The sequence below is a fragment of the Lissotriton vulgaris genome, chromosome 4_1, assembly GCF_964263255.1.
Source record: "Lissotriton vulgaris chromosome 4_1, aLisVul1.2, whole genome shotgun sequence".
Classification (NCBI taxonomy): Eukaryota; Metazoa; Chordata; class Amphibia; order Caudata; family Salamandridae; genus Lissotriton; species Lissotriton vulgaris.
Window position 1 is genome coordinate 1,379,285,725 of NC_141691.1, and position 505,256 is coordinate 1,379,790,980.

The following is a 505,256-nucleotide window of genomic DNA, read 5'->3' on the forward strand; positions in this document are numbered from 1 at the left end:
GGCAAATGTGAAATTTCTGTAAACCTTCAGCTGCATTTCCAAACTCAGCAACTTTGTTAGTGTTCATTTAAAATGCTAATATTGTCACAGTACTTTGACATATTCGGATTTAATTACAAGGTTACAATACAGGAGCACATCAACTGATTCTTTCATACACCCTATTTATGAGTCCCCGCGACTTCCCCAGATTTCTGCCCCTCACTAAGCTTCCTTCACCGCCTCTTAAACTTTTAGGAAAGTCAAGGAGCCACCTTTACAGTCAATTGAATTGCACCCTAAGCCTTCTGGTAAGTCGATATTACAACTAATATGTAAGAAAACATGAAAAGGAGAAGAAAAATAAAAAAATAAGAGGAGACTGAAGAGTAGCAAAAGACTAGATCAAAAACTAATACTCTCAGCACCCCTTGGTCTGCACACCCCATAACATATTTGCAATGCCATACATAGGTCACGCATTTGAGAGAGTTTAAGCTGTTCGCATTTACAATGCCAATAGCTAAACCTCTTGAAAATGCGTGACCTATTGCATTGCAAATGCTTGTTTATTATGCGATTGCATTAAGTCATGTCAGTCCTCTTCAGCATATTCAGATGTGAGTTTACGAGATCTCAATCCTTGCAATTGCTCAGTTATAGGACCCAAATAAATTATATCCTTTACTGTTTTAAAGATTCCGGAGACTGCTCCTTTAGAAGTACCCCAAGTAATGGGATATTTTAACCCCTTGCATGCTGATGACGGAGCGGTTCCGTCATCAGCTACGGGTGAGCTGTGCTGATGACGGAACCGTTCCGTCATGACTCCGCCCGCGCAAGGCGGAGTCAGCATGGGCGGGGAATTCCCGCCGCACGCAAGGGGTTAAAATCGAAGATACTTGAAGGATTACCGGTCTCCGGACAGGTATTTTTCTCACATACTGTTTACTTGATAGTTCCAAAACTGGGTCAGAAGCAAATAGAAATCGCATTGAATTTCGGCAAATGTCTTAAATCGCCCTCCTATTAATTATGTGATCAATTTTAAAGACCCCTTTGGACTCATAATCTGGCCAGAACTGTTTTGCGCTCCCCATACGGGTCTGTCTTGCCACACAGCTTCTCTCCTCTACATGCATGCAGTATAGAGTACTCCCTTTCAGACGTTTGGAAATCTTTGCTGTACACAGAACTCAAACCTTTATTTTGATCTAATGTGCCATTTTCAATTTTAACCCATTTCCGCTTTTCTGTAGTAATTTGTAAATGGTGCCAAAGCGGAGTCAGTTGGAAGGAGAGCCAGTAAGATTCTACATGTGGTAATCGGACACCCCCACTTTCCATGGATGCGTGTAGCTTAGGTTTTTTAAGTACAGGTTTTCTTCCTTGCCACACAAGTTTTCCAAATTCTAGTCAGTGTGTGAATCAAGTTTGTGGTGATGTGAAGTGGTAGTAGCATGGCAAAGAAATAATTTGGTTGTGGCATGTTATTCATTTTTATTATTTGAGCCTTACCTCACAAGGAGAAATTCAGAATAGACCAACTGCCTATATCTTTCTTGCTTTTGTCTAGTAAGTGATTTAAGTTATCCAGCATGCGTATTGTAGCGTTCTATTTCGGAAGATCTCTACATATTTCAAATTGGTTAACTTCCATCTGAATTGAAAATGTCCAAGCGATGCCGCATCACTGAAGTAATTGGGAATGCTTTTCACTTCTCCCAGTTGACACTGTAACCAGAAAAAAGGTACAAGTCTGGGATAGGTTTTATGAGGGCCACAGAGGAGTGCTTTCGTTCAGAAAGACTAATAAAAATATCTGTGTAAACATAAAAAGTCCTCCCTGCGTGGAGTTTGCATGCCTTTGATGTCTGTGCTATTCGGAATCGCCACCGTAAGTGGATAGGGCACCATAATGAATAGCAGGGGTGACAGTGGACAGCCCTGTCTTGTCCCTCTTTCAATTTCCAGCAAGGGGCTATGAGGCCATTAGATGACAATACTGCGATAGGGTTGAACTACAGCCTCCTAACTTTGAAGATAACTGTCTCCAATCCCCACTTGCTTCAGTACTTTAAATAAGTACTCTCACTCCACCTTACCGAATGCTTTTTCCGCATCCGGCACAATTGCCAACTTCTCGTCTCTGTCATGTCATATTTCCCACAACACATGAAATGGCAAGCGATCTCAGATGAGATGTGGAGGAGCGGTGAGCAGAAACCCTACTTGATCCGAATGGATTAAGGTTGGCAGAACTTGTTTTAAGCAGTTTGCTAACACGTTTGCAAAGACCTTAATGTCTGCATTAATCAGTAAAATTGGTCTATAACTCCTGCATTACAATGGGTCCTTAACTAGCGTTAAAACGTTTTGTGGTATTCAATTCTGGAATGGGTTGGGTTGTGTGTGCTTTACCTGCAAAGGTTAGCTTCCTCAAGCCAACAGTGTAAATGTTGATAAGTAAAAGTCTATGTAAATGTGGGTCCCGTTTGCACAGGATGTGAAAATGTAACCTCTCTGTTATGTGCTAATTACGCTAGGGATCTGTCCGTACAAAGTCCTGCATAAAATCCATAAATAGCTGCTGTTCTTTGGAGTGGGATAATATGTGACGGTATGATTTATCTTTAAGGGGGTGTTGCACTAAGTTCCACTTTCCTCCATTGTCACGTAGGAGAAGCAGCATATGGTGACGTCTCTAAAGAGTTCGTTTTTGTTCCCTATTGAGCCATAAATGGAACTAAATATCTCTATTTACTGATGTATACTTACTCTAATGAAAACGTAGTGCCCCTCTGGATCTATCCAGGTCTGAGTAACACTTATGTGGAGTCCTTTACTATACACTATGGACTGTCAGATGTTTTTAGAATTTTCATTGAAACGCGGGAAATAAACTAAACAAATGTCTTGTGAATGGGGAGGGCTAAAGTCCTCCATCGAGACCCTAACATACATTTTAAGCACTCTCATTCCAACATTGAACACGGAGTATTCCAAACTATACACCAAGGCCACTGAAATTATGTGATTCTGCCATTATGGCCAATCCCCCTTAAATATGAGTTTGTCACATAACCTATCATCTGCTGCATCATCTTCAGATTTTAAAACAAAAAATTGTTTCTAGCTGAATCAGAACAAAAGTTAATAAAAAATGGAGCAACACGTCCTTGCACAGTGGAAAGCCTTTCCCAAAAGATGACTATGACTATGTCATCTTTCTATGGCTGTATTTGGTTGTTAAGCTGAAAGCAGAATGGCAAAAATAATAAACTGCCTCTCCTGTTTCTGTCTTTCAACTCAATGAGTTTGGATTGCATGTTCTTGTGATTTGCTCCCAGTCAGCCACCATGACAATTGTTTGTTCCACATTCGCTTGCATGTTTTCTATTGCTAACAAGCGTGAGTTAAAGGAGGCTATGTCTTTCTGAGAGACTCTAATTCAGACGTGGTCTTTGTCACTTTTACCTCTTTTGTAAAGTTTAGAGTGCTGTGAGTTCATTCAGGATAGCATTCATCCCCATATCTTGTGCCATAGTTCGCATGATTTTTGGCTAGTTTGGGTGATGTGACAGTTACTGCTTTAGCTGGTTGGGGTAGTCTGCCAGTTACTGCTTTAGCTGTTTTGGTTGATGTGGCTCTTACTGCTTTAGCTGGTTTGGGTGGTCTGTCCATTACTGCTTTAGCTGATTGGGGTGATCTGCCAGTTACTGCTTTAGCTGTTTTGGGTGATGTGGCTCTTACTGTTTTAGCTGGTTTGGGTGGTGTGCCCGTTACTGCTTTATCTGGTTTGGGTTGTCTGTCCGTTACTGCTTTAGCTGGTTTGGGTGGTCTGCCTGTTACTGCTTTAGCTGGTTGGGGTGATCTGCAAGTACTGCTTTAGCTGTTTTAGGTGATGTGGCTCTTACTGCTTTAGCTGGTTTGGGTGGTCTGCCAGTTACTGCTTTAGCTGTTTTGGGTGATGTGTCTCTTACTGCTTTAGCTGGTTTGGGTGATGTGCCTGTTACTGCTTTAGCTGGTTTGGGTTGTCTGTCCGTTACTGCTTTAGCTGTTTTGGGTGGTCTGTCCGTTACTGCTTTAGCTGTTTTGGGGTGGTCTGCCTGTTACTGCTTCCTTCCATAAACAGTAGCTGTCTCGACCATTTTGACTTTGGGAGGGAGGGTCAGTAGAAGGGCAGTATTTCAAGTTTAATTTCTAGAAGTGGTGAAGGCCAGCATATTAGAATAGTCATCGATTTTCCTCCATGATCCAAGCACATACTTGTCTCAGTACACTCATGGGGGTCAGCACAGCTTGGTGCCCCCTGTTACCTCTGCACTTTTGAAATGGTCTTAGTGAAGTTCACGCTATAGCGTGGCAGGAAATGTCGAAACATGCAGATGTAAAAGGGCAGGACAACATCACCTCTTCTATTTTCATTCCAGTCCATAGAGTATCTTCTGGCATCCCTGTGTTTCCATATATCCTGACCAGAAACGGAGATTCCTGGCACAGCACCAAGTGGCAGAAGCCCTGGTGCTCCACTGGACCACATGCAGAGCACACCAGCGACGACGGCTCGAGCGGAAATCAAACCATTACAGGCTGACCCCGATCTGCTCAAAATTGCGGCCCACGCCTAAGAACTCTGGTGACACACGAACGACTGCCTAGGACCCGCGATTGGGGGTCGGCGACTTCCTGGGGTCTGGCGCTGAAGACACTGGCAGAAGAGGACCAGCGGTGCCCTGAAGTAAGAGATCGGCAGTTTGGCCACTCGCAGAGACCTGCAGCAGCCGCCCAGGGACGGCACCTGCAAGAACAGCTGCGTGGCCCTTGGAGAGTGGAGCGGGGGCTGGCGCATATCGGGCGGTCTGCCCACCTCACACTGGCGGCCTGCCAGCTTGTTACCAGTAATCCTCAGCGATTTGGGACTGGGGGAGCCTGGCCGGCATCTGCCCGCTTCGCCGCCTGGCGCTCTGAGCTTCTACCAGACCACTACTGGCGGCGGCCAGATGCCAGCACAGCGACTGACGAGCAGAGTCGAGTGCCGCCTGGCCCTGGTGGCGGCAACCAGAGAGAGCGCATCTAGGAATCGGCGACCGGAGCTGAAAACTGCGGACGTGCGTGTGAGTCCCCTGGGCCCCACACAAACAATGGGAGACTGGGGGCCGTAAATGAGGCATGCCAACGCCTCCCTAAGACATAACCGCGATGAATGGCGTCCATGGCGGGGCCCCTGTAATGATCCCGGGCGGAGAGCGGGATAGACTTTCCTGGCCCTGCTCCTGGAGGGCATTGTGAAAATGAACTGGAGGTCCGGCGCATGAAGGCGCTAGCTGGGAGAGCGGGCTGACATCGTGAGGCCTGTGCCCTGAAGAGACGGACTAGGCGGGAGAGCGAGTAGCAGATCGCACGGGCTTGGACGGCAGTGGTTGGACTGGGTGAGGAGCCCCCCCCCCCGGCTCTTGCGAACTGAGGTTGCCTCCTGACGCCGGGCACACAGACTTCGCCCAATCGATCTGGTCATAGGGGAGCCGGACGGACTTATTTCTCTTTTGCTGTTATAGACTTGGGCAAACCCTAAACAGGTCCCTGGAATCCGAAGGAGGGCCCAGAACAACCTGCCAGGGGCGCTAACACTCCCGGGGAGTGGGGAGGCCTTGGTGGGCAGACACGCCCCACCTGATCCGGGGTCTGGGCGTTGAGCCTTCTCCCTTGAGCACCGAGAAGAGGCCCCTGACCGCGCGTGGGCTGTCTGGTGCTCCCCACCATCGAATTTTAACAGGAGGGGGGAGAGAGAGAGTCAGTGGATTCAATCTCCCTAGTTATACGCATAAACAAAGTGGAATCCACTCAAAGTGATAGTGATCCCTAGAGTGATGGGGAACACACAGTGTTGTTTAAATGCCCCTCACACACCAACAGGCCCCTTGGTGTCATGCTTCATCATCGGGGCCTTCGCACCCCTCTACGGGATGCGGCGTGCTACGACTCGCGGGTACGCAGGAGCACTTGAAGTGAACTATGTGTGGGGGTGTGTGTTAATTTACAAAAGTGTGAGTGAGGTGAGGTGAAAAAGTGAGTGGTTAAAAAATACCTGGCACGTGGGAGAAAAAAACTTTATTAAATCCCCGGCTGGTATTATTAAAACAAAAGTGCAAGGCGTGGTTTAAATAGATGCGTGTTAGGGTATCAGACCACTGTTTTAAAAGTCAACATGTTTCGGAGGTCAAAGCCCCCTTCTTCAGGACAAGGGTTAATGCACTTACCCTCCCCTTACTCACATGTAAGATGTAAAAGTGAAAATAAAAATTACAAATTACCACAATGTGTAATGTTCCTCACAATGTTAAATGTTAGTGAGTGTTGTTGCGCCCAATTGGCGTAAGAACCTGTGGAGACAAAATCATAGATAAACATACAGATCTATATTTCACAGGTTGAAGGAGAAGAATCATGCTTCTCTAAAAAACCATCAGGTAAAACCAAAAAATAATTGGAACCTGGAAAGGAAAAGAAAAAGGACACTACAAACATATACACACACAACACCAACATTGCTCGCTGCTCAGATGGAAGGAGAGCAAAACAGAAAGGAATAAAAATCTTACTTAAAGTTCCCAAATACAGGACTTCATGAGCCTTTAGCGTATATTGGGGAATCCTTCCTTTCTAATCAGAAAAACCTAAGAAATCAATATCAGGGGTTCAGTAGGAAGACTTTGTCATCAATGCGCCACAAGTACAGTGAGCAACTGCTTCTCTCAGTGGTCTATAACTCACGGTTACTGCAACAGCTAATCGCCTGCCTTCCCTCAACGCGGCTCCGATGAAGTGAGCTACGAAGGAATTGAGGCCCTTATATATATTGTGCCTGTAGATAATTAAAGATGATTAATTGAATAATGAAACCCGGGGGATGCCCAAATACGGAGATAACAACCTCCGAGCGTCCGGTGATGCGCTAGCGCCTTTCACTACTCTGTCGCGCATGCGCATTACCGCTCCAATGGAACGCATGCGCGGCAGGCGAGGCTACCGCGCATGCGTCGACGGAGACACTCCGTTTAGGCACGAAGCAATCGGCTTTGCTGGTAAATGCCTGATGGTGAATGGAGCTTCAATAAGTAAATGCACAAGGACCTGCCTTAGGATGATAAAATAAAATATGCGCAAATAAGGCAGGGCTTAAAGGCAATTTTATCGCTAGAGGTCAAGCAAAATATAGTAAGTAACCATGACAGCAGGGGTGAATTAAACTACTTTTAAATGGACTGCCTTCACGTATGGACTCAACAGAAGGTTGTTTCATATGAGAACTCTATTGTGAAGAGGGGGAATTCTTGAAACTAGGTCCCGAAGGAATATATCCTCAATCACAACTCGGTAGTACCTCGTTGTACTGATATATTAATCCAGATGACCCGGCAACAACATGGCAAAAACATTTGTTGAATGTACCCACACGTATACATCCACAAATAGTGGTGGGTAGTCAGATTGAGTTTTTATCTGAGAAGGTTCCATGGAATGGAATCGTTCAGCCCAGTGGTGTCGGTACCCAACCGAAACACCCACCGTTGCTCTTTTTCCAAAAGACCTATCTCAGAGGGCAGTTGTTCAATTATTGTCCACTGTAGCTCATTCACACAGTGTTGATGTTCTATATAATGGGTTGACATCTTGGTCGTTAGTTTCTTACACCTGATTTTACTTTTGTGTTCATTCAACCTGACCCTTACAGGTCTGGTGGTCATCCCCACATATTCCTTTCCACATGGGCAGGTAATTAGGTAAACAACATTTTTACTGTTGCAGTTCGTAAATGCACGTTGTTCCCATGTTGTCCCATTGGTAAAGGTTAGATTCTGGCTCTTTTTTGTGAGGTGGCAGTTATTACAGTTACCACATGGGTAATGCCCATGTACGCCTTGCAACCTCGTTTGATCCTTGGTAGGAGGGGGTGGTCTTGTATGAACGAGTATATCCCTTAGGTTCCTACCCCTTCTGTGTGCAAAGAGAGGTTTCTCCAGAGTCAAGCCACCACTCGTTAAAGTGCGCCAATGTTTGTGGACCAATTTTGTCACTTGGTTGCTGACCGGACTGTATGTGGTAACACAAACCGTCCTGTTTGCGGCATCCTCCCTACGTGGATTGTCCTCCAGAAGGGCGTCACGGTTATTATTTCGTGCTCTTGTAAAAGCTTTTTTGATCACAGTTTCCGGATATCTCCTCTCTCTTAGTTTTGCACTGAGATCCTTGGCCTGAGTTTTGTATCTAGCCACATCACTACAGTTCCGCCGAAGGCGTAGGAACTGTCCATAAGGAAGATTCTCTCTCAGATGACGAGGATGAAAGCTGTCGAATCTGAGGAGACAGTTCCTAGCCGTAGGTTTGAAATGTGTTTCCGTTTTTAACATGCCGGCTTCATGGTAGATATTCAAATCTAAGAAAACCATGTTGGTATTAGATGCCTGGTGAGTAAATTTCAAAAAGGCATTTTGATTGTTCAGCCAGGTGATGAATTCGGTTATCATGGTTACATCTCCATCCCAGATGACCAGGATATCATCAATGTACCTTCGCCAGGTGCGAATCCTCGCCCTGTAAGGATTGTCTGGGTGCAAGATTTTCGTAGATTCCAAATGGTGGACATACAGTCCAGCCAGACTTGGGGCAAAAGTACTGCCCATACTGGTCCCATGCTTCTGCCAGAAAAGAGTGCCCTCATATTCGAAGAAGTTTTTCGTGAGTGCCAACGAGATGCACTCCATCACTACATTCCGTGGAGTGTGGTATTCCCAATTCGTGGAATGTAGTACCTCCTCAATGATTTGCATGGTCTCATCGTGGGGGAGACTCGTATAGAGGCTCTCCACATCCAGACTTAGCAGCATCTGTGAAGTTGGGTCAAAGGTTTGATTATTCAACAGTTGAAGTACTGCTTTGGTATCACGTAAATAGGTGTCAGTAGCCTGTACAAGTGGCCTCAAGAAAGCATCCGCAAACTTGGATAATGGTTCCAGGATGGATGAGATTCCGGAAACTATGGGGCGACCAGGGGGATTCTCCAGGTTCTTATGCACCTTAGGAATGGTATAAAAGTAAGGGATGCGAGGGTTCCTCTGTGTCAGGAACTCGGACTCCTTTTTAGTAATCCAGTCATGTGTAAGTGCCTCTTCCACCATGCCACCTATCTGGACTCTTAAAGATTCAGTGGGATCTTCCGTAAGTATCTGGTAGTTCCTGTTATCAGAAAGAAGCCGTCTGCATTCTTTGTCGTAGGCTATGGTTGTTTGGATAACCACCGCACCACCCTTGTCTGCTGGTTTTATAACAAGGTTTTTGTTCATCCTCAATTCTCTGATGGCCTCATTTTCTGTTCTGCTCATGTTCTGAAAGACTTTTTGTCTGGTTTCTAGACCTTTCAGTTCCTGCATCATGGCTTTTTCGAAGGCCAATACTTCAACAGGAAGCTGATTGTCTAATGGTGTAAATGTTGACTTGGGTTTTAGGCCAGTGTCAGAAGTCTCTGTGGGTAGATCCTTATCTTTAAAGAATGCCCGCAACTTTATAGTCCTTATAAACTCCTGCATTTCCTTATGTAGCAGGAAAATGTCTGGTCTATTGGTAGGGACATAACCCAAGCCTTTATTCAGTACCTCCTTTTGCAAATCCGTGAGGGGCCACGGGGTTATATTGATAACTAGGTCCCCCTGTGGCTTGTTGATGCCTGATTGGCTGCATGCTCCTCGTTACCACACGTGGGTCTGACTCCTCTGTGGGTTGCCAATTCACGTTGTTGCCCTTCCTGTTCCGCCCTCTGCGGGATCCCTGGCTCCAAGATAAAAAAGGTTGTTGATTCTGGGGTACCATCATCGGAGCCGCGTTGAGGGAAGGCAGGCGATTAGCTGTTGCAGTAACCGTGAGTTATAGACCACTGAGAGAAGCAGTTGCTCACTGTACTTGTGGCGCATTGATGACAAAGTCTTCCTACTGAACCCCTGATATTGATTTCTTAGGTTTTTCTGATTAGAAAGGAAGGATTCCCCAATATACGCTAAAGGCTCATGAAGTCCTGTATTTGGGAACTTTAAGTAAGATTTTTATTCCTTTCTGTTTTGCTCTCCTTCCATCTGAGCAGCGAGCAATGTTGGTGTTGTGTGTGTATATGTTTGTAGTGTCCTTTTTCTTTTCCTTTCCAGGTTCCAATTATTTTTTGGTTTTACCTGATGGTTTTTTAGAGAAGCATGATTCTTCTCCTTCAACCTGTGAAATATAGATCTGTATGTTTATCTATGATTTTGTCTCCACAGGTTCTTACGCCAATTGGGCGCAACGACACTCACTAACATTTAACATTGTGAGGAACATTACACATTGTGGTAATTTGTAATTTTTATTTTCACTTTTACATCTTACATGTGAGTAAGGGGAGGGTAAGTGCATTAACCCTTGTCCTGAAGAAGGGGGCTTTGACCTCCGAAACATGTTGACTTTTAAAACAGTGGTCTGATACCCTAACACGTATCTATTTAAACCACGCCTTGCACTTTTGTTTTAATAATACCAGCCGGGGATTTAATAAAGTTTTTTTCTCCCACGTGCCAGGTATTTTTTAACCACTCACTTTTTCACCTCACCTCACTCACACTTTTGTAAATTAACACACACCCCCACACATAGTTCACTTCAAGTGCTCCTGCGTACCCGCGAGTCGTAGCACGCCGCATCCCGTAGAGGGGTGCGAAGGCCCCGATGATGAAGCATGACACCAAGGGGCCTGTTGGTGTGTGAGGGGCATTTAAACAACACTGTGTGTTCCCCATCACTCTAGGGATCACTATCACTTTGAGTGGATTCCACTGTGTTTACGCTCCCCACCATCGAGCACTGCTGCAGGGCCAAAACACTGGTAATCCAGGCCTGGTGCCCGTTGATCGCGGGCAGGCCGGGGCGCTGAACGGTGGACACCTCTGGGCGGAGCGCCTTGGCCTGCTTGGGGAGCAGCGGGCTGTGGTAGATTCATCACTTACTGTAATACCAACGCTCCACTAGGATGCAGGGCCTCTTGACTTTTGGAGAGATCTGTTATTACCTGGCGATGGGGCGTCGGGGAGGAAAGAAGAAGGGCCCGCCCTCCTTCCACACGGACGATGAAGTGGATCAGCATGACCAACATACCACAAGGCGCACAAAAGGGCCTGCTTTGAAGGACATTATGCAAGCCATTACATCCTCTAGAGAATCTACACTGGCAGATCTTACACAAGCCATAACCACCTCTAAGGAAGCACTGGAGTAAAAAATAGACGCTATAGGCATTGATTTGACTCTCCTGAAAGACGACCACAAAAAACTCAAAGATCGAGTCAAGGAAACGGAGCAGGCCCTTGAGGGACTGCCAACTACTATCTCGACCCTCCAGACATCCTTAAACCAAATGGAAATTGCGGGCGGAGGAAAGTGAAGGGAGGTCCCGCCGCAATAACCTCCGCCTGTTAGGGGTTCCGGAACGGGCAGAAGGAAAGGATGCGGTAACGTTCTTTGAAGGGTGTTTGAAAACCGAAGTTGCGCAGGAGGCACTATCCCCGTTCTTTGCCATCGAGCGGGCGCACCGGGTCCCTGCCAAACCGCCCAAGCCAGGTGCGCCTCCAAGGCCCATAGTGATACGACTACTGCATTACCGCGACAGAGACTTCATACTTCGCCGGGCCAGAGAATGCCATGATCATGATCTTTCCTGATTTTACCCGAGAAGTCCAGAGACAACGGGCCTCATTCCTAGCAGTCAAACGGAAGCTGAGGCAACGCAACATCTCCTACGCCATGATCTTCCCGGCGAGACTGAGAGTCGTCTATGGCGATGTGACGCATTTTTTTACCACACCGCAAGAGGCCTGGAGGTGGCTTGAGGCACGTCCTACAAGCCCACGACGATTATCCACCGGCTCCCTGGGAGCAGGGGGTTCCCCAGTATTGGGGGGGTCTCCCCAATCCCAGAGCTTCTCAAAGACGCAACAAGAATGGTAGAGAGCGGTGCGAGCAGTGGCCAAGATCAGCGGAGGGACGCCTTTGGAAACATCACCGATGGCTGGGAGCACAGGGGGCGAGTCGGCGCTCTCCAGGTCTAGCGGTACCCCTTCAGAATTGGACATGGACCTTCCTGACATCACTCCACAGACGTCGGAACATATAATCTAGCTATGGACTGGTGAGAAAGTGTGGCCCTTGGTGAACCATGCATGTTCTGCTGAACTCTGCGAACAGGTCAGGACTGCCTCTAAGCTGCGCTGCATGCGGGGCACCAGGAGGTTTATAATATAAAATTGCTCCAAGCTATGCATGATGGGGGGTTCGGAGTGGAGCGCGGGGTCCACGGTGCTTGGGATCACCCCCTTAGTTCTTGAGAAGTATTGTATTATCTTTGTTTGGATGGGAACTAGTTTTGAGGAACCTGTCCTGGGGGAGGGGAGTTGGGGTTCACGTGTTGAGGGGGGTGGGACAAGGAGTGTGCGAAGATGGGGGGCAGAAGGGGACTGGCATGCCACGATTGAGAAGCCACATGCTTTTTTCTATGTTACGAATCCATGGGAACCTCCTTAGGCCTTAAGTGTATCACCTGGAACATTAGGGGGATGCACTCCATGTCGCGACGCTATAAGGTACAGAACTATCTTAAGAGACGAGGGATTCAAGTCGCCCTACTACAGGTAACGCACCTCAACAAGCAGGAAGGGGTAGCACTGCAGCATAGATGGCGGGGACAAGTATTCTGTACCACATACTCTGCATTCGCTATGGGGGTGCTGGTGTGGGTCCGAGCAGTGGTTCCCTTTCAATGTACTGGTCAGCTGATAGATCCTGATGGTCGCTACGTAGTGGTAAGGGGCGATTAGACTGGTGTGATATAGTCTTTGGGAGTGTATACGCACCAAACACCGAGCAGGTAGCTTTCCTCAGTCATCTCTCTACCCAACTAGCTCCATTCCTAACGGGCTCTGTACTGATTGGTGGAGACTTCAATTGTGTTGCTGATGTGTTTCTAGACCGCTCTCACCCCCCTCTAGCGGAGGCCCCCCACATAGACTGGCAGCGGCACGCAGGGACTGGCAGCGACATTGGGGATTAATAGATACCTGGAGGGTATATCACCCCGCAGAGAGGGACTACTCCTACTTCTCTAGCTTACCCAACCTACATGTCAGGTTGGACTCGATCCTTTGCACTGCTGATGTACATGGGGGTGGTCCACAGCGAATACCTGGCTCGCACGATCTCGGATCACAACCCACTGCTGGTCTCTGTACAATGAATGCGTGGCCGACCGGCCATCCCCACCTGGCGGTTAGGTCCAGATACACTGGATGACCCTGTCTTTCAACATAATATAAAATCGGCCATTGAAGACTATTTCCTCAATAATGCCCGTACGGCATCCTCCCTCCTCGTAGAATGGGATGCATTCAAGGCAGTGATACGGGGGAGGTGCATTGGTGAAGTGGTAGGGGTCCGGAGAGCTATCCTGGGAGATGTGACAGCGGCTGAGGAGCGCCTACGGGCAGAGGAGCGGGAGCGACCAGGGCACCCCGATCAGCAGGATAGGGTACTTGAGGCTAGAGAGGCCGTAGCGGTAGAATTAGAACGACTCCGCTGTTTCGACCACAAGGCGTTTCTGGACAAGGCACACGCTGAAAGAGATAAATCCGGGGCGCTACTGGCATGGCTAGCTCAACCCTCAAGACGTGGCATGGGCATCCTGGAGATACGAAATGACGCAGGGGTGTCATTATACACCCATCGAGACATCAACAACCAGTTTTTGCAATATTATTCTATACTATACTAAAGTAGACTGGACCCTGAGCCCTCGAGAACTGAGGGAATTTTCTCCGGCATCGTCCTCCCGGTCCTTGATCCGGAGAGCGCCGAAAAACTCGGGGGGGGATATCACGCCGGGTGAAATCCGCTGCCCCATCAAACATATGGCACGCAACAAGATACCAGGCACAAATGGATTGCCAATCGAGTTCTATGCGACATTTATCGATGTCTTGGCCCCACTTCTTGTGGCAGTATACAACCGGGCCCGGGAGGAGGGCACTCTTCCAGCTACCACGCGGGAGGCGATAATAGTCCCTCTCCTCAAACCTGATAAGCAGGCATGGGACAGGGGATCGTACAGGCCACTGGCAATGTTAAATTTGGATTATAAAATTCTTAGTCGAGTCCTTGCTTCCCGATTACTGCCTCACATGACATTATTGGTCCATGTGGATCAAGCTGGGTTTATACCCGCCAGAAATACGGCAATGAACATGCGAAGACTCCTCCGGATTCTTGAAGCCGACACATATGACACTAATGAGGCGTGCATCTTTGCAGTAGACCTTGAGAAAGCGTTCGATAGTTTAGAGTGGCCCTATCTCTTAGCAATTTTGAGTCGCTTTGGATTGGAAGAAGGCTTTGTACGGTGGACCGGGCTATTATACAGTGCCTCCACAGCGCGAGTCCGAACGGGAGGGCTCATTTCGGCGACCTGCAGAGTGGCCAGGGGAACGCGTCAGGGATGTCCTCTATCCCCTCTGCTCTTTGCTCTGGCATTAGAGCCATTAGCAGCCCAGGAGCGAACGGGGCAGTACTATAGAGAACTATTGGTAGGCGATCACGTACAGCGGATAGCGCTCTATGCAGACAATATGTTGCTGTTCCTGGAAAGCTCTGGGGAGGCAGTACGAGGGGCCAGAGCACTGTTGGGTCTCCTGGCAACCGAGACGGGCCTCAGAGTGAACTGGACAAAGTCACACTTATTCCCTACTAGGGCCACAACAGCGGAGATGCCCCCCATAGATAGGATCTCGTGGGAGACGAGGTGCATCACGTACCTAGGAACTAGAATCTACCATACTCAGGAAGACTTGCTCGAAGGGAACATAGGAAGGGCTATACGAGCTGCCTAGACTAGCTTTGAGTTCTGGAAACCATTGCCGCTCTCAATGGCAGGCAGGATAGCCCTGATAAAAATGGTCATACTGCCGCGTTCCTTTACTACTTTGGCACCCTGCCGGTCTGGATCCCGAGTGCCCTTTTCGGCCAATTGAACACCATGATCACAGGATTCCTATGGGGCTCCAGCAGGCTTAGGGTGGCTTTGGCTACTTTGCAACGACCCAGAGCGGAGGGCGAATTTGCGCTGCCTAACCTAGAGGCCTACTACCAGGCGGCACAATTTCAATGGTTCACCAAATGGGTAGCAGGGTGGCTCCGGTATCCAGATGGAGTGCAGCTACTGGACCCGGATCTTGACTGACTGCTCGGGTATTGCTCAACCTACCATAGCGCAGGGAAGCGCTCACCACTGACGTATGGGTGCTCCGGCAGTGTTGGCTTCGCCTGGCTAGGATAATGAGGAAACTGAGGCTTTATGCACCTGAAATCCCACTAACTATATGCATGGCACTCCCGCATGAGGGCGATTGGGGAGGACTACGGACCTGGGAGGAGCTGGGACTCATGACGATGGGAGACCTCTATGAGGATAACAACCTCCTCCCATTTGAAGAACTTTGCGCATGACATGATCTTCCACAAGGGGATTTCTTATTACATGCAGCTCTCACAGCAGCCGTCAAAAAACACTGGGGGTCAGGCTTGACAGAACCTACCACATCACTGGCTTGCCAGTATGTGGTGATGGCAGCGGGTACCATCAAAGCAGTGTCTTGCCTTTACAGGAGAATAACCGAGGACCTGCGCCCACCTCTGACAACATTACGCCAGAAATGGGAGGAAGATCTTGGGGACCCGATAGCCGATAAAACATGGGAAAATGCGCTTGAGAGACCCTGGAAATGCTGCCGTAACGCTTGGTTCCAATTGATACAGTTCTACGTACTTCACGGGGCATACCTCACGCCTGCTAAGCTGAACGAATATTTCGGGGGGGGAGGCGACTTGCCTGAGGTGCCGACAGGAGGGAGCGGGTTTCCTCCATATGTTCTAGACCTGTCCGAACCTGGTGAACTTCTGGCAGGAAGTACTGGATTCACTAGCGAAAGTAATGGATAGAGAGATAGAGCGGAAGCCGGGGGTAGGTCTGCTACACCTCTTCCCACATACGACCAAGACCAAAGTCACTAGCAAATTCATGGACCTAGGATTGATTCTAGCGAAGAGCGAGCTTACCTCCAATTGGAAAACAGCGAGGGGACCTGCGATAGAGCGCTGGCGCACAGAACTTAGCAAGTGGGCGGCATGCGAAGGCAGTTGTAGGCTGGGGATGGCAAGGCGCACAAGCAATGAGAAGTCCTTGGAAAATGCTAGAGCATGGATGGCACTATTGGAAGACTTCCAACGTTTGGGGGAGGAGATGGATGAGGAGGCAGCGGAAGAGGAGGGGACTACCGCGGCTTCATAGGGAACAAGCTCAAAGGGCCCCTAGCTACTGATACACTCCGACCACCGCCATGACACACACTCCCACGAGCAGGGCGAAGGAGGAGAGCACACCTTACAATATTAGGTCTAGGAGGGCAGATGTTTTACAATGGTTTTACTCACATTGTGGCATGCCAGAGGGAGGGAGGATAGTAGATGGACAGTTCGAGCCCACGTTGGGTGGGGGGGATAGCAAGAATAATGTTTTTCCTTACACCATGACCTGGGGTAGTTAGTAGCTTCTGCAGAGATCGGAGGGAGGCAAGGCCCTCACATGCAGGGAATTGCGCACTTCGTGACCGTATTATGCATAACACGCATTGCCCCAAGCTGGGGGGGACACCTTAGGGACGAGCAGTATGATTAGACGTGGGGGAATTATGCAGGGATTGCTGATTTCCATTGACATGTGTTGTATCCTCTTCGATCCGCTTCAATTGCAATACATTGTAAGGATGGCTTACATGATAACATTCAATAAAGTTTGTTGGAAAAAAAAAATCAAGTATCTTCTGGCATAGGTAGAGCATGGTACTTGGTCTTCTCTTTCCTAATGTTATGGTCTTCATTATCTGGGCAGCTAGAATTGTATGCCTGCTTGGCAAAACGTTTTGCTGTCCTTTCTTGTTGCATGGTGATCTAACAAAGCTTGACATTTGACTTGTCCTACAAGCAACTGTACCGTCTATTAGTGAGAGCAGAGTGGTGTGAGGGAGCTCTTCCATTCTCTTGCATGAAGTGTCTCTCGCAAGATGGTCACCGTGATCGGCCAGTCCTCTTTGTTTGGTTTGCAGCAATTTTTATGTTTCACTGTTACATCAGCAGCTTTCTACTGCACTCCCAATCCCTCCCCCCCCTCATCTTGTGTGCCAAGGTGGCTCAAGTACCCCAGTAAATGCAGAGGGCCCGAACTGGCACCATAGCCACTCCCCCAAAAATGGTAGAATGCTCTCCCTCACCTCAAGTAGATCCTTCGTGCTTGCAATGTTCTGCTACAAGGCTGGTCTCAGGCCCTCCATTCACTGCTATCCCTTTGCCTCTGTGAATCCCGGCGGCATGCCTATTTAATGATGTACAGCTGCACCCCATTTTCTCTTCTGCCTGGCTGCCGCTGTTTACCACCACAATTAGGATAAAGGTGGGTGACCCAATAAACCCTTGCGAGCTTGGGCTGAAATATGTTATAGAAAAAAATTGCTTACAAGGGAATTGTAATTTGGTTATATTCAGAAACAGGAGGTTGGAATGAGAAAATTTAGTACCACCTTAATTCGATTTAAACCTGTTTGTGTCTAAATAAGGACTTATAAATTCCAAGAGAGGTAATAACTCATAATGACAATAACATATTTAGTAAGTGGTAATAACTCCTTTGCAACTCGGAGCTTAATTAATTAAAGTTAGTGTGTATCCGAGTTTTTAATAAAATAAGTAAGCAATAAAGAAATTATATACAAAATGCGGAAATATAGACATACCGCTTTTAAGACAATGCCAGAGTAGGATGGGTAACGAATGATTTACTAAGATAATCTACAACAAAAACGTAAACGATTCAACAATAACATAAAGAATCTTTTAGCGTTATCTCTGGGCTATGCAAGATGCTAGCAATATGCGCATTAGAGTGCGAGTCTTATTCGAATGTCCATGTACATAAATTAAAAATGCCATTCTATCGATGTTAACTCAATTGGACCGAAAAGGTCAGAGGGACTATTTGATCCTTATGTCAACAGTCATTTTTGCTTTTTTATAAAAGCCTAACTACCACAAACATATAGACTAATAGAGTGTCTTTTCTCTACCAGACCTTAACTTTGGATGCGGATTAATTACGCCTTTCAGCCTTTCCAAGAATTCACTTCAACACAGCAGGTACAAAGTTGCTGTCTGTAGAATCTTGCACAAAGAATTGTTACTATGTTAAAATTCTATAATTGGACAGAGATACAATTTATATTTTTTTAAGACAGGTAAACCTTGAACTGAGGGTCCCAAACGAACCACGTGGTCGGCCATGATCAAGTGGAGACCCAGGTAAAAATAAATTAAATTTTGGTTAATTTGATCCAGCCCCGGAAAACCGTAAATAGACCTTTACAACAGTTCAGATCGGGGTCAAAATTGACACATCTAACATATGGTAGTCAACAAGGATGGCTTCTTTTCAGAACAAATGTCTGATTAATACTGTAGAAGGGAATTATACGAACACCAGTCAAGTTTTTTCGAAATTACTAAATGATGAATGTTCTACCTGTAAATTAGTTTTCACCAACACTCAACAGAATTAACTCAACAATGGAAGCACCTTACCATACCAGGAAGGGTTAAATCAACATTATCTACAGTATTTCGCCTAAGGGCAAAAGGGTAGTGCTTTGTAATGTGAATAAACATTACACACTTAGTTAGAAGTTTATCTAACAATGCTGGAACCTTGTCATAGCAAATTTATAAGAGTATTTAATTAAGAGATACAGTAACAATATGTACCAGATTGAATATTTTTTCTGGTTTAGTTAGCACACGGGTTATGAATTGTTAATATTTTTTAATATGAGGTAACAATATGATTATTGTATCCTTTACAGGAAGGGGTCACATTTTATAAAAGATTGTAAGTCCTGAGGATGGCCTTGAGGATTGGTCAACTATAAGGCCGAAACGTCGACACATGAGTCCACATCTTTTGTTGTTTTGATCAAGTCGTCACAGCGCTACCTTTGTATACATTGATCAAGATCGGCTGTGATTTAACTATAAAGAGTGGGCTACAACGCAAGTGGATTTTAAGAGCAACTAATCTATGTCTTGTCCACGTGTATTTTGTTGATTAATTTGCACAGATTTTAATGAAATTGTACCCTATGAAATGATATTTTGATATAAAGTGATATTCTACAAATTCTACTTCCCGTGTAGCTTGTTCTATTATGAGTTATTACCACTTACTAAATATGTTATTGTCATTATGAGTTATTACCTCTCTTGGAATTTATAAGTCCTTATTTAGACATAAACAGGTTTAAATCGAATTAAGGTGGTACTAAATGTTCTCATTCCAACCTCCTGTTTCTGAATATAACCAAATTACAATTCCCTTGTAAGCAATTTTTTCTATAACGTTTACCACCACAGACCTCATTTAGCCACCCATTCAGCTCATGCAAGGCCCCTTCTGGCATAGCTTAAGGGAATACGACCATCTTCCCTGGGCTCCAGTCTCCACTCTCTGATATTGGTTTAAACTAACAGTACTGCCTCTGAATGCCAGAATCGCATACTACTTAGACTCTGTTGATACCAGTGACACAGTACCTTTGGGTTGCATATTTCCAGTGCGTTAACTACCAGGCATGTCTCATCATCCGCTTTTCTCCAGGTGGAGAAATCACAACATTTGGGAACCCTCAAAGTCACTAAATTAATCTGAGCTCACACCCATGGTAGATGGCACAAAGCAGACTGGCTTAACTTAGAGCAATCTGTAAATGTATGCAGTACCAAAACAGTAAAAAAAGTTTTTTGTTTTTTTTAAAATGCAAAACAAAAATCCCAAACTGACATAGAAAATCTGTACAATTTAATGAAAAAAACAAAATAAAATGGCATCACAATGACAAAAATCCATTAAGGTGGAAAGAAAGTAGAATAGTGCCCAAGAAGGTCCTGTCCTCTTCTGTTCTTCCTCTGGTCCAGGAATGTTTGAAGTGGGTATCTGGAGTTGACATATTTATTCCTGGCTCGGACTAGTGGGTGGGAATGACTCATGGTCACGCCCTAACCAAAGGGGTAAAAATTTCCAGGTACAACCTTACCCAGTTTGGTCAATTTCAAGATGGCAAAAGTCTTTGGTCACAATAAACTTGGGGTTTGATAGCTGGTAGTGTGTGTGTGGGGGAGGGGCGGGTACTATCTAATCTAACACCAAAATCCAGTTTTAAGCAGCCACTGTTACCCCAATAAACCCAGAGACCGAAGTCTGGTAGGAAAAGAGTAGGGCTGTCCAGCAACCAGACAGCTGATGCACAAGAATTGTCTTTGGTATGTTTATTTCCTTTCAAGTGAGCCCCAAGGGTTATATGCAAAACCCAGACACAGACACCCGGTAGGAGAGAAGCAGGGTTTTGCAGCCTACAGTGGATACACAAGAATTATCTTGGCATCCTGTTTCCTTCCTTTCAAGCGCACCCCACTTTTTATGTAAGCCCAGGATACCTGTCAAGCAGAATTTGCCACTCAAGCAGGACTGGACACTGTAGTGTCAAAAAGGATACTCGCAGCCAGCCACACCCTTCTGCTGAGCGCAAACAAGTCCTTCCTGCCCATTCGGGTTGGCCTGTCAATCACAGTGACCTGATGTTTAGCTCCTTGGACGCATTTTGCACAGTTTTCACATGCTGATCCCTGGCTGGGAGGAGTCATGGAGAAAATGCAAATTAGTCTCCAGGAGCTTTAGGCAGTGTGAAGGTAACTTCACGCCTGTGAGTGGTACTGTGGCCTGAGTGAAACTTGGCAGCATTTCCAGCCCCAGATGATTTTTCTTTGCTCTCTAATACTGCTGCTCTCTACTGAAGACCAGCTTAACCCAGAAACACGTGTCTAGAGATATACAGCAATGTCTGCACCAACTTTGGTGAAAAACTCCAGCTAATTTTGAAGTAAGTTTGAACTGTGTACTGCATTTACCAGTATGCAAAGGGGCGAGCTGTGCTGGGACTGTGAGGCAGTGTGCTCCCAACCCCCATTCTACTTTTCCTTAATACTTATTAAAAATCTGACTTTACCATTGAATTTATTTTTCTAGCTAGTCCCATTCCTGAAGTACAGTATTAGGATTTTAATCTGTTCTCTGGTTTTCCACACAAGACAGCTATGCCTGCCACAGTGAAAAAGAGCTTTAGGAAGAGGCGGAGCTACGCGGGCATCCAAGATGGTCGCGTGAGCAGAGAGCTCCCGAGACCCGCGCCGTCCTTCTTTATTTATCCTTCACCTATCCTGGTCATTTCGACGGGCTATTGCAGCGCTGTCTTCACTGATGCTAACGATCCTTTTTTGGTCGAAAACGGACCCTGGGGACCATCTTTCTGACATCTGCAATTCTTTGGCCTGCCCACGGGCGAGACCGGGGACTCGGCTACCCACTGTGGCCGACCTGAAGTTGAACAACAACGGCTGACTGGCAACTGGCCCACCGGAGGTGTACTGCTTTCACTTTCGGTTTCCATCTCTTTGTTCTTGTCTCCTCCTACTCTCCCTTCGCCTGTTGCCCTCATAGCCTGCACTTCCCGCTGTAGGACTGGCACGGAGGTTGCGATACTCCCATTTCACTGGCACGTCGGAGTTTCGAGACTTTTTCCTCCTTTTCGCTCCTTCTCCTGGCTATCCGGCCAACATCGAGCGTGAGATGGCAACCAAAGCGGAGGCCGAAAAACGTCGGAAGGCTGCGACCCGGGGGGGATCGGTCCAGTCCAACATGATCGAACGCTACACCCTGCCGCGGGGCTCCCCCGGGGTCACGAGCGTTGGTGCTGAAGGACCTCAAACAGACATGCCATCTTCGTCGGAGGTATCGCTCCAAGATCTTTTGGCTGCCATCACTGGACTTAAGGCCGATATGAGTCAACAATTTGAAGCCGTAGTGTCCAAAATAGACACAGTGGCTGTGGATGTAACTCTTATTCGGGCCGACTTAGCCAAAACAAATGAGCGGGTGAAGGCTCTTGATCTTAAAGCATCGAGTCTGGTGACGGACATGGCTGAGGCGCAATCTGAGATTGGCAATCTGCGTGCCTCGCACGATCTACTGCTCAAGCGGATGGAGGACTATGACAACAGGGCCAGGCGGAATAACATACGCCTGGTCGGAGTGCCGGAATGTGATGGTGCTGTATCGACCGACCTGTTGGTCGAGGAACTTATTGTTGCTCAATTGGCTCCGGCGGGACTCAGCAAGTTCTTTGCCGTGGAGCGCGCCTATCGTTTTCCGGGAGGGCAAGTGAAGCCAGGGAACCCACCGAGGCCTATTATTGCGAGGCTTTTTCACTACCGAGACAGAGACGCTATCCTCCAGGCCGCCCGTAAGCACGGCCCTTTGAAATACGACAATAACTCTGTTTCCATATATACTGATTTCACGCCACAAGTGAATCGACAAAGGTCGGGTTTCCTTGGAGTGAAGCGTCGCTTGAGAGATCGGGGACTGAAATACGCCATGCTGTTTCCGGCCCGGCTACGGGTCGAATTTCGAGAACGAGCCTACTTTTTCGATCAGCCTGAACGTGCTGCTGACTGGTTGGACTCGTTGCCGTCAGAGGAATTTGGATGCGGAGGCCCTGGTGGAGCGGAAGGTGGTGCAACGGCCCAGGAGTAATTGGGGCCCCAGAGGTTCTGATTGAGACTATGCAACGTACTGTTTAAATTAATTTCGTGTTTTATGTTATCGCCCGTGACGGTGCGGGAACGGGTGATTTCTCCCTTCCTCCTCGGGGGGTTCTTTGTGTAGAAATATAGGGCGACAGGCACACTGCAGTTGGGGGTGGCTTTTTAGTCAGCAGGGGTGCAGGGAGGGGGGTGTTGTAACGGGTTTTGGTTTTGGGGTTGGTTTCTGGGGACTTGGTTGTGTTTCGTTTAGTATGTTCTGTCTCGGTTTTCATGGTATTTCACATTTTGTAATGACTCTCAACTGTGGGCTCTGCTGGTGGGTGGGGGTGGAATGTCTTGGCCATAATGGGGGGGGGTGAAATGCGGGTTCTTTCTTGGACGTAAACGGGTTGGGTGATAGGATTAAGCGGGCATTGTATTGCAATTCTTGAGGCGCCACACCCCTGATGTTGTATTCCTTCAGGAGACCCACTTGATTGGAAATGCGTGCAAGGCCTTAGACCGCCGGGGTTATCGCCTGGTTGCACACGCTGGTTTCACTTCAGGTTCTCGGGGAGTGGGTATCATGGTGAAGTCTTCCCTTGCTCTTGCCATTGACGAGGTTATCCTTGATGATCGTGGGCGGTATGCTGCTGTTTCTGGGAGGTGGGAGGGTAAACAGATCGTGTTTGTTGTTGTATATATTCCCCCGGGACTGCAGGCTACCACCTATGCTGATCTTGGCAGAACTCTCCTTGGGCTCCCGGACGGCTTGTTGATCTTGGGTGGGGACTTTAATTCTGTAATGTCCTGTGAATGTGATCGGTTTCCCCCTAGGGTATTGTTGCAGTCCCAGTTGTGGCTCAGTGAGATGGCTGATACTTTTGGCTTGGTAGATGTCTGGCGCTCACTACACCCCACACTCCAGCAATACACTTTCCACTCTGGTGCACATGGTAGCCTCTCCCGTATCGACTATTTTCTTATGTTAGCTTCCACTCTGTCCACTGTTCGGGAGATAAGACATCTTCCCCGGGGTATCTCTGACCACTCCCCCTTGCTGATTACGATTTCTGTGGGCGGTCTACTTGGCAACAGGGTCCCCCCGATTCCGCCCTGGCATTTCCGAAACCCCCGGCTCCGCTCGGATTTGGTTAAGGCAATAGATTGCTACTTTTCTGAGAATGTGGGCTCGGTCACTTCCCCCACTGTTCTTTGGGAGGCCTTCAAGACGGTTATTAGGGGTTCCGCCCTATCATTTATTGCTGCAGAGCGTAGGGTCAAGAGGGAGGCTGTTGTGGCTCTTGAAACTGAAATTACAGCGCTTGAAAGTGAGCTGGGTGGGAATGACACGCCTGCACTGTTACACACTTTGGAATTGAAGCAGGCAGACTATAAAGCCTGTGTCACGGATGCTGCTAAATTGATGCGGGCGAATCAACTAGGCCGACTGTATGACGTGGGTGACAAGGCTAGCAAGCTTCTAGCGTGGCTGGATAAGACTGAACATGCGAATCGTGTTGTTCCTGCCATTGTTTGTGAATCTGGTGTGAGTGTTACTGATCCGGGTGAAATTGTTGAATGCTTCGTGGACCACTTCCGAACGGTTTACACGCCTGTTAGCGACCGTGATGAGGCCGATTCCACGCTGCTGCTTCGCGACATCGCCCTGCCCACTGTGCCGGATGAGGACTGCCTTGCATTGGAGGCCCCTTTTACTGTTGACGAGATTGCCCTCGCAATCCGATCCCTTCGCTCGGGAAAGGCGATGGGCCCTAATGGACTCCCCATTGAACTCTACAAACTTTGTCCCGACAAAATGGCCGCCCACCTGCATCTCATGCTTCTCGAGGCGGTTGAGGCTGGGTGCCTCCCACTTGAGCAGCGCCTCGCTACCATAGTCGTCATTTATAAGGACGGCAAACCTCGTGACCACTGCGCCTCGTACCGCCCCATTTCCCTCCTCAACGCGGAACCCAAGATCCTTGCTAAGGTACTTGCAAATCGGTTGATTAAGGTCGTTTGCGACCTGGTTCATCCGGATCAATCCGGTTTTATCCCCCATAGGAACACTGCCCTCAATCTGCGTAGACTCCACAGCGTTCTCGCGAGAGCTCCAATCCTTGACGAGCCGGCAGTGGTCGCTTCCCTGGACGCCACAATGGCATTTGACACTATCGAATGGCCCTACCTATGGGCGGTCCTCGCTAAATTCGGCTTTGGCCCTAATTTCATCGCATGGGTCAAGCTTCTTTACGAACGGCCGCTTGCTCAGGTCACGGTGAATGGTAGGTGTTCGGACCCCTTCCCCTTAGGCCGTGGCACGCGTCAGGGCTGTCCGCTCTCCCCGCTCCTTTTCGCATTGGCGCTCGAACCCCTTGCCGCATGGCTCAGGTGGGAACCTTCTATCAAAGGGATCCGATGGTCCCCAGACCTCGAGGATCGTGTCTCCTTGTACGCGGATGATATCCTCCTTTATCTTACTTCCCCTCAGAAGTCGCTCAATGTTCTTTTCAACGTTCTCACGTCTTTCGGTAAGAATTCGGGACTTGTCATTAACTGGACCAAGTCCTGTGTCTACGTCATAGCTGGTACGTTGCCGCCTCTCCCCCGCAGGTTTCCCATTCTGGTAGCTGCCGACGGTTTTAAGTATTTGGGGATCTATGTATCCATGACCTCCTCTGTCCGCTATGAGCGGAATTTGTACGCTCCGCTCCGTAGACTGAAGCAAGATGTTCGACGTTGGCGCGATTTGCCTCTATCTCCATTGGGCCGGGCGGCACTCTTTAAAATGATGTCGCTCCCCCGATTTCTCTACGCCCTGCAAAATTTCTTCGACCCAGTTCCGGCTCGCTATTTCCGTGAAGTCGAGAGTCTACAGCGACAACTTATTTGGGATGGCCGTGCTCGCATTTCCTTGTCCAAACTTACGCTCTCCTGGTATGACGGGGGTATTGCTTTGCCGGATATTAGACGGTACTACTGGGCCACACATCTGAGTGCCATCAACCATGCGACCTATGCTCCGGAACCCGCTCCCGCCTTCGCCTTGGATAAACTACTGTTACCCGGTGGCAATTTTAATAGGGCCCTGTATTCAAAGGCACCCTTTCGACTCCTTACGGGCCCGACGAAATGTGCAGTGCGGGCATGGAGAGATGCTACCGTAGCCACGGGCTGGAGTGGTAGGCTGACACGTAAGACGCCCCTGTATGATTCGGAACGGTTAGGCAACCTGTGGAAGACGAAAGGGTTTGAGAAATGGGACATGATTGGGATCAGCACGGTGGAAGACCTGTGGGCACGGGGCGCAGTTAAGTCCTTTGAGTCCCTGAAACTGGAATACCGGCTCGATGATAGAGAGCACTTCCGATACATGCAGGTGAGACACGCCTTGTCCTCCGTCTTTCCACCTGGTTCCGATATACCGCAGTCCTCCCCCCTGGAAGATCGAGTCCTGGATGGCCACGTCCCGGATAGTACCATCTCCTTAATCTACAAGAAGCTTATTAACAACAGGGCTGACCAGCTTGAGAAGCTCCGTGCTGCCTGGACTGCTGACGGACTCGAATTAGACGACGAGGACTGGCAGTCAGCTGTGTCCTCCCCTAAGGAGGTGGCTATCCCGGCACGGCTCCGCTTCGTCCAGTTGAAGATCCTCCACCGTGTGTATCTGACTGGGGTGCGTCTGGTGCGGATGGGTTTGGTTTCGGATGGACGATGCAGGCGTGGGTGTGGGATGGATGGTACCTTCCTTCATATTCTGTGGGAATGCCCGATGATTGCAGCGTACTGGTCCAGAGTGCATGATGTTATGAGTCGTGTCATGGGGATCCCACTACTCCCCGAAGCACGCCGCTGTCTGTTGAATGTGTGGGAACCGTCTGATTGTAATGTTGCTCAGACACTTTGGGTTACACTAGGCAACATTGTAGCAAAGAGAGATATCGCACAGCTCTGGGGCTCCCCTAGATTACCATTGCTAAGCACCTGGAAAGAGAACATGGACTGGTCCATGTTCCGGGAGAAGACTGTGTATGAGGCACGAGGGCGTCCAGGGAAGTGGTCCAGAGTTTGGGCTCAGTGGAATACTTACCGCGGAGATATCTGTGCTCCTCCGCTTGACTATGAGGTCCCTTTCCCCTCCTCTCCATGATTTACGTTCCTTCGCTATTTCCACTGCATGCTCTGTTTTCCCGCACGTGTCACCCCCCCCTTGCCAGCATCCCTTCTCCTACATCACTTTCCCCCCCCCACCTCCAGCAACCCTTGCCACTATGATACCATGTGTTTGTGTGTTGGTGTTCTTTCAACAAAAACATAAAATTAAACCTCTTTTATCCTACTTGTACGATATTATGTTCTCACTGACAATGTGGTCTTGATGGATCGCTTCAGCAACGTACTGTCTCAGAATCTACTTTTCACTCAGCCTGTTTATGTCATAGCGGCCGGCCCTGCGGGGTTGTAGGCAGACGCTGTGTATTGTGCATTCGTAAATAAAGGTTTAAAAAAAAAAAAAAAAAAAAAAAAGCTTTAGGGTGCTAGTCACAGTAAGGACATGTTAAGATTAAATGTCTTCATGTCTTACTTTTAAATATCATGCACCCTGCCTTGTGGGTACAAGGCCTACATAGGGGGTGAATTCTTAATATTTTAAAAGGAGATTGTGACCTGGCAAAAAAGGTTATTTTGACTGGTCATATTGCAGTTTTTACACTACTACTGTCAGGCTACAAAGATAAGCCTGAAGCCATGTTTTCATTACCACTGTAGAGGATGATACAATAGGTGCTTCAGTCTACTAGTGGCATTTAACTTACAGGCCCGAGTTACAACCTATAACTTTTACTAGAGACCTATAGGTAAGTTAAATATACCAATTAGGAATGTGAGAATTTGACCATTTTTAAAGGGGGAGCATAGGCACTTAAATACCGGTTAGCAGAGGTAAAGTGCCGAGATATCTAAAGCCAGCAAAAGCTGTAAAATATGAGGTGCAGATGCAAAAAAGGCAGATTTCCTACAGCCATCATGACCTCCATCCATGCCTTCAAGACACAGATGCATTCCCACCTCTGCCCAAGAAGGAGCGCCTACATCATTGAGTGCCTGCACACCTAGAATGAGTGCTGTCACAATGTCACGTGTTGCAGTCAAATCTGGATATTACACCATATCCACTGCATCACTTCACTCTTGCCAGCTCTCTTGCTGTCTGATGCTTCCAATTTTTCACCCCACTACCTTACCTTTCTTTACTTTAATACAGTGCCTAATTTGTAAAAGAATAAATGCTGAGCCCAAAGTTTTTCTCAGAAGCCTGTTTCTGGCGCTGCTGAATGTAGGGTTTGCCAAATACCATGGATGTCTAGTCTTGATTTCACCTCTTGCCTCTTTCCTCCACCACCATAAACGCCATTTCCCATTTATCTTGCTCTTGTGGGTTCTTTTTAATCCTTGTTTCTCCCTTTGTCTCTGTTTTTCTGTCTTTCACTTCCTGATTCTTTCCCATATTCTGCCTGTCTCTTGATCTGTGTTAGCCTGATATTGAAAAAAAGTCCCAGTCCCCAAAAATGAGTGCCAGAGGTTCCATCCTGCAAACACCAGTTCAAATTAAGCATGGCCTTCATATTAACACTTTTTCTTAATTTCCTCATTTAATCACGGTCACAGTTGCTCCTTGCACTGTCCTTACTGCCCCCTTTTAGACATTTTCCCTTTCAATCCTTCCCCCATTCTGCTCAGTCTAACCACTCCCCCCTCAGACCGGATTCTTATGCACCATGTGACCTGTCATACCCTTGTAAATATTCCCTCTCTCCTGAACCCGAACATAACTCTTCTTTCTCTTTATTAACTCTCTCTCTTTTGGCTCCTACCCAAATCTGATGTCGTCCTTCCTGTGCTAAAAAGTACTGATTCTGCACCCTCTCCGTCGAGCAGTACTACACAAGCTCGTCTAATACCATGGAGAGATATGCTGCCGAATTGTCGTCCGTTATTAAGGATATTAACATTTGCTGAGCTCCCGCCTACTCTTTGTAAGAACAATGTTTTCTTTCCCTGCAAAACTGCCTTCGGAATATGCTACACAGAGAGAGAATTTCTCAAGTGACTGTGATCAGTGTATAAGCACCAGGCACCAGACACCAGACACGACCCATAGTGAATAGGGATGAGGACAGTATAATAGTCAACCTGGATCTTCGAACAGTAACCAGTTCCCCCCCCCCCTCCCCAGCGCCTTGAGACCCTCCCGGGTATGTAGTGTGCTTTACAAATGGGTGTTCGGAGCAGAGCTGAGCAATGGGGCAGTTGGTAGACTGGCGAGAGGAAGGCCTTGGTTTCTTCCGATGCAGAATACAATACTTTGTTACACCATCGTATTGCCATCTTGCACCCATCTCTTCTTTACACTGGCGGCAAAGATGGGATTGCTGTGAGTAGATGCCAGAATGGTGCTGACAAATCTGTGTCCAGTCTATTCTACAAAGCCCCTGTCCATAGACTTCTCCTGGGCCATGCTTGAAGCCAAGAGAATCTCTGTACATTGGATTGCCTGCAGATGTAACCTGATGGCTGTTTCTACCTCCTATGACAGCACATGTCGAAGCTCCACCTTTCATCTGGTTGTGGAGCATTTTGTGACCCATTGGAGCTTTTGTACTAAATTCAGGATTTTATTTTGCAGAGTTTCTTGAAAGTCTGTGGATGACTAAGACTGTATTGAGGTGTGCAGGTGCTCAGGGTAGGTAGCGTTTGGTCTGTCTACACTTATAGCTCATACTAGGAGTGGTTTCCTCGTTGGATGGCCTCAGCTCCACTGCTCCAGGCCTTCCTGTTGTTCCCACGTACTTTAGGTAGAGCCCGAGCTCCAGCTTCCGTTGGCTTTCATACGAGGATCTGCTGGAGTGACTCACATAATTGCCTGGTGGTTAGGAGTCCTGTTGATGCATGCAATTTCCACTTACTGCTGAGTACAATCAAGGTGCTTCCAGTTCCTGGTATACCACCAAATTTTCCTGGGTGCTCCATGGACGCCATAATGTGAGCCGTTTGCCTTCCCTAACAGCTGGGGCACGTCTGACTGCTCACATGGCGCAGAAGTGTTAGTGTACGTGAGTGAAGTCAGCGATGCATTATGGAAAATTCCAAGTGAGCCAAGTGCCTGGTGTAAAGATTTGTATCCTACCATGTTTTGGCCAATGTTATTAAACTAATATAACTATAATGCAACATTTTCCTCTAAATTGTTCATTGGAGGAAGCGCCAACCTTTCCACATAAAGCATTTGATTCATCCTAGAACTGACTAATCACGTTGGCATAATATATTTTAACTGTCTCACTAAATTTCTAGATATTTCTTGGGTGGCAAGCTTAAAAAGCGCCTGGAATTTAAAAAAAAAATCCAGACATGTTTGTACATATCTTTACTACTGTAAGTGGGCCACTGTGCCTTAAAATTAATAATTTTGAATCCTGCCAAATGTGACCGGTTTTGAAGGCCCAATATACTTTAAAATTCGCAATTCAGCAGATCATATACCTGCTGTAACTTGATCTTTAAACCCTATTTAATTTTGCTCACTTTCACTTGCCTACATTGTCATTTAGAATGTGCAACGTGCCACTAAATATCACCATGAATATTATTCACTTAATTCCTATGATTTATGCTGAATATTTTCATTATGACCATACAACTCCAGCAACATATTTAGTGTTTAAACCGTATGCTGTTGTGGTCCGGAATCCTAGAGCATTCTGTCCCAAAATTTAGTCAATAACAGCACCGCTTTGTCTTCACCAGAGACATGAAAACTTCAAACATGCCTTCCTGGTACTCGACCCCCCTCCCTCCCCCTCCCTCCAAACACCTGGCTGCAGGAATGGGATGGCCCTGAGGGGGCGTGGTTAGAGAGAAACCCACAGATAGGCTCAGGAGCAAAGGACTGCTGTTCGGTGTGGGTGGGTGGGTGGATGATGGGCCACCCAGCCTGGCAAATAGCCCAGAGGAACTATAACCTATACAATGTGACCACACAAATCCACCTGGAGCCAATCAGACTCTCTAGCTCAGTACTCTTGGGCGACTTGCGTCAAGGCACTGTCCAGCGCTGCTTGTAGTTCATGCTTCCCGTCTGCTGGCCAATTCAATTAACTGATAAAACTCCAGTTATCAGTGGGCCGATTTTGAAATCGATTATATCACTTTCCGGCTGACTCTGAACCGTACCTACCTTTTCTGATCCCTCTCTGCCTTAAGGACCCTCTTCGAGGAACTGAATTCTATTACCACTAACGTTCCTACCCACAGCTCCAAATTCTTAACATACTTGCCAACCCTACCAATTCTCTAATGCTGCCTAAAAATATGTCTGACTTCCTCCTGATTTTTCAGCCCAGGCTGGAGCATACAGATACATGCAAAAATAAAAGGAAGTCCCAGTGCAGCCTCAAGGAGACTGCCTGGGAGTGTGAGGCGTCCTGGAGCTAATCAGTTGCAATTACACAAGTTTGTAGCCAATGAGAGATTAGAGAGTGGGCTGGGCTTCTGGCTGCATCCAATGAGTCTCGCCCCAGCCCTCTTTCTGGTCTGGTGTTTGGAGCAAGGCCTCCGAACTAATCTGTCCACGTGTCCGGCTGATGAATTGGGCTGGGGGGGGGGGGGGGGGGGGGGGGGGGGGGGGGGGGGGCTCCTGCCACAGCACTCCTGCTAAGGCTGACACCACACTGTTATCCTCTCTGTTCATGGTTGCTTGCTCTACACAGTCCTGGAAGGTGTTACTCTTTTAAAGGTTCCACTTATCTAATCCCTGGTGTTACTTTTAAGTTCCTTGTTTTGTCATTTAAACATATTGGCACAAAAGAGCTTTTTTATGTATTTAGCACTGTATTACCATACTTTTGCTTCATTTAGTACATAGTCAATATTTGATCTGTGAGAACCTTGCTAGTTTGGGGCCACAGACACCATTGATGACTACATTTGAAATTGTGCTACCGCTGACACGCTTTCCATGTACGCCAATGATCAGCTCCATACTCCTAGCGTCTAGAAAATGACACACCCCTGTCTAGCACGTTTCACGCCTATTACTTGTGATCTCATTAATGGCCAAAGATCATATAATGTCTTTCGTGATGATCTCATCCCTATTGGTGATTTGAAACCTGAAAATCCAACTTCTTTGATCACAGAATGTTGGCATGTATGGAGAATCTTCTTTTCCCTTGCCCCCTCTCCTGCATTTTTATTGCACTCTGAAGTTGTTTTGCCACTTTTCCAGTGCCTTACAGTTTACCAGTACATATAATTATGAGTTGGATGTTTCTCACAATGTCGGTTAACTCAAAAATGTCTCTTACAAGTTTGGGCCAGAGGGTCTTTTGGCTTCAAACCCAAAAGGAACAATAATGATATATTATAATTGACCAGGCCTCAACCCAGCACAAAAGGCATTTATTTGTGGGCCCATGTTAGTAAACCAATGTATTCTAACCGTACCTGACGCAGTAGCTCAGATCAGGGAGCACTAAGCAGAGATGATGTCTCTAATGAGGGAAATCAAGTTTTGGCCCCTGAGAACAATCTGGAACGATAGGGAGGGCTTGTATTGAGATAGGCACATTTGGTGTCCACCCAGAGGATCTTGAAAGCAAAGGCTCACAGGTATGCAAAAACAATAAGAGTATTAAATGTCAATTATGTTGTGAGAATCAGCCCTCTATGATCTAGTGTTCAAAAGATGCTAGAGAAGGACAGAGGATGAGGCGTTGTGGAAGCGAGCACGGGGGAGAAGTGACAGTAGAATTGGGATACAAAGAGAGGTTGAACGAGAGGTATAGATGGAGAGTGGAATGTATGAGAGGTGTGAGAAGTTGGCCTGGTATATGCTGTCTACTAATTAAAGTGGGCACCCTTATGATGATGATTTAAGAGGTCAAAGATAACCTTAGAAATCTATACAAGTGGTAGCTGTGGAGAGCAGCCTTCAGGCTTAGTCTTGAAGGAATGTAAAGCAGTTTGTTTTACCAGAATGCAACCTTAATGTATTGGGTTCGAATTGGTGGCCGTTCAGTCCGGCCACGCTTGGGGCAAAGACGCTGTCTATTGAAGTTCTGTTGGTTTGCAAGCAATATGTGCCTTCATACTCGAAATAGTTCTCCTTGAGTGCAAGGGCTGCGCAGTCAAAGATGAACTGGCGTGGTGTGTGGTACGTTCATGGCGTTTCCATGAGCACATCATGTAGTACCTGCAGAGTGGCGTCTTGTGGGAGACTGGTGTAGAGGCTTTCTATGTCCAGTCCCACCAGTAGTTGGGTGGTTTGATCAAAGCTGGTTTCTGCAATGATGTTCAGAAGCTGTTTGGTATCCTTGATGTAGGTAGGGTTTTTTTACGGAGGTCCCAGAGACAGCAAGAGGTTCCCCGCAGATGCCTACCGAAAGTATCGTGAGTAAACTAGCACTTCAGCAACGGCCCGGGTAAGCACTTCCTTTGCAGGTCACTAACCTCCCGAGGACCCTTTATCTTTCTAGGGCACTAGCAGGACTACTCCTTGAGGCATTTATGGCAATTCGTCAACGTAGGGATAACATTCTCTTTATGCACCTACCACTCCTTGCTTGGGTTGTTGTACTGACGATGCCTAGCCCTCCACAAAACTTTGTTTATACGATAACATTCACTCTGGTCATACCACCAATATGGCTACACTATTTGCCGCTTTTTTATCGTCTACACTGCACAATAGAAATCTGCAATAAGTCTGTTGTGTGAATATGTACTGCCATTCTAAGACTCTCTTCTGTATGTTTGTATTGTCATACATGTTGCATGTCCAGTGATGTTTAAGAGGGGATCCCCCTCGCACACATAGAGCACCTTAGCGAGTGCTTCACATTTTCCAATCACACACTCACTTAAAATAAGATAATCGTACCACCACTTATTTGGTCCTGAAGAAAGCCAGTTTTAATCACAAAGGCCTGGCTGAAACATGTAGACTCTGTTCCCTGGAATACGTTAGCCAGACAACCCTAAAAATCCCAGTTATTGCTGTCTAATTTTGAGGTTAGTGCTTAAGATATCACAACCCTTGGAGCCGATGAGACAGGATGAGGTCTACCGTCTATGATATTCTGGGTTACTTCTCCCTTTTCCAACATGGCGCGTCTGTAACGCACTCTTGCACATAGTCTGACTGTCTCCCTTGCCTAGTACTCACCCATCAGGTTTTCGAGAAGTATTGGCGCCCACTAACACTGCCTGGGGAACACAACCAATCTCCCCTCTCGTCTCAACTAACTTCCCCCGTGTCCTTCCAAACACACCCCCTCTCCCTCCATCCATCCCAATCAAGACACGGTCGCACTCAAGGGTCCCCTCTTGATGATACTTATTATTGTGGGGTGGATCGAGCCCTGTCCAACTTTAGGAGCTCAGCAGAGGGGCTGTGGGCGGACTTCATGACCATTCCTCATAGAGTACCACAAGGACCAAACCCTTTCCAACATGGTGCTTTGTTTGGCCCTATGTCACCACACACAACACCATGCTTGCCTATCCTACACGCTTAACGGGACCCGGTTGGCTACAGCGCCAGTGACGTCCTCTGGAACACGCCCCCACAATACGTGATCGAGGTTCCGTTTTTAACAGCGGCAGGATCCCCTGCACGCTGCCGGCTGTTCTGCGTGATTCACCACGCCGAAGTATGGGGGTAGGTGCCTAGATGCAAGGGCCTCGCGCTTACTGGGTAAGTCAATGCGGTAGGATAGTCAAACTTGTTTCCCGGCTCTCGGACCCTCTAGCGACCCCGTCTGGGTCTCGAACTACCACCATCCAGGGGTGCCTGGAGACTGCCCTCATCCGGGGAGCGGCTCGGGATCGACGTTCGCGGTGCCTCTATGTCAGATGCCACCACTGGGCCACCCTGAGATTTTAGTCAGTGGGACACCTAGCCAATCCCACCCCGGGGTTGCCAATCGCACATACCCGAAGGATCCAACGTGGATGAGATACACCGTAGTCTCACGCTATGGTCTATGGTAGTTGGGCATACTGTCTAGGTCGGTACCCGCGGCGTCCTTACCGGCGCCGCCCCTTGACTCGATGGGTATGTCCACCGGACACCGACGGGTTGGTGGGGCGAAACCCCCGGCGGGGTGTTGGACGGTTTTATACCGCCCTTAGCTCCGTTTCTGGGTGATGTTTACCCTGCCCCTTTGTTTGTTTATTTCCTCTCTCCACTCTACAGGTACTTACCTAGAAGCACAGGTCCCACAAGAACAGTCTGTGGGGACCTTTTCCAGGGTTTTAGGGTAAGATCCTATTCTTCAATATTCCACACTTGGGATCCCGCGCCACCCTCTCTCTTCCCTTTTTTCGGAGGATGTGGCCCCTCATCTTGGCACAATAAACCAATTGAACCAGCCATACGAATAATATGTAGACTTTCGGTTTCTCTTGGTTAGCCACGAGATGTTGATACACTTGGTTTTAGAATAATGCAATTAGTCTCTCTCTCACGTTTATATCACTTGACCCCGCTGGGCGATAACTCACGCTTGGCTCAAGGGTCATAATATGCACACGGTGTTGACATGCAACTTTTGGCATGTACTACTCTATAGATAATAGCTGTTTGTTTATTTCCCTCTAGGGCTGATTTCCACGCATGAACCCCTGCCTGGCTGGGTTCCTGACCCTTCAGGTGGTATATTACATACACTGCAGCCCACGCTGGGCATTCTATAAGTTTATGAGCACAATTTAGGTCCTGAAGAATTGCCCATATGGCATGAAACATGTTGACCACAGGTGAGGGTTGAACAAGACCAAACTAAATTGACTTTGAGTCCCGGTACCCCTCCCTTCACCATTTTAACAAGGCAGTTAGCCACATGAATAAAGTGTCTTCGTGGACTAAACTAACCTTTTTAACGCACTTGTTCACGCTCACTACTTCACCTCCTTAGGCCCCTCATACACACTCAACAAACTGCTAGGAACAAAAGAACTCCACAAAAGTGTAGCACCTAGTGCTACCCGTCAGGCATTGCAGCGCCGGCTTGAGGTTCGAGCAGGAAGCCGATGATGAGGCAAGACAACCATCTTGCAGGATGGAAATAATCATCCAGCTAATTAGTTGTGTGAGGCATCCTAAGTTCCGACAAGGGATCCCTTTGGTTCCCTGATTATTTTATCACACATTTATTCAGAGAGAGAGAGACTACTCAGCTACACTATCATTTGGGGAACTTTGTACATTACTTGGTTACAGGTTCTTAGGACAGGTACACTGGACCCCTTTAAATATTGTCCTTTTTAGGTCCCTCTTTGTTGTTCACTTGATTAGCGTGGGCTGCCACCCACGGGACTTTGAGGTTACCAACAGTGACACTTTCACTGCTTTGGCCCACCACTAGCTCGTTAACCTTGAGTAGACCATAATTGTGGCTTGAACTCTCTCCGTTAACTTACATCCATAATCCCGGCCACTCTTCACCGAATATGGAAGACGTACCGGGTCTCAGCTTTGATGAGGATGCTATCGCTGAAGCCCTAAGAGCAGCACCCAGCCTGCTCAATAACCCGATTGCCTCTGCTTCAGGTACCACCAATGACGACTGGGTCATTCTGACTGAGATGAAAAAAGAACTTATAAGGATCACCATACATGGGATAATGACGACAGAATACCTTAGAAGCAATATAGCCCCTCAGGGACTAGTGGTCAATATCATGCCCAGGCTCTTCTTAGAAGACAAACAATTTAAGGTTGACTGGTGTCAGGTGTCATGGAAATGTACCAAGGACTTACTCTTTTTAATAACACAAACAGCTAAACGACTGTCTGATGCCTTATTAGAAAAAATTTCAGCTATAGAGGAGACGATGAGGAGCGCAGTCAATAAAAACAATAAAGCCGCCTTCACCACCAAACTAGCTGATATTAATCAGGAGATGGCGGACCATCATGAATACCTCCTGAAACAAAAAACCGCTAAACTTCAAAAAGATATTTCAAAGTTTGAAAAGGAGAAGGTATACCCATACCTAAAGGATGGTTTCAAAGGTAAAAAGACCAACTCCTCCTCAGATGACAGTTCAGATAACAACAATAGGCGAGGATCCACAAGCAGTGACTCCAGTGGGGGCTATACCCCAAAGAACAACCGGTTCCCACAACGCCCCAATTGGCAACAGGGCTACCAACAAGGACCAATGTTTCATGGGCCTCCACATATGACACCACCATGGCAGTACCCCTTTTTTCCACAGGGCCCGCCGCAATTTTACCCTTTAAACCCGCCACCTTTTCAAGGCAGAGGTTGGGGCAGAGGAAGAGGGCGAAAGCGAGGCGGACAGAAAGGGGTCCAATGGCAAGACCAGCCCACACCGCCGAACATGGTGGAGACCAGGAGCACCACCAGGGGGAGAAGAGTCTAATTGTCAATCTCTCAAAAAAAGTATTGACCCCTTCTGAGAGCAGCCTTTTGGAAAAAGGACTGGGGTTCGTCCCTACACCCACCCCAGGCAGCTTTCAGGAAATGATCGAAATCAGACAACTGTTTAGAAAGATACGCCTTCGTGCCTTCTTTGATGACAAACCAGAGCCAAGGAGCCAAGATACTGGATTAAGGAAACCTTCCACCTTTACTCCAACTGATGGTATGGTCCCCCCAGAGGTCCTGACATTTGAGCGAGCACTCCTTGCAAGCCTTACGAACAAACCACATATCAACCAATTCCATAATCTGACAAATTTGGAAAGACAAGCCTCTATCGCATTGGGAAATGACAATACCATCGTCATCAAACAAGCGGATAAAGGGGGAGCGACGGTTATCCAAGACTACGACGATTATGATCTTGAATGCAGACGACAGCTGTCCAACAATACCCACTACAGACCTCTCACCGCGGACCCCACCAAACGCTTGACTACTACCATCATGAGTCTGGTGATCGAGGGCGAGACAAATGAATGGATAACCAAGAAGGAAGCTGATTTTCTAATCACAACCGAACCAATAACACCCTATTTCTATACACTACCGAAAATCCATAAGGGGGGTCACCCCTGTGCCTGGGAGGCCTATCGTCTCCGGAATAGGATCGTTACTGGAACCACTTTCTCAATTTTGTGATGTTTTTCTACAACCTGTAGTTAAGACAATTCCATCCTACCTCCAGGACACACGAGATGTCCTACGCCTGATCAACGACGTGGATGGGAGGGAGGATGTCGACCTTTTACTGACGTTGGATGTGGATGCCCTATATACGAACATCCCCCAACAGGCAACCCTTGAGGCAGTCGAATCCGCTTTGGGGTCGGAAGAATGGTCATCCCCCACTCCAATCTTGTTTATCATGGCTCTGGCCCACATAGCCTTAACGGAGAACTTCTTCAAATATGAATCACAGCTATACCACCAGATCCGTGGAACGTCAATGGGATCAACCTTTGCACCGAGCCTGGCATGCATATACATGGCCACTTTCGAGCAATACTTCATCTACTCACCCGACAATAACCCGTTTCTCGAAAATCTCACCCTATGGCGACGCTATATCGACGATATTTTGATCTTTTGGAAGGTTGACCGGACAAGTTGTGAAGCCTTCTGTACATGGATTAACCTCCAGAATCCATTCCTAAAATTTACGGGTACTATATCCGAACACTCGTTGCCCTTCCTGGATCTTACAATCATGTTGGGACCCACAGAGATTACCACCACTCTCTACAGAAAAGAGACTGACAGAAACAGCCTCCTGTTCTACAACAGCCATCACACCAGGGCCCTGAAGGAAAATCTGCCGTTCTGTCAATTTCTGAGGATCCGCAGAAATTGTACCTCGACAACGGACTACAGACGGGAGGCAACCACCCTTCAACATAAACTCCAAGATAGGGGTTACCCACAAGACTCCTCAAAAAATCAGTCAAAAGAGCACTTAATAACAACAGAGAATCTCTACTGGAAACACACACGAAGGGTACTGATGATGTCATTACCTGTGTAACCTCCTACACAAAGAACTCTACATTTATCAAAAAAAACAGTGAACACCCATTGGAGGATTCTTAACTCAGCTGGCCTAGATATCCCCCGTCCACGCTTTGCATTCAAAAGAACAACAAATCTTAAGGATACACTTATCCAAACTCGACCAAAGAAGACTACCACCCTCCCTCAGAACACTCTCTGGGGCTTACCCCCAGTTGTAGGACATTTCCGGTGTGGTAATTGCGCTGTTTGTCCACAGTCAACACAAGCAAAAGTCGTCACACTGTCGGACACTTTCGAATGGCACCTAAATAAGCACACAAACTGCAACAGCAGTAAATGGATTTATATGTTGACCTGCCCCTGTGGCTTGAAGTATATTGGAATGACGATGCGCACTGTCAAAGTGCGCATTATGGAACACAACAGCAATATCCGTTGCACGAAGACATATACACGCCTGTATGAGCATTGTAAACAACACGGCCACACACCAGAAAGCATACACTGGGTCGTCTTGGAATGTCACCCCTCGATTAGTCAGCAAGCACTACACAGAATCGAACAGAGATGGGTGCATCGTCTACAACTAGACACCCATGGATTGAATGACTCTGTTCCCTGGAATACGTTAGCCAGACAACCCTAATAATCCCAGTTATTACTGTCTAATTTTGAAGTCAGTGCTTAAGATATCACAACCCTTGGAGCCGATGAGACAGGATGAGGTCTACCGTCTATGATATTCTGGGTTACTTATCCCTTTTCCAACATGGCGCGTCTGTAACGCACTCTTGCACATAGTCTGACTGTCTCCCTTGCCTAGTACTCACCCATCAGGTTTTCGAGAAGTATTGGCGCCCACTAACACAGCCTGGGGCACACAACCAATCTCCCCTCTCGTCTCAACTAACTTCCCCCGTGTCCTTCCAAACACACCCCCTCTCCCTCCATCCATTCCAATCAAGACACGGTCGCACTCAAGGGTCCTCTCTTGATGATACTTATTATTGTGGGGTGGATCGAGCCCTGTCCGACTTTAGGAGCTCAGCAGAGGGGCTGGGGGCGGACTTCATGACCATTCCTCATAGAGTACCACAAGGACCAAACCCTTTCCAACATGGCGCTTTGTTTGGCGCTATGTCACCACAGACAACACCACGTTTGCCTATCCTACACGCTTAACGGGACCCGGTTGGCTACAGCGCCAGTGACGTCCTCTGGAACACGCCCCCACAATACGTGATCGAGGTTCCGTTTTTAACAGCGGCAGGATCCCCTGCACGCTGCCGGCTGTTCTGTGTGATTCACCACGCCGAAGTGTGGGGGTAGGTGCCTAGATGCATGGGCCTCGCGCTTACTGGGTAAGTCAATGCGGTAGGATAGTCAAACTTGTTTCCCGGCTCTTGGACCCTCTAGCGACCCCGTCTGGGTCTCGAACTACCACCATCCAGGGGTGCCTGGAGACTGCCCTCATCCGGGGGAGTGGCTCGGGATCGACGTACGCGGTGCCTCTATGTCAGATGCCACCACTGGGCCACCCTGAGATTTTAGTCAGTGGGACACCTAGCCAATCCCACCCCGGGGTTGCCAATCGCACATACCCGAAGGATCCAACGTGGATGAGATACACCGTAGTCTCACGCGATGGTCTATGGTAGTTGGGCATACTGTCTAGGTCGGTACCCGCGGCGTCCTTACCGGCGCCGCCCCTTGACTCGATGGGTATGTCCACCGGACACCGACGCGTTGGTGGGGCGAGACCCCGGCGGGATGTTGGACGGTTTTATACCGCCCTTAGCTCCGTTTCTGGGTGATGTTTACCCCGCCCCTTTGTTTGTTTATTTCCTCTCTCCACTCTACAGGTACTTACCTAGAAGCACAGGTCCCACAAGAACAGTCTGTGGGGACCTTTTCCAGGGTTTAGGGTAAGATCCTATTCTTCAATATGCCACACTTGGGATCCCGCACCACCCTCTCTCTTCCCTTTTTTCGGAGGATGTGGCCCCTCATCTTGGCACAATAAACCAATTGAACCAGCCATATGAATAATATGTAGACTTTCGGTTTCTCTTGGTTAGCCACGAGATGTTGATACACTTGGTTTTAGAATAATGCAATTAGTCTCTCTCTCACGTTTATATCACTCGACCCCGCTGGGCGATAACTCGCGCTTGGCTCAAGGGTCATAATATGCACACGGTGTTGACATGCAACTTTCGGCATGTACTACTCTATAGATAAAAGCTGTTTGTTTATTTCCCTCTAGGGCTGATTTCCACGCAGGAACCCCTGCCTATCTTGGTTCCTGCCCCTTCAGGTGGTATATTACATACACTGCAGCCCACGCTGGGCATTCTATAAGTTTATGAGCACAATTTAGGTCCTGAAGAATTGCCCATATGGCATGAAACATGTTGACCACAGGTGAGGGTTGAACGAGACCAAACTATATTGACTTTGAGTCCCGGTACCCCTCCCTTCACCATTTTAACAAGGCAGTTAGCCACATGAATAAAGTGTCTTAGTGGACTAAACTAACCTTTTTTTAACGCACTTGTTCACGCTCATCACTTCACCTCCTTAGGCCCCTCATACGCACTCAACAAACGGCAAGGAACAAAAGAACTCCACAAAAGTGTAGCACCTAGTGCTACCCGTCAGGCATTGCAGCGCCGACTTGACGTTGGAGCAGGAAGCCGATGATGAGGCAAGACAACCATTTTGCGGGATGGAAATAATCATCCAGCTAATTAGTTGTGTGAGGCATCCTAAGTTCCGACAAGGGATCCCTTTGGTTCCCTGATTATTTTATCACACATTTATTCAGAGAGAGAGAGAGACTACTCAGCTACACTATCATTTGGGGAACTGTGTACATTACTTGGTTACTGAAACATGTAGACCACACTTGGATGCAGGAGACCCTAATATATACTCCTAATACATCCAGCAGCCTTTTTTTAATGCTAACAGTGACCCAGTTATTAAAGTATAATTTACCCTCAGGTACTGGGATCCCTGTATAGCTTTTAAACTTTCACCTTCACTTCACAGCACTTCACTCTCACTAACATACCTGCTCCACTGTATCCAGGCGTCGAAGCACACCCGGGACACACTCAGTGTTACTGGGTTGGCCCGATGATGAAGCATGCCACCAACCAGGTTGGTGGGTGAGGGCTTCATGAACAAACATAAGGGTTTGCATTCTGTCATACAGTTTTTGAGTCTGTTAATTCACAAATAGGCTAGTCCTTATTGATTCTACATATAAACCCAGGGGATACGGACTAGCTTTCTAGTCCTCTCCCTCTCTTTTGATAACGATACATAAATGAAAGGAGAACCACACAGTAGTTATAAGAATATATGTTTATTATCATAACACAATAAATACCCCACAGAGCCTGCTATACATTGGTGAACACAAAGCACACAATACTGTAGCACAGAAACAAACGTAAGTAGCACTAATACTTAGTGGGCTCCAAGGGGAGACCAAACCATATACTAAAATAGCGGTATAAGAACTATGACTCGAGTCAAGACAATGTCTAGAGTTTGTAGAATCGCTGGGACCCCAAGGAATCACCCAAGGTGAGTAAGAAGGGACCCCACGGAGGATGGGTACAGTGTGAGAACACAACCACGTGCTACGTACAATTCAATGGGAGAGTCGCGATTGCAGTTTAAAGTTTAAGGACCCTTCCCAGTGGGTTATGAGGAAACCCTTTGGAACATAGAAGGTTGGAGAGCCACCCCACCCGTGGATACCTAAGAACCAGAGTTACCTATCCCAGGGAAGCCGGTGCATAGGGCTGAAGTGGTGTCAAAAACCACTGTCGTTCTCAATGACACTGCTGTCTGGTGGAATCCATAGGTGGATTCTTGATGAAAGGAACCTGAAAGCAGAGGGGACAGAGTCTGGGTCACTCAGGAATGACCAGGGGCTCGGTAGACGAATAACCACCGATGTTGGTGCTTCAGTTGCAAATAAGGAGACCTTGACTCTGCAGCCACGAGGACCAGGAGATGTCAAAGACGACCATAAGCCAGATGCGAGCTGTCCCACGAAGGTTTCGAGGGCTGAGGGGGCAGTGTCCGGCAGCAGCACCAACAAGCCTTGGCAACGGCAACCCAGGAAGAAGGTCAAAGAAAGTTACCATCTGGCGCAGCAAGGTCCAGAGGACTCACCACAGCAAGGGGAGTCAGGGTAGGCCTGGAGCAAGCATAGAAGTCCAAGAAAATCAGGATTGTCCCTCAAAATGACCTGCAGGCCGAAGACACAGGAGTCGCGACGGGAACTCTAGCAGTTTCACCAAGCAGCTACTTGCAGGACACAGAGTGCGAGGAGGCCGAAGTCCTTTGTAGGGAATGTGTGCAGAGGTTGGGCTATCGATAGCCCAATGCATGACGTTGTGGAACACCAACAAGCATTTGCAATTGCAAATGTACACGGTGCACAGAGGTTTGGGTTATGCGGTCCCCACGAGGTATACTTGCCTGAAACTTGGTGAGAGGGCAGCTCGACCTCAAGCAACATTGGAACCCACCTCCTGTGTTGCTGGAGATTTTGGAGTCCACAGGAGCTCAGGATCAGGAGACCAGTCAGTTGCGTTATGGTGCCTGCAAATGAAAATAGTGACTCTTTCAACCCAAGGGAGATACTTCAGTTGCCCTTGATGCTCCACAGATCCTGCACAGAGCCTGTATGGTGCACGGGCACAGATGATGCTTTGGACGGAGAGGGAGACGAAGTCGGGCCCAGTCGAAGTCCAGCGAAGTCTAGAGTGTCAAGGTGGTTGAAGGTCAGTGGTTTCTTGTTCAGATTCTTGTCCACGTCAAATCTAGGGTCCGACAGCCAGGTAAGCCCTTTTGTACCCATGGGAGAGGGTTGGACAGATTCAGGACAGTGGTTACACCCATGTCCTTTGTCCAGTTTCACGCCAGAGCAGGAGCCAACCGCTCCCAGAACTGGTTTGCGCTGGCCTATGCACAGGACCACCAAATGAGCCCTTCGTGCAGACTTTCAGGCACTTTGGAAGTGCACCCACCCAGCCCCCAATACAATAAATCCTGTCTGGGAGGTGGTCAGACCTCCCTGTGACAGGATGCCTATTGTGCTGCCTTCCCCTGCTCGTGCTTGGCTCAGCAGCAGGAGGGCAGAAATGTGTCTCTGGTTGGTTACCAGTGTGGAGGTACGATTCCAAGGTGTTTGATACCAAATACAACATGTTTTGTTTCAGCCGTTTTCGAGATAGCATTTACCGCAAGGTTATAATGCACCTCTACCTATATGTCAGGCTGAGTCACAAACAACCCGGGAGAATGGTCTCCAAAGGCTTCAGAGAGGCTCTGCTCATGCAGGGGCACCCTCTCATGTAAAACCCAGAACCCTGCCTTCAGGATTGTTAAGCCTTGATATAGGGATGACTTATACGTTTTATGTGTAGTGATCTATAGATTTAGTGAACCTATTCCTAACGTAAGTGGTACAAGCACCAGATTACACATGCTGCAACGGCAGACCTGTAGTTCCATTTTGCATGGCCTCTCATGGGTGGCATAATACATGTTTCAGCCTCTGGGATACCTATGTACGATATACTAGGGACTTTTAAGGGTACCCTAGTATACAATCTGGAGTGTACCTAAGTATATGTCATTATATTTTAGGGAGACAGCAGAACGAATGGGGTCCTGATTAGCAGGATCCCGGTCAGACTAGTAAAAAACAGTTTAACATCAAGCAAACAGTGGAGGTAAGAATAAGAAGCCGATCCTACTTTACAACAAGGGGAAAAGGCAGTGATGAGAGGAGTTGGACCTAGGACCAGAGTGGTAATAAGGGTGAGCTCTGAGGGACAGAATGGGTTTAGGAAACTCAACAAGATGTCGGGAGAGATTGTTTCATCTGGAGACCAGGTCTGAAGCAGTCCTAATTCAAGTACGAGAACCTCGCCCAATGCTAGTTTTCCTTCACATGCCACATTTGTTTCCTTGCATTTTATGTGCACAATGTAACGTACCAGAATGCAATTATCAAGCATGAGCGGGCTAGCTCCTCGCACTGGGCTGCTTAAAATGTCTGCTTATCTGAAAGAAACATGTTAGTGATAGATTCCTTACCTTAGAATTACCCCCAGGTGTCACACTGGGCCCGGAAAGTTTTCGTCAGCAGTACCCCTGCATGTCGGAAGGTGGCACTGTGCGGCTCCGCGTCTGTCGTTGGTGTCGTGGTTGCCGAGATGACGTCGCGGCTGCTACTTAGACGCCACCCTCACGCGCTGATGTCAGTTCTTTATTTTTCCGCGCCAGCAAGCGCAGATCCGGAGAGGGCGGTACCCCCAGTCACTTTTTCACTGAGTTTTTTTTAGGCTTGTTGTCTCTATTTTTTGAGTTGCTAGACTCCTAGTGCAGCAGGGATGCCCGGGTTCAAGTCCTGCAGGGATTATCCTTGAATGATGTTGGTGACGGACCCGCACTGTGTGTGTCTTTACTGCCTGGGGCGAGACTACGACCCCAAGTCATGCTCTGACTTAGGGGCCATGGCGCTGAAGACTTTGCAGGAGTGGTCCAGAAAGTTGCTCGAAGTCCGGCAGTCTGCTCCGCACCGCTCAAGGTCCTTGTCCCATGGGAGGTCGAGGGACCGGTCGCGGAGCGCCACCACCATTCATCGGGATCGAAGTCTTTGCACTCGGGGTCAGGTAAGACGAAGCATTCCAAGAAGTCGAAGAAGCGCCATCGCTCTCCATCTTCCCGTCGCGTGACGTGGCTGAGGGTGCAGGTGGTGCCTCCCTTGTTGCTTCAACGGAGCAGACACAGTCGCCACCGGCCTACCCGCCCTTCCCGGGTCCGACGGCGACTCCGGCTCAGCTGCAGGAATTTCTGTCAGCCATGGCGTGCCTCTTTGGGCCATTGGGCCCCACCGGCCTGACTGGTGGTCCTAGCCGTTTACTGCCGGCGGCTCCGGCATTGCTGTCAGCTTTGGCCCTGACGCCGCAGGACCCCCATGGGTCCGGGCCTAGATCACAGTCGGCGCCCGTTTACCTTGTGACACCACCACCGATGTTGACCCATCCAGCACCACCTCCGACGACGCTGCCCGACTCACCCCACAACGTCGCCCCTGGATTCAGCCCCGATGGGGATACGACGCCAGACTGGGATCACTCGATGCCGATTCCGACACCGATGGGGGATTTCAATCCCTATGTCCGTCCTCCTTATTTTCAGCCTCTTTATCAGCCTTCGGAGGAAGGAGAGAACTGGGTGGGGTCTGAGGACCCTCTCACAGCACAATGTGAGTTTGTCCCGAACTGGGCAGAGGAGTTGGGGGATGCCAGTGGTCTTGATGCCTCTTCTGACCTTGGCATGCTGTCTCCTCCTACCCTGTCTACGGAGGAGGGTGCAAGTTACGCAGTGGTGTTGCGTAGGGCAGCCAAGGCCCTTCACCTCGAGCTCCCATACAGTGGCCATCAGGACTAACCTCCTGACAGAAGTGCTTCATCCAGCAGCTACCTCTTCGGAGCCTCTGCTGCCTTTTAACAATACACTTTCGGATGTTCTTTTGGGCACCTGGTTCTGTCCCAACACAGGGGCTGCTGTGGATAGGAACGTGGCCTGAAGCCATCGCCCGGCCCCTGGCGACCCCCTTTTCTTTTACCAACACCCCACCCCTGAGAGCTTGGTTGTTCTAGCCTCTGCGTCCCCAAGCGAATTCCCTACCCCACCACCAGACAGGGAATCTAAGAAACTGGAGCATCTCGGTAAAAAGAATTCTTCCGCCAGTTCAGGGCTGCGGTCTGTGAACACTTCATGCCTCTTGGGACGTTATTCCCACTCTGTGTGGAATACGGTGGCGCGCGTGCTGCTGCATTGTCCGAAGGAGGCTCGGACAGTGCTCTCTCAAGCTATTGCTGAAGGAAGGGATGCAGTCAAGTTCACTATTCGCTGTGGCCTTGACACCGGCGACTCGCTGGGCAGGGCGATTTCCATGACGGTGGCGCTCCGTCACCACACCTGGCTGAGGACTACTGGTTTTTCGGGGGATATCCAGAACAGTTTGATGGACTTGTCCTTTGATGGCTATTGCCTGTTCGGTGACAAAGCAGCTAGTGCGTTGGAGCGCTTGCAGGACTTGTGAGCTACCACCAAGTCCTTGGGCTGTTCCACCACACGCCCTCCTCCGCCTTCTGCTTCTTGCTCCTTTCGTATCCATGGAAGGGATGCCCCGACACGTTAGGTTCAGAGTCACAGGCCTGCGCAGCAACAGTCTCAGCGTAGCCATGGACGTGGGACCTGCCGAGCCGGGTCAGGGGGCCAGCGGGCGGGTCAGTCCACCTCCACCCCAGCCACCAATGCGTCCAAACCTTACTCGTACGGTTTTTCAGACCCATCAAATGCCAGTGGGCGGCAGGATTCCCCATCACCTCCCCCACTGGTGCACCATAACTTCGGACAGGTGGGCTTTACAAATAGTCTGAAGGGGCTACTCCCTCCCCTTGGAGACTACCCATCCAGCCATGCCACCCCAGTACCACCGCATGTCGGGGATCACTTGGCACTTCTTCAACAGGAAGTCTTGGCCAAGGGGGCCATTGAGCGCGTTCCTGTGCCAGAAGTAGGACGTGGTTGTTACTCCCACTACTTTCTGGTGCCCAAGAAGGACAAGGGCCTGCGTCCTATCTTGGACCTCAGGGACGTCAATCGCTTCCCCCGGAAGGAGAAGTAAGCTCAAGGCACTGGCGTAGCTAGGGGTGGGCAAGGTGGGCGGTCCGCCCCAGGCGGCACTAAGTTGTGGGCGCCGGCTGCACAGGATTTTGTTAGGGAGTCAGTCGGGACTGAAAGGGACAGTGATGTACACGCCGGTCACCCGTCACCCCTGACGTGAGGCTATAATTGAGCAGCTGGCACTGCACACATGTTGGAAAGTGCAAGCGCACATGCTTGCAAATACTGCACCACCTAGCTTAGTGGCGGTGCAGGGCTCAGCCTACAGTGTATGTGGATCCCAGGGCCTTCAATCTTGTAGCGATCGAAAGCGCTACCAATGACGGCCCTGGGCATCTTTTTCGGCCAGCCCCCGCTCTGTACAGTAAAATACAATAGTTACGAGCACCACCGCCATGGCCTCTCTTTAGTGGATTCTCTGCAGAGAAAGGCGATTTGCAGGCAGCAGACAGTCCAGCTGATTAAGAACAGCAGCAGTCTGAGTCTCACCAAGTTCGAGACCGACCACCACCGCTTCGAGATCCCCGACTGGGCTGTGAGTATTTACTACATATAGTGCTAATTATCCCTGGCGGGGCGCTAAAATATTTATTAGATAAGATTGTAGTAAAATACCTCATCATTCATGGCTCACTTCTCAATTTGGAACAACAACAATATTATTACCGAAACACTTTGAGTTAATATAACAGATTGAAAACGCTTTTCCGTTTGTTCTTTTTTTACACCCGTCATTTTCTCAGAGTTTTACATACACGCTAAGCACATGGTCCTTGATTTGTGACTGCGTTATCCGCTACAAAACATAGCCAAAGCTCTTTCAGTGCAAACTTCCATACAACACCAGATTTTCCCACATAAATGTCAAGACAAAGACAAAATCCTGCCTATTTATCACAGGCAGTGTTTCACTCCTAGTCGTTTTACCACCAGCACTTTTCAGGAGATTTACAAACGTCCAAAGTTAAGACAAATCCCCGAATGCTACTTATTATTGACTTAACAACAGCCTGTACTTGCTTAAGGCGTCATACTTGAAATGGGGCCACTTAGCTGCTGTTAAGTGTTGGAGTCGTACAACATACATTACTTTTTCTTTGCACGTAGTTGATGTGAGATAAATGCGTTTTTAACCTTTGAGGCTTGGTATTTTGTTGGAAAAAGGTCACATACAGTGACAACCTTGATGTTGACGAGCGTTTGAAAGCATACTGGGTGAGTGCACAGTTAAGCTTTCTTGCACAAGGCACACCACTAACTAAATCGACTTTTATTGCTTTTGTAAATATTACTTGTGATTTCAGTCATGGTAGAAGTCGAAAGTTCTGAAGCCTTCTTCCACAGGAGTGTATATGTTTACTCAAAGGTGTGCATAAGTCAGGAGAGGAGTTGGCCTAATGCTAGGGCGGTCGACCTCGAATCTGGGGAACTGGGTTAGAGTCTCGGCAAGGACGCTGAACATCCTGTGATTCTGGGCAAATCACTTAATCTCCCTGTGCCCAACAAAAATAAATGTGCCCTTATGTAATGCAACTGGTGCTATGTAAAGCACTCTGATACCCCATTCGGTTCAAGTTTGCGCTATATAAAACTATAAAATATGACCTCATTATAATATTTACATCCACGGGTCATTAACCTTCACTCTAACCCTGACCAATATTAAGCATTCTATCATATTCATATTAAGTACATGTAAGTATACTAACATGTAACATCTAGAAATAAGTATGTTGAACTTAACCAATATTGCATACCTAATTGTCACAATTAAATTAAAGAAATGAACACTTACCATAAGGCTAATGATGGGCCTAATCCTAGTCAATTTAAAAATTTTAATATATTAATTAAGTTAAATCCAATGACATTTAAAAACAAATAAGCAGCCATTACCCTAACCCTATTCCTTGGGAAGACCTTAATACTAACCATAACCAAATATAAAAAATATTATATCAATTAAATAAAACTACATTCAGTTAACCTTTACATGAGGTAATGTTGCTGACTGTAATGGCAAACAAAGACGAAGACGTGGAAATTGTCGAGGTAAATGACATTGCAAAGGTGAAACATGGTAATGTGCTCAAGCTAACAGTATGTCTCCTGTGTGTGGTTCTTCAAGTCCAGGCTTGTGAAATATTGTTAGTTACAACATCAGGTTTAGCAAAAGCTGCTACACGTATCATGGGCCCATTGGCAGCCACAGGCCCGTTACCACTGTGGTCTTGGTCTTGTAGAAGAATTGTTTCTGCTTCAGGACCGTGAGACTTCTGACTTTCTCGTGGACTGGGGGTATGTAAAGCATTCATGTGAATACTGTTGTTACCACAATCAAAAGTAAGTGCTATTTTGCCTAATTTGCATCAGTTTTCTCCTACTGGAACCCCTCCCTCTCCCAACCCAACAAAGAACGGGTCATGTTTGCAGGTGCCACTTGTTGCTTAGGGGTGCTGACGAGGCAGCTTGATTTAGGGTAGGGCCTGCTCTGCTTGTGTGAATTGGTGTTTTATTATAGGATGATGCGTTTTGTGTGCGAGTAAGAATACGCACAATACTAAGCAGAGCTTTTCTGGACCCGCAGCTTTAGGTAGGAGTGTGAAAGACCTATTTATTAATATCCTGACATGCCGACATCTAATTGATTTGTTGCTTTTCAGTAGCAGGCTCATGGCCTCTTCAAGAAGCCACAAGCCTGCTACTGAAAAGCAACAAGCCCTCTGGTGTGCTTGTTTGGTAATTTAATGCCTGCTAGTCAGGCCTGACGTTACTTGTACAAGATGACTCTCCTCTCTATGTTCTATCAACTCGCCATTGCCATTTCCACCGGCCCAATGGCAGATGCTCCAAGTGGAGATGACTTGTCTCGCGTGGGTTAATAATTGTGTTTCCAGTGCTTTGAAGGAGAGCTGCCAAAAATCACAATTTTCTGAATGTGTGAAACATGTCATGCAGTAGGTACTGGTGCTTCAGAGAAGTTTTTTTTACTTGTGACGAAATAATCGCACAGTGCTATCTTCAGGTGAATAGTTTACGCACTTTAAACAATTGCTGGGATTTTCAGAATTAGTTGTTGCCCAGGAGCACTAACTGTTACCTTGCTTTTCGGTTCCCCCAGTTTTGAGTCTGCACTAATCCTCCTGTTCACCTTGTGTATTGTGCAGCAAACAAAAGACAAGAAGGCTAGCTGCTTGCAGAATGCCTATGTTATGTTATGTTATGTTATTTATTCTTTTGTATAGCGCACGGCTACTCAAAAAGAGTGTCCCGGCGCTTTATTGGAAAAGGAAGGCTGCAGCACAATAACATAACACCGATAAAAGAAAGGAAGAATACCAGACAAGTAAAAACAGGAGAAACAGGCTACTGGCTAAACAACCAGGTTTTAAGGCCTTTTCTAAAAGCAAGTAGGCTAGTAGCTCCCCGCAGAGCAAGCGGCAAAGAGTTCCACAACTGTGGCGCCAGCAATCCAAAAGAGCGGCCTCCCAAACGCGCTCTCTTCACGCGCGGGACAACCGCCAGAAACAGAGATTCCGACCTCAGAGACCTGGTCGGTTGATAGAAGGCCAGTCTCTTTTGAAGGTATTTTGCTCCTACCACGTGGAGAGCTTTATAGGCCAGAGTCAGAGCCTTGAAAGCGATCCGTTTCCGGATAGGAAGCCAGTGCAAGGATTTCAACAGGCCCGATGCACTGGCCCGTCTGTTTAATCCAAAGATTGCTCTCGCAGCGGCGTTCTGCACCACTTGGAGCCGCTGCAGCAAGTACTCTGGTAGGCCCAGGTAGAGAATGTTGGCATAATCCAACCTGGACCCAATCAAAGCCTGCACTGTCAGTTTCCTGTGCTCCTCGGACAACAAGGGAAGGAACCTCCGCAACATCCTAAGGATGCCGAAGCAGGTGCCCGCCACCCCAAGTATCTGAGATTTCAATGTTAGCCCCTTATCCATCTTGACCCCCAAATTCTTGGCGACTTGGGACGAGCAAGACGGGGGAAACATATTAATTGGCCACCAGGCCTGCCAGTCTGGCTCTATGTCACACCCGAAGAAGAGTACCTCGGACTTATCGGAAATGGGTTCTTATTCCAGCAATTATGGCATTTTTACCTGTAATATCAAGTAGTTTAAATGCAGTTAAGGACCTAGGGCCAGATGTAGGTAAGTATATTTAACCGATTCATAAATACCGAATTTTACAGATTCAGTATTTATGAATCGGTAAAATAGAAGGGGGGAGAATTAGGTAGAATCGGTAATTGAATTACTGATTCTGTAAGAATCGGTATTTACCGAATCGGTAAATACCGATTCGGTAATGCCCATTGATTCCTATGGGCATTGGAGCCCATAGGAATCAATGGGCATTACCGAATCGGTATTTACCGATTCGGTAAATACCGAATGTTGCAAGGGTGCAGGGGGTGCCACTTTGACACCCTCTAGCACCCCGGATTCAGGCATGTGTGACATGTGGCACACAGACATGCCCTTAGGGCATGTCTGTCTGTCACATGGCATAGGTGTGCATGCACACATGTGCATGCACACCTGGAATCGGTATTTTACCACCCAATTGGATTGGGTGGTAAAATACCGATTCGGTAAGGCCTGTGGGACTCAGAAGAATCCCACCTACATCTCAAAATTACCAAATCGGTAAAAATACAGATTCGGTATTTTACTGATTCGGTAAATTTACCGAATCGGTAAAATAGGGCCCCTACATTCCAAATACTTAATACCGGTCGGTAACGGCCGACATCGGCCGTTACCGACTGGTATTTTGGCTCCTACATCTGGCCCCTAGAAGAAGCATAAATGTGGAACTGCTAATGATCCAGAACTTGGCATGTAGACTAGTCCTAAATAAAATAAAACACAATCACGTCACCCAGGCACTGATTCCCCGCCTTTATATTCGGAAGCATTAAAACAACCAGTTCCAGGTTTTGTGTCCCATTCATGCAGCCTTTCATTGTAGAGGCACTTGCTACTTATACGAAATGGTCACACACTACCCATGAGAAATCGGTTATCCAGAAATTCTGCCTGCTCTTACTAAAATAACTCCAGGTATCGGAAGCTTTGATTAAAGCTCTGATAGTTATGGTCCTCCTCCTGTGAAATTAGCTAGACTTTGTTTATGAGTTAATCTTCTCTCAGTTCAGTAAACACTTTAAAAACCTACCTCTTAAAAAGGGCCTGTGGCACTTGTCTGAACCGGACACCACCTTCGATCCCATGGTTTGGGCAACTCCATCAAATAGGAGGACCCTTCCAAGATCAGATTGTTTGCAGGGAAACTGTAAGGAATCTCCCAGTTAGCTGGAATTCCTGGACTGAACAGAAAGAAAAGCCTAGATAGCAGCCTGGAGTGTCTGAAATCCTGCCAATCCACCTCCGCTGCGTGTCGTCCTTTTTCCCCCGCATCCCCCCTGCCCAAGTACCTATCAGGGGCACCAATCTGAGGGATAGCCCCGGGCGCCAGAAGCTCTAGCTACGCCCCTGGCTCAAGGTGTTAACTCTGGCTCAGGTCTTGTCTGCCCTCGACCCTGGAGACTAGATGGTGGCGTTGGACCTGCAGGACGCATATTTCCACATTCCCGTCCTGCCCGCCCCCCCGGCGTTACCTCAGTTTACGGTAGGCCACGAGCACTGATTCCGATTTTTCAGCCTCTATCCTGGGTTTTGGTCAGGATGTCTCGGAGGCTGCTGGGCCTCATGGCCTCCTGCATCCTACAGGTAGATCATGCCAGACAGCATATGCAAGCTCTGCAGTGGGACCTGAAGTTCCAGTGGGCGCAGCATCCGGGGAACCTGTCAGATTGCGTCCAGATCTCGGAGGGCTTTGCATAGCAGTTGCAGTGGTGGCTCACGAACCGGCATTAAGTCAATGGCAGATCCCTCTCCCTTCCCCAAACGTAGCACACAGTGGTGACGGATGCGTCCCTCCTGGGATGGGGCGGCCACATGGGAGAGGCGGAGATCAGAGGCCTTTGGTGTCCAGGGGAGTCAAGGCTCCATATCAACATTCTGGAGCTCCGGGCGATCCGACTTGCACTGAAGGCATTCCTTTCTTCTGTCAAGGGGAGAGTAGTGCAGGTGTTCACAGAAAACACCACCGCCATGTGGTATTGCAACAAACAGGTTGGGGTGGGGTCGTGGACCCTATGTAAGGAGGCCCTGTGCCTCTGGACATGGCTGGAACATCAGGGCATTTTCCTGGTGGTTCAACACCTGGCAGGTTCACTGAACGCCAGGGCAGACTAACTCTGCCGCAGGTGCATAAGGGATCACAAATGGAGTCTTCACTCCGAGGTGGCACAAGGTCTCTTTTAACAGTGGGGAGAGCCTTGGTTAGATCTATTCGCCACCGAAGAGAACACGCAATGTCAGCAGTTCTGCACGTTGGAATTTCCAAGGTTGCAATCACTAGGCGACGCTTTTCGTCACGAGTGGAGTTGCGGTCAGTTGTACGCCTTTATGCCTATATCGCTTCTAACCAGAGTGCTGAAGAAAATCAGACGCCGCCGGGCCCAAGTCATTCTTGTGGCTCCGGACTGGGCATGAAGAGTTTGGTATCCCGAGCTACTCAGTATTTAACCATCGATCCCCCCAATCTGACTGCCTCTTCGGGAGGATCTTCTGGCGCAGCAGCAGGGTACGGTCCTCCACCCGAACTTGTCCAGTCTCCACCTCCTTGCGTGGAGATTGAGCGGGGGCATCGATTCCTTTCGACTTGTCTCCTGAAGTCTGTGATGTCATTCAGCAGCCAGGCGTCCCTCCACTAAGTTGGCATACGCCTGCAGGTGGCACAAGTTTGTGGCATGGTGCACAGACCCTCTTTCAGAAGTCCTGCTGTTCCTTCTTTCTTTGGCCCAGCAGGGCTCTGCTCTGGGCAGTATCAAGGGCTACCTTTCTTGCTATTTCAGCCTTTCTTAGGCTTCCTGATCAGCCCTCTCTTTTCAAGTACCCTGTTGTAAATAGATTCCTCAAAGGCATTACTCATCTTTTCCCTCCTATTCCCTTCGTAATGCTACAGTGGGACTTGAACCGGGTTCTCACATATTTATTGTGCGCTCCCTTTGAGCCTCTTCTCAACAGTCCTTTGAAGACTGCTTTCCTGGGTGCCATCACCTCTGCTAGGAGAGTAAGTGAGCTCCAGGCTCTTTCTTGCAAACCTCCTTTTCTGTCTGTCCATCCAGACAAGGGTGTGCTCAGAACACGTCCATCCTTTCTGCCAAAAGTTGTCACTGCCTTTCACATCGGGCAGACCATCACTTTGCCCACCTTCTTTCCGCCTCTGCATCCTTCCAGAGAGGAAGAGCGGCTCCACCGTCTAGACCCAAAACATGCGCTCTCATTTTACCTGAATCATACACAACAGTCATGGGTGGATGACCAGCTCTTTGTTGGCTACGTATGCGCCAAGAAAGGTCTGGCCGTACACAAGCGGACTATCTCCTTAAGGGTCGTCTTGTACATTAAAGCCTGTTATTCTCTTGCAAAAAAGGAGTCTCCGGTGGGGCTGCGTGCCCATTCCACCAGGGTGACAGCTGCCACTACAGCTTTGGGACATGGTGTCCCCTTAGAAGACATATGTCAGGCAGCTACGTGGGCCTCGTTGCACACCTTTACTAAGCACTATTGCCTGGACAGCCAAGTCGGAAGAGACTGCTTCTTTGGCCATTCTGTTCTTCAGGAATTTCTGGTGTGACCCTGGTTCGCAGACCCACCACTGGGTTGGTAATGCTGGGGTATCTATTCTAAGGTAAGGAATCTATCACTAACGTGTTTCTTTCAGATGAACAAGCTAGTTCCCTTCGGTAAAAATATATCTGTAAGAAACATTAGTTAGTGATAGATCCCTTACTGCCCCACCCATCCTCCCCGTTCTGCGGACCGATTTCTAGGGTTAAGTTCATCCCTTTCAGGCCCTAGTTTCTGCACATGTGGTCCGTATCTTGCATGGCTCTGCGATCCTGGTGCGGAAAGTCGTGTACAGAACTGATGTCAGCGCGCGAGGGCGGCGTCTAAGTAGCTGCCGCAACTTCATCTCTGCGACCACGACGGACGTGGAGCCGCACGACACTACCTTCTGACGTGCCAGGGTACTGCTGACAAAAACTTTCCGAATCCAGTCTGACGCCTGGGGGTAATTTTAAGGTAAGGAATCTATTGCAACTAATGTTTCTTACAGATATATCATTACCGAAGGTAAGTAACTTGTTCGACGGGGTATAGATAAGGGGGTGAGGGTAATTTGATGGTGAGCAAGGTGAGGAAGGAAGGGAAATGATGACAAACCGGGAGGAAGAGGCTGAGGAAGGCAGAGGACAAAGAAGGAAGTCAAAAGTCATTTGTAGAGCAAATCTAACTGAAAGATATATAGGGTGCGCCAAAATAAAAAGTAGGAAGAAGAGCACGAGAAATGTGGAAAGAAAACGAGGTGGAGAGGAAAGGATCACTGTGAGGGGGAAACGACTGAAAGAGCTGACAGGAAGTGTGGCTACATTAGAGAAACAGTAAAGTAGAGACAGGGACGGTGAGGGGACGTTGTGTCAAGTTAGGTGGGAAAAGTTCGCTCTTTCAGTCCTTCTTTTTCTATTGTTGCACTTCACCTTATGAATACATGGCTACAAGTACCAGAATGAAAATGGTGAACGGGATAGAATGAGTTCAGTACAACAGCCGTAGAGTCATTTGAAAACTCTCATGAAAGTGGTAGGAAGATGGACTTGGAAGAGGACAATTTAGGGGTAAAAAAGAGGGATTATTGGTCTAGTAAGGGATAGAGAAGGAAAGAGGATATGTGTAGATGGGGAGAGGGAAAGAGATGAAGGGAAAAGGAGGAAGAAAGCTGAAACAGCACAAGATAGACAGAATGTCTGTATAAGCCTCATGAAACCCATTGCACCGCAGCAGTACTAAACAAGCATTAGAAATGCAATAGGTCTCGGATTTTTTTGAGTTAGAGCTAATGGAATTGTAAATGGCAATGTCTTTTACCCATGTGTTATGGAGTGTATGCATGTGGTGTGTAGTGGAAATATGTGTGTTGGATTGGAATAATAGGAATGGTGGCATGCTGCGCTTTAGATGAATATGTTTAAAAGTAAATGGCACCATATTGCGATTGCTACAATAGTTAATTGTGGATGCGTTAACAATTGATGTGTGCACTGATGGGTGGTGGTGTGTGTGCCTGTAGAAATTGTGCACTGATGGCTGGTGGTGTGTGTGCTTGTTAAAAGCGTGCACAGGTGGCTGGTGGTGTGTGTGCTTGGTGAAAGGGTGCACTGATGGCTGGTGGTGTGTGTGTGTGTGTATGTTTGGTGAAAGCATGCACTGACATTTGGTGTTGTGTACATGGTGGAAGCCTGCACTGACGCCTGGTGGTGTTTGTGCTTTATGAAAGCATACATTGATGGCTGGTGGTGTTTGCGCCTGGTGAAAGCGTGCACTGACGGCTAGTGGTGTGTGGTTGTGTGTGGGTGTTGGTGAGTGTGTGGTGGTGAGTGTGTGGTGGTGAGTGTGTGGTGGTGAGTGTGTGGTGGTGAGTGTGCGGTGGTGAGTGGTGATGAGTGTGTGGTGTGTGTAAGTGTGGTATGTGTGACGGCTGGTGTTGTGTGTGACTGGTGAAAGTGTGCACTGATGGCTGATGGTGTGTGTGTGTTTGGTGAAAGCATGCACTGACATTTGGTGTTGTGTGCGTGGTGGAAGCATGCACTGACGCCTGGTGGTGTTTGTGCTTGATGAAAGCGTACATTGATGGCTGGTGGTGTTTGCCCCTGGTGAAAGCGTGCACTCACGGCTGGTGGTGTGTGGTTGTGTGTGTAGTGGTGAGTGTGTGGTGGTGAGTGATGAGTGTGTGGTGGTGAGTGGTGAGTGGTGATGAGTGTGTGGTGGTGAGAGGCTAGTGTGTGTGTGGTGTGTGTGAGTGTGGTATGTGTGTGTGGTTTATGTGTGTGTGATGTGGTGTTTTGTGTGTGGTCTTATGTATGTGTGTGGTGCACTTAGTTTGAGTGTTCGTCTCCTGCACTCACACAGTGCCCCTACACACTCATACACTGCTCTCCCTGCACACTCACACTGTGCACCCTGCATAGTTTACACTGTTCACCCTGCATAGTTTACACTGTTCGTCCTGCACACTCACACACTGTTCACTCTGCACACTCACACACTGTTTACCTTGCACACTCACACACTGCAGTCACTGTTACTCAGCAGTCACACTCACTCTGCAGTCACACTCACTCTGCAGTCACACTCACTCTGCAGTCACACTCACTCTGCAGTCACACTCACTCTGCAGTCACACTCACTCTGCAGGCACTCTGCAGTCACACTCACTCTGCAGTCTCTCTCCAGTCACACTCACTCTGCAGTCAATCTCTCTGCATTCACTCTCTCTCTCTGCATTCACACTCACTCTGCACTCACTCTCACTCTGCACTCATTCTGCTCTCACTCATTCTGCACTCATTCTGCTCTCACTCTGCAGTCAATCTCTCTGCACTCACTCACTCTCACTCTGCACTCATTCTGCTCTCACTCTGCAGTCAATCTCTCTGCATCTGCACTCACTCTGCACTCACACTGCAGTCACTCTCACTCTGCACTCACACTAGGCAGTGGCTAGATCTCTCACCACAGACGCAAAGACACAGAGGCTTCTGTGCCTTGTTGAGAACTGATACATCCACTGGGCTAGTGGCCTTATACTAGTACTTGATACATACAGAGTTCTAAGTTACTTTAGGACAAACACCTTAAAAAACAAAAAGCGCTGATGATGTGACTGCTTTCATTTCTTTTGTTTTAGTTGTTTTTGACTCCGAACTTCCCGTCAACACGCTGCCACCCCATTGCCTCTCTCCCACGCAGCCTTCCCGTAGTTATGGCGGAGGTACACAAAAGAGCCGCGGATGTGCCCTTGCCAGCCCTGGTGCCCATGACCTCTGCCCTGTGGAATGTGTGTGACCAGACCAGCTTCCCGTCTGTGCTGCTGATGCGAAAGTGGGAGATGTGAATGGTCCCAGAACCGATGATTCGGCACTGATGAGGCGCGCTTGCCCACACGTTCAGTGTTTTGATGCTTCGATTTTCGACGACCACAGGTCGCTGGCGCCAGAGCCTACTGTAGGAGCTGGCTGTCTCCAAAAAGTCTTTGCTGTTGTCCGCGTGTCCTGCTGGGCTTTCTACAACGGGGAAGGGGTGGGGTGCGGTCTGAAGAGGTGCTCATGACTGACTCTTCAGTTATAGTAAATCCCATATTATATCAATTAATAGGCATTGAAACAGCCAAATGCTGGAGTAAACCAGAGACCCTATGATGAGCAGAGCCTCCGAATGATGCTTTTGCATTTGAGGAAACCTTTCTGCACAGCGCCTGCTGGGACGCGCTCACCTTTGCCTGCTGACTGCGAGGAGGACTTTTAGCCAGCAACTCGCCGCACCCGCTCCGCGGGTGCCGCTTCGTGGACAAGTGAGGAGGAGCGGGAGGTTAACACCATCTGAGGGCTGCAGGGCTGCGAGCGTTTCAGGGACTCCAAATCCCAGGAGTCCCTGAGTGACCGTTGACCACTCCCGGTCCGCTCTCCCTGCCGGCCCGCCCACCGCCCTCAGCCCCTGCTATATCTGGGGCCACTCCTCCCGCAGCGCGGGACGCAGCACGGAGCAAAGACCGGGCTAAGAGCGGGCCGTTTGAGGCCGTTCGAGGTCTGAGCGGTCTGGTCTGGGCCCCCTCTCTTACACTCTTGCCTTGCATTCTGTGTTTGCCTATCTTTGTTGCCCAGGTTGCTAGCCACAGTAAGTCCACATGTGTACCCGCGTTACACGCAACAGGGCGGCCAAGGGAGGGTTGGCCCATAACGGGCCTATGGACGACTTTATTACGCGGACAACCAAGGCGATAGACCATGAAATTGACAAACTCCAAACTAGAGTGTCCCTTGACCTGGAAGCGGCCAGGAAGCTGTCACTCGAATTTGCCTCCCATAAGAAATCCTCTCTTGGACACATAGCTACTGCTATTTCCCCTAATCGCATTTGCATGCGGGAGGGTGCTATAGCGGTGGTCGATGTCCACGATATGCCTGTTCTGCCCACTCCCTCTCCACTTTTAGGTCTACCTGCTCCGCCTGACGGCCCGCTTACTGTTGAGGATAGTCCTCTTGTTCCCCCCATTTCTTCCCCACAATCACTTGATATATCTCTGGCCTCCACCTCATATGGCGGTCTTGACAACATTCCGGTGAATTCCAATAAGAGAAAACGTTCTCCTAGCCCAACTTCCCCCCGGAAAAAACTGCCAATGCAGGGTTCCAACCTGCTCACCAGTGATAACACAATAGCTGATGTCAGTCCGGCTATGCCCTTCCTCTCTCCATTGGTTCCTTGTGGTGAAAATATCGTGGGGCAAGTCACTTTAGATCCTGGAGGCACTCCACAACCTGAGAGATCAGACACGGGTTGGACAAATCAAGAAGGGAGGGATAGGGAATTTATAGGAGTGGTTTGGGAGTCTCTAAAAAATCTCCTATCTCCCCTGGATTTAAGGCTCTCTCGTATAGAGAACAATCTCCTTGAGATGGAGAAAAGTATTATCGCCTTGGCCACTCTTGGCCTGAGAGGCCTTGAACGCCAGGGTTTGATTGATAGTAATATGGTTACACAGGTCCCTACCCCACCCCCTACAGCTATACCTGGTTTGCCCCCTAATCCCACTCTGCCCTGTCCTACCCACCCTATTCCTAAACCCCGCACCAGGAGTCTCATTACTGCAAACTTGCCCCCCGAGGGCAGGGCTAACACCTTAAATGCTCCAGCAACACAATCTTATATTGGCAATTCACTAGCTGCATCGAGAGCCCAGAACTCAACTAGCACTAGTTCCCGCCCTGCCCAGGCCCCTCGGAACAACACTACACCAGCCACACCGAGAGTTCAGAAACTAGCTAGCTCTAGATCCCGTCCCGTCCAGGCCCCCCGGAATAAACCCCCTACTCATTCTGCTAGGGGTCCTCATACCAGGAGCAACTTTCGAGGAGGTTACATCGACCTTCCTCCTGAAGCAAATGATTATATGGTGGTTTTGACGGGTGTCCCGGAATTGGTGAACGGCCAATACGAAGACCAGCATTCCCTACGCAATAAAGTTATGCACTGGCTTAACACTTATAGACCTATCCCCAATGGTAGGAGGAGTAGAGTCTTAACGACACGAAGAGTTCCATGGGTGGGCACCACGAGGAAATCGACCCCCGGTGACTGTATAGTCGTAACTTTTGATGACGTGTATACGGCCAGACACATCTGGTCTCCTGGGAACCAAGATTGGGGTTCCTCTATTGCCCCGAGGCCTTTGTCATTCTTCTATCCCCCCCATGCTGTATGTTCGCAGGGGGGTTTTTGGCCCACAGTCCCCCAACAGCCTAGTTGGGGATTCCTTCCCACTCCGTCTAACCCAAACAGCGGTTGGCCTGGAAATGTAATCTCAGATAGGTTTGGCAGCCTGGAGGATGTCGATTGACTCCTAACGCCCCCAGCAACAACACTACCAAGTAATCCCAATGGTTTTGTATTGGAGACGGGGAGTTCATCCTTGGCGGTTACCGTGGGTGTGATCAGTACTTCCCCTCCTACCCAGTCCCCAATCCAGGCCCCCTTTACACAGGATTTGGTGCACCTTTCCTCAGCTGTATGTCCTCCCAATACTCCCCTAGTCTTAAATCTGATTGCCCCTGATGTCTCGTCACCTACAGCTTCTCTCCAATCCTCCAGGGTCGATGTTATCCATGTCATCTCTCCAGTTTCTGAGCCACAGTCTGGTAAGACCTTGACAGGTGTTCCCCAGCTTAAAATCTTAAGCTGGAATGTGGCAGGGCTTGCTCGGAATTTTGATAAACCCGATTGGATTTCCTTTATGGAGCCTTTTGAGATCTGCCTTTTACAAGAAACTTGGTGCCTGGAGCCCGTGCACAGGGTCGGCTTTACCACCTACTCTGTGCCGGCCACCAGGTCCAAAGGCAGTAAAGGTCGTCCTTCTGGTGGCCTTCTCATCTGGGTTAGTGTATCGCTGGGGCTCACAGTAAAACAAATAAATTCACCATCCCCAGATCTTTTGAGACTCACCATTCAATGCCCGGGGGGCAAGACCCTAGAGCTTTTCAACCTGTATTTAAGGGGGGCCAGGGCAGGGAACTCGAGCCCTTTGTCTTTAACTGGAGTTGAAGAGGAGCTAACTGGCTGCAACATTGACTCCTTCACTATTCTGGCCGGGGATTTCAATTGTTGTTTCGAGCCTCTGGCCAGTGATGACATTTTGGACACATGGGAGGACGATGCCAAGAGAGGCATTCCCTTGCTTGCTCTCGACCCCATCAGGAAATGGACACAGAATGCTATTGATATTAACGCACTTTGCCTGGAATATGCCCTCAGAGCCACTAATGGCCGTTGCAAGTCAGATACTGGGGGTGCACACACATTTAACAGGATTGGACACACCTCCAGAATCGACTACGTGCTGCTAAACTATAACCTGTGGGAATATGTCCTTGATATGGTTGTCCAACAATCCACGGATAGTGACCACAACCCTTTGATCCTCTCGCTTGCTCTCCCGTGGGATCTAGGGGCCACAGTATCATCCCGGCCAACTTGGAAATCATCCCACGAAGTTGTTCCATCTAACTGCGGGAGGCGACTGAAGTGGGCTAAGGTTGCTTCTGATGTCACAAGAATGGCCCAAGTTCAGTCCATAATGATGGAAGCCAAATGTATCGCAGGCACGCTGGACTCTGACTCTCCTATCCTCGTGCCATTTGTGGAGACTATTGTATCTCTTAGCAATCTTTTTCTGGTTCCTGTGGGGAGGGGGGGGTCTAAGTGGAGAAACGAGACTAGGGGTAGAGATCAATGGTACACCCACGCTTGCCGCCAAGCAAAAAGTGAACTAATCGTGGCGGTTAGTGCCAAAGACCCGGCTTTGATTTCACTAGCTAGGAAAAACTACAAGAAGACTCAAGCTGCGGCAAAGGTCACTCACGAAACTAACTTCTGGAGCGATTTAATGGAGGCTGGCTCTAGAAAGGACTCAAGGGCTTTCTGGGCTTTGATTAGAGGTAGGGACAGGCCTGTTGACTCCCTGCTTACATGTAATATCACAGGGGAGGTTTGGTTGGCCCACTTTTCCAAACTCTACTCTAACTCCCTGGGGGTATTGGGCCCAAGTAGGATTACTAGTCATATAGTGTCAGCCGATAGCTCTCATCCTGGCCCCACTTTTTCATCTAGGGAGGTGGAGTTAGCAATCAGGTGCATCGTCCCCAACAAGGCGGCTGGCCCAGATGGAGTCCCCGGTGACTTGCTTCGTAGCAACGTAGAGGTTTGGAGCCTATACATTGCTAAACTCCTGAATGAGGCAATGGTGGGTGGCGGTTTCCCGGATTCTTGGAGGGGTGCGGAAGTCGTCCCCATTTTCAAAAAGGGCTGCAGGGACGATCCGGCCAACTACCGACCCATAAGTCTGCTTGATTCTACCCAGAAGGCAGCAGGGAAGGTAGTTTTGGGTAGGATCTTGCAGTGGGCCGAGGAAATGAAGGTTTTGTCTGACTTTCAGGCCGGCTTCAGATCTGGAACCGGCACGATTGAGCAGACATTCCGTTTCCTAATGCTTTATTGGAAAGTGGTCAAACTGGGCAAGGGCAGTCTGTATCTCGCTTTCATCGATTTACGGACTGCCTTTGACCTTGTTCCACGCAACCAACTGTGGACTGTACTTGAGGGCATGGGCATGCCCGCGTATTTGTTAGCCTTAACTATCAAATTCCACGAAAGCAACTTTGCCCAAATTAGATGGGGTCAGCAGGGCCAAAAAACATCCCGGATTCCTGTTCACAGGGGCGTCCGGCAGGGGTGTGTGCTAGCTCCCACTCTGTTTTCTCTATATCTAAACGGAGTGGTAGAGCACCTTCTCCAACTACCAGCAGATGCTCCCTCCCTGGCGGGCAGGAAGATACCAACGCTCCTGTTCGCAGACGACACCCTGCTGATTTCGAAATCCCCGAAGGGCCTCCAAACTCTGTTAACGAGGTTCCAGGGCTTCTGCGACACAAGGGGCTTGGCTATTAACATCAGCAAAACCAAGTTCCTTGTGCTGAATCCCCCCAGGAAGACAGTCTACCCGCCATCTATAGACGCAGTACCTTTAGAAAGGGTCAGGGAATTCGATTATTTAGGAATCAGACTTTGTGATACCATGTCTTGGAAGGCGCATCACCAAAAATCCATCTTGACATATAGGAGGGTCACGGGCGCTCTCCTAAAAGAGCATCGCGCCTCACCCCTCAAACCCATCGGGGTGATACTCGACATTTACAAAGCAAAGGCTGTGAGTGCGGTATTATACGGGGCTGAATTGTGGGGTACCCAGAAACCTGATACCCTATTCCATCTGGAGAATAAGTTCCACAAAGATCTAATGCGGCTCCCCCATAGCTCTCCCACTCTACCCCTTCTACTCGATACAGGAACACGATCCATAGCTGATCAGGCCAAGCTACGTCCCCTCCTTCTGTGGGCCCGCATATGGAATGTCCCTGAACTATCAAGCTATGCTGATGCACTAAGCGAACTTCTTTCAACCCCGGGCTGGCATAAGATCGGTTGGCTCCTTGGTGTAAAGCGCCTCCTTTGTGACTTAGGCCTGGATGATGCTTGGGCCAGTAGATCTTCGCCACCCAAACAGCTGCTAAAGAAAATATTCTGGTTGTGGGTGGATAACGAGAGAGTGACCCAACCGAATCTGTGTAGAGCAGCTAAGGAGTTTTTGGCTACCAAATCCCGTCCCTTCAGAGAACCCTACCTTGATGTGATCTTGAATCCATCAGATAGGGCGTTGTATTTCAAATTTAGGGCCGGGGTTCTGCCCTTAGGCACAAGAACAGCAAAATGGAAACCACCATGGCAAACTGTAGAAACTTGCCCTTTCTGTACATCTAGGGCTGAGTCTATCCCCCACCTGCTGTTCGAATGCCCAGCCTACGCTGCTCCCCGTCGCAGATGGTTGAAACCGCTCTGCGCGAGGCTGGGTACTCGGTCACATTTGGAGGCCTTACAGCTATTAAGATCAGACCCTCACCCACTGTTTGCTTGTGGCCTGGCAAAATTTCTGGGGTGGGCTTGGAGGATAAGAACCGCGAGGAGGAAGATCCTCCAGTAAGGATGCTAACATACATTCCAGTGGCCTGGTTGCTTTTTGTATGTGTCCCTTCACCATTATTCCTATCAGACATTGATAATTTTATACTTGCACAAATGTTTTTAGAAAGGATGTTATCTACTAGGTTGTATATTTTTAGCACCCTTCTTGAAATTTTGTCAGTTTTGATGTATAACTGTTTTTATCTCACATTGATTTTTACTGTAATGCTTTTATGAAATGAAATATTTCGAAATAAAGCTATACAACAACAACAACAGCTTTTGCATTTGATCCTTTGCACACGCCGTACAACTTTCTTTTGCTGTATTGTATTTGTTTTACATCGTATTTGTGTGCTCGAACAGCCTTCTCTTGTAGGACTGAGTCACATTCTTGGCCTGCGTGTAACTCATTTGTGCGTGCAAGACCAACATTGTGAGCTTTTTCACTGGCCTTAGGGTGTGTTTTTTTAAGCAGCATACTCCTGTCTTGTAAAGCAGCTTGACATTTTTTCGTGGGACGTAGGCCGAGCCCTACAAATGACAGTTCATGCATGAAGCAGGGACGAACTTTAATTAGTAAGATTGGAGGGGTATGAGCCTGAGATTTCTCAACAGACACTCTGGCATGTAATATTTTAATGTAAATTATACGACTAGAAGGGAGCATGCAGGGCTTAACGGGCAGAAGAAAAGGAGAGGAATGGGGACTGGTATGGGTACTAAGTGATGGAAAACACTATATTTTGTAAACAAACTTGATTTTTATAAACTTTCAAAACAGAGGGAGAGAGGGAGAGTGTGGGTGTGCGTGTGCGTGTGTGTGTGTGTGTGGGTGTGTGTGTGTGTGTGTTTTTGTGTGTGCGCATTTTTGTCTTTTTGTACTGTGGCACAGTGGGCGAAAAACAATAGGGTTGAATGCTACTCGTAGTGATTGCCGATGGTTTAGTCTATATGCAAACATTCCTCCCTTCACCTTTTGTGTGTATCACATCACATATGACATCTTCACATATCTTTCAAGTTTCAAGGTTCCAGTGACATGTAACTAATCCACTTTATGGCTTTTCTTTGCATTTTGGGACATGTAGACTTCACCGAATAATAGGATAAGCAGGAGTGTAGGTAAAAGAATGCAAATAAAATCCCTGGACTCGATAAACTATTCACACGTGGAATTGGGACAATTAAAACTTTGGCCCTTTCTCCGCAAGAGTTGATTCTGTTACCAGCTGTACTTTGTCTGCCAGGAAGTCATGCGTGCAATCCTCCCCAGTTACGAGGGAGACTCCAGAGTTTTAAGGTGAATGTGTTGATATTGTGTGCTAGTTTTATTTTATTTTTCACACTATACCTTTTCTCCAATTTCAAGTGGAAGTTCTTTGTTCTGCTACAAAATGCGTGTACGGGATTTTTGAACCATACTTACTCTAAAAATGAAATTTCAGACACTAAACAGCTAGGATAGAAGGTGTCATCAAGGTCTGACTTGTTTATGGAGCAATCAGGCAGTGCCAAATGGACTGGCCGGACTGGGCAGGGTGTAGGCTCTTTTTTTTTTACTGTTTGTTAGCCTGTTTTATTGTATGCTGGGCCGGTTGTCCTAGCTGAAAATCCCAAAAACACTTATTATATTCTAAAGTCCGGAGAAGACCTGGGCCCCGGACACTATCTGGCCAACATTCCTCATCAGCATGAACAATTGAGGATCACTTGCTCCAGTAACCAGAGAAGGGTCCTTTCCAGCTCTCAGGCCTTCAACCGTCAACTAGGACACCAGGTCGAAAATGGTCGACAGTCAGCTCAACGGTATCTTTGACTCCCTCAAAGACAAAACAGACAACACTTGGAACAATCAAATCAATGGCCTTACAATTATATCCTGGAATGTGGCCGGGCACCAGAAATTGATCAAGAACACCCCGGCCGTAGAGTACCTTCAAAGTGGCGATCTAATCTGCCTTCAAGAAACATGGGCAACCACCACCGCCCTTCCTGGATACTATGAACTCCATGTTCCAGCCACGAGACGGAACATTTTTGGGTGGCCAATGGGCGGACTCTCGGTTTATATCAAACACTCTTGCAGACTGGAAGCAACTATGATAGGATCTGATTCATCCGGAACATAAGTAGTATGCATTAACGGACTAAAAAGGTACAACAACCCGTTCCGTTTGCTGCTCTTTAACTGCTATGTCAATCCTGCCCTACATCCCAGAAACCAAGCTCTGGACGCCCTGGCCGCCACAATCGGAGACTTTCTCATTAAATACCCCAACCACAACCCTCTCATAGCCGGGGGCTTCAACAACAGATTGCTTGATATATCAGCAAATGAAAACAACCCTGCCAAAGAGGTTGCGCACCTACAAGCTCTATTTAAAGCCAGCTCTATATCATCTGCTTCTAGCCTAAGAAAAGCAAATGACTACACATGGGCACCCCCTCCAACTTATGCTGCATGTATTTACAAGTTAAAAGCTGCCCCAGTTTTTAAATATGGCCCACGTTATTGTAATGTTCTAATTCACTAATGAGCCACTTTTTTTTTGGTGCCTGGGCCTATTTATTTCCCCAGACCAACATTGGGTGTCAATTGGGTGTCACAAGTGGCATAAGCTCTTCTGTCAGAACTATATGCAGGGCTTTAAGTGGGCCAGGTCCTTCAGGATCTCAGACCCCAAAACAGGGCCCTTTATTCATGTCCTTAAAATTACAGGTAAAAACACTGATCCAATTTCTGAACATTGAATGTAAATCAGTGATTTAGTTCCTGTTTACATTTCACATGCTTTACTAAATCTTGCATTCCTTAAGAGTAGGGTTCTCCAAAGTCGGTCCTGGAGGGCCAGATCCAATCCAGATTTAAGATAACTACATTTATCTAAATGGGTTTATGCAGGGCACAAGTCCTAAAAAAATAAGTGGGGGGACTAACCTAGTTAATCAGAATGCAAGTGGCATCACAGCGCGTGACATCAGGGCATGTGACACTGTGGCGCGTGACATCATAAAAAGTGACATCAGATCTTAAGCCATCACATATATGTTTAACATGCCTATCATGAGTACATTGGAGCATATTTCGAGTATATAGGGAAACCCGCCTGATTTAGGCAGAAGAGTCACACTTTTGTAAGCTACACATAAAACAATGTTGCCTTTTGTCTGCGTAAACTTCCTTTACCCATAGTGCTTTAACCCCTTGCGTGCGCATAACGGAACCACACCGTCATGAGCCCTGGGCGGCGTGTGCTCATGACGGCGTGGTTCTGTCATGCGCTGACGCTGCGCCCACTCTGCATTAATTCCCCGCCTGTGAGGGCGAATTAATGAGCGGGCGGGCCATGACAGAACCACGCCGTCATGAGCACACGCCGCCCGTGACTCATGACGGCGTTGTTCCATCACGGGCACACCCCCCACAACCCCCCCGGCTCGCGGCGAAGGGGTTAAAAGAAAAAATAGTGATACTTAAATTATTTCAACCCCTCTTCAGGGGTAGTAAGCACTATATAAATTACATTTATTTTGTGTAAATTCAGCTAAAGACCAACACATCTGACATTATAGAACCCTCAGAAACCAGATTCCGTGGAAAACTTAAAACGCTTCTGTTTCCTCTTATCTAATCCTCTCGTTCCTCCCCGACCCTGGCTTTTCTCGGTAACTTCTGCCTCCTGAGAATTAGCAGCATTTAGCGCGGGACACACTGTTTTTGTGTAGCCAGGCGCTTTAAAAATGGTTTGTTATTACTATTATTATTATTACAGTAAATGCATCTCTTGTAAACATGGACTGAACAACGTGAAAAGCTGCCTCTCAAGTATGTGTGAAGTGCTAACAAGGTGTGAGCCTTTGTTTCCCCTCTGCTGCATTTGTATGTAGGTGTGAGGCTACTGACTGCTCCCAGCCAGGAGACAAAAGGAGGCCTGATGACCCCAGCAGGAGTCTTAAATAAGAAAGTCCCCTCCCTGCCTGCACATTGTTGTGGATCAAAAGTGCAGGCGCTGCAGAATGTGTCCTGGTGTTTGATGTTTGCAAATTACACCGGGACAAATTCAGCATATTTTTCAGCAGGGCCCAACTTCTTGGCAGGGTGGACGGCGTCCACCCTGTGAAAATAGTGGGTGGACGCCGTCTACCCGCGTGTACGCCGTCCACCCGCGTGTATCCCCGACTGGTGCCCTGGGGTTAGGCTTAAAATCTGGCTTGGGTCCGGTCCTCCAGGGCAACTTTGAAGAACCCTCCCTGCTAATGAGTGATAGATATATCTAGGATGTATTTTTTTCATGTAGCCTATTACTCTTTTACTCTTTTCTAGTGCATACTTTAAACTGAGTCACCGCCAGTATTTAAAAAGTGCCACAATTGAGAGCACTGGAGTTGAGGCTGAAGTCAGTTTCTCACAGTAGGTTAAAAAGGTATTCAGAATACATGCTCATCCAAACCTTGGCCTCTCTGCAGAGCGCACAGAGCAGTGGCTGGGCATGTATTGCAGTTCTAATCCTGATTCTGTATGCTAGTGTGCACGAACGATGTACTCAGCAGTTTTAATATTGACAGGGCGGGAGTAGCAGAGTTCTAGTAGAGCACGTCTCCTCGCCACTCGTTGGCTGGCCTCTTCCGAAAACAGCCTCCTCTAGGAGCTCCTCCTGCAGGGGAGGGACTCGGCCTGGCTTCCTGGTTGGCGCTCCGTGGTGTGTGCGTGCACTCGCAGCCTCTAGTACCGAGCCATGGTGCGTGGGAAGATCCGCAGCCTCTCGGTGAGGGACGTCCGCTTCCCCACGTCCCGGGAACAGCACGGCTCGGATGCCATGGTAAGCGCCCTCCCCTCGGCGGTCACCCGTGCCGGGCACAAGAGAGGAGCCGGTGGCCCTGAGCCTCCCTGCCTGGTCACGAGTGTGCCAGGCAGCTGACCACAGCAATAATACACTCGCTGCCAGCCAACAAGCGCACCATACAGGCACTCCGTTCTCACGAACAAAGTGTGAGCCCTTTTCTCATTCACCCCGAACACAACCAGCTTTTTACACAGGAATATAGATTGTCAAGGCAATTGCAACGGAAGGGAAGCCGTCTGGACATCGAAAGTGGCAAATACAATGTTTAAAATGCGAAGAGTTTTTAAGTAGGAATATATAACTGCGTGACTGCGATATAGTTCCTCCTTTCGTGGTAAAAAATTCTAAAACCTTGCCTGCAATGATAACAAAAAGTAATCACGTCACGCAAAACGCTGCAGTTTGTGTAAGGTCGATCTGCCCCCCGTGGTTGTGTATTCCATTTCTGAACTGTCTCATACATTTCGAAGATGCTTCCTGTGATGTTAAGGGAAAACTACGAGCGTAGAGGAAGGTTGTAATGAGATGTTCATTTGAATCAAATCATTAGTGCTTTAATTGGGCCTGGGCGAAATTTAAATTAACGCGAGCTAAATGCCTGACATTTTGCATTACGCAATTTTCATCCACTGGAGACTTTTTCTTGCAGAATAAGTCTTCGCCAGGGCCTTCTTTAGCTAGAACCTTTCTCCTGTCGGCATCTCACAAAAGATTTCAACCTGAGGTGCGCCCTCACGTGAAAGTCATGAAAGATGCCAGCAAACCAAATTTTGTTCCAGAACGACGATTTCATGTAATTCCAAAACTTTTTGTAGAAATTTTCAAAATTAACTTGCTCAGTTTTCCCCCACCCTAGCTTAAATTCTGAATTTCCCCAATTTCTTTTCAGCATCCCACTTCCCTGGAATGCACAGCTTCGCTCTCATGTCATCAAGCAGGGCATAATCGGGATATGAGAGGTAGACGTTTGTCTGTATAGACAGACTGTCCATGGGCTGGAAGGAACAACATGTTTATTACTGCCATCAAATACTCTATAAAGCAAACACAAGACACTATCCCACCAACAGTATCTAGGGCTTCATCCTCAACTTCTCTGTAGGATTCACAGCGTAAGATCTTTGTTAAGAGCTAAAGAACTACCTGGTGGCAGGCCTGGCTCGCCACCTACAAGTGTATTTACCAATAACTTTGGTGTCTGAGCATTACAGACTAAGATTCGATTACTTATCAGTGGTGGTGTTATTACAATTCAGTCTTCCTCTTCCCAGTCATTGCCTTGAGGAGGGACCACTTTTTAATGCTGACACCTAATGCCAACCTTCACAAAAGCTTCCTGGCTCTTCATATGTAAAAGTCATAAACTCCGCAGGAAACAACGGCGGACCTCAGATCCTGCACCTCATTCCATGTTGTCAAAAAGGATGGTCCTGTGCACTACACTTCCTGTACCTGCCGTTGATTGGTACCACTGCGCTGCGAAAGAAACCAGTATTTTGAATGGAATGGTGCACCAGGAAGATATTGTACACTCAAATGATATCCAAGGCGGTGTATCTTAAAGTAGCAAATGTATTCCTTTTTTTATTCTTTATCACAAACATATATATAAACAAGTCGTCCATCCAAAATACTGGCTCTTCATATGTACTGCATATTCCACTCCCTTATTATCCAGGTGGTATCCGAAGTGGGTTCCTCTGCCACTGGTCCTCCTATGATCGTCACCAAAGCAATGAGAATACGGGACAGCGGGTTAGGCCATTAACACTAGGATAAAGAGGAGATGCATTTGGCGTACTGGGTAATGGTATGAAATCAAACAATAGCCTCTAGGTCATTTTCCTCTTCTCAGTCCTTACCATTGCTTTGTAAATTAATGGCAAAATCCCTGATAGCCAAACTTGATGAATTCAGGTTGTTTAAGACACGAAATGCAAATCTCTTAAGAGGCTGCACCAAAGAGAGAACTTGAGTATCAACGTTCTCTAGCCCGTAGTCCCCAACGTAATTCTGTTGTGATTTAAAAATGTGGTGGGGATGCCTAAAGTTCTACCCCACAGGAAGCTTTCTGTAATCCTGCGTAGGAAGCAGGCCTTCCTCTAGTGGAACGTTCCTTACAGCTCTCGAGCCTGGGTAGCTGTGCCTATTAGTAAGTGGTAGATATAGCCAGTCCGAGCCACCTGCTCAGATTGGCAGTAGGTTTTTGAATGTGTTTAGCTGATACAAAATGAGCATCAGGTTGAAACCATCTTTAAGGAGAAGACAAGTGAACACTGACCATAGAGCATCCAGAGTTTGTATTAGTGCCTCATCTGGAGTAAACTTGGGAGGAGTTCATGGAGTTCTGCTACATGGAACTCAGCAAAGTGAGCCAAAAACTCTGAAACTCTACGCAGAGTTCTGCATGCGGCAGAGTGTGTTAGTTTCCACTGTCCGCGTGATTTTTAGAGCCAGGTGTTTTTACCACACTGGAAAATCAGCACGAACGGCACCATGCTCAGCATGAGCGGGCACTGCTTCTTTCTGCCACTCCAGCAGGTGTTTTACTCGAGCGGCAGCTTCCTCAAAACGAATGGAAGGTTTCTCAGTGTGAACGGTAGCAACCATCTGCGACTGCCCGCATTGAGAAATATTGCCGGGAGGTGGTCTGGAGTATGATTCTCTTCGCTCGCGATCGCTGGCTTAACGTTGGTGAGCGAGGGAAAAACTCCACTCAAACTCCATGCGCTACACGGAGCACGGAGTGGGAGAAACTCAGCAAACTCTGTGAGCAGAGTGGAATTTTACACCCAGGCCTAATCTGGAGAAAAAAATGAGAGAACTTAATTCGCCTTATAAGGAACTGTTTCCACTTTGAGCACCAACCCTGGGCCATGTTTGGGAATAAGACTGTGCAGAGGCATCTTCAAGTAAGGGGTCCTGCGCAGAGGAACCTTTAGGTAGGGGTCTTCACGTTGCCCTATGTCTCCTGACCAAAAAAATAGCCACTAGAAATAAGACTTCACAAGCCTGATTGTAGAGAGAGCTTTTCCAGGATCTTAATTGGGGTTTCTTGTAGCTCAGAAAACAATGAAGGGAGGTCTCAAGAGGGAACATCAGACTTAATCCCTGGATGAGACAAACTGAAGTCCCTCAAAACCCTAACTGGAAATTCCTTCACTTCAAGTAGCCCAATTTCCATTTGTATAAAGGCCTTGATGGCTGCCCAGTGAATTCTAAGAGTGGATGCTGCAAGTTGGGAATGACACCCATCTTCCAGAAAGGGCGTTAGCTGGGTAGGGTCACGCTCCAGTAGCTGTTTAGTCTTACTCTTTTTTGTAAGAACCTAAGGAAACTCAGTGCTTATTTGTTTGCCGTCAGTACTGAAGCTCATTGAGATGCGGGGAGTACTTCTGCTTCGATCTGAGAGAGAGTCCCTGTTTTTGTAGCTCACTTACGGGGCAAGCCTACCTCTCACACCCATAACTACTTGGAGGGTAACCTGTGGTGTAACAAAACTCCCTCTTCCCACCTTATCCCCACACTCTCTGCATTCGGTAGGCTTCACAGAGCTGGGATATCCCACAAGTTACACAGACGGAGAAGCTCTGGATTTAGACTGTTTTACTAAAGGGCTATCCCTTGGGTGAATCGGATGTTAAATCCTTAGAACTCCCATACTGCCTATGTGAACCATCGTAACTTATACTGATTCTTTTCTTTCATCTCTGTTCTAAATCAAATCAAAATCAACTTTATTCGGTTTCGCATGCAGAAAACCATAAAAGTTTCACAACATCCAAATCTCATTTAAAACATGATACAATAAAATTACATACAACATACAATTCATATCAATAAAAGACAAAAAAAGGGCCCAGTTGGAGTCCCTCACATACTAAACAATAAAATAGAGAGTACCCTCCAACAAGAAGTGTTGCTAATTGTCCAGACAAGCCCTGGTTCTCACCGTAGGTTTCAGATAACCCACAATGAAAAAAAAAAAATCAGCCTTCAGAAATTGTAAATACAAAAGCGCTGGGCGGACCTGGTTAAAATTCAGCTTTTTTAAAAGGGAGAATAAAAAATATCCCCGGGTACCTCGTAAAATTTACCAAAAAAACATGAAGTGAAACAGATCCTGTGGAGACACTCCGTCGCAGCCACAGGTTGCGAACACCTGACCTCTACTGGACCCTTTTGGAACAGCGAGTAACAAAAAAAATCCAGGCGAAACCTAGACAATTAAAAACGCTTGTATGTAGACCGTGACCCCAGGAGATAAGGCTCAATGGATGGGTTTGTTTTTAGGAATAGGAATTTGCGGACACTAGGTTTTCACACTTCTAGCTCGTCTATTTCTAGTTTCCTTAAGCTACTAAAAGCTTTCTTAACAAACTCCACTTCATTCTGTACAATAGAAACAGGCTTTAAGAAAAGTTCAGAGCACCCCAACTCTTCAAAACAACTTTAATATTTTTCAGCCATGGTATACGGGACATGTGGTCAAGGCTCATGCGTTCAGTTATGATCTGCTGGCTGAGGGCTAAATCCTTATTTGGAGTCAAGCTATCCTGGCTGATGACTGATAAAAGGAGTCAAGCCATCCTGGCTGATGAAGGCTAAAAGGAGTCAAGCTATCCTGGCTGATGACGGACAGGAGTCAAGCTATCCTGGCTGATGACGGACAGGAGTCAAGCTATCCTGGCTGATGACGGATGCATATGGCAATGTCTGAACTGGGGTGGCGTGGTGAGCAAAATAACAATGGATTAAACCCAGATCTGTGATTGGGGGTGAATGTTTAGCCAATGTGCAACATTCCGTCCATCATCTTGTGTGTTTTGCTAAATCCTTATTCAGCCAATACTTGAGCCAGAACACTAGGGGGCGCAAAGTCAGGGTATCACATAGATAAGGCACCCCCAATTCCTCATGGGCCACCAAGTTCGATAAACCCCTTGGCGCGCCCAACAAGCGCTTCAAAAAAGTGTTCTCAACCACCTGAAACGCGCCTGTGGCGATACGCCCCCAAATTTCACTACCATAGCAAGCTGTAGCTACACTTTTGGCCTGGTAGACTTTCAACATGGCTGCAATTGGGCCCTTGCCCATCTTTGCAGCAAAGTTGAAAATAGCAGCGTTTACCCTCGTAAGCTCCCCCTTTTTCTTCTGAATAAGAGGCCCCCACTTCAAACGATCATCCAATAAAACCCCCAAGTATGAAAAGACAGTCGTCAGAGGAACCTTCTCGGGACCTACTGTGAAGAGAAATTTTTTCTTGGGCCGCTTCCCTTCCTGCAATATATAGGATTTAGCATTTCTAATTGCTAAAACTCGGGCCCCCTTGAAATTTAAGAAGGCGTCAAGCAGGGATTGAAGGCCCCCTAGCAGTTCTGGCTATAAGGACCACATCATCCGCATATAGTAGTACGGAAAGACCCTGTCGCCCTACATACGGAAAGTCTGCCCCTGTTTCTGACAAAGCTCTATCTAGGTCGTTTATGTAGAGGTTGAACAAAAAAGGGGCCCTGTGCAGATCCTCCAGTAAGTTAACGATATTGCTCTCCACCCCCATGGCCCTCATAGACTGCCACAGTTTGACCCGATTAACACAGTCAAACGCGGATGAAAGGTCCATGAAGGCCAAATAGCTCTTATCTGGGCGAGCAATCATGTACTTACCAAGGATCATATAAAGATTGAGGCATTGGGCCACAGTTGACCGCCCTGGGTGAAATCCATATTGAATATCAGAAATTATCTTGTGCTCCTCAACCCGGGAAGATAATCTTTCTAATAACACCCCACCCACAACCTTTACCACTGAGTCAAGAAGGGAGATCGGCCTGTAGCAAAAGGTTCTGTTGCGTCCCCCTTTTTAAACACTGGCACGATAGTTGAAGTGGCCCAGGACTCAGGACAGCCGTCCCTGGCTACTTCATTAGGCACAGCCAAAAGAACCGGTGCCCAAAAAAGTGGATCCGATTTAAGAAGGTTGGCTGGGATGCCGTCCGGGCCTGGTGCTTTGTTACATGTCAGCCCAATCCCAGCCTCAACCTCTTTCTGCTCAAAAACCCGGCGGGAATATTAATGGCCCTGTCTGTCTGGTGAGATTGCTCCGTAGGGCCCTTAAACATACATTTGAAATGAGACACCCAATCTTCCTCAGTGATGTGGGAGCCTAAATCACCCCCTGTATCATGCTCAAAAAGCAGTCTATTGTCAATACTCCAGAACCTTGAACTGTTCTCAAAGTTCTAAATCAATGTGACTTACTTCTAGTGCTCCTCGTATAAACCATTTTTCCTAGTGCATGCGTACTGGCCTAGTGAGCGCACAAATATCTTATAAATGCTGCTATATCCACTTGTAAGAGCAGTACCTTGGAGTCAAAGTGGCTGGACAATCAATCAGTCAATCAATCAGGGTATTGTAAGCGCACAACTCATCTGTGAGGTTCTCAAGGCGCTGAGGGAGGGGTCAGCAGATCTGTTCAGTCGAAGAGCCAGGTCTTGAGAGACCTCCAGAAGGTGTTTAGGGAGGGGGCGTGCCTGATGTCTGCTGGGAGCTTGTTCCATGTTTTGCTTGTGATGTGGGAGGAGGATCTTCCGCCTGCTTTGGCTCTGTGGATGCACAGGGTTTCAGCCAGTGCGAGGTTGGAAGATCGGAGGTTCCTTTTGGGTACGTGGAAGTTGATTCTGTCGTTGAGTTTAAAGGTCTTGTGTTGTGTGAGCATTTGTAGGCGTGGGTGAGGATTTTGAAGGTGACTCTTTTCTCGCCAGTGGAGCCTTCGTAGGGGTTGGCTGATGTGTTCGTGCCAGGGGGTGCCGAGGACGAGTCTGGCGGCGGTGTTCTGTATCGTCTGGAGTTTGCGGAGTCGGAACTTGTTTATGCTGGCTTAGAGCGCGTTTCCATAGTCAAGCCTGCTGCTAATGAGTGCGTGGGTGACTGTCTTCCTTAACTCAGGGGGGATCCACTTGAAAGTCTTGTGGAGGGTGTTGAAGCAGCTAGAGGTGACTCAGTTGACCTGTCGGTTCATGGTGAGAGATGAGTCCAGTATGATGCCGAGGTTTTTGGCGGACGTGGTCCGAGGGGGTCGGTGGGCTTCCGAGGGCCATTAGGTGTTGTCCCATGCTGAAGGGGTGGTTCTAAGGACGAGGACTTCTGTCTTCCACGGTGTTGAGATTTAGGAAGCTGTTGGTCATCCAGAGTGCGACTTCCTGCATCCCTTTTTAGGTTTTGTCTGGCGAAAACGATGCGAAAGCATCGTTTCGCTAGGCGAAAACCTAATGAGTATAGTATGGGGCTGGGAATCCGCCCCTGTCTTCCATTGGCTAGCTCCATAAATGGAGGCTAGCCATTGGAAGACACATCGGTCCGTCAATGCCGGACCAGATTCGGGGGCGTTCCCGAGATTTTTTGGCTTTTGGCTACGTCAGGCTACGTCAGCCAAAAGCCAAAAATTCTCGGGAACGCCCCCGAATCTGGTCCGGCATTGACGGCACCCGCCTTCCTGCTCGGGTGCCGAGATGTCCAGGTGAGTGCTGTTTTTTTCTTCTTCTTGTTTTTCGTGAGCCCGTTCCCGCCCCGTCCTCCCGCTGTTCATGTGTGCCATTGTTTTTCGTGAGCCCGTTCAAGCCCCGCCCTCCCGCTGTTCATGTGTGCCGTTCCCGCCCCTCCCCTCCGATGTCCGCTCATCTCGTGCACCGGAATACCTATTGGATTTATTTAGTTTACTTTCAGCTGGAGGACACCTTCTTGATCACCCCCCCTTGTCTTCGATTCTTGCAAAAATATATTATCATTTAAACGATATTCTAAATGTTAGCACTTTAACAATGTGTATGCGAGGTGGATATCTGTTACCAGTAAATGCTAGGAGCGGCCGAGTAAGGGAGAAGCTTTGCATACAAACATACGGCTTTGCTCCCCGACAGTGCCTTGAGCCTATGCGGGCGGACTATCAAACACCACCGCCCTCACTAACACACCCACTACTTGGGCTCCACCTCGCTCCTTTGAAGTAGCCCTAGGTGCCGGCGTGTGACGTCATATCGTACAGCAACGGAGAGAGAAGGCGGAAGTCGTGAGCCCAGCACAGCTGAAACGCTACTTTAGGAAAACTGATTCGTACACGTTGCTGCTTGTTGTCTCCACCTGAAACGGTAGCCTTCACTGACTGCGTCGTTGTAGGTAAACAAACAGCAGCTCCACCGTTTCGGTTAGGGTGCTGCCTTCAGATTATCCGGAAGTCTGCTTTCACTTTCTTCTTGTTGGTATTTTTAGGACACCTTGTAGTTGGGGGGGGGGGGCGTAGCAGATCATCGAGAGGCTGGCTTCTCCGTGACCATGCCCTTTATATCTGCGTTTACCTAGTGCTCCTGTTCTTGACAGAACTTTTACTCCTAGCATGTACGGAACTATTGCCTCCATTAATCACCCACTTTCACCTCTGCTATTTACCTCCTACCGCTCCTAAATGTTCACGCGCTCTCCTGCATTCTTTTATGAAATGCGCCTCGTGCTCAGTAACCTCCGCTGCCCTCAGCGCTTCATAACTACCCCCTCACAGAGCATCCTGTTCTCGCGCTGCCTGCCTCCTTCTGCCCTCATGAGGATACTTCAATCTACTCTTAAATCCTCGAGCTTACCGAGTGCACTAACGCCTTGTACCTGAAGCTTGTGATAAACTGCCCAAATTTGGAAAACATGGGTTCTGATTCTGGTATTTTTCTGACGGTAAACAACTATCTGTGAAAATTGTAACAAATGGTTCCTACTTGAATAAAAAGAAAAATGACTCTTTAGTGTTTTTCTTATCAGGCAGTTATCTTACCTCAGAGAGGGAATGGTGAGCCCTGTGGTGCGTGATGATTCATTCAACATTTCCCATTGCTGGCATTTTTAGGTCAAGGACGCAGGATGGTAATATTCAATCGTTCAACAGGAGTTACATAATAAAAATGCCCTAAGCACTTTAGAGTAGCACGTGATGTATTTACATTGCTTCATGAGGCCATCTGCCATTGGAGGGTTCGGGCTGACACTCGCAGCCGGCTTTGCCACCTGCATGCAGCTTCATTTTGTAGCCTTCGTGTAGATTAAGTCCCCAGCATAGAAGGTGGTTTGGGGCTGTGGAAGGACCTCGTTCCTGCTGCCAGAGCAGTGGCATCGTCAGTCCAACTCTGGTGAGTACAGGGACAGGCGTGCTAATATGAATAGCCCTACCTATACTTCCTACCATGAATAATGTCTCATGGGGTGGCCTTGCTGGTGGCAAGAGGATGGTAGACTGGCTGCTGGCTGTGTCTGCTTACACTATAGATGGCAGTCTAGCTAGCTTCCTCCACAGGAGTGCTTACTACTGTAGATTTTTAACTTTGAGAAGTGCTACAATCTGCTTGTCCAAATTCATGGTTTTATTTGTTTTTGTTTTTTATAAAGCACCCTGCATGTTGTAACATCATACTTTGTCAATTAACCAGGATATAGAGTTATGCAGGTATGTTTATAGTATGAGCTGAGGTTTTGTTTCCTGGTGTGAAGGAATTTATCTGTGCAAATATTTGTCCAAAGAGGTAGGAGGTGTCCCAATGTATGTTTAAGCCAGTGGCGCACACATTTGAAGGGGGAATTTCAAGCAAGACAAACTGGTTGATGACATCAATGACTCTTTTATACTGCCTAGCGGTCCCAAGAAATATGGTCTGCCATTACCAATGATGGGTACTGTGTTTACCATTACCAGTGGGTGTTGATTTTTGGTTAGGGCTTATTTGACCTTTGAAAAGAAAATGTCAGTGATGTCCAAGATGGTTGTTGTGGCTTCGGGGTGTATTTTCTTCTGAGGTCATTGGCAATGGTGCTTAGCATTTGAAGGATGAAAGGCTTAGTTGGCCATGCTGGGTTTCCAGGTAGATCTGCTGATTCCAGCTATGAGCAGTGAGAGCTTACCTTGTTTCCCTTTTTTTAAAAATCATTGTTATCTGCTGCCTCTGGTTTGACTTAAAGCGCAAACTTTAGTGCCCTGACTTCAGACCCCGCTAGGGTCTGTGAACTACCAGCCACCAAGAACCCTTTTTGTATGCATTTAGTTAATTTAGAAACCTGTGCAGGTGGGCATGAAATAGGAACTAAGAAACACTACTGTTGAGAAAGCATGGCCAACAGGAAGGCTGCTGAGATGGGGCTTTCTGTACTGGATGGGCGCAGTCACTGCTTATTCCAGCAGTCTCATCTCGCCTGGTGGTACCACACATCCTCCTCGCGGATAAAAGCCCTTATGTAGCAAACACACCGTGGGCCACTTTGCCTTTTTTCTTGCCTTCTGCCTGCTGTCTGTCTTTTTCCCGCCCCCTCCCGCTGTCCGTGTCTTTTTCCCGCCCCCTCCCGCGGTTCGGCAGCCCCGTCCCCCCCCTCCATCCGCGTGAGGCGGGGTGCCCTGGCGGATGAGGAGTCGTGAATAAGGAGAGCGCTTCTGCCGAGCGCGGCCCTGCACCGGGGACAGCACCCGCCCCCGCGAGGATTGGAGTTGTCTTGGTAATTCCCCAGCTGGACCATGGCGGACGACGACGTGCTCTTTGAGGATGTGTACGAGCTATGCGAAGTCATCGGCAAGTAAGTTGTGTGCTCCCTGTCCCCGGTGAAGACCCACACTGAGGGGATGGTGTCCACTTCACCTCTTCCGTCGTTGTGCTTGCTTTTCTGCCCCCCCTTCCCTCGTCCCTCTGTTGCCTGCTTGTGACCCGGTTTTCGTGCCTCTGTTGCCTGCTTGGGACCCTGTTTTCGTGCCTCTGTTGCCTGCTTGTGACCCTGTTTTCGTGCCTCTGTTGCCAGCTTGTGACACTGTTTTCGTGCCTCTGTTGCCTGCTTGTGACCCTGTTTTTGTGCCTCTGTTGCCTGCTTGTGACCCTGTTTTCATGCCTCTGTTGCCTGCTTGTGCCTCGGTTTTCGTGCCTCTGTTGCCTGCTTGTGACCCGGTTTTCGTGCCTCTGTTCCCTGCTTGTGACCCAATTTTTATGCCTCTGTTGCCTGCTTGTGACCCTGTTTTCATGCCTCTGTTGCCTGCCTCTGTTGCCTGCTTGTGACCCTGTTTTCGTGCCTCTGTTGCCTGCTTATGACCCAATTTTTATGCCTCTGTTGCCTGCTTGTGACTCTGTTTTCGTGCCTCTGTTCCCTGCTTGTGCCTCGGTTTTCGTGCCTCTGTTGCCTGCTTGTGACCTTGTTTTCGTGCCTCTGTTGCCTGCTTGTGCCTCGGTTTTCGTGCCTCTGTTGCCTGCTTGTGACCCGGTTTTCGTGCCTCTGTTGCCTGCTTGTGACCCGGTTTTCGTGCCTCTGTTGCCTGCTTGTGACCCGGTTTTCGTGCCTCTGTTGCCTGCTTGTGACCCGGTTCTCTTGCCTCTGTTGCCTGCTTGTGACCCGGTTTGCGTGCCTCTGTTGCCTGCTTGTGACCCGGTTCTCGTGCCTCTGTTGCATGCTTGTGACCCGGTTTTCGTGCCTCTGTTGCCTGCTTGTTTTACCCTTCCTGCTTTCTTTCACTTTAACCATCTGTCTTGTATCAATGCTGGCATCCCTTGTGGCGTTTTTCTGATAACACTGCATTTGTCTTGCTTCCCTTCCATTCTTGACTTTGCTTGTTCTGGTGCCCTCTCCACACACTTTGACTCACTCATCCATCCTTGATTATCGTTTTCAAAGCACTCCTCATTAAGACAAATGGACCATATCCTGTTACTTAACAGGGTGTAATGCGATATGCCCACATCATTGTAACTTCGCACTACCAATTAAGTAAACTACTTTTGGTCAATTGTATCACACCGTTAATCACACAAATAAACCTTTGTGAGAGATTAAGCTATTGGCAATGTAAATGACAAGGCCATTTATTTATCTGTTTTCAAAACCAACACATAAATACAAAATTTGTCATTTACAATGCCAATAGCTCTAACTTTTGCAAAGGCAAAACCATTGCATTGTAAATGCTTGTTGGAAATTGAGTCTGGCGGGGTCTTTGGTGAGGGAGAGGATGAGCTGGCTGTCGTCATCTTAGAATACAATGTTGAGGCTGTGTTGTCGGATGATGGCGGCGAGGGGGGCCATGTAGACGTTGAAGAGGGTCAGGCTCAGTGACGACCTCTGTGGGACTCCGCATGTGATATTCGTGGGATCGGAGATTAATCTGCCTCTGTCTTTCATTGGCTGCAGCATGCATGCTCTGACCCAACACAAGCCCATCAGATGTACCTGTGTATGCATGGCTGTGATTTATATGTTGGGTTCTTGATCTGTGCTCTAAATCCACCCTTTGTAATTAGTTGTCCATGTCAATTAATTCATTAACTATTAAATTAGATGGAATCCTTGCACTAGAAGATGGCGTTAATGTATAATTCATGTTTATAATATGCCAAGAGATAACCCAAGTAGAACAAGAAATGGATACTAACATGCCATGGACACCCACAGTATGACAAGAATGCTGACCCTTTATGCTAGGGTCATTATTATCCGAGGGGTAGGTACTGTCATGCCATAGGTGCCACAGTGAGCAAAGAATGCCTTTGTAATGCCAGGGCCAATACTTTACCAGGTGTGCGCACTCTATGCAAGGATGCTCAAAATATGCCATGTATTACAACTACAACCATTCTGCTATGCCCAGCGTCATTGAAATGGCGGGCACCATTATTCCATGGTAATTTGTGATATACCTGGGCATCACTACCATGATGGTGCTCATCAAAAGGATAATGCTTACTCTGATACAATTGCAATATGTTTTGCAATGGCCAGCAATATGCCTAATTCGGGCACCATCGTGACTTGGATGGATGCTGTTGATATGCGAAGAATTACCTGCATTACGCTAAGGCCATCACAGCACCAGCACTGGGCAGCAGCATGCCATGGATACCCACAGAATGCCATTATACCAGGGCAAGGATTAGCCTAGTGATGAGCACCATCATGGTGGCGATGCCCAGGTATAACACAAATTACCATAATTATTCTAGGGTCAACATTTTACTGGGGTGGGCAGTAGGCACACGAATCTCACACACGTGCTTGCACTCATGCACACACACAAACACCAGCATTCTAGACAGCTGAGGGAGTTAATGTTCACCTCAGCCACCTGTCGGTGGTCCAAAGGTCACAATTTACATTCCTGAAAAGGCCAGCTCATCTTTTCATCCTTTAGGGTCAGCAAACTGAGTACCATTAGATTGGGAAAAATATAATTTCTGTTATATGCAGCACTTAGAACCATCTAAAGGGTGTATGTATGAAGTGCTGTATAAGCAACAAGTTATTTCATAAAAATACAATGAATGTATTTTTATTTTTCCCTGCATCCTACTCTAGCTGCTCACTCTCCAAACCTCTAACACTGCTCCCACTGCATGGCAGGCGTGTCACGCGTGGAGCCCCGTTACAAGTTGGGCAGTAATTGGAAGTGGTGATACCAGCACCTGAAATCCAGATTCTGGCTGGACCCCCTAACCCCCCCCCCCCACCACCACCACCATCCGCCATTATGATTTATGTGTCAGAAATTAGGAAAACATGTGCAATCTGGATTTACTCTGTACAATCGTCATGTTTACCCTGATTCTGGGCCCATCTCTGCACATATTTCCTCTTACTTTCAGAGGGGGCAAAACCAACATAGAAACTCAGTACATGTTTCCAGATGCATTCCAAAACCAGGCCTCGATTTCTGGCCCCACCCCTGTAACCGAGCACATTGGTACCCTAAACAAAACAAACTGCGCTTGATTGAATGACCGACCCTGAACTTACAGCCCATAAGGGATTCAGAGGCAGATTTGTCAACACGTTGCGTCAGTGTAAAGTAAACTGAAGTGATGCAAACCAGCTCAAAGTGTTAATTTTGTATTTTCTTTCCAGTTCAGAACATTTTTTGTACTGGAAAGTTACCTAAAAGTAGTGCAAAGTATCCGCTTTGTGCTAGTTTGCGTCAAGGGGTGTCCTATGAGAAGGTACACAGGCATTCCAAAGCTATGGTGTTTGATGTAAAGCCTTATTTACCAACATTTTTACAAGGGGCTTTACACCACAAAAATAACACCTCCTTGAGGAAGGGGTTAACTTTGAGAATTCTTTTTATTTCTCCAAATTTTTCAAACTTTGCATATGTGCTGCATGGAACAGCCCATATAAAATGTGTCCAAAAGTTTTAAAGTATGTCCTAGCATAGTTTTTTGTACTTGAAGGGTTGCTTCCAGTGCAAAACCTGTGCTAAACATCACGCACATGCTTTTTCACTATGGGGCAAATGTGTGCATGGCGCTAGGCCGGCTAAAAGGGCACCAGCGCGGAGGAAGAGTGCCTCTAAGTAGATATAGCGTTGTCCTTTTCTCTCCTTTTAGTGCAACATCATCGGTTACTGGGTTAAACTGTAAAATATTTTAGCAGATCTCCCCGCAGGTTCTTTTTATTTTTTCTTGCACTGCGAGGGTCTGTAGAGGTGGCGCTACAATTTCAGATCCTCAGAGTGACAGGGAGAAAAGTGTTTGGGCTGGTGGTTAAATGCCTTTTATGGGCAAGCTGCCCCTGCTCGCTGCCTGTCTCCTCCTAGCTCTGTCCCTCTTCCTTTGCCTTTCTTCTTCCATGTTGCTTGACACAGGAAACAGTGTTTACAACTCTGTCATTACTACTCAAGACTATTACAATGCGGTCATTACAACAACCGCGTTGTTAGTACGCGATGCATTTACATTGCAAGTCATTACTACAGCTTGCTGTAGGGGGCACTGAGGTATTGCAAATGAATTCCAACACCTTCCCTACTGTTGCGCAAACTGGAGTAGGAATAGTAACGAATACTATTCCTAAGTCCAGCGCGGCCCCTACAGCAAGTCGTTCTAATGACTTGCAATGTAAATGCATTGCGTACTAACAACGCGGTCGTTGAAACCACCGCGTTGTAAATGCACGCAATGTAATACATTGCATTGTAATGTCCTGTATTCCTTCACACTGATCATCAATCTGTCTCGTGTCTCTCCTCATTCTGCCACCTATTTCATCCATCCCCAGTCTCTTTTTCCACCCGCCTGCCTCTGGTTGTCTTTCTTCCCTCTTTTGCCTGTCTCCCTCTCTCTCGTCAACCTGTCCATCTCTTCATCGACCCTGTTCCTGACCTGTTACTCTGTAACGACGCTACTCAGTCGTCTTCCACCAGTCGCCTTTCTCTTCTGTCTGGTCTGCCACACACTCACCTTTGCTCTATTCCTCACTCTAGATTTCACCCTCACGCTCACTTAGCTGTCTCTTTATAACTATATCTCTAATGCACTGGTCACTGTGCCTTTCTGGTCTCTGCTGTATCTCTCGCTTTCCTCCTGTCTCTCAACTTTTTTTATACCTATCTCTTTATAACCACGCTCTCTCGGTCTTTGGTCTCACTCTCTTCTTTTTCCACTCTCTCGCTCTATCTCTCGCAGTTGTCTCTTATCCACCCTCAGTCGTTATAGCCTTTCTCCCGTTCTCTCTTCAGTGTCTATGTATTGCCCTGTCCCATTTCTCTTTTGCTGCTCTTCGATATTTTACAAAAATAAATGAAACTTGTTGAAACCTTGTTGCTTTCTGTGCACTGACCCCCCCCCCTCCCCCAAGCAGGCCCCAGCTGTTGCTGTTCATTTTTCGGTATGTCTTTTCTCTATATGCTTTAAAGCATTTTTACACCTATGTTTACTTCTTACATCATTCTTTTGTTGCGGTTCAATAAAGGGGAAAGATGTGTAGTGTACTGATCTTTAATGTTATACACCCTTCCTGCTTCTCTGCCTTGCTGCTCAGCCAGTGTGGCGGTACTGTGGAATGTTGGTATGTGTGGTGAGGTAATAGAGTGCTGGTATGCCCGTGTGTGGAATGTCAGTTGAGAGGATGGGCTGAGCAGCAAGGAAGCTGCTCCTGGTCGGGGCTCGCCTTGTAACTCTTTACCCTGTACTACTTAATGCTTGATACTTACCTACAACTCTAAGAACTGTACCAATAAAGCATTCATCTTAATACTACACCTGGACTACATTGGACTTACTACAGCCAGATTGTACCGTCCGTCCATAAGTGGGATCAGGGCCCCCTCCATGCAGGAGAAGCTTGCCCCATCCCCCGCACTAAGGGGCCCCATGTTATGCTCATGAGGGTAAGTAACAGCCATTATAGCCCACGTGTCCGAACAATAACCTGTAATTTTTGGCCCTCTGCCATTCTATTGTGTTCAGTGGAGCTCTCAACATTCCAGTGTTTTAATTCTTCATTAGAACACTGTGATCTTCAGACGTATTATGAAACCAGACGTAGTGATATTTAAGTTATATCTCTGGTGTGGCTTGTGACAGCTTCTGGTTATGATTCTCCCTGTTAAGTATTGATTACCTTGATGCTAATTCAATGTCAGCATTTTGGAAGTGTCCACCTGGTCAATTACTACAATAAGTAGCTGGAACCATAAAGCATGGTCCCTACTCTCGAGTGAATATGTGGGCTTTTTTTTTTTTTGGAGCCTTGTGACGTGAAAGGTATTTTCTACATGAGGTTTGTACCTCGCAATCAGGTGGAGAATATGTTCTAGGAGGATTACATTAGAACTCCTTCCATACCTTACGGTGTGTTCATGTCAGCCAGCAGATTGTAAAGGTTTGCAAGAGAATGCACCTTATAATGAAAAGCTGCATCTCTGTTCTGTAACCATATAGATATTTCATAATTGTTTGATTTTTTAAAATACTGTTTTGGACCAACAATCAATCAATCAATCAATCAAAGACATTTATAAAGCGCACTACTTACCCGGAGGGTCTCAAGGCGCTTGGGGGGGGTGCTGCTACTGCTCGAACAGCCAGGTCTTGAGCTTCTTCCTGAAGGAGAGGTGGTCTTGGGTCAGGCGCAGGCCGGTCGGGAGGGAGTTCCAGGTCTTGGTGGCCAGGTAGGAGAAGGACCTTCCTCCTGTTGTCGTTCTTCGGATGCGGGGGACGGCGGCGAGGGCGTGACTGGTTGATCGGAGATGGCGTTTGGGAGCGTAGAAGTTGGGGCGGTTGTTGAGGTAGCTCGGGCCTTGATCGTGTAGGGCTTTGTGTGCGTGGGTGAGGAGACGGAAGGTGATTCTCTTGTTGACGGGGAGCCAATGCAGGTCTCTCAGATGTCCGGAGATGTGGCTGTGTCGTGGGATGTCGAGGATGAGACTGGCTGAGGTGTTCTGGATCCGCTGGAGTCTCTTCTGGAGCTTGGCCGTGGTTCCGGCGTAGAGGGCGTTGCCGTAGTCCAGTCGGCTGGTGACGAGGGCCTGGGTGACCGTCTTCCTGGTCTCGGTGGGGATCCACCGGAAGATCTTCCGTAGCATGCGCAGGATGTTGAAGCACGACGAGGAGACGGCGTTGACTTGTCTGGTCATGGAGAGGGAGGAGTCCAGGATGAAGCCCAGGTTGCGTGCGTGGTCTGTCGGTTTGGGTGCTGTGCCCAGGGCGGGGGGCCACCAGGAGTCGTCCCAGGCGGAGGGCGGGGAGCCCAGGATGAGGACTTCCGTCTTGTCTGAGTTCAGTTTAAGGCGGCTGGTCGTCATCCACTCGGCTACATCTTTCATCCCTTCGTGAAGGTTGGCTCTGGCGGCGGCGGGGTCGTTGGTCAGGGAGAGGATCAGCTGGGTGTCGTCCGCGTAGGAGATGATGTTGAGGTTGTGTTGGCGTGCGATGGCCGCGAGGGGGCTCATGTAGACGTTGAAGAGGGTGGGGCTCAGCGAGGATCCTTGAGGGACGCCGCAAATGACGTCGGTGGCCTCTGACTTGTACTGTGGTAGGCGGACTCTGTGTTCTTCCGTCGAGGAAGGAGATGATCCATTCCAGTGCCTTCTCCTGGATTCCGACGTTGCTGAGGCGCTGCACTAGGGTGCGGTGGCAGACAGTGTCGAATGCCGCGGAGAGGTCTAGGAGGATGAGGGCCGCTGTTTCTCCGTTGTCCATCAGGGCTCGGATGTCATCGGTGGCAGCAATGAGGGCGGTCTCGGTGCTGTGGTTGGCTCGGAAGCCAGACTGTGAGGGGTCGAGGGATCCATTCGTCTCGAGGAAGGCGGCCAGCTGTTTGTTGACGGTCTTCTCGATGACTTTGGCTGGAAACGGGAGGAGCGAGATGGGGCGGTAATTCTTGAGTTCGGTGGGGTCCGCTGTTGGTTTCTTTAGTAGAGCGCTGAGTTCGGCGTGCTTCCAGCTCTCAGGGAAGGTGGCGGTGTTGAAGGAGGTGTTGATGATGTCCCGCAGGTGGGGTGCGATGACAGCGTCGGCCTTGTTGAAGACGTGGTGAGGGCAGAGGTCGGTCGGAGATCCGGAGTGGATGGAGTTCATCGTGCGGACGGTGTCTTCGGTGCTGATCGGAGTCCAGGCGCGGAGGGTGGTGGTGAGGGGCGGTGGTTCGGTCGTGGCATGCGTCGGTTGAGTGCTGAAGCTGTTGTGTATGTCCGCGATCTTGTTGTGGAAGTAGGAGGCGAGGGAGTTGCAGAGGTCTTGCGATGTTGTTGTTTCCGGCGTTGGGGTTGGAGAGCTCTTTCACGATGTTGAAGAGTTCCTTGCAGTTGTGTGCGTTGTTGTCCAGCCGGTCCTTGAATGCTGTTTTCTTGGTGGCGCGGATCAGTTGATGGTGCTTCCGGGTGGCGAGCTTGAGGGTGGTCATGTTGTCTGGTGTTGGCTCCCTTCTCCAGGCTTTCTCGAGGGCTCGGCAGTTCTTCTTGGAGCTCTTGAGTTCGTCTGTGAACCATGGGGCCTTCTTGCTGCTGGGTCTGCTGGGCGGGGTCCTCAGTGGGGCGAGTTCGTCCCCGCAGTTGCTGATCCACTTCGTGAGGTTGTCGGTGGCCTGGCTGGGGTTCGCTGAGCTGGCGGGAGGGTGCTGGCTCAGGGAAGCTGCGAGCTGGTCGGCTGTGATCTTGTTCCAGCTTCTTCGAGCAACCTGTTGCTGGTGGTGGTGGATCGTTGTTCTTCTGAAGTTGAAGTGGACGCAGCTGTAGTCCGTCCAGTGGAGTCCAGTGGAGTGGCTGAAGGCGATGTCTTTGCTGGATGAGAAGACGGCGTCGAGTGTGTGTCCGGCGAGGTGGGTGGGGGTGGACACCAGCTGCTTGAGTCCGAGGTTGGCGAGGTTGTCAAGCAGGGTGGTGGTGTTGCGAGACACATGGGGACCCCCCTAAAGATGAAACCTCAAACAACAAACAAAAGGCGCTAGAAGCAGGAATGCATGCACCACTAAGAGAAGGGATGGCCTAAAGCTAAACAGACTGGTCCTAGCAAGGAAACAGGAAAAAGCATGCTGGGTATGAATACGTCGTTACATTCTCACAACAGGAATGTCATACCTTGGAGTTTTACCCGACTCTGCCATTGAACAGAAATGACATGCCACAGAGTTGTGCACCAACACCCCAACAGAAAGGTAACAACTGCAATGGAGATTCACCCTAGCACATCCACAGAATATAAATGAAATGACAATCAACCTTCCCTAGCACAGTTTTAAATTTTTGATTTTTAGGCCTTTTCAAGAGTGGAGGCACAGGTTGGGTGCCACAGTTGTGATCTCCTCTCCAGGCAGCACTAAGACTGAGGTACTGTGCCGAGGATTGTTTGCTCGTGGCCAGGACGGTTGTTGGATTCGCTTTGGAATGAACTTTTCCAGCACTCTAACCCTCTCTGTTTGGCTCGTCTTTCACATCTCCCCCACATTTCTCCCTCATCACTGGCTCATGATATGGGACAGGAGCAGCAGTGACTTCCAGGTTGCTGGAAACATGACTCTTTTGTGTGTTTGACTTGAGCCATGGAGGAGATAAGTGAACGAGCAGGGCCGGGGGCAATTTAGACCAATCCAGGCCAAGCTTCAATTTACCTGTGGCAGTTTTTCCCCATCATGGCTTGGCAGTAAATATCTTGGCATTACTGCCCTCTGCCCTCTCTACTTTCAGACTTATGAAGCCTAGTTCTTATGGAGGATCTCCCCAGAAGGCTAAAAGCCTTTTCGGAAAGTCAATACAAGAAATGCTCAGGGTATCGGGTTGAGTAAATCAGAAGAGAGGTCCTCCCAAGAAACTGTTGCTTCTTTGCTCGAATCCTGGGGTACTGCAGATGGGAGAATTAGCTGTAAATATTCCACTTGGAGATGTTGATAATGGTCTCTGTCACTTTGAACATAGTGACGATGTCTGCACCACATAGCGGTGCCTTAAAGAAGGTGGAGGGGGCCCTCCCTTCAATAGACTGGCTACTCGAAACTCCATGGGCAACGGATCTCCAATATTTCAGACTCACTGGAAGTGGGTTTGACTAAGCCTGGGTGGTGAACTCCTCTCCTCTTGCGGAGTTTGCAGAGTTTTCCGCACTCTGGCCTCCACGTAGCACGCTGAGTTCAGAAAAACTCTGTTCCATGTAGCGGAGTTTCTTTCCTCGCTCAAGCTCCCCAACATCAAGTTGGCGAGCGCAAGTGCAGAAAATCCACCTCACGGCAAGATTTTAGCTTGCTCTCGCTCTCCAACTCCAAGGTGGCGATCGCGAACAAGGAAAATTCACCTCCCAGTGAGATTTCTCAACGCGGGTGGTCGTATTTCTCATTGCAGGCAGTTGCGGTTGGTTACAACTGCTCGCATTGAGAAACATTGTGTTTGCGTTGAGAAAGTTGCAGCTCGGGTAGAAAATCTACTTGAGCTGCAGAAAAGAAGCTGCGCCCTCTTGTGCTGCGCATGATGCTGTTCGAATTGATTTTCAAGCGCAGGACAATCACCCAGCACTGAAAATCAAAAGCGAACAGTCATTGCCAAGCGTTTTTTGGTCAATTTGTGGAGTTCCACGTACTGCGACCTCCGCCCAGGCTTGCATATCTCCAGTGGAAACTGTCTATTGTTTAAAACCCCACAACAACGTCAGGATATGGCATCTGCTCCTACGATGGGGGGTGAGAGTCTGGAGGTGCTTAAGAATACCAGGGATTTCGATTTATTTTCTCCCCCTCAGGAGTGCAAGAGCGGGTCAAAACAGGAAAATGGGGGCAAACTTCATGTTGCTGATAAGGAGACGATTGTATCCGAATACTTAGATTCTTTGTTACCCACGCTACTGCATTAACTATTTTCTACGGTGGATGCCCAGCCAAAAATCTGTCCTCCTAATGACCCTCCTTTAACCAATGGTTTGTGATTCTTTTAGAAGAGATTAAGGGCATCAACAAGTCTTAATCACAGGTCACCTCATCTCTGCATGATCATTTAACCAGAATTGACGATACGCCTTCTCTTTTTTCTGAACGACTCAACCAGATTGAACAGCGGGTCTCCAACTTGGACGATAATAAAACTAAACAGCAAACATGTGTAGATGATGCTGGTAAAAGAACTTCCATGTTGAAAACAAAATTGTATGAATTGGAAAACCATTCAAGACTTTCAAACTTAAGATTCCTTGGTATCTCTGTGGAAAGGGAGGCTTAGGAAGGGAGGAGGTAAGCACTCTGATTGAGACTATGATTAAAGAAACGTGCTTACCAATCTTCAAGCAGATCTATCAATAAAGCAGACCCAGTGGGTCCCTTTTCAACCAATCCCAAGCATAAAGTAGCCACAAACAATTCTGGTATACTTCTCTGATTTTAGGGACAAGGAACAGAGTCTGTCTAGGGCAATCCAGAAAATAGGTGTTTGAATTTGAGGATAGTTCAAAATTTCAAATTTACTCTGACATGTCTGTCACGGCAGCTTACTGTAGAAGAGAGCTTGACGACATGATTAGACGGTTTAGAGCAGCCAGAGCACAAGCTGTTATCTATCAACAATCCAAGCTAAAATTGCTCTTTAAGGGTCCTTTGATTGTTTTCCTCAGTGACAGAACTAATGATCTGCTAAAACAAGTTTGAGGGGCTGATTGATGTATGATGTAGGACTAAGATATTGAAATTTTACTTGGTTCTTGATTTTTTGTTTTCTTTTTGAGGGTGAGGCTGAGGGTGGTCTGGAGGGGTGGGGAGTTCTAGCGGCATCTAAGGTACCGTTCCAAGGCACCCGCCAAGTGGGGGAAGGGGGGTGAAGGGGACAGGAGGATATCGACAAGGAATTTCCTTCTGAAGGGGTTTTGAGGGTTTTGGTTTTGGGGGTTGGTGTGTCTGGGAGGCGGTTAGTGCAGGAGAAGGTTGTGGGTTTGCATAAAAAAAGGAAAGAAAGAAAAAACCCAAATCATTTAGTATCCCCAACTGGGACCTTTAGACCTTGGCCTGCCGCCTGCCATTTATTGATGTAGTGGATGTCCTCACATCTACCTGCTTGACAGGGGACTGCAGACCCATTAGGATAACTGCAGAAAAAACTGTAATGCCAGGTGGGCAACACTGGCATTTTCTGTCTTTTGTGAAAAAAAATAACAATCCCAAAGTGAGGCGTTATTTATGCAAAACAAAAAGCATGCCGTTGACTCACAAGATGTTCTCTCCATATTTTAGGAGTTATTGCTGTTTTTTTTCAACCCCGGTTTAGACATGCGTTACATTACGATCCCAAGCAGCGAAAACATGCTTCAGAAGGCCAACGCTAAACACAGCAGACCTTCTGACGTATTGGCCTGGGAGTCCTGTGTCTTATTAGCAGTCAAGCCATAGGTTTCTGATGACAGAGCCAGCTGTGGCTTCGCTTACGGAAACTTAGCAGTTTCCCCTCCTTAGAATGAGATGATTGACCATGGGGAAAGTAAGGTTCCCACTCCTCCAAAACTTAAATGACCCCATAACCTCTGAACCCCAATTCAGAAGATTTTTTAAATTATATATGTGCATGGTACAGCTCTTTCTCCACTGGGATAGAGACGTGAACATTTAGTTGCAATTCAGAGTGTGATGGGTAATTTCATCCTCCTTCTACAGAAAATCTAGATTGATAAGGAAACTGCCTGGAGCTGCCCAGCCGGGGACACAGAGCATGTCTCTACTACCTAAACCACTCTTTGGGATCAAGATCATGTAAGAAATAGCAGAATTTCTCATAAGGGTTCTACATATCACTGCAATAGAAAAAACGCAATGTCTCAAGACATTCACCGTCCCACGATATTTCAGCGCCTTGCTGGGATAGCCATAACAAACTCATTAAACCAAATGTCAAGAAGTTAATAAATTTACGCAGAAGGACTGGCCAGTATATTTTTAATGCTTAGGTGAAAGGTGTTATTTACTTTCAGTTCAGCCTTGGACTTCAGGATAATTGACTAAGCTGTCACTGACTTACCCTTCTATAAAGTTAATGGACTCACCGCTCTATTAGATCATTGCCAATTAGTTCTGCACAATAAAGCAGTGAAAGATAAACAACCACTTTAAAGTAGGTCCACAATGGTACTTCTGCTTTACTCTAGGCAGAGGAGTGGAAACACAATTTGGTGTCTGTCCTATGTCACAATGAACTGAAAAGCAACACCATGCCTTCCTTAATGAAACTTTTGTTGCCTTCATAGTCTCCCTGTAATGTTCCTGATCCTCGGATTGTTGCCCATTCATTTTGAGTGTACTATTTTGTCACTCCCTTGTGTAAAATGCTCAGATGCTCCAGGGCCTAGTTTGCACCACATAAAAACCTCAATAAATTAATAAATAAAACATAAAATCAGATGCTGACACTTAAACCACGCTGTCAGCCATGTAAACAAAATCCGTCCCGTCAGTCAATGAACATATTACAATAAGAAAACGAGCATTGGCAAAGCCAGTAGGTTGTGCATTTATAATCAGAGTACAGCGCAGTTGGCTTTGCCAGCGTTTGGGAAGGACAGTTTTATTAAGTACAAGAAAAAAATTCCAAATACTGGAAGAAAATTAAACACGTCTTATGGTATCTGAAAACTGTGCATTGAATTCTATGTTTTCAAACTTTATGAATGGCATGGCTTATTATTCATATTCTTTTCACTCCGGAAACTGCCACAAGATTCAGCCATTTGGTTCTCGGTAGTAGTCTAGGGAGCAGATCTATGAGCTTCCATGAGAAATGGTCTGCTAAGTACACCTTCTGCCTAACATGCCAGCTGGGTGAGTGCAGCAGATGCTTTTTGGTGCCAAAGTTTGTGTTTTCATGCAATATATGGAATGAGAGGAAAAACCTAAAAACAATTATAGTCTGCTCTTCAACCATACCCCAGCAAAAATATCTGTTGCTGGGCTTTTACAGATAAGCTGGGAGGTGGGGAGGAAGACAGCGAAGGGAGAGGGGGAATTTCTCTGTGCACATTAGAGCAATTCATCCTCTGCTCTCCTACGCTCCAGCTTCCATTAACTAAATGGGTGGAGGAGTGTAGTCTTTTGATGTCCCTTCGCCCACCTTACCCTTGGGAGCGGCACTGATATGCAAATGTATTCAGCCCTTAAGTTAGAGGTAGAATTATATTCGAATTCTTCATTGCTTACAAGTGCTTTGGAGTGCATGGAATCTGCTATGCTGGCAGGAACTACTTCCATTGCACCTTCCACTGCAGCAGTCCTGGATTAGAGCTGCCTTGGGGGAGGGAGCTTTGCCAGGTGCAGATCCCGGTACATCCCTCTGTGAAAGATGGATGCACTGACATCTGTTCCTGCATCACACTCCCAGTGCCTCAGGTGCAGATTTTATGATTCACTTTGTGATTTCGAATAAAGCTTAGTTTGACTATACTGGAGCAGATGTATGTGCATAAGATGCCATGTGTCCCCAAGTGCACTATTTCACTGATTCATTTTGTGAATTAGTGCATGCATGTACTGCACTGTTTCCCCTTCTGACTCTTGTGTATCTTTTCCATAGACTCAGTAAACTCTGAGTTACATTCAAAATATTTCAGCACCCTCAGAGAGTATAAATTAACAATAACTAACAAATACAAAATACCAATGACAAATAGAGCGGTTTATATAGATGCTGCAATGTACAGCAATTCTTTGTTAGAACTGTGGTGGAGAAACACAACCAGTAAGAACCCAAATAATAAGATAATGAGGTCCAAAATAAAGTGATTCTGTTTAAAATGTTTTTATTTATTCTTTATTATTTTATAGTCTTGAAAAGTTTCATATGAGATAAACTTCAAACAAGTTTTTCTTTAACATTTTTAAAACATAACATATCAAGCCAACATGTGTTACATGACTATAGCCATAGTTCTGCTGCTTTTTCAAAGCTAAACCATTTAATTTTCTGTTGTTTACATTTTTAGCCGATATTCTCATTACAAAATGAAGAATAATTTTTTTGTGGGGCAAATTTCAAGCAAATATAATAAAAGCATCATACCGCATCATGTATGCATCGAACAGAGCCACACGCCTGGCCCAAAAAAGAAACATTTTTAATTGTGTTAAACAAAAATTTCTTTGTAATTTAAATAATTGATCAATGAAATCACTGATCCCTGAAGAAGCAACAGAACTATGGTTATAAGGATTGAGCTGTTAACCAAAGCAGTGGTTTCTTCATTAACGTTGCTAAATGTATCCTCCACCTTTTGCAAATGTCCTTGCAGCTCCAGTACTTTGTGAATGTTACATATTGCCATATGTGTAACTCCTTTGTCTAACACTCCCTACTTGAACCCTCTGGCATCCTCCATTACCTCCGTCCGCCTCTTGCCATCTCCAGTACGTTCTTCCCTAAACTGAGATAGTGGGGCCCCCATCCGAGTCTAGTTGGTATTAGGGTATGAGGAGTAATCTGCCCATCAGCCATCTAGTGAAATTCTATTTTGCTGCTATGCTCCCACCACCCTGGTTGCTGCTGTTCTCCTAAATGAAGACTCAACCCAACCTCTTTATTCTCCTTTCAGGCTGCCTCGCATCTCAAATCTCTTTTCTCAACCTGCTTCTCTCATCTGCTGTCTTTTTACCTTGCCTCTCGTGTGAACGCTCGAATCCCACCCTATATCTCTCATTTGCCATATTCGTGCATATTCATAATAAGCAGAGCTTAGAGGAACTGAATAGGTGGAATTGGGTAGAGGCACTTGACAAATGTGTGACTACAGGGTCCGCCCGCCTCTAAGACTCAATGTAAATGTAGCCGTACTTGTAAAGCGCACTGATACTCCTGAGTGTCCTGGCGCTGTACTCATACCGCTAGGGAACCCTTCCTGTTTTTTCCCCGTGAAATGTCCACTCCTGGGCATTCCCAGGGTGCAACCAGGCAGCCCCAGCGCTGATGGGGGCCGTTGTGGAGACTAAGCAAGCTATTGCCCAGAGTTGCAGCATGGGACCCATGATTAGAATAGGCACTGAGGCGAGAAATCAGGTCGGAGGAATTATGAGCCCAAGATCCGCCAAGACCAGCCGAGGCGGGAATTGAACCCTGGTCCTAGGCCAGACCTCTGCATCAGGGTCTGCCGCTCTAACCATTGAGCCACACTTCTCCACTGGGGCGTAGTAAAAGAGTAAAACAAATACAATAAGATAAGGAAGTTCCTTATTTAAGTTTGTACGTAGGACATGCTTGAGTGAAAGTAAATGCACTGATAGGATTGACTGCACAAGTAGTGCGGCAAAACTAAGAAGCAGATTGTTATGTGTAAAGGGGTTGGGTGCTTCGATCCTGACGAACACCAATTGACCATTTCAGGCATAGGAATTTTGCTGAAACATGTACACCCAACAGATATCGGAGTCCTAGCAATGAGTCCTACAATATCGCCGTATGTTTTTAACCTTGCCACAGGATTCTATACTAAATTAGACTTTCAGTGATCTACCTTATGTTTTATTGATAGTTCCCTCCTTCTAAAAAATCAAAAGAGCTCCCTAGAGGTTCAACGTAGAACCACCTACATACAGTCAGATCTGGGTGAGAACTCAATGATGAAGCAACAGGAATGGGGACAGGATTGGGTGAGACTCCTTTTAAACAAAAAGAGATACCCCCCATGCGGTGGGATTGAGAGACAATTTAGGAGACACCAAGTGAGTTCTCACTTTTGTGTATTTGGGCACTACGCCACTGACATTTAATATTGGGGCCCACCAAAGAATGGTAGATCCAGATCAGATGACTTACTTATGAGTCGTAATGAAAGGTGCTTTAGATGAATCTGCTGGTGCAGTGGCAGTCATTGAAATACCTGACAGCCAAGTTATATATGATTATGGATTCTAGTTTTCAGTTTCTACAGATTTCGTCTCAAAAACCCACCAGGCTTTAATCTGCTTTTTCAGTAAAAGCAATTACCAAGAGAATTGCAGACGAGAGGTCACTAGAGGCCAGGCAACGAAAAGGGAGGCCGGGTAACGTATAGCTCTCTCCCCCACCAGTGTTGCCTGTATGATTGTTGACACAGCGGTAGCTCTGGCGAGGGAAGGGTAGAGAGCTCCTCAATGCCTGCGACACCCACCACGCCACCAGCCACCCTCCACGGACCGGCTCCTTCCAATGACAGTGGATGGAAGGTCTACATACTGTGTAGGGGGTTGGGGTGCAGTGCCTCCAACCACAGTAGGCACCCTGCCTGTCGCACCCGAGGTCCCATTGGGATAATATATTATTTGGGAGTTGGAGGAACACTGCTGATCAGCCCCTCTCGGATGGGGGATGTATGTCTACGGTACTGACAGCTTATTGTTGGTGGTGTTCAGCCCCCATACACAGCATATCTACCAGGCCTGTGGTCACAGTAGGTCAAGATATTGTTGAAGAGTGTGGGGGTGTGATTGTGAGCAGTCCCAATCCCATTGGGGAATGCCTGCCAGTCTTGTATCCCTTCAGGCCTGTTTATTGTTCAAGGGATAAGGGTGCTTGAGTTTACCGCTATGGTGAAGCTATTGCATGTCTTATCATGTCTTATGTTGTCAGGACACCATGGTTTCAATCTTGTATCCTGGGATGTGTAGTCATTTTCTTCATTGAAATAATTATACTGCCATACCTGACAACAATGATTTGATACATAAAAAGCCTAGGACTGGAAACAAGGGGCCTGATTTAAAGTTAGGCGGAGAGGGTACTCTGTCGCAAAGGCAATGGAGCACCCTCTCTGCCAAACTGAAATTCTGCCCGCCTCCTTTAGAGTCATGCAAAACTGAAGTATGTCAGCGGCAGAGATTAGCCAGTCGCCGCCCCTGGCACACTCCTACAATGGCCCAACATAGTAAGTGCTGTCGTAGGCTTGGCCATTTCACAACCCCTCGATTTAGAATGGAAGGTCAACTAGCCAATTTTCACTGTCTGCAACGACCAGGTAAAACATGGTGGTTAAGGGCAGTAAAATCTTGTAATTTACTCCCACGCTATGGGAGTAATCTACCATGGTGCAGAGGACATTGCTTTTTCATTTTCGAAGAGAAAATCACACAATAGAATGTTTGCCTTAGGGCTCCGCCATAGCGGGGAAGTTGTCTGCCAATCTTTCTGTGCATTGACAGGAACCACTGTGACAAATTCATGATATTCTGATCGGGAAAGAGAAAACACTAGGCGCAGGTATTCGCGAACTCATTAAATATTTGGCTAATATCGAAAAGACTGTGAATGTGGAAGCAAGGTTATGTTTTTCATTATTTAACTATCCCTTGAGGAAGTCCCAAAAAGGGACGAAATGCATTGGATGTGGCCGTTACATATTTTATGGCTGTCAATGAATTTATTAAATGGGTTGTTGGAAATTTGGAGAAATAAGAATAAAAGTATATTTTACAATCTGAATGACATCTCAACTGGATACCTTTGAATGGATGTAATCATGCTATGGGACAAAAAAACTTAAACTGTGATTAGTTTAACTTACTGAGTGTACATTATAGTGGAATTAGTTTGGATATCTATCATATGTCGACAGAGAGTAGTTTTTATAGCAGCGGCCCCCTAATGACTGCACTAGAATTGGACTATATTGATTGTATTGATATAAGGACGAGGATTACGGACATTAAGTGTGGAGTTTAGGGACATAAGCTGCTAATGTCAATTATTTGAGGTTAGACTTTCCCTACGGTTGCTTAGACTTGAGTGAGAATAGGAAATATAACCTCTCTGAAGTCCAAAACTTACTCTACAGTTATGTAGACCGAAGTGGGAATACTGAGTTTAACTTTCCGAAGTTCAGCACTTTACCTACTGTTTGGTAGACTGGCTTGGGGATATTAAATGTAACACCTAAGTAGTCCAACACTTTCCATATTGTTGCATAGACTGGAGCGAGAATAGTAAATCAAACTCCACCCAAGTCCAACATTTACCCTGCTGTTACATAGACTGGTGAGGGAAAAGTGACTTAGCCCCTCACTTTCTCTAATGCTTATTTTTTTTTTTTTTGGAAAACCTTTATTTACGACACAGTAGTACACAGCTATTCAGCCATACATCCTGGAGGCTAGGCAGAAAGTCGTTACGTAGCATGAGTGGTGTACACAGAATACAGTACAAAATCACATGAGGTTTATTTTATGTTATAAAAAGAGAGAGAACTGTGTGATAACGGAAAAGCACCTACAACCGTGCAAGAGGGCAAGGCAAAGGAACGTGAGTGTGGCATCGCTCCACTTCAGGGCAGGATGGGCTTATATGCGGAATAGGATACGTGAACAGGTCACATACATGGATATCGGGGGGGGGGAAAGGAAGACAGGACATTGTGTATCAGTAATTCAGCTGGACTCAAGGGCTAAGGGGACAGTCGCTCCTCCAAGGGCGCTGTGTCCGGCGGGAGGCAGATATCACCCCTATACTCATTCCAGGGACCCACATCTTACTCCATTTTTTGGGCCTACCTCTGGCAACATACACAGTCTTCTCCCGGAACATGCACCAGTCCATGTTAGCCTTCCACATCTCTACTGTGGGGGGCAGAGCCGCTCCCCATTTCTGTGCGATGTCCCTTTTAGCCACCATGTTGCCTAGAGTGACCCATTGAGTTTGTGAACTGGTATAATCCGTGGGGCCCCATACATTTAACAGACAGCGCCGGGCTTCAGCGGGCAAGTCAACTCCAGTCACTTCACCCATCACCATGTGTATACACCTCCAATACGCAGCCACCGCCCTACATTCCCATATAATATGCATGAAGGTCGCAAGGGAACCACACCCTCGTCGGCAGAGACCATCCTCTGAGTGACCCATGTGGATTAGTCGGGGGCCAGTGACATAAACCCTATGTAGGATTTTCAGTTGTACAAGTCTCAGTCTGGCCGGATTTGCCACCTCCTTCGGAGACGAGACCGCACACTGCCAATCCTCGTCGTCCAATTCAATTCCATCACGGATCCACTGATCTCGCACCCCCAGGAGAAGGTCAGTATGAACGTTAATCAGCTTCTTATAGGTCAGTGAGATAGCGCTGTCGGGCATGTAGCCGTCCAGCAACCTGTCCTCCAGCGGGGAAGATTCAGGGATCTTTTCACCCTCCGCCATAACTGCCAGGAGGGCGTATTTTAACTGAGCGTATCTGAAAAACTCCCTTTCCCCCAACTGAAACTCTCTCTGCAGCACCTCGAAGGGCTTGACCTGTCCCTTAGCAATCATGTCTTCCACCCTGGAGATGCCTATCAGGTCCCAGCGGTCAAACCCCTTGGTATGCCACAAGTTACCCAGCAGATCGGAGTCATAGAGTGGAGTCACCATCGTGAGTTTGCCTTTCCATCCCTGTGCTTTCGTCACCGCTCTCCAGATGTGGACCGATGTCTTAGTGGGACCTGTCATTCCTCCATCCAGAGACCTAGAGTACAGAGCCCTGTAATATTTCCCATCACCCAGGAGCCACTGGTCCATGGCAAAGCCCGGATTTATGGCTGGTCCATAGAAGCCGTGATTAAGGGCTGCCAGTTGAGACGCCCAATAATACCTGCGGATGTCAGGCAGCGCAATCCCTCCGTCGTACCACGGGAGGGTCAGTTTGGTAATAGCGATGCGTGGCCTACCATCCCAGAGCAGGGTCCGCTGGAGGCCCTCAACCTCTCTAAAATATCCAGACGGGACCAGATCCTGGGTGTTCTGAAGCACGTATAGAAACCGGGGCAGGGACATCATCTTGAACAAGGCCGCCCGTCCAAGCAGGGAAAGCTGCAACTTCCGCCACCCCTCCACATCACCCCGAAGGCGCGCAAGAGGGGGAAGCAAGTTGTACATGTAATGTACTGCGGGATCAGCAGAAATGTAGATGCCCAGGTATTTGAACCCCTGCCTCGCGACCTGTATGTTACAGTCCCGCGGGAGTCTCGGGACCCCACCCCTCAGGACATACAAATGAGACTTCGACCAATTAATGACGAGTCCAGAATGTCTACCGAAGGTGCACAGGACATCACACACAACAATAAGGGACATACACGGCGAGGTGAGGTACAGGAGGATGTCATCTGCGTACAGAGACACCCTATCCTCAAAGCCCGGGGACCACTTGATACCCCTGATGTCCGGATGCCCCCTCAACCACGCCGCCAGTGGTTCCAGTGCCAGTGCAAACAAAAGGGGGGACAGGGGGCATCCCTGCCTGGTACCCCAGCCGAGGACAAATGGAGCCGATGCACGGGCGTTAACCGCCACTTTGGCAAGCGGGCTGGCGTATAGGAGCTTGACCCATCCTATGAACCCCGGACCAAACCCAAACTTCTCCAGCACCGCCCACAAGTATGGCCACTCAAGGGAGTCAAAGGCCATCGTGGCATCCAAGGACGCCAAGATGGCCGGCTCCTGAAGGGTGCGGACTCTCGCGAGGGCTCCGTGAAGTCTTCTCAAATTAAGGGCGGTGTTACGGTGTGGGATAAAGCCAGACTGGTCCGGGTGCACCAAGTCGCCAATCGCTCCAACCAGTCGGTTGGCTAGCAATTTAGCCAAGATCTTGGGCTCGGCGTTCAGTAATGAGATAGGACGATACGACCGACACAAATCTCTGGGCTTCCCTTCCTTATGAATGACCACAATGGTGGCCAGCCTCTGGTCGGGGGGAAGTGCACCCGACTCCCGTGCCTCAAGAAACATAGCCCGCAGTGGCGAAGCAACGAGGTCCGGTTTGATCTTATACAGCTCCACTGGGATACCGTTGGGGCCGGGAGCCTTGCCAGATCGCAGGGAGCGTATCGCCTGAGCGATCTCGTCCACCGCGATGTCTCTATCCATATCCTCTTTCTCAATCTCCGACAGACACGGTACCTCTATGTCTCGCAGCAAGGCACCAGAGTCCTCCGCCGACATCTCGGAGGCCGAGGCGTAAACGGATGAAAAATATTCAGCGAAGGCCAGAGCAATAGCGCTAGGGTCGGTGACGGCCGTGCCATCCCCCCCAACACCTCCGGGACAACGCGGCTGGCCCTTTCCTTCTTGTCAAGCCAGGCAATGAGCTTACCGGCCTTGTCTCCGACCTCATAGATTCGCCCCTGCTGCTACCTACCCACGGCCTTCGCCGCCTCCGTAACAATAGCTCGGTACTCCAACTGTCTGAGTGAGAGAGCGTGTAGGAGGTCCGGCGTAGGGCCGACCTCCAACTGAGTGTCTATCGCCGCTATGTCGGACTCGATAGTCACCATGTCCACGTCTCTGCGTCTCCGTACCTCAGCTATTAGGGAGAACGCCTCCCCCCTCAGGACGGTCTTGAAAGCCTCCCATAAGGAGACAGCGGAGGTAACCGAGCCCGTGTTTTCGGAGAAGTAGAGCTCCATGGCTTTGGCCAGGAGTCCACGAGTCTTGGGATCACGAAAGTACCACGGGTTAATCGGCGCCACCCTCTCGGCCGCTCCAACATCAAAATCGAAGGATACCCAGACCGGAGAGTGGTCCGAGATGCCCCTCGCCATCAATCTGGCCTCTGAGATCGCAGATGCGTGGGCTGCCAATGTCAGGACATAATCAATCCTGAAGAGGCTACCGTGAGCCCCTGAGTGAAACGAGTATTGGCGCTGGGTAGGATGCAGAAGCCTCCAGCAGTCAACAAGTCCTAGGGTGTCGAGAAAGTCGGGAAGCCAGGTCTGCGAACCTCGAAGGTCTCTGGATGGATACCGATCTAACGTCCCTGAACCTACTGCGTTGAAGTCGCCTCCCATAAGAAGCAGCCCCTCGGGAAGACCTAAAATGGCGCCCCCAAGGTCTTTGAAGGTGTCCGTCTGTAGCCCAGGTGGGACATAGATCGAAACTAGAGCCAGGGTACGCCCCTCCCATCCCCCCGTGACGGCGACGTAGCGTCCTCGCTCATCGACCACTCTTGAGTCAATCTCCAAGGGGAGGGTCGAGCGCACCATAATCCCCACCCCCCGGGACCCCGAGGAGAACCCCGAGTGTGCCACCATTTTGAAGCCCTTTCTATTAAGTGCGTGGCACGTGTTCCCTACCAAATGCGTTTCCTGCAACAGTATTACATCCGGCACACACCTCTTAAACATTTGTAGTACAATACCGCTCTTGATACGGTCCCCCAGCCCATGACATTCCAGCTTAAAACATTCAATTTCCTACCCCCCATCATCGAAATCCACACCCATCCCACCCTCGACGGGCACTGCCGCTACATGAACAGAATCATGCTAATGCTTATTTCAATTTTTTTTTATTGTATTGTTTATTATTTTTTTATATATTTGTATTTTGGGATGTTTATATTTTTAGGAAAAATTGATATATGAGAATGTGATTTTTTTCTATTTATTTGTTTCAATTATATTTTGAAATATATATTTTACATTTTTGTATCACTGCTAATAATATTTTCAATTGTTAATGTCGTTTACATTCTTCAGATGTGTGTGTATATATATTTTTTTCACACACACACACACACACATAAATATACACACACACACACACACACACACACAAATAAATATATATATATATGACTGCAAAACTGAATATGCAGTTTACATCCTGACGTGCACTTGTGGGCTTAGGTATGTGGGAAGTACCAAGCAGCAGGTGCACGTCAGGATCCTGCAACACTTGCGGGCTATTGTTAATAACGATAGTACATACCCGGTCGCAAGACACTTCAAAGCTATCCACCAAAACAAACTAGCGGATTTAAAATATTTTGTTATCGCTGCAGTGAAGGATAATCCGCGAGGTGGGAACCGAGAAAAGAGTCTGCGTCAGCTGGAATCCAAATTCATTGTAGAATTGGATAGTAGACAGCCAAATGGATTGAACAATACTGAGGATTTGCACCATTTCCTCTGTTGTCCTATCCACCAGTAATCAATGTTCCCCTGCATATTTCCAAACTCTTATGTCTTTGAAACTTTGATAACATTACTTTAGCCCCTGCTCTTTCTTTTCTTTTGCCTCAATACTGTTTTTGGTCTTTCACACTATAAGCATAATTTAGTTTTTGCTTATAATTTTTAAAAACACAATATCTTGAATGAATCAAGATTTACATTAGTAAGTAGCACAGATTAGGTGAATTTTTACAATTATTACATCACTTTTTGCACTTTACTAAGGGAATACTTTGATGCTTCTATAAAACAATGTAAAATTTGCACTTAGTTTGTACTTTTGCACATTGCGTAATTTTGCACATTATTTACCGGACCGACACAAGTTGATGAGGTTAGCCAATAATGAAATCAGGAATTCATTCCGTGATAACTATACAGAATTTTAGAGTGGCAATATTTTTAAATAGCTTATCACTATTTTTATATTGTATTCGGTATATGTAAAATGTCTATTTATTTGTTATTTTTTGCTACATGAAGAATAATAGATATATATTGAGATATATTTTTGTACTGTATATTTTATCAATGTATATATTTATTTATTTATTTATATTCATTGGGAAACATATGGTGGAAACGGTAACCTATAAAATTAAAGCATGCATCTCAACAAAGTCAAGATAATTGGTATAATACGTGCATCACGCTATTTTTACATTTTATACTATACTGCATTTATGCTGTAATGTTGTGCCAATTAAGTACAATTTAATTGAATGAGGTCTGTAAAAACTACAAGTCCCAGCATGCATACCTGTTAAGTATTTCCTTAATTTCTATATATCACATGGAGGGGGTGAAAGCATCACAAATTTGAAAAAAAACTGTATAAAAACTAAAAGTGGACTACATGTTTGTAAATTGAGAAAGAACACAAAGGTATTCGAAACGCGTCTGACAAACTGGTTAATAAAAGACCTGCATTTTCCACAATATTTGGAGTCTGTTGTTCGTCCTTTGGTGGTGTTCCGGCTGGTCGCTGCAGAGAGGTTCGAAGGTATCAAGATATATATATATATATATATATATATATATATATATATATATATATATATATATATATATATATATATATTTCAACAGGTGCATGTTCTCACCATCAGGAGCTCACCCCCTATGACACCGATGCCGGGCAAACAGGTTACAACCCATCAAAAACTACACTTAGATCTGTCATAGAAAAGAATGCCCACACTTCAAGGAGTTGTTGCTGGTGAGGTTTATTGCACGTTAGGTGGTTTGGTGGTACCACCTTCTCGAGACAAACTAAAGTGCCAAACACTGAACATAAATAAAGGACCACTACTAAACAATGTCCGTAGACTCATAACTAACCCCAGCCGGGTAACTACACTCCGCCAGCGAAGTTTATGTAATTTTGCCTTACTGCGCTTTCCATTGTGAACGCGGAGTTCAGGCAAAACTAGGACCCCGTGGTGGAGCATAGTTAGCCGGCCCCTTTACCCTCCCAAAATAATTAAAAGTAAGTAAAATGCACTTACCTGCCCCGTGGCTGCCTCCTCCTCGACATCACCACTCTCCTGCCTCCTCCTCACTGTCCTGCTTCACTGATAACCCCCACGCTGTACGTCTTGCATACACAATAAATCTTCAATACATGTCAACAAATGATTCCGTATTTTAAGTAACAGTTGCACCCGTTCGCAGAGTAACTATTTCATCATAATTACTATAAAAGCTTATTTAAACCTCTATAAGTAAAGGATTAGTTTACGTTTCTTAATTACATTTCAAGAACAGAAGATAGGTTACTCATTATCAATATTACAAAGTGTTGCCATTTTGGTAAGGTTACGATCAATTCATAAATCTTGGAAATTTGTACCATACTCAATAGATTCACCATATTTGTCAGCATATAACCTTATATTTTGAGAAGTTGTTGCCCCGTTAAAGTTTTCCATCATTTTGCACCAAAAGAAAGTGCAGTTAATTGACAAATAGGTTACATCATCCACCCTTCCTCTTACATATTTCATTGCCCGATAATTCTTTATGTGTCTATGTTAATATACATAATTCATGCACCGGACTTCTTGTCCAGAACAAAGGCCAATTTACTATCATCATCAGTTCCATTTTATGAGAATATTTTCCAGGATATGATGCTTCCGAAAATTCGGCATCCATATAATTTCAACTTGCCCCAGAGGACATTTCCCTTGATGATAGCCATTTTATTCCAGCAATGTCCTCAATTTCATAATTCTACATAAAAAATAGCTAATGGTATATGCAGCCTACCCTGTCCAATTATCTTGAAAACATTTACTAAAAAACAGAATCATAAATGGCATTTTTTATTTAACATCATTCCTACAACTCAAAGTGTCATGTAATCAGTTTATAGGTAGTACATTTCCATTACTCAACCTAGATGTACAGGTAGCTCTTCCTCCATGTTCAACCCACCAAAGTATTTGGTCCCCAGATTTAAAATATTGCAAGTTTCCAACCTCCTCAATCTCTCCGGAGAGCTTATCTTGCCTTTGAAATGGAGTATAGCATGTATTGAGTGAAGAATTATGAAAATAGGTACATTGCTGGATTGAAAGGGCTATCATCGTGGAAAATACCCTCTGGAGCAAGATGAAATTATATGTATACCGAATTTTCGGTTTGGAAAACTTGTTACTGGTTACAAATCACAACCTTTTTTTGCAAGAGAGTTCTGGAAAATCATCAACGGACTTGTTCGACCAAACAAACGGGTGGTTTCATCTACGCTAACTGAGGAAGATTGGGTCACATTTCTGAGAAAACATCTAAACCAGACTAGTACAATAATGAGGCAAATTGAAATGACTGACACTGAAATACCTAGTTACAACAGTGATATGGAAACACCTATTCTAATAACAAAAGAGCAACTAATAAAATTAATCAAAAAACAGAAAGATGGTGCACCAGGACCGAATGGTATACCGTTTACATTCTATAAAGAAAATCCAGAGTTATGGGCATTATATTTAGAAAAGCTATTTAACGAAATGATACAAAAAGGAACCATTCCTGAGTCTTGGCGAGGGTCTTTAATCACGCCAATTTTTAAAAAAGGAAACTGGGCACTCGCAGAATATTATAGGCTCATTACACTACAAGACACAGATGCCAAGCTGTTTGCCAGGATTTTGCTTACTAATCTTAATGAATGGGCAATAGAAAATAAGATATTGCCATTAAATCAAACTGGCTTTATCAAAGGCCTGGGGACAATGACAAACATTTTGGCATTATCACTTCTATGGATAAGTCAATCAGAGCGAAACAACCCCTGTATCTATGTTTTGTAGATTTTAAATCTGCCTTCGACTGTGTCCAAAGATATTTATTATGGAAAAAGCTCCAAGAAAATTATTCCAGTGGTCCTATTGAAATTGATTCGTCTCTTGTACAGTAAAACCTGAGTTAGGGTGAGGATGGGGGATGGACAAACGCTATCAAAGGAAATCCTAGCAACTGAAGGCCTAAAACAAGGTTGTGTATTGGCCCCACTCCTCTTTAATTTGTTCCTGGAAGATCTAACTGGGAACTTGGATGAATTAAATGCTCACCCTCCGAAACTTGCTGATAAGCATATCACTAATCTGTTGTATGCAGACGATGCCATCCTCCTAAACCACACTAAAGTTGGACTAAAACGTTTAATCAATCGAACATTAATGTATGCAAAAGAAAATGGGATGGTGATAAATGAAACAAAAAACAAGATCATGGTAGTCACCAAGAATAAAAAAGTAAGACATAAAAGCAAATGGTACATGGAGAACACCCAATTGGAACAAGTTGAAGTATATAAGTATTTGGGAGTGCTTTTTGATGAGAAGGGTAACTACCAGCCACAAAAAAGGGATATACAACGGAAGACAAACGCATTGACTGAAGCGTTTAGAATCTTACAGAAGTCACTTAGCAACATCACATATGGGCCGCTTCTGAAGATTATAGGGGCAAGACTGTTACCAACCATCACCTATGGCAGTGAAGCACTAATGGGAAAGGATACCGAAATAATAAATAAGACCTTAGCTAAAACATATAAGGCATTATTTCATCTCCCACCGAATGCCTCGTCTGCACAAATTAGACTGGAGTTCGGATTAACCAACCAATTATATGCGAGACAGGGACATTTTATTAAAACCTGGAATCGGATAAAAAATGACCATGATAATCAGATATCACAGCTATTATGGAAAATAATAAATAACGTAAAGTCAACTGCATGGAATTATCTTAAGGAAGCGATAGATGTGTTTGTTGTCAGTACAATCTGGGAAAATACGATAACAAATGCATCGTTCAAAAACATAATTAACAGAACTACAAACCAACTGTCCCTTGTAAATGATAAAGATAATCTGACAAAAAGAAAACATGCTTGGTCAATAATAAATGGCTTAAAAAAAAAAGGAAATACAGCAATACTTGGAAATACCCTGGTCAAAAAAAAATAAACAGGTTCTTCTTAAAGCGAGATTTGGAATTTTGCCGGTACTTTTTCAACTTCCCCCGTGGCGAAACCTTAAAAGTTGCACACTATGCAGACTCTGTAATAAGGGTGAGAAGAATATTGTCCACCTTTAATGTATTTGTCCTGATTCTCAAAACGAAAGAAGATCCTTACTTAAGTTACTGTTTAATGTACGAGGAATAAGGACATGTAGGCAGGCCTTGACACGCTGTCTCCATTCGAATGATAAAACCTTGAACGCTACCTTTGTAAGGTTCCTAATAATAGCGAAAAGAAAACTAGGAGAGTAAACAATTAAAACATACGTTTTTAATGAAATCAAATGAATTTTATGGTGTAATGGTTTTTATTAATTGGTTTTAATTATTCTAGCAACTTTTATGAATTGTAATATTGTAAGATTTTAAATCATCAAACAATAAAGATTACTTACTTAAAATACTTACTTACAACCTTTTTTTGCACCCACTAAAGAGTACTTCCAGGCCTAGGCTCCTTCTTTTAGCTCCAGCTAGAGACAACTTTTGCTGCCTTATACGCTACGTGCGGACTGGACTGTTCCCATGGGGCACAGGGTCAGAGCTGATTTGCCTATCGCCATTGTCTAACCCAGGGTGGTGTGGAGTGCAAAAAAACGATGGATTTGGGCCCAGATCTTTGGACTGGGGTGAATGTGTGACATTGATCCACATTCGATCCATCACCTGTTTTGTTTGCAATTATACGCTACGTAGCAAAAAGGGCAAGAGATCTTCCCTCAATCTTTGGTTTTTGTGTCATTCAAATATTGAACAATCCGCAATCATCAGCTATTAGTTGGTAACTGTGTCAGTCGTGATGTTTCGGTTTTTGACTCTTCACCACCGTACTGACATTTTAATGAAAGAGTAGTTGTATGAGTTTGCATTATGCTGAGAGTCGGTTGTGCTGTGCTATTTTGACCCTGTAGCAGGAACATGGCAAGCTCTGATGTTTCTGCAGAGGCAAAAGTGGGGCATTATCTAGTGTTATGTGGGTGTGAAGTTGCTAAACCCGAATGTTATGTTTGTGCGAACGTGGCACACAGCTCTGGAGATTTGTGCCACTGCAGAGGTGGGCAATGGCAAGCTTCAGCACCTCTTCCACAGTGTGCCCGGGCCGCTCTCTGAGGCATTGTCCATAACCTAGAGATGTTGGCGTAGATGGTCAAAGCCAAACGCAGGGAAAGGTGGTGACAGATGGATGTAAGGCTACAAGCTGACTGCTATCACGGACACAGGGGACGCCAATAGCACCTACTGGCCTAAAAAATCCCCTACAATAGCACGGTGTTCTGATACAGAAGACAGGCCATATATCACAACGGCAGCTGTTTCGGTGGTTGTGTACTTGGCTCTGGTTGTTGTCACATGTCAGATTTACATATCGCAAGCAGGCCTAGCTTTTACCTTCTATTCCAGTACTTGTAATGTTATCACAAAATGAATGCAGAACTAGAAGGATCAGGGATCAGAGGATGCACCCGGATTGGATGAGCTACTCATGCCTCCCATATGAATACTCATGGGGACATAGAGCGTGGACATACACATAGTTTCAAAGGCAATCAATATACTGTGTGACACTTTCAGCCAGTCCTGGCTTTGTAACAAATAATTATTTTAAGAAAACACTTTTAACTATAAAAGTGAAGTGATAAGTTCCATAATGCAAAATGGATGACTATATGAAAGCATGGGTGCAGGTTGAAAAGGTGATGCTGTGATGTGGGTGGTGTGGGGATTACATGGACGGATGCTGTGGCATAGCAAGGGTGTCGCGGGGGTGGTACGCCTCAGATGGCGTGAGTTTTGGGGGCGATGGCCTCTCACCCCCGCTCTTACCTGCGGCCGTTGTGGGGCGGCTAATGCAGGAATCGACAGCATCTCCCCCCCCCCCCCCCTTGCATGTGGCTGCCGCAGGGCGCCAAACGCAGGGACCACCATGGGTGGCCAAAGGTCTAGCTAGGCCACTGGACAGATGAGTGAGGGTTCATGAAAGTATGAGTAAGGGTAGTTGATAGACCGTCGAAGATAAATGCATAGCTAGGATTAGGCTATTTTATAGTGCAAATTTCCCCAGAGGTTTTGTGCCACTAGAAAACTATAAAGGAAAAAGAAAAAATTATATTTACTCATGAAACATACGTTTAAAAGGTTTTCTACCTATGAGCGAATCATTAGCTCAGTCAGTCATCAATTTTTGTACTCACCCCTCAACTTTTTGCCCATTCACTCATTCATCCAAATACATGCTCTCCCTTTCATCCATCCAGCATGCACTCACTACCATTGATCCATCCATGTACTCATGCATACGTTCATCCATTCACTGTTACTCACAAATGTATCCCTCCATGCACTCATTCATCCAACCAGTGACTCATTCACTTAATCACCTATCTGTATAACCACACTCACAAAGTCGCCAATCAATGAAAAACTTACATTTCTAAGAAAACTCGAGATTGCTTTGAAAATAGGGGTGCATATTTATGACACTTTGCGACATGCTTGCCCCACGCAACGTGGTACATGTGTGACGCAAACCTCTAACTCAGATTTTTTAAAGCCTTGCAAAGCCACTTTTCATGGCTTTGAATGTCTTCAAAAATCTGTAGTACGGCAACGCAGCTCAAATCGCTGCATTGCCTTATTCTTCACAATCGAGGCGTTCCATGGGCATTGAGTTGGGTGTTCCCATGCAACTCCCATGGTTTTTGACACATTCCCTGATTTCCAAGGACTTGTAAACCTGGAAATGCGCCAACAAGGTACGCCTCCCCCCCCCAGGACAGGCGTAAGGAGGAGAAATATCTTTTTTTCCTCGTTTTTTCCTCTTTCCACATCGAAAGAGGAAAACACCTCTATGTATTGTATTTGTGCAAGAAGGTACCCCTTTTGCACAAAAACAATCCTACCTACAACACAGGCACCCTTGTACCCTGGTGCCACGGGCGGCCTTAGGCATGTGCAAGCTGGGGATTTGGTGGCCTCTGGCTCTGTTCCACTTCCAAACACCCTGACACCCCCTCTTCATTGGCCTCCGTGCTCCGCCCCACCCGGACCCCCTCTTCCGGGGCCCCCTACCTACGCTCCCTGCCCAGGGCCACCATAAGCCTAGAGCCGCCCCTGCTGGTGCAATGGTGCCTGTGTTGGCACTAGGCTGCTGAAACGGTGCAAGAGAAGGGTGAAAGGACAGGAATGCACCATATTGGATAAATACGGCGCACTCCTGCCCTGACCCTGTGACACAGGGCAGTGCAGCAAAGTAACTTGCTATGCTGCCCTTTGCCACAATTCACCTAAATATGCCCCCTGATTATAACCTCGGTTGCAACCTTATCTGTGCTTGCTTTTGTTACTCTGCACATGTGTACCCAACAATAATTTTTTGGGGCAATTTACGGTTATGAGGTAACCTAATCATAAATGCCTTCTAACTGAAATTGTTTAAACAAAAAACACTGAAGATTATCTTCATCCACACTCAGTTATGGGTTAACCATATTTGAAGAAGCATGGTGGTTAAAAACCCCAAAATGCAAAGTCAAGTCAAGTTTAAATTTGTATAGCGCACTACTCACCCAGAGGGTCTCAAGGCGCTTGAGGGAGGGGGGGAGCTTTACTTATCAAATATCCAAGTTTTTAGTTGTTTTCTGAAGGAGAGGTGGTTCTGTGTGAGACAAAGGTGTCCTCATGGGCTCTCATTCCAAGTTGCACGGTACTGGGGACACAATAGAATTACATGCAATTTAGCAATACTGTGCGGTAAATCTGCCCCACTGCCGTGCAATTACAAGTTATTGCCCACGAAATGGGGACTTACCGTGTGGAACCGATTTTTTTTCCAATCAAAACCAAAGGGAAATCCCAATTCCGTGGGTTTTAGCACATACATTTAGAGGTTTGGGTGTAGAATGGGAGGGAAGAGGCGGAGACTTAACCTCATGCGCGCGAGCAGAATTCCGCTCGCACGCTGAGATTTTTAAAAACGCACTTTACATGACGAGCTGGGCTCGTCATCAGCGTGCGAGGAGGCTACGCCATGACGAGCCCAGCTCGTCATCAGCGTGGAAGGGGTTAACACAACCAGGGAGTCTCAGCCCACTCTAACTCTTAAGGGGGCCCAATTGAAGCCAAGGTCAATGTGTATCTGAATATATGGGTGACCCACCCCCCCTGACAGTCTGCAGGGGGGGGCCCCATTTTTTGCGAAACGCCACTGGGAAGAAGAAAATGCTTTCTCCCACCCCACACACACCAGAAAACACATAAGGAATGAGGCTTGTCTGGTACTTTCAAAGCCTCATGTACCGGCGTAATTAACACAGAATAAAATAGGGTCTGGCACTACTCCCACGGCCCAAAAACCTTCTGAAATCCGGCAGAGCTGAATTCCATCAAGTGATTTTTCTCCACCTCACTTGCAATGAGGGCTAGGGTCTTTGAACTGACTGTCTGTAAAGTACCTAACAAATCTTGAACAACATGCAGTAAAAACAATATTAGTTCAGGCAGAGACGGCAGGTTTTCAGATAATGCCTTGAAATTATATAAACCTTTAGATGTAAGAATGGAAAGTGCGTCACAGATTCCTTATTTCTAGTCCTGCTGCTAGTGTCTGCTTAGTAACTGCTTTAATGTCATCAAAATGGCGAAGGTGCAGTGAGATGCGCAAACGACCATTACCCGAGTCACAGTTCCATTCGTTAAAACTTGCCAGTGATTCATCCGTTTGTTTACGAGTTAATTACGTCGTGCTGTTGCAGCCTGGCGCGTGTGAATTGCCTCTAATATCTGACGGCCTTACAGATGTAGAACAAACAAGTCACTTGACGTACTTCCCCCTTTGTCATATTTTTCCATATTTGGTAATCTAGACAATCACCATTTGATAGATTTGAACAGAATCTTCAATTAAAAAAAACAAGCAAACAATTCCTGGAGGGATAAATATAAATTTAATTTTGTAAGTAAATGAGCAAAGCAATAAGATTGCAAGCTGCTCTTGGCTAACAGATTGAGCTTGCCTAAATGTGTTGTTCATTTTGTATTGATTACACAGCACACAGATCCGGATTATTCTGCTGCCTACGTCATCATTGAAACAGACGCAGCCGATGGCCTCAAAGGCCATGGATTGACATTTACTTTGGGGAAAGGAACAGAAGTTGGTAAGTTATTTTTACGCACAACTGTTGCATCTGAAAGCCCGAGAAGTACTCAGTGAATGGGTGAATAATAGCTGGAAGGTAATGTATATTTGGGAGCACTCATAGTTGTGTAATGTCAGTCTTGGTTGCCCCCCCCTCCCATCTCCCCCTCGATGCATGGGACTGTAGGTATCATTCTGAACTGAATGACAAGCACCCATTTTATATCAACCCCATAATAATTGAACTCCTTGCGTTATAGTGGCACCAAACACCCAGGTCCAATACGTATTCCTGATAGGGGGGCAATTAACAGCTCCAGGCTCCTGTAAACTTCTGGAAGACCTCAAAGTTTTGGTCAGGAAAATGCCAACTTTCTAAAAGTTTTTACAAACAAACAAAAGCCAATACTGACATTACTTTCCAAACTACTACTTTCCAAAACTACTATTTTACATTTAGGAACACAAAACTCAATTATCGTGTTATCACACATAATGATTAAGAGAAAACGATAATTGAGTTTTGTGTTCCTAGATGTAAAATAGTAGTTTGGAAAGAAATGTCAGTACTGGCTTTTATTTGTTTGTAAAAATTTGATAGTGGCCGAGCCTTGCTGACCTTAAATTGGCCCAACCCCCATTGTGTTTTGAACTTTCTAAACATGGCATTTTTAAAATTGAAATTTAAAATCTGACTTTACCATTAAAGAGGATTTTAATTACAATTCATGAGAGTCCAGACATGACATTTCTGCCTGTTCCCGATAACATGTTAGAATTATTAAATGTAATAAGGTAGCCCAATGTTATCCAATGTTATCACTGCAGTGATAATTAATTTGGGAGTTTTACGCCACCAGGACATGTAAATCTTAAAAACACATGTCCTACCTCTAAATACAATGCACCCTGCCCTATGGGCTGTTTAGGACCTCCTCTAGGGGTGGCTTATACTTATCAAAAAGGACGTTTTAGGCCTGGCAAAAGGTTTATGTTGCCAGGTCACATTGTCAGATTATAATTTAAGTATAGACTGCAATGGCAGGCCTGAGGCATGTTTTAACCCCTTCGGGGCTGATGACGAGCTGGGCTCGTCATCGCGTAGCCTCCTCGCACGCTGATGCCGAGCCCAGCTCGTCACACAACACGCGATTTTCGAATTCTCAGCGTGCTAGCGGAATTCCGCTAGCGCGCATGAGGTTAATAAGCTACTTTTAGTGGATGGCACAATGTGTGCTGCTGTCCACTAAAAACATTTAATTTACAGGCCATGGGTACCCATGGTACCATACATAAAGTAAGTACAAGTAAATTAAATGTACCAATCCGGTGTAAGCCAATTGTACCATGTTTTAGGGGGAGAGCATATGCATTTTTGCACTGGTTAGCAGTGGTAAAGTGCACAGAGTCCTAAAAGCCAACAAGAATGGGTTCAGAAAACAGTAGGGGTGAAGGCAAATCGTATGGGGGTGACCTTGCAGAGAGGACTAAGTCCAACAACGACTGTCAAAGAATTAATGCAATTATTTTGATGATGGAAAGTGGGTGCTGCGTAGAAAAGACTTTCATGTGGTGAGGTTATAATGAACACATCATATAGGTTACTTTAAATTTGGCTTGAAATATTGTGTTAGTAATTTTATTGTGTTTGATGATGAGCAGAGATTGAACACCTCAAAAGTTATTTTGAACACCACAAAAAAGTACTGTGAATCAGTGTGGTGAGGGAAAAGCGCAGACATGGTAAAGGTGGGCATGAGTTTTGGGATTACGTAGGAGATAGAGAGTTTCCTGAAAGTGGAGGAGGTGATGATGGGTATGAATTAGAGATTATTAAGGATAGAACTGTTAATTAATATGAATGTGTGTAGACAGAGATAAGGAACAGCTCTAATTGAGGAGGACACCAAGTTGTTTTAGTGATTTTGTGATGACATTGTTCCTCCTCTGTGAGTTAACAGTGGTTGTCTTTGTGTGGGTATTTGTCTGTGTGTATTTGGTAAATATGGTCACTTTTTCTGTTGTTTAACTGGGTGGTTAAGGGTGATGTTTGGGAATTTTATGCATGTCATAACATTTGTCAGTTGTTTGTGATTATTGTGTGCCATTCTTTAAAGATCAGTTTGCGGTGTACCGGCAACAGTTTTGCAGACTTTTCCACGTGTGACAGAAAATACATTCACAAAGTCATTGCTTGAAGTAATTATGAAGCTGCTACATTCCACTAGGTTCCCTTTGGGTACTCAAAATGTTGATTAAATGTATGCACCCCTCTTTTTTAGGTGATTTACTAATCTGAACATAAAGTTTAAGAACCACTCTCATAAATAAGAGACCTAAAGAATGATGCTTTAGCCCTATATGTGATTTCTCAGGAAATGCAATGTAGCCTTCTTTACGCGGAGACTCTGCATGTCTCGTGTTCTACATTAGGATTTTAACTTATAAAGAGCCAGCAACAATATGGTCTCTCTGACAAAAGTAGTAACCCACTGACGTATTTACATTACATTATATGCACTTTGTGGTCTGCACATTCATTGCAGCAGGCATATTAACCCTTTGCGCTACCTTACGATGAGTAGAAACTTCCAGTACACAAACCTCCTATCTCTCTCTCTCCACGAAGTACATTAATCACTGCAGTTATTTTGACATTTTTATTGTTGGCTGAGAATTGCTGGAGGCCATGAAAGCTGCAGCAGGTGCTTTTAAAACCATAATATTGACGCCCGCACAAGAAGTCAGCACCCGGTGTGGTGGCACCGGTCGCACCACCCTGGAGTAGGCCTTGCTACTATTTTACATCTAGGAAGAACAGCATGTCCTTGTCTCCCGTTTTTGCCCTTTGAGGCATTCATGTAACAAATGGAAAAGTTCTTGAATGTATCTAAAAGTTTAGGTTTGGAGGTGCCAACAAATATACGTGTAGGGAGCGTACTCACACGACATCCAGTCGACCAAGTATAGGAATGTGTTAATTCCTGTCTTCTGCTCCTGGTCAGGTAACAGGTGACAGTGAAACAACAGGATCACTGTTGCTAATTTGTTTGTCTTCGAGACCAACCAAGTTACATGCAGAGTATCAGATGGAAAAACATTAATTGAACTGGATCTTTCTCTAGTTAAATGTGATTTTTTATGGCATGGGTACCAGGTAGCATACCATAACTGAACGGCACCACTTGTTTAATAAATGTGACCATAAAGGCTACATGTGACTTCTCTTGAAGTGTCGTATTTTGTAGAGCCAAAAATATATTTACATTTATCAGTGTTTGTGAGAAGTTGGCCTGGTATATGCTGTCCACTAATTAAAGTGGGCCCGTGCACCAGTCCAAACGACCCTAGAACCACACAGTAGTTATACAAAAATATATATTTATTAATATAACACTCTCTAGTATCCTCTACCCAAGGATAGAACACAAAGCACACAATACGAGATTAATAGATCAGTTGTAAGTAGCACAATACACAGTGGGTTCCAGAGGGAGACCAAACCATATAGTAAAATAGTGGTATAACAACCACAACTCGGGTCAAAACAGGGTCTGGAGCATGTAGAGTCCCTGGGACCCCAAGGAACCACCCAAGGTGAGTAGATAGGGACCCCATGGAGGACGAGTGCAGTGGGCTAACACGACATTGGACTACATACAATTCTATGGGGAAGTCGCAGTTGCATTTTTACAGTTTAAGGACCCTTCTAGGAGGACTTTCAGGAAACCCTTCAGAACATAGGAGGTTGAAGAACCACCCCACCTGTGGATACCGTAGTACCAGAGTTACCTATCCCAGAGGAGCCGGGTACATAGGGCTGAAGTGGCGTCAGAAACTGCTGTTGTTCTCTATGGAAGGCTTCGAAGAAGTGCTGCTGCCATAAAGGCGAAAAGGGTCCAGTGGGATCCAAGCCTGGATTCTGGAAGGAAGGAACCTGAAAGCAGAGGGGACAGAGTCTGGGTCACCAGAGTGACCAGGGGCTCGGTAGACGAATGCCCACCAATGTCGGGTTCTTCAGGTGCGAAGAAGGGCTGCTTTACTCTACAGCCACGAGGACCAGGAGATGTCAACAATAACCAGGAGCCAGGTGCAAGCGGTTCCACGAAGAATGTTGAGTGCTGAGGGATCGGTGTCCGGCTGGAGCACCAACAAGCCTTGGCAAAAGCAACCCATGCAGGAAGGTCAAGCAGGTTACGGTGTGGACCAGCAAGGTCCAGGGGACATACCAAGCAATGGGGAGTCAGGGCATGTCTGGAGCAACCAGGAAAGCCCAACAGAAATCAAGGTGACCTTCAGGAGAACCCACAGGCCGAATGACCTGGAGTTGTGGGTGGACCACAAGCAAGATTACAAAGTACCAGCCCACGGAGCACTCGGTGCTAGGAGGCTGGAGTTTTTTGGTGCAAACACTGCTCGGGGTCAGGACTACTCGAAGTCCAATGCACAAACTCGGGAATCGCCAACAAGCATATGCAACTGCAAATGGACGCAGTGCACAGGGGTTCAAGTTTTGCAGTCCCCACGAGGGATACTGGCCTCAAACTTGCTCAGAGGGGAGAACCACCTCAGAGACCTTTGTAACCCACCTCCTGTGTTGCTGAAGTCTTCGGAGTCTGCAGGAACTCAGGAGCAGCAGACCAGTCAGTTGCGTTAAGTTGCCTGTGAATGCAGGGGAGGGACTCCATCACCACAAGGTAGATTCTTCAGTTGACCTTAGTGCACCACAGGTCCTGCACAGAGCCTGTATGGAGCAAGGGCACAAACAAAGCTTTGGACTGAGAGGGGGACGAAGTTGGGCCCAGTCGAAGTCCAGTAAAGTCCAGAGTGCCCAGACGGTCGAAGGTTAGTGGTTTCTACTTGTAGAATCTTGTCCAAGTAAAATCTAAAGAGCTACAGTCCGGTAAGCCCCTTTGTACCTACAGGAGAGGGTTGGACGGATTCAGGGCCTTCCTAGGGGAGGGGTAGGATAGAGGGGAGGTTACTCCCATGTCCTTTGTCCATTTTCGTGCCAGAGCAGGAGCCAATGGCTCCCAGAACTGGTTTGAGCTGGACTATGCACAGGGACACCAAATGTGCCCCAAGTGCTGACTTTCAGGCACTCTCAGAGTGCACCCACCCATCCCCAATACACTAAATTCTGTCTGGGAGGTGGTGACACCTCCATGTGACAAGATGACTATTGTGCTGATTTCTTCTGCTCGAACTTGGCTCAGCAGCAGGAGGGCAGAAATGTGTCTCTGGTCGACAGCATCCCTTTTGTGCTGTCCGGGTCGAGAAGGCTGGCACCGGATAGACCAGTGACCCCACGAAGCTTGCTTCAAAAGTGTGGAATCATACCTGCACACCGGTTACCGGTGTGCAGGTATGATTCCAAGGTGTTTGATACCAAACATGATATGTTTCTAGGCAGCCGTTTTCAAGATAGCATTTACCGTGAGGTTCTAATGCACCTCTACCTATATGTCTGTCTGAGTCACAGACTACCTGGGAGAATGGTCTCCGAAGGCTGCAGGGGCACACTCACTTAAAACCCAGCACCCTGCCTTCAGGATTGATAAGGCCTGCTATAGGGGTGACTTATAAGTTTTAAGTGTAGTGACCTATAAATATAGTGAACCTATATCTAAAGTAAGTGGTACAAGCACCAGCTTACACAGTTGCTGTAGCAGACCTGTTGTTCCACCCTTGCATGGCCTCTCATGGGTGGCATAATACATGCTTCAGCCCATGGGAAGCCTCTGGGGGTACATAGTCCCAGGGTACAAGGGTACCATATACTAGGGACTTAAAAGGGTACCCCAATATCCAATCTGGAGTGTACCAAAGTACATGCATAACAATTTTAGGGAGATAGACTGGGGTCTTGATTAGCAGGATCCCAGTCAGACTAGTCAAAAACCAGCAAACCACCAGGCAAAAGGTGGGGGTAACCATGCAGTCAGATCCTACCTTCCTACAGTGTTGTTTCGATGGGTTCTTTAAAACGACCAATACTCCCTGTGGATATGTGTATGAGTTTGGAGAGTGAAATTCTACGTGCTTCAGTGATATCTTCTGTAATCCAACATCTACATTTCCATATATTGCTGATCCGGTTTATTATTTTATTTATCATAATTTTTGGGTGAATTTATATTGTCTTTTATGTTTGGGACTCAAACCATACAGATTTTTTTTATTGTATGTGTGTCTCTGACTTTTCATACACCTACCTGTTTCAAAAGTGCGTCACTGGTCTGAATGAATGGCTGCACCTGGGCATTAAATGTTTCTTGCTTTACATCTCATCCGGGCAAGGACCAGGCAATACTCCAGATGACCAGCAGTGCAAGGGCCAGCGTTACATGCTAGGTGAAGACCCCTTTTGCCACACCATACAGTGGCTGAAGATTAGCGTTTTCTGCTTCTGGAGACATTCTACTGATTCTGCGCTGTCTATAACCCAGAAGGACATCTAGGGGCATATTATTCAGTGATTTGCACCACCCTTTTGCAATGCAAGGGAGCGCAAGTTTGACGCAACTACTCAGTCAGATTTATCAAACCATGGAAGGCCACCTTGCTTGGACCTGAGTGGCTTTATAAATTTAGAGTAACGCAACGCAGTGCTAGTCTCTGCGTTGAGTTACTGTGCTCCATGGAGGCATTCTATGTGTGGAGCATGGGTGTTCCCACGCAACCACCCATGGATTTTTGCACATTCACAGATTTACCATTACTGGTAGATCTGGGAATGCTTCGAAATGCCACAGCTCTACAGGATAGATATAAAGAGGCGAAATATCATTTGTATTCCTCTTCATGTTTTCCTCTTTCTATGTGTGCTGCACTCTGCAGCACACATAGAAAAAGGAAAATACCTCGGAGGGTCGTTTTTGTGCAGGAAGATGTCCTTTCCTGCACAAAAACAATCCTGTTTACAACGCAGGCACTTTTGCACAATGGTGCATGAGTGCATGCGTTGGTATTAGGCAGCACATTGTGTGCCAGTGCAGGATCAAAGGCAGGCATTCACAGTATAATGTTAAATACGGCGCATTCCTTCCCTTTCCCTTTCATGCAGTGCGGCATGGTGGGTTGCTACGTTGCGTTGTGTGAATTCTTGCTAAATCTGCCCCTATACTGCCTTGCAACGACCAACAGTTCTCATGGAAACAATTGACAGACTGCACATTTGTCATTGAATTGGCCACTGAATTTGACACAGACATACAGTTTTACTGATAAATCTATACAGCGCACAAATGATATTGTGTTGAAATCGGATTTCGGTGAATATTTATGATTTGTTCATCACCAAGCAAAGTGTCTTGATCTGCTTTGATCCTAATAAAATGATTGTTTCAATCGCATCTCAAAAGAAAGTGCTTAATTTGTTCTTTCCATGCTGATATATTTTGAAATATTTGTACAGTTCAAGTTTTGTACTGTTAGAGAAATGTAATATCATACAACCTTTCTTTTCACACTCAACAAGATTGTAACACACTTCACATTACAAAATTTTCTCACTGCAGTCAAGAAAGAAAGTAAATGCCAATCTCCATGTTAAAAGAATAAATGGCAGTTTGTCACAGGACATAGCCTGGCATTTGACTTCTGTGACAGGATAGAATGCAAAGGTTGCTTTGCTGCTCTTTAACTTTCTGAACTCCAGCATGGAGTAGTTTGGTGCTGCTGCAGCCCTCCCTACTCCCCCAATCCCTACTTCCAGCACCTATGCCCTAGTCACTTAAAATACCTTAAATCTATTCCTCGGCATAGTTCTAGATTTGCAAGGTTTTGGTTTTAAAGAACATTCCCACCAGTGAGCATAGAACGCTGTGAAAGTCGTAGCTTGCCAGGCGTACTACTTGGAATGCCTTGTGACATTTGCATTTTCCTCCAGTGCAGTTGTAAGCACAGTAAAACGCGACACTGCGGAAAAGCAGCCCCTGATCCAAATGCGCATACACTTTGTCTTTTTTCAGGGGTGACTCCTCCCTTTCAGCGGAAGAGTGTCACCCCACAAGTCCCAGAGATGAAAAATAAAAGGGTAATAACGTTTATTTATTACGTGTTTTTTTCAGCTATCCGTCCCGAACTGAGTGCCAGGACAGGGCGAGCCAGCGCTTCCTAGTGACTGCAGCAGGGGGCTCTTCATTTTATGATGTGCATGTCTCATTGGCCGGCCATCTTGGGACGGCCAGCCAAACATGCGTCATTTAAAGTTCTCTAGCCTAGCTGTCTTAGATAGCTGGGTTGGAGAAAGCGCAGGCCTCCAGTGCTCTTAGGAGCGCTGAGAGCAGGCGCGGTGCGTCCATAGGGGCGTGGGGGCGTAGCTCCCCCGCCCGCAGCCGCCCGCAGGAGACACCGAGGGAGAACTGACAATGCATGCCAGTCAGCATGACGTCGGGAGGCGTCATGTTGATTGACATGATTGTCACCAAGCAGGCAGCAACACGAGTGCGCATGCGTGGGGACGGAGGGTGAATTTTTTACCCGTGCCCACGCATGCGCACTTGTATTCGTGCTTTTTTGCGCATGCCCATTAGGAGCCCTTCTGTCTCCTAATGGGCGTGCTGTGGGCGTAGAGTAACCTGTGCCCCTGCAGCGCCAGGATTGGCTGCAAGGGGCTGCCAGTGCTCTTCGACGACGTGAAGGCGCCAAGGGGTTGAGGAGAAGAGGAGGTGCGGACCCGGACCGGCGGTGATGTAAGTTTTATTATATATTTAATCCCCCCGCGACATCACATTACAGGCAAGGTGAGGGAAGTGCCCCAAATACTTGCAAAAGCCTTCGCCTGGTCACTCGCTCCATTAATGACCCATTCACAGGATGCTCCTCGAAGTATTTCGGATCACCATTCACCGTGTGAGGGAACAATAGTGGATCTTATTAAACCAGACATAGCAAGCTTTCTCTGGAACCCTAAAAGGGCTGTCTTCTGCTCTGTTTGCTATGTTATGTGCCTCTAAATGACTCATTCACTTAAGGTCCCTGGCAGTTCTAACCCAGATTCACGAGCAGCGGGCCTTAAAAACCACAGAGGTCATTGGGGTTATTCCTTAACTTTGCTGTCGGCCATTAATGCTGCCACTGTGTTTGTCAAGCAGTGCCAACTGTCTCGCAGGTCTTAGATAATGTCAGCAACAATGAGCGTGTGATGCACACCAGTTGCCGTCCCTCAATCCCCGCACTGAAGTGCCTATGGTCACAAAAGTGTTTAAAGTGGGTGTGAGCCCTACGTCATACTGTTGAATGAATAGCTTTTCCGTGCCAGCAGTATGTTTTGCCATTGAATCGATATTGATAATGTAAACTGTGGCTTTTGTTCAGTAGGAAGGTTTTATTACTTGGCAGGGAGCAATTCCTACATTGAAAGCAAATCTTCAGCCACTTAATAGCATAATACCTTTGCTTTAAAATTCACCATTTGCTTATCTTTTTCCAATTTTCTCTTGGGAGGAGGATCCAACCTGTACCCACTTTTGTTAGCTTCGCTTGCTCGCTTTGCTTGCGGCTTAAAAGTCATACCCAACTTTTACGCCTCACTTCTTTCAAATGTCACCAGCCGACCCTGGCTGAGAGAGACTGTTCTATCCTTTAATGATGCTGCTTTCACGCTGTTAAAGCAGCGCCAGGATTGGGTAGTGCAGTTTCTTGTTCACCCCCCCCCACCCGCCGCACTACCCTTGGTACATGCCAGCCGCCAGAGTCTAAAGTGTTTTTTTCTTCAGGGGAAATGCTTTTTTACCTGTGGAGAACCCACTGGAGTAAATCCCTGACCATTTCCACTGAGGGAAAGGGTTGGTGAAGTGCTTTTGAATCGCAAGAAACTCAAAAGTGTTGGGCGAATACAGATCCTCAAGGTAAACAACGCCAAAACCCATATTTTTGTGTGAATCACTACTGCATAATTGTACACCGTTGTGGTGTACTACTCGGTAGTAATACAACCATTTACACCGTCCAGGTGTCCTTTTATGGCTACCAGTCTGGTGTACATGGCTACCAGTCTGGTGTACATTGAGCCATTTTTCGTTATGAACAAAGGCTTTGTAAATCGGGCCTCTAGACACAACCTTCCCTTTCGCTTTAATGTGGTTCTTTGGGCTGTTTAGGAAAATGTTGCTACGAATGTGTGAAGGTGTGTTGGGTTGTGTAGTATGTGGATTTCTGGATATTATGTTGCTTCATGGTAACCACAAATTACTTACTCGTTATATGTTACTTTTTACCCCTTTTAGTTCATTCATACCCCTGTAGGCCTCACCCAAAAATTACCAGCATGCAGAGAGACCCATATAACTGACTAGCTTAGGTTATAGCTTGCGTGGGACAACGTGTTCTCTCTTTGTAAGGTAAGCTCTACCAGGACAGACACTTTATTAAGTCCCATCGTCAGCAACATTCACAGTCCAACCCTGTGCTGCTGTCTAGCGAGCAGCGCAGATCACTGGCTCTAAGTCACAACTGAAGGCAGCAAGCAAAGACTAGGAAGTGAAGTTAACACTAAAATACCCACAGCCAGAGAGCAAGGTGACTGTCCTGGCCAGTGAGTGGTAACACGTGCGTGAATGGAAGTAACCTCCCTCCCCGGGGCCTGCGTTTGGCAGCTGCATGTCTTTGTGCTGGCACGCATGACGTGCATGGGAAAGGGCTGCACGCTTGCGGCTCCTACTGTAGGTTTTCTTTCATAGACTTCCCTGGGGAGCGCCGCTTAATCCCTTCAAAGAGGCTGCCTGAAACCGAGAGCAGATCAGTGGCTGTAGAGTGAGGAGGCAGAAAAAACGGAGGACCCTTTCTTCTACCCCCCTGTAAAAGAAATGCAGATAAAGTGTACTTGCGGCGTTCTGTTAATACGATTTCCAATTTATTAAAAAATAACAAAAAGCTATATAACAAACCTCCAACATATATTAACAAATTGGAGATGTTAGAATATATATATATATATATTTATTTAAATAAGTAGCAGAAAGTAACACCAAAGTTTTTTGGAATGGAGGTGGGTGGGGGCAGGGGGAATAACTCTTGAGGATAGCAGTGCTCGGGGTCAAAATGAGGGTGAAAGTAAGTTAAAGGAATATTATGTAAATGCTAATTGTTAATTGATACAGTGCTCCGGACGAAGGCAGTTGACAAACAATTCTGTAAAAGAAGAAACCGCCAGAAGATGGGGAGAAGGGAAAGGGTGCTCCCTGTAAACCCTGTCCCGACAGTGTGTTCATTTGTTTCAGGCCAGCAAAGCGGCAGGACTGCTAACACTCTGGGAGACCCAGGCTGCATGGTGAAACATGAGGAGAGGAGGTAGAGGAATCCCCCAGGCAGATTTGTGTATTGCTGCACTCCTGTAAGCCGGGTGGGGTACACTCTAGAGAGGGGAGTGCCAGGCACCCCCGTATGATTCAAAGGGTCCCTCCTTGATTCAGTGAGAGGTCACAAGGAAGGGGATTGGGTGCATCACAGGAAGCTTACTGGGCTAATAAGAGAATCATAAGGATTAAGGCTGAGGTCCTTGGCTAACCTTTTGATACACATAACACTGTGGCTGACATCTAGTTGTGAACTTTAGTCACTGCTGTTGCCTGGATTGTGGGGCTATCAGCTTTGGAGTCACTCTTGCTGTGACAGACTGCTTTAAAGAGGAAGGGCCCAATTCACAGAACTAACTAAAGACAAAATCCTAAACTTACTACCATTTTAGTATTCACAGAAGGCAGTTACTCATTTTGGTATTCACAGAAGGCACTTACTCATTTCGGTATTCACAGATGTCATTTAGGAGTTCTAAAGTTAGGAGTCCTAAAGCCTTCTGTGAATACGGTAAGTCTTAAAAGTTAGGATTTTTCTCAATTTAGGAGTAGTAAAGTTAGAAGTCCTAACTTTAGGACTCCTAAATGCCTCTGTGAATACCGAAAGTCTTAAAGTTAGGATGTTCCTCAGTTTAGGAGTAGTAAAGCTGGGAGTCCTAACTTTAGGACTCCTAAATGCCTTCTGTGCAGTGCTTAATTTTTGCCGGTGCTTAGCACCGGCACTTCATTATTAGGGCCGGGCCTATACGCATTTAGTGCACCGTACGTAATTAATTTGATACTTGATAGTAATTAGTTGAGTTATGCTTTACAGCGTAAGGTTAGTTAGTGTGTTGAATAATGTTTGCAGTGTGTTGTTGAGGACTGATGTTGAACTACTTCTTCACGAGCCACACACGTTCGAGTTAGTAAGTTATTCTCTCACTTCGTAACTGTACATTCGTTCTCAATCACTGACAGTGGCACTGTGGCAGGCACTCGTGGCCGCGTATCAGTGTTGCCGGACCAGTGGGCGGGTCTCTGAGAATTAAGCAGGGCAGGGCTAAGCTGGTCTTTTGCGGGTGTTGACTTGGGACTGTGCGCGGCGGCAACAGCAGGCAGTGTGCGCAGATTTTGTAGATTGTAATGCGCATGCATTTACTGCTTTTTGCCATGCACCAGTATGCAATCACCCGCACCGGCCGCACCTCACTGAGTCATCGCGATACTTCGGCTGCTGCCGCCCTTGACTTCAAAGTTCCTGAGAGAGAGGCGGGGCACGTTGAAGAGTACAGTAAATAGTTACAGCAGCACCAGGTGAAGCACGGCCTGGTAGGCATCATTTATTTGAAATAAAGCTGCGCAATAAGGAGCACCATGTGAGGCAGGAGCCTGGCAGGCGCCATGGCCTAATCAGTTAATGAAGCTGCGCAGTAGCCTGACAGTGACAGAGTCGCGAGCCGAGTGAATCAGGTTGTCCCGTCCTAGACGACTCACACAGTCCCATTTTACTGGTGCGGGTCCCGTCCCACAGTAGAGTGTTGCGGGCACAGTGCACACTGTCAGCCAAGAGAGCAGTAGGGAGACTCATTAATGCATTTCAATACCTCCGACTGTTTATGAATATTCGACTGATTATATGTTGATTGATGATGGCGTGGTGATTATGATAATTTGATCTACTGATGATGATGATGATGGCATGGTGGCTGGCGGCAGCGGGCCCGCACGGCCCTTAGTTTGATGTTACGGGCTGGCCCGGCCCGGGCTGGATGGATTCAGTTACTTTTGGTTGCATTCACAGTTTCTGTTTCACAAATCACAAATCTCATTCTGCAGGAGTTGGCCGTTGGGGCTGTGCGTGGCAAGCAGCGTGCGCAGATTTATTTTTATGGTAATGCGCGCAATTTGCTGCTCAACCACACCCCAGCATACCAGCGCGGCCTCACCTCGCTCACTCTAGTCTCACCACCACCGAGTCATCATGGCCGATCCTGTTCAAGGGTACAACTTACAAGAACTGTTCAGCAGCGTAGGTTCACTTCTAACTTGAGGGTAAAAAGTAAGCCAGCAGTAAGCGCGAACGGCCAGGGCAGACGACGTTGTTGTGGTGTGACGATGTGCAATGGCGACTTATTGGCGTTGAGACTCGAGTAGCCCGGCCTCCACTGACGTTACCACTGCCAGCAGTGAATACTACTACTGCCCAGTCTGACTCTGGCCAGTGCCGCCCGCCAGTAACCGCACCAGCCACCAGGTGAGGCAAGGCCTAATCAGTTGAAATAAAGCGGTGCAACAGCCTAAGTAAGGCTGCAGCCTGTGCACTACTGCAGTAGTCGTGTGTGTGTGTGTGTGTGTGTGTGTGTGTCTGTCCCGAACTGACCAGTAACTTAAGTTTTAATTGACACACACTGTGACCGGCTGCACTATTACTGTAAAGTAAGATCCCTTAGCAAAGCTCAGTTTCATTCTTTAATGTAACACTGTGGGTGCGTCAGTTTGTCACTATTTCTTGTTTTAAAAGCACCTCCTGCTGCCGAGTTCCTTCCTGGCCTCCAGGAATATTCAGGCATAAATTAAAATGTCACGATAATTCTGATGATTAATTGTCTTCCTGGAGAGAGACAGGGGTTTTGTCTAGGGGAAGTTGTGACTGCTTGTAAGGTAGTACAGATGGTTAATATACCTGCTGCAAAGAATGTTAACATGCAGATCAAAAAGTACATATAATGTAAAGTAGGTCAGTGTGTTACTGCTTCTGTCAGAGAGATCCTTTTGTTACTTGCAGTTTGTTAGTTAAAATCCTATAATAGAACAGCAAGCTACTAACTGTCACCAAAGAGCTGCATGCAAACTGCAAGTTATATATTAGAGCTATATATTTTTTTTTGCCCAATCTTTCATTATCCTAATTTGCAAAAACGTTCATTTGGGTAGAAATCAATTCTTATTGGAGAGAACACATAACTATGCGGTTATGTTTTAAATTCTGAATTTGCGCTTTTCCAGACTTAGAACTCTTAAACTATATTGCTTACAGTGACAATCATGGATGACATGTGACTCCTATACCTTGTAGTCCTGTCTGATGTAACATTCCCTATATACTGATTTACACATGTAGGATTGTATCTATGCAATGTGTGTATGATTATGCAAAGTGCTCTGACACCTTACACTGGTATGAGAGATGATGTGCAAAATAACTGACAGGAGTCAGTCAGCCATCACGCTCTCAGTGCCTTTTAAGTGGGTGGAGACAGTGGATGAAGTGGGTGGAGCCAGAGTAATGTAGGTGTGGCCTCCGACAAACATTTGAGCACCTGCACTTCATATTTTACAAATTAAGCACTGCTTCTGTGAATACGGAAAGTCTTAAAAGTTAGGATTTTTCTCAGTTCAAGAGTAGTAAAGTTAGGACTCCTAACTTTAGGACTCCTAAATAACTTCAGTGAATACCGAAATGAGTAAGTGCCTTCTGTGAATACCAAAATGGTAGTAAGTTTAGGATTTTGTCTTAAGTTAGTTCTGTGAATCGGCCCCTATGAGAGGGCAGAGGAGAGGGCACTTCAAAAGAAGCAGACCCCCAACATAAACTTCAAAGACTCAGACTCTAAATCACATTTGGTGTCTGGAAATGGAATATAAGAAGGGGAGCTTGATACCTTCAAAACTGTAAGCTGCCAAGTAGCCAGATAGGCTGTATGAGGTGGGGTAGCTCTGTCAGACTTCTTCCTGTGACCAGGACTGGGGGCCAAGGCCTGCTAGTATCCCTGGTGGTGAGGGGACATCACCCAGGGAATTCAAGATCACCAGCACTGGAGCCCAGATCTTCAGTGCCTGCCTGCTTGCCAAGACCAGTGCGCCCTGTGAGGAAGAGGAGAGCATTTCAGGGAGAGAGATCCAGTGGGAAGCCTTGTCGAGAGGACTCCCTGTGTGAAGTTTGACAAGACTGCTGCAACAACGAATGGGTCATTGTTCGTGTGCAGGACAAAGTCAGTAAAACTTGTATGCCAGAGTAGGGCCATTGTGAATTGAGCTGTGTGCATTGCTGTGCCGATTGGGCCAAGCTTGTGTAGTGAGGAATTATCAACCCTGTATGCTAGGCGAGGCCGCCACAAGAAGATTTCTGTGCTGTGAGGGCTGTAGCCCTAGTACAGTGGTGAGCCAATACCCATCTTCCTGGAGGGGCCACCTCTGAGGACTTTGTTGTGCTGACCGGCTGGAGCCGGGTGGATACGGTGACCCAGTATTCCATAGGGGGTATTTGGGAGCAACAAGACTTGCAACCTGATCAACATCCTTTCCCACCTTGGAAGTGAGATCGCCGTGGGAGCACCTGCACATCGTCATCAAGGTGAGGGACCCACTTAAGGATTGCCTCATCATCGCCCCAGCATGGAATAGATCAGACACTTGCAGAGCAATTTGGAGCAGCAAAGAACCTCCAGTCGCTTTGGTGGCACGATTGCATGTGAGGAACTCTGGGCCTGCTGAATGCAGCCTGCCTAGGTCATGTACACAATGCGCACCTGATTAGCTGCTGCCTCTTCTAGCACCCGCGAATGGGGCACACTGAGGAACCCTGAACGCTCCAAGCCTGCAGGTGCCGGTAACACCAATTTCAGGTCAGTCAGCATGGGGAGAATTTGCTTACAAGATAGTGCTGTGGCCTGGAATGCTGTGGACTTTAAAATAGAGTTGGAGAGGACAATTAAGACCTGGCCTGCTAGAGGGGCTTGCCCTGGATGTTGGCTATAGTGAACCAAGATGTAGTAAGTGCTCCAGTGCCCTTGCTACATCTTGGCAGCATTGTACCATCTGTAGCTGCCTGGCCAGTGACCTGCGCGACAACTGTGAAGTGGCGTTCCCAATGAGGTGGTTTGACCGGGTGTAGGCAGATAGCGGTGTCAGCAGTTGGCGGTGGCGTCGGCGGGTGATGTTCTGCTGCGCCACCATCAGTTAGTTGCTCTGTTTCACAGCTGCAGTTAGCTCCTGCACACTTTCAGTAAGTTGGTTAATGTTGCGTGCAGTTTTGTACAGCTGCAGCTGCATGGCTGCCATGTGCTGTGCCTGCTTGCGGTGCACAGCAAGCATCCGAGCTTCAATTCCTAGCCCTAGGTTTTGTGCCTGTTGCCCCATGTCTGGTCGTGTGGCCACAGAGCGCTGCTGCCTCATTCTGCCGCTTGCCTGGGACCGCACAGTGGCTGTGCGGCGTGTCTGTCTCCTGGGTGGTGGTGGGGTCTGCCCCACTGCCATGCGTGACGCCTGGGGTGGTTGAGCTCCTCCTATGGCTGCAGGGGTGGCCCTGTGCGTTTTGGAAGGTGCTTGTCCAGGTGCTGGTGCAGGTGCAGGTGCATGTGATGGTCCAGGTGCTGGTGCAGGTGCATGTGATGGTCCAGGTGCTGGTGCTGTTTGGCTCTCTCCCTCCGTCTCATCTGGAGTTGCCACGATGTGGAGTGTCTCGCTATCAGACGTCTCAGCATCTGCAGCACCTGTGATGTGAATGAGTGCATGATTAATGATATGATTCTGGCAACTGGGATGTATTAACATGCATGCAGGCTTGCATTCCCTGACTGGCTTTAGGGGTATGTTTCACTTGATTATTCTTGCTGTGTGTGGCTATCAGGGCACATTGTCACACTACAGGTCCCACAATGCAATTGGGCGTTTGGGATTGGCAGGGACTGCATTACTGGGGTTACCAATATGGGTTGGTATGGGGGCATGGGCATTGTTAGGGGACGGGGTCGCAGTTGCATGGCTCTTACCTTGTGATTGGTGTGTGGCACGGGAGCTGTCCAGCTGAGTGACCCCTATGCAGGCTGCAGGGTTGATGGTGTCCTCCACCAAGTCCTCCAGTGGTGTGTTTGCAGGAACTGTGGAGTCTCCTCCTCCCGTGGCCAGTCTCTCCCCCAGTCTCTCTGCAATGCGCTCCTTGGCACGGCCTCTGAGGTCGTACCACCTCTTCTTGAGGTCATCGATTGACCGCTGTGTCACTCCAACGGCGTTGACCTTTGCTCTGATGCACAGCCAGATGCGCCTTTTGGTATCCTCGGGCACCTTCCGGGACAGCTTACCAAACAGCTGGTCATGGTCCCTGCTGACTCCCTCTATCAAGTACTCCAGCTCTTGTTTAGAGAACTTAATTTTGTGCTTCCTGCCTGTGTCTCTGGATCCTGCTGCATCCTGGGACATTCTGGAATCAATGTGTGTCCTGTTTTGGGACTGCAGAGTGTGTCTCCTGGAGCTCAGTGCAGTGCCTCCTCCTCTATCTAGCTCTGTGTTCCAAATGAGGCATGGAGCTGACTACTTCCTGGTTGTGATGTCATCATTGGGCTCAAAATGCGCTTCCCATTTTGGAGATCTCGCAATCTGCGAGATCGCTATTTGCGATTTCGGTATTTGCGAAATCGCAATTTGGGGTTGGGAAACAGACGATTCTGCCATTTAATAGCGATTTTGGGTAATTCGCATACGGCGATTGCGGCCAATTGCGAATCGCAGTCGATTAGCGATTTTGATGATGCATCCCATTCTGCGAATTCTAGATAGCGATTCGGTATTTTTTGCTATTTAGAATTCGCAGAGTGGGAGCTTTATGCATCTGGGGGCTAGTCTCTTGGAAGTGGGACCTAACCAAAGCAATTGAAGCAGTAAAGAGCAAAGTAGCAAGTTCTACCTTAACAATACAGGAGAGGTCAGACAAACACAGAAAGCCAATGCCAGATTCAACACAACACTTAGCGCTTGTAGAAGACCATAATAAGCACTTTACCCGCTCCTCACTGTTCCTCACACGTTACTACATACTGTGATTTCAAGAGAACTAAACATATCCAAGTACTTGGGAAAATCATATGTGAAACTCCATTAAATGAACATCCACTCTCCTCACTTAACAGAATTCCAACTTTTCTATCATATCCCTGCTTGCAAAATGGATATGCACAGTTTATTTAAATTACCTATACCCCCAATAACAGGTAGTCAGGATTTTATGCTACAAAGCTTTTTAGATTACCAGTCGTATTATCTTGTCGTCCACCCTCTAATTTTTTATTGTATGTATGTATAATGTATATTTATCTAAAGCCTGTTAAGTTATAGCGTAAAAAAAAAATCGCGGAATGTCTCTAAATTCCACTTACAAGCTCGAGTTCTGTCCTTAAGAAATAATATACTTTGGGTGGAGTATTTCCTGGCTAAATGGAACTGCAGCACTGAAGACAGATTTTTTTCTAGAATATGGTAAAATTACTACTAATTTTATAAAACGAGACCAAAGACCTAAACTTTTCAGAGAATCCTTTACAAGGGCTAAAAAGAAATGCTTTTCACTAGAGTAAAAATATGAAGCGAGTTACAGAGTCTAAACAAGACACTTACCCATGTACCATTTTAAGATATAAATCCGATTATTGGCCGATTTGAACCTTTGTATAAAAGCACTGATGTTGACTTTCACAGGAGATGTAGTTCAATATGTAAACTCCCAGATGCCCAAAATCCCAAACTTCCAGGTGGCTGGCTGTGCTTAAGAAGTCTAAACCTCAATGGCCTAAACACCGAAATCTTCATCCTAGACCATCAACATCTCTTCAAGCAAATGGTTTCCCACATTCTTTGACGAAATTGTCCCCAACAAATAAAAAAAAGTTAGAACCATGGGAGCATCTGGATTGCTCATTTCGACCTTAATTCACTTATCAGAGCAGTAGCTAAAATCAATTTTGTTTCTAATTGAAACTACTCAAATTGAGGGGCGTGGCCAACCGCCAGGAGAAATAGTCGCTTCCTGAGGCGGCTCCATCCGAGCGCGCCCAATTTGTAAAACTATCCGTCTTTAAAAGATCCGGCAGCTGGTGTACCTGCAAACCGAAATGCAGAAGAAAGTACTGGGGATTGAATGAGCCCTTTCCCATAAGACTCCGATCGCCGACTCCGGAGATTGAGCCACTGACGCACTTGGCGTGGAGGAGGGACGCCTACCTCGCAGCACAGACTCCGCTGCACTGCGGCCTGCGGTTCCGATCTGGCTGACCTGCGACGCTCTGCTATCTCTGCAGCACTCCAGGGGGCTGGTGCCAGATTGAACGCCTGTAACGACCGTCACAGTTTCGGCACCCATTGCTGAGGCGGCATGTTGCGGGGCCGGGACGGCGGTGGCCCAGAGACATCCGAACTGCCTGCCTTCCACCGGTCGCTGAGAGACTTGATCGCACCAACCATCGGTGCCAGTGAGTGAGGGCTGCATTATACCCCGACCTTCTGGGGGTAGTGCCCATACGCCGCCCACTGTATTCGGAAGCAGGGTGGAGGCCCCGTCGAACTGTGCGGTATTGACCAAGGCTGGGCACATTTCATTACCGGCTAGAAGACCCGGCCGTAGTGACGTGGTTCCCCCTTCTGGGCCCCCTGTCTCCTGAGCTCCGCAAGATATATCCCCGGCTGGCTCCAGCTATAGTCAGGGGAGATGGGAAAGGTCTGACTCCCCTTGTGGGGCCAGTGAGAAATGCTAATCACGCTGCGGCCATCTTGGGCCCAGTGCGGACTGCCGGTGGACGCTGCGAGGGGGTGCCAGGCCTTGTTGTTTTCGGGGGTTTCGTGAACTGCCTGGCCAAGCTGGTGATAAGCCCGGATGGATGCGTTGCCTCATGGAGGACATTGATCCCGATTCCCTGCTGAGTGCGGCCTGTTCTGCTGCTTGAGCCTGGATATCTGTGTCCCTTAACTCGCGCTACTAAGTCAGGCCCTGTCTGCCGCAGTTTGAGTGACGACTCAGGCAGCCCCCCAATTGCACGGGACAGCCTTGCACTCCTTTCAGTGGAGTCTAAACCGGCGGAGCCAGTTGCGCCATGGCAGGGGGTCGCAGCTCTAAAGCAGCAGTGCAGGCTAAATTGAACAAATATGCGAGGTATGGTGGCCCTGGCGCAAGCCTGAAGGAGGGACCCACCACACAAGAGAAGCCACAATCTGGTGGGAAAAAGAAAGAGCCGACGCTACAGGACATCATGGAAGCGATCACGACTGTGCGCACGTCGTTGGAATCACGCATCGACGCTGTGTCCTCGGAGGTGTCCCTTATCCGGGCAGATATGCGCTCGATGAACTCTCGTCTGAAGGACGTTGCGATCAAAACGAGTTCATTTGTCAAGGATACCTCTGACCTGCAGAGCAAGATGGAGGCCATGCAGACCCACACCGCAAAACTGGACGCGCAGCTGGACGACCACGAGGGGGGCTCCCTGCGCAATAACATCTGTATATTGGTGGAGCCAGAACGGGCAGAGGGGCCATCAGCAGACCTCTTTGTGGAGGAATTAATCACCACCTATCTGGAGCCGACAGGTCATTCCAACTTTTTTTCTGTCAAAAGAGCGCACCGAGTGCCAGGCGGCCGACCGAGGCACGGGGCCCCCCTGCTGCCCTTGCTGGCTAGAATCTTCAACTTCTGGGATAGGGATGTCATCCTGCAGTGTGCCCCGTCAGCGGCACGGGTGGACTACCAGAACAGTCGCATCACCTTCTTCCCGGACTTCACCCTCAAGGTGCAACGTCAACAACGCAGCTTCCTGGATGTGATAAAAGGCACTTCGTGAGCAAGAATTGACATATGCCATGCTCTTCCCCGCCAAGCTGAGGATGGAAATGGAGGGGAAGGCCTGTTTTTTTACCACCCTCGAGGAGGCCTGGGACTGGCTGGATGGATGGCCTGAGAAACTATTGTGTCCGGAAAGCGAGAATGGAGGAGAACACTGGCGTATCCAGCAGAGACACCCCGCCTGAAGAGCGGGAGGCAGCGACTGGAGGGTCTGAATGACTGGTCTGTATGTTTAGTTCTTTAAGTGTGATGGGCTTCTTCTCCACCCGAGGGACAGATCGGGGCATCGCCCCCCCCGTGCTGAGACCTTGTAACTGAACTGTGATAAGGTTTTATTGGAGACTTTTTCACAATAGACTTAATGTGACTTTCCATAGGTCCCAGGCCCTTCTGTACTGGTCCCACAACGTTTTGGGGGGTTTGATGGCTGCTTCCGGATTATCTCAGTTTTTAAAATGTGGTTACCAGTTGCTAATTTTCCATGACGGGTGCTCGGCTGGTTACACGCACCCACAGATTTGAAAGGGGTGGGCGATAGGCACTCTACTAGTTTGGGTGGGCGGGAGGTTCTGACACCGCCAAGCAGAGAAGCAGCGAGAGGGATTTCGGGGGCTGTTTTTTGGGTTGGGGGGATTGTTTTTATGTGTATTGTATTTCTTTTGTTGCACAGGCATGACACATTTGACTGGTCTCACACAAAGGCAGATGCATGTTCCTCTTCTTTGGAGTACTCGTTGATGGTTGGTCCATCGCGCTCGGGGCGGGATCCCTCCGGGGACCGTTCTGGGTGGTTTTCTCCGAACTTATATGTTCCTCTAAGATGGAGTAATTGGCACAGCGACTAGACAAAAGCTCAAGTTACTGTCATGGAACGTCAATGGGCTGGGCGATTACATTTAGAGGGGTGTGGTTCTCCCATTTTTAAAGTGTCATTCTCCTTATTTTGTACTACTACAAGAGACCCATTTGCTTGGGAATGCATGCAAGGCCCTGTCCTGCTGGGTTTTCCATTTAGCGGCCCACTCTGCTTTCCGCTCTGGCTCCCTCGGTGTGGGCATACTGGTCCGGAAATCGTTCCTCCTAACTGTTGCCTCGGTTCGCACTGACACTCTAGGCAGATTTGTAGCCATTTCTGGAACTTGGGAGGGGTGCACACTCAATCTTGCCTCGGTCTATATACCACCAGGCTTGCACACCCAAGCCTTTACCGATCTCGGCGTTCTCCTTCTCGGCTTACCAGATGGAAGATTATTGATTGGGGCGACTTTAATTCCATTGTCTCTGACTCACTTGATCGTTGGCCCCAGAGGGAATTGCCACCTTCCCGCAAGCGGATCCGTAGCTTTCTCTTTGCAATGGACCCTGTCGATATATGGAGGGGCTTGCACCCGACCGATCTCCAATACACTTATTTCTCGGTGCCTCATCGTAGTATGTCCCTGATAGACTATGTGCTGACGCTAGTGCATACATTCTGTATCGTTAAAGACATACAACATCTGGCTGGGGGATCTCTGACCACTCACCCATTCTGTGTCATTTAGAGGTGGGAGAGCCCATGGTAGGCCAAGTGGCACCGAGCAACTCCTGGTATCTCACGGTTCCCTCCACTAGAGACAGGGTCCGGAGGAGACGGATCTCTATTTTAAGGAAAACGAGGGTTCAGTTGACTCGTCAACAGTACTCTGAGAGGCCTACAAGGCGGTTATACGGGATGGTCTTGGCACAGATTGCCGGACAGCGGAAGGAAAGAGGGGCCGACATGGCGCGTTTTGGAGGAGGAAATCCTTGACTTGTAAAATGCAGTCCAAACACAGGACTCGGTGGAAGTGCGCCAGAAACTCCACATTAAAGTTAAGGAATTCTCCGACTTAGCTACTGAGGCCGCTAAGACACACCACCGGGCCACGCTCAATAAGATCTATGACGTGGGCGACAAGGCGGGCAAACTACTGGCCTGGTTAGATCGCAAGGGTAGGACTCAGCGTGTTGTGATAGAGCTTGAAACTGAGTCATTTCCCTGTCTTACCGCGCCGCAAGACATAGCAGACACGTTTGGCCAATATTACCAGTCACTCTACACGTCCCGCAAAACGCACACCGAGAAGGAAACCGCTTCTCTCCTATGTGACATCTCAATGCCACTACTTACCGAGGAGGAACGCTCCAATCTAGAACTTGATATTACAGTGGTGGAAGCTGAAAAAGCCATCCATGACCTGCGGGGAGCGAAAGCGTCGGGCCCAAATGGTATCCCCATAGAATTGTTCAAAATCACGGCGAGCAAGAATGCTCCCTTTCTTGTTGAAATGTACTGAGAAACTAAGGAAAGGGATATCCTGCCTGAGGATCAGAGACTGGCAAACATTGTTGTCATTCCTAAAGCGGGCAAGCCTACCACCACATGTTCGTCCTATAGGCCCATCTCACTGCTCAACTGTGAAGCGAAAATTCTGGCAAAGATTCTTGCAACTTGTTTGCTCAGGGTCCTCACCCGCCTGGTCCATCCGGACCAATCGGGATTTATGCCTGTGAGAAATACCTCTCTCAATCTGTGCAGGCTTCATGGAGTGCTGGGCCGGGTGGATACAATTAGGGAAGATGCAGTTGTTGTGTCCCTGGATGCTGCATCAGCTTTTGACACCATCGAATGGTCCTACTTGTTTGCCGTACTCCGTAAATTGGGGTTTGGGTCTTAATTTACCGACTGGGTGCAGCTTCTATACTGCCAACCGCTTGCACAAGTGGTTGTTAACAATAGGAAATCCCTGGTTTTTGTGCTCAGGAGAGGCACCCAACAGGGCTGTCCTCTGTCACCACTCCTTTTTGCTCTGGCCCTGGAACACTTGGCGACGTGGGTCCGACAGGACCCCACTATCAGGGGCCTTCGATGGACACACGGCTGGGAAGACCGCATTTCATTATATGCATATGACATCCTGCTTTATTTGGCCTCCCTGGCGGCATCCCTCAATGTGATCCTGGACATATTCTGTGTGTTTGGCAGGTTTGCAGGATATACGATGGTCTAAGTCAGTGCTCTACGTCCTTTATTGCAAGCAGCCCTCACTCCGGAGTTGTCAACTAGCGGAGGCGGCTGACGGCTTCAAATATTTGGGAATTTGGGTCTCTAAAGATTTTTCCAGATTCTACGAAAGTAATCTCCTGCCGCCTCTGGTGCGTCTTAAATCGGAAGTCCAACACTGGAGATCACTCCCATTGACTCTCTTGGGGCGTGCAGCCCTGTTCAAGATGATGTCCCTTCCTAGACTTTTATGTGCACTAAAGAACACCCTGCTTCCGGTCTCTGCCCGTACAGGGACCTCAGCTGCGTTGTTCGAGATCTATTGTGGGAAGGGAGGCCACCCCGTATCGCCACCCATAAACTTATGCTGGGTTGGTTCGATGGGGGTACAGGGCTCCCGGATATTAAGAAGTATTACTGGGCTGCGCAACTCGCAGCCATTTATCAATGCACCTATGGACCACAGGATAATCCGGTCTTTCAAATCGACAGGTGGCTCCTCCCGGGTGGTAGCTTCGGAGGTGCGTTATATGCAAGATCTTTGAGGCATATCCTGACTAGCCCGACCGGACACGCAGTTACTGTATGGAAGGTGGCCAATAGGAGTCAGGGCTGAGAGGGTAGACTCACGCATGCCATGCCACTCTGGCACAGTGAACAATTGGGTAGGCTGATCCGTTCGAAGGGCTTTGACAAATGGGACCGCATAGGCATCTCCAGGGTAGGCGATCTACGGAAATAGGGAGATGTGGTTCCTTTTTCCCAACTGCAGCATGAATACGAACTCGCCCAGCCTGAATATTTTAGATATCTTCAAACCAGGCATACCCTGCTCGCGGTTCTCCCAAGAGGTAGCTATCTCCCTGACTCCTCCCCATTTGAAGACAGGATAGTAGACGGAGACCTACCGCACAAAGCTATATCACTCATCTATAAAAAGCTCATTAACAATATGGCAGATCCTCTAACCCGCTTGCGTGCCAAATGGAACCATGATGTCGCATGTCTAGATGACGAGGCCGTGGCGGGCGGCGGTGGTTTACCCTCGCGAGGTGGCCATCTCCTCCGGCTCCGACTGGTGCAACTAAAACTACTTCATAGATGTTACTTATCAGGGCCTTTGCTGGTTCGCATAGGTTACGTCCCATAGGGTGGCTGTGTACAGCAATGTGGGCAAGAGGGCACATTTATTCACTCTCTCTGGGAATGCGCTGTGATCCAGGGATACTAGGAGCGGATAGCAAGCCGAATGGAGGAAGCACTAGGGCAACAGATCCACAGCAATATAAAGTTAGCATTGTTGAATATTTGGGATCCTACAGACTTAAACTCCAGGGAGCGATTGTGGGTCACACTTGAGCTCATGGTCGCTGTTAGAAATGGGATCCCTGGCTGGCCAGGGCTTGCGCCAAAGTCAGTCAGAGACCACCATTTCCAAGACAGGGCAAGGGAGTTACATGCCAAGATAACCCCTGCTCACCCTCTAGGTAACCTGACGCGAGCAGCAAGGCTAACCTTGGAGGCTATGTAGGTTAAGTGTTTGCGCGCGCACCCAGCAACAACACCCAAGGCCCACCACAAAGGAAACTCCACACAAGGTTATATATAAAAATAGCCTTTGTATTATACCAAAACACATTAGATAAGAACACACACTTTACAATGTGCCAACAGGCACGGGCAGAATTTACAGGGGATATGTACAAGACAGGGCCATATGGACCACTGTCAGGAATAGGCACTTTTAGAACTAGCACTTAAAACATAGAATATAAAATCACTGTAGCACAAAATAGAAAAATAGAGCCCACAACCAGTAACTCTGGTAACAAGTAAGTACCACCTACGCAACCCTAACCACCTTAGGAGAATATTACGCAGGGAACTAGGACCTCACTAGCAACACCTGTACTAGCGAGAACAACCACCTAAGTAGCACCATACATTTAGGGGTATAAGCATGAACATATTACACATGATGCATCACAACACATTCAGAGGTGTAGGGAAGGAAAACACATGATGAATAAACATTCAGAGGTGTAGGAGAAAAACACATGAGGCAGAAATACACCTTCAGCGGTGCAGCAAGGAACAATTGCACAGAAATCACATTGGTCACTTCCTGTGACTTTCCCTAGGCCCTCGGGCCTTGTTGGGGCTAGGATGCCCTGTGTCCCAAAGTCAGGGGGGGGGCCTACACGTAGCAGCTGCCCACTAAGTGCCGGGCAACTGGGGCAACAATGATGGGGCCAACACGTTGGAGCCTCGCAGGCTCTGACAACTAATGACTGTCCCCTGAGCCCCTCTGGGCTCTAAACAAAGGACTGGCCCCTTGGAGCATTGCTGGGCTCAAAAACACAATGTGGGCAGGGTGGGAGCGGCCCGATGCCTTCTGGGGCCACTCTACCACAAGACAAGGCTCCCTCGTTAAATTTAAATATATAAAGCAAAGTGCCCCAGCGGCACAAATGCGGGCTTTGGTCCAATGAGGGGTGGGCACCCTCGAGGCTGCAATCTATCGGGGCAATGCCGGGTGGGCACCGGCTTTAGCAAGTGAAGCGCTCCCAGGCGCTAGCGGGCATAAAAGCGCTCTCAGGTGTTTAGAAGGCAAATGCAGCACCCACAGGCGCCTGAGGACTGATTACAGCGCTCCCAAGAGCTATAAGGGGAAAATAAAGCGCTCCCAGCACTATTGGCAAACAAAGGTCCACCAGTCCAGAAAAAGTCCTCCTAGGACTGCAGCAACATTGGGGTGGGGGGGGCAAGGCTGGGCCCAGAGCCAGCTCACTGGGCCTCCAGACAGGGAGGCAGTCCAAGTGGCGGTCCTCCTGGCGCCCAGCAGCTGCTCCCCTCAGATAGGATCCTGGAAGAGAACATTTTCATGGGGTCACAGCCCCTCTTTTATACACCTTTTCCCTGTGTCTGGCTTCAGGGTGAGGGGAAAAACCAGTCGCAGCTGGTTTGTGAGCACTCTTGATGTGCTCAGCCCCTCACTCTATTCACTGGCAGGGCTAGGGACATTAGACGCACCAAAGGGGGCGGGGCCAGCATTGTGTGGGGGAAGCCCTGCCCTATTCAGGACCCAGGTGCACCCCTCCCCAGCCATCAGCATGCTAATCTCCACACTCATCACCGGTAAGACCCATCGAGACTCCTGGAGCCAGTCTCACCAGCCAGCTCCAGCCAATCACGTGCCTGCACACTCACTGCACACACACACCCATGTCTAGAAGTGGCACTTCCACACTAGACACATTCACGCCGCACATATCATTGCGCAGCATTCAATCACACGAGTCCGCACATACAAAACTCGAGCCTGCACACCTCATGCATCAGGAACTACCAGGGACACAGACGTTCCCCATGCATTCCTATGAGAGGGCAGGCCAACCTTACTCCACGCACTCAGAGTGCGCACGCACTTTCCACTGGGACACAGTGAAAGTGCGCAGAAATAAAAAATCACTACCACCAATTCACATATTAAAAGCAAAAAGTTTAGGGGTGAACCTGCCAGAAGGGCCAAGTCCAACAGTCGCTAAAAGGAACATTGTGCGACATTGGAGGGCTCCAAACCAGCCGAAAATAGTGGAGTGGACCAATGATATGGACTGGTGCATGGTGACAGAAAAATCCATCAATGAAGCCAGGGGGTGCCCGAATAAATGGACGCAAATATGGGGGCAGTGGAACACTTACAGAGGGGAGATTTGTAAGCCACTGAGTGCTAGAGAAGACATTACAGGGGGGACTCGATGCCACAGAATTAATATTGCCAACTAGATATTGTAATATGTACACCAAGAGGAATCATTTACTGTGTACCGTGTAAGCGTACTTGATTATTAATGCTTGACCATATAACATGTCTTTCTTTTCAATAAAAAAAAGAAACAGAAAAAAAGAAACTACTCAAATTACCACCATACGTAATGCCAGAAAACCACACTACAGTTGTAGTGTTGTATTCTGGTGAACTCCTACTTTTATTACAGTAACGCCCTCCATGCTGGTCTCCGAGCATACCATATTAAGAGACTTCAAAAAGATTCCCATTCAGACAGCCATATTATTTTTGAACTAATAAATCACCAGCCTTTGTCAACATACCTAAAGAGCCTCCAATGGCTCCCAGCACAAGGCAGAATAATATTCAAAATGCTCTGTAAGATCAACACGTGCATTGAAGGGTCTGCCCACATGCCTACAAGCCAAGATAAAAAAAAACACCACCTCCTTGTGCTCTCTACTCACACATGAAAACCTTCAAGTCATACTAAGAGTCATAAGAAACAGGAGAATTGCAGTGATAACAACCCGCCTCAGAAACAATATTTCAATTAAACTTCCACAATCCTCAACTATCATGCTCTCCAGACAAGCTCACAGCACACCTTTCACAACCATAGCACTGCTATGGTTTTAATGAACACTTTATACAACTATAAAAATGTTTATTTTTATTATACTTCTTATTTACTGTAGTTTACTGCAATGTGCTTTCAACTATTGTGAATCTCAGTATATCTGTAAAATGTTGTAGTATTCTTAAGACAACTTTTGTATATATCTGCAGTACTCCAGTACTCCCTCCAGTGCCTGGAAGCCGTTCAGTTGTGCGGTGTGATCTCTTCAAATAAATATCAAATCACAATTAATAACTTGCACAAACGTCGTCTGGATCTGGTTATCAACTGCAAACACTGCCCTGATTGAACAATGAACTAACAACCAAAAGACCAGAATGAAAAAGTATAAAAGGCTTGTAAGCTGCGGAGTAAAGCAGCAGCCTCCTCTGTCTTGTTTCTAACGAGCTTGGGACTCTGTTCCATAGCCCGGGCTATTTGAAAAAATCTGGGTTCCTCCTGCAGACGAAGGCTCCTGTGTCTCCTTTTACTACGTATGAAGGGTATGGAAGGCTTGGGCGGTTCCCCCGCCGCCGAGACCCAGTAAGTGGGTTAATCCGGTTCTTCAACCTAAATAAACAGAACTGTTCCATAAATGTACATAGAGGTGGCTTTGGCTCTTCCCAGAAAAGTATTACCGTCTCGCCTCACGTAATTGACTGTTTGGTATATTTTTCCACCTTTTTTGGAGTGCTTGCATTGCAGTGCCTGAGGAACAGTTTTACTTCTCAAGCGTACACTCAATTATCACACTGTATGTGAATTATTTCATACATGCATTCTGTACAGAAAGCCATCTTTCCCAAAATAGAAAATGATTTTTTTTAAACTCCATGGAATTATGGTTCTGTCTACCATAATGCTCTTTAAAATACTGAGGTTGCCGCTTGAAACTTGGTGTATTGGTTAGGGGCCACAGATGTAACTTGTAATGGCAAGGATCTATTATTTCCATGCGTTGAAGGCCTTTATGAAGAAATAAATCTTTTTAAAGAATATGCCGCCAATCCTCTGGGTTGTGAGCTGACGATTGTGTGGTCAGTTGGAGGCAAAGTCTCCAAAGTAGAGAGTTTGTAGATGTGAGAATTTGAATCTTAGCTTCTGGCTGATTAATCTATGTATGTGGCTTATCAATAGGGATGCACAAAGTTGAAAATATATTTCTTGTTAACTTTTAATATGTCTTGCAACGACTATGAAAAAACGGCGAGACTTGGTAAGTTGTATGCCTGTGTGCTTTTACATGAAAATCTGGCCTTTCGGGATTATTTTGTTTGCATGTGTAATTTTTATTATGTCACTGAGAATTTATTTTCTAAAAAATAATCTCAACGTCAGCTCGGACTAGGAATCGGGTCTATGCCTGATACTTGCTCCAGTGTTTACACAGATCTTCTACATACATTGGAGGGTCTTGAGATATGTGTCCCATGCCAGTGACATATATGTACTCTTAAGGGAGAACTGCCTACAACTTTTTGTATATCTATATCTACATCTATATTATACTGTGGTGATTGTCACTGTATACTTATGGTCCAGGCCACTTTCCTTTGAAAAGGCATTTTTTTGGTTAGCCTATAACCTTTGACCCCATGGACAAATCTGCATGACATTTGCCAATTCACGAAGACAGTCATCTAAGGTCCAGCATGCTAATTTTCATGCAGATCTGTGTTTTGTTGCTCACTTTATTTGCCACTTAACTAAAAGAAGAACGAATTGGTGCATTATATGATGTCTTGCAAAACATTTTTAAAGTGCCAGTTCTGTGTTTGCCAGCTGGGCTATAACAAGATGAACATATATCTCAGTTATTCCTTATCTCTACTATGCGAAAGTGCGTTCATTGGCATCGGTTAAGTAGGCAGGGATATCAGATACTAGCCCTTACCTGCACTTTAGTATTCCTGTCACTACCCTGCTACCCCTGGTCTAAGGCATCATGAGGTCAGAGGCAGAAACATAAAACCATGCTTATGAGAGACATATCTATTTTCTGTAGTTTCCACTCCTTGCATTTTCCCTTTTGGGGTGAACAAGTGGTGTGTGATTCCACTTTCTTCTCTCATGGCATTTTGGTGAAATTATGCTCTTGAGCACTATTACAGTTCAGTGTCAAATGGTCTGTTTTTTAGAAGACTAAAGGTAGTTGATACGATGGTTAGTGTTTGTTTTCCTTTTTTTGTGATCAGTGCTAAGCTGTAGTGGCAGGAGTTTTGTTTTCAAATCTGCAGGCTCTTTTATGTAACCACACAATCTTTAGTGCTCTTTAGCTCTCGTCTATGAATACAGTTGAATCTAATAGAAGTGATCAACACTAAAATGGGATTAAATATTACTGGTAAGGTCTGGCTTGGCAGCATAGGTGTTTGGTGACCTACAAATTTCCAATATTTAAAAACTCTATGTAGAGTTGACGTTGGCTTCAATCAGAGGAGTATTTCTGTCTCACCTTATGCTATTGGCTATTTGATGAATCATTCTACCAGTCCTCTTCAAAAGTGCACTCAGTCATCAAGCATGAAATTATTTATCTCATAGGTGTATTGTTTACAGAAAGTAAACATATTTTGCTTTTAAAAAAAAAAAAATAACTGGAGCCTCCTTTTTAATGCGTTATCCATGGCTCAATATGTGACCCAGGCCTGTTGGTTTTGCCAGTGCTTGTTTTTTTGTTTTTTTTTATTTATTTTTTTAACAAAGGCCTGGGTCAACTTGGGCAGCATTCGGGTAAAGGGACAGGTCAGCCCTGCTTGATAGTTTTTGCAAAGTTCTGAAATTTAATCAATCGTGGCCTCACTTCCATCCATTTCAGAGTCAGGCATAATTGCTTTGCAGACCAGTGGTTCCTTTGAGACTCGGCTGATTTATGTTGAAGTGAAACCGAATCAATGAAAGCTCCATTCTACGGTAGCGTCGATGCCTCTTTACTGTAAATGACAACTGTTCCCCGAGACTGTCGTCCTGTCTTCTTGAACACAACGCCAAGCACGGTCACAGAAGGAACATTTGTTCTTATCTGACAGCGGGGCGTGCTTAAGAGCCACTTTGTAATACTTGAGATAAGGCCGAAACAAAGTGCTTCCTGTGAGCTTACACGAGTGGGGCGCTGTGAGGGGCGGCAACGAGAGGGGGGCTACAATATTTATTGCAATTTCTGCAAATCCGAATTGATTTTTTAATCGAGAGACGTAAGAAGAAGTTGCAGGGGCTTTAATGAAAAGAGTGAGGTAGGAGGGCAAAGCAGGGTGAAAGACGAGAGCCAGAACACGCGTGTGAGGGGGAGGGGTCATAAAATAAAGCAAAGTATCGGGAGCATTGTACGGTCACCATTATAAGTGTTTGGATGTAATCATCGTTTGGAATCCCCCCCCTCCTTTTTCTGCCCTGTGCCAAATCCCCATAGATATACCCCAGAGTTTCTTGCAGTGCCTGTTGGTGGGTCAAAAAGGTGTTCAGAATACATGGTCATCCAATCCTTGGCCTCTCTGCAGAACTCACAGAGAGAACCATTGATAAAGCTAACAGTCCAGGGTGGATTTAGGTGTATGTCAGTTGCTGTGTTTTATATGTGAATGTAATAACAGAAAGCTTAGAGACACCAACATACCGATAAGATGGCACAGAAATTTGGTTTATGTGTTTAAGCCATGCCTATAACTACATAGGCCATGCTCCTCTTAGAGATCCCCACTTTTTTCATCCCACTTAAAGTCCTGATCGGCACTCTCACGCCTATGGCCCGTACAGCACTAATGACACCCCAAGCCTCTGAAACGTAACCATTCTGCCTGGCCTGCTTTCCATGATTTTGTTTCTATTGTTAGGATGGCATGTTGCAGAAGCTACCCTGTTCAGTGGCCTAATTATGTGTCACAGTAGACCGGAACCCTGTATGCCATTAACAGCATCCCATGTAGTTGCGCATGCACACCTTGTATTGGCTAATCGCTGTGTTCTGCACTACTGGCTCATTAGTGCTCCCACACAGGGGCGGCTCTAGGTTCATGGCGGCCCTGGGCAGGGAGCGTAGGTAGAGGGCCCCAGAAGAGGGGGTCCAGGCGGGGCGGAGCGAGGAGGCCAGTGAAGAGGGGGGTCAGGGTGTTTGGAAGTGGAACAGAGCCGGAGGCTGCCAAATCCCTGCCAGTGGCCGCCACACAAATATGTATCCATCCTCAGAGGATTATTATATTAAGGTTATATATTGGTGTGGCGGCCCCTGGGGTTTGGTGGCCCTGTGCAGGTGCACAGCTTGCACATGCCTAAGGCCGCCCCTGTCCCACAGCTGCTATTTCGGGTGGATGAGAGGCGGTCGTATTCTGATTTGCATGGTTGCAGTGTAGCTGACTCTCTAAAAGCAGATGCTGAGTATCCATCTTGCGCGGCGCAACCAGTTCAGTCTGCCTTCCTACCAGGGAACCCATGGCCTGGTTTTAGGATTCCTGTTGCAGCCGTGACTCCATGGTCTCAGGACCCCTGATCCAGAAGTGTTTGTGATCCTCTCTGACAGAGTCAAAATGTCCCCTCCTTGATGGGATGCAAATTGCAAATCACCTCCTTGACTGGCCCACATTCGCCTCCCTCCAGTGGTGTAAGTCAAAATGACCCCCCCCCCCCCCCCCCCCCCCCCCCCACGGCAGAATGTTTTAGGGGCCTTCCATTATCTAATAGCTCAAGAATATTCCAAGGTTTTTGGCTAAAAGGGGCCCCCTAAAGGGCTGCCTTCCCACTCCAGCCACTACCCAGAAGGGTTACCATGAGATAAAAGCGAATTCTGGACAGGACTGTAAACAATGTAGGGCAAAGGGTAAAAATGTAGGACACACATTTTGAACAAAGAGTCAAAATTCAGGACAAAAACTCAGGACTAAAGGCCAATTTTACTGACACATCTAAAGAGAGACCATACCCCACTATTTTATCAGTGCATTTCTCTAAACAGTACTATTTATTCACTATGGTCTGTATACGATTGCTTCTAGGTATGCTACATTCAGGTGGCAAATTATTTCCTTGTTCAGTAGTAAATTAACGCCCTTGAGCACGGTGTCAAGTACATCACCCCTATCCAGATTTACCCAAACATTCTTGGAGAGAAAGCAACAGCAAAGTTTTCATTAGGTTTCTACACATTTTAAAACCTATGGCAAACAGTTTGGGAAACATTCTGTGTTCTGGTCATCATTGTTGTGTTGTGTCTTTTATCTCCAAAAGTGCCGGGACGCCTCTTGGCTGCGGCATCTGCGCGCTATACAAAATGTAATAACATAACAAGGTAAGTGACCGCCTGCTAGTTTAGACAAGTTGAACAAAAACATCTGGCTCACCTCAACCTCCAGTCAACGTTAAACCTAAAAACAAATTAATGAGTCAGAGCAGATGGTATGGACTACAGTCTCACGCCTAATGTCAGGACGTGAGGTACCCACAACTTGTCTTTAGTCTCACAGCACTAGAGTGTGTGTCCTGGGATTCTACATTTAGCTTGGAACTGGGAGCCCAGAATACCAGACAAATAGAACTAAAGAGCAGGATGACATTGAGATTAGATGGGAGATGGACAGCAACTGATTTAGAAGATTCCTGCTAAGAACTGGAGACATTAGGAAGAGAAGAACAAGGTGGGACAGTTCCTAAATTCATCCAAGAGGGGCCCACCATGAGTAACAGATAGTATTGTGTACCTGGAGATTTGTTTCAGTAGCAACAAGAGAAACAGAGAAGCACTGCCAAGTGGTTAAACAAGCAGCACCCACCCAGCAAAGCAAGCTCTGCTGGTGCAATGAGCTGATGATTGTGCTTCTGAAGGGTAAACAGGGGCCGGACCTCTTGTAAGGTTGTGGTGGGCAATTGCTCACTCTGTCCATGTCTTAAAATGGTTCTGCAGGCAAATCAAGGATGAACCAGTGATCTGCCTCATCCTTAAGTGCTAAAGTACATGCACAATCTGCAAAATATTTGGGATGTAAATTACTCAAGTAAAGTTTAAGAACATGATAACAATGTTATAATGTAAGAAGTGTTTCTTTAACATATTGTAGTGTTTTCCCCTTTCTATACAATTAGACCCCAGATTGAATTGGGAATCAGTTACCTTTCAGTACCTAGCCCAGTTTGCTTTATGATCTTCTCTTCCACTTTTCAGTAATAAGCCACGTGGCACTAGTGAAGATGGTGGTGCTACCCCTGTTATTGTATGATTCTTAAATCCTTCACCCGTTCACCCGGTCATCCCTCATTCCTACTTCAGACACCTCGACACGTCCCACATCTGATTTGGGGACCAGCGAGCTGCTAGAAAGGTCTCAACACTCTAAAACTACCTATGACTGCTGGTGGATTAGCCCTTCAGGACTTAGAGGGCTATTTTTAGCTGCATAGCTCCTTTGGTGGCTCACTGGCTATCTGGCTGCCCCCTGCATAAGACAGGGTTTACCCATAAAGGCTTTATGGAGGGCTTCCTGCGCTCCTCATTGTTTCCTACTGACCATGTTATCCAACACCATCTGGGGTTATCCCACACAGCTTTCTCTTTCCTTACCTGCACACTCACTAACATGAGAAACTAAGCTCCCCCAATACCTTTGCTAGGCCTCCTCACTCGCACAGGTTGGCTTCGCTCCGGGCAACTCCATCAGTGGCATGCATCAGGCCTCTCCAACGTTGGGCATTTGTATGTTGACAGTCAGCTAGTAGATTTCCAAACTCTTATGGCAGACTAGAATCTTTACCCAGGTCAATTCCTTTCTTACGAACACCTTAAACAATCATTAATTGCCCTATATTATGTCCGCCCCCTAGCCCACCCCCACATGCAGTGTACCAGAAGCTCTACACCATAGGAACTGGTGGGAAACTGATGAGATGGGTGTACAGAACTTTCCTGCAACATGGAAACCACTCCAGTTCTTCTCTCCGTACTAACTTGGAGACTGACATGGCAAAACCTCTGCACTATGTGAACTGGGCTAAAATATTGAAGTATCCCCACAAAGTATCCCACAGCTCCCGTGTTAAGTACTTTCAATTTAATATTCTGAACTGACCTTCACGTACACTTGCCTGAATTAAAAAAATTTACCCAGGAATTGCAGCCTCATGTCCTCGCTGTGTACAATTCTGTGCCATTTTGCTTCATATTCTTTGGTCTTGCTCCACACTCCTTTCATACTGGCAGAAAGTTCTGGAGGTGCTGTCAACCGTAATGGCCCGTTTACTTACAAATTCCACAGAAGCAGTCTTATTGGGTGTATTCCCCCCGCCCCCCTTAAGTTGGAAAAACCCTCGACCAAGTTCCTCAACCTGGCTCTTCTTGTAGCAAAACACAATTAAAAGTTGGACCAAGGTCTCGCTCTCTTGGTTTTGATTTGTGAGCACCCTGTTACACAGGGACGAATGAGCCTGTCTGATAACATATTTTACTCAGTGGCGGTTCCTCTGCTATGGCGGAGGAGCATCACCCCACTGCTTTCTCGCAGTGCAAAAAGCAAAAACATAAAATGGTAATAACTTTTGGTTATTACCATTTTATGTTTCCTTTTCGGGCGGGTGGCTGGGGCTGCTCTGCTTACGAAGCAGGGCAGGGGAGGAGTGATTTGCCCACTCCTGAGAGCGCAATGACTGTTTAGTCGTCCCTATCGGGCTTTTCAAACCTGTCACACACACTTTCCCCTTCTCCATGCAGGCTGGAGAACATGCCCACTCCTCCGGCCCACGGCGCTCAGACCAATCACAACGCTGCATTGCAGCGTTGTGATTGGCTTAGGGGAGGGAGCCTGGTTGCCTGTTTCCTGTTCCTGTCCGAGTCGGAAGCAGAAGAGCAGGAGCAGCTAATACGCGGGACCCAGCCTCAAGGTAAACTTTTTATTCATGTTTTTTTAGGTCTCGCGACCTATCGATGCGCGCAAGCGCATCGAGCGGAGCGAGAATTCATGTCGGCAAAACACAAGTCAAACCAAGGGCTTTCAGCCCCGCGGTTTTCTTGCAGTTCACGTGTATCACATGAGCAAAGATGCACGCGCATCGCATGCAAGCCCAGCCTCTCGCATTCCCAGGCTCTCCCGCCCCCATCCGGCATCAGGCACTCCTCCCACACCTCACGGACATCTGTTCAGCACGCGCATCGCATGCAAGCCCAGCCTCTCGCATTCCCAGGCTCTCCCGCCCCCATCCGGCATCAGGCTTCTCCTCCCCTAGCAGCACTCCTCCCACACCAGCAACTCCCCCCTCCCACACCAGCACCTCCCCTCTCTCTCCCCACAAACACAGCCTTGCCCTAGCAGCACTCCTCCCACACCAGCACCTCCCCCCTCCCACACCAGCACCTCCGCTCTCTCTCCCCGAAACACAGCCTTGCCCTAGCAGCACTCCTCCCACACCAGCACCTCCCCCCTCCCACACCAGCACCTCCCCTCTCTCTCCCCGCATACACGGTCTTGCCGTTTATTTTTTTTAATGCAGTAACTACTTTTAAGGACACTCTTCAAAATACATTTTGGCCGTCATTCAGAGCAAACATTCAGTGTATTTAGATTCCTTTTGTTTAAATTGCTCAAACAGTTAAATAATTGTCTCGTAGTGCACACAGTCTTTCAAGCAATTTGTCAGCTTGATTTCTTAACGTACGGCTACAGGGCCATGGCCCCCGCTGGGGCGCATTCAGTGCCTGTACATCGCACGCCTCCGAACGCCCCAGCTCGGTGATTCTGAGTGCATCTGCCCAGCTATAAGCTGTGCAGGGACAGCGCGTGCCTCGGGACATGGCAGCTGTCTGCATGTCTCTGCCATTTGCTCTTTCTTCCTGTGAGTCCATGGTAACACCTAGTACTTCCCATTGTCCCTTTGTGCCTTTTAGAGCAGCACGGCCTTTTATGTATAATCCACATGATTCTTACTCAGATGGAGCTCTTGTTTCAGGCTAACCGGTTCCAGTGATTTATATAATTTCCACTTGTGTTCAGTTGATGTTTATAAAGTCTTGAGAGATGGAGAGTGTGGCAGCTTTCTTTCTTGTCTCCTCCACTGCTTTGAAGTTGTTTGCCTGGTGTGATTTATCTGCAGGTTGAGTTCCGGAGCAGGACACACACACATCCAAGCATATTGCACTCACTTGGTTATTGGCCAGCACAAAGTGCCTGAGAGCTCGGCCCGCTTGTTAGAAGGCATTGTCGGACTGGGAAAGATTACGGCCCCGGACATCAAAATAAATGCGCCCCCCATGTGTAATTAGATAGATAAAAAAAAGCGGCCCATATTTCGAACTTGTTGCAGGTTTGAACTCGTAAAGACACGCAGTACACATGATTTTTCAGGGTATAGAAGACTGCATGGATTTGAGCTTTCTACAGGCTGTTATTGTTTTAACATCTCCCGCCCCCATCCGGCATTAGGCACTGCTCCCACACCTCACGGACATCTGTTCAGCACGCGCATCGCATGCAAGCCCAGCCTCTCGCATTCCCAGGCTCTCCCGCCCCCATCCGGCATCAGGCTTCTCCTCCCCTCCTCCCCTAGCAGCACTCCTCCCACACACGTATAGAAGACTGCATGGATTTGAGCTTTCTACAGGCTGTTATTGTTTTAACATCAGGGAAGTCAACAATAACAAGCATTGGCATAGACAATAGGTCTCGCTTGTTATATTTAATTAGCAGCAGCAGCATTTCTCCTGCGCCAGGCCACATCAAAGGCTCTGTGCCACTTTCACCCACACAGCAACACTTACAGACACGCAACACCACTCACACCCACGCAAGCCCACACTCACCCACGCAACGCCACTCACCCAAGCAACACCACTCACGCACGCAACGCAACTCATCCACGCAACCCCACTCATCCACGCAACCCCACTCATCCACGCAACCCCACTCACCCACGCAACGCCACTCACCCACGCAACGCCACTCACCCACGCAACACCACTCACCCACGCAACACCACTCACCCACGCAACACCACTCACACATGCAACGCCACTCACCCACACAACGCCACTCACCCACACAACGCCACTCACTCACGCAAAGCCACTCACACCCACGCAGTGCCACTTTCACCCACACAGCACCACTTTCAGACACGCAACGCCACTCACACACACGCAAGCCCACTATCACCCACGCAATGCCACACTCACCCAAGCAACGCCACTCACCCAAGCAACGCCACTCACCCAAGCAACACCACTCACCCAAGCAACACCACTCACCCACGCAACACAACTCACCCACGCAACCCCACTCATCCACGCAACCCCACTCATCCACGCAACCCCACTCATCCACGCAACCCCACTCATCCACGCAACGCCACTCATCCACGCAACGCTACTCATCCACGCAACGCCACTCACACATGCAACGCCACTCACACATGCAACGCCACTCACACATGCAACACCACTTACCCACGCAACGCCACTCACACATGCAACGCCACTCACACATGCAACACCACTCACACATGCAACGCCACTCACACACGCAACGCCACTCACCCACGCAACATCACTCACCCACGCAACGCCATTCACCCACGCAACGCCATTCACCCACGCAACGCCATTCACCCACGCAACGCCACTCACCCACGCAGCACCACTCGCCCACGCAGCACCACTCGCCCACGCAGCACCACTCACCCACGAAGCGCCACTCACCCACGCAACGCCACTCACCCACGCAGCGCCACTCACCCACGCAGCGCCACTCAGCCAGGCAACGCCACTCACCCAGCAACGCCACTCACCCAGGGAACAACACTCACACATGCAACGCCATTCACTCACGCAACGCAACTCACTCAAAGCCACTCACCCACACGCAGTGCTACTTTCACCCACACTGTGCAGTGCACAATAGGTCTCGCAGTACGAAAGTTGGAGCTATTGGTTTTGTAAATGACAAAGCCCTTTATGTTTTTAAATTGAAAACAAAAATAAAAGGCATTGTTATTTGCAATTGTAATAGCTTCAACTTTCCTACTGCGAGACCTATTGGCAACGCCAGTGCTTGTTTAAATTATGAACCCTCCACTCTCCCCGCGCCTGCCCCCCACTTGCGAGCCATGCCAGCCGCAACTGATTTTACGGCACAGGGGTGGGGCATTTTGGCAGTGGGCTTCAGAGACTGTACCAAGGATGATAATCTTCCCCCCATAATACATACCTGACATATGCACTCTTGGTTTATATATAGTAGTTGTTCCTGCCACATCTACGTAAATACTCAAGGCAGTGGTTTAAGCGGTCCTATCTCCAACATACTGTCATTATTTCCCCTCTAGAACATTTTCTTCTAAGCACCACAGAGTTCATTGCTCTGCTTCCCCATGCTAACTGTTAAAGCAGTGATAACAGGGCAGGGGGTTGGGGATGGACAGTTTTTTATGGATCAGTTTGTTACAAAGAACAATTTTAAAATTGTGTGCTAACTCTTCATGAATTGCTAAGAACTGTTCTTCTGTAAATCTATGATGGAATCTATTGCTACATACCTGGTACTATCATGCAATGTAACCTCTTTTGGCATACACTAATACAATCTTTAAAAAAAACATATGGTGGTGTTTCAGTTTAGTGATTAGATCACAACATTCCATTGCCATTTATCTGAAATGAAAGTTTCTGAACATGAACTTTGAAACATTCAATAACTGTCCCTCCAATTATCTGGGGTCCCTTACATCATGGCCAATATTATTGTTATGGATGGTGGAACATTGCAGGCTAATAAAACACACAAGTGATTCTTTTGTACATATTCCACCTTAAACTGAATTACTTGAAAGTGCTCTCAAATGTCATTATCAAGTACATTAGACACATGAAGTAAAGTGATTTGACTAAGATCACACAACTTAGCCATGCAGAAAATCCAACTGTCAGTGTGCCCCTGACAGCAGCCTTCTGGAGCCCATGGACCACCCAGACACCCCCTTGCAGGCGGGTGCAGTCAATGACTGCACCCACCTGCAAGGGGATCCCTACTCCCCTTTAAAAGTGCAGGCGGGTTGCTGCCTGCTCTGTGAAACACGGAGCAGCTTCAAAGCAGCTGCTCTATTTTTCACATGAATGCACTGCCGTGGGGGCAGTGCGAGTTCGCGGCTGCCTTGTGTCAGCCCATTCATCGTAAAACTGCGCATTTTCCTTGTTTGTACTGGGCAGACCTATTAAAAGGTGCGCCCGGCACAAATGGGGAAAATGCGCTGTATTTATAATATGGCCCCTGGTGTGCCATGTCATCCTGGAGACTTTGTCTAGTATTCTCCTCTCATCATGGGCTCAACATAGCAATGCCCACTGCTGAAACCAGTAAACTTGCAACAATTCTATGTGCTGCTGGTAGCTGCATACTTCATGTGATCCTCAGTTTCCCCTACAGCCGGTTTACTTGCCTTCTTTTTAGTGGCATAATGAAAGTTGAGGGGGCCCCCCTGCATACTACATGGAGTGTCCACCTCCGGACTTACCCAGGAGCTCTCAGTACTGTGCTGAGGGGGGCCTCTAAAGTTGGAGCCACCCTGCACTGTCGGGGCTGTGGAGGACTTTGTTATGCCACTGCTTCTTTTCCTCAACAATGGAGGCCATTTTGCACCATCCCGCCCCTGTGCCGACTCCATTTCGAGCACGAGATCCAAGCCAATGTTTCTCTCATTCTCTTTCATTGTATTCCCACCGATTCCTATCATAGGTGTTCAGTGATGGAAGGGGCTTCCAGCGGGTCTTCTCACCAGGAACCTGTCTACATTCAAAATTATAACATCTGCCACTTCTCTGTCTTTAACATTTGGAAGAAGTGGTTACACCCTGATGAAGATTCTGTAAGGGAAATGAAAAGATTTAGACAGCGCACTCATTAGGGGTAAAAGGAACAGCCTTACCTTGATTAAGACACCCAGAGCTTAGGACTGTTAGTGCCTCATCTGTAGAGAAGACTAAATTAAAGTGTGTAGTTGAATCTGTGAGCGGAACCCACCAGCCTCTAGGGGCAGTCACCCTAATAGCCAGGACACTTGCTCGCTATTGGCTTAAATCCATCAGCTGTTCAGCAAATGTCCTGTTGTACTAAAAGTGGTAGATTGCCAACATTGTGATTTTTTTATTTGGAGATAGCTGGCACCTTGATGTCAGTGATTTAAAAAAGATCATCTGGGATTAGCTCCACTGTCCCAGCTGCTCTTCTGAAGTCACATAGATCTCTGTGGGGCCACTGGAGATCTCTAAATAAGGGGGATGGTAGTCTAGCCAGGGTGGCAGAGGTAATGAACTCCTCCACCACTCTGACGGACGGTGGGCTGCTCGCCATACTCTCAATGAGATCCCAAGGCAGAAACTTTGAGAATGATCCACTTGGTGTACCCGACCTCTGCTCCAGGCGGGTTGCCTGGAATAATGCATAGGCCTCAACTATTTGTTTTGATTGACACTTTACTTTTTCTTGGTGCTTTTTGCCGTGAACCTTTGCACATTCATACTTCTGCTTCCCTTTGACCTATTTTAGTGACCTAGGTGCTTCACCACTGGATAGCACACAGTCAGGTGTGCCTGCTAATGCAGCTCCTGTAACTGCTGAAATGGAAAAACTAAAAATATTAAGGAGATACTCCTCTCCAACTTCCTGAACCTCATCAGTAATTTGGGCAAACAGATAATTGAGAGGTGGCATCTCTCTTTCTGTCTTTGAGCCTGATAACTTGAGATTACTGTCAGCATCGTAAGGCTTGCGTATGCCAATTTAGGAAAACCTGCCATTGCCCTGGGAAAATTTGATTTTGGGTTCTTTCAATTTTCTTTTAAGGATATTTATGAATTTGGTATCAAAGGTCCGTTCTTCTGGACAAGGTTTGTTCCTGCCATCTTTGGCGCACTAAACCCAATTTGTCTTAAACCTGCACATGTTTTTACCATACGCAGTATACATAAAGCGGGCAGCAGTCCCGCTACGTGGAACCTTACAAAATGTAGAATTACCATTCCCATTATTCACCTGTTGTAGCTGCACTCTTCCAATGAAAGTAGGATTTAAGGTAGCCTACCATCTAACACAGCAGCTCATCCCATTGGAGAGGGATTGCGAAAAAATGTGTACAGGTAAAGGGAGTAATTGCTCTGACATCTTACTCTGTCAGCTTAAACCAAGGTAGGAGAAGGGAGGGTATGTACTCACATATGTGAACCATCCTATCCACTGGCTCCCTTCCAATGAGAACACTTCCAGTCTCAACCTGTTGGAGTTTGCAGAGGTTCCAGGAGGGGTGAACCAGCATACCATGATCAACCTTACTCGCCCAGTAGGGTCTTTACTTGAGGGCCTTAGACCAGCATGCTGTCTCTCTTGCTCTTCTGTGCATTTTCAACCACAACATCTACCCTATCATTTTCCTTTTCCAGTAATTAAAAACACCAGCATGTTTAACCAATAAATACAAAACTGACTTTCATTCAAATTTTTAACCACAGAGACTTTCTTCCTTGATTGATGAATGAGCACCAGGCTGTCCTCTAGCCAGGTTCCCTACGGGGAATCCTCAGTCTTACCTTTGGCACCCTGGAGCACTGTGATAGTTCAGGCCTGCTCCAGCAGCCGCTGTTGGTTAAGTCGATGTGATTCGTGGTCAATGGACTAAGAGGTGAGCAGCCATCACAACGCGGGCATTACCACGCGCTGCCATTACGACGCTGCTTTTACAAAGCAAGTCGTTTCAACGACTTGCGCTGTTGGAAAAGCTATAGTTAAATTTTCTATTCCAACACCTTTCCTACTGTAACGTGGGCTGGAGTTGGAATAGAAAATTAAACTATTCCACTATCCAGCGCTTACAGCGCAAGTCGTTGTAACGACTTGTGGTGTAAAAACAGCGTCGTAATGGCACGATGGGGTAAAAGCTTGCGTTGTAATGTCATACAACCAAAATGTCTATAAATCACAGAACAGTACACTAAGGTGATCCCCGTATTATCTGCAGTGGAGACAACTCCCGGAGGTGAGGTAGAGCCCACAGAGAAACCTATTGTAGAAGTTTCTTGAATCAGTCACATGGCAACATTCGCACTAAGCTGTGGACGTGCATCAGAGAGATGATGCGAGGGGGCGCAGACTGCGTTCGAAAAAGTAATATCAGTGCACTATTTCAGCTGAGCAACCTGAATTCTAAAACCAAACTCTCCTCTGGTGCCAAGGGGCTTCAAGTCACACCTTAGAGAAGGGAACATCCAGTGAACAGAGCTAGCATGAGGCGAAACATGGAAGTTATGGACTACTATAGTCAAACGTTCTACAGAATATTGTGTCTAATGTCACACTTTAAAGTAAAGGGTCACTTTTGTATGGTAAGGTGGGCTCAAAATAGGGCTAGTTCTCATTTCCATTGTAAAGAACAGGAGGAGGCAAACACATATTCTTCATTGATGAGCCATTTTGTTAGAGGCAAATTACAATTCTCTCATACGGGAATATGGATCATATCGAAACATCTTTTTGATCCAGTTTACCCGGAGCCAAAAAGAGGCAGAAGAAACTGTTCACATAGAAAATTGGCCCCAGCAAGGATGATTCTGGTTTATAGTGGATACAAGATGTATGACATACATTAGAAGTTTTAAAGCGACAGAGAAGTTAAATTCAGGAGAACTTTGTGGAACAGTAGCAGAGATAAAAGAATAATATTCCTCATAACTGACTGCCATGTTATGTGTTTTAAATGGAATCTGTTAAGAGCAGAAGACAGAGTGTGCAGGAGTAGTCAACTATTTGAAGGAATGTTCCATTGTGGGCAAGCGGATTTTTGCATCATCAATAAAGTGCTGATTTGAAAAGCATATAAGCGAAACAGTAGATTTATTGTTAGTGGTATGAAATGAAAATGATAGATTCAGAAAATAATCCTTGAGTACAAAGGAAAGTAGAGAGATGACAGATTGATCGCCGAGATAATGCAAAAGTGGAATCAGAAAGGTAGGATGCGAATAATAGGTCCTTATGAAGGTCATACAAATAATTAAAGGAACAATGAGGAAAATGAATTAATTATATGTTTGCAAAGTAGCAAATGGCTCCACCCATGACCCTTTTCTCTTCAGACTCTACGTGGAGTCAGTAGGCATATCCTAACTAAACAAAGTTTCTCTTTTGTACAACATGCAGGTGATACTGAAATATATATTAAAATGGGTTTATTGTTTCTGTTCACATTTTCGGGAGGAGAATCTTAGTACAATATCTCAGTATCAATGACATCCATTTTTTTCAGAGACAGTCACACGTTTCTCACGGTGCAGGCTGGCAGGGCTAGGGTTTTTCAAGGATGTATTGGCTGGTTCCTATCTTTCATGGAGAGATTTCTATCTGTTGACTCTAGTCTGTGTACTTTGTAAATCTTGTCAAACTAAAAATATGGATTATCGAACATTTGTGAAGTATCAGTCATAAAGCAGTTGGAGACAGAATTTTAATGGGCAGTCTCATAGATAGAAAGGAACTAACTAATACTGCCATTATCGCTAACAGCTTTTATATTGTTTTTTTAATTAATTTTTTATCGAGTTTTTAAAGATTTCAAATAGTGCATTGTATGCATGACTTATACACATGTTAAATATCAGTATTGTATACTTACAGGGAAATTAACTCGAGATTCAATGATTACTAAAGATAAAACAGCAAAATGTAGAAGCAAAAGAAACAAGCATTTTCAATGCAATAGGTCTCGCATTAGGAAAGTGTGAGCTATTGGTATTGTAAATGACAATTTTTTTATATGTGTTGGCTTTGAAAATATATAAATTAATAGCATTGTTATTCACAAAGCCAATAGCTTACACTTTCCCAATGCGAGTCCTATTGGCTATGGCAATGCTTGTTGGTAGCTAGCAAGCAAGCACAGTGCTGTTGTGGTGCTGAGTGATGCTGTTGTGGCGCTGAGTGATGATGTGGTTGGGCTGAGTGATGTGGTGGTGTATTAGAGTGATGTGGTGGTGTCCCAGAGTGATGTTGTGGTGTCCCAGAGTGACGTGGTGGTGTCCTAGAGTGATGATGTGGTGCCCCTAAGTGATGTGGTGGTGCCCCTGAGTGATGTGGTGGTGTCCCTAAGTGAAGTGGTAGTGCACCTGAGAGTTGTGGTGGTGCACCTGAGAGTTGTGGTGGTGCCCCTGAGTGGTGTGGTGGTGCCCCTGAGTGATGTGGTGGTGCCCCCGAGTGATGTGGTGGTGCCCCTGAGTGATGTGGTAGTGGTAGTGTCCCTGAATAATGTGGTGGTGTCCTAGAGTGATGTGGTGGTGTCCTAGAGTGATGTGGTGGTGTCCTAGAGTGATATGGTGGTGTCCCTGAGTGATGTGGTGGTGTTGTGTGGTGTTCAGCAGTGTGAGGCTTGCAGCAGTGTGAGGCTTGCAGCAGTGTGTGGCGTGCAGCAGTATGAGGCGTACGGCAGTGTGAGGCGTGCAGCAGTGTGAGGCGTGCAGCAGTGTGAGGCGTGCAGCAGTGTGAGGCATGCAGCAGTGTGAGGCGGGCAGCAGTGTCTGGCGTGCAGCAGTGTGTGGCGTGCAGCAGTGTGTGGTGTGGTGGTGCCCCTGAGTGATGTGGTGGTGTCCCTGAGTGATGTGGTGGTGTCCCTGAGTGATGTGGTGGCGTCCTAGAGTGATGTGGTGGTGTCCTAGAGTGATGTGGTGGTGTCCTAGAGTGATGTGGTGGTGTCCTAGAGTGATGTGGTGGTGTCCTAGAGTGATATGGTGGTGACCCTGAGTGATGTGGAGGTGTTGTGTGGCGTTCAGCAGTGTGAGGCGTGGAGCAGTGTGAGGTGTGCAGCAGTGTAAGGGCGTGCAGCAGTGTGAGGCATGCAGCAGTGTGAGGCGTGCAGCAGGGTGTGGTGTGCAGCAGTGTGTGGCATGCAGCAGTGTGTGGTGTGCAGCAGTGTGTAGCGAGCAGCAGTGTGAGTAATGCTGCAGTGTGCAGCATGCAGCAGTGTGAGACGTGCAGCAATGTGAGACGTGCAGCAGTGTGAGGCGTTCAGCAGAGTGAGGCATGCAGCAGTGTGTCGTGCAGCAGTGTGCAGCATGCAGCAGTGTGAGTAATGCAGCAGTGTGCGGCGTGCAGCAGTGTGCGGCGTGCAGCAGTTTGAGGCATGCAGCAGTGTGTGGCGTGCAGCAGTGTGTGGCGTGCAGCAGTGTGCAGAATGCAGCAGTGTGAGTAATGCAGCAGTGTGCAGCAGTGTGAGGTGTGCAGCAGTGTGAGGTGTGCAGCAGTGTGAGGTGTGCAGTAATGTAAGGCGTGCAACATTGTGTCGTGCAGCAGTGTGCAGCATGCAGCAGTGTGAGGCATGCAGCAGTGTGAGGCATACAGCAGTGTGAGGCATGCAGCAGTGTGTGGCGTGCAGCAGTGTGCAGCATGCAGCAGTGTGAGTAATGCAGCAGTGTGCAGCAGTGTGAGGTGTGCAGCAGTGTGTGGCGTGCAGCAGTGTGTGGCGTGCAGCAGTGTGTGGCGTGCAGTAGTGTGTGCCATGCAGCAGTGTGTGGCGTGCAGTACTGTGTGGCATGCAGCAGTGTGTGGCGTGCAGCAGTGTGTCGTGCGGCAATGTGCAGCGTGCAGTGTGAGGCGTGCAGCAGTGTGTGGTGTGCAGCAGTGTGTGGCATGCAGCAGTGTAAGGCGTGCAACATTGTGTCATGCAGCAGTGTGCATCATGCAGCAGTGTGCATCATGCAGCAGTGTGCAGCGTGCAGCAGTGTGCAGCATGCAGCAGTGTGAGTAATGCAGCAGTGTGCAGTAGTGTGTGGCGTGCACTAGTGTGTGGCGTACATCAGTGTGTGGCGTGCAGCAGTGTGTTGTGCGGCAGTGTGCAGCATGCAGCAGTGTGAGTAATGCAGCAGTGTGCAGCGTGAGGCATGCAGCAGGGTGTGGTGTGCAGCAGTGTGTGGCGTGCAGCAGTGTAAGGCGTGCAACATTGTGTCGTGCAGCAATGTGCAGCATGCAGCAGTGTAAGGCCTGCAGTAGTGTGAGGCCTGCAGCAGTGTGATGCGTGCAGCAGTGTGAGGCGTGCAGCAGTGTGTGGCGTGCAGCAGTGTGCAGCATGCAGCAGTGTGAGTAATGTAGCAGTGTGCAGCAGTGTGAAGCTTCACTCGGGTTGTTTCCTGTATCCGGCTAATACCCTCGGCACTACTCTACGGCATACCGGTAAGACTAATCCGGTCCAAAGTATTTTTTCGGACTTTGTTTCCCCATGCGCCATTAACCGGGGTTTACTGACCCAACACCTTACTCTCTCCATTTTATGCAGCCGCTCGTCTTCCTGACAACAGGCATTACCCGCCCTGTTCTAAGACGAGCTTGGTACCCTTCGACTAAATTTACTTTGTGCCGATTTGCACAATTTAGATAAAACACACGATCAGGACCGGGTTGGAATTATCACCGGTCCCCCGGTGAGTTAGAAACCCTCTTTTTCTTTTATTGTTCTGATACGAAATGGGCGCACCTTTCAACCCGGTGCTTCCTTCCTTCAACTAACACGGCCCTTTCACCTTTCCACCCACAGATACAACGATATATCACACCCTCTCAGGTACCCCTTCCATTACGAGACTTTCTCTCTCCGTATTTACATTCCTTCGATACTACTTTCCTTTTCTATTACCCTGTATTTGTTATGTATTTATGCCCATTTCCATTCTTGATGACAGCAGGCGCTTTTCACCTCGCTCACTGTATTTAAACTTGGGCAGAACAGAATGTTTTTCTCCCCTGATTGTTAAAAGTGTCGACCTGCCAGCTTCGTTATAAAACAGTACAGGCTCTTTTGTTTTTTCTCCCCTCGATTATTTGGAAGAAGTATGGACAATTCATCTATTTACAAACACTCAACATGTACATGTACCAGAACGATCTGTACCTTCAAGTGATTTAAAACGCATACACTGCTTCTTTTTTCTCCGAGGGCGGCAGTGCATTCCTTTCACCATGCAATGCAATACTTACTGATGTATGTTTGTTTAAAAATTATGCCATGCGTCTCTATCATTTTAATTACCGTGTTACTGGTTACCACATCACCGCACGCACTTGAGATTGATACCATGTTATCTGTTCTATTCTTTCTCCTCCTTTTTTTCAGGTACTGCAGTGGGTCCGCTGTTAACATTTAGCTAGTTTGCCTAGGACCTCGTTGTTTCTTCCTGTTGGACAGGCCTCGTGAAGGGGCCGCTCCCTCCCCCGCATAATAAGGCCCGAGCACCGGCTCTCCCGGTGCCGCCAGAAGAATCACCCCGGCAACCCACAGAAGCAACCCGCAACCCGTTCCCAACAGGACGCCTGCTCCCGAACACCCCGACATCGGCCGGCCCGGGCCGTCATCAGCAGCATTGCCCCGGCCCAGCCGCCATCTTGGACACTGCACCACGAGGCCGCGTGGCCGCAGCTCGACCCCAACCCTGGGCCTGGCCAGGCCCCGACATCGAGGCACCACCATCCCCCCAGGAGGTGAACGGACCACTTGGCAGGTCAATGGGAGAGAGGAGTGTCGATGGCTCTCCCCCGCCAGGTGCCGATCGCCCCCAGCCTCCCCGGGCGCTGGCTCCACCCCCCTGCTGGGTGTCTGGACTCCCTCATCCCGGACCTCCCGACCTCCAAGGGCGAGGGTCCGGACATCAAAGGACACCAGACCTATAACTGGGGCAGCTCCAGAGCAGGAAGGCAGTTGTATCCTGGAGTCGAGAGACACCTTGAAGAACTCATCCTTGACGGACTGCTGGCGCTGCCACGGCCCATCCTTGTGAAACATCGTTCCTGCCTGCTGGCGCTGCCGCGGCCCTCTGCAACCTACATCTTCATCGGGACCTGCTGGCGCTGCCGCGGCCCATCCTTGTGTGAACCATCGCCTTTGCCTGCTGGCGCTGCCGCGGCCCTTCTCAAGTGAGACTTGTCATCCTAGCCTGTTGGCGCTGCCGCGGCCCGACCTTCCAGAACTCCGAGCTCGAGGATTGTGAGCTACCCATCTTGCCACCCCGTACCAGACCGGTACCAAGACTGTCCCGCTACCCTTTCCCCTTCAAGGACTAGAATTGAGAGGACCCTCGTGTCCTGACCTCACTGTATCGCTGATAACCTTGCTTCAAGAATCATATAAAGAGTGTTGACCTCAACCTTGTGTGGTGTCCATCTGTGGGGGTAAGTTACTCGTCTGTACGATCGCAGGAGACGGCCCTCACTGGAGGCCTCTCCCCCTGTCCTCGGCCGACCCTCCGGGTCTCCGTCTAACATTGGTGGCCAGCGGCGCGATCCGAACCAACGCGTAATCGTACAGAGAGTAACTCACCCCATGACTCAACCACAATGACAACAAAAGAGAGCGGAACCACCGAAAAACTCCAGATGGAGAAACTAGAAGAGTACAACCACAGAGAGCTAAAACAATTTTGCATAGAACTAGGCATTGCTACCACAGGATTGAGCACGGAAGAAGACTTCAAAAAGGCCCTAGAATCTTGGGCGGAGACGGGTACGACCGTACCCCAAAACCAAAACCTCGAGGCGCCAGAAACAAGCACCACTACGACAGAAGGAAGGAGATCGGGTCTCTCCCTGGAGGAGATCCGAGAATGAGAAAAAAGCAGACTCCATGAATTAGAGCTGGCGCGACTTCGGTTGGACGGAGAACTGAAATTGGCAGAACAAAAGATAACATTGGAACACTTGCGGCTCCGAGAGGAGCGGGAAGAGAAGCAAAAACAGAGGGAGTTAGAAGAGAAAAAACTAGCCTACGAACATGAGCGCAATCTAGCAGAAATAGAGCTTCGGAAACAGAATAAAGATCTCGGGGTGCCCGAGCGGCCGAACACTCCGGGCACTACAGACCCTAAAGTCCACATCCCCAAGGATGTCGCCAGAGAATATTATCGGAACGACGATATCCAGCAGTGGTTCAAAGCCTACGAAATAGCCATGACCTCCCACCGGATTTCTCGAAGTGACTGGGGAGCCGGGTTATGGGGGAGGTTTGTCAACGAAGGGCGCGACGCCCTGCTGCAACTCCCGGACCATCAGATGACGTCCTATGACCACATGAAGGCCGCCCTACTCACTCGATACGGGCTCACACCCGAGATGTACCGCCAGCGGTTCCGCGACTGCAAACGGATCCCGGGTACAACTTGGGTGGAGTACATGAACTTTTTCAGCAGAGCATTCGAGGGGTGGATCAAGGGCAGCCAGGTCACCACCTACAAACAACTCTTTAACCTCATTGTGTGGGAGCACCTCTCCAACAATTGCTTCGTCGAGCTCAGGCAGCACCTCCTCAACAGTAAACGGACTGAACCTCGGCAACTCGCCGCCGAAGCTGACCGATGGGAAAGCACTCGAGTTGCCCGAAACGGGCCCGGCGAGCCAAACAGAACGAACCAAGGTCCCCATCGCTCCCGAGGAGGAGGAGGCCAGGGTCGGGGCAGAGACGCCGTCCCGGCGGCTCCCGCCAGCAACACCCCGCCCCTGGCCGGCAGGGGAAACCCCCCGATGCGTCCGGGGTTCCGAGCCAACGTTACAACGAGGAACTAAAACGTTGGAGACCTACCACCTCATGCTCCAAGATAGAACCACATAAAGAGGGTAAGAAATGTCCGTCATGTCCACTCACATTCGATTTTCTTCCCGCCAAAAATATGGCTAACACCGGGGTACCAAAGCACAGAAATTATAATCTGAAAGTCGGTCTGATCAATACAAGGTCACTAGTTAAGCACAATATACAAACGTCCGAATTAATAAACGGACAGAAAACAGATATATTATTCGTCACTGAAACATGGGCAGACGAGGCATCAGATGCCGACCTAGCCTTAGCGATTCCAGATGGATACACATCTCTCCAGAGTTGACAGAAAAATTAAACGAGGAGGAGGGTTAGCGATTATAGATAAGGATTCTTTGAAGATAAAAACCTCAGATAAAGGTAATACCGCAGACTGCGAAATATTGTCATTCCAAATAAAGATCACAGATAACTACACTTTTAATGGAATACTAATATATAGACCACCCAGTGCGAAAACCCCCTTAATCGACTTACTAAGCCCCTTTCTTGAATCTAGTGTGACATGTCCCGACTATACCATCCTAGGTGATTTTAATCTACACTTAGAGAAAAAATCAGACCCCAAGATAGCAGCATTTATTGATGCAATGGCTAACTTTGACCTGGAAAACAAAGTCAACGTCGAAACTCATAATGCTGGACATACACTAGACGGGATTTTCTCGTCGTGTCAGAACCTACACAATGTAGATACCCTCCCTATTCCATGGACAGATCATAAACTAGTAACTTTCATGCTAGAAGTTAAAAAGGAGACGGGAAGACCAGTGGAAATTATTAAGCAGGTAACATATCAGGACTGGTCTAAAATTGACAACCAGGCGTTCAAGGAGAAACCCCAAACATCCTACTCCACATTGGACGATAACTGTAATACAGCCTGTAAACAATTTAATGAGTGGATAGACAAGGCAGTCAACTCGGCTGTCCCTCAAAAAAAGGTAACTGTGAAAAGAAAAACCCCATCACAACCCTGGTTCTCAGACGCGCTAAGAACACAAAAACAAATGTGCAGAAGAGCAGAGTAAAAAATGGAGAACTAACTACGACGCCCACCTCAGACAAGAATATAACGTCACCTTAAACAATTATAAAAAACTAATAATTGAAGAAAAAGGTAGATACTTCACTAATAAAATTAATGAGTCAAAAAACTCCAGCAAAACTCTTTTTGACACTGTCAAAAAACTTTCAAAGTTTGAAAACAATAATCAGGAAGCACTGTCATCGGAATTCTGCAATATACTTGGTGACTTCTTTGTCAGTAAAGTCTCATCAGTATACAACTCCTTTAAAAATCAGAACATTGAAACTCTGGAAAAAGATATATCACACTTAATTAATTCAGAAACCCAACAAGACCTAACATCAGCTTTTAGTTTCATACCCCCTACAGTTGAGCAGATACAGAAAGAAATCCTCACTACCAACTCAGGTAGCGCAACAGACCCCTGCCCACCCCGAATAATGCAGGCTTGCTCCATTGAACTAAGCCTGGTCTTGGAAAAACTATTCTCCAAAATCATCACTACCAACACCTTCCCAGACGAATGGAAAATGATATCCATTAGGCCACTGCTAAAAAAAAACAATCTGGACGGCGAAAATCCCAACAACTATAGACCAATAGCCAGGATCCCTTTTGCTGCTAAAATTTTGGAGAAACTGCTAAATAAACAACTATCTCAACATCTGATGGACGGAGAATGGCTGGACCATTCTCAATTTGGTTTCAGGGCGGAACATGGAAAGGAGACAGCCTTGATCACAGCAGTGGAGGAACTCAGGACAATAATGGATAACAGATCGAAGGCCGCACTGATATTACTTGACCTATCAGCGGCCTTCGATACGGTTAGCCACGAAATCCTCATAACACGGCTAAAAACAGCAAACATACATGAGTCAACCTGTGCTCTTATAGCCTCATATCTGGAAAATAGAACCTTCTCAGTTGAATCAGGAGAAGCAAAGTCTAATCTGTTCAGCTTACCATGTGGAGTTCCGCAGGGATCATCGATGAGCCCCACGCTTTTTAATTTATATGTAGCCCCACTCGCGCAAATAATAAGGAGTGAGGGATTCACCCCTATATCCTACGCCGACGACACCCAAATTGTGGTGTCAATAAATAAAGAGGTACAAGACACAGCAGCAAAATTCCAATGCTGCATGACAAAAATCAGCCAATGGATGCAAACGAATTGCTTGAAATTAAACGGCGATAAGAGTGAAGTACTGATACTAGGTGGTGACACAAACATATGGTCACCTTTATGGTGGCCCACAGATACGGGAAGATGCCCAGAGTCGTCGGAAAAGGTAAAAAACCTAGGAATAATGCTAGATACTAACCTCTCATTTGACGCTCAAGCAAGCAAACTAGCTTCGTCACTCTGGTACATCCTGAAAATGATAAAAAAAATACTACCTTATATACCGCATGACTCTCGAAAAACAGTGGTGACGGCATTGGCCTTGTCCAGATTGGATTATGGAAATGGTCTATATGTCGGAGCAAGGAAGAAAATTCTTCTTAAATTACAATGCCTGCAGAACGCAGCAGCGAGGCTGATATTGGAAATTCCAAAGTTCGAAAGAGTAAGCCACAAACTAAAAAGTTTGCACTGGCTCCCAATTGCAAGTAGGATAGAATTTAAGTCATTATGCTTGGCATACAAAGCAATAAATGGAACTGGATCAAAATTTCTAAAAACACACCTGCAACTGTATGAGCCAAATAGACTTCTGAGATCCGGACAAAGGAAACTCATAAAAGTACCCAGATACAGAAGAACAAACTGGGGAGGCAGAAGCTTCCTAGTGCAGACGGCAAAAACGTGGAACCAACTACCGCTAGAATTAAAAAACAGTCCATCCCTGAAATCCTTCAGAAAGGGAGTCAAAACATGGCTTTTTGCTAAACAGCCCTAACTACATACCTTAGGAGTCAGTGGGAATCTCAGCGCCAAGACGCCTTTTGGCATTCGCGCGCTATACAAATTGAAAAATCAAATCAAATCAAATCAAACTTGCCACCGGTGCCTGTGGACCGGCCACTATGCCAACGACCCTAATTGCCCGAAGAACCAGAATCCTATACCCCGCCAGGTCGCTGCCGCCGCCCTGGGAGAAGAGCAAGCCCAAGAGGAGTATGAAGAATACGAACAAGGGCAGCCCGAGTGGGAACCAGCCGCCATGTCCCTGGTCTGCCTAGGGGAGAGAGACATGATTCCGCGGGCTCCCCTACCTGCCAATACGAGAAAATACAGCCAGTGGGTAAACATAAATGGGCGCCGGGCTGAAGCCCTACGCTACACCGGGGCCAGTGTGACGGCAGTCCGCTGTCACCTGGTAACCCCGGAGCAGATCTTGCCGAACGTCCTTTGCCCCGTCCGGTCAGCCGACAACTCAGAAAGCCTGTGTCGGATGGCATGCGTCCCCTTCGAGTGGGGAGGAGTGTCTGGAATGCTGAAGGTGACTGTCCGCGATGATGCCCCAGTGGACTGCCTCCTGGGGAACGACCTCGAAAGTTCCCCCATGGCAGCCGTCGAAAGAAGAGAGCACCTGGGGATGTTGGGACTCCCTGAATGGGCCTGCATAACGACCCGGTCCATGGCCGCCCGCGCCATCCCCAGTCCCGAAGAACCCGAATGGCCAGAACCTCCTCCCCCGATCGTCCCGGAGGAAGACGCCCTAAGTACCAATCCCCCAGAGCAAAACGAAGAAGGGTCCGCTCAACTCCGGGACCTTCCCGAACTGGCCCAGTGGCGTCAAGAGGGTGGTCCCACCCAGGAACAATTCCGTCAAGAACAGAAGACCTGTCCCTCCCTCGAGGGACTCCGGCAGCAAGCCCTCGCCCAGAGCGCAGGAGACACCGCGGGGGCCCACTGGATTTATTGGGACAATGACCTGCTCTACAGCGAGCAAAGAATTGCTGAGCTGGGGGCCAGTCGGGTGCTAGTGGTGCCCCTCCGCTTCAGAGACTTCCTTTTGAACTTAGCGCACAATGTCCCCCTGGCTGGACACTTGGGACAAAACATACAACCGCCTGGTAACACACTTTTACTGGCCCAAAATGCGAAATGATGTCTCCAACCACTGCCGGGCCTGCCCCACCTGCCAGGCCAGCGGGAAAAGCGGCCGAAAAATCAAAGCACCCTTGCAACCATTTCCCGTCGTCACCACCCCGTTCGAACGGGTGGGAATAGACATTGTGGGGCCCCTAGACCCCCGAACGGCCCAGGGGCACTGATTCATCCTAGTCCTGGTGGACCACGCCACCCGCTATCCCGAGGCCATTCCTCTTCGGACCGTGACAGCACCCGTGGTAGGCCGAGCCCTAATGGGGATCTTCTCCCGAGTGGGCTTCCCCCGGGAGGTCGTCAGCGACAGGGGCACGAACTTTATCTCAAAGTACATGAGGTCTCTCTGGCAGCAGTGCGGGGTCACCTACCGGTTCACGACCCCCTATCACCCGCAAGGAAACGGACTGGTCGAGCGGTTTAACCGCACTCTCAAGGGAATGATCATGGGCCTGGAAGAACCCCTACGTCGCCAATGGGACGTGCTGCTCCCGTGCCTCCTCTTCGCCTATCAAGAAGTTCCCCAGAAATCCCTCGGCTTCAGCCCCTTCGAGCTCCTGTACGGACACCCCGTCCGGGGCCCCCTCAGCCTGGTCAAGGAAGGATGAGACATGGCCCCCCAGAAGACCCCTCCGGACGTATATAAGTATCTCTTGACCCTCCGCAACCAGACCCGGCGATTCAGGGAACTCGCCAAAGCCAACCTTGAGGCCAGTCAGGAGGACATGAAGAAATGGTACGATCAAATGCCTCCTCCATCGAGTTCGAACCAGGCCAGCAAGTATGGGTGATGTCTCCAGTCGAACCTTGTGCCCTGCAGGACAAATGGACAGGACCCTTCAAGGTGATAGAGCGCAAGGGCCCCGTCACCTACCTAATAGACATGGAGTCCCCCCGGAACCCTCTCCGAGTCCTCCATGCCAACAGACTCAAACCCCACTTCGTACGCTCGGAACTCAGCCTACTGATGGCAACATATAGTGGGACGGAAGAAGACTCCGAGCCCCTCCCTGACCTACTGAGGACCCGTGAAAAAGAGGGCTCAGTGGAAGGGGTCAGACTCTCAGAGGCCTTGTCCCCGGAACAACGCCAAGACTGTCGGGCTCTCCTGCTGCAATTTGCGAACCTGTTTTCCCTCACCCCAGGGGTCACCCCCTGGTGCCTTCACGACGTGGACACTGGGGATAGTCCACCTATTCGACACAGGGCGTACCGAGTGCCAGATCGGGTGCGCACCTGCATCCAGGACGAAGTCTCTAAAATGCTGGCCCTAGGAGTGATCGAGCCATCCGACAGCCCCTGGGCCAGCCCAGTCGTACTGGTCCCCAAGGCTGCCGCCCCGGGGGTCGCCCCCGAGCTCCGGTTCTGTGTAGACTATCGGGGCCTGAACGCTGTTACCCGAACCGACGCTCACCCCATCCCCCGGGCGGATGAACTGGTTGACCGCATGGGGGCCGCCCGCTATCTGAGCATCTTCGATCTAACAGCAGGCTACTGGCAGATCGGCCTTACCCCCAGGGCCCAAGAACGATCCGCCTTCTCTACCCCGGATGGCCACTACCACTTCAAGGTGATGCCCTTCGGCATGAAAAACGCTCCAGCTACCTTCCAACGACTCGTGAACCAGGTATTGGCGGGCCTCGAAGAATTCAGCGCCGCCTACCTGGACGATATCGCTGTATACAGTCGTCACTGGGCGGACCACCTCCACCACCTCCGAGAAGTCCTGCACGCTCTCCAGCGGGCCGGGCTCACCATCAAGGCCAGCAAATGTCAGATTGGCCAGGGGTCCGTGACCTATCTCGGACACCAAGTGGGGAGCGGTCTGGTGGCCCCCCTCCAGCTCAAGATCGCTGCCATCCAATCCTGGCAACCTCCTGTCACCCAAACCGAGGTCCGAGCCTTCCTAGGGCTCACCGGATACTACCGGCGGTTTGTAAAGGACTATGGCAGCATTGTGGGGCCCCTCACAGAACTCACATCCAAAAAAAACCCCAAGACCGTCAACTGGACTCCGGACTGTCAAGCGGCCTTCGAGAAGTTGAAGGCCGCCATGTGCACCGCCCCCGTGCTCTAGGCCCCCGACTACAGCCGGGAGTTCATCGTCCAGACGGACGCCTCAGATCATGGCGTTGGGGCAGTACTCTCTCAACTCAACGCCGAGGGGGTCGATCAGCCAGTGGCCTTCATCAGCCGACGCCTGCTGGCTCGAGAGCAGCGCTGGAGCACCATTGAGCGGGAGGCCTTCGCAGTGGTATGGGCCCTCAAGAAACTCCGGCCCTACCTCTTCGGTACACACTTCAGGGTACAGACAGACCACCGACCCCTGCAATGGCTGATGCAGATGCGGGGGGAGAACCCGAAACTGTTGCGATGGTCCATCTCCTTGCAGGGTATGGACTTCTCTGTGGAGCATCGCCCTGGCCAGGACCACGCCAACGCAGACGGCCTGTCACGCTTTTTCCGCCTCGGCGAGGAGAGTACCCAAGAGGATGGGTGACTCTCCCTGCCTTCAGCTGGGGGGGACGCATGTTGGACAGGCCTCGTGAAGGGGCCGCTCCCTCCCCCGCATAATAAGGCCCGAGCACCGGCTCTCCCGGTGCCACCAGAAGAACCACCCCGGCAACCCACAGAAGCAACCCGCAACCCGTTCCCAACAGGACGCCTGCTCCCGAACACCCCGACATCGGCCGGCCCGGGCCGTCATCAGCAGCATAGCCCCGGCCCAGCCGCCATCTTGGACACTGCACCACGAGGCCGCGTGGCCGCAGCTCGACCCCAACCCTGGGCCTGGCCAGGCCCCGACATCGAGGCACCACCATCCCCCCAGGAGGTGAACGGACCACTTGGCAGGTCAATAGGAGAGAGGAGTGTCGATGGCTCTCCCCCGCCAGGTGCCGATCGCCCCCAGCCTCCCCGGGCACTGGCTCCACCCCCCTGCTGGGTGTCTGGACTCCCTCATCCCGGACCTCCCGACCTCCAAGGGCGAGGGTCCGGACATCAAAGGACACCAGACCTATAACTGGGGCAGCTCCAGAGCAGGAAGGCAGTTGTATCCTGGAGTCGAGAGACACCTTGAAGAACTCATCCTTGACGGACTGCTGGCGCTGCCACAGCCCTACCTTGTGAATCATCGTTCCTGTCGGCTGGCGCTGCCGCGGCCCTCTGCAACTTACACCTTCGTCGGGACCTGCTGGCGCTGCCGCAGCCCATCCTTGTGAAACATCGTTCCTGCCTGCTGGCGCTGCCGCGGCCCTCTGCAACCTACATCTTCGTCGGGACCTGCTGGCGCTGCCGCGGCCCATCCTTGTGTGAACCATCGCCTTTGCCTGCTGGCGCTGCCGCGGCCCTTCTCAAGTGAGACTTGTCATCCTAGCCTGCTGGCGCTGCCGCGGCCCGACCTTCCAGAACTCTGAGCTCGAGGATTGTGAGCTACCCATCTTGCCACCCCGTACCAGACCGGTACCAAGACTGTCCCGCTACCCTTTCCCCTTCAAGGACTAGAATTGAGAGGACCCTCGTGTCCTGACCTCACTGTATCGCTGATAACCTTGCTTCAAGAATCATATAAAGAGTGTTGACCTCAACCTTGTGTGGTGTCCATCTGTGGGGGGGAAGTTACTCGTCTGTACGATCGCAGGAGACGGCCCTCACTGGAGGCCTCTCCCCCTGTCCTCGGTCGACCCTCCGGGTCTCCGTCTAACACTTCCTCCCATGTTTCCCTTTTTCATCTATTCCTAAACTCATTACGCCGGTTTTTTTATTCGTTTTTCACAAGCTAAGACACTTATCACCACATGTTCACTATATTGCTCTCTCGCACTCTAGGTGTTCTTTTATTATTATTTTATTATCTTTTTACTTCAAAAAATGTCACTTCTTTCGTCCCGCCGCACTTTTTTCTTTTGGTTTCCACATACACTGGGTACCCCTTCCGTTTCTCTTGACTTTAAGTTGCAATGTGTTCTCTTGCAATCTCTATGTTATGATTCCCAAACCTTTTCCCTTTTGTATCACCTCCAGCCCTGAAGAGTCAATGGGTTAACTCCCTAACTGACGAAACACGTGTCGGCTGGTTTTTCTTTCTTGGTGGTGGCTCCTGTGAAAGGAGGACCACTCACATACCCATTATAGCTAAACAGAAAGAACATTGTGTGTGATCTTATCCTTCAACGCCTCACTTTGAATACTCATAACTTTATAAAGTGTTGTGTGCGCTTGACTGGCTGTTATGCAGCAGTGTGAGGCGTGCAGCAGTGTGATATGCAGCAGTGTGTGGCTTGCAGCAGTGTGTGGCGTGCAGCAGTGTGCAGAATGCAGCAGTGAGAGTAATGCAGCAGTGTGCAGCAGTGTGAGGCGTGCAGCAGTGTGAAGTGTACAGCAGTGTGAAGTGTGCGGCAGTGTGCAGCATGCAGCAGTGTGAGTATTGCAGCAGTGTGCAGTGTGAGGTGTGCAGCAGTAAGAGGCGTGCAGCAGTGTGTGGCGTACAGCAGTGTGCAGCATGCAGCAGTGTGGCGTGCAGCAGTGTGTGGCGTGCAGCAGTGTGTGGCGTGCAGCAGTGTGTGGCGTGCAGCAGTGGCGTGCAGCAGTGTCATGCTGCAGTGTTGTGCAGCGGTGTGCAGCATGGAGCAGTGTGAGGCGTCCAGCAGTGTGAAGCGTGCAGCAGTGTGAGTAATGCAGCAGTGTTCAGCAGTTTGAGGCATGCAGCAGTGTTAGGCATGCAGCAGTGTGAGGCGTGCAGCAGTGTGAGGCGTGCAGCAGTGTGAGGCGTGCAGCAGTGTGAGGCGTGCAGCAGTGTGAGGCGTGCAGCAGTGTGAGGCGTGCAACAGTGTGAGGTGTGCAGCAGTGTAGGGCGTGCAGCAGTGTGAGCCGTGCGGCAGTGTCCAGCATGCATCAGTGTGAGTAATGCAGCAGTATGCAGCCTGCAGCAGTGTGAGGTGTGCAGCAGTGTGAGGCGTGCAGCTGTGTGAGGCGTGCAGCTGTGTGAGGCGTGCAGCAGTGTGTGGCGTGCAGTAGTGTGTGGCGTGCAGCATTGTGTCGTGCAGTGTGAGTAATGCAGCAGTGTGCAGCAGTGTGTGGCGTGCAGCAGTGTGAGGCGTGCAGCAGTGTGTGGCGTGCAACAGTGTGTGGCGTGCAACAGTGTGTGGCGTGCAGCAGTGTGAGGTGTTGTTAGAAATGGGATCCCTGGCTGGCCAGGGCTTGCGCCAAAGTCAGTCAGAGACCACCACTCCTAAGTCAGGGCAAGGGAGTTACACGCCAAGATAACCCCTGCTCACCCTCACACATTAGATAAAAACACACACTTTACAATGTGCCAACAGGCACGGGCAGAATTTACAGGGGATATGTACAAGACAGGGCCACATGGACCACTGTCAGGAATAGGCACTTTTAGAACTTAGCACTAGTTAGAATTAGCACTTAGAACATTGAATATAAATCACTGTAGCACAAAATAGAACATGAAGCACACAACCAGTAACTACTGGTAAAGGTTAAGTACCACCTACGCAACCCTAACCACATTAGGAACAGATCACGTAGGGAACCAGGACCTCACTAGCAACACCTGTACTAGGAGAAAAACAACCACCTAAGTATCACAATACCTGTAGGGGTATAAGCACATTACACATGATGCAGAACATGCATTCAGAGGTGTAAGGAACAAGGCACATGATGCATAAACAACACATTCAGAGGTGCAGGAAAGGAAAACACATGATGCCTAAAAACATTCAGAGGTGTATCAAAGAACACATTTGCGCAAAAATCACCACAGCAAGTAAATCACAAGTTGCGCAAAACTCACATTAGTCACCACCTGTGACTGTCCCTAGGCCAACTGGCCTTGTTGGGGCTAGGACGCCCTGTGTCCCAGTGTCAGGGTCCTAAACGTGGCAGCTGCCCACGAAGTGCTGGGCAGCTGTAATCAACAAGGGGCAAAACGCAACGTGGGAGCCTCGGGGCTCTGAACATATACTTGTCCAAGTTTTGGAGCCTCGCTGGCCTCTGGCCACAAGGAAATGCCCCCTAGAGCCTCTCTGGGCTCTTTAAAACAAATGTGGTGCTGCTGAGCTTCTTTCAGGGCTCAAGAACAACAAAAAGGGGGCTGGGCGCCTCGGGGCTCTACAACAAGGAGTACCCCCAGAGCCTCTCGGGGCTCTTCACACAATGCCTTTGAGCCTCTCAGGGCTCCGAACTTAAGCAATGGCCCGAGCCTCTCAGGGCTCATTACCACAATGCCCCCGTTGTTGGAGCCTCTCGTGGGCTCAGAAGAAACCGGTCGGGCGTCGGTGGAGCCCCCCCTCTGGGGGCTCGAGAACAAGTGCGGCCCGACGTTGGAGCCTCTCACGGCTCTGCTAAAATGCCGCGTGAGCCTCTCAGGGGCTCAAGACAGTGACACCCTGTCACACGGAGCCTCCCCTAGCCCTTCTCACTTACCAGGCTACTCTGGCGGGGGCTCCTTGCGGGTTTCGCGCTGCTCCTCTCTCTAGGCCTTCGGGGGTGGGACTTCCGGGGCCTGCTCCTGAGGCACTCCTAGGCTTCCCCAGACTGGGGGAAACGGAAGGGAGACTCGCCGGTCCCGCCTTCCTCTGGGCGTCTTGTCTTGTTTTGCCTGGCTTCCTGCCTCGGATGGCCGCCAATGACAGCGCGGCCCGAGCAGGGAGGCGGGCACTTCCGGGTCGCACTAGGCAGCAGCCCGGCAACGTTTCTTCGGGCAAATGCCGGGTGGGCACCGGTTTGTTAATATTAAACAATAAATCGAGGTGGGCACTCGATCTGGCCAAAAACAGCGCAAGGTCCCTGGCAGGGTGGGCACCTGCCAGGGGCCGTTAAAATCGTCGTGGGCAGCCGCAAAAGGGAAAGTAAAGCGCTCCCAGCGCTGGGGTGAAGGCACAGCGCTCCCAAGCGCTATAAGACAAATACAGCGCTCCCAGGCGCTATAAGCCCAACAAGGTTCCAGCAAAGTTCCTAGGTAGGCAGGGGGGCAAGGCTGGGCCCAGAGCCAGCTCACTGGCCTCCAGGCAGGGAGGCACTGCAAGTGGTGGTCCTTCTGCCCAGCAACAGCAGCAGCCCCCTCAGGATCCTGGAAGAGAACAGTTTGTGTGGGGACACAGCCCCTTTTTATCCACAACATTCCTTTGTCTGAGGTGCAGGGTGGGGGAGAAACCAGTCGCAGCTGATTTTGGAGCACCCTTGTTGTGCTCAACCACCCTTTCTTTTCACTAGGGAGGCTAGGGTCATTAGACGCACCACAGGTGGCGGAGCGAACATTGTGTGGGGAAAGCTCAGCCCCATTCAGGATCCAGGTGCAGCCCTCCCTCACATCACTCATGCTGATCTCTCCACTCACTCCTGGGCAGACCCATCCAGACTTCCTGGAGCCAGGCTTGCCAGCCAGCTCCAGCCAATCACACTCCAGCACCCTCACAGCACATGTACAGCCATGTCTAGAAGTGGCACTTCCACACTAGACACACACACGCCGCATACATCATTTCGCAGCATTCAATCACACGAGTCCGCACATACCTCTCAAGCCTGTACACCCCACGCATCAGGAACTACCAGAGACACATACATTCCCCATGCATTCCTATGGGAGGGCAGGCCTATCTCATCACATGCACTCAGAGTGCGCACGCACTTTCCACTGGGACACAGTGAAAGTGCGCAGAACCCAAAAATCACCATCACCAATTCACCATTTAAAGCAAAAAGTTTTAGGGGTGAACCTGCCAGAAGGGCCAAGTCCAACACAACCCCCATCCAGCCAAAACGCAGGGGAGACCAACCACCACCGTGATGGACTTCCCTGCTTGGGGCGATAGAACACGGACGCGGGCCCACAACTGCAGGGACACCCTCCGGCTCTACGCCACTATGAACCCATGGGGTTCTTTCTAAAATTACTGTCTGGACCAACTGGGCTTCCCCACTGGAACTTCCGAGCTGTCCGCGGCCAGGACCAGGCCCTGGGCCACCCAGGTGCCACCGGTCCTTGCCTATTCGCAGAGCGGGGGGTAGTAACCCCTGGCACATAGTAGCGATTCTCCACTCTTCCTGTCTGCAAGACAGGACTAGACTGCCACTGGTTTTCCAGCCTAGGGTCTACAACCTCAGGTCAGAGGTAAAATTAAAATACAAGGAACTTAATTAGCATACGATAAGTTGCACAGTATACGGTATGCCCTAGGGGCCACACAAACCATATACTAAAATAGTTGTATAAGAACCACGTGAGGGATAGAAGTCAGGCCTAGGGCCTTTAGAACCGCTGTGGCAACCAGGAACCACCCAAGGTAGGGACACAGGAGACCCACGGGGGACGCGTGCAATGTCTAAACACAGCCGCAAATCACCGTTGACTTTCCATGGAGAACGAACAAGTTACAATTTTAAATATTAAGGACACTTAGTGGTGAACTAAGATGGAACCCTTTTAGACTTATACACTTGGAGAGTCAAGACCCACGGGAGCACTGGAGTACTCGTGTTACCTCACTCACGTAAGCCGGGTGCATAGGTGTCTTTTGGTGTTATGTTTCGTCGTTGATTCCAATGGAGAGCTGCGAAGAAGTGCTGCAGGCGACCAGAGGAAAAGTGTCCGGGTGGATCCAAGGGTGGATCGGAGATGTGAAGAACCTGAAAGCAGAGGGGACAGAGTATGGGTCTCTAGCCAGTGACCAGGATTGCGACCAGAAGATGTCAGCCGATGTCGGGTGCTTTCAAATGAAGTAGGTGAAGCTTGACTCTTCAGCAACGAGGACCAGGAGGTGTCAACGACAACCAGGAGCTGGATTCGAGCTGTCCCACGAAGGATGTCGAGTGCTGCCGCGTCAGAATCTGGATCGGACCCAACTAGCCTTGGCAACAGCAATCCACGCAAGATAACAAGATTGGCTTCAGTGCAGACCAGCAAGGTCTGAGGGACTCGCCCTTTGGAGGGGTGTCAATGCACATCTGGAGCAACCAGGAAAGCTCAAGAAATTAAGGATTGTCCTTCGTGGGGGCCCACTAGCCAACGGACTAGGAATTGCAAAGGAGCCTCAAGCTGCGGTGAAGAAAGGGGACTCACGGGTCACTCGTGGAGTGCTGCCCTCTGTACTTCAGTGCAAAAGGTGCTCGGGCAGGGGCTTCAAATACTCCAATGCACAACTTCGGGGAACTTCGGGAAGTAGGTGCAGTTGCAAAAATGCAGGATGTCCAGGAGTTCCGGTCCCACGTCTCTCGTGTCAGCTACAGGTCTCAGCTCTGCTGGGAACTCGTGTCCGCTTCAGAGATGTCTGGAAGTCCATGTCCTGTGTCACAGATTCTTCGGGATCCAGCTGGAACCTCGAAAATGCAGACTGGCAAAGATGCTTCTTTGGTGCTGGTTTGAACAGGGGGGTCACTCCTTGACCCCAAGGGAGATTCCTCAGTCTTTTAGTCAAAATGAAATGTTGAAGGTCCAGGATTTATTCTTCAAAGTTTCGTCCAGGTTAATCTAAAGTCCTAGGGACTGGGTTCCTATACTTATACTAAGATTAGGGGTTGGGCTAACTCTAAGGTCCCACCTATGGGTGGACCTGGGGAGGGGGTGGCTACACCCCTTCCCCTTTTTCCAGTTTCACGCCAGAGCTGGGGCTGATGCCCCAGCAACCGGTTTGAACTGGGAAATGCATGGAGCACCTTGTGTGCCCCAGGCAGTGTCTGAAAAGCATTCACTGAATGCAACCCACCCTGCCCCAATACTCTAAAGCCTGTCTGGGGAGGTGCCAGCACCTCCCTGGACGGGAAACCTATTGTGCAGGCCTCCCCTGCCGCAGTTTCATCCAGCAGCAGGAGGTCAGACTCGTGTCGGTGGCAGCAGCATCCATTTTGTGATGCTGGCATTCTGTTTAACTTTAACTGGGTATACCAGTGTGCACATGTATTTTCCATCTAGAAGGGTGGAATGCTACCCCCACTGACAGAATTGTCAGGGGGGGCGGTAGTATTCCAAATCGTTTGACACCTTACACAACATGTTTTGATAATGCCAAACCAAAGTTAGCATTTAACCGAGAGGTTCATAATGCACGTAATTTTTTTTTTCGAAAACCTTTATTTAACATTTGAACTCAAATACAGACACGGGCCTACAACCCCCAGGGCTGGCCACTAAGCAGTTCAGTACAGTATTACAATCCAACTTCAGATCCATTGTCCCTGGGGAGCATAGTAACTCCATCTACTAAGCGCAGCGGTTGCAAATGCAGTTCAATGCGGAAACAGGATAGGAGGTTTTCATTTTATAATATAAAATAGAAAGGATCTGGTGTCGTACAGTGTCTCGGATCACAAAAGGGGGCAAGCAGAAAAACGATGTGTCGCTACCATGTAAGTCAACTGCGTTAAGACATGCTACTTCAGGATAAACCAGCACATTATTAATATCTACACCATCGTTATGGTCCGCCCCACAGCACCAAAGCCTCAGAGAAGTCTAGGCACAGATGTAGAAATAAGGATGTAGAGAAAACCGAACCCACTACACTAACCCAGAAAAGAAAAAGAAAGAAAAGGGCAGAGAAGAGAAGAAGAAAAAGAGGCCATAGAACAAAGATAAAAAACGAGATACCCACCCCCACACCCCCCCACCCTGCACCCCTGCAGATGACTACGGCCACCCCCCCACGCAGCGTGCCTGTCGCCCAGCAACCAGAGCCCGAAATATAGAAGAAAAGAGAAAAAAAAGAAAAGGAAGAGAAACCCCACCCGAAAAGGGAAATCGGAGGAGGGCATAGTACTAGAGACTCCCGGTCTCCTTCCCCCACCATAGCCAACCCTGCCCCGGATTCCGTTAGGTCAATAAAACAATCCCGTCAACCACAGTTCCACAACGAGAAACCCAGACAATAATCTCAACCCTGGCCCCTTCGATCGAATGCACTGGAGTCGTCAATTAAGGGAAGCTCTTTACACAAAATGTCACAATAGTCGGCAGAACAGGAGCGAGCAGATGTAGATGGCTGGTACCACTGTCGCCCCTCCCTGTCTCCGAAGCTAAGCTTTACCCCATCCGCCATCTTGAAAGACCGATGGAGGTGGGGAATCGACACGGTCCAGGACAGCATACGATACAAAGTAGAAGGTTCCGAAATGGGGACGGCATGTAAATGTTCCGAGGGGTACAAAATCGAAGGTTCCAAAGGTTCAATTGGGTGTCCAGGCACATTACAGTCAGGTAGATCCACTACAATGGGGGCAAACACTGTTTCCAACGCCGGGTCCGAATACACCTCCGAAGCATCCATTGCAAAGCGGGCTGGTTGCCGGGTCACAAGCGTCGAGTCAGGATCTGGTCCCAAGCCTGTGATTCCATCCATCGCAGAGAACAGACTGCAAGTCCGGGCTTTGATAATTCCCTGAAGCGCCATGAGTGCCTCCAGCACCGTCCGCAATGACGGGCCAGGTCGAGCCTGCTCCGCTAAACTCCTTTCGTCCTCAGACATGGTGGTCCCCACGGAGAGGCGCCTTCTCCGGGGCAAGATTAGGCGGAGCAGGAATAAGCCATGAGGGACCAACAGTCAGCGAGCAGTAGCACGCAGCGAGGCACCGACCCGGGGGGATCGGCGATGTGAATGCCAGACCCCCGATCAGGGACCCCCGCAACAAAGTACCGTGCGTCACTCGTCACCTCACCTACTATAGGGCACCAGGCACCTGATGGTAGCAGAACAATCAAAAAAGCCCGAGTGATCCAGAGACCGGACCCAACCACATTCAGCAGTCCGTTGTTATTCAACTCGGACCCGGCAGGGCCAGCACTAGAGACTCCGGCTTCCCTGTTGGGTTAGGCCTCAGTACGGTCATCGACGTATCTCCGCTCTACAACGGCAGAGAAACTCCGGGATTACACCACTGGAGTGTGGGTCGGATCATCCACACGGATCCGGTGCAGATAAACAGGATTAGCAACAGGATAATAGAGCGTAGGACGGAGGTCAGCGGAGCCGGGAGACTATGCGGCCATCTTGGTTAGTGTCGTAGCTCCTCCCCATAATGCACTTAAGAGTATATGGTATGGCTATATCATAGAACAGGTATAAGGAGATATTTCCAAAAGCTGCAGAGGGTCTCAGCTCATGCTAGGGCACCCTCTCACACAAAACCAAGCACTCTGCCTTCAGGATTGTCAAGGTCTGCCATAGGAGTGACTTATAGGTTGATAAGTGTCTATATTTAAGGGTAGATATAGATATACTATATCTAAGTAAGGTGTGCTTACACCACCTTACCCAGGCTGTAAGTGCGGACCTCTGGTGTCATTTTGGAAGGCTAACCAGGGGTGGGACAAAACATGCTTCAGCCCCTGGTAGGCCTCTGGGGTCCCTATGCCCTGGGTACCTAAGGTACCATATACAGGGACTCATAAGGGTGACCCAGTAACCAATCTGGTATGTACCTAAAGTACATGGTATCAATTTAGAGAGAGAACCGCTAGGCTGTGGTCCTGATTAGCAGGGCCACAGCCAGTCTAAAGTCGAAAACCAGTGAAAGACAGCAAAAAGTGGGGTTAACCATAGGAAGCGGACCCTACTGTCCTACACTGGGCATGTCATTAGGCAGGGCGGGCTTGACAAACCATTTCTCTTTTAAAAATCTCTTAAGTGATCAGAAGTTACATTTACATTTTAAGTTCTCTAAATATGTACTGTATTTAATAAAGATCCTTCCTGTAATCCAAATGCCTGCTTATGCTATTACATGACCAGCATTGTGGGATTTCAGAATCACAGCTCTGAAATGCTACACCTGCTGACACCAGCAGAAAGCTGATGGTAATCTGCATAGTTAGTGGAGAAAGAAAAAGCTGAAACACAGTATCTGCATGTTTTCATTTTAAGCCCAATTTGTTGTAATACCATGCAAACTTGATTACAGATATTGCAAAGGAAAACATTTTTTAACCACATATGTATGGTTGTATATTTGCGCATTTTCATATTATACCAGGCAGTGTTGTCACGGTAATAATAACAATCTAGAAACTGGTTTTACTCACTGTTTCCTTCAAGTTTACCTTGGGAATTTTACTTTCTCATTTGAGGGGTAGAGCATCTGAAGACCTTACCTCATTTGTTCTACCTTAGGAGAGTAGTTCTTTAGATTGGGGTCTCCAACCTCTTCAGGACTAGGAGCTACTTATGTTTAATGAAAATCATCCCGAGCTACTAATATTATTGGTGTAGTAATGACCACCCATCCAAGATTGTCAGCAGCGATCACACCAGTGCATCCGCTAGGTTGCCAGAAGTAAAATACAAACTGTCATCAATTTGGAATGTGTCTGCATGGGTAATACAGAACAGCCACAGGTGCAGTGCCACTGGTACCAAGGTAATACAATGAGGAAAAAGTATTTCTAACACTATTTATCACTCAAATAATACCTTTAAGCACATTTTGGAAATTCAGCCATTTGTCTTTGAACATCTGCTGATGTATTCTGAAAATATACCCATTTACGTATTGTGTACAAATGTTTTAATTTTTGGAATACATATATTAATTCAACCAAGCAAAAGATTCTATATTAATAGCCAGGGCTGCACACAGGAGAGTGTAGTATATGCTTTTGTTTGCCACAGAGAGCTACTTTACAGGTACCTTAAGAGCTACCGCGAGCTACTTGTTGGAGATGCCTAAATCAATCATTTGCCTATCTTTCATAAATCTTTTCGCGCAAATAAGGACTCTCACACGACTCTGCTCAATTAGCATAAAGGTCACTTTTATTACTAGGACAGCCAAAGACAGACCCCGCAACATTATCTTTATTCAACAATACCTTGTACGATTTCCCCAAAACCTTTTTCCAATTGTATACATTTCCTTTCCCCAATGCTTTATTCTTTGCCAACAATCCATAACTTGTTTTCATATCAACCAGTATTATTTCCATCTTTCCTTTTCTTTCCCACCTACCCTCCCAACCCCTCCCCATAGAGAAAGGATGAATCCGCTCTAGATTATCCTATCCCTTAAAACACGCCACAACACATAACAAAAGGAGCCTGTCCATAGTGCCCTAAAGTGACATCTTTTCTTTGAATTGTCTACAAACAGAACCAAAATACAGCAAACAAAAAACACATTTTCCGACTTCTTTCAAAGCGAGGGTGGGTCAAAACACGACGCCACCGCTCCTTCACTCGCATCGAGTGACATCGCCCTCCCTCTCCCTCCCCGCGCCTGGACAGCCCCTCCCACCCTCCCGATCAACCAATCAGGTCGCATGAGGATAATCCCATTGCGCGAAATACCCCAGGGGGACACCGGCTCGTGCCCAGTCCCCCTGGGGCCCAATGTTATAGAAAAAGCAACATTGCAGCCCTTCCCTTATTAAGCCCTTTCGTCACTCTGATTTTCTAGGCTGATAAATTAATCTGGGTGTATTCCTTATGAAGTTCTGAACTGCGCCTTGGGCCTCATTGCTGGTTTACTTATTCCCGAATAAGATGCAAGCGTTTTGGTTAAGTAGGGAAATGGCAATCCTCAATTTTAGTGCATACCTTGTGGCACATTTTTTTAAATCCAAGCAATTTGCACAGCGAAATCTGTGTCATGTGCATTGAAGTCCAAAGCGCTGCAAATATTTGGTATACATTCACAGATGCTTTAGAACATATCCCATGCCTGTTGCTGATGTGCAATGCTGTGCAAATGTCTTTTGCAGATGAACAAAAAGCTTTGCATATCTAAACCTTTATTTTTAGACAGGAAAGCGATTTTTTTTGCAGCAATTCTCTGTTCTCCACTTTCCGGAGATGGCCTTTGATTCCACGGAAGGAAATTAGGGAAAGCAGTACCATACAACATGCAGGAATGGCATTAAACATGGCTCGTAAAGAATGTCGATTATTTACGTCATTTTAAAGTCCATAAACCTCCTGCCGGGCTTGTTGTTGTGGTTGCTTTGCTGTAGACTTTACCAGACTAATGGAAAACATAAGTGAATTGTGACCCAGTATAAACAGTAGGTTGGCTACTTACGATGAATGATGGCGGCCATTATGGCGCATTAAGGAATAATCCTGCGATTAGAGTTTAAAGGTCATTTGTAATAGGATGGATGGGTTTCGGATTCGGGATGCAGCCTGGAAAGGCGGCAGAGCTCGGTGATAAAATGGCGGCCAAGCCCAAGCAATTTAGATGACGTTGTTGCACGTATGGCGTAGATACGGAGGGGCTGCTATTTAATATCGGGGCCCAAACCTTCAACGACACAAGAGCAGGCCGGATCAGTTAACTTGCCTTCAAAATCAGTGTTAACGCACTCATTTGACTAATTTTGCATGCGTTTAATTTTAACCTCTGGCATAGAACTCTGTTGTGTAATTTGCATAATTTAAGGCATTTTCATCTGGTACTCAAAGGTGCTCAAGGCTGTATTTCCTCATGCTTCTGTCACAAGGTGGGCTTGTCTAATCTTCAGGGCACTGATCTGAATCATGTTAGGTGCAAGGTCGCCTTTCATCCTCCTGAGAGTGTAAACATAGGTATCACTAATTTAACAAAAGAACACCCGTAATTTGCAGTGCTCAACAATGGAACAATCTGCTGAAGCAAAAGCTGCATGGAACACAAATTATACATTTCCTTAAAAAAGACAGAGAAAAAAAAATACAGAAACGTCTACGTGTTTCTAAAAAAAATCATAACGCAATACATCTTAGCTGCTCCTTTAATAATACAGAATCTTTCCATATAATGTGGCTTAATCATAACTATTCGGAACTAGTTAAGGGTTTTAGAATTATGTATTTTATTTAAAAGTACCTTAACTTGATGTATTTAAATACCTTCCAGGGATATGTTTAAGTGATTTAAAATGCACCAGTGTACCATTTACTCCTCCTAAAATTTGTATCAAGTGAATGTGGCTGACTGAGCAAAGATATGACGTGCCATCGTTGTCCTGTTTCAGCGTGGATTCTTATCCACGACTGTACAGAAGAGTACAGGTAGCACAGTATCTTTCTCCTGGATGCAAATGGCTCCCTTCATGGTCTGTTAACTCAATTCATGTTCAGATGGCGCCAGTAAATGTACTTTTGTGTGGACGTGCATTCACTGGTCTGAATGCATGCTCTATGGCGCATTTGTTCATTCCGTAGTTCGAATGTACTTAGTCAGTTCAAATGACTGTTTGCGCCAAGCCCAGTAGACTATACGTTCTTGTGAAGTTGCTGACATTTGACACAATGACTTTTGAGAACTTTCTGCTTTTAGACCTCATGTTAGTCTAGTGTTAAGTGACCACTGTTATAATTCCCATACCTTCACTATCCCATCACTACCCTTCCCTGTCCTACCCTGTAGGGGCATTATATGTGATTTACTGTGTATTTTATGAATTACTTTTTACGAAACACGTTGTGATTAAAAACAATGTTGTTATAATTTTCCTTGTATTTATTCAAGACATTTTATTTTTGATTTAATTGCTCTACTCCCTGGGACCATATTGTTTGTATCAACTATTCACCCAGGTCCCAGTGACTTTTGGGTTAACCCGTGTTCTTACAGCACTGGAGTGGCTAACAGCATAGTTAATGGCTGTGTGTTATTTGCATGACCAGCCTCCTCTCCTCTACTAATTATACACTGGTTTAAGGAGCATTCCTAGTATGTGATAGTGATACATGGACGTCCGAGGTAAAATTTCCCCATGATGGCAAGAGTACATGTGAGTACCTGATAGGTCTGTTACATGATATTCAATTCCTAATAACGTACCACCAAATGAAGAAGTAGGGCAATTAAATTATACAGCTTCCGTATATAGGCAACTCATAGAATACATATTGCAGAACATACACAGCCGACGAGCTCCTGTAAGACCTGCAGTGCAGGGATAGGTTGCCATACAGGCAATCCATCCACAGGCACCATCATGGGCAAGATACTTGTGAAATGGGACGAAATTGCCTTCTGGATTACTCATAGGACTAACTAGTTGGAAGTTGTCTGTCCTCATACTTCAACCTAAGACAAGCATAGAATTCCAACGATGCATCATCCCCATGGGATGGCGCCACCGGTAGAGGACTGCAACACCTAAGGAAGCATATTTATATGTATTTATACCACTACGCATGGCACACTCCTATTAGTGGTTCTTCCAGATGTACAAAGTCAAGTACAGAATGAACATGGAGCAGTGCCAGCTCTAGATTAAGAATGAAACCAATGGGAAATTTTCAAATGGTTTCCTCAATCATTTTGAGTAGGAAGCGCCTCTGGCCATACTCCAGAGGCTTGCAGTTATTCCTGTTAAGGATCATGAATGGGAATTGTGAGAACTTGGCCTGATATGTGATGTCCACTATTCTAGTGGGCACCCTGTATCAGTCCAAACAACCCTTATGGTGATGGTTGTAAAGTCAACCTCATAGACCAGCTATCCTAGTGGTAGCATGGACAAAGCAGTCTTAGGCTAATACTTCAGAGAGCATTTGAAGCCAATTGTTTTACCAATAATAACCCCTTGAATACCAAATGAAAGGACACCACACAAGGTATATATAAAATATATATGTATTTATTACTAACACAACCTCTCTGCACTCTCTATGAGATCAGAGTTCGAGATACAGCACAAGTGACTCAATAAGCATACTATAAGTTGCACAAATACAATTCTGCCCTAGGGGCCTCATGAACCATATACTAAATAAGTGGTATAAGAACCACTTCAGAACAGGTGAATAGGCCTAGGGCCTAGGGAATCGCTGGGACTACACTGAACAACCACAGGTTAGGAAGTAGGAGTCTCACAGGATGCATGTGCAGTGTCTAAACACACACGCGAGTTCTCATAGACTTTCAATGGGAACATAAAAGTTAGAAACTGGTTGATTTCGGACAGTCCGGGTGGACTTGCTGGGAAACCCAGTTAAAACAGGATACTTGGATAGTTATTACCCATGGGAGCACCGGAGTACTCGAGTTACCTCACCCAGGGAAGCCGGGTGCATAGGTGTGAAGTCGTGTCGGGTTTCGTCGTCGATTCCTATGGAGAGCTGCAAGAAGATGCTGCAGGCGACCAGGAGGAAGATGTTCGGATGGATCCAAGGGTGGATCGAAGAAGTGAAGAACCTGAAAGCAGAGGGGACAGAGTCTGGGTCACTAGCCAGTGACCAGGAAGAAACCAGGAAGGAACCAGGCGATGTCGAGCTGCAAACAGGTGAAGAAGTGAAGCTTGTCTCTGCAGCCACGTATACCAGGAGGCGTCGACGATGACCAGGAGCTGGATACGAGCTGTCCCACAAAGGTTCTCGCTGTTGGCGGTGTCGGCTTCCGGATTGGAGTCAACAAGCCTTGGCAAAGGCAACCCACGCAGAAAGTGAAGATCGGCTTCTTGTACAGACCAGCAAGGTCTGTGGAGCTTCCCCTTTACAGGAAAGCAAGAGCAAGCCCAGAGCAATCAGGCAAGCAGCGTTGTTTCAAAATGGAGGCTTACAGATGGCCACTAGACACCGGGCTAGCAACCGTGAAGACACGTCTAGAGGAAATGCAAGAGCTGGCCCCACGCGGTACTCGTGGAGTGTGGAGGGCTGAGCTTTGGTGCACTTACGAGTCGGGGTTGGGGCTTCTCAAGTCCCAATGCACAATTTCGAGAACGCCTCAGAAGCTGCACAGTTTAGCAAAGAGCAAAATGACCAGGTGTCCGGTTCCACATCTCTCGTGTCCGCCACGGGTCTCAGCTTTACTGGAAGTGTGGGACGGGGTCGGAGAAGTCTGGAAGTCCAGTCCTGTGAAGCAGAGTCATCGGGATCCTTCGGGAGCGTCGACAAAGCAAACCAGCAATTCACTAGGTGGTGCCTGTTTGCACAGGGTGGTCGATCCTTGACCACAAGGGAGATTCTTCAGTCTTCTAGTTGCAGTAGAATGTCAAAGGTCCAGAGTTTCGTTTCAGAGTTTCAGTTCAGGATAATCTAAAGTCTCTAGACTCAGCTCCTACCTTTATACTGATTAGAGGGCTGGATTACCTGCTAGCTCCTTCCTATGGGTGGGACCAGGGAAGGGGGTGGTTACACCCCTTTCCCTTTGTCCAGTTTCGCGCCAGAGCTGGGGCTGGAGTGTCCCAGCAACTGGTTTGAACCGGGCTATGCATGGAGCACCTTGTGTGCCCCAGGCAGTGTCTCATTTCATTCAACCCATCCTGCCCCAATACACTCTAGCTTGTCTGGGAAAGTGCTAGCACCTCCCAAGGCAGGAAATCTATTGTCCAGGCCTCCCTCGCTGGAAGGGCTCCCAGCTGCAGGGGGTCAGACTTGTGTCTGTGGCAGCAGCATCCATTTTGTGATGCTGAGGCTGTGTTTAACTTTAACCGGGTAAAGCTGCAACTACATGTCTTTTCCCTCTAGAAGGGTGGAATGCTACCCCCGTCACCAGAACTGGCAAGGGGGTAGTATTCCAAAGTGTATGACACCTTACACGACATGTTTTGATAAATCCAAACCAAAGTTAGCATTAACCGCGAGAATTATGATGCACTTAAGAGTAAATGGTATGGCTATATCATAGAACAGCTATAAGGACATGGTTCCGAAAGCTGCAGACAGGCTCAGCTCATGCTAGAGCACCATCTCACATAAAACCAAGCACTGTGCCTTCAGGATTGTTAAGGCCTGCCATAGGAGTGACTTATAGGTATATATGTGTCTATATGTAATGGTAGGTATAGGGATACTATACCTAAGCAAGGGGTGATTACACAACCTTGCCCCAGCTGAGTGATCAGCCAGTTGTGTCAATGTGGATGGCCAGCCAGGGGTGGCACAATACATGCTGCAGCCCCTGGTAGGCCTTGGATGCACCTATGCCCTGGGTACCTATGGTACACTATACAGGGGCTCATAAGGTGACCCAATATCCATTTGGAGATGTACCTAAAGTACATGGAGTCCATTTTACAGTGAAAGCAGATAGCCTGGGACCCTGATTAGCAGGATCCCAGGCCAACTAAGTCGAAAACCAGCTAAACACTAGGCAAAAAAGTTTGGGTAACCATATCCACCTTCCTACAGGAATTACCAAAAATAATATCTGAAACGTATACATCAGTGGTACGTGATGCACTGGGTTCATGTACTATTAAACCCATCACAAAGCCAAAGGTGAGACTGAATGTTCTGGGATGGAAAAAACACTTGAAACTAAAAAGAAACAGAAAGTAAGACACAAAAAGCGGACTGGATCTCCATCAACTGAGGAGTCCAGTAGGGGTAGTTATAATTTGAGACATCATGATAAACTTAAAAAGAAGGACTGGTATCAGCATTCAGATAGCCATTCTTCCTGGTCTTTTCAGGTCGTTGAAGGTAAAAGGACAGAGAGAAGTGGACAGACTGAGTTTCATTGAAAAGACAAATACAGCAAGCAGGAAGGCGAATCAGGACGAGAAGCTGAGGTTAGTTTAAAAAAGTAAGAGAAAGTTCTTGACTCCAAGACACACTTCAAAAAGAAGGCGTTAGCTGGACTAACTAAAAAGCATGACATGGAAACTACAGCTACTTCTGCAGAAAGGGACTTTGGCGATAGCTCTTCTAGACAGGGCAGTGCAAGCTCTGTTGGGATTTTTTAACTTTGAAAGGACTTATTTGCCAAATTATACAGAGCGATTGGAGCTAAAACACTGGACAGAAAAACATTCAGCTATCTTGGAAGCTCTTCAAGCAGACATTGCTAGAGTCAGACTAGGGATAAGAAAACCAACCTAGTTATTAGAATGCTACCCATCATCTCAGATTATACTTACATAATCTACAATATCCTGTTGCTTACAAGTCAAACTTGTATTCTAAAGATGAGCCATGTTTTGCTTCCACAGAGAAAATTCTTGCTGCTGTGCAGACAACCATTTTGAAACAGCGCCCATTGACAAAGGAAAAACGTATAATGATGGGTTCGCCCATTCCCACAGTAGAAGCGGCGACAAAAGCAAGCATTCCTAATGCTCGTTCTCTACACATGCGTTGGGTGCAGAACTTCATGACTTGTTGCTTGCTGTACAGAAGGCTGATCCCAGGGTTCCCACACTAATAGTGTCAGATTCATCCTTTCGTGTGCAAGGGACGTTGTTAATTTAGCACATTGGCGTGTGAACGGATTGAAAGATTCAAAAGGAAAATCAATAAATAATAAATAGCTCAGGGAAAAGGAATCTTTCTTACAAGGCAAGCTTCCACTGGTCCATATGGAACACAACTTGGCCCATAGAAGTGAAAAAGACTCACACTACAATAAACTGTACAGCCAATTCTGTCGCAAAGGCAGAGGTTCCGACTGTTAAAATTGCAGCAGTAACCAGATCTCAAAAAAAATCGACTTAGACAGTTTGTCATCAATAAAAGCAACAATTTAGGGGGAAAAGCCTCAAGAGGGCTTTTTAGCAAGTACTCCCACTCCCTCTATCCAGATAGCACCCATCTGGCTGCCAGGCCCAGAGTGGAAGAGAGAATAATACCTAATAAGCAACATACATTAGATTTAATTAAAGGAACACAGGAAGGATTTGCTTCCATGAATCTCGCAAGAGTGCTACCGTAGTGACACTAGTGGCAAGGGTCAACTAAAACTAAAGACTGCATGCCGCAATGTAGCATTTATCAACAAATTATGCATTCTACTGTTAAAAATCCAGCGCAAACTTCCCTTGCTATCTCCAATTACCCTTTTAGCGTAATGTAACTCAACCATGTTGAGCCAGTTATCGCTACTAATCAATAGAAATATATATTGGTTGCAGTAGATTCATGCTCCAGATTGTTATAGGTTTAGCCACAGAGAAATGCTGATGCTCAAGCGATCATAAAGGACTTGCAGTTCCTAGAAGCCATGGGAGCAATTTTGTAGCTCCATGCAGCTCTGTAGAGAAATGGTTTTAAAAAACAAGACGAAAGGGAAAGCCATAGCAGAGGCAAAGTCAGTCTCAGTAAAAGGGGCACACACAGTAAAAAGATGAGAGAAAGAGGTGCAGGGGCGGAGCTTCAATTTGTGCAGCAGGTGCAGTGGCACCCGAACCCCAAGGCCTGAGGGGCACACTGAACCATGTTTATTATTGTATTTTATCATACAAATAGCAGCCAGAAGCCCATTTCCTATCTTGCACTAGAGCTCACCATACACTGGTTACTGAGCGTGTGAGAGAGAGGGCTGGAAGGAAGAGTGAAACGAAGAACACATGAAAAGAAGAAAGCAACTGTGACAAGAAGAAAGGTCCAACACGATGACAAGTTGAATGCAAAGGTGAAAGGATTGTTGGATGAAATATAAAACAACATTACATTGGTGGGTGGAAGAAAGGATGGCTGGAATGATGAAAGGCTGGAATAATTAATGTGTGGTTTGATAAATGGATAGTGAAATGATATGTGGATGAAAAAGAAGAGATTATGGATGGGGAAAGAATGGATGATTGGCTGAAATGTGAGTGGGAGATTAGAATGATGGATGAAACAGCAATGATGAAAGGGTGGGTAGACAGAATGGTAAAGGAAGGGTGGATTGAAGCATGAAGAGATGGATAGATGGATGGAAGGTGGGATGAAGGGACCTGATTTGGAGAGCATAGGGCTTTCTCACGCATTTGAGGTATGGAGCAAAATGGAGGGTATTTTAATTTTCTGACTACTCCCTTGCTTGGAGGGGGAGAACATCAAATCCATCTTTAATTGCGGTGTTAAGGGGCTGGGGGGGGGGGAGGGGGCTCAGCATAAAAATGTTTACACACCACTTGGCTTGTAGATGGCACACTGTGAGACTGAAAGTAAACAGAACCAGAAGTACTATTTTTTTAAATCAGTTTTCAGGGAAAAAGTAATGAATTCTTGGATTGAGCTTCCAGCAGATGTGCTGTAGCATAAAACATTAAACGAATTCAAAAAGGCCTGAGGCAGACAAAGGGAGCAATAGTATTGAAAAAGCATTGGTGAACCTGAGGACCAGTGCGTCCATGCTGGGCAGGGAAATTGGAGTGGATGGATTGTTGATTTAAATACGCCTGCTTATTCTTTTTCTGTGCAAAAAGCATGAGACGATCCACCATAAAGCCGGGTTCTGGTCCTTGAATCTTAGTGCGGCAATAGCAGTCAACTGAATCCATATCATGAGGGTCACTTTTTGCTAGTTCCAATTTTTCAGCTAAGAGCAGCCACTCAACATGCTTGGAGTTTACATCCATACTTGTACTGGAAAAGAGAAAATACAGAACTCAAACAGGGTTGGACTGGAGCAAAAATAAGCCCGGGCACTGAAATAAAAATGGCTAAAAATAGCTAAAAAAGTGTTCCACATTTCGAAATCAGAACAGTTTTGAACTTGTAAGGACACACTCTCTGGGTATTTTGCAAGGTATGGGAGATAGCATGCTTTTGTGCTTGCTGCAGCAATGCCTGTGGTAAGACCAGGGAACTCAACAGTAAAAACAGGCCCACCTTTCCATAAAACGGCCCGAAGACTGGTCTGTCAGACCCGCCCTTAGGGCATGCCAGATTGCCCTATAGGCCATTCCGACCCTGGACCCACAATTTTTAGTGTTTTGACTGAAAAAGCAGTTTTGGCTGAAGATGACCCTCTGAACACAGAAGCAATTGACAGCGAACAGATTCTGGACTGCCATGTCTTTTGTAGTTTTCTGGAAAGTAAACAGTATAATGCAAGTTCTAAAAAGAAAAATATAGGTCAATGAATGTTTGTTGTCTTTCAGTTGTCTGTGCCGTAGATGCTCTCTCCGCGCATGTGGTTGGCAGAGACCTCGAGGACATTGTTAGCAACTTCAGAGATTTCTACCGTCAGCTCACCAGTGATGGGCAGCTCAGATGGGTAATGTATACTTTACTGTCTCTTACAATTTTTGCCTTGCACTCTGAAAACTTGAGATTTATTTATTTTTTTAAAATTTTTAAAACCTTTATTTGAAAAGTGCACACAGCTATTCAGCCTAACATCCCGGAAGCAAGGCAGCACGGTGAATCAGGAGAGCAATAGTGCAAGAACACTCGTAACAGTACAATGAAGGTTGTTTTTATAAATTTTATGGTATAAGAGGAACATAGAACAAGGAAAGGAAGAAAAACGCCAAGTGGCGCTAAAGAGTGGCAATGGAATAGAAGAAGCCTTCGAGGTGTTGGCAGCGGGCAGGGGGATAGCGAGCACAGAAGCATTGATACAGGAGAATAGAGCAGGATAATAGAGGGGAAGAGGAAGAGACAGGATTCAGCAGTACCACGTATCACAGTTGGTGTCACAGGTTATGGTGACATATGTTCATCCAGAGAAACAGGCTCCGGTGGCAAGCAAATATCTCCCCGATAAGCATTCCAAGCCCCCCATACTTTCGTCCACTTCTGAGGCTTACCCCTGGCAACATAGACCGTCTTTTCCCTAAGCATACGCCAATCCATGTTGGCTTTCCATTGTACCACCAGGGGAGCCGTCGCAGCCCCCCATCTCTGCGCAATGTCGCGTTTGGCCACCATGTTGCCCAGGGTCACCCACTGAGTCTGAGCCACATTGTGATCGGATGGCTCCCAGATGTTGAGGAGACACCTCCGAGCCTCCGCATTCGCCACCACCCCAGTCACCTCACCCATAATCCGGTGCACACGTCTCCAGTAGGAGGCTATGACAGGGCAGTCCCAGAGAATATGCATAAAAGTAGCAGAGGCACCGCAGCCACGGCGACAAAGCCCATCGGGCGAGTAACCCATACGCACAAGCTGGGGGCCAGTCACGTACACCCTGTGCAGGATTTTGAATTGCACCAGCCGAAGACGAGAGGAAATGGCGACTTCCTTAGGGGAGGACATAGCGCTCTGCCAATCCTCGTCGTCAATCTCCAGGCCATCGCGCACCCACTGATCCCGTACTCCAAGGAGAAGGTCAGAACGGACATTAATTAGTTTTTTATACGACAGTGAGATGGCACTGTCAGGCATATGGCCATCTAACACTCTGTCTTCCAACGGGGAGCTTTCTGGAATCGCCCCCTCTGCCGGCTTGGCAGAGAGCAGCGCGTGTCGCAGCTGGGCATAACGGAAGGACTCCGAGCCGCCCATCTGATACTCAGCCTGCAGTTGGGGGAAGGTCTTAATCTCGCCCTTAGAGATCATATCGTCCACCCTGGAAATACCTATGAGGTCCCATTTATCAAATACCTTGGTGTGCCATAACTTGCCCAAAATATCGGAGTCATACAAAGGGGTGAATCTAGTCAGCCTGCCCTGCCAGCCCTGTGCCTTGGTAATCGTCCGCCAGATGTGGACCGCTGTTTTCGTTGGACCCGACATCCGCCTATCCAGAGACCTCGAGTACAGCGCCCTGTAGTAATTACCACCACCCAAGAGCCACCTATCCATTGCATAGCCAGGGCTGTTTACCGGACCGTAGAGACCATGATTAATAGCCGCCAATTGGGAGGCCCAATAATATCTGCGCACATCTGGCAGTGCGATACCCCCGTCGTACCACGGAAGCGTGAGCTTCGTGATAGCGATCCCAGAGCAAGGCACGTTGGAGGCCCTCAATCTCTCGAAAGTAGCGGGCCGGAACCGGGTCTTGGGTGTCCTGCAAGGCATACAGGAACCTGGGCAAAGACATCATCTTAAATAATGCCGCTCGGCCAAGTAAAGAAAGCGGAAGCTTGCGCCAACTCTCCACATCACGCCGGAGGCGCAGAAGAGGGGGCAGCAAGTTGTGGTCATATCGCGCCTTCGCACTCCCGGAGATGTAAATCCCCAAGTATTTAAATCCCTGGCTGGCCACCTGAATGCTGCAGCCTCTGGGGAGGCGTGGTGTGTCCCCTTTCAGAACGTATAGGGAGGACTTGGCCCAGTTAATAACGAGGCCAGAGTACCGTCCAAAAAGTCTGAGTACATCGCATGCCACAATGAGTGACTTGCAAGGGGAGGTGAGGTAGAGCAGAATGTCGTCGGCATAGAGAGAGACTCTGTCCTCGAAACCAGGGGCCCAGCTTATGCCGTGCAGATCAGGGTGCGTGCGCAACATGGCCGCGAGTGGCTCAAGAGCAAGCGCAAACAAAAGAGACGACAAGGGGCAGCCCTGTCTGTTGCCTCTATGAAGGGCAAAAGATGCCGAAATGCGGCCATTGACGGCAACGTTAGCCAGTGGGCCGGCATATAGGAGCTTCACCCAACCCACGAACACCGGGCCAAAACCGAGCTTCGTCAACACCGCCCAGAGGTAACTCCACTCGAGAGTCAAAAGCCATCGTGGCGTCCAAGGAGGCAAGGACTGCCGGCTCCTCAAGGGTATGGGCCCTGGCCAGGGCACCGTGGAGTCTACGCAAGTTAAGGGCAGTGTTACGGTGAGGAATAAAGCCCGACTGGTCCGGGTGCACTAAGTCGCCGATAACTCCAATCAGTCGATTAGCGAGTAGCTTGGCGAGAATCTTAGGCTCAGCATTAAGGAGAGAAATGGGACGATAAGAGCGACACAAGTCTCTCGGCTTCCCTTCCTTGTGGATGACCACAATGGTGGCCAACCTCTGGTCCAGGGGAAGAAGGCCGATGTCTCGCGCTTCCAGAAACATGCTACGCAGGTGCGGGGAAACCACATCCGGCCTGATCTTATATAACTCAACCGGGATGCCGTTGGGGCCAGGTGCCTTGCCCGATCGCAATGAGCGGATCGCAAGGGCGATCTCATCGGCAGAGATGTCCCTGTCCAAGTCGTCACGCTCCTAATCAGAAAGACAGGGAAGGTCAACGGCTGAGAGAAGCGCAGTCGAATCGACCTCGGATCGGTCCGAAATAGAGGTGTAGACAGCTCGAAAGTAGTCAGCGAAGGACTTGGCAATGGCACTGGGGTCAGAGACGACAACCCCGTCATCCCCCATAATCTCGGGTACGACACGGCTAGCCATCTCTCTCCTGTCCAGCCAGGCCAGCAACTTCCCAGCCTTGTCGCCAACGTCATATATCCGACCTTGCTGTTCCTTAGCCAAAGCTAGGGCAGCATTCGTGGCAAGGTCACGGTATTCCGACTGTTTGAGGGAAAGGTCATGCAGGAGAGCGGGGTCGGGTTCTGTCTCCAGCTGGGAGTCAAGGTCCATGATCTCCTCCTCGATGCGCACCAAGTCGACATCCCTGACTCTACGGTCCTCTGCTATAAGAGCGAAAGCCTCACCCCCAAAATAGCCTTAAACGCCTCCCATAAAGTCGCGGCCGAACAAACGGAACCCTCATTTTCAGAAAAATAAAGGTCGATGGCCTTGGCTAAGAGAGTGCGAGTTTTGGGATTGCGGAAATACCATGGATTAACTGCCACCGGCCGATCCGACAAGACAATGTCAAAATCAAATGAGACCCACAACGGGGAATGGTCAGAAATGCCCCGCGCCAAAAACCGGGCCTCAGAAACGGCAGGCGCATGTGCAGCTAATGTGAGAACGTAGTCTATCCGAGAAAGACTACCATGCGCGCCGGAATGGAAGGAAAAATGACAGAGCGTGGGATGTAAAAGCCGCCAGCTATCCACTAGCCCCATGGTCTCAAGGAAGGACGGCAACCACAATTGGGAGCCCCGGAGGTCTCTAGGCGGATGGCGGTCCAAGGAGCCGGAGCAAACCGAGTTGAAATCACCCCCATAATCAACAAACCAGCAGGCAAACTTAAAATGGCGCCACCAAGGTCTTGGAAAGTGCTAGATTGTAGGCCCGGGGGAACGTAAACTGAAAGTAATGTCAGGGCACGCCCCTCCCATCGTCCCGCCACTGCGGCGTACCGCCCCCTCTCATCGATCAGGGTGACGTCGATCTCAAGCGGAAGGGACGTACGTACAAGGACACCCGCCCCCCGAGATCCCGAAGAGAACCCCGAGTGGGCCACCATTTTGTATCCCTTACGATTGAGTGCTTTGCACGTGTTCCCAACCAGATGCGTCTCCTGAAGAAAAACAACATCAGGCATGTGGCATTTAATCAATTGAATCACAACCTCTCTCTTGATACGGTCACCCAACCCATTAACATTCCAACTGAGTACTCGTAGTTTCCTACCCCCCATCATCGTGCCGCCTGCCCCACCCAACCCCAACAATCCTCAACAGCAAATGAAACTGAGCAGTGTATACAACCCATTGCCTAAGAGATAGAGAGAGAGAAAAACAAACAAACAAACAAACTTTCCCATCACCACCCCCCACCCTGCACCCCTGCATCAGACTAAAAAGCCCCCCCAACCAGCAGTGTGCCTGTTGCCTCATAAACTAGTCTACATAAAGCCCCCAGAGGAGTAAGGAATCTCCACGAACTCCTCCCGCCACCCTCCATCTAAACGACAGGAGAATTATCAAAATCGAAGCAACATCGGTATCAACAGTCACATACAGCAGGGACACCAACCGCCAAAATCCGCTCAGGAAAGCCAAGTCCTAGTGATCGGAACCACCAGTTGCACCTCCAGAATGTTCGTCGTGTTCGTCCCGGCGTTGTGGCAGAGTGTCCAGCCAGTCGCTTGCATTTTCTGGCACATCGAAGAACAGAGCACGGCCCTCGTGCTCAATCCGAAGTTTGGCAGGGAACAGCATCGAGTATTTAAAGCCCATGTCCCTCAGGCGCCGTTTCGCACCTGCGAAACTCTGACGCTGCCTCTGAACAGCCCTGGTGAAATCCGGATAAAAGTGCACTTCAGAGTTCTGGTACTTAAGCGGTCCATGCCTCCTAGACGCCTGAAGGATCGCGTCCCGGTCCCTAAAGTTGAGGAGCCGTGCGATGATGGGTCTAGGCGCCACACCCGACTTTGGCGGGCCGCCCGGAACCCGATGAGCACGCTCCACGGAGAAGAAATTGCTCAGGCCAGAAGGTGCTAGATGCGTCTGCACTAGATCTTCCACAAAAAGGTCCACTGCTGCTTCCTCCGCACCTTCCGGAACACCAATAATACGGACATTCTGCCGCCTGGCACGTCCTTCAAAGTCCTCCAGCCTTCTGGAAAATTGATCGGTAGCCAGTCGCAAAGTCCGGACCTCCGTCTGCAGGTCCGAAACGTTGATAGTTAGGCTAGAGGTCTTGATATAAAGTGATTTCACACGATCGTTAGTCTTACCCAAGTCGGCCCTGATCAGAGTGAGGTCCACAGCCAGAGTGTCCACCTTGTGAGTCAAGACCTCATGCTGTTTTTGCATTTCGGACCGAATGCCCGCGATGGCCCCATAACGTCGCACAGGGTAGGCTCAGATCCTTCGGGCGAGCTCGCTCGAGGAAGGTCTTTAGATGAGGCCCCCGCCGTGGGTGAGGTCCGTGGCTGAGCATACCGATCAATTCTGTTCAGTTGCGTCTGAGTCTTTCCACGGACACCTTTGTTCGATGTCTTGTCGGGGTCCCCTCTGCCCGCTATGATGGGTCCAGTGAGGACAAAGGGCTACACCGCCCAAGCCAAGAACCAAATGAACAGAGTAAAGGCAGAGTCAATAAGCAGACCAGGCCGATAGTAGGCAACTCCGCAGTTACGAGCACTTCGCCAGCAGGGACCATAAGCATCCGCTTCGCATTCCAATCATGCGGAGCGTCGGTGAAGGCAGCAGCCACCCAGGAGACAATGGCGCATCCCTGGCACGGAGTTCAGCTCGACGTAACTTCGCCTAGGAACCACCAATTTAAAAGCGGAAAGCAGCTCCCGCGTCTGTGACCGTTCACCAAATAGAATCCACTAACGTGGATCAGGATTTCCAACAGGATATTTGCGGAGGGTCGGAGGGTCCGCGGAGCTCCGAGCTTACGCGGCCATCTTGGTTGCCCGCGAAGCTCCTCCCCCCAACTTGAGATTTTTAAAGTGCGAACACATTAAGGGCAGGATTATAGAAAGAAGGAAACGCTTTCAAATATGTATTGTACTAGAAACTGTACAAGGTGCATTAGAAGAAGAAAGGTAACCTAAGTACAGAATCCATTAGGTGTAGTTGAGGCTTGGTCTGTAGGAGTCTGACAGTAAGCCGCAGTAAAAGAGGAAACAGTTAGGGACAGCTCAATGGGTTCTAGAACTACATTCTCGAAATCTGGCGGCCTAGGAGCATATTGGCCCATCATCTGGAGGAGGAACAATTTCAAGGTGTAAATAGAGGTGGTGACCCTTTTAGGTGCCATGTTGGAGTATTCCAATGGAGAGGTCAAAGGAGAGAGGCTGAATAAGTAAGGACAAGGATCACATTGACTTATCATTCATGGATTTGAGAGTGTATGAGAGGGTGAGGAATGTAGTGACTGAAAGTATTTGCGAGTAATCGGGAAGGCGCAGAAATTTGGATCACTTCGATGACTGGTGTTAGTACTTTGAATGTGGCTCTGGTTCTAGTTCAGAGCAAGGTGGAAACATTGCCCAATGAGAATTTAAGAACTGTTAGAACATTGGAATGTTGGGAGCTGCATTGCAAACAATGGAGTGCTCTGGGCTTATAATGGCTGGTATAAGACTGGAGCTCCAACATTCCAATGTTTCTTTGTTCACAGCTCTGGCTGTGAACAAAGGCTTCAGGGAGCCTGAGGGGATTCCAATCCCCTCACACTCCCAAAAGGCTTTGTTTTTTTGTTAGAACATTCTGTCCTCTAGTGACAGAATGTTCTAATAGCCTTATAGCCCTTCGTAGATGGGCTATACCGCTATTAAAGTCCCTCTCCCTTGTTAAAGGCCCTCGCCTTCGGCTCGGGTCCTTTAACGCTGGAGAGGGCCTTTAATAGCCGGTATAGCCCTCTACGGCGGGCTATAAGGCTATAGTACACAAAAATGTGTCATATGGCTGATAAGCGCTATGAGTAGTTTTCAGCATTAGTTAATTTGCTAATTATTAGTGCTTTGATGGATGTTTTCGCGTAGCGAGACAAAGCTTGATGATATTGGTGTTAAAACGGGTTGCAGTGGTAATGTTCTTCTGTTGATTTGTAGCACAGGCACATTTTACCAGCAACAAAGCTAAAAGGATAGCTTAGCTTTTTGTCTAAAATACAAGGACGTTAAATAGAATGAATGGCATGCTAGTGAGCTCTTTAGAAAGGTAAGTGCGAGATATGTAATTCACCCTAGCAATAATGGTTCTTTTGAACAGCATGCCAGAGGGAACATTTGCTGAATTTGAGACCAATCCAAAGGAGGAGGTGCAGTGGTTTTAAAAAAACATATGATTGTATTAGCATGGTTTGATTAACATAATGAATTTGAGATATTCTGCTGTGAAAAGAGTTCATTGTTAACCTTGATAATGGAGGCCTCAATTTCAAAATGATTGTTGCTGCTTGTCACCTCTTATTCTTGCCCGTAGCCATATTTCTTTCCTTTCCCTACCGTGCACTCAGCACACAATTGTTAGTTTGTAAATAATGTGTTGAAACACAATGTCATTTTCACATGTACAACATAATGCTTCGTTCTCAAGATTCTTTCTCATGTTGTGTTAGCAAAGTGATTGCTTTCTCAAGGCCTCACCTGTTGGTACCACATTATAATTCTGATCAGAACTTTACCTTGACTCGTAGCAGAATTTTTGTATGAATATGGTGTCACAGGAGCTCCGATGATGGAATCGTACTGTAAAAGTCTGTGCGACAGTGCTGAGAATTATGATTTTAAACTGAATCATTCTTTCTGTACTATGATTGGGTGGGATTTTTGAGTCTTTGCATGTTCACACCAAAATGTATATGCCATAATGAATTTTACCCTATTTAAAGTGGGTATTTCATAGAGGGTGTTGAGTTCGCTTTCCTCTGATCCTTAGAAGAAGACACTCTGCGGTGATATCAGATTTCAGAACAATTGATTGAGTTGTATTAAATGCTGTTCTGTTATTTCAGGATTTTTATTCTCAGCTTCATGCTTTTGTATGACAAATGACTAACTGACTGACTCTTTGCCACTTATTTTGTTTCCTGCAATCCCTTTAAACTCTTATTAACCTTCATGGTTTTCATTATATTTGTCAGCCTTTATTGTGAAACCTTTTGTCCTATACATTTAACTCTGAAATGTTATTTGATTTTACATGTTGCCCAAGTCCATTTGTGGAGCAACAAAATCCTTAAGAGAATAACACAGTTCCATGTTCATCAGTAGCGCTTAAGATTGCAGACCCAGGGTAAAAGCACTATTTCAGAGGCCAAAAGGATTGTTCAGTAGTCCAAGCAACCTAAAAGTGATCTGTGTTAAACATGCCTTGGATTTTAAATGATTGGGCACTGCTGCTGAATTGTAGGCTTTGTGACAGCACGAGTGGTTGCAGCGAGGTTTTAGAATTTCCTGTGGGTCACAAGCAAGGGCTGTGTATTAACTGTGAGTAGCAGTAGAAGATCTGATTGACAGTGGTCTTTACTATATTGCTGGTCTGGAAACAGCCACTCTTTCTGAAACTTTAAGGTATATTTACAAGCCCTTAATGCCGCCGGAGCGTCACTTTTTATGACGCTCCGGTGGCATAGCGACATTCCCCATATTTCACTTCACGTGGCTAAATGCCAGCTTGTAAATATGCCTCTTCTGCGGCAAAGGGGCGGCTAGTGGGTGTTGCAGTGGGCATTCTACTGCAACACCCATTGCTTTTTGACGCTGGCCCAGATTTACAAGGCTAGGGCTGCGCAAAAAACTAAGGCCAGGGAATACCTGGTCTTAAAATGGCGATCTAGTGAATAAAGCACATCCCTGCGTTTTAAAAATGTCGGAGGGTGGCGTTGCCAAATTTGGCGTAACGCTGTGCTCCAACATGTTTTTGTAAATATGCCCCTTAGATTCACTGAGGAAAACACATTCATACATAAGGCCCTTTTGTGTAGGCACATATAACATATGGGTGTTGTGTGGTGAATTCTTATCTATGCTTTGATTTCCTATGTTCTTCTTACAGATTGGTCCAGAAAAGGGAGTAATCCACCTTGCTACAGCTGCTGTTCTCAACGCTGTCTGGGATCTTTGGGCCAAACAGGAGGGCAAGGTGAACACCTAATAGTAGACATTTGTAAAGTTCCTGAATCCTTTCATTAGTAAAACTGTGTTTTGGGATAATTGAATCTGTTACTGTGGTGTCTGTGTTTATAAAGGAGATCTGTCTCTCTTTCTTGATACTCATCCTCTCTATTATCTCCAGTAAGCACTATGTATTGAACTATCAGTTGTGTATGTTGCCTTGCACATTTTGTGCAGGTTGTGTTAACCACTGTGCTCATCCTCTACTGTGCCTGTTTAGTATTTGAAGTGTGGTGTTTGTGCAGGAGATGTGTAAAAGGTCTGTCCATGAGGTGCCTTACCTGGCAACTTCTTAGTGTAGGACACTGTGCTTGGTGCTGTACATTCAGTACTTAAGCTCTGGTTTATTGAGTCTGAAGTGTGAATTGGTTATGGGTATGAATACACAGAATGTTATACCGAATTCTCGAAACTTTATATATCTGGACGTATCTCAAAACATTGGCTTTGGATGCATGGGGAAGTGTGGCTCAATGATTAGAGCGGCAGACCCTGATGCAGAGGTCTAGCCCGGTACCAGGGTTCAATTCCCCGCCTCGGCGGGTCTTGGGCTCAAAATTCCACGGACCTGATAATTCTCGCCTCGGTGCCTATTCCAACCATGGAGTCCCACTCTGCAACTCTGGGCAATAGCTTGCTTAATCTCCACAACGGCCCCCACAACGCTAAGGATGCCTGGCCTCCACCTTGGGGGTGCCCAGGAGTGGACGCCTCACAGGGAAAGCCAGGATGGGTTCCACAGCGGTATTCGTACAAGCGCCTTGAGACCCTTGCGGGTGAGTAGTGCGCTATACAAGTATCAATTTACATTTACAATTTACATTTACATATCAAGTAAGCACTTGCAGAGAACCCAGATAATCACTTTACTCATGCTTACCTTACACTTCCAGATTCTATAAACCTCACACATCTCCACACTGCATTACTACTAAGCACTGCCCGGCACTCGCAGCTTAAGATCAGTGCGTGCTCAAACAACATCATTGTCGACTGAGGCCACTGGAAAGATATAGAGCAACCCACTAACTTCCAAAAGCCCACCGGGGGTAATCAATCTCTATCTTGAACCAATTCAAAGCCAACATGCTATCTCATCTCCTCTCGGTCCAATTCACCTACTGAGCATCCTCCACATGCATCTATAATAATTCAGATTATATTTCATGACTAAAGCAGTAAGCGACTGCCAATGATTGTTAAAATATGATGCTTTGAAGTTGAGCCTTGTGGGCATCTCACAGTTTACGTCCTACTGGAGTGAGAGGGTTGTCCTAAATCAACCAGCTCCTTCTTTCCTTGGTCTTCTAGCAAAGTGTTGAGTGCAAGGTATCAGCCTGCAAAATTCTCTGGAATATCAACTACCACTATATCATCAAGTTAGGCATATATATATAGTTAAGTATAGTACTATTTGTGTCTCCACATCTCTGTACCTTAATGATATACCTCTTCATCGTATGTTTATGTCGAGTGAAGTATAGTAAATTTAAACTTATCTATATATACTTACCTTAACGATATAATGGTAGTTAATAAACTACACTGGATATTGTGTTGGTGGTGTGGTTAGGCCCATACAACTTTCCTTTTACATGTGTTCGAGCTCAGTGATCTCATCCAAACACGTAATAACACAAACCTTGGATATTCTCACAGGTATTTCAGTGACCAGTGCCTGATCACTGTTGCCAGTGGCAGCTCCTCCCTTAAGGCCGAGGAACGCCGTCCCACTGCTCTCTCAGCAGTGAAAACATGAAAAATAAAATGATAATAAAACCACTTATTATAATTTTATTGTTCCTTCCAGAGACGATTCTAAAGCGGGGTGTGTGGTGCCAGGCCATGCTAATGGACAGCAGCAGGGAGGAGGAGTGGTGGGCACTGCTGCAAGTGCGCATGTCGGTTTGGCCAGCTGTCTTAGGATGGCTAAACTGGCATCTGCACTTAGATCTCTCAAACCGAACTGTGCTGCACAGCCAGGTGGAGAGCAGGCACAGATTCCCAGGGACTAATTGAGCGTCAAACTTGAAGGCTCAGACCAATCACAATGCTTCTCTCATGCTGGGTATTACCAGCATGAGAGGAGCGTCTGGATTGGCGTAGGAGAGTCTGGGAGCCTTGCATGGATGGCTGGGAGTTGAGAGGAGCAGAAGAGCACCAAGGCGGTGGCCAGCAGGTAAGTAATATTTTAGTTTTTCTTATTTTTCTTCTCCATGCTGCCCCCGCACTGTGCCACCACTTTTATTTCATAACAGCTGCCACTGACTGTTGTTCATTTAAGTCTCCTGCCATCGCTACAAACTTGTTGTCCTCTGAGAATAATTAGACCTACAGAAATAACAATTGCCGATGGGGACAAGAGAAATAAAACATTGTGGGTTATAATCACTAATTGCACAGAGAGCATGTTGAATGCCACTATCTTGCAGAAGAGTTTGATTACATTTAACAGACAATCTAAGATATACAGCACTACAACATGATCATCTTGCTACAAAGGTGCCTCTGGCTGGGTGAAATCTCAGAAAATCACAAAGGTATTTCTAGCGGCAAAATGTGTCACGGCCTGCACCTTGCTGTCTATGTGATCATCATCTTTTTGGCATTTCCATAATCCCCCTTGTAGAAATTGAGTTATTCTTTGAGGGGTAAGAAGCCACTTCTCAAGCAACAATCATAATCCCTGTGTGTGAACCACAAAAGTCACTAAACCTGTGCTTAACCCACTGGTAGCTTAGCACAAAACCAGCCAGGCTTATCTTAGAGGCACTGTGTTAAGTATTTATGCAGCACACAAACCATCATAAAGTGAAAACACAACACAAGAAAAATCACACACCATCTTAGAAAAATAAAGTAACGTGAAAAATAAACTGATACCAGAACGACATAAATCCAACAATAGGCACAGAGATATTCAATTTTAAAGTTTTAGGTAAGTATAGTGCCTAAAAGCACAAAGTGTCACTTTCGGTCATCTGGTCTTGCTAGACACGAGGTAATTCACAAGTTCAGGTCAACTGAAAAGGACCGCAGACCGAATACAGGGACCAGGTTAGTCCATCTGCAAAAGTTATCTTCTCAAAGTCTGGCACGAAGAGTCCAGATCGTAGTGAAGGAGGCAATGAGGAGCTAGGAAGGCATTACGGACGATCGTCGCTGTAGTGCAAAGACCAGCTGGGTGCCATGGACAGTCGTCGCTGTAGTGGAAAGATCCGGTAAAGCATCTCAGACGATCATTGCTGAAGCTTTGCATTGGAAGTCACTGTGAGCTATCGTGCAGATCTTGCATTGCTAGTTGTTAGACGGGGACCTGGAGGGTCGGCCGAGGACAAGGGGAGAGGCCTCCGGAGAGGGCCGTCTCCAGCGATCGTACAGACAAGTAACTTCCCCCCCACAGATGGACACCACACAAGGATGAGGTCAACACTCTTTATATAAGATTCTTGAAGCACGGTTATCAGCGATACAGTGAGATCGGGACACGAGGGTCCTCTCAATTCTAGTCTCTGAGGGAAAAGGGTAGCAGGACAGTCTTGGTACCAGTCTGGTACGGGTGGTACGATGAATAGCTCTCAATCCTCGAGCTCGGAGTTCTGGAAGGTCGGGCCGCGGCAGCGCCAGCAGGCTCGGATGATAAGTCTCACTTGAGAAGGGCCGCGGCAGCGCCAGCCGGCAAGGGCGATGGTTCACAAGGATGGGCCGCGGCAGCGCCAGCAGGTCCCGACGAAGATGTAGGTTGCAGAGGGCCGCAGCAGCGCCAGCAGGTCCCGACGAGGATGTAGGTTGCAGAGGGCCGCGGCAGCGCCAGCAGGTCCCGATGAAGGTGTTGGTTGCAGAGGGCCGCGGCAGCGACAGCAGGTCCCGACGAAGGTGTAGGTTGCAGAGGGCCGCGGCAGCGCCAGCAGGCAGAACGATGGTTCACAAGGCAGGGCTGCGGCAGCGCCAGCAGTCCGTCAAGGATGAGTTCTTCAAGGTGTCTCTCGACTCCAGGATACAACTGCCTTCCTGCTCTGGAGCTGCCCCAGTTATAGGTCTGGCCTCCTTTGATGTCCGGACCCTCGCGCTTGGAGGTCGGGAGGTCCGGGATGAGGGAGTCCAGACACCCAGCAGGGGGGTGGAGCCAGCGCCCGGGGAGGCTGGGGGCGATCGGCACCTGGCGGGGGAGAGCCATCGACACTCCTCTCTCCCATTGACCTGCCAAGTGGTCCGTTCACCTCCTGGGTGGATGGTGGTGCCTCGATGTCGGGGCCTGGCCAGGCCCAGGGTTGGGGTCGAGCTGAGGCCACGCGGCCTCGTGGTGCAGTGTCCAAGATGGCGGCCGGGCAATGGTGCTGACGGAGGCCCGGGTCAGCCGATGCTGGGATGTTCGGGAGCAGGCGTCCCGTGGGGGACGGGGTGCGGGTTGCTTCTGGGGGTTGCCGGGATGGTTCTTCTGGTGACACCGGGAGAGCCGGTGCTCGGACCCTATCATGCGGGGAGGGAGCGGCCCGTGCACGAGGCCTGTCCAACACTAGTTGTCACTGGCAGCCTCTGTAGCATGAAGAATCGTGTTCTGTGGAGATTCAATTGGCAGTTTAGAACTGCACACAGGGGGCAATAGCTGGCCCGGGACATGTTTGAAAGGGCTGCTTAAGTGAGAGGCATACTAGGTGCAGCAGGCCTACTAGTAACATTAAATTTACACGACGAGGGACATGTAATAACACTTTAATATGGACTTATAAGTAAAGTAAATGTGCCGATTGGTTGTAAGCAAATGTTACCATGTTTAAAGGAGTAAAGCACAAGCACCTTAACACTGGTCAGTGGCGACTCCTCCGCTAAGGCGGAGGAGCGTCATTCCATTATTTTTTCCCAGCAGTTTTTCGTGCACGGCAGCCTGTGAGGCGAGGCGGGTGGGGCCTGCAGAACAGCCGAGGAGTGGTTTACCCCACTTCTTAGTGCACATGAAAGTTTAGCCGGCCCTCTTGGGCCAACCATAACATGCTCAGTCTGAGTGCCGAGCCATGGCACTCAGACCAATCACAACGCTGCATTGCAGCGTTGTGATCGGCTCAGGGGAGCCTGGGTGCTTCCAGACTGCTTCCGGTTCCTGTCAGCGGAAGGAGGAGAGACGCGACCAGAAGGAGTGGCGATCGGTGCCGGCCGCAGCTGACACTGTTAAGCAGAGGTAAAGTGCACAGACTCCTAAGGCCAACAAAAACACATTTCAGGGAAAAGGAAGGGAGAAGACAAATAGTTTGGGGGAAGACCACACCAAAGGCTCTCAGGTGTAACACCCATGGCGGTCTATTTTGCTGTGAGTTTCATCAGACCCCACATTGAATTAAATTTGTCACTAAAATCACCAGTTTGCAGACACAGGGGTAACTTTCTCTGTGTGTATCCACAGAGTTAGAAAATATGGAATGCCACCGGTTGATGGAGAGATCTGTGCAAAAGCAGCATTAGTAGTTCATGCCGTCCATAACTCATGAGGAACATGAACATAATGATTCGCAACTTGCACGCTCTTTTTCAAGTGTTACAAATAGCCAAATCATTACTCCACCTTTTGAGTGTCTCTTTGAGTGTCTCTTAAGTGAAGCACCAGTTGGTTTGCTGAAAGCTTATTAAGCCTTTTAGGTGACAATGGGTTATCAAGTAGGTTTCCTGCAACAAAACTCACACATTCCTCAGACTCTAGCCTTCGGTACAGTACTGCTGTGCTGAAGAAGATTAGTTTATTTTGACTCAACTTCTTCAGAGCTGTTTGGCCAATGACCACCAGTGGTTCATTCACAGTCAATTTATTTTATGCCTTCCCCATCGGTGTTTGTGGTTTTACCAACTGATTACTGTCTTCTAGAGAATTAGGCGGCACAAATTTGTTGGAGGGTCTTGTTTTTTGTTCATTATCATATCTTATTCATACAGAAGATACTTTGAGAAAATGAGCTTCTGTTATTGGACATTTCCTGCATAGTGGTTGCACACATATTTCTTTTGTCTCTTATTTGATTAATCATGCATAATTTGCCCATCATTGCTGTGTAATTTGCCTTTCCTTTGCCGCATAATTTTGTCAGTCCTACCTCCTTAAACAGTTCTCCACTGCTGCATAATTCTGTTTTCTCCAGAACGCACAGGGACCTCAACTTCCACCTTGACAATCTCAGCGACCCCAACTCTGCCACACTCCTGGACAAACTAGCCAACCTCAGACTGAAACAGCTCGTCTCCACCCCCACCCACACGGCAGGACACAAACTCGACCCTACCTTCGCAGGAGGGAACAACATCCACTTCAGCCACACCACCCAAACCCCTGGACGAACCACCACTGGCGTACACTTTTCTTTTGATAGCCACCACTCACAAACCTACACCACATCCACTGCGAAGGAACTGGAGCAAGTTCACAGAGGAGCACCTCAACTCCACCCTCAACCACGATCCCACTTCCGCCTCGATGGATGCCAACTCTGCAGCCAAAGAACCACACCGGTGGATCACCAACTGCTCAGACAAGCTAGCCCCTCTCCGCAACCCGACAGACAGCACCCCATGAAGGCCATCTGGTTCACCACCAACCTCCGAGAATCCAGACGCACCTGCATATGTTTTGAGAAGCATGGAGGAACAGCAAAACCATCAAAAACCAGACCACCTACAAGAACTCCATGACAGAATACCACCAACTCAGATCCACGAAAAGTACCTTCATACGGAACAAAATCCTCACTAACTCCAGCAACTCAAAGGAACTCTCCATCCAGGGATTCACCAATCCCCCCAGCGAAGCCACGGACGTCATGCCTTCTCAGGACTTCTGCAACAAGCTTGGCTCCTACTTCCATCTTAAAATCAAGGCCCTCCACAACAACTTCAGCAAACAGACTTCAGAAACCACTCCTTCCTCCAGCAAAGACAACCAGCCTTCCATCGCCGCCTGGACCCCGGTTACCCCTGAAGATACCACCACGACCATGAAGAGCACCTACTCAGGATCCCCCACGGACCCCTGCCTGCTGCACATCTTCCAAAGAGCCCCCGCCGCCATAGCACCCGTGCTACAATGCACCATCAAAGCCACCTTCCAATCCGGCACCTTCCCCAATGACTGGAAACACACAATCAATCAAGAAATTTGTATAGCGCGCTACTCACCCGGAGGGTCTCAAGGCGCTTGGGGGGGGTCCGCTACTGCTCGAACAGCCAGGTCTTGAGTTGCTTCCTGAAGGAGAGGTGGTCTTGGGTAAGACGGAGGTGGATGGGGAGGGAATTCCAGGTCTTGCCTGCCAGGTAGGAGAAGGATCTTCCTCCCATGGTGGCTCTTCGGATGCGTGGAACGGCAGCGAGGGCGTGGCTGGTTGAACGTAGTTGGCGGGTGGGAGTGTAGAAGGTCAGGCGGCTGTTGAGGTACCTGAGGCCTGCGTCGTGGAAGGCTTTGTGTGCGTGGGTGAGGAGGCAGAATGTGATTCTTTTGCTAACGGGGAACCAGTGCAGGTCTCTCTGGGGTCCGGAGATGTGATTGTGGCGGGGGATGTCCAGGATGAGTCGTGCGGAGTTGTTCTGGATGTGTTGGAGTCTTTTCTGCAGTTTGGCTGTGGTTCCGGTGTAGAGGGTGTTTCCGTAGTCTAGTCAGCTGGTGACGAGTGCCTGGGTGACCGTCTTCCTGGTCTCGGTGGGGATCCATCGGAAGATCTTACGGAGCATGCGTAGGATGTTGAAGCATGTAGACGAGACGGCGTTGACTTGTTTGGTCATCAACAGGGAGGAGTCCAGGATGAAGCCCAGGTTGCGTGCGTGGTCCGTTGGTTTGGGTGCGCTGCCTATGGCCGGTGGCCACCAGGAGTCGTCCCAGGCAGATGGTGATGATCCAAGGATGAGGACATCCGTCTTGTCTGAGTTCAGTTTCAAGCGGCTGTTCTTCATCCATTCGGCTACTTCTTTCATCCCTTCGTGTAGGTTTGTTCTGACGGTGGCGGGGTCGTTGGTGAGGGAGAGGATCAGCTGGGTGTCATCGGCGTAGGAGATGATGTTGAGGCTGTGTTGGCGTGCGATGGTTGCGAGGGGGCTCATGTACACGTTGAAGAGGGTGGGGCTGAGGGATGATCCCTGTGGTACGCCACAGATGACTTCGGTGGCCTCGGATCTGAACGGGGGGAGGCGGACTCTCTGGGTTCTTCCGGTGAGGAACGAGATGATCCACTCCAGTGCGTTCTCTTGGATTCCGACGTTGCTGAGGCGGTGTACTGGGTTGCGGTGGCAGACAGTATCGAACGCTGTGGAGAGGTCCAGGAGGATCAGGGCAGCTGTTTCCCCGTTGTCAAGCAGGGTTCGGATGTCGTCAGTGGCTTCATTGAGGGCGGTCTCGGTGCTGTGATTGGCTCGGAATCCGGACTGTGAGTGGTCGAGGGATCCGTTCGTCTCGAGGAAGGCGGCCAGCTGTCTGTTGACGATCTTCTTGATGACTTTGGCAGGGAACGGGAGCAGCAAGATGGGGCGGTAGTTCTTGAGGTCGGTGGGGTCTGCCGATGGTTTCTTGAGGAGGGCGCTGAGTTCGGCGTGCTTCCAGCTCTCCGGGAAGGTGGCGGTGTTGAGAAGTCAAGCCCCTCCTCAAGAAACCCTCTGCAGACCCGACGGACCTGAAAAACTTCAGACCCATATCTCTCCTTCCCTTCGCGGCCAAAGTCACTGAGAAGATGGTCAACGCCCAGCTGACCAGCTTCATCGAGGAGAATGCCATCCTTGACCCTTCCGCATCTGGATTCCTCAGCAACCACAGCACCGAGACCTCCTTCCTCCCCGCCACAGATTACATCCCAATGCTCCTCGACCAAGGCCACACCGTGGCCCTCATCCTTCTAGACCTCTCCGCAGCCTTCGACACGTCTCCCACCGCACCCTCACTGTCTGACTCCACGACGCCCTCCATTGGCTCTGCTCCTTCCTCCCCGGCAGAACACAAAGAATCAGACTCCCACCCTTCCTCTCAGAACCCACAGCGATCATCTGCAGAGTTCCTCAAGGATCATCTCTCAGTCCCACGCTCTTCAACATCTACATGGCCCCTCTCGCCGCTATCGTCAGACAGCATGGACTCAGCATAGTATCCTACGCCAACAACACCATGCTCATCCTCTCCCTCATGAAGGAACCCGACGCAACCAGACTCAGCTTCCAGGAAGGCATGACAGACAGCGCATTCTAGATGAGCAGCAGCTGTCTGAAGGTCAACTCAGAGAAGACAGAAGTCCTCATCCTCAGGCACACCCCCTCAGCTTGGGACTACACTTGGTGGCCCTCGGCAACCACCTACCCGCACGGACCATGCCCGGAACCTCAGCATCATACTCGACTCCTCCCTCACCATGAACCGCCAGATCAACGCTGTCGCGTCCACTTGCTTCAACACCCTCTGCATCCTTTGCAAGACCTTCAAATGGATCACCCCTGAATCCAGAAAGACCGTCATCCATGCACTTATAACTAGCAGACTAGACTACCGAAATGCCCTCTACACTGGATTCAACAAATCCCTGCTAAGCAAACTCCAGACCATCCAGAACACCGCAGCCAGACTCGTCCTCGGCAACCCCCGGCATGAACACATCACCCAACACCTGCGAGACCTCCACTGGCTCCCCATCAAGAAGAGAGTAACATTCAAGCTATTCACTGACGCCTACAAATCCCTCCACAACGCCGGACCCAAATACCTCAACGACTGAGTCTCCTTCCACGTACCCAAGAGAAACCTCTGCTCCGCCGACCTCGCTGAAACCCAGCGCACCTGCAGAACAAGAGCGTGTAGAAAACCCTTCTCCTACATTGGGGCAAAGACCTGGAACGAGCTCCCAATCAACATCAGACGCTCCTCCACTCTTCACACCTTCAAAAAGAGCCTCAAGACCTGGCTATTTGGCTCCCCAGCGCCTTGAGACCCTCATGGGTAAGTGGCGCGCTTCACAATTCCCTGATTGATTGAGTGATTGATTGATTAATCATTGAAACATATAAAAGCCATGCTGCACACATAAGGACAGTAAGTGCATTGTAAAATTACTTTTTGTCCCAGAAAATGGCATTGTAAGCTTAGAGAAAGGACCAAAATTATTTAACAGCTGCTTCTTGGCTCTGAGCTGGCATGTGGAGGACAGCCAGCCATCTGCATGACAGAAGTGGCCAGACATACAGACACCAAGTTGGGGACATATTTGAGAATATATTCCAGCTTTAACATTGAGACTAATGTCATGGAGGAGGACTAGGAACTCTGCTTCTCCAAGTTTGATGCCTCAGAACTAGTTATCTTCTGGGGAGGAGGGTGTTGGAAGCAGCGATGGCTCCAACACAATGGCAGAAGAGTATCGCCCCCCCCCTGGCTCAGAGCCAGCAGCTGAACAATATAATAATATTTTATTATCATTTTTTTTCAGGTGCTAGCTGAGCCATGCGTGTGTAGGGAGTGACAGGGCCATGGTAGATGGCGAGGAGTGATGGGCACTTATAAGTTTGGCCGGCCGTCCTAGGCTGGCAAAACAGACATGCGCACTTAGATTTTTCCAACCCAGCTGTATTCTACATTCGGTGGAGAAACAGTACAGACTCCCTGTGCCTGAGCGAGCGTCAAACCAGCCTGCTCAGGCCAATCCCAGCGTTGCTCTCATAGCATGAAAGCAGCATCTGGATTGGATGGGGAGTCTTTCCCAGGGACTGCCAGAATCAGCAGGAGAGCAATGGAGCAGTGAGGCACGGGACGGCTGGCAGCATTAGGTACGTTTTTTTTTATTAACCCTCTCCCGCCACTGTTGCTGCTGCTGCCCTGCCGCCCCGCCACTGCGTATTGGCAGCAGCTGCGACTGGTTGGAAACCGAGAACCCTGGAACACTCACCTTCAAAATCCCCTGACTTTAGGCAGCATCTATGGGCCATTAAGTCATGACTGGGATGTGGCATCCCAACAAAAAGTAATAGTCATGTGTGACAATTGGGGCTTGATTTTGAAAATACATAGTTTGTGGGCGGTGCTTAGTTTGATGGGTTTTGGTCAGGGACAATTTTGCTTGGACATCATTTCAAGGGAAATAAAGTTTATCCCTGTTTTCAAAGTAGCATACCACTTTATTGAGGCTGGCGCCTCATATTCAGCCAATTGTAAATTTTATATTATAGACATTGGACTTGAGGCTTAATTTCCTCTGAGGTTTGATATTCTGTTCAGATTTGTGAGATTGATAGATTTCAAGGTTATACACAGTGCACGCAGTAAACCTGTTGAGGATTTTCATTTAATGCTCCAGGGACAGGTGACTGTGTATAACTTAGTTACCTCTTTTGTTGGAATAACAAACATCTCATCATTTCTTCTCTGAAAGCTCCGAGTTCACCAAACAGTAAACCAACTGTTTGTTCCTTGCCTGAAAACTTTCCTGTTTATGATTGGGGTTAGTGTGCAAATCCAATTTACCATTTTTAGGTTTGGCTTTGTGACTCCTTTAGTAGAAGCCTATAAATGCATTATACTGTGATGAGAGAAGAGGAAATGCTGGCTTTGTGATAGGTGGAATTTCCAGGAATACAGTTTTGCATATTGACAGTATTATTTCTAAGATGAAATTTGCAGTTTTCATTGATTTGACACTGGTGGGCATGAAATAAAGCCTTCACTGAAATGATCAGAGTCAGTCCTTGCACTTCCCGATAGCAACAAGATTCAGTTAGCCTTTTAAAATTTAATACATACCTTTGCAATGACTAAACATATTGGGCCCTTTGTATCTAGAGTGTAATGCAAGCACTAGTTAGTGTCCTGCAGCTTGTACCTCCTTCTCTGTGGAGAGTTGTACTCCTACCTAGCGCTCCCTAACCTAGTCTTGCCTAGGGTAGGTGATCTGCCAAATCCCCGCCCAGGTGATCTAACTCCTCATTACCTGTGGGTAAGTGTCATCAGGCTGCCTGTCTTGGTGTAGAGCTGGACATCCCTCGTGTTGGGGTTCCAACATGAAGTGACCTTGCAGTATCAGCTCAGTGCTCCTATCCCTCAACAATGAAGTGATTGTGTATTTATTACAATGGAACCCATGTGACTTCTTCGTAACTCCTGTCAGGCAGAAATAACATAAATAATATGTGCTCAGTGAACTTCATCTCTTGTACTGAATGTTCTCGGTTTCATGGTAGTGTGACTACGAAGTGGTAATGTAAGCAATGCAGATTTAGAGAATGTTATCCTGCATGGTCATGCATGCAAATTTATGTCAAAAGCCATTGAGTGTAAAAGAGAAGGCAACTTTAGAAACGCGAGCTTGTAAAATGGTAGTGTTTCTAGCCAGGCTTATCCTGATAACGTGACACTAGTTGTTTCAAAAACTATAGCTTTAAAAATCACAGCATGCAAAATGCTGCTGCCTAAATAATACAGATACTACTCATTATATAGTGCACATAAACATGTTTCCTCTTTTTATATCATGATGTGCCCCATGCCACTCATCACTTTGTGTCCTGAAATTTCACATGGCTTATTCTCGCTTTACGGCACATTATTCAGCATCCATTGCTCACATGAGGCACATCACCCAGTTCTCCCTGTTACACTTCACACTGTCCATGTCTGAGTCACATCATCTACTGCTTCTCTGAGGCATATCACCCAGTGCTCTCCTAGGGCGCATCACTGATGTCATTTGAGATGTCATCCGTTATGTCATGAGTGATGTCACTGACCATGTCATGAGTGATGTAATATGTGACATCATCAGCAGTGGATTGCGGGGGCGCGAGTTATAGTTAGCTCTACTAACTATAATGTTCAGATTTCTCTGGTTTTGTACGAGTGAAATGTCCAACTAACTATAACGTCCCTGAAACCTATGTTTTTTCCGTGAATTTCAAAGAGTTTTTAAATGCTAATTTCTAATTATAATGTTCATTAAAACTATAGTTTTTTCAGTGATTTTAAATTATCATTCCATTCTCAACCAGTGAAAACCGCCGATATCGCCAGTTTTCCAGCAATAGCTTCAGCAAAAACAAAATCGCCACAAATGAGAGCAACAACTAACGCTAACAATATGCAGAGTAGGCGTTCCCGTGCAAAAATAACACAAAAACACCACTTCCCGATATTTACAACGGGCAGCCAAATCTGCGGTGCGATCCAAAAACAGGCGATAAGCTGCGTTAGCAGTAGGAATGTAACACCTGCCTTTTACTAGTGTAAAGTAGGATGACTACCTACAGTGTGAAAAGGAGCCCAGCCCACAATCACATCTGAGGACCAACACGTGTCATAGAGCTACTGATCATGCACCTCCGACCCCCAAGAAGGCCACAAAACCCACTGTCACCACCCTCAGGACCTCCCCCCGGACCGCCGCCCCCCACCCTACTGCCACCGAGGCAGCACACAACAAGACAGCAGACTTTCCAAAACCGGCATGGCCCCTCATCCACACAATAGCTGAATGTTGATGTGGCAACCAAACATGTGTGAAGGACGCAAGTCACCCACTGCCACCAATAATAATGCACACAATACCAAGTGTAGCGGTGATGTGCTGAACAGACCTCACTATGCAGAGCACAAACCTCTCCATATACTGCTGGTGCTTGTAGTGTTGTGGACAGTGAACGCAACCATGTTACCTCAGGCAGTGGGGAAGATCTCGGTCATGTGCCTGTGTCGTCGTTCCCTGTAAGCGGAAGCGCAGTGGGCTGGTCTAACTTACACCACTCCAGCGTAGAAGTGTGAATAAATAGACCGGGGCTCTGGGCGTGGTTTACTTGTGTAAAGGCCAATACGTCTGCCAGCGCATCGGCCCTCACCCTGCCATGTGGCTGCCGCCATGATCGCCGGCCTCCTCGACACAGGCCCCCTGCGAATAGAGCGGCACAGCACCGCAGACTTATGTCTGAACAGACTACTGCCTTCGATCTACACTGCGGACAGCAGGGCTTACAATTCAGACGGAGTGGCAATTGCAGATGACGCTGTTCAGTAGGCAAGACATATTGCTCCCAGTGCGGTCCGTCCGGACCACGCATCATAGCAGGCTGCACACACCCTAGGCGCCAGAGGTACCACTAACTCAGTGTACCACAAGTAAACACCAAATGGCCTTATTAAGGCAGAATTCATTAGACAAAAGACGTTGCTACCAGTGCGGCCCGCCCGGACCACGCATCTTTGCAGGGTGCGCACACGCTTAGTGATTCAGGTGCCACTAACTCATTTCACAGTATGTCATCGCCACGTACCCTTATTAAGGCAGAATTCCTTAGACAAAAGACATTGTTACCAGTGCGGCCCGCCCGGACCACGCATCATCGCAGGGTTCGCACACGCTGAGTGCTTCAGGTGCCACTTACTCAGTGCACCATAAGTCATTGCCACGTACCCTTATTAAGGCAGAATTCATTAGACAAAAGACATTGCTACCAGTGTAGCCCGCCCGGACCACGCATCATCGCTGGCTCCTTACACGCTGAATACTTCTGATGCCACTAACTGTGCAGCTCAACTGAATGCCACATAGCTGTGGGCCCTTGCTGACCACTGCCTCTGGCATACACTGCGGTCAGCAGAGCTCACAATTAAAATTGCGTCTTGATTCATTAATTCATTAATTACAGAGTCCAGTAGGCAACCAACTACAATGTCCCTAAAACCTACATAATATCCTTTTAGTATCCTTGCTTCAAGAACTTTTTTGATATCAATTATAGCTTTAGTACAATTACCAAATTCATCTTGCAAGTCCAAATGAACACTGAATGGCAGTCTACACTGCGGACAGCAGAGCTCACAGTTTGAATTCAGTTTTGATTCATTTATTACAGAGTGAACCGTACTGTATGTCATTGGATTTCTCAAGAGGAAGTCACAAAAAGCATTCCTCGATGTCTTTGCTGACTACTGCCTTTGATCTACACTGCGGACAGCAGGGCTCACAATTCAGATGGAGTCACGATCACAGATGAAGCAGTCCAGTAGGCGAGATATTTCTCCCAGTGCAGCCTGCCCACACGACGCTTCATCGCTGGCTGCGCACACACTGAGCGTCATACCTACCACTAACTCTATATAGCTCAACTCAACGCCACGTGGCTGTGGGCCCTTCCTGACCACTGCGTCCAGTCTACACTCCGGTCAGCAGGGCTCACAATTCAAGATTAGTACCAAATTGTGTAAGAGACTATAATTGGTTAAGAAAACCAAATGTTCCCAATCTGTGCAGCTCAAATGAACACCACATGGCTGTGGGCCTTTACTGACCACTGCCTCCAGGCTAACCTGTGGTCATCAGGGCTCAAAATTCAGATCGAGTTGCGATTGCTGATGACGCAGGCCTGGAAAACAGGATTTAAATAAAAGGAAATGATGCTGTACCAACATACCTTGGTGTTTCAATAGTGGCGACTCTACTAACTTGGATTTGATTTTGGATACTCTGGTTTCTAAATACTATGAACAATTACTAAATATATTGGGACTAATGGATTAGTGTTGTATATACATAGAAGACATTGGAAGTGCTCAGCAAAGATATGTATCAAATCAACACCACATGGCTGTGGGCCTTTACTGACCACTGCCTCCAGGCTAACCTGTGGTCATCAGGGCTCAAAATTCAGATCGAGTTGCGATTGCTGATGACGCAGGCCAGTAGGCAACAGAAATTAGTACCAGTACGGCCCTCCCGGACCACGCATCATCGCTAGCTGTGCACACGCGAAATGCTTCTGATGCCCCTATCTCAGTGCACCACAACTCATGGAGCCTTTATGATAGAATCTTTTGTGTATGAATTCACATCTGCTGCCCCTACCTCAGTGTACCACAATGTATGAACGCTTTACAATAGAATCTTTTGTGTATTATTTCACATCTAGTGCCCCTAACTTAGTGCAGCACACGCCATGGGCCCTTTATGATTGAATCTCTGTGTGTGATCCAAGGATTACTGTTGTACTTGTTACCAGCACCAGCCATTCCCTGAGGGCTGGCTTACACTCACCCCACAAGCATCCAGCTCAGACGTCACTGGACATGTGACCCTGGTAATAAAAAGGGGCCGAGCGGACATGCCCGTACCCAGTTCCACTATCTATCTAACTGTGTCTGTGTGTTCATTATGTATGCATGATGCCCCTGGGCCTGTGATGTGGATAGCGCACGCAACCATGTTACCTCTGGCAGTGGGGAAGACTTTGGTTATGTAACTTTGTCTCATCATTGTATAAGTACATAGGTAGAGACTGGATCATTAGAGTACTGCAAGGAGAGTGTATAGTGAATTTATAAGTGCTTCGGAATTGGCATAGTGATTGGATAAGTTCATATGTTGGCGGAGCCTAACCCCTGAGCACAAGCTTGGCTGTAATTGGCTGCCCTCCATGTGCCTAAAACGGAAATTTGGGCTTTGCATGGCCCTGTATTGCTACAGCTGCAACACTTCACTGAATGTTCAATAAACATTCATGTCCAGATAGATGTGTCGTGTGCACGATCTTTCATGTGTGCATGTATGGATGAATGTAGGGTCAGTGATTCCCCCTACCTTCCATGTTGGCCATGTTTTGGGTCTTGGGTCACAGGGTGACACATTGGCGCTTGCTGCCCGGGTGGCGGCAGCACTGCAACAGGAACACCTGCATCAGTTGATTCCTCATACAGCCCAGGACGGTACCACGCCCAGAGCTCCCGAGTCATTGTTCACAGCCTCATGCAGGACTGGCATATGCCAGGCCAGCCCAGTCCACTTACGCATACAGGGAGGGGCAACAATGCTACATGACCCAGATTTTCATTGTAGTGATCTGCTGCTCACAGGTCTAGTTGTCAGTATGCCACAGCCACTCCCTGACGTCTGGTTTACACCCACACCACACCCATCAAGCACAGACGTCACAGGACACGTGACCCGCCAATAAAAAGGACCAGACGCACGTGCTCCACACCATTTCCATTTCAGACTCAGTGGCACCGGATGCACTGACTAAGCTTGAGGGCTCCCCTATGTCCTGGCACGTGGTTGGAGACACACCGGTGGCAGAAAGGTGAGCTGTGAGGGTTTTGTCCACAGCGTGAGAACTCACTGTCCCTCTCCATCTCTTTCTTTCTCTCCCTCACACTCTTTCTCTCTCTCGAACTGTTTCTCTCTTTCTCTCACTCTTTCTCTCCCACCCTCACTCTTCCTCTGTTTCTCTCTTCCTCTTTCTCACACTGTTTCTCTTTCTTTCTCTCTCTCGCTGTTTCTCTCTCTCTCTCGCTGTTTCTCTCCCTCTTCCTCTCTCTCTCTCACTCTTTCTCTTCCTCTCACTCGTTCTTTATCTTTCTCTCTCTTTCTACCTCTCTCTCACGCTTTCTCTCTCTCTCTCCTTTAATGGACGCACGACACACAATCTTATCTTGCTTTTTGTTTAGCAGGCTGTGCTTCACAGATTGATGACCCCCCCCACACGGACCTCTCGCCACGAGGCGATGACTTCAGTTCCACTGAGTTAGTACCACCAGACCTGAGCTTGTCTGCAGCCTGAGATGATGCATGGCCATCCTAGCAATCAACACCCACTTTGAATTGTGAGCTCGGCTTGACCGCGTGTACGCAACGGTTGAGGAGGTTGCTTCAGCACTAAAGGGGGACCCTCTTCGACACACGCCGGTGGTGGAAGGTGAGCAAAGAGGCTAGTTTGCGCAGCGGCCGGCAGTCACATCCGGGCAGTGGGAGTGGATGGGGTGCAGCAGACTGGGTGCGCAGTGGAGGGCAGACACCTCTGGGTCGTGGGAGTGGATAGGATGCAGCAGCCTGGGTGCGCAGCGGCGGGCAGACACCTCTGGGCATTGGAAGTGGATGGGGTACAGCTGCCTGGATGCAGAAAGGCGGGACAGCGATTTAGGCGTGTGCAGTTATATGTACTCTGCCATTACTGATTCCATACTATGTTTCAGATGACTAAGATTGAGGGCTGCACTATATTGCCATTACTGATTCCATACTATGTTTCAGATGACTAAGATTGAGGGCTGCACTATATCCCGGCACGTGGTTGGAGACACACTGGTGGTAGAAAGGTGAGCAGTGAGGATTTTCTCCACATTGTCAACACTCCCTCTCCATCTCTTCCTTTCTGTCACTTTCAATCTTTCTCTCACTCTCACTCTCACTCTCGCTCTCTATCTCTTCCTTGCTCTCTCTAACACTCTTTCTCTCTCGCTCATTCTTTCTCTTTCTCTTTCTCTTCCTCTGTCTCATTCTTTCTCTCTCTCTCACACACTGTTTCTTTCTTTCTCTCTCTCTTCCTTGTATCTCTCTTTCTTTCTTCCTTTCTCTCACTCTTTCTCTCTTTCTCGGTCTTTCTCTCTCTCCCACTTTCTTTCTTTCTCTCTCTCTTCCTCTCTCTTTCTTTCTCTCTCTCTTCCTCTCTCTCTCACTCTTTCTCTCTTTCTCTGTCTTCCTCTCTCACTTTCTTTCTTTCTCTCTCTCTTCCTCACTCCCACTCTTTCTCTCTTTCTCTTTCTCTCTCTCTCCTTTGATGGACGCATGACACACAATCTTACTTTGCTTTTTTTCTTGTAGGCTGTGATTCACAAACGGTCCACCGATGACACGCCATGGCTGTACATAGTTTTATTTGTTGTTGTTTTGTTTAAATAAAATGCTTTATATGTAAATCCATACATGACTGTGATTCTTATTCGTCCAACCTCACATGCATCTTCTTAATTATAATTGTGCGACATCAGCCAATTGTTTACGTTCCTGAGTTCCTAAGGTTGCTGTCACATTTGTTTGTGGGGGGGTGAGCGGGGGGATGGCGGACAAGGGGCTGGTGACGGGGGTGTCAGAGCAGTGTAAGTTATCCGAGCTGCATAGCATCTGTTGTCGTTTTGGTGTCGCTCTGGGCTGGGCTCCCTTTTATGTTGCAGGTTGTAGTCTGGCTTTACTCCAGCTCAGGGCACGTGTAAACTTCCTGCTACTAACGCACCTCATCGCCTGTTTTGTACTCTCTTCGACGATCTTGCTGGGGGTTGAGAAACTTGCGAAGTGATGTATTCGCTGCTTTTTGCACTGGAATGCCTACTCTACATTTCATTAGCAATATTTGCCGGGGTCATCCGTGATGATGCTTTTTGTGGCTGCTATCGCTGGTAAACTGGTGATATGGGCTGTTTGCTCCAGCTTGTGAATGGTGCGTTAAATTTATCACCATTTTGGTTTCAATAAAGTGCTGTTAACTCGAAGCGATGTGTCCTTAAGAATATACCCCTCGGTGTTTGAAAGACTTAAGAAGTACTCGAGTGCCGTGCTGAGAGCCGCTCACCCATTCCTTTCACACAAGGGGCCGGGCTGAGAGCCGCAACTCCATTTTTGTAAAAAAATTCCCCTTTCACTAATTTACATTCGCCACAGGGACCCCATCCCCCGAAGCATGCCGACATGTTAATTATTTAGGAAAAAAAAACAAATGAGAAGAGGGCCGCATCGGCCCCCCTCCCGTGGCCAATTCCAGTCCTAGGAACCCATCCCCTGGGGCCAGGCCTCACCGTTGGGGGATCGTTGGGGGAGCCCCAATGACCCCACGTCCCGCCGGCTCCCCGCGTCCTGCAGGAGCCGGCATTGCTTTTCCACATGGGGATCTGCTGACATGCACCTCCCCATGTGGAAAAGCAATCATCTTTGGATTTTGGAAGCGAGAGCAGGTTTCCCAGATCTCGCTTCCAAAATCCAAAGCAAGTTTGCTATGATAGGGCAGGAGCCCCGCGGCTCCTGCCCTGTCATAGCAAACAACAGTGACCCGGAGGTGGGCACCCCGGGACACTGCAGGAGACAGCCCTGTGTGGTGGCTGTTCCCAGGGCCATCGCTGGCTCCAGGAGGGGGCCGCGTGGCCCCCCTCCAAACATGAGTGAAGCCCCAGGGAGGTGGTGGTCAACGGAGCTGCGGGGCCCCAGCAGGCCCCGGCTATTATTTTTAAGAAATACCCCCGGGACCTAGCCCACCTGGGGGCCTCATCAACATAAAACGCGGGAACCCGCGCTTCATTGTTTTTAAACTTTTTCGGTGGAATTCGCAACCCCCATTGCGTATTACGCCAACATTTTAAAAATGTTTTTTGGGTCCTCGGGGTCCTTCTGCGACCCCCTAAGCTGGCCTAGGGGTCAGGGTGTTTCTACACAGCCCCCTTCTCTTGTTTTATATCTTTGTTTCTCTGTTTTCTGGTGACTTGCTTCTACCGAGTCACAAGATGGCTGCCAACACTTCCTGGTTTGGAGTGTTGGCAGCCAATCACAGTGAAGCTTGTGCTCTGGGGTTAGGCTCAGCCCAGATATCAAAACTTTTATTTTTTTAAATTCTTAGCAACTGCTGAACGGATTTACATTATTTAAAAAAAGGTCGCTTTCTGATCCAAGCACTACCTTTTTTGCCAAATTTGGGGTAATTCCGTTCCGTAGTTTCAGCTGTAGCCTCGCCCAAAGTTTCCTATTGGGAAATTGATTTTTTTACTCTTATTTTTTTAATTTCTCAAAAACTACTGAACGGATTTACACCATTTAAAAAAGAGGTTGCTTTCTAAACCAAGCTCTACCGTTTTGCCAAATTTGGGGTAATTCCGTTCAGCAGTTCGGGTTGTAGCCCGTCTCAAAATTTCCTATGGAAATTAACATGGGGAAATCGCATTTTGGGACCCCCTTTTTTTCTCAGCCCCCGCTTGACGAATCACCCCCACACTTTGAGGATAGCAGCTGACCTGGATAGACTTTTTTTGCGGAGAATTTCGCAAAAGTTTGTCAAACGACGCAAAAGTTATTAGCAAATCAAAAAATGCTTTTCCTATGGAAACTAGGTTTTGACTATAACTACCTACTGGCGCCCGCCAGTAGAATTTATAAATATATAGTGAGAGAGAGAGAGAGATTATATATATATAGATTGGTTTGTGTACTACAGTGCATGCATGCTTGTTGAACCGTGTAAAATTAACTATGTTTTTTTGATGGGCATGTCCCCATATGAATCCTTCGAACATTGTGTCTTTATATGCTTGCGTTATACGAAAGTCAAAACTGTTGGCTTTCTCCACGTTTCAGCCCCTAACTCTAAATCTATGGCTGCTGAACATCTACTGTGCTTGCAGATTTTTCTGCTGTTGTGAATTTCATCTGCAGATGGAAATATATGCACCTGCAGGTTGTGTGTTTTGTTGTTGAACTTAGCTATGCAAAAGAGTTTGTAAATTGGTCACCAAATAAAAAAATAATGGTTGGTTTTGTAATTTTAGCCATTTCGAACCATTATTCTTTAGATCCATCAAAACAATTAAGACCATTAACTCATTCGATTTGATAAACGATGCCTGGTGATTTTACTTCAGGTAAAACTTCTTTTTCCTGTTATCTGATGTTAAACTTGCTATATTTCTCCCTTGTTTTTAGCCCCTGTGGAAGTTACTAGCTGACATGGTAAGCAAATCTCACGTATTTCTTTCTCTTCGTTTCTTGTGCCGCCCCAGAATATCATTAGATTTCGAACTGAGATTCTCACCATTTGTGAAAAAGGGCTCAGGAATTATTTATCTTACTGAGCAGTGATTCACTTTGCCTACTGCTTAAGTAATCAAGCATGGGAAAAGCTAAAAAGGATGGCTTCCATTTTGAGTCCCGAGTAAAACATTAAAAAAACACAATACAGTGAAACAAAAACCTCTTTCCATATGCAGTGCATATATGAGATAAAAAGTGTAATGTGTGAAGATTCAGAGTACTTTTGATATGCAAAACAGTACTTCATACATTACTTTACTGGCACTTTATAGTAGTTGAAATGATGCACCAAAAGGCCAACAATATGAAATAAGAGAGAAATACTCCTTTGGGGGATTGAAATTCCACTCTATGTATACCTTAAAGATTTGATATCAGTAGGTCTGCTGAGAACTGTGCTGTCATGCCTGACCTAAAGGAGCTTTGTCAAAACCAGTAGGTCAAGCCTGTGGAACCTACTATTTTTCCAAACTTTGGCAATGCTGAATACTATTGGTAAAAAGCAATGCTTCTTGCTGATGCTGTTTAGTAGTGGCAAAAAAAGATGCTATGATACAGGCGGCCATGCCATTTTCTACTCACACTCATGTACACTGAGTAGTCAATGTTTTTTTGACCTGTTTGAGTTCAGGTCGTCATCAAGACGGGATTACACCATGATTTTGCAGTTGCTGTACAGTGGAGACAAAAGATTGTTCTAGGAATAAGGTTCATGATAGAAAGCTGATTGGGGCAAGTGGTTGTGTTAAAGGGAAGGAGGTCTTACATATCCTAATAACTATCTGTAGGGCTTATCAGCAAAGGAATTCCTAATTGATGCAATATAACTTTAGGGGGGGGGGGGGGATTCAACCCAGAAGTTGATTTGATGGAAATCCGAAGAGGTGCACAATTGGCAGCACCCGTAGAAATAGGCTCAAGGGCTGTGCAAACTGAAATTAATTCTGGAATTGAAAAAAGCAACAATTGAAGATATTTGGGGTTTTAAAGGGTTTTTTAAAAATAAAAAGATGGTTAGAGGACTTGGTTCAATGCGGTCGCATAAGTAAGACAAAAGATACGAGAATTAATTCTCGTATCCGTTGTCTTACTTATGCGACCACATTGGACTTATACAACTGTATCCCTCCACACACACACGCCAAACGAGCTCTGTGCACCCTTGGTCCACCACACGTGCTTAACCTCCTCTGTAAGCGTAATGGATTCACCACCTTCCTTTTTCTTCATTCCAATATTCATATTGGCTCGCACAGCCTGTGCATAATCGAGTCCTCTAACCTCCACATGTATATATAAAATTATACCTCTAAAACCACAAAAACCATCAATTGTTGCTTTTTTATCCCAGAATTTATTTCGATTTGCACCGCTCATGCACCTATTTTTACGGGTGCAGCCAGTTGCACACCTTCAAGGATTTTCTTCAAATCAATTCCTGGGTTGAATCCCCCCCTGAAGTTATATTGCATCAATTAGGAATCCCTTCACTGATAAGCCTTACAGGTAGTTATTGACATATTCCGGACCTCCTTCCCTTTCACACCACTACCTTCCCCAAATTCCTTTCTATCTTGAACCTTATTCTTGACCCAATTTTTTGTCTCCAATGTAGAGCAACTGCCAAATCATGGTGTAATCCCGTCCTGATGATGACCTGAACTCAAACAGATCGAAACGCCGTTGACTACTCAGCGTACTCTTGGCCTGCTTGGGTCCTAACATAATCCTAACTAACTGTTCTCTCACTGTTCATGTTACGCATAAATCTTAAAATATTTTACCATTTCGCTGTTTATTCCACTATAACACGTCTCACTTGCACTGTTCACCCTTTCACAAGCTTGTTGTGTGCACTAAAACTTTGGATTACTCTTACATGTGATGTAATATTGCAGACATAAATTAAAGTACTGTTTCAAGAGTTTCAATACAGACCCCATTATCCAACCTTGGTGTTGTTTCTCTGTTTCTGGTTGTTGCTTGCAATTGATTTTGCACCCTATTTAATTATCTTTTGAAAATACTACAGAATGACACGGGCGCCATTTTTTATATTTTTATTGACCCATCTGAAATGGCAGGCATCACATATAGAAAGAGCATTGGCGTGGAGGGACATCGAGAAAGGTTGGCTGGAGGACTGGGGGAAGCAACGGGAAGTGAGCTGGGGACACAAGGTGGAGAGCGACAGGGGTGGGGAAAAACAAAAGAAGCAGACAGCAACACAGGACGGGGATAAGTGCACTAGGTAGATAGCAACATGAAGTTGAAAGTGGCATGGAGGGAGAAGTAAATGAGAGAGAATGTGAGCAGCCACAAGGGAGAGAGCCAACCGAGAGCGGGTGGGTTTTTGGCAGAGGGTAGAACCACATGGGGAGATGGAATTAGTAAACACATGCACTGAGAAGTACTTAACCCAAAAGAAAAAAGTTGTTCCCAAAAATGGAGCAGTGGAAAGACACAAATCAGCTAGTTAAGTGGATGGTAAAGACGCTGTGCTCCAGGGGAGGGGCAAACACAAGACGGACAAGGAAAGCCATTGAATAAGAAGCATGCAAATGAGAGTGACAATAAAGTCAACCAGTAGTAAGCAATGAGCGGGCAGTAAGCCCCTGTAAATTCTTGGTAAACGCACAATAGGTCTTGTGCAACTAGCTATCCTTACCATAAACTGTCCAGTTTGTGGGTCGTCTGTGCATTTTGTGTGGTTCTGTCCAGAAAGTCCTAAGAGAGACACATGAACCACACGAGCTGCACTGCTCGTGTGCAGTGTCTGCAGCTTCCCCAGGACCTTGCTTTGCTGTGGAGAAGTGCATAAAGTGCTGAAACGACACAAAATGACTGAAATCTGCCTATTTCTCAGCTTCATCTGTGAGGTGAATTTTTGTAACCCATTTTGCTCTGCATATCAATTTTTTTTTAAACTGTGAATTTCGCCTGTTTGGCAATTTACGAAATTCTTTGGCAGACCCCAATTGTAAAGTCATCATTCTCGTCGTCCCTTAAACTGAAAGTTGTTCTGTTTGTCCTCTATATTTTTTATTTATGAACAGGGCAGGCGCAATATTGGTGGCAGCAGACTTTCACGTAGACACGCTGTTCACAATGGCGCTGGTTTTTCCAAGGCACATATAAACAGTTTGTCGAGGGTAGTGCTGTATGGGAAGTTGTGGAATGTCTTATCCGTTCATTGGCTAATCCCAATCTGACAAAACCCACCTTTTAGCGCAGTGTTGTCTTGTGCCGCCATTTTTAAGACTTGTGATTGTGGATCGAATCTATACAGACTCTTCCCCTCCTTCCTTCCTTCCTTTCCTTGTTGCTATAGTGATTGGATTAAAGGCTTACTTTGCTAAGGCTTAAACTATAAAAAGAAGTTGTTTTCAGGTAGAAATTCTGTCTAATTGCGTGCTGGGTTTTCATGGACAGCCGGAAATAATGTTATCTTGTTTTCTTTCTCACAGATTTCTGATGAAAATGAACTTTTTAGGTTTGATGTTAGTTGAGTGTTAACGTTTGAGTTGGCTTAAGTAGTTTATAATTCTTTTTCACTAATCGGCGACAGATTGCGGCTTTTAAAGCTTCTGGTAGGATAATATGGTTGTGGGAGGCTTAGAAAAGGATATGCCCTTTTTAAGAACTCATGTCAGCCAAAGACCATTACTCTGTCATTTCTCTGCACAATAATACAAGGTTAATTGAACTTAAAGCACACTCAAAGACATTTTCGCCTAGCGTTCTTCTGCTTGTTCACTTTGTTGTCTCCCAGTTCCAGTGGTCAAAGTGGGGAAAAAAAAGTAGGGGAACTGTGGGTGGAGAATCACGGGGCGGGAACAACCGAAGATTGAATCAGTGGGCGGAGTCAGGGGTGTGGCTAGAAATAGCAAAACATACTAATTTTTAGTATGTTTAGCATTTCACTGACCAGTTACAGCTTATAACGTTATTTAATTAAAAGAATGGATATGTTTATTTGAGGTTTAATTCAGGAAAAAGCAAACACTCATAGGGAATACAGGTTTATGTAAAGCATGTGAAATATAAGCAGGAACAACATGTTACCTTAATGCTTTTACTCTCATTGTTCAGAAATCCATGATTATTTTTTGTCTCAAACATTGAGGTCATGAATGCAGGGCTCCTCCTATACACATGTGTTAAGCAGGGCTCAGAAGAGAAAGGGACTCTTCAGGTGAATCTAGACTCACAGAAACCCACAAAGGCTCCTTCATATTCATGTCAGCCAGCTAGCTGCTCAATCATAATATGGTAAAAAGAACAACTGGTGGACAGAATGCAGAGCAATATCATACATTCACCCCAGTGCAGAGAGATGGGCCTAAATCCATTGTTTATTTGCTCACATGCGATTTCAGTTTGGACCTAGCCATATGCAAATCAGTCTTGATCCTGTGCCCAATGAGAACAGTGTAGCCCGAACTGCCAGGCCAGGTCCTCCCTGGACTGGAAACAAGCATCCTAGGACCGGTTTCGGGCTTTCAGCCCTCATCAGCCAGGATAACTTGATTCCATTGGCATGGAGAGCACAGGACTCATGTCTGAGCATACCTGTCCCACTCGGGGTGACAAATGCAAAAAGAACAATTGATGGACAGAATGCAGAACAAGGTCATACATTCACCCCAGTTCAGAGATCGGGGCTTAAATCCATCGTTTTTTGCTCACCATGCCATTCCAGTTTGGACGCAGCCATATGCAAATCAGTCTTGATCCTGCGCCCAATGTGAACAGTCCAGCCCGAACTGCCAGGCCATATGTTTTCAAGTGTCCTTTCATTCGGGAAGTGAACACAAAGCAGTACCCACTGAACTATACACATAACATATTGCTCTTTGATGTACATGTTCTTTGCAGCAGGCATATTACCCCTCTGCACTTCCTTAGATGAGTAAAATAGCCACTAGACAAAACATGCTCCCATCTCCCTCCAGCAGGTACATTGATCACCAAAGTTATCTTGGCACTTGTATTGTTGACTGAAACCTGCTGAATATACAAATAACTTTGCAGTGTTTTTAAAACTCCTGCACTTGTACAAAACCGGTCCCCCCAAACTAAACTGGCCCCCTACCCTTCCAGTCGCCCTGGGAAACGCCTACTCCTGCCCTTTCACTGCTCCTGTCCAGTCAGTACTCCTGCTCATGCTCGATCAACACTCCTGCTTCGTCAATTCCCCCGACCCCTCCCTTCTCCTGGCCCGTCACTTCTACTGGCCCGACACTTCTCCTGCCCGTCACTGCTCCTGCCCTGTTCACTGCTCCTGTCCTGTTCACTGCTCCTGCCCCGTCACCTCTCTTGCCCCGTCACCTCTCCTGCCCCGTCACCTCTCCTGCCCGTCACCTCTCCTGCCCGTCACCTCTCCTGCCCCGTCACCTCTCCTGCCCCGTCACCTCTCCTGCCCCGTCACCTCTCCTGCCCCGTCACCTTTCCTGCCCATCACCTCACCTGCCCGTCACCTCTCCTGCCTGTCATGTCACCTGCCTGTCACTTCTTGTGCCCGGTCACCTCTCCTGCCCTGTTGCCTCTACTTCCACTTCTCCTCTCCTGCCCTGTCGCCTCTCCTGCCCCATCACTGCTCCTGCCCCATCACTGCTCCTGCCCTGTTCACTGCTCCTGCCCCGTTCACTGCTCCTGCCCCGTTCACTGCTCCTGCCGCGTTCACTGCTCCTGCCCAGTTCACCGCTCCTGCACAGTTCACCGCTCCTGTCCTTTCACCGCTCACATCCGGTTACTGCTCTAGCTCATGCCCCGTCACCTCTCCTGCCTCGTCACCTCTCCTGCCTCGTCACCTCTCCTGCCCCGTCACCTCTCCTGCCCCGTCACCTCTCCTGCCCCGTCACCTCACCTGCCCATCACCTCTCCTGCCCATCATGTCACCTGCCTGTCATGTCACCTGCCTGTCATGTCACCTGCCCAGTCACCTCTCCTGCCCTGTTGCCTCTCCTTCCACGTCTCCTCTCCTGCCCTGTCGCCTCTCCTGCCCCATCACTGCTCCTGCTCCGACACTGCTCCTGCCCCCTTCACTGCTCCTGCCCCCTTCACTGCTCCTGCCCCGTTTGCTGCTCCTGCCCCGTTCGCACCTCCTGCCTCGTTCACTGCTCCTGCCTCGTTCACTGCTCCTGTCATTGCTCCTGTCCTTTCTCCGCTCCTGTCTTTTCACCGCTCACACCCGGTTACTGCTCTAGCTCATGCCCCGTCACCTCTTCTGCCCCGTCACCTCTTCTGCCCCGTCACCTCTCCTGCCCCGCCACCTCTCCTGCCCCGCCACCTCTCCTGCCCCGCCACCTCTCCTGCCCGTCACCTCTCCTGCCCCGTCACCTCTTCTGCCCCATCACCTCTCCTGCCCCGTCACCTCTCCTGCCCATCACCGCACCTGCCCATCCCATCACCTGCCTGTCTTGTCACCTGCCCGTCACTTCTTGTGCCCGGTCACCTCTCCTGCCCTGTTGCCTCTCCTTCCACGTCTCCTCTTCTGCCCTGTCACTTCTCCTGCCCTGTCGCTGCTCCTGCCCCGTTCACTGCTCCTGCCCCGTTCACTGCTCCTGCCCCGTTCACTGCTCCTGCCCCGTTTACTGCTCCTGCCCCGTTTACTGCTCCTGCCCCGTTCATTTCTGCTGCCCCGTTCACTGCTCCTGCCCCGTTCACTGCTCCTGTCCTTTCACCGCTGCTGTCCTTTCACCGCTCACACCCGGTTACTGCTCTAGCTCAAGCCCCGTCACCTCTCCTGCCCCGTCACCTCTCCTGCCCATCACCTCACCTGCCCGTCACATCACCTGCCTGTCATGTCACCTGCCCGTCACTTCTTGTGCCCGGTCACCTCTCCTGCCCTATTGCCTCTCCTTCCACGTCTCCTCTCCTGCCCTGTCGCCTCTCCTGCCCCATCACTGCTCCTGCCCCATCACTGCTCCTGCCCCATCACTGTTCCTGCCCTTCATCATCCCCATAAGGTCACCAATCATAGACTTCAGAACATTGGAATATTTTCTTAAATCACTAACAGACTCCTAAATACTGGGGTCAAACGCCGGGGCTGTCATTGCTTGAGTTGGAAAAGATTTGTCTGCACAGATGGCGTCATTATCAATGGGGCTTTGCATGGGGGCGAATCTGTTAGTACATGCAATTATTAAATCTGCCAAATCATGTGCACATGGGTCAGGAGGTGGTGTAAATACTGCTTCCAAATATGAGCTTACTCGTTTGGTTATGGGTGCAAAACCACTCTTTCCCTTGGGTTTCTCAAACATCTTTGGAATGGTGTGTGTTACACCGGGGCCTGTATGGGGAGGACAACTGTCAACAGAACTAGAAGTGGCGTCAAAACGGCCCCGGTGCACCTCCGGGCCGAGATTGCCGGGAAACAGTCTGGTAGGCATTGATGAACGTTGCTTCAGCAGGTAAACACTGTGAATATCACTGCCACAAAACCCAACTAATAGCAGCTTTAAATTGGCATGTAAATTTGCTGGCAGCGTCCTCACAAATGAGGTGTGATCACGGGCTCAAAGCAGCCGCAGGGCCATCAGAGTAGCCGTTTTCGCACTATGCTACACTGATGGCCCTTTCAGTCTCACTTTGCAGGCCCATTAGACCCAGCGGGGAAGGGAAGGAGGTCGGGCGCAGTGCAGAGGCCTTCTGAATATTCACGTTGCACCACTCATGCGTGAAAAAGAAAAAAAGGTGTACTTTAAAGTATGGCAATTTTACAGTCCCCGGTACGCTCTTTCAAAACTAAGAAGTAGGGGAACGGACTAACATAATTTTAAGAAGTAAGGGCACGCCGTGCCCTTCCGTCCCCGCCCACTTCTAACGCTGCCCAGTTCCATTAACTCCCTTTTCACAATTGTCCCCTCCTTTCCACCCCCCCAATTCTCCTCCATGCGGGGGCTCATGTAAAACTTTAATACTGATCTGTTTTCTGTAAAGCACTTTAAAACCTATCAAGGAAAATAGGCGCTGTAATAAAAACTTGTAATCAATAAAAATCAATTACATCCGCACTCTGGAAAAGTACAGTGGAATTTAAAATAAATGTATATTCCTTAGACGACCTATTCTTCTTCTTTTTAAAAAAAAAAATAAAAAACAGGAGCAGGCCTTGAAGATACAACGGTGCTCATCTGGCCACTGTCATCCAAGTTTCAATATTATCCACCAAAGGGAATGGGCGTGTGCGCCCTCTTGTGGTGTCATTTGAATATGTTTCTAAAAGCTGTTGGTTTAACTGCTAGTTTGCAGATGGTGTAACTTTACTCCTTGCGTGTAATCACTCGCGGTTTATTTTGTCCTCCTTCCAGTGTGGAATTAAAAGTGGTTTATGGTTATTTTTTGTCTGCTTTTCCTAATCCAATTTCCATTGCTCTGGGATTCCGTCTCTTATTTTTGAAAGCTGGACCCAGCGTATTTCTTTGCTTTCTTTTGGAAATCATCTGTGCCATTTTATTGTCAGAAGATTTTTGGTTGTCCTGCACAAAACATTTGAACAGCATTTATTTTCCCACTTAATAAGTTAGGTCTGCACTAACGTTTCAAAATGAAGAAACCATTCATATAACTGCGACCCTTCAAACGATTGTGCAGGCTGCACAAAGCGCTGAGTAAGGTTACATGGTCGCATCAAAAGTTGCATTGTATATAGAAATGTTGCGGATTTTTATAGCAAGAAGTCCTGGACGGATTTACACCAACTTGGGCCATCTTGAACCCAATGATTCTTGTGATGCAGAGCTGAAAAAACTGAAAACAAAATGTGTAGATCTATGGTAGTTGGGTGGAGTCCAAGGTACCAAATCGAAGTGTGAGTTAAGCTCAAAATCTGGCACTAAAGAGCAGATCATTTTAGCCCCAGGAGGGTGGAAAATATTTACCAGCCTTTTTACTATACGAGTGTGAAACATTTTTTTTGATATTTTTGTACTTACCATAATAAGGAAAAGTAAACTACATTTTTGTAAATTATATGTTAGACACAATATTTGCGTTACATGATATTGTTGATTGTGATATTGTGTCAGTGATCCCACATGTTAAAAGCAGATGGCCTGCGTCCTATACACATTTTACTACCATCATTAATACGTGCCATTTCCAAATCACATGCAGCAGCGCCTCCTCGTCTATGGCAGAGGAGCATCGCCCCCCACCCTTGCTGAGAGCCAGCTGAGGGAAATGGGAAAAATAAAATGATAATAAATTAGTCTTATCATTTTATTTTTTCCGTTTCCCTCTAGAGCCAGCCAAGTCTGGGCGGGCTTGGCTGTCATCATCACAGCCAACAGGGCAGGAGTAGTGCACACTGTAAGTACGCATGACGATTTGCCCGGTCGTCTTGGGCTGGCCAAACCTCCATGCGCATTTAGGTTTCTCCAACCCAGCTAAGTTGCACAGATGGGTTGCAGAAACAGCACAGACTCCCAGGCACTGTCTGAGCAGCAAACCAAGCTGCTCAGACCAATCCTGGTGCTGCTCTCATGCTATTGAGAGCAGCGCCGGGATTGGGGGGGGAGCCTGTGCTGGGGACACTATCAGGAGAGAAGAGGAGCACCGAGGCAGTCGGCAGCGTCGGAACAGGTACGTTTAAACATTTTTGTAATTATTGCTTCGCTCTCATTAAGGTGTTAAATTGACTGTCTCATAGGTTGGTCAACTGTCCAATGAGCACTGCTCAAGTCACATGGTACCTTGTCGGTTTACATGAATGTATTCGCATCCTCACTCTACCACAGGTCCAAATACCAATCAGTTTGTCTCTAGCATTGCAAGTCCTGGCGGAGAGGAGCATGATGTTGACGCTCGTCTGATAGTAATGGCGGTAGATTTGCAATCCTGGGAGAGAACTCCCTGTTCCTGCACAGCATCACTTCTACAGCACACATCATGGATGGGGAGATTTTTTTTTGCAAAATAGGACATCCTAGCTTCCATCATGCATGTAGATCCCATCCAAGGCACACTACTGATCACCTCTCACCTTCTCCAGATTGCAAGAACCCCAAATCCATAGACCAAAGCCACGGTTGCCTGTTCTATCTTCAAAGGACTCAGTCCCAACACCAACCCTTCAGGAGCCCCAGAAACACCCACCGAGCCAGGTGCACGGACAATGGTTATTTCTGGATTCTTCAGGTGAAGGATGGCACACACCAAACCTCCTTTCACAACATTGAATCACCCACCCCCCAATATCCCGAATTAGGTTATCACTTCTCCTTTTAAGTTCAAAAGAATTTTATTAAACAAGAAAAGGTGTCAATACAATAAATAAAGGTGATACATAATAAGATTAATGGTATTCAAATAATGTGTAGCAACAATAATAATAATTAGAATGGGCTGTGGAAAGACAAGTGCGGCTGAACAATAAAAAGATATTAAAAGAAACAGTAATCAAACATGGTAAAAATGAAGTGCAAAGGAACGATAAGGTCAATGAAGGGGGTTTAGAGACTTCTTGCTGAGTGGGAGGTAAGTGAGATGATCGTTTAGCACATACATGAAGGTATAGCGTTATAGGAAGCTACAAATTACTACGTTTCATTGCCATACGAGGAGGAAAAACAAAGGCAGTATCCAGTCTATGATTATAACAAACATTGTACCACCATGCTCTGAATGAGATATTCGTAAAATTATTCCAATTAACAGTGATTTGTTGGAAAGCAACAACTATCAGTAAGTCAGTGATCTGAGCATTGAATGTAATGTCGTCCCAACAGGGAGAGAGAATCCCTAAAAAAATATGAGTAAAAGAAAAGGGGATTTGAGTGTGAAAGATATCATTAATTTGGGACCAAATTTGTTTCTAAAAATTATGAATGACAGTACAAGAGAAAAGCATGTGGAATAGAGTTGCATTTGGTGAAGAGCAGGACCAACAGAGATCAGAGACTGAGGAGAACTTTTTACTGAGCATGTGTGATGTAAAAAGAAGTCTGTTATAAATAAAGAAAAGTGTCTGTGTGAGAGTGGCAGCTCTAGAAGATTTGTGAAGTTTGGTCCATAATTTATCCCAGAGAGAAATGGGCCAGGCAGTGGCAAAATCACATTCCCATTGCTCCTCTACCTTAGATTTTGGTCGAGGTGAAGTTGTTGTGTGGAGAAATTTGTAAATGAGAGAGGCTTTATATGAAGTACATAACAAGGAGTGAAGTTGTGAGGTTGGGTTAGGAGGCGCAAGGCGAGCATGACAATGCAAGAGACGCGTATAAGTGGATAAAACCGCTTCTTTGAGTATAAGGAATTTACGGGCAAAAGAAGCAGGAAGATTAAAAGGTTGACTGAGTGTTGGAAACGGTAAGAAAGTAGAAATAGAGAAAAGTTGAGAAACCCAAATTAATCCTTTTTGCATCCAAGATTTCCAATAGAAGGGTTTATCGTTGATAAGGAGACTTCAGTTATGCCAAATGGTAGTGGTTAGAAAATCAGCAACCATGGAGGGAGGGGCAGGAGAGGAAGATAAGAGTAATTTGGTAGTAAATATATGAATAAGAGTGGATAACAGCTGTGGTTTACGAGAAAAAGAAAGATACTCAGCAAAAGTAAAAGGGGAGAGGGAGAGAGGTTCTACTGTAACCCATAAAGGGCAAGCATCATCAGGGTCTCGTAACCAAAAAGAAGCTTGCCGCAAAAGGAAAGCCTTGTGGTATGCTGGAAAGTCTGGAAAATTGACCCCGCCTTCTGATTTGGGACGTGTTAGCCTAAAAGAGACATGCAAGGTTTTTTGCCCAACCAAAGGAAGGAAGAAAGAATAGTGTTAATTTTCCTGATAAATTTCGTGGGAATAGGGATTGGGATATTGGAAATAGTGTAACACAGCTGTTATTCACAGGGGATAACATCATTTTAATGGTGTCAAGGCGACCCCACCATGAAAGATAAAGGGGGTGCCACCTAGTTGTGAGATAGGAAAGTTTCTGGGTGCATTTATTAAGACAGAGCAAAACTGTATCTGCAATGGAGGGGGTAACATGTAGTCCCAGTCATTTGATATGGGAGGGACTCCAAGTGAAGTTGGAAGCAGTAAAGTCAGGTTTGAAAGTGAATTTTGTTAAGGGTAAAATTTTGCATTTGTCATTATTCAGTTTGTATCCAGAGATCTGTGAATATACGCGAACTTCAGCAAGGAAGGCGGGAATGGAGTCAGTAGGGTTGGGCATAAAGAGCAAAATATAATCTGCATAAGCAGCAAGTTTGATGTGGGATTGTGATGTCTGGAAACCATGTATGTTAGGATTTTGACGAAGCTTGGAGAGAAAGGGTTCTAAAGCTAGGTTAAAGAGAAATGGGGAGTGGGGACAGCCTTGTCGAACCCCTCTTCCTAAATCAAAAAAGGAGGAAACTAAACCATTGGCACAGACCGCTGCCCTTGGGTTGGAATAAAGAAAGGAAATTAAGGAAATAAATTTAGGACCAAAACCAAACCATTTTAGGGTAGAGAAAAGATAAGTCCATTCCACTCTGTCAAACGCTTTCTCTGCGTCTAATGCAATTGCTGCCAGAGAGTTTTGAAAGCGTGGGGACTTAGATAAAACATTAAACAAAAGTGTAGTATTGGCAGTAATAAAGCGTCCTTTAACAAACCCAGATTGTTCAGGTCCCAGTAAGTCAGGCAGAAAGGGGTCCAACCGTGCAGCAAGTGATTTAGCATATATCTTATAGTCGGTTAACCAGGGAAATTGGTCTATAATTTTTACAGTATAGGGTGTCTTTCCCTTCTTTAGGTATACTACAAGTATGAGCGTCAGAGAAGGTGCCAGAGGAGCTACCACGGGTAACGAATGAATCTATGAGCGAATGTAATTTAGGCAGTTATAATTTAGAAAAGTGAAGGTAAAATTCAACTGTGAACCCATCTGGTCCAGGGGCTTTGTCTTTCTTGAGGAGTTAAAGTGCAGTAAGTAATTCTTGTTAAGATATGGCCGATTCCAGAGAAGTTAAGTCAATAGGAAAGTGGTGAGGTTGTTGTATGTTAGAGAAGAAATTAGAGAGAGAATTGGCAGTAGGTTGAGTCTCAGAGGAATAAAGGGTAGTGTAAAAATGGGAAAGTTCACCTAAAATATCAACATCCTTATGTTTAAGAACAGAATTATCGTCAAAAACAGATTCAATATTCAACTTATTGTGTTTGATTTTCAAATAATTAGCCAAAATTTTACCCGTTATATTCTTCCCACCATAAAATTTTGAACTAGATTTCAACAGATATAAAGAGGGATCTTCTGTGGATTTTTTGTTGAATTTCATCTTGGCATCTATAAGAGCTGTCAAACTGTCCTGTGAATGAGAGGTGTAATAGGGGTGTTCTAAACTCTTGATTTTGTGGAGAAGATCGCTAGTGTACTTACGAGCAATCTTCCATTTCTTAGCCACGTAGCCAATGAAGAAGTCTCTAGCTGTGGCCTTGAATGCATCCCAAATAGTGTGTTTGGGGATAGAAGGGGTATCGTTAATATAAAAAAATTCATTAAAAAAAACAATAAAAGAGGCAGTACATTTAGGATGTAAAAGCAGAGTATTGTTAAAACGCCACCTCTTAGGCCCAGTAAGTTTAGGCAAGATATCAATGTTAATCGAGATGGGAGCGTGGTCGGATAACAAAATAGGGCCAATTTCTGCTTGGGTAAGAGTCTGGGAAAAGTGATGGGAAACAAAAATGTAATCAATTCGTGATTGTGAGTGATGAGAAGGGGAATAAAAAGTAAACTCTTTAGTTGTCGGATTACACAAACGCCAAGCATCAACAAGTTTATGCTGTGAAACTGCTTGAACAAAGTGTTTATGAGGTTTGTTGGGGTTGAAAGAAGCTTTGGAATGCCTGTCTAAAAAAAGATCAAGAGGTTGATTACAGTCCCCTGCCATAATAAAGTTGTCATCAATGAATTTGGTGATACGAGTGGCCATCGTATGCCAAAAGGTAGGGTCACCTCCTGTGGGAGCATAAACATTTAGAAGAGAGAGGAACACCCCTTAAGGGAAGTTTGACATATAACCACCTACCATCAGAATCTGACTCAGTAACCAGCAAAGAGTGAGAAAGAGATTTCCGAACTAAAATAACCACACCATTGCGTTTACCATCACCGGGAGCATAATAGACTTCACCCACCCAACCTCTTTTAAGCTTGACAGATTCAGCTTCAGACAAATGGGTTTCTTGCAGAAAATCAAAGTCTACATTTAGTTTGGCTAGGTGAGTTAAGATTCTTTGTCTCTTAATGGGAGAATTGAGACCTTTAACGTTCCAAGAAACAATACGCACTGACATTAAAGGCAATAAAAAATATGATAATAGAAGATAACAAAGCAATAAGAAAAAGCCTCAAAATGGATAAAATCGAAGAATAATGAAAAAAGGAAAAATAGAAATAGTAAAATAGAAATGAAATACGTATTAGAGGACGCAAGAGAAAGTGAATGTACGCTAGAAAGTGAGAAACGCAGTAAGGGCATAAAGAGCCAAGCGTGGTCACAGTGTGAGCAAAGAGTAGCAATACCTATAAACAAATAGAAAAGGAGATTGTCAAGATATGAAGTAGTGATAGAAAAAACAAGAAAGTGAAGAGAAAAAGAGGTGAGAAAAAAGTGGGAGCACAAGTGAATAATGAAGGTGAAGAGCATCAAAAAGAAAAATACAAAGACAAAAGAACAAGGTAGATAAACCCAGTGAGTGAATAAGGAGACATGAGAGAGGAAGAAACAGAGAAATTGAAGCGAGTAAAGAAGAAGTGACACCTTTGAACAAGAGGTGAATAGGGAGAGGGACAGGAAAGAGGAACAGGGAGCAAGGACAGACATGTGAAACAGGGAAGGAAACATACTTACAAGGGAGGGACGTGAAGGGGCACAATCAGGAAGGAGACCAGACATGAAGGGAGGGGGGGTAGGGCTAACTGGAGGAGTCAAGACGTCCAGGGTCAGCGAGCCGTCCAGCCTGGGGAACAACACAGGACGCGATATATGATCTGTGAATACATGAGGAGAACGTCAGGAGAACAAATTGATAAAAGCAGCATGGAGGTTATAAAATCTGATACAATATGCAAGGAGAGGATAGACAAGAAAGATTGTCACGGAACAAAGTCAACATAAAAGGATGCACAAGAAACAAGAACATGATATGAAACTATTGAACTTGAGTAACTGGTAGGAGAATCCAAACTGGAGGGACCATCAGCAGCTCAGGAAAGTCATGGAGGGAAGGAAGAAGAAGGACCAGAGGAATCCATATCAGCAGGTCGGCAGGAGTTCAAGAAGCTCTGAAGTCGTGCAGGATCGTCATAGGTTGTTGTTTTATTATTGTAGGTAACTTTAAAGAGCCCATATCTGGCACCAATGGAACGAAGATCAGACCTTATATCCAGGAAGGCTTTACGGCGACCAGCTGTGGCTTTAGCATAGTCTTGTGCAAAGAACAGGGAGGACCCCGATCATGTGAGACGAGGAGAAGCTCTGGCTGCTGAGAGGACTTTTAGCAGATCAGTGTATTCCAGAAAATACATGATTACACCTCTTGGCCTCAGTGAAGGGGAAGCAGATGAGGAAGCCCGGACAAGTCTGTGAGCCCTCTGTATGTTGAGCACAGTGTCCTCTGGCATATGCAAAAGTTTAGGGAGAAAAGATTTGAAAAAAGCAATGGGGTCGCTCCCCTTGCAGCCCTCCACCAGGCCGTAGATACGCAGGTTATTACGCCTGTTTCGATTTTCAAGATCCTCCACCTGCTTTTGAAGAGAGGAAATCTGTGAATGCATGTAGGAAACCTTGATAGCCGATTCCTGAAGAGAACAGACACTTTTCTCCACAGATGTGACTCTTGCATCCATTGAAGACCAGTTGTCGGTTAAAACTTGCAGCTTAGCATTAGTTTCCTCCATAAAGGGGCGGAGGGCTCTTATTTCCTCCAACAATAGATCCATAGATACGGTCGAGGTGGATTTAGATGGCGAGGGAGGATCCTTTTTTAATCTTTTGGTGGTGGTTTTCCCTGAGGGCTGCGTAGAAAGCTCCATGATAGACTGTGTCTCGTGGGTAGGAGGTGGTTGGGAGGCTTCTAACTGAGCCAATTCTGAGAACAACTTAGAGTTTTTAATGAAGTTACGTTTCAGGGCCTATCCGTCACAGACCGCCGTGATCCTGCCCATGAGGTATTAACCACCACTGAGTAGATTACGAAAGCAGCACGCCAAAGCAGCTCTACGTGCGTTGAAATATGCAAATAACAACAGGGGGACAAAAGAAACGGGCAGAGTCCACCATGCAAGGAGAAGGCCTAACAGGAGCGGCAAAGTCACGTAGAAGAAAGAGCAATTATCTGCGATATTTCCAGGAATCAGAGAGCACAAAATGGCCGCAAAAACTGAGGAAGGAGAGAGTAGCTACCATGTGAGGAAGGGGAGTCACATAAATGAATGGAAGTAATTTGAAGAAAAACAGTAGCACACCTTGTATGAGGTGAAGAGTATCAGGCATCTTAGAAGACTGGTGGGGTCAGAAAAATATCACGTATGAAAACGCGCTACGGGAGCACAGAGCACAAAATGGCGGCTGCGGCCGTCATAGAGCCACGACCAGAGGAATCCTCGCCAAAAAGGTAGTGAAGGTAGCGTTAAAACACTCCGAAAATAGTTTCAAGGCATGCCTGGAGTCTTCCGGTAGCCAAATCCTCCGTCTCCAAAGCTGGGTAGAGACGCGAACCGCCAATTCACTCTGGCATCGACTGAGCGCTCACGCCAGCGCCGCCATCCTCACCGGGCGCCTAGCCACGCCCCGTCACCACTTCTCCTTTGATCCAACATCCAAGCAGAAGAGACAACATTGCATATGTGGTAGAATTGGTTGGTGAATGTCGCACTCTGGTAGGTGGGCTTTGTAGCTTAACAAGATGTGATAGTACCAACTACTTGGGGACTCTGAATACCAACCTGCGGGAGCACAGCCTGATCACAAAATACTGGAATAAGCTCCAGCGCCCCTTTTTGTATGTACACATCATGACATGTACACTTGTACACTAGCATCACTGTATGTCATAAAACTTCCTAGAGAAGCGGTTCTTAACCTTTTGACTTCTGGGGACCCCCAATAAATGACTACAGGGCACCAGCAGTGCTTAATTCTAGCTGGTGGTTGCCAGTGGAGGTCACTGGCACTTATTTTTGGGGACACACTTATTTTTTTCTGCAGCAGATATTTCTCAAGTGGAAGAGAGGGAAAACACACAAACAGGAAAAAAGGAAGAAGAGAAAGTTAGCAAAAAATCATGATAAAAGGAGAAAGCAGGAAACGTGCTAAAGTGAGAAAGGGGTTCACAGACCTCAAGTTATGTAGTAATGTACTTCAAATCATGTTGCTACTGGTTTGACACAATGACAATCCATATAGTATGACTTAAGTTTACTACAGTGCCCCACCGAACAACAGTTACAACAAATACAGCAACAGGAATGCTCCACCAGAAAACAAAAATTGCATAGAATAGCAAGGAGCTCAATTCTGCCCAAAAGAAGCATTGTTCAAAAAACAAAAATACTATCTAGGATGCTAAACTTGTAAAAGGACAAATTAATTAAACTGTCCAGAGAAAATGTTTAATACAAACAATTGTTCCAAAGCAAATGTCCTCCAAGGGAGTCCAGAAATGTTGAATAAATGCCCAAAACATAATCCAAAGCACTAAATAAATTTAAGATCCAAATAAAACCAAAGCCACTCTCCCATGCTGGAGACACTACTGCGCTGGAGAAATCAATTCTTGGCCATCTTCTTTGGCTGATGCCATGGGGAACGATACCAGTTTCTCCTCCACAGTCATGTTGACGGGATGGCTGGGCTCCACATCTCCTGACAGCGGTAAGTCACAGTGGTTGAGACAAGGTTGATGGAACTGGAAGGACTGACAAAGAAGACAGATGATAGTGTGGGGAGTAAGAAAGGGAACATGGATGCAGTCCAGGAGGAGCAGAGGCAGGTGATAGTCGGATGCTGGACAGCATTGGGCTTCGGCAGGGCAGCAAAGTCCTTAGTACCTTCAAGGTTGATATGCTCCAAGCTCCACAAAATTTCCTGCTTCCTAGCAACGAACTATCTCAACTGCTCATGATGGTCCCCAGGAAAAACAAAGGTCAGGAAGAGGATACTGGGGAACTATACACACTCAGGGATGTCAAGGGCAAAACTTGCTTTCCTTGTTTTCCTGTTGGGCGGGTCCTGCATACATGAGGAGGAGTGGTGGTAGGGGTGTACTGAGGATGATGCTGTCTTGTGAGGACACAAACAGTCTCACCCTTCGCTACCCCCCACACTCCCAGTGCACAGCCTTACTCACTGTCCTCCTGGCACATGGTGGTGTCCATATTTACTACTGCTCCCTATGTATCCACCACCCATAGATGATTAGGAGATGATCTTATGTGTCTCCTTGGGGGCTATGTATCCATCAAAGAGAAGGACTCTTTTTCTGTCTCCTCTGTTGCAGTGGTGGTGGGTGTCCGCTCTGTTGAGAGGCACTTATTTGTTATATTGGGTACTACTACCCTTCCCCCATCTATGTGAAGCATGCTGTGAAGAATGAGATAAAGACTTTGTCTATGCCATTGTTTAGCACAATTCACACAGTGAGAAAACAAGATGGTAGCTTTGACGTGTGACAAAACACCACAACATGTTAATTCTACAAATATATCAAAGGTAGAGGAGACTCATACACCATTGTCATAATGTATGAGCAACCTGTCATCTTCTAAACATGTATCTCCCTCCTACATCAAGCGCTGCCTACGCCACAAATTATATTTTCAAAGTCAAACATAATATGATGGCTTCACTTAACCATGTCATATGTGAAGTGCACACTGTGGATGCTTCACACATACAGATTTTAATTTGGCACAGGAGTGCCAGGGAAGGATGTCTATATTCTTTATCAGGGACCAGCTACAGAGATCCTTACAGCGCTTTCTTGCACCTTGGCTTTTTCTTGTGACAATCCTAACTGCAGTGAACCTTCTGGTGATCTCTTGTGAAATTACAGATTACACCTTGTTACTTAGGTGGTGCACCATACAGCTGCGAGATGTTTTTGAGGCCCCCCCTGCCCCACCCTCTCAGTTGTTTCTTATATGAAGCTGGGAGCCCTCTCAGTCACCTCTTCAGCTATTCCATGAAGGTGTTGAGTCTCGTGAGTAGCAGAAAAGAGGCAGATGATATTGTAGATTAGATGGCTCAGGAGGGCTGGTTCTGCACTTCAGAATTGTTCACTTCCAGGTATTTGCACATGTTTGATGTAGCAAGGACATCCTTACTCTGTGTATGATATAAAAAAAATCAAAACCAGTTTCCAGGAAGGAGGTGGAGGTGCACAATTGTAATTTCAGCATTCACTGGTCACTATGTACAACATGTACACTTATATTCCAAAACATCTACATCCACAGATAAATATGGTTGGAAATGTTACATCTTGTAGGTTAATTGTACATGAGCTATAAAAGGGAAAATAAGTATATATCACACACTCACCTGCCGGGAATAAATGTGGCTCTAAGCACAACAGTATGATCGCTTGTGTATGACCTTAACATAGCCATGACCAGCTGTTGAATGATGCAAAACTACCTACCCGTAGATCCAGACCTTTTGGCACTTAGCTAGCTTGGGGACATGCATTAGACTGTACTGCCAAGTGTTTATCCCTATGTATGATATGATGCAAAGTGTATATTGTGTAATACACAATAGGCAAGCATGACCTTGCATACTACGTCAGATAAATACAGTAACACCACACTGAGGGCCCGATTCACAAAGGTACTACGTGCAGTAAAGTTGCGAGTGCGGAGTCTCCGCACTCATGGCGAAATCTATCCACGGCACACTGCAGGAAGAGCACTGTGTGGAGATTCCGCACGAGTGCAGAAACTCAACCACAATTGTGGAGACTCAACACTCTTAACTTAACCACATGTACCTTGTGAATCGTGCCCTCAGTGTCTAGGACATGTAAGACAGTGATGCCAATTGCATGCCTATGGTGTCATAGGTTAGTGTGTATGCTTTGTTATACCTCTGCTGAGGAAAAGAGACAGGTTGCCTGATGTGGGGGAGTAAGTGAGCGGAGAGGCCATATACACAATCACCAGCAAGAAATGTTGAAGAATGGATTATTGATTATGTTGTTACTCATTTATTAACATTTTGCATATGCATACATTCACAACTTCCATCAACGGTGATGTAGGAAAGAATGAAACTGAACATGCATGTCCCCTACCTGAATTCTCAACTCACAATATAGCCACATGTCTGTGTGATTCCCAGCATATAATTCATCTACAATTGCTGACTGGCGGAAAATGAAACTGTAATGTGTCGCACCAGGAATGACAGCATAGATATGTCTGAAAAAGCCCTTGACATGGCAGACACGTTGTACATTCATGGAGTACTAGTGGTGACAGTTGTGATAATGGTCTTTCATATGACTGTGATTCTAAAGTGCCATGTGTATGCATATAATCACTCCTAGCACCTGGCAAAAAAGACCAATTTTATAAAACTGCTAGACCACCTGTTGCCTGTCTGCAGTGACTGTGAGTTGGACGTGGCCCTCTCTGCATGGTCATCCCCAAACCTTTTGCTTTCACCCCTCCTGTTTTGCTGAATTCGTTTTTGCTGGCCTTAGGACTCTAAACAGTGCTAAAGTGCTTTGCTCTCTCCTTTAAACATGGTAGAATTGACTTACACCCAACAGGCACATTAATTTACTTAGAAGTCTCTAGTAAAGTGGTACTACATGTACTAAATGCTGCTAGTGGGCCTGCAGCAGTTATTGTGCCACCCACTTAAGTAGTCTTTTAAAACATATCTCAGGCCTGCCTTTACAGCTTGTGTGCCATTTCAAACTGCCACTTCGGCTTGGCAAAATACCCTCTTTGCCAAGCCTAAAACTCCCTTTTGACATGTACTTTAAAAGTTTACATGTCGGGTAGTGAAAAACTTGCAAATTTGTTTCTCACTACTGTGAGGCTTACCTCTTTCATAAGATTACATTGGGTTACCTTATGATATTTAATAAATGATAACTTTTGTTTTGGTGCAGGTAAAATATCATGTTTGGTATCTAGGGAATTGGAATTTAAAATCCTCTCTAATAGTGACATCGGATTTTAAGTCAGAATTCTGAAAATGTTATTTTTATGAAGTTTAAAAATAAGGGTGGTGCACGCACTCCTGCATAGTCCAAACATGAAAAAAAAAATTAGGAAAGTAAGTCAACTTAGTCCTTGCAAACAGGGCATCGCTTAATGATCCAATAGCATAACAGGAAATGGAAAAATGCGCCACCCCAGGGGTAACATCCCCTGAATGCACAGCCAAATGTCCAAAGATGGAGTAATCCAATATTAATCAAGAGTTGAGATGCTAATTGGTTATCAATTTGAATTTATTCACTCCTCATGGTTGATCAATCATCAAATTCTAGGAGTCATCTCGTTTTATATCATAACAACACAAAGACTTGGGTAAATCATGGTTGCTCAGACCAAATTATTTTTGGGCAAGCAAAGTCCTTCATCAGGGGAGTTTGCTCCGCCCTGGGTAAACCAATGAGGTTACGGTGTTTTGGTCGACGGTCCATTTCATTCTTTTGCGACTGTCGACCTAGATGCCGAAACCTTGTTGGTTTAACCACGGCGGAGTAAACTCCAGGTGTCAGGGCTTCTATGATTGGACTGCTCTGTGTATGGATGGGCTGATTGTAGTTTATGGCCAGATAATCACTGATACTTTACAAACCTGCACTTGCGCTGTAGATTTCACAATTGATTTGTGGCAGATTTGCCTTTGAGGGAACTCCCACACTCTGGTTTGCCAGAATGTGTTGGACATCCAATAATGGAAGCTGTCCTCGAAGCACAGCTATTCAAGCCCAAAGCTGTTTCATTTTTATTGTCTTTCCCTGTTAGTCTTTGTAATCATTTCATAATCTTTTAAATCAACATTGTATAATTGTACACAAAAAGACGAGTTAGGTTATTGTTGCCATTGATTTGTTAGTCTTTTGCAGGGACAAGAGAATTTCATTTTATTGTGCTGTTTGTCCAGCTGAATCCTTAAAAAGGACTTCACATATATGTTGTTGATTTTAAATGTAGAATCGGCAGATCTTCTTTCCACTGCTGCTTAGGCTGCACAGTATTGCTGTTTTGTGTCTATTGCAGGCTGTGCTGATTAGTCAGTATAAAAGCATCATGATATTCTTGCAATTATTTTGCGGCAGTGTCTCAGGAATTGCCTATCAATATTGTAGGAATGCTTGTGTTTTTAATGTGGGGTCATACTCAAATTAAACATCATTACTGGCCTGACTTGCGGCCCACTGTGCCTTGCAGATACTTAATGTAAATGTAGTGGTACTTGTATAGAGCACGAATCACCCATGAGGCATCTCGGCGCTTGTACGAATACAGCTGAGGGACCCTTCCTGGCCTTTCCTTGTGAAGTGCCCACTCCTGGGCACCCCGAAGGTGAAGCAAGGCATTCTAGCATTGTTGGGGCCGTTGTGGAGATTAAGCAAGCTATTGCCCAGAGTTGCAGAGTGGGACCCATGATTAGAATAGGCACCGAGGCGAGAATTATCAGGTCCGAGGAAGTTGAGACCAGGACCCCCCGAGGAGGGAATTGAACCCTGGTCCCGGGCCAGACCTCTGCATCAGGGTCTGCCGCTCTAACCATTAATGCATGTGAATTTGGGAAGCTTTCCTGAGAGGGAAACTATACTTATACTATAAGTATCTTCTTTCACCGTGCTCTGGGTCGCGCTTTGATGATTAGGTTCGTACTGCAGTGAGTCATTATTTATCTGATCAAATTGCTTCTCTGCAGAAGTGTATAGATGTGGCTTATATGTAAAAGGTATCGTCTGTCCTTCATTGTGTGGAATATATATATATATATATATATATATATATATATATATATATATATATATATATATATATATATATATGTATATATACACACTAATCAACTAGTTGCTACTCTAATCACTAAATTAAGTATGTTATCTCTATTTTGTAAGTGTGTGGTAGTAATGCCTCTCTGCAAGTCTCTGAGTATCTGTGTATGATGTTGCTTCTAGTCCTTCATGGAAAATGTTGGTGTAACTAGCTACCTAGAAAATCAGCTGAAACTCATTCATTCTTGTAAGTCCCATAGGGAATTCGAGGTCTCAAGAGACCCACATTTCTCTAAAAACCAAAGTGCAAGCTTTTTAACTTCATTAGATAACTCTATCCTCAGAAAAGGACTTTCAAAAAGCACTTTTTGAGTTTCTTGAAGGTCAATTTGTAACCTGCTTCTGCTAACACAGTAAATATTTTGGTTATATGTTCAGGGCAAAAAACATTTCATTACTATCCTCCCGGTTCAGTAGTTATTTGCTGCTTATGATAGACGATGGGCTATGAAGTTCAGTAGATTTCATCTGATGTCGCTCCTTGATGTACAAGGTATTTTACATTCTTTATAACAATTCACCCATATCTCTGCTGTATGGGTTCGTTTTGTTGTGTCTTGGTATTTAGTGGAGCTTGAGGCTGCCATCTTTCGGAAAATTCTAGAATCTTTATATTGCTGCCCTCTCCGAGTCTTTCCATTTTTCTTACGGTTGCAGCCATTTTTGGTTTTGAGAAGATTGTTGTATTCCTTCCTTAGCTTGATTTGTCTGGCTGTTATCCTGTTCACAGATGGTCCTTTAATAATTTTTTCTTCTATCAACATTCTTGGACGCCCACACTACTTCTCGTTTTCTGATTTGTGAATTACGTATTTTGTTATTATTGTACTGTAGTTTGTGGATCTGAAAAACTTACACAATCATTAAGGTATCTGTTAGTTTTGTTAATCAATTATTGGTCTTCATTCAACGACCAATGGTTTAGTTTTCTCCCAGTATTAGAGAGCATTCTTTATTTTAACGGCTTAGGACCGCCATACATTACTCTTTCTATAGGTCTTTGTTGTAATGACAAGTTGTTCTTGTCTCTTTAAGAACAACTTGTCTTCCCAGTGCACCAGCCCTCGGGCGCTGTTTCCATTCAATGTCCACTCCGCATTCTGGCATTCTCGTCTGCCCTGCTCAAACTGTTTACTTTGGCAGTTACGGCGAGAGCCCCAGAATGAGCGGATGGGGGTTGTTTCTTCTCCCACGCTCATTACTTAAATAAACACTTTAAAAAGTGCAACGCTTCCTGGATTTCTTCACCTCAACATTTGGCGACGATCTGTTACCTGTTTCCAAACAACCCACCAACCGTCTCAGACAACCTGTCGCTGTGTTGCTCAACTGACACAGCTGTCTTCATTGTTCCTGCTCCTCTTCGGACCTCCCCCTAAAAGCTGTGCCTCAGTCGACGTCCAACGGACCTCCTTCTGCAGGCTGTGCCTCCGTCTACGTGACAACGCATCGCGCATGCTCAGGATGAGTTTCAGGAAGATTTGGGGCGATTTGCATACCCCACTTTCCTACATTTGCCGGCGAATTTTGTTGCCTAGCAACCCGAGTTTACTGCGCCGTTTCTTCAGTCAAAAGCACAGTTTCTTCTGCTTTTTCTCCGCGGAGTTTCATTTACAGGCTGGTAAGCATTGCCTGCACTTCGGTGACAGGCACCCTTTATTATACTTGTTTTCTACAATTGCCTGAATACTCAATGAGAGGCTCACTATCCTGCATTTAATACTGTGTCCTCAATACTTTCAAACTTGCCTGCATATTCAGTGACAGGCACACCACCAATTTAACTTTATTGAACTATTCTATTTGGCTCACTTTTTACTTGGCATCTTTTACACGTGTTGCTTTCCATCCTCTTCTAACAATCACTTACTTACTATACCTCATTTCCTTGCTGCTCCATGGAAACCAGTCATACCATGGAAACATTGGCTAAATATGTTCCAGAATTATCTTGTTGACAATGATGCAATTGAATATGGTGCCAAAAGAAAGTTTGCTTTACTATATGGCCATTTAGGATTTGAAGGACAACAAGTCTTTAATAATTTACCGCAAATTCAACCTCCACCAGGTGCACAGGAAGGATGGAACGTTTATTAAGAAGGATTAGCTAGACTTACCAGGAAATTTGCAGAGGAACCTAGTGTTCTTTTAGAACCTTTTAACTTTATGAAAATAAAGCAAAATGTGGATGAGTCTGTGGAGGATTACATTTCTGCTTTAAGACATTTAGCCTCAACTTGCAATTTTGGTGCTGTTTTAGATACATATTTAAGAGATCAGTTTGTTTACAGATATTCATCAAAAAAATACATGAAAGATTATTGGGATGTAGGGATCCCACATTAAGTGAAACAATAGAAATGGCTAAAAGCATAGAGAGATCTATGATTTCTTCTAATGCATTGTCTACTGATTCTTCTTTTAGCAGTACTTTGGTATTAGTCATCTCAGATGAAGGTGATCATATATCCATAATTGATACGAGGAATAAACAAAGTAGAGTGCCATTTAAAAAAACCTAACACATTTTGTTACAGGTGTGGTTCTCGCAATCATTTGGGCAATAGTCTGAATTGTCCTGCTTCTTTCAAGCGATGCACCAAATGTGGTAAGATGGGGTATTTCATGTCAGTTTGTAAAAGCTCAAGAAACACTGTCAGAATTAGCTCAGTAGAGACCACTCCTGATTCGTGTGCACGTGATTTAGCTAAAGTTGTACTTACAATTTCTGATGATAACCCTGATCAGATTAGTATCAAAGGCCCGTTTTGTCAAGCTATGGTGGCTCATGGCCCCATAGAAATGATGGCGGACTCAGGTGCACCAATTACTATTATCGCTGATTGGCTATTTGCTGACAAGTGGAAAGAGAGACAATTGTCTGAAACAGGTATTCACCCATAAGCTTTTGGTGATCAGGATACTAATATGTTAGGGTATTTCATTGATGTTCTGTCTGGTTTGGGTAGCCAAATTACAACCAAGATCTATTTGGCCATTAAGGGAAAAAATATCATAGGCTGAAAAGATTTAGCAAGGTTGGGCATCATTCTAGATCCCCGGTGCAGAGAATCCCATTGTTCTGGCTGAACATTCGATTAATTTTATTGAAATTGATGTGGAAATGAATGTACTTAATGTTGTTAACAAATTCCAAAATATTTTTTCAGAAAAAAATGGTAACATTTGTCAATTTGATCAAACTTAAAGAAAATGCCTCTCCAGTTGTCCATAAAGTGAGGTCGGTTCCGCTTAGTGTCAGACATTATCTCAAACCTTTACTGGACAAACTTTGCAAAGAAGGCGTCATTAAAGTGACGGACTCCACAGAATGGGTCAGTCCGGTCATCATAGTTAAAAAAAAGACAGGCAAGATCCGCCTCTGTGTGGACTTACGCACCCTTAATAAAAATATAGATATGGACTGTCACCCTTTACCCAAAGTAAAGGACCTTTTAGCCAAGTTGGGAAAGTTTTTTCTTTGCTGGATCTTGGATCCTCTTACCATCAGATACATCTTGCTGCACAGAGTCAAGACCTCACCACCTTCAGAACACCTTTTGGTCCGTTCAAGTTCTTGCGTATGCCTTTTGGTCTTGCCTCTGCATCAAGTGTGTTCCAAACATTTATGGACACCATTCTTAAAGACATATCAGGTGTGCAAGCTTTTTAAGATGATGTCCTTATTTTTGCGGAGTGTGCAAGAGAACACAATCTTATTCTGGAAAAAGGGATATCTGTTTTTGAGAAGGTTGCCATTACTCTCAGAAAGAAGAAATGTAAGTTTATGGTGGATCAATTAGATTATCTTGGTCATTGCATTTCCAAATAAGGTATTAATCCCAAGATGTCTCTCATCTCTGCCATTAAAGACATCACACCTCCCACAAACAAAGACACTCTTCGTTCATTTCTTGGATTGTGCTAGTACTACTCGTGTTTCATTCATGGGTAGGCTTTAATTGTTCAGACCTATTAGGTAAGGGCAAAACATTTGTTTGGTCTGATGAAGTGCAGAAATCATTTTCTGAGATTAAAACTTTAATCACTTCTGCTCCCATTTTGTCACCCTTTACTGGTGGTCAATTGTGTTGCTTAACAGTTGATGCTCGTCAATTGGGCTTAGTTGCTGTTCTTTCGCAATGTATCGGGAGTAATAAACATACCATTGCGTATGCCTCACGTTCCCTATCGTCCTCAAAAGTAAATCACAGTACCATTGAGCATGAGGCACTTACCTGTGCCTGGGCAGGTGAAAAATTGAAAACCTATCTATGGGGTACCCAGTTCAAAGCTTTCACTGACGACAAGCCTCTTATTTACATGCTTAGTGGAAATGGCCCTGGTAAAGCCCGGGCCAGGGTAGTGTGCATTCTTTCTAGACTGCAGGAATACAATTTTTCTATTCAATATTTACCTGGTGGCAAACATGGACATGCTGATTGCCTTTCCAGAATGCCCATCAAAGATTCTTCTCTGCCTAAAGCAGATAGAGTAGAGTGTGTTGTGGCTCTCATTGAGGATACTGTTGATGGGAACTCTTCCTTTTCTAGAGAATCATGGTTATCCGCACTTGGTATGGATGTCCTCCTCCAGCAAGTTATTACTCACATCAAGCAAGGTTGGGCTCATTAGAGAAATCTTTCTCCTGATGTTAATCTTTTGCACAAGTTTCAGATGATTTATTAGTTGTGAATGGGTTTTTGCTTTGTCTTTTTTTTTAACACACTTTATTATCGACTGTTTCTCGTCCTGTGCAAATACAACATAATCATGAATATACACAGTCATTTTCATTATCTCCCCCATTCCCGCCTCGGACTGGTGTAGGGAAAAGCACAATATTTGTACAAACACAAAATCCAATATCATCTAAACCAATAGAATCAGCCCCCGTCCTAGCAATACAGGATCAAGTCATAGACAATCCGCTCCTTAGGATTCTGTTGTGGATTCGTTGCAATAAACCTTTCTTACTAAACCAATCCTACCCAAAACTCCATCTCCCCTCTCCCCCTACCCATTTCTGGTCAATACTACCGCATCGTACAATACCTATGGATTCCTCGGGCATCACCTAATTTTCAAGGTACCAAAGGCTAAGAAAGCTCAAATGTAGCATTAAGAAAGGGCCACAACCCACAAGTTATCATAGGGCAAACTTATTTCACTGGGACCTGAGGTTCCGTGACAATCAAAGTGGTGTTTTCGACTCGCTCGAATATGGACGAGTTTGGTATCTATGAACCGCAAATGACGAGTTTAGTGGGTGTACGCGTTTTCGCTACGCTAACCTGAACCGTTCATCTTGTTCGTGGGTTTCTTCATCTGAACCCACGGGTTCCATTTTAGATACAGCAGCCATTTTGTCTCTTGCCCTCAAGTAGCCAGCGAACTGACGTTGTCCGCTTCGTGACCCTGGGATTCCCAAGCTCTTGCGGAAGACACGTTTTCTCTTTGAGGGTGTCTTTATGATGAGGGGGGTGACACTGCAAAGGCAGATGGCCCCGCACGAGGCTCATCTTGCCGTGCCGGTCTATTGTTTCAGTCGTGCATTCATTAGGCATGTCTCCTTTGATCCTGCAATCGTGTTTCCGATATCACCCCCCTACACTTTTTTCCAATCTGTTGACTATCTTTGTCTTCCCTTGCACCTGTTCCTGTCTTCTTCCTTAACTCGTTTACAGCCGGAATGGAATGTACCAAATGGTGGGATAATGTACTTTTACAGTTGGGAACCGGCGATGCTACTGTAATTATGTTCCGGGACCCTGAATACATGAAAGCGACCCTTTTGAACTTTACTGTGGGAACTGAGTTGTAACCTTTTGTTCGTCATGTTGTTCTATGACAGAAATCTGTATAAAAGGAGCGATCCACAGTTGCAATTTGAAGCAGTCTCCTAGAACCTACACATGCTGTACTTCTTGTGACTTCTGTGTTCCCTGCAGTAAATAAACCTCGATCTTTGACGCCGAAGGAAGTGTCCCGTGTCTCTGTCATTTGTACGCCGGAACAGGTAACCCACGAAGGTTTCAGGTGTTGTCCCCTGGCACCGCTGGGTCTTAGAGAAGCCCAGTCCTTCAGACCCAACCACCGTAGTTGGGGGGAAGTCCATCTCTTACAGGGCAAGCAACACAGCTTCCCACTCCAGTGAAATAGGGTGTTTACGTAATCCCCTCTCTTCCTCTCTACGGAGGGTTCCCCCGTCCGCCTGGCCCCACAACAACAGGTCAGCCCACCAAGTCAGCACTGTAGGGGGTCTAGTGGATTTCCACCTCATAGTTAGGACTCTGATAGCCAGCACACACACCAAATCTAGGAATTTTAATCCAACTTTCTGCTTCCCAGAACGGCGTTGCAGCCCCAACAAGCAAGATAAGGCCTCCATCGGAGTCGGCAACTGAGTCAGTGTTTGAAGGGTGCGGCAGATCTCACTCCAATAAGCGCCCAGTCTGGAACAGGCCCATATCATATGCATAAAATTTGCCTCGTCCTCCCCACAACGGGGGCACTGGTGAGAAGAGTCCGGGAACATAAGGTGTATTCTCTTGGGGGTTAGGTAAGCTCTGTGGAGCACCATTGCTTGAATAAATCTAAACCTAACATTGTGTGACACTCTCTTGGGGTGTTCCTGTATGGACTGCCATGCTCTATCCACTATTTCCATGTCAGTATCCTCGGCCCATCACACCCTCACGGACTCAAGCGAGGTCGCTGCATGCGTCCTGAGCCCAGTATACAGCCACCGGACCAAGTGTCCCCCCGGTCCCATGTAATATAATAGGTGCACCAGCTCATGTTGTGTGGGTTCAGTGCATTGTGGGGCCCAGTTGGTTCTAATAAAATGTGTCACTGTGGCGTGCATCAAATATAAACGTGCTGGAGCAACAGTGGTCCGGACAAATGTGTCACGATCCAAGAGCACGCCATCCCTGAAAAAAGAGCCTACGTCCTCTACCCCATCCTCAGTCCAGTCCTGGAGCCGACGGTGAGTGAACCTACCCTGTGGGGTAGGGATGCCAAGTTGGGGGATATTTGCCGCGTAGGGTGGGATCGTCGAGGTATAAGAGAGGGCCTTTCTCCAGTAGAGTAAAGCACATTTTAACAATGGGGGACAATCTGAAGGGATCCTAGCTTTGGGCAGTAATAAAGAATGCAGTTCACCACGGCTAATGTTTTCGGGCGTAAATCCAATCTCAGATAAATTCCTACCCGCGGTCCAATAAGATAGCCATTGGAGTTGGCTAGCATAGTAGTACCCACGGAAATCCGGGGATCCCAACCCGCCCATCCTCACGCCCCAATGTAGTTTCTTGAGGTTAATCCGTCTCCTACCCGTCCCCCAAATTAGGGTAATCAAAATGGAATCCAATGTAGTAAAGATAGATTGAGGGAGATTCACTGGTAGGTTTACAAAGTGGGTTTTTGCTTTATCATGACTCATTAATCCCTCCCACTAATCTTAGGGAATTGTTATTCAAGAAGAGTCATGAAGGTCACATGGGTGTTTCTGCTACCATTCGCAATTTAAAACAGTTTTACTGGTGGCCTGGTCTTGATTCCCAAGTGAAAAAATGAATTTCTGATTGCAGTACATGTTTAATTTCTGATAAGCATTGGAAATTATCTGAACCCAATCTACACATGGTTCCCATACCTGATTCTCCGTGGGACACAGTTGCTCTTGGCTTTGCGGGGCCTTTCGAACTCCTTCCCAGTAACAAAAGGCTCCTTTTAGTTTTAATTGATTACATGTGTAAGTGGGTGTACTTTGATTTTGTTTCGTCACATGATACTAATGCAGTATTACATTTTTGAAAAGTTTTTTAAAAATTGAAGTTCCACCCAGAGCACTGGTGACTGACAATGGCCCACAATTTAAATCTTGCCAGATGTTGACGTTTGTTCAAGATTTGGGAATTAAACACCTTACTGTTGCATTATATTCCCCTTCTTCCAATGGCCTGGTAGAACGAATCAACACATTTTTGAAGGAAGGGATTCAAACTGCTCTGTCTGGTGGTTTTCATGTGGAGGAATTTTTAAAACACAAGTTGTGAGCTTACCATACAATTCCTCACAGCACCACTGGTGTTTCTCCTTTTAGATTATTGCGTAACAGACTTGCCAGTTTACATTTATGTCCTGTTTGGGTGAGGGATTTAACTATTCCTCCTTGCAGTTCTCAGAGCAATTTAGAATCAGTAAAGGATACTGTCAAGTGAAAACATGCAGCTACTTCAATTTACCATCAGAATTTAAAGAACACTAAAGATGTCTTATTTAATGGTGGTGATTGGGTTTTAATAAAAAAAAACAACAGGATTAAACGAGGAGAATCCAAGTTCACTCTACCTGTCAGAGTTATCAGAGTTTCAAATGGGCAGTTCTGTTGGATGGTAGAGGGTGGTGGAACAGGAGGAACCTTGTGAGAATTACAGCCGATCAAGCTTTAAAAATTACAACTGTAAAACAAAGAGGTCTTTGTATGTCAGAGTTTTATGGAGAAATCCCTAGTAGGGACTTCTGCTTTGACAAACCTGTTTCTTCTTCATTGGATAGTGATGTTCATATTAATGAGGGTGTTTGTATTGTAGTGTAGTTCCTATTTTCCCAATAGGCTCTGCACATTGGAATAACATAAACAGCAGTGTAGACGTAGGACTGGGGTCATCTAGGTCTCTACTGACTATGTTAAACTTAATTTAGGTTTGCGCCAGCAAGCTCAGAGGTCACTGGAAACTTTCTTGAATGAATAGGGAGGGACAAGCTCCCCTGGCTCAGACAAGAAGGGATTCAGTTTCCGACTACCGCATAAACATGACAACTTTGCTCCCTCAGAATAAGAGTATATCTCTAGAGTCATGTGAAAACAATAGACAGCTATTTCACTCAGTCAGCCGTGCATACTTAGTTTCACCAGAATGCAGAGAAATAGAGAGACGGGCGTTTTCAATAAAAAGGTGTTATTTATTGAGCAGTCTTCCTTCTCATGCAAGAGAAATGAATTGCTACAATTGCAAGACTCGTTATTATGAAAAGTGCGTACAGTAAAAGTAGTATTAGGAAATAATACTGTAAAAGCATTGATATGGTTTCTTAGCCATATGTTACTTTAAAATGGATAAAATATATACAAACATAAATACATTGACTAACGTACTCAACTGGTGCTTCTAACTAAGCCTACCCCGGTGTACCTGACCTAAGCCTAATACTTGGGAAGGGATGAGTAAGTAGCAGTTTAAGTTAAGTTGGTTAAGATTATTTTGCCAAGAATCTGCATCAAGAATTCTCTTAAGGGTTTAGTCAGCTCCGTACCTTGGTAATAGAATGTGGGAGGTCTGGTATCTCTTTCCTCAGGACTCGATATCCCAGCAACCCGCAAGGGTAGGCTGGATACACCGGAGCTGGATTTTCTCGGCTGGAGAAAAAGACAGCGTCTCTCTCAGTGCGTCAAACGGGAGGGGCGGCTTCCGTGGGCTCTCGCATCAGCTGGGCTCTCGGGCAAGTAGATGCCCGCTCTGCTCCAAACCACTGTGTGTTTGCTTAAGGCAACTGTTGGTATTTTATACCTTAACGGTGCCGGGTTTGACGTAAGGTTGGACATAAGACGTCACTAAGAACTAACAGTTCTTCCTGGACTCCAGGAGTTCTTGTTCAAATCAAAACAAAAGCAGGGGGGGAATTTCCCCGGCTGCTGGAGGCTTGGTTTGTTTAAAGAATGCGTTGTGCTTTCTAGGAGTCGATGGGAGTAGCCGTGCTGTGCTTTGGACTGCATGGGTTATTACTGAATATGGATCTGATTCTTATGCCTTTATCAGGATGTTATTGATTATAACCTCACAAGGGCATAAATCGGGAATATCAAATTAGGGTCCTAGATATAAACACAACAGTATCAATGATTTTCCTCATGTTGTTTACCCAACTATTGAATCCAGACAAAGTGGCTCCTCCAACTTGCAGTTGTTACCTGAAGATTGTTTGATTCCGGTGACTTCTCATAGATTGCCTCGCAATGTTTCTCTTCCTCTGAGATTTAGAGATTATTATTTAATGTGATTTCTCAGTTCTACATATTGTTTCTATTTATGTATTTATTTATATTGTACATTCTGCGATTTGTATTATGTTAACCATCAATTGTAATGTTACAACATGTTTTTCTTTTTTTGTCAAAACAAAGGGGATGATTTGTAATGACAAGTTGTTCTTGTCTCTTTCCCCCACATGCATCAATCTAGGATTTTGCATTTCTTAAATAGCGAAAATTAAGGAATCGCTATTTAGGAAATGCAAAATCCTATGCATCAAGAAATCCTAAAAGTTTTTAGGATTTCTTAATTTTCGGAAATTGCGATTCCTTAATTGCGAATTGCAATTAAGGAATGGCATTACATTAATTCCTATGGGCCTAGAGGCCCATAGGAATCAATGCCGTTTTGCATTTCTTTTGTTTTGCACTCGCAATTTGTTGATGCATTTCAAGGGTGCAGAGGGGGGTCCAAAGGACCCCCCCCTGCACCCCTGAAATGTATTTTCAAGTGCATGTTTCACACACGCATGTCCTAAGGACATGTGTGCCTGTAACATGCATGTTTAAAAAATGCATTTTTTTGCTTTTTTTAAAATTTTCGCAAATTAACACGAGGGTCAACCTCGTGTTAATTTGCACCTCCTATTTTAGAATTCGCATTTTTTTAAAAAATCATGCATTGCATTTAAGGAATCGCACACATGCGATTCCTTAAATGCAAACGCATTTTTTAGAAGTGCAAAAAATTCCTAAAAGTTTCATGCATAGCAAAAAGTGATTTTGGAATCGCAAACGGCCGATTTTTCCGATTCGCACCGTTTGCGAGTCCAAAATCCTTTGATGCATGTGGGGGTTTAAGAACAACGTGCGCCTGCATTCGGGCGCTGTTTCAATTCAATGTCCACTCCGCATTCTGGCATTCTCGTCTGCCCTGCTCAAACTGTTTGTATTGGCAGTTACGACGAGAGCATCAGAATGAGCGGTTGTTGGTTGTTTCTTCTCCCACGCTCATTACTTAAATAAACACTTTAAAAAGTGCAACACTTCCTGAATTTCTTCACCTCAAGAGGTCCTCCTTTTCTCCTCTGATTTAGATATCTGTGCATTGACTTTGTCTCTGAAAGACTGGAAAATGTCCAGATATCAGCAATTAGTCTAGCTCTACGTTTCCGTTGGGCAGAGCGTACTCCACTAGCATGTACATGCCTGTGCCCACTTTCCATGAAATAAAGTTGAATCCTTAAAGTGCTTCATCATATGTAGAGGCCACATTATTTTACAGAGTACCCGGTGCCACTTAGAAAAAAATTCACCTTACGCAGATTTGAGCTAAAAAAACTTATGTGGTGTGCCTTTCCTTATTTTAATAAATATTCAACAGAGGGGCATTACTAACTACATGGGCTTCTAGCAGGTGCTCAAAACGTCTTTTCCAGCAAATGTTTTCCATATTGGTTTGTCTCTCCAGCACAATTTTGTTTTAAGAATATTATTTTTTATTTCCTCTATTTCATCTGTCTAGAATATACTTATTAAGCCTACCACAGTACGGTTTAACTTTACTATTAGTGTATTATTCTCCACTCTAAGGGCCCAATTACTTTGAGGCATGGAACGGCTCCAACCATCGGCCGGAGCCCTCCAGCCCGCATCGTAATTGGCTGGTCGGAAAGGAATCCAAATCGATTTTCCGAATGGCCTCCAACGGACTCGGAGAACCCGTCCGCCATTCGGAAACCCTACAGTAATCCCTTGGCCGGCACTTTCCGGCCGAGGGATTACGATGGCAGGTTCCCATTGCCTTTCAGTGTCGCCTTTCCGACACAGAAAGGCATTGGGAATCCGTTTTAAGACTACCGAATGGTGGCCTAGGGGGCACGTATGGTGCCCCACTGTTGATCCCTACACCCTATGGCAGGCACCTTGAGGTGCCTGCCTTGGGGTGCAGGGATGAACTGCACCTCTGCTCTTTTCATTGGGAGCATGGATTCCGTTCGGAATGCATGCTGCCATTGTAAAGTATAGGATTGCGACCCCACTTCCTGGGCTGGAACCGACGACAGGAGGTCGTTCAGTTCCAGTTCCCATACGATGTCGTATAGACTCCAGTCGATCCAACATCGGAATCGGCCCCTAAGTTGTGCAAAGAGAAATCAGGTGCATATGCACAACTAGTAAATGCTGAGCTCAGCTATTTTATTATTTTGACAGTTTCAGGCCTGGACACCATACAATTTGCAAGCTTATTATTATCAAGTCGCAGATGTCAATGGCAATGCCAAGAACCTTTCTCACCCAGAGAATGACTAAAACTAAACACTGTGCTCTTTATTTTTAGGATCCTAAGCAGTTGGTATCCTGCATCGATTTCAGATACATAACAGATGCTTTGACAGAGGATGAGGCCTTTGGTGAGTCAGTCGTGGTGGTGGCCATACACTACTGCACTATCTTACACAACAGCTTTACTAATAGTCTGTTCTGAAGTGAACTGTGTTTGGTCATGTGGAATGTGCCTCAAGGATTCTGGGGCCAATTCACAAAGGCATTTTAGAGTACATAAAGTAGTATGACTGTAGTACTCTTTTATGCACTCTCACACGCCTTTCTGAATTAGCCAACTAATAAAAGTGTAAATAATTCCTTCATCCTTTCTATGTGTACTACTTGTTTATGACTAGTCCTTGAATATTTCAATGTATTCCCATTTTAGGTGTTATAGGGGCAATTTACAAAGGTATTTTTTTGATTATTTTTTTATTAACTTTATTAAACGTTTCACAGCGTTACACTTATACAGAAAAAAATACATAATTCATGGAGCAATCTGATTGAGTAAAACAATATACCAATGACATTGCATAGCATACAGCACAGTAGCCCCAAGAATTGGACCAACATAACTTAAGGCAGCATAGACCATCCCAGCAGTTCCGTAATTTTTACTTATCTGACCATCGCCAATTCCAATGCAACGCAATCTACCTGTTAGCATATTATGAGTCCCAACTTCACTAAGCCTCCCCCGTCTCATCCATATCGTTTGCAGCCAGGTGCTGTTTGTATAATCCCCAAAAGCTTTTTGGCCGATTTAGTGGTGGCATCAATTCACTATATAATTCGGATTGGGTGTTACGGAAAACCATATCTTTATCCCATTCTGCCTTTGTGGGGGGGTGGGAGGGCCACAACCAGCGCACAGCGACTTTACGTTTTGCGAGAAGCAAACCCATCACAACCAGTTTATGTTCGTCTTTCTGTAGAGGGGTTTTGTGTAGCCCAAGAAAGCAAGTAGTGGATCCGGAGCAAGAGATGCCCCTGTTATTTCTTCTAGTTCCTTAAAAATGTGCCTCCAAAAATCAGCAATCTGAGGACACAAGCGACATGAATAAACCCCGCCCTGCCCTCGCTGCAGCATTCCAAGCTATCTTATTCTCTTAGACCATGGGTACTCACAAACTTTCTCTCGGGGCCAAATTTACAGTGTGGTTTGTGTCCGAGGGCCGCACCGCTGGGGGCGGGGTCAGTGGGAGGGTGGGGGGGGCAGGGCTAGAGCAACAATAAAAACTGTGACCATGAGGTTGAACACAGGTCCCTGCAGCAGACGCCTTCGTCCACTGAGCTACCAGACCCGGCATAACACACCTCTCTCTCAGGGTAGATTACACACCGGAATGGCTGTTCCGATATGGTTTAAGACTTAGACCATATCGGAACAGCCGTTCCGGTGTGTAATCTACCCTGTTGAGGTACTTGAAATGCTTTAGTCTATGCTTGCCATTAAGTGAGATTTTCTGCGTCACCTCACAACAGTGAGTCCATTTGGAGTCTTCCAGCATGGCACTGAGATCTGTTGCCACTGCATTCTAGCCTTAGAGTATTGTGTGTGCCTAAACTCCTGCGACTTATCATATATGTTAGATACCAGTTTATTTGGAGACTTCATGTGTAGGAAGAAGGTGAAGGATAGGAGCTCCGGGGTTCTTGGTATTCATCACCAAGCAAAGCATGCAGAGTGTGCCGGATTCTAGAATAATGAAACTGTGAGAGTAGCGTAGAGTCTTGGCTATTTGATGTGGCCTCTTTCCATGTGCAGACCCTTCCTTCCATAAATAAATCACCCACTGTGTGAATTTGGATAGCCTTAAGGGAACCGACCACCTCACTCTCTGTACTCTTTGAGAGCCACTGACACCATTCTACTGGTAAACGAGGGGAATACAGTAGCACACCAGCTTGTTTCTTAAGCAAGTTGTGCCATGCATGTACCGTTGAGTTGATAGTCTAGCACACCATATCGTCTATTAGGGGATTGGGTCAGACGCCGAAAGAGAGGGTCAGGTGCAACTGTGATCTTTTCAATTTGAAGGTGGGGGAGGGTTTGTGGGCCATGACACCAAAGATTATATAGAGTTCAAGATCTGGGGCGCTCAGCCCCCCCATTGAATACGCCAGTGTGAGTGTATCCATTTTAATACTCAGGCTCTTACCCGCTCATGCCAACCTTACCATCAGCGCTTTTAATCTCTTGAAAATGTGTTTCGGAATGACCATTGGGATGTTGATAAAAAGGAATAATAATCAAGGTAGTATAACCATTTTCATCAAGGGAATTCGGCAGACAACCGACAATGAGAGTCGCACCCACCTATCTATGTCCTCCTCTAGCTTGGGTGTGGCCTTGCCATAATTGTCCCTTATGACTAACTTCAAATCTGTGTGCACTTGTATATCCAAATAACGCACTGGGTCAGTTGACCACTGAAGGGGGAAATCTAGCTCAAACTGTGTCATAATTGGAGATAATAGAAATATGATAGATTTATTTCAATTAATATTTCGCCCTGAGACTCCAACAAATCGTATTACCTCGCGTACATTTGGTGTCAAGTTTACTGCTGAGTCCCTAACATAAAGTAGCGTGTCATCTGTGTATGCCGATATTATTAGATTGTGGCCAGGGAACCGTAATCTGCGTTGCCCATGGTATTCTCCCTTAGGCGCTAGCCAGAGGCTCCGCCACTATGGCATATAGTAGTGGGGACAACGGGCAGCCCTGCCTGGTGCATCGGGTAATCACAAAGGGAGGAGTAATAACATCCCGTGCACATACTCTAGCCGCAGGCTGATTGTACAGTACTGAAACCAGTCTAAGAAAGACATCACCCATGCCCAATGTCTTCCTTCCTAAGGGACTGCATCCAAGCGGTGCGTTTGGGCGAGTTCTCGGCTGATCCACGGAAGGTACTATGTGGGGTCCCCCAGGGTTCCTCCCTTTCCCCACTACTGTTTAATCTGTATATAGCCCCCCTCATCTTTGCTCTGCAGCAAATGGAGGTCTCTGTATATAACTATGCGGATGACCTCCAGCTTATATTTTCCCTATCTCAATCCCCTGACTCCATGTCTAACTTCCAATCTACTATGATCTTCATCAGGGACTGGATGCATTACAACCACCTGAAATTAAACCCAGACAAAACCGAACTGGTTTTAACAGGTGGTTGCACCAGTCCCTGGTCTCCCCTCTTTTGGCCCCCTTCCCTTGGTCCCCCTCCGTCCCCCTCTTCCTCCGTTAAAACGCTCGGTATCAAGCTTAACGATCAACTCACTCTGCACTCCCAGGTGAGCTCTGTGGTGTCCTCTTCCTTTCTTTCACTTCGCACTATCCGAAAGGTCTCCCGCTTCTTTTCTTTCTCTGCTCTAAAACTTATTGTACTAGCTATGGTCATCTCTCGATTAGGCTACGGCAACGCTCTATACTGCGCATGCCCGCATACAACGTACGATGACTACAGCTGGTTCAGAAACAGGCGGCCCGCCTAGTCTACAACTTGGCCAAATCTCATCACGTCACCCCACTTCTAAAAACCCTGCACTGGCTCCCTATCTGTGAACGCTCCCAGTTCAAGATGGGTTGTATCACTTTTCAGGCTCAGCTAGGCTCCGCCCCTGCCTTTATCTCCTCGGAGATTAAAGCCTATGCCCTCGCAAGGTAACTGCGCTCATCTTCCCAACACCTGCTGACAGTTCCCCGCTTTCGACGTAAAAAGTGGGGAGGGCCTCCCCACTCGCCCCCACCTTCTAGAATTCTCTCCCGGCCCACCTCAGATCCTCCACCCAATACTCTGACTTCCGAAAGTCACTAAAAACCTTTCTCTTTACAAGCTTTCCCACAATAATTCCTCCCTTTGCCCCCCGGACCTCCCCGCTCTCTGAGGCTCAGCAATCCACAGCGCCATGAAACCGCCAGGTGCACGCGCGCTTTAGAAATGATTTAAACTCAAACTCAAACTCATTCAGTACTGTCATCATGAAAGGCCCAAGAAAACCGCAGCTGCCTTAATATCAGGTCTGATGTGTTGTATAGCCCCAAGCACAGTTCTTAGGTTGTACGTTAATGTGCGGCCTGGCACTGATCCCGCCTGTTCAGGGCGCAGTAAAGTCGGAAGCAGTGGCACTAGTCTATTTGCTAGGATTTTGGCAAATATCTTTGTATCCACATTTAGAAGTGGAAGCGGCCTATAGGATGAGCAGTCGTTCGGGGGCTTGCCAGGTTTGAGCAGAGTAACGATTAGGGCCTCCCTCATAGTATATGGCATAATGCCTGATTTGCTGATTTCTTCGACCAGTGTGCACATATGTGGGACAAGTATTTCTTGATTGGCTTTATAGAAGGATACTGTGAGTCCATCTTGTCCTGGAGCACTCCCCTCTCTCGTAGAATTCAAAGCTATCCGTATCTCCGTGGAGTCAAGAGGCCTCATCAAATATTCTCTGTGCTCTTTGGTGAGCCAGGGTAGTTGTATGTACTCTAAATAGTCTAATATGGTTTTGTCATCAGCCTCAGCCCTGGAGCTGCATAATTCCCCATAGTAACTTCTGAAAATGTTAGCGATTTCCATGGGCTCGCCTAGTGGGCACTCGTCCTCCCCTAGTAGCTCTGCCACTATGCCAGTTTCTCTTTGTCGACGGGCTAGGGCCACCAGGACCGACCCCGGCCTATCCCCCTCGCCATACATTTTAGCTACTGCATATTTTCCCATATGCTTTAATTCATTATCCACTTCTTCATGGTATTCACCCAGAGTTGTCTTCAATGCCCCAATAACCTGTGGGTCTGCCCCCTCTAGCACCTCCTGTTCTAGTCTACCCAGCTGGCCTTCCAACAGTGAGAGTCTGCCCCTAACGGAGTGCAGGACTCCCGCATGCTTACTTATTACTATCCCTCTGATATATACGTTAAATGTCTCCCATACTGTATAAAAGAGCTCAACCAAACCTACATTAATGTAAAAAAAATATGTGATCGCTGTAGCCAGCTCGGCTTTGAAAGCTGTGTCTAGTAGGGAGTACAGGGGAACTCTCCAGGCAAAAGCTGTTGCGCAGTGCAGTGGGATCTCCACCTCTAATATTATCGGGGAATGATTGGAGAATGAGAGCGGTAGCACCGTACATTCATGAACACAAGGCAACAACGATCCAGAGATCAGCCAATAATCTATTCTGGTGTGTAGATCATGAGGGGTGGAATAGTGTGTGAACCCACCCTTCCCGGGGGACCTAGCCCATGGTATTCTCTGAAGGCACCAGCCAGAGGCTCCGCCATTATTGCATATAGTAGTGGGGACAACAGGCAGCCCTGCCTAGTGCCTCGGGTAATCACAAAGGGAGGAGTAATAACATCCCCCACACGTACTCTAGCCTCAGGCTGATTGTACAGTACTGAAACCCGTCTAAGAAAGACATCACCCATGCCCAATCTCTTCACTACTGACCTCATGAAAGGCCATTCAACCGAGTCAAACGCTTTTTCAGTGTCCAAGAAAACCGCTGCTGCTTTAATGTCAGGTCTGATGTGTTGTATAGCCCCGAACACAGTTCTTAGGTTGTACATTAATGTGCGGCCTGGCACGAATCCCGCTTGTTCAGGGTGCACTAAAGTCGGAAGCAGTGGCGCTAGTCTATATGCTAGGATTTTGGCAAATATCTTTGTATCCACATTTAGAAGTGAAAGAGGCCTATAGGATGAGCATTGAGATGAAAACCCACCCTTCCCGGGGGACCCAGCTCTCCAGACATCAATCATGTCCAACTCAGTGGCTCTATCACATATCATTTTTGCTACTGCTGACAGGCATCTAGATGGACCTCCGATCTATCCAGTAGTGGATCTAACACACAGTTTAGGTCACCTCCCCATAAATGACGAGCCTCCTTGTGTTTGTGTGAGTAATGACCTATAAAATTGAGGGTCGTCATAATTCGGGCCATATATGTTGACAACCAGTACATCTAAGCCTTTCCCTTGGCACCTAGAAATTGCACATCTACCATATGGATCTACTTTTAGTTTGTTTAAAGAGATCCCTGAATTTGGATTAACCCAGGTGATTATCCCTCTGGCATGCGAAGTGAATCCAGCCACCTGGAATGCACAGAGGAGCCGCCTCCTTGTAAGCATGCAGCTATGTGGGGTCAAGTGTGTCTCTTGAAGCAGAGCCACATCGATGTCATGTCTTTTTAGGTAGGCCATTATCTTGCGCAGCTTTCTATAATCATTTATGCCTCTGACATTCCAGGGTATAAATCCTATTATGTGTCTGTGATTTGGCCCTGTGCCGCTCTGGTTCTATTTGCTTTTGTTGTTCGTAATATACTAAGCCACCTGATGTCAATTCCTGCATCTATCCTGTCTATGCACGCTGTGAAATCAAAACTAATAACCCTCAATCCCCCACTCACGCCATGCATTACCCAACCGAGCATGAACGGACAATATCCCACCCCCAGAAATCAACAAAAAACTCTCCCTAGCGCTTTCGCAGGAATATACAGAAATAAAAGGTATGCAACGTTCAACCAAACAATGCGTGACACGCAGGGGAAGATGTTAATGGTGAGTACCTCAACCTTTGCCAGAGCCACTCCGGCCACCATTTGCAAGTAAAAGTCACTCATCTGGGGGAGCACTACCCACACCAGGCATCAATTGAAGCATTCCACCCAGGCAGTGTATCTCTCCAAAACAGTCCTCAGAGTCAAATGGGTGATGTCTAAGCTCTCATATTGTGGGTGGCGCAACCCACCCACTCATTATCCACTGCCAGTATGATAGCGCCCCACTTAGCTTGCCACAGACGTGAGCACCACACATAGCACCCCACACCAACCTGGTTATATCTTCAATAACCTTCGGCTGAAATTATTTTAGAGGCCAGGTGAGATCAGTTCAGTGTCAGTCGTTCTCTTCAAGATCGCCAATGTGGCCTTCTGCTTCATCCGCAGTAGCCGAGCTTTTCTTTGGTAGGTCGGGTTTGCTCAGCTCCTTAAGGGCCTTTTGGAGGGACTTGGGGTCTGTGAAGATCCTTGCTTTACCATTAAAGTTAACTCATAGCTTTGCCGGGTACAGCATTGCATATTCTATGTGCTGCTCACGTAGCTTGCTTTTCATTGGTGTGAACTGCCTTCTTGCCTCTTGTACCTTAAGTGTGAAGTCTGGAAACAAGGAAATGGAGGAGCCCTCGAATCAAAGTTTCCCCATTTTGCTTGCCTTTATCAAAGCAGTGTCTCTATTCCTGTAGTTGAGCAGTTTTGCTATGATAGGTCGCAATGGAGCACCTGGAGGAGGCCTAGGGCCCAAGGAGCGATGTGCTCATTCCACAACAAACATGGATGAAAAACGTCACATCCCAGCAAGTTGGTAAGTAACTTTTCAACAAATACCTCCATTACTCCTGTTGCTGTGGTTTCCGGAAGGCCCACTGTGCATAGGTTACTGCATTGCGACCTAGCCTCCAGGTCTTTCCGCCTTGTCTTGCAGGAGAGTTAGGATTTTACCCATTTGCCTTTGTGCATTGTCGGTGTCCGTCTGTGCTTCTTCTACTTCCGAGACTCGGCATTCTGCCATGTCCAGGCATTCAGAATGCTCATGTAGTCTTTCGGACATTTGGTCCATTCTGTATGATAATGAATCTATTTTACCGTCAATTGTTGATAAACTCTTTTGCATCGCTGTTTGTATTTGCTTGATATCCCCACTGTATTCAGGTTCATCAATGGGCATAGTCGAAGTGTTGTCTGCAGTTTCCTCCCTGAGCCTGGACTTGAGTTGCTTGAATAGAAATTTAGGTTGCGTCTTGTCTAATTTGACCATCTTGTTGCAGCCCTCGATAATTGCGGAACCGCTGAATCAGTTGTGACGAGAGCCCGCAGTGAGCCGCAAAGTCATTGGTATGTTTTCTCCGAGGGCCTCAGCAACTGGGAAGGCCTGTGCTTGTCCTATATCCTGCTCGGGCCTTATTGGTGTCGCCCCACTATGTTGCTTTGAAATTTAGGCCTGAGTCTTAGTACTAGAGGCTAATGTTGCGTAGTTCTGCAGGGAGAAGAAACACTCCACATCGCAGCACAACTGCGGTAAACGTGCAATAGAGAAAGTAGCTCAACCAGGTCCCACCATGCCACTTTTATCTGCGTTTTTCAGCCTCTGCGCGCCAGTTTCGCCGCAAGCTGTGCATGTGAATTCCGCCAGAGGGCTCCGGTGTCGGGGATCGACCCCTCCAATATCCAGCACCACAATCCGACTCAGGAAAAAGGCTCAAGGTATATTTACCTGCACATCGCACCTTTAATGGGCACTTGCACCGTGATCCAGAGCGGGCATGGAAGCCATCCTCAACCTCACGGCGCACCCCATGGAGGCCCGAGCTCAGTCCGTGTCTCTCAGTCATGCCCAGGACCGGCAGCTAGGTAATTGCACGCACCTCTACTCACCGCAACTCAGTGTTTGTCGCCAGATGGGGGACCCGGTTGATGAGCTGCACGCCGGTGACAAGCCAGCAATTACTCTGTCAGGCACTGCCTCAGGCGGCTTGCCTGGTTGCGTCTCCTTGCGACGTTAAGCCTCAAATCGCAGTCGCCGCCAACTTTGCTTCTGCTGCTCACTTTGGGATGACTTTTATATCACTAGGGAGCTCGTCGTCAGTGGCATCAATGGCGCTTCCTTCTCGGCGGCTGCCCCTGGGAGTGATGCGGATAAATAAAGGATATTGAAAGCAGCATACAGAGCTTCTGTAGTTAGCGGCCATCTTTAGGCCAGGCAAGGTCCGCCCCCATTCACAAAGGTATTTAAGTATATGTGGAGTACTATAGGAGTACCATGAATGCTTTTTAGGTTGAAGCCTACCAGAATGTGCAGCTGCCTTGTCATCTTGGGTACATTTAGAAAGCTGACCTAGGAATGCATTCTGCCTCTTTCATACTATTGGCTTTGTGGTTTATAACTCACATTTTCTGGCTTTCTATTTGCCGGCTTTATTTGCTTTAGGCTGTCCAGCTTAAGTTTATCCCTCCTGTTAACCAAACCTTATTCTTTCACACACTTTCTTTCTGAAAACAGGCCTTTAAATCGTGTTCTTATATTGTCACATTTGCTGGTCATTCAAATACAGGGGTCACATGTCAGGCTTTCTCTTCTTTGGAGCTTGGTGTTTATTTTTTATGACTTCAAAGTAAGTGAATATATGTGGCAATCCATGTAGGAGGAGTGTGTGTCTGTGTGTGGGATGTTTTTTTCTAGCACACAACAAAAAAAAGAACTGTGTTGAAGTTTCATAATATATCAGAATTAGTACAAATAAAGCACATTTTTTGTAATTCTAAAGTGTAGTGGAAGCAAATAATTTGTGTGCAGTAAAACCGTATTTTGGTGCAAATGTAATGGTCATGTCAATTGAAAATGTGTTTTTGTCCTGCCAGTGAGTTATCAAACCATGCATACCCAACACAACACTATTCCACTCTATGCCATTCCACTCCATTTCATGGCACACCATTCTACCATACTCCACTCCATGATATTCCAATCCACTCTACGCCCCTCCACTCTAAGATACTCTGCGACTTGCCACGCAACTGAACTCCACGCCACTCCAATCCATGCCACTCACTCCATGACACAACATGCCTCTCCACTCTACGTCCATCCACACCACTATTCCCAATCCACTCTACCCCACTCCAATATGTTGCACTCAACTCCACTCCACTCCACCCTACTCCACTCCAATCTATCCCACTCTACTCCAAACTAATGTACCCCACTTTACAACTATCTACCCCAATCTACCCCACTCCACTCCACCCAACCTACCCCACCCCAATCCACCCCACCCAACCCCAATCTACACAACACCACCACAATCTACCCACCTTCAATCTACCCCACCCTAACCCAATCTATCCCACTCCACTCTACCCCACCAAGATCCAATCTACCTCTCTCCAATCCAGTCTACCCCTCTCCAATCTACCCCACTCCAATCTACCCTAATCCACCCCACTGCAATGTACCCCAATACAAACCACTCCAGTCCAATCTACCCTGCTCTGCTCCAATGTACCTCAGTCTAATCTCACTTCAATCGACCCCACTCCACTCCACCCCAATCTACCTGATTCCTATTTACCCCCCCAATCTACCCTACACCAGTCTACCCTACTCCAGTCTACCCCTATCTACTCCAGTCTACTCCACTCTACTCCAGTCCACCCCACTTGACTTCATTCCACTCCACCCCAGCCACTGAAATCCACCCCACCCCACTACGATGCACCCACTCCAATCCATCCCACTCCACTCCAATCTACCCCACTTCACTCAAATCTACCCTGCTCTGGTCAATCTACCCCAGTCTAATCCCACTTAAAACCACTCCAATCAGCCCCACTAAAATCTACCCTAATCGATCCCACTGCAATGTACCCCAATACAAACCACTCCAGTCCAATCTACCCTGCTTCACTCCACTCTACTCCACTCCACTCCAGCCTACCCCAGTCCACTTTTCCTCACTCCATTCCAAATTTACCCCACTCCACTCCAAACTCCACTGCAATCTATCCAAATCCTCTCCTCTCTAATCTACCCCACACCACTCCAATCTACCCCACTCCACTACAATCTACTGCACTCCATTCTACCACAATCTACCCCACTCCAATCTACCCCACTCCACTCCAATATACCACGCTTCAAATCATCCAGTCTTCCCCACTCCACTCCAATCTACACCACTCCACTCTACCCCTCTCACACCTACCCCATTTCACTTCGCTTCAATCACCCTCACTCCAGTCTACCAGTCTCTACTCAAATCTTCCCCACTCCACTCCAATTTACCCCACTCCACCCCAATCTCCCCACTCCATTCCAATCTCCCCAATTCAATCTACCCCAATACAATCTACCCCACTCTACCCTAATCTTCCCCACTCTACCCCAATTTGCCCACTCTACCCCACTTCAATCTAACCCAACCCATCACAACCTACCCCACATCACTCCAATCTACCCCACTCCCCCAATATACCACACTCCACTCTAGCACACTCCACTATACCCACATCTACCCCACTTCACTTCACTCCAGGCTACCACACTTCACTCAAATGTACTCCAAACCACTCCAATCCAACCCACTCCACCCAATGTATTCTACTCCAATCTACCCTCCCTAATCTACCTCACCTCAATCCACCCTACCCCAATCTACCCCACTCTAATCTACTCCATCTACTACACTCAAATCTACTGTACTCAACTCTACTCCAGACCACTCCTCTTCACCACATTCCCCTCCGCTGCAATCTACCCCACCTCACTCTTCCCCACTCAAATCTAATTCAATCTGCCCCACTCGACTCCAGTCCACTCCACTTCAGTCATGCCTCTTCAATCTAACCCATTCCAATCTCCCTCACCCCATTCCGATCGACCCAACTCCAATACAACCAAACTTCCCCACTCCACCCTTATCTACTCCTTCAAGCTTTACTCCAAGCTACCCCACTCCATCCTTCCCCAATCTAGCTTACTCCACACCAATCTTGACTCCACTTCAATCTACCCAATTCTATTCCACCCCACTCAAATCCAATCTGCCCCACTCCACCCTATCCCAATCTACCCCACTCCAATCTACCCATTCTAATCCACACATTCTAACCCACTTCACTTCACTCCACCCCCAAACTACCACACTCCATTCTATTCCACCTATCTACTCCACTCCACTGAACTACTATACTACCACATCCACCCACATCTACCCGACACCAGTCAAATCTAACCACTCTGCCCTACCCCACTCCACCCCAAACTAGCCTACTCCAATCTATCCCATCCAATACACCCCACTCTAATCTACTCCAATCCAATCCACTCCAGCTACCCCCCATAACCCAATCTAGCCCACACCACTCTATCCAATTCCACTCCAAACTACTCAACTCAAATCTACCTCACTCTACCACATTCCAAACTACCCCACTCCTATCTGTCTCACTCCAATCTACCACACTCTACTCCAATCTTCCCCACATCACTGCAATCTACCCTTCCACAATCCCCCAAACTATCCCACTCAATCTACACCAATGCACCCTAATCTACACTACTCCAAACTACCACTCTCCATTCCAATCTACCCTCTTTAATCTAACCCTGTCCACTCTACCCCACTCCAATCTACCACAATCCATATCACACTACAAACTACCTCACTCCACTTCCATCTACCCCACTCCACTCCTATCCACATCACTCCACCTCAATCAACTCCATTCCCCCAATCTACCCCAATTCAATCCACCCCCTCCCCCACACTAATATACAGCACTCCAATCCACTCCAATCTACTCAACTCCACTACAATATGTCCCCCTCTACCCTAATCTACCCCACTCCTGTCTAACTCCCCCCCATCCCAATGTACCCTACACCACTCCAATCTACCTCACTCCAAGCTTCCCCAATCTATCCCACTCCATTCCATTCTATGCTACTCTAATCCACCAATCTACCCCACTCCAATCAACGCAACTCACCCATTTCAATCTACCCCAATCCAAAATATCCCTCTCCACCTCACTCCAATCTACCCCACTCCACCCCGATCTACCCCAGTTCAATCTACCCCACACCAATCTACTCAACTCACCCATTTCAATCTACCCAATCCAAAATATCCATCTACACCTCACTCCAATCTACCCCAATCCACCACATTACACTCTAACCCATTTCACCCCACTCCTCTCTAACCCACTCTACCCCACCCCCGCTGTACGCCAATATACCCCACTCCAATCTACCCCATACCACTAACCTTAGCCATAATGAACAACAGCCACACTGGTGTACAACATGGCTAAAACATATTGCTAAAGCCAATAGTTCTTGCATAGGCAAGACCTATTGGCTTTTCCAATGCTTGTTGGGGTTGGCACCACTGCATGTTATTTTACTTTGCAAATATAGAAATTGCATCAATTGAAAAAATAGAAACAACACCATTAAGACACATTTTGGTGCCAAAATCAAGAAAATATAAAGCTCTAAAATAAACATCCGAAACAGTTTTAGGAATATGAGACTCATAATATTGTGATGTATGTTTTGTTAACAAGCATATTTTATTTTGTGTTCTAGAAATTCTTAAAAACGGTAAACTAGGACAAAAGGAAAGAGGTATGTTAAAATTATGCAGGTTTTTTCACTATTTGGCCAAACATTCAAGGCTAATTTGTTGTCTCTGTACCATGTAGTGGTACAAAAAGGGGTGGTGATGGACGGACCATATGAACCAATCAAACACTCTGCCACCCCAGTTCAGACATGGCCATATGCAAATTAGTCTGACCCTGTGCCCTATCTGCATATGGCCATGTCTGAACTGGGGTGGCAGAGTGGGCTAAAGAACAGTGATGGATTAAACCCAGGTCTGTTGACTGGGTGTGAGTGTTTGATTGGTTCAGATGCTCCGTCCATCACCACCCCCTTTTGTACCGCTTTGTTCGCCATAAGTTGGCAGGGTATGCTCAGACGTGAGTCCCTTGCTCACTTTGCCCCTGGATTCAAGCAAGCCGGGCTGAAGACGGCTGAAATGCCAGAAACTGGTTCTCGGAAGCTAGTTTCCTGTCCAGGGAAGGCATGGCTTGGCAGTTCGGGATGGGCTGTTCCCATGAGGCACAGGGTCAGACTGCTTTGCATATGGCCATGTCTGAACTGGGGTGGCAGAGTGGGCTAAAGAACGGTGATGGATTAAACCCAGATCTGTTGACTAGGTGTGCGTGTTTGATGGTTCAGATGCTCCGTCCATCACCACCCCCTTTTGTACTGCTTTGTTTGCCATAAGTTGGCAGGGTATGCTGAGACGTGAGTCCCTTGCTCACTTTGCCACTGGATTCAAGCAAGCCGGGCTGAAGACGGCTGAAATGCCAGAAACCGGTCCTCGGAAGCTTGTTTCTGGTCCAGGGAAGACATTAATTGTGTGCTTATATAATTAATTAATTAATTGTGTGCTTATATAGCGCTGGAATCACTCCCGAAGGGGTACCTCCGCGCTTCGACCGCTGCGAAACCCTTCCTGGTTTCCCTGAGAGATGGTCCCTTAATGGGTATCTCCAGGGTGAGGCCAGGCATCCCCGGCGGTCTGGTGGGGCCGTTAGTGAAGATGAGGTAAGTTAATGCCCAGAGTTGCCGAGTGTGATCGCTGATCAGAGTGGGCACCGAGGCGAGAGAATTATCGAGTCCGCTGACCCTGGTCCAGAAACCTGCCGCGTCGGGAATCGAACCCTGGTCCCGGGCCGTCCTCTGCTCTCGGGTCTGCCGCCTCTAACCAGTGAGCCACACTACTTCACATGGTTTGGCAGTTCGGGCTGGGCTGTTCCCATGAGGCACAGGGTCAGACTGATTTGCATATGGCCATGTCTGAACTGGGATGGCAGAGTGGGCTAAATAATGGTGATGGATTAAACCCAGATCTGTTGACTGGGTGTGAGTGTTTGATTGGTTCAGATGCTCCGTCCATCACCACCCCCTTTTGTACCGCTCTGTACCATGTAGGGCAGCACATAGGAAAGTTTTATGTAAACTGTTCCTAAGATAAGGTATCCCTGTGGATCTGCTCCCATTCAGGGGCCACCCTTCAAGCCTCAGCTCTGTTCCAAATACGGTTATCCAGAACCTGGTCACCTTGCAGATGTTCTGTGTGATGAAGGGATCCATATGGGCCTAATTAGACAACTGTCTCATTGAAAAAGCAGATCATGAGACATGATTAGTAAGCAATGTTCTTTTGTGTCACTAATGACTGCCAGGCTTCAGTCATGTAGCACCCCAAGACCTGATGTTCAGAGTCAAAATGACTGACACATTTGCTGATAAGGATTCACTTCCTCCACCGCAGTCCTAATCCAGATCTTGCATTAGTGACACCATGGAGATAAAGGCTGCAAGTATGTGGAGGCTGGGAAGCATGTCTCATCCAGGTCTGGTGGTTTAGTGGACTAATGTGACCATGGGGGCCTGTGTTTGACATCATGGCCACAGGTTCAAATCCCAGTGGGTGTACTCAGCCTTTCATCCTTCTGAGGTCGATAAAATGAGTACCATTGAGTTTGGTAACAATGATAATCTTACATTCAGCTCCAAGATACCCTTCTGGGTGAATGTGCACTTTACAAATATCTTTTGTTATTGTGGTGCTTTAGGCCAAACTCCACATGCAACCAATGGTATGTCCAATCCCACTGGTAGCTGACCTTAGTGTAATGCGATCTTTGCTGCCCTGTAGTGCTAATCAGTTCTGGAGAAGCAGGCCAAGGGTAATGGATTAGATTAGACCCTCCTCCTAGTCAGCATGAAAGGCTGGGGAGCAACTCTGGGGACCTAATCTGGTCAAAATCTTTGGTCCTGTCAGGGAGTGATAGGATCCATTTTGCAAATCTGTTCTCCCCCACCAACCAAGCGGACATGTGCTTAGGATCAGAATGGGAAAGCAGGTCACTAAGGCCCATATAAACAATCAGGGAGCATCAGGTTCAAGGCCCTGCAAACTCTGCTGTGCCATTGATGCTCAGTGCCAGGCTAGCCTTCTTTCTGTCTTACCTATTTACATCCTAGGGGTGAAGTATATTGAAGTAGACATCCTGTGCAGGGTATTTCTCCTTACTTTTAACCTGCTGGATTTCATCTTGTTCTTTAGCCCAGTCTTAAAGATAGGGAACAGATTTGAGGCCCAGTCAGTTATCAATGCCCTCCTCCCTCTCTACTGCTTCAGGGTTCTATATGCTGAATTGTTGACGTAGATGTCTCATCAAGTGCCGTAACTTTCTGGCATACTGTTCTTATCCCCTTCTGTCTCCTCCTAATGGGTCTCCTGAGGAACAAGAGGAAATTAATTTGATAGATCTATGGAAAAACATTAAAGTTGTGATTTTCGTTCTTTCTGAAAATAATAGTAAGGTAGGAATAAGGATTACTGGTCTCACACTCTCCACTCCAGTGCCTCCTCTTTTCTCCTAAGAGCTTGAATGGGTTAAAAAGTTAGGAACATCTGGGCAATTGGTTCTGTGGAGTCCCACAGTACTGACAATGTGAAATATAGGGCCATCTGATTGGCGGAGGGAGCTAGTTCTCCTGTCGGCTATTTCTGTACCACTGGACTAGGTCCTCTCTCGCTTTACTAGGCAATCTGATTGGCTGGCGGCAACTCAGGAAAATGTTGCAGCCACCATTGCAGGACCCTGAAAATGTTTTAAAAATAGTATATATGGGACAGGGTTGGGACACCTTATCCCCCAGAACTTGTGGGAGGACCCAGATTGACCCACCCCCAATGGCCAAAATAAAAACAAATTGTGCCATGTATACTGTGGAACACCTGCAAAACTCAGCGCAGCACATCCATGAGGTACTGTGGTAATCCCACAGGAGCTTTTGGTAATGTTTGACCAGAGGGTACTGCAGTAGTACCAATGTAACCATAACAAATTAAACAAATTGATATAAACAAAGGGCCTCATATATGGGTTTTTGCCATAGGGCATTGCAGCAGGCCTTGCTGTTGCGCTGCCCTATGGCAAAAGAAAAGGGAGGGAATGCATCATATCTATAAGTTATCTATAAGATACAATGCATTCCTGTTTTTTCCCCTTTGCTGGTGCACCACTCCAATCTACCTCACAACAAGCGTCCCCAATCTATCCCACTCCATTCCATTCTATGCTACTCTAATCCACCAATCTACTTCACTCCAATCTACTCCACTCAATCTACTATGGGCTGCCGTGTGCCAATGCAGGCATATTTGCGCCATGGTGCAAGTGTGTCTGCGTTGCGGGGATGATTCATTTTGTGCAGGAAGGGAAACCTTACTGCACAAAAACAATCACAAGAGGCTTTTTCCTTTTTCTATGTGAACACAGCACATATAGAAAAAGGAAAAACAAAGAGAAATAAAGATATTTCTTCTCGTTGTGCCTTACTTACGCCTCCCCTGGGGAGGCATACATTTTGGGTGGTGCCTCAGACTTACAATTTCTCAGAAATCTGGGGCAGTGTCAAAAAGCCATGAATGTTGCTGCGAACAACCTCAGCAACACCCATGGAACGTCCCTTTCACACATTTTTCTGCATGAAAGGGGCACATATTCATATAGCCATGAAAAGCCACAGCTTTATGTGGCCGTATAAATATGCCAGTGGCACATTGCCCCAAGGGAACATCCAACACGTGACATTTCTGCGGCGCAATAGTGCCGGTAGGGACTAATAAATGAGGCCCAAAATGTGGGTTGGGTGCCCGTGACGGTTGGCCACAGGTCCTGTTCTTTGGCCGCGATCTGCAAGGAGTTCACCATATCTGCAAGAGGTAGGCTCCAGGGCCAGGATGTGGCCAGCCCATCACTGCACAAACATTTGAAATGTCATGAGTGATGTAGTATGGAAGGTCATAAGCAGTGTATGACAAGTGTTTTAGTTAGCCCAGTAAACTATAACTTGTCAATTTGAATTTTTTTGGTTTCTTAAATGTTTGTTTTTTCTTATTTTAACACCTTAAGTATAACATCGTGTTAACCTTTGTTTTTTTAAGTGACTTTCTAGTTTTTCTTTAATGTTAGCGAATATATTATTGCCATACATAATTATAACATCAATGTAACCTTTGTTTGTTTTCACTATATTCCCGAATGGCAGTCACCAGTAGGTAGTTATAGTTAGGATGTAGTTTCCATAGGAAGAGAATTTTTTGCATTTGCCAATTACGTTGGCTTAGTTTGATGAATCCTTGCAAAAAAATGTGAAACTAGTTTGCCACTCACTTTGGCTGTTGTAGTGAAAGTTTTGGGATGATCTGTCAAGCGGGGCCGAGAAAAAGGGGGGGGGGGGCTCCCAAAATGCGTATTCCCCATGTTAATAGAAACTTTAGACATGGCTACAGCCCGAACTGCTGAATGGAAGTGCACCAAATTTGGCAGAAAGGTAGATGTTGGTCCTGGGAAGTGCCATTTTGTGATTTGCTGTAAATCCGGTCAGTAGTTGTGGAGTTGTTTGTTAAAAGAAATTCCTTAATGTTAGCGAATATATCATTGCCATACATAATTATAACATCAATGTCAAGTCAAGTCAAGTCAATAAATTTATATAGCGCGCTACATACCCAGAGGGTCTCAAGGCGCTTGAAGAAGGGTGGGGAATTACTTGTCAAATATCCACGTTTTAAGTTGCTTTCTGAATGCTAGGTGGTTCTGAGTAAGGCGAAGGTGAGTGGGAAGTGAGTTCCAGGTTTTAGCTGCCAGGTAGGAGAAGGATCTACCTCCCATGGTGGTTTTGTTGATGCGAGGTACAGTGGCAAGGGCTTGGTTGGAGGATCGTAGCTGGCGAGGGGCGGTGTAGAAGGACAGTCGTGTGTTGAGGCATTCGGGTCCGATTTCGTAGAGTGCTTTGTGTGCGTGGGTTAGAAGCCGGAAAGTAATCCTCTTATTGACGGGGAGCCAGTGGAGGTTTTTCAGGTGATCAGAGATGTGTTCTTTACGCGGGATGTCTAATATGAGCCTGGCTGAAGCGTTCTGGATGCGTTGGAGTTTTTTCTGGAGTTTTGCGGTGGTACCGGCGTAGAGGGTGTTTCCGTAGTCCAGTCGGCTCGTGACCAGAGCGTGGGTGACTGTTTTTCTAGTTTTGGTGGGGATCCAGCGAAATGTTTTTTTGAGCATGCGAAGAATGTTGAAGCAAGATGAAGAAACGGCGTTGACTTGTCTGTTCATCGAGAGTGAGGAGTCCAGGATGACGCCCAGGTTCCGTGCGTGGTCCGTCGGGATGGGTGCTTTTCCAAGGGTCTCTGGCCACCAAGAGTCATCCCAGGCGGAGGGGGAGGTGCCTAGGATAAGGACTTCTGTTTTGTCTGAGTTCAGTTTCAGGCGGCTGTGCTTCATCCATTCGGCTACTTCTTTCATTCCTTCATGCAGGTTGGTTTTGGCGGTATTAGGGTCTCTGGTGAGTGATAGGATCAGTTGAGTGTCGTCGGCGTAGGAGATGATGTTGAGGTTGTGTTGGCGTGCGATGATCGCGAGGGGGCTCATGTATACGTTGAAGAGGGTGGGGCTGAGTGAAGATCCTTGTGGTACGCCGCAGATGACTTCAGTGGCCTCTGACTTGAATGGTGGAAGGCGGACTCTCTGGGTTCTTCCGGTGAGGAACGAGGTGATCCATTCCAGTGCTTTTCCTTGGATTCCGACGTTTCTGAGGCGTTGTAAAAGGGTGCTTTGACAGACCGTGTCGAAGGCTGCGGAGAGGTCGAGGAGGATGAGGGCGACTGTGTCTCCATTGTCCAGTAGAGTTCGAATGTCGTCTGTTGCTGCGATGAGGGCGGTTTCAGTGCTGTGCTTAGCTCGGAAGCCGGATTGTGAGGAGTCGAAGGATTTGTTGGTTTCGAGGAATGCGGCGAGCTGGTTGTTGACCGCTTTCTCAATGACTTTGGCCGGGAATGGAAGGAGTGAGATAGGGCGGTAGTTTTTGAGTTCGGTGGGGTCAGCTGTGGGTTTCTTCAGGAGGGCGCTGAGTTCGGCATGTTTCCAGCTTTCCGGGAAGGTTGCGGAGTTGAGGGAGCAGTTGATGACGTCTCGGAGGTGCAGTGCTATAATGGAGTCTGCTTTGTTGAAGATGTGGTGAGGGCATGGGTCTGTGGGGGATCCTGAGTGGATAGAGTTCATCAGGCGGATGGTGTCCTCAGTGGAGATTGGCTTCCAGTCATTGAGGATGTTCAGGGGGGGTGGGGGTTCTGCAGGGGGTTGGGTGGGTTGGTCTTCGGGTCGGTTGTCGAAGCTGTTGTGGATGTCTGCAATTTTGTTGTGGAAGAATGAGGCTAGGGAGTCGCATAGGGCTTGAGAGCGGGTGATGTCGTTGGAGTTGGCCGAGGGGTTGGTAAATTCCTTGACGATGTTGAATAGTTCCTTGCTGTTGTGGGCGTTGTTATCTAGTCGGTCCTTGAAAGCGGCTTTCTTGGCATTCCGGATCAGTTGGTGGTGTATGCGGGTGGCGTTTTTGAAGGCGTCCTTGGTGCTGGTGGTTGGGTCTTTTTTCCAGGCCTTCTCAAGGGAGCGACAGAGTTTCTTGGATTTCTTAAGATCATCGTTGAACCAGGAGGCCTTCTTGCTGCCTAGTTTGATTTGTCGTTTTTTCAGTGGTGCTAGGATGTCGGCGCTGTTGGATAACCATTGGGTGAGGTTGGTGGCTGCTTGGTCTGGGTTTGGGGAGTGGGCAGGGGGGTTTTGAAGAAGCGATGAGGAGATCTGGTCGATGGTGATTTTGTTCCAGTTTCTTTGCAGAGTGGGTTGGGGGTGGTTGTTGGATGTGGGCTTGTTGTAGGTAAAGTGAACACAGCTGTGGTCAGTCCAAAGGAGAGCTGTGGTGTGGCTGAAGGAGACATGTTTGCTGGAGGTGAAGATAGGGTCGAGTGTGTGACCTGCGATGTGGGTGGGGGTAGTGACCAGTTGTTTAAGTCCGAGGTTGGCGAGGTTGTCCAAAAGGGTGGTGGTGTTGCGGTCGTTGTTCTTTTCAAGGTGAAAGTTGAGGTCTCCCAGAAGGATGTAATCCTCGGAGGGGAGCGCGTGTGGAGTGATGAAGTCCGTGATGTCTTCACTAAATTGTGCGCGGGGTCCTGGTGGCCTGTAAAGGAGGGTGCCTCTGAGTGTGGTCTTGGGGTCGATGTGGATCTGGAAGTGAAGGTGTTCGGTGTTGGCGAGATTGACGTCTGAGCTGGTTGAGATGCGGATGGATTTCTTATGGACGATAGCGATGCCTCCTCCTGTTTGGCCGGTACGGTCCTTGCGAACGATCTTATAGCCTTCCGGGATGGCAATGGTGATGTCTGGGGCTGATGTGGCGTTCATCCATGTTTCTGTTAGGAAGGCGACGTCCGGAGATATGGTGTCTAGTAGATTCCAGAGGTCGATGGTGTGCCTATGGACCGAGCGGGTGTTGAGCAGGATGCATTGTAGGTGGTTGGGGTCAGATATCTGTTGTGTATTCGTAGATGAGGAGTTGTTCTTGGTGCCGTCGAACTTGCAGGAGTAGCAGGAGAAGGGTCCATGGATGTGTCCGGGAGCGGCTTGGACGCAGTTGGGGAGTCGGCCGGGGTTAAGGGCTAGGAGGGTGGAGGCGTCGTAAGTAATGCGGGAGGGCTGGGCATTGCGAGGACCAGGGGCTCTGGCGCTGGGCGCGGTCCAGGCGCGGACGGGCGTAGACGGGCTTACCTTTGGCGCACCTTCGGCGCGAATGGGGCGCGGTCGCTGCGCGTGAATGCTGCGCGCGACAGCTCCTGTCATATATGGTGGTGAGGGGGGGGAGGGGCGAGGGCGGGTCAGCTGGGAAGGCGGGAGCGGGGTGGAGACTAGGGCAGGGCGACCAACAACAACAACAACAAAATGGCCGACGGTCTCACAGGATCGATCAGCTGCACTGTACCTGCAGAAATCGATAGTAACCTCAGTGACACGCAGCGCAAAGCGGCAAAAGGAAATGTGATGCCAGGCAGGCAGCAGCGGCCAGGGCAAGCAGCGGAGCGGCGCAGAATATTTAAATGAATGCAAAACAGTAAATGTAAATAATCAATAGTATACGGATTAGCGCGATGCAGATAAATCAAGGCAGTTTCAAGCAGCAATGTAGTGGCGGCCAAAGCGAGCTGCGTAACGATACCCAGCAGGGAAGCAAGGCGAGTCAGGGAGCAGCGTGGGGAGCGGCCGAGTCCACAGGGAGCAGAACGGTCAATGTAACCTTTGTTTGTTTTCACTATATTCCCGACTGCCAGTCACCAGTAGGTAGTTATAGTTAGGATGTAGTTTCCATAGGAAGAAAATTTTTTGCATTTGCCAATTATGTTAGCTTAGTTTGATGAATCCTTGCAAAAAAATGTAAAACTAGTTTGCCATTCACTTCGGCTGTTGTAGTGAAAGTTTTGGGGTGATCTGTCAAGTGGGGGCGGAGAAAAATGGGGGGGTTCCAAAATGAATTTCCCCGTTATTAGGAACTTCAGACATGGCTACAGCCCGAACTGTTTAACCGAAGTACACCAAATTTGGCAGAAAGGTAGATGTTGGTCCAGGGAAGTGCCTTTTTGTGATTTGGTGTAAATCCGCTCAGTAGTTGTGAATTTATCAAAATAAATGCAAATTTGTATATAGAGGGACACAGAAGATCCGTTGCCCCGACGTGGTGCTACGCGTACCCACACGGCAGGAGGAGTGCTTTAATTGGCCGGCCATAAGCTGTGGAAAATGTTGTGCCGCCATTTTATGAAGCTGAGCCAGTCCCGGGGGAAAGCATAGAAGGGGTCAGGATAGAAATACTTTCGCCCCCATGGGTGTATTGTAGGGGTGTCTTAGAGATCCTTTATGAGTTCTAGAATGGCAAAATCATTTTATTTCCCACGTGGATGGAGTCGCGACCCTATTGTGGCGCTCAATACGGTCTCCCCATGTAGCGTTGAGGTGGAGGTGCACACCCCACTTGAATAACAACAAAATAAATTGTGGTTTTTTTTTGTTTAAAATGTTACGTTCTCACTCAAATTTCAGTTGTGTGCAGCATGGGGTTGGCTGAAGTGCCTGGTCTGCAGCCAGGCCCTGCATCCAACACTTCACAGACAGGCAACCCCACATCACACAATTAATTCAGATGTGCGCAGCGTGGGTTGGCTCCAGAGCCTGTCTTGCGGCCACATCCTGTGGGCCAGCAAGTTGCCGCAGTGCATGGTCTTCACTCACAAGGAAACAACCTCATGCCGCATATGGCCTTCCACCATATGTACGACCAGGCCCTGTGTCAAACTGCCCACGGACAGCCACACCCCCATTGGGTTGGCTGACCGGCCTGACCAAAGGCCAGGTTCTGCATCCAACCCCCTACGAGCGCCCTTCCCCCGCTGCACACAGCCTTCAGTTGTGAGCAGCATCAGGTTTGGTGCAAGGTCTGGCTTGCACCTAGGCCCTGCACCCAACCCCGTACAATTGGCTAATCTCCATCAGCACACAGCCTTCTGGCAGGCAAGCATGCTGCTGGTCTTCCTGCTCCCGGCCCCACTGGGGCAGACTTACTGACGTTGTCAAAGAGTCACAGCACCAGAATAAATTACGTGGGTCTACTGGTTTTATCAAGTGGTGAGCATATCACAATCTATAAAGCAGAGCTATCATCTTACTCTTAAAAATCACCAATCATTTTAATCAATTGTATATTTGAGTAATTAACATTTTTTTTTTTTTATTCAATTTTTATTGCAGAATCAGAAATGTACGGCCATTTGTACAATCCAGCCCGTCTCTGCCTATCACCTTCCCCCTATGGTTACCACAACATCACACAGCCATTTAGCCCACATCCCGGAGGCAGGGCGGCGAGAGCTAAGGATCCGGGAGCAAGTCAGGTGATAAGACAACAGTGTGAACATTTACTCGACTCCAGTACATGCGGGCTTGTCGAATGAATCTGCTTTTTTCTAACCTTCCCCCCCCCCCCCAAAATCCCCAACCAACAACTATCCCTCCCGGTTAGCCTTGAGGAATAATGAGCTAGGCCAACGCCCTCATTCTATCCAAGTAAACTGAACTAAGAAACCCACCCATCTGCCACAATCTTCTGATTACTCATACAGTACACATCCTCATGCCTCCCTCGGGCCCCCTAACCCCCCACCCTCCACCCACTCCCTGAACTGTCACTGGTGTGGGCCAACTGCAGGATTATGCTCTGTCACTCAGGAGCCAAGGGATCAACACTCACACAATCTTGCGTCACCTGGGAACTCACTGTCGGCCTCATTCTGTTTGGTCCCCCTCCTGTTCCAGGTACTCAGTCAGCGCCTGCACCAAGCTCTCCCACGCCTGTGCCACCTCCAATCCTCTCTCATCAGCTGTGCGCGTTGCCTGTCGAAGCCGGATCATACTTTCACTTCTGGCCCACTTGCTCAATTCTACCGCCCAACGCCTACTGGATGGGCCCTCCGTCGACTTCCAGCGCCAGGTGATCTCCCTCTGAGCTAAAATAAGACCTAGATCCACAAATTTGCTGGTAACCTTTGTGTTCTTCGTGTGGGGGAACCATAGCAGTAGGCAGGCTGCCTTGTCGAAGGTCACCTGCCTCTCCGTCACCTCATTCAAGAGCTCTCCCACTTCCGTCCAATACAATCCCAGTTTCGGGCAATCCCAAAGCATGTGGTCTAGCTCCGCCCCCGGGAGGAAGCACCTCGGGCAGGCTGCCCCCTCGACATGGAAATGCCTCCGTATCTTGCCCGGGGTTAAATAGGCCCTATGGACTACAAAGAAGTGCACTTGTTGAAAGCGGGCATTTCTACAGCCCTTCCCCGCCCTCCTCAAGAGCTGACCCCACGTTTCATACGGTATGGGTTTCCCCACACTCTCCTCCCATTTCAGTTTCAACCCGGTAAGGGGTGTCAGTCCTTCGTGGAGCATTTGTGAGTGCAAACATGTAACGGCCTTGACCGACCCCGCGGACATCACAACATATTGGCACGCCATCGTAGTCGTTGGCTCCAACTGCCCTTCTCCCCAGTGCTTCTTTCCTGCTGCTGTGACGGCCATATACAAGAGGAAGTGCCCAGCCGGTATTCCAAACTGGTCTTGCACCGCTTGGAAGGGCAGCATTACTCCGTCGGCATACAGATCACCTTCCACGTGGAGCCCCATCTCCTCCCATTCCATGAGGGGGGACCAGTCTGCTCCATGCGGTAGCGCTGTTAACATGCCCAGAGGTATTTCCGGGGCATACAGGTGTACCACTCCCGCTCGCTTCCGACTTCTATTCCAGCATAGCCGCAACGTTTTTTCCTCGAGCGTCAGATCCCGTACATCAAGCTGTTGGTGCATAATGATGTAGGACAATACATGTCTCGGGATCCCCCCCCCTCGGTGCAAGTCAGGTCCCCGAAATTCCCTAGCCGCGTGTTGCGTAAGGATCTGTAACTGCGCCGCCAAATAATACAATTCGAAATCTGGCACCGCCATTCCCCCCTCGAGTTTCGGCCGTCGCAGCGTATCCAACGCCACCAGTCTCCTTCCGTTCCCCCAGAGGAACCCAATGGTGAGGGTCCGCAGGTCCTTAAAGAACGTAGGCGGGATCCATAGCGGTAAGGTTCTGAAATAGTACAGGAGGCGCGGCAAGGCCACCATTTTGAGCAGCGCCACTCTTCCAACCACCGATAGCGGGAGCGTGGCCCAAAATGCCACCAAACCCCTCAAGGCTCTCACACACGACCTATGTTCCCTTCCGGCAAATCTTCAGCACTATGGTAGATCCTCACTCCCAGGTACGTGAAACAGGAGTCCTCCCAAACCACATCCTCAGGCAACGGCGGCTGAGGTGTCCCCGCCCTCAATGGAAAGAGACAAGTCTTACGCCAGTTTACTCTGAGACCCGACAGGGCTCCAAACTCGATAAGCGCATTCATCGCCCCCCCTCAGCGCTTCAGCTGTATCCTCCAGGAACATCCGTAGATCATCCGCGTAGAGCGAGATATAATGCTGCTCACCCCGGCAGACAACCCCACCGTACACCGTCCCTGACCTCGGGCGTACCGCCAGGGGTTCTATCGCCAAAGCGAATAATAGAGGTGACAGCGAGCATCCTTGCTGTGTGCCTCTCTGTACCGGATATGCGGACGATATCACCGAGCCCAGCCGCACCCTGGCAGTAGCCGAAGAGTACAAGACTCTCGTCCAGCGCCTGAACCTGGTCCCTAGGCCAAACCTCTTCAACACCTCATCCAGATAATCCCACTCCAAACTATCAAATGCTTTTTCTATGTCAATAGATAACACTGCAGGCCAGCCGCCCTGGTCCAGCTCGCTCCCCAAAACTCGAACCAGGCAGCGGATGTTAGTCGAGGTATTCCGGGTAGGGATAAAGCCAGCCTGATCCTCATGGATCAACGTCGTCATGTGCGGCAGCAATCTAGTGGCCAGGATGCGACTCAGAATTTTATAGTCCACTGTCAACATAGACAGTGGTCTATAGGAGGTCACATCTGTGCTATCTTTCCCAGGTTTAAGTAGGGGCACAACCAGAGCTTCCCTCATCGAACTGGGTAGGCGGCCCTGTTTCAACGCCTCGTTATAGACTTCCAACAACTGGGGCGCCAATAAGTCAATGTATTTAGCATAAAATTCCACCGGGAGGCCGTCTACCCCAGGTGTCTTTTTCCGCGCCATATGTTTAACCTCAGCTAATGTGATCGCAGCGTCCAGGACCCTAGCCTCCTCCTCCTCCAGCTGCGGGAGAGTGATCTCCGCCATATAATCGGACAAGTCTCCATCCCCTGTCTCTAACCGACTCTGGTATAAGGTTGCGTAATACTCATAAAACTTGATAGGATCGCCGACTGGGAGTAGACTATATCCCCCAACTCCATCTTCACACTAAATATCGAACTCCCCCTAGGCTCCGGGTTCGCCATTCTCGCCAGCAGTGTGCCGACCTTATTGCCCTCTGCATGGACCTTCGCCGTATACTGCTTGTAATCATAACATCGTAACCTTTCGGTCTCCGACGCTACCAGTTCCTTAGCCTCCAAAAGCTGTGTCTGCAGCTCTCCCTGCTCCGGTCTCCGCTTCTCTAGCTCTCTCAGTGCCTCCTCCGCCTTCCTGACCTCTTCCAGCACCATCTTCCGTTCCCCAGAATGTTTACCAATACACAAGCCTCTCACCACCACCTTAAATGCGTCCCACTCAAGCCCCCTAGTGGGGGCCGTTCCCTTATTAACCTCAAAGTATGACTCCACTCCCTCCCGGACCTCAGCGTGAAAGACCTGATCCTCTAGCGTGTCCGGGTTCAATCTCCAATTAGGAATCGCTGTCCTCACTCGTTGCCATTGGAGGGAAAGCAGCTGGGGATAGTGATCTGAGATGGTCCTAGCTAGGTACTCAGTGTGATTCGCCATGGTAGCAGTGGTGGGGTCACAAAGAATCGTATCAATCCTGACATGCAGCTCATGGATTGCCGAAAAGAAGGAGTAATCCCTATCCTCAGGATGCTGCCCTCGCCACACATCTAGCAGCCCCCACTCATTCTGCCAGTCCCTCCTCTGTTTCGCTACCCTACGCACCGGAGACTCAGTCAGTGGCGGATGGGATCTGTCCAAGGCGACATCAGTAATGGAATTAAAATCGCCTCCCAGTATTATCGGCCCAGCCAGATAATGCGCTAAGAGTCCTGAGATGGTGCCAAAGAAGCTGGGTTGATCTGTGTTCGGGGCATAGATGCAACAAAGCGCCACCTCCCGGCCATACAGCCTCCCCGCTACCCCCACATATCTACCATCTGGATCAATCACCTGACTCGTTACCTGAAAGGGAATCCCTGCCCTCACCCATATCAGTACCCCCCTTGCAAATGCAGAGTACGCTGTGCCAAACACCTGCCCCCTCCAGCGCTTCTGTAGCGCCGCACACTCCAGCTTGGTAAGATGAGTCTCTTGGAGCATCTCTATCTGAATCCCTCGTCGTACCAGGTATGCATGTACTTTGTAACGTCGGGACATTGTGTGCAGTCGTCGTACGTTCCATGTGACGCACTTCAGCTCAGGTATAGTCCCCATCGCTACCCTTCCGTTGCATCACTCCCTTCACACCGCGCCAGCCCACACCAGCAGCAGAAGTACCCACCCCCCAAACTCCCCTCAGAACCCCCAACGCCCATTCCCCCAGAACAGGAACTAACAACTGCGCATCAGTCCCCATCCAAACTACACACCCCAAATAAACAAGTCTATCCTGCAGTAGTCACTGCAGGGTGCCTTAAGGGCAATAGGAACGTGGTTGTGCCCCGACAAGCGGCCGCCCTCGCCCCAGCTCCCCGCCCCCTGATCCCCCCCCTGTTGCCTGATACAGCTACCATTCTCCCAAAGGTTACCATGTACCCCTGCCTCACCAACATTGTCCGTAGTCCACACTCCAGTCCGGAGGTCATGCCAGTCACAGATCGTCCGCCGAACGAGGAGTCACCTCCGGACCAACATTACTATCCACATCCGAAATTTCAGTCCCAGAGTGTCTCTTGTCGTCGTCCGACGCCGATCCTCCAACCAAATCCTCTTTCTGCGACCCCGTAATCGCCGCCGTTGCCGCCAGGGCCCCCTGTTTGTCCGCCGCCAGTTGCGCGAGCAGCAGGGCCTGTTGAGTTTTGTGACGTTTGCGGATACATTGGGACTGGCGCACCCTCGCCAGCTTAGGTCGCTCATACTCAGCCTTGTTTCTGCGATCCGTTCCCACTCTGTAGGACTCCAGCCAAGTCCAAGCCTCCTCAGGTGTCATAAAAAACTGTGTTGTGCCATCTAAGATGATCCGCAATTTGGCCGGAAACAGCAATGAGTACTGAATCCCCTCAGTTCTGAGTTCCTTTTTGACCGCTAGGAATGAAGCCCTACGACATTGGATATCCTGGGTATAGTCCGGGAAGAGTGTGACCGAACTGTTCTCCACTGTGAAGGGCCCCACGGAGCGCGCATTTTGAATCAACAGATCTCTGTCTTTGTAATGAAGGACACGTGCCACCACAGGTCTGGGTGGGCGCCCCAGCAAAGGCGGCGTGGCCGGTACCCTGTGCGCCCTCTCTAGCGTGAAGAAGGGGGACAACCCCTCCGGTGCCACCTGCGTCCTGAACCAGTTCTCCAAGTAGGCAATCATATCTGTCCCTTCAATTTTCTCCGGCAGGCCAACCACCCTCACATTATTGCGCCTATTCCTACTTTCGGCATCCTCCGTTCTTTTCTCGAGCGCCGTCAACCGTTGTAGAGCGCCCTCCAACTTTCGTTCAACTGTCACCACTGCCGGTTTCAGATCTTGCACGAGCAGTTCAGTGTCCTTCACCCTGTCCACCAACTTCGAGTGGTCAGCCTTCAGGAGGCCCAGCGCCGTAGCAACCTGCGTGATATCGTTATGTAGAGAGTCCTTGGTCGTCGTGATGGCCTCTAGGATCTGATCCAGACGTTTATTCAACCTCCTTTCAGTCTCCGAGCTCTCCATCACCTCTCCACCATCCGGGGCAGTACTCTGCGTCGCCCCATCTCCTCCCATCGCTCCCGGCATCATCTTGCCAGCCGCTCCACCCACAGCACCGCCCGATGACGACCTCTGCTCCGGCTCTCCGTGTTCAGGCAGCAAGGAGCGCCCTTCCAACCAATGCCAGTAGAGTGTCACCAATCTCTGACCGCACTTCGTGCTAGCAAGGCAGCTGTCCCCTGTATTGACGTGAAGCTGTCCCAGCCGTCCCCTCTCATTCAGCTCCACTCAAGCGGTCTCCGCGATACCTCCCCAACTGCAGACCCCTTCAAAATCCAGCGGTCGCAGGGGCGCCCTGCCTTTCTGCAATCGTCCCGTGTGTTCCGGGCTCCCGGTCAGCTTCACTCTCCGACCCCAGGGGGTCCCGGAGTCTGCCCCACCAGCCGTCCCAGGTCTCGAATCGCAGGTACAGCCCGATATCTGAGTAATTAACATAATGCAATGTTTTATAACAGTGCTTATTATTAAAATAGTTAAAACAGTTTTAATTTTTTTTAAATCAACATGTCTCGGAGTCTTTCTTTTAACATTATTTTTATGATCGCATTTGGGGGCTTAAAAACATTATAAGAATGGCTCAGACATGTTATTTTTTCAAATATAATATCAACATATTTCTGAGTCTTTTTATATTTTCAGCCTACAAAATGCAATCATAAAAACAACCACAAGAAGGCCTTGCACTCTAGCTGAAGAGGATAGAGCTCCAGCTAAGAGTGTTTAAAAAAATGGTAAGATCTAATGGCTGTTTGGACTGGACTGTTCCCATGAGGCACAGGGTCAGACTGATTTGCATATGGCCATGTCTGAACTAGGGTGGCGGAGTGAGCTAAAGAACAATGATGGATTAAACCCAGATCAGTTGACTGGGGGTGAGTGCTTGCAATGTTCAACACTCCGTCCATCACCCCCTTTGGTTTTTCTAAGATCTAATGGAGCCATTGATTTAATGACCTAGGAGCCTTACTGTTTTTTTAATTTTAATGGGGGCTGCCACACTCCCTGCAACCCCTCCCCCAACATTATGAAAATGCTTGGTGGAGCCACTACTCCTTCTAATGACATGAACCACCTTTAAAACATGTAAATTGACCTTGCAGGGCATTGTGGGGTGCTCCTTCAAGAAGCAGTGAATAATAACTGGGCAGCTTCTGCCTATTGCTGTTGGTGTCCTGGTGCCCACCCTAGACACCCACATTATATTTATTGTTTCATGGCCGCAGTGGTAGCCCTCGGTCCTGCGGCCCAGTAGCCCCATCCTGCTCCCTAGCTAGCACCCATAATTGGGAGCCTGCATTTATTTTCTTAAGTGGGTATTCCAGTGTCCACCCAGGGCACACACAAGCACACTTTTTTGGGGTGTTGTGACGGGAGCCCCAGGCCCCCGTGGTTCTAACTTGGTAGGGGCCAGCCCTTTTTTCAAATTTTTGGTGGGTGCCAACCCGGGGTACCCACACTGCTGATACTGTTGGGGGCTGTGAGCCCCAAGGCCCCCACAGCCCTAACCAACCCTCCAGCTAGCACCTTTCCTTTACTCATGCCTGGGTAGGAGCAACATTTTATGTTTTCTGCCCAGGATATTTCAGGCAGGGAAACACAATGTCTCAGAGGAGGGCTCCCCGGATCACTGTGAAAAAAGCTCCTTAGGCCAATTTAGACACAGGGAAGTGGGTGCACAGTCCCCCTCCCCTTTTAAAATACATTTGGGCCAGGAGATGGGGTTGGTGGGGCCTGAGCAGGCTCAGGGAGGGGGCTGTGTGCCTCCTCCCTTAAATGTAACCACAGCCCCAGTGGATCTGGTTCCAGGGACATGAGAAGGCTCAGGGAGCGGGACTGGGTTTCCCTTCCCCTTTAATTTTACCATAGCTTCGAGGAATGGGGTCCCTGGGCCTTATGAGCCTCGGGGAGGTGGGCCTCGCGCCCCTTCCTCTTTTTCAAAAGTTTGCAGGTCCCAGGTGATGGGGTGCCATGGGCCAAAATCAGCTCGGGGGGAGGCCCTTCCAGCCCCCAGTATTTAGAATATATTGACGCCCCAGACTGTGGCCCACAGAGTGGGTCATATTAATTTTATAACAAAATGGCAGCTGCCATTTTGTGGTTTTTATTCGTGGGATTACAGAAAAGTAAATAATTATTCGGGCCCCAACTGGGTACCTTGGGTACAAACCCACAAGGGCTAAGGGGGCAGGGTATCCCTCCCTGCCTCATTATATCTTTTTTTTAACTCATTTTCAGGTCAGGGGACTAAGTACCCAAGTCCTGTAGTAGACGCCACAACATTTTTGTTAATGTTGCAGACAGCCTATCAGGGCACTCGCTCCCTTAAGGAGCGAGGTTGGCACAAGGGGGAAAAAAAGCCCAATCGGCCAATTAGAAAAATCTACTTTTTGAAGTTGTGTTAGCAGGACTCTTGCAAAAGTCCCTCAAACCCAATTGGCCATATATAGAAATATTTTTGTGCCTTAATTTCTCAAAAATTTATGAATGCATTTACACCAAATCACAAAAAGCATGCTTTCTGGACCGAGATCTAGCTTCCTACCAAATTTGGTGTAATTCCGTTAAGCAGTTTTTTTTGCTGTATTGCGTTCCAAAAAAAGTCTATGGAAAATGCATGGAGATTTTGCGTTCTGAGATCTCCCCCTTTTTCTTAACCCCTGCTTGACAGATCACCCCAAAACATTCCGGGAACGAGCTAACTAAAAAAGAGCCATTTTACGGAAAGTTTTGTGAAGATTCATCAAACAGTGCCAGCGTTATTAGCAAACCGAAAAGGCATTTCCAATGGAAACACAGACCTAACATTCACTTACCAGTGGCGTTATCGTTGGAATGTGAAATGAGCTAAAAACGAATATTTAAAACCCCCCAAAAACACTGAAATTCACAAGTTTACTAAGTTAACAGTATCTTGCACCCCTGCCATGCAGTGCTCACATATTACATGCTGACATATCACATGTTAAATGACATCACTAATGACACTATAGTAATATGCAGCATAGAGTTACTGTGTGTGCACATGTAGCTAAATAGCATGAAAACAACATAACCCATTAAGTCACGTATAGTTGTACATGTTGAAAGATAAATGGTGCACCATTTACAAGTCACTAAAGTGTGAAGTAGTACTCAATGTTAGGAAAGGCAAAGGTTGAGTTCACCTGTTGTGGGCTGGAAATGTATAACACAAATTAGATTATGGCTTAAAACCAAAGCCTTTTGCAGTGAGAAAGTCCAAAGCTTCTGCTGACAATACATTTTTCTCCAGGGCACATACCCATGTTAAACAGTTGTAATACAGCGCTATAGACAAATTGTACATAATGAGGACGAGTTTAAGAACTTTGCTGAAGATTTTGAGGCATTGCGGATTGTTCAATAGAGTACAATGTTGGGCTGAGCCACTTTATAGTGGTTTAACTTTTAATGAGGTTATAAGCAAGTCTGTAAGGTTGTATGCCATTGCACATACCTCAGGAATGTGTGTAGTGTATTTTAGCAAACTGTGAACAGTTGTCCATAGGGCCTGGCAAAAGATGTGCTATCAGTGGGAAATACATACCTGTCAACCTGTTGTTTGAAGTCTGTAAGAAGTGATCATGTTAAGGTAAATAGTGCACAAACTCGTTTTTAGAGGGTATTCAAGAGTGAAAAAGGGGTGACCACATTAAACTCTCATTTTGTGTGTTAGGTGGGTGAGTACCAGTTAAAAAGGGTTATATCCCCCAAATGTCAAGGTGACTTGACAGATATGCTATGTATCCTGCTTATTATCATTGCTATGTCCATCATCATGTGATTGGTGATCGAATATTGGCCACAAGTGTAATATTTTGAATTCGTCCCCAAGTCCCCAAACCCTATAGGATGGTGTCACAATGACTACATAATGTTATCAGTGATGTAATTTAACATCTCATGAGCGATGTAACATGTGTGGTCATAATCAGTGCATGGCAGAGGTGACAGTTACAGATCGCTCAGTAACCCAGGACTAGGGATTGTCAGTGTGTTTTGCGGTTTTAAAAAATAATTTAGATCTCATTTCACCACCTAACTGTAACATCACTTTTAACCATGTTTTTGTTTTTGTAATTATCTTTTTTTTTTTACGTAAGCTAAGATCTTATTACCAGACTTAACTAGAACATCACTTTAACCTTTTTTCCCGTGAATATCTTTTTTTCTTTTAATCATCTTCAAATTTCAGCATACACCCAACATCCTTGGACAACCTACAGCCACTGCCCATGTTGTACTCAGCCATTGGCCTCCAGAATCTGCAGTTCTCCTGTGATGCCCTACACAGAGGCTTCAACCCCACAGTACTGTGGTACGTGCAAGCTTCCTCTGGGAAGCTTGCAAGGTGCCATGCTACCATGGGGCGAAGCTTGAACAGCGTGTCCCACAGGAGTACCACAATACTTTTCAGGCCGGGGTGGGTCCTGCAATTGTACAACAGTACCCAGGCCCCTCAAAAAAAGAGGTAATTTTAATCTCTTTGGGGGGGACTTCTAGAATCCATCCCGCCAACAAGTACTTGGGGGTAAGGGTGTCCTTACCCTGCCACGCTATGGCTTTTTTCCAACTGTCTTTCAGGATAAAGTGGTCCGAGTCCTGTAATGACAGTGCAAAACATTTTTTTCACAGTTGCGACCACTCAGTCAGTTTGCTCAGTACTGCAATACCAAAATGGCCATCAGTAGAGAGCTCCCTAGTCAACCAGGATGCCCAATCTTTAAAATAAATTTGTAGTGTAGAACTCACACAAGACCAATTATCTAGATATACCTAACTTTTTCGGAACATTATCCCCTCATGTCCAACCCAAGACCCTCATTAAATGTTAATTTCTCAAAAAGGGCAGAAAAGTTTTACACCAAATCACATTTCTACCTTTCTGCCAAATTCGGTGTAATTCAGTTCAGCCATTTTCCTGCATCAGAAAGCAAAGATTCCTATGGGAATTAACATCAGAAATCAACTTTTTGAAACCCCACTGTTTTTTGGCTCCCGCTTGTTGAATTCACATGATGGATCCATGAAAGACCCTAGGTGGAGTAACTTTAAAAAATAAATCATGTAGATTTGACAAGCAGTGCCAAAAATCTGTGAAACAAAAAAACATTTTTTTACAGAAATTCTGACCTAACTATAACTACATAGTGGTGATTGCTACTCCGAGAAACAAATATGTATTTGGATTCCAGGAACCAAAGGTTTTTGATTTGCCTAAATTTAAGAAAAATGTTGAGGCCCCATTACAGGACTCTGGGGCGGGGTCGTGAGTCCTGAAAAAAGATTGAAAAGAGTCATAACAGATCAGGTTTAGTATCCCCTGAAACCCTGACTAATATGGGGGACCCCAAAGGCCTATGACCTTTGGCCATGCACAGCACAGCAGGGGTTGTCTTCTTATGGCAGATTGGACACAGGGCCTAGCCAAATGCCAAGTTTCATTGCCAATTCCCTTAGTGATCGGCATTCAGCATGCTCCATAGTGCAACTCAATAAAAAGCATTTTGGGAAATTACACCAGGAGATTAGCAAAAGGGTATATTGGGTTTGCTAACATTGCCATCTTTGCCAGAGCTAGTCTTCAAATCATTGACAGTGAAATTCTACACAGCCTCAGAGAGCTGAAATTGCAACTTTAATATTACCATTTATAATGGTCCTTTCTGAATGAAAGATTCTGATTCTCCGATTCTTCAATGTTTGCAGTTCCCATTTAATGACTTGATGAGCAGAGTGTTCCTTGCCTTTTTGTAGGCCCTGGCAGATTAGAGAAAATGAACCATTTGGCCCATGTTACCTTAAACCGTGACACCCCACCAAGTACCTCCAGTTTAGCTGCTGTCGGTTTTAGGTTTTCACACCCTTCACAAATATCCAGGTGTTATCTGCAAACAGGAAGATAGAATGCATCACCACACATTTTGTGTTGCCCCCTAGCACTCATCACACTTGCAATCGTTTTCATAGCCAGTGTGGAAATTAGAGGCGACAGAGGACACCCGGGGTCAGGTATCATTAGGTAAAGGCTCAGCTGATTGAAGAAACCCCAGTTGATCTCCTCTGTGAAGAAATATGTGATCTCTCTGGGAAGAAATGTGAGAACACCCCACACACCTAACATTCTTGCTAAACACTTCCTCTGCAACTTTTATATCATTTGGCGGACAAAATGAAGTTTTTTTCCACCCAGCAAGTTCCTCAGCTAAGGACTAGATGGGGGTTGAGAAGGAAGTACAGAAAATCCACCCAAATGCTGCAACCAGTGAAGCAACAGATGAACAATCAATTCTAGCCAGTCTCTACCTGGCATTTGCCAGATGGCAAAGCCATTTGTAGGATGTGGCAATTCTTGTGAAATCTGTTTTCAAAGAAGATTCACTCTGCTCTAAAAATCACTTGTGCAAATGTAAAACAATGTCTTTTGTGCGAAAAGTGATGATATTGTGGAAAATGAAATACCTTACTGTGTGCATGGTGTTTTACATTAACAGAGGAGCAGATGTTAAAGCAAGGATATCCAGCATACACCACATCATGCGCGTGGCTGGGATACACAGACCAGCAATTAACAGAGGTTTGTCTCACTTCATGTATCAAGAATGTGCTTGCTGTTGTGCATGTGTTATTAAGACAGTGTCATCAATATATTTTATGGTCACCTATTTGCCCATGTGTAGAAGTGATCATACGGCTGTGGGCCTTCTGACTGAGTGCTAGAGCTTCACAGCCATCAATGACCACCAAATAAAGGGTTTGCAGCAAGAAACTCTAATGCCCACCAGGGGCAGCATCCTCAGTAGCCAATGGTGCTTATGTCTCCATGGTGTGTACCCCTTAGCGCAGGGGTCCCCAAACCGGTCCTGGGGGGCCGGATCCATGCCAGATTTTTGGGATATCCCCATTGAGATACATGTAGTTTTTTGAAAAATCTGGCATGGATCCGGCCCCAGGACCGGTTTGGGGACCCCTGCCTTAGCGCCACAGAGTACAAGCACCAGTCTTAATCAGTGACTTCATGATCTCTGGACAACCATGACCATTGGAATGCAGTTCAACAATCTTGTTCTGTGCCATGGCTGCCAGGGTGCCCATAAATGTGCCTTTTGACTCCAGTGACCCCACGCACGATGCCTTTTGTGTCAGCTTGCCCATTTCAATGATAGTTCCTAAGGGTTTGTGTCCATCACCACTCAAATCATGAATGTCTAGCATCTCACAAGATCATTCGGCTACCCCAAATAGATGTAGCTGAAGTTAATAGTATGTCTTCCCTTAATTTGGTTGAGGAGGAAACAACGCCTATCTCCTGCTTGAACGATGTTGATGTAATTTAATTCAGATGTAGCTGACAATATTGAAATGTAAAGGTTTTTTTTTTTTTTTTTTTTTTTTTTTTATTGATTCAGTTCAAAACCGACATCTTTTCACATTCATAAAACAATTATGAAGTTATAAACTTCCAGAAAGAAAAAACATTTAACCTATATAAATAAATGAGAAACAATACATTAAATGAATATTACGAAATATGAGACAGTGTTAATGTTACGCTACAGTGAAAACCTTCCTTGATCTAACTTTATACAGACATCACTCATCAACCCCCATATGATCAATCATCGCCTGCCAGACCTTAATCCCCCTTTGCTTTTCCTTAATTGACTTAGTGCAATATAGATTGTACTCCAGATAGAACACATTATAAAATTTCGCTCTCCACATCTCATAAGCTGGAGCTTCCGGTTTCAGCCACATTGAGGCAATACAGAGGCGAGCCACTGCCGTCGCCATAAATAGCAAGTATCTATACTTGCGATATGATACAAACACATCTAAGTCACTAGATAGGCCAAAGATAATCATTTCCTTGGAAATTATGACATCAGCTTTTAGCATACTTGAAAGAAATTGTACAATGCATGTGAAGAATGAGTTTAACACATTACAATCAACAAATATATGAACAATGTCAGCCATATTAGTTTGGCATCTAAAACACTTCCCATTGTAGCTGTTGCCCCACTTTGCCATTTTTGCAGGAGTGTGGTAAAGATGAAATAAAGTTTTATAGTGCTGAGCACGTAAATTCGCTGATAGCATAATATCGTCCGCAATATTAATAGACTCTTGTAAGGGTACAGAACTCGTAGCAAGCCTCGCCAGCCATTTGGACTCCTGCAGTGCAAGGTCATCATGATGTAATTCAAGCAAATAATTATATATAATCCCGATCCGTGTCGGTCTCTTAAGTATTGTCAATAGACCGTTAGGCAGAATAGATATTGAATTTAAATGTTTAAAAATAAAATCTCGTAACTGTAGGTACTTAAAGAAATCATTCTGTTGGATTGCATAGGTGTCTTTAAGCTCTTGAAAAGATAGCACTACACCATCTTTAAACAATGATCCAACCATTTTTACGCCTTTTTCCCCCCAGATTTGCATTCTATAGTCCCAAAATATAGATGGTAGTAATGCCGGGGAGTCGCAAGGAGTATGATAATTAATGCGACGTAACTGCATAATTTTGCTAATCATGCGCCAACCCTTAAAAGCAGTGTACACCAACTTAAATTTCGTTCTCTTGTAATAACTAGGTTCGTAAAAACGAAGAAGCATCTGTCGTGCTTGTGGGCCAAGTAATAAGTAAAAAATATCAGGGTCCTCAAATTGAGGTGGGTCATTTCCATTTACAGCAAACTTTATGTTCTGTAACAAACAAGACAAATAATATAATATAAAGTTAGGAACGGCCCAGCCTCCCCTCAACATAAGAAGTGTCATGAATTTAGATGCCCGACGTGGGGATTTCCATCCCCATATGAATCTTTCAATCGTTGCTTGAAGTTTCCGCACTTCCAAGGGTGGTACCTCAAGTGGAACTGACCTAAAGAAGTACAGCACTTTAGGAAGTATGGACATTTTAAGAACATTGCGTCGTCCCACCATCGATAAGTGTAAACATTCAATTTTTTCTAGTTGTTGTTTTATTGAGCGTATAAGATCAGTCCAGTTGACCATGACCAGATCATAAAGGGATAGTCTAATTTTAATACCAAGGTACTTGGCTTCTGGGGTCACTCGATTATCATTAGGGCATAATCCTGCCGTACATACAATTTGTGTTTTTGAAATATTAAGTTTGTATCCTGCTACCCGGCCAAACTCTTTAGTTATATCTTCAATCTCGGGGGCTGCAGTGTCCGGGTCTGATGTTACAACTGCAATGTCATCTGCATATGCTAACACACGCATGCTACCCCCCGGAAGGATCATAGATGGTATATGTGCCACAGAGTACAAGCACCAGTCTTAATCAGTGACTTCATGATCTCTGGACAACCATGACCATTGGAATGCAGTTCAACAATCTTGTTCTGTGCCATGGCTGCCAGGGTGCCCATAAATGTGCCTTTTGACTCCAGTGACCCCACGCACGATGCCTTTTGTGTCAGCTTGCCCATTTCAATGATAGTTCCTAAGGGTTTGTGTCCATCACCACTCAAATCATGAATGTCTAGCATTATTATTATTATTATTATTATTAAAAAGGATTTGGTACCGCGCACATACACCAATTGGTTTCTTGGCGCTCAAGACCGGGTGGGTGGAGAACATTCAGGGGCCGGGCAGCTAGCCATGCGCCAAACGAAACAGGTACGTTTTTAGAGAGTTGCGAAAGCAACGATAGTCGGTAGACAGACGAATAGCAAGAGGGAGGGAATTCCAGTTAGCCGGAGCAAGGAAGGAGAAGCAAGCTCCTCCATGTTTCTTGCGGTTAAATCTAGGGGTAATCAGGAGGTTGTGAGCCGAGGATCTGAGGTGACGGGAAGGGACATAGGCAAGTAAACAAGAAGAAATGAAAGCAGGAGAGCATGAGAACAGGGATTTGAAAATGATGCAGGCCATTTTGAAAACACACCGCTGTGCAACAGGGATCCAGTGTAAAGTTTTCAGCAAAGGGGTGACATGCTGATGTTTAGGCTGCCGAAAAATTAGTCTGGCTGCCTGATTCTGGACCAGTTGAAGTCGGGAAAGATGGCAGGCAGGGACCCCCACGTATAAACAGTTGGCATAGTCTAGACGTGAGGTGATGAAGGCCAGGATGACAAGAATAAGGGCCTCTTGAGATAGAAACCTGCGAATCTTCCCGATACGGCGGAGGTGGAAAAAACAGGCCGAAGTGACGGTGTTGATGTGAGGCCGCATTGAGAGGTCACTAGAAATAGTCACCCCCAAGCTCTTCACTGTGTTCACTGGACAAGGAGGGGAACCCAAAGCTACAGGCCAGAAGTTGGGAGACCAGGGAGTAAGAGGACCACCGGTCACCGCCAGCTCCGTTTTACTAGGGTTGAGCTTAAGTTGACTAAGGTTCATCCACTCATAGATGAAGAGCATGGCATTTTGAAAATTAGAACAAGAGGAGGGAGAAGGATTGAGAGGGAAAATAAGCTGCAGATCATCTGCATAGTTAAAAGCGGTAAGTGAAAACTGACGAAGGGAGACAAGAAGGGGCTGCATGTAGAGGTTAAACAGAAGCGGGGATAAAGCAGAACCCTGGGGGACACCACAGGATAGAGACAATAGAGGGGCAGAAAAGAAAGAAAGCCGGACAGATTGAAAACGAGAATGGAGAAAAGATGCCACCCATGACAGGGCCAAGCCAGAAATGCCAGCGTTTCTGACACGGTCGACCAAGATACCATGGTCGACCGTGTCGAAGGCGGCTGAGAGGTCTAAAAGTACAAGGGCCTGGGACAGATTCCTGTCAGCTCCCTGTTTCAGTGTGTCCATGACTGCCACCACAACTGCCTCGGTGGAGTGGGCGGGTCTAAACCCAGCCTGTCGGTCGTCGAGGAAATGAGTTTCCTCGATAAAAGCACTGAGGCAGCGGGTGACATAGGTCTCTAAGACCTTTCCTAAATAAGGAAGGAGGGAGATGGGGCGGTAATTGGCTAACGTGGAGGGGTCAAGACCCGGTTTTTTTAAAATGGGGACCACCACAGCGCTTTTAAAAGCATTAGGGACAGAGCCTGACAAAAGAGATTGATTTAAGAGATCAAGAGGGGGACCGGGGCAAGCCGCGAAAGCCGCTCTTAAGATGGACGTGGGGCAGCAATCGTTAGGCGAGCCAGAGCTCACCGTCTGAAGCAATGAGAGAAAAGTATCCAGGGAGATAGGGGGAAATTTAGAAAACGAGTGGGGATTCGGGGGAGGGAGAACAGAGTCATGGGGCAGAGTAGAGAGGGGAATGTTATTTTTAATTGCGGAAATTTTGTCAGAAAAAAAAGAGTTAAGAGAGTTACACAAGGCTTGTGTGGGAAGGGGCTGAGGGGTGACCCGATCAGGAAGGGAGAGCTCGGCTACAATAGAAAAAATTTCTTTGGTCTTGGATGCCGAGGTCAAGACCTTCTGAGAAAAATAAGATAATTTGGCCGAGATGATCGACCGTTTATAAGCCTTTAATAAATCGGAGTACGTGACTTGGAGTAGAGGGTCATAGTTCCGCCGCCAACGGCGCTCAGCCTGTCTAAGGCGGAGTTTGTCCGCCTTAAGAGTGGAGGTAAACCAGCGCTGAGCGTCGTGGGGGCGTTTGGACTTAACAGTTTTGATGGGGGCAACGACATCGCAGGCAGAGGACAGCCATTGATCAAGAGAGGTAGCTTGGGAGTCCAAGTCAAGATAATCAGGGGGAGATGATGAAGCAAGAATAGAGTGGAAATGGGGAATGTCAGCATGTTTCCAGTTTCGAACCTGAAGGTTATGGGGGATCGGAGGACGGGTAGGCAAGAGTAAATGCAAGGGAAAGGAAATAAAAAAGTGATCAGACCAGGGGCAAGGGTAGACCAAGGGAGAGGGAATGTCGAGGTTAGTGGACCAGATCTGATCTAATGTGTGGCCTTTGTTGTGTGTGGCCACGAAGATGTGTTTGGAGAAATTTAAACCAAGCAGTGAGTCGGTGAACTCACGGGAGAGGGAGGATTCCTGGGGGTCTGAGGGCCAGTAGTTGAAGTCGCCCGCCACCAAAACCCGGGCGGAATTGATGGCAATTTGCGAGATCATACTACTGAATAAGGATGGGAAGAGAGGCGAGTTGCCAGGGGGACGGTAAACTAATATACAGATAAATGAGGAATTGGGAGAGGTAAATTTCAGTGTAAGGATGTCCGTATTAGCTATGGGTGGGGTGGAAAGGGTAGTGAACTGTAAGTGAGAGCGAATGATAGCAGCGACTCCGCCGCCAGGTCTGCCAGGGTTTCTATCAGAGTGGAGAATATAGTAGCCTGCAGGGATGGCGGCCAAGATGTCAGGGTAAGAGTCGGCATTTAACCACGTTTCCGTGAGGAGTAAGATGTCGATAAAACCTCCATCTAGGAGTTGGAATATGTCTAACTGATGTTTAGGGAGTGAACGAGTATTAAGATAAAGTAGTGTGAGGGGGTCACTACCACTAGGACTAGGCGGGGTCAACCGAGGTGCAACAGAAGGAGGTGAGGGAATGGGGAGGGAAGGTGAGGAGGGAATTGTAAGCGGGGGAGAGGATAGTATGTTATTGCCTCGGATGGTAGCTATTGCGTGGGGGGCAAGGAGAACATGATAGGAAAGGGCACGAAGGGCCTGAGAAGTATACACCAGACGTTGAGCAGCATGCCTGGCCCCTGGCCTCGGTCGGCTGCGGACGGGCGCAGACGGGCTTGACTTATGCGCGACTTCGGCGCGAAGTCGGCGCTCCCGCTGCGCTCGTCCGCTGCGCTTCCTCCAGATGACCATTTAAGCCGTCCAACGTGAGACACTAGACCGCTCACCTGCGCGGTCTGGAGGCAGGGCGGAAGTGCCAGAAAGCGGAAGTGGCGCTCTTGCAGGGACCCTCCGCAGCAAACGGCACACAGCCGAGGCGGACCGGGGTCAGGAGCGGGTGAGTAGCGGTAGGCAGATAAGCGTCACAACAGGAACGCAAGCGCTATCAGCCTTAGCGCGAACAACAAAGATTAAAACATGAGCGCTGAAGCTAGTGATCAGCTTCAGAGCTCCAAGTATTAAAATGCCAAAAGGGCTACTGCTCAGCATCAGCTGAAAGGAATAAAACGAAATGAAAAGCGCTTGTCAGCAGCGCTGCAGCACACGCGTGGTCTACAAACCACCAAGCATCTCACAAGATCATTCGGCTACCCCAAATAGATGTAGCTGAAGTTAATAGTATGTCTTCCCTTAATTTGGTTGAGGAGGAAACAACGCCTATCTCCTGCTTGAACGATGTTGATGTAATTTAATTCAGATGTAGCTGACAATATTGAAATGTAAAGGTTTTAAGGTTGAGATTTATTTGGTTATGTTTTTCATCTGCTTGTATGTACTTTCTCTACAGCTGTGCACTAAGGCATTAAAAGAAGGTTGGACAAGGTAAGGTTGGTCATTTTTTGCATACAGTGGTTTAAGTATTATTCCGTCTTATTCTGTTATTTTTGTGAATTTTTGAAAGTTCTTCCAAATGTAGGTAGGTTGCTCCAGGGCTATTTAAGAAGGGAAGGAAACACTGCCTCCATATCATTCAGACCTGGATGTCCAGCATCCACATGAAGCTTAACTCAACCAAGACAGCATTTCTAATGTTTGCAAAGAACAGCAAACAATAAACAGTGTAAATCATCTGGCTCTATTACATGACCCTTGGCGTCTTCAAACTCAAATTCCACTGAATATCAAGACACTTGGATTCAGCCTGGGCACCAACCTCACCCTCAAGGAACAGATTGTGAAGAAAACAAAGAGGGCCTGGTATCAGCTTTCTCCTCTAAGGATAGAGGTAACACTCAGATCCATGGCCTACACTCCCCACTGGCACCCCTTAAAGACATAATAAACGCTGGAGCACATCTCCTCCAGGGCCTGAAGAAATATGATCATGTATCCCTGATCCTAAGAGAACTCCATTAGCTCACCTTGCCAGCTAGCACCATTTTCAGAACCAACTGCATCTTTTGCAAAGCCATCATGACCAGCATTTAAGCTTATCTTACAGACAAGCTCACCTCCTCTTGTGGTTCTGTAAAAAAGAAAATAAAAAGACCGCAGGGCTTTTCCATCTATGCATCCAGGACCAGAAACAGTATCCTCATATTCATCTTGACAGTCCCAACTCTACTCCAACTTCGAAAAATGCATCATCTTTTTTTGAAAAACACATTTTTTATTGATTTAACAAAAAGCACCAGCCAATCATCACGACACCATGATAACATAGAAATATAGGCAATATTCCGAGTGACCCATTTAATAGGGATGGACAAATTCAAAACGATATACCGTTGAACATTCCCGGTGAGACGAAACCATTCCTCCCAACCACTTCCCCCAAACCCTTTGGTACTTCTTGGGACAGCTTCGCACCTCATACATGGTCTTTTGTTATGTTATGTTATGTTATGTAATATTCTATTTATACAGCGCACAGCTACTTAAAGTATCCCGGCGCTAACTCCAGAAAGTCATTCCAAACTTAGATTAAAGAGGTCAAAAAAGCAGCGTTTTTAGTCTTTTCTTTTCCTGTGTGGCACACCAGTCAACCCCAGTCTGCCGCCTCCCAACGTTGGGGGGGGGGGGGGGTCAGGGCATTTCCAGGAGGCCGCTATATCCCTTTTAGCCACCACCATTGCAGTAGTATAAAACAATTTCTCATTTCTAGATCCGTCCAGTCCGTCTGTGATTCCTAGAAACGTGTGTTTTGGATTGTGTGGGATTTCCCACCCCAGTACTTCAGTGAGTGCCTCCTCAATGTCCCCCCAGAATCTCGCCAAGCGTGGACAGGCCCATACCATATGGAAAAAGTCACCTAGCACAGGCAGGGGTCTGGCGAAGGCCTGCGTGATGAAGGCCCGCAGGGGTCAGGTAGGCAGCATGTAAATAGTATAGCTGTACCATGCGCAGTGTGGCAGAGGCGGTGACTGTCCTGGGAGCCATAAGGGCGTCGCGCCAGTCTTCTTCCTCCAGGGTGCCCACCCAGTCCTCTCATTGAACCAGTAGCCGATCTAAAGATGTTGGGGTGTTGTTGATCAGTGTCCGGTAGATGCGAGAGATGCCCCCCTTCCCCAGGTCCCCCAGCATAATCTGTGCCTCAGGAGGGCTATGGTCAGGAAGCTGTGTACCTGTCGTGAGGTGCGCTTGAAGAGCATGGCGCAGCAGTAGGTATCTGTAAAACTGTGACTGGTGCAGGGAGTGTCTAGTTTGAAGGTCTTGGAAGGAGCGCATGTGGTCGCCCACCCTTACATCTCCCAGTTAAGAAATACCTATAAGGTCCCAGGACCAGAAACCATGTAGCCCATTGACCTCCCTGAGCCAAGTGCCCTTCCACAGGGGTGTGCACTGGGTCAATGTGTGTGTCCACTTAGTGTGTCGCAATGCGGCTCGCCTGGCCAACAGCACGGAACACGTCACTTCTGGAAATCAGGATGGAATAGGCTCCCCATACAGCATCGACTGAACTCTGGTCAATCCCAGCTCACTTAGCTCCAACCTGTATGCCGGATTGGACCAACCTCCATTAACCAGTCGTGCAGAGATAGAAGACGTGTGGCCAAATAGTATAGATATAAATGGGTCATCCCTAGGCCCCCATTGAGGGAAGGGATCCTGCAGACGCTCAAAGCCAGGCCAGCCCTCCCTTTCCCCAGAGGAACCTAGAGGCCATGCTATCAAGGTCCCGAAACCAGGCCCTCGGAAAGTTGAAGGGGGTGTTTTGAAGCATGTAAAGGAACCTGGGGAGAATCATCATTTTAAAGAGTGCGACTCTCCCCATGGGGCTCAGGGGCAATGCTTGCCACTTCTGTAGGTCTGCCTTAGACACCTCTTCACTAGGGGAGTAACATTAAGAGCCCAGCTGAGTTCAGGGAGTAAAGTCACCAATATCCCAAGATATTTGAACGATTGGCGGCGGAGCGGTATGTTGGACTGCCAATCAAAACATTCTCTAGACGTGTGGAGAGGGAATAGGACCGATTTGTTGGGGCTGAGCCGGAGGCCAGAGGCCCGTACACAGGAATGGAGGATCTGGAGGCAGTGAGGGCCCAACCGCGCGGGTCGGCTAAATAGATGAGGACATCATCCGCATAAAGGGCGATTTTGTCTGGTTCCATATTGGGCCATCCCCAATCCTGCACCTGTCCGCTCAAGCGTATCAGGGCCGCCAAGGAAGATGCATCATCTTAAAGAACCCAGTATCAATTTGTATTAACAATCCACAAACCAGCTACTTTTCATATCACTCATTGACCTTCTGCTTGTCTTTGACCTTGTACAGCACTCTGCTACCTTTTGGCTACATTTGTGGTATAGTAATACCTTAAATATACATATCCTATGGTATGTGGATCAACTTTATAAATGAGTCGAAATAAATATATAGTTTGACATACATCTTCCTGTAAATGTTAACATTCATAAGGAATATGTGCATGACCAATAATTTAGTCAGTGTGCATAATGCTTTGAGCATTACAATACTATCACAATTGCTGGAGATGTTTCAAAGGAGTGTGCCCTAATTTTCAGAGGGTGTGGCCTCATACAATGGCGGGAATGCCATTGTTGCTGCTCCTACACTGTAGTAGCGGCACAGGGCCTACACCCTAGTCTTATTACTGACTCGAGCACAGGGACTTACAGGGTACTAGGACTTACACTTACTGCACCACAAAGGAAATGTTACACAGTCAGTTCTTTCTGTTATGGCATGATTTGAAAAATACCAAGTAGGTTCAGGGATTCCCCTAGGCACCCCCTGCAGACAAGTGCATTTACATACTCTACTCACCTACAGGAGTTTCCTGCCCAATTTGTAAATGCATGTCCTTCACCCTACATCTTTCAGTTTGTGCTTTCTCCAGCACAGGTGCCATTTTGTGGCTGCTCTTAGGACAATTCAGTTCTCTTGTAATATGGCACAAGGTCCTAGTCTGTGCTTGGTGCACCTGATGAGGGTAGACAAGGTCTATGTATAATGTACATAACCCAGTTCTGTAACCAATGGTCTATAGGAAGGGGGTGGACCCCTTTAAAAGTAATTTGCTATTAGGCATTTACCCATTAACATTGTGCTAAAATGTAGCTTTAAGCTTAGGTATTCTCTCAATGTCTCCAAGACGACAGCCTATTAGATTAGTGTCAATTACAGTACCAATGAGCTTACTAAATGTGCTGAACTGCAACAAAAAAATGGATAGATAGGATGGACAGGCTCTCGATCAATGAACGAAACCTGCTTCCAGAAATTGTCGTTGTCTTGATGCCTTGATGCTAATTTATTTAGAGAACAATATACCCATTGTAGAAATGTGTACTATAATTTTCAGTAATTCACTTAAACCGTTACTGACACATATTTTTGGAAAATGTAGTTCCTCTCTATGGCCACAGAACTCCTCAGTGTGTTTGTAGCATATGTTGGTGTAGATACGCATGCTCTGCAGACTCCTGCCATCTAGTGTTGGTATCGGACTTTCAGACGTCTTCAAAGAAGTGTTTTAAGTCAAGGGGTTTAGTTTGACTCCTGCCTTAGATGTGAATGTGCAAGGGCTCTGACTCCATGTTCAATTGTTTTCTTCTGCCATCAGATTTGGACATGTACCGCTGGGGCTATGAGTTTGAGGCGGTCGTCAACCTCTTGTTCGGGCCCATCGGATTATTTTGACTCCGATACTTGAGGAAAAAACTCTCCTTCATCCATGTAGCTTACCAACACCTCTCAGAACCCAACCTATGGTTGACTCCTAACTGCCACGTCCTCAGGGCTTCATCTGGGTCACCTGCTCCTCGTCTTCAATGACTTCTTAGTGGAGAATGCACACATAGTGAGCCAGCGGACACCCTTTCAAAAATGTCCTCAGTAAAAAGAACAATGACCGACCACCAACAGTTGTGTTACCTCTGCCTCTCCTCCGACCATAACATTACAGTGTGCGATCCTGCCTTACCTTCCACTCAAAGAAAACACTGTAGTAGCAATGAGAGAGAAGGTAAGCACAACAGAGGATGCAGCGACTAGTCTCTAATAACGCCCCGTGCATCTTCGGAGAGCATTCCTCACCCGACTTTGAGGAGTGTGAAGAAGCCAGCCCTTCTGACATTCCAGCCCCCAGGTAACGCCTAGCCCCAACGAAACCTGTTCTTTGAATCCGATTGAGAGGAAGAAGTTCACGCGGCACCCCTTGTTTCCATACGCTTCAGTCCCAGGACAAAGACCTTGGCAAGGACCGTGAGTATGGTTGGCAATGAAAAACACACCACACCCTTCAAGGGTTGAGGCATAGCACCACCCCTGAGGGGGTCGGGCATCGAGCCCTCCAACTAAGGCGCAGCCTTCCAGACCTCCACCACCCTCAGGCTCTAGTTGGCACTGGCCAAAGACCTCACAACCCACAACTCCCAAGCCCATTGCCCTCAACCACTTGTGGTCGTCGAGCCTGCAGATACTTCAGAGACCTCAAGCCCTTCCAAGGCCAAAGACCATTTCAGTGGCAGCACAGAAATCTTCCTCGAAGCCACCATTGGTGCCGAAAACAACTGCTGCATTGAGACTTCTTTGGGTCTGAAGACTTGGTCAGTGTCGAAGACCTCTTCAATGGCAGACTCCAACGACTCAGAGAAACACATCCTTTAGACGCTCCAGGAGGCGCTGGATGTGAGGCAGAAAAGACTAATCGTACACCCTCGAGCAAGTAAAATCTCTACAAAGATGCCTGTGCTCAGGCTTGTGGAGACTTTGCCTTGGAAGAGGACACCAAAGAGCTTGCTTTGGATTTCCTCCCATGCTCCCAAGCATAAAAGATGCAAAGGCATGGGCATCGGCCCCTCAATGCCTTCCTCATCTTCCCCCTCGTCCACCACCTCCACCACCAAATCCTCCACCTCTGCCACTGCCACCTCCTACAGCACCACCTCCTATTTGCCAGAGAGCTCCCCACACTCTTCCTACGTGGAAGGCAGTCCTTGCCACCCAATGAACCCTTATGATGCACCGTTAACCATTGGATGACTATGATGTAGATTTGCGGAAGATCCAGACTTTATCTGGTAGGGGCACAAAAGAGACGCAACGGCGCTGCAATTGTCACAAGGGGCTTGTAAATCTGCCCCTGCATATGTATCATATCAGATATGTGATGCTGTGTTATAGTTACCGTGCAGGCATTCATGCATTTTTGTATTGTAGGTTTAAAGTGAAAGTTGGCGCAGATCTCCCTGATGACATTCGCAGGTGCAAACTTATACGAGAACTCATTGGACCCAACAATCTCATGGTGATTATTGTGTTTTGTGAAAACAGAAGTCTGTGGGTAGAGGAAGTTTGTCTCTTTACCATTGTTTCTCAACCATATATTTCCTGCTCTGTCTTCTCTTGCTTCCTCACAACTGTATTTTATTCTCCATTGTTTTCTGTCCGCCAGGCTTTTTCCACCGGTGGGCCTGCCTAGGTTTTCACAGCATTTCTATAACTTTTAGCACCTATCTTCTCTTGTACCCAAACCATTGACCTTCGGCTTCCTCCTTTTATCCTTTGTTGGCATTTAAATTGCGAATTTGTTGCTATTATTTATCATTTTTCTTTTGTGATTTATCTGTGCTCTATATTGTTAGTCTTTTTTCACTGTTTCTTTCACCTGTCACATTTAATCTCTTCTGTTTACCTATCTTACTGTAACGCGACATCTGCTCTTAGTTTTTGCCTTTAATGTTTCTCTCCATTCTCCTGAAATGCGAGTATACTGTTGTGGCAATTGAAGATGCCTCTTCCCAGAGCATATAACATCATAGTGACACTCACAGCTGTGCTTGACAGGGCACAGCTGTGATTACCAATTCAGCAGGCCACAGAAGAGAATACCACAACTGTCTCTTCGGGGTCGCATTTTTGCCTCGTGTATAGTGTAAATGATTTTGAATTTAAAAACTGGTAGCCAATGTCGAGATTTAAGTCCGGTATATCATGATTGTGTTCCCAGAGGTTGAGGGAGGGGTTGCCTGTGTGATTTCACAGGTTTTGCTATTCGTCAATAGCTGTTTTGAGAGACATTTATAGACGTCATCACAGCAGTCTACTGACCCATTACCAAGGTTCTTTGTCGGTTCCAGTCAAAGATTGGTTCACCTTAGTAGCAGGATCTTACTGAGTTGGACAGTTGAAGTTAACACCAATAACTACAGGGTAAACTTGTGGAATAAATGAAAGGTCTGTATGAAAGATTAGCCCTAGATTTTTTATTTTTTTAGATGGGGATTTGGGTTTTTGGGTCGTTTAAAAGCAAGGCTATTACAGCCAGGTGCTCCTGGTATTAACATCTCTGCTTTAGTTCCATTCAGATAAAGGACATTGTTTTTCATCCAATACAAAGTGTGGGCAAAGCATTCTGCAATGCTTATCTTCACTGAGTTATTGTCCAGTTGGATGTAGATTCGGGTATCATCCACATACAGTTGGAAAAGTATCTGATCATGTGTGCCAGAAGTATGTGGATGTTGAACAGTAGCATGAGACAGAATACCTCTTGCCAGACACCGAAAATCATTCATTATATTGAAAATTCGTCTTTCCTATTGCTCACTTTCACTTTTTGGCTTTTCTAATGGAGAGAGCAACAAATCCATTTTAAGACATAATCCCACCATTTCAGTGAAGTGCTAAAGTAGCCCCGCCATTTCAGGGTTATTTTACAAATAATCTGGCATAAATCTCTTGTTAGCTGCGGAGAGATCAGGGGGAATTAGAGTTGCTTGCTTGCTTCTCTTCATCCAAGGCGGAGTGAGGATTTTCCTTATGATCATTAGTGTTGTTTCTTACTAGCACCCTTATATCCTTGCCTCTGTTTTTACCCCTTTGGATAGTGACTTGGGCCATAGGCCTTACAAAGTGTGATATTTTCATTTTAGGTTCACCAGGACAGCACTAAACTACTTTAATCAATCAATCAGTATTTGTAGAGCATGCTAATCACCCCGAGGGGTATCCAGGCGTTGCGTGGGGAGGGGATACTCGAACCGCCTGGTCTTGAGGCCGCTCCTGAATTAGGCGAGGGAGGTAGAGGTTTATAGGAGGATGGGAACTCAATTGAGGGTTTAATCCCAGTTTGGGGCTAATGCAATGGGAGATAGGGAATCTTGTTGAGGGTGTCACTACTGGCGTTACTTATGTTCAGTTAGGAAGATCTCTCTGTTTGGTGTCTTTTGTGGTTCACTGCAGACACATTTTTTTACTAGGCCCTAAAACCTTCTCTACAATTGCCATTGTAACATTTACTCAAAGTGGTATTGGGATCTGTCGTATCACGTGGTAAATAACAATAGAGCATCTTTGAGCGCAAGTAAATAAAGAGGGATCATCCATATGTGTAATTGTATTACATGGCATGTAGTTTCAATATTGAACATGGACAGCAAGCCCAGGGTTCAGCCTGCAGAGTGTGTTGCTTCACTAATAATGTGCTTCAAACCTAGATCACCTTGGTTTTCAAAGAGGTTGGAAGCTGGTTTGGAGTTAGGTTGGGTGACCCCGTAGTTTAAATCATGTATTAAAAGAATTGTCTTTAATGTGACCTACAGGTGTAAGGGTAGGGCAAGGATTTCTGTTAATAAAGTAAGTAGTTAACCTGAGTTATATGACAGCTGTGATGAAGCAGCATTTATTACTAATCACGCAGCATATTGTGAGGAACACAAACAATACTAATAACATGTGATGTACTGCCCTGCAAGTAAGTTCTGTGGAACAGATTTGTGCTATTGAGACCCTCTCTTTGAGCATGAGTTTAAAGTTAGGAGCAATGAGGTCACTGAGGATGGTAGTTGAATTGTCTCTAACCCATGTCTATATGAGACCATAAGGGGTTACGTTTGGAGGCGAATTCTTAGACAACCACAGGGTTAATCTTTTCTTTGCGGAAGGACTGGTGTCCCAGCCTTAGGTTGAGGTTTTCGTACTGTGGTAGGATAGGATTGCTGTTCCACTCTATGGTATCTTAATTGAGTAATATTTGTGATCTTGATGTGATATCTGCTCTGTAGTCTTGGTTTCCAGCATGTGATATGCATTGACGAAGGTGTAGGTTCATTTGACTTTGACAGCTTGTTTTTGCGAAGAGGTTGGGGAAGATTTATTTTTTTTATTTTAAAGATTTATATAGCACGCAGCTATCCAACAGGGTTTCCCGCCTTTGACAGCGGAGCAAGCACGATAGAAGCTCAGTAGGCATTAGGCTTGGTTATAAAGAAAAGTCTTGTGCTTTTTATGGAAAGCAAAAAGGGATTGACAATTCCTGAGTTCTAGCGGAAGAGAGTTCCACAATTTAGGTCCCAGGAAGGAAAAGGAACGGCCACACATATGGGCCAGCGGTACTCTAGGGACTGAGAAATGGGAAATATTAGCTGATCGTAGATTGCGAGAAGGTCGATAGGGATTGACAAGATTGAGTATGTATGCGGGGGCCAGGCCGTGCTGAGCTCTAAACGTGTAGCAGAGAGCCTTACATTCGATACGCTTGCCAACCCAGAGCCTGTGGAGTTGAGAGAGCATAGGGGAGACAGAGGCAGGGCTAACAACCTAAAGAGAAGGCTGGCAGCTGTAATCTGAATGAGCTGGAGATGGCGTACAGAGGTCTTATCCGCACCCAGATACAATACATTACCATGATCAAGTCTGGAGATCACCAAGGCCTGCAGGACAGTCCTCTGGGCAGCAGGTGGGATTAGCCAGAGAATTTTCTTTAACCATTTGAGGACTGCAAAGCAGCCCAAGGTGACTCCCAAGACCTGAGCAGCGAGAGAAAGCTTGTTATCAATGGAAAATCCCAGGTTCATAACCTTGGGAACCGGGGTGGGTAAAGGTCCCAGAGATACAGGCCAGTGGTTGGCTCCGCAAAGCTCAGGATTGTTCCCCTGGATGAGCACCTCCGTTTTAGAGCCATTCAGCCTTATAGCATTGTGGACATCCACAAGGAGATGTCATTAACTAATCCTCCATGGTTTCTCTCCTTTGCTGAGATCACCACTGTGCTGTTGGCATAGATGTTAACTGTGAGCATTCTATGGAAGTAAAGTTGCAATCCGCATCCATTTGTTGACCTCCAAGAAAGTGTGCTTTTTGAAATTTTTATCATTTACAGGTATGTTTCTTGACAGTTTGTGGGATGCGTCATAAAGAACAAGACATGTTTTTATTGTGCCTGTTTTTTATGATGATGTAAAAATCTGTAGCAAGAAACTCTTGGTGGTCATTTTGAACATTTTCTTTGATGACTTACCACTGTTAGAGGTCTGTGTCTGTTTTGGGTGTGGGATGGAGACACCCAATGGTCCTGTAGAAGCGTTCTAGTATCTCGGACTACTAGTGGATTAGAGAACTGTCATATAGAATGGAAGATGGAGAAGGCAGAACTGCTATTCGTGCTGCAAGTTCTTGCACCAGAGGGTAAGCAGAGTGGAATAGGAGGTCTGTTTGATGAATACTAAATATCTCCTGTACGCTATATGTGTTTCCTCAGTGCAATCCAACATCCCTTGCAGAGGCAGGAAGTGCAACTTTGCAAGTAGCTAATTTTGAAGACGCTAAGAAAGGGGCTCTATAAGCATCCACAGGGTGGAATCTGTGGGTGAAGAGCAGTGAACTTCAGTTCAAGTTGAGAAACTACGCTAAAAGGAGTATGCCATACTAGTGAGAGGTGTGGCACAGCGACCCGAGTGGCTGACTTCGGAGCACGGGCTCACGGTTGGCTTCCCAGCTACTGCTCGGTTCAGCACCATGTAATTCTGGGCAATCGCTCGCTTAATCTCCCTGACAGCCCCCAGTTCCTTGAAAACCCACTTATGCCAGCCTTTGTTGGCACTAACATTAGGTGAATTGAAAAGGTGTGATGATTAGCTGGAAGGTTTGTTAATACCCACATTGTTATGACCAGTTAACAACACCCCTGTACCTTCGCGGGGAATGATTATCATTCCGCTCATGAATTTAGTACATTAAAAATATGCATTATTGTGGATTTCCACTGCACTAAATTCCATTTTTTAAGGATCTGTAATTCATGCTCATATTTGACTTTTGTCCACCTCCACCTAAGTTTAGCTTATGTTCCCCATAAGACTTGAGAGCCGAGTCTCCAAAGTTTCATATAGTTCAAAGGATAAGCAAACAATCTCCCTCACTCACCCAATTTGATGTCTTTATCTCTTTCAGAAATGGAAATGGCCCATTTGTAATAGGTTTGTGTACTTGAAAATGTGCCTTTCTTAACCTAACTTTCACACCTATCCTGGCTGTCTGTTGCCCTAATGAATGAAGGATTGCCCTTCTGTAGGCCCGAGCTTAGTTGACATAGACCATAAATCTGTATTAGGAGGGGCAGGTGGGTGCCAGTAGGAGTATTTTCCTTTTATAGTATAATTCCATATATCGCGAACTACTGATTAGGCAAACAGGAATAGGCAATGGCTTCACTGTGAGGACGTTTAAGGGTCGAGGGAGAGATTACCATATGATACCATAATGATGCTCCAGATAGGAAATCAACAGTGTGAAGAGCCAGGCTGGGTTCTAAGGGGCCTATTTAGGACAAAGTCATGCAGTGACAGAGAAGAGGCAGAAATGTGCCATATATAAGACAATACAGTGCATTCTTGCCTTTTCCTCTACGCTGGTGCCCTTTTGACGGCCTAATGCGGCCTAATGCCAACGCAGGCACCCTTTGCAAGGTTGTCTGCATTGCATGCAGGATTGTTTTTGTGCTGGAAGGGACACCTTCCTGCACAAAAACAATCCTGAGAGGCTTTTTCCTCTTTCTCTGTGTGCTGCAGAATGCCTCTCATGGGAAGGCGGATCTTTTTGGCGCATTTCCGGGTTTACCAGTTCTGGTAAATCTGGGAAGGAGTGGAAATCATGAGAGTTGCATGGGAATACCCATGCAACGCCTATGGAATTCCTTCCCAGGGCTGAGTAAGGCAATACGGTGATTTGCACTGCGTTGCCTTGCTTTGGATTTATTGAGCCACTCAGGGACATGCAAAGTGGTCTTGCATAGTTTCATAAATCTGACTTAAGGTTTGCATCACTCTTGACGCAAACCAGCTCATATATAGGCCCCTAAGTGTGATGGCATTCAAAGAAATGCAAGTAATCAAGCACAGAGGCCCACACCCTAACAAGGCAATTGTGCTTAATTACCCTATCAGAACTTCAGAAAAGTTCACTTGACCATATAGCTATTTTGAACATTTAATATAAGCGCATATTTGGTTTGAGAAACACATAGTGATCTCTGCTGTGTCTGGCAATTATTTCACAGTAGAATGACGTCCAATTGCTGGAGGAAAAAAATGCCCTGGCACGTTCTATTTCTGCAGTGCTGGGCTTTTCACGTAAATTAGGGGTGAAACCCCTGGAGGCAGTTTTAAAGGTATATGCTGCTAAGTGTATTGCCATCGCCACGTATGGCGCAGACCTATGGGGTTTTAGGCCAGTTAAAATGCTTCAGGTAACGGAAGATAACTTCCTTAAAACGATTCTCTCCCTGCCACGATCCACGGCCGGCTTCATAGTACATCAGGAATGCGGCTTGGATTATCTGGAAGATCGAATCGCTATGGCCCCTCTATTAAAATGGATTTCAGTCTGGCTTGAACTGGAAGTGAATCATGACATTTTTAAGGACTGTCTAAGGCTAGATCATTAGGACAAGATCCCTTGGTTGAAATATGTACAACAATTATGTGTAAAGTTAGGTCGGCCTGAATTGTTTAATGAACCATCTAACTTAGTAAAAGGTGACCTGAAGTGGGTCAAAAACACTTTTTTGTTGAACCGAGGGATGGACAGAGAAGGTGTGGAGCTGTTAAAGCCATCTGTCAGGACTCATCAACTGATTGCATCCTCTGGACATGATCTGGAACTTTACCTAAAGGTTGTTAATAATTCAAATCATAGATTCCTTTTAACCAAGGTCCGATTAGACAAAATTCACCTGCTAATTTCTGGTCGTCCTGGTTGGACTAAGCCACTTGATTTAGAGTTGTGTAAATGTGATGGCTGTTCAATTATGGATACTGCACACTTCCTGTTTTTCTGTGATCATTTTGGAGGTATTAGGAAAAAGTTCATCATACCCCTGTTAAAGGGGAAAGGGTTTAGGCAAGTTAAGCCAGCTTTACTATATCTCAAATGGTACACAGTCAAAATATCGAGTTGATAATATCGAAGTACCATATTATCGAGTCCTAAAAGTCAATGGTAAGAAATATCGACAACCAAAATATCGTCGTTGAAAATATCGATTTATGTGTGTGTTAATAATATCGAAGACATTAATATCGAAATATGTAATATCGAAGCTTAAAATATCGATAGGCAAAAATATCGATATTTAAAAGTGATGTTTTAAAGTATGTTAAGTAATGATATAGTAAAATGTTGTCTATATATAAGGTAATTTATAAATATAATTTAAATAATTTTAGTTATAAGTGTAGGAGCGGGATGTAGAGTTTATAGGGGATAAGGGTGGGTAGTGTTTTAAAAAAGTATAGTGTAATTATAGAATAATAAAATTCGAATTTTAATTAAAATTTCAAAATTACGAAAATTGTAATAAATATTTGTAAAAGGCGAAATTTTATAGAAATTTATGGAGTATTGTTACATTTTTTGTAGTTAGCTTTCAGCGACGGCCCGTGGAGGGAGTTACGGTGGGGCAGGAGGGCGGGGAGGGGGAGGGGCAGGGCGGAGGTTGCTAAAAACCGGCATATGGATAATTGCAGGTAAGTAAACAATTTAATTAATAAAAACGAATTTCGTAGCTCGCACTGCATTGCATTTTGCGATGCAAGGCGCACTACGAAATTCGTTTTATTAATTAAATTGTTTACTTACCTGCAATTATCCATATGCCGGTTTTTAGGAACCTCCAACCTGCCCCACCCCCTCCCCACCCTCCTGCCCCACCGTAACTCCCTCCACGAGCCGTCGCTGTTAGCTTTTGTGTATGTAGTAAAAAGTATTGTAAATATATATTTATTATTAAATATTTAAGAAATAATATATTTATTTTTAGATATTTAATAAAGAAAAGTATCTTAATTTTAGGAGCGGGATTTAGAGTTTATAGGGGATAAGGGTGGGTAGCGTTTTAAAAAAGTATAGTGTAATTATAGAATAATAAATTTCGAAATTGAAAAATTTTTCAACATTTCAAAAATTGTAATAAATATTTGTAAAAGGCGAAATTGTATAGAAATTTATGGATTATTGTTAAATTTTTTGTAGTTTGCATTTGTGTATGTATAAAAAAGTATTGTAAATATATATTTCTTATTTAATATTTAATTAAGAAATGCATAATAATTTTAGAAACGGGACGTAGAGTTTATAGGGGATAAGAGTGAGTAGTATTTTAAAAAAGTATAGTGTACTTATAGAATAATAAAATTCTATTTTAAATCTAAAATTCTAAAAATCGAAATTTCTACGAATTATTAGCAATTAGCGAAATTGTATAGCAATTTATGGATTATGGTTTAATGTTTTAATTGAAGGGTGATTGGAGTTGGAATAGTTATTTATTAAGGTTTACTGTCCAGCACTTACCCTAATTAAATGGTGATTGGAGTTGGAATACTAAATTAAATAGGTTCTGTGTCCAGCACTTACCCTAATTAAATGGTGATTGGAGTTGGAATAGTATATAATTAAGGTTCTGTGTCCAGCACTTACCCTAATTAAATGGTGATTGGAGTTGGAATAGTAAATTAAATAGGTTCTGTGTCCAGCACTTACCCTAATTAAATGGTGATTGGAGTAGGAATAGTACATTAAATAGGTTCTGTGTCCAGCACTTACCCTAATTAAATGGTGATTGGAGTTGGAATATTAAATTACATAGGTTCCGTGTCCAGCAATTACCCTAATTAAATGGTGATTGGAGTAGGAATAGTAATTTATTAAGGTTTACTGTCCAGCACTTACCCTAATTAAATGGTGATTGGAGTTGGAATAGTAAATTAAATAGGTTCTGTGTCCAGCACTTACCCTAATTAAATGGTGATTGGAGTTGAAATAGTAAATTAAATAGGTTCTGTGTCCAGCACTTACCCTAATTAAATGGTGATTGGAGTTGGAATAGTATATAATTAAGGTTCTGTGTCCAGCACTTTCCCTTATTAAATGGTGATTGGAGTTGGAATAGTAAATTAAATAGGTTCTGTGTCCAGCAATTACCCTAATTAAATGGTGATTGGAGTAGGAATAGTAAATTAAATAGGTTCTGTGTCCAGCACTTACCCTAATTAAATGGTGATTGGAGTTGGAATAGTATATAATTAAGGTTCTGTGTCCAGCACTTACCCTAATTAAATGGTGATTGGAGTTGGAATAGTAAATTAAATAGGTTCTGTGTCCAGCACTTACCCTAATTAAATGGTGATTGGAGTAGGAATAGTAAATTAAATAGGTTCTGTGTCCAGCACTTACCCTAATTACATGGTGATTGGAGTTGGAATAGTAAATTACATAGGTTCTGTGTCCAGCAATTACCCTAATTAAATGGTGATTGGAGTTGGAATAGTAATTTATTAAGATTTAATGTCCAGTACTTACCCTAATTAAATGGTGATTGGAGTTGGAATAGTAAATTAAATAGGTTCTGTGTCCAGCACTTACCCTAATTAAATGGTGATTGGAGTTGGAATAGTAAATTAAATAGGTTCTGTGTCCAGCACCTACCGTAATTAAATGGCGATTGGAGTTGGAATAGTAAATTAAATAGGTTCTGTGTCCAGCACTTACCCTAATTAAATGGTGATTGGAGTTGGAATAGTAAATTAAATAGGTTCTGTGTCCAGCACTTACCCTAATTAAATGGTGATTGGAGTTCGAATAGTAATTTATTAAGATTTAATGTCCAGCACTTACCGTAATTAAATGGTGATTGGAGTTGGAATAGTAAATTAAATAGGTGCTGTGCCCAGCACTTACCCTAATTAAATGGTGATTGGAGTTGGAATAGTAAATTAAATAGGTTTTGTGTCCAGCACTTACCCTAATTAAATGGAGATTGGAGTTGGAATAGTAAATTAAATAGGTTCTGTGTCCAGCACTTACCCTAATTAAATGGTGATTGGAGTTGGAATAGTAAATTAAATACGTTCTGTGTCCAGCACTTACCCTAATTAAATGGTGATTGGAGTTGGAATAGTAAATTAAATTGGTTCTGTGTCCAGCACTTACCCTAATTAAATGGTGATTGGAGTTGGAATAGTAATTTATCAAGATTTAATGTCCAGCACTTACCCTAGTTAAATGGTGATTGGAGTTGGAATAGTAAATTAAATAGGTTCTGTGTCCAGCACTTACCCTAATTAAATGGTGATTGGAGTTGGAATAATAAATTAAATAGGTTCTGTGTCCAGCACTTACCCTAATTAAATGGTGATTGGAGTTGGAATAGTAATTTATTAAGATTTAATGCCCAGCACTTACCCTAATTAAATGGTGATTGGAGTTGGAATAGTAAATTATATAGGTTCTGTGTCCAGCACTTACCCTAATTAAATGGTGATTGGAGTTGGAATAGTAAATTAAATAGGTTTTGTGTCCAGCACTTACCCTAATTAAATGGAGATTGGAGTCGGAATAGTAAATTAAATAGGTTCTGTGTCCAGCACTTACCCTAATTAAATGGTGATTGGAGTTGGAATAGTAAATTAAATAGGTTCTGTGTCCAGCACTTACCCTAATTAAATGGCGATTGGAGTTGGAATAGTAAATTAAATAGGTTCTGTGTCCAGCACTTACCCTAATTAAATGGAGATTGGAGTTGGAATAGTAAATTAAATAGGTTCTGTGTCCAGCACTTACCCTAATTAAATGGTGATTGGAGTTAGAATAGTAAATTAAATAGGTTCTGTGTCCAGCACTTACCCTAATTAAATGGTGATTGGAGTTGGAATAGTAAATTAAATAGGTTCTGTGTCCAGCACTTACCCTAATTAAATGGTGATTGGAGTTGGAATAGTAATTTCTTAAGATTTAATGTCCAGCACTTACCCTAGTTAAATGGTGATTGGAGTTGGAATAGTAAATAAAATAGGTTCTGTGTCCAGCACTTACCCTAATTAAATGGTGATTGGAGTTGGAATAGTAAATTAAATAGGTTCTGTGTCCAGCACTTACCCTAATTAAATGGTGATTGGAGTTGGAATAGTAATTTATTAAGATTTAATGTCTAGCACTTACCTTAATTAAATTGTGATTGGAGTTGGAATAGTAAATTATATAGGTTCTGTGTCCAGCACTTACCCTAATTAAATGGTGATTGGAGTTGGAATAGTAAATTAAATAGGTTCTGTGTCCAGCACTTACCCTAATTAAATGGTGATTGGAGTTGGAATAGTAATTTATTAAGATTTAATGTCCAGCACTTACCCTAATTAAATGGTGATTGGAGTTGGAATAGTAAATTATATAGGTTCTGTGTCCAGCACTTACCCTAATAAAATGGTGATTGGAGTTGGAATAGTAAATTAAATAGGTTTTGTGTCCAGCACTTACCCTAATTAAATGGAGATTGGAGTTGGAATAGTAAATTAAATAGGTTCTGTTTCCAGCACTTACCCTAATTAAATGGTGATTGGAGTTGGAATAGTAAATTAAATAGGTTCTGTGTCCAGCACTGACCCTAATTAAATGGTGATTGGAGTTGGAATAGTAAATTAAATAGGTTCTGTGTCCAGCACTTATCCTAATAAATGGTGATTGGAGTTGGAATAGTAATTTATTAAGATTTAATGTCCAGCACTTACCCTAATTAAATGGTGATTGGAGTTGGAATAGTAAATTAAATAGGTTCTGTGTCCAGCACTGTAATGGCTGACCTTTTCTGGCTCCTTTAAGAGGGAGAATGATGGAGAGTGACTCCAGTCTATCACCCTTATAGCATAGGGATTAGGACTATAGATAGGATCTCTGTCTTTTATATAATAGAGTATTTTCGTGTCCCTTTCTTTAGAGTAGGGCTTATGAATTCAAGCTAGGGGATAGATATATAAGTATTAATCATGATTTGCCCTTTTGCTAATGTGTTAGGATATTTTCCATGGTGTTATGCGTATTGTGGGCCCTGTAGGCCTTAAACGAGACAAACTCCATCTTGCCCTCTGCCTGCTAGCTCGAGAGGCCTTCTAGGTCAAGTGTAATGTTTTAGTTTCAAGCTGTTGTTCGCTTGGAGAGAACCGGCTCAGGCTGGCCCTTATCGAAGGAATGTATTTTTCTCCACTCCGAAGACACAACTTCAGGCCGGCCGGCTGGGAACGTGTCCTTGGTACGGGGAGGTACAAGAATTTGGTGGGCGGCAGGCTACTGGCCGTAGCTTTCCATGAAGGAACAGGCTTTGATATTAGCGAAGGTGTTAGTTAGTCGACAGTCAGTTCGTAGGCGGCATCTAGCCGTTAGCATCTCTGCCATTAATTATTTCATGGCGGACAGTCGCCATCTTTGAAGTCCGAGAAAGATTTAAGACCGAGACTCTCTGAGAAAGACTGAAGGAGAATTAGCGCGGAGCGCACTGAAACAGAGAGAGAGAGAGATACGGTAGCTAATAACCAGCAAGGTTCCAGTGGCTTGGAGGGAAGCAGACGAGGTTGAGCCTAGCGGTGCAGACGTGTACTTGTGACGGCTGGGGTGTGACTGCGAGACGAGCCAAGACACAGAGACGAGAAGGGAACCTAGATGACTGCCGAGTCCCGGCTTCACATTAATAAGGTGACATCCGCCCTTTCCATAATAAGCGCGCATTCTAATCTTTGCCTTTTCTTTGCATAATCCGTGTTGCATAGTACTGTGTTATATATTTATTGACAATAAATACCCTAGTTCTTAGTGAACTGATATGTGCCGTGTATTCTTGTTCAATCTTGGTAAACGTGGTTTCTAGGTGGTTGTTGTTTATATGAATGGATGAGTAACCCCAATCAGGTAAGTGGTGATCACATAAATAGGGAGCGAGTGGACCTTTGATGCCAAGGATAAGAGGCACATTATACTATTCGGAAACCGTACTAAATTCTATTATTATAGTTTTATCCCAAGTAGACAAAGGAGAAATTGTTCCGATAGGTGCTCATAGGAATGTGGTCGTCGTTGATATACGGCGTTAGTGAGAGCGTTGGGGTGGATTACCAGCGCGTATACCCACAGGATTGTGGCTTGTGTAAGTGAGAGCGTTGGGGTGGATTACCAACGTGTAGGTTTGCCGGATTGTAAACCGTTTGGAAAAGAGAGCATTGGGTTCTGAAGGCCCATGTGTAGACACGCCGGATTGTGTGTCATATCTGCCCTGGGGTAGATCAGTCTGGGTCGGAGTGGCCGCGAGACTAACTGATGTGAATAAGATATGGTAGAAAACCTATGCATGTTTATTGCTATTTCCCCCATCCTTAGGTACGACTTGTACATACATATATATATATCTATATCCATTGTGAATACGTTATAAGGAGGGAAGTGAGTACGTTCTGGCTGGGTTATAGGGGCCCCTAGGGACTGATCCCATCTAAACGGAAAATCCGGCCATTACATCTGGCGTCACGAACTGTTTACGAAGCCTGTGTGCGCTGTATTGTTTTGATCTTGTTGGTTTGCGCTCGGCTCGTACGTATATTTTGTGTATAATTGTGTATATAATTTTTGTGTGTCAATATGTTTGCGAAAAAATCACCGTCGGTTTTTAAGTTACCTATTCAGATTCCCGGCTGGGAGTCTACGCCTTACGAGGCTTTGGCCCGTGAGTGGGCAGATTCTACTGGATTGAGTGAAAATTGGTCTTCTTGTTTGGAGCAGGCGGAGCCTGCCGATGTGGTATCAGGCTTACAGAAAGCGCCAGTAGTGAAGGGTGATGAGCTTCCTATTTTGGGGCGCAGAGGTTGGATTGTTCCTAATGCATATAGAATTCTTCATGAGAGGTTTGTTCAGCTGCAGAGGCAGTTTAAGGACATGGAAGGACAGGGTGTTGAGTTGCAAAATGCTCATACTCTTTTGCGCTGTCAAAATAAATTGCTTGCAGACAAACTTGAAACATATCAGACCATAGCCGAAAGAGCTGCGGTCCGTATTGCACGATATAAGTACAAACATCGTCGTGGTCGTGTATCTACACGGAAAGTGCGTCTGGTCGTAGCAAAAGCCGGAATGGATTGGAACCCTGATGAGTGGGATGGTAATATCTGGGATTCAAATGCTTCAGACTCCTCGGCTGAGGAGGGTGATAAGCGCGAATCTTCTCGCTCCGGACGTGATTGTAAATCTGCTTCTTATACTGATACTGTTACTCACAGCGACCGTGCTCGCTCTTCCCATTCGGATGACGTATCTTGCCCCGATTGTTCTGCTAAATCTAAGATGCGGGCTTCCTCGGCAGCTCTTCCTGAGGTTTCTGCTCACCCTGTGTTTCGTCTCAAATTCCAACAAGCCCCTGGTAATCCAGCTGGTATTGCTTTGGATTGTATTGAGGACTTTACTCAACAGGAGGTTAGTGACATTTTACAACGATTTCGTCAACGGCCTGGTGAGGCCTTGCTTACTTGGATAGTGCGCCTTTATGAACTAGGCGCTGCCGGTATTATGCTTGATGATGTTGATTGCTTACGCTTTTGCTCTTTGAGTTCTGATTCCACTATTCAAGATCATTTTCGGAACTATAATGGTGCTGGTCAAATTACTTTGCTCCAGCTTGCGTCTGACGGCTGTAACCACAAATATCCTACTGAATCTGATTGGCCTGTTAATGACAAGCCATGGTACACTTTGCGCGATGCGTCGCAACGTTTGAAGGAGGAAGTCATGAAAACTGCTATCTTTCTCAGTACTTCTGACAGATTGCTGGATGGTCTTTTAACATCTTCTGTGCGTAATCGCATTATCCGTTCTTCGCCTGTTGCTTACAAGCAGGTCATGATGACTTTGTTGATTAATCAAACTGGCAATCCTTTGTCTGCTGTGCTTGAATCTGTTCGTCAGCTTGGTGAGCTGGGTGAGTGGTTTAAACCTGAAAGACAATCTCGACCTGAGGGTCGTACTGCTGGGGACTATAAGTTCTCTAGACGTGACATGTTTCTTGCTCTTATTGCTGATGGTGTCAAAAGGGAGGACATTGACGGTGAGCCTAATAATCGCTTATGGGATATGTTTCGTAAGCGTGGTTTAGATCGGAAAGAGGGTGCCCGTCGTGTGCGAAAGAATGAGTATGACCGTGGTTCTGATGACAGTGGTGATGAGAGACGACGTGTGGATTCTGATCGCCGTGATGATCGGCGTTATGAACGTGATGTATCCCCTCATCGTAATTACGAGAGAGGGAGAGAGGGTGAACATGAAAGGGGAGAGATGATCGTGTTTCCAACCGACATAGAGAGGAGAGGAGTTATTCCCCTGAAATGAAAAGAAGGGAGGATCGTAACAGACTTTCTGACCGTAATTCACAGTATTTTGAAAATGACAAAAATCCGTTTCGTAATGGAGACGGATATGAACAGGACATTTCGATACCAAAGAAAACAGACCATTTACCCTGATTTGTCTTGGTTGACAGAACGCGGGAAAAATGACTAGGAAATAGGTCAAGCTCCAGTACACAAGTGGGCTCACAGAGACAACAGACCCTATGTAGATATTGAGATTTTTTGGAAACATCGTAATATCCAAAGGGCCCGAGCACTAGTTGATACAGGAGCGGAGGCCACTTTAATTCACGGAAAATCAAAGAAATTTAAAGGACAGTTTTTCACAATTACTGGTTTAGGTGGAAAAGAGACCCCCGCAGTGCAAACTACACTTGAAATTAAAATTGGTAGGATTCCTCGTAGAGAATACTCTGTGTTAGTTGTACCACTTTTGGAGTATATAATTGGAATTGATATTTTAAAAGGAATGACTTTGCATCTGGATGATGGTTGTTATCAATTTGGTACTAAACAGTACATTTCGACCAGACCCGTACGGGTTGGCCGTTTACGGATGCCCCCTATTAAAATTCCTCTAGCCACGAAAGTGGTTTCTCAGAAGCAATATCGTATCCCAGGTGGTCATGAAGAAATTAATGCTACAATTCAGGATTTGGTTGACGCGGGAGTTATCACTCCGGTCACGTCTGCTTGGAATAACCCCGTCTGGCCCGTGCGCAAAAGTGATAATTCTTGGCGCATGACTGTTGATTATCGAGAATTGAATAAACATACACCTAAATTGGCTGTTGCAGTACCAGACATTGTCACTTTGATTGAGAGAATTCAAAAGCATCCAGGTACATGGTATGCTTCTATTGATATTGCTAATGCTTTCTTTTCAATTCCGATTGCCCCCGAGTGTCAGGAACAATTCAGTTTTACATGGAATGGACGTCAAATGACGTTCCGGAGTCTTCCTCAAGGTTATGTACATAGTCCCACGATCTGTCACCGGCTGGTGGCAGAGCATTTGTCTGAAGTGCCCGCTAATCCACAAATACAGGTGTGTCATTATATTGATGACATTTTGATTCAAGGTGAGACGCAAGATCAGGTACAGTCCCATTTAGATCAGATCCTTGATTGTTTGCGAGCAAAAGGTTGGGAAATTAATCCTGATAAATTACAAGGTCCATCCCAGAATGTAAAATTTTTAGGGATTAATTGGCATGAAGGTCACAGAGAAGTGATCCCACAGGTGAAGCGAAAAATCCTAGATTTTGCAGTTCCAAAGAACAGGAAAGAGGCTTAGTGTTTCATTGGTTTGTTTGGCTTTTGGCGTCAGCATATTCCCCATTTAAGTCAGATTTTGGCTCCGTTATATCGAGTCACTCGTAAGAAGAATGCGTTTGAATGGGGTGAATCACAACAGAATGCTTTTAATTTAGCGAACGAAGCAATTCAGTATGCTTTGGATTTGTGGCCGGTGGGTGAAGGTGATGTGGACTTGAATGTGTCCGTGGAAGGTCTGTATGCCAATTGGAGTCTGTGGCAAAAGCAGGGCAGACAAAAAGTGCCATTAGGTTTTTGGACTAAAAAGTTACCTGAGGCTGGTGAGCGTTATTCACCTTTTGAAAAACAATTACTTGCATGTTACTGGGCTCTGGTGGATACCGAGCAATTGACCCTAGGCCATGCTGTGGTCTTGAGACCTGAAATTCCTATTATGCAGTGGGTTTTGAGTTCACCGAAATCTCATCGAATTGGACATGCTCAAGAGGCGAGCGTGATTAAATGGAAATGGTACATTCAGGACAGGGCACGTGTGGGTCCGAATGGTGTGGCAGTTTTACATGAGCGAGTGGCGCAGGCGCCCTCCAATGAGACAGGAAGTGATTGTTCCGTACCCGTAGTGCAGGAATCTCCCGTTAAATGGGGTAAATCATTTGATCCGCGGAGGATAGAAAACGTGTGGTTTACGGATGGTTCAGCGAAGTTCATTGGTGAGAAAAGACATTGGAAGGCCGTCTCCTATAACCCAATCACGCAGAAATTATTGAGTACAACTGGTGATGGTAAGAGTAGTCAATATGCTGAACTCTATGCAGTTTACCAAGTTTTGAAACAGGAATTGCCTGGCACATGTCATATTTTCACTGATTCCTGGTCCACTGCTAATGGACTAGCGGTATGGTTACCAACATGGCATTCTCATAATTGGGAATTGCATTCAAAGGAACTGTGGGGAAGAGAATTATGGCAAGAAATTTGGGAGTTGCTCCCACAGAGTACTGTGACAATCTTTCACGTGGATGCTCACACTCCGATAGACTCCCTTGATAAATTCTTTCATAACATTGCAGATGAGAAATCTAAAATTGCTGAGGCAGTGGTGGACATGCAAGATTCTGATTTGGCGGGATTGGCGAAATGGGCCCACCAGAAAGCGGGACATTTTGGAGAGAAAGCCACTAGCAGGTGGGCTGCCGATCGAGGGATTTATATTCCTTTTTCTTTGATTAAAGATGTCATTCTGCATTGTCCCATTTGCCAACATTCTAGAAAGAAGCAGGTGCCTCAAATTGTTCGGGGCCAGTTACATCGAGGAAAATTGCCCGCTCAAATTTGGCAGATTGACTATATTGGCCCGCTCCCTATGAGCAAAAATTGTCAGTATGTCTGTACAGTTGTTGACACTTATAGTGGCCTTTTGGTCGCTTTCCCTTGCAAGAACGCTACCCAAGTGAATACCATTAAGACCCTGGAGCTGCTTATTTTGTACTATGGTGTTCCATTCCAAATTCAATCTGATAACGCATCCCATTTTCGTGGAAGATTGGTACAGGAATTCTGTGTGGAAAATAACATAGAATGGGTGTTTCACATTCCATATTATCCACAGGCTTCGGGACTGATTGAGAGAATGAATGGTTTGCTAAAAGAACAATTGCGTAAATTGACAGATGACCATTATAAAAATTGGACAGACTTTTTGTTTCAGGCATTGTTAATTTTAAATAATCGCCCTTTGTTACATGCTGAATCCCCTCTGATGCGTTTGTTTCCTCCAAATGTTGATGTAAAGCCTAATTCCTTGTCCAACACTGTCATGTATTGGGAAATTACCCCCGGTGCTTTGGCTCCATGTAGAGCGACCCCAGGTTCCGCAGGCCTAGACCTGCATGCTTTAAATGATGCAAATTTACAAGGAAAAGACCGAATAATTGTTGAAACTGGCATTGGTGTCTGTATACCTGCCGGTAGTTTTGGATTAATTGCCCCCAGATCAGGCCTTGCCCTGAAAGGTATTCAAGTACTCGGAGGAGTAATTGACAGTGACTATCAGGGAGAGATTAAGGTTCTCTTGCTTAATAGCAGTGAGACTGACTTATTGATCAAAAAGTCTGACCGTGTTGCTCAGTTACTGATTATGCCTGTCTTCAGTGGTGAGATCAAGAAAGGCTCTGCCCCAACGTTGCTAACTGTGCGAGGACAAAAAGGCTTCGGATCGTCTGATCTTCCTGGAGCTAAAATATGGGTGCAATCGCCTAAAAATCCCCCTGAACAGGCTGATATTATTGCGACCGGTCATGACAACACCGTTTTGGTGATGAAGCCAGGGAAAGATAGCTGGGAAGCTGTCCCAGCTGATAAATGTTACCTACGAGAATGATTAAGGCCTGTGTTTGTATTTTTTCAGATCATTCTCTGGACTGCTGCTGCAGGATGTGTCGCCGTTGGACTTCTTTTGGCCTGCTACGCCGGGAGAGGAGAGGATCCACCGACTTCGGTTGATTGGAAAACCCGAGTTCCGCGTTCCTTTACTACATGGGACTCCTCTTCCAATTTCTGGATAACTTTGGCTAAGAGAGTGACAAACTCTCCACATTTCTGTCTTACCCCCATGAGGTCTGTGACTGACATTTTGGCGACCTGCCTGGTTGCCGTCCCAGCATCCACTGAGACTTTACGGCATATTTTTAATATTTCAAATTCCCGGCCAAATATTATTCTGGGCGATTTCGCAGCCCATGAATTTTGTCCCTTATGTACTGTTCTTCCTGACCTCGATACCCCTATTCATTCCCAAATCACAACTTTCAATATCACACCAGGTGATTTATGTTTTATGATGACATGTGATCCCAAAGCTATCACCGAATGTCTTAGGTTAAAGATTCAGGCTGTTACTTCTTTTTCAGCTCATCAACGATTGCTGTGTTTAAAGAGACTTCCAAATTCATGTGTTTCCGTCAAAAACAATATGACATGTAAACGTTTATTAGTTGCCCCTAGTTATTATCGTTCCATGTTATTGCCTTCTGGCTGGCTCTTCTCCTACGGGAATTCGTCTTGGCCCTATATTCCCGCAAATATTTCCGGTGGTCCATGTGCTATCACTAGATTGAGTTTATTGATGTTTTCTTCACATCCTAGTTCACATTCCCGTATGGTACGAGATTCAATGTCATTACGTGAAGACTGCGATTCCTCCGTTCACCTTTACTTCAAATTGGAATATCTTGGTTTAGCTTTTTCTATTATTGGAGTCCCTGCATTGGCCGTTTATAATGCCAAAACAATTGGCAAGATGGCCTGCTGGATGGTTAAATCCATCAATCAAACCTCTACTGTTTTATCTGATCTGTTATTTGATGCCCAGGGTGAACGTAGAGCTATTTTACAGAATCGTGCAGCAATTGATTACCTTTTGTTAAAACATGGACATGAATGTTCTGATTTTGAGGGCCTATGCTGTTTTAATTTGTCCGACCATTCTAAATCAATCCAAGCCCATATTGACAAACTCCACGACTTGACTGCAGAAATTAGACAACACATTGATCAGGGCTTATTTGACTGGCTCTTTAATTGGTTACCTGATTTGCATTCTTTACGAAAGATTTTAGGGGGAATTATTGTTGCCATTTGTGTTTTAATAGCTGTTTGTTGCTTTATTCAGTGCATTCCTTCCCTGCTCCAGTTTTGAAGACTTAGCAAGAGACATAGGTCAGTTAATTTTGTTTCCTATTATTCTTCTACTGATGTGAGTTCTATATAGATTGTAGTTAATAGACTGGAGTCAAGGGGTGTAATGTAATGGCTGACCTTTTCTGGCTCCTTTAAGAGGGAGAATGATGGAGAGTGACTCCAGTCTATCACCCTTATAGCATAGGGATTAGGACTATAGATAGGATCTCTGTCTTTTATATAATAGAGTATTTTCGTGTCCCTTTCTTTAGAGTAGGGCTTATGAATTCAAGCTAGGGGATAGATATATAAGTATTAATCATGATTTGCTCTTTTGCTAATGTGTTAGGATATTTTCCATGGAGTTATGCGTATTGTGGGCCCTGTAGGCCTTAAACGAGACAAACTCCATTTTGCTTTCTGCCTGGTAGCTCGAGAGGCCTTCTAAGTCAAGTGTAATGTTTTAGTTTCAAGCTGTTGTTCGCTTGGAGAGAACCGGCTCAGGCTGGCCCTTATCGAAGGAATGTATTTTTCTCCACTCCGAAGACACAACTTCAGGCCGGCCGGCTGGGAACGTGTCCTTGGTACGGGGAGGTACAAGAATTTGGTGGGCGGCAGGCTACTGGCCGTAGCTTTCCACGAAGGAACAGGCTTTGATATTAGCGAAGGTGTTAGTTAGTCGACAGTCAGTTCGTAGGCGGCATCTAGCCGTTAGCATCTCTGCCATTAATTATTTCATGGCGGACAGTCGCCATCTTTGAAGTCCGAGAAAGATTTAAGACCGAGACTCTCTGAGAAAGACTGAAGGAGAATTAGCGCGGAGCGCACTGAAACAGAGAGAGAGAGAGATACGGTAGCTAATAACCAGCAAGGTTCCAGTGGCTTGGAGGGAAGCAGACGAGGTTGAGCCTAGCGGTGCAGACGTGTACTTGTGACGGCTGGGGTGTGACTGCGAGACGAGCCAAGACACAGAGACGAGAAGGGAACCTAGATGACTGCCGAGTCCCGGCTTCACATTAATAAGGTGACATCCGCCCTTTCCATAATAAGCGCGCATTCTAATCTTTGCCTTTTCTTTGCATAATCCGTGTTGCATAGTACTGTGTTATATATTTATTGACAATAAATACCCTAGTTCTTAGTGAACTGATATGTGCCGTGTATTCTTGTTCAATCTTGGTAAACGTGGTTTCTAGGTGGTTATTGTTTATATGAATGGATGAGTAACCCCAATCAGGTAAGTGGTGATCACATAAATAGGGAGCGAGTGGACCTTTGATGCCAAGGATAAGAGGCACATTATACTATTTGGAAACCGTACTAAATTCTATTATTATAGTTTTATCCCAAGTAGACAAAGGAGAAATTGTTCCGATAGGTGCTCATAGGAATGTGGTCGTCGTTGATATACGGCGTTAGTGAGAGCGTTGGGGTGGATTACCAGCGCGTATACCCACAGGATTGTGGCTTGTGTAAGTGAGAGCGTTGGGGTGGATTACCAACGTGTAGGTTTGCCGGATTGTAAACCGTTTGGAAAAGAGAGCATTGGGTTCTGAAGGCCCATGTGTAGACACGCCGGATTGTGTGTCATATCTGCCCTGGGGTAGATCAGTCTGGGTCGGAGTGGCCGCGAGACTAACTGATGTGAATAAGATATGGTAGAAAACCTATGCATGTTTATTGCTATTTCCCCCATCCTTAGGTACGACTTGTACATACATATATATATATATATATCTATATCCATTGTGAATACGTTATAAGGAGGGAGGTGAGTACGTTCTGGCTGGGTTATAGGGGCCCCTAGGGGCTGATCCCATCTAAACGGAAAATCCGGCCATTACAAGCACTTACCCTAATTAAATGGTGATTGGAGTTGGAATAGTAAATTAAATAGGTTCTGTGTCCAGCACTTACCCTAATTAAATGGTGATTGGAGTTGTAATAGTAAATTATTAAAGTTTTTTGCCAAGCAATTACCTAAAGTAAATGGTGATTGGAGTAGGAATATTAAAATAATTAATTCTGTGTCCTTCACCTATTTATATTATATGTATATGGGTGTATAAATAATAACTTTTATAGGTTCAGTGTATAGTATGTACTCTAATTACATGTGGTATATAGAAATAGATAGAACATTACATTTATAATACATTTGAAAAAGACATAAACATGATTTTACAATAGGTAATAGAAAATAATTACACAATTTTTGTTGAAAACAATTTTATTGATTCAACAATTGAAAATTACGATCAGATATACATTTTATAAAGCTATGTTTGGTATAAATATTAAAAAATAGAAGGACAATGTTCTTTGAACAATCACATTTTTGAGTAGTTTTTTCAAAAAGTACTTTTAATTTATAGAGAAAAAATGGTTAGTTAACATTATGCAATGTATGATACTATACATACATAATAAAAATATTGTTTCTTAATAAAACATAAAACATGTGTAATGAAAAACATAAATCACAAATTTAAAAAAAATATAGTGTTATACAGATGATGATATTAACATATGAACATTTTTAAAAGTATAATATAATATTAAGATCTTGATTAGAACATTTTGATCATAATCAATGATTTTTTTAAGTATACAATATTGTTATGTATAATTATTATTATTAATAAGTTTTAATAATAATAATTTTTACATATTAGTCATATTGTAAAAAAGTTAATCACAAAAACAAATACAATATTACACATTTAGCAATATACTTATTTTAATAAATATTACATTAAATATTTCAATATTTTTATACTTAATGTAATAAATATTAAAAGTATGTAAAATATAAATAATATATAGAAAAATAAGATTTTTATCTCACAATGTAGTATACAATTTTTAGTACATTATACATAATTTCTAACCATATATATAACAATAATGGACATTTATAGTAGTACTTTTCACAGTTAGACATAATTCGGTTCTTTTATTTTGTAACCACTCTTTGTCTTTTTGCGTTATTTTGGGAAAGGGAAAGTCGCGGTTGGAAGCAGGTTCACGTTTGAGTAGGTACGATTCTAGTTTTATCTTTTTAAAGTATTGTAACTAAAAATTAAAGGTAGTCCTTTGTTATTTAGGGGTTGGTAATTAAAGTATGACTATTTACATATAATGGAGTGGACTCAATACGTATTTCCGTTATCGAGTTTTTGTGGCATTTGAAGTAGTTGGAGTTAGTGAGTCTGTTGTATGATTTAATTTAAAATTAAAAAAGTAGGGATGTTATGTTTATATATTATGCTATATTCGTTAGTGTTATGTCGGTGGGATTGTTTTGAATTTTTTTTCTCGTATTTTGAAACAGCTATTTCCGTTTCCGATTACTCATTTTTTTGGGAAAGGAAGTGTGTTTCAGTTGTTAGAATGGAGATGTATAACATTCTCCCTTTATTTTTTGAGTTCACTGAAATCTTTATCACAGTTTAAGATTATAGTCGTCATTTTGAATGGCCTTTCAAGAGTCGTTTTATTTGGATGATGGATACTTTTAGCACAGTTAATTGCAAAATATTTAATGATTTGTTGTATTAGGTCTTTGAGATTTACACACTATATTGTCGGTAAAGGATTAATCGTTATGATGCTGTATTTAAAGGTAAGTTATTCATTTATATTATTTTATTTGGATGGAAACAGTATTTAAACAAAAATATTTTGATATAATGACATATTTATTTAGTCTATTTTTAATAGTGTTAAAAAATAAATTAGACTAAATAAATATTGAATTGTTATATTATAATATGTGTGGTATCATATTAAGGATATTGTTTGATGTTTATCCATTTATTTACTTATTACAATTAGTTTAATGTTTTGGCTATCATTTTTAGATATTCCAGTCCTCTTGTTGTAGGATAGAGTTGGACTTGCTGTTGAAGATATAGATACATTTGAGCAGTTTGTCTAGAGAGTTTTGGTTTTAGTTGTATGACAGATTGCTCCATACGTAGTTCCTGAAAGCTTTGCTCTTTTTGTATAGCTGTGAGTAGCTTGTGTAATGTGGGTGTTGTACGTCCAGTAGAAGAGAGGAAGGCATTGTGCCAACCTTCAACAGCATTGTTCGTTTTAGCCTCTTGGTTCAGCGTTGGTAGATATACATTCCACCAGGGAATTAAAAATTTAGGCTGGCGTCTGTGGCCTGACCTATGTAGTCTCCCTACCCAGTTGTCCTCAAAGTAATCTAAAAGTGGGGCAAGTCTTTGCTCATTTTGGGTGTAGAAAGGACTTTCAATTAATAGATTGTAATGTTCTGCCACGTCAGTTACTGGTACATATGCCAGAGCAATGAGATGTTTAATTTGGTATGCAAAAGTTATATTTGTTGCATACTCAACACTAAGGGCAGATTTTTGTAAATGTCTCCAGAGACATTGATTGAAATGAAAATAACATCCTTGAATGGATGTGTGTGGGTAAGTTTTCAAAATAGAATTAATCATAGCTTGTTCGAAGTCTATGATTATTTTCATTGGGAAGTAGTCAGAAGTTTGTTCTTTTATTTTTTGCAAAATGTCTGTATAAGTTGTGGCTTGTTTGTTCGGTAATAAACAGTATATGAATGGGATACAGGTATTATGATATTGCCCATGAATTGTCTATAATTGGTAGAAAGGTTTTGGGCATATAGAAAAAGTTCCATCCATCATCCAAGTAGCACTTTCTTGCAATTTTTTAATGTTGTTATTCGTTGCAAACATGATTATTCTTTTGTCTTTGCTATGATTATCATAAAAGATAAATGGTTCATCATTATGAGTGATTACAAGGTCAGGTGGAATTATGACTTCCTCAAAAGTTCTAGGAATTGGTATATTGGGTCTACTTGCTTTTTTTGTCCTTGCTATTGTTCTTTTAATGGAAGCAATAGATGGTAACTGACCTCTTGCTTCTCTGGGAACTTTAGGTAGTATTTCTTTCAGAATTACGCTGCTAGCTAGGTCTGATGTGCTATTTAAATCTTTGATATTCTCGAGAGTGGGTCTCACTTCGATTTCTGAAATGTTTGGAGGGTGATTATGTTCAGTAGTATTAATAACAGTTGTTTCCCTGGTTGTAGCTCGCCCATAGCATTTATTGGAGTAATATTTCGTACATTTCCAATTCACTTTAAGGTCTTTTTGTTTCTCCTGAGTATAAGTGTAGCCCATATAGCATAATAAAAATGTGCCTTTCTGAGATGTAATAAATCTTGCATCATCAGTCATTCTTGAGTTCTGGTATCTAGAAAAGTTAATATAAAAATATTATGAAAATGTGTAATTTAAAAAACATTATAAATTAAGCAGGTACTATTTCTAGTATCTTACTTACCAGCAGTAAAGTTGTATGTATCGAAAGTAGGTGTAGTTTCAGTCAGATGTTGTAGTCCTATTGCCACGGTCTGTTGAAAAAAGTGAAGTATGTTATAGGATATGTTTAAATGTGTTTTTTGGTTACAGTTTTGGTAGTTTCTAACGTTACTAAAAATACTTAACTTTATTTGGATTTTAAAAGAGACATTTGCAAAATAATAGTAACAGAAGCATAAAAAGAGTCAATTTTTGTTAGAGTATATTCTATAGAGTTTATAAAGACTTGTTATGTTTGAATTTTGTACTTACCAAGAGATTTAGAGTTGTAGCAGAATGTTTGTTCTTTGATGTGAATTATCTGTTTTCAGTTGCTTTGAGGTCTGTTTAGAGAGAAAGTTTCAGAAAATTACCAAAGAGTTTATATGTTGCATAAAGCATAGACACTTGTTATAAAGCATTGTTACTTATTTGGTGAAAAGAACCTGGGATCACACATGTATTATGAGTTAAAGCAGAAGAAACATATTTAAGAACATGAATAGATAACTTTTTATAAAGCATTGTAACTTATTTCGTCCTAAAAAACCTGGGATCACAATATGTATTATGAGTTACAGCAGAAGAAACACATTAGAGAGCATGATTTTAGGACACTACTTGTCTAATTACTTTAAGTAAATAATTAAAATATGTAGATACCTTTTTTATAGTCAAAGTGTCGAATATCTTGAAGTAGAAGTAGAATTTGATTTTTTTGTAGAGTCTGTTTTAAGGAAAAGTAAATAGAGAAACAACATTTTAGTTTAAAAATCTTGGTATATAAGTAATAGTTAATAAAACATTAGAAATTATTAACAGAGCTATATGATTACTTACTTGTAGTATTAGGACGAAATTTCTGGCACAGAAGAATATAGATGTTGCTCCCAAAACTGGCAGTATGTGGTCACGAAGAATATTCCCTGCAACTTGTATGGCTGTTTGTGACTGGTTTATATAGGGTATGTGTAATTAGGTTTGCTATCTGATTGGTCACATATGTTAAGACGAGTTACTATTGGTTAGTTTGAATTTTTTTAAGTAAAAAAATTAAGATATATCTGATTATATTGTTTTTATAGAGGAAGAGAAATGATGTATTTATGTTATAAAAAAACCTTGTAATAAATATAGTATATTTATAATGAGTACAATCTATAAACAAATGTATGTTTACAATGAGTGTATATAAAAATAACGTTAGCGAGAGAAAAAAAAAGTTATTAAAAGTAAATGTTACTTAATAATAGTAAAATAAATTAGTGAAGTATTTTATAATGTGTGTATTACTAAGAGAATAGACGTATTGGTGTTATATATCAAAAAAAGAGTATTTTTAAGCTATCGATATTTTTATGTAGACGAAAATAGTGCTATCGATATTTTAGTTTTCGATATTTTTGTAGTGTGCTATATGTAGTATTGAGTGTCGATATTATGGTAGTCGAAAATAATGTTTACGATATTTGTGTAGTCAATATTTTTGTGCATCGATATTGTTTGATCGATAATTTTGTAGTTTTCATGTTAAGTATAGGGTGTCGATATTAGTGATATCGATGTTTGAGACTCGATGTTATAGTAGGTCGATTTTTGTGAAATCGAAATTCTGTCAGTGATTCAGCTCCAACTATTATCAAATGTATGGGAAATTTACAATGTAGCCAGATTTCTAACCATAGCTGTGAGACTCAGTAAAAAGATTACCTGGTCTTAGATGAATTATTGTAAATATTAATTCCTGCAACTTGAATCAAGTTTTAAATTAAATTTTCTTATGCTCTTTTTTTATTTATACAAGGATGTACATATTGCTGTTTTTAAATCATCACATCATGTGTTAGCATTTTTTAAAAAAATTGGGTACTCCTCTCTTTTTATATTGTATTTTTATGTCATTATGCTGCCTGGTGTCTTGTGGACCATTTTGTGTGTTTTTGTACTTTTGTGGTTTTGGAAATTGAACCGAATAAAGTATTTCTTGAACTTGAACTGGACGTCCTGCTGTTTTCTCAGATGCTTGATGCAAACCAGCGATGGGACGTCCAGGAAGCCATCGAGTGGGTCACCAAACTCGTTGCCTTTCAACCGCTGTGGATAGAGGAGCCCACGTCACCAGATGACATCCTTGGTCATGCAACAATCTCTCGGGTACAGTGCTTTAGTTGTCTACAACACAAATAGTATTTTGGAAATAACATCATGGGAACAGAGTGCTGTACTAAAGCTATTCATTTATTTTAATTGTAACACCATACCTGTAACTCTTTAATTGGACACCATATTCAAAATCGGAATCCAGTCTATTGATAATCTCATTTAAAATTCTGGTTGTTTTATTCATAAAGATACGCTAACCGGAAGCCACTGTGTGTTTCTGAATGTGTTGTTTTAATATGCATTTAGTTTTATTTTAACAAGATTTTTGATCAACACATTAGAACTTTGTCTGCACTTCTCTGTTCTCTAACTAGGGTTGTTATATTTGTGCCCTACTTTTCAAATTTATTGTAAAATGATCTCGGTTGTTAAACAAAAGAGGATTTTAAGGAGTCTCTAATTCTAGGAGAAGTAAAAAAAAAGAATTGAAAACTGTCCATTTCTTTACTAATTATACACATATTGGCACTATTTGGGTACACATCCCTGAAAAAATCCAGCGCGCAACTGTGTTTTCCTACTGCCAGCAAAATAGCTTAAATAAGGTACACAGAGCGAAAGTCCTCCAAAACCTGACAAATTGTTACACAGATGTGAACTGAAAATTGCTTGTGCCCACCCCCGGGTACATAGGTGTTTGCTTTAGCTAGGAGTTACAGCAAACCCTCCATTTCCAGCAATTGGGAGCTGTCAAAGTGCTCCCTCTGGCTTGAAGCGAAAGTTTCATGTCTTTCCCTGCCTGCAGACATGCAGGCAGGGAAAGAGATGAAACGATTGCTCCTTCACGGAGGCAGTTGCCTTTCCAGTGCCTCCCTCCATGCAGCAGCAATGCTGGCTCCCGCAGGAGGTTGGGAGCCAGCTGTGACTCCGGGGGCCTTGATGCTCCCCTGTGGTCCCGGGAAAAAAGAGCAGAAGGAGACAAAATAAAGGACAGAAACGAGCAGAAAGGGACAGAATAAAGGTCAGCAAGGAGCAGAAAGAAGAAAGATAGAGGTGAGAATCAAGCAGAAAGAGGCAAAACAAAAAAAAACGAACAAATAAAGGGAAAATAGACAAGGGCGGCTCCTCCGCTAAGGCAGATGAGTGTCGCCCCACTGCTGTCAGAGCAGGAAAAAGGTAAAATAAAACTATAATAACATTGTTATTATCTTTTTATTTTCCGTATCTACGGGGCTAGATTAGGGCCGGGAAGGGGCTGCAGTCACAGAGGGAGGAGTGGTGGGCACATTCTAAGTGTGCATGACAGTTAAGCTGGCCGTCTTGTGCCGCCCGAACAGTCATCTGCACCTTGCATGTTACCCACCAGGCTGTAACGCACAGCCTGGTGGCAAACATGCACAGGCTCCTAGTCCCTGTCTGAGCACCAAACCACGGTGTTCAAACCACTCACAACTCTGAATTAGAGCTTTGTGATTGGCTTAGGGGAGCCTGTGTGCTTCCTGCTTCCAGGACCGGGACTCGTCAGGAACTCAAGCTGAGGAGAGACGGTAGCTGTCAGAAGATGAGTGTTTTCTTTATTTCTATTTTGTTCCCCTCTCCCCCCCACCGCCCCTGTTCCCTGCCAGCTGCCACTGAAAACAGATGTCACAACCAAGCAGCAAGAGGCAGAATAAAGGTCAGAAACAAGCAGAAAGAGGCAAAATAAAGGTCAGCAACCAGCAGAAAGAGTCAAAATAAAGCTAAAAACTAGCTAAAAGAGACAGAATAAAGGTAAGAAATTAGCATAAAAGGCAAACTAGAGGTCAGAAACAAGCAGGAAGAGGCAGAATGAAGGTCAGACACGAGCAGAAAGAGGGAAAATAAAGGACCGAAAGAGACAAAATAGAGATAAGAATCGAGCAGCAAGAGGCAGAATAAAGGACAGAAATTAGCTGAAAGAGGTTAGACACGAGCAGAAACAGGCAAAATAAAGGTGAGAAATGAGCAGAAACAGGCAAAATAAAGGTTAGCAATGAGCAGATAGAAGTAAAATAAATGTGAGATACAAGCGGAAAGAGGCAGAATAAAGGTCAGAATCTAGCAGAAAGCAGACGTTCACTGAAAAAAACAAAGGTTACAGGAATGTTATAGTTAGGAAATAGAGTTAAAATACCTTAGAAATTCACTGAAAAAAAACGAAGGTTACAGGGACGTTCTAATGAGGCTCAGATTTCACTCGTACAAAACCATAGAAATTCAGAAGTTATAGTTACCGAAGATAACTATTACTTATGCCCCTGCAGTGCACTGCTTATGACCTCACATATTACATCTTTTATGGCATGGTCAGTGATATCACTGATGACATCTCAAAGGACATCACTGATGACATCATCTTGGGATTGTGAGTGTTTACGAAAAGCTTATTTGTTAAAGATATATACTAATGTATTCCAAAAGTTAAATTAATATACGCTGTGTACTACTAATGAATGATAGTATTTCTGATATATATTACGTGAGTAGCTGAGTGACTGTCTGTATCCGTGTGTGAGTATGTGTCTTAGTGAGTGTACGGGTGTGTGAGTGACTATCTGGGTGAATAAGTGGTTGTATGAGTAGTTGTGTGGGTAAGTGAGAGGCTGTGTGCATGGTTGTATCGGTGAGTGAGTGGCTGTTGAGTTCCTGTATGGGTGGGTGAGTGACTGTTTGAGTAACTGTATGGGTTAGTGGTGGTTAGTGAGTGGTTGTGTGAGAAGCTATATGGGAGAGTGAGTGGCTGTATCAGTGGCTGTACTAGTGAGTGGCTGTGTGATTGGGCGTATGAGTGAGTGAGTGAGTGGGTGTGCGAGTGGTTGCATGGGTGTGTGAGTGGCTGTCTGACTGTCTGTATCAGTGTGTAAGTGGCTGTATGAGTGACTGAGTGGTTGTATGAGTGGCTCTATAGATGAGTGAGTATGTGTTTGAGTAGTTGTATGGGTCAGTAAATGGGTATGTGAGTGGTTTTGTCGGTGTGTGAGTGGGCATATGAGAGGTTGTACGGGGTGTGAGTGGGTATATGAGAGCTACTGTGTATACTATCATCAGTGATGTAATCATTGAAGTTATTTGAGATTTCATCAGTGATATCACTAACCATGTCATGAGTTATGCAGTATGTGAGGTCATAAACTATGCATTGCGGGGGGATAAGTTATAGTTAGCTCGGGTAACTATAACTGCTGAATTTCCGTGGTTTTCTTCATGTGAGATCTGAGCCTAACTATAAAGTCCCTGTAACCTTTGTTTATTTTCTTTGAATTTCCAAGGTTTTTTCTTAATTCTATTTCCTAACTGTACATCCCTGAAAACCTTTGTTTTTTTCAGTGAATTTCTACGTTTTTGTAATTTTTTTTACTAACTATAACATCCATGTAACCTTTTTTTAGCGAATTTCTAAGGTTTTATTCTATGTTATTTCTATTAACAATCTTTATATTCACTATCTAGTCTTTTGTTCCTTTCCCCCATGCTGCTAACGCTCTGTTACCATGGTGACCAATTTTGAAACATTCCCTGTTAGCTCTAGCTAAAAAGTTCACATCACTTTCTGAGTGCAGCATGCTAACTTCTAAACCAACTGTAGCAGTTGTGGTTGAGTCTGTAGGGATGTCACAGAGGATGTTAGAGCACCTGTCTTGGTGTATGAGTGTCTGGAAGTCAACGTGGGTGTGAGAGTGGCTGTAGATGTCAGAGTGGGTGTGTGAGTATATTTATATATTTTTTTCATTAATGTGAACACCCTGGATCCATCGAAGATTTACACGGGGCCGCGCTGGGGCGTGTGACAGGTCTGCAGATCTCGCAGTTGGCCAAAATAAAACCAATTTCTGGCATTTTACTGCCCATTACACATGCTTTCACCTCATTTATAACATACACAAGGGGTCAAGATAGCTGTCATCTGACCTGATCAATTAGAATACAAGCAACTTTTCAGCCATGGGGACTGTTTCACAAGATATAAAATGACGGGCGCACCTATTGTGTGAAGGTGCAACCAGCCAATCAGATCCCTGCTTTGGCGCGTGAAGCTTCGGATTCCCTGCAGGTGGATCCACGGATGGTCTGCATCCCTAGATATACAAATTTGTTTTTTAGGTAATATCTCTAAAACTACTGAACTGATATACACCTAATCACAAAAAGCATGCTTTTTGGACCAAGAGCTAGCTTTCTGCCAAATTTGGTCTAATTCTGTCCAGCGGTTCATGCTGTAGCCATGCTCAAAAACACTATGTGAAATTGATTGGGGAAAATGCATTTTGGACCGCCCCTCCCACCCCTTTTTCCCGGCCTCCACTTGTTAGTTCACTCTGAAACTTTCAACCGACGGCGCCAAAGTTACTAGCAAAACAAAAAGTAACTTTACCTACTTACCTTTATACTTTCATTTTCCATGGTAATGGCAAGCCATAGTAAAGGCATACTTGGTAAAGACGCATGCGTTGTAATGCTTGCATTGTAATGGCATGTGTGGTTTAGGCAGCGTTGTAATTGCTGTTTGCCCTTTTAAATATACTTCTGTTCGCAAAGTGTTACTTGCAAATGTTGATAACGATTTCATTACTGCACTGGTCATACTTGGCCTGTTGTTCTCTCTATAAAAACACATAAATAAACGAGGAATGGCTTGGAAAAAATATAAAAGGAAAATTAGAATGTTGACTGCAAACTGGTTGGGATAGTATCAAATAAATGAAAAATGCCATAAGGAAGGAAAGTGAAGGCCACTTTGTCCATTTTTGTTTTTATTTCTTATTTTCTACTCACCATGAAGTGAACAAATGTCCCTCTGTACTTTCTGGTCTTAAATGTAACACAAACTGGCCAGTGCCATAATATGAAAGGAAATTAAATTGATTGATTGATTGAAGCTTTATTTCGATATAAAAACATATCATAAAAGCAATACATTACATCAATAAAAACAATTTAACAATGCACAATATAAATATCCTACAGAATCAACAGTGGGATTAAAGGAATGCATTATTGGGCAAATTATAAAAGTCAATGCAGGCAGAGAACACATTACTGAATCAACAACTTCTTTGCAGTTCTTATTCGCCAAGCCCAGCCTAGGAATTTTGCCATACAGCAGGCAAAAAAGGGTCGGGCATCTGTACGCAATATGCGTAAGGCTTCCAGATGTGATCTCGTTCCCAAACTCCTACATAATGGCTTTAGCCATCTCGATCTAGGCACCGCATAAGCATAGCACTCAAACAACAGGTGGGCAACGGACTCCACCCTTGAGTCACAGAAGGGACAATATGGTACAGTTTGTAATGGTGGTTTCCAGGTGGAAGTTAACAACCCTAAGGGGAGTACCCCCACCCTGAATTTGAAATACAGTGATCTGTCGCCCGAGTTATGGATTAAATACAGATAGGGTTCCCTATAGGGGAGCTCCTTAACTAACAGAAACTGGGCAACAGATTTACAATGCTTAGGATTGCGCATTCTCTCGTTGTCCACCCATGACCAATAAGCCTTCTTTAGCAATTGTTTTGACGGTGCTGATCTATTGACCCAAGCGTCTCCTAACCCCAACTCATAGAGAAGCCGCTTAACCTCCCTGAGCCAGGTTACCTTATAACAGCCCGAAAGGGACAAAAGTTCACTTAGGGCATCTGCGTAGCTACACAGTTCAGGGACATTCCATATCCTGGCCCATAATAAAAGGGGACGTAGTTTTGCTTGCTCACATATTGGGCGGGTGCCTGCGTCTAGCAAGAGGGGGATTGTAGGGGGTACTGTGGGGTAGCCTCATAAGATCTTTGTGAAAGTTATTTTCGAGGTGGGCCAAGGTGTCAACTCTCTGAATACCCCACAGTTTTGCGCCGTACAGTGCTGCACTCACAACCCTTGCCCTGTAAATGTCTAATAGGTTTTATAGATGAGGCACGTTGTTCTTTGAGCAGGGCACCTGCGACCCTCTTATGAGTCAGAAACACCTTTTGGTGGTGTGTGTAGGAAGGGGGAGTCTCTAGTTGGCGCAGTGCAGCACTGGCGACAAGCAGGGACTCTCTCTTCCTCGTCAGGGCTGAGGGTTACCTTCAAGACAACCTCTGCTTACCCTCTAGGTAGTGTGGCTTAAGCAGTCTTAGGCTAATCTCTGGGGCACATAGGGTTAAACATTTGCAGTATCACACCAAACACCACCAACCCACCACACAATGACACCAAACTGTATTTCTGTAAAAATATCTTCTTTATATATATCTTTAGATCAGGCTTGTAAATACAGTCTTGGTACAACTCAAAAACGGTTCCAGTGATTCTTCAAATATGCCACAGATCTTATTCAGCTTTAAAAATAGTTCTTACACTTCATAAGGGGTGCCACAGTTCTTGTTAGTGATATTTGGGGCCTTCTGCCCACTTCCTTGAAGGTTTGGTGCTCCTTAGTCCTTCTATGCGCTTCGTAGCGCTCTAGTTCGCTTTGTGCTGCTTCGCGGTAGATGCCCTGCTAAACCTCACGCATCTCGCGTGAGACGGCGTTCGGCGCGAACACTGAGAATGGCTGGTTCAAGGCTACAAGCAATCCCACTGCCAGCGCACTGCTCTCAGCGTGCTCTATGCCTCTGGGGCGCCCAGCCTCAAGGCTCACACGAGGGGGGCAGAGGCAGGAGGGGTGTATGCTGCAGCCAAGGCGCTCGGGGGCCAATCACTCAGAGGTTTAGAGCTGGCAGTGCAAGGCGTCAGGACTTCAAGGCGCACACTGCAGGCTCCATTCAAGAACATATCATGACGTGCACACTTCAGCTACTTTGATGTGCACACTTCTTGGGTGAACCTTCAAAGCGGACAGTCAAAGGCAAGTTTAAAGCGCCCAGTTCTTTTCAGAGTGCAGCCGTGCGCTGCGTGTGAGGCACAGTACCTTGACTTTCCTTGGCGGTTCGGGTCGGACGGCTCTAGGCTGTCGTCCAGCGGGGCGGTGCTGTCCTGGAGGGCGGGGTGACGCGGGGGCCACGGGGTCGCTTTCCTTCAGGCTGGCGGTGCTCCGGGGGACACAGGCTCACAAGGGCAGAGTCCTGGGGTCCTGGAGAGGGGGGGCAGCAGTTTGGATGATCGCTTACAGCAGGGCTCCTCATGGAAGGCGAGCCCACGCTTCTGGTCCGTCTTTTCTGTACTTTCCACTGGCGGGGGCCAGCAGATCGTGGTGATTGGACCGGACGAGTCCTCTGCTTTGCGTTGAGAGTTTCGGCTCAGGGAGGCAGTCACGGTGCTTGGGTCAGACAGCGCTGACCTTTGCTGTGCGAGCTGCGGCTCGGCGGCAGGAGCTCACGGTGCTTGGCAGGACAGGGGCAGCGCAGGCTTCTCAGAGGGCACGATGGGGGCAAAGCGCACTCAGCTTTCCGGGGCAGCGATGCAGGGACACAATCCTCAGCAGCAGTTCCTCTTCCAGGGGGGGTAGCGCCCACTGTTCCTGGGGCGCAGTTCAGGGGGCAAGTTCCACAGCAAGCCCTTGGAGATCTTAGTAAAAGTTTGGCACAAGTTGAATAAAAGCAAAGTCTTTCAGTCTTTCTTCTCCTGCTCTCCTTCAGCAGCAAGGCACCCACCACAGGCCAGTCTCTTGGGGTCAGAGTCAGTACTTCTCCATGCAGCTTCCAGGGTCCTTCTCTTCAGGCAGAGCTTCTTCTTTGCGCAAACTGGATCTAATTTACAAGGAGCAGGGCTCCTTCTTTTATACCCAGTTTCTTTTGTTCTTACAGGCCAGGGGGGCCTTTGCATAACTGCTCTCAGCTCCTGAGCACCTGTGGTGGGTACTTCTGCTTCTGCATTCAGTGTGAGGGCAGGCACATCAGCCGCTCCCCAGGGGGGCGGAGCCGGCATTGTGAAGACAGGGGCAGCCTGAGCACTTTGTTGACAAGCTTCGGTCCTTCCTGGGCCAGGTGCAGGCTGAGTCATCAGTCGCTCCCCAGGGGGGCGGAGCCAGCATTGTGGAGGCAGAGCACAGCCTGATGCATCACTCAGGGAAACTCCCACCACCCACTAAGGTGTCATCTTGCTATTCACAACCTGTCAACTCCCAGCCCTGTCACTCACACACTCAGACAGTCAGATACACACAAGAGCAGAGGCGGGCTGAAGTGGTTAGACAAGCAAATGCTAACTTTCTAAAAGTAGCATTTGCAAACCCAGGATATTAAAATAAACTTTACTAAAAGAAGTATTTTATTATTCTGAGTTCAGGCATACTAAACATGACTCTCTACCATGTTCCCTGAGCCTGCTGGGATTATAGAGTGTAATAATTCCAGCAGCTCATTCTGGCCTAAGGGGAGCAGGTAGCCTTGCAATAGTGAAAAACGAATTTGGATGTAATTCACTACTAGGACATGCCACACACATCAGGGCTTGTCCTACCTTACACTTACAATGCACCCTGCCCTCAGGCCTACCATAGGGGTGACTAATATGAAGTTAAGGGAAGGTTTTAGGGCTGGCAAGTGTGTGCACTTGCCCAGCCAGCATGACAGTACCAGACTGCACACAGGTTCTGCAATGGCAGACCCTAGACACATTTTAAGGCTGCTTCTGTGGGTGGCGCAACCAGCGCTGCAGGCCCACTAGCAGTATTGGCATTTACAAGCCCTGGCACTCCTGGTGCACTTTACTAGGGACTAACAGTAAATCCAATGAACCAATCATGGACATCAATCGCATGTACACTTTACATAGGGAGCGCATATGCACTTTAGCACTGGTCAGCAGTGGTAAAGTGCCCAGAGTCATTAAACCAAACAAAATAGGTCAGAGAGAGTATTGGAGGAAGGCAAAAAGTTTAGGGATGACCCTGCCAAGAGGCCCAGGTCCAACACAACCCCCTTCCAGCCAAAACGCAGGGTAGACCAATCACCACTGTGATGGGCTTCCCTGCTTGGGGCGATAGAACATGGACCTGGCCCGCAACAGCAGGGGCACATTCCAGTTCTACGCCAATCAGAACCTATTTTAAATCCTCTGTACATACTCTCAGGGTCCACCCAGCTACTCCATGGGGCACCCTTCTCTTCCTCTGTGGACACCACCTGTGCAGCCTCTAACCTTAACTTGCTCACAGGTGTGTCCCAACAGACAGTCATCAAATCACAGTGGCCACTGACAGTAGTCAGGGCTGAGACCCAGGCCCCATGCCTCTCAGGGCTCCCAAACCTCTGTGGCCTCAGAGAGTGGGGGGCAGTAGCCCCAGATGCTTGGCACCCTTTGTCCACTCTCCCTCCTGTCAGGTCAGGTATGTCATCCTGGCACTGACCCACCAGCTCCAGGCCTGTACCTGGCAGCTGAACCGAAAACTGGGGTGGGCTCTCCCACACCCGGTCCTCCTCCTTGGGGCTCTGTACCCTCCCACCTGGAGTGGTACCCCCTTCCAGAATTGTCAGGGCACCTGTGGCAGGTGACCTGCACAATCCGCCCACCAGTTCAGGGGTGCTATCCTGCAACTGGGGCACCAGGTCAGGGGGGACACCCTGCACCTGGCCCTTAAGCCTAGGGTCTAGACCCTCTAGTTGAACCAGGGTCAGAGGCGAGGACTTCCTCCCTCTGCACCCCCTTCCAGAGTACTGCCCACTCCCAACTGGAGTGGTACCCCTAGAAGTGACATGGGTCAGGAGACTGATTACAGTAGCCCCGCCCTCCAGATCAGACAACACCTGAACCTGGCTCTCCAACTCAGGGACCCAACCCTGCAGTTGAACACTTGCCTGGCGCACCAGGACTTCCCGGGGAGCACGCATGCCCCCCCTGAGGGTGGCACATAGCTCATGTGCAGTGCGACAGTCTGCCTGGCGCAGATCTCCCAACCCCTGTCCATCTGACAGTGCGGGAAGATCCCCCAGGACAGAAGTGATGTCCCCATGGTCATTCACTGGGGACGCAGCCCTGCTGGCTGGCCCCTGACCCACTGGTTCTTCCACTGGGGGCTCTTTCCCCCTCTCGCCCCTCCTTCTGGACTTCTGCACCCTCCCAACTGGAGTGGTACTGCCAGACACCAGAACTACTGGAGCTCTGTTTACAGAGCCTCCACGTTCTCTAGCCACTGGGGGATCCCCCTCAGCGGGTGACTCATCCGGACAGCCTAGGCTCCCCACCTGGTGTTCCCTTAAAGAACCATCCAGGCTCTGAGACTGAGGTTGGGCACTACCGGGACAAAACCCCTTCTCACTCCCTCCCCTTAAGGACAGGACGTGAGGCCCTACACCCCTCTCACTACTACAGGACCTAGCTGGGCTACTCTGCGCCACTCCCACCACTCTGGGCTGGAAGATACCTGAGCCACTCCCCACAGGATCACACCCCAATGCCTCTCCAGACCCTCTGGAATCCACCACAAGGTCTGCCTCCAATGTGAGCTCCCTGGGGTCAGAGAACTCACTCTCAAACAGGTGTTGGCATAGCTCTGGAAAACTGGGACTTAAAGTATGCTCTCCCACAATTGGATTACACAGCCCCCTAGCAGGGTTAACCAAACTATCCTTCACCTCACCATCCAGCGCCTCACACACATACTCCACACCATCCTTCTGAGACTGGCCAGACAGTAGCGGACTATCTCTGTCACACAACCCACACTCTTCCGGGCGGTCTTTACACTCACCCACCAGGACCTCAACCATGGGGGAATCCCTCCCACCACTAGGACCATTAACGCCTACGCCAGCTACCCTATTCCCTTCAGGGACGCTGCGCACTACTGGAGCTACCTCATGCCCTTGAACCTCCTGGTGTAAGTTAACCCCCTCCAAGTCAGGTGCCATACCTCTAGGTGCGCGCGTTATGCTGTCTGCACTAGATACCTGAATGTTGCTGCCACCATCTGAGCTGGACTCCACCTCCAACTCAGCAAAGCTCAATCGCTGAGCTACACATATTTCTTGTTGCTGGGCTGAAGCCCGCCTGGCCTCAAGCCCCTCGAGCTCCAAGTCAAGTTTCCTCATTCTTAAGTCATGCGCAAGCTCCATTTTCATTTCTTCCAGGGCTAACTTCCTAGATTCTAGCTCCAGTTGGCAATTCAATTTCAGCTCCGCCAACTTCATTTCATGTATTCTGGCCTCCTTCCTGTCCGTCAACTCCTCTGGCGACAGGGCTCTACCAAAATCCATGATGCTTCCTGCTGATCTAGGCATGACTTCACAACAAATGGGGATTCTCTCCGTAAAACATAAAAAAAAAAGTCTGTGGCTTAGTTACTGGACTGTCATCACTGTGCAATGGTCAATAGTAAATGTATGAACACTGCAAATGTAAATTCGCGATCCTCACCGCTGCGTCCAATGTAGGAAGGGGGAGTCTCTAGTTGGCGCAGTGCAGCACTGGCGACAAGCAGGGACTCTCTCTTCCTCGTCAGGGCTGAGGGTTACCTTCAAGACAACCTCTGCTTACCCTCTAGGTAGTGTGGCTTAAGCAGTCTTAGGCTAATCTCTGGGGCACATAGGGTTAAACATTTGCAGTATCACACCAAACACCACCAACCCACCACACAATGACACCAAACTGTATTTCTGTAAAAATATCTTCTTTATATATATCTTTAGATCAGGCTTGTAAATACAGTCTTGGTACAACTCAAAAACGGTTCCAGTGATTCTTCAAATATGCCACAGATCTTATTCAGCTTTAAAAATAGTTCTTACACTTCATAAGGGGTGCCACAGTTCTTGTTAGTGATATTTGGGGCCTTCTGCCCACTTCCTTGAAGGTTTGGTGCTCCTTAGTCCTTCTATGCGCTTCGTAGCGCTCTAGTTCGCTTTGTGCTGCTTCGCGGTAGATGCCCTGCTAAACCTCACGCATCTCGCGTGAGACGGCGTTCGGCGCGAACACTGAGAATGGCTGGTTCAAGGCTACAAGCAATCCCACTGCCAGCGCACTGCTCTCAGCGTGCTCTATGCCTCTGGGGCGCCCAGCCTCAAGGCTCACACGAGGGGGGCAGAGGCAGGAGGGGTGTATGCTGCAGCCAAGGCGCTCGGGGCCAATCACTCAGAGGTTTAGAGCTGGCAGTGCAAGGCGTCAGGACTTCAAGGCACACACTGCAGGCTCCATTCAAGAACATATCATGACGTGCACACTTCAGCTACTTTGATGTGCACACTTCTTGGGTGAACCTTCAAAGCGGACAGTCAAAGGCAAGTTTAAAGCGCCCAGTTCTTTTCAGAGTGCAGCCGTGCGCTGCGTGTGAGGCACAGTACCTTGACTTTCCTTGGCGGTTCGGGTCGGGCGGCTCTAGGCTGTCGTCCAGCGGGGCGGTGCTGTCCTGGAGGGTGGGGTGACGCGGGGGCCACGGGGTCGCTTTCCTTCAGGCTGGCGGTGCTCCGGGGGACACAGGCTCACAAGGGCAGAGTCCTGGGGTCCTGGAGAGGGGGGGCAGCAGTTTGGATGATCGCTTACAGCAGGGCTCCTCATGGAAGGCGAGCCCACGCTTCTGGTCCGTCTTTTCTGTACTTTCCACTGGCGGGGGCCAGCAGATCGTGGTGATTGCACCGGACGAGTCCTCTGCTTTGCGTTGAGAGTTTCGGCTCAGGGAGGCAGTCACGGTGCTTGGGTCAGACAGCGCTGACCTTTGCTGTGCGAGCTGCGGCTCGGCGGCAGGAGCTCACGGTGCTTGGCAGGACAGGGGCAGCGCAGGCTTCTCAGAGGGCACGATGGGGGCAAAGCGCACTCAGCTTTCCGGGGCAGCGATGCAGGGACACAATCCTCAGCAGCAGTTCCTCTTCCAGGGGGGGTAGCGCCCACTGTTCCTGGGGCGCAGTTCAGGGGGCAAGTTCCACAGCAAGCCCTTGGAGATCTTAGTAAAAGTTTGGCACAAGTTGAATAAAAGCAAAGTCTTTCAGTCTTTCTTCTCCTGCTCTCCTTCAGCAGCAAGGCACCCACCACAGGCCAGTCTCTTGGGGTCAGAGTCAGTACTTCTCCATGCAGCTTCCAGGGTCCTTCTCTTCAGGCAGAGCTTCTTCTTTGCGCAAACTGGATCTAATTTACAAGGAGCAGGGCTCCTTCTTTTATACCCAGTTTCTTTTGTTCTTACAGGCCAGGGGGGCCTTTGCATAACTGCTCTCAGCTCCTGAGCACCTGTGGTGGGTACTTCTGCTTCTGCATTCAGTGTGAGGGCAGGCACATCAGCCGCTCCCCAGGGGGGCGGAGCCGGCATTGTGAAGACAGGGGCAGCCTGAGCACTTTGTTGACAAGCTTCGGTCCTTCCTGGGCCAGGTGCAGGCTGAGTCATCAGTCGCTCCCCAGGGGGGCGGAGCCAGCATTGTGGAGGCAGAGCACAGCCTGATGCATCACTCAGGGAAACTCCCACCACCCACTAAGGTGTCATCTTGCTATTCACAACCTGTCAACTCCCAGCCCTGTCACTCACGCACTCAGACAGTCAGATACACACAAGCGCAGAGGCGGGCTGAAGTGGTTAGACAAGCAAATGCTAACTTTCTAAAAGTAGCATTTGCAAACCCAGGATATTAAAATAAACTTTACTAAAAGAAGTATTTTATTATTCTGAGTTCAGGCATACTAAACATGACTCTCTACCATGTTCCCTGAGCCTGCTGGGATTATAGAGTGTAATAATTCCAGCAGCTCATTCTGGCCTAAGGGGAGCAGGTAGCCTTGCAATAGTGAAAAACGAATTTGGATGTAATTCACTACTAGGACATGCCACACACATCAGGGCTTGTCCTACCTTACACTTACAATGCACCCTGCCCTCAGGCCTACCATAGGGGTGACTAATATGAAGTTAAGGGAAGGTTTTAGGGCTGGCAAGTGTGTGCACTTGCCCAGCCAGCATGACAGTACCAGACTGCACACAGGTTCTGCAATGGCAGACCCTAGACACATTTTAAGGCTGCTTCTGTGGGTGGCGCAACCAGCGCTGCAGGCCCACTAGCAGTATTGGCATTTACAAGCCCTGGCACTCCTGGTGCACTTTACTAGGGACTAACAGTAAATCCAATGAACCAATCATGGACATCAATCGCATGTACACTTTACATAGGGAGAGCATATGCACTTTAGCACTGGTCAGCAGTGGTAAAGTGCCCAGAGTCATTAAACCAAACAAAATAGGTCAGAAAGAGTATTGGAGGAAGGCAAAAAGTTTAGGGATGACCCTGCCAAGAGGCCCAGGTCCAACAGTGTGCCTTCCAACTCATAGTGTTGCAGAGTCGTATGCCCAAGTAGTCAAATTCTTTGACTCTTTCAAGTGGAACAGAGTCTAGAGCAGGAGGGGCAACAGATTTCTTGGGGGGGTTAAGGACAAGGAATTTGGTCTTGCCTATATTTATAGACAGGCCCTTATTAACACAAAAGGCCTTGAAACTAGAAAGCAACTTTTGGATGCCTGCTGGTGATTTTGAGATTAGAAGGGTGTTGTCCGCAAATAGGAGCGTCGGAACTTTCCTACCAGCCAGGGAAGGTGCATCTGATGGATGTTGAAGGAGATGCTCCACCACTCCGTTAACGTAAAGAGAGAACAGAGTGGGGGCAAGCACACACCCCTGACGGACGCCCCTATTTACAGGGATACGAAATGTTTTTTCCCCCTGAACACCCCATCTAATCTGAGCAAAGTTGCTTTCATGGAATTTTATAAGCAAAGCCAGCAAGTAAGGGGGTATACCTAACCCATCGAGGACATTCCACAGTAGGGCTTGTGGGACCAGGTCGAAGGCAGTTCGCAAGTCTATAAAGACTAGATACAAACTGCCCCCTCCCAGCACCACCACTTTCCAATATATCATTAGAAGGCGAAATGTCTGCTCGATGGTGCCTGTCCCTGTTCTAAAACCTGCTTGGAAATCTGACAGGATCTGATTATCTTCTGCCCACTGCAAAATCCTACCTAGTACCACTTTGCCCGCAACCTTTTGAGTTGAGTCCAGCAAACTGATAGGGCGATAGTTGGCTGGGTCGTCCCTACAGCCTTTCTTAAAAATAGGGACGACTTCAGCGCCCCTCCATGAGTCAGGGAGAGAACCTCCCAGCAAGGCCTCATTTAAGAGTGAAGCAATTAATCTGCTCCACAATAATGGGTAGTTCTTCAGCAAGTCACCCGGGATCCCATCGGGGCCTGCAGCCTTATTGGATACGATACACCTGATTGCCCTTTCAACTTCCTCACTGGTGAAGGGGCCGTCATTAATTGGAAAGTCAACTGTGGGACTGGGCAAGGGACCCAGACTTAGATAAGGTGCCCCCAGTGGAGCAGAATATAGCTTGGAGAAGTGGGCAAACCAGACGTCACCAGGGATATTACAAGTTATCTGTTGATCGAGAGGCTTGTCCCTAGCTCTCAGCAGATCCCAAAACCCCTTGGAATCTTTCCTAGTACTTGCCTCTACTAGCTCCCACCAAAAATTGTATTCATGAGCCTCCTTTGCCTCAGCCACAGTTTTTTTGTAGAGTTTCCTCGCAATTCTAATATTAACTGGGTCCTTGTTTTTTACTGCAGAGATAAGTTCCCCCTTAGCAGCTCGACATTTGGAGGAATGCCACTTGTCTCTTGCCTTAGAAACACCTTTCGGTACAACCCTCGCACTGGATTTGGGAATGATAAACAGTTCGCTCAGTGGCAGTATAGTCTCTGTAAATATTGGTAAGACCTTTTTACTGGTGGGACTTAAGGCGTCAAGCCGTGGCTCCACCACTGACAAGATGGTCCCGGCTTGCTCCATCCTTGCTTCGTCCGCTGCTGCTTTTGCCCACTTTAGGCGCCTGCCACAGTTTGAGGGAACGATTTCATGGGATGGTTTCCACTTGTGGGCAAACTTGTCTAGGTTCCCGACCTGCCAAGGAGGAGTAAGGGTTAGGGAAAGAGGATTGTGGTCACTATCACAAGACACTATGACCTCCATGTCTTGATGGAATGACCAAAGATTATAATTCAGCATGATGTAATCAATTCTGGAGGTGTGTCCCGTCCTGTTATACGTATGCGCACCCATAGAATCCGATTTGGATCGACCATTTGTTGGTCTCAGGTTGTGTTCCATGCAAAGAGCATTGATGTCTATCGCACTTTGCGTCCATTTGGGAATCGGGTCTAGGGTCAGGATAGGGATACCTCTCCTTGTATCCTCTTCGAAGGTGTCCAAAATTTCCTCCCTAGCCAATGGCTCAAAGCAGCAGTTGAAGTCGCCTGCAAGAAGAACATAAGAATCGATGTTGCAAGCAGCCAAATCGCTGCTTAGTCCTGTTGAGGTTAGGCTTGATGCCCCACCCCTGGCGCCCCTCAAATAAAGATTAAAGACTTCTAACTTCCTTCCCCCTTCGCAGTGTATAGTTATCCTCTGGAGGTCAGGAGATTGAGTGGTCCTTTGACTTACACTTACACCTAGTGCAATGCTGACCCATATGAGAAGGCCGCCAGACGGGCGACCTTTGCATCCATGTTGTTGGGAAGCTGGGACAAAGTAGGTTGTAAAGCCTACTCTGTGCCTGGGTTCTAGGCACCAGGTTTCCTGTAGGAGGCAGATGTTATAGGGTTCTAAGAAGGCGTTCCATTCAGGGATTTCAAAATTACGGGCAAGCCCTGCCACATTCCAGCTTAGAATCTTTAGCAAGGGTTCACCTGGGGTAGTCTGCTTTGGAAAATAGACAGGTGTAGGCGAATTGGTCACAGCCGCTCTAGATAGCCTTGGTGGTGGCTCAATCTGGTGGTTATTAGGAGCCATTACTACACCAGACAACTTCCTATCTATTAGGACAGTCTGAATGGGTGACAGGGGAATCATACAGGGTGAATCCAGCCGTTCTTCCACAACTTGAGAATCTAAAATGCTTGGAGCAATCAACCCCCCCCATCTATAAACAGAGTATGTGGTATTCCAACTGGACCTACTGGGGGGTCAGGAACTAAAGGTTCAATTAACAAACGGGGAGATTCTACAAGCCCTAGGGCCTGTGGCAGAGGTGCTTTTCCCATTAATTGATGGGCAAGTTGCCTAGGGAGTCAATCTACCTCCTCCAGGCCACCAAACCTATTTGAGGTTGGAAGGCCGTTCTAATGTGAGAGGAAATCCTTTTGGTTGTTAGGGTGACTCTTCCATGGATGGTGATGTACCAATGACCAATCATCCACCTGGATATGTCTCGGGCGTGGTGGATAAAAGAAGGACAGCGGCCTAGGTATGACAAAAGACCCTTCGCTGATGGGCCAAGAACAGATGTGCTGTGCCGTGTGTGGGTCCTCAAAAGTCACCACTATACAGTCCCCGGGACTGGTTTTCTTTGTGGGACCCACCCAGGGAATTCTACGTACCATCAGGACTCTGCTTCTCCGGCCATTGGGGATTGGTCTATTCACATTAAGCCAATGCATTATCTTGTTCTTCAAAGACCAGTGGTTCTCGTGTTAACCATTACCAATCTGGGGGACGCCCGTCAACACAACCACATAATCATTGGCCTCTGGAGGAAGATCAATATAGCCCCCTCTAAAGTTATTCTTAACAGGAGGGCCCTGGGTAGGCTGATAAGCCACTTCACTGGGAGGGGGTCTAAGAGGGACTTCGGCATTAGGGTTTACTGATTGGTGCGGAAAAGCATGCTTAGGAGCCTTAGGTTTAGTGACAGCGGAAGTTTGATCTACAGCCACGGTCCTCGGTTTGGGAACCGGCCGTACAGAGGCTGGTACTGGGGGGGGAGGTTGCTGGGCTTGTGATGTAGGGACTAATGGTGTTGGATCAGCTACAGGGAGACCCTGATTTTCAAGACTTCTCAGGCCGAGAGTGGCCAGAGCAATAATGCTCTTTTCCATCTCGAGCAAGTTTTCAATGCCTGAGAGTCTGAGGTCGAGGGGGGAAAGAAGTTTTTTAAGAGTTTCCCAAACTAAACCTATAAATTCCCCTTCATTCTTTCCCAACCCCTCTACCTGTAAGCCATCATCCTCTAGAGTGGTGGTGGATGAAGCAGTGGCTGTCCCCTCTCCCCCTCCCTCCCTTAGTGGTTGTTTACTAGGGATACGCTCTCCTTTTGCGTTAGATACTGGGACACTAGTCAATGTCAGATGTTGTGAGACCGCAATTTTTGCCTTCTTGCGAGAGTAGGCAGAGCGGGAATGGCGTTTTCTTTTAGGTTGTTTGCCACTAGTCAAGTTAGAAAATGCCGGGGTGGGGGGGTTAAAACTAGCATCCTGTTTGGGAGAAACAGCTGGTAGGTTCGCTTCGTCTGTCTTGGACAGTTGCTCCAAGGGCGGGGAAAGGAGGGAGGGAATCGGGGTCTGGTGAACATCAATCTGCGTGACTACACAATGGGGAATAGCAGGACGCTCCGGGGTAACCGCAGTGGCTATATGTCCTAGGGAGGATTTTTTAGAAATTGTAATGACCTGGGACAATCTTCTAGCAGCTACCAATTCCAGGGAGACCCGAGTTTGGAGTTTAGAAATTTCTTGGTCTATAGCTAGATTGGCACGGGTAATGAAGTCATCCATGGGGCCATTGATTGGTGGGCCACCCTTGGCAGCCTTACTCCGAGTTAACCTGGTACACATAACTTTAGTACACGCCAATCTAGCAGTAAGAATGGGATAATAAGATGGGTTTACCTATTTAAACTCAGTAGAGGGTAATCGAGAAAAAAATGGCGAAAGAGGGTGGGCCAGTCCAGTCCACTCAGTCCTCGAGCGGCCTCAAATGGCCCGCTCTTAGCCCGATCTTTGCCCCGGGCTGCGTCCCGCGCTGCGGGAGACCAAACACTGTTTATAGTAGTTGGAAAGGGCGGGGGCGAAGCTACAGGGAGAGCGGACCGGAAGGTGGGCTCGGTCTCGCAGGGACACCTGGGTCAGGTAGTCCCTGCACGCTCGCAGCCCTGTAGCGTTGCTGTTTCCCTTGGTCCCACCAGGCGTGCCCCCACCGGAAGCAGGCAGAGACAGCACAGGTCCCACGACGAAGCGGCACCCGCGGAGCGGGTGCGGCGAGCCTCAAAGTGCTTGTGCAGGTAAGCGCTATCCAACAGTGCGCTTGGCTTTGGCAGCGATTCGAGAGTGTCCCAAGGGTCCAGGCCTTGACCTGCTGATTTTACAGCGTTCTGATGGGCGGGGGGCGGAGCTACAGGGAGAGCGGACCGGAAGGTGGGCTCGGTCTCGCAGGGACACCTGGGTCAGGTAGTCCCTGCACGCTCGCAGCCCTGTAGCGTTGCTGTTTCCCTTGGTCCCACCAGGCGTGCCCCCACAGGAAGCAGGCAGAGACAGCACAGGTCCCACGACGAAGCGGCACCCGCGGAGCGGGTGCGGCGAGCCTCAAAGTGCTTGTGCAGGTAAGCGCTATCCAACAGTGCGCTTGGCTTTGGCAGCGATTCGAGAGTGTCCCAAGGGTCCAGGCCTTGACCTGCTGATTTTACAGCGTTCTGATGGGCGGGGGGCGGAGCTACAGGGAGAGCGGACCGGAAGGTGGGCTCGGTCTCGCAGGGACACCTGGGTCAGGTAGTCCCTGCACGCTCGCAGCCCTGTAGCGTTGCAGTTTCCCTTGGTCCCACCAGGCGTGCCCCCACAGGAAGCAGGCAGAGACAGCACAGGTCCCACGACGAAGCGGCACCCGCGGAGCGGGTGCGGCGAGCCTCAAAGTGCTTGTGCAGGTAAGCGCTATCCAACAGTGCGCTTGGCTTTGGCAGCGATTCGAGAGTGTCAGGGTTGACAGTGGAGTGAAAAGTTCTTTTTTGCAACATACCAGAGCTTAGAATACTCAGTCGTTTCTTGACGCCAGCGCCTCTCTTGTGGCTTACCTCGGTGATGACACAAATGTAGAAGATGGGTTTGGGATGATGTGGTGTGTAGACAGCATTCGAAGCTGCTAGCAGAAGTATAGGCACACAATAGAGAAATGGAAAAAACACTGTGGGCAGATTTACAAGCCCCATGTGCCGCCTGTGCATCACTTTACGTGTCGCACCGGTGGCGCAGCCTGCTAAAGGGATATTTACAAGCACAGGTAAAGTCACCCTGCATGACTTAACCTGTGCTTGTAAATATTGCCCCTGTTCACGCAGCACTTTGCGTGTTAGGGGCGGGACATGGGTGTTGCTGTAGGTGTTCCCACGCAACACCCATGTCCAAAAATGCATTGTCAGATTCATGAGAAATCGTAAATCTGGAAATGCGTCAGTTTGCTGCGCCACCATAGGGGTGGCGTAGCCAAGCGAAACGAGGAGAAATGTTTTCATTTCTCCTCGTTTTTTCCTCTTACAATGCATGCTGCATTCTACAGCATGCATTGAAAGAGGAAAATGCCTGTAGTGATTGCTTTTGTGCAGGAAGAGGACCCTTCCTTCACAAAAGCAATCTCCCCATGGCGCAGGCATTCTTGCACCATGGTGCAAGGGGGCCTGCGCCGGCGCATGGCAGCTGTTTCTGCGCCAGTGCTGGGGAGAGCACAGGAATGCGTCATATCATTGTAGATAAGTCGCACTCCTGTGCTCTGAAAGTGCTGCAGCGTGGCCCAACCAAAGGGCTTGCTGTGCCGCGCTGCGGCACTGTCTTATAGATCTGCCCCTCTGTATCTTGAATCTCTGTGTGCCGGTCCGAAAACAGATCTCTGTTTCATACTACGCAGCGGGTAGGTGACGTACCTCAGGAAGTGGGAGCTGCATCACTCTGCCAAACACCTCTTGTGTGCCCAATCCACTGCAGATTCCATCATCTATGTGTGCAGATACCAGGATACCACTGGGTTTATTTTGCCACTCTTGCACCTGCTCTAGGAAACTTTCTTATGGTCCAATGTCTTGTACAGCGTTCATCATCTTGTTTGCAACAGTTCCATTTACCCACCCCACACTATGATCACCATCACTATGCTGTCTTGTGACATGTCTTGTGTTTTATTTTAAGTTACATAGCTTTCATTCTCCACCAATAATTCCTCTGTTTACAACTTGAAGGAGTGAAGCATTTGCAAAGGTACCACCTCCTGCCAACCAACAGCAATTAGAATCCTGTGGTGGAGGGGAGGATAGTGAATATCAGATGGTGAAGGTCCTTACTCCACTGCTGTAAATGGGTCACCAGCCTTCTCCCATGCAAGGATCTGATGATGGTATTCGCCACTGTGTTTCTACATTGGTCGGACTGGCAGAAGGATGTCTGTGGGGCCTGCCAGCATAGAGCAGGTGGAAGCCACTATTTTCCTGTCACATCCTAGATGCCCCTATAATTGAAAGCAATTGCCACTGGTGGCCAGGATAGGTGAATGGCAGTGTGGTGGCAGTGTTGAAGTCTAGGCCGTAGTGCCACCGCCCGAGTCTAAATAAGGCCTAAGGTAACTCACACAATAAGACAGTAAACCAGAGTATAACACTTTCTCTGAGCAGTTGTGTTACTCTTGTCTTATATACAAATTATACCTGAGTGAATATCTAGGCCTGATTCCCAAAGCATTTTTCTGTAATTGTGTCTTCATTCGTCTTCAGGTGCGACTTACTTTTTTCCAGGATTAAGACATGCTTACTCATGCTTTTGTGATTACCAAAATCTGTTTTTTTGTCTGTGTCCAGTCATGTGTTATCCTGTGAAATTCATGGTTTAAAAGTTAAACATTCTCCCTTTGAGCAAAGCAGTGACCAACTTGTCAAAATTCAAACTGGTAAGGCTAACTTAACCTTCAATCCTTCAAGAGGTCGGTAAATTGAGGACCATAAATTGAGCAAAAAGTAACATCTGTTATTATCAGCACCTAGAAAGCACAGGTGTGCTGTTTGAAGTGCTCAATAAAAACAACTTATTAAGGTATTCTTAAATCTGGATTACAACACACCAAATCACAGAAAATATTTTGTGAATCAGGCCTGGTTAATCAAGAGTAATTCTCTTTTAAGACAGTAGTAAGCAGTGCCTACTCATAGAAAAGGCTTTATGAAATGGGCCTAGACTGTACAAGATTACATAAACAGCAACACCTTTAGTTGACATTTAAAGTTCCGGTGGTTCTCCTCCCACTTTCCATCTAACAGAAGGCAGTTCCATCTTTATGCTGCCTCCACTGGAAAATTTCATCCTCCAAGCCTGGAATCTCTCAAATATCCAACGGAAATTCTGCATTAGTACATTTGAAGACAAATCCTGTCATGGCCTCATGGCCTAATCTGTAAAAATTAATCTTTACCATTGTTTTAGAGAAGAGGAGAACTGAACATCACATAAATCATCATCACAATCACTGAACTATTTTCAGTCAAATAATGTGAGTTCGGTATGAGTTAAGGGGTTTTATTAAAAACATTTTTTTGTAGTTCATCTTTATTGCAAATCACAAGTTAAATGTGTATGAATCTTAAACATCAACATATGACAGAAATATAACATCAATATTGGTTAATCAAAATATTAAAGCGTGTTTCTTAAAGGAAAGAATCCCTGTTCTAAGAATCGGGTGAAAATGGACTCAGTCAAAATCCATAAAGGATTTTAGTTTGAGAGAGTGAAAGAAAAGCATGAAGCTTTTGCATTAAAATCAGCAAAAATAAACCAAAAATATATCAAAGCAGAACTTCTCATATAGAGAGAGACGAGAAACTCAGTAGAGTCTCAATGCAACTAGCATAAGTTCTGGGTCTTGGAAAAGGAAAAATGGAAGTGAAAAGTTTCCCTGGAAAGTGATGGTTGCGCCAAAATCAGTTTATTTTAATCCGTTCAACCCATGACTGACAAAAACAGACTCCAGCTCCATGGTATGTTCTTCTTCAGGCGAATTCATTTGTGCCACCGTTTTAGAATGGAGCATAAATTGAAAACACCTTAGTAGGCATCATCATTACAGTTATTTAGTTTAGTCAATATTGAGAGATTAGGATCAGTTCAGAAACCTTTATTTCTTGTCATGAGATTAGTAGATTCAATTAGCAAGTCAGATAAATTCTTTTACAGAAATATAAAAAAAACAATGGTTAGAGTAAAAAATATTTACACGCGTGTTCCATAAATGAGTTTCGTCCCTATTCAAATAAATCAGGTCCAGACTTTTAGGCAGAACCCATGAAGAGTTCCTGTCAAGTGTGAGTTCAATGGCGCTTTTAAGAAGTCGAACTCCCCATAAAGAGTAGTTCAAGAAGACTCAGCCAATCCTCTGTATGCAAGCAACAGGTGCTGCTGTAACTACACCCTTAAAGGAATAAAACAAGAAGGAAAACCGGAGGAAAAACATCTCTGTCGAAGTGGCAAGTAAGAAAAGCTGTCAGCATTAGTTTACAGCATATCTCTCAGAATCTCCAGTAGGAGAGCCCTCAAAGGAATAGATGACATTGCTCAGGAATTGTGCTAACTTAACTTGTAAACATACAATAATATAAAACACAAAAAACACATGTATCAATCATTTCCGGTGTTAGATCATCTTAGGCCAATAAAGAGAAATCACCCGATGGTCTTCAGCTTGTTCCTTCATTCCCACGTTTTTCGTGCTCTATGCTAGTCACTTCCCCTTCCTTGGAACAGTACCTAAGAGTTGTTTCCAAACATTTCCATCGTTGGTTCTTAATTAGATTTCGGTTTAACCAGGTATATCTTTTATTAGGAAACTATCAGACATGGAGCACCCCAGACAAGGCTCCTTTTTGGGACTGCAACAACTGTTCAATGCAAAACACCATCCATTTCATGTTCTTTTGTAAGCATTACTCAACATTGAGGAAAAAATTCATCATCCCACTCTTAAGAGGGTTTGGGTTCCATCAGGTTAAACCAGCTCTATTGTATCTTCAACTGTTGAATAATACCTGGACTATATTTAACATCGCAAGTTATCTTGTGGCAGCTGTAAGATCCAAGAAACTTAGAGAGCATGATATAAATGGTTTATGAATTTTCTCCCCTTTTGTAAAGTAAATTTAAAAGATTTAAATTCTGTAAATAACTTTTAATATGTAAAATTGCTGGGCTAATTTTTTAGTATTTTTAATGTTTTTATCATCATGTTTTTACTGTGTCCTTTTATTCGATTTAATCGAATAAAGTGATTTTGACTTGACCTGACTCGTGCTCTATCAATTGTATTGAAAACATCTGTGCCTACTCAAGGGATACGCATTATTATAGACAACACATTTCATCAGTTTGGCAACTTTCAGTCTTCTTCCTCCTTCAGCCAGCCAATCAGCATTCATTGCTCTCCAGGGAACAGGATCACTCCTTGTCTTCTCACAGACATACAATAGTCCACAGACAGCAGTGTTAGATTTGCAGCTAAGTTATATCATGTGGGTCATTCTACAATTCAGGTCTATTTTCCCACGTTAAAACTACATCTCTAACCTTCTAATATCAAGCTTCTTAACAATGGTCTATGAAGAAGTTGAAACACCAATTTAACAGTGATGTTTGTGTACGTAGAAGCATTCTGTGAAAATATAAAACATTTATGCAGCTATTGTTCTTTTTAAAGACATGTTCATGGAATTATCGGAAAATAAACATGTTATGCACTTGTAGCTTTCTAGTCACGTCAGCTTGTGAAGCGATGTTACTTTAGCCATTTGAGGCCTAAAACGAGTACATATGATTGCTCGCTACTTTTTATGCATTTTAAAGCCATTATTTCCATCAAAGCTTACACGTTACTTCTGTACATTATTATGCACTATATTCTTTATTTATTATTTTTTAATGACGCTGTCCCAGTTCTAATCATTTGATTTGCTTTTTGTAGGCTTTGGCGCCATTGGGAATAGGAGTTGCAACAGGAGAACAAGTAGGTTTTCATTATTTGTCAGATATTTATAACTGCAGCACCTGCTTGTGCCATTTGTTTAAGAAAATGCCACATTCTTCAAACTACTATTTTTTGCTGAGGCCCAGTAGCCGTATGTCAGACTCTGATTGTGTTACATGTGAAGCCGAGATACTATATTCACACCAATGTAAGGCTAACCCACTCTAGAAACCTCAAGCATTAACCCCTTCGATGCTGGTGACAAAGCCAGCTCGTCATGGGCGTTACCTGCGCTGCGCGCATGACGAGCTGGCTTTGTCACGTAACGCGCAATTTTCGAATTTTCAGCGCGCAGCGGGAAAACCCGCTAGCGCGCATGCGGTTAAAGAGGCACAGTAGAGCTAGAAAAGTGAGTTTGTCAAATGGGATTTACTTGGTACCAAGTGGCTTGTTTGGCAAGCTTGTCAGCAAAATCCTTACTTTATGGCTCTGTTTCTGTGTACCTTTTGAGAAAAGGGTACAAGGCTTCAATCTGTGTTTGGTACACAAGTAACATCATCCAGAAAGTAAATGAAAACACTAATAGATGCAGGGCTAATACAGCTGAATCTAGAGTTGAGTTTTTGCGTCTGAACCGTTACTGGTGGAGTCAAGGCTAGACAGTTTCATGTGCTACATTAGAATATAACCCACAAACATCACAACACAACATTTACCTTGCAAGAAGCGTGAGTTAATAGGGGACCTAATTATAATTAGGCATAGATACTAAATTCTACAAAGGAAGTAGGCTGAAAATTAAAACTGTATTGGGATTGGCTAATAAGCAGAGAGATTCACAGGAAACCTACACAGTTTGCAGAGTGCATCCTAATTACAGCTAACACTAACCTGGTATATATGAACTCTCAGGCAAGAAAATATAAACAAAGCTGAGATAGCTAACAGAAAAACACAGCAGGAAAATGTGCAGTTTTACAAGAAAGAAGGTAGGCATTTTGTTTACTGCACAGCCACTGGGTATAGTGGGTTGTAAAAATCAAAATGCAGCTTCTAGTTTTGCAGCAGCACAATGTCAGAGCAAGAACAAAAAGCACAAGTCCAAGAGAATTCTCTTGAAAGGTATCCTCCAAATAACGCACAGGCTTCAGATGTGAACATAGCTTGTGCATGTATGTGTTAGTATCTGTAGAGTGTCAACCTAGCTTGACAGCAACAGAGCCCTTAACAGAGCACATGGCTTTTAGGAAGATACAATTATTTGGAGAAGATTGAAGGATAGACTGATAGATTGGGTAGTGCTCTTTGTACAGATGTTTCTTCAGCTCTTTTCTGATTTGAAAGAGAGTTACTGTTAATCTGATGTCGGTCCAGATCCCGGTTGCATGAAAAAAGGCTTATCTTCTGTTTCTTTCCTGCTTGCCATGTTTTGTTTCCAGTCTGGCGATCCCCAGCATCCTGGTTTGGGGTTGTCCCACAGACATAACTATTTTGCTTGCCAGCCCCGCTCGGGTTTTGACTTCAAGGGGCTTTATAAATGTTGAAGTTCATCTTGAAAATGATCTGCCCTGAAAGTTGGAGCAAGTGTAGGTCTTTCAATGTGAGGGTGGTGTGATTGAATTTCCTCAAACACTTGACGAGCTGTGTTGCTTTCAGGTGTGCCAAGCTGGTATTGGGGAAACAGCTGAGCAGAGCATTGGCTCCATCTGGACTGGAGGATTAAGGCTTGTACATTTCTTCTGAAGTAGTCTTCTGGAAGAAACGGCTTCACTTTCTTCACAAGGGAGAGTTAGAACTAAGCAACCTTGGGGTTGCTTGGTACTGTTGACAAGCAGGAGGAATTCAGTTAATGTCAGGTTTAACCCCAGGGCATTAGTTAACCTCCAAAATTGGATATGTTTGAGGCAGGATTTAAGTCTGTATATGTTGCTTGATTAAATATTTTTTGATAGAGTCTGAAATCATCTGCATATGGTTGGATCCTAATGGGGCTATCTGCAAGAATGTTTATGTGCAGGAAGGTGTCCCTTCCTGCACACAAACAATCATTTTACAAATGACGAGTTGCAATTCTATCTGTGCTGCACAAAGCAGCACACATGGAAGTTACAAATTGCCATTTAAGATTGTTTATGTGCAGGAAGGGACACCTTCCTGCTCATAAACAATCATTCCTCCCAACGCAGGCACCCTTGCACTATGGTGCAAGGGTGCCTGCATTGGCGCTAGGCAGGTGAAATACGCGCCAGTGCAGGGGGGAACACAGGGCTGAACCGTGTTGTTGCAAATAAGTTGCAGCCCTGCATTTCAGAAGTGGCGGACCACAGTGTTAAGCCAAGAAAGCTAACTCTGCGCTTGTAAATATGCCCCCCCCGTGTTTAATTTGTGAAAGAGTAAGTGCTGGTGCCCTAGGCTCTGCTCAGGGGCCAATCCTATGAAACATAAGCACTCTGATTACCAAAGCTGTGTTGTCATGAATCCACTTTACACCTCTTCAATCTACTATCAAACAATGCATACCTTTTTAGCTCACTCCTGTTTTTTCCCTTTGGGTTGGTTTTTCCGTCTTTCTCCAGTCTTTTTCTCTTTTGTGTATTACCCTTTTTCATTTTGTGTGTTGTACCCTTTTTTGCTGTTGGTCAATGTCTGGTGAGAGTAAATAAGTTCAAAGAAACAAAAGGAGTGTCCCTTCTTTTCAGGATTGAAATGAAGAAGGACGCACGCTTAAAGAGAAAAAGAAAAAAGCATTTATTTTTTCAAGAAACCCCTCACTCACCAGCCTGGCTGGTGACATGCTTCATCATCGGGGTCCAACCGAGCGACCGAATGCCACTCAGGTGTGCTTCGATGTCTGCAACTGCAGGGGAGCTGGGTTTTTTCTGTGTATGTGGAAAGTGATACGTGATTAAAAAGGTGTTCTACATGTACTCACTGACTAATTTTATTCTTGAGCCATGTGACACAATTAAAAACTAAGGTGGATCCTTTCACTGGTATATTTATGATCAGTAAGTATCAAACTTCAAGTGAAAAGGATGGCCAAATAAGTGCCAGTCCCCAAAACTAAGGGCTGGTGGGCCCCACTGACAACCATCGGCTCAAATTAAGCAAAGGGAACATTTAACCCTAACAAAAAATGGGGAATCCTCCTTTGCATTAGTAAATAATATATGATGTGCTGTTTTCCAAATTGAATAAAATTCACTGTATGCAGTAAAAAACAAATGAGAAAAACTGTAACATGATTTAAGTATTTGTGACTGATGTTGTAACTGGTGAATAAATCTAAGGACAAATGTATTTGCAAGGCAAAGAGAGTTGTGCGATCTTGTGTACAGTTGTAGATTACCCGTGCTGTCATTTTCCTTCTATATCTTTAACAGTCTTGGAGTCCACTGATATATACTTTGTATTTATTTATATGTTCCACCAGCTGAGTACTGAAGTACACCCAAGTGATACCCCTTTGGTAAAAAGGGAGGTTTCTGTTTCCTTAGCACATGGTTGGTGACACGACATTATATTGAGGGGTGCAGGCCCATTTATTTGTAGTGCGTGGGGAGGATTCTACTGATCTCCCATTCGGTCCTCCACAGATCAGGTCCTTCAGTTTCTGCTGTCTGTATTTGGTGTGCAGTGACAACTGGGATGCATGTATCACATGATATGTTTATTTGCGGTGTGGATAGCGGCCTCCCTAAAGACATGAGGAAAATAACACAAATTCATGTTGTTTTGTGGACATGACATTTTCCATGTAGCATCCCCTAGCAGTTCACTATAACCTGACTGAGTGCTCTTTGGACTCACTTTCACCCTTGACAAGGCCTAAAACCTGTTGAAGATCAAACAACACATTAAAACATTGTTTTTGCTTTTAGCAGCTCTGCTTTTAGCTCTACTACTCTACTTTCTGACCTGCCCAGCAAGAAGCTTCTACATAGTATGTGCATAGAGTGTGCAACCCATAACACCTGAAATCCTCATTATTTGGCTATCTTTGGCCTCCGGCTTTAGCCCTGAGTTGGGAGCTGTAAAGGACTCCATCGCATCCCTGACTCAGCAATTTACTTTCTGGGTAGGAAAAGCGCCATTGAGATCATGGGGGTGATTTATATGTTAGCGGTATGTGTACTCCATCGCACCAGCGACGGAGTATACATACCACCAACATGAAGGTCCGCCCGCCCGATTTAAATGCTGGTGGACCTTCAGTTTGGCCAATGAGGAAAGTCGCTATCTCCGCTGGGGCCAAACTTCTCCAAAAGCCCTGAAGAGTAAGGGCTGTCAAAGAAATGGCTACATGCCCGCCAACCCAATTTAGATGGATGGACATGTAGTCACTCTTTTTTACTGTTTCTTAGTGGCAAGTTAAACTTGGCATGGCAGTAAGGAACAGTAAATCATTATAATACCTCCCCTGCCATAGGAGAAACCTCCCTTGGCGAGGGGAACATTATATTTTTTATTTACAACAAGAAAATCCAGTTTCGGGATTTTCTTTTTGTAAAACAAAAAAACAATTAGTCTGTGCTACAGGGCTATGTCCTGCTGTTGCAGCCCCATAGCACAGGGTACAATGCACTGACAGGGACTGTTGTGACGACAGTTCCTGCCAATGCTTTTATAAACGTCTGCCTGCGTGGTGGTTCTTTATAAAATAAGTGGGTGGCCTCTCCACTATGGGGACGTAGTAATTTATAATATAATATTAAATAATGACAATTTGCTACTTCTAGAAGTAGCAAATCGCCATTTTTGATTTTTTGTGTGCAGGAAAGGACACCTTCCTGGTCCTAAGCAATCATTCCCTGCAACGTAGGCACCCTTGCACTATGGCGCAAGGGTGTCAGTGTTGGCATTAGGCAGCTATTTTTAGCGCTAGGGAAAATACAGGAGTGCGTCGTATTGTTGTAAAATGCCGCATCCCTGCGGTTTGGAAATGGCGGAGTGCTGCGCGGTGAAATTTGCTGCAGATCCGCCCACCGCTATTTCCTTGTAAATATGCCCCCTTGTTGATGAGCACCATACCAAAATCATGTACAGCATTTGACAGGGGACTTGTGACAAGGATCATATACACAAGAAAACATGCCAGGTCTGCCATAAGGATTTTATGGGATACAAAAAAATCCCATATGATTTAGGTTGTCACATGGACACAGTGCCGACGACTTCCAAACAAACAGTGACCATTTCTTTTTTTACACCTGGTCCATTTTTGCCATTTCATTGCGTTAAAAATTCATCCCTTTGCTTTGATTCAGCTGAATCGTTCTTAAGGTATTCCTAAATCCTCCCACACCAGTTTATGTCCACTTGCGCAACCCTGTCGCTTACTTTCTGTCCTGCTGCCACAATACAAAATGGAGTCCTGCACCCTTTTGAGTCTCCTAGCACTCTTGTGTGCGCCTTACATGCATTTAATAATCCTACAGCACTTTCCTCATTAACTGTGTGTTGGTGTTGTGTGATTCTTCAATCTTCACCCTCGCCTTCAGTGCTCCACCCTATTTCATAATTCGCATACCTGAGCTTCCATACCTCCTCGTCAGTCATATTCTGACTATTTTGTTTTTGCTTCTGATTTTCCTTTAAGTAAAATATACTTGTGCGAGACTAGAATGCTCGTGACAAGACTGGGAGAAACGGAGGAGACCCATCACATCATTAGGTGGAGCAGGCAGTGAAAGTCGTACAAGACTGTTAGAATGGCCCTATAGTGAATGCTGCAAGTGAGGAAACAGTGAGGAAACGTCATGCCTGACTCGCAAATAGTGACCGCATATGCCACTGAGTATCGCCCATAGAGATCTCATCTGCGTGTGGAGAGTCATTAGAAATAGAAAACAGGACCTCAATAACCTGCATCAAATCTAGTGAATAATCGAAGCAGGAAAGACGAACCATAGCAGGAAGACAAGGAAATAATATAGGGAATAACGAAACGCTGGACAGAGCTAACACCCTATTCTTATACCGATAGGGGAAAGCTGAGACTTCATAAGAAAATTACCTGAAAGAGAGGTCTACATTAACTATTCTATAACATCAGCAGGGGAAGAATTTAAGATACAAAGGGTGGAGACTCAACATATATCCTACAACTTGGCGCAAACATGGATGAAAGGTACCCTGTGGCCTCTGGCACGAATGCCCTGAGCTTAAAATATCCAGCCAACTTATCCAAAAACGCAGCGAAAAAGTTTAAACATGATACCCTGAGGAAATACCCAGACACACTGTTCTCTGACCCATACTTTAATATAGACAAAGGAATTATAATGAACGACTTAATATTCTTCTCATATAAAACGGCTAAATGGCGTGATGCCTTCACAAATACGCTTAACATAAAAGCTATAAAGAACATCCCATATGGCACAAAAATAACGACCTCGCCTTCAATAAGATGTGGAGCAGAACTATATATTACTATACATAAAACAGAGATAGTGCTGATTCAAGCAGCGAACAGCGAACTAGATAAGTTCGACAAGATGTTCCCATCCGTAAAAGAGCGGCTTGTGGGACCAAGACACCAACCAGATCTGAGCACACATGAAGTCGCCCCCGGAAACACCAGCTCTACCTCCAGAGACGCCAATCAAAATGGAGGCCACCAGGCACAGGGTCTGGCTATTAACACGAGTTATAGAAATTAAACAGGTCTGACAGTATCGAATGAGGAGGCTGAAGAGACAGGAAGGTCTACTAGTCACGAGAACAACGATCAAGACCTACTCCTTATGGAGGAGCCGACGCCAATCTCATATGCTGGGACTTCCGACGCTGGGCGCACACCTAGCTTGAAAGAACCACATAATGAGAATCGGGAAATAAATATGATTGAAGATAACAAGCTCCCGTTACCTCCTTCCGATACCATAAAAGACTCAGAGAGAGCATCGCCAACAAAAAATCGACTAGCATCTCCAAACCCAGATATCATACACAACATATCAAAAAGAAGCGGAACAAACAATCGAACAGTGAACATAATGAAAAAGACTACGACAGTAAGACCAGAACAAAAACAGAAAAGAGAAAAAGGCAGAACACAGGCAGGCAGGCTAACCATTTCTAAGAAGTCCCCCCAATATCGGAAAGATATCAAAGATCTTCAGAAACTGGTTGGCTACATGGCTCAAGACACAATTAGTTCTCGACTAGCGATTGAAAAAATACTGGAAATGACGGCAAGCACGCACTCCAAAGTCACGCATATACAAAACCTTGTACACTACTCGCAAAGAAGGAGCAACGAGATGGCCATGCCAGCAGCAAATAGGCACAACAGACCAAACAGAACAAAGCCCTGGTCGAAGGAGGAATCGCTGGCCTTACTCAGAACGTATGAACCCGCGATGCATATGAGAGAGGAAAGAATCAAAATAGTTCCAATGGACTCCAATAGAACATCCAGAAAGAACGATAGAAAACCGGACCTCAATAACCTACATCAAATCCAGCTAATAACCGAAACAGAAAGGACGAACCTTAGCAGCTCTGGGACTGCAATGAACTGCCTCCTACTCAACTGTAGATCGGCAACCAAACATGCGTCCGATATAGCAGACCTCATCATCAACAATGGAATTGATCTGGCGATCCTCACAGAAACATGGCTCACAGAATCATCATCGCCAACCCTGGATCTGTTGGTACCTCCCCAATATAACATTATGAGACGAGATAGGCTGAAAAAGACCGGAGGAGGGATAGCCTGCATCCATAGATCAGATATAGAGGTCAACCTAATACAATCTGACCCACTCGAATCCTGTGAATACTTAGGTCTCAATGTAAGATCTGCAACCAATCAAAGATGCAACTTGCATGCGTTCTATCACCCACCGGGAGAGAACACAAAGTTCACGGAACAGTTAATGGAGATCATTACGGCCAACTCCAACATCGATTCCAATAATATATACCTAGGCGACTTCAACCTACATTGGGAGGACTCCAATGACAAAATAGTCAACGCGCTTAAGGATTTCCTCGTCGAGCTAAACCTCAATCAAGCATGCACACAACCTACTCACTCGAAAGGAGCAACGCTTGACTGGATTATTTCAGGAGCCAAATACACATCAATCCTCTCCATAGACCCGTGTGATTGGTCAGATCACCATGCCATATCTTTCTTGATACCGGTAGTGAAAAAGGGTAAGACCGTTCAACCCTTCACACTCAGAAAATGGAGTCGAGCTACAAAAGAGGCTAATATGGAGCAACTCGTAGAAAGGTGTGAGAGAGACCTGAAGGTACCTAGCAATCTGCAGAAAGTAAATGAGATGACAGAACACTACATAACCACAGTCGGGAACATCGTCAATGACGCCATGCCACTAAAATTGAAAAGAGTCACCGAAAAGGAAAAAAATCCATGGTTCAATGGATCACTCAATGAAGAGAGGCGCAAATTGAGAATGGCCGAAAGAAAATGGAGACAACACCCGTCATCCCCGGAGCTGACAGCACTCCGAAAAATCAGAAACCAATATAACAAAAAGATCATCAACTCCAAAAGGGAATATATAAGATCCGAACTGGACAATGCCAAAAACAGACCACGGAAACTCTTCGAGATCCTAAAGCAACAATCAAATAAGTTAGCCAAAACCGCCCATGAGAACTCAAAAACTCCTCTAAGCTGCGAGGATTTCTCGACATTTTTCACGGAGAAGGCCAAAGCACTGGAATTGGAGCTCACAAGCGCAGCGGCTACCTTGCCAATCCAACCATTGACTTCGAACTAGCACGACAGGGCTATAGAGCGTAGCAAATCAAAAAACAAAGCATATTGGGATACATTCGAACTATTTGACCAGGAGAAGGTCGTCAAAACACTCTCGGAAATCAAGCCTAATAACCACTATCATGACCCTCTACCTGCGAAGTTCGTAAAAGAAATCAACTATATTGTGGTCCCAATTTGGACCAAAATAATAAATGCATCATTATCACAAGGGATCCTCCCTGACTGCCTAAAAACAGGACAATTTGTTCCCATAATCAAAAAACCTACAGGGGATGCAACAGATCCGAACAACTTCCGTCCAGTTACCAACATTCCTTTACTGGCCAAAGTAATTGAGAAATGTGTGCAGTGCCAACTGAGCAAACACATCAACAAGTTCTCCCTACTAGATGAATGCCAATCAGGATTCCGATCAGGGCATAGTACGGAAACTGCGATCCTCCATATTGCTGATGATGCGCTACAGGCCCTTGACCAAAACCAAGCTTGCCTACTAATTCTCCTAGACCTGTCCTCTGCATTTGACACAGTAAATCATGAAGCATTACTGACCAGGCTGATGAACAGGATGGGACTGGAGGGAAATGTTCTGAAATGGTTCGAGTCTTTCTTACAAAACAGAACACAACGATTCCTGGTCAACCAATCAATCTCACCTATATGCCCTAACTCAATTGGAGTTCCACAAGGATCGTCACTATCACCTGACCTGTTCAACCTATATGTCGAACCCCTCACAGAAATTCTCCGAAACTCAAAGATATCCTATCACATGTATGCGGACGACACGCAGATATACATGAAGATCGCCTCCCTTGAAGACATTGAGCTAATGAACGAGACCTTAAATATGGCATTGCAATGGTTAAAGGCCAATCATCTGAAACTCAATGCTAATAAAACAGAGTTCCTATTAATCTCACCAACAAGGAGCCAAGCAGAAATAAAGGAATGGATCAAGCTCGTGACGGCGCTAAACTGCACCCCCACCCTAGTCAACTCAGCTAAATCGCTAGGAATCACTCTAGACGAAAATCTTGACATGAAAACCCATATTAACTCAATGGCTAAAAGTGCCCGCTTCCATTTGAATTATCTAAGAAAACTGAAACCATTCATCTCAGAAGCAGATCTTAAACTGGCTATCCAATCCCTAGTCATCTCTCGGATTGAATATGGCTGCACCACCTTAGCCGGATTACCAAACACGTCGACAGCACCACTAAAAGCTTGCCTGAACGCAGCGGCAAGACTCATCACGGGATCAAGAAAATTCGACCATATATCCCCACACTTGAAAGCATTAAACTGGCTACCCTTTGAAGCCAGAATCCAACTAAAGATAGCATGTATCACCCATAAAGCGCTCCACTACAACACGCCGAGATACCTAGCCAAGAAAATTGAGCTGTCAGGAGGTAACAGACCAGCTAGGAGTGCTAAGGAGCTGCTATTGAGGCCAGCCTTCTTCCGAAAGAAGAAAACCTATGACAGAGCGTTCTCGGGAGCTGCCCCCAGAATTTGGAACTCACTCCCCCCACGAATTCGGATGATCCAAAATACCTCAACTTTTAAACGGGAAGTGAAGAGCTTCATGATGAAGAAATTCGCCACATAGATTCGTTCGATTACAATTAAGTGCAGTCCGATTACTGAACTTTGTTGAGACGATATGAGACTGGTGACTCCACCGTGACTAAACTGTAAACAAAATGCTACCTCAAGTAAAGACAATTGTATATATCCACATCACTTTATATTTTATCACACTGGGTAAATCCAGATAATCCTTACCTCTATATGTTAGCGTAATAGAATACGATATAAGTTTTAGCCTTAACCTACCTCTTATCACATATTGCACATTTGGAATGGATATAGATCTATATGCACCCAAAATTTATAACTTTCTACCTCATACCAGTATGTTGTTATTATTGTGCATACACCGTTAACGTGTAACTTGCCCTTTATGTGAAGTGCTCTGATACCCTTGGGTCTTGTTCGCGCTATACAAAACTTTATAATAAATAAATAAATAAATAAATAAACTCATTACTTAAGTCCACATTCAGCCCATTAAGGAATAATACTTTGTTTTGAAAATCATAAACATTCCTGAAATTCTGAGTTCATCTCCTCACATAAAGTAGTCATGTGACACAAAAATTCAATTAAAAAAAAAAAATCTCAAAAGTAGTGTAATTGGAAACAGCTAACAATGCATAAAATGGTAGATGGTGTGCATGCGTAAACTAATCAAATACATTTATGTTTAGTGAAGATACTTGGTATTTTTAACTTGTAGTACCTGGGATGGATAACTTTCAGGTGCTTAGAAAACCAGTCCTCCTCCGAGGTTCAAAAAGTAAACAAATATTAGTCTCCAGTAGATGAAATCTAAAAGCTTGAAAATGACAATAATCATTTTTTCTGCAGTGAACTGCACGCTCGTCAGCTTTCACTCCTATTCCTAACCCTCACTCTCTCACAAATGTTGTTTTATTTTGTTCCTTTGTTCAAACCATACCCTATTCGATTATTATTATAGATATTATTAGATGATGAATGCTAGTTTGTTGCTGAGCAGCATTTGCCATAATCTGTCTGTCAGTCTTTTGATCTATTGACATACATTTCCTTTTTCCAATCAGGTTTTGTGAAATCTATTTCCTATGCCTCCTTTTGATCTTGCTTCAAACATGCATCTTGTTTAGACTTTGATGTATTTAGTGGAACTTACACAATTTCCTTGCTCTGTTCATTTGTAGTGCCACAATCGAGTGATGTTCAAGCAGTTTCTCCAGGCCAAGGCTCTGCAGTACCTCCAGATTGACAGCTGCAGATTAGGAAGTGTCAATGAAAACTTGTCCGTGATGTTGATGGCCAAAACATTTCACGGTAAGATCTTTGAAAAGGCTATACTTGTGAAAATTGATTTTCATACATACAAATACTTTATTTCAATCACAAAGATCATCAAAGCACAGAAAAAATAAATACAACATACAAAATACATAATTAAAAACAAACCAGCTGTGACAAAGAGCGAAATACAGAAGTTAAAACATACCAATGGATAAAAACATGAATATTAAAAATAAATAGATGCAATCTTCCTACAGACTAAAAGCAGCATTCTACGAATTAACCCGTTTGCTGCGGGTGTCGGCCAATGGCCATCGTGAGCACTACCTCGGTAGTGCTGCGCACGTCCGCTGACCGACGCAGCCCCGTCCGTTTTTTAGAACGCTCCGCACTGGCGCGGAACGTTCGAAGAAGTTAAGGCGTTAATGACTTACTAAAACGATCTTCACATGACGCATAAAGGCAACAGGTCCAAGTTGACTTTTGGCTACAAATACAAAGCCCGTGACCCCCCACAGTAGATAGCATGCACGGAATGGAGACACAACTCACCCTCATCCACATAATTTAATTGGCACTTGGTATGCCTAGCCCAGAAGGCCATAAGAAATGTTGTCACACCAAATACATGGAGTCTACTTGTTCTCAGAATTCTAAAGGCAACTAAGTGATTTCTAGTGCCTATGTTCTTGCAGAGGGGCACAATCCTCTTGGCCCGAAGCCTATTGTACTGAAGACAGATAAACAATGTGTTCCAGCGTGTCATTATCCCCTGTGCATGCTGGGCACTGGTCGTCTCACTCCCTCTCATCATGCCATTTGGCACTAAAGGCTTTAACCGGAAGGGTGCCATAACTAAACTGCAGATACAGTTTACTAGCTAGAGTTACTACAGTTTCATCAGTGTTTGCCTCATAACAAATACAAGGTTTAAAATCAATAAAATGCATTGTGAGGCTACCTCCCAATACATGTGTTCAATCATTTCTCTGGGAAAGCGTACACAACTACTTGGGATATCTATATATGTATTAAAAGTAGTACCTAGATGTAGAGTTAAGAGTAGTAAATATAAGATCACCTTACATACTTACCTTGTCAATATTTTGGTTGTCGATATTTGTTGTTTGATATTTTGGTAGGATAATATTCTTACCTACAACTGTCTGGTAATTTTCAGTGAATGTTACATCAGCAATTAATAACATAGTAAGCTGGGTTGTCAGAGCAGGCAAACATACATACCATAGGGAAGGAATGAAAAGGTTATGTGTTAAATAATGCTCAATAGTAAGCAGACATAGCGGGCAGATGCCTGGGAGGCTGGAAGGGTTGGGGGGGTGCTTGTAGTGGTGGAGATTGGTTTTCTTACCGGGAGCTGGTTTTGCAGCAATACAGCAATATCGTTCCCCAGTAACAAAAGCAGCAGTGCTGGAGTCCGGTTTTTGTTAACCAGTAGTGCATTCCCCCCTCCCCATAGTAGGAGAAAAGGCCAGCCGCAATAAAGTGAAAGACAGTGATCACACAGATTTTAAAAAGACTGTAAAATGTAGATAACTCCCTAATGAGTGTTTACCCCCTTTCATGCTCATGACAAGGTCAACTTGTCATGGGTGTTACCTGCGCTGTGCTTATGACGAGTTGACCTTGTCACAAACAATGGTAACATTGAAAGCTCAGCACAGGAGGGGAAAACCCCCTAGCAGCCAAGGTGTTAACTAATTGGATATGTTTTCAACAATACAACTATTGTGGAAAGGTGAGGTTTACCTGTACAGAATTATGCCACTCACTCGATGGACAGTATCCTTTTTTGAGATCTCTGACTATTTTGATGACTTACCAGCTGGATTTAGAGCAGCTTGTGGTGCAGAATCAGTCCTAAAGTCAGTATTTGCTGCCCTCCACCATTCTTTGAGCCCTTCTCTATCGCAGACCATGGCATTCTCATAGATAATCTAGCTCAGGATGAAAATGGAGGAACAGCTACATCTTGGTTCTGCTCATTCCTACCAAGAATGGTTTTATCTTCTTCACTCTCCTCTTTTTCCTCTTAAGACTACATTGGCAATCTATGTCAAGTCTTTAGCATTAGTTATGTGATCATTTGGTTTTATGTTTTATGCTAATGCCAACAATACAGAAATTATATTGCACCTAAATGCCACCCACATATCCTGCATTGATCAACATTTTCTAAAAGCTACAATATGCATATAACTGTGTTACAGAAATCTAATCACATTTCACAAAGCCATAAGGACCATAGATGACTGACAGTTAATCCTGTTGTATTTCATAAAATGCTAAATATATTTAAATATATACTTTCTGTCAAGTAAACTGATGGCATATGATCCGCCTATAACTCTTCGTTCAAGTTTGTAATACCTTTTGACCATTACGTGAGTCAAGAAGAAAACATTATTGGGGAACAAGCTTTTCGATGCTGGCTCTTACTTTATGGAACACTTCAAAATAACAAAAGATTATTTATCTTTACATAAACGTTTGAAACCTCCCCATTTTGCTGATCGTGTAATTTCTTGTAATATGTTGTGCTTCACTAGCACCAAAATGCTTACTGGCGAGTACGCTTCACTAATAACTAAAATGAGAATTAGTCTCTACTCACAGTTTTCCCTCCCTGCACCTCTACATTGTGTCTTCATTTATTATAACCTACTGTGATTGGGAGAAATGTTGATTGGATCCAAATACTAAAAATACCGCTTAGCGCTGTATTTCTGCTTCAGTCTTATACTCATTTCTTTGTTTACCATTCACATCAAAACAGTATACATAATTTACCACCCAAAGTTTCTCTGGTCAGTGGCCAGTAAGGAAGATTCATGGTGCTAAGCATGACTTTTTAAAATAAATTCTACTACAGATTTCACAATCTTAATTTCTTTTAAAAAAAAATCTTTTTATTGATTTTCAACCACAAACAACATGCCCAGTAGTTATTTACATTCAGACAGGCTCTTCTGGTCTCACTTTGGGTAATGATGAAGGCTTATGGCATGCATTAGTACAGTCAAGGTAAAAGGTCAGGACAAGTAATAAACAATCGTCAATTAACGCTTAAGTAGCCTCAATGTCCTCATAATAACAGCAAAATGTGTCCAACTGTAACATAGTTATTCTTGTGCTGTAGAGCGATATAGTATTAAATCAACTACTCTACACTCCCGTAACCCTCCCTCATCCACCCACCCTCACCGGGGTGTCACCGATTACAGTATAAATTATCCTAATAACCACTTGGATCAAATCAACTGTACAGGGTACCAAACATACAACAGTATAGATGAGCATGACTATGATAGGAAAGGGAGCACATTCATACCTTCCATCTCCTGTATCGTTGCAAGCATCTACTAAGTTCCACCCCCCGAATGCAGGCTCAGTTCTGGTCCAGAGTCCGCATCTGCAGCCTTCAATTCTGTAACTAGGGCTTCCCACGCCCTGGCTGCATCTAGCGCCTTCTCGTTGTGGGACCTCTGGGCCTGTTGCAGGTGAACTACACTCTCACTCGCTGCCCAAGTAAAAAGCGCAGCTTTCCATCTAGCGAAACTAGGCCCTCCCGCAGCTTTCCAATGGATTGTGATTTCCCTTTTGGCCAATACAAGTCCCAAATCTAGGAATTTACTCGTTATTTTAGTCTTACTAATGTGGGGGAACCAATGTAAAAGGCAGGTAGCCTTGTCCGGAGTAAACTGCTGTTCTGTGATAGTGCATAATAACTCCATTGCATCTTCCCAATATGTGCCCAATTGTGGACAGTCCCATAGCATATGTAATAGCCCCACATCCACAAGCCTACAGCAGGGTCACTGCGCTGTGTCAACCAGAAAATATTGGTTGATCCTCGCTGGGGTGAGGTAGGCCCTATGCAGTATGAAGAAGTGAACCAATTGAAACCTGGCATTTCTAGAACTCTTCCATGCCCTCTTAATGATCTGCGACCAGGCCTGGTCTGGTATGTCCCTGTCAATATCTGTCGTCCATTGGTCACGTAGTTTCTGCAGCGGCTGCAATCCCTCCCGAAGCATACGTCTATATAAGCAGGTGACAGCTTTATAGGTGCCCGCTGCCATTACCCCATATTGACACGCTGGGCTCACTGTCGGCTCCGATAGGCCCTCGCCCCAGTACTTTTGTATGGCAGCTATCAGGGCCGAATGGATGAAGTAGTGTCCTCGCGGGAGTCCGAATCTCTCCTGCAGCTTATCATAGGGTAATAAAGTGCCATTGTCATATAGGTCGCCTACCACCTGTAGTACAAGAGACTCCCATTCTGCAAGGGTCTGCCAGTCCCCAGAGTGTGGTAGGGTGGTACACATATCCAAGGGTATCTCCGGGGCATAGGGACGACGCACCTTGATTCTGCTATAATAGCGTTGCCAGCAAAGCCTCAGAGTGCGTTCCTCCAAGGACAGTGAGTTCACATGCAATTTCTGCTGGAATATGATAAACAATAGCACATGTCGAGGTATATCTAGTTCGCTGTCTCTTTCAGGGCCTCTGAATTCCAGCGCCACCGCTTGAGTAAGTCCTTGAAATTGTGCCGCCAGATAATATAGCTCGAAGTCAGGGACAGCAAGACCCCCCTCCTCTCTCCCCTGCTACTCTCCACCGCCCGTTCCCCCAGATGAAACCTCCTACCATAGACCGGAACTGCCGGAATAAGGAGGCGGGTATCCACACCGGTAACGTACGGAAATAATAAAGTAGCCGGGGAAGTGCTACCATCTTCAGTAAGGCCACGCGACCCGCCACTGATAAAGTCAATGTTCCCCAAAATTGCATGCTATTCTTGACGCTTTGCATTGCCCGGCCAATATTTCCGTCCAGTAGGTCTTCCTGGGTCTGGTAAATATTTGTCCCTAAGTAGGAAAGGCAGCGGGTTCCCAAGTGATATCTTGCGCGGGTGCAGGTGGGTTGCATGCCGGATCGACCGGGAAAACACAAGTCTTCGCCCAATTAACTCTGAGTCCGGAGATGTCCCCGAATCTACGGAGAAGTGCCCGGGTCCTCTCCAAACCATCTCCTGCGTCTTTTAAAAACAACAAGAGATCATCCTCATATAGCGAGATAAAGTGTGTTTGACCTCGGAGGTGTAAACCTTGGAACGCCCTCCCCAGTCTAGCGCTGATAGCCAAAGGCTCTATGGCCAGGGCAAACAATAACGTGGATAGTGGACACCCCTGCCGCATGCCACGCTCCACCGGACAGGGGGAGGAGATGACCGTTCCCACTTTCACTCTGGCGCACGCCAAGGAGTACAATATTTCGGTCCAGCGAACATAGTCTTCTCCAAGTCCGAAGGCTCTTATAACCAAAAATAAATAGGGCCATTCTAGACTATCGAATGCCTTCGCAATATCCACAGATAGGATTGCTGCCATTGGGTCCCCACTGTGGTCCCCACACAAAATGCGTATCATTCGGCACACACTGCCTGCGGTATTGCGAGTAGGAATAAAGCCAGCCTGATCAGGATGAACCAAGAATACCATGTGCGGAAGGAGTCGGGTGGCCAAAATACGACTCAAAATCTTATAGTCAGAGGTGAGCATAGATAGGGGCGATATGCAGAAGGATCAGTAGAGGCCTTCCCTGGTTTAAGTAGAGGGATGATGATAGCTTCCCTAGTCGAGATCTGCAATATCCCGAGCTCTCTAGCCTCTTTAAAAACCAATAATAATCTAGGGGCAGGAACATCCACATATGTCGCATAAAACTCTATGGGGAGGCCATCGATTCCCAGAGTTTTGTTTCACGCCAAATGCTTGATAGCACATCTAATTTCAGACAATGTAATGTCTTGGCTGAGGGAGTCAGCCTGCTCCGCGTCCAAGACAGGAAGCTCAAATCATCCAAAAAAGCTTGGATGTCCCCTTCACCGGTCTGCACCTGGCTATTATACAGATTTGCATAATAATTATGAAAATGGGTATTGATCTAATGTTGAGTGTATTCGTTTGTGGTACAAAAGGGGGTGGTGATGGACGGAGAATCTGAACCAATCAAACACTCACACCCAGTCAACAGATCTGGGTTTAATCCATCACCGTTCTTTAGCCCACTCTGCCACCCCAGTTCGGACATGGCCATATGCAAATCAGTCTGACCCTGTGCCTCATGGGAACAGTCCAGCCCGAACTGCCAAGCCATGCCTTCCCTGGACTGGAAACAAGCTTCCAAGGACCGGTTTCTGGCATTTCAGCTTTCTTTAGCCCGGCTTGCTTGAATCCAGTGGCAAAGTGAGCAAGGGACTTACGTCAGAGCATTCCCTGCCAACTTATGGCGAACAAAACGGTACAAAAGGGGGTGGTGATGGACGGAGCATCTGAACCAATCAAACACTCACACCCAGTCAACAGATCTGGGTTTAATCCATCACCGTTCTTTAGCCCACGCTGCCACCCCAGTTCAGACATGGCCATATGCAAATCAGACTGACCCTGTGCCTCATTGGAACAGTCCAGCCCGAACTGCCAAGCCATGCCTTCCCTGGACCGGAAACAAGCTTCCGAGGACCGGTTTCTGGCATTTCAGCCGTCTTCAGCCCGGCTTGCTTGAATCCCGTGGCAAAGTGAGCAAGGGACTCACGTCTGAGCATACCCTGCCAACTTAAGGTGAACAAAGCGGTACAAAAGGGGGTGTGATGGACGGAGCATCTGAACCAATCAAACACTCACACCCAGTCAACAGATCTGGGTTTAATCCATCACCGTTCTTTAGCCCACTCTGCCACCCCAGTTCAGACATGGCCATATGCAAATCAGTCTGACTCTGTGCCTCATGGGAACAGTCCAGCCCGAACTGCCAAGCCATGCCTTCCCTGGACCGGAAACAAGCTTCCGAGGACCGGTTTCTGGCATTTCAGCCGTTTTCAGCCCGGCTTGCTTGAATCCAGTGGCAAAGTGAGCAAGGGACTCATGTCTGAGCATACACTGCCAACTTATGGCGAACAAAGCGGTACAAAAGGGGGTGGTGATGGAGTGTATTCGTTTGTCCCGCCAGGGATGTCAGCGCTAGTATAGGAGCGCTTCGAGGGAGGGGGTCGGCCAGCCACGCCAATAAAGTGCCCACCTTATCTCTCTCAGCGTGCGCCTGAACCAAGTAGGCCCTATGGTCAAAGCACCGCAAGCGCTCTTCGACTACCTCCACGGCGTCCTTTGATCTCAAGACCAGGTCCCGCGCCTCAGGGTCAGTTGGATGCGTTCACTCTCCTTCTCTAAGTGTGTTTTCTGCGGAGTCAATTTCCTGCAATAACGCCTTCCGTACTCCCACCCATTTGGTAATACACAGGCCCCGGACTACCACTTTAAAAGCATCCCATTCCAGGGCAGTTGTCGTAACTGTTCCCTCATTATTAGGACTGCACCGCCGGGGGCTCCAGGGCCCAGCAGAAACTCACCATTAGTGGGTTGTGATCGGAGATGGTGCGCGACAGGTATTCGCTATGAACCACTATAGTAGCCAGGCCAGTGCTACATAAAACTGTGTCAAGCCTCACATGCAACTCGTGCAGTGCCGAAAAATAGGAATAATCGCGTTCCCCAGGATGTAGTGTCTGCCATACATCCATAAATCCCCAGCGATCTGAGCTTTGAAAGTTTATGAATTGGGGCGTCAGGAAACGGGGGGTGGGATCTATCCATGGTCACGTCCGCTATGGAGTTAAAGTCTCCCCCCGTCATTACCGGGTTCGTGAAATACACAGCCTGTTTTTCAGACAGGTGAGCGAAGAAAGTCGCCTGTTCCACGTTATGGGCATAAATACTGCAAAGGGTCACATCCCGCCCGTGAAGACATCCCGCAACTACCAGATTTCACAATCTTCATGACCATCTGGATGCAGAAAAAGCCTTCAATATGTGTGCTATGCCCTGGTTACATGAGGTCTTCATGTAGACTCACTCCAAATATCGGTAGTGTAACTAGTGATTTTCTGATTTGTGTCCACTTGACTTTCTCTCTGGCTCTGAAATGTGATTGTAACCTTTGGTATAGAAACATGGTATGTGATTCGTAAACAGACAGAGGTGAGGACACTTTGTATTGTTATACTCTTAAAACTGGAACCCAGCCAATTAAAAAACTTCTTAACTTCTTGTGGTTTTAAAAAAATTGAGTCTAAGCATTTTTAAATCGGTGCTCTGGGCTTTGTAACATTTTGATAGCAACTCTATAAAACTACATCTTTATTTATGTCTTACTATAGTCCCAGTTTGCCCACACGCTGGAGGAGTTGGTCTTTGTGAATTGGTCCAGCATTTGATATTGTTTGATTATATTTGTGTGTCCGGAAGCCTAGAAAACCGGTAAGTGAAACTGTTTTATATCAGTGTGTTTTTTGTTTAAATATGAGATAATTCCTGCTTTGTTGCCAAACAGATATATGGGTAAAGAATTCCTGCCAGATTATTTGTGTAAGACCTTTTCTCTAATGTCTTAATTGTAGGCTCTATCCACATGTTGCATCAATGTCAATTCACTAACCATGAATGGCTGTGAAAGGGACGGAATTCATTTTGGTTATAGCCTGTTTGCAGTATGTACAGATAATCTTTGTTCTATGCATATTCAAGTTCTTCAATGTTGGTCTCCATGCAGCCAAAACATGTAGCAGACACATGATCATTCACATCATGATGTAGTGTACATTGTTGTGGTGTTTCTTTTTCTTGATGTTTTATGTAATAGGTCCTTATCTGTATTCTGAACATATTACTATAGAAGCCTTTGTCTTTATCTACTGTTGTGGACAGAAGGACTCTATGAGAGTATTAGTCACTGAGCATCCACATTTGATGCATGATTTTCTCATAGCCTAAAGAGGAGATCCGCAATAGGAATTTGTGATGGCTCCCTTTTTGTGCATTTTATTTATCAATATACATGATATGGGTGAGGTCAATATATTTGCAGAATTCTCCAGTGTTCTCGTCAATATATACTTATCTACTGATCAAACAGCCAAATTGATGATGCGTAGTTGACCTTCATAATGAACGGGAAAGGCAAAGTTGCTTCAATCCTGGTTGTGTGCTTACAAATCTTAGGCAAGACAGGCATTGGTGGAAGCACAGCCACCATTGTAAATGTCAACATTGTAGCAATAGCTATCTATAATGTTTGTCAAAGCCCCACATTATAAACTAAGGGTTTCATTTATTGTGTGAGAAGTTGCCGCCCAGGTTTGTAGGGGCCTGGCCTCCACTCCCTTGGCAGAGGACTGACCACATCACATTGTGAAATCCTTGCCCTCAGTGCCTCTGCTGGAGCAAGAGATGTACAGAGGACAGAGAAGTAGGCTGAGTGGGTACCATATTGTGTTGGTACTTCTTGACATGCTTTTTTGTCTTTCATAAATAACCAACCTAAGAGGGGGTTTGAATCTGAAAGGCTTCCTGAAACGGAGAGACTTACAAAGTCTGTCTCCAAAACATACTTTAATAGTAGAAATTATAATGAGGAACACAGACATGCTGTACATCATCCCTATATTTACAATTGTGGAACATGCAGAGTTTGGTCTAACTAAGCACATTTATACACTTGAAAATTATTTTCACCTGCAAGTGGGTGGCACCTCCATGGGCAATACATTTGTGCCAAGCCTGCCAAATCTGCGTCCGAGACCAAAATATATTAACTTCAGTCCCTTTGCTGGGAATATACTACTCTGGTTCAGATACATTGATGATATATTGGTCATTTGGAAGGCTAATTAGAAGAGTGGCAGGGTATCTTTGATATGCTAAGTGGCCAAGATCTGCCTGTACACTTTTCTAACTCTCCAAGCTAAAAGGAACTAGCTTTTCTGGGTCTCTGGATAACAGCCAGAGATGGTGGGCTTAACAAAGTCTGAGCTCTTTTTACATATTAGACATAATTACTCTGACACTGTAAAACGTGAAGAGAAATCAGATTCCCTCGAACAGAAGGTAAGAGCTAGACATTATCCTCAAAAAGATTAAAGAGCGCAAAAAAGAGACCATGGCATATTACGGATACAAAACAAAACACTGATACCATTACACTTGTGATCCCATGTATTGTCCTGTCTCTAATAACCTAAACAAAGAGAGTAGACAAACGTTGAGGCATTTTGAATATGACTGAATGTAAATGTGAAAACAGTGTGTTGCATTCAAGAGGTTGAAGTTTAAAGAGACTGCCTTGTTATAAGTATATTTTTCCTTTTCTAGGTATCCTCCTTTTTTAGGTTACATATGTTAATCATTTAGCTATAATTGATAAATATAGATTGTGCGTTTATTGTCATTTATAATTGATAAATATAGACTGTACGTTTATTGTCATTTATCATTGCTACATAATAAGCAAGTCTGCTCAAATATATTCATAGGGTCTGTTTCACAAAGGTAAGTTACACTTTTGAGTAAGTTTACACTTTGTAATAAGTGTACTCATTTCGGTATTGACAAACTCAGAGTGTTTACTCACTAAAAAAGTGTAAGTTACATGTCAATGCAATTGGCTTACTCTGTGTGGGTGAGTGGCAACCCTCTTACTCATTCCTAATCCCACCCCCTTTAGTAGTACCTTACAAAACGTACTGTAAAGCGCAGTTTGAGAATCAGGTTCATTGTATTTAACCTAAATTGAATATTCTGTGCTAAATATTTGTTATTGAGCTGTGAATAAGGTTTCATGGACATTGATAATTTAATTTCTCATGTATTTTTATTATTAAAAGCGCATACTTTCACACAATGAAAATACCTAAAAGGACGTCAGGAATTTGTCTGCCATTGGTATATTACATAAGATTCAACAACTAGATACTATAAGTAAGGAAATAAGGGAGGGGCATATTTGCAAGAATTTATCGCAACAGGAACATAATTTTTTATGACGTTAATAAGGTGATAAACCCTTCGCCTTATTTACAAGGCAGCGTTAAGCCACTTAACATGGCTGAACTCAACCTTGTGACTAAGGCCCCCTTTCGCGTAGCACTTAGCGTGGAAGGGGCAGGCAATGGGTGTTGTAGTGGGCGTTCCGCCGCAACATCCATTGCTTTTTGACGGTGCACCATATTTACAAGTGTGGCCAAAAAAACCTGGTCTTAACATGGCTCCTTGTTTTTACTATTTCTATGTGTGCTGCATTGTGCAGCACACATAGAAACAGCAAATATCCATGAATGATTGTTTATGTGCAGGAAGTGAACCCTTCCTACACATAAACAATCATTACCTCAACCAGGCACCCTTGCACTATGGTGCAAAAAGGCTTGCGTTGGTGTTAGGCAGCTGAATTTAGTGCCCGCGCTAGGGAGAACTTGGTGGTGCGCCGTATCATTATAAATACGGTGCATTACAGCATTTTCAGAATGCGCGCCGTTAGCAATTGTTGTTTAATGCTGTGCTCCGCAATTCTCTTGTAAATATGCCCCAAAGTGTGAAGGGCTAGAGGGGAATGTTGTGGCAGAATCCTCAGATGATACAGGCCATGCAGAATCATATCACCTACTTCTGCTGAAGACTAACAAAAGGCATACTTAGGCTTCACTTGCTGGGGTTATCAGCCTGCCTTTCTTTCCTTTTTTTTTCAATTTATTTTCATTCCACAGCAAATTAAAAAAAAAAATATACAATACATGAATCAATTGAGTTACTTCTTCATGCCGGTACATTCATATAGTCAGAAAATGGCCCCCACATATTCCTACCAATTTTTCGTTTATTCACCCCTTTAACAGCATACAAGCTAAATTCCAAATTAAATAAGCTTAACATTCTACTTCTCCATTGAAAAAAAGAAGGAGGATCCACTTGAAGCCAGGCGGCAGCAATGCACAATCTTGCTACAGTCATAGCAATAAATATAAGATGACAATATTTAAAGAGATCCCCACCCCTACTAAATTGGATATCTGTCCCCAGAAGCATAGTTACAGAAGTTATAATAATTGTTTTGCCAATCAAATCACTTAAGAATTTTTCAATATCAGCACAAAATACTTCAGCTTCCCACAATTAAAAAAATATGTAACATATCCGCATCATCATCATTACATCGGAAGCATTTCCCATTATGTCCAATTTTCCACTTGGCCATATATGCCGGAGTGTAATATACATTTAAAATAGTTTTAAAGCATTGTACACGCAAATTGGCTGACATTAAGGATTCTTTTGATAATGCAATAACATATTCTAACGATGGGGCCTCCATCATTAAAGTTTCAGACCATTTATCCCTTTTTTTCTGCAAATCATCTTTCCTATATGCTAATAATAGCTGATAAACCTCCCCAATTTTTTCCTGGCGTTGTATAGCATTTATAACTAAATTGGGAACACATACAATACTTCACCGTATTATAAAGTCACGGATTTGTAGATATTTAAAAAATTGTTGTATCGGTAAATTAAACAAACGAGATAGCTCAATAAAAGACATTACTGCACCATCAGCTCCTATGAAATCCCCCAATTGGACAATCCCTTGTGCCCGCCAACCTGTCGCCAAAGCATCCCAAAAAATTGGAGGTAGTAATTTAGTAGCATTGGTTGGAGTATACCATGACACCTTCCCCACTTGGGATAATTTTTTTAACTTTTTTCCAAACATTGAAAGCTGATGATAAAACCTTGAACCTGGTGCGTTTAAAGTAACTCCCATCTATTTCTTTGAATAAAGATTGTCTGGTTTCTGATCCTAGCAACATTTGATAGATTGAGGGCGCTTCTGCCACATTAAGTAAGTCTTCTCCAGTTAACATTAATCTCAACCTTAACAGAAAACATGTATAAAAATACAACATAAAATCTGGCATTGCTAACCCCCCCCCCCCCCCCCCCCCCGATCAACCGGAAGAGTAAGGAATCGCATAGCCCTTCTTGGTTTTCCCGGGGCCCAAATACATTTTGAGCAAATAGCTTGTAGTTGCTGGAGTTGGGGTACCGTAAACTCTAAAGGAACTGCTCTAAATAAATATAAAACCTTTGCTAGGACATTCATTTTAACCACATTTACCCTGCCAATAAGTGTAAGATGTAGTCGTGACCATTTGTCAAGTGAATTCCAAATATTAGCCACCAATTCCCCCCAATTAACATCCAGTATTTCAAGCATGGATGCACGCACTTTTATACCCAAATATAACACTTCCTTTTCCACACGTGGATCATTCATTGTGATAGAATCAGAAGTCAATATTTGTGTTTTTGTTGCGTTCAATTTATACCCAGATGCTCGACCGAATATTATCGCCAGTCGTTCTATCTCTTGTAATGCTAGAACAGGGTCTGAAGAAGCTATCACAACATCGTCCGCATAAGCGAATATGGTATATGGAATATTCTGTACTACAAATGGTGTAATCCGGACATTATCAGCCAGCAACTCAATAAAGGGGTTAATATAGAGGGCAAATAATAATGGTGAACTGGGGCACCCTTGTCTGGTGCCCTTAGTAATATTAACTGTTTTAGACATTAGACCCATCATAGAAATTTTAGCTACTGGTGAAGTATATAACACCTGAATGGCCGTCAGAAAGCGTTGACCGAAACCTGAGAGTCGCATTAATTCCCATAAATATTTCCATTCTACGCGGTCAAACGCTTTCTCTGCGTCTAGTAAAATCAGGCCAAGATCACGCCTCTCCACTTGTGCAATATCAAATAGTGTCCCTACCTTGTTGATATGTGAAGTGGTACTACGGCCTGATATAAAACCGTGTTGCATTCATGATAACAATGAAGGAATAACCCTGGATAGACGAGTGGCCAATATTTTCGAATAGATCTTACTATCACAATTTAATAGTGATATTGACCTGTAAGAGCCTACCAACTCTAGATCTTTGCCTTTTTTATTAAATACTACTATAGTACCTTCAGCCCATGACTGCGGTGCCCGTCCTGCTTGTGCAGCCCTAAAAGTTTCAAGCATATCGAATTTAATTACACCAAAGAAGAGCTTATAAATTTCCCCAGGTAATCTATCTGGCCCGGCAGCTTTTCCCAAAGCTAATCCCTTAACTGCTGTCTCCATCTCTTCCATGGAGATAGGTTCTTCTAAAGCCAATATATCAATAGGATTTAGATATTTCAAAGTCCCTTCGGTTAGATTAAAAAACTCTCTATGGTCTTGCGGTTGTGCAGTATATAGCTCAGAGTAGAATCTATGAAATAATGATAAAATCCCTTCAGAATCTAGACATGTTGTCCCATCACAATCTTTCAAGGCTTTATTCCTGCCCATAGCTTCTTTCCTGCATAGCTTCCATGCCAAGCATCGTCCCACCGATTCACCGTATTCGTGCATTTGTTTTTTATTAACTAGGTATTTTCGTGCATTATCTGTGTGCCACATCCCTTGAATTCTCTCCCTTACTTGTTCAATAATTTCTTCAGACTCTGCGATATTATTTGCCCCTAGTTTAACACAATCCACTAACTTTGCCTCCGCCTCCTTTAACTGTTCATATAATGCACGTAACTCCAGCTTTTTCACTCGATTCTGTCCAAAGACAAAACTTAAAACTTCCCCCCTAAAACTCGCCTTAAATGAATTCCAAACGGTAGCGCAGTGAGTTGAATTCCTATTATTGATAAAAAATTCACTAATCCATTGGGCCAACTGTATCAGCCTGCCTTTCAATGCAGAAGACAATAATAGACACGGTTGCTACACTGAACAGTGCTCTCATTGTTCAAAGGAGATATGTGAGTGTGAACCATCTGTGAAGCTTGAATTAGGCTACTCTCTCGACCCTGAGTTTAGCTTAGCAAGTAAGATATGAGGATGGATTGATGTACGGTTAGATAGCCAATATGTTGCAATATTTTCTGCTGTTCGTACTTCTCGAAAATGTTGCAGCTACTTTTCTGTTTGTTTTTATCATTGTTGCTACTCATATTGTGTGCACTAGGATAGGATTTTGTTTTTAAGATTAATCTTTTTTTAGAAATCCATTGTTTCCTAGTGTTCTTGAGTGTGTCTTTTATAATGAAAGAGTGCTTGGGTTCCACTAATTATCCCTGTGATATTTTTTTTTTAATTGACCGTTACTTCGAATGCATTTAACTCAGATGTCGCTCAGTGTTTTGTGGGGTGTTTTTTGTCTCCGGTTGGTTAATTGATAAAGTCCTTCGTGCAGGTGGTCTAGAAATCCTATCTGCTCTGTGTTCTGGAAGATCCAAAACATTTTTCAACCTTATCTACATAGGACCATCAGAAGAAAAAATAAAATAATCATCAAACCATATAGTGTCACTACAAATTGTAGTGGGGCAATTTTCTTGTGGCCATTTTTGACTATGAAGAGTGACAAAGATAAAAAAAAACTACCAACCTGAGCCTCAGAACCCCTTGGTAGCTGAGGGTCCACATACAATTTAGTAGCAAGTTTCTCTGCTTTATAACATGTCCTCATGAGCTCTGGTATGTAGAGATGACATGCAAAGTAATAGCGAGAATTACAGAGCACAGAAGCAGAATCCAGTGTACCCACCTAAGCACCTAGGTGGTGACAAACTATACAGAAAGGTGCTATAAAGAAGACAACCTCTGATGCACAGTCCTAAAGAAACTAACACAAAGGGATAATAAACAAAATGCTACCTACTTACTACTTAAGAAACTACTTAAGATATATATTTCTTACTTTCCACATATGATCACACCTGCAAAATATAAATCATTTCCCCAAAGACTGGTCACCAAGCTTTGAGACATTAACCAGGACATACAACTCAAAGTCAGCTATTAGGTAGAAGGACATTCAGTGAGGGTTCAACAAAGATTTTAAAAAAACATTTTATCTTTGGTACTTAACACTTTAATGGAAGAATGGGAAATATTTAATTCTATCTGAGATACAGAGGGAAATAGCATAGTATTTGGGTATAATGCAACATATGCGTTTTCGAGGGATGTATGACGCTACAACACATACTTTTACAACGCATTTTTTACAACGCAACATCCATTACAACGCATTCCATTACAACGCATGCCATTACAACGAATTTTTAAAAACTACTTTTACAACGCATTCCATTACAATGCATACTATCTTTACAACGCATACCATTACAACGCATACCATTACATTGCATATATGGTAAGTATTGGATAGTGTAGGGGTAAAAATTACTATTCTAACTCCAGGGGGTGCAACAGTAGGGTAAGTGTTGGATAGTGTAGGGGTAGAAATGACTATTCTAACTCCAGGGGGTGCAACAGTAGGGTAAGTGTTGGATAGTGTAGGGTTAAAATTTACTATTCTAACTCCAGGGGGTGCAACAGTAGGGTAAGTGTTGGATAGTGTAAGGGTACTATGCGTTGTGATGGTATGCTTTGTTTTGGTATTCGTTGTAATGACTGCGTTGTAATGACATGCGTTGTAGTGGTATGCGTTGTAGTGTCATGCGTTGTAATGGTTGACTAGGACATAAGCAAGTGATATATTTCTAATACTGTTCAATCAACAGAACCTGGCACAAGTGTGTGGTGAGCAAATAAATCAAATGAAAAATTGAATACAGGAAACAATGGATCCTGACTATTTAATGTCTGTGTTGGTTATTTTTAAGAAAACCCTCAGTTATGGAGCGGGACTCTAAGGACTAATGCCACACCTGCTACATTTTAGACCAGCAGTATCATTTACAGTCTTCCACCTACCATACACACTCTACAGTAGGGTTTAGTGTGGGATATGGAAACTAAGTTGGACTGAATCCTGATGAATGTCCATGAATCATTAGACACATTAGAAATAAAAGTGGTCGGTTAGGGCTAGTTGGTTTCGTATCTCTTAACCTGAGAAAGGGTGGGAACAATACCATCAAATACTAGCCCTTCACAATTTTATTATAAAGGAACTTATAGCAGAGGCCTACATTTAAGACTGGGTGAAAAAATAATAAAAACACCTCTATTGGGTAGGAACTGTTCCTACCATCCCCTGCATGTGATGCAAGAATAGAAACACTACCAGAAGCATAAAGTGTTCAATAGGAGCCCACAGTGTGCAGGGAAGTTCAGTTACGCGGACAAACGGACCCCGTGATGAAGCCTGCCACTTCTAACTAAAGAAAAGTTGTTATCCTTTGTGAAACTATGGGGCATATTTACAAGGAGTTAACACCATCAGAATGTCACTTTTTTCCACTGTTTTAGTGGCATTAAGTCCTTTGCCTTACTTTAGAACGGGGCGTTAAGCCACTTACTCTGGCTTAAAGCCGTCATGTAAATAATTCCCCTGTTCATGCAGCACTTACCGTTATAGGGGTGTGCAATGGTTCAAGGTATGGGACAGCGCCAAAAATATCACCAGGGAATACCTGGTCATTTGCAGGTGATACAAAGAGAAATGTTTCATTTCTCCTTGTACTTTGCTCTTTCCATGTGTGTTGCATTCTGCAGCACACATAGAAACAGCAAATCACCTGTAAAGATTGTTTATGTGCAGGGGACCTTCCTGCACATAAACAATTACCCCAGCAGTGCTGGCATGCTTGCAACATGGCGCAAGGGTGCCTGGATTGATGCTAGGTAGCTTCTTTAGCGCCAGCACTAGGGCAAATGCAGGGGTGCACTGCATTCTTGTAAATAAAGCACATCCCTGTGTTTTGAAACGGACGGAGCGCTGCGTTAACAATTTTAGTGTAACAGTGCGCTCCACTAGTTTCTAGTAAATATGCCCCTATTTTGATTGTGCGGTCCTAATGCAGATTGTTGTACACTCCACTCTGAATAAGAGTATTAACCTACAGTGAGTTTAAGAACCTGCTTGCTGCTCTTCTGCTAATGAATCAAAGTATTTTTACCCCATAAAGGCAAGGTAACATCTCTGTATTTCATCAGGAAGCCTGATAGTACTAGATTAGAGCTTTGGATCATTTCTTAAATGTTTATCAGAAAAACGTAATCTTTTTTGATGGTGCCCTCTCGTTTTCAACACATTAGACTTTCCACTAATGAACCAGCTTGCAGTCAAGTAGAACAAAAAATGTCTACCTGGTGTGAGGGACAACAACTTCATATGGGACTCCTTTACATAAGAATGATCGGCAGAATTCCCTTAAACGTTTCCATGCCAATATCCGGTCCCAAAGGTCCTCCAGCTTTTCAAGCAAAGTCCTGGGGGCTCTCTGGTCCTAAAATCACCAGCTTAGCCATTATTAGTTCTCTGCTGTACTTCTCCTTGAAAGAGCCACAGAGCTCGTCATGTGATCAGTGTTCTAAGTGGTCTAGTACCAGGGCCAGTCCCTTGCAAAGCCAAATATAAGACATAAAACCAGGGCCCTTTATTTCTGTCAATCAATGGATAAATATTTTTTTTTTAACTTTATTTTCAATGGTTATAATATACCAAAAACTAATGCATCATCCAGTACAGTTATCTTGGTAGGCACATTATAGAAATTGCGATATTTTACATGGTTTGTATATCAATGAAAACAGTCGTCCCAAATCACCCGCATTCAATGGATACATTTCAACACAATGATAGGACCCTCGAAGCCAGGGTAGAAATGTAGGTGTGCATGTAGCTCTGTTAATTTAACACCTTCATGATTCTGCTGTCATTTTGGAAGCCTTATGGTCAGCACAATATTATATTCTTACCATCATTCTACTCTGACTGTCATTTAATATAATGGTGGTTCTGGCACAGCTCTCGACATTTCAAGAGGCACTTGGATGGTGACATCTAGGGTGTGATGGCACCTCACACATTATGATTATTCACTTTTGTGAACCATATAATATTAGCCAAGGCAATGTTAGCATTAGTTGTTTATTAGAACTCTGTGTCAGACAAGGACAATGCACTTGCCTGGAGGTGTGGGCTGGGAGATAAGCTTATTTTCTCTACAGTTCATGTTCTTCTTATGTCTAATGAAGTGTTCTCTAGAGAAATGTTGCCCCAGTATTTGCTCATGCATAAAGAAATGAAGCCACCCCGTATTCATCAGAGCCTGCAATAATGTTTCATAGGCATTTATTTGGGGCATGTTGAATTAGTAAAAGGTGAGCATGGAGAGTGTGTTGCCAAGGTGTGCACAGTGCATTTCTCAAATCTGTTCACGAAATATATTATTTCAACATTAGGGAATGGAAAAACATCTTGTCGTGGAAGAAGTCCACCAGAGTGTTGCAGAGTTCTTGGAAGGGGGTGATGGTGTTTTTGGGTGCTGAGGGTTTGAGAACTCCTTGATGATGCTGAAGAATTCTTTGCTGTGGTTGGAGCTGGCTTAAATGTGGTTGGCTAGGGCATTCCTTTTTGTCTCTTTCAGTCGTGGTAATGGCTGAGTGATGTCTTGTAGGAGGTGTGGTCTGTAGGCTCCTTGCTGGTGCTACATGTTCTTTCTAGTTGCTTGCAGTTTTGTTTCGTGGTTCTCAGCTCCAAGGTGTTCTAACTTGCATGTTTTGGTGGATAATTTGATTTTGGTGGGTTTGATAGGGGCAACTCTGTCTGCACAATCAGTGATCCAAGTGGTGAAGTTCTTCACCGCCTGTTCAATGTTGGTTGTGTCACTGTGGGCGGTGTTGAAGGGCGGTGGTCCATTGGCTTTCAGATGCTTTGTTCCAACTGTGGTGAGAGGTGCTGGGCGGCTTGTTGGTGGTGAAGGCGGCTGCTATGATTGTGAAATGGATGAATGAGTGGGTCGCCCAGATGAGCTTGTTGACATGGCTGTACTTGACTCAGTTGCTGGCGGTGAAAATAAGCTCAAACATGTTGTTTGTGGGGTCCTGGACTATTTGGGTGAGGCTGATGTTGTCCATGCTTTTGAGGAGGTTAGCTGTGTTGACATCATTGAGGTCTCCGAGGAAGATGTAGTGTTCAATGTCGATGGCTTGTGGTACAACAAATTCCTGGATGGTGACACATAAGCTGGGATATGGTCTTGGAGGTTTGTAGGCAAAGGTGCCTCTGATTCTGGTTTTTGAGTTGGAAGTTGAGATGTCCTATGATTGGGGTGGTGTTGTCTGCGCCGGTGGTGCAATGGATGGTTTCTTTGTCAATGATGGTGAATCCACCTCCATGTTTTTTGATGCGGCTCCAGTGTGCTATCTTGTAGCCTTTGGGCCTGGTCTTGGTGATGTCGGTGCGAATGCTGGGTTAAGCCAAGTCTTGGTGAGGAAGGCGTCATTGAGGGTGAGGGAGATGATGCTGTCCCAGACCACAGTGACATGTTTGCATAGTGATAGGGCGTTAAGCAGGAGGCAGTGAGGTCGTCCAGGCACAGTCATGGTTGGTGTGGTGGTGGTGCTGGATTCAAACCCCTCCTCAAGAAACCATCCGCAGACCCCAACAAGCTCAAAAACTACTGGACCATCTTTCCCACCAAAGTCCTCAAAAAAGCTGTCAGCCGCCAACTCACAGAATACCTGGGAATCAATTCTGGACTCATCCCAATCCGGATTCTGCACGAACCGCAGCACCGAAACTGCCCTGATTGCAGTCACCAATGGCATAAGAACCCTCATAGACCAGGGAGAAGCAGCAGCCCTGGTCTTTCTCAACCTCTCAGCAGTCTTGAGCACCGTGTCCCACCATACCCTGATCAAGACACTACATCAGATCGTAATCCAGGGGGTGCCCTCAAATGGCCTGAAACGGATCGCTTACTTTCCTAACCAGAAGAACTGAGGGAAACCACTTTCCAACCTTTAACTCGGAACCCAAGAACATCACCTGCGGTGTCCCTCAAGGTTCATCCCTCAGCCCCACTCTGTTCAACACCTACATCACCCCTCTGGCCAACATCATCAGAACCAATGGCCTGAACATTATCTCCTACTCAGATAACGCCCAGCTCATCCTCTCTCTATCTGAAGACCTATCCACCACGAGGACCATATTCAACCTGTGCATAACTAGCGTCACTGACTGGTTGCAAAAACTGGGTCTCTCGCCCACTCCCACAGACCACGGCTAGAAACTCACCATGACCAATTAGATCAAGGCAGTCTCTTCCGCCTGCTTCTGAACACTTTGCATGCTCCAAAAGATCTTCAAATGGCTCCCAGTCACCACCAGATGCACTGTCACTCAAGCCCTCATCACTAGCCGCTTGGATTTGGGCAACACCCTCTATATTGGAATTACCACACACCTCCTAAAGAGACTGCAGACCATACAAATCTCAGTGGCCAGACTCATCCTTAACAGCCCCAAACAGACTCACTTCACCTCACAACTAAAGAAACTCCACTGACTCCCCCTCGACAAGAAATGCCAATTCAATGGCAGTGTTTTATAAATCCTGTTTGATTGATTGATTGAAAATATAGACCTTGACGGCGAATTAGATTTAAAAGATTTGGAACTAGTTGACAAAGATGATATAAACTGGCAGTGAAAGATTAAACAAGTGATCGTAATCAGCAGGCTTAGAATCGGAATTTTGCTGTACAGTGATACTAAACATGATCAGTGTAATATAGACAGTCAAAGCTTAAACCCTAGAAACATAATTAATGCTGGGGTCTTCATCATTGTAAAAGGTTTTGCAACAATAACAATTGGACAGAAACCCTACAACCACATGGTTAACATTAGGTTAGGTTTAAGAGTGGCTCTATGAAACCTTAAATTGTATAACGGGTGTTAGACCTGACATCATTGGCTTGAGTCTCTCCTCCATTTTTTCTGTTTGCCTCTACTGTTTTACGATGTTTTGCTGGTATATGCTTTGGGCGCCGTGTCACTGCTGATCAGTGCCATAGCGCAAGTGCTCCCGATGTTAAATTGATGTGTCTATTGTATCCATGTTTGGCTTATTTGGTTTACTGTCAGTCCCTAGTCTAGTGCACCAGGAGTGCCGGGGCTTGTAAATGCAAATGCCGCTCGTGGGCTTGCAGCACGTGTTGTGCCACCCACAGGAGCGGCCTCATAAAAGAATGTCTACGGGTCGGTCATTGCGAGACCCACGTGCAGTCTTGTACTGTCACGCAGGCTGCGCAGGTATACCTACTTGCCAGCCCCCAACCTTCCCTTACCTTCATGTTAGTCACCCCTATGGTAGGCCGTGGGCAGGGTGCGTTGTAAGTGTAAGGCAGGACAGGCCTGACCAAGTTGGCATGTCCTGATAGTGAAGTGCCGCCATCTTCGTGCTTCACTATTGCGAGGTAGCCTGCTCTCCATTGCTTAGAATGGGCCGCCGGGATTATTAATGCTATGATCCTAGCTGGCTCGGAGAGTACGGTGCAATGTCGAGTTTGGTATCCCTGAACTCGGGGTTTAATTACGCATCCGGTGGTGTGGATGGTTTTTGGACTCTGGGTTCGAAAATAGCACTTTTAGAAAGTGTCTATTTTCTTGCCTAACCATATCTGGTTTCTGCTGGTCTTATGTGTGTGTGACAGGAGCTGGGTGGCTCCACGAGGTCTGGATGAGTCAGTGTGGGATGAGTGGGACATTACGTTGAGAGTAGGGGGAGAGTAGTTGTTGATAGCCTGCCTTGCCTGATACAATGCCGGCTCCACCTCCTGCCAAGCGACTGGTGGCTCTGTGCCTGCCATGGACGATCCTAGCCCCACCTCCTGCCAGGAGGGCGATAGCTCTGCTCCTGCCAGTATCAATGCTGGCTCCACCTCCTGCGGGGCGTCTGAGGACCCGGCCCGGCTCAATGAATAGGCCCGGTGCTACTGCCTAGCTCCACCCACCACAGACCCAGGATGTTGGGAAATCCCCGGCATAGACAAAGGGATCAAAGACGAAAAGGGGTATAAGAGAAGGGCCCCTGAACTAGGAAATCAGATCACTTCTGACAAGGAACCCTGTAACCAAGGACAAGAAGCCTGCTGATCTAAAGGACTGCCTACCCCTTCTGCCAGTGTGCTGTTGTTGGGGGAATCCTGCAGTGCTTCTTTATTTTTGCCAAGGAACCAGGAGAGAGGAACTGTGTGTGTACTCTCACGCTTGCTAAGAAAATCTCCAAGGACTGGAAGAGTGCCAGTCTCCTGCTGAAGTCACAGGGCTAAAGGACTTCATCTGCTAAAAGTGCTATCTCGCTGGAAGTGTGAATCCAGCACCTCTGAAACGAACAGCAATCACGACGACCGGACGGTGGGCCCGAACCGACGCCAGCAGCAACGCCAGTGAGTGGGAGTACGGCTCTAGCTCCAGAGGGCCTCGTGTCTGCACCGCTGCTGATCGCATCACCCGTGTGCCCTTCGACGCCGTGAGCGCTGCTCACTCTGTGCAACCGCATCATCGACGACGCCTGCTGAGGCCTGATCGACACCGAAGACGCGACGCCGGATTGCTCGACGCCACTGATCATCGTGTGCTTCAGTTTCCTAAGGTACTGTGTTGTTGAGGGTCCGTGTGACTCCAGGCATGACGCAGCGCTCCTCGCGGTCGACGCCGAACCTTTGGATTAACTTTGCCTTGACGTCGTGTAGCCCCCGTGTGGGTTACCCTGTTGCTAAAGAACTGTGTTTCCCAAAAGAAGATTTGCTTGATACTAAAGACTTTTGTGCTAAAGAAGAAACGACCTTTGAACTATCCTTTTTCCTTCCTGAACGTATTTATTCCGATTGTGTACAGTTTTGCCGTTATTTGGTCTTGTGCTAAGCCTTATATAAAAAATACTTATTTTTATAATACTACGGTGTCGTGTCCATTTGTAGTGTATTCACTGTGTTACTGTATGTGGTCATAATTGCTTAACGCACAGCCTCTGAGATAAGCCTGTACTGCTCTGCCAAGCTACCGAGGGGGTGAGCAGGGGTTATCAAAGGGTGTGATCCCCTTGCCCTGACTAGACAAGGAGTGTCCCTATTTGTCAGAAGTACGTACCTCTGCCAACTAGAGACAGCCGGTTCTAACAACGGGTCTAAGCAGTCTTCAGAAGCAATTGCATGAAAGGTTCAGCAGTAGTGGGAAAGGCTCATTGGAACATATTGTAAGGAGTAGACTGATGGTCCTTGTTGCTCAGAAATATGAATGAGGCTGACCAGGACCTTTGAGAGGTAGTTGATAACTGGTTCCCATTATCTAGTACCAGTCAAATGGGAGGGCCAGCCTCATTTAAATGTTTCTGAGCAGGCAGAGATGTCATAGTGATACCCTGGCTCCTTGTTTTGTGTTGCCACCTAGAGTGTTTTTTGAATGTTTACTGAGGTGCTGTTGGTTACATAAAGCAGCCTATTGTAAAGATGCTGCATGTTTGGCCTGAAAAATCTAGATCCATCATGGCAGGAGGGATGTGGTTGAATTTCTCCAGTCCTTTTTTAAGTTTAAAGAAAGTTTATTGATGAAGTAAATATGAGAAGAACACAATGGTACATGTATGGTATAGTATATAAAACAAATAGATAGTGCACACACATAAATAAAAATAAAAAATTTAAATGGTGAGGGCCAGAGTTATAGTTACTTAGGGGCACAAATTATAGTTACTTGAGATAACATAACTATAACTACTGAATTTCTATGTTTTTGTGTGTGTAAAATCTGTACCTAACTACAACGTCCCTGTAACCTTTGTATTTTTTTGTGAATTTCTACTTTTTAGTGCTATTTTCCAACTATAACATCCCTGTAACCTTTGTTTTTTTGTGAATTTCACTGCTGTTTTAATATAAATTGTACTAAAATTTGACCCATAAGTTCACTCTACTAATATACATTTTTACAAGTTTATTCACACACTCATTCTTATTATATATTTTAAACCTCAAAAATAAAAAAATGAAGGTAAGGTAACTTATTTAGGTCTTTCTATAAATGCAATGCACTAAGTCTTTCTTTTTTAACATTTATTTTACGGGGGGCAGGATCTATTCCCAATTAAAAGCACACATTTAATACTAAAACAGCACATGTAATCCAAACATATGCTATTGCAGTTTCTATCGGTGTATATGTAGGTGTGTGGCTGGCTGAGTGGGTGTGGTAGTGGCTGTGTGGATTTGTGAGTAGATTTGTGAGTGGCTATGTGGGTGGTTTTATGGGTCTGTGAGTGGGTGTGTGAGTGGTTATGTGCATGTGTAAGTGGGTGTGTGAGTGAGTGGGTGGGTGAGTAGGTGTGTGGGTCTGAGAGTGGGTGTGTTTTTTTTAATTGGGGGCTAAATCTACACATAACAAATAAAATTATGTTTTCAGCATATACAGACATTTTCTATTGTTGATTGCCATGTGGAAAGTCTTGTATAGTGACATTTTGTTGTATCTTTATTAAAAAATGGTTTAAGTGCAAAGATAAATAGTATAAAAGTGTAGACACCTCGCCACAGTTGTAATATTGTAGAAGACTTTCCATTTACAAAAATGGCTGCTTTAGGTGCAGATTGCAAAATTGGAACTAAATAAATAATCTTGAGGCCTAAACCAACCATTGAAGGTAGTGAAGTAAAGTCTCAACACATTCTATCAAATGCTTTTCAGCATCTATTGTGATAGCAGTGATAGCTACCAAAGGATACGTACTTAATACATTAAAGAACAGTCTAGTATCATCAGAGGATTAACGGTCCTTGATAAAATCTGGGCTATGTCTTTAGGAAAAATGTTATAGTCTATATTAACCTAAGAGATAGGTCGGTAATTTTTACAGTATTTAGGATTACGATCCTCCTTAGATATTAAACAAATAAGACCATCTTGAAAAGATCAACGTGAAATTGCAGACTTTGAAAAATAAGTAAAGAGAGCACGAATTCTGAACACTAACTGATGGGAGTGATGGAGCACAATGGTGCTCTTTCATTTGTAGTGGTGCCTCATAATCACACATAGTCTGCACCTACATTTATTCTTTTGTTGTGTTAACATTTGGTTATTAGAAAGTACTTGGCAATAACATGTGAAAGAGAAATTATAGAATTAATTTGTGCCATGTAAAGAAACAAACGTGGCAGATGTGTTTTGAATAAGGTAACCCTTAGCATTTGTCTGCAATTGACTAACAAAGTTTGCTCCTTTACATTGTAATGCATAGAGATAAATGTGCACCACATTAAAGTTGCACATGGATGTGGTTAATTGAGCTTTGATGTGTAGAATATCATAGGCTACTCACAATGATTTATGCATTTGATGTGTTTATGTAACATGATGATTTAAAAATACTTAAATAAAATGTTCCCAATATGTGTAATTCATAGGGCTTATGTGCTTCACTCTAATGTTGGCCGATTTTTGTAGGCCTGAAATGTATTCTCCCTGACCGCTCTCATGAGGGTAAAAGCTGAATTTCATGTGCATGTTGGGTTTGTTCTGTTCTCACGTTTTTGTTGCAGATGGAGAAAGTCATCTTTGTTAGTTAGAATAACGCCTTTCCTTTTAGGAGTTAGGCTCAAAGGGGAGAGGATACTTTTATGCTAAGAATGCTGATAATTGGGAGTCAGTGTTCTTTCTCACTGGAGGAGGCCTGGGAATCAAGGTCACCGAGCCAGGAGCTGGGATCATCAAAACTAAATGGAAAATCACCTATGAGAACTGGCCATTAGGATGAGATGGTCCAGACGCAAGCTGTGGACGTGTTCAGTGTTTTTCGCGTTTTGAATTTGGGACAGTGCCTCTGGGGTTGAGTCAGAAGAGGTGAGGAGATCGATGGAGAGGGAAGGAGCATCTTAGAACGAGCTCTGTAGCTTTGGCTACTTGGCCCATACAACATGAGTGCACGTCTTAGGAAGTCTTAGCGCGCTGACACCTTTTCCTGATCTTGCCTGTGGAATGCTAAGTCGGGATCTCACTGTAGTAGTAGTATAGAGACAGACTAATGCTTTTCACTTGCCAACCTCAAATGAAGACGGATCTTGACATGGGTGTAATCATTGCCTATGTTCTAATTCTGGAGTTTGTCATTCTTTTCTTGGTCCAGCATTTCAATCTTGCCCGTAGGTTTGGATTTGCATTTGTTCCAATGTGTTTCTACAAACTCGTCTTGAGGTGTCTGTATATCCAGTTATTTTTGGCTGTGTAATAAACACACTAACTTGGAATTCGGAGTCTGTGATTCCTCAGTGTCATGTTCCTTAAAAGTTGTTAGTTGCCCTTATGAGTTATTTCTCCCCTCTACACTTCTCAGCAGGTAATAAAGGTCCATTGACCAAGCGTTCTTCTAATAGAGGAAACATATTCAGAAATGTTTCCAATCTGAGGGGCATTTTCTGGAGTATAAAGTGTTTGATAATATTCTACAAATGACTGAGAGATTCCCTCATCCTGACAGCTTAATATATTATTAACATAATAAATACTTTCACTTTTTGTACAAATAGTTAGCTAATAACACTGTTTTGGTGTGGCCCCTATAATATCTGGCACTAGATTTGAGGACAAAGGTGGATTCATTGTCAGTTGAGTATTTGATAAATTAGAATTTTGAATTAACTGAGTCATCTAAGTGTTGCGGAGAATTATAAGTATAATACATAAGGTTAAGATTGTTAATGGAGGGTAATATGTCTTTTAAATTTACCACTGCAATTAATTTTACCAGTTCTTAATAAGCTGCGCAGTGGTGTGAATGATGCTCTCCAGAGAGTTTAACAAGAATATTGGACCCGGCCCTTTTGGCAGGTTCACCCCGAAACTTTTTTTTGCTTTTTCCTAGCCTGTTTCTGGAACCTGGTGGTGGTGATTTTAGGCCTCTGCGCACTTTTTTACTGTGGTACAGTGTAAAGTGCGTGAGCTCTCTGTGTATGTGTGGCGAGTGACCTGCCCTCCCATAGGAATGAATGGGGAATATGTATGCCCATGGTAGTTCCTGATGCGTGGGGAGTGCAGGGTCGAGGTTGGTATGTGCAAACTCGTGAGATTGAATGCTGCGCAATGGTATATGTGGCATGATTGTATCTAGTGTAGAAGTGCCACTTCTGGAAGTTGGCATATTTGTGTAATTTGTGTCTGGCGTGCGATTGGCTGAGGCTGGCTGGTGAGCCTGGCTTCAAGAGTCTGGGAGGGTCTGCCCCGGTGGTGAATGGAGTGATTAGCATGCTGATGTGAGGGGAGGAGTGAGCCTGGGCCTACTTGTGGATTGGCCGTCTGGTTTGCGGGTCCTGAATGAGGCTGGGTTTTCCCCACACAATGCTGGCTCCACCCCCTGGGGTGCGTCTGATGTCTCTAGCCTGGTCAGTGAAAGGAATTCCCTATAACCAGTTCTAGCTGGTTCTCACACTGCCTGCACCCTGCAAGACAAAGGATTTCTCTGTATAAAATGGGGCTGTGTCCCCTTCCAAAATGTTCTTGTTTCTGACTTGAATCCTGCCAGGGGCGTGCTGCTGCTTGGGCTCAGGGGAAGGCTTGCCTCCCTGAGCTCTGCCCAGACCCTGGATGCCTGGAGGACTTCTGGGGGACCCATCTGCCTTGCCTGGGCTGATAGGGGGAATTTGCTTTGCCCTGGATACCTGATGGACATATCTTGGACTCTGGAGACCTTTTGCTGGGTCCCCTTTGCTTCCCTTTGCTGCTGGACCTGGCTGGTAGCACTGGGGGAGCGCTTTATTTTTAACAGAAACCTTGATTTGTGCTGATAGCGCCAGGGAGCGCTCTGTGTTATTTCTAGCACTAGAGGGTGCTTTTGCTGGACCTGGAGCGCTGTGAATTGCCTTTAACGCTTGCGAGCGCTGTGGTTGACAAGCCGGTGCCCACCCGGCATCTGCCCAGGATTGCGGAGCCTATCGAGTGCCCACCTCGATTTATTGTTTATGTTATACATGCCGGTGCCCACCCGGCATCTGTCCCGGATTGTATTGCTAGCTGCTGTCCTCCCCGCCGGGCCGCCGCGCTGCCTGCGACGACCCGGAAACCGAAGGGGCGACCCGGAAGTTCCGCCCCCGCAGCAGGAGAAGAGGAGCAGTGCTGGCCGGGGAGACTGCGGGTGAAGCAGTCCTGTGACCGGCGCCGGAGCAAGAGGCGGCAGACTACAGCAGACTCGTCCCGGTGAGTGCGTGCGGTGTCTTGGGCCGAGCCCCTGAGAGGCTCCGATGCCGGGGGCCTTCTTGTTTAGGAGCCACGAGGCTCCGGGGGCAGTTCAGCTATTTCGAGTCGAGAGGCTCAAGGCGCCCCATGTGTGGAGGAGCCACGAGAGGCTCCAGGCGGCACCTTTTGTGTATAGCCGCGAAGGCTCCCCAGGGGCAGTTTTCTCTCCCCTATTGAGCGGCCCCAGTTGGCAGGGGGCCGCTCCAGCGACCCCGGGGGCAGTGTTGATTTCGAGCCCACAAGGGATCCGGGGGCCCTTGTCAGTTTGAGTCCCCAGGAGGGGGACTCCGCCGATTTGCCCGATCTTGTGCCAGGGCCCCGAGGCCCCAACGACCGGCACATTTTCTTTGTTATTGAGAGCCCGAGAGGCTCAGGGCATTCCTGTTTTCGAGCCCATAGGGCTCCAACGACGCCGCATGTTTCTTCAGAGCCTGCGAGGCTAAAGGGGCATTTGTAGTTCGAGCCCTGGGCGGCTCCATGGTGCCACAGTTGTTTAGAGCCACGAGGGCTCTAGGGGGCATTTAGCAGTTTCAGAGCCCACGAGGCTCCCTGCCCACATTGTTGTTATTTGGAGCCCAGAGAGGCTCAGGGGCGACCAGTGGGCCAGAGCCTGCGAGGCTCCAGCGTTGGCCCATCACTGTCCTCAGCTGCCCAGCAATTTGTGGGCAGCTGCCATGTTTAGGCCCCTGACTTTGGGACACAGGGCGTCCTAGCCCCAGCAAGGCCAGTTGGCCTAGGAACTGCCACAGGTAGTGGCTTATGTAAGTTTTGCGCAATGTGATGTGGTGCTAGGAAATGTAATACCTTTAATATGATTACGCACCTTGATCTTACACCCCGGAATGTTTTCATGCATCATGTGTTTTTGCGCTATTGAGTTATTTTCTGACACCTCTGAATGTTTTTATGCATCATGTGTCTTCCTGGATTTTACACCTCTGGATGTGTTGGTTTATGCATCATGTGTTTTTCCTTCCCTGCACCTCTGAATGTGTTTTTGATGCATCATGTGCCCTGTTATTACACCGCTGAATGTATGTTTTATGCATCATGTGTTTTCCTTCCCTACACCTCTGAATGTTGTGATGCATCATGTGTAATGTGTTCTTGCTTATACCCTTAATTGTATTATGATACTTAGGTGGTTCTTTCTAGTACAGGTGGTCCTAGTGAGGTCCTGGTTCCCTGCGTGACATTCTCCTAAGGTGTTTAGGGTTGCGTAGGTGGTACTTACCTGTTACCAGTAGTTACTGGTTGTGATTTATAATTGTTATTTTGTGCTGTACTTATTCTAAGTTCTAGAAGTGCTATTTCTACTAAGTGCTGATTCTGACAGGCGCCCACGTGGCCCTGTCCTGTGTAAATAATCCCTTGTGAATATTGCCCGTGCCAGTTAGCACAATGTACATGTGTGATTCTATCTGATGTGTTTTGACAATACAGAAGTTATTTTTATATAACCTTGTGGGGAGTTCCTTTTGTGGTGTGCCTAGGATGTTGTTGCTGTTGTGTGCTGGCGCAAATGCTTTACACATTGCCTCCGGGATAAGCCTGTCTGCTCGTGCCAAGCTACCAAGGGGGTGAGCAGGAGTTATCTTGGCGTGTGACTTCCTTGCGCTGACTAGAATGGTGGTTTCTGCGTAGCTTTGGCGTCAGCCTTAGCCAACCAGAAATGGCCAGTACTAATATTGTTGGACAGCGGTGAGGATTAGGACTTGTGTTTGCGCAGTGCCACAGAGACAACTGGCTACATTACAAAGCCCTGCATTCTAGATAGTCACATGCTTGGGATTATTGTTTATGATTTTGTTTTTCCTCAAGAGTGTCATTTTCAAAAGGTGTTTCCTGCGCTTTTATGTTTAGTGGCAGATAAGAGAAAATGACAGGGCGGGACGACAGAAGAGGGGGAGGTTCCCATAAATGAGGAATCCCTTGCTGGGCCCAGTGCCCAATCCCTGTTCCTGTCCCTGTGTGGGTAGATGGAAGAGAGGGAGTGCGGAGGAGAAATGGCTAGCTCGGGAGGGTGGTTATCCCCTGAGTGTAGTGTGTGTCTAGATTCCCCAGTATGGTAGGATCCAGTGGTGGCAGCTAAAATGTGTCCAGTGCATGAAGTCCCATTCCCAGTTCCCAGAGTATGGTGCCTGGTGCTCAGTAAGAGGGGTACAGGTTGAGAGTCAGAGGCAGTGAAGAACTGTCTCACCAGTCTGGAGGGGGAGTGTGTGGATGAGTGGTGTGTTGAACTGGAGGAGTTGGTGTGAGTTTTTTTAAAAAGGAGCTTGCACAGGAGGTGTACCTCTGGTGGTGTGCAGGAAGTCCTGCAGACGCACTGGATGAGAAGGTGGACATCTGGCGGTGTGCTAGATTTCTTGCAGAGGCATTAGGGAGTGATTCTAAAAGTAGTGGCTTGTGTATCTGATGACCCTGTGTAGGGGAAGAGGTTCATGTGTAGCCCAGCCTGGGCCCAGTAGGATAGTAGGGGTGTAGGGGCTCACGTCCTGTCTCAGTGGAGGCGGAGTGAGTGTGGGACGGTGTGTCCCACGTTGGCCCGAAACCCAGTCTCAGGGCCTGGAGGGTTCCCAAAGAGAGCGCCAGGTCAGGGGCCTAGGCTGTACATACAGGTCATTTGAGGAGGATCTTCCTTTGTCTAGAGGACGGGGAGTGTCTGTAACCAGAACTCCGGCGGTCTTGGTGTTGGGTAGCACCACTCCTAGTGGAGGCTGCAGAAGTCCTGATTCGCTGGGCATTTGACCGTCTAGAGTGCTTGACCATTTGTGGGGCCTCTGGAGGTCGTTCCCTGAGGAGGGGGAGGCAAGGTTCAGGTTCAGCCTGATCTGGAGGGAAGGGCATCTGTAATCAGTGTCCTGACCGGTTTGGCTTCCAAGGGTACCGCTCCAAGGTGGGAGGGTGCAGAACTCTGGAAGGGGGTGCAGAGGGACAGTGTACTTCTGACCCCGGTGCAACCTGAGGGTTTAGATCCTGGGTTGGGAGATTAGGAAGCTTCCAGGTCAAGAGGAAAGGGGACTTTGCTGTGTGCTGTGTCCCCCCACCTACTTGAAGAGGAACTGTGCTGTGTGCTTTGTACCTCAGAAGTGAAATAGTTTCCAGGTGGTAGACCAGTGATGGAGGGAGGTCCTGATCTGGTAGGAGAATTGTGTTCTGGTGAGTGCCTCCCTGTGAGGGTGCGGAAACCCAGAAGTAGAGGTTGGGTGGGCCCTCTGGTCAGCCTGAGGGTATGGTCCCTAGGTTGTAGGATCTGTGGTAGATGTAGCTACACTGAGAGGGAGAGTGGAGAGTGGCTATTATGTGCCAGGGGTTACTGCCCCCCACGCTGTGGATTGGACAGGACCTGTGATATTTGGATGGCCTAGGGCCTGGTCCTGGCCGTGGACCGCTAGAGAGTACCATTGGCGTATCCTAGTTGGGGCAGAGAGTTCTGGTTTGGAGGTAACCAGGTGGGTTCAGAGTGGCAAAAAACCGGAAGGTGTCCCTGCAGTGCGGGTCCGTGTCCGTGTTTTGTCGCCCAAAGCAGGGAAGCCCATCAGTGGAGTGATTGGTCTACCTTGCGTTTTGGCTGGAAGGGGGTTGTGTTGGACCCGGCCCTTTTGGCAGGTTCACCCCGAAATTTTTTTTTGCCTTTTCCTAGCCTGTTTCTGGAACCTGGTGGTGGTGATTTTAGGCCTCTGCGCACTTTTTCACTGTGGTACAGTGTAAAGTGCATGAGCTCTCTGTGTATGTGTGGTGAGTGACCTGTCCTCCCATAGGAATGAATGGGGAATATATATGCCCATGGTAGTTCCTGATGTGTGGGGAGTGCAGGGTCGAGTTTGGTATGTGCAAACTCGTGAGATTGAATGCTGCGCAATGGTATATGCGGCATGATTGTATCTAGTGTAGAAGTGCCACTTCTGGAAGTTGGCATATTTGTGTATTTTGTGTCTGGTTTGTGATTGGCTGAGGCTGGCTGGTGAGCCTGGCTCCAAGAGTCTGGGAGGGTCTGCCCCTGTGGTGAATGGAGTGATTAGAATGCTGATGTGAGGGGAGGAGTGAGCCTGGGCCTACTTGTGGATTGACCGTCTGGTTTGAGGGTCAATCAATCAATCGATCAATCGAGGCATTTATATAGCGCACTACTCACCCGGAGGGTCTCAAGGCGCTAGGGGAGGGGGGTCCGCTACTGCTCGAACAGCCAGGTCTTGAGCTGCTTCCTGAAGGCGAGGTGGTCCTGGGTCAGGCGGAGGTGGTTCGGGAGGGAGTTCCAAGTCTTGGCGGCGAGGTAGGAGAAGGACCTTCCCCTTGTGGTGGCTCTTCGGATGGGGGGGACGGCGGCGAGGGCATGGCCGGTCGATCGAAGCTGGCGTTTGGGAGCGTAGAAGTTGAGGCGGCTGTTGAGGTATCCTGGGCCTTGGTTGTGTAGGGCTTTGTGTGCGTGGGTGAGGAGACGGAAGGTGATTCTCTTGTTGACCGGGAGCCAGTGCAGGTCTCTCAGGTGTCCGGAGATGTGGTTGCGACGGGGGATGTCCAGGATGAGTCGTGCTGAGGCGTTCTGGATCCGCTGGAGCCTCTTCTGGAGTTTGGAGGTGGTTCCGGCGTAGAGGGAGTTGCCGTAGGCCAGGCGGCTGGTGACGAGGGCCTGGGTGACCGTCTTCCTGGTCTCGGTGGGGATCCACCGGAAGATCTTTCGTAGCATGCGCAGGATGTTGAAGCACGTCGAAGAGACGGCGTTCACTTGTCTGGTCATGGAGAGGCAGGAGTCCAGGATGACGCCCAGGTTGCGTGCGTGGTCTGTCGGTTTGGGTGCGCTGCCTAGGGCGGGGGGCCACCAGGAGTCATCCCAGGCGGAGGGTGAAGATCCCAGAATGAGGACTTCCGTCTTGTCCGAGTTCAGTTTCAGGCGGCTGTTCTTCATCCATTCGGCTACCTCTTTCATCCCTTCGTGAAGGTTGGCTCTGGCGGTGGCGGGGTCGTTGGTGAGGGAGAGGATCAGCTGGGTGTCCTCGGCGTAGGAGATGATGTTGAGGTTGTGCTGGCGTGCGATGGCTGCGAGGGGGCTCATGTAGACGTTGAAGAGGGTAGGGCTGAGCGAGGAGCCTTGAGGAACGCCGCAGATGACTTCGGTGGCTTCTGATCTGAACGGGGGGAGGCGGACTCTTTGTGTCCTTCCGGCAAGGAAGGAGATGATCCACTCCAGTGCCTTCTCCTGGATTCCGACGTTGCTGAGGCGCTGTACTAGGGTACGGTGGCAGACAGTGTCGAAGGCCGCGGAGAGGTCTAGGAGGATGAGGGCCGCTGTTTCTCCGTTGTTGAGCAGGGTTCGGATGTCATCGGTGGCTGCGATCAGGGCGGTCTCGGTGCTGTGGTTGGCCCGGAAGCCAGACTGCGAGAGGTCGAGGGATCCGTTCGTCTCGAGGAAGGCGGCCAGCTGCTTGTTGACGGTCTTCTCAGTGACTTTTGCAGGAAACGGGAGCAGCATGATGGGGCGGTAGTTCTTGAGGTCGGTGGGGTCGGGTGATGGTTTCTTAAGTAGAGCGCTGAGTTCGGCGTGCTTCCAGCTCTCCGGGAAGGTAGCGGTGTTGAAGGAGGTGTTGATGATGTCCCGCAGGTAGGGTGCGATGACAGTGTCGGCCTTGTTGAAGACGTGGTGAGGGCAGGGGTCGGTCGGAGATCCGGAGTGGTTGGAGTTCATCGTGCGGACGGTGTCTTCGGTGCTGATCGGGGTCCAGACGCGGAGGGTGGTGGTGGGGGGGGCAGGTTCGGTCGTGGCGTGCGTCGGTTGAGTGCTGAAGCTGTTGTGTATGTCCGCGATCTTGTTGTGGAAGTAGGAGGCGAGGGAGTTGCAGAGGTCTTGCAAAGGGGTGATGTCGTTGTTTCCGGCGTTGGGGTTGGAGAGCTCTTTAACGATGTTGAAGAGTTCCTTGCTGTTGTGTGCGTTGTTGTCCAAGCGTTCCTTGAATGCAGTTTTCTTGGTGGCGTGGATCAGTTGGTGGTGTTTTCGGGTGGCGAGCTTGAGGGCAGTCATGTTGTCCGGTGTTGGGTCTTTGCGCCAGGCTTTCTCGAGGGCTCTGCAGTTCTTCTTGAAGCTCTTGAGTTCGTCGGTGAACCATGGGGCTTTCTTGCTGCCGGGTCTGCTGAGCGGGGTCCTCAGAGGGGCGATTTCGTCTGCGCAGTCGCTGATCCACTTTGTGAGGTTGGTGGCCGCTTCGCTGGGGCTCGTTGCGCTGGTGGGTGGGTTCTTGCTCAGGGAAGTTGCGAGCTGGTCGGCTGTGATCTTGTTCCAGCTTCTGCGTGCAACCTGTTGCTGGTGGTGGTGGATCGTGGTCCTTCTGAAGCTGAAGTGGACGCAGCTGTGGTCCGTCCAGTGGAGTCCGGTGGCGTGGCTGAAGGTGATGTCCTTTCTGGATGAGAAGACGGGGTCGAGTGTGTGTCCGGCGTAGTGGGTGGGGGTGGTCACCAGCTGCTTGAGTTCGAGGTTTGCGAGGTTGTCCAGCAGGGTGGTGGTGTTACGGTCGTTGTTGTTCTCCAGGTGGAAGTTGAGGTCCCCGAGGAGGATGTAGTCAGCGGGGAGGAGGGCGTGCGGGCTGACGAAGTTCAGAAGGGTCCTGAATGAGGCTGGGTTTTCCCCACACAATGCTGGTTCCACCCCCTGGGGTGCGTCTGATGTCCCTAGCCTGGCCAGTGAAAGGAATTCCATATAACCAGTTCTAGCTGGTTCTCACACTGCCTGCACCCTGCTAGACAAAGGATTTCTCTGTATAAAAAGGGGCTGTGTCCCCTTCCAAAATGTTCTTGTTTCTGACTTGAATCCTCCCAGGGGCGTGCTGCTGCTTGGGCTCAGGGGAAGGCTTGCCTCCCTGAGCTCTGCCCAGCCCCTGGATGCCTGGAGGACATCTGGGGGACCCCTCTGCCTTGCCTGGGCTGATAGGGGGACTTTGCGTTGCCCTGGATACCTGATGGACATATCTTGGACTCTGGAGACCTTTTACTGGGTCCCCTTTGCTTCCCTTTGCTGCTGGACCTTGCTTGTAGCACTGGGGGAGCGCTTTATTTTTAACAGAAACCTTGATTTGTGCTGATAGCGCCTGGGAGCGCTATGTGTTATTTCTAGCGCTTGAGGGCTCTTTTGCTGGACCTGGAGCGCTGTGAATTGCCTTTAACGCTTGCCAGCGCTGTGGTTGACAAGCTGGTGCGCACCCGGCATCTGCCCAGGATTGCGGAGCCTATCGAGTGCCCATCTTGATTTATTGTTTATGTTATACGAGCCGGTGCCGACCCGGCATCTGCCCCGGATTGTATTGCTAGCTGCTGTCCTCCCCGCCGGGCTGCCGCGCTGCCTGCGACGGCCCGGAAACCAAAGGGGCGACCCGGAAGTCCCGCCCCCGCAGCAGGAGAAGAGGAGCAGTGCTGGCTGAGGAGACTGCGGGTGAAGCAGTCCCGTGACCGGCGCGGAGCAAGAGGTGGCAGACTACAGCAGACTCGTCCCGGTGAGTGCGTGCGGTGTCTTGGGCCGAGCCCCTGAGAGGCTCCGACGCCGGGGGCCTTCTTGTTTTGGAGCCACAAGGCTCCGGGCGCAGTTCAGCTATTTCAAGTCGAGAGGCTCAAGGCGCCCCATGTGTGGAGGAGCCACGAGAGGCTCCAGGCGGCACCTTTTGTGTAGAGCAGCGAAGGCTCCCCAGGGGCCTGTTTTCTCTCCCCTATTGAGCGGCCCCAGTTGGCAGGGGACCGCTCCAGTGACCCCGGGGGCAGTGTTGATTTCGAGCCCACGAGGGCTCCGGGGGCCCTTGTCAATTTGAGTACCCAGGAGGGGGACTCCGCCGATTTGCCGCATCTTCTGCCAGGGCCCCGAGGCCCCAACGACCGTCCCATTTTCTTTGTTATTGAGAGCCCGAGAGGCTCAGGGCATTCCTGTTTTCGAGCCCACGGGGCTCCAACGACGCTGCATGTTCCTTCAGAGCCTGCGAGGCTCAAGGGGCATTTGTAGTTCGAGCCCTGAACGGGTCCATGGTGCCACAGTTGTTTAGAGCCACGAGGGCTCTAGGGGGCATTTAGCAGTTTCAGAGCCCACGAGGCTCCCTGCCCACATTGTTGTTATTTGGAGCCCAGAGAGGCTCAGGGGCGACCAGTGGGCCAGAGCCTGCGAGGCTCCAGCGTTGGCCCATCACTGTCCTCAGCTGCCCAGCAATTTGTGGGCAGCTGCCACTTTTAGGTCCCTGACTTTGGGACACAGGGCGTCCTAGCCCCAACAAGGCCAGTTGGCCTAGGGACTGCCACAGGTAGTGGGTTATGTAAGTTTTGCGCAATGTGATGTGGTGCTAGGAAATGTAATACCTTTAATATGATTACGCACCTTGATCTTACACCCCTGAATGTTTTCATGCATCATGTGTTTTTGCGCTATTGAGTTATGTTCTGGCACCTCTGAATGTTTTTATGCATCATGTGTCTTCCTGGATTTTACACCTCTGGATGTGTTGGCTTATGCATCATGTGTTTTACCTTCCCTGCACCTCTGAATGTGTTTTTGATGCATCATGTGCCCTGTTATTACACAGCTGAATGTATGTTTTATGCATCATGTGTTTTCCTTCCCTACACCTCTGAATGTTGTGATGCATCATGTGTAATGTGTTCTTGCTTATACCCCTAATTGTATTATGATACTTAGGTGGCTGTTCTTTCTAGTACAGGTGGTCCTGGTTCCCTGCTTGACATTCTCCTAAGGTGTTTAGGGTTGCGTAGGTGGTACTTACCTGTTACCAGTAGTTACTGGTTGTGATTCATAATTGTTATTTTGTGCTATACTTATTCTAAGTTCTAGAAGTGCTATTTCTACTAAGTGCTGATTCTGACAGGCGCCCACGTGGCCCTGTCCTGTGTAAATAATCCCTTGTGAATATTGCCCGTGCCAGTTGGCACAATGTACAAATGTGATTCTATCTGATGTGTTTTGACAATACAGAAGTTATTTTTATATAACCTTGTTTGGAGTTCCTTTTGTGGTGTGCCTAGGATGTTGTTGCTGTTGTGTGCTAGCGCAAATGCTTTACACATTGCCCCTGGGATAAGCCTGTCTGCTCGTGCCAAGCTACCAAGGGGTGAGCAGGGGTTATCTTGGTGTGTGACTCTCTTGCCCTGACTAGAATAGTGGTTTCTGCCTAGCTTTTGCGTCAGCCTTAGCCAACCAGAAATAGCCAGTTCTAACAATGAATAAGAAACATCAGCAAGAAGAGCATAGTCACCATCCTGGTGTGAGACCATCTGTGCATGGACAATGTTTCAAAAATCTCTTCCATCTTCATACTAAGCTGCCCTTGTTTTCTTAGTGGTGTGTGTTCTAGAGAGGTCAGAGTTGATGGTAAATTCACATAAATTTGTTTTTGTGGTGAGATATGGAGTTTATCTTCAAAGTTGTTATTGGAGAGCCACACCTGGAGTTGACCTTATTTGAAGTCATCAGTTGAATGGATATTTTCCATCATGGTGGAGTTTAGTCTCAGGTAGGTGCTTTGCACATATAGATGATAGACGTTGTCGGAGTCAGTCAGTATTGTCAACTGTACAGACTTTCAGGGGCACTTTGATGTAGTTAAATAATATATTTAATATTGGACGTTTGGTCTTTCGGCGGGGTCACTCTGAATAGTTTGCCTTTTTGCTGTACTCTCTTTTTACAGGCTGTAGAAATGTGTGCATTTTACCCCTGCTCGCCAGGGGTAAAATACTTGTGCTTCTTCTTTTAAAATGGCAAAATAGGTATGCCCCTGATTGGCATATTTAGCTTACCTATAAGTCCCTAGTATGTGGTACCAACATGTACACAGGGCCTGTAAGTTAAATATCACAAGTGGACTGCAACACTCATTGTACCATTTACTACAGTGACAATGTAAACATGAATGCAGGCCTGCCCCAGCAGCCAGGCTGTGCAGGTTTCAACTACAAATTCAACCCACCGAAATAGCCTCTTTTAACAGGCCTAAACATTCCTTTTAAATATGTATAAGTCACTCTAAGAAGGCATTTTTTCCCATAAAGGCAGGATGCACATATTTAAAAGTGGAACATGTAAACGTTTATTGATAAACATCTGTTTACAGTGGAAAAAAAGCCCTCAACGTTATTTGCATTGTAGCAGGTTTGCCTGTTCCATAGGAAAGCATTAGGATGCAATATTAAGTTTAATAAATGGTATCTACATCTAGGAAACAGCTACAGAAATATTACATGGATCCCTTTTTAATAGATAAACAAAATCCAAGTCAACAGTAAAGTCACATTTTGCTTAGCTATTTAGGGAAAAGGTACTTTAGAAAAGTTGTGACCAACATAAAGAACTCAAGGGGTCTAAAGGCCAACACTCTGGCTAGCTATCCATGACTCCATTACATGAATTCGTGCCCAAGTCACCCTGGAAAGCCTTAAAAAGTAAAAGAGAAACTAATGTAAGGGAACAAATAAACACAGTACAGGTCGACAAGATCCAAACCGCTGGTACGTGGATTACCATCAAATGGACTCAGTGATCAGTCATATCATATGGATATCCAGCAAATGAAATGGTAAGTCCCATGATCATCGGGACCAATGATGGCTGAGATAGTGATAAACAAGCAGTGCACAAAAAATACATGGTGAATTAAAATAGAGTGATGTGTCCAAAAAAGACCGCTATTTTAATTGAAATAAGGGCACATCCCCTGATTAAAAACAGAACAGTGCAAACAACAGTGAAAACAAATATCTGTCAGAAAAAAAGGCCAACATGTTTCTGCCTATCGGGCTGTTAGTCCCTCGGCTTTCGTCAGGGCCTCTGCTCTCAATATATTGTTTTTTACATACAAAAAACATTTTAACCCTGACTAAACGAGTAGATCACGATGAACTAAATAATTAGTTGAAAGGTTTTTCATAGGCACACAGTTGTATAATATCAACAATATGGGCACACTGAATAAGAAAAAGAGGGCAAGTCATTCCCCACGGCCAGAGATGCCTTTATGAAATGGAGGTTTCATTTGACATCACGGACACTTTCATGAGTATTTTTGAGAGATTGTCTGTAAATAATGCCACTGATTTGCTGAGGACTTTGTGCAATTTAGGACTGAGGAGTGGTTCCATTATTGAATTTGATACATGGATTAAGAAGAACTGAATGACTAGGGGATCTAATGGACTAGTGGAACCTGCTGATTTGTAGCTCTATAATTCCCCCTGTATCTGCCTTCTTTCTTCCATAGAGCGGGGCCTCACATACCTGAGCTTAGTCCAGGTGAGGCGAGGTCCAGTCCCCTGTCAAATTGGGTGAGAAAAAATTAATTAATTTTTGCTTAAATATTGTGGAAGGATGCAACTATTATCATTATATTTATTATTACTTTAAGTATTGTTTCACCACTTTTTTGTAGCAGTAGCAATATTTTGAGAGCAGAGGCCCTGACGAAAGCCGAGGGACTAACAGCCCGATAGGCAGAAACATGTTGGCCTTTTTTTCCGACAGATATTTGTTTTCACTGTTGTTTACACTGTTCTGTTTTTAATCAGGGGATGTGCCCTTATTTCAATTAAAATAGCGGTCTTTTTTGGACACATCACTCTATTTTAATTCACCATGTATTTTTTGTGCACTGCTTGTTTATCACTATCTCAGCCATCATTGATCAGCGGCTCTATGGGAGTCCATAAGTGCTTGTGGACATGATCCAGTCCAATAATGTATTGATTAGTAACTGGTCCCGATGATCATTGGACCTACCATTTCATTTACTGGATAGCCATATGATATGACTGATCACTGAGTCCATTTGATGGTAATCCACGTACCAGCGGTTTGGATCTTGTCGACCTGTACTGTGTTTATTTGTTCCCTTACATTAGTTTCTCTTTTACTTTTTAAGGCTTTCCAGGGTGACTTGGGCACTAATTCATGTAATGGAGTCATGGATAGCTAGCCGGAGTGTTGGCCTTTAGACCCCCTGAGTTCTTTACGTTGGTCATATGTTGTATTTGGGGATTGGAACCAGGAGAGGTCTCTAAATAATTGTTTCCCTAGGACCCCCCCTCCTCTGTTTGTTGTGGTACTTTAGAAAAGTTACCTTTTAGCTGACTAAATATTTGTAGGCCTTTAAGTACATTCCAACTGTCACCTGGCAGCTGATGACTTCCCTTTGGTGAGGTATGAACTGCTCCCAGGAGCAAGCAATAGGCTGATCTAAATGGGCAGAGATGACCCATCTAAACCTGATAAAATTAGCAGGGGAGACGTGGAGGATCCTCTTTGACATTAAAATGTCCTGCTTGTTTGTCACATTCTGCTTAACAAGTTTGCTTAGTGTCCCCATAAGACACTTGGAGTCAAAGAGCTTTCCTGTGTCATAAGCAAATGTTAGCTGGTACTTGAGCCCTTCTATTGTCTTACCAGCTGGTCAAGCCTCAAATCATAAGGGGACTCTTTGACATTAGAGTGTCACTGTCTGTTTTACAGGTCTGGTGAGTTTATATATAACATTTGGGGTGCACTTCAACGGAGAGAGACTGAATGCCAAAACACTTTGTGTGTATATTCTGTCTGGGTGCTGAAAGCTCAGCTTTGATTTGACCAGATTACAGTCTTCAAGTTTGGGGCTACAGGGACTACCTAAAACTGGATTTTAATGTTAGAAGTGGAACAACACTAAGATAATCATAATACACTCCCCAAACACACACACCCTGCTTTCAGACCCTAAGTTTAGTGTAGCTGAAGACTTCTTCCATCTTGAAAATGCTCAAAGTGAGTAGTGTTAGTGTTGGTTAGTGCTTCCCAAGAGGCCCTTCCCACCCACAAGCTCATGCCAGGCATAAATGTGGCACCGCCAGACATCCACTTCAGAACAATATTAGACCTGAGGTAGGTCAGAAAAGGGCTGACCCTGCTGTCTGCAATGTGAGAAGAGCCCTGGAGGACTGCACCTGTTCACACTCTCATACCCAGGACAAAGAAGTAGACTGCCAGTGTCATAAGGCTATCCTCCTGGTAAAATTGCAGGACACAGCAAGCAACATGAGGGCTTTTCCTCCAACTGTGCAGCTGATCAGTAGCAAATGGACTTAGGGTCTCTAAATGCCTCCAAGTGCCTCCCCTGAGGTCCTGGGGGGGCTTTAAAAGTGCACTCCTGTGGTGGATCGGGATGTAAAAGATTAAAGTCAGAAGGTAAAACCTTTGACTAGGATGAACCTGGTTAGTGTATCTGTTAGAAATGGAGTCTATAATTAGCAGAGGTATGCACCTTGTCCAAATAGGGCTCACCATTCTAGTCAGGGTAAGTCAATAGGCACTAAATGATAACCTGTGCACACCCTCTGGTAGCTTGGGACAGAGAAGTCACGCTTATCTAAGGAGACAATGTATAAAATGTATGCACAACACACACACAGTAACACAATGATAACACCACAAAAATACTCCACACAGGTTTAGAAAGATATATTATGATTTTATAAACAATTCATGACCAAAACAACAAAGATTCAATGAGTAGAAGTTGAGCTAAGACTTTATAAAGAATAAAAGAGTTCTAGCGCTGAGAAGCAATAAATGGGGCTTATCAGGTCATGCTGATGCAGGGCAAAGTCAACAGTTCACGCCGACTGCGATGGAGTGCAGGCTGGGGACAAGAGCCACGCAGTTCCAGTGAACAGAGTGCCTTGATCCTGGTCACAAGCAGCGAGGTGAAGACGAGGGATGAATCAATGTCAGGCCTGCGGTCGAGGTGATGCATCGATTTTCTTCACACAGTGATGCGATGCGTCAGGTCCGTTGAGCAAACTGCAGATTCTGAGTGCAGCGGTTCCAAACTTAATGAGCCAGATCAATCCATCCTGGGGAGACTATGTGTTTATCATCTCCACGCAGTGGTGGTGATGCATTGGTTCCGAAGCAGTTTTTTCTGACACGATGCAGTGGTTCAGAATGTAATGCACCGGGTTCTGTTCCCACAACAGGGTCAATGTGCTGGTTCAGAGAGCAGAAGGGCAGTATAGCAGAAAAGCAAGCTGTCCAGGTCAGCAGTCCAGCAGAGTATCAGTACCTGATGCAGCACAGCGGTTCTTCTGACAGATGCAGTTGTAGGTCCAGAAGTGTCTGATTTAGTGGGGCAGAGACCAAGTACTTAAACCCAAATGTGCCTTAGAAGTTGGAGTGACTTAAGAGAAGGGTCTTTGATGTACACACAGGCCCTTTCTTCCCAGCCCTGGCTCCAGACTATCAGTAGGGGGCAATCAGCCCATTGTGTGGGGACAGGACACTGCCTATTTAGCTGCAAGTGTCAGCTCCCTCTTCCTTCCCTACCGAGGAAGAGCCATCAGAATACAGATGAGTGCTCACACACATCTAACCTTCCTGCATTTGTGGCTGTCTAGATGGAATGCACAACGTGAAGCTGCCATCCACCCCAGATATGTATTAGAGGCAGGCTGCAGACACTCAGAGCAGAGCAGAGAAATGTCTACTTTCTAAAAGTGGCATTTCCAAAATAGAAACGATAAATCCAACTTTACCAGGAAATATGATTTATCATTACCATTCCAAAGGTATGGCTCAGCTACTCCTTTCTAATCAGGAATTACATCTTAAAGGTGTATTAAGGAATCCCCAATCCAATGTTAACCTACAAGAGGAGTAGGTCTCACAGTAATGAAAAGCACATTTTGCTGTTTGCCACTACCAGGACATGCAGAACTTAAAATTGCATGTCCTACCTTTTGTTTACACAGCACCCTGCCTTTAGGGCTACCTAGTACCTACTTTAAAGGTGACTTATGTGTAATAAAAGGGGAGTTTAATGCTTGGCAAGCAGTTTTAAATGCCAAGTGAAAAGGCAGTACACTGCACATGCAGTCCCTGCAGTGGCAGGCCTGAGACAGATTTGAAAGGGAACTTGTGTGGGTGGCACTATCAGTTCAGCAGGCCAACTAGTAGAATTTAGGTTACAGGCCCGGGGTATATGTATACCAGATTATAAGGGACTTACAAGTAAACTAAATATGTCAATTGTGTATTCACCAATGTTATCATGTTTATGGGAGCGGCACATGCACTTAACACTTTCCATGCTCATGACAAGCTGAGCTCGTCATGAGGCACGGTGCTCCGGTGCTCATGACGACCTCAGCTCGTCATGAGCCGTGGAACGCTCGCATGCGGGGATAATTCCCCTGCTGTGCTGAGCATTCCACGGGTACCGGTGCACCTGTAACGAGCTCAGCTCGTCATGAACACCGGAGCGCCGTGCCTCATGACGAGCTGAGCTCGTCATGAGCATGCGGGCACTGTGCGCGCCCCCTCCCCTCCCAGCACAGTGGGGGAATTACCCTCCACAGCGAAGGGGTTAAGCACTGGTCAGAAGTGGTAAAGTCCTCAGAGTCCTAAGGCCACCAGAAAGAATCAGCAAAAACAGAAGGTAAGCAGGCATAACGTTGGGAGAAGACCATCCTAAAGCTGACAGCACTATCCAACCTGCCCTCCAACACAGTCAGCATCAAATTGCTCCTAGGTCCTATTCTACTGCAACCATTTGACCCGCACTTTGTGCTTCTTCTTGCCATTGCTACTTAAAACGTGAACAAATATTCCGGTTCCCCTTATTAGTTTTAGTAACATTTTGTTTATTCAAATGTACTCTATGTTTCCGATTCCTTTTGAGATATTCATTATTTTGCCTTTTGACTTTATTAAAGTTTTAATACTGCATAGGTAATTTACTCATTGCCTTTAATTAGAGCCTGTCCGCCATAGCTACCAGTGACGTTGAGCTCAGGTTTATTTAGTGACTTTGTGTTTCACTGTGACAAGGATTGTGATTATTACTTGACCTGGGTACTTATACCCTCAACTTATAGCCCTATTTCTTTCATTTATCATAATTTTGTTTTTTATACAATGGTACGTGGCTCCTTTAAGTTACTTAAGCGCACTTTGTGGCTTAAATCTGTGTTAAATGAAGAGTGGGAGATCTCAGTCTGCAGAGGGGAAATCCTAATCCATTATTCTCAAATCAGGATGTGAAGTTTAGTTGAATGAAAGCCGAAATGGTTTAGTTGCTTTACCGCACAAAAGTAGTTGGATTCTGCTCAGAGGCTTACACAAAATGTTTTCTACCGCTTGAATTCTGGGACTTACAAAGATCTGCTTCCTTCTTTGTTACATTTGAAGGCTCATTTGAAGAAAATGAGGTATAATATTGATAATCGCAGGATTCGGTTGAGTTGCTTGCGCACAGTTCAATGACCATTAATCATAATTATTGTGTTCGCTCAAAGCCCGTGGAGCGCTCTCCAGGCTTGTTTTAGGAGGTTCAGGCATATCAAGGCTGCTTGGTTTTGAAGCCTGGTGATGTTTCTTTGTAAGCCCAGAGTAAACAATGTTGTAGCAAACTACGGGCTTTCATCACTTCCCCCAGTTGATCAGACTGTTAGAGATGGAGGATTCTCCAGAATGCAGACAGCAGCAAGTGGATCCTCATGACCATCACACTCACTTGGGGAATGAAGAAGAGTTGAATATGATTACTAGGTTCCTTACATTCAGGGTGGTAAATGGCACTGCTCTTGGGCTGGTAGACACTAGAAGGGCTGTGAGGCAGTTTCTAAACCTCCCATAATTTTGATTTCCCTCAGTTCAGTTCACCCAGGGGAAACTCTTGTTCATTCAGAATAATATGTGGTCCTTGCAAGTGGCGATATTGGCTTGCAGGCACTTTAGTGTTGCAAACCAACAAACAGTACTAACCCACTGATACCAGGGTATGTTGGAAGCCAGTTGGTCCTTTTCTGGTCAACTGTGTTCAATCCAAGTGGATTTTTTCATACAGATTGTAGGTAGCATCTACTCATCAGAAACAGTCTTCAGATTCCATCAATGCTTCACATGTCATCCATCCACAGGAGGGTACTAAGACAATGGATTCTGGATTTTAATTGGGTACTTACCAAAGCCTTTAATCACCCATTAAAGTCTGAACCTATGCAAGCATTTGCTCTTGTTTACAGAAATGTGACCTCTGCTAAGTGTAGCAAGGCTTGCCTCGGATACACAAAAATCTGTAATTGAGACTTTAGTGGTCCAACGTAAAGGCTGCAGAAATTTGAGAGAGAACTCTGCTCTTCTCATGTGTGCGCAAGGTACAAAATGAGTAATCTGTGGTAATGCGGGTCAGAGAGATGGGCTGGCCTGCTGGGTTTAGAGATAACAATGAAGGGCTGCTGAACTTGGTAAAAAAAGGACGCCCACCTATTTGGTGGGTATGAATGATAATTCCTTGGTTGAGCACCCTCGCCTTTCCCAGGTGGCTTGATAAGCATATGCAGAAATCTTATTCAGGTAATTTAAGAATGGTCAATATCAACAGCGCAGGTGCTTGTGTACCTAATAAACCATTTAGATGGTCTTCAAAGTGGAGCAAAATGATTTCTCAAGACAGGAACATGCAAGGAAGAAAGACTCTCTGAGAAGGTTATCTGTGCACTTTTTTGGAGCTAGCTGCACAGGTAGCATCCAGTTTCCAAAGTATGCCCCACAGTCTTGCTAATGTCTTGGACTGAATTAGGAGCCCTTGGTAAGAATAGGCACTGGCAATGCCAAATTATGAATCTTAGCAACTTCACATTCTCATCCAAGTGGTTCTTAGAGTTATGTCAGCGTGCCTCCGGACATTTGCAGCTACAGAATGTATCTTGAGGAAGCTAACCTCTGTTATAGTAAGGGACATTTTTTAAATATTAGCTTTTGTGAGAAATCACAGCATCTTGAGCCGACATAACTTTTTGTATTTGTGCAACAGGCATTCCCTAGAGCAATGTATCTTAACCGTTGATCTGTGGACTCCTGGGGGTCCACGAAGCCTATTCAGAGGGTGAGCGGCTGCTTACAAAATTAAACAATGCAAGATTAATAAAGTGCATGGTCGGACTGGCCATAGCGGGCACTGGGCGTTTGCCCGGTAGGCCGCTAGGGTGGGGGCTGGTTTTGGACCCCTTGGGGGACGTTTTTTTGTTAATGGAGGTTGGCAATATCGGCCCCCGGTAACGAAATCGGCCGAAACCGGCCCTGGCACACTGTTTTGCTGCACTCCCGCTGACCCCAGGGGGAGGATGGTTGAGCAGTGTGCAGGGCCGGTTTCTGTTCCCAGTCCGGCCCTGATAAAGTGAATATGTAAAACAAAATAAAATATAAGATACAAAATATTGGAATGTTCGTTAAATGTGAAGGATTTTGAAATTGGAGGCTAAAACTTAAGTTGGTATCCTTACCGTGATTTGGGATAGCAGTGCAAGTATAGTAAACAGAATCTAGTATGGATAATGGTGGCCTCAATTGTAACACTTACCATGCTCCTCGCTTCTCCAGGCACTGGCTCCCAGAGTGCACTGCAGCCAATCCTGACATTGCTTTCATGCTGCTGAAAGCAGCATCAGGATTGGCCTGAGTGCCGATGATTTGCGCTCCCACACAACCTGGGAGTCTGTGCCTGCTCTCTCCAACCCAGCAATGCAACTGCGGTTGGAGAGAGCTTCACTGCGCATGTGGATTTAGCCGGCCTGAGACAGCGGCCCAAACCCACATGCGCAGTGTAGGCAGCGCCCAACACTCCCCCTCCAGCCTGTCACTACCCTGGCCCCGCCCCCAAGCCTCGGCCCAGGGAGAAACATAAAACGATAATAAACAAGAGTTCATCATGGTTTTATTTGTCATTTTTTCGGATGCTGGCAGGAGGGGCAACGCTCCTCCGCCATAGCAAGAGCCGCTGCTGCTTTTTGCATTAAAAATAGAAACCTTATCAGCACAAAATGCCTTTTGCGCTAGAGCGTAGATACCATGCACCACTTTGCATCAGCTCAGGGCATTCTAATATGGACCTTGTGCAGTATATTTCCAGTATATTTCGAAGTATTGCTTATTATAGCTTGCTGTTTTGATGGTCTTTTAAATAACTGCCAGCACAGGGTTAACACATATTACTTGCATTTTACGTTTATATATCCGCTTCCTGAATTTCTTTAAGATTGTTCTACTTTCTTTGAGTAACTGAAATATATATGTATGGGATCAACCTTTAAATCCATAGTGCGATGGTATTTTTCTTGACAGGTGTGATTAAGAGTGCAACAAAAAAAATGTAAAATACACCTCGAGTAAGCATGTGTCGCATTTTAATAGGAGTATAAAAACCCCGCCTTTCATATTTCTTTCAGAATGTGTGAATACGTAGATCACCTGCATGAACACTTCAAACATCCTGTCGTGATCAAAAATGCAGCCTACGCAGTTCCCCAGGTAATGATTTAAACAATTAATTGTTTGCATGTCTACGGAAGAAGGATTAATGGATTTTGAAAAGACACAATTTTTTTTTTTTTAATTTCAAAGATTTTATTGAAAAAATTTAAAAGAAATACAGTACAGTGGTAATGTATGGCGGTACAGGTAGCGTTAATTGGTTTGAGAAAAACCCGGGCAGTAACAGACAAGCTCCGCAGAAGAGCATCACAGAGCGGTCAATAGTTGTGAAAGTAGGAATCGTGGAGGTATTTTCCCTAATTCGATTTGTGCCTTTGTGTATCATTCGGACAGGTGGAATAAGCGAGAGAAATCCACGCACCAGTGAAAGCATCCCAGAAAAGTTGGATTTTTTTATTGACTTTTACTAGTTTGATTTTGGAGGTATAACATACAGTAACTATTTGAATTACCATAAACAGGCAACTTCCAGTGGGATCATAGAATGGGCGCGGTTTTTGGCCTGCAAAAACCTAAATATGCAAAGCTGGGTGACTTTACAACCCTCAACCTTGTACAAGTATTGGCAAAGGCAATCGGTCTGGCTTGATTATGTCAATCCATGTAGGCATCCACTTTCACAAATGCAGTTTACATGCTTTGCATGCCAAAATGCTGCTGAAATGCTGTTTATTTAATTAAAGCCAGTCTTATCAACATTGTCAATGCCGAGAAAAAGTAGCCAAAAAGGATTGTTTTCAGTATATAAAGCTGATAAGAGTTACATAGTCCAGGGGTATATTCTCAAAAAGCTATCGCCGAGTTAACAGGACTTTATTGCAGCCAAAGTCGCGATAAAGTTATCACCCCATTCACAAACTGGTGCTAACAGCCCATAGCACCAGTTTACCCGCGATTGCAGCCGCAAAAAACATCGCCACAGACGACCCCGGCAACTATCGCTAATGAGATGCAGAGTTGGCATTCCCGTGCCAAAAGTCACGACAACACCACTCTGCGACATTCTCAACGACCAGCCAGAGCGGCGAAAAGACCACAAAACATGCAATAAGGTGCGTTAGCAGCAGGAAACTAACACCTGCTCTGACCTGGTGCAAAGTCGGACCACAGCCTGCACCAGAAAAGGGAGGTCAGCCCAAAGCCACACCTGAAGAACAACAGATGCCATGGAGCCACTGAACGGGCCAGACACCCAAGAGGGCCACAACACCCACTGCCACCACCCCCAGGACACCCCCGGATCCCCACCACCCTCCCCCCACAGACCAACACTGAGGCAGCGCAGACAAAGACACCGACCCTCAGAAAATGCACCAACCTCACAGACCCAACACCAGAGAATGTCATTGCCCACTACATGCTCAAAGGGACAACCACCCTCTGCATCCTTTCCACTATTGTACACAGGCTGACGGTACCAACACAGCGGACACCCAACATCCCACCTCAGACCAAGCTGCTGGCCGTGATGCACTTGTACCCTCCAACCAACAACCGCACGAGTCGGAGGAGTCACACAGCCTGGCCAATCCAAGTCCCTCACAACGGTCATGGATGACACCATCAGTTTGGTACCCCATTATCTATACTTCCCCCACACTGCGCAGGGACAGCTGGAGACCAAGCAAGCCGTCTACGCCAGAGCTGGCTTCCTGCAAGTGTTGGGGGCAATTGGCTGTCAACATGTCCTACTTGTGCCGCCTGCAGACACTGCAGACAATAAGCACAACAGAAAGCGCACGTATCCCACCAATGTGCAGGCACTAGTGGACCACCCGGGAATCACCGCCAACGTCACCGCCAACCACCCAGGCAGTGTGCATAATTCATACACCTCTGACAGTCCATCATCAACCAGCGCTTTCAGGATGGCACCCACGGAAATGCACTGCTCGTTGGCCAATACCAAATGCACACACCACACATCTCAACTCCACAATCATGCAACTCACAACACAGGAAATGCACATGTCACAAGCTCACAAACAACATGCACACCCACCAGACACAACATCACAGCTCACTGTGGGCACGTGGCCCAGCCATGGACATTAGCCATCAATGGCATAGCACCTCAGCAACACATTAGCAGAATGTCGGATAAGGTGGAGACCAGGAATGTGCGAAGGAGGCAAGTGACCGATGAATGTGGAAGTACACAATGCCAAGTGTGGCGTGGATGTGATGGCCAGACTACGGTACTCAGACCACACACACATATCCATGTCGAAACACACCGCTGGTTTTTGGAGTGTAGTGGACAGTGGACACAACCATGTCACCCCACGCAGTAGGGAAGATCGCAGGACTGTAGCGTGTTATGTTCCCCCTGTAAGCGTGAGCGGAGTGGGCTGGCCTGGCGAACGCCAGGTGAGCATAGGAGTGTGAATAATAGGCACGTAACTCTGGGTGTAGTCCTCTTCCGGAATGCCCTATGTCTCTGCCAGGGCGGCGCCTCTCACCCTGCCACGAGGCCGATGCTGTCGCAGTGAGCGGGTTTGCCTGCGTTCCTGTGCAACAGCTGCACCCCGGGCCGCTGGTCCCCAAACACATCTTACCCACCCCTGCGCACCCACGCCTCAATGCCCACCTGCCGACACCGGTGTGTGTCGCAGAGAGCCCTCCAGGTGCCGGTGCAATCTACAAGCCTGAGGCCTGCGACCCTGGCAAACTGCTATGACCATTACGGCCTCCGTGAGCAAGGCGCGCAGCACTCCTTTCTCGTTTACGTACTCTACCGGCTTGGCGGACTGGTAGGTCACACATTTGGAACTGAGTCTTGATTATACCATGGCAGAGCATATTAATTATGGCTGCGTTTATGTCACTACTCCCTTCATTGTGGTGTCACCAGGTCTTAGTAGTGCATCGCAACCACAAGATTCTGTGGGCTCACGCAGACTTCTGCCCTTGGCCTACGCTGCACTTGAGTAGGTCACACAATTGGAACTGAACATCGATATTCGAAGGCAGAGTACATATTGCATGCAAGGAGAGGCCTAAGAGAATGACGCGTTGCATTTGGGAGGAAAAAAGGATGATCGTTATGGAGGTGATCGAACACTACCAATAACTGCACTGAAGTTACTAACTCTGTGCATTGCGTACCTACGACACGTGGCTGTGGGCCACTGCTGACCACTGCCTCCGGCCTACACTGCGGTCTAGTAGGTCACACATTTGTTATGTTATGTTATTATGTTATGTTATTAAAATATTTCTAGAGCGCGCTATCACCGATTGGTTGCTTGGCGCTGTGATCAGCAATAACATGAACATAGAGGGGAGAGAATTATGAAAATGCTTGTCTGAATAGCCAGGTCTTCAAGGCTTTCCGGAAAGAGAGGAGGTCTTGACAATTCCGGGTCTCCACCGGGAGAGAGTTCCACAAGCCGGAAGCGAGGGTGGCAAACCTACGACCTCCTGCACGCTTTAGATTGAAAGAGGGCGACTGCAGGAGGGACTGAGTCTTGATTTACCAATGGCGGAGTACATATCAGTATACCAGCATCATCGCAGACTGCATCCCCTCTCAGCCACGATGCCACTAAGTCTGGTCTCCGACATTTATGGACACTCTCTGGTCATACATTGGTGGCAAGTAATCAAAGGAAGAGTGTCCATAAAGACAGGATATACAGAAAAGTGGTTGTCGCACGTGAAGTCTGAGGCCAGTTGTAAGTGGTCAGGTAGTAAGACCAATTTCATGAAAAAATACACTGTTTTTTCAGGAAACCCTCACTCACCCTAGTGGTGACATGCTTCATCATCGGGTCCACCGGGAGAGATCGAGTACCTCCCCGGTGTGCTGCGACGCCAGGAGACTGCGGAGCAGGATTTTGTGTGAGGATGAAGTGTGAAAAATAATAGGGTTAAAAATGTCAGAGGTTGTACCAAGAAAACTTTTATTGGTTGGTCAACCTGACATATTAAAAACTGGTTATGTGTAGGGAAACTAGCCAATTACAATATACTGGTGTTTACCCTGAGAAGAAGGTCAACATGTTTCTGCCCGTTCTATGTGTTATTTTACTGGGCTTTCATCAGGACCGGTAAGCGAGTGTGCCAATGACAGGAGGGGCGCGCTAAGGCCCGCCCTGCCAATGGTCGTGAAAGTTAAAAATAGCACTATGTGTAAAATGGTGCAAAAAAAGAAGAAAAACAAACTCATAAGTTGAGGGGTTTTACCTCTTTTGCGAGGAACCTAGGAGTCTGTGAAAGGAAAAGTGACAAACAGACAAACAGATACATAAACACAAAGATATAAAATCAATGGTTTGTACTCATGTACAGTGGCCATAAAGAGTGACTTTGTGGCATGACACGTGCTTGCATACCTATCAAGGGCCGTGGCCGGTATGCATGAGATGCGCAGTTGAGGTAGTGCCAAAATTCATGGTGGAAGGGCCTCAACTAGCGCTGAAGAAATATATTCAGCGCGGTCTGTTGCGTATGTGTAGTATAGCAACAGTCACTGTCCAGGTCATATCATTAGGAGTATGATTGGCTTGCAGGTAGTGTTCACTGAGTTTAGTGGTGATTTTTTTGCATCGAATGTTGCTACGGTGTTCACCAATGCGTGTTTTTACTTTCCTGGTGGTCATCCCCACGTAGCATTGGTGAACACCGTAGCAACATTCGATGAAAAAAAATCACCACTAAACTCAGTGATCGAACAGGTCAATTGTGTAAAAAACAGAGACAACATCTTGTTTGAAAAAGAACAGCGCTGGGTCTATAGACTCAGCACCCATGTCCATGGGCTTAATGATCAAATTCCATGGACTAGTGTCCTGAAACATTAATTAACCATAGTTATTATGCTATCTCCCATTTCCTGCTGTAAATATTAGAACTAAACAAGGGGGCTCTGATTGTCCAAACAAGTGCTGATATTAGCATTTTCAACCAATAACTCCCACCTCTGTTAAATTATTATCCAATATGGATCAGCTCAACATTATCTGTGACTCTTCACTAACGCTGATATCTTGGAGTTTTACCATTACTGGGCAACGCATTCAGGCCAGCTCCCTGCCCCGCTATTTTCTGTCAACATCCGAGGGCTGACCCCACCCACTCCTTGGAACTAAGCTTGCGCTTCACCCAAGCTTGCGCTCCAAGCCTCAGTTTCATTTCGGGAACTAATCTTTGATTCCCGACCTCTCGCGGGACTACGCGAGCCGCTATTCAAGCCTCACTTTCAATCCCGGTCCCCGATTGGCTCAGACGTTCCTGATTCCAAGCCTCGCTTGGTTCTCAGGTCCCGGATTGGCCCGCGCCCAGTCACCGCTCTTTAAACGCCTTGCTTGCCCTTCGCTCAGGATCCACGAGATCCAGCGAGGGTGCAGCTAGGTGCTGAGCGGGTGCTGAGCGTTGCGGGCGTAAGAGACCATACTATGGGACATCTTTACATCAGATAAGTTGTATGAATGGGATCATGCTAGTTCTAAAAACCTCCTCTGTGTGTATTTGTTTTTCTTCCCTTCATAATATAGGGTGTGCCATTGTCGAGGATAATTTCCTGTATCTCGTACATAGTGTTGTGTGCCTGATTAATTTACATGCCATGGCCAGCAGTGTCACAGCGCCTTGCACCGGAACCCTGCTTTCACGTTTTTCCACCTCGGGGATTATTCCCTGTTACCCCACTATAGGTAGCTTGTTACTTACCTGTTCTACCTCACGGATAGACTTAGACACGATAAGTCTCCTTTTCAATCCGCTGTTGCTATACTACACATACGCAACAGACCGCGCTGAATATATTTCTTCAGCGCTAGTTGAGGCCCTTCCACCATGAATTTTGGCACTACCTCAACTGCGCATCTCATGCATACCGGCCACGGCCCTTGATAGGTATGCAAGCACGTGTCATGCCACAAAGTCACTCTTTATGGCCACTGTACATGAGTACAAACCATTGATTTTATATCTTTGTGTTTATGTATCTGTTTGTCTGTTTGTCACTTTTCCTTTCACAGACTCCTAGGTTCCTCGCAAAAGAGGTAAAACCCCTCAACTTATGAGTTTGTTTTTCTTCTTTTTTTGCACCATTTTACACATAGTGCTATTTTTAACTTTCACAACCATTGGCAGGGCGGGCCTTAGCGCGCCCCTCCTGTCATTGGCACACTCGCTTACCGGTCCTGATGAAAGCCCAGTAAAATAACACATAGAACGGGCAGAAACATGTTGACCTTCTTCTCAGGGTAAACACCAGTATATTGTAATTGGCTAGTTTCCCTACACATAACCAGTTTTTAATATGTCAGGTTGACCAACCAATAAAAGTTTTCTTGGTACAACCTCTGACATTTTTAACCCTATTATTTTTCACACTTCATCCTCACACAAAATCCTGCTCCGCAGTCTCCTGGCGTCGCAGCACACCGGGGAGGTACTCGATCTCTCCCGGTGGACCCGATGATGAAGCATGTCACCACTAGGGTGAGTGAGGGTTTCCTGAAAAAACAGTGTATTTTTTCATGAAATTGGTCTTACTACCTGACCACTTACAACTGGCCTCAGACTTCACGTGCGACAACCACTTTTCTGTATATCCTGTCTTTATGGACACTCTTCCTTTGATTACTTGTAATTTACTGGGGACCAAGAGTGCCCTTCAACCCTCTCTCTCTTTTTGTTGATACATACATTGGTGGCGTCTGAGTCTATGGACTAGGGGGTAGTTTTCATCCTCATGTACCTGATACCAAATTGGTGATGGCAAGGAGTCTTTCCCTTTCCACTCCCCCATTTGCTGCTTCCGGATAACATCAGACCCCTGCATCATACCATGGAGGACACCTTCTACTGTCCCCCTCAACCCTTCGCCACATTCACCTTCGACATCGATGAGGACCTGCTCAGTCTGCGTGGCCCTACCTCAGTCAACTGCAAGTATCGTCCCGTGGCAGGGTGCCTAAGCCGGCTGCTGTGCATCCGGGCCACTAACTCTGTGCTGGTCAAGTCAGGGACCCTTTCCTCTGTTATATTGGATGACCTCTGAGACCGGGGTCTTGGGGTCTTCAACGCCATGTGCATGTGGCCCTGCACTGTCCGCTGCCTCAGGCCTCAACTGCGGTCCACCAGGGCTCACACATCCAATCGAGTCCTGACCAGCCTGGACGTGGCATCACCGCAGGAGGCACATGCCACTATCGCCAGGACCACTTCCAATCGCCATCTGCCAGAGTCGAAATAGTGGTACTGGCAGACTGACGGAGTTGCTCACACTTGTCATGGATGCCATTATCTGCCTGATCCCCTGCTCAGCAAACCAGGTGCCAGTGGCTCAGTGCACCGCAACCCATGGACACTTCTGTTTGCATGTTGGGTAACTTCTGTACTTGCTCCGGCTCCCTCCATGTTGCTCAGCAGTTGACTCTGTTATGCAGGTTTTTTTAGTTTCCGTTGCACTGGTGTCCACTGTTCAAGTTGTTGCCAGCACCAAGCACTCCCTGTGGTTTGGCTTACACTTACAACACACACATCCAGCACAGGCGTCACAGTACATGTGGCCCTGTCAATAAAGGGGCCGGGCACACGTGCCCGTAGCCAGTTCAATATAATATCTGTATGTGTCCCTGTGGTCTTGTTGCATGCTTGAGGGCCCTGGGCCCTACGACATTACATTGTGCTGTGTACAGTGGGCGCAGACATGTCACCGCAGGCAGCGGGTTGGAGCTTGGACATGTAGCTTTGTCGTCACCCACTCAATTCGTAAGGGGAGTGGCCTGGGACTTTGTACGCAGAGCCAACGTGGGTGTGTGACTGCTGTTTGCGTGCCCCTAGGCATGGTTCTGTGCTGTGAATGTGCATCTACATGTGTCTCTATAGCAGTGTGGGTCTCCTTTGTGATGTGTAGGCGGTCCCTGAAGGTTAATAGACACCCATGTATGTGATCTAGTTCGCCTTCCATGGGTTCGGACCCCACCCGCACCTGTTCGGCCACCTCAGTTTGGCATTCTAACACCTGGCATTGGGGTGCCATGTGTGGGTTGGTGAAGTGTTGTGAGCCAGCCGTGTTTGCGGGTGCTTCCTGCTGTGTGGTCTGTTGCAGGGTCTGTGTTCTCCTGTAGGCTGTGAGGGAAGTCCATGTGCTGTTGTAGGGTGTCAGTGTCGAAGGTGTGGTGATCCTCTCCGACATCCAGATTTGTAGCCTTCTGTGCTCTGCTGGAGGTGTTGTGTGTCCCTCTGCAATGTGAAGGGGAGATGCCTGTTGACATTGTGTTGACATGTATGTTGGCGCATTGTTCTTGTTTACATGCAGACCGTATGACAATGTACATTGTGATGCTTGGGAGGTGCAGGATTTAGATGCGGGACCGTGTACATTTGAACAACATGACGGATGTGAGGTTGTACGCGTACATTTCCATTTCACAGTTTCCAGCACTGTCAGATGTAGTAGGCCTGTTTCTGCGCATGTGCGGAGCCAGTTGTGTCCTCTGTTCTGCAGTGTCGGGTTTGCTCATTGTACCACCTTGTTGACAATATGGATATGCTGTTCTTGCTTTGTGTGTGTGCTGCTGTGTGCCAAGGGGATCAGGGCCATGATCCAGGGTCATTGTGGGTGTGCAGTGTGCTACACCTCGTTGTGCATGTGTGCCATTGTACCCATCTTCCCCCGTCCCCCCAGGCCCTGGTCATTACTCACCCTGTTGATGTGTCAGGTCCTCTCGAGCTGTGTCCGTACTCTCTACTCCTTGCACCATCTCCACACTGATGACTGTGGCCTCGGTTTCCTCCAGCTCCTCCTGTGGCGCAGGACTCCAACTTCCTGTCGCCGTTGCTGCCTTCCTGTTGACAGCGGGTTTGTGCCTGGTTTAGGTTATCACATTATGCCAGCACCTCTTGGCCTCCTCGATTGGCCTCCTTGACACTCCGACTGCATTCCCGGTGGTCAAATTGTGAGTCAGTTGATGGTAGGGTCCTGTCACCTCCGTGACGCAGATCTGGTTTTGCTGCGGACTGCACCCCATCTTCGTCTTCCTCTCCCTCTTCTCCTTGGCCGTCCCTGTCCCCGTTGTTCCTTGCTGGTGGTCTGTGGTGGTTGTGGGGTTCGTGTTGGACTCGGCGCTCGGACAGGGTGCATCCATGTTGCTACGCGCTTTGGATTGTTTCTGGTGTGTTGTTTCTGTAGTTTTTGTAGTGCATTTTCCCACCAGACGTGTGGGATTTGCAGGCCTGTAGCTGGTTTTTGTTGCTTTTTTTACAATGATAGCCGTCATCGCAAGATTTTTTGCGTTCGCGTTTTGCATTTTTGTGGCGTGCATTGATTCTAACACAGACATTTAACGAGTTATCAGGACACTATTGCATAGTACCGCCGTGTTGAGAATGCTTTGTTAACACAGCATAATTTTCCCACAATATGCTGCGATGTTGGAAGTTGCATTAAGTTACTTTTGCGATGGTTATTACATGTTCTTGAGAATATGCCCCTAAGTGTGATGATTGCTTGTACTTTTCAGATGTAAAATAGTTCAGTGGCAGCATTTCCTGGAAAGTAGACTGATACACCTAATAGTGAACAGCAAGTGGTTAGTGAATAATACTCTGGGTGGAGCCAAAGCCCACTCTGGGTATCTGCATACAGATATGCTGTCAAGCCAGGCTTAAAAATCAAGCTAATGCATCTCTACTGAACAGGGTCAGACAGACCTATATGGCAATCAGCCAGTGTCCGATAGGCTGGTCTGAAATATCAGTTTGCAGGCTGTTTTTTTGTCTCAATTTATGAGCCTGTTTTATGGCTAGGTGGGACGGATTTACCTGTTGATTTTACTGATGTCACCGCAAATATTGCCTGCTGCAAGCCAAATGCATTCAGTTCACCCGTACCTTACTCAGTGTGTCCTTACAAGTTTGAAACGGACCGGATTTGCAAATGTGGGCCACTTTTTAGCTATCTTGTTCACTCATGGGCCCGTAATTGGGGCAAGGTCAATCTGTCTGACCTCTCAGCCTCGCTCCTGGCCTCCTCTCCCCCTACATCGGGACTGGATTCCGCAGCCCAAGCCAAAGCCATTGACTCATGGCTCAAGGAAGGAAGCGACTGCTTGGCTCCTCTCCGGCGCACCTCGATCAGACGCCCTAAAGACGCCAATCGGTGGTTTAACAACGAGCTGAAAGAACTGAAGCTTACGGTTCGCAGGGCAGAACGTAAATGGAGACTGGACTACTCCCCGACTCCAGGACTCGCTACGTCCACCTCCTAGGGACCTATAAGCAAAACATCACTGAGGCCAAGAAAGCTTACTTCTCGGCCAAAATTTTGGCGGCCGAGAACCAACCTAAGGAGATCTTTGCCATTACTCACGATCTGGCTTTCTCCGATCGGACCTCACTTAAACCCCCTCCCTCACAGAAACTCTGTGATTTGCTGAATCTTTACTTTGTCGAAAAAATTTCGACAATCAAATCCAACATCCCCCCCCTTCCTCTTTTTTTGTTGACCCCCTGCCTCCCCCGCCCCAGCCTCTTTCAATTCCTTTCCCCCCTCTCTGAAGAACTTTTCCTGTCCCTACTCCCCAAAATTAAATCCGGTTCCCCTTCTGATATATGCCCGGCACACATCTTACGGCAGATTTATACTGTCTGCCCTCTGCCTCCTCTGGGTTTCCTTAACGACTCACTGGTTCGAGGGGTTGTCACTCCATCGTTAAAAGCCGCTTCCATCGTCCCCATCTTGAAAAAGCCAGGAGCCGACCCCTCTGTGATGGCCAACTATCGCCCCATCTCCCTTCTCCCGTTTCTGGCGAAGGTGCTTGAGCGACATGTTACATCTGCGCTCAGCTCCTTTGCCGAGGAGAATGGGAGGCTGGCTCCGTGCCAGGCTGGGTTTCGGCCCAAGCACTCGACAGAGTCAGTGGTGGTGTCAGTATTAGACACCCTCAGAGAGGGTATGGACATGGGCAGATCTCAGGCGCTGGTCCTCCTTGACTTGTCCGCCGCTTTTGACACGGTGGATCATTCCATCTTGCTTTCCCGTGTCAAGGCGGCGGGCATAGGAGGCTCAGCCCTTATCTGGCTTTCATCCTTTTTGAGGGACCGGACCCAGGCGGTTCACCTTGGGGAGTTTTCAGCTACCCCCTGCCAGGTCCAGTGCGGTGTTCCCCAGGGCTCTTCTCTCTCTCCTTTACTATTTATTCTTTATATCGCCCCTCTTATCTTTGCCCTACAGCAGCTGGAGGTCACGGTATATAATTATGCCGACGACCTCCAGCTCATCTTCAATCTGTCTTCTACCCCTGACTCTATCTCTAACTTCCAATCTATCCTATCTTTCATCAGGGACTGGATGAATTTCAACCACCTGAAACTCAATCCCGATAAAACGGAACGTGGTTGTTCCAGTCCCTGGAATTCTCTCTTTTGGCCCCCCTCCTTTGGTTCTCCTCCTACCCCTGTTCCCTCTGTTAAGACTCTTGGCATCAAGCTAAATGATAAACTCACTATGCACTCCCAGATTGGTTCGGTGGTTTCTTCCTGCTTTCTTACTCTCCGTACTATCCGCTCTATCTCTCGCTTCTTTTCTTTCTCTGCACTTAAACTAATTATGTCCGCACTGGTCCTGTCCCGCCTGGACTACGGGAACATCTTGTTCAATGGCATCCCTCAGTACAGCCTGCGTAAACTGCAACTAGTGCAGAACCAGGCTGCCCGCCTTGCCTTCGGTCTTCCCAAATTCCATCATACCTCCCCCCTCTTGAAAACCCTCCACTGGCTCCCTGTGTGGGAACGCGCCTTGTTCAAATTAGTCTGCATGGCGTTTCAGGCCAGGACTGGCCTGGCCCCCCTTTTTATATCCTCCGCCATCAAGGCCTATGTCCCTGGCAGAGACCTCCGCTCCTCGGCACATCTTCTTTTAGCAGTCCCTCGCTACCGGAAAAAAAACAGGGTGGCTCGAAATTTTCCACTCTTGCCCCCATGTTCTGGAACTCTCTCCCCTTCCATCTTAGGTCCCTCACCCAGTATTCTAGTTTCCGCAAAGCTCTGAAGACCTTTTTATTTTCTCAGGCTTTTCTACCGTAAGCCCTGCCTGCCTTTCCAGTCGACGCCTTAGCAACTGCTCTTGCCCAGCTGGCTGCCTGCTACTTTAGCGCCAAGAAACCGCCCAGGTGTACGTTGCGCTTGATAAATATTTTAAACTTAAACTTAAACTTTCTTTAGGGTGCTAGGGCCTATTTTTTTGTCCTAGTTCAACCCTGCCACCACATTCCAAAATTGTGATACAACCACATATTCCAAATGTTAGCTCCTGCTGACAAACACCGAAAAAAGTCATAGGCACTCGCAGGGCTGTGTCTGTGGATCTCTTGACAGTTACACGTTAGACAATATAAGGCATTTGTACTGAATAAGTCTTACCCTGTTTGCTGGGCCCTGATTGCCCGGCAGAGGAGCCAATACATTTATGGAAGTTGCGCTTGGCAATTAGTACGTAAGGATGCGTGCATATGGCATCATTTGCGGACGGTGTTAATATTTGGTCTATATTAAATGTTTATCGAGGAGCATTAATGCAACAGAGTTCAAAGTACTAATACAACACCAACATGAGACCGCCCCGCCCCGCCCCTCCAGTAGTAGAGGAGTTATTAAATACACATAAATATGTGATAATTAATCTTTCACTATTTTAAAAAAGTGTGACTACATAGAAATGACCACTTCGGTGTGGCTGATGAGGCTGGCCTAAGAACTTAATTATGGGGAGCCAGGCTACTATGCTAATTGATGTGGCCCTGCTTTTTGAAAATTCCATGCACTTGTCTCAATGGGCGATTATATGCATGCCCAGAGTGTTGAGTAGTTTTCCAACTAATTACTGCATAAGGATGTTCACAATACATCTGGAATCGAGCTATGAATACACAAAAAAGCTTTAGAGATTGCTTTTTGCAGTGATTGTCGGGGGGCACGATCTGCCTTTGCGGCCTGCGCGCTGCAAAGAGAAGACACACACTCTCGGGTTGACAGTTAGTGTGGGCCGGAAGTCCCGAGCGACCCCGGCCCGTTTATTTAAGCCCTCTGGCCACGCCTGGCCAGAGGGTGCTACAATGTGTGCATCTGTTTCCGGTAGGAGTCTTGTACAGGGCAGGCGATGATTAACTAGACCATTACGTCCCACCTCAAATCGGTTCAGGACAAAACAAGATGAAAATAATTGTTAACACACAAAATCAGCAAGTCTCTGGTTCGGTTTTGGATTGGGCCTCAAGTCGTATCGATGTTGACGGGAGGTCTGACTTCTCCTTTAACTGGCAGTCTCTGTTGCGCTAGGCAAGTCTCTCCAGTCTGTGTTGAGAGGTAGCGCTGGTGCTGCTGGATTCGGAGGCAAACCATTGATGGAACTCGAGCCTGTATCTTCACACACCCCTTCTCCACTGCAAGATGTCCTGGGTCCGGGCCTGTCACCTTCAGGAGCAGGAACTCTTTTAAACCATTAAACATTACGGGTAATGACTTCTCCGTTCTTTTCTGTGGTAACTGCAATTCCCCTGACTGTCTTGACGAGCCATAGCCCTGGTTCGTAGGGTGTGCAGAATTTCCCTCCGCTGCTACGGTTCCTTACAAGTACGACACATCCAGGCACCATTGGCCGGGTTTGTGCTCTTCGCCGCCGACTGGCTTTCTCGTTGGTCGCCAACCTATGGGCTTGAGTGGTTGCGGGGTCGTATGGTTCTGGCTCACAGCTCTCAGCTACCGGGATGGTATCACGCCTGTTTCCGGATAGCATTAGCGCCCATGGCGACCTCTGGGTTGTACAGTGAGTGGTACTCCGGTACTCCCACAGGAATTTCTGGAGGATGATTTCTGGGTCTGATTGCTCGGCCACGGCTATGCATATGACTTTATTCAGGGTCCGCATAAATCGCTCAACCTCGCCGTTGGCTTGGGGCCACTGGGGAGGGATGCAGTGATGCCTTATTCCAAGCCGGGGTGGAACTCCCCGAACTCACTCCTTTGGAACGGGGACCCATTGTTTGTTTTAATTACGTGTGGCAACCCAAATAATACAAAGGTCTTCTCCAGCATTGGTAGGAGTTGGTCGAATGTGGTGGAGGGCAGCATCTCTATGACTGGGTACCTCGTGTAGGCATGGATCAGGACAGCAGTGACCCGGACGTCTGGAAAACTCACAAAGTCAAGGCTCACCCACGAACAGGGCAGCGGAGCGGGATCTTCGGTTATCACGGGAGCCAGTGACTCCGGGCTGCCAGTGAGTTGACACACTCGGCACCCATGCACGAAGTAATCTACTGCCTCTTCCAGACCGGGGAACCAACCTTCTCCCTCATCCGGGCTTTCACTCTTGGTGACTTTCGTGTGCCAGAGCAGTAGCTCGCTCTTCCAGGCTCATGGGTATGACGATGCCTGAACCTCTCAAAATTATACCACTTGTTGCGGTGCTTAGTTCTTCATGGATTCTCCACATTTTCCCTAGGCGGGTCCGGTGGGGTTCGCTCCATCCGTTGACGTCGTGGCGGAAACCTGTCCACAAGCCTTTCTGTAATGCTTCCAATACATTTTTGAGGACCGTGTCAGTTTGTGTGTGGGCTTTAATTTCGGAGATGGTGAGGGCTTTTGGGCATGCCCACTGAGTGATCATATTGACTAAGTCTTCAGTCTGCTTCTCTTGATCTGAGTTTTCTTCTACCGGATCAGCTGGATGGCGCGATAAAAAGTCAGCTGGGTTCTTAGCACCTGGCCAGTAGACCAATTCCAATTGGTAATGTTGAAGTTGGATCGCCCATCTCTCGATTCTGGGTGGCGGATATCGGGAGGAGCGGCTGATGGTCAGTTACCATGCAGAACAGGTGCCCACAGATGTAGAGATGAAAGTGATTGCATGCCCACTTGATGGCGAGTGCCTCCCGTTCAATCTGCGAATACCAGGTTTCTGTTGCAGTTAGGGATTTGCTCGCAATGCCAGTGGGACCCACGTTCCTGGTTCTGTTTCCTGCACCAGTAATGCTCCCAACCCCACTGGACTGGAGTCCACTATCAGCTCTGTTGGGCGTGCGGTATCCAAGTAAGCCATGGTTGTTTTCTCAAGCAGGGCCGACTTTATCTTGTGGAAAGCCTCTTCTTCTTTTCGTCCCAATCTCCATTGGGTGTCTTTCTTTGCCCGGTTTTGCAACGTCTCCACGATAGTCGCGAGGTTGGGTATGAACCTCCCGCAGTACGTCGCCATGCCCAAGAAACTCCGAACTTCTGACGCTATCGTGGGACCAGGGGATATGCAAAAAGTGGTTCTGTCGGATTGTACTCAATCTCTTTGATTCAGACAATTACTTGGCTTACAATTTTCTCATATGTACTTTTTTCATGAAAAACATGGAGATACTTTGAAGAAAATGCACACACCAAACGTTATTTTTCTTGTCCACAAAGTTGTAATTATTCAGTCACTTTGCAAAACATTTGTTCTTTTTGGATATTTAAAAATCGGTTGTCCATATACATTGAAAATATAATGACAATAAATAAGTGCTGCAGTGAATAAACGTGAAGGGTCACTCCATGTTCTGTGAGACGCTGAGAGTGGCTCGGAGTTGGCGGTGATGGTCCTCGAGGGTCGCTGAATATATCAGAATGTTATCGCTGACATTTAGCATCCCATGAGGTCCAGACAAGATCTCTATCACAGCATTCTGTAATATTTCTGCGGCTGACAATATTCCAAAGTTTAACCTCTTGTAGCACCGGAGCCCCAGCCGTGTTGAGAAAGTGGCGATGTACCTGCTTTATTCAGATAACCTCAATTGGTGATACCCCGCATTGAGGTCCAGCTTGGAGAACCACCAGGACCCATTGAGGTCAGCCAGGATGTCGTTAACTGTCGGCATTAGGTCTCTCTCTCTCCGTATCGCCTGGTTGGGCATTCGCATGTCTATGCAAAGTCTGATCTGTCCAGGTTGTTTCGGCTTTTCAGCTATGACAATGGGAGACACCCAGGGGGTTGGCCCGGTTACTTTCTCTATAACCCCTTGATGCTCCAGTTTTTGTAGGTCTTGTTCTACTAGCGGTCATAAGTGAAATGGAATGCACCTGAGTCACAGGGCGACCGGCTTTAGCTACGTTTTGATGTGCAGCTTTACTGGTGGTCGCTTCATGCTCCCCAGTCCTTTGATAGTTGCAGGAACAGTTCTAGAAATTCTTCAGTCTGTAGTGTCTTTACCGCATTTACGAACGTCACCAGGCTAAAGTCTTCTGCGGTGTGGCTTCCTACTAGAATATCTGCTTCCCTGTTGACCACACGAAACATTGTCGTGACTTTCTGACCTCACTTGAACAGTCATTTTCCCCTTCAGGGGAAGTGGCGTTTGGCTCCCCATGACGTTCACCGACGCTCCGGTGTCAATGAGGGCTGTGACGGGGGATCCTGCGATTTCAATGGCACATGTTGGTTGAGAACACCGCCTCCGCTTGAGGTCATTTGCAAAGGATATAAGGTAACATTCTTCTTCTTCCTCTGTGGATGGGTCCTCGATATATGGCTGATATTGTGTTGCTGTCTTCGGCATCCGTGTCATGTCTGGTTCATCTAGTGAGAGGTGTCTCACCGATCTGGCTAGTGGCCTTTGTCCTGGGATCCCTCTGTTCCGTGTTCCGCCTCGGCATACACTCGAAAAGTGATTGGGTATTCCACACTTTGCGCATGTCTTGGCTTTTGCTGGGCAGTCGTTTGGAGCGTGTTCTTCCCTGGCATAGTAGCCACACTGCTATTGTTGCGGTCTTCTGGTGGGCCACCGTACCCGATTTCCGCAAGCTGGGGTGCGGGCTGCGTCCACTTGCTCTGTCTTGACCGTCACAGCTTGTTCAGTAGTGGTGGTAAGCGCTGCTTCAATGGCTGTAGTTCTGACTTTAGACAGGTCGTGGGAACGTGCCAGGACGAGCACGTCTTCTAGGGTGATACGGGGTTGCCTATGGATGAGAGTCCTCAGGGTTTTTTTTAGGCACCCCTGGATGAGCTGCGCCCGTACCACTTTGGCTTGATCATCTTCAGTGCATATGCTGGCTTGCTTCCCCAGGCGTGCATGGAAGGCGTCCATGGATTCCTCCTCCCTCTGACAGGCTTGACGCAATTTAAAACGCTCGTAGTCTGGGTTGAGTTGGGAGTCAAAGTGGGCGTTGAGTGCCCTGACCGCAGCTTTGCAGTCTGTGGGGGCTCCTGTGTTTGGCAGATGGGTGAAAAGTTTATAGATCTCATCCCCTGCGAAGTGTAACAACAGCGACCTCTTGACTGCCCCATCTGTCTCTCTGGTGGCGACAAAATAGTTGTCTAGGCGGCCGACCCACACGGTCCACCTCGGGGATGCGGTGGCGGGATCAATCAGTTCACTGAAGGGTGGAAGTGATCTAACTTGGGAGTGCACATGCACTGTTGGTGCTGCAGGGGCCGCTGGCTGCAGAGCTGCTGCTGCTTCGGCTTGGTCAGTCATGGTTGAGTGTGGTCCGACTGCCCTTGTTTATTAAGGATATCTGCATCCGTTACGATCTTTATTTTTCTTTGGCCTTGTGTTCTCTAGGGCAGTTGGTTTTGCCAATGCTTGTTGCTTTTATTTTTGTTGGCAGTTGGTGGTGCCAATGCTTGTTATTATCCCCTTGTTGGCTAGGGTGTAACTGTGCGCACTCACACATTTGCGGTATGCCTCTGCAGTGATTTAGTTGCCTGAGAGTCCTGTGGGCTGTTTTATGGAAGAGCGCTGCTGTGCACGCGCGCCTCTTGGGCCTCAGCGTGAGCTTCGCCTCGATGAAATCAGGCTGATCTTGACGATGCACTGTTGCGCATGCGCGCACTCTATATTTCGATGCAGGCTCTACAGGGCGTCACCAGGAGCACCAGCACGTCCTTGTTAAGAGCTGGGGGCGCTACTAGTGGATCAGGAGCAGGACGTCTGGCTGTACCTGTAGCCACCGGCGGGTGACTTCTCAGCCTCGCTCGGCCGAGCAGGTCTTCCCGGATCTTTACACGCGGAGGCACTAGCTGGACCAGTGCTTTTCCCGCTGTTGTTCCGGCAGGCCTGGTCGAACAGGTCACTCTTGCTGGGTGAGCGGCGGAGTCTTCTTAGCCCATCCTCGTCACCAGTGTCGGGGGGCATGATCTGCTATCGCCGCCTGTGCGCTGCAAAGAGAAGACACACACTCCGGTTGACAGTTAATGTGGGCCGGAAGTCCCGGGCAACCCTGTCCCGTTTATTTAAGCCCTCTGGCCACGCCTGGCCAGAGGGTGCTACAATGTGTGCATCTGTTTCCAGGTAGGGGTCTTTTGTACATGGCTGGCTTTGATTAAGTAGGCCTGTACAGTGATCACAGAAATGGGTTACTCACATACATTAATTTTGTATTCAAACCGAAGTGTCTTAATAATTTCCTACGATGTTGCATTTGCTTTTCCTACCGGTCCTAAGTAACTGGAAACCGGTAGGAGAGACTTTTGATTACTGTGGATTGCTTTAGTAGGAGGGAGAGAAAGGCCGGGAGTCCTAGCCCTGAAAAAAATCAAAGTGACCCACAAGGGCATGTTGATTTCGGAATGAAACATGTAGGCAACATTTTCAGATGTAGAAACCATAAAGTTTCAAAATACATGCAGCGTAAGATTTTTTTTTTATTTAAACAATGACACGATACCATAAAATAAAGAGATATCTGGTATTTATCCATATTAATTTTTAACTGGAACCGTACAATTTCCAGAAAAGAAAATGTATCTTGAGCTACCGAATTCTGTTTAGTTGAGTTCATTAGGGTGGTACTTACCTACCCTGATGAGAGGAGTCACCCATCACGAAGCATGTCGTCAAATGATGGGTGAGGTGTCTCCTCTATTTTCTTAAAGAGACTCCTGTAGGATGGTTGGTGAGTTGATTGGGAATACTTGCAATGGCAAAATAAACAAAAACTCTCATTCTCTCTGGGTGTGAAAGAGTGCTTGGATACCTAACAGAAGTTTTGGAAGACTGTAGAGTTATGATCGCCAAGTCTGATTTACAATGAATGAGACTAAAAGTTATGTTTGCACATTGCAGGTTTCCTTCTATTGTTTACAAGAACTTTTGACTTTTACCAGATTCACAAACACCCCTAGGCCCAAGCAAAGCTTAGATCCATGCGTAGTCCTACTGTTGTATAGTTGCATCTACCTGGTACTGTTGATCAAGGTAGCTCCAGACAGAAGTTGAGGTAAACCATGCAGGTATGGTGCCTTGGGCCATTCCACACACTCTGGGGAAAGTGGCAGACCTAGAAGACTCATTCTTTATGAAATGAATCAGTTTCAAAGAAAAGATGACCCCCCTTTAGAATCTTAACAATTAAACTTTGTGAATCACAAAACATTTTTTTGTGATGAAGCAGGTCAAACTTCTGGAGAGTTATGGGTAAATCAGATCTTACACAGGAGTAAAATACACAACAACTCACAGGATATGCCTGGTAAATCTGGCCTGGTTATTCACAGCTAACAAACAACTACTTGCCAAAAGCTATGATAATTGGGTATATGGTCCTAATAGTTACACTGTGTGTATCATCGAACACCAGTCTTGCCTTTCAGTACTGGGCACTATATTTATTCCATGCTAGCCATGAATACAAACATTTTTGAAAAAATGTTGTTAGTCTTGCCCTTCAAATGATTATTAATTATTTGCACCAAGGCCCATTCTCATATTTTCCTTATAAGGTCCATTCCGTCCACAAGCTCTCTACCTACTATCAAATATGTTTATACTTTTGAATGGGGGGTAATCTCTTCAGTACTTTGCTGACTTCTCTTTTAATATGAGCCACACAGTAATTTAGAAAGTGGGAGTGACTAGAAAGAACTTTTAAGAAGATTTGGACATATGACAATTGATACCTTAATGATTCACCCCACTGCTTTCTTAGCTACAATCCTCTCTTGTGTGGTCAGCATGTGAAAGACCTTCTCAGAATTGGAACTTTGAGAGAAATGTGTCTTGTTGAATAACTTTGATAATTAAGGATAAAGAGGGCACTGCAAATGGCACAGTGCCATTCCAGACATTGGCAGACATTTATTGGCACTGTGTCATAGTTGGAGTATTTTTACCTAGAATTATTTTAACAACTTTATACATTTGGAATCATTATCCAGTTTTTCGATTTCTAAATGGGGAAACGGTCTAACACTTAAGAAGTACGATTTTTGTAAACGTGCCTGTTCCCGCTTGCCAAGAGAGAAAACGAAACGTCTGTAGTTAGCAGGATCAATCTCGCCAAAATATGGTACTACCCCAATTTTTGTTCACGATGTGATCTCTTACTTTAACAAAATGGCAAGAGAGGCAAATATCAGTTGACAACAGCATCATTACCTCCCGTCCCTCCCTCGCCTTCCTTCAGTACAATTGAGGCCCCGCCTCCCACCCAGACCCACCCCCAGCATAAAAACTCTGCCCGCCCCCACCTCCACCTGTTTTTTTCTGTCTCCCTAGTGAGACTTACCTTTCAGCTCCTCTCTGTGGCGGTGCCGGGGAGTCTTCGGTCTGGTTCTCTGCTACGGCGGTGCCCTCTGCAGCGTTCTCCTGGCTGTGCCTCCTCTCCTCGTCTCCCTCGTGGTTTGGGGGCGGAGCGGTGGCTCAGGAATCCTCGGTGGTGTCCGGCGGTCCTCCTGTGGCTGGGGCTGCGTTTCCGGGTCGGGCTGTGTGGCTGCCTCCTCCCGGTATGCTGTCTTCCCGGAGGCCAGGTAGGGCGGGTTTCGGCCCGTTTTTCCTATTTTCTTCCTGCTTAGGTGGTTCTAATGCCCTGCGGTGCGGCCCTTGGTGCTGTGGCTTGGCGGCTGTTCTCGTGCCTTTGGTGGCTCGGGCTCTCGCTGCCTGGGGTGAGTCTCCGGCCACTGCTCCATGTTTCCTTGGGTGGTGCCCTTGGCGCTTGTCTGCCCCTGGGTCGCTGGGTGTTGTTGGGGCCTGCTTCCTCTTCCCTACTGCTGGTTCTCCGGTCCCCCTGGGGTGCCCGGGTCGCATGGGCTCCGTGTGGGGGTGTTCTGCCTCTCGTGTCTGCTTCTGTTGCTTGACTTGGATGAGGCTCCTCTGTCCAGTGTTCTGGGGTACGGCGGGTGGCTTCTGTGCCCTCCCATCTTCGTCCTGCAGCTCCTGTTCTGGGCTGGTTCCTGGGATTTGGGGGGTCCTTCTGCCGCCTTTGGCGTTGCGTAGGGCTCTGGGTTCTTGTCATGGTTTTTCGCTGGACTCCTGCGCTGGTCGGGGGATGGGGGGGGGCTTTGCTCTTTCCTGCCGGGCTGGAACTGTGGGGTTCTTTCTTTGCTGTTCCCGGCTCTTCTGGTTAGGGCTTGACCTTCTTGCCAGGTGTGGTGTGTGGTGCTGTGGGTGCGGCATGTTTGGCCCCTGCGTGGTATTTTTCCACGCTGTTCCCACTGTTGTGCACCTTGTCCTTGCTACTCTGTCCACGATGGCCTGCCCGGCTGGCGGTTGCCTATGTGTCGTGCTGTGGCGGTCTCTCCTCTGCCCTCTGTGTTCCTTCTGCGCTGTGTTGGTCCTGGAAGGTTTTCAGGTTTCTTTACGCGCTTAGTTGGTGTCTGGGGTTTCGCTTCTGTGCTACTCATCCCTCTCTTCCTCCAGTGGCTTTGCTTCTTGGTGGTGGTCGCCCCTTTCCTCCTGTTGTGCTGCCGGACTCTGTCCTGGCCGTGCTGCTTGGTGGGTCCGTTGTTCTGCTTGGCTGCTGCTGTGGCGCTGGTTGGCCTGTTCTCTGCTTCTTCTGTGCCCTCCTTGATGTTGGGTTTCATGGAGTTGGCGGCTCGTGGTGGCTGGGTGTCGCCACCTTGGCCCTCTGTTTGCCTTGCCTGGGATGGGGCGTTCTGCCTTTCCCGCGTGCCTTGCACTGGGGCCTTTCCGTTCTCCCCGCTGTGGGTGTCTCCTCTGGCTTTCGGGTGTTCAAGGTTTTGGCCTTTAGTTCGCCCTGGCTTGCTGCCTCCTTTTCTGGGTGCCGTGCCCTGTTGGGTTCCTGTCACTGCTGTCTGGTCGATTCCCTGTCAGTGGGTGGTCGTCTTTGGCTTTTCCTCCTCTGTGTCTGCGGGACGTTTCTGTTGACGGGGTCCTGTGTGCGGTGGTTCATGGGTGCTGGGTCAGCTTGGTGCCGGTTCCTCCGGTTCGTTGAGGGTTCCTCTGCCGGTGCCCGTCTCCGGTTCCTGCTGGGTGGCTCTCCTGGACTGGGTGTCCTGTTTGCTTGCCTTTTGTTCCCTCTTGTTCCCTCTGCTGGGTTCCTGTCGGTGGGGCTCGGGTTTGGGGCCCGCTTCGTTTTATTGCTGGGGCTGTGGTGTCCGGCGGCTTTGTGCCTGTTCCGGTTCTCCTGGGGGTCTGCTCCTGGCTTCGGCCCGATTTTTTGCTGGGGCTGGGGTGTCCGGCGGCTTTGTGCCTGTTCCGGTTCTCCTGGGGGTCTGCTCTTGGCTTCGGCCGGTTCCCTTCCGTGTGTTGGCCTTTCGGGCGGCTTTTCCGCGGGCTCTGCTCGTGTTCCGTGTGGCGTCCTTCCCCTTAAGCCTCAGTCCTTTGCCCTGGGTCTTCCCGCTTGTGTGGGTGCTCTTGTGGCTCTCCTTCTTGCGGCGGGGATTTTCCTTCCTCCTTCTGTGGTCATCCTCTTGCGGATGGTTCTTCTGGTGGTCGGGTTTTTGGTGTCCCGGGGTTTGTCTTCCCTGGTCCCCTGTCTGTGCTGGTTTTCTGGCTTTGCTCGGCCCTGGTCCCTTGTCCGGCGGGCGCCTGGTCTCTCTTCCTTCGTGGGTTCGGGCCTTGTGGTCCCGGGGGCTCCTCGGCAGTCCTGTGGCTGCAGGTGCTGGGGCGCCTGGCTTCTGTGGTGTTTCTGGTTCTCTGGGCTCGTTTCCTTCTTCTCCGTCAGACTCCTGTTGGGTTGGTCTCCGGGGTCTGTTGTCCCTGCTGCCCTTGTCGGTCCGTCCCCGGGGGTGCTCTCCTGGTGGCTCGGCCGCTGTTGCCTTCTGGATGGGTATTCACTGGCTCCTCCGGCTCCGCTTGTGGTGGCTTCGGTCGCCAGCCTATTCTTGGCTTTGCTGGGTTCTGTTTGGGTTCCGGTTCTGGTTCCTGCTGGTCTCCCGGGGGTCCTCTTGCTGACGGATTTGTGGCATTCGGGCTTGCCCTGGTGCCCTTTCGGGGCTCTCTGCGGGGTCCGTGGGTGTTGGCTCTGTCTGTCGTCCGGTGGCTTAGTCCTATGCCGTGGTCGGGTTGGTCCAGGTTCTGGTCCTTGATCCTTGGTTTCCTGCGTCCTGTGTCCTGTGTCTGTGGACTCTGGTCTGGGTGCTGGGGCTGTCTGCTCTCTGCCTTTGGCGGGTGGCCTGTGTGCTGGCTGTTCTGTGGTGCTGGGTCCCTCCTTCCTCCTGGGGTTTTCTCACTCCTTCCCTGTGTCCGGCCTGTTGGGGGGTCGTTGGGGCCTCCCTGTGGTGGTCCTGTTGCGGCACCTGGGTGGCCCGGTTCTGGTCTCTGGGCCGGGGGCCCGGGTCTTGGGGTGGTCGGCGGCTGGCCCTCTCCTTGGCCTCTGGGTTTTTCTGTGTGCCTTCCCCTTCCCCCTCGCTGCTTTTCTGCTGCTCTGGGCGTTTCTGGTGCGGGCCCTGTGGGTCTGTTATCGGGGGTTGGTTGCTCCCTGTTGGCCTTGGGCTCCTTGTTTTCCTCTCCTGTCCGGGTTGTGTTGCGCTCAGTGAGGGTTCCTTCCTGTGGTTCCGTGCCCTTTGATGTTCCGTGCCCTTCCCCTGGGTTCTGTGCGGGGCTTGCCCCTGCTGCCTGGCGGTTGTGCGGCTGGCCTTGGCTGGGTTGGGGGTTCTCGGGCGGCTGGCGGTGGATTGCGGCCTTCCCGTCGGTCCTCCTCTCGGCTGTCCTGTGCTTTGTGTTTGCTGGCCCTTTCGGCCCGGGGTTCTGCTCTGGTGTTGTTCCCATGGTGCTGGCCTCCTTTTTGTGTAGCGGTTCGCTCCTTCTGGGGCTCTTCTGGGATTGTCGGTGGCTCCTCTGCAGGTGCAGGGGGCGGCTTTCCTGCTTCTTGGTGCTGCTGGCTTCCTTGCATGTTGCCTGGGGTCTGTTGCCTGGTTTTCTTTACCGGGTCTGGTGTGTTTGATTCCCCGCCCCGTCGTGTCCTTCCCTTCGGGGTCTTTGCTGCTTGTGTTGGAAGTCCTATCCGGTCCGCCCTTTGGGCTCCTTGGGGACTTGGGTTGCGACTCTAGGCTTTTGGGCCTTGTTTTTTGGTTGCTGTTGCCCCTGCGGGGCGCTTGGGGGTGTTTGGGCCCTGTCTTCTGCGTTCCCTTCTGTATGGTTCTGCTGGTTTTGGGTCCGGTTCCGTCCCTTGTCCCTCCGGTGGCTCGGCGTTTTCGCTCTGTCATGGGGTGGTTTTGCCTGTGTTCTGTCCTGCTCCTTCCTTGGCTGTGGAGTCTCGTTTGCTCAGTTTGGCTGTCCGGCCTCTTTTGCTGTGGTGCCTGCTGGTTGTGGTGTCCTTCCGGGTGGTGGCCTCTGTTTGTTCGCTTTGGTCCGACTCAGTTGTTTGCCTTCCCCCGCTCCGTGGGGTTGTTGGTTTCGGTCCGCAGGCTTGGTGGCTTTTCCTCTGGTGGGGGTTCGGGCCTCAGTGTCTTGTCCTCTTTGCGAGGCCAGGGATGTTGATCTGCTGTGTTTTGGGCACTGTTTTGTGTTCTTTGTCACTCAGTTGTCCGTCCCTGTTTTCTTCTGCTTGCTATGTCCTCAATTGTACTGAAGGAAGGCGAGGGAGGGACGGGAGGTAATGCTTCCATTTCTTACGATAATGGCATTACTCCTAGTCCTACTCCCTCGCCTTCCTTCAAGGACCCTCCCTCCCTCCCGGTGCGGTTCAACTGAGTGCTAGCTCGGCTTGTTTGTGTACAGGTGGAGGTGGGGGCGGGCAGAGTTTTTATGCCGGGGGTGGGTCTGGGTGGGAGGCGGGGCCTCAATTGTACTGAAGGAAGGCGAGGGAGTAGGACTAGGAGTAATGCCATTATCGTAAGAAATGGAAGCATTCAATGTGGGATGGGTACTTGCTGACTTTGTAAACCATTTCGTTTGCCATCTTTCATGTACCTTAGACGGATAATTCATCCTATGCTCAATTTACGTGTTGATTTGCCGCTATTAAAAATTATGACTTTTCATGTAACTTTTTTCCCCGCAAATTTCGTAAAATATTGCACTGTAAAAAGGAGCTGTATTTTTTAACTTCTATTGAGGAACAATCGTGGGCAAAAGTAATACTATTTCTGCTAAAGTGGCAATGTTAGGACTGAAAGAGCCTGAGTAGATTATCACCTACTATTTATTTTTGGCTAGATTATTGTAAAATCCAAATCCACTACCTCAGAGAAATGGGAAAAACTGATACTTACCATGCATCTTGAAAAATGTTATTTTGCTTGAGGGTGAAATAGGAAGTGATTTGGGGTAAATGTAGATATTGTTTGATCCATTTTATATGTGTGTGTCTATCTAGATCTATATAAATCTTGAACGGTTACCATTTGTATGCTGTGGGCAATAATAGAAAATACATTTGCAAACAAAAGAAAATCTTAACGCGCTTGTTGATTAGAGTTTGAATCTGGACTGAGGAAACATGCTTTCTGTCTTAAACAAAGCAACATAACTGGAAAATAAATCTCAAGTTGGCTTTGGAGCAAATTTGCTCTTGCTCAAATGAATACTGCCCACAAAATAAATGAATGTATTTTGTGTAAATAACAAAAACTATAGTTCATACATATGTTTTTAAATTTTTATATACATACTTTCCAAACAATGCATATTAAGAGATGGGGTTCGGATGTATTTAATTTTATGATAACAGATTAATTGTTAATGTTTCCTTTATCTGTGTGTCTACCTAGGAGCCTGGATACTCGACAGAAATGAAGGAGGAATCTGTACAGAAATATCAGTTTCCATCGGGCCAAGTTTGGAAGGAGCTCACTACAGAGGAGCAAGCAGAACTGGAATAGAAGCTCTCCACAGAAGCTCTCCACAGAAGCAATATTTCCTCTGAATATTTCAGCCGATATACATTTTCTGTAGAAATGATAAAAATAAGCAAGAAAAGGCTCGACTCAAAAAGCATGGCTAGTGTTATTGAACTGATATGGAATTGAAATGCAATAAGGGCACTCGCTCAATGAAGAGAAAATGTAAAGTAACTTTTTATGATTAGTTTCACAATTTAAGTGACTTGTCTTAATCTGGTTGGTGTGGCCTCTGACGTCTTCTGTGTTTGGCATACTTCAGCAGTAAAAAGTGGTACAATATTGAACGTTCTATTTTTCCCATGTAATATAAAGGGACTTAAGACTGAGCCGTAAGATGTGACTCCACCAACTACCTTTGAGCAAGGAGGAGAAATGGAGGTAGTTTGACCACCATTGGCCACTGCCCTTATTATTCATTTTTGCAGATCTGCCATCCACTTAGCAGACCCCTGTTGTCTACATATTCTCTGGGCATTTTATGTGGCATGGGGAAACTGCGCTTTGTATGTTTTAAGTTTGCCAAAAATGTCATGAATTGGATTTGTTGAATGAAAAAAGAAATGACTTTTGGTACAAAAACTTCAGAGCCCTCTAACAAACCGTGAATGTAATTTAGTTTTTTACGATGATGGATTTTCTTGCTATTCGTTGATTAAAGGTAACTCAAGGACAGGTGGTGTTGGCCTGCTCAAACACATCAGAATTTAAATAATAATTAATATTATATATTTTTGTCAAGTGCAGCTATCACCCAACGGGAATCTTGGCGCTTGTAACTGTCAATAGATAATTAGAGATCTTACTTATTATTAATTATAGTTGGTGAGTCATTCCAGATAGCCAACAATTTCCAATGGTAGAAGCAGGTTGTCTGAAACTTGATAAATTAGTGTTTACAAGGTGTGAATTGGTACTGCATATTCTCTCGCCTTTTGACTGTCATCCAAACTAATAAATCAATGTGCTGCCCCTTGGTGGCCAGGAACTGAAATTAAAGATAAAAGCACCAAGCAACAGCAATTGGCAGGCCTGGACCATCTCCGCACCCTACTAGGATTGCTAAACATCATAAAACTACTGGTTAATTTAAAAGTAAGTTCAAACGTGTGTAGATTTAACCCTTTCAGTTGCAGCTGGAGAAGTGTATCTGTGAGGCCCCTAGCTCTGCAGTGTTCTGTGAACAACCTGCTGGCAGGAGAAAAGTGGCGGCTCCTCGAGGGAGTGCTGCGGGAAGGTGGGGTGTGGTGGGGCGGTGGAGGGTCAGGGTAGGGGGGTAGTAAACTCCGGCACTCGGCCGTACGCAGTTAAGTAAGTAAATAAAACGAATTACATTGCGCACGCCTCAATGCAGCAATGCAATGCAGCGCGCACAATGTAATTCGTTTTATTTATATATTTATTTACTTAACTCCGTACGGCTTATGCCGGAGTTTACCACCCTGCCCCTCCCCTCCCCCGCCCCTCTGCCCCACAGCACTCCCTCGAGGAGCCGTCACTGTAAACTGTTCACTGCTTCAGATAGGGAAAACAGCTTTAAGTGCAATTTGCTGCTAACGTTCTTTAGCAAAATAGGCACAAATATAGTAAAATGTACACACTCATTTTTTGAAAGATGGGAGTCTTGTTTGAATGTGTAAAAAGACGACATTCTCTCAATGTTAATGTCTGTGAAAAAATAGGAATGACGTGTATATATATTTATATTTATATACACACACACACGTAGAAAGATAAATCATATTGGGTGCTTTTATAGCATAAAATATAGAAGTATAAAATAAATTTTTCACAGGCGGCTGTGAAATATGAGAAATATTTAATAGCTCCCAGTACAAAATACAGGTTTCATCATATGTAATTCATCACTAATCCTTTATGGGTTCCGGAGTAGCGTGCTACTCGCCGATAAAAGCGATTCAACACCTCGTCAGGGGTAGTAAGCACTATATAAATGCAATTACAATACAATATGACTGACCCCAGAGGTCCACCATCTTCAGGGCCATTAACAGTATAAGGCATGACCATCAAAGGTATGTGGCAAAAAAGGCAAATTATGTGGCCGATTTTCTGGCAGTGTTGCCCTCACCTTTTTCAGCAGACACATTTTGGTAAAATCTGCAAACTATGTGGCAAATGTAAACCCACAGTTATGTGGTTAAGGCTGTAGCCACAGAATGTATCCACAGAAGGTATGCTGGTCCTATACAGACTGGAGGAGAAGAAAGAGCGAGTCAGTAGGTTGGAAAGGACTGATCAAGTAGATCAGAGGGATCGGATTGATCAGAAACAAGAGCCCTTACACACCCACATAGGTGCCATGCTTCATCATCGGGCAACTCCTCCTTGGGTCAGCGCTGCAATGCCCCTCTACCAGTGCCATGCTTCATCATCACTACTGAATACCGGGGAACCCTACTCACAGAGAACCAGGGTAATAGTTTTATATAGGAAAACAGCGGTTCCAGTGGAAAAATAGACCAACAATTTAAGCAATACACCTGCACAATGTGTGTTTTATCCCCAAGTGAAAAATGGAACTATAAGTGACTATATACAGTGAACAGTTTTATAAGAGGTTTCCATAAATACAAGAAGCGACCATTCAGTTATACATGGTAAAGACCCTAAGTGTATGGTGACACTGGCTATGTAATGGTCCTTGCTGTAAAATTTACAGAAGGACCATTACATAGCCAGTGTCACCATACACTTAGGCTCTTCACCATGTACAACTGAATGGTCGCTCTTTTAAAACTGTTCACTGTATATAGTTACTTATGGTTCTATGTTTCGCTTGGGGACACACCGCACAAAGTAAACAGCTTTTTGAATTTAAGAAAGTGATTTATACCATCTGTGTGTATCTATAAAAACGGTAGACGAACAAACTGTGCAGAGTCCTTTTTGTCTCCAGACATTACTTGGTCCCTTACAAACTTATAGCCATTGTGCATGTGTATTGCTTAAATTGTTGGACTATTTTTCCACTGGAACCGGTGTTTTCCTATATAAATGCTTCATCATCAGGCAACTCCTCCTTGGGTCAGTGCTGCAATGCCCGACAAACATGTAAAGACAAACACACAGGCACGTGGTACACACAACAAAATATACACAACCCCAAAATTTCACTTGTAAATAAATGCAGTATATAGGTAAATATCAAAATGTTATATTCAAGTAAAAATGCAATAATGAGCCACCGTAGCGGATGATCTTACCCTAGTTGAGTAAAAACCTGCCCCCTAGGAGTTAGCAGAGGACCGCGCAAGCAGTGGAGATGAGACTAATGGGAGACAGGCATAAATTGTCATTATAGTAATAGAGGTAACCAGAAGTGCACAATTTAAGTAGGGAATCCTACCTAGTACTCACAGTATCCATCTGGCAATCTACCCCACTCCACAACACTGGAGGTGGTATGGCCGCCAGGAAGGAAGTTTAACTTCTGCCATGAGGACCCGGCGTCGTAATTGTGAGCAGGTGTGGAGGAAAAACGAGTTACTACACGAGTTAGGCCAGAGCAGGGGTGTGTCTGCCACCCGAGGACTAGAGCAATAAATGCAGCGTCCCGAGCAGTCCACCATCTTAGGTTGGAGTGCAGTGGGACTGCTGTGAATGGTTTAAGCTTTACTTGCGAGCTTTTGCGGTATGCGGGTGGTCCACTCGCATGAGTAGAAAGAGTCAGACAGGGGCACGTCGGCTGCCCGCAGCCTTGATAAAGAAAAGAAAAAATACAGTGTCCCGCGTGGTCCATCATCTTGGGTTGGAGCGCCAGGGAAATGTTTTTAAAGGTCTACGCTGTAGTCAGTGCGATATGTGGAGAGCGGCTCACATGATATAATGGTGTGAGTGCTAAGATAAATGTAGAGAATCTCTCTTAATTGATACAAAGTGGCATAAATATAAAAGTGTAATACATCCCAATTGACTAACTTCTCACAGATATTAATAGTAAACAGGCCATCATAGATATCGAGGGTGCAATACTCCCATAGTGACTATCACAGACAGGCCATGGTGCCCCCAACCAAAGAGGGATGTCCCAGTTAACATTGATTAGAGTGGCCAAGGGGACACCATAATGGCAGAAAGTCCTATAATGGTGTCATGGGCAGTGCAGAGGAGCCCAATTAAATCTTCAATCGTCATCGGTGTGGGAAATATCCCATATGAATGCAGCCAGATGTCTGCATAGGGAGGTGGTGTATTGGAGTAGTGAATGAGGACAGAGCATTAGGCTGAAGGCCAATTCTCAGAAGGTACTATATAGAAAATACTGTGCCGCTAAGATAGGTTTGGAAGTCAGATGCACGCAGGTACAGTCAATCAGGTCCATACCTTTGTCGGTGGAGACTTTTATATGCATAGTATCAGTCAGTTGTCAAGTTCTCTCCACGGAATGTCATAGTTGATACTAGGAATGTGTGGCTTGGCAAAAAAGGCTTGTTTATTCATGTTGTGATGTGTTGCTAGGACAGTTCAGTGAAAATTATCTGGAGTGTGGTTTTTGGTAAGGAAATGTGTGCCCATCTTAGTGGTAGTCTTCTTACATTGGATACCACTCTAATGTTCTGTGACCCTCACCTTAACTTGTCTGGTTGTCATGCCAACGTATCTCATGGCACACTGGCATGTAATCATGTACACACAATTTTTGGTGTTGCGGTTAGTGTGGTTTTGGTTTTTAAGTGTCCAAGTGTGAGTAGAGTGTAGCACAATTTCTTTACCAACTTCATTTAGATGGCAGAACCCACGCAAACCACATGGGTGATGACCGGTGATAGGAGGAAGGTTTTAGAGGGGACGCTGTTCGATTCTGGGCACCCTCCATCGTCTAATGGGTACTAACATGTCTCTGAAGTTGTGGGTCCATTTGAAAGCAAACTTTGGTGTGGGAATATCCAACAAGCCCATTTGTAGGATAGACATATGTTTGTGTATGATTTTTTGCACCCAATTTGAGTTGGGTGTAAAAGTAGTGACACAAGTGATCTTAGTATACATTTTCCTAGATCGTGGTTCCAAGAGTGCTGCCAGCTTGTTGTATTAGCCCACTTCTATGCTAAGTTAACAGTGTGGGGTGGATGGGGTTGTGGCCGAACGCATCAAGATGGAGATCGAGTTTTAAGACCGCTCCAACTGACAACCCATGATCTGGCGCTCCTCACTTCAATCTGACCTGTGACAGCCTTCTTAGTTGGGGCTAGTGTTGTGGGGAATATGTGATGCCAGTTGAGCAGTGTTTGGACCAGCGGAGTTGCCGGGAGATAGCTGTCCCGCTCAATATCCACCTGCGACTGCACGGCATACCTCTGGGCTAGTCAAGGTCAAGGGCCGCGCCTATGCGGCTTAAGTGGACTTTGGAGATGGTCTCTATCATCTATGCAACATTGGAGCTGCCCAGTGAACCTCTGAGACAACGGGGGCCTGTGCTCCTTCAAGGACCTTGGAGATGTCACACACTGTGAATGATCCCCCAGGGCCCGGCTGATTTTGGGCGGCTGCTTGGACTGAGCGGTTTCCGGCACCTCGGTATGGGCACCTTCACTCCTGAGAGGCTGCACCCCGCCATCTATTCCTGCCATGCTCTCTCTGGCTGGGGGGAGCTTGTGTACTTTAACACTGCCCTGAATGGCGGCGGCAATGGTTTGTTCTTGCCTGTGATCTACTGGAAGCCTGTCTGACTGAACATTACTAGAAAGTGGGCCCAGCAACATTCAGGTAACTGACCTAATGGCCTGAACCACCTGCTGATTATGCCCCCTCCCACCTCCCCCTTATTTCCTTGACATTTGTCCCCCCTCAGAGTAGCCATCTAACCCGCCTCACCCCCCAAAAAATTGCTTTGATGCTACTGGTGCAGAGAGTAGCGCTTCATTGTCAGCACTTGCCAACCCCAACGTGTGCTCCACCAGTTGAATACCTGCGGCGAGTCAGTGACAACCACCACTGTGGGTGTAATGTTCACATGAGGAACATGTGATGTATCGCTGCACTCCTTAGCACCTGAGTGGGGTTCTTCTGGCAGACTCAATTAACCCAGGACCAACTGCAGTAGTTGTGGGGGAGTTTTACACCTCATACGTTGACTGGGGGATGAATCTGCCTCTTCCCAGAGCCTTAGCTCCTTCCCCGTTGCTTTGCATCAACACTGTTGATCTATGCCTACTCTTCTCCCTCCTGCCAGTCTCTGAAGCCCACCCTGGAGGGAGCTGGACTGCTCATGACTCCCTTAACATGCTAAACTTGGGCTTGAGGGGTGAGGCGGTCCTGACACAGTTCACAGGCTGAAGACGACTGGAAACTCCAGTCAGATTGCATGCAGGTGTTCCTTTGCAACTAACCACGCCCTTCCTGTACATTGCCTACCACTTTCAAGAGTTCTGAACAAGGTGCGTTACTGCATCATCGTGTTGCCACTATCCCCATCTGACTCACACTTCTGCAGATTAACAGAGATCCCATCGGAGGTCAACAGCAGAGTTGTCATTGAGTTACCTGGACTGCATCTGCTGCCCCGCCATGAGGAAACTGAAGTGGCAGATGGGGGTCAGGCAGGCCCATAGATCATAGACACTGCCTGAAGCATGATTCCCTCCTCTTGGGACCTGCTCGCTCACTATTGTTGGGATCCATTGTATGATAGGCTGCATTATTGATGAGAAATGGGGCAATGTTGGGCTCCCAAGTGATGGGACACTTGGATGTGTGATCCACTGACTAGATAGAAAAGACGACATCGTCTGCTGGCCCATTCGCAGATGCCAAATTATGTCATATCCTTTCAGCTTGAGCTGAAACTTGGCAAGACCTACGAAGCAGAGTCGACACAGTGGCAGTTGAGGTGGGTCTACAACGTGATGATCAAAGGAAACTTGCAGCCAGCGAGCGGAGAGCACATTAGAAGACCTTCAGCTCACGGTGTCCGACATGGAAGGACAGCTTAAGTCACTAAAGGCAGAGGTGCGTGAACTTCAGCTCAGGGTGGAAGACTCTGAAGGGTGATCTCGCAGTAACAATCTTGGGATCGTAGACTTCCCCGAAGGTGCGGACCTGGTGTTGTTGTTTGAGCAGTGGCTGGCGCAGAGACCGTGGTGTCTGTGGAACTATCAGCGCAATACCTTGTGGGGAGAGCCCACCGGGTACCAGCAAGACAGCTACCACGGGGAGTCCCCTTCCAACCAGTAGTAGCCAGACTAACTACAGAGATAAAGAAATCATTCTGCAAGTGGTTCGTTCGACAGAGCCGATTGTATATGAGAGTGCTCATATATTTCTGGTCCCTGACTACACGTTGACAGTGCAATGCCGCAGAGCTTCCTTCGTGGGAGTAAAGAAGTGTCTACATACAGCAGGCCTCACCTACTCACAGTTATTCCCGGCCAAGTTGAAGGTCATGGTTAACGGACCCAGTTACTTCTTTACAGAACTGGCGGATGCCTGGGATTGGGTAGAGCCGCACCGATACGAGTCTGCAGTGCCATTAAAACAGACACCACGGCCACAGACGCACAGAACCCAATAACGTGGCAAACGAAAATTGGAACTTTAGAGTCAATGGTGCTCCTACCCCGGCGCAAGCCTATGAGGAACAGATCAAGGCTGTCGGCTGCTACTACATTGTGGTCGAAAAGCCGCTCCAGAGGACACACTCTCTGAGGACATCTCCAGTGTCTCAATAGGTTGCGCTACATCAGTAGTCCTGCTCGACGTGTCTCCACATACTGCAGACGGGAAACAATCTTTACCACTACTCCTTAACAACGAGGGGCCTGAACCACGATCCCGCAACAATGATCCGGTCTAAACCACTAATGCATTTACAACTATCTAGTCTAAACAATGACCTGTCTAAACACTGACCTACTTGAAGAGATTAGTTGTTTCTTTGGTTATGGTAAGTTAAGTCTGTCTGATTTGTTTTTTTCATAAAATGTAAAATTTTGTAAAAATAATTAATTGTTTAACATTTTCTATGCTTATTTGGGCAATCGTACTAATGTATGATGTTTCAATTTACCTTCTGAGGCCAGTAGATGGCACTCTTGGATTGTTTATGACTGTTGTGTATTATATATATATATATATATATATATATATATATATATATATATATATATATATATATATATATATATATATATATATATATATATGCAAAAAAGAGGGTGAGAACTCTGGGTAGTTCTGCAATTTAGGTGGAAAGCAGCTCCTGTTAGAGCACTCTCAACGCCAGTGAAACTCTAGCTCTGCTCACCTCAAATGTCTGTTATTCTATCAAAGTCTTTAAGCATAGGATTAGCACAGTGCCATCCACGCCGAGATAGAAAAGGACAAAGTCTTTTGTCATTTCTACAGCAAAGTATTTAAGCTTAGGACTAGCTCAGTGCTGTCCTTGCCGAGCTGTAAAATGACAAAAGCCAATTATCACTCCAGGCACAGTATTACAGCTTTGAATTGGTAAAATACCAACTCAAGCCAACCTGAAATGAGTAAAATCAACCCCTGACACAGTGTTTCGCTCTAATTAGAGCTCTTCAGAGAGGTATAGCTTTGTTCAGACACAAGGGAGCACCCAGTATAAGTTCAAACAAAACCCTTTCAGGCATAAAGTGACGCATAAATTATGCAAAAAAGAAGGAGAACTCTGGGTAGTTCTCCAATTTAGGTGGAAAGCAGCTCCTGTTGGAGCACTCTCAACATCAGCGACACTCTAGATCCGCTCACTTCAAATATCTGTTTTTCTATCAAAGTCTTTAAGCATAGGATTAGCACAGTGCCATCCACGCCAAGATAGAAAAGGACAAAGTCTTTTGCCATTTCTACAGCAAAGTATTTAAGCATAGGACTAGCTTAGTGCGGTCCTTGCTGAGCTGTAAAATGACAAAAGCCAAATACCACTACAGGCACAGTTTTACAGCTTTGAATTGGTAAAATACCAACCCAAGCAAACCTGAAATGAGTAAAAGCAACCCCTGACACAGTGTTTCGCTCTAATTCGAGCTCTTCAGAGAGGTATAGCTTTGTCCAGACACAAGGGAGCACCCAGTATAAGTCAAAACAAAACCCTTTCAGGCATAGAGTGACGCATACATTATGCAAAAAAGAAGGCGAGAACTCTTTGTAGTTCTCCAATTTAGGTGGAAAGCAGCTCCTGTTAGAGCACTCTCAACACCAGTGACACTCTAGATCTGCTCACCTCAAATGTCTGTTTTTCTATCAAAGTCTTTAAGCATAGTATTAGCACAGTGCCATCATCGCCGAGATAGAAAAGGAGAAAGTCTTTTGCCATTTCTACAGCAAAGTCTTTAAGCATAGGACTAGCTCAGTGCTGTCCTTGCCGAGCTGTAAAATGACAAAAGCCAATTATCACTCCAGACACAGTATTACAGCTTTAAATTGGTAAAATACCAACTCAAGCCAACCTGAAATGAGTAAAAGCAACCCCTGACAGTGTTTCGCTCAAATTAGAGCTCTTCAGAGAGGTATACCTTTGTCCAGACACAAGGGAGCACCCAGTAAAAGTAAAAAAACAAAACCCTTTCAGGTATAGAGTGACGCATAAATTATGCAAAAAAAGGAGGAGAGAACTCTGGGTAGTTCTCCAATTTAGGTGAAAAGCAGCTCCTGTTAGAGCACTCTCAACACCAGCGACACTCTAGATCTGCTCACCTCAAATGTCTGTTTTTCTATCAAAGTCTTTAAGCATAGGATTAGCACAGTGCCATCCACGCCGAGATAGAAAAAGATAAAGTATTTTGCCATTTCTACAGCACTGTGCTAATCTTATGCTTAAAGACTTTGATAGAAAAACAGACATTTGTGTGGGAAGGGTATTCCCAGACGTCCGTCCCGTGCTCACTAAGCCACTGGAGTCAAGCTATCCTGGCTGAAAACGGCTGATAGCCAGAAAACGGTCCTAGGAAGCTTGATTCCGGTCCAGGGAAGACATGGCTTGGCAGTTCGGGCTGGACTGTTTCCATGAGGCACAGGGCCAAGACTGATTTGCATATGGCCATATCTGAACTGGGGTGGCTTGGTGAGCAAAATAACGATGCATTAAACCCAGATCTATGACTAGGGGTGAATGTTTTGCCATTGTGCAACATTCCGTCCATCATCTTGTGTGTTTTTGCTGTTCACCCTATGTGGGAAGGGTATGCCCAGACGTGGGTCCCGTGCTCACTAAGCCACTGGAGTCAAGCTATCCTGGCTAAAGACGGCTGATAGCCAGAAACCGGTCCTAGGATGCTTGATTCCGGTCCAGGGAAGACATGACTTGGCAGTTCGGGCAGGACTGTTCCCATGAGGCACAGGGCCAAGACTGATTTGCATATGGCAATGTCTGAACTGGGGTGGCTTGGTGTTCAAAATAACGATGGATTAAACCCAGATCTGTGACTGGGGGTGAATGTTTTGCCATTGTGCAACTTTCCGTCCATCATCTTGTGTGTTTTGCTGTTCACCCTATGTGGGAAGGGTATGCCCAGACGTGGGTCCCGTGCTCACTAAGCTACTTGAGTCAAGCTATCCTGGCTGAAGACGGCTGATAGCCAGAAACCGGTCCTAGGATGCTTGATTCCGGTCCAGGGAAGACCTGACTTGGCAGTTCGGGCTGGACTGTTCCCATGAGGCACAGGGCCAAGACTGGTTTGCATATGGCCATGTCTGAACTGGGGTGGCTTGGTGAGCAAAATAACAATGGATTAAACCCTGATCTGTGACTGGGGGTGAATGTTTTGCCATTGTGCAACATTCCGTCCATCATCTTGTGTGTTTTGCTGTTCACCCGATGTGGGAAGGGTATGCCCAGATGTGGGTCCTGTGCTCACTAAGCCACTGGAGTCAAGCTATCCTGGCTGAAGACGGCTGATAGCCAGAAACCGGTCCTAGGATGCTTGATTCCGGTCCAGGGAAGACATGACTTGGCAGTTCGGGCTGGACTGTTCCCATGAGGCACAGGGCAGAGACTGATTTGCATATGGCCATGTCTGAACTGGGGTGGCTAGGTGAGCAAAATAACGATGGATTAAACCCTGATCTGTGACTGGGGGTGAATGTTTTGCCATTGTGCAACATTCCGTCCATCATCTTGTGTGTTTTACGGCTCTTCGTTGCCCTGACCTGATGGGTGCATATTTCCTGGGCCATCAGTGGCGACTTCTAATGTGTCTTACGCCTGCAACTACATCACTTACATCCTCCGTTGCCAACCTCCCCTGTTGTAACCTCTGCTGCCCGTCTTTCCCAATGGCTCACGCACTGGTCGCTATTGGATAGCTGGTGCACCCTTAATTCGATGTCTAGGGAACACTCTTATTATTTGTCCCGCAGGCCCTCCACGTGCACCTAGATCACACATTGTCATCCACCCACCCAACTGCAGGTCACACACCGAATACTTAGGGAAGACATTCACAGACCATAATCCACTCTAATTATACCATGATGGGGAGGCACCGCACACACCGTTCCACATGTGGTGACTACAGCCAGCTATGTTGGAAGGCCCATATTCAGGGACACGACTAGCGACGTGCTGTTCAATTATCTAATGGATAACGGTGGTAGTACCACCTCCAGATCAATAGAATGAGAAGCATTGAAGGTAGTGCTTGGGGGCCAATGTATTCATGCGGTTGTGGGTGCAGGGTCGGACCTTCATAGAAACATAGGGTCATATTTACAAGGGCTTTATCTCCGCTTTTTTGGCTGATAAAACCTGTGCTCTATTTACAAGAGGGTGCTAACATGCATAATCACACGTTAGCACCCTTTTTCCCAAAGCCTCCCTTTGCATCTCCAATGTGATGGAAAGTGGGCGTTACTGGGCGTACCCCAGATGGACTACCTTGCAAATGTCGCTGATGTTTACATTGCGATATTTACAAGGCAGCCCACATGATTTTAGCACACATTAGATTTTGGCGAAAACTACTGTTTTTTCCAAAATCGAACGTTTGCTAAAATCCTGACTTTGCCATCCCTAATATAGGGGTGGATTATGCTGATACGACCCTGTGGGTCGTATCAGCAAACTTATTGCCCTTTTGCAGGGAACATTGCTGGAAAACCAGCAATGTTCCCTGCAAAAGGGCGATAACCTCGCTATCTCTGGAAATGTTATTGCCCTGGAGTAACACGTTGTTAATTACGCTCTACCAGGGCGATAAATGCCAGAGATGGCCTGCGATAACATAATTATCGGTAAGCACAGCCATTGTTAATATGCCCCTTGGTCAGAGTGGAAACATCTCTAGGAGGCCTTAAGGGGCAGGCGCATGCACTTCCCACTGCAATACACTGGCATCATGGCCAATTGATTGGTTCTAATCCCCCCTCCCCCCTTTCCACCTAGTGGATCGCCGGGCCCATGCTCGAGCCTTCCTTGACAAGATAATACTACTGGTCATTGTCCCCAGCAGTAGAGAGGAACTTAACGTGCCTCTAACAGTACAGAAAGTTCAAGGTGCCATTAGGGACGCTGCTAAGATAAATACGCCGGTAGTGGACAGTATGCCAAGCACGTTCTATAAGGAACTCTTGGCCGCTCATGGAACTGGATCAGACAGTGTTAATGGAAGGTTGGTTTCCACCAACGCTCCACAAGGTGCTACTTGCATCCCTCCCTAAACCCAGAAAAGATCTGCTAGGGGTGACATCATACTGCCCTCTGTCTATGCTCGGGACAGACTACAAAATCTTAAGTTAAAACTTTGTTGGGCTACTGCTAGAACACCTTTCCCACCTGGTGCACCCAGATCGAAACAGCTTTACCCCAGGCAGATCCACTACTCTGAATATTTGCAGACTTCCAGTGCTGGAGTTGGCCCCCACCCAAAGCTAAATGTATAGTGCTGGATTTAGAAAAGGCGTTCAATAGAATTTATGTTTTGACGCCAACTATGGGCATTACTGGCAGGTTGCAAAACCTTATTAGACTCTTCTATGCAGAGCCCACTGCTCGAGTGAAGATCGGGCAATGTATTTCTCCTCCTTTCCTGGTGAAAAGAGGTACCCGCCAGGGATGCCCGCTCACTCTGTTCCTTTTCTCCTCGGCAATGGTGCTTTTGGCACAAAGGCTTTGGCACCAAGACAAGGCATGGCGAACACCACTAGAAGGGATGACACATACTGTTTCCCTGTATGCTAATGACTTACTGATTTACATCTGTAACGGTATATCGAGGATTACGGATATCCTGATGGATTTCTGGGCTGGTTTGGGAGTGAACTGGTCTAAGTCCTGCCTGTTCCCGATTCACCCAGAATGACCGCAACAGCACTTACTGGTGAACTCCCATCCTCTCCATTGGGAACCACGCACCTTTCGATATCTGGGCATCAATAGTTACCATGCCACACAAGATCTCCTAGCTCGCAACCTTACTAGAGCCATTACTTTAGTTTGGCCCCAAATGGCATTCTGGAGAACTCTGCCCCTCACGGTTCAGGGTAGAGAATAATTATATACAATGATAAGGCTGCCACAATATTCCAGTGGGTACATCCCAGAGCACGTTTCATAACGTACATGCAATACTGGGGGCTTCCTTTGGAATAAAGGCATGCACTGTATTGTTCTACACAAGTTGCAACTCCCAGTCGAGAAGTGGGGGGGGGGGGGGGGGGGCGGACTAAGGGCCCCTAACTTCAAGCGCTATGGAGTGGTGTGGCTCACTGGTTAGAGGCGGCAGACCCGGAAGCAGAGGTCAGCCCGGGACCAGGGTTCGATTCCCGACGCGGCAGGGTCTTGGGCCATGGTCAGCGGACTCGATAATTCTCGCCTCGGTGCCTACTCCAACCATGGGTCCCACCCAGAAACTCTGGGCAATAGCTTGCTTAATCTCTACTAACGGCCCCATCAGCGCCGGGGATGCTTGTCTTCACCTTGGAAATGCCCAGGAGGGACCATCTCACAGGGAAAGCCAGGATGGGTTCCCCAGCGGTATACAGCGCCGGGACGCCCCTTTGCTGGGGCAGCTGTGCGCTTTACAAGTATGCAACATTTACTATTTAGCGGCACACCTACAATGACCTGCCCGATGTTTAGCGGGACGACTACTGGTGGAACTAGGACTGCCTTCAGCAGACTGAGCACAGCGGGCACCCCAAGAGGCCTTTCTACCATGAGGAGAGATACACCGTGGGGCCGGCAGCCTCTTGTGTGCTCCTCATATCAGCTTTTGTAGAAACCTGCACCTGCTGCCAGCCATGCCACAATATTCCCCTGAGATTTGTATTGGTTCTCTTAGGGCCTTCATAGACAAAGGAGGGAGGGAGGGGTTGGAGATTTGGGAAGCAGCTGGGGGAGGTGCCTTTGGCACTTTTTCAAAACAGCACACTCATCCCCATTGAACTATAGGCAGACTACGGGTTGCCAGTGGGTAATTTCCTGGCCTATGGCCGACAAGCAGCTGAGATGGGCAGGCTCTGGCAAATAGCCACCACGGAACCAGAGCAGAACCCGCTGATACATGCGTTACACGCTGTAGGCGGCGGACGCTGGGTCAATACCTGGCTCACACTGGAACTGGCATATGTGTTGCACAACCCCCTGCTGCAAACACGTAGACAAAAAGATCCAGGTCTAAACATGACACAGATGGAACGGGACAGAGCACTGTTATATCCACACAAACTCTTCCGCAATCAATACATCCAACAAATACATGTTACATCGAGCCCATCTCACCCTGGCGAGGCTACACAGAATGTTTGGGTCTTCTTCAAATTGCCCTCAGTATCAGGAGTAAGATGTCAACATGGCGCATATGTTTTGGGATTGTCCAGTGGCAGCGAATTTATGGCGAGAGGTTGCAGGCATGCTACCTGGCATTACGGGGCATAAAGATCTCCTCACCATGAAGTACGGAGTCTTGGGACTGTTTAGGCACAAGAAGACTAGGAATGCCACAAATCGTTGTATAGACCTCAGATTCCTCATAGTCCATAGGTCCATTGCTATGCACTGGAAAGCCAATTTGTTACCTGGGCAGGTGTCCAGCAACAATTAAATGGGGCAGGGCCGAATCAGTGTGCTTCGGCATGAGGAAACCCAAGGATTGTGCAGAACTTCCACAGCTGTGGACTGGGACAGCTTGTTAATTGAGCTATAGGACTTTGGGGCAGATCTCTCCAAACTGAAAGGGGTAATGCCCTAGTAGCCAGATGGCATCACATTCTGATAAATTAGTGCTTTCCTCCTCCCCTTCTATTTTGAGCTTGCCAGTTATATGTGTGGTTAGGTGAAACATCCAATGCTTTTTCCCTCTGGAAAAGGGCTTGCTTATTCACTTTGTGATGTGTTTCTAGGACAATCAAGTGAATGTCGATTGATTAAAGGCTTTATTTTGATATATAAAATATCATAAAAGCATTGTACAACAAATTTAAAAGGCAATATTTAAAACAGGCACATTCTATTTACACAGATAAAACATTGTATAATCAATTAAAACAAGAATTAAATGGACAAAGAAAGCCTTTTTAAGCGAATTACCCAAGACCATCTTAAAAACTTGTACACACCGCGAACAAACAAAGTGCGTGTATCAGACATTAAAATACGTAACGCCACTTTATGCTGCCGGGTGCCTAATTGTCTGCATAAAGGTTTGAGCCAGCACCGCCTCGGCGCTAAGTAAGCCGGGCATTCAAAGAAAAAGTGGGAAACCGACTCTACTCGCGTTGGGCATATCGCGCAGAAGGGAGAGGATTGGTGGGAAGATTTCCAGCGGGCAGTCAGTTCACTTACAGGTAACGTCCCTACTCTAAATTTAAAATACAAAGCCCGATCTATGGGGTTAGAAATAGTATCTAGATACGGTTCATAAGCCACCAAATCCTTAATCCTCACAAAGTCAGCAGTGGATTTACAATGTTCGACTCTGTGGAGATTTTGCAAGAAATCCAATTCCAGTACAACTTCTTTAGAGCCGCTTTAGAGGGGGCAGTCCTGGATTCCCATGCATCTCCAAGGCCTAGATCCCCTAACAACCGTTTCACACCCCTCAACCACTTGATCTTAGACCAGCCATCCATTAACATAACTTCTAACAAAGCCTCTGCATATGGGGCCAGCTCGGGAACACACCACAGCCGCGCCCAAAGTAAGAGGGGACGAATTTGGGATTGATCCTTGATCGATCTACATCCCAAATCTGTGAATGTCATCTGGGGTATGGCTGTGGGTAAGGAAATTTGTGCCCATCATAGTCCTTTTAGTTCAATTTACATCAAATATCACTCCGATGTTATCTGATCCTCACCTTATCTTGTCTGGTTGTCATGTCAATGGGTCTTATAGCTCATAGACATGTAATCATGTGCACCCAATTTTTGGTGTGGCAGTTAGTCTGGTTTTTGTGTCTACGTGTGAGTAGAGTCTAGCACAATTTCTTTAGCAACTTCACTTAAGTGGCAGACCCCACAGGGATAATGACCGGTGGTAGGGGGGAAGTTTCCAGAGAGACGGCTGTTCAATTCCTGCTGCCGTACGTGGTCTAATGGGTACTAACATGTATCTGGGGGTTTTAAAAAAATAGATTTTTGTCCTCATACACCATTAGATCTTTCCAGAGCTAGATTAATTTACTTTGCTGTCCCCCTGTCTGTTAGCACCAGCAAGAGAGCTCTGATCTTAATGTATTGCACTTTACACAAAACCTCATGTAATTAGTCTGTTCTCTTCTTCTATCTGTAGGCCCAAGAATTGACCCGAGTGGTGAAGTAATTTCATGTAGAGGCATAATCATTGGACAAACATACCCCTAATTCAAAGGTTATCCAACCAGCCTATGCATGGTGCCCAGAAGGCCCTCTTGCTATTTTCTTTTCTTATGGCTATATCCAATTTCATTACATATTTAACTAGCAGCCCGTCCCGACGTTGTCCGGGTATGAATTGCTGCCGGCCAGTAGTATATTGTTTTGTAGGATTTCGTTTTGATAGCATTTCTTATCTGTGACAGGCCTGTGAAATGCTCCGATTCACAGTGCACTGCTGATGCACTTAAGAGTGCGCGTTCAGTAGTGTGTGAACTCAAGTTTCCCTACTTTATTTTTCCTTTCAATATTATATAGCGCGAACTCGACAACATGGCACAAGCACAATTTACATTACAGAAGAACACATTCATTTGTGGTAGGCACGGGGAGACAAAGCGATTTGCCTGGAATCACAGGATGTTGAGCTGATGCTGAGATTCTAACGTAGCTCCCCAGCTCTAAAGTTCGCAATTCTAGAACTTGTGGCGGGAGGTGTGTCTAAAAGTAATTGTCGGTGCTGGCCATCAATGAGAGAGACCTATGCATTTTTCAAATCTGTGGTGAAAAAATATGAGTATGTTGCTGGAGATGTGGGCTGCCGTGCCACCAATGTACTTACCGGGGGAGGGTAAACACCCATTATTCTGCAACTTTCTTTCCGCATGCCATCACTCCGCATACTTTCATTACAAAAGTACCATGACTCCGCAATGCCATTATAACGCATGGCATTACATTTTATATGCTTTTACCACGCATACATTTACAATGAAATTCGTTGTAAATGCATGAATGGCAAAAGCATGTTTTTTTAAATGTTTGGATATGGTAAGTATGGGTATAGGGGTATATGTTTTGGGGTACTGAGGTATATGTTTTGGGGTGTTTGGGTATTTAAAAGGGTTCAGATATAGTTTTGGGTTAGGAGGTACAGGGGTAGTTTTAGGGTTTAGGGATAGGTATGGGTTTTGGGGTACAGGGTTATTTTTAGGGTTCAGGGCTGGGTTTTGGGGTATAGGGGTATTTTTAGGGTTCAGGGGTAGGTTTGGGTTTCGGGGTACAGGGGTATTTTAAGGGTTCAGGGCTAGGTTTGGGTTTTGGGGTACAGGGTATTTTTAGGGTTCAGGGCTAGGTTTGGGTTTTGGGGTACAGGGGTATTTTAGGGTTATGGGGTAGGTTTGGGTTTTGGGGTACAGGGTTATTTTTATGGTTCAGGGCTAGGTTTTTTGGGGTACAGGGTATTTTTAGGGTTCAGGACTAGGTTTGGGTTTTGGGGTACAGGGGTATTTTAGGGTTCAGGGGTAGGTTTGGGTTTTGGGGTACAGGGTTATTTTTATGGTTCAGGGCTAGGTTTGGGTTTTGGGGTACAGGGGTATTTTAGGGATCAGGGGTAGGTTTGGGTTTTGGGGTACAGGGGTATTTTAAGGGTTCAGGGCTAGGTTTGGGTTTTGGGGTACAGGGGTATTTTTAGGGTTCAGGGGTAGGTTTGGGTTTTGAGGTACAGGGGTATTTATAGGGTTCAGGGCTAGGTTTGGGTTTTGGGGTACAGGGGTATTTTTAGGGTTTAATGATAGGTTTGGGTTTTGGGGTACAGGGTATATTTATAGGGTTAAGATGGGTTAGTATTTAAGGGTGTTGGGGTATTTTAAGGAGTAAGGGTGGGTTATGATTATGGGGTGCAGGGGTATTTAAAGGGAGCAGGGTGGACACCCGGAGCTGGAATGTACCGAACCTGGGAAGAAAAAACAATGAAATATTGGGCACAACGCTGGCTTTTTGTCCCGTAATCCAGCGCCCCGCACACGCACACAGCACACGATATGAGACATGGCATGAAGGGCGGACCATACCACACTCCCCCAGCATTTGTCACGCCCACAGCACAACACAGACACGCCCACAAGGGACTACTTTGCTTGCACGGTTCTTTTACCTTTTAAATGTATATGGTGGGCGTCTGCATAGCCTATATCTTTCTGCTGCAACTGCCCTTTCTAACGCTGTATTGGGTGTTGTGATTGGTGCTGTGGTTCCTGAGATTACCCGCCTCAAACGTTTGGGCTCTCTCTTTATTATATTAGTATAGATAGAGCTAAGCCAGTCTAGGAAAGTCGGAGGGGTACATTTGATCCAACATTTACAAATTTCTCTACGAGCTAGTAGGATGAGATAAAAACACAGCCTATTAATATCTAAGGGTAACAGTTCATAATTCGGGAGGATACCAAAAAATATTAAGGAAATGCTCACCTGAATATCGAACCCAAATATATCTTCCATACCTTTTATTACAAAACCCCAGAATTGCTGTAATCTAGGGCAGCTTATAAACATACACTCATCGTTAACTTTATCCTTCCGGCACTTTGGCCAGCATGGAATGGTACCCTTTGCAAACTTTGATAATTTATAAGGAGACCAGTATACTCTGTGAAGAGAAAAGAGATTATTTCTCCTTAAATTGGCACCTTGGACCGTAGAATATAGTATATCAAAAGATACTTGCCATATTGCTTCTGTACTGGCGCCCGGCAAGCACTCACCCCACAGCTGTGTTTAAAGGGTAAAGTCCCAGTCTGCCAGGTCTATCAGGAGCCAGTAAAGATTTGCCGCTTCTTTCTTGTTCCGTTGTCTGGTTCTCAAAGTAGTCTCTAGATCATTTGTAAAACCAACTGAGATGCCGACCACTTGGGACCAACTTTTTATTTGTAAGTATGTGAATTTAGATAGTTGATTGTCCGTTATAAGCTTGAGATCTTCCCAGGGTAGCAGACATCCTTCTGGAATAAGTTGGGCCCAGCAATTTTCGCCGGCGGATTTTAAAGGTGTTACTAGTGAATCTTTAGACTGTGGAATTTTGGTTTACGGGCTGAACATCATCTGCGCCAGCTTGTCACCCACGTACAACGCACACGACAGCCATTTTAGGTATCACGGCCTCCCTGTCCACGATCTATCGCCAGCGCGCCCCTCTGACCCAGAAAGCATCCTCCGCGCACCCTGGCTCCCCCTCCCTCCCTCTCATGAACACAACCCTTCTGCATGACCCTGTCCTTGGGAGTCACGCCTGCGCCTGACCAGCACCTCCTCTCCTTCCATGAATACCCCTCTGTTGACAAACCTTCCCTCCGCGCTCAATTGTCCACGCGGCATGAATACCATTCCTTTGATGACCTCTTACCCCGTGTCCGACTGTCCACACAGGTCCGAGGCCATTGCCTAAGCCGGGAGATACCATTTACTGCCCCTCATTGTATGCAATCGTCCCTCTTCAAAGGACACACTGTTGATCAGGGCCTCCCCACCCCCTGGGAGATGATCAGGCGCGCACATCCTAAGACTTGGCGAAACACTCAGCTGCGTGATGACCCCCTCCTCTTATCAGCAGGTTGAGGACCTCTATTGTAAAGGTATATGGGGGTGGGATTGACACGAGGATTACGGGGATGTCTTTTTCCTTACTTCACAATGTTCTGATTGTAATAAAGAAAGGTCACATGCCATAAACCAGTGTATAAGAGGCCAGGCCTCCGAGAGGCTGTTAGAGCACCTCGAGACGATACCTTGTTGTCTGATCTGATGTGTTCTGCTCCGTCGGAATAAAACTTCTGTTTCCTGCCTTCTGGTCTCCGGCGCCTGCCTCATTGCTTGGTAAATTGAATGGTACAAGGGCGGTTAGCGCCGGGCAATCTTGAAAAAGGTCATAGCCCTACCTTTTTCCACAATTGGCGCCCAGTGTGGGGCCCATCAGCGACACGTGGATCCAGTGGGAGAGGTCCCGACGACAGAGTGAACGACTGCAATGATCGGGAGAGCTCGTGTCCGATAGACCCTCGTCTGACAGCCGATCATCCGACCTTCACTAGTTCCGAACAGACCTCTCTCGAGTGATCTACGGTCCTGACTGGGAACCATCAGGAGTGCCACGAATATCACGAAGAAGAGAGGACGATCGGGCGCTGGATTCGGAAGACAGGAAACCGTCCATGCGGTCCGGGTAAGGTCGTGTAGACAGGACAAACTGAGAAATGATTGTTTTGTTTGGATAATACTAGTATTACGCTTTGTTGATACCTCTGGAGATTCACCGTCTGCAAACGGAGAAAACAACAGGCTCTCTCTTTGCAAGCAGTGAAGGATAGGTAACGCAGACTTTTGTCCCCATTGTAATCCGTCGTGCCTATCTTCCTCCCCCACTGTTGTCCCGAACTGTCGTTCGTGGATTATTGTCTGGAGATTCTTTGTCTGCAAACAGGGAAGAACAAGGTCTCTCTTTGCAGGTAGAGAAAGAGTGGGTAACGCAAACCTTTTCGCACCCACTTATTCTCCCCACTGATTGTTTGATTGACCGAACATTGATTGTTCGGTATTGGTTCTTTTGAGGTATTCACCGCCGGCAAACAACGGAGAATAGAAATATTCTGTCTAGTGTTTGCCCGCCGTGATAAGATAGGTAGTGCAGACCTTTGTCCCCGTTGTAACCCGTCATGCCTATCTTCTCCCCACTGGTTGGTAGCCTGTTCAGCCCGGACCGCTTATTAGAGATGAACCATCTGGCTCCACTGGAGGGCACCCCTAATAAGGACATGTTCACTAAGCATGGACTAGTCGCTATAGCTTATACTAAGCTATGGCATAAATATACAAAGAAGAACCCTGAAAGTCAGTGGCCACTGATAGGTTCCTTTGATGAAAACAAAATAAAAACATTGGAAATAGCGCTCCAGAAAAATAAGACCACGCCCACTATGCTCGATAGTATAGGCATGTGGCACAAAGAAACGGAACAACGAAAGAAAAGAGAAGAAGCAAAAATAGGGAAAGAATTACGAAAGGCAGCCCACCTAGCCGCTAAGCAACTAGAAGAAGAAATAAAAGAAAGAAAAGAAGCTGCACAAAACCAAGAATCAGGGTCAACAGGTCAATGTCCTGTTAGGACCCCCTCTGCACTCTACCCTGAATTGCCCTCCAAACAGCGGGCGAACGATGAGCTACTGCTAGGTCCCCCAATCATCTACATGCCCCCTCCATATGCTCCCAGCCGACAAAGCTTGCAAGTCCCGAGTGCGAGCGAAAGTGACCTTAGTGCTAGTGCACCAGCCCTCACGGCCTCCGCACCAGCCGCATTAACAACATCGTCAGACGACCCCGAGGCTAGCAAACAACCACCAGCCAGACCAAATAGGTTGAGCAAAGATGAGCGGGATGGGATCGACAAAATAGCAAAGACATTAGTAGAACGAAGGGAGAGCGAAGAATACACAATGAGCATATATAATTCACATGCCGACAGCCACAGACGGCATTTCGTTTTGCGATTCAGCTACCACACCCTGAACGCATATGAAGATAGGTATCAAAGTAAGGGCCCCGCTAAACTAACAACGCTGTATAGGAAGATTGATGTTGGAGATGGGACTGAATGTGAGGCGACGGAACTCTTCATGCAGATGCTTGAGGTCTTCCGCCACCTCACGGAACAAAAACCAGAAGCCAAGGTTACAGTCCCTGAAACGACCTCAGTAGAAGTAGCCAATACTATGATGCCCATCAGAGAGGCGGCCCCTTACTGGATCCCGCCACGTGGCCAGGGAACAAGCGATGATATTAATCATGCAGATGCAAAAGGGAGAGTTGTGTACAATTGGGTTTACCAACCATGGGACCGACAAGATATCCTAACCTTTAAACAAACTCTGCCCGATTTGAGAAAGAACCCGACAGCATTCTATACCGAATTAGGCACAGCCTTGGGTTCGACGATAATGACTTTAGCGGACATTGACTTGTTCTTCGGGTTATGCCTGCCAGCTGACGTGTGGAAGCAAATCCGGAAGGCTGACCACACGGATCTGTTTGGACATACCTGGGACCAACTCGGTAAACTAGATAGACAGCGAGAGCCTGGAAGGAAACCAGTAAAGGACATACTAGAACTCCCAGACAAACTAGTTCAGAAGTTAAAGACACTGATCCCAGAAAGAAAGGTAGACTGGTCGATAGTCACGGCCTGTCGACAGAAACCCTAGGAAGATGTGTCAGAATACTTCTCCCGATTCGAGACAGTGTTCTCCGACTACAGTGGCCAAGACATGACCACCGCAACCGGACAGCACCTGTTCGTACAAAATTATGTAAAGGGCCTATCACAAGAGGTCTCCCAAAAACTGCAGACGAGTGAGAGTAGTTGGGGGGCCTCCAAACCCGCAGCTATCCTCCAGATGGCTCAGTATTACGAGCACCAAAAGAATGAGAATGATAGGGCGTCCGAGAAAAAGAAGAAAGATTTCAAAGAAAGGGTAATGATAGCCCAGATACAAGGTATAGCGGTAGGACGGGAACACCAAAGGGGGAACTACCAATCGACCACCCCCAGAAATCTACCTCCTAAAGATCACACCCCAACACCCCACACTGGACGTAGAGACATTAGCAATGACCAATGCGCCTTCTGCAAAGGATTTGGCCATTGGAAATCCCAGTGTCCGGTTCTGCTAGAGATGAATAGAAATAGGGACACCAGGGATGTGGCAGGTGGTCCGAGCAATAGAGGACAAGGACGAGGGCACACAAACGACACCAACAATGACAGATCAGGGAGATTAAACACATTTGACCGCCCCCGACAGAACCAATATCAGCTATCCGATGGTGAGAATTCCCCCGATTTTGCATAGGACTGCCAGGGGCAAGGGAGGGATCCAGTCGAGCTCTGTGTTGACCAGCAAGGCCCTTACGTCACTGCTAAGGTCCTGGGTACAGAGTCTCCATTTTTGGTAGACACTGGGGCGACACGTAGTGTGTTATCGAAACGACTGATTCCAAGGGCACCCTTGTCTGGCTCACACATTACATCGATAGGTTTCGATGGGACGCCCTCCACTAACCCCCTGTCCGTACCTATCACCTTTGACCTAGAAAACAACACCACTGACGCGACATTTCTGCTCTCCTCCAACTCCCCTGACGCCATTATGGGCATTGACTTACTGAAACATTTTCGAGCTACCATTAGGTGTTCCCCAGATGGAATCCGAGTCATCCTGTAAGACAACCCAGGCATGCCCAAAACCTGCCCCTCACGACACATGTGCCCCATAACTGACGCTGACCTGTCCTTACTTGATACTCTGCCTCCGTACCTATGGGCCAAAAATGACTCTGATGTGGGACGAATGATGATTGACCCCATTCATATAACTGTAAGACAGGACGCTATGCTCCCGAAACTCCCACAATATCAGATATCTCCCGAAGGTGAGAAAGCACTGGTAGCGATCATTCAGTCTCTGGTAGATGCAGGAGTGGTTGAAGAGGTGGTTAGCAACGTCTGCAACAGCCCAATCCTACCTATTGTTAAGAAGCAAGGCGAAGGAGATGAGAAAGCATACCGCTTCATCATCGACCTGCGAGAAATTAACAAAGTGGTTGTACCCCAATACCCTGTAGTCTCCGATATCACCACCATTCTGACCCTCATCCCGTCCACTGCCACCACCTTCACTGTTATCGACCTTAAGAATGCGTTTTTCCCTATCCCCATCCATCCAGACAGCCGTTATCTCTTCGGCTTCACTTTAAAATCCCGCTCGTACCGATTTTGTAGAGCTCCCCAGGGGTACACTGAAAGCCCCAGCATTTACAGCCAGGCCCTCAAAAGACAGCTGGATGCCTTCCAGCTACCAGATGGAGTGGTGTTGATTCAATACGTCGATGATATCCTCTTGGCGGCAGACACCACCCCCCTCGCAATCACAGCCTCTGTCCAACTCATACACTTTCTTGCAGAGAATGGCCATAAAGTTTCCAAAAAGAAATTACAGTTCTGTCAGCCACAAGTGACATACCTAGGCCATCTCCTGTCCAAAGAAGGGAGGAAACTTACACCCGACCGAATCCAAACCATCCTAGACACCCCCATCCCAAAAACGCAAAAGCAAGTCCGCTCTTTGGTTGGCTTAACCTCTTTTTGCAGACAGTGGTTACCTAATTTCAGCCTCATTATAAAGCCCCTACTTGCCCTGTTGGCCAAAGATGTCTCCTCCCCGCTCCCTTGGACCCCTGAGAGTCAAGCATCCTTTTGTGAATTACGAAATGTACTCTGTTCAGCACCCGTCCTAGGAACCCCGGATTACTCCAAACCCTTCTCCCTCTTCACCCACGAAAGGGAGGGGTGTGCATTGTCTGTCCTAACTCAATCAATTGGTCCTAAGCAGCGCCCTTGTGCCTACTTCTCCGCCACTCTTGATCCTGTAGCCAGAGCTTTGCCTGCCTGCCTTCGAGCAGTAGCCGCCGCTGCTGTCTCTATCCGTCAGAGCGAAGGAATAGTACTTTCAAACTCCCTCACCGTGTTAGTACCCCATGCTGTCGACACCCTTCTGAACCAAACCAAGACTCAACATTTGACTAGCGCACGACTTACAGGGTACGAACTGACGCTACTTGCACCCCACATCACACTAAAGAGATGCACGACTTTGAATCCTGCCACATTGTTGCCCCTGCCTGAAAATGACCCGACACGCCTCCCATACACGACTGTGTGACCCTCACGGACGAACAAACTAGGAGTAGAGTTGACCTCCAAGACACTGCTTTCACTGACCCCGATGGAGAGCTATGGGTAGACGGCTCATGCATCAAGCTCCCAGATGGCACCACTTCAGCTGCCTATGCAGTAACGACAGCCCGAACAGTAGTTGAGACAGCCTGCATCACACAACGATCTGCCCAGGCAGTAGAGCTGATAGCCCTCACACGAGCATGCATCATAGCCACAGGGACCACCGCAAACATATATACAGACAGCCAGTATGCCTTCGGGGTGGTTCACCATTTTGGACTCCTGTGGAGGGAGAGGGGATTCCTGACGTCCCACGGCACCCCTATCCTCCACGGAGATCTAGTCTCCGCCCTGATTGAAGCAGTTCTCCTCCCCAAACAATTAGCGGTGATCAAATGTCAGGCACACAAAAGGGTGACAGACTTAGTCGGACAAGGGAATGCACTGGCCGACATCACTGCACGAACAACAGCTGAGAATAGGACGGTGACACGCATGTATGTGACCAGGTCACAAGCAGAGAAATGGACTGACAGAAGGGAAATGATCAGAGACATCCAGTCGGCCAGCACCCCTCACGAACTGACTAAGTGGGCAAGGGTGGGTTTGAAGGATGAGGAGGGCTGCTGGCGAACAAAAGATGCAGACAAATGGTTGCTACCTGACTCATACCTGATCCCCATACTGACAATGGCTCATTCCCCCGCACACATAGGATCTGCACCCATGATCGAACTCATTTCCAAAGTCTGGCACAACGACAAAATCCCCGACTCAGCCAGACGCCTAGTCCAACAGTGCCTCATCTGTCTGCAACACAACCCCGGGAAAGGAACTGTGGTACCCCGGGGAGGGTTTGGGACCCCCAATCACCCCTTCGAGGTCCTTCAGATGGACTACATCCAACTAGAGAGATGCCAAAGCTTGAAGTATGTACTAGTCATCGTATGTGCCTTCAGCAAATGGGTAGAGGCCTATCCAACCCGTGACAACACTGCCATGACTACTGCCAAAGTACTACTGAAAGAATTCTTCCCTCGCTATGGCCTTTGTCGAATTTTATGGAGCGACAATGGCCCCCACTTCATAGCTGAGGTTATCCAACTAATCCTAAAAGGATTGGGGGTGAGGCAGAGATTTCACGCAGTCTTCCACCCCCAATCCGCCGGCCTGGTGGAACGCCATAATGCCACACTGAAGTTGAAATTGTCAAAAATAGTGGCCACCACCGGACTTAAATGGCCAGATGCCCTCCCACTGGCTTTGCTATCGATGCGCTCCACTCCCACCAAACACCATTTGACCCCCTACGAGGTTGTATTCGGACGACCGATGAACCTCTGGACCGCTCCCAAGCCAACCTCCATTCATGACGTCCTGGACGTCCTACTGTCCGATTATTTGTGCAAGTTAACTAAAACGTTGTCTGTCATTCATCAACAGGTGCAGCAGGCCATCCCCGATGCTTCCAGGGGCCCCGGCCACGACATCCAACCGGGAGATTTCGTGCTAATACGAAATTTCCAACGGACCAAGAGTCTGGAACCCCGGTGGACGGGCCCCTGGCAAGTGCTGATTACCACACGGACGGCGCTTCGAGTGGAGGGGAAGAGGCACTGGCTGCACGCGCATCACTGCCGGAAGGTCTCTGCAAACCTGGCCACGACAGAAAACGTCAACACCCAAGAAGAGCTCCTGAACAAAGACCGACCAACATTGAACTGTTATCCCGATACTGGGGCACTTGAACTTGCAAAATTCTCTGATCCCACTGTGCCATCCAGAGAAGGGTATTTCCTGCGTCGAAAGGAGGGAGCTTCGGCTAAGTAGGCCACGGACTAAGTTGAATCTCAGAACGGTGACCTAAGCACACCAAGGGTTGCCGGGAGAGAAGCTAAACGAAGTCTGTGGTTCTGCCCGCTACCGAGCCCCTTGAAGGTGATGGAAGCGCCAGATAAGAAGATGATGGAAGCGCCAGATAAGAAGATGATGGAAGCAACAGGAAATACCCACTATAGAAACCCAAAGACTGACAATTTGCACAAACCAAAGACAATCGCCCTCTTTATTGTCTTCCTCTTCTGCCTCCTCCTCATGACCTCCTTCTGGATTCTGGAGGAAAGCACACCGGCTCATGAGGCATTGCTACCTATTACACAACCGACTCCCATGAAAGAGCATCACCTGATCTCCCTGTCGCCTCAGCTCCGAGAAAGGCGCAGGGAATTCTGGAACAATTCCTTCGTGCAACTGTTGCACCAACACAACCTTGCGCGAATGCTACGAACTGCTGGATTTGCGGGTTGCTCCCGCATGCCACTGGACACTCCATCCCCTTCATCCCTTCTCCTTTTTCAGTTCACGGCTCCTGCCTCGCCTGGTTGATCCTCATGCAAGAGAGCCACAAGGACAACGCCACTTCCAGCCAGACAGTGTCGCACTTCTACTCTGGGTTCTGGCTGAACAAAACCGGAAAGACCTCTGCTCCCCTGTGCCCTGCGCTCACAGGCGCCACCTTCCTTAAGGACATTCCAGCCAAAGAACGTGTTGAAGTACAGGTACTCCACAATCCAGCTAGATCCACCTTCTCTCATCTGCAAAAACAAACCACCGCCACTCTGACTGTGGCTCTGTCTGTCATCAATGTCACAGGTCTCGTGTGCCTTGAAGGCCAGGGAACGCAGCTGGTGGGTCACAGTTCCTGCCGAATCACCAGAACATTGGACTCAGTTGACCCCCCTTCTTTTGTTGCCTCTCCAAATATGTACTTTGTGTGTGGCACCAAAGCTTACACCTGGCTCCCGAAAAGTTGGAAGGGTACCTGTTACATTGCCTTCGTTCTTCCACCCACATATGTAGCCCCTGCCAACCATCACCGGCAGAGGCGTGCAGATGACATTGGACAAGCCGACTCCACTGGAGCGCAGTTCCTAGATGCAGCAAAGGGACTTGTTCCTCTGTGGGGCCCAATGGCAAACAGCCGCGCTATCCGGCACCTGACCCAGGCAGTAGAAACAACGATCAACATCACGGCTGGCATCCTCGCTAACAACACGGCGGAGCTTCAGGCGGTCCGCCTTGTGACCCTTCAAAACCGCCTTGTCCTAGACGTGGTCCTAGCTGATCGAGGAGGAGCATGCCGCATCATCGGATCCAGCTGCTGCACCTACGTGCCAGACAACTCGCCTTCAGTCTACAAAGCCATTGAACACCTCCATAGACTTTCCTCGGAGGTTCACCAAGAACAAGAAGGATGGTCACTTGGGAGCTGTTTTGGGACACTGTGAGGAACTGGGGTTGGAGTTTGTTTTCCTTCGTACTGATACCTGTTGTGATATTATGTGGGTGTTGCTTGGGTATTCAATGTCTACCCTCCTTGTGCAGCTTCGTTTCTAACTGTATGTGCCCAAAGACTTTGGACTTCCGAACTGAGCACATGAGTCCCCTCTACGAAGTAGAAATACGTGGCCTTATGGGGATAAACCTAAACTGACAAGTTGGCGAGACATGTTAAAAGGGAGGACTGTGGAATTTTGGTTTACGGGCTGAACATCATCTGCGCCAGCTTGTCACCCACGTACAACGCACACGACAGCCATTTTAGGTATCACGGCCTCCCTGTCCACGATCTATCGCCAGCGCGCCCCTCTGACCCAGAAAGCATCCTCCGCGCACCCTGGCTCCCCCTCCCTCCCTCTCATGAACACAACCCTTCTGCATGACCCTGTCCTTGGGAGTCACGCCTGCGCCTGACCAGCACCTCCTCTCCTTCCATGAATACCCCTCTGTTGACAAACCTTCCCTCCGCGCTCAATTGTCCACGCGGCATGAATACCATTCCTTTGATGACCTCTTACCCCGTGTCCGACTGTCCACACAGGTCCGAGGCCATTGCCTAAGCCGGGAGATACCATTTACTGCCCCTCATTGTATGCAATCGTCCCTCTTCAAAGGACACACTGTTGATCAGGGCCTCCCCACCCCCTGGGAGATGATCAGGCGCGCACATCCTAAGACTTGGCGAAACACTCAGCTGCGTGATGACCCCCTCCTCTTATCAGCAGGTTGAGGGCCTCTATTGTAAAGGTATATGGGGGTGGGATTGACACGAGGATTACGGGGATGTCTTTTTCCTTACTTCACAATGTTCTGATTGTAATAAAGAAAGGTCACATGCCATAAACCAGTGTATAAGAGGCCAGGCCTCCGAGAGGCTGTTAGAGCACCTCGAGACGATACCTTGTTGTCTGATCTGATGTGTTCTGCTCCGTCGGAGTAAAACTTCTGTTTCCTGCCTTCTGGTCTCCGGCGCCTGCCTCATTGCTTGGTAAATTGAATGGTACAAGGGCGGTTAGCGCCGGGCAATCTTGAAAAAGGTCATAGCCCTACCTTTTTCCACAAGTCCACTCGGGTGAGCCAGGTGTATCCCATATAGGCCCCATAGCGCTATAGTAGCTGATTTTTAAGAGTTTTCTGATTTTGCTCCAGGTGTTTGCTAAGTCCTTTAAAGATTTCAGTCGGACTTTCTTGAAGCAGTTATACAAATCTCCAAATTTGTATAAATTAGCATGTTGAGCTCCTTTTGGGTCTTGCAATATTTCCTTGAACATTTTTCCTATATCTGAAAGATTGGGCTCATTCATAAGCATTTTACCTGCCTTCATTAAGAAGACCCATGCATAAATGATTATATCAGGCGCACTTAACCCTCCCTTATTCTTCCTTCTCCGAAGTTTTTACCAGGAAATTCTAGCCCCTTTAGAAGCCCATATAAATGAGTTCATTTTTGACTGAACTTCCTCAAGCTTTCTTCTTTGAAGGCTAACGGTATATTTTCGATCAATCAATCAGATAATTTGTAAAGCGCACTACATACCCGCAAGGGTTTCAAGGCGCTGAAGGGAGGGGAGGAAGGGGGTGCTGTAGCTACTGGTCGAACAGCCAGGTCTTGAGTAGTTTACTGGAGGATAGAAGGTCTTCGGTTTGTCGTAGGATGAGGGGGAGGGTGTTCCAGGTCTTGGCGGCGTGGTGGGAGAACGATTTGCCTCCGGCTGTGGTTTTACCGATGTGTGGGACGGTAGCCAGGGAGAGGTCTGCGGAGCGGAGTTTCCTGTTGAGTACGTAGAAGGAGAGTCTGCTTTTGAGATAGGCTGGGCCGGTCCTGTGGAGTGCCTTGTGTGCGTGGATCAGGAGTTTGAAGGAGATTTCTTTTGTAGACAAGGAGCCAGTGCAGGTTCCTCAGGTGGGGGGTGATGTGGTCGCGGCACGGGATGTCGAGGATCAGGCTTGCCGAGGCATTATGGATTCTTTGCAGACTATTGATGAGCTTGGACGGGGCTCCGGCGTAGAGGGCGTTTCCGTAATCGAGTCTGCTGCTGACTAGGGCCTGGGTGACTGTTTTCCTTGTGTCTGTCGGGATCCATCTGTAGATCTTGCGGAGCATATGGAGAGTGTTGAAACAAGTGGAGGAGACAGTGTTGACTTGTTTGGTCATGGTGAGTTTCGAGTCGAGGATGACTCCCAGATTGCGTGCGTGGGTGGTGGGTGCGGGGGGTGTCCCCAGTGATGCGGGCCACCAGGAGTCGACCCATGCAGAGGGGTTGGGCCCGAGGATGAGGATCTCGGTCTTGTCTGAGTTCAGTTTGAGGCGGCTCTACTCCATCCATGCGGCGACTGCCTTCATTCCCTGGTGGAGGTTGGATTTGGTGGTGAGGGGGTCTTTGGTGAGGGAGAGGATCAGTTGCGTGTCATCGGCGTAGGAGATCATGTTGAGGTTGTGCTGTCGAGCGATGCATGCGAGAGGTGCCATGTAGATGTTGAACAGCGTCGAGCTGAGGGAGGATCCCTGCGTGACGCCGCAGATGATCTCAGAGGCTTCGGATCGGAACGAGGGGAGTCGGACTCTCTGGGTTCTGTTGGAGAGGAAGGAGGCGGTCCAGTCCAGGGCCTTGTCCTGGATCCCTGCGTAGTGGAGTCATGTGCGTAGTGTGCTGTGGCAGACGGTGTCGAAGGCGGCAGAGAGGTCCGGAAGGATGAGGGCCGCAGTCTCGCCGTTGTCCAACAGGGCCCTGATGTCATCTGTGGCGGCGATGAGGGTGGTCTCAGTGCTGTGGTTGCTACAGAAACCTGACTGGGAGGGGTCCAGAATGCTGTTGTCTTCAAGGTTAGCTGGTCAGCTGTATGTGGACTTTCTTCTCGATGACCTTGGCTGGGAACAGAAGCAGGGAGATGGGCCAGAAGTTTTTCAATTCGCTAGGGTCCGCCTTCGGTTTTTTCAGTAGGGCGTTGATCTCGGCGTGTCTCCAGCTCTCAGGGAAGGTCACGGTCTCAAAGGAGAGGTTGATGATGTTGCGTAGGTGGGGTGCGATGGAGCTGCCAGCTTTGTTAAAGATCTGGTGTGGAAAAGGGTCAGACGGTGAGCCGGAGTGGATTGTGCCCATGGCCCTGGTTGTGTCTTTGATGCTCACATTGGCCCAGGTTGTCAGGGGGTAGTAGTCTGTGGGGTGTGGTGGTTCCTACGTGTAGGGGCCTGTAGGAGTCATCTGGGGGTTGAAGCTGTTGTGGATGTCGGCGATCTTGCTGCGGAAGAAGGTGGCGAGGGAGTCGCACAGGGCTAGCGATGGCGGGATGGCGTTGGAGAGTTCCTTCACGATGTTGAAGAGCTCCTTGCTGTTGTGTGCGTTGTTGTTGAGGCGGTCTTTGAAGGAGGACCTCTTGGCGGTTCTGATGAGGTGGTGGTGGTTGCAGATGGCGTCTTTGTGGGCTGCGCGGCTGCCAAGCGACTTCTCACTATGCCATATGTTCTCCAACTTCCGGCAAGTGCGTTTGGACGCTAGGAGTTCCGGGGTGAACCAGTTGGCTCTCTTGCTGGTGTCTTTGAGGGTTTGTTTTTTCAGCGGCGCTAGGGTGTTGACGCAGTCCTCCATCAATCGTCTGAGGGCGCGCACGCCAAAGGGGTTGGTCGGTGGGTTGAGTGCGAGGTTTGTCTGTAGTTCTACTTCTTTGATTCTGCCCCAGCAGCAACAGGGGATCTGTAGGGTGCGGTGATGTGCGACTGGTTTCCAGAAGGTGAAGTGGATGCAGTGGTAGTCGGTCCAGGTGGATTCGGAGACGTGGCTGAAGGAGACTTGTGGGCTTGAGGAGAAGATGGCGTTGAGCGTGTGTCCGGCGATGTGGGTTGGCGACGTGACGAGCTGTTCCAGTCCGAGGTTGGTGAGGTTGTCTATCAGGGTGGAGGAGTTGCTGTCGTCGTTCTCCAGATGGAAGTTCAGGTCTCCGAGGAGGATGTAGTTGGTGGAGGTCAGTGCGTGCTGATGAAGTCGGCAATGGTGCCGCAGAATTGTGGTCGGGGTCTGGGTGGTCTATAGATGAGCGTGCCTCTAAAGGTGGTCTTGGGGTCCATGTGGATCTGGAAATGCACGTGTTCGGCGGTGCTGAGTGTCGTCAGTGTTTGTTGAGACCCTGATGGTCTTCTTGTGGACGATGGCGATTCCTCCTCAGACTCCGTTGGTGCAGTCTCTGGGGGAGATCTTGTATCCGTCGGGGATGGCTATTGCGATGTCAGGGGAGAAGACTTTGTTCATTCAGGTCTCGGTCAGGAAGGCGACGTCTGGAGATGCGGTGTCGACTAGGTCCCAGAGCTCGATGGCATGTTTGCGTGCGGAGCGGGTGTTAATCAGGATGCAACGGAGCTGGTTGTGTGTTGTCGTGGCGGGTTTCTCTGAGTCTTCGATGCAGGAGAAGCTGCATTTCTGGCAGGTGAAGGGACCGTGGGTGCGCTTCAGGTTGGCCCGGCAGCAGGTGGGGGTTCGTCCTGGGTTGAGAGCGATGAGGGTGCTGGCGTCTTATCAGAGGCAGTCATCACGGCTGTTGCGGGGGCCAGGAGTTCTGGCGCTGGGAGCGGTCCAGGTGCGGACAGGCACAGATGGACTTGCCTTCAGGGAGCCAGCGGCGCATCCGCCATTTTATGGGGAGGTGGGAAGGAGGAGCAGCTGAGAGGCGGGTGGCAGGGGCGAGTGGATGGGCACTGGGGCAGGGCCGCAGGGGCAGCAGCGGCGGGAACTGCGGCTGGGAGCGGGGAAAAGAGTGGGCACCAGGAGCAGCTGAGGCAAGGGGCACTCAAGCGCTGGCGGAGCTGCAGCGGGGGGAGTGACCTACCTGGAAAGGTCAAGGGTCGCTCTCCTCACCGTGCAGCGGCCGCCACTTTATGGGAGGTGGAAGGGAGGAGCAGCTGGAGGCAGTAGGCGGGTGGCAGGGGCAAGCGAATGGGCACGGGGGCGGGGCCGCAGGCGCAGCAGCAGCAGGAACTGGGGCTGGGAGCAGGGAACAGCAGGGAAAAGAGTGGGCAAAAGGAGCAGCTGAGGCAAGGGGCACTCAAGCGCTGGCGGAGCTGCAGCGGTGGGGGAGCGACCTACCTGGCAAGGTCAAGGGTAAGAGCATAATTTTTACTAAATTGACCCTTCCTATTAAATGTTAAAGGTAGATATGCCCAGCTTTTTAGGGAGTCGGAAATTTCTTTATCAATTTTACGTAATTATGTGTGGGTATATCATTGATGCCCTGTGTAATTTTTATTCCTAAATATCTCATTTCTCTTTTCAATTGAAGGGAACCGACTGTAGAATTCCAGGCCATACAATCAGTTTTTTACTGTTTAATCTCATATCCTGAGATGTTACAAAGTTGTTGGGCTAAGCTATATATAATGGGAATGGTTTTCTCAAGATCTGACGTATATGTCATCAGCATATAGTGAAACTTTTTTCCCCAATTACCAGATCTGAATGGGAGTATATCCTTGTGTATCCTAATACTTTCTGCAAAAGACTCTATATATAGGTTAAAAAGCATTGGTGAAAGAGAGCATCCCTGCCTTGTGCCTCTTTGCACTCGTATAGAAGGGGAGAGATTATCATTTATCAATATTCTAACTGTTGGAGCTTGGTAGATTGCTGAAATAGCCCTACAAATTTTTTCCTCCAAGTTGCATTTCTCTAATACCTTGGTTAAGTAAGCCCAATTGACCCAATCAAACGCTTTCGTAGCGTCAAGCGTGATGATGGCCATTGGTATTTTATACGATGTTGCAAGATCAATAGCGTCAATCAAATTGTAAGTTAGGTCTTGGATACCCCTCCCTCTTACGAAGCTCTTTTGGTCCTGGTGTAACAAACCACTCATAATACCATTCAACCTCTCTGCTAAAACCTTAACAAAAATCTTATAGTCAAGGTTAAGCAGAGAGATTGGTCTAAATACGTCACACTGATTTACTGATTCACAGGCTTATATGATTTTAAAATCAAGGCCACCGTGGCCTCATCCCATGAGGGGGGGCATGTTCCCACCTTTCTCAAAAATATGTGAAAACAAATTATCCATTACTGGAATTAGAACTTCAGCTAGAGATTTATATAGCTCGGCCGGAAGACCGTCTGGTCCTGGCGCCTTGCCTTTCTTGCCTGATTCTATTGCCTTCTTGATCTCAGACTGAGATATAGGTTTATTAAAATTACTAGATGCCTCATCACTGACTTTTTTTGAGGGATAGCACTGAAGCCAAGATTCTATTATGCTTTCCTGTGGGGCGAGTTCTTCTCTGTAAACTTTCTCAAAATGTTTTCAGGAAAGCTTATTCAATGTCTGCGGGAGTCTAGCACACTTTTCCAGTAGCATTACATACTACTTCCCTTATATTGCTTCTTGCTAATTCTTGTTTAGTTTTCCAGGCAAGGAGTTTCCAGAGCATTCCCCATATTCAAAATGCACCATCTAACTGGTCTCCCACCTCTTTTGCAGCCTCGCATCCAGAACCCCTGCCAAATCCATTCTGAAAGATAATAATCAGTCAGTGATGTTCCCTTCTGTTCTTTCTCCTTGTACAAGGAGGTCATGTTCTAACTCCTGAATTGTATCCTCTATTTCTCATATCTCTGTTTTGTGTTTCTTCTGTCTAGCAATCAGGATAGAAGTTATACAGCCTTTTAAAAAAGCCTTATAGGTGTCCCATACTATTTCTATGTGAGGACTATCTATGTTGGTTGAGAAATAGATGTTGGTTTCTACCACTAGCCTTTCTATTTCTTCCTCAGAACGTCCATCTTTTATTTATTGGTTTAATAGGGAGTTTCAACGTTAGTGTTACAGCCACATGGTCAGATAAGTGGCCCCCAAGATGTTTCATTTCCGTTACCCAACCCCTCAACATCACACTAATAAAAAGAAATCTAGCCTGGATCTGTGACAGTGCTTCTTATTATGAAACGTGTAGCCTCTTCTACCTCCCTCTCTTTCTCTCCATACATCCGTACACCCTAATTGCTTCATCGTATTTTTCAGTAAAGACCTTGTGATATTTTACTATTTAGAGACCTATCCATCAGAGGGTCCAGGACTAAATTAAAGTCTCCTGCAAGTATTAAGGGATCTCAGAATGGCAATAACTCAGCACATAGGCCCTTTAAAGGAACTGGATCATCTAAATTGGGACCATAATATCCGGCTACCGTGAATTTATGAGAGTAAATCCTTATGTTTGCTATGGCCCATGTTATCCACTTTAAACCCTTCCACTGATAAAGCAGGATGTTTCTTTTACAATTATTGCTACATCCTTCGCTGTTGTCTGCTGTGTGGTGCAAATAACCTCCAACTTTTGGTTTTTCACAGACTATTCATCTCGTTCTCAACTAGATGTGTTTCATGGAGGATTAAAATTTGTTCTGAAACATCTTTTAAGTACTGAAATATCCTTTCCATCCTGTGTTTTACCCTCAACCTGTTTAGGTTCCATGTCAACACCCTCAGATATATGGCATGATCAGTTGAGGCCTGTGTCATCGCTCATTAAAATAGATGGTGTACAGATTTTACATGACGAATTGGATATATATATTTTTTTCCCTGTGCTCCCCACCCAGTGATCCACCCTGCACTCCTCCCCCTCCCACCCTTGTGCTCCCCTGGAAAATCCCTACTAATTCTCTTATGGCCCTACCCTGGCCTTTGAGGCTGCCCTCTCTTTGGTTTGGACGGTTGTTAGCTGCTAACTTGTGTTTATCAAATATTTATTTAAGGATGAGTTTTCAAATATCCTGATAAATTTACCCTAAAGACTCAAAATGAGGACAGTTAAGCTTTCCTTTTTATTAGCTTCTTTATCGAACCATTAGTTCAGTTTTTTACTGTGATATGAAGCAAAAGGGTTTCTGCCTCCTCCACTCGCATAAATGCATGCATTTTGTTTTTAAACATCACTTTTAGTGTGGCTGGAAATTTGAGTTGTGCCGTTGCACCTAATTGTCTAAATGGTTCTAGGAGCTTTCCCAGCTCCCACTGCTTAGATGCGGTTATGGAGGAGACATCAGACCGAATTTGAAAAGTAAACCCTTCTGCACTTAATGTGTTCACTTTTAAAGCCTTGTTTAGCATACCCTCTTTTAGATTGTATGTCAAAAAATGAATCAACATTTTTCTGGGTCTAGTCTTGTTCGGCCTTAATCTAAAAGGGTCTCTATGCACCCTTTGGATGTCGGTAAAAAGGACTTGTTCAGAGCATTCAATGTTCGTTGTTTGCATATTTAGTTTAACTACGAAGTCTTTTATGTTATTTCCTTCGACTCCCTCTGGCACTTTAAGTAAGCGAAGATTATTCCTTAGTTGAGCATTCTCAATAGATTTCAGCTTATCCTGGAAGCTAGTTTCTTGTTCTTTTATTTTGGCGGGGTCCTTTACATTTTCGTCCACTTTCACTGTTAACTCGGCCACCGTCGTTTCTAATGTTGCAGCTCTGACTGTTAGTGAATCTAACTTGTCTTTCATTTTTCCACAGAAAACATCATTTTCAACCTGATTTTTTTCTGACACCTGGACTCTATTCCTCATCTTATCAGTTAGAGCCTGTAGGAGATCAAAGGTTGACTGCTGTGTGTTTAGGCTCCTTACTCTTTCGCTTGGTGTTCTATGTTGGTTATTGTCCTTTTCCCCTTCTTGAGAGTCAATTAAAGAGGAGCCCTCTTTTCCCAGATTTGGCATGTTGTTAGTTGTATCTTGCATTCTGGGCCCGCCTGTTCCCTTCTCTGCTGAGATATCTGCTAGTGGCTGATACTTATTAGGGGTTAGTATGCCGTCAGAATATTGAAGCAGCTCGGTAGTATCACCCAAATTACTACTGGTGCTTTCTTTAGACATACTCTCTATCGGTTTAAGTGTCAGTATATTAGGCACGGACTTAAAATAATCTCTTAATGAGGGTGTGGTGTTTATTTTGTTCTTCTGATCCGGAGATAATATCTTTGCGTTAGATTTAGATTTTAGTTCTACTAAACTTATCTGAGACTGGGTCTCGTGGTTAGGGGACAGACCAGCAAGATTAGCTTTGCGGGCTGTTGCACTAAAATCCACTACTTTTTAAGTTCAAGAACATTTTATTTGATAATAATAAGAGAGAAAACCAGGTGTCAAAACAAAGTACAACGTGATATCAAGTTAAAGAATCTGAGCAAAATAATACAATCATACAAATACAAGCATCATAATAAAAGAAATCTGGGTACAAGATGAGAAAAAAGGAAAAGTCAGAGAGAAAACACGTTAAGCATAAAATATGAAAAGCATAAGAGCATTGGAAAGAATTAAAAAAATTGATACAATGGAGGATAAGTGGAATGTATCGAGCGATTAAGGAGGCTTAGGAACTTCTTGTTGTGAGGGCGGAGGGTGAAATAAGCGTTTACTACAGGAGTCTAAATAAAGTGTGACGGGAGTCCATAAGTCCATGCGTTTTGTAGCCATACATGCCGGGAAGACATGGGTAGTACCAAGTCTATGGTTATGGCATACGTTAAACCACCACGCCTTGAAGGAAATTTTGGAAAAGTCTTTCCAGTTGACCGTTATTTGTTGGAAGGCAGCGGCAAGTAATAGGTCAATAATCTGAGGTTTTAAATCAACGTCATTCCAACAAGGAGAGAGGCTGCCCATAAAAATATGCGTGTGAGAAAAAGGGATAGAAGTGTGGAAAATTTAATTAATTTGAGACCAAACCTGTAGCCAAAAATTACGAACATGAGTGCATAAAAATAACATGTGAAATAAATGAGCTTGTGGTGACGAACAAGACCAGCATGTGTGGGGAGTATTAGGAAAGCGTTTGTGAAGGTCATAGGGTGTGAGGAGGAGTCTATTGTAAATGAAAAACAAAGTCTGAGTGAGGGTTGCTGCTCTGGAAGATTTGCGAAGTTTGGTCCAGATTTTGTCCCAGAAGGAGACCGACCAAGAGACAGACAAATCATGCTCCCAGGACTCTTCCACTTTAGATTTAGGCCTTGGAGCCTCACCAGCGTGAAGATATTTGTAAATAGCAGTAGCTTTTGGTGTAGTGCGTAAGAAGGAATGAAGTGCGGAAGTGGGAGTGGATGAAGCAGAAGGAGGGCAGGGCTGAGAGAGGTCATTGTATTTTGTTAGGACTATATTTTTAAGCAATTGGTATTTGCGTGCAAAGGAAGTGGGTAAGTCATAGAGGGAGCGAAGGGTATCAAAAGATAAGAAAGAGGAGTGAGAAAAAAGTTGGGAGACCCACTGCAGACCTCGAGTATGCCAAGTTTTAAAAAAAAAAGGGTCTGTCACGGATGAGTAAGGACGTGTTATGCCATATGGGGGAGGAAAGGAAATCAGCAATGGTAGTAGGAGGTGAGTGCGTGGAAGAGAGGAGTAATTTAGTGGTAAACTTATGAATCGGAGTAGAGATAGAAGTGGGTTTGCGAGAGAAGGAAAGGTATTCAGCAAAGGAAAAGGGAGAAAGAAGGAGGCGTTCAAATTTGGCCCATAGAGGACAAGGGGTGTCAGGGTCTTGTAGCCAAAAAGAGGCTTGCCTCAACTGGAACGCCTTGTGGTAGGCTGGGAAGTCAGGGAAGTTAGCCCCACCTTCTGATTTAGGACGAATCAGACGTGCTAGAGACATTCGTGGCTTCTTTTTATTCCAAAGAAAGGACGTTAGAATAGAGTTGATCTTTTTGAAAAATTTGGAGGGGACAGGGACCGGAATATTAGAGAGGGTGTAGAGAACAATGGGAGACAGCATCATTTTAATAGTGTCAAGGCGACCCCACCAGGATAGGTAAAGGGGATGCCACCTGGATGTGAGATCCGTTAATTTTTTAATGCAGTTGGACATGCATAAGGAAACAGTATCTGGGATGGTGGGGGTAATATGCATTCCAAGATACTTGATATTGGAGGGTTTCCATGTGAAATTAGAGGCGGCAAAATCGGGTTTGAATGTGAATTTAGTCAAGGGGAGGATCTCACATTTATCGTTATTGAGTTTATAGCCAGATATTTGGCAATAAGTATGAACTTCGGTGAGAAAGGCAGGAATGGAAACGGAGGGGTTGGAGACAAATAGCAAAATGTCATCCGCATAAGCGGCTAGTTTGATGTGGGACTCTGACACTTGGAAACCATGGATAGAGGGATTTTGACGGAGCTTGGAAAGGAAGGGTTCTAAGGCCAGATTAAAGAGAAAGGGAGATAAGGGACAGCCTTGGCGAACACCTCTTTTTAAATCAAAAAAGGAAGATATTTGACCGTTGGCACAAACCGCTGCGCATGGGTTAGAATAGAGTAGTGAAATTAAGGATATGAAAACAGGACCGAAACCAAACCAACGGAGAGTGTGAAAGAGAGAAGTCCATTCGACCCTATCAAACGCCTTTTCGGCATCCAGGGCAATGGCCGCAAGGGGATGGGGTAAAAGGCGAGATTTAGAAAGAATGTTGAAGAGGAGTCTGGTGTTATCAGTTATAAAACGACCTTTGACAAAGCCCGACTGTTCCTCTCCCAAGAGGTCTGGAAGAAGAAGGTCTAGACGTGCCGCAAGAGATTTTGCAAAAATTTTGTAGTCAATATTGACCAAAGAGATTGGCCTGTAGTTTTTGCAATGTTGAGGATCTTTAGCCTCCTTGGGTATGAGGCAAATATGAGTGTCTGAAAAAGAGCCTGAGGAGGATCCCAAGGAAAGGAAGGTGCCAATAAGGGAATGGAGTCTGGGGATAAGGAGTTTTGAAAAGTGGAGAAAAAATTCTACTGTGAAGACGTCTGGCCCAGGGGCCTTGTCTTTTTGGAGGGTTTGAAGCGCCTTGAGTAGTTCTTGTTGGGATATATCAAATTCTAAGTGAGAGAGGTCAAGTGGAAAGTGAGATGGTTTTTGAATGGAGGAGAAAAATGTGTCTAGGGAGTGGGAAGAAGGCTGAGTTTCAGAGGAATATAAGGTCTTGTAGAAGGTAGAGAATTCAGTGAGAATGTCTGCGTCTGTGTGTTTGAGATTCAAATTGGCGTCGTAGATTGATTCAATGTTTAATTTGTTGTGTTTCACCTTGACATAATTGGCTAAGATCTTGCCAGCCTTATTTTTGCCTTCGTAGAACTTGGCACTAGATTTTAATAAGTACAATGACGCATCGTCCGTAGATTTTTTGTTGAATTTCATCTTAGCACTGACCAGGGCGGTTAGAGTTTGCTGTGTGCGAGAAGTAAAATAAGAATGCTCCAATTTCTTAATATCCAGAAGGGTAGCCTTGGTAAAATCACGAGCAGCTCTACGTTTTTTAGCAACAAAGCCAATGATGAAATCTCTTGCCGCTGCTTTAAAGGCATCCCAAATGGTATGTTTGGGGACAGGGGAGTTATCGTTTAGGGAGAAAAATTCATGAGAGAAGGAAGTGAACGAGGTAGTAAATTTAGGGTCTAAGAGGAGAGAATTATTGAAACGCCAGCATTTAGGGCCTACAGATTTGGGTAAGATGTCCAATTGAGCTAATGTGGGGGCATGGTCAGAGAGTAAAATTGGACCAATTTCCGCATGAGTGAGAGTTTGGGCGATATTGTGGGTAACAAAAATGTAATCAATTCGGGATTGGGAATCGTGACATGGTGAATAGAAAGTAAATTCCTGGAGTTCTGGGTTACATAGACGCCAAGCATCAGTGAGTTTGTGTTGGGAAATAGCTCGAGAGAAGGATTTATGGGATTTGTTAGGGATGAAATGTGCTTTGGAGTTCCTATCAAGAAAGGGATCTAGGGGCTGATTGCAATCTCCTGCTAGTATGAAATTATCATCAATAAATCTGGTGATGTGCTGGGAAAATGAGTGCCAGAAAGTGGGGTCACCAGTGGTAGGGGCATAAACATTTAGGAGAGAAATTGGAACATTCTTGACAGAGAGTTTGGTATATATCCATCGGCCTTCAGCATCGGATTCTTGGGCAATCAGGGAATGAGAGAGAGCTTTGTGACACAAGATTGCAACGCCATTACGTTTACCATCCCCAGGAGAATAATAGACATCACCCACCCAACTTCTCTTCAATTTGACAGATTCTTCAGCAGTTAAATGGGTTTCTTGTAAAAAAGCAATGTCCACATTCAAACGTGAAAGATGAGATAAAATTCTTTGTCGTTTGATAGGGGAGTTGACGCCCTTAACATTCCATGTAATTACCTTCAGAGACATATCAGAGAAAAGGAAGAAAACAGAGGAAGAAAAGGAAGTGCAAAGGGGACCCAGAGGAGTAAAAAAGCCAAGGAGAATAAGAAAGTCGATGAAAATCAGTGCAGTATAACATTGAGTAAAAGGATGAGGAAAAAGGAAATAGGGTGAGGAAAAAGAGAGTAGAGGCGATCGATGTGGAAAAGATGAGAAGGTAGTCCAAGAAATAGTTAGAATGGTAGGAAGAAGACAGTAATAGATAAGTATTCGAAAGGCAAGAGAGAGAGACACCTGTGAATCAAGGGAAATTGGGGAACTTAAAAGCGAGAAAGATACAAGAAGGAAAGTGAACAACCGGGAGGAGAGGGAAAACATACTTACGAGGGGTAGAGATGGGGAGGGTTGATCACCAGGGGGAGGATACGCGAGGAAATGGATGAGGGGGGAGCGCCGGCAGAGGAAGCAAGCGTCCAATGCAAGCGAACCAACAGGTCGGGGGGAAGACGCCATACGTATTGTAAAACCTGGAAGGAAAAGGGAGGAAAGACATTAATGAATGAAAGGAATGAAAGAAAATGAGAAGAAAACAATGATGAATGACAAAAAGGAGTGTGAAGAAATAGTAGTGAGCAATACTAACTAACGAACAGGAATACCAGAAAAATGGAGAGTGAGGGGGAGAACAGGAAAACTAGAATCGTTAGAAACATGGCATAAACAAACAGTGATACATTGAACTGTGCACGGTAAGCATGCAGATTAATGGAAACTTCAATAGTGCGCCACGCAGGAGTCATGGCGTAATCATCCAACCGGGATGCATGAGCGATGGGGAAAAGCGAAGAAAGGAACATAGAAATTGAAGTCGCTAGGAACGCAGCGAAGACAAACAACAGCGCAATCTGCAACCAGTATAAGACATATAGGGTAATTAAAGCATCGAAGCTACATCATGCATAAATCATGGAGGGAAAGCCGACGAAGAACTGGAAAAGTCCATATCAGATGCTTGTGTTGCGTTCAAGAAGCTTCGGAGATGAACAGGATCCTCATAAGTCGTTGTCTTGTTGTTGTAAGTTACTCGAAACAGACAGGGATGGAAGAGGCCATATCTGGCTCCAATGGCACGGAGTTCTGGTCGCATATCCAGGAAGGCCTTGCGGCGACTGGCTGTGGCCTTGGCGTAGTCCTGCGCGAAGAAGAGATTGGAACCTGACCATTGTAGACGAGGTGAGGCACGGGCCGCTGAGATGACTTTGAGGAGGTCAGTGTATTCTAAAAAGTACATGATGACACCTCTTGGCCGTGAAGAGGGGGAGGGAGTAGACGGTAGGCGACCTAACCTATGTGCGCGTTGGATGTTAAGCGTTGTACCTTCAGGCAGATTAAGAAGCTTGGGTAAAAATGATTTGAAAAAGGCAATGGGGTCAGTCCCTTCACAATTCTCCGCCAGGCCGTAGAGTCGGAGGTTATTGCGTCTATTTCGGTTCTCCAATTCTTCGACTTGCTTTTGGAGGGAGGAAATCTGAGACTGCATGTGTGTCACCTTGGAGGAGGACTCCTGAAGAGATGTGAGAGAATGTTCTACATTAGTCACTCTAGCATCCATCTGAGACCAATTATCAGTAAGAACTTGCAATTTAGAATTAGTCTCTTCCATAAATGGCTTGAGGGCACGGATCTCTTCTAGTAATAACTCCATGGAGACAGCCGATGTGGACCCAGTCGGTGATGGGGGGTCTTTTTTGAGGCGTTTCGTGGTCACTTTCCCTGGAGGTTGGGTAGGTCGTTCTGTGCTAGACTGTGGCATCTGGATGGCGAGCGCTTGTGAGGCCTCAAGGTGCGCCAACGCTGAAAAGACTTTCTAGTTTTCAATAAAAACACGACGTGGAGTCTTGAGAGTTCGAGGGATTGCCCTCTTTTCCATACAAAAGAAATATTGTTGGGAGGGAAGAAGGTCCAGTAGTAATCACTGCGCACCCGTGGATGTCTCAGAGTCTGGTCAGGAACACTTGAATGAGGCAAGGTACACAAGCTCCAGAAAATAAAAAGAGAAAGGAGGAGATGCTGCCTGTTGGAATTCAGGAGAGCCAAAGAGTTAGAAGATACTTAGAGCAGCCTTCATATATTTAACTGGAGGAAGGGATTCATGAATGAATAAAGCAAAAAATCAACATGACAGTGAAATGCTGATAGTTGACACAGCAGGAAACATAATAGTTCCTTCAGGCGAAAGCAGCAGACATAGAAGTGAATGCGCCAGCTTATTGTAGAGGAGCGCCAGCAATTGTAGATGAATAGAGGCAGAGAAGCGTAGTAAATTACAACGCTGATATTGGAGAGTATGCAGAAATTGCGCTTACACTTGAGTTGTGTGAGGAAGGCTGAATTGCGCAAAATGGCCGCCGATGTGGTGAGAAAGCAAAATACGAGTAAATGTGATGAAAAAGCGGCGTTCCTTAAACACATGCAGTTGAGTTGCTAACCTGAGGAGAGTAGCTCACCAGGAGCTTCCGACGTGAGGGGAGGCTCCTCATTTAACAGGCATGTCCTGCGGGCGGCTGCTCCGTAGCGTTTGGTGTAGGCATTCAAAATGGCGGTCGCGGCTGTCAGGGAACCGCGTCCGCCGAGAAGTGAAAGATAGCGGACGTTCCGCCGCTTGGGTGCTACCGCATTTGGGAGCTCGGTGCTGTCCTTGACATCCGATTAAGGAATGTGGCGTTTGCAGGCGTCGGGGGATGGTAAAAGGTAGCGAAGTCCCTCGGCGACCTGGAGCGCTCACATGAGAGCCGCCATCCTCGTTGGGCGCAAGCCACGCCCCCCAAAAAATCCACTACTTTTAAGTCCTCTGTTAGCCCAGGGAGTGAGCCCCATCCTGAGCTCCTAAAAGTGTATCACGGTAGTAGCTTACTGTGAGAAAGTGCCATCTTTCTTGCATTGGTATGCCCCCACTTTTTTCCGAACGGCTGATGTGCTTTGACTGAGTGTACCCAGGGCCTGTGTTCCTTCCCTAAAACTGTATTGAACCTAAAACCCAATTGGCATCTCTAGCCACCTATCAGCCCCTAGTAAATGGTACCCAGGGCATGGTGACCAGAGAAGACCCCTAAGGGCTGCAGCACTTATTGTGCCACCCTTAAGGGCCCTGTACCCTGACACTGCCTTTGCAGACTGAGTGTCTAAGTGCAGAACTAAACAGAGTCGACATGGCCCACATCCCTGCGTGCCATGCCCACAAACCCTGGCATACTTCAGTCACCCCTCTAGCTGGGTGCCCTATGCCAGTGGTGTGGGCACAGGTGCATGGGCCCTGTGCCCATACAGTACCCAGAGCCATTCCTAGGCACTGTAAGTGCAGTGATGCAATTAAGAGTATATGGTGCTGGGAGGTTGTCATTACGAACTCCACAGCACCATAATGGCTACACTGAAGACTGACAAGTTTGGTACCAAACTTCTCAGCACATTAAACCCGCACGGATGACAGTGTGGGATTTAATGTAAAATGCATCAGAGCGCATCTTAGAGATGCCCCCTGAAAACCTAACCTACAATCCACGTCTGGTCTGAGTGGCTGCCACACAGCAGACATGTTGCTGGACCCCTGGGTGGAGAGCCCCCCGCTCTCCTGGGCCTGCAACAATGCACATCCTGGGCAGGGTGCAAGGTCTCCTTCCCCAGGATGGGCAGGGGGAAGCTTCAAAGGCATGCCACCTCTGAGCTTCTCCAGACCATTTGCTGTACTCAGCAACTGGCCCCCACCAGTTCTAACCCCCACTCTGGTGGGAAGACAGACGGGAAACCCTACGTAAGGAAGGGGGGGTGTGCCAACCCCACCCCTCAGGTGGGAGAGGAGAGGTGAAGCACGACCAAGGCTCCGGCCATCTTGATGATGGGGAGACCTGCCCAATCACAGCTAGGCTCCTGCCCCCCTTCCACAGGAGAGGAGCATGCTAGGGGGTGTACCCACCCCAGGACCGGGACCGATTGGTCCTTGCCCTACCTGTAACGCCCCTATATTTAGTATTTAGGGGCACCCTGAACCTTCCTTCCTCAGATCCCGACAAGAAAAGAAAGATCAAGAAGACGACCCGCCGTGCAGGTGCTGACAACAGGACGACACCCACTGACTTGGCCCCAGCCCTACCGGCCTGTCGATCCTGGAACCTGCTCCTGCTTAATCCCAGCGACTCCTGCGGACAGCAACCTTGGGACACCCGGAGGACCTGCCTGCCTTGACCCTCTTAAAGACTGGGACACCCATAAGCAGAGGCTCTGCTTCAACAACCACCCCCTGGTGCCAGCCAGGAAGCTCAAGACCTGCCCATCTGCACCCGCCGAGCCCTGCCCGTGCCCGAGTAATCCAAGACCACGAGGACATCCCCTCGGCAACTGGGACCCGAAGTCCAGTGCCCAAAGACCCTCCTCGGCGAACCAGGCGATGCCTGCAGCCTCAAGAACCAGAGACCCCCACAACTGCAACCAGCCGAGGGTAAGATTCCAGACACCAAAAGACACCCCAGCACCCGGCTCCCTGCAGCCCCCTGTGCCGGCCTTTGGGGTACCTACCTCTTCTCCAAAATCCCAACTTACAACTCGAAGTGGTGTGCCGCACCTGAAGAAACACCATCCCAGAGTCTGCAGCCTTTATTTCCTTTTTACTTTTCCCATTGAATAACATTGAGCACCTGGACGCCAGAGTGCCTCTGGCTGTGCAGCCTTTGTCCTATCCTACTTCTCCCTTCGCCCTGAGGAAGTGACCACAGCCGCATGGCCTGCTAGCCAGCAGCCACCAACCGGAGGCCCCCTGCCCCTCATTGGATAACATTGGGCCGAACTACCTCTGCACCCGGCTGCCCCTGTGGGTGTACCCACTGTACCTACCAGACCCTGGGGGACCCCTGAGTCTATGCCCAGAAGTAACTCACTTACCTGCCATTGGATAACATTGATTTATTTATTTATTTATTTATTTATAGTGTTTTGTATAGCGCGGACAAGACCCGTGGGTATCAGAGCGCTTAACAGAAAGGAATTGCATACAAAGATAATAAAAGCAGTAATAGCAACAAGAGCATAGTGAGGTAGAAAGGCAATATACTGTATGGACGCGATTAATATATATAATCATAATGATTGTGCAATTGTCATTAAATGGAGAGCAAGGCTTGGCTTGTGTCATATTAACAAACCATGTTCGTTGAGGTAGGGTTATAAGGCGATTCAGTGCATATCAAGGATAATAAGTATAAATAAATCAAGTGAGGTAGAAGTTATATATAGTGGTTGAGACAAATAGTTAAAGTTCCACATATATTGGTAAATAAATCAAGTGAGATAGAAGTTAAATAGTATGACTGTGAGATATAGTTCAAATTCAAATTCACACATGTATACGAGGTAGCTGTGAAGTGTCAAGCCTCGGCTTGCACACAGTATCAGTTCATTGTTCGATGATGATCTTTCCCATTTTCCATGGAGAGGGCAGCACTCCGTTAGCGTCTTTGATCATCCCGGTGATCCTTAAGTTACTCTAAGTAGGGTATTTACTCATCAAGTGGCTCTTCAATTCTCGTTTGAATGTTATTGTATTTTGAATCTTCCTGATGTTTGGAGGGAGTGAGTTCCAGATTCTGGGGGCAGCTCCGGAGAATGCTCTGTTGTAGGTCTTTTTCTTGTGGAAAAATGCTGGTCGTAATAGCAAATCCTTTGCGCTTCTCGTAGTTCTGTTACCTCCTGAGATCTGAAGTTTCTTGGCTAGATATCTCGGTGTGTTGTAGTGAACCGCTTTGTGCGTGATACAGGCCATCTTCATTTGAATTCTGGCTTCATAAGGTAGCCAGTGTAGTGCTTTCAGGTGAGGAGAAATGTGATCGAATTTCTTTGTTCCCGTAATGAGTCTCGCCGCTGCGTTGAGGCAGGCTTTTAGCGGTGCTGTGGATGTTTTTGGCAGGCCCGCCAATGTGGTGCAGCCATATTCGATCCTCGAGATGACTAGTGATTGTATAGCCAGTTTTAGATCTGTCTCAGTGATAAAGGGTTTCAGTTTTCTTAAATAGTTCAGGTGGAAGCGGGCGCTCTTGGCCATTGCGTTAATATGGTTTTTCATGTCGAGGTTCTTATCTAGTGTAATTCCTAGTGATTTGGCTGAGTTAACTAGGGTCGGGGTGCATTCTAGCGCAGTCACCAGTTTAGTCCACTCTATAACTTCAGATTGGCTCCTTGTCGGTGAGATTAGAAGGAATTCGGTTTTCTGGGCGTTTAGTTTCAGATGGTTCATCGTTAGCCATTGCAGAGCACTCTTTAATGTCTTGTTCATTAGGTCGATGTCCTCAAGGGAGGCGATCTTTATGTATAATTGCGTGTCGTCCGCATACATGTGATAGGATACTTGTGATTTTTGAAGGATCTCCGTAAGAGGTTCTACGTATAAGTTGAATAGATCTGGGGATAGCGTAGAGCCTTGCGGGACCCCTATTGCGTTGGGGCTCGGGGAAGAGATTGCTTGGTTAACCAGGAATCGCTGAGTCCTGTTCTGTAGGAAAGAATTAAACCATTTCAGCACGTTTCCAGACAAACCCATCCTCTTTTGTAGTCTGGTCATAAGCACTTCGTGTTTAACCGTATCAAAAGCTGATGATAGGTCTAGGAGGATCAGTAGGCAAGATTGATTTCGGTCTAGGGCTTGTAAGGCGTCATCGACAATGTGCAGGATCGCAGTTTCGGTACTGTGCCCTGTTCTGAAACCTGATTGGCAATCATCCAGTAGCGAGAATTTAGCGATGTGTTGACTTAGTTGGCCCTGCACGCATTTCTCAATGAGTTTAGCCAGTAGAGGGATGTTGGTCACTGGTCGATAGTTGTTCGGGTCTGTGGCAACAGCTGTCGGTTTTTTAAGGATGGGCATCACCTGCCCTGTTTTTAGGCAGTCAGGGAGGGTTCCTTGTGCAAGTGAGGCGTTTATTATCTCAGTCCAGATAGGAACTAGCGTGTGGCTGATTTCTCTTACACACTTTCCTGGTAATGGGTCTTGAAAGTGGTTGTTCGGTCTAAGTGCCGCCAGCGTTCTGGCGATTTTTTCCTGGTCGTATAGATCAAATGTGTCCCATTTTGCCTTATTTTTAGTTTGGAGGCACTCTGGTGAGAAATTGGACTCATCACTGGATTGAGGTAGTGCTTTAAGGTTAGTTGCTGCAATTGTGAGGTCATCTTCAAGCAATTTAGATTTTTCGGTGAAAAATGAGGAGAATTCCTCGCAGCTTATGGGCGTTTTTGTATTCTCTAAAACCGTTTTGGTTAGTTTATTTGACTGTTGTTTTAAGATCTCGAAGAGTTTTCGTGGTCTGTTTATGGCACTGTCCAATTCATCTCTGAAAAATTCTTTTTTGGAATTGATTATTTTTTTGTTGTATTCTTTTCTTGTTTTTCTGAGCGCTTTCAGCTCCGGGGAGGAGGGATGTTGTCTCCACCTCCTTTCGGCCATTCTCAGTTTGCGCCGGTCCTCATTCAATGATTCATTAAACCAAGGATTTCTTGGTTTCTCTGATACTTTTTTCGTTTTTAGGGGCATGGTGTCATTGACGATATTACCAATTGAGGTTATGTAATGATCGGTCAGCTCATTGACATTTTGCTTGTTGTTGGGTGGCTTCAAGTCTCTCTCACACCTTTTAACCAGTAGTTCAGTGTTAGCCTCCTTTGTGTCTCGGATCAGTTTCTCGCGCTTGCGTGGTTGCACGGTCCTGCCCTTTGTCAATGTAGGTATCGTGAATGATATGATGTGATGGTCAGACCAGTCGCATGGGTCTATAGCAAGGATAGAGGTCTCATCCTTTTTTGAGATAATCCAGTCTAAGGTCGCTCCTAGTGAGTGAGTGGGTTGGTTGCAGGCTTGTACAAGTTTTAGCTCATTGAGGAAGTCTTTAAGCGCGTTGACCAATTTATCACCGCCGTCATTCCAATGGAGGTTAAAGTCGCCTAGGAATATATTATTGGCGTCCGAGTTAGAGTTGGTCGTTATGATCTCCATCAGTTGTTCTGTGAACTTAGCGTTCTCCCCTGGTGGGTGGTAGAATACATGCAGTTTGCAGCTTTGATTCTTTGGTGTTCTCACATTAATGCCAAGGTATTCACAGGATTCTAAGGGGTCGGATTGGAAGTGACAGACCTCGATCTCAGATCGGTGAATGCAAGCTATGCCTCCTCCCACATTCCTTGGTCTGTCTAGCCTGACGATGTTATATTGTGGTGGTACTAAGAGATCCATGGTAGGAGATGAAGATTCATTGAGCCATGTTTCCGTGAGGATGGCCAGGTCAATTTCTTTATTGATGATGAGGGCGGCTATATCTGCTGCATGTTTAGTTGCCGAACGACAGTTAAGTAGAAGGCAGTTCAAGGGTTTCTGTGGTTTAACGAGTTTTCCATTATCCGTTTCAGATGCAATAAGCTGAATATGTTGAAGATTTTGGTGGATTGCTTTCCTGTCATTCTTTCTGGTCGATCTATTAGAGTCAATAGGTACAATTTCGATATTCTCCTCCTTGCTGCGGGCATGTTGCTCATAGGACCTGAGTAAGGCTCGAGTTTCTTCAATCGACAGGGGCTTTGTCCTGATAGGTCTATTATGTCTATGTACCAGATTCTGGATGTGTGAGACCTTGGTGTGCGTGCTTATCGTCATCTCCCAGATTTTTCCCATTGTCTGTGAGACTTTCATTGCGTTTTGGGCTAGATTCCCTACAAGTTTTTGGAGCTCCTTGATTTCTTTCTGAGTTCGGGATGAGTTCTTGTGTGAGGTAGACCTGGCTGGATGAGCAATGTAGTTTGCTCTTCTCTGCAACTGATCAAATCTCATTCCCACACATCTTTTCTTGGTAAGGGGTGTTTTAGTGGATCTGAGGGATTCTGGTCTTGTATTCGGGGAAGGAAAGTAGGGGTCGATCTCCTCTACTTTGTTCATTTCGTTGGCTTCATAGAGGGGTTCGCTTGGAGCTGGGATACATTCATCCAGCGCAGTAGCGTTGTGCGTTCGCGGCACCGGCTCTATCCTTGGGACCTTATTCTTCACTTTGTTCCCAAGGTTGGTGGTCATCGTTATCCTTTCTCTCACAGTCTCTGGTGATGCCATCGCATTAACGGTTAAATCTTCAGTGTTATCGGTTTGGTTATTCTGGCCATCTGTTAGATTGGTGTCTCTAGTGTTGGAGTCGAAGTTATCGCGAGTGATATCTGGTAGTGACCCGTTTTGTTGAAGGTTTGGTCCTTCTGAGTCAACCTCTGAGTTTTGGAGAGTTAGCTCAAAGCTCTCCAGTTCTCTGTTGGTTACTTGCATCGGTTCTTCCTTGTGGGTCAGGCTGTGCTCTTCATTAGCCGGATTGGAAGACCTCCCTGTTCTATCGGTACTAGTCTCTAGGGTTACCTTCTCAGTTTCCGTTATGTCTCCACGGCTGGGGGTTTGCGAGTTGTGGCGAGCTGTGGCATCAACTGGTTGGTTGATGTCCCCAGTTGAATTGACCCTGTTGTCACGCATGATTTCATGTTGGGTCATGGGTGGTTGGTGTCTTGGTCTCTCCAAAGATTCTTTTACAATTAGGAAAGTCTTTTCAAATTCCTCAAGGTCCTTATTGGCTGCTTGTATCAGCACTATTCCCGTTTTATATAACGTGATGCATAGTTCAGCATTGCAACTTCTTGATGGGGAAGTTATTAATTTTGTGCCATGCAGGATGTTTTTCAAATCTACTATGATCAGCATTTCTGTGAGTGCATTGCGCCATTTCGCTGTTTTATTTGTGTGAAAAATCAAGTCATTCATTATGGTGCCTTTGACCATATCAAAGTATGGGTCGGCGAACAATGTGTCCGGGTTTTTTCTCAATGTGTTATGTTTGAACTTTTTGGCCGCATTTTTGGATAGAGTAGAAGGATATTTTATAGTCTGTGTTTCCGGGCCTATCGTCATTCGGCCTCTTACATCCATATTCAGTTGCTGTTATCAGACTGTTTAAATTTGATCAGAGTTGTTCCCTTGTTAGTGAACAATGGTAATCTCCTTCTTGGTTCCAGTATTGGCAGATGGATCACGTACCAGAATTTCACAATTACGTGACGGGTGCAGTTCCTCTGCTGAGCTCCAATTGAACCTTTTTAATTCCGTTAGCATGTCGTAGGAATTAATTTCACTATCCCTTAGAGAGTTAAGAGAAGTCTTGTGTAGGACTAGCCATTCCAAGATGTCCGTCTTTCATAGTCTATTGTTGTTCTGGGGGGGGAGGGGGGGGGGGGGGGAGGGCAATATTCAAGAAGTTTCCGCTTCAATAGCAAGTCCGCTTTCATTTAGTAATATATCCAGCCCCCTTTCATAGAAGGATTGATCTATCACATGTTCTAGCTGTCCTTACTTTCCTCTTTCCAGTGTCTTGCCTGACCTCATTCTTTCGCTTTGTAAATTGCTACTCTTACTCTCTTAGTCCTTTTTCTTTTTTCTCAAACTTTGTCCTCTTTTTCTTTCCTTATTAAACATATGAGTCTTAAGTGAGGGTGTTATGTTGTTAACGCAAGTTGTTCACTGTTCCAAGATGGCCGTTTGTTTCTCTATCTAAGTGAGAGCTAAAGTCCCTTCTCACTTTCAGTTGCTTGAGGCCCTTTCTCAATTTCCTTTCCTTGTAGTGGTTCCAGTCAGAGTCCTTCTTCAATTTCCTTTCTATGTAGTGGTTGGAGTCAGAGTCCTTCTACACTTTCCTCTCTGAGCCTTCTTTTGTTTTCATTATGTCTGCTGTGTTTATTTATGTGCAGTCATTGTTCCATGACTGAGGATGTCATAAACGGCCGCCATTTTAAGGTCAGGCAAGCCGGATTTATCTTATCCTCCTCTTATAACTCGTCGAATCCATTTCACCACATCCCTTTGTGCGCTGCCGGGCCGAGACCAACAGCCTCCGGTCCCTCGCGCCAGATCCGCGAATGCGGCCAGCGCGAGGTCCAAGGGTTATCAGTCCGTTTTCGTTTTCGCCGCCATTGCCGGATCAGGCGGGACGGATCGGCTCAGACTATTCTCGGCCCCCGGCGGTGGGGCTGGGGCTGGGGCTGGGGCTGGGGGGGGGGGGGCAGATGGATATCGATGCCCCCACCTCTGCTCGCGCGAGCTCGCTCCTCCTGCTCCGCCCTCCCCGACTGCAGTGCCCAACACCGTGCCCGTCCTCCTCCCGCAGCAACCGCCGATTCCAGCACCCCCTGCAGTGCGGCGGCGCCGCTCACCGTGCCCAGCGCCGCTGCGCCGCTGGTGCTGCCGATGTCCCTCTCATGTCCATTGCCGGCCGCGGTGACCCTGCATCCCGTCCTCGCTCAAACCGCTCCGTCCTGCAGTCCGTCCCGGAGACCAGTCCGTCCAGTGACCCAGTAAGTGATGTTTGCACACTTCTCTATTTTCTCCCGGTCCGCAGTGCACACGCTCGGTTACAGGTCGTAGAGATGGTTTTTGCAGGGCGGTTTACCTGGATTTTCAGGGATTTTCACCAGTTTTGGTGATCCCTTATCCCGGAGCTCTTCCCTAGAGCTCCTGTTCCGCGGCCATCTTGTTGCAAAGTTGGTTTGACTCGAAAAATCTTCTAGTTGTGAAGTTTTGAAAACTTAAAATATTCCCGTAAAATCAACCGAACTCTGAAGTACTCACCTGTGATCAGGAGAGAAGCCAGTACTGCATCTTGTAGCGCAGTACTGAACCGCAAAAGTAATCCTAGACGGGTTTACTAGTAACTTGAATTTTCTCCATAGGAATCAATTGTGTGCTTTTCTGTGAAATTTCTTCTAAGTGTCTACTTTTGAAAACTTGAAATATTCTTTCAAAATCATAACAAATACTGAAACGTAATTACCTGTTTAAAGTTGAGACCCCAGTGCTGGACCTAGGAGCCCAGTACTGGATTAGAAAAGTAACCAGATCGCACTTTTACCGCAACCTGAATTTTCTCCCATTGCTTAACATTGCCAGATTTTCATTGAAAAGTTTCAAAGTGTGAACTTTTAAAAAAGCTAAAAGGTTTTTACTGAACTGTTTTCAGATTAGATGCCCAGGACTGAATCTAGGATCCAGTCCTGGAACTGCCAGAGTAATCTACAAAGTAATCTGCTGTATTTATATAGAAAAACCCATTGAGCTCAATGCTAAATTGTGTTTAGAATTGTGTTACCTACTGCAACCCCTGTACCTATTGTGTTTACAAAGTTTATTGCCTTTCTGCAAAGTAATATCTGAGACCTCTCATTTTGAGAACAGTATATTTTGATACCTGTTGGTTCTAAAAATAAAACAATTATATCTTTGATATAAAAACAATTGGCCTGGAGTTCAGTCTGAGTGTGTGAAACCTTTTGCTGACTGTGTACAACAAATGCTTACTGTCCTCTGGTACTGCCTTACTGCTCGACCAAGCTACCACTTTAGCGAATAAGGTCACACCTGGCTTTAACCTCCGTTATACCTCTGGGGTTTGTGGACTCTACACACTGTACCCGATCTTGGTCCATTATATATAGAGCCACTTTCTCACACTTACCAGTTAGTCCCCCCCCTTTGTCCCTAGTAATCCCCTCTTGGCCCGACCTCCCCCACCCTGTTCCACAGATGAAACACTTACTTTCTGTTGCAGACTTGTATCGATATCAGTGTCTTCACAGGGGGTGGCTCGTATTCCGCTTCTCCTTGAGGGTTGGTTATTTGAGGTTTTCAAGTTTCCCGCACGTTCCTCTTCTCCCCCTACCGCCGTGAATGGGAAGCCTTGCTGCCGCCCTCCATCCGCAATGCTGTTCCAGAGACACCAGAGACCATGGAGCAACCTGCTTCTCCCGAGACTCTCCCGCTCGCACATCCAAAGGAGGCAGCAGGTCCGGGGTGACTGCAACAAGCCCAGCCACCTCTGCCTCAATTCTGGGGAAATACACCAGAGAAAAGCGCCCAAAAGAGCACAACAAACTAGTTCCCAAACTATGGAAAAGGAAACGCTCCAGCCCGCCTTAGTCCTTTCCAACACAGAACCTGGACAGAGACCCCCCCCCCCACGGCGTGCCCGCCAACGTGCCTTGTCTTGCACTAGTTACCGTTTTCCTCCTAAAGATAGTTATATCCCATCCCGATTAAATTCAGTTTCAAAAATATATTTCCCGCATATATTAGGGCTATAATACTCTGCTACACGATGAAACGCCATCCCGACCTCTGGAGCCTCTGCGACCCGCTAACAGCCGGCCACCATGTTCTTCCCCCAACATGTATCTGGGTTTGTGGGAGCGTTTGAATGCAAACTGTGGTGTGGGAATACCCAATAAGCTTGTGTGTAGGATAGACCATGTGCATATAATCTTTTGCATCTGATTGGAGTTGGGTGTAAAAGTAGTGTCACAGGTGATTTTTTTTTTATCATGTGCCCTAGATCGTGGTTACAAGTGTGCTGGCCTCTGGTTGTTCCTAGCCCTCTTCCATGCTAAGTTAACAGTGTGTGGTGAGTAGTTGCATACTCTTAGACGGTTGGTAAGTTTCAAGACCTGTAGGTCCAAGTCAGTAGTGTTGCTGCAGTTGCGACTAAGTCATAAAAATGGACTGTAGGTGAAGTTATCCCTAAAGGCCTTGGGGTGGTGACCGTCAGATAATAGGCTATTGTAGTCAGATTTTTTTTTTTATAGGTAGTGGTTGAGAATTTGCCATTGTTGATGGTGATGCACAGGTAAAGGAAAGGGAGTTCCTTATTCAAAATAGTTTTCGTGAATTGTAATTATGGATTGATGGAGTTAATCCACTTGTAGAAGCTCTGACATCTCTCAATATCTCCCTGCCAAAAGATATAGATGTCATAAATGTAATGACGCCACAACAGTATATTGTCAGTATAGTGATTATTATTGCACAAGATGGGTTCCTTTTCAAGATTGGCTATATAAAGATACACTAGACTGGGTGTGAAGGTACTTCCTATGGAAGTCCCTTGTAGTTGATGGTAGAGCTGGTTGTCGAATTGGAAGAAGTGCTCTTTAAATGCCACAGTAGCACATTCAGTGATTACACTGACTGATGTGGGTGAGGACAAAGTTTCGGACAGTAGTGTATTTTCACAACCTCTAGGTTGGCATCTTTAGGGATGTTAGTATAGGGTGCCTCTGTATCTAGGCTAACCAGATGGTCAATGATACTGATGTTTTTTGCTTCATCAATAAGATTTATAACAGCTCTAGTTTCTTTAAGAAAGGATGGGATTTTGGGCACAACAGGTTGACGGAAGTGATCTAAGAACTTATAAAAGGTGTTACAGGAGGGAACTGGTGCCCAAAACTTTGGGTCTGCCAGGGGGTGGGGTGACCCCTTGTGTATTTTACGGAGCAAGTAGAAGTATGGTGTTCTTGGGTGTGTATTAACGAGGAATTCAGCCACATTTTATGTTATCCAGCCCAGGCTGAATTCCTGTGTAATATACAGCCAGGAACACCATAATTCTATTGCCTATCTAAAATGCACACAAATGTAACCTCGGCCCATATTATTGGGCACCGCTTCCCCCTGGAGCCCCTTTCTAAATTCTGTGACCACTTCTCATACCTGTTCTGAATCTCATTGATAAGGCAAACATCATCAATAACATTGACCTTCTGGTTACCTGAGATGTGGAACCACTCAACACTAACATCCCTCAAGATGTTATCCTCTCAGTTGTGGAAAATACACTACTGTCTGAAACTTGGTCCTCACCCACACCAGTCGGTTTAATCTCTGAATGTACTACTGTCACACTGAAGGAGAACTGCAGTAATAATCCCTTGACTAACAATATACTGTTGTGGCGTCATTACAGTGACATCCTCATCTTTTAGTAGAGAGATATTGAGAGAGGTCATGACTTCTAGACGTGGATTAACACCATCAATCCATATTTATGGTTCACGAAAACCATTTCGGACAAGGAACTCCCTTTCCTTGACCTGTGCATCACCAAAGGCAAACTCTCAACCAATACCTACAAATATAAAGACTGCAGTAGCCTGTTATGACAGTTCCCACCCCAAGGCCGTGTGGGACAACCTCCCCTACAGTCAAGCTTTGCAACTTAGTTGCATTTGTACCAACACTACTGACTTTCACCTGCAGGCCATTGAACTTACAGCAGTCAATAGTATGCAGCTGCCCACCACACATTTAACTTTTTTAAAGCAATTTGTATTGGGGTTTATCAGAACTTTACATAAACATGATACTATTGTTTGGCTCTCCCAAATTTGACCATGTTTGATGGTCCCACGATGGTCTCTGTATTTATAGTGCAATATATAATAATTCTTACAGGAGTAATCATTTCAGTGTAATAACAGTGAAATATTAACTGAAAGCCGTAATAGTTCAAGAGCAAGTATAATGATTCTGAACATCATAAAACAATTGTTGCCAACTCATGTCTGCGTCCCACACACCCACAACCCTGTACTGAACCATATTGTGTATTCAGAAGTTTGACAGAACCCCGATGCATCTCAACTCAGGTCGGCCCCTTTCACGCATAGAAGGGTCCAGTACCCTATTGATAGTACCTGCTGTATACCAGACTTCCATACCCATTTTGACGGCACTATTTCCTCTATGGTAGCTTCTGAGATCAGACCTGAATCATCATGTTCTGTCCTAATTTACTACTCCTGTGAACCACCTTACTATGCAGACATCTGGCTGCATTCATATGGGACATTTGCCACTCCAATGACAAATGAAGAATGGATTGAGCTCCCTCTACACTGTCCCTGACAACTTTATATGACTTTCCACCCTGGTGGTGGCCCCTTGACCAATCTCATCTGTGTTAACTAAACCCCTCTCAGTGGGGTGCCACAGCCCATCTGTAAGTCATAATGGGAGCATATGCACCCTTTATATCAGTGTGGCTCTTTTTACTATTGACATTGTTAGTCAGTTGGAATATATTACTCTCCTATTCATGCCACTTTTAATGATTAGAGGTTCTCTACATTTCCCCTAGTACTCACACATCACGCGAGCCGCTTTCCACACATCACGATGACTAAAGATTAGACCTTTGAAAACAATCCAGTTACACTCCAATCCAAGATGGTGGATTGCTCTGGACACCCCTCTTTGATTTACTGCAGGCAGCAGACACACAACTGTTCCCGCCTGACTCAACTCATGCAAGTGGATCTCCCGCATATCACATTAGCTCACAACTAAAGCTTAAATGATTCATAGCAATCACGCTGCTCTCCAACCTAAGATGATGGAGCGCATTTGCTAGTCTAGTCCTCGGGCGGCAGGTGTGCTCAAGACAGACTTCTATGTTTTTCCCCCACACCTGCTCGTAATTACAATGCTGGCTCATTATACCGGCATTTAAACTTCATTCCCCGCAGCCATACCAAATACAATGCTGCAGAGTGGGGTATGTCGCTGGATTATTACCACACAAGGATGTCATGAGTACCGAGTAGGAGTCCCTACTTAAATTGAGCACTTCAGGTTACCTCTATTACTATGATGATTTGTCGCTATTACTCCAATTTCTACAGCTAGTGTGGTCCTCTGCCAACACCTATGGGGTAGATTTTTTTTACCCAACAGCACAAGATCATCCGCTATAGGGGCTTATTCTTACTTCAATAGGACATTTGAATATTTGCCTATATACCACGTTTATTGACACATGGAATTTTGGGATTGCGAGTTTGGTCACATGCCTGTGTGTTTGTCTTTACATGTTTGCACGTTTACAGACCGGTGCGATTTCGACTAAGGCATGACTTTGGTAACTGTTGCTTAAAGCATTTACAAATCACTGATGGGTACCATTGCCTGTCTGGCCATTGCAGTGAGGTCTCTTACCTGTGGTTTCAGTTTGTATTGTATACGTTTACAGGTACAAGGTACCCTACACAATAAGGGAGGTTTTTTGATTGGGCACCTCACTGACCACTATACCTGCCATCTGAATCATTTATAGAGTGGATTTAGAGATGGTCCTGCTAAATTGCCAGTATCTACCGTGACTATCTGAGGTAAGAAATATGTTGACCCCTGTTGTCACCACATTTCGAGCTGTAAAGTATCATGGTCTCTAGCACAGCCAAACTTTGTTTTTACTTCAGACAAGAGTACCTGCTTATTAAAAAGCAGAAGGGTTCCTCTTAATTTTCAAATCACAGCCACGGCACACACTTCATCGGAGCTTCTAATATCTTCAAAGGATCTCTGGCTAAAAGCCCCCTTGAAGTGTTCATTGGACGTTTCAGTGCCGGTCAAAAGAGTAGCTACCCGATGAAGCATGACATCTCTTGCTTGTGATAAATCAGATCCCTCCTGGTCCACTGGATCAGCCCTGTCAGACCTACTGGCTTGCTCCTTCTCTACTCTGTATAGGAACTGCATACCTTTGGTGGATACATACATTTGGGGAGCATGTATGCTGAACCTTAAATGCGCTCCATTTCCCTCCTTGCTGTTTTTTTACTTGCGTGGCCAGAGTCTCATAAACACACTGGTCCTTAACAGTTTTATCCACAATTTATTAATGAAAGGTAAGCGTAACAACTAATTCGAATCAATGCTCATTGGTAATTGCACTTTGAAGAAAACAGCTTTTTCAAGCTAACTGCTCCAACATAAAATAAAAATAACAAAATACATACCAGTTAAGGTGCAATATAGGCCTTCAACCTCATGGTTTAGGATGTCACCAGAACCCCTCAATCTCATACTGAACATATGACACAAAGACCTTTGAGCTTTAACAAATAATAAAACGACATTGGAAAGAGAACACTCATGGCAGTTACATGAATACTTGGGACAGGTATTAAAGTAGATTTGCTATACTTCAGGGCAGCAGGGAACACATTCATGTTGACTTTGCTAGCAGAACCAGAAGCATAAGGCTTTCCGTTCTGAAGTGCTAAGTCAAGAAGGCTGGGTCACCCTTAGCAGGCCCTTGGTGCTTAGGGAGGGGATGACTTACTAATGGCGCTAAACAAGGCATTGACCAAACAATGCATCAGGGTCTCACTGAACGGTAGGAAAGAATCAAAAGCTTAAGTGCTAGGTTGCAAAGTTTCAGATTAGCCTTAGTTTCAACATCTCTGCTTTTCTCCGTACAATAGCAGCAAAAAGGGTACTTTGCTCAGTGGGCTCGAATGGAAACTCCAATTCAGTGCCTTGTGAAGTGTTAAAAACACTAGCATTTTGAAGATCTAAGTATAGTCCATTATCAGTATAGTGAGACGGCAACTAATTATCTACCATTTTATCCTCCTCATTGTCATCCCAGTCATGTGGAACATCTTTCAAATAGTGTATGGGATCCGAGTCATAGACAAAGCCTCGAGGCATCGCAGAGATTGACACGGAGGCAAAAGCACTGGCAGAAAGTCCTCAACCACCACTAGTTGTGCCCTAGTAATCTCTTACTGTGTCATTGTTTGAAATCTAGCTGATCTTCGCTCTGGATCAGATACTGACCTTGCGGATACGGTGCT

General features: G+C 46.6%; 1 protein-coding gene across 3 annotated transcripts; it reads left to right on the forward strand.

The window, feature by feature from the left end:
• The first annotated feature begins 69,396 nt into the window (after positions 1 to 69,396).
• Positions 69,397 to 445,610, forward strand: LOC147724011 (mitochondrial enolase superfamily member 1-like). Of its 3 annotated transcripts, XM_086965612.1 has the most exons (16): positions 69,397 to 69,577; positions 113,358 to 113,466; positions 192,180 to 192,295; positions 201,320 to 201,406; positions 222,870 to 222,896; positions 258,396 to 258,468; positions 271,548 to 271,586; positions 293,983 to 294,065; positions 300,858 to 300,892; positions 306,696 to 306,783; positions 334,306 to 334,440; positions 359,046 to 359,087; positions 370,587 to 370,716; positions 378,923 to 379,022; positions 418,862 to 418,943; positions 444,784 to 445,610. In XM_086965612.1, exons 1-16 carry the CDS (start codon positions 69,494 to 69,496, stop codon positions 444,892 to 444,894), a joined length of 1,341 nt encoding a protein of 446 aa, XP_086821738.1. In that variant the 5' UTR covers positions 69,397 to 69,493; the 3' UTR covers positions 444,895 to 445,610. The 3 variants fall into 3 exon arrangements, with proteins under 3 accessions (XP_086821738.1, XP_086821740.1, XP_086821739.1); XM_086965614.1 differs by lacking the exon at positions 334,306 to 334,440 and having other exon boundaries at positions 69,415 to 69,577; XM_086965613.1 differs by lacking the exon at positions 271,548 to 271,586 and having other exon boundaries at positions 69,435 to 69,577.
• The last annotated feature ends 59,646 nt before the right edge of the window (positions 445,611 to 505,256 follow it).

What these genes read in the sequence shown, in the direction of transcription:
- LOC147724011 (XM_086965612.1), top strand. Translation starts at nt 69,494, where the DNA reads ATGGTGCGTGGGAAGATCCGCAGCCTCTCGGTGAGGGACGTCCGCTTC. An exon ending in AGCACGGCTCGGATGCCATG is followed by an intron (nt 69,578 to 113,357) that starts GTAAGCGCCCTC and finishes TTGATTACACAG; the next exon opens with CACACAGATCCGGATTATTC. An exon ending in GGGCCAAACAGGAGGGCAAG is followed by an intron (nt 201,407 to 222,869) that starts GTGAACACCTAA and finishes CCTTGTTTTTAG; the next exon opens with CCCCTGTGGAAGTTACTAGC.